This window comes from Tamandua tetradactyla, chromosome 7, assembly GCF_023851605.1.
Source record: "Tamandua tetradactyla isolate mTamTet1 chromosome 7, mTamTet1.pri, whole genome shotgun sequence".
NCBI lineage: Eukaryota > Metazoa > Chordata > Mammalia > Pilosa > Myrmecophagidae > Tamandua > Tamandua tetradactyla.
In genome coordinates this window covers 92,706,848-93,283,563 of record NC_135333.1, presented here as the reverse complement: position 1 = coordinate 93,283,563, position 576,716 = coordinate 92,706,848, and the positions used below count along the sequence as shown (strand labels likewise).

At 37.3% G+C, this 576,716-nt stretch overlaps 2 protein-coding genes and 5 long non-coding RNA genes across 10 annotated transcripts; 5 read left to right on the top strand and 2 right to left on the bottom strand.

Annotated features, from left to right (window-relative positions):
• Positions 1-114,488: 114,488 nt before the first annotated feature.
• On the top strand, positions 114,489-118,088 carry LOC143689870 (uncharacterized). Its single transcript, XR_013178945.1, has 3 exons — positions 114,489-114,547; positions 117,028-117,059; positions 117,816-118,088. It is a non-coding gene; the product is annotated as an uncharacterized LOC143689870 (long non-coding RNA).
• A 9,968-nt stretch (positions 118,089-128,056) lies between these two features.
• On the top strand, positions 128,057-171,261 carry LOC143689869 (uncharacterized). Its single transcript, XR_013178944.1, has 3 exons — positions 128,057-128,139; positions 130,738-130,970; positions 171,024-171,261. It is a non-coding gene; the product is annotated as an uncharacterized LOC143689869 (long non-coding RNA).
• A 10,747-nt stretch (positions 171,262-182,008) lies between these two features.
• LOC143689868 (uncharacterized) lies at positions 182,009-182,692 on the bottom strand. The gene is made up of 3 exons (XR_013178943.1): positions 182,610-182,692; positions 182,294-182,341; positions 182,009-182,152 (listed from the first exon to the last, which is right to left on the bottom strand). It is a non-coding gene; the product is annotated as an uncharacterized LOC143689868 (long non-coding RNA).
• A 21,636-nt stretch (positions 182,693-204,328) lies between these two features.
• On the top strand, positions 204,329-489,063 carry TMTC1 (transmembrane O-mannosyltransferase targeting cadherins 1). 4 transcript variants are annotated; one of them, XM_077170429.1, is made up of 20 exons: positions 204,329-204,791; positions 220,268-220,445; positions 229,529-229,602; positions 232,208-232,384; positions 235,696-235,899; positions 306,575-306,656; positions 308,789-308,892; positions 330,974-331,163; positions 360,194-360,315; positions 371,959-372,126; positions 391,602-391,715; positions 421,066-421,209; positions 457,027-457,135; positions 470,790-470,892; positions 474,130-474,265; positions 474,850-474,994; positions 475,802-475,939; positions 476,159-476,281; positions 478,687-478,764; positions 483,229-489,062. In XM_077170429.1, the coding sequence occupies exons 1-20, from the start codon at positions 204,487-204,489 to the stop codon at positions 483,367-483,369; spliced, it is 2,835 nt and encodes a 944-aa protein (XP_077026544.1). In that variant the 5' UTR covers positions 204,329-204,486; the 3' UTR covers positions 483,370-489,062. The 4 variants fall into 4 exon arrangements, with proteins under 4 accessions (XP_077026544.1, XP_077026545.1, XP_077026547.1 ...); XM_077170432.1 differs by lacking the exon at positions 391,602-391,715 and having other exon boundaries at positions 204,630-204,791; XM_077170430.1 differs by lacking the exons at positions 306,575-306,656; positions 308,789-308,892 and having other exon boundaries at positions 483,229-489,063.
• On the bottom strand, positions 208,968-212,966 carry LOC143691637 (uncharacterized). The gene is made up of 3 exons (XR_013179625.1): positions 212,805-212,966; positions 211,874-211,982; positions 208,968-209,093 (listed from the first exon to the last, which is right to left on the bottom strand). It is a non-coding gene; the product is annotated as an uncharacterized LOC143691637 (long non-coding RNA).
• On the top strand, positions 235,910-262,211 carry LOC143691636 (uncharacterized). Its single transcript, XR_013179624.1, has 3 exons — positions 235,910-238,017; positions 238,235-253,111; positions 255,672-262,211. It is a non-coding gene; the product is annotated as an uncharacterized LOC143691636 (long non-coding RNA).
• Positions 489,064-490,457: 1,394 nt separating the features above from the next.
• Positions 490,458-563,070, top strand: OVCH1 (ovochymase 1). The gene is given in 15 exon segments (XM_077168226.1): positions 490,458-490,522; positions 491,524-491,710; positions 493,804-493,976; positions 496,778-496,869; positions 497,523-497,674; positions 499,113-499,184; positions 499,186-499,296; positions 514,017-514,201; positions 519,332-519,411; positions 520,177-520,271; positions 520,273-520,372; positions 522,815-522,966; positions 527,200-527,356; positions 562,217-562,350; positions 563,002-563,070. Coding segments are annotated over 15 exon segments (1,824 nt in total).
• The last annotated feature ends 13,646 nt before the right edge of the window (positions 563,071-576,716 follow it).

The following is a 576,716-nucleotide window of genomic DNA, read 5'->3' as shown; positions in this document are numbered from 1 at the left end:
TTACACAGTTTGGCTCGTAAAAATAGAAAATAGACTTCCAGGAAAAAAAGGCTTTAGAGGATTTTTTTTTCTTAGTAACATGTCTTTTAAAAATTATATTAAGAAATAATTTCCAATTTATCAAAAAGTTTCAAAAATAAGAATAATATAAAGAAAATCATTATACTCTTTCTCCATATTGCTGACACTTTATTGATTTCACCCTGTTTCTACTTCTCTCTATATATCTATATCTACCTATCTATCGATCTATCTATATATGAAATATTTTTTGGAACCATTTGAGAGTATGTGGCATACATCTTGGGCCTTTACCCCTAAAATATGTGATTGTATGGTTCTTAAACATAAGGATATTCTTTTATTTAAGCATAATATATTTCTCAACTTCAGGAAATTTAACACTGATAAAACAACTTAGCATACCATTTGTTCTCCAGTTTTGTCAGTTGACCCAATAATGTCCTATATAACATTTTTTCCTATCCAATACAGGATCCAATTTAGAATCAAGCAATGTGCATTTAGTTGTCATATCTCTTTAGTCTCTTTTAGTCTGAAACAGTTCCCACCTGTGATTTTTGCAAAACAGTAAAATGGTAAAATTGTACCTGTCTCAAATCATTAATGTTGTTTATAGGCACTCTCAGTAGATTGTTATGAACTTATTAACATCAAAAATGTAAAATTTTAGTTCTCTATAATAGAAAAGAGGATCTTTTAACAGTGTGGAATTAAATAAGAAAGTGAAACCATCACAAACTCATAAAAATAATAAAATGTTTGACCCCAAATTAGAAAGTTGTCCATATAAATTAGAATGTGATTGTTCTACCATCACTTAAAAGCTTCTGGAAATGATTCATGAAAGTACGTTTGTACAATTTATAAAGTAATCAACTGCTCACAAAGTTTTAAAATGGCAGGTTTTAAAGATTTGCTAAAACAAAAACTTGTTTCATTCTAACTTGAATTGTCAAATATTGCTTATTTACCCTTCCTCTTTTCCCTTTAGATGTGCATCAGAGGAGTATAAGCTAGAGAAGGTCCTTGACTTTATTTTCAGTAAAGCTGCATTCTGAGCAACTTTTCAATAAAATCATGTTTAAAATTGGAGGTGCCATTATCCTGACAAATGAGCCACTGCCTCAAAGTGTGAGGAATTAGCCCTATTCCCCGAGACGGCAGTGGTGCTTCTCAAACGTGCTTTGAAAATGCATCTTCAGTGCTCATTGTTAGTACCAAGGAAAATCAAACATTTGGCACCTGGAGTTTGTCTTTCAGTTCTTACATGTCAGTGGTTTGCACTGGCTACTTTGTGCTCCATGCAGAGGGATTTTTCTCACAATCAGGACAACGTGAATTCTAGTGGCATCTCCCTGGAAGCCAGAAAGATGCATAGTGTCTTATTCACTTGAATTCTCATTTTTCAAAAGGAGCACTTGCCCAACCCCTAAAGATGGAGACAGCATACCCTCTAGTTTTGTGGATTATCGAGTTCTGCATTAAACCAGACATAGAAAGAGTTTTCCTAAAGGAGAAATGTATTAATCTCTGTAATATTTATATTAGGATTTTAAGCAATTTGATACTTGGATTTTCAAACCTGAGTAGAGATTATTTATATGAGTCTCTATTCTTTAAACCATATTTCAAGTCAGTGGTTTTGAAAAAATCATCTTGGTGTTATTTTATAGAATTGCCTGTGGGTATAGCATCATATTAGGGGCAGGGGAGTCTGGAATCAAACTCTCCTAATCAGACTCCATCACTAATAGGCAAGTTACTGAATCTCTCTGAGTCCAGTTTCCTCATCTGTAAAATAATAGCATAGAATAATAATAGTAGTGACATCCCAGGAGTTTCAGAGCAGTAAAATTTTAAATTAGACAGTAGATGTAAAACCAGGGCTACCTCACATCCAAACTCGAGCTCCCCTCCTGGGCCCTGCACTTCAGAAGCCTCCACTCTGGCTCTCCTCTAGCAGGGTTCTTCCTTCAGCAGAGCAAGGAAAAGGGAAGTAGGGAGGGGTGGCCTACCTTACTCCTTGGTCATACTACCCTTCTAGAAAAGTTCTGGGCACCAAATATGCCAGATCCCTGCCCAAGTGTCCCCAAGCCCCCACCTCCAGGCCCTTGGTGGACTCCTTTATTCTTTCTGTCTTCCTGAGGGCTCACCCCTGACAGCATGAACATCCCCTCTGAGGGTTGGCCGTGGCAGGGGACAGTTGGCAATGTGGAAGTGGCTTGGGTTTGTGGACTGGGGTGTTCACATGTGCCCATCTGTGGCCCCTTGTGGTGCTCAGAGTGTAGGTGGGAAGAGAATGGGGTGATCTGGGAGCTGCCTTTTACTGCACTGTCACATTCCTACATGAACACTGAGCAGCCTGAGAATTATAAATTCTCAGATTTGTGGTCTTCCAGGTTGCAAAGGATGGCTATTTATCAAGATGGAAGAACACAACATACTTGATTGAAATGTTTAGCACGATTAATAATTTTCAAATAGTACAGTATTTTGCAAATATCTTATAAAAATATAAGACATCGGACCTATGTCTGGATTCTTGCCTCAGACTCCAAAATGCTGGGGAGTAAGAATGCTTCAAGACAATTCTGCCCTGAGGCAGGCTGTTGCCGGAATAAAGGTGTCCACAGTGCAACAGCAGCCGTGTCCTGGGGATTCGATCTTTGACAGACAGCAATTTATTTCAAGGACAAAGTGTTGGTATTCAAACTCTTCACAGCTGATGCGAATAATCCAAAGGCAGTTCATTGATTTTGCAACCAGAAACATTCTGTTCTTCTTGATGGAAATGTGTAGCAAATCTACAGTTGATTGCAAAAACACAGCCATTATACTTGAGTGATTACAGAAAATGTGTAACCTGATAGGCCAGTGGTGCACTGGTGAAGGAATGTTGTGTTATGTGAAAAGCAAAATTATCAATATTTTTAGAAACTTGGCCTATCTTTTTTTTTTTACTTGAATTCCAGAGACTTAAAGTAAATTCCTATTCTCTCAAGCCCTTAATTCTTATTCTACCCGTTGAGTAACATAAGGATCATTACACCAAGGCAGTGAAATACAATGAAGTGTTTTGGTTATATGGGGTCTGAATTCTTCTATTAGCTTCACTACATGATCTTGGGCAAGTAATTTAACCACTCTTGCCTCAGTTTCTTTGTCTATAAACATTGGAGGAATGGTTTTTATCTCATTGAAGTGGTATAAGGATAAAATAAATTAATACTTCAAAACTGCAGGAGTGCTTGGCCATGATAAAAACAGTGGAAGCTATTGATATTATTCTTGTGAACTAAGCACTGAGTCATAAGAAACAATCAAATGAGATATTATCCCTGCCTTAGGGGAGCTATTAGTTTGTGAAACAGACCCCTGAATACATTTTTGGTCATCAGAGAGCAGGTAATAGGATTGAGGTAGAACAGGGTTCTGTGGAAGAGAAGGTAGGACCAACCAAGGCTCTCAGAAGTTATTTGCCTGTGATCATGAATTAAGTTTTGAAGGATGATTAAATCCCAAATTAGCCATATTGGACAAAACCCAACAAATGGCTGTACTGAGATACATCTGTAATTTCGTTCAGTTATGCATTGAAGGTCGACCTGCCAGTTTTCCCATGATCTGCTTCAGAAATGTGGAAGAAATGTAATGTCAGTGGTGGGGAGAATATAATATATTGGCAGAAGTGCTTCTTCAGTTTTCTCCTCTGCTCCAGACCACAAACGCACTCACCCATTTCCAGGACATATCACTTTATTGAGGCCCCTCTAATGGTGGTTTTGTTTGGCAATCCTAGAAGAGATAGTAAGGAATACCTTAGCATAGATCTTTTATTAGGGAAACTCCAAATTTTGGTCAATTTCCAGCCTTTTCAAATGAGATTCTTTGTATTAAAGAGATCCTGTGGTTGATTTATTTTTACAAGAGACAAAACAAGGTGCCACCTTAGCTTTGTGAGTGATGAGCTTCCCTTGACAAGAAACACAAACAGTACAAAAACACAGTGCTTGGGTTTCATCAAGTTGGGTAATAATGCTGACGATAAAGACTATTCATGGGCATGCACTGTACCAATGATTTACACATCTTGTTAGTTTAACCCATATAAGCTCAAGAGCGATAAGAGACCCAAAGAGGGCAGCTAAATTGCTAGAAAAGGAGGAGCCAAGATGTGAAACCACATTTGTAATAAAAGCAAAAGGATGTTAAACTTCACCATTTCTTTCTTGCAGGGGAGCATTTTGAAAAATGTATCTTAAAACAGAGATGTTTACAATCACAGCTGCTGGGAACCTATTGGTTCAATTAATGGTAAACAGTTCTTGCTGTGATCTAGGAACAGTGATGACTGTATAGTCCTCAGCTGGGTCCAGTTACAGTTTATGTTACTTTATATTTGTTTGGAGGAAAAGAATACCACCGCATACTTTGATGATTTTTTTTTATCCAATCTTCATAACTTCCTTAATTTTTTCCTCTGTTTTATTGCCTTTTTTTTTTATCCAGGCTGACCTGTTCTCCTACCCTACCCCCAAGAAAAAAAGTAATCAACACTAGTTTCAAGCTGTTTCCTCCCAATTAGTTCTCAAAAATATCTATTTTTAAGTTTCTCCACTCCCCCAGTTCAGGCCAGGAGCAGAGACTAGAACAAAACTCCTGGGGTTGGGATTCTAGCTCTGCTGCTCAGCTGTGTAAACTCTGACAAGTAAATCAACTTCTCTGCCCTCAGTTTTAAATCCATAAATTGGGAATGAAAGCACATTTCACAGAGTTATAGAGATGAAATAAGTTAGAGCTAAAAAGTATTTAGAAAAGTGCACAGCACATATAAGAAATTATTGTTTTTAATCTACTGTAAAAAAAAAAAAACAACAACAGAGAACTAATATCCAGCTGTTTTTTTTAATTAATAGTCTGCTCCTGGTCATTTTCATTTCAAAGTCATTTTGTCAGGAAAATCATCCAGGACATGGAAATGGGTAAACAGTATTTCCTGGCTATCCTTTCCGTTTATTGCTCAGTATAGTCTAGTGGCTCCCCAAGGGATTATCTGATTGTATAGGTACATTTACCTTTGATAGCCTTTGCATTGATTAGGCTATTTTCCAATGCTGAATTATCCAATCTTCATAACTGGATTCTGGTTAGAAGTTATACAAAACTGAGAGGAATGCAAATCATCCTTTTCATAAAAATGCAAAAAAGTTTTGTCCTATCAATATACAACTGATTTGATTTTCACAATGTGGAAAATATAACCTCAAAATATTATTTTTTCCCCATTTAGGATATTAACCAATTTTGCAACTATTAGCAAATTCATTTTCATCATTACTGATTGTATATTGTGTGTATGTCTGTGTTTATTCTTTGATTTTTCCTTTTAAACTGTTGTGCCATCTTATTGGTTTTTTCATCAATTGTTGAGTTAAATAAAATATTTGAAAGTGCAAAGCTCCACAGGGGACATAACTAGGCCAACTGGGAGCTCCTGATTAGAAATTGGAAATGATGAGGAACTTCTCTTTTCTCAATGTTTTCTAAAATCCAAGCGGGGATCTCAAGATTGACCTAAAGCAGTACTGAAAACTGGTAAACAATCCCCAGTAGGGAGTTCCTCGTCAGATGCCTCAATGTGGAGGAGCATAGAAAAAATAGTCTTCTATTTTTATTCCCAACTCTTGGTGTCTTGTTGGATTAAGAAATCTACAGGAAGCAAGATAAAATGAAACACTTGCTCCTGCAGGACTTGTAAGGGCATGGTAAAAAGGGGTTCTACTTGGGGAAAGCTTGACATCTTCCTCCAGCTAGCACCAAGCTCTCCTGGCATTTGGGTAGCTGTTCCTCTTGCTCCTGATTAGAGAACATTATGTTCTCCCTTGGGGTTAAATGCATAGGCTGTGGAGTCCTCACATTGAAATTATATTCCTCATCCCTCACTTGCTGGATGGTGACCTTGAGCAAGTTACTTAAACTGTCCTAGAGAAGCCTCCCTTTCCTTACCTGCAACTCAAGGAATAATCTTAGCTGCTTTTATGCAAGTGCTTGGCACCATGCCTGGCTCATGGGAAACGAAAAAAGGTGGCAATACTCTGCCTTCCAATTAAAAGTTATCAACAGTTTATGACCAATGCAGTCTGTACTGTGCCTTGCAATGTTTTTTCTACGCACGATTGCAGAACCATTTTTACATCTGCCAGTTTGGAAATATGAGAGTGATAAGTTCAAAGCTATCTATTTCAGTATGGCTGACAGGTTCTAATGCAGGAAGGAATTCAGAGATATTGGAATATTCATGTATTTCTCCATTCAAGTGTTTTATATCCCTTTGAAAAGTAATCTTCTCCATATCTCCTCCATGTGTATGTCTTGGCCCAGTGCACTCCTGATCTCCAGTGGAGATGAGCCAATTCGCAACTCTCTCTGTCTGGCACTTTTCTCCCGCATCAGTTCAGGATGGACTGGAGGGGATAGCAATAAGTCCATTACATGCCCTGTGCTGTTTTTGCAGTAGGGATGTATGGCACCTCTGACTTTCCCCACTCATGGTTTCCACCATCACAAAATGTATTGCAGTTTGGAATTATGGAACACAGCAATACCCAGAGCCCAGACTGTGTTTCCTGGGAATGATGAATAATACATAAGCCTTTGATGCACTGTACCTATACTTACTGTGTTCAGGAAATTTATTTCAAGCAAATACTGTCAACAGCAGTTTTAGGAGCAGGGAGTATAAAAATGTAGATGTCATGTTTCTGCCCCTCCTCTAACCCCCAGAGCTCATATTTGAATAAAGTTGATCTACCCACGCATGACTAATCATGAACTATATATTGGGAGTGTGAATACTGAGCCTGAGTACAGAATGATCAATCTCTTCTAACAGGATGAGTTGCAAAGATGTCGTTGTACTATTCACAGAGGAAATAAATGTTAGGATCTGGTTTAGGATTTCATCAGCTGGAGAAGGGAGAAGGGAGAAGGTCTACCACTTATACAGAGTTGTTGAGACTGTCATCTCTGGCAGTATTCAGAGGAAGGGCCATAGCTACGTGGTGTTTCTGGGGGTGATAACCATTGGATAGGGTGTTAGGTAGAGGGAAGAATTTAAGGTGGCTGGGAGAGTCCCAAGTTAGGGGACTGAATAAATGACATGGTGTCTGCCTTCTTATATTGTACATCTTAATATTCTCCATGAAAAGCTTTTAACAACTGGGTATTATTTACTTATCTCAGCACAGCTGAAGAGAGATTCCTACACAGTACTCAGGAGTGTTTTTATAACTCCCCTTCCATACATGTATAAAGTTATAGACCTCTAGGCTCACCCATAATAGTTGTCCATTATGTCAGATGTAGATGAGGGGGCTGAACTGGCTTTGCCACCTTTCCTGTCCACATCTTTGCACCATCTTCCTTATATATCAGAGAGAAATCAGTGCAATTCCTATGCCTTTCTGAGGCTTGAAAGACATAAAATGCTGATTTAGCTGTCTGTGTCAGTGCTTCATCTCTTTCATTTTTCAATTACCACAGTAATAAATAATACATAGAGAAAAGTAAGATATTGATGAAGGGAAGAATTAATGAGTTCAGTTTTTCCTTGTTAAGTGTGCAATCTCTGTAAGATATTTAGAGGTTGAGATGATAGACACAGGGAAATTTTGCAGAGCTGGAGGTTTTGGTGTGGTGGTAATGTATGACTGAGGGCGAAAGAGAATGGAATGAAATAGTTGAGAATGCTCACATGTGATGCTTACCCATGGCAATCACAGGATAAGTAAATCTCCTGCTGAGAATGAAAGAATGAGATGGGTTAGGGTGCTGGTGGAAAGCAATGCATGTTTAGAATTATTGCATTGGAAAAGTCATAAGGTTACTGATTAGAAGCAAGTAAAGGAATATCTGAGCAGTACAGATGCACTAAAATGAAATGGAAAAATCATAGGGTTATCAGGTGTCATGCTCTTAACTGATGTACTTTTCACCAACATTTGACAACTGAGGAGAAAGCAGAAAGTTGGACTGATTCAGAGTTGGGGAGCTGTCAGGTTTGTGCTACACAGAACAGGCAGGAGTTTTCTGTGCATGCTGGAGTATATGATTTCAGGTTTTGGAGGTTTGATGGTGATGATATATACCTCCCACCCCAAATAATGTTATCTAGCTATATTTTTGTGCCTGTATGTGGCTACAGGTAACAAAAAGCTCAAACTGATATAAGTAATAAAAGAAGTCTATTGTTTTATGTAACAGGATACAAGACTGGTAATCTACCTCATAGGGTTGTTATAATGATTCAATAAAGAAATCATGTAAAGTGCATAAAACAGCTTCTAGCCCATTATAGGTGTGCAATAAAGAATTCAGTATCTCAACATTGTCTTCCAGAACATATACCTTTGCATGTCTTCCTTCTGCCTGTCCTGTTGAGAGTTTCTTCCTTGTCAGTATTCAGTGGGAGAAGATCTGCCTTCTAGTTTCTGCCCCAGAAGAATGAGAAAACATCTTTCCTAAACTTCTCCTCACTGCTTATTGGTCTGACATGGTCACATTTTCATTTACAAAACCAGTGTCGTGCTCATTAACTAGGATAATCAGTGAGGCTGGAGAAATATTTCGGTTTAACCTGATAAAGCACAGCTCAACCAGATTACATGCCTAGTGCATCATGATGAGAAGGTGAGTATTTGTTGGAAAGACAATGACAAAGTTCACTGCTGCTGAATTATTTAAGGAAAAAAAAGTACAATTTGCTAAATAACTTTGGACAGAAAAATATTCTCTTAGGCCGCAATGGAGTGATTACTTGTCACAAAGTAGGAATCTCCCGAGCCAGCAGCTGGTCTTATTGTATACTTACTGTCAGAGAAAATGTCTTTAGAGCAACTACTCTAAACTCAACATAGTAATTTTTGCAGATACAACCCAGTACCACTAGGCAACCTCATTAGTTACTTAGACAACATTTCTCACCTACCACATTTCCTCAATTCTAAGTCTTCATCGGTTATAAGATATACTATCGATTTGAGAACAATTTTTAGGAGAAAATAAGAGAATAAACACTAAATTAAATGTTCAGCTCAATCTTGATTTCAGAAACATAATGTGGGGAAACGTTCATTTTAGAATCAAAGAAATGTGGTACTTTATCTTGGAGATATCATCAGGAAGTTACATTCTTGCAATCTAGAGATTTTATGAGTAATAAATGAGAATTTTTAAAGAGCTATCAAAGGTGACTGGTAATGCTTCTCTGAAAAATGTCCAGAATAGTCATCATCATGATCATGGGCTAAAGCACAGAAACACCCATTTGTCAGTGTGTTAGAGATCCCAGAACTATTTCTGGAGGTAAATGGTGACCGTTTACTTAGATTTTTCCTTTAGACACTTCTGTTTTGATCTTTTGTAAGCCTATTCCCCTCTTGGAATAATTTATTTTTATCTGCCTCCTAGATTTTTTTCTCAAATAATGCAAGATTTTAACTGAGTAACATAAAGAAGAAAGGAACAAACTGAGTGAATGAGCGTTCAGGGTTGTTTTCTAAGGAATCATCTATTGCTAAGAATTGTTACTTTTGCTTCCTGAAGTCTCCTGAATTTTTCTACTTCTCCCTATAACAACTGTGGAAGGCAAGATAATGTACCCCTAAAAATGTCCACATCCTAATCCCCAGAACCTGTGAATAGGTGATATTACATGACAAGAGGAAGTTAAAGTTGCAGATGGAATTCAGTTTGCTATCAGATGACCATAAAATCCAGGAGATTATCCTGGTTTATCTAGGTAGGCCCAATGTAACCACAGCAGTCTTTTAATGCAGAAAATCAGAACAAGTTATGTGTACTGTGATAATGACCAGCCATTGTTGGTTTTGAAGTTGGAGAAAGTGGTCATTAGGCAAGGAATCAGCAATCTCAGAAGCTGGAAGAGGCAAGAAAATAGATTCTTCCTTGGAGGATCCAGAAAAGAATGTAGCCCTTGAGTATAGCCCAATGAGACCCAATGGCTGCCAAGATTCTGAGAAAATAAATTTGCATTGTTTTAAACCACAAATTTGTGGTAATTTGTTTTAGCAGCGATAGAAGACTAATATGGCCACTGCTGTGGTTCTTTGTGTTCTGTTTCTTTCTTCAGTTTTCACACCAAATCCTGATATGGTTTCCAGTCTTGTCTCCATTCAATCCATTTCCACTCTGCAGTCGGAGCTGTCTTTCTAAAATGGTTGGTCTCATTCATTTATTGAAAACCTTTAACTGGCTCCCCACTATTTTTAAAATAAAACCCAAATGTAACCTCCAAGGCTCCTTCAGTGTTACCACTCAATGACCTAGTCATCCTGAACTTCTTTCACCCCTTTAATAGCCCCATGTTCTCTTCTCTGGGTCCTCTGATTAGACATTATGCCCCCTTCCCAGATCTCCTTCCTTTAGAGACTAATTTCTACCTATATGTGGGGATAAGGGAAAGATTCCAGGATTCCGAAGCAGCCAAGCTGAGTCGTGTCCCCCACCTCACCCATCCCAAGCTATTTTGCACTTAACCATATTTCCTTCTCTACTCCAAGCTCCTTGAAGTCAGGAACTCTGATCAAGCTCAGTGTTTGGGACATTGTAGGCTGTGCATATATATATTGAATGGCTGTATGAATTACTTAAGATTAGAGAAATACTTGAAAATTATTTAGATCAAATGATCTCAATTCTGGAATTTTCTCCTTTGAATGGTTCTATGAAAGCTCACACAAAACTTTATCTTTCCTCTCCTTCCTACATTACTTACAACTGTACTGTTCCTATTTTTGTCTAGGCCAGGAATGTACAATTGATCTCAGCAAAATTTGACTTAAGTTTTGCTGAGATCAATTGTAGACCTATCCCTAGGTGTGAAATGTATTTTCTTTCCAAACATTGCACCCCTGAGGACTGTGCAGACAAAAGCAAAACAATGAAGGTGGGGGACAGCACTTGAACCTTTACATATACCGGTGTAATAGGCTCTAATATTGAAGGAAACTGGAATGGTGGAAATAATAAGGATAAAGAAATCAGAGAGTAAATCTACACTGCATGTCATATTTGATCTTTCAGTTTGCCGAAAAGGTTGTGATTTTAGGCTAAGTTACAAAAACCATTCATCTTTTCTTATATTTCCTTTGCTCATAGACAAAACGTTATGCTCTATCATCACATCTTCATGATTAAAAAGCCAGCCCCTGAGATAGACACGACAGAAAGAAAGTCTGCTGGAATTCCTTCTAGAAGGATGAATTTTTATAATTATCCTCTGCTGGCTCTTATTTTGCAGCAGCAGAGCCCCAGAATCATCATGTCTCCTGTTCCCTGCATCCTAATTTAGGAAAGCCAGACTGTCCTGAGTAATTATCAGTTTCCCTTGGTGTGCAATGTGTTCTCAAGTCTGTAATTGGGTCCTGCTGTGCTCCCAAAGATACCACAGGAAACATGACAAAGCCTTACTTGGGCTTAACCTAAAGAATCTTAGGTTTATATGCTGAGGATATTTTGTTCATTGAGTTAGCATGCTTGTTCATATGTGTACAAACACCTTCTTCATTGTTTTCCATATACATATATTTAGTGACTCACATAATTGAGTTCTTTTGGAAGTTTTGGTGTACATAGAGATAATATATGATTTCAAGTACAAATTCATAAAGCCATGAGTAAAAACATGAAAAAATGACAAATTCCTAATCATTTTTCTTTGTTTTTGTCTTTTTTTTTTGGTCTTTTTTCCCTTTAATATTAGCTCAGAAATTAAAGCCGTGCCCCACAATGCCAAAGATACGCTTCTTCTATGGGAACATTTTGAAAACCCAAGTTTGAAACAGGGAAATCCCTACCTATCCAGAACTCTCCTCAGATAAGCTCATGATGCGGCTGTGATGCATTTCATACCAATGCTGATTCTTCAGCAGTCTCCTCCAGGCATGTTAGTTTGCTTTTCTTCACAATGTCTGTGTCCTTGGAGGTAGTATAGTTCTTTGATTCCAAATCTTTTACTTAGTATTCTAGTCTGTATTAAATGAGGTAACTTTATCTTGTGTCTTAGCTCTTAGTGTTTACTTTACAGTTTCTGTAGTTATATCTTAAGAAATAAAGTAACCCTGAGTTGAGTATATGCAAGTAAGCAGGAAGTGGTTGTTGAAAATATTTTGGTGGGTTCTCAGGACACTTTTCAAAAAGTCAATAATGAAATATATTGGGCATACTGTAGGCCTCCCACAGGTTGAGAAGGAGTTATGTGAATAAATGCAAAAGCAATTAAAATGTTCTACCATGTTATTTGTCTTTGATTTAAGATAAAGTGAGAGAGCATTTGGGGAATATGAAAAAAATGTATACATATTTATATATTTTTTAATTAATATTTCTTATATATTCCTCACATTCTTCCACTGTGTGGCAGTGCCAAGCGTGCTATTACTTTATCTAGGAAACAGAGATGTAAATGCTGTGTTAATCCACAGCTGGATATAGTGCTCTTGCGCACTCACTCCATACCACAGCACTGACTTTTCATGGTGGTCATCTCTAAAAAGTTTCACATCAGAAACGTACTTAATCCTGAACATGTAGAGACTTAATAAATGTTGCTTTTGAATCATTACAAATGTGAGCAAGACAAAAGCAAGGTAAATCCTGTCCCATACTTCATACTGTGATCTCACAGAAGACTTTTGATCAGATTTTTGTGCCCCAAAGTGGGTTTTTGAGGCTGGTCCACATTTGGTTGAATTTTCAGGCAGAGTTCCATTTTGGGAGGTGCTTAAACTATTTATAACTATAGAAATATTGATTTCTTTTATAATATTAAGGGTATCCTTTCTAAATCTCTTACCAGGATGATCTAAAATCTTGGTTCATTTTTTCATCCATTGGCGTGATTTAAAAAATTAAGTTTACGGGAACTTTGTCTTTTCCAGTGAAGAATTTGCTATACTATACACAAATAGAAAGCTGAACAAAATATATAAGACAGCTCTTCTCAGAAATTGCACACCAGGCAGGACTATGATCCTTGAGAGAAGGGAGAGAGAGGAGACAGAATGCCCAGACACAGGAAAGGGAGGGAGACAGAGAGAGCCCAGCCATCTCACTGATTTGAAGAAACAGAGACTGGAATTTGAGAAGGCTGAGGCAGCTAGAATGTGTGGAGCATAGAACAAGAAAGGAGGGAACTATACAGAAAGAATCCAGAGAGCTGCAAAGGGAACCTCCTGAATATTCATCTGAGCAGTAATTTGCACTTGTGAGGGCTGAAACTTCTGGAAGCTGGGGGAAAAAAACAATGGAAAGTAGAAGGCTTGAAAATAACTGGTACTTAAGCAGGACTCAGGATAGTTTGGATTCTCCTGAGACTGGAGAGGCCTCAAAATATAAAGGATATTGGGTAGAGTATTTAGAGGAGTTACACGTTAGTATTGGCCCGATAGTAAAGGCTGGTCTGGACTCATCCTACAAAGGATAAAAAGCAACCCTTGAAATGATCGCACTGATCTTCAAGTAGCTTAAATACATGGCAGAACAAAGTAAAACACTGATTATTTTTAGGTTGTGTATGTGTTATCAGAATAGAACTGTACAATACAAAGCTTAAGCCCTAATGTAAACTATGGGTTGTGGTTAATAATATAATTCAAATAATAACGCTTTCTCTATCGGTAATAAAGATACCACACTAATGCAAAATGTTAATAATAGGGAAAACTGTGAGAGTGTGGATGATATGGGGGAGCTCTGTACTTTCTGCATGGTTTTTCCATAAACTTACAACTGCTCTAATTTTTAAAAAAAGAGTACAGTGAAACTCCACACTCAGTGCTATGAAATTTACAATGTCTGTCATCCAATTAAAAATTATCAGGCATGCAAAATAACAAGGAAGATATAACCCATAAGTAAGAAAAAAATCATGCTATAAAAAAATTGGCAAATAAGCCAACAGGACATTTAAAAATCCACTATAAATATCAAAATGTCCCTAAGAATGTAAAGAAAAATATGAAGGTGATAAAAAGAGAAATGGAAGTCATTAAAAAGTCCAAAATGGAAATTCTAGAGATGAAAAATACGTATCACAAATAAAAAATACACTGAAAAGGCTTAATATCAAGTTAAAAACTGCAGAAAAAAAGATTAATGAACTTGAAATAGTAGCAATAGAAAATACCCAAAAGTACATATTCAGGGAAAAAGTATTGGTGGGGAGGGGGCACCACTCCTATTTGACAATATCAAGGAGTCTAACATGCATGTAATTAGAATTCCAAAAGGACAGATAGACAGAAAATATATTTGAAGTCATAATGGTCAAATGCTTTCTGTATTTGATGAGAGCAATGAACCCACACATCCAAGAAGCCAGACACTCCCTAAGCAGACTGAGCACAAATAAAGGCAAATCATAAATAAATTGCTGAAAAACAGTGAACAAAAGAAAATATTAAAACTATTAAAAGCAGCACAAGAGAAAAAACACTATATGTAGAGCAACAGTTGTAAGAATTGAAGCAGCCTTATGGTCAGAAATGATGTAAGCCAGAAGACAATAGGATGGCATCTATAAAGTGCTGAAAGAAGGAAAAAAAACAACCAACAAATTTAGATTCAGTGAACTCTCTCTGAAAAATGAAGGCAAGACAAAGACATTTTCAAACAAAATCTTAAAAAATCTATTACCAGTAGACTAACACTACAAGAAATATTAAAGGAAGCAGTTCAGGCAAAAAATAAATGATCCCAGATGGAAATTTTGATCTACAAAAAGGTATGCAGTTGGGATAGTAAGTAGGTAAGAATAAAATACATTTTTCTTATTTTAAAATATTTTTTAAAAATATTGAATGTTAAAAGCAAAACTACTAACAGTGCAGTTTGGGAGTTAAAATATATTTAGAATTAAAATATATGACAGCAGTAGCACAAAAATGAAGGGGAGTAAAAAGGAGTATTGTCTTATACTGTATATAAGGTGGTATAATATTATACCTAGAACGACCCTTAAACGAGAGAAACAAAGGGCTAATATGCCAAAAGAGAACATGAGGTGAAAACCAAAAACATGCTCAAGTAATCTAAAGAAAGCAGGAAACAAAGAAGAAAAAATGCAATATAAAATTAAAAAAACAGAAGGGACAAATAGAAGATAACAGCAAGATGGAAGACTTAAATGCAAACATATTGTTAGTTTCATTAAAGACAAATTTAAACACTCCCATTAAAAGGAAGATATTGTCAGATTGAATTTTTTAAAAGAGTAAGACTAGTTACACGTGTCTATAAGAAACCCACTTTAAATGTAAAGATACCCGTAAGTGAACAGTAAAAGGATGGAAAGAGACTATACACACTTAGTAAAAATAAAACTGGAGTCGTCATGTCAAAATCAGATGAAGCAGACTTCAGAACCAGTAATGTATCAAATATAAAGAGACAACCTTCACAATAATAAACAGATCAATTTAGAAGACATACAGATTTGAAATGACTAAGCACCTATTAAAAGACAATTCAAAGATGAAATAGACAAATCTATAACATTAGCTGGCAATTTCAACTTCCTCTACCAGTATGTGATAGAAAAGGCAGATGAAAAATAAGTTCATGATAGAGAAGACTTGAACAACAAAATTAACAACTTTACCTAATGGATATTTTAAGAATACTGCGCCTAGCAATAGCAGAACATACATTATTTTCTAGTGTACAGAACTTCTCTTGAGTTCATAATCTGGACCATAAAATGAGTCTCAAGGAATCTAGTATGATTGAAATCATGCAGTGCATGTTCTCTGTCTACATCAGAATTAAATTAGATGCCAGTAACAGAAAGATAACTGCAAATTAGTTACATATTTGGAAATTAAATGACATATTTCTAAATATCTATGTGACTAAAAAGGGAATTGTTCTAGTTTGCTAGCTGCCAGAATGCAACACACCAGAGATAGATTGGCTTTTAATAAAAGGGGATTTATTTCATTAGATCTTCAGAGGAAAGGCAGCTAACTTTCAACTGAGGTTCTTTGTTACACAGGAAGGCACAGGTGATCTCTGCTGGCCTTCTCTCCAAGCCTCTGGGTTCCAACAACATTCTCCAGGGTTATTCCTTTCTGCATCTCCAAAGGCCTGGGATGAGCTGCGAGTGCTGAGATGAGGCAAGCTGAGCTGCTTTGGCTGTGCTACATTGAGCGCTCTCATTTAAGCACCAGCCAATTAAATCAAACATCATTCATTGCAGCAGGCACGCCTCCTAGCTGACCTGCAGATGTAAGCAGCAAACAGAAAAATAAGGCAGTCCTTAATGCAAAACTTGGATATAGAATGAGCAAAAATCCTTGGCAGTTAATTTTACAGGATTATTGAAACTGGTAAGCTACTTTCAGCTTTTCTCCAGTGAAATGATAAAAATAAATCAGATTTTATCAATGTGCTTCTGGAAAAAAAAACATTCTTTTGAGAAATAAAAAAGTAAAGCTAAAACATAGGCTTTGTAGTAATATTTAAAATATTTTATCTTTCAGACTAGGTTGAAAACACTTGCTGGTTTGAAAACATCATTTTTATGTGGAACTCCCTGTTGCAAATATTCAAATAGTTGCTGGTTGTTTGGGGAATAAATTGTTGTTGTAAAATGTGTATTAGAGAGAAAGGAGAAAATGCAAGAACTATTCATCATTTAATGATTATTTACCTAAGTGACTGGAAGATTGTCTTTAATTTGATAATGTTATTTTTTCCTGGTTGTTCCTGGGAGAGAGATTCCCCCCTTCTCAATTGCCTCATTCTCATTCTAACTTCATCGTTTCCAGTGTTGTCCATATTCACACACAGCAGGGAGGAGAATAATTAGGAAATGCAAGCCTAAGTGATAGTATCAAAAATCAGTTCTAACCATTCCTTTACTGCTGCAGTGACTGTGTTGATTCCAAAGATAATAGTTATATTTATTATTAGGGGTATATATAACTATACCAGCAATCTGTTTTGTCTGGCTTATATTTTTTAAATCAGATTGGTATTCATGGACTACATAGCTATTCTGCTTCGTCAGCCTTTTATTTTATTTTTAAAATATTGCAGGATTACTGGTCTCCTTCTCTTTTTTAGCCTAGCCTATTTTATTATTGTAATATGGGAAAATTTCCCTTGGAAAATGCTGCCAAGGTTATAGATTTGATTTAAAACTTGAATCAAAGAAAAGTGTCAGGACCTTCCCTGAAAGCTTCCACAGACACGTGTGCTAGCTTCATTTTTGTGTGTGTATGAGGCAGCTCTCTTAATTTTATCATCTCTGGTGCATTAAAGTTTTTTATTTTAAATTGTAGGAAATCAGAGAACCACTGCAGCATTTGCCATAGATTTCCAAACCTTTGTGGCCATTCAGTTTCATAACAGATGACTTATAGCTATATAACAAATCACCCCAAAACATAGTGGCTTAAAATAAGAGTAATCATTGATTCGCTCAAATTTCTGCAGTTAGCCTGGGCTCAAGGAGGTGGCTTATCTCTGCTCCATGGGGTGTCAGCTGAGCAAACATGTGTTTGCAGTCATCTGGCATCTTGACTGGGTATGGAGAATCCAAGATGGTCTTATGTGCATATGTCTGGCACCTTGTCTGTGACAGCTGGCATGGATGATGACTGGCTTGGCCTCTCTTTCTTCGAAGTGGTCTTTTATCTTCCAGGTTCTCTTGTTTATATGGCTTCTAATTGACAAGGGAGCTGGCTTGAGCCTCCTTGGATAGAACCTCAGAGCAGCAAGAAAGCAAAGGCAGAAGGCGAAATGTTTGTTAAGGTTTAGGTCCAGAAATGGTATGTTCTAGTTTGCTAGCTGCCAGAATGCAATATACCAGAAACAGAAAGACTTTTAAAAAGAGGAATTTAGTAAGTTGCTAGTTTATAGTTCTAAGGCTGAGAAAATGTCCCAATTAAAACAAGTCAATAGAAATGTCCATTCAAAGGTATCCAGGGAAAGATATCTTGCTGGTATCCAGGGAAAGATATCTTGGTTCTTTCAAGAAGGCTGATGAAGTTCAAGGTTTCTCTTTCAAGTGAGAAGGCACACGGTGTACAGTCACAGTTTCTCTTACAGCTAGAAGGGTACATGGTGAGCATGGCGCCATCTGCTAGCTTTCTCTCCTGACTTCCAGTTTCATGAAGCTCCCCAAGAGGCATTTTTCTTCTTCATCTCCAAAGGTTGCTGGCTGTGGACTCTGCTTCATGGTGCTGCAGCATTCTCTGTTCTCTCTGAATCTCCTATACTCTAAAATGTTTCCTCTTTTATAGGACTCCAGTAAGCCAATCAAGACCCACCCAAATGGGTGGAGACACATCTCCCCTAATCCAGTTTAACAACCACTCTTGTTTGGGTTACATCTCCAGGGAGATGATCTAATTACATACAGTAGTGAATAGGGATTATTCTGCCTTTATGAAATGGGATTTAGATTAAAACATTTCTAGGGGACATATATCTTTTCAAACCAGCACATGGTAGAATATCACCTCTGCCATATTCTGTCAGTCTAAGAAATTCATATGAGAGTGCACTATCCGAGGGAAGAAATCAGGAAGGCGCGGCTTATTTGGAGCCATTTTGTAACAATAAACCCCAGTTACCCTGAGGAATGTTTCACAGCTTCATGTCAGTTGTGGAAATAATAAATTCTACACATTTTTCAAGTTCTGCAACCATCCAAAATCAACTCACTCTTCCTGCACAAGAACTTCACAGTAGTCAGCCAATAAACCACAGAAGAAAGAATGACTCTGCCTGAATAAAGTATGGAAGGAACCCTCTAAATGAATGTATGCTTAGCGAAGAGTTGGCTGATGAAATTAAGAAGTCAGATAAAAGTGGGGAGACATAAAACAAATTATACATAATCTGAAACATTTCATTTTTAACCTAAAATGAGCAAATGCACATTCATTCACCAATCTTTTAATGGCAGGCCAAGGACTTTCCTTTCAGTAAGATATCATTGGTTGGCATGCCAATCATGTCTCTCACCCACACAGAATTCAATGTCAATTGTTTAAATAACTTTTTAATCATGATGTATCTTTATACATCACTTAAGTTTTCATAGAAATAACTATTTTTACACTTATCTTTTTAATTTATAGAATTTTGATAAAAGGTACAATTGAAATAAATTCAGCTGACTCTTAGAGGCAGGCTACTCAAAGCAACAGGAGCAGATGTGTTCCATTTTACTAGAGAGAGTTAGGTTGTAGGTGTCCATCAATATGTTTTACAGAGGGAATGGGGAATAGGTGAAATATATTCATCATTGGCAAATTAACACAAACTGTGGTTTTACTATTATTCAAGTTCCCTGCCTGATTCAATTGTCTCATGTACATTAATTAGCTATAGGCTGATCATCAAGAGCCCTGCATCTAAGAATGTAAAATAAAATCCTCTATTGCCTGGTGGTCAGGAAGGCCTCAGTGCTGTCACCAGAAAATTACCCATGTTCACCCTTTTTCAAACTCTACTGCCATGCAGCCCTGCTGTACCCAGCAGTATTGCTGATGTGCCCCCAAGTTTTTGGATATCAGCCATGTGCAGGATCCATCAACATAAAAGAACTGTGAACAGCAGTTAACCAGAAGACTATTTTCTTCTGCTGAAGTGTTGCTTACATAATAAAAATATATAAGCCAAATAAGGTTTATTTTTTCCCCTTATATTGTGGACAAACAAGGGATATGTAACCATGCCCTGTGGGAGACTGAAATGTATTTAGGCAGGCACAGGATTTGTGAGATGGTTTGGTCAGTTCTCATTACTGACTTTTTGAACAGAAAATCCAAGCTGAAGAAAAATGCATTCAAAGGGTTTGAGGTCCTTTATCTGCTGTTTTCTATTGGTAAACTAAAAGGAAAGAAAGAATGTGCTTTTAATGCTCCTGTACGAAAGGAGTTGCCACTCACTTTTTAATTGCTAACACATGGGAAAGGAATGGATTAAAATTGTTTTGATTAAAAGTCCTTTAATACACAAAGTGGAGACTTTTCATAGAGTTGTGTCCACTAAAGAGGACTTTGTCAACCCCATTGTAGGAAAATTCCATTAGATGCTGGTAAATGTATACTGAGCAAGCAAAGTTAATACATGAATGGATACTGAAGAAATACCGTATTGTTTGAGTTGTAAGGAAATTTTTAAAATTCTAATCTCTGTTAAAAATTAACCTACTGCTCAATGATATCCTATGATATTTACTAAGATAATTTTATTATAATTCTTAATGATAACTGTTAGTCAATAAAATTTGTGGAGTTTGGTCACTAAAAATTAGAATTCACTGGATAGTACAAAAGAATTTTACACAGTTTATTTGAATAAAAATTTAAAATAACTTTTTTGTGACTACATGAGGACATGCATACCAGCTGGCTAGTAATTCTGGAAGAATTAAAATACCAATGCCATTTGTTAACCAGAGTATAGAAGACTTCCTCTGTTGGATTCATGTTTCTATTTTGAGACCCACATACAGAACCTAAAATATCCTTTATGATAGCACAATTAGAAACTCGAAATTATTTCTGTCTCTTCTTGTCGATATAAAATTATATTCTCACTATATGCACTATGTTAATTCAGTATGGCAAAGTAACAAATGTTTGCTAAATCAAAGAAATTAAATATCATTTAATTTTTTAAATGAACTGGAATTTTAGTTCACAGTGGTCATACTTGTAAAGCCCCCGCCTCACCCACCATGAGAGGCAAAGCCTTTCTGTTCGTAGGCATGCTTCACACAGTCTGCCCTTTCCCTCTCTGTCACCTGGTCTACTGCTTTCTTCTTTGCTCCTCACCTTGGGCTCCTTGCCGCTCTTGATACGGGACTGCACAGTCCTGCCTCTGAGCCTTTGTACTTACTATTCCCTGATACTTTATCCCCAACACCTGCAGGACTCACCTCCCCACCTCCTCAGGTCCCATCGTCTTCTCCGTGAGGCCTTCCTTGACCATATTATATATACACCCCACCTCCCAGCATCCCCCCCAACCCCGCCATTTGTTTTTATCTGTGGCTCTTATCACCCTCTGATAATCTTACTTATTATTTTATTAATTGTCTTTCTCTTTCTGATAGAAGGCAATCTCATGCATGCATTTACCCATTAATATAACTATGTTTTGTGTTTTTGTTGCAGTACAACCCCAGACACTGAACCCAAATCAGAGTTCACAGACCACCTGCTTCAGACTCTATGTTAGTTAATTTGAGAATTCAAATTCCTGTGTAACAACCCAGACCCACTATTTGACACACTCTGAGAAAGGGGTCCTATATATTTTGAACAAATTTATGCGTTCCTTAAATACCTTCCTTTGAAGTTAATTAAGACCATGTTCTCTGTGAGTGCACCTCAGGAGAGATCCTGTTTTCTGTCCTGGGTTCTGGCTGTTTGCTCCTTAAAGGGACAAAAGATTTATGCGGTTAGTGTGGTGATCTGGACATATTAACTTTAGGAAGGGTGGTTTTTGCATTACAAATTCATATAGGATATTAGAGAAAACTAGTTTCATTACAAAAAATTATATGAGTTTTCCAGAAAAGTTATTTTTTGACAGAAGGGTATTTGCCCGTGAATCGAGTTTGCCCAGATGGAAGAAAAAGGAAAGGCCACATTTTCTTCTGTGTTCTAACAGGATAACATTTGGTGGTTGAAAATGTCATAATCCCAGAATATTCAAGTTGCCATAGTTTTCATAATTCTTATAGGTGTAAATGGACACAGAAAGATTTTTTTTCTGGCTCTTTCGTCATTTTCTCCCCCCATGAAAGAACTTTTCAGAACTCAAGTTTTCAGAGAGGGTTAAAATGAATACTCTAACTTGTCTACTCAGGGGCTGTGGGTGGGAGGTAGGGAAGAGTTCCTCCTCAGAGGCCAAATATGGGCCTCTTAAATGGAATTCCTGTCCTATCCGAATTCCTGAAGTGGGGGAGGTGCAGGATATGCACCCTCCACAGAACCTACTTACTTTGGGGTCCCTGGCTCTATCACACAGAGATGGAGGGTCCATGGAGGACCTCTGGGTTATGTGACTCAGCTGTGTCCGCACCCTAAAGAACCAGGCAAGGCAGAGCCCTGGTTCTGTTTCACTCTTGTGCTGTTCTCATCTTCCCAAATACCCTTTTCTTCTCTGCTCTCAGCAGCCTTCTACCCACTCCCATCCATCAAGATATCATCCATTATTTCTCTAACACTAACTCGGTGACATGCGAGGCAGCTTTCTCTTGTACTGTGTACTTCTAGATTTGAAGGATGAGTGACCCTCTCTATTCCAAGAATGTGAGAATAGTATCTGTCAAGAGCTCACTCCAAACTTTGTCAATTTTTCGTTATTCAAAACAGATGATCTTTACAGACACATGAGCTATTTTTCTTGAAGCCTCTCTGATATGCTCAGCTCAAGTGGAATTCCAGGCACACTCAAATTTAAAAATCTACATCTAAAGTTACAATAACGTCCGAAGTCCTGTGTGGTTCTGTGTGACAGATCAGCATGCTTATAGAGTCCATGTAGTCATAATACTTCATAGCATGACTAGTGCTCTGGTTTGTGATTGACACAAGGAAAGGACAGTGGTGGTGGGAGAAGTGTGTCCTCCTCAGTGACTGCCTTCTGGGGATATTGGTTCAGAATGTGGAGACAACCACATTTAATGCACCATTGTAAATGCATAGTAGTGAATGCTTTGTCACAAGCCATGTCATTGATTTGCACAGCAGCCCAATGAGCTGTTATTGGTCCTATTTTTATAGGGAAGGAAATTTAAACACAAGCATAAATCCAAAATCACAGAGCTAAAAAGTGTCATAATCAGAAAGTACCTAGGACGTTTGAATCCAAATTCACTTTTCTTTCCATTTCTTCAAAGCAGTTTCCCATCAGTCCTGTTATAAAAGCTGAGGTTCATTATCCTCACTCTTAGCCACCAAAAATGTTTAAATTATGTCATTGTCTTCCATTTAAAAGAGCAGAAAAGAGTAATAATGCACATGAAGAAGAATTTTATTCAATAAAATCTCCACCCACTGGTACTTAAAGAATTAATCCCTCAGCTATCAGGACAATTTATTTAATTACAATGACGCATTTCCCTGGTTTTACTGTTCATTGTTTTGGAGAATAAACAGAGTAGACTCTTGCTAGGTCATTCCTAGAGATCTTCTGTTCTTTACTCATCGTGTGAGGTCATATTATTTAATAGACCATTCTAAAGTCCACTTGAGAGAGTGTCACATTTCCTTAAATCACCTATAAGTTTTTCCAGGTCTATCTATTATGGGCCAGGACTATGATTAGAACAAAACGTAAGTATCTGAATTATTAATAACAATTTCAAATAATGAAGAACCAGGCCTGTAGGATTGCCTCCTCTTACCTGATAATTCAAATGTCATGAGAAGAGTTAAGTTTAAGCTAAGATTGCTGACCAAATGCTTTCCGGTGATAAAGAAAGATCAAGGCATTTAATGAATGGCAGAGATTAATGTGGGAGAGGTAGAGTTTCTTTGGGTACTTTTTTAGTCCTGTGAAAGTCAGGTTGATGAATTTCCAGTCATTTTTTCCTCTTTGATTTTTTTTCCCTAAACATCAAATAGAAACAAATATCTTGTCTTAAGCATAACTTGAAGTAAATTGCTGTGTGGGAATGGCAATCAGACAAATCACAATGTACAGATTCAGAAAGGAAATTGCAAAGGAGCACATATTTCAGTAAGAAATTTCAATAAGAAATTGCCCAAATCTCTGACTTTTAACCAGATTATACAAAATCTAAAGGAAATGACTGAAATCAAATATAAAACTAAACTTTAACCTATAAATTTCCTCAGCAAGTAACCTTTGTTTATTGTCTGAATTATAGCCCCATTTTATTGGTTTACAGATTCTAGCCTGTGGCTCTTGAGTTGAAGTTAAGAATAGTAGAGCTGAATGTGTGTTATGGTTTAACTTACATTTTGCTATAAAACTTAGTAAGCCATTTATATACTTTTTAATGCTATCAATCCTAAATTGGCTTTCCATAATGCCATAATTTTCAAGCATGTAATATTTATTTCATATTATAAGAAACAAATTCCCTGGTTAAAAAAGAAATCTTAGTAGCTCAGTTTCCTGAAACTGAGTTTAATTTGACTTCTATCTTTGAGAACTAGTCCCCCAAAGCTGGATAGATTGGCCATTGAAACACAGCAGGGTAATTTTCTCAGTCAAAGATTTAATTAGTAGCTCCATATTTTCAATTTCTTCAGTGGGCTATTCTACCTAAATTTGAATTGCATTGTATTTTTTGAAAACTCATAGATTTATAGAAGCCATTGGCCTCCTTGCATTTCCTTTTAAGAACAATTCTTAATAATACCACTGAGGTAGTAATAACATGTATTTTTTTGATGGTCTATAGCTTACTTAATTTCCTCCATCCTTGACTTCCTCAACTATAAAAGAGGGACAATAATAATTTTTCCTTAAAGAATTGTGAAGAGTAGGGTGGTGCAACGGTGGCTCAGTGGCAGAATTCTAGCCTGCCATGCCAGAGACCTGGGTTCAATTACTGTAGCCTGCCATGCTAAAAAAAAAAAAAAAAAATTGTGCAAAGTAAATTATCTAAAGTGCAGAAAACCAATTTATAAATTGTAAAATGTAATACAAATGAAAGGTATTAATACCCTTGTCATGGCTTATTTACACCTATTACTTTGTCCCTGCCTTCCATTTTTCCCTTAGTGCATCCATCCTTTCAAGTATTATTTTATAGTCACATGTTGTAGAGACACTGGCTGAATCCAAGGGCATAGCAATGTCGTTGTTTAGCAGTTTTACTGGTTGTGTTTCAAGACATGCTACTAGATACAAATTACGATCCCTTTAAATGATCAAAGAGTTGTACATATTAAGCTGTGCTGGTTTGAAGGTATTATGTACCTCCAGAAAAGCCATGCTTTAATCCTGATCCAATCTTGTGAGGGCAGCCATTTTTTTTTCATCTTGATTCAGTATGGTAGGTTGGAATCTTTTGATTAGATTGTCTCCATGGAGATGTGACACACCCAATTGTGGGTATGACCTTTGATTAGATGGAGATCCGACTCCAGCCATTCCAGGTGGGTCTTGGTTAGTTTACTGGAACCCTTTAAAAGAGGAAACATTTTGGAGAGAACCAGAAATGACAGAAACCTCAGAAATGGCAGAAGCCTCAGAACCCACAGAGAGAGAGCTGATAGAAACTTCAGAGCAGAGATGATACAGGTGCTAACACTTGGAGAAAAGAGACACAGATGTTTGGACATGCTTGGAGCCCAGCAGATGTCACTATGAGATGTTAAGCAAGCCAGAACGTGGAGAGAGTCAAGGGAAGCTAAGAGATGAACGTCAGCCCCAGAGAAGCAAAGTGAGGAACCCCCATATGAACAGAGGCTGAAAACAATGGAGCTCAGGAGCAAGGGACCAGCAGATGCCAGCACCATGACTTCCCAGCTAAGAGAGGTGTTCTAGACCCATCAGCGTTTCTTGAGTGAAAGTAACCTCTTGTTAGTGCCTTAACTTGGAAACGTACACTTCCTTAGAACTGTAAACTTGTAACTTATTAAATTCCCTTTTTAAAAGCCTTTCCATTTATGGTATATTGCATTCCAGCAGCTTAGCAAACTAGAACATGAGCTTTTAAATTTTCTAACATTTTAATTAAAAAGATTACAATTCGCAAGGGATTAGAGATTCTTTCCATGACAACTAATTTCTTCTTTTTCCCTTCAGGACATTAAGCTGTATTATGTATGTTTGTATTATGAATTATATTAATTTTTATAATTGGCTTTCAAAAGTAAGTCCCCTCAAGAGACTGGGGAAAAATGTTGAACTATTAAATTTCCCCATCTGGGGAATTCCTGATATTCTCTCAAGCTTTAGGGACTCTCAATTTGATAAGCCAAGCCCTCAATCTTGAGGCTTGCCCTGATGAAATGTATTTCTGCAAGGATGAAACTAAGCCCTCTTATAATTATGTCCAAGAGTCACTCCTCAGAGAACCTCTTTTGTTGCTCAGATGTGGCCTCTCTCTCTAAGTCAACTCTGCAAATAAACTCGTTGCCATCCCCCCTACATAGGAAATGACTCCCAGGGTTTAAATCTCCCTGGCAATGTAGGATATGACTTCCAGGGATGAGCCTGGCCCTGGTATCATGGGATTGAGAATGCTTGCTTGACCAGAAGGGGAGAGATAAATGAAACAAAATAGTTTCAGTGACTGAGAGATTTCAAATAGAGTTAAGAGTTCATTAGTGTAACTAGGGGTTACTCTTATGTGAGCTTCAACCAGATATTGCAAATTGCCATGGTCTGCCAAGTCCTATCCAGCAATATTCCTCAAAACCCTAAAGAATAGCCTGTGTCTATCTAAGACTCCATAAAAAGTTTACCTAGTAAGTTTATTTTTTCAGAAACTGAAGGCCTTCAGATTGTTCCTATGTCAGATAAGCCCTGAAACCCAGAGGTTCCAGTCTCTCCAAGGACATCAGCCAGTTTCATTCCTCTACCCCATAAGATTGACGCCCCTTCTTTACAGCAAGAAGAAGTTAAAATGGTCAGTGCCCACATATCCCTGAAGACTGAGAGAATGATCAAATGAGAGGAAGGAGGTATAACTGAGAAATTACGATTTAGCAAATGATTATGACTACTGACTCATTATATAGATATTCCTTTTTAGTTTCTAGTGAAGAACAGCCAGAAGGAAATACCTGAAATTGTTGAACTGTAATCCAGTAGCCTTGATCTTTGCTAATAATTGCATAACCGTATAGCTTTTATCATGGGACCACATGATTGTAAAAACCTTGTGCCTGCACTCCCTTTATTTAGTGTATAGGTAGATAAGTAATAAAATGAAGACATGCATAGAAAATAATAATAATAATAATAATAATAATAAAAGGTCAGAAACATGGAGAAATACTCCTACATAAACTACTGTACTACTTAAATAAACTTTCATCAATTGTAACAAATGTAGCTACTGTTAAAAAATAGTTGAATTATTAAAAAACACATTAATATAGTCATAAAAAATTGTGTTTTTTAATAATTCAACTATTTTTTAACAGTAGCTACATTTGTTACAATTGATGAAAGTTTATTTAAGTAGTACAGCTTTAAAATTCAATTCACAGTCTTGGAGTGGCTAGAATGAAAAACCTGAAATTGTGTGGAACTGTAACCCATACCAAACTTTGAAATCTGTTCTAGAACTAATTTTTAAAGTGTACTTTGAAATTGATTACTTTTTTTGTATATATATTTCATGATAAAAATGTTTAAAAAATCAAATCACAGAAGAAAATGAAAAATTAATACAAGAGAGTCCCTATAAACAAAATAACGTGGAATAAGACTACAACAAAGAAAACATAGTGACTGTTCATACTGAACTACAAAAGTGGATTGAAAAGTACCAGTCTACTCCTGTTCCGTGAAGCATTTGTTGAATTATGAGTGGGGCACTGTTTTCTTTTGTAAAGGAAATAGGGAATGATTATTAGCAGGAGTATGACCTACCCGTAGAAATCAAAATCTACATAAGCTTAAATTTATTCTGACAGACAGTTCTTGAATTATTCATCTTTCTAACAGAAAATACCCCAACCCCTGATTCTCCTGGAGACCTCAGGCCCTAATGTAATTCAAACACATGTTTAAAGAGAAAACATACAAAGTGGGTATTATCTTTGCACAAGTCTGCAATAAATTAAGGAGGTGTATGTCTTAAGAAAGAGTTACCTTATAGAAAATCAAAATCAAAGTGTTACTTTTCCTGACCGGGTTGTTGAAAAATCTCTTTAATAAAATTGAGATTTGCTTCATAACTCATTCAGAGCTTGCATGTGATTAGGTGAAGCCCAAAGGGATTTTCACTAATCAGATACCTAGGGAGAAGATATTGCTTGCAGACATTTAGCATTATCAGGAACAAAAAATGTCTTCACATTCTCCAGATGGAAGATCCTTCACCCCAAGGAACTTCCACCACCATATCAATGAATTGCTCTAAATACTAGTAATCCATTCCTCGACAGTTTGGGCTGTTTGTTGGGACAAAGACTCTACTTTGATTCTAGCCGTCATGAAGTCCTCTCCCTATAACTTCATGATTCCACAGCTGCACACTGTCTCTGAGCACACATTATATTAAAAGTGGCCTCTGCTCACAGAGTTTATACTGGTTGCTCTGTCCTTGGGAAAGGCTTTCCGAAATGGCCTTTTCTGTGACAAAATGAAAGGAGGAATCTGTCCCAGGTATGTTCTATATTACTGTTTGTCATCAAGGAAAAAAACCTGCATGGGAATCACTCTTACCATGTCCACTGGAAACCCCTAAATCTTTTAGAGGGCAATGTGTGATGTGCTCTTGCATCCACTTCCAAGAAGCAGAGAATAATCCTTAAACAGAGGTTATTTAGAGAGTTTCTAGGGCAAGGTGTGAGTGGGTAGAAGAAGGTGTTGTGCCTGTATCCGCATCTCTTATGTTCGCTAGCTGCCTCTCAGAGATGATGCCTCAGAGACGCCACCTCTTAGTTGCCATCTATAGTGTGGTTGGGACAATAAGAGGGCTCTTAAACTGTCTTTGCCGATTAAAGACATCCAGAGAGAAGCAGCAGGGCATTCTGTGTCTCGGTGTCTTTTCTTTGTCCCGCCGCTTCTCATATGTCTCTCAAAAAATAGCTTCTAGCTCTCTTTTTGTGGAAGCCTTTTAAGCGGCACAGTTCTTCCTTGTTAGTTAAGAGGAACATTTCTCAACAAGTCTTTCTGAAAATACAAATTCTGAGGGATGTCCATATTTAGGAGATTCAGGAAATGATAGGAAATGTAACTTGTCTTCCTTGGTCTTTCAATAGAAACTCCTTCTGTCTCCAAATTAAATCACTCTTCCTAGATGGTGCAAAATGGGAGGCCAAGCATGGCATTTAATTGACAAGAGGCTTGACAAGGATTTCGGCTATTCTGCATTATTTCTATTAGCTTGGGTGACATAGATGGAGAGGACCTATTAAGTGCCAGATACATCTACTCTAAATGTAGGAGAAACAAGGTAATGTGCTGACTTGGCTTCTTTATAGTTTTGAGTTAAAGAAGTCATTGATTTCCTTGATTCCTTAATAGGTGCAAACTTTGTTTACCGCTGTACAGCCAATCCTCCTTTGCATCTGATTTTGAACATTGGGAATGTTGGCCTGTTTGTTTTTTTTTTTCCTCACATAATTGTGCATCAATTAATATTTTAAAAGGTAATTTGCCCGAATTTCAATGCTGGAAGGGATGGTCTGATAGGAGAAGAAGGGGAAAATGAAAAAAAAAAGAGTTATGAGAAAGAGCCATTTTGGTAAGAAAATTTAATTTTATTGGCAGAAAGTTTGTATACCTTCCTTTCTCAGTAATGGCGATCCTTCACCCAAGGAACTTCCACCACCTTGTGTAATTAGAGAGCCCTGTATGACCAGGTGACAATAGTTCAACCAGCCCAGAAAGTGAGCACCTAGTCAATGAGTAGTTTCTAAAGCAAGAACTTGAATATAATTATAGGCCCAAGCAGTCTCAATTTTATTAAATCCTGGAAGCTTTTACCTAATAATGCATTATTGAGAGATGTGCTTACAATACTGTATATAATTAGATCATCTCCCTGGAGATGTAGCCCAATCAAGAATGGTTGTTAAGCTGGATTAGGGGAGATATGTCTCCATGCATTTGGATGGGTCTTGGTTGGTCTACTGGAGTCCTATAAAAGAGGAAATATTTTGGAGAATGAGATTCAGAGAGAGAGGAGAGTGCTGCAGCAGCACCACGAAGCAGAGTCCACCATCCAGTGACCTTGGAAATGAAGAAGGAAAATGCCTCCTGGGGAGCTTCATGAAACTGGAAGCCAGGAGAAGAAGCTAGCAGATGAAGCCATGTTTGCTATGTGCCCTTCCAGATGAGAATGGAACACTGACCATGTTCACCATGTGCCTTTCCAGATGAGTGAGAAACTCTGTGTTCACCATGTGCCATTCCACTTGAGAGAGAAACTCTGAACTTCATCAGTCTTCTTGAACCAAGGTATCTTTCCCTGGATGCCTTAGATTGGACATTTCTATAGACTTGTTTTAATTGGGACATTTTCTCGGCCTTAGAACTGTAGACTAGCAACTTATTAAATTCCCCTTTTAAAAGTCATTCTGTTTCTGGTATATTGCATTCTGGCAGCTAGCAAACTAGAACAAGAGGTTACTCATTTTAAACCTCTGTGTCGATGATTTTCTTATTGCAGTAGAATGCACCAGGGTTTGTTTTTAATAAAGGAATGTATGGACAAAAGAGTAAGTGAACCGTGCCTAATTTAGGGCTTTCTCTTCAACCATGGAAAATGTACAATGTGCTCTTGTAACCACTTCCAAGAAGCAGCAAAGTAATGCTTAGACATAAACTGTCCAACCATGGACACAAAGGCAAAGATATATTATCAGATGTATTGTCAGAGGGTTCACCAGCAAGATCCTCTATAAAAGTGGGCCATTTTCAATTTGGGAGGCAGTAGAACATCAAGGGTCGTCATTGTAATTTTAAGAATTTCTTCCCTTCTCAACTCTGTATTAGTTAACAGTGCCACAGCCTCTTCCTAGGGCAAAACAATTAGGGTTTTCCAATATGGGGAAGATATACTATTCATCTGAAATCATTCTTTCCCTTGTTAGTCAAGAACATTCTCAAGAGGTCTTTCTGAAAATACTAATTCTAAAAATGTCCATATCTGTTATTTAATTGAGGGTGGGGGTGGGGGAGTAGGGGGCAGTTCCCTGGTCAAATCAATTTAGGAATTGCAGAGTTAAACAAAGTAAATAGATTTCTTTTATCATAAGGGCGTGCTAATGTGCCCTGTGAAATATTTAAGAAAGAAATACGGTTACAGCATTGTCCAAGGACTGATTTATTGGAGAAAGCATTTCTCAAGATCAGCATTACAAGGAGTACACTCTGTGGAAAAATATACAGGACTATAACTCAGTTATAATGCCCAGTTTGTGCTGTAAATAAGAAACAAAAGGAATGAGATCAGTAGTGGTCACCTTTGCTCTTAGGAGTGGTGTTTGGTTTCCACTGGCTGCTATGCTTAATGCAATTAGGTGATTGAGGACTGAGTTAGATTTGTAGTTCTACATCTTGTGTTTTTATTAATAAAAATTGTAGACATGTGGGTGATGTTGTTAGAGATAGTAGTGGTAGTGATGGGGTTTAACTTCCAGACTAATCAGGACAAAAACAACATAAATAAAAACAGAAGTTAAAAAATGCTGAAATCAAAGAAAAGCAGTGAAATGTTATATATGTCTTTTGGGAGCTGACAAGTCACACAAATAATGAAATGGTTTCCATTTGTATAAACTGGACGGCAAGGAAGGCGTTCAATAGCTTTTGTGCATGTTATAGTGCTTACCTTTTGTCCCTTGCATTTACTAACTGAAAAGTGATTGTTTCTTTAACTGAATTAAAGCAATTCATTAGAAATTCAGTCATCACACATCAAGCTATCATAAGGGTCTGCTTTATTTACAAAGATGAAATATTAAAATTAACATTGAACTGTTCTCTAAAATGTTTTGAGTTTAAAGCTTCAGAAAAAATACAAATATCTTGAAGGGATTTCTTTTAAAATTCAAAATATGGTAAACTAATTTTAATGAAGCAATAAGAATAGTTTTTCCTTTTTGTTTGTAAATGTTTCTGTCCCATCAGAGTAAGTAATTATTCTAGAAATTCTAATTATTTTAAGCAGTATAATTTTCTTATCCCAGTCCATTCCTGCCTTCAGTTCTATCTTTGGTTAATGTTTTGTCAAAGGTTCTCTCTTGTTGTTAATAGGTTGCTTGCATTCTTCTAGCCTCTTGTTAATAAGAGTTGACTTAATTGTCTTGGTAACTTCAGGATAATGTATCTTCTTTTCCTACTTATTTGATCCCTGATTCTTAGAGTCATATTCACAGAGAGGCTTTTGCCTTATAATAATGTGTCTGGCGTGTATGTGTACATGTGTTCATGTGTTTTTTTAGTTCCATTAAGAGGAAGCATTGGTGTTGGTTAATCATGGGACAATTTTAATTTAGTATATGGTGATAGCATCCATCATGGGTCTGTAGTAAGTTTTATGTTAAAAAAAAAAAAAGGCCTTATCTGTCACCATGGAATATAAAGAGGTGACATACCACACAAAAATAAATGCCTTACTGTACAATTAAATAAGATTTAAAGAGTATAAATCAGTAAAAATACAAAATACAATTTGAAAACCAGGTACTATTTGATGAAAACTGAAAATGATCATCAAGAAAATGCATTCTGAGGCAGAAACATTATTTTAGTGCCAGGAAACTCCTTCTGAAAATAAAAGGAAATCAAAAGATGAAAGAAAAATGAGTATAGTTATTGTGGTATTTATTTAAATTGCAGGAATATATGGTACTTATAATTTTATTCTACTGCTCTTAGGCTTTATGGCTGCTTATTTCTTCTTGTGTAGTTCTAAGGACTCATTTTTCTTCTTTTCCTTTTTAAAACATTTTGTTGAGATATATTTACACACATACAGTCTATCCAAAGTATACAATCAGTGGCTCACAATATCATTACATAGTTGGGTATTCATCATCATGATCATTTTTAGGACATTTGCATCACTCCAGAAAAAGAAATAAAAAGAAAAAAGGAAAAACTCAAACATTCCATACCCCTTACCCTTACCCTTCATTGACCACTAGTATTTCAATCTACCCAATTTTATTTACCCCTTATCCCCCTCTATTATTAATTTATTTTTATCCATATTTTTTTACTCATCTGTCCATACCCTGGATAAGGGAGTATCAGACACAAGTTTTCAAAATCATATGGCTAAGGACTCACTTTTAAAAGTAATTACTATTTCTCGATATGTTCTATTTAGCACTTACACAATTGAAAGTTTGGAAAAATTTCTTAGCATGCCTTTTTAGATCGCTGGATCATACGATATAATGAAAAACTGATTTCAAGTATCATGCGGTTGTGTATTTTTTATGTTTGGCTAATCCTTTTCCAGGAAGCCAGCTTTAATAGCCTGGCTACAAAGTGACTTTTCCTTCTTATGAAAGATACCCGGCAGTTATGTTGTATGTTATAACATTGTTCTGAACAGGGGTCTGCATAAGAAAGATGGCAGAGATTTTTTTCAAATTTCATTTTGCCAAAACCTGAGTAAGAGATCAATACTGTAATCATCCTTTTCTAGTCTCATAAATTGCCAGTAACTGTTTTCTTGAATTAGTATATGAAAGTCCAGTTTAGGAAAAATTATATGGAAGTTAAAAATGACTATTTTTTTTATAATAAAAGGAGTTCAAGAAAAGCCAACATAAGAATTCTTTCCCTTAATTCCACTCCAATGAAGTCAACTCTTGATGATTAGCCCAACTAATAGCGATGCCTCTGGTTTGTAGTACTTTGTAGCGTTTGAAGAGTAGCCTTTGTCTCTATTTCACTGGACCCTCACAAGGAGTCTGTGAAGTGGATCAAAATGAAGAAATACTGAGGTCCTGAGAGATTAAGTAACTCGAATAAGGTTACTCAACAAGTCTGTGACAGAACAGGGGTTGTCACATTGGCTTACAGTTTCTTTTTTGTTTTTTGTTTCTTTCAAGCAGAAAGTTTGTATCAGTGTAGATTATTCAGTCCAGTTGAATAGGATAATTATAATAGTTAACAACTGTGTATCACTTCCTACTATAGAATTTGCTCATGGCCTTTATTTATTTAATCTTTAAGATAACTTTCGTGGTAGCCATTATCATCACCATCATTATCATCCCCATTTTACAGATGAGGAAACCGAGGTTGAGAGATATAATGTGACCTTGGTCTGGGCTCTGGCAGGATTGAGTCCTTGCCCTTTCACTCTTTGTCTTGTTTAATTTCCATAACACATGCTGTGAAATGACTCTGACTAAGAAAGTGTTTAACTTGAATGATTTGTTTGCCTGTTTGAGGAAAAGCATCTTCCTGTGTCTTCTTTAAGGAGATATTAATTTAGTTTACATGTACCTGGTCCAGCATCTCTGAATGATAGAGAGGTGACCCAAAAACAGCAGGGCGAATCTGCATTTAGATAACTCTGGTTTTTTATTTCCACTTTTCTTAAAATATTTCTTTTTCTAAATAGTAGTGAGTCAAAGACTAGGAGCAGAGAACATATTTAAATTTTATTCATATTTTATTTGCTTCACTGTGTATTTAAGCTATACACTCTCTCTGCCTCACAACAGACTGCTGCAAAGAAAGCAGTAAAGGAGGAATAGAGAAACAAAAATATATGAGATATAAGGAAAACAAAAGTAAGTGGCAGATGAAAATCCAACTGTATCAATCAGATTAAAATGAATGAATTGGAGTGGTGCACCCGTGGCTCAGTGGCAGAATTCTCACCTACTGTGCCAGAGACCAGGGTTCATTTCCCAGAGCCTGCCTGTGCCCCCACCAAAAAAAAAAAAAAAAAAAACCCGAATGAATTGAACATCCAATCAAAAGGCAGAGCCTGTCAGAGTGGAATAAAAATAAACAAGATCCAGCTATATGCTGCCTGAAGAAGTCACACCTTAGATTTAAAGATACAGGTAGATTGAAAGTAAAGAATATAAAAAGATGGTATCATGAAAGCAGCAATCATAAGAAAGTGGGAGTGGTTATATAACAAATTAAATAGGCTTTAAAACACAAAATGCTATTAGAGATAACAGGGGACATTTTATAATGATAAAAGGACCAATCCATCAAGAATTTATAACAATATAAAAATATATGCATCCAACACAGAGCTCTAAGCTCTGATGAAAACGAAGGAAGAAATAGGCAGTAATAGTTGGAGAATTCAGTGCATTACTTACAATAATGGATAGAACAATCAAGCAGATGATCAATAAGGAATAGAATTGAACAGTACTATAAACCAAAGAAACCTAACAGACATCTATAGAATACTCCATCCAACAATAGCAGAATATACATTTTCTCAAGTGCACATGAACATTATTCAGGATACATTACATGTTAGGTCAAAAAACAAACCTCAGTAAATTTAAAAGAATTGAAATATTGCAAAGTATATTCTCTGACCACAATGGAATGAAATTAAAAAGTCATAAGAGAAAGAAATTTAAGAAACACACAAATACATGGAAATTAAATAATATATTACTAAATAAAGCAATGGGACAGAGAAAACATCACAAGAGAAACTGGAAAGTACATCGAGATGACCAAAAATGAAAACACAACATACCAAAAAGTTATGGGATGCAGCTAGTGCAGTGTGTAGAAGGCAATTTATAGCTACAAATACCTACATTAAAAAAATAAGAAAACCCCCAAATTGTTAACATAACTTTTCACTGTAAGGCACTGGGAAAAGAAAAGCAAACTAACCCTAAAGCAAACAGAAAAAAGGCTAATAAAGATCACAGCAGAAGTTAATGAAATAGAGAATAGAAAAACAATAAAGAAAAATCAACAAAACCAAAAGTTGGTTCTTTGAAAAGAGCAACAATATCAACAAACTTCTAGCAACTGAGCAAGCCAAAAAAGAGAAAAGTCTAAAATTACTAATATCAAAAGTGAAAAAGGAGAATTGCTATATGTTATGGCTTAGAGCTGTATGTACCCTAGAAATACATGCCTTTAAATTTAATCCATTCTTGTGGGTGTAGACTCATTGTAAATAGGACCTATTGATGAAGCTACTTCAGTTAAGTAAGGCCCACCTTAATTAGGATGAGTCTTAATCCCATTATTGGAATCCTTTATAAGCAGAAAGAAGGAGATAAAGCCACAGGAAGCAGCTAGAAGCTAAAATTCAGTGGAACCCAGAAGAGAATGGAGAGGCCAGGAGAGGCCACCATGTGTATTGCCATGGACTGAAGATCACCAGCGTCCAGCCCCAGAACTCCAGTCCATGGGAAGAAAGCATCACCTAGATTATACCTTGATTTGGAATTTCTCTTAGCCTCAAAACTGTGAGATAATAAATTCCCATTGTTTTAGCTGACCCATTGCATGGTATTTGCTTTCAGCAGCCTTAGAAACTAAAACACTAAACCAACCTTACAGATAGAAAAAAAGATTATGAAAGAATGTTATGAATACTTGAATGTCAATAAATTAGATAATTTAAAGGAAATGGACAAATTCTGATGAAGACAGAAACTATGGAAACTGGCTCAAGAAGAAATAAAAAATCTGAATAGACTTATAACAAGAGATACAATTAGTAATCAAAAAGACATCCACAAAATAAAACCCAGGCCCAGGTGGCTTCACCACTGAATTTTTTTTATGGTCAATTGATTTTCTTTTATTAATTTTAAAATTTTTTTCAAATATAACAACAAACAAATGCAAACATTCTTAACTTTTGATCATTCTGTTCTACATATATAATTAATAATTCACAATATCATCACATAGTTGCATATTCATCATCATGATCATTTCTTAGAACATTTGCATCAACTCAGAAAAAGGAATAAAAACACAACAGAAAAAAATTCATACATACCATACCCCTTCTCCCTCCCTTTCATTGATCACTAGCATTTCAATCTAAATTTATTTTAACATTTGTTTCCCCTATTTTTTATTTTTATTTCATATGTTTTACTCATCTGTTGATAGGGTAGATAAAAAGAGCATTAGACATAAGGTTTTCACAATCACATAGTCACATTGTGAAAGCTATATCCTTATACAGTCATCTCCAAGAAACATGGCTACTGGAACACAGCTGTACATTTTCAGGCAGTTCCCTCCTGCCTCTCCATTACATCTTAACTAACAAGGTGATATCTATTTAATGCATAAGAATAACCTCCAGGATAACCTCTTGATTGGTGGTCTAGTAGCTAGGATTCGGTGCTCTCACCACTGAATTTTACCAAGCATTTGAAGAAAAATTAACAATTCTTCACTAACTCTTCCAATAAATAGGAGGAAACCCACCCTGACTTATTTTATGAGGCCAGTATTACCCTGGTACCAAGAAACAGACATCAGAAAGAAACACAAGTACAAAATAGAGATGTAAAATCTTTTATGAAAAGAGATGCAAAAATATTGAAGAAAATATATAGCAAACTGAATCCAGAACTATATAAAAATCCATATAAAAAGGATTATACACCATGATCAAATGGGGTTGACCCCCGAATGCAAGGTTTAACACTCAATAATCAATTAATATAATATACCATTTCAATAAAATAAAGGAGAAAACTGCATAATCATCTCTATATACATAGACAAAACATTTGACATAGCCAATAATTTTTCATGATGAAAACACTCAATTAGGAAAAGAAAGGAGCCCCCCAACTTAATAAAGGGCACTTAAGAAAAATTCACAAATCATACTGAATGTTAAAGATGGATGCTTTTCCCCTAAAATCAGGAAAAATATGCCCACCACTATTTTACATGGTACTGAAGAGGTTAGCCAGGAAAATTAGGCAATACCATAAAAAAAAAAAAAAAAAAGACATTCAGATTGTAAAAGAAGTAAAACTATCAATTTGAAGGTGATATGATCTTGTACGTAGAAAAATCCTAAGGAATCTACAAAAAAATCTAATAGAATAAATGGGTTCAGCATGTTGCAGGGTATAAGATAAATACACAAAACTAAGTTGCATTTCTATACCCTTGCAATGAGCAATCCTAAAATGAAATGAAGAAGGCATTTCCATTTACAAAAGCATCAAAAAGAATAAAATGCTTAGGAATAAATTTAACAAATAAATTGACAAGCTTAGATTCTGAGAACTCCAAAACACTGTTAAAAAAGAAAGACCTAAATACATAGAGATATCCCATGTTTATCAATCAGAAGATTTAATATGGTTTGGATGGCACTATTCCTCAAATCTATATACTGATTCAATGCAATCTCTATCAGAATCTCAGATGGTTCTTCAGTATAAATTGAAATGTGATCCTAAATTCATCTGGAAATCCAAGGGATTCAAATAGCCAAAGCAATTTTGAAAAAGAACAAAGTTGGAGGACTCACACTTCTCAATTTTAAAACTTACTACAAAGCAATAGTAAACAACAGTGTGGTACTGGCATGAGGGCAGACATCCTTATCAGTGAAATAGAATTAAGAGTGCAGAAAAAAAATCCTCACATATATGGTCAGTTGCTTTTCAACAAGGGTGCTAAGACAATCAGTGAGGAAGAATAATCTTTTTTAACAAGTGGTTCTGAGACAACTGGATAGCCACATGCAAAACAATGAAGTTGGATCCTACCTCACATAATATACAAAAATTAACTCAAAATGAATAAAAGACCTAAATGTAAAAGCTAAAACTATAAAATTCTTAGAGATAAATATAGGTGTAAATTCTTGGATTTAGCAGTGATTTCTTAGAGGTAGCACCAAAAGCACAGTCAACCAAAGAAAAAAAAACAGATAAATTTGTCATCACCAAAATTATTTTTGTGTTTCAAAGAACATATCAAGAAAAGACAAAAAAAGAACCCCAACTAAAATTGTGGTATTGTAACCCATACCAAACTGAAATCTGTTCTACAACTAATTGTTGCAATGTGCTTTGAAATTTATTGCTTCTTTTGTATATATGTTATTTTTCACAAAAAAGAAAAAAAAGTTGGTTGTGATGATAAATGCACAGCTATATGATAATATTGTGAGCCAGTGAATACTTTGGATGATTACATGGCATATTAATATATAATATATATCAATAAAAATAATTTTAAAAAATAATAGAAAAAAGGAGGAGGAGTTACAACAGAGAAGTCAGGATTTAACAAAAGAGTATGAATGCTGAATCATTATATTAATATTTCTTTTGGTATCCAGTGTCTTAGAGCACCAAGAAGGTAAAACCTAAAATTGTGGAACTGTAACCCATACCAAACTCTGAAATCTGTTCTTTAACTCCTTGTTACAAGTATTTTGAAATTTATTGCTTTTTTGTATATGTTATATTTCACAACAAAAAATATTAAAAAAAAAAAAAAGTGAAAAGACAACCCACGGAAAGAGAGACCATTTCTGCAAACTATATACCAGGAAGGGACTTGTAGCTAGAATATATAAAGCACTTTTTATCTAGACTTGTGACTATAATGTATAAAGAACTCATACAACTCAATAATAAAAAGACAGACCCCAATTAAAAATCGTCAAAATGTTTGAAAAAAGTGTGAGTTTTATGTAATTTGAGTATCTCAAGAAAGATGATAAAAACCGGGCAAAGGATCTGAATAGACATTTCTCCAAAAAAGAAATGCAAGTGGCCAACAAGCACATGAGAAGTTGTTCAACGTGCTTGGTCAAAGGGAGGTGAGACTCAAAAACTATAATGAGATACCATTTCACATTCACTAGTGTTTCAGTTTGTTAAAGCTGCCAGAATGCAATATACCAACAATGGGTTGGCTTTTACCTAATGGGGATTTATTAACTAACAATTTACAGTTCTTATGCCATGAAAATGTCCCAAGCAAAGCATCAAGAGGATGATACCTTCTCTGAAGAAAGGCCTCCAGCATGAGGGACTCCTCTGCTTTATGGGAAGGCACATAGCTGGTGTCTATTAGTCCTTCACTTCCGAGTTCCTTTGCTTTCAGCTTCTGGTTCCAGTGTCTTTCTCTCTGAGCTTCTGCGGGTCTTCTCTTAGCATCTCCAGGATATTTCTCTCTAAGCTCTCTCTCCTGGTATTTTTCTTTGAACTTTCTCTCCGCCTCTTCTGTCCTTTATCCTCTCATAAAGAACTCCTGTAAAAAGGATTAAGACCCATCTTGATTGGGGTGGGTCATATCTCAAAACCTAATCAAAAGGTCCCACCCACAATAGGTCTGCCCCCACAGGGTAAGATTTTAAAAAAACATGGCCTTTTCTGGGGTACATAAAAGGCTTAAACCAGCACAACTGAGATGGCTACAGTTAAAATGTCAGATAATAACAAGTGTTGATTTTAGAAATTGGAACCCTTGTATAGCACTGATAGGAATATAAGACGGTACAACCATTTTGAAAACCTGTCCAGCAGTTCCCCAAATGGTTAAACATAGTTACCATTTGTTTTGGCAGTATCACTCCTAGGTATATACAGAGGAAAAATGAAAGCATGTTTACACAAAAACTGGTACATGAATGTTTATGGAAGTATTAGTCATAGTAGTAAAAAACTAGAAAACCAAATACCCATCAACTGATATATAAAATGTGGTGTATCCATACAATTGAATGTTACATATCAATAAAAATAAATAATGTACTGATACTTGCTACAACATGGATGAATGTTGAAAGCATGCTAGATGAAGGAAGTTAATCACAAAGGACCATGTATTATAAGATTTCATTTATATGAAGTGTCCAGAGCAGGCAAATCTTTAGAGACAAAGTGGATTAGTAGTTTTCTAGGCATATGAGAGATGGAAAATTGGGAAGTAATAGCTAACAGGCATGGGGTTTCTTTCTGGGATAATGAAAATATTCTAAAGTTGATAGTGGTGATGTGGCAAAACTCTATGAATATACTAACAGCCATTGAGCTGTACACTTTAAATGGGTGAATTGTGTGGTATTTGAATATCTCAATGAAACTTTTACAGAAAAAAGAAATTTAAGAACACAAAAAGTTCAAAAGTAAGAGTATAGAAAAAATATGAGCAGAAAGAAAGGTGACATAGCTATGGAAAAATCAGGCAAAGTAGACTAGAAAGCAAGAAGTATTACTAGAGATAAAGAGGTACATTTCAGAATAACATGGTCAGTCCACCTGGAGGATGTCACAATTCTAAATCTCTGGGATGAGATATATTTTGAATATCTATTACAATGTTAGATATTATTACAACTAGTAATATGGTTTCAAAATTTATTTAAAAATTTATAAAAGTGAAAGGAGAACAGAGTTGAGAGGTTATCCTGGAGGTTATTCTTACGTTTTATATAGATATCCCCTTTTTAGTTTATGGTGTATTAGAGTGGCTAGAGGAAAGTGTCTGAAACTGTAGAGCTGTGTTCCAGTAGCCATGTTTCTTGAAGATGATCGTATAATGACATAGCTTTCACAATGTGACTGTGTAATTGTGAAAACCTTGTGTCTCATGCGCCTTTTATCTATGGTATGGACGGATGAGTAAAAAATATGCATTAAAAAATAATAATAATGGGGGGAACTGAATAATATGCTGTCTCCATTCACTTCCCTGCACTTTTTTTTTAGTGAAAAACAGCATATTCACAGAAATCTCATCTTGTGCTCCCCGAAAATTGTATGTAAGACCATTTTGCAAACAGAGTCAAATACTGGCTCCATTCACTTTCACGCACATTTTTAAGTGAAAAACAGCATTTTCACAGAACACTCAATGCTCTGCCAGTGAGATAATAAGAAAGTTTGAAAACTGATGGAAATACTGACTGCATTCACATCCATGCAGTTATCTGAGTGAAAAACTGCATTTCACAGAACACTCACCTAGAGATAGGCAAAACTCTTTTAATAATTCCATTTTTTTCAAACTGAGTGAAATCATGGGTCCATTCACTTCCACACACATTTTTGAGTGAAAAACCACATTTTCACAGAACACACACCTAATGCTATCCGAAACTGGTTATTAAGTCCATTTATAAAAAACCGTCAATTACTGGCTCCTCTCACTTCCATGCAATTTTTTGAGTGAAAAAAAAGAAAGTGAAAGGATATAATAGACAGTCTTCATCAGAATGAGAGAAAACACACTTCCTTCAATAGTTGATGGAACAAGCTCTCAAACATACACACACACACACATACACCCCCACACACCTAAACTAGATTCTATATTTTCCTTTTATTGCCTGGAGATTGTTTGGTAAACTTTAACATAGAGTAGGTTATACAGAGTATTATCCAATTTCCCTCTTTCAGTGTAGGAGAATATATTTACACAACACAGGTAGAGCCATATAAAAAATGGATACTTAAAAAAAATTCTCCATCATATTTTAGAATTTAATTCTCAAAATTTGGTATTTTTTAGAAGTGATAATGTCTAATTTTATATATAACTTAGTCTGTGAGAAAAAGAAAACAGTAATCTTCTTCAATTAAGAGAGGTTTTTTTGAGATCCAACCACCTCCCTTTCAAAAAGAAACACAAAAAAACAACCAACAATTCAACCAAGGAACAGTAATTAAGGTGGTTTCTCAACATTCCAGGCTGACTGATACCAAGTAGATCAGCAAATACTTTTATTTCTCTTACTGGCATTTCCTAAATTCTCCCCAAATGTCAATATTTTTACAAAACAAACATCTGCTTTCAGTTTAAATAAATGTGTCAAAAACTCAGACAGGAAGCTAAACAGTTTATCTAAATTGACAGACTAACAAGGCCTTAATTACCAAATGAAAATGTGGTGAAGCTTTATTTGCTTTTGCTAAATTTCTGTCATTAAGGCAGAGCCAGGAAACTGAAATGATGCAAATTGCTCTTACACTACATGGGAAAAGCATTGTCACTGCTGATAACCAAAGAGAACATTATCTGTGAAACCATGAACATTTCCTGGGAAATTTTAACATGATCTAATTTCTAGTGAATGCTCCTATTACAAAATCTATGATATACACAGTGAACCCTAAGTGAGACTATGGATTAGTACAATCAAAAATATGTGCTGTTATCAATTATAACAAATATTCCACACCAATGCAAGGGTTAATAATAGGGTGATATATGGGAACCCTGTATTTTACGCATGATTGTACTGCAAACCCACAATTTCTCTAATAAAAAAAAATCTGTCATGTAGATGATCCTGGTCTCAGGGTCCCTCATTTAGAGATATGACCTTTCGGAGGTTCTCAGGAGAAATGTAGAGAGTGGGATATTGCTTCCAGAACATTGGGAGATTTTATTCATGTCATGATATATATTTGGAACCACAGGACCTAGAGCATGTTTGTATCTCCCCTAACTCAGAGTGGACTATAAGAACAGAATTTTTATTGGAGAAATTTCCCCTTGCCCTTGCAACATTTCCCAGTGCCACCCCCACCTCATTCTCAGCCTCCTCAGGTCACCAAGGCAACTAGAGATAGCTATTATCAGGGAAAGGTAGTCAGGCTTTGAGACCTTGGCTCAAACTTTCTCAGAGAAGTCTTCTTTCTCATTTTTGTTATGTCTTGGCATCAAGTGATCAGGAAAACCCTGAATTCTAGTGTTGTGCAATGTGTAGTCTCCATGCTACGTGCATCAACATAACCTATGGTGCTTATTATGAATGCTCAGTCCTGGTCCCCTCCCCAACCCAGTGTACCCCTGTGCTGGTGTGAAAGGATGCATGTATCCTAGAAAAGCCATGTTTTAGTCCTAATCCCTTTCTGTAAAAGCAGCCATTTCTTCTAATCCCTATTCAGTACTGTATGTTTGAAACTGTAATTAGATCATATCCCTGGAGATGTGACTCAATCAAGAGTGATTGTTATACTGGATTAGGTGGAGAAACATCTCCACCCACTGGGGTGGATCTTGATTAGTTTACTGGAATCCTATAAAAGAGGAAACATTTCAGAGAAAAGGAGATTGAGAGAGAGTAGAGCAGAACGACATAGCCAGGAGAAACAGAGTCCACCAGCCAGTGACCTTTGGAGATGAAGAGGGAAAATGCCTCCTGGAGTGCTTCATGAAACAGGAAGCCAGGATTGGAAACTAGCAGATGATGTTGTGTTCACCATGTGGCCGTCCACTTGAGAGAGAAACCCTGAACTTCACTGGCCTTCTTGAACCAAGGTATCTTTCACCAGATGCCTTTGATTGGACATTTCTACAGACTTGCTTTAATTGAGACATTTCCACCTAAAAACTGTTAACTTGCAACTTATTAAATTCCCCTTTTTAAAGCTTTCCATTCCTGGTATATTGCATTCTGGCAACTAGTAAACTAGAACAATCACTGAGGAGCTCAGGCATATGTGTTTTATCAAGAACTTTAAGTAATCCTTATGCACTAAAATTTAAAAACTATTGATCTAGGTACCTGCTTACTCTACGTAACTGGAAAGGAAACCCAGGTTGCTAGAGGAACTTGAGATTGCTTAAACTTGAAGAAATTTTTACTTTCAACTGCTTAACTCATTTAATCAGGGCACCTGATAGTTTCATCAATTCCAAATGAACACCCTTAATAAATTCTGAGAATCATTAATGTGTTGCCTTGGGTATCACTTAATTTTCAAAAGGAATTCAGGATATTATTTTCTCTCACTTCAGAGAGTATGGATCTGTGGTTAATTGAATGAACTATGAATTGAGAGGTTATCTTCTGGTACAGGTACAACCATTTTTATTTTATCCATTTGTTCACCCATGGCCTGGGGGAATTCGGGCTTCATCAATATAATATAGAAAATCTGTGAACTTGGGTTAATTCAGAGACTCTTAGTTGTGTCAATTCAGTCCACATGATAAACATGACAATCTTTTATAGATGGGCCCTAAATCAATATTTGGCTCCTGTTTTCTCTATATTATTTCCCTATATAGAGGCTAAATAAATATGTTAAGAAGTTTTAATTTTGTCTGATGCCATCTCAGAAGTGATCTATATTGTCAGAGTAAATAAGTCGTTTATTCTGTTAAGAAATTGCATGATATCATTCTGAAGCTTCCTGAGAATCTTTTCATGTTCTCTCCCTTCTCTCATTTAAGTAACTCCTTAAGAAACAACTTTCCTAGGATGCTTGCCTGTCTCTCTGAAATGGAGGTGGCAAGTGGTTTCTGCTTTCTTTTTCTTTTTCTTTTAAGCTACTTTATTGAAATGTAGTTCACATACCATACAATTTACTTGTTTGAAGTATACAATTCAGTGGCTATTAATATACACTCAGAGTTGTGTCACCATCACTACAATTTAAGAACATTTTCATTATCCCCAAAACAAGAAATTGCATGCTACCATTCTGAAATTTCCTAAATGTCTTTTTATGTTCTCTCCCTTTTCTCATTTAAGTAACTCCTGAAAAACTGCTTTTCTAGGAAGCATGCCTGTCTCTCTGAAATAGAGGTTTCAAATGGTGTCTGTTTTCTTTTAAGCCACTTTATTGAAATGTAGTTCACATACCATACAATTTACTCGTTTGAAGTGCACAATTCAGCGACTTTACTATGCACACAGAGCTGTGCTACCATCACCACAATTTTAGAACATTTTCTTTATTCAAAACACTCTTCATAACCCTTAACCTCATGCTCCTATTCTCTGTCACCCCTATGCAACAACTAATCTACTTTTAGTCCCATAGATTTCCCTCTTCTGAACATTTCATAATGCAATCTTACAATATGTGGTCCTTTGTGACTGGCTTCTTTCATTTAGCATAATGTTTTCACGGTTTGTGTTGTAGCAGGTATCAGTACTTCATTTTATTTTTATGGCTGAATGATATTCTATGAAATATGATTTTAGGGTTGTTTCCACTTTTGACTATTCTGAATAATGCTTTGGTGGACATTCATATACATGCTTTTGCATGTACATACTCTTTTTTTTCTTTTGGAAATATATCTAGTAGTAGAATTGCTGAATCATATGGTAGCTCCATATTTAACCATTTGAGGAACTGCTAGACTGTTTTCCAACATGGCTACTCCATTTTACATTTCCACCAACAGTATATGAGGGCTCTAATTTCTCCACTTCCTCACCAACATTAATATTACTTTGTTATTATACTACTCCCAATATGTATGTAGTGGGATCACTTTATGGTTTTGATTTTCATTTTCCACAAGATTATTGATGCTAAGCATCTTTTCATATGCTACTTGGTCATATGTATGTCTACTTTGAAGAAATATCTATTCATATATTCATATACTTTGCTCAATTTTAATTAGGTTATTTTTCTTTTTATTATTGAGTTGTAAGATTTTTATATAATCTAAATGCAAGTCCTTATAAGGATATGCAATTTGCAGTTTTCCCCCACTGTGAGTTGTCTTTTCGTTCTTAATGGTGTTCTTTTAAACACAAATGGCTTCAGTTTTTTGTTTGTTTTTTTCTTTTGTATGTTGTATGGCGGGGGTCACATTTCATATTTCTCCATGTGAATATCCCCTTATTGTAGCACCATTTGTTGAATTTTTGTTTGGTTTGTTTTTTTGTTTGCTTGCTTACTTGATTGTTTGTTTGGGACATGCATGGGCTGGAATCGAACCCGGGTCTCCTGCATGGCAGACGAGAATTCTACCCCTAAGCTACCCTCACACCCACATACGGCTCTAAGTCTAGTTTATCAATTTTTTCTATGGTTGCTTGTGCTTTTTGGTGTCATGTCTAAGAAACTATTGCTATTTTCAAGTTCAGGAAGATTTACTCCTATGATTTCTTCTAGGAATCTTATTGTTTTAGCTTTTATATTTGTCTTTGATTTATTTGAGTTTATTTTTGTGTATGGTGTGAAGTAGGGGTCCAACTTCATTTTTTTTTTTTACTTGTGGCTATCCAGTTGCTCAGTACCATTTATTGAAAGGGTTAATCTTTTCCCATTGACTTTTCTCAGCATTCTTGTCAAAAATCCACTGACTATAAATACAAGGATTAATTTATGCACACTCAATTCTATTTTATTCAATCTACATATCTGTTTTTACACCAACATCACTCTGTTCTTGATTACTGTTGCTTTATAGTAAGTTTTAAAATTGAGAAATATGAATCCTGCAACTTTGTTGTTTTTTGAGATTGTCTATTTTGAATCCCTGGCATTTTCCTAAGAACTTTAGAATCAGCTGGTTAATTTCTGCAAAGAACTCAGAAATTTTAGCTGGAATTTTGATAGCAATTGCATTGAATCTGTAGATCAATTTAGGGAGTATTGCCACCTTAACAATATTAAGTCATCTGGTCTGTGAACATAGGATATCTTTCCTTTTACTGATTTAACATATTTTGACAAAATTTTAGAGTTTCAGAGTCTAAGCTTAGCACTTCTTTTGTTTATTCCCAAGTTTTTATTCTTTTTGATGCTTTTGTAATGGGATTGCTTTTTTAAATTTCCTGTTATGTTTGTTTACTACTACTGTACAGAAATACAATTGTTATCTGTATGTTGATCTTGTATTCTGCAAACTTGCTGAACCCACTTTAGTTCAGGTAGTTTTTTAGTGGACCCTTTAGGATTTTTAAATACAAGAGCATGCCATCTTCACATATAGTCTTACTTTTTCCTTTCTTATCTGGATGCCTTTTATTTAGTTTTCTTGTCTAATTGCCCTGAATGGAACCCCCAGTACGAGGTTAACTAGAAATGTTAAGAATAGATATTTTGTCTTCATCCTGATCTTTTAGGGAAATCACTCAATCTTTCACCATCCTGGATTTTTCTAAGCTAAATTCTAAATATTCCCCTTTAATAATGATTCCACAAAATGTAGATTTGTACTTTTGTCGTCCCTAATATCAGCTGAGTGGGTTTTGAACTATTTGTCTGCTATTTAGGCTTGCTCACGTGGGAGTTTGTCTTTGAACAAAACTTTGAGGGTAATGACTCTGTCAGTAAAGTCACTTTTCATTTAATGCAGTGCCATGACTAAGACATGTACTTAATACATGGAGATCATGTGCTGATTTTAACCAAAAGTTGGTTCAGATATCTGACTGCTCTTCCACATGGAAAAATCATTCTGATGCCTTCCCTCAGTTTTCTGTGAAGTTGTAACCATTGCATTCACTTTGATTTTAGAAATTAAGTAAGAAAGGAGCGAGTTTTTTGTTGATTATTCTTGTTTTTTAGTTTATTATTTTTTAAAAATTTAAATGAGATGTAATAACAAAAAGTATTGCCTTGTATATGCAAGGAACTTGCTAAATATTTTAAGTAGTTTAATTCTATGAATTAGGTAAGTACTGTTATTACCCCATTTAAAGATGAAGAAACAGAATCACGTGGAGCTAAAATATACAGGAAACACAGCTAGTAAGAAGTAGTGGTGGGATTTGAACCCAAGAAGTCTGGTTTTAGAGACCGCTTTTAGAAACTACTAAATGGTGATAGGGCAAATAAATTACTTACCTACCAAAGCCTGGTATGTAGTAACTGCTCAATAATTAGAGGCTTTACTTGCTATTTTCTTAAGATTCCAAGTAACAGTTGGAGTTACTCTATTTCCTTTCAGAACATGTGAATTATTTGCAGTGTTATTTCAATCCAGACGCATAAAATGAGCAAAACACCCCACAATATCAATTGAAAACAGGAAATTTTATATAGGAGATTTACAAAGAACCAGATACATACAAAATTATAACATTACATTTATTTAAAAAATATTTATTGAATTAATACTAAGTGAAGATCACTGGAATAGTCTTTGGGGTAAAGGAGGGAGAAGATATTACTAAGATATGGGCTGCATCCTCATAAAAACTCATTGCCATAAATAAGGATCATAGATAAGGGGAGGGCTGAGTGTGGTCTGCCCAAGGTACTAGGCAGTTTTAATGTTGCAAATGAGAATTCTGGTGCTGAGGGGAATTTAAGGATTAGTGCCCTGCAGCGGTTAAGGAATTGGAGGGAGACACTGGTAGTTTAGAAAACATGCTCTTAATCTTAATCCAATTCTGTGGGATATGAACCCATTGTAAATAAAATCTTTTGATGAGGTTACTTCAGTTAAGATGTGGCCCAAATAAATCAGGTTGCATTTTCATCTTCTTATTGGAAGCCTTATAGAGAAGGCCACAGAGAGAGAAGTATGGGGAGCAGCCAGCAGCTGAAAGTCAATAGAAGCTGAAGGAGAAAGGAGAATATGCTGCCATGTGCATTGCCACATGGCAGAAAAGCCACAGAACCCCAAGGATTACAGACAGAAGATACCAACCCTGGAAGGAAGGAAGCTTTCTAAGCCTCTGAAACCATGAACCAATGAATCCCTGTTGTTAAGTCAAACAATTTTATGGTATTTAGACATACCCAGATTTGAATCCTGACACTATTGCTGAGTGAGTGGGTAACTACAGGCTAATATTATCAGACTGTTAAGCATTTCTTTTTAAATTTAGAATGGGAGTAATACTGCCTCCAAAATGTTTAATGAGAATTGAAGTACATTATGCATTTAAAGTTCTAAGCCTAATGCCTAGTATAGAGAAAATGGCCCATAAATAGGGAACTTACTTAGTGATAGAAATGATTAAGGTAATGGTTGCGTGGGTAAGGACATTTATCAAAGCTCTTTGAACTGTATACTTAGTTGTGCATATTTGATTGTGTATAATATATCCAAATAAATTTGATTAGAAAAATAATCAATTGCCACTTACAAATTTTGGGGACTTGACTTTCTAGAAGAAAAAATTAAAACATCTTTCTAAGTGGCATGAACCAAATTTGTTATCCTAAGTCTATGTCTGATGATTTCCCTAATATTCCCAAGCAAAGGTGGTGTCTCTCTGCTTAATGACTTTGCATCTTGTAATACTTTTATACTAAACCAAATCATATGATAAGACCCTTTTCTTAGTGGTCAGTGAGTCCTTTGAGGGAATTTTCAGAAATGTAGCTTGCTATAAATAACAGAATTTCCAGTACATGACTTTGATGATAACTTTTTGGTATGGTAAATGAAGATACCTTTTTTTAGTATAACAAATGAATGTTAAAGGAGGACTGGAGATATTTAAATGCAACATTTAAGTGTCAGACTTCTACAGTGATTTGCACACACTCTTTAAGTACTTCTACAGTGATTTGCACACTGAATGAATTAGCAATAAAGCAGCATTTTGAGACATAACAGTCCCACTTTCTTATAAACATGTAATTTTAAAACTGGGGATTGGTTGAATTACAATAAACAAGGGATAGCATGAACAGCCGCTTCCTCTGGGAAATCTCTAAGACCGTACCTCACACTGTGCTTCACAAATAATGTTTGCTCAACTGAATTATTAAATGCAAGGTCTGTGTAGTAAACATGACATTTTTTTCAAGATCTGTGATAGAAAAAAAGGTGAAATCTCTTTGCAACAGCTGCTTCTGGCACTTAAGAACTAAAACTTAAGGAGTCAAAATTCGTTTTCCCACTACAAAATTCATCCTGTTATACTAGAAGTAGCAGGGGTTTTGAAGCAGGAGTTGCTCTCAGCTGCCTTTGATAATACATGGATCAATTCTGCTGAAATCTCAGTCTTCATACAGAACACCTTGGGGTCTTGTTAAAATGTAGATTAGGATTCAGTAGGTCTGGGTGGCCCCACGACTCTGCATTTCTAACAAGCTTCCAAGTGATGCCAACGTGGAGTTCATGGGTCATACTTTGGGTGGCAAGGTTATAGAGGTCATAAGTAACCAGGGGTAGAATAAGTCGATATGGTAGGATGAAGGCACTGGACTTAGTGAGAAGACTGGTTTTGTGAATATTGACAAATCACTAAACTTCCCTGAATCTAAATAGTCTCATAGGGAAAATAAGTACTATAATAACAATAGGATAATAAGACCTACCTCAGGAGATCATTATGAGAATTTAATGAGTAACTAAACATAAAAATGCAGATGCATTCTTCATACAAAGTAATTGCTCACCCCAATCTTGGGGTTTGTTCGTATGAAATTTAACCCCACGAAGGATAGGCTAAGCCTACTTAAAACTATATAAACAGTTATATAGGTTTGTCGTCACCTAGATGTTTCCAAAACAGACAACAGATTCTCTGTCTTTAAAGAGAATACCTTTAAAATCAAACTCAGCTCTTTTGACATATGCACCGCAGCAATCAATCAGTTCATATCTAGTACATTAAAATTAGACCTACGACTCACTCCCAAGAGAACCTCTTCTGTTGCTCAGATGTGGCCTCTCTCTCTCAGCCAACATGACAAGCAAGCTCACTGCCTTCCCCCTCTCTACATGGGACATGACTCCCAGGGGTGTGGACCTTCCTGGCAACGTGGGACAGAAAACCTAAAATGAGCTGAGACTCAGCATCAAGGGATTGAGAAAACCTTCTCAACCAAAAGGGGGAAGAGCAAAATGAGACAAAATAAATTGTCAATGTGTGAGAGATTCCAGAGTTGAGAGGTTATCCTGGAGGTTAGTCTTACACATTAAATATATACCACCTGTTTAGTTAAGGTGTAATGGAGAGGCTGGAGGAAACTGCCTGAAAATGTAGAGCTGTGCTCCAGTAGCCATGTTTCTTGAAGATGATTGTATAATGATATAGCTTTCGCAATGTGACTGTGTGATTGTGGAAACTTTGTGTCTGATGTTCCTTTTATCTACCTTATCGACAGATGAGTAAAACATATGAAATAAAAATAAATAAATAATAGGGGGAGCAAATGTTAAAATACATTTAGTAGACTGAAATGCTAGTGATCAATGAAAGGGAGGGGTAAAGGGTATGGTATGTATGAATATTTTTGTTTTCTTTTTATTTCTTTTTCTGGATTGATGTAAATGTTCTAAGAAATGATCATGGTGATGAATATACAACTATGTGATGATATTGTGAGTTATTGATTATGTAACAAGAACAGAATGATCACATGATAAGAATGTGTTTGTATGTGGTTATGTATGGTAAAAGAAAAGTAATTGCTCAGTAAATGACTTTTGACTCTCAATAGTAAACACATAAAGACACAACTCAGAATTGGTAACCAGAAAAATGCAGGACCCCTTAGGCTATGTCTCTCTGTAGTTCACAGGGACCCACTTATTATTACCCCCGTGATGTCATGGACAGAGCCCAGCATTGAGCAGGCATTGAAAGTGTTTGTTGGGGTCCTTTAGCAGCAGAGCGAAATGCTGCCAAGTAGAGAGTGTACATTTTTGCCTTTAAAGACATTGATACCTGGATTTTTGGCCTGATGGATCCCTGTGGCACCAACAAGAGAAAAAATCTTCACTGAGACAGTGGTAATAACTTCTAAGTCCTGGCTCATCTCTCTGAGTCAAAAGTGTCATCGCTGGGAGACAGCTTGCTTATAGGAAACCAAATCAGCAACTAAGTCCAATAAAAACATCATTTTAGAATAACTGATCTTCCTTTGACTGCTAGGAATCACATCCTTCATTCGTTTCATAAACTGCACATGAAATTCATTCATCTTTGATATACAGCCAGAGGAAAACCTTGGAGTGCGGCCCTTGGAGGTGGCTCAGCTGCCCCTTGGGAGCACAGCCTGCAGCTGTGGGATTAGAACCTTCTAGTCCCAAACTATCCTCCAGGTCACGGTGAAATCACCACGCCGGTATTGCCTGGAACATGCTCTGCTAAAGGTCAAAGCAAGGTCTTGTGAACAATTTGTAAAGTACTAAACAGAATTCCCAAGCAGGTATTAGAAGCCAGAGCATTACCTACAGCTCCTCTTAAATTTTAGCATCTTTTTCCACTGAGGAGTCAGAGGCAGGGAATCTCTTAGTACCCTGAGAAAGGCTAGTTTGATCAACTTTCAGTAAAAATCCAGAGCATTACACTTGATCCTTGCTAAAAGAAATGAGATAGTAAAGTCTAATTAAGGAATTTAAACAAAATATTTTTAAATGCTTTCCTTTTTCATTTTTCATGTTCTATAGATCCCAAGAAAGAAAAAACACCATCAACCTTACTGAGGAATTCCAGTAAATATGATCCAGGGTTTGCAGATGCATAGTCAACGTTTGTTTCACTATTGGTTGGGCAAGTAATTGTTTCCATTTAATTTCACACAATATTTTAAAAATTTGTTATCAATTTTATAACTTGAGATTGCACAGATTTTCATATAGTGGCTATAATTTATAAATTTATGTTTGAGATCTAATCTCTACCTCAGCTTTCTTTTGATAAAATTTAGAATCCTAGGTTTCTTACACAAATATTCATCATTCCAGTATAGGTGGGATTTAGCTCAGGATAATCCATTATATTGATATATTCTCTATTATCTTACTACATTCTCTATCACCCAGGTGAAAAATGTTTCATGAACAATATAAGATTGTTTGCAGCTTTTATTAATCTTTCTTCAGGCTTTGGTTAGGAGATGGTTTTGTCATAATTCTTGTGGTTCTGATTACTGATAATCTGATAGAATCTGCATCTTAATGCCTTTTAGCAAATCAAAGAAACCTGTGGTGATGACCTCCTAGGGGGCATATTTCTAATTCCATAAAACACAGATGTTGTTTATCTCTTCTCCTCCTTTTTTTACTTCTATCTAAATGATTCTATACTGTTTTCGTTGTCCTTGATGCATGACTCTGATATTGAGATTAAACATATAAGTGCTCTCCTCTAAAACAGTTATATAGTTTTGTTGTCACCTAGATGTTTCCAAAACAGAAAACAGATTCTCTGTCTTTAAAGAGAATACCTTTAAAATCAAACTCAGCTCTTTTGACATATGCACCACAGCAATCAATCAATCAATCAATTCATAGCTAGTAAGCTAGTACATGACTCTAGGTCGCACGTCAGTTACCTAGGGCTGTAACTTGTGTTCAGTTAATCCTGGGAGATTTACCAGGAAGTAAAATTGGAACAGCCTTAGATATTTTAAGAATTTTTTTTCATGGCTACAGTGTGTGATTTTAAAGCACAAGTTTTAATTTTTTTCAATATTTAAACAAAATAATTTTTGCTGTGCTCTATGATGTACACGAGTCCTTTTTTACTCATTTGTCTGTGTGTCCGAGTAGACACAGAATTGCTTTCTGGAGCAGTAGCTATGCCCATAGGTGTTCTCCAGACCCATCTAAACCTGCTCTTTCATTTTCAAAAGAGGCTCTTCATTCTGCCCTCCACCCAGCTGATCATCAGGAGTATGGAACCTTCTTTCTTGGAATCAAGCATCTTTCCACTACAAGTTCTCACTACGGAATGTAACTTTGGAATGTTCCTCTATCAAATTCTCATCAAAGCCTACTTTCAAGAAATAATAATACATGAAGAGGTTAACCTCCTAGTCTTTTTGCTATTATTTTAAAATATTGGGGGTTTTTACGGGGTTTTCTCCTGTTTATTCTGCTTACTTTTCTCCCAGATATCCCTATGATTTCCTTATTTCATTCATATCTACTCAAATATTATCATATCAGAAAAGTCATTCAAGAGGATTCTTTCTAGCAACTTTTGCCCTTGTCATGATCTCTATCACCTCTGCTTGGCTTAGATTTTTCCATAGCATTCACTACATAGCATTTATCTTACTTACTTGTGTGTGGGTTTGTTGGCTATATCCCCTCCACAGAACATCATTCAGAGCTATCTTCCCGAGGACTGTCACATAGTAGGTGTTCAATAAAATCTGGAGAATGTATGAACGGATGTGTATAGGGCGAAGAATATGTAGTCTATCCCTTCCTGAATGTATTATAAATTTTGTTCCTGAATCAAGATATTTGAATCATCAGTAATCTGGACCAAGTGGTCACACTGTTAGCAGGTTGTGTCCCGATATAGTGTTCTTGTCCTACAGTGAGAACATTATAAGAAACAGTCATGGGAAATTATTCATTATAACTATAGGTTTGAAGATGGAGTCAAGGCCAACATCCAGTTCCTCATTAGGTGGTTTCTTTATGAAAATGCAAGGACAAAATTCCTCTCCTGAATTATAGATTTGTTTTTAACTGATAGATATGTATTTTGCATTTTTTAGGAAAATTCTAATAAAATCTGTGGCCCAAAAGGCATGTAGCCTTGTATACTCTGCTTTTCTGTTGACTACTCTTACTCTAACTCCTGGATTTATTATTTTCCCTCAGGGATTTATTTATACAGTTTTTGTGTGTGTGTATATTTTCACGTGATGCCTCAATTACCTTATGGAAAGAAATGGTCTAAAGTAAAAGATGAATAGATAAAGCACTGCATTAATAGTTCCTTGTTTGTTTTTTTCCTGTACTTAGCTAGGACAACTAATAGGCATAATTGCCCTCCTTAAAAGAAGATTACAAATGAGAACACATTCATGTATTTTGGGGGAGTACTTTACAGATGTGAATGTGATTATATTTACTCCTAGAGTTCCATCTTCCCACAATGTTAATTTCCCTTTATTCTGGCTTCTAAATCCCATCCATCCTCCAAGATCCATTTCAAGTTCCACTTCCTTCCCCAAACATTCTAATACTGCCTCCTTCTTTCCTCAGTAATTCTATAACATTTCCAACAAGCGAACTCAGCATGTACTTTTATTTCTTATAGTAGTATAATGAGCTATGATTTCAGTCTTCTATTGATTTTAGGTCTTCAAGTTTGCCTCCTGAACTAAGACTGTTTCTTTAAGAAAAGTGCTATGACTTTCTGTACACTTGTTTCTCCCCCAGAGGCTTAGTGTAATGCACTTTACAAACCGGACACTCATTATAGTATCTTTTGACTTAATTTACTTTGGGTTTCATTTACCCCATGGTATGATTTAAAGAGCCTTATTCTGTGAACTGACAGTCCTGGATTCTAGACTTTACCCTACCGTAAGAAGCTGCCCTGACTAGGCAGCTTCCAAATCAAAAGATTAACAACGTTCATGGATGTCTTACACTATCCCTTCAATATCAATAAATTGCTAATCAATATTACAATGAATAACTTAAATCTCCATTGTTATTAGTGCTATCATTCCAATGCAAATTACATGTTAGTGTTATAAAATAGAGTTTATGTTCTTAACAATATCCTGAAGTTCTAATTGAACTTAGTTTTCTTTTAGAGAGTACAAAACTGAACTTCAGTCTTGGAATGATTATTGATTCTAAATTGGTGAACTGAAATTCATAAAAACTTATTATTTTAAAATGTTTGAGATGTTTAATGACATGAACCTGATTTTAGTCTATTTCTGTTGATCTTTGCCTCCATCTTTACTACTGAAATTTTTGGAGAAGTTGGAAGTTTAAAAAAGGATAAATATATCTTTTATCTTCACCTATGTTTAAGAAGTGACAGTTGCCATATGTTAGAACCAACAATATGGTAGATTTAATCTGAGTGAATTGCAAGGGTAAATTGATGCACAATTATTGCATTTCACATATTTGAGGTTGTGAGCAATTTTAAAGAAAAACAAAGTATTAGAAAGACCATGATCTTATCGTATAGCCAAGGGTCACATCCTTTGCCAGCGTTTCTTACATGAAATGAGACTCTAAAATGTTATGAGATCTAAGAAATAAATTGAAAATTTGTAAGTTTCCTTTTTCGGCCTTTTGGGCAATTGGTTTTAGCATCAAAGAGGCAGAGTAGCTAGTGGGTATAATTCCAGATTGGCCACCCTTCTCTGACTTTCTTGATCTTTTCATCATGTTTTGAATTCTTTAATAACAAGAAAATGTTCCTGTGCCCGTGCAAAGCACAGGAAATCTAAAGAAACTATCAACAAAAAACCCACTTGATCCAACACTCTTCAGCAGCAAACACATTGCTTTTGCAATGACACCACTTCATCATTCCAGGCACCCACACTATGTGAAGTCATTGTTTACAAACCTTCTTCAGCCCCACTGCAACTTGTGAAGCCATCTGTAAACAACCTGTCATCTTCCAGTAGCACCATCTGCCTACACACAAGACTCCCCCTCACTATGGATGTGCACTTCCCGTTGTGGGGGAAGAGGACTACAAGAGCAGCAGCTGTATCCGTGGTTTTCCCTCTTTTCTCAGTCCAACCTATGAAATGCAGAAATCCCAAACTATTTCACAGTTCAAAGGGAATGATTCAACATCTGCCTGAAAACTTCTAGAAAGGGTCATCTCCTATTATATAAGGAAACACATCTAATTTAGGGTCAATTGTTAGGTTAGAAAACTTCCCTACACTGAGCTGAAATCATACTCCTGTGTTTTGTACCTATTGGGACTTGTCCCTTTTCCATCTGAGAACCTGTTAAGTGTAGGAACTTAGCTATTATTTACTTCTCTATGTTTTTTCTAAGCCAAATACCCCATTTTTCCATCATGCCCCTCATTTCCCTGTATTTCCATTTAGTTATCTTTTCCCCTGTATTTCCATTTAGTTATCTTTCTGGTCACATCACTCTACCTAGCCTTCAGATTGTCTATTTACCCTTATTAGAGTATGGCATCCAGGATCTAAAGTGGACTTTTTGAACTGTGGTTCAGTTAAGTTCAGGGCAGAAAAAGAATATTTAGTTGCCTGACACTGGATCTCACATATCTATAATTCACCCTAAAATTATGTGTGTATGTATGTATGCATGTATGTATGTATATACTTGCATCCATTTGACTTTATGGCTTAGCTTGGAGTAGCAGTCAATTTAGACATCTGTTCTTGCTTCCGCTGAATTTTCTTAAATTAATTTGAACTTCTGTTGTGTGAATTTTCTTAAATGAATTTGAACTTCTGTTGTGTGTATGGCTCAGCCATAGTGAAATGAACCTGTGTGAAAGGAATCATATTTAGTTTGCATTTAGCTTTGCCTTGTAATCATCCTGAAATTTTAGGTTTCCTAGGACTTCTTCATTTTTTCTGCCATTCATTGTATAAATAACTTTTTCCAACTATTTTAATTGGCAATTGTGATAAAAATGCTTTCTGAGTATTTATTTAAGTCCTTGATAAAAGAATTTACATGAGACGAATAGATGTAAAGCCTTGTAGCATATCTAGAGAAACTTCTCTTCAAGTTAACCTCTATATTAACAAAAATTCTAGGGTGCAGGTTTTCAACCAGCTATGAATTTACCTATTTTATTATCTCCCTCCTCACAGTTCTCAGTCCCATATACAATTATGTCATTGTCAGGTATCAGAAAATAAAACTTTACATACAAAATGGATTCTGTGGCATGGAGCCCCCTTCAGTTTCTCTCCCTCAGCAGCTCTTCTGACAGGACCTGATGTGACAGTAAAATAGTGAGCACAAATGTGCCAACATCTGACCCTCCAGAGGCCAGACCAGATAACCATGAGTATGACGTCATGATCTGCAGCAGCCTGACATCTCCTGGTGATGCCTTCAGCCACACGTCACCCCCGCCCCTCTTGGCATAGTTTTTCCTTTAAAACCACAAGCTGTCAGAGAGAAAGTTAGACCCATTTATCCTTTCTCTTTTGCTAGCAGGTTTCACTGGCTCCCACCTGCCTGCTCTCCCTTTGCTGTCAATCTACTTCTCTCTAGCAATAAATCTCTTAAGCTTTGCCTCGCTATCTCATGTGGAATCTTTTAACGACTCTGTGCCTAACAGTCATGACATTTTTTTGGTCAAATATCTTGCTGAAAATATTCCCTGATCTAATCTAATGAACTCTGTCGAATATATGGTTAATTTGGATTGCCTTGTTCTTATTGGTTCTACTATCATTTCCTGTCTTCAGTGACTATAAAATGATGGATGTCATCATCTTTTCTAGAATTTGGCTGTGACTGATACTATGTTCAATTATCTGTTATTTCTAAGACTCACCTTTCCCATTTTTAAAAATTGGAAAAAAAAATGTTAGCCTTATTTGTTCTGGGACCTTTCCCATTAGCCATTATTCTTTAAAGATTATGCCACTCTACAACAGCAATATTACTTAATGGTTGTGTAACACTTTCCAGATACCTTCTCTCATTTATCCTTTCTAGGATCCTTAGAACTTCCATGCAAATGTATATCTAAAAGAGCTGGCGTAAGGTATCATGAAATCAGTAGGTTTGTATAAGATGGAGGAGTCAGATGAATTGGTATAGAGCATGGAAGGGAGCCAGCAGAACCTGCTTTGACCAAAATAGAAAATTTTAAATGAGGAAATTTGTAAAATAAAGAGATTATATCAAGTGGTTAGTAAGATTTACACTGGAATACACATTTGAATTAGGTAGATAACAAGAAGCAAAGGTAGGGCTTGAAGAGGGAATTTTTAAACATGTAAAAAGAAAGACTCTTATGGAAAATATTTAAGGTGTATGGGGTCTGTTAAATACATTTAAGCAAGAAAGCTGAAGGACTGGTTAGGAAGAGAGTGTTGGAATGGATAAAATCCACCATAGAAGAAGATTTGATTGCAGTTGGGTTTGAATGTGAGGAAAGGAGTAAGAGAATTAGAAAATTAAGAATTCTTAATTTCATGGCCAATGATTCCACTGAACAGGACACCAGCGAGAGGCAAAGTTTGGGAAAGGGATGAGAAAAGATCAGTTTTTGACATTTATTAAGTTCCCAATTACACTAACATAAAAAACAATGAAATACCTGAAAAAGAGAAAGCAAAAGAAAATAACCTTGTTATCATCAATATACATGCAATTTGTCGTATCGGTATATTTCTTATAGGGTATATGTATGTGAGGCATCATCGTCCTGACTTCTAAATCAGATTTGGGGTTTGAGTCCTTTCTGTCCCTGTAGAGTGATATATATTCTCAGAATACTAAAGATACCCCTGCTATGAAGGGGCTTTGTAGATGTAATTAAAGTTCAAAGTTAGTTGACCTTCATATGCAGAGATTGTCTGGGTGAGTCTGATCTAATCACAGGATGCTTTTGAAAGGCAGATGAGGCAAGGTCAGAACAGCTTGCCATGTGAGGACTGTGCACCATTGCTGGTTTGCAGATGGAAACCATCACATGAGAAGCACTGTGGGTACCAAGTATCAGCCAGGGAGGAAATGGGAAGACCTCAGTCCTACAAATACAAAGAACTGAATTCTGCAAACTAAACCTGAATGAGCTTATATGCAGATCCTTTCTTAGGTCCTCCAGATAAGAGCTCAGCCCAGGTGATACCTTGCCTTTGGCCCCCTGGAACCCGAGGCAAAGAATCCAGTTGATCATCTGACTTCTGACCTACAGAATAGTGAGATGCTACATGGGCATTGTTCTAAGCCACTGAGTTTGTGCTGGTTAGTTCCAGGGCAATAGAACTCAATTGTTTACACGTAATATCCTCTTCTAGGTGCGGGTCATTATGACTATTACATGTATCTTTTTTGTCACTACATGGACTTACTTCATCAATACCATCTTTATGGAAGCTTCAAATTCATGTTTTAGATGTTAATTAATAACTCTCCTGTTGGTCATTTAGAATCCTTTCTGAGTTTTTTGTGTGGAAATAAGCATCTAAAGATAGATTTGGGATAATCAACTTAATACTGATTCCTAGAAGTATAATTCTTGGCTCACAAGGTCAAATGGATTTTATAGTCACTCCCACCATTATATGAATGACTGAGTCAACATAAACTGAAGTTTAGCTGAAGGTATCCAGGAATTCAAAAGCTACTCTGCCTGAAGTCTAGGGAATGAGGGTGAAAACAGCATGAGACTAATTTTGAGAAGTAGGAAGCTGTAATTACATACAAATTATAGGCTTTTGTTTTTGCTTTTTTCCTTTGTGCGGTCTTGTGGCACTGCTACAGACCTATAGCTGCTGGCTCATGTAATACTTTTTTCTTCAGCTTTTATTTTCTAATGTTTGGCATTTCCCCTTTAAAGTGATATTTCTTTCTCACTTAAATTGTTGCAGTTTAGTATTCATAACACCCTGCCAGCTGCTGAGAAAAATCCCAAATTAGAAAACAGCCAACATTTTCTGGGTAGGGAAGAAGGGAGAATTCCATATTAAATGATTTATTCAGTACTAGCACACAAGTACTGAATGCAAGTTTCTCATGAAATTCCATATGAAGACAGATGAGTGAGAGAATTATTTTATAGAGAAAATTAATTCAGAGAAGAGAATGAAAGTGAATACATGTCCATTGCATCTTTTGGATTAGTCTTGGATATCATATGTCTTAAAGAAATAAGCAGGATAAGTCTAAATTCTCATTGGTCCTGGCTCATTTCCTGTGGCTGCAATAACAAATTACTACAAACTGGGTGGCTCAAAAGAAGAGAAATTTATTCTCTCATAGTTCTGAAGGCCAGACATCTGAAATCAAGGTGTTGGCAGGGCTGTGGTCCCTCTGGAGGCCCTGGGGAAGAACCCTTCATTGCTTCTTCCAGCTTCTGATAGCTGTTGGAACTGCTTGGTTTCCTTGATTTATGGCCATGTCACTCCAATCTCTGCTGCTGTCTTCACATAACCTTTTCCACTGTGTTTTGCCTTCTCCTCTTCTGTCTCTTCTAAGGACATGAATCATTGGATTTAGGGCCATTTTAAGTAATTCAGTACAATCTTACTTAAGATCATTGACTTACATCTGCAAAGACCCTGTTTCAGTTTACTAAAGCTACAGTAATGCAATTTACTAGAACTGGGTTGACTCTTTCAATGGGAATTTATTAGGTTACAAATTTACAGTTCTAAGGCTATGAAAATGTCTAAATCAAGGCATAGAGAGGAAGATACCTTCTCTGAGGAAAGACTATTGACATCCAGTGTTCCTCTATCACTGGTCTTTCTTTCTTGGATTCAGATTTCAATGGCTCCTTCAAATGCCTCTGGGTGTTCTCTCTCTCTTATCCTCATAAAGGACCCCAGTAAAGGGATTAAGACCTACTCTGAATGGGCTGGGCCACATCTTAAGTGAATCTAAAGGCCACACCCACAACAGGCCTGCCCCCACAGGGATGGCCTTTTCTGGGATGCATAACAGCTCCAAAGTAGCACAAACCACCCTCGGGACCTCCCAAAGGCATATTCTTTCCATATGCAAAATGCATTCATTCCATCCCAAAATCAAAAAAGCTTTAAATCATTTCAGTAACAACATTAAGTACAAAGTCTTAGCAAAATCAGTTACAGGCATAGTTTGTTCAAAGGCAAAATTCCTCTCTATGAACCTGTGAAACTTAGAACAAGTTATCTCAATTCAATTCCATTTGTTAGTATATTTATTTTCATACCAGTGCTATGCTTTTTTGATCACTGTAGCTCCGTAAAATGCTCTAAGTTCAAGAAGTGTGAGTCCTCCCACTTCGTTCTTCTTTTTCAAGACATTTTTGGCTATTCAGGGCCATTTATCCTTCCACAGATATTTGTAATTCGCTTCTCCATTTCTACAAAGTGGGCTGTTGCAATTTTGTTTGGGATTGCATTGAATCTGGAAATCCATTTGGGCAAAATTGACATCCTGATGATATTTAGTCTACTAATCCTAGAACATGAAATATCCTTCCATTTATTTAGGTCATCTTTGATTCTTTTCAGCTATGATTTGTAGTTTTCAGAATAAATATCCTTTTATATCCTTGGTTAAATTCATTCCAAGATATTTGATTCTTTTAGTTGCTATTATAAATGGGATTTTTTCTTTATTTACTTCTCAGCTTGCTCACTTCTAGAGTAAAGAAACAGTACTGATTTTTTGTGTGCTGATCTTATATCCCATCACTTTGCTTAACTCATTTATTGGCTCTAGTAGTTTTCTTGTACATTATTTGGGATATTCTAAATATAAGATCATGTCATCTGCAAATAGTGAAAGTTTTACATCTTCCTTTCCAATTTGGGTACCTTTAATTTCTTTTCCTTATTTTTGCCTAACAGCTCTTGCTAGGAGTTCTAATAAAATGTTGAGTAACAGTGGTGCTAATGGGAATCATTGCCTTGCTCCAGATCTTAGAGGGAAAGCTTTCGGTCTTTTCCATTGAGTAAGATGTTAGCTGTGGGATTTTTATGTATGACCTATATCATGTTGAGGAATTTTCCTTCTATGCCTAACTTTTGAAGTGTTTTTATCAAGAAAGGATGCTGGTGGACTAGATAAGTCATGAAACCTAGAGGTCCCAGCTTCTCCAGAACATCAAATAGTTCCATCTCTCTACCCTATATTAGTGACAGACCCTTCCAACATGAAAAAGTTAGAACGGCCATAGTCCAAACACCCCTACAGAGAGGGATAGAAAGATCAAAGGTGATGGTGGAGTTAAACAGTGAAGATAGGATTTAATAAATGAATATGACTGCTGAATCATTAAATTAATATCTCTTTTAGTCTCCAGTATTTTAGAGCAGCTAGAAGTAAAAGCCTAAAATTGTATAATCGTAACCCATGTCAAAATCTGAAATATATTCTACACTTAATTGTGGCTCTGTGCTTTGAAATTCATTGCTTTTTTGTATATATGTTATTTTTTACAAAAAAGAAAAAAAAGTTGATTGTGGTGATAAAAAAATATTTAAGCCTTCTAGCCTCCTATATTCTGGAGCAGCGAGAAGGAAAAATCTGAGAGGATTTTATGGTAGTCCATGACAAACTCTGGGATCTTTCCTGTAGCTTCTTGTTGAAGAGTGTTTTGAAAACTATGACTTTTAAAATTTCTTTGTTTTGTTTATATGTTGTAATATAAAATTAAAAAGTTAAAAAAAAAAAAAAAGAAAGGTTGCTGGATTCACCAAATGTCTTTTCTGAATCAATTGAGATGATCATTGCTTTTTTCCCCTCTGATGTGTTAATGTGGTGTGTTACATTAATTGATTTTTTTGTGTTGAGCCAACCTTGCATACCTAGAATAAAACCCACTTGATCATGGTGTACAATTCTTTTAATGTGCTCTTGGATTCAATTTGTTGAGGAACTGTTCATCTGTATTCATTAGAGAAATTGGTCTATAATCTTTTTTCTTGTTGTATCTTTATCTGGTTTTGATATTAGGGTCATTTTGGCTTCAAAGAATGAGTTTGAGAAGAATTGGTATTTATTCTTCTTGGAATGATTGGTAGAATCCACTGGTGAAGTCATCTGTTACTGAGTTTTTATTTGTGGTAAGGGTTTTGATGTTGATTCAATTTCTTTACCTGTGATTGGTTTGTCGAGATCTTCTATTTCTTCTCAAGATAGTGTAGGTTGTTTGTGTTATCTAGGAAATTGTCTGTTTCATCTAAGTTGTCTAATTTGTTGGCATTAAATTTTTCATAGTCTTGGCATTAAATTTTTCATAGCCTCCTTTTATGACCTTTTTATTTCTGTGTGGTTAGTAGTAATGCCCCCCTCTCATTTCTGATGTTATTTATTACATCTTCTCTGTGTTTCTTTGTCAATTTTATTGATTTCAAAGAAGAAACTTTTGGTTTTGTTGATTCTCTCTATTGTCTTTTTGTTCTCAATTTCATTTATTTCTGCTCTTATCTTTGATGTGTCTTCCCTTTGTCTGCTTTGGAGTTAGTTTGCTATTCTTTTTTCTGGTTTCTCCAAGTGTCATTTAGGTCACTGATTTTAGCTCTTTCTTCTTTTTAATGTAGGCATTTAGAGATATAAATTTCCTTCTCAGAAGTACCTTTGCTACATCCCATAACTTTTGATACAATGTGTTCTTGTTTTCATTCATCTCAAAATATTTACTGATTTCTTTTGCGATTTCTTCTTTGAGCCATTGGCTATTTAAGAGTATGTTGTTTACCTCCATATATCTGTAAATTTTCCAGTTCTCCACCTGTTATTGATTTCTAGTTTCATTCCGTTATGGTCATAGAAAATACTTTATATAATTTAAAACTTTTTAAATTTACTAAGATTTGTTTTGTGATCCAACATGTGTTCTATGCTGGAGAATGATCCAGGCATATTTGAGAAGAATATATATCCTATTGTTTTTGGGGTGCAAAATTCTGTATCTGTTTGTTAGGTCTAGTTCATTTATCATATTATTCAAGTTCTGTGTTTCCTTATTGGTCTGCTGTCTAGATGTTTTATCTATTGGTAGAAGTGGCATATTAAACTCTCCAACTATTACTCTATAAATGTCTTTCATTCCTTCAGTTTTGCCAATGTTTGCCTCATGTGTTTTGGGGCACTGTGGTTGGGTACGTAAATATTTCCGATTGTTGTTTCTTCTTAGTGGATTGCCCCTTTCAGTAATACATATTGTTCTTCTTTGTCTAACAGTTTATCATTTAAGGTCTATTTGGTCCCCTATTAGTATAGCTTCCTCAGATCTTTTGGTTACTGTTTGTGTGGACATTTTTCCAACCTTTCGCTTCCACCCTATTTGTGTCCTTGGGTCTAAGATGAATCTCTTGTAGACTGCATATACATGGGTCATACATTTTTATCCATTCTGCCAATCTGTGTCTTTTGATTGGGGAGTTTAATCCATTAACAATCAATTCTAGTACTGTAGAGGCAGTACTTACTTCAACCATTTTATCCTTTGGCTTTTATATGGCATATTTTATTTTTGTCTATCTTTCTACCCTTTTAGTTACCCTTACTGATAATCATATTCTCTCCCAGGCCTCTCTTGTTTTTGCCTTTTGCTTGCAGAACTATCTTTAGTATTTCCCAGAGGGCAGGCCTCATTTTTTTTGTTTACATGGACAGGCATCCAGAATTGAACCCGGGCCTCCAGAATGGCAAGTGAGAATTGTGCCACTGAGCCACCATTGCACCCCTCAGGTCTCTTTTTAATGAACTCTTTCAGTTTCTGTTTGTCTGTGGCTACCTGAAGCTCTCCTTCATTTTTGAAGGACATTTTTGCCAGATAAAGAATTCTTGACTGGCAGTATTTTTCTTTCAATACTGACTTCTCACCTCCATGATTTCTTATGATAAATCAGCACTTAATCTTTTTACTGTTCCCTTGTAGATAATAAATCTATTTTCTCTTGCTGCTTTCCGGTTTCTCTTTTTTATCTTTGTTTTTTGTTTTTTTTTTTTTTTTGCTTTTTTATTTTGGCTTGTGCAGGCTCCAGAAAGCAAACCCAGGTCTCCTGCATCCCATGCAAGAATTCTACCTCTGAGTTACTCTTAAACAGCCCTCTTTTTATCTTTGGCATTTGACATTCTGATTAGTAGTGGGTTTATTAGGATTTATTCTGTTTGGAGTATGCTGTGCTTCCTGTACATGTATATTTACGCCTTTCATGAGTTAGAAAATTTTTGGTCATTACTCCCTCAAATGTTCTTTCTGCCCCCTTTTCCCTTCTCTTCTCCTTCTGGGTCTCCCATGATGTATATGTTTGTGCATTTGGGGCTATCATTCATTTCTGTGAGACCCTGGTCAATTTTTCCCATTCTTTTCTCAATCTGTTCTTCTGTCTGTGAAATTTCAAATGTCCTCTCTTCAGTTCATTCTTTCTGTCTTCTGCTGGTTCAAATTGGCTGTTATATGCCTCTAGAGTATTTTCAACCTCTCTATTGTGCCCTTCATTCCCATAAGTTCTATTATACTTCTTTTCATACTTTCACATTCTTCTTTAAGCTCACCTAGTGTCTTTTTTAAATGTTTTTTTCCTTTTCTTTTATTTTCTTTTTTTCCTGCATGGTCAGCCACTGGGATTCGAACCTGGGTCTCCAGCAAGGCAGGTGAGAACTCTGCCACTGAGCCACTGCTGCACCATCCCCCGTGTCTTTTAAATACCCTTTATCTCTCCAAACATGTTTTCCTTTATCACCTTGAATTGATTTAGATTTGTTTAGACATCTTTGATTAGCTGTTCTAAATTCTGAATCTCCTTTGACTTTTTAATGTGTTCTTTTGAATAGACCATATATTCCTGTTTCTTACAGCTTGTAACTTTTTGCTAATGTCTAGGCATGTATCTCAATGAGTTTACTCTGTAGTCAGTGTCTTTCTCTTGTCTATGGTATTGTTGTTAACTGGTTTTGTGTTAACGCTCTTCTTTGTCACTTAATTCATCAGTATTTTCCAGCTAAAACAGGGCCAGGGACCCTGTGGTGCAGCTTCCCAGGGCTGCACTTTCCTGTATGCCCAGCAGATGGCACTTTTTGGCAAGCTTTTCCCTGCAGCCCTAAGAAGGTAGTATGTTTTTGAATGTCTGCCAGCTCCACCCCTGTCAGCCACAGAGTCAGAACAATGGCCTGTTGGTCCCTATCCAAGGTAGGCTAAAACAGGGGAAACTTGCAGTCTAAATTTGCAGGCTAAAACCTGATGATCTGCACTCAACCATGCCCCACCCCACCTCCATTCTTGGGGAGAAGGGCTTCCATGCCCCTCTCCATCCATAGCAGCCAGCCAGAGACTGGACCTGAGGCTGCTTGCCTGGAGATTGGGGGATAGGTACTAGCAGTTACTCACAGTTTTTCACTGCAGTGTCTCAAACTCTTGATCCTGCTCTTCCCTGGATACTGGAAGTGTCCCCATGGCCTCTAGAGTCCCAGAAGAGCTGTTTCAGACAGTTTCTGCCTTTCCAATAGCTGTCCTTGCAGGAGGGGTGAGCCCTGCAGCTCTCTCCTCTGTCATCTTTCCTGAGAGTTCCTACATTCTTTTCTCTTTTACTTTTTATATCATATAATCTCAAATGCTATGTCAAAGCATAGTTTCAATCTAAGGATACTCCTCCCCGATGACTTATATCTGCTAACCATTTAGAAATGTGCTTTTTGAAAGAAAAGTGTTTATATCTCCTTCTTAAAATTTAGTGCACTGCATGTGGATTGTAAAGGGATGATGTCATCTCCCTTGTGAGCAATGTAACACAACACTCGAGGCATGAAGAAACTCTGCATATTTACATGGAAGCTGCAACTCTTCAACCTTTTCATAAGCAACTTCATTGACATAGACCAGTAGATGGCTACAGAAAATAAAGCTGGCAGAACTTGAACAATATGCAATATAAGGATGCTTTAATAAACTCAATACTGGTGTCAGAATATCTGTAGCATATCTATTTTATAAGTATTGATGTGGCATCAATATTGTCAGATCCAATCACCAAAATTGTAGGTACTAAAATTGCTTTTTTTATCTCAATGTTCGATTCCATGCACTTCCTTCTCATTAAATATGCAGTCAATGAAACTTTTTCTCCTACAGGAATAGTCTTTGAATTATAAGACATTATTCAGCACTGTGGCTCTGGGTCATTAAAGCGCACAGATCATTTTCTGGATTTCTTTGGTAATCCCTCCTAGTCATGCACACACATACACAAAGCGGGAGAAAGAGGGGAGGGGAGGAAGAGAAGAACGAAGAGAAAGAGTGAGAGAGAAAAGAGAAAGAACTGTAAACTGTGGTACTCTGTGGGTCTCTAAAGAGTTGTTGAATATTTTTATAAGGATGGTGTTTTGATTTGTTAAGTGCTGCTGGAAATGCAATATACTAGAAATAGAATGGCTTTTATAAAGATAATTTACTAAGTCACAAATTTATAGTTCTAAGTCCATAAAAGTGCCCAAACTAAGGCATACAGAGAAAAATACCTTGACTGACAATGTTCAAGGTTTCTCTGTGAGCTGGGAAGGTACATAGTGAAACCTGCTAGCTTTCTCTCCCAGTTTCTCCTTTCAAATGGCTTTCCTGGAGCCATTTTTCTTTCTACATCTCCAAAAGTTTCTGTGGCAGCTCTGAAGTTTTTCCAAAATGGTTCCCTCTTAAAGGACTCTGGTAAGTGACCTTCCTCAGTGAGTGGAGATACATCTCCCTGGAAACCACCTTATCAAAACCCACCCATAATTATGTGGGTCACATCTTCATGGAAAAAAATTAATAAAAGCAATACCACCCAACAATATTGAATGAGGATTAAAGAACATGGTTTTTCAGCGGTGCACAACAGTTTCAAACCAGCACAGGTGATGGTTTCCTTGATACCTCTATCCAAAGATGCTTTATTTGATAAAGTAATAAAGTATCTTGTAAGCAAAGATTGGTATGATTTTGCTCAGATATGGGCTGGGATCAGTCAGATAAAAGAAACTTAAAAGATAGCCGATCACATCACACCAGAGGAGTCTTGGATGCCTTGGATGCTATGACCTTTGGTCAGCAATCTACAGCAGGTAGGAGCACCACGGCAAGGCAGAGGAGGACACTGTTTAGAGTTGTTTGGATTCACAGATGGAAAATGATATTCACCTAAATGAATACCCATTTTGCACATTTGTAAAACTAGGCCTTAAATATCATCCATTGGCATAATATCCTCTTTTGCAAACTTTTCACAGATATCCTTTAATTCCTTCGGTTTCCTTCTTGAAATAAAATTTTCTTGGCCCATGTGTAGTATAAATATTTTATGGGTTATTGTTTCTGTTTATTTTTACTTATTCCTATTATTGCCATGTTCTTTCTAACATGTTGCCTCTTTTAACCCTGGGTCAGGTAGATGACCCAACCTGTGTAGCAGCTATTTTCATTGTCTCCACTTTAAGTCACACATGTTAAATTCATAATTCAACAAATATTTATTGAACATCTTATTCATGCCAGATATTATGGAAAGCAATAAAAATAGAGTGGCATTTAAAAAAAGAAAAAGATGGTACTACCTTTGTACTTTATAGAACTTACAGTCTAGATGGAAGACAGTTATTAATCAATAATCACCCCACAGCTTAAGTAAAATTATAGCTGTGCTCAGTTATATCATGAAGAGCAATATAACCTCAAAAGAGCAGGGGTGGGGTTAGAATATTCCAAGCAAAGTAATAGCAGACACGATAGCTCTATGGAAGAAGCAAAATGGCCTATTGGAGGAGTTGAGAATGAAAGAGCAGGAGTATGATGTGAGTTACAAAGTATGGGCCCCAAGCCAAGGATTTTGTGTGGTTTCCTAGGAGTGATGAAGAGTTTGGGGGTCTTAAGGGTGAGAGCAATATGATCAAATTTGTGCTTTGATCAAATTTGTGCTTTGAAGGAATCTCTGATTGTTGCATGGGCTTTGGATGCTGGGAACTGAGCAGGTCCCAGGAACCCCAGAGGAGGCTGTTGGGTTGGTCCAGATGCACATGTGGTCAGGGAAAGACATCTGACTCCATATCTTCTGGTCCTTCAGCGATGTCACTGACATGATATTTCCTTGTAAAATATTCAGGGACATTTCACTGTCACTAATTGATAGATGAAAACCTGTGAATTTGTAAGACTACCTTATTTCTCGATGCAAATGTGAGGAAGAATGAGAATGTTTTGATACTTGCCCACTGTGTTTATTTCACACATTAATGATGACTTATCCTTAGGGTCAAGAACTATAATTTTAATTTTATTTAAGCAGGTTTTTAAAAATCTAAGCTGCTTTTATTCTGTCTTATTTTCCAAACTTTGCAAGCACTGGTGTTGTAGACAAGACTCTCTATCTAAAACCAAAGTACCCTAAAGTCATATTAGAACTTTTTTTCACAAAAGAAAATCATCTGATAGAGCAGAACCTTCTTAACAAGGATTTTGAAATATAAACACTTAAAATCAAAACTTTAAATTAAGTTTATTAATTAAAATTAGTACTTCATCAGTCTTTATGCTTAAACAGTAAAATCTAAGATCATGTGTATGTTTGTGAAATGAATTTTCTAATTAGTTGACATTATTTAATTTTTTTATGTGAGCCTCTGTTTTTGTTTTTTTGTTTGTTTTTAATTTTTCAGCTTCACATAATGTTTACAGATTAGCTTCTGAATATGACCTTTAACTTGGCATTCCACATTCTGGCTTTAAATAGCTTCTCTCTCTCTCTGTTTTCTCTGGTTCTCTCTCTCTCTCTTGATCTCTGTGCATGCATGTGTTTGTGTCTGTTTGCTGATCCAGCTGTACTAGTGCCTGAATAGTTTTGAACATTTCTGCATCTGCATGCACACATATCCATGGAATAGCCTTCCCCACCCTGATCTGATTCCAGTTCATCCACTAAGACGCATTGTGCCTCCTTCCTTGAGAAACACTTCCTGACCATCCCTGTTCCCAGTGACCTTGCTTTGAGAACACTTACCCCATCTATGCCATTCACTTGAAAGCCATTGTATATTACATTGCACTGTTAAGGCCTCTCTATATACATGTTTTATCTACTCAGCGTTCCTTACTGCTTCTTTTAATATTTACATCTTTGAGTCTTGCATCTTGTGGCTTTGCATTCAACTTTAATACAGCATTGAAATAAACTTCATATACAATTTGCACATTAATAAGACATTTACAAATAAATATAAAGGTAATGGAAATATCATACTTTTTCATTTTTTTTCTGATAGAGTCTCTAGTTGGAGTTTTTGAAGTCACAAACACATAACACTATATTCTGAACAAAGGAAAATTCCAAATGATAAAATTGCATCTTAAAAAGTCTTTTTTTTTTTTTTGATTGAACAAGTAGGTAAGAAGTTTATTAAGTACCAATGCAGAGAAAGGAGCATGCAGGTACTCTCTCAAGTAAAGAAAGATGGAGGGCAAGAGGAAATAGGCAATGTGGGACCATTTGCTTTTATAGATGAGTTTTATATATTCCCCTTTCCCCTTCCTTCCTCAGGGCTCCTTCTTCTGCCCTCCCCTTTCCCCAGTGTGCTGCCTGGTGGTAGATAATCCATTTGAGTGGGTCTGTGGGTTTCACCCTTCTCCATAGATGACTCACTCACGTGGGGCATTTGGCTTTAGGTGAATCTCATGCCACTGGGTATTTCCCGTAAGTGGGTAGCCCCATGCCAGGGGCAGACACAGGGTCTGCTGACCTTGATTAACCATCTTTGTTCAAGGGCTCTCTCCCTTCTCTCCCTGTGTTAATCTGCCTCAAATGCCCCCTTGGAGAGTTCCTGCCCCTTAATCTTAAGGGGTGCTGAGAGATGATGGTCCATCTTCTGTAGCTGCTCCTGGCTTGTCAGAGAGTGTAGACCCTGCTGACAGGGCATCGAACTCTCTGGGTATTTCATTAAAGTTTAAAGGGGAAAACATCAAGCCTAAGATTTCAGCAGAGGCAGCTTGTTCTTTTAGGCAGCACACTTTAATTAAATACTATACTACAATGATGCACTTTGCTAATAATCTATATTACCACTCATTTCCAGTATAGCATTACCAGTGGATAAGACTTTTTACCTTCATGGAGGATCACAGTTGTTTTGAGTAATTAAAAGTTAATTTTAGAACAAAGGGGGGCCAAGATGGCGGCTTAGTAAGGTACGTGCGTCTTAGTTCCTTCTCCTGCAAAGCAACTACTAGGTGAACTGAAACAGTGCAGAACAGCTCCCGGGGCTACGGCAGGGAATGGACACACAGCGTACCCCAGTCTGGACTGGCTAGTCTGACTGCGAGACTCGGCTGCAGTGAGATCCCTGAGCGGTGCGCAATTTCCCGAGCAGCTGCAGCTGCGGCGGCCGGAGCTACTCCCTCCCTCCTTCCCGGGCCGGCTGAGAATCTCGGAGAGGCAAGTTTCCCAAGCCGAGGCGGCCGGCGCCCCTCTTTTGCAGGCAGCTTCGAGTCTCGGCTTTGAGTCCGCGGCTACGAGTCTCGGATCAGAGGGCTATCCAAGCCGCGGTGCCCCCCCCCGTGGGCGGCTTCCTGGTACGGTGGGGAATTCCCCAGGCCGCGGCAGCTGGTAACTGAAGCCCCTCCCCCGCGGGCGACTTCCTGGTCTGGTGGTGAATTCCCCGGGCCCGCTGCGGCCGGTAACCAGCCACAGGGTCCCCTCAAGCTGCAGCGGCTGACGCCCCCACCACACGCAGCCCCTGAACCAACGGAGAGAATTGGATCGGAAATCCCCAGGCCGCGGAGATTGGTGACAGAGTGGGGGGGGGATCCATTCCAAACACGTGAGACAAATGTGTGCCACGAGCGCCACCTACTGGGCAGGATAAGAAAAACAGAACCCAGAGATTTCACAGAAAAATCTTACAACCTTGTTGGGTCCGACACCCAGGCAAATCTGACTAAATGCCCAGATGCCAGCAGCAGAAGATAACGGTCCACACTCAGAAGATTGAGAATATGGCCCAATCAAAGGAACAAGCCAATAGTTCAAAGGAGATACAAGAGCTGAGACAACTAATGCTGAATATACAAACAGAAATGGAAAACCTCTTCAAAAATGAAATCGATAAATTGAGGGAGGACATGAAGAGGACATGGGCTGAACATAAAGAAGAAATAGAAAAACTGAAAAAACAAATCACAGAACTTATGGAAGTGAAGGATAAAGTAGAAAAGATGGAAAAAACAATGGGTACCTACAATGATAGATTTAAAGAGACAGAAGATAGAATTAGTGATTTGGAGGATGGAACATCTGAATTCCAAAAAGAAACAGAAACTATAGGGAAAAGAATGGAAAAATTTGAACAGGGTATCAGGGAACTCAAGGACAATATGAACCGCACAAATATACGTGTTGTGGGTGTCCCAGAAGGAGAAGAGAAGGGAAAAGGAGGAGAAAAACTAATGGAAGAAATTATCACTGAAAATTTCCCAACTCTTATGAAAGACCTAAAATTACAGATCCAAGAAGTACAGCGCACCCCAAAGAGAATAGACCCAAATAGGCGTTCTCCAAGACACTTACTAGTTAGAATGTCAGAGGTCAAAGAGAAAGAGAAGATCTTGAAAGCAGCAAGAGAAAAACAATCCATCACATACAAGGGAAACCCAATAAGAATTTGTGTAGATTTCTCAGCAGAAACCATGGAGGCTAGAAGACAGTGGGATGATATATTTAAAATACTAAAAGAGAAAAACTGCCAACCAAGACTCCTATATCCAGCAAAATTATCCTTCAAAAATGAGGGAGAAATTAAAACATTCTCAGACAAAAAGTCACAGAGAGAATTTGTGACCAAGAGACCAGCTCTGCAAGAAATACTAAAGGGAGCACTAGAGTCAGATACAAAAAGACAGAAGAGAGAGATATGGAAAAGAGTGTAGAAAGAAGGAAAATCAGATATGATATATATAATACAAAAGGCAAAATGTTAGAGGAAAATATTATCCAAACAGTAATAACACTAAATGTCAATGGACTGAATTCCCCAATCAAAAGACATAGATTGGCAGAATGGATTAAAAAACAGGATCCTTCTATATGCTGTCTACAGGAAACACATCTTAGACCCAAAGATAAACATAGGTTGAAAGTGAAAGGTTGGGAAAAGATATTTCATGCAAATAACAACCAGAAAAGAGCAGGAGTGGCTATACTAATATCCAACAAATTAGACTTCAAATGTAAAACAGTTAAAAGAGACAAAGAAGGACACTATCTACTAATAAAAGGAACAATTAAACAAGAAGACATAGCAATCATAAATATTTACGCACCGAACCAGAATGCCCCAAAATACGTGAGGAATACACTGCAAACACTGAAAAGGGAAATAGACTCATATACCATAATAGTTGGAGACTTCAATTCACCACTCTCATCAATGGACAGAACATCTAGACAGAGGATCAATAAAGAAATAGAGAATCTGAATATTACTATAAATGAGCTAGACTTAACAGACATTTATAGGACATTACATCCCACAACAGCAGCATACACCTTTTTCTCAAGTGCTCATGGATCATTCTCAAAATAGACCATATGCTGGGTCACAAAGCAAGTCTTAACAAATTTAAAAAGATTGAAATCATACACAACACTTTCTCGGATCATAAAAGAATGAAGTTGGAAATCAATAATAGGCAGAGTGCCAGAAAATTCACAAATATGTGGAGGCTCAACAACACACTCCTAAACAACAAGTGGGTCAAAGAAGAAATTGCTAGAGAAATTAGCAAATACCTCGAGGTGAATGAAAATGAAAACACAACATATCAAAACTTATGGGACGCAGCAAAAGCAGTGCTAAGAGAGAAATTTATTGCCCTAAATGCCTATATCAGAAAAGAAGAAAAGGCAAAAATGCAGGGATTAACTGTCCACTTGGAAGAACTGGAGAAAGAACAGCAAACTAATCCCAAAGCAAGCAAAAGGAAAGAAATAACAAAGATTAGAGCAGAAATAAATGAAATTGAAAACATGAAAACAATAGAGAAAATCAATAAGGCCAGAAGTTGGTTCTATGAGAAAATCAATAAGATTGATGGGCCCTTAGCAAGATTGACAAGAAGAAGAAGAGAGAGGATGCAAATAAATAAGATCAGAAATGGAAGAGGAGACATAACTACTGACCTCACAAAAATAAAGGAGGTAATAACAGGATACTATGAACAACTTTACGCTAATAAATACAACAATTTAGAGGAAATGGACGGGTTTCTGGAAAGACATGAACAACCAACTTTGACTCAAGAAGACATAGATGACCTCAACAAACCAATCACAAGTAAAGAAATTGAATCAGTCATTCAAAAGCTCCCTAAAAAGAAAAGTCCAGGACCAGACGGCTTCACATCTGAATTCTATCAAACATTCCAGAAAGAATTAGTACCAACTCTCCTCAAACTCTTCAAAAAAATTGAAGCAGAGGGAAAACTACCTAATTCATTCTATGAAGCCAACATCACCCTCATACCAAAACCAGGCAAAGATATTACAAAAAAAGAAAACTACAGGCCAATCTCTCTAATGAATATAGATGCAAAAGTCCTCAATAAAATTCTAGCAAATCGTATCCAACAACACATTAAAAGAATTATACATCATGACCAAGTAGGATTCATCCCAGGTATGCAAGGATGGTTCAACATAAGAAAATCAATTAATGTAATACACCATATCAACAAATCAAAGCAGAAAAATCACATGATCATCTCAATTGATGCAGAGAAGGCATTTGACAAGATTCAACATCCTTTCCTGTTGAAAACACTTCAAAGGATAGGAATACAAGGGAACTTCCTTAAAATGATAGAGGGAATATATGAAAAACCCACAGCTAATATCATCCTCAATGGGGAAAAATTGAAAACTTTCCCCCTAAGATCAGGAACAAGACGAGGATGTCCACTATCACCACTATTATTCAACATTGTGTTGGAGGTTCTAGCCAGAGCAATCAGACAAGAAAAAGAAATACAAGGCATCAAAATTGGAAAGGAAGAAGTAAAACTATCACTGTTTGCAGACGATATGGTACTATAGGTCAAAAACCTGGAAAAATCCACAACAAAACTACTAGAGCTAATAAATGAGTACAGCAAAGTAGCAGGTTACAAGATCAACATTCAAAAATCTGTAGCATTTCTATACACTAGCAATGAACAAGTGGAGGGGGAAATCAAGAAACGAATCCCATTTACAATTGCAACTAAAAGAATAAAATACCTAGGAATAAATTTAACTAAAGAGACAAAAGACCTATACAAAGAAAACTACAAAAAACTGCTAAAAGAAATCACAGAAGACCTAAACAGATGGAAGGGCATACCGTGTTCATGGATTGGAAGACTAAATATAGTTAAGATGTCAATCCTACCTAAATTGATTTACAGATTCAATGCAATACCAATCAAAATCCCAACAACTTATTTTTCAGAAATAGAAAAACCAATAAGCAAATTTATCTGGAAGGGCAGGGTGCCCCGAATTGCTAAAAACATCTTGAGGAAAAAAAACGAAGCTGGAGGTCTTGCGCTGCCAGACTTTAAGGCATATTATGAAGCCACAGTGGTCAAAACAGCATGGTATTGGCATAAAGATAGATATATCGACCAATGGAATCGAATAGAGTGCTCAGATATAGACCCTCTCATCTATGGTCATTTGATCTTTGATAAGGGAGTCAAGCCAACTCACCTGGGACAGAACAGTCTCTTCAATAAATGGAGCCTAGAGAACTGGATATCCATATGCAAAAGAATGAACGAAGACCCATATCTCACACCCTATACAAAAGTTAACTCAAAATGGATCAAAGATCTAAACATTAGGTCTAAGACCATAGAACAGTTAGAAGAAAATGTAGGGAGATATCTTATGAATCTTACAATTGGAGGCGGTTTTATGGACCTTACACCTAAAGCAAGAGCACTGAAGAAGGAAATAAATAAATGGGAACTCCTCAAAATTAAACACTTTTGTGCATCAAAGAACTTCATCAAGAAAGTAGAAAGACAGTCTACACAATGGGAATCAATATTTGGAAACGACATATCAGATAAAGGTCTAGTATCCAGAATTTATAATGAGATTGTTCAACTCAACAACAAAAAGACAGCCCACCCAATTACAAAATGGGAAAAAGACTTGAATAGACACCTCTCAGAGGAGGAAATACAAATGGCCAAAAGGCACATGAAGAGATGCTTAATGTCCCTGGCCATTAGAGAAATGCAAATCAAAACCACAATGAGATATCATCTCATACCCACCAGAATGGCCATTATCAACAAAACAGAAAATGACAAGTGCTGGAGAGGATGCGGTGAAAGAGGCACACTGATCCACTGTTGGTGGGAATGTCAAATGGTGCAACCACTGTGGAAGGCAGTTTGGCGGTTCCTCAAAAAGCTGAATATAGAATTGCCATACGACCCAGCAATACCATTGCTGGGAATCTACTCAAAGGAATTAAGGGCAAAAACTCAAATGGACATTTGCACACCAATGTTTATAGCAGCGTTATTTACAATTGCAAAGAGATGGAAACAGCCAAAATGTCCATCAACAGACGAGTGGCTAAACAAACTGTGGTATATACATACGATGGAATATTATGCAGCGTTAAGACAGGATAAACTTATGAAGCATGTAAGAACATGGATGGACCTAGAGAACATTATGCTGAGTGAGTCTAGCCAAAAACTTAAAGACAAATACTGTATGGTCCCAATGATGTGAATCGACACTCGAGAATAAACTTGGAATATGTCATTGGTAACAGAGTTCAGCAGGAGTTAGAAACAGGGTAAGATAATGGGTAATTGGAGCTGATGGGATACAGACTGTGCAATAGGACTAGATACAAAAACTCAAAAATGGACAGCACAATAATACCTAATTGTAAAGTAATCATGTTAAAACACTGAATGAAGCTGCATCCGAGCTATAGGTTTTTGTTTTGTTTTGTTTTGTTTTGTTTTGTTCTTACTATTATTACTTTTATTTTTTTCTCTATATTAATATTCTATATCTTTTTTGGTTATATTGCCAGTTCTTCTAAACCGATGCAAATGTACTAAGAAACGATGATCATGCATCTATGTGATGATGTTAAGAATTACTGATTGCATATGTAGAATGGTATGATTTCTAAAAAAAAAAAAAAAATGGACAGCACAATACTACCTAATTGTAATGTAATTATGTTAAAACACTGAATGAAGCTGCATCTGAGCTATAGTTGTTTTTTTTCTTATATATTTTTGTATTTTTATTTTTATTTTTATTTTTTCTCTATATTATCATTTTATTTCTTTTTCTGTTGTCTTGCTATTTCTTTTTCTAAATCGATGCATATGTACTAAGAAATGATGATCATACATCTATGTGATGATATTAAGAATTACTGATTGTATATGTAGAATGGAATGATTTCTAAATGTTGTGTTAGCTAATTTTTTTTAATTAATAAAAAAAGTTAATTTTAGTTATTGCATTACTTAGATAATTGAATCTAGAGAAATACCAATAATCATTGAAATAGAAGAGCTACTGAAATAGTCATGGGAAAGTTTGTGTGATGCTGACCTTTGCATTGAAAAGGCAAAGTACATTATGTTAAATATATTAAGCATTATAAATGCATTTACATACTGTCAAATATCCATGTGCATTTTTGTGTGTGTCTGTGACATTTTCTGGGGTAAAATTTTATCTGTTTTAGCAAAATTAGCCTTGTTTTTAGAATTCAGGACAATAATCATGGAAAAACTTTTGCTAACATATGGAATCAGGAAAAAAGAATGCATGCTACCTTATATTTATGAAGCTTTTAATAAATTTTGAAAAAAAAAACAAAGTTTAAAGGAGAGGAATCTGGAGGGGTGGTTAGAATGGCTGAAAATTCTCTTATCACTACTGGTTTGATGTGAAAGGCTTTTAATCAATCCAGATATTCCAGAGAAATGCCTCCAGGTTGGCTCACCAGATTATGTTAATAGATTTCAGTTTCCAAGGTTCTTGGCTGTGCTGTAAGAAAGAATTCAGAGGTAAAGAATAGATAGAGCAAGTAGGTAAGTAATTTATGAAGTACACATGCAGGGAAAGGAGCATGCAGGCACTCTTGCAAATAAAGAAAGATGGAGGGTGAGAGGACCCAAGTGACTTTTAAAATATTATTATAAAGCAGTGTGAGGACACTTGGAAAAATTATTTGAATTTGAACCTTCAACACAGACAACCAGGACAGACTTGAAACAAATTATCTGAATATTCCTCATCTGGAAAAATTTATCACCTGCCTTCTTAAATTTTGTTCCAGAACTAACATCATAATATTCTTTATAAATATATATGCACTCATATTTCTAAAAGTATCAAAACATTGCTCTAATCATGTGGGAATATTTTTCTGTTGCTTTAAGCCATTTAGTTCCTGATAATTTGATGTGGCAGCACAAGGAAACTAATACAGATGGGATTAATGACAGCACCTATCTACAGGATTGTTGTGAAGATTAAATGAATTATCATGCAAAAGTTTTAGAGTATATGTATATAGATATAAAAGTAGAATATTGGGTATTTATTAAAAGCTAAATTGTGTTGAGCACTTATGCGTGCTAGATATATTCTAAGACTTTTGCATGTATTAATTAGTTTAATCTTCACAACAATCTTATAAGACAGGTACTGTCTGTTAACCAGAAATCCAAAACCAAGGTGTCAGCAGGGCCATGCTCCTTCTAAGAGCTCTAGGGGAGAATCCTTCCTTGCCTTTTCCTGACTTTTGGTGACTCCTGGCAATTCCTGGCATCCCTTGGCTTGACACTGTATCATTCCAATCTCTATCTTTTCTTGGTCTCCTCTTTGTTTCTTTGTGTCCTCTTTCATCTAAGGACTGGTTTATTTGATTTAGGGCCCACCCTAATCCAGCATGATCTTATTTCCATCCTTACTGCAATTATATCTGCAAAGACCCTATTTCCAAATAAGTCTACATTTTGAGGTTCTGATGGATGTGAATTTTTTTGGAGAGTGGGGGGGGGAGTCACTATTCAACTCGCTGTACCATCATAGAAAAGAATCAATTTATCAATAAGTAACTTGTGCAAGGAGGTGTCAGAGCCAAAATTTCAATCCAGGATTCTTACTTAATACCCTATCCTCCTATTCCTGTTAAATTTTCATTAATCCCCAAAATACATACCTCACAAGTCTACTTTGACAGTTTTTTCCAGAGGGAATGTTTTCTTATTATTTGCTTGTTTTGTGTGAAAAGAAAGGGAGGAAGATGGACTTGATTTTGTTGATTTAATCTGTTCAGTCATATTTACACTAATTGAAATAATAAAGAATGTGAAAGTGTATGTATTAATTTTAAAATGTGCCAATCTATATTTGAATTGACAGCAAATTTTTAATCTTTGGCTTTATTCTGTTGAATTAGCGTGTTTATGGCAATCATTCTGTTAAAACTAAAAATAATTAGGGAGAATTTCTTTGCAGCAAAACAAAATATTTAAAGAAAATCTGCGTAAATATTGCATGCAAAAGGATACTTACTGTTTAGATCAAAAGAAAAATTGGAGAGGGAGAGACAACACACTTCAAATATTTAAAGGCCTTTCTTATGGCAGGAGAAATTCCTCCTGTGCTCTAGACTAAACAGCATAGTTTGACTTAAAATATAAAAGGATGTCCTAGTAATTAAAACTCCCCATGAGTGAAACAGCTTTCTTTAATGGAGTAATGAGTGTCTGACAGGGAGCTATCTAAACATAGGCTGGTTAACCATAGCACTGATATTGTAAAAGGCATGAGTGTATTGTTTGTTAGGCAACTACTCTAAGATTCTATGGTAATAAGAAAATTTTATTATAAACTCCATTTATAGTGGAAACAGCTGAAAACCACAGTTTTTTTTACAGGTCAAAACCAACGGGAAATTATGTACTATAATAGAAATCACCTGGATTCCCTGCAGGCATCTTCAGCCTCTTTTCATCTGCAAGTTTAGTTCTGCAGGGAAATTACGCAGTTGAGTGTCCTCTACTTTGGAATCAGCAACTTATGCTGTGTCTGTGACTTTGGAAAATCATAGAAAAAATAATAGGTCATTTCAGAGCTAGTGGTGGCTATTTCATGATGATGATTATTGCATTCATCATTTAAATTCTTGTATATAAAGAGAGTACTTTCCAAAAGCCTGTTGGGGACTATAATGTGACATGAATACATATATATATTTTTAATTTATTTATTTTGAGCTATAAAACAGTCAAAGAAATAAATCCAGATATATATAGCACAGACCTGGATAAGCATGGGTAAGCTTCAGCACATCAAGTATGAGCAGTAAATGTTATTTGGACTGAGGTTTCCAATTTTTTCTCTTTATGTTTCTCTTCTCTCTTACACAGTGGAAAACCTACAGGTTATGTTCTGTTTCAATTATTTGGAGACTGAAAAGAGAGATATTTAAATGTGAAAGTAGCGCAGTTTGTGCTTTGCTGTGTGTTAACTGAAAGGTTTAGGAGGCAAAAGGGTGAGAAAGAAGAAAGGTAGACCAGGAAATTTAAAGTGGACGAGTTTATTTCTGCGCTCCCGGGTAGAGCTCACCGAACCCAGGATGGAGGGAGGTGAGTCCGCATGCGGGCTTTGGGGCCGGCAACTTTTAAGGATGGAGGTCAGGTGGCATCTGGAAGGGGCGGTTCATTAGTTCCAGAAGTCAGGTTGGGAGGGGTGACACAGCCTCCGCAGCTCCAGTTGCAGTGCCCTTCCCCGTTCCCCCGACCTAACATTAACTTGTTTTGTTTTTAATGCGTCTGTGTAAATAGGGTAGATTTTTTAACTAATCACAAAGCGAATCATATGTACATATAATATAACATATAACTTATGTTATCATTTAACAGAAATTATTCGTTTTTTATGAACGAAAGTCCATTTAGAGCAGTGGTTCTCAACTAAGAGGGTTTTGCAACCAGAGAACATTTGCCAATATTTGGGGAAATGTTCCCCAGTCATGACTTAGTAGAGTCCATCACTACTGGAATCTAGTGGGTAGAGGCCAGGGATGCAGCTAAATATCCAGAAACTCACAGGACGGCTCCCATCACAAAGAATTAACCAGCCCAGAATGTCAGCAGCGCAGAGACTGTGAAACCATGAATTAGACCTCAGTTTGGTTCATTTTCTTCATAACATAAATGCCAAGGCTAAAGTGATACTTATATTATTATTTTCTATTTCTCATGTATAATGTGCCTTTTCCATTGTGACTTTTTATCAGTAAAAGCTAACCTTGATGAATCTTCCTGGTTAGAACTAATAAAAGCAAAGATTTACCATAATTCATTTATTCACCCATTTTTTCAACTAAAATTTATGACTGATCTCTTGTATGTCAAGTACTGTGAAGGCACTTGAGCAAAGCAGTGAACAATAAACAAAAATCCTGCCTTCATGGCACTTTGATTTATTAGGAAAAGATTCATAAGTCTGTACATATATGTATAGACAGACATAGATGTATCAATGAGTGCAACAGAACAAACACAAAACAGAAGCAGGATGGAGAGAGTGCTAGAAAGTAGGGGCTGTAGTTATAAATTAGAGTGGTCACTCAAGACCTTGATGAAAAGTGACATTTAAACAAAGACCTGAAAGCCATGAGGGAGCAAGGAATGTGGTAATCTAGGAGATCGTTCCAAGAAAAACAGACTCAAGTGCAAAGGCCCTGAAGCAAAGCAAGTGAGGAGAAATGTTAGAAACGAGATCAGAGACGTTTCTAACACAGGGACCAGATCTTGCTGAGCCCTGGAGGGGATTGTCAAGATTGACTTTTATGCAGGACCAGCTGGGGACATTTGGAGAACTTGGAGCAGGATCACTGTGGTGGATGTGAGTTATTTTCAGGCTTCTTTCCTATGAGCCTCTGTGCTCTGCAGCCCACAGTCACAGAAGGTAAACAGATAAAATGGTCTAGCTGTGAGAACAGACTCCTTGGTCAACAGGCCCTATTATTGTGCAATGACGGGACCACTCAAATCCACAACCAAACAGAACACTTAGACCAGAAACCTGCTCCATGGTGCTGGAGGTAGAAGGGCTGACGCAGCTCTTACCCTGTGACTGAAGGTCTTGACGAAATAGAGAAACAAAAAGGTGAGTATGAGCAGACCCTTCCTCAGATCTGATGACTGAGGTTTGGGTTTAACGACATGTCAACTTTCGGTAAGATGCCCTGCAGCTGATGTGGCTCTTTTGGTACCACCAATGGGTAGAAATTATTCTTTTTCTTTCTTTTTTTTTTTTTTTCACGTGGGCAGGCACCGGGAATCGAACCCGGGTCCTCTGGCATGGCAGGCAAGCATCCTTGCCTGCTGAGCCACCATGGCCCGCCCAGAAATTATTCTTATTTGGCCTGAAAGTTCATTGCTGGGTACGTTTTACAACAGATTGTCTGAGGACTCAGCCTCACTCCTTCCCTGACTCTGGGTGAGGTTTAGGATGAACAAAGGATGGTGGTGAGGGTGTGAGGTAGGGTGCTCCTATCAGAGAAGAGAAGGCCAAGATAGGAGGTGATGCCATGGATGCCTCTTCCTCAAATATTTGGTAAAAAAAAAAAGAGGAAGTATTGTTAGTTTGGGATGGGTATAAATGGACCAAAAAGTTGGCACATTCTCCATGAACAAATGGTAGCATCAACCTCATGGTGTCATAAGCCGTATTCTCTTTGCAAAAATATCTAGTGAGAGTAATAATGTTATCTGCAAATGGCAAGATTTAAATTCCCCAAGACATAAAGATTTAATATACTCAGTCAAACTGAAACTATGTTTAATGGCTTTGGTTTTAATCAAGTTGAGGTATTTTGAGGAAGAGAAGATGAAAGGGAAATTTGGGAAACTGTTACCAACTTGGCCTAGATTTTAAACAAGGCGTTAGAAGAGAAAAGCCTGGGGACCAGAGGAGATGTGAAGACCCCAAACTGGAGGCCTCAACTTAGAGGAACCTCTTGGATAGAACAAATTGATAACCAGCTACCGTAGAAACATTCTGAAATTCTCAGCTGACTGTGAAGTTGTGCTTACTTGAATAAATATCAGAAGATATTTATAAGAGAAATAGTTGGGTTGAAAAAAATGAAATGCTATCAACTTTTCACTTGTTAGGATTTTGTTAGACATCCTCATTAGGATCAGAATTAATTAAAAACAATTTTTTTAAAGACGCTTACCACTTATTTGTGTACGGGCACATGGAGAGCCTGAGGATTCCATTCAACACAGGGCACTTCTCTGTTCTTCCTATTCCACTCTCCCTTTCACCATCTTGACAGGTGGTGCTGTTAGGAACAGATGCTTTACACAGTGCCTGGGTAGCACAAATAACAATAACAACATGATAGCAGTCCATTGAGTGCTCACTATTAGGCAGGCTGCGTTCCAGCTCTCTACATGAGGCCCTCAATTCTAACCCCACAGGAGTCAGGGCATCTTAGGTGTTGGTTGGCGATAGGGCTTTCACTCCCAACAATATTGTTTTTAAGCCCTGATTAAAATCTTGAGGGGAACATTTCACATTCGCATGTGAGATTTAAGCAGAGAATATAAAGGAGAAAGTTCATAACATTTGGAATAGGGAAAAGTAAAAGACCTTAGCACTGAGGCTTTGTAGAGAATGGATCTTAAAAGAGAGATGTCCTCTCTTCACATGCTTGGATAAGAGGAAAACCCACAACCACTGCATCTCTCAGAAATGGCTGCAGGCCACAGCACAGACAGACTAAGCCTGAAGGACTGCGAAGATTATTTACTTCAGTGGCTCTCAACCCTGGCTGGACATTAAAATCACCTGGGATTTAAAAAACTTTTCCTGCATATACATGTGTCTGTGTAAATTACATATTTGTTTCAGGCTGGCTCAGGCATGGACTCCTTTGAAAAGCACCTCAGGTGATTCCAATGTGTAGCCGGGGCTGAGAATCCCCATGTCATCCATGGGGTGACCAGATAAGGGAGATAGTGGCTTTACAGCTGGAAGGGAGCTGGAGAAAGTTAGTAGTTGGGACTGAGTTCCAGTCATCTGGAACCAGCAGACCTGAAAATGACAATTAAAGGATTTTAAATAAAGCAAAGTGTGGGGGCAGAATGTTTAGCAGGTCAGGAGATGGACAGGTGGAGCGACAGTGCCGGACCTTCCCTCTTGCATTGTGTTTTCAGCAGGTGTGTATTGCCAAACATCTTGGCTATTTGCTAAATTTGACACTATTATTCTCATCTGTTCTTTTCATTTCAGAAAAGCCTATATTTCAATTAAAGCCTGAATTATATAAATGTTACTTATATGCACATCCTTTTAAGTTGAAGGTTAGAATAACTGCACTCAGTAAGTATGGCACACTTAAATTCTTTCATTATCACTCATAATGTCGGAAAACTATTTTGGGTTTCCTCCTTCCTTCTCTCCCTCCTTCCCTCCCACCCTCCTTTCCTTCTTTCCAATAATATGAATCTCCAAGACTCTAGCTGATGAGGAAAGAACAAAGCTAAGCTCATGAGAACATTATGAAATGATAGTCCAGCTGTTACTTGCAGAAAGTACAACCATTGTACTCATACTTTCATAAGCAGAATTGAAAAATCTGCTCTTCTGCTGTTAAACCTTGTGGTGTATCTCTTTTCCTTCACATTTTCCATCTGGTCAGGTACTTAAAACTAACAATGAGTTCTTCCAGAACATCAAATGACAAGGATAGCATTACACATGCAGGCAGGTTTTTCTTCGTTTCCCTATTCCTTTACGAGAACATTCCAATGGATAGAATAGAAATGTTTTCTTCCTTTTTACCCACAGAGGGACTGGGTGTCTTCCTGAGACTTTTAGAGGAAAATCTTACTACTGATTTCAGAAAGCAAATTACTGAAGGAAAATAATTTGAAACTGGAATTCCTAGGGAAAATAATGCAATAAATTCAAGGAAAAGATCAGACATGAAGCATTTGGACCCAACCTCTTGGGACAACCCTGGTGCTCCTGGGGTGGAAGATGGAAAGCTTAATTCTAACATCTGTAGAGTGAAACTAATGAAGATTCCTTCTCACAGAGTTACGGTGGTATGTTCTGGAACACATGGCATAACTCTGTTGCTCAGAGACTTATACTTCCATGTGGAATATGTAAAATAGAAGAAAAAAAAAAAGATGTGTGGGTTATCACAAACCTCTACAATTTCTGCAATAGTTACCACAATAGCTTCTGACACTCATAGTAAATACTGCAGTAACTCCATCCAATTCAGCTCTGACTCCACCTGGGTCTAGGCCAGACTCCACAAGATAAGGGCCACCCTCTGCGAGATTGTTTTCAGTCACCAGTCTGAAGTTCAAGGGCCCAGTTTACCTGCACTTCTGACTGACAACAAGTTTGGATGTTCCCACTGCCCCCTCGGGTGTGATGTTTAGCTAGAGCAACTCACAAAGTTCACTGAAAGTGTTACATTTACAATTATAGTTTTATTATAGTAAAAGAATATAAATAAGAAGAAGCCAAAAGATGCCTAGGGCAAGGTGTTGGAGGGTCTCAAACTTCAGTTCCTGTGAACTCCCACCCTACCCCCCACCTCACCCTGGAGCAGCAGCCATGTATTTTTTCAATTGTGGAAGCTTATCATGGCTTTCTGTGTCCTGAATTTTTATGGGGTCTTATTATGTAGCACATGTCGCTGGGTTTAATCTGAAGACCCCTCCCCTTCCAGAGGTTGAGGAGGAAGGACTGATAATGAGGTGGTATAAAACTGCAACCTCCTTAATCCCATCTCTCTGGTAAGGCTGACCCCTACCCTAGGACTGCAGCTGCAGTTATGGTTGGCCCTTTCAGGACATCTCTCAGCATATGAACTGTCAGGTGTGGTCCTGGATCTAACAAGAAGAAGGAAAGATACTACTATAGCAGGAAATTGCAAAGATTTAGAGGTTGCTTCTCCAGGAACTGAAGACAAAGACCAGCCAAGTCTTTCATCATACTGTAGAAGGAGATTGTAAAAAAAATAAAGCATTTTAGCCAGATTTATGCTTAATTTAGCTCCTGGTTTTCCTCCATATGTTGCTCTTCCCTTGCAAATGAGAAGTGTAATTCTATTTCTTAGTCATCCAAAGTGCAAAAGCTTAAAGAACTATGTAGGCAAAGCCTCTATTCTATATGGGGTGAGATATTTCAAAAATGGCAAATCCTCCATTTGCCATTTGGGAAACATTATCTAGAGAAAGCTCATGTATTTCTCCAGAACCAGAAGTAGAATATCTATAGTCTGTGAAACTTCAAGATGATGTGGAAAGCAGGACCAGGAGTGTATTAGGGCCAGGAATATATTAATTGAGCTAGGAATATATTATTAGAACCCTATTAAGAAGTAACCTACATTCCACTTTGATACAAACTTTACCTTTATCCCAATATATCAAAAGGAAACTCCAAAATCATATATGGATATCCTTGCCCTAGGAAATAACAAGGAGTTTGGTGCTAAAAGTTCTTTTTGGAAATGTTTTAAGTTATTTGAAGTTCATTATAAGTATTAGAATAGTGGTTCACGAAGGTTTCAAAAGTGCCTTCAAAATCCTAAATATTTCTCCCCCAATATAAGGTTATTTTTAAGGGGGGAATAATGTAATCCAACAAGAAAAATAATATATTTATAAACTGTAGATGCAGTTATGTCTCAGATTTCATTCCTGATATTTTTCCTTTGTGCTTTCTTTGTCTTTACTTAATTATTTTGGCAGAAGTCACTGGTCCTTAATTTGTCTTTATTCAAAGAACTAGCTTTTGGTTTGTTACACATTGTGTATTTTTTCCTATTAATTTCTGATATCTTCATTTCTTTGGGTTGACTCTATGGTTCTTTTAACTTCTTGAGTTGGATTCTTTGCTCATTAATTTTGTAGTCTTTCTTAATTTCTAATACAATCAGAAGATATATTGATCTCTCTTTTTGGAGCTTTAGTGTAAGGGGAGAATTATTTTTCCAAATTTTGTATATGAAAATATTCAGTGTTCATAGTAGTGAAAAGATCTAACAGTAGGGAGTTGCCTAGAATATTTGTTATATGCATCTACTACAATGTTATATAATCTAAAATGATTATAGAGTTGATGTGGCAAAGTGGGGAAACTATATTTAATTGAAAAGTGGAGAATATTACATTATTTTTACATTATTTTAAGTATGTGCATATGGGCAAGGATTCACATGAATCAGAAAAATCAAGTGAAGTGTTTTTTATGAACTTTGAACACTTTTTTAATTGTGAATTTTTTTTTTGCCTTCAAAAGGAAATGTGCTTTTTATTTAGGCAATTATTTGACATAGTCTACTTCATTGTTCCAAAGTCAGAGAAGTGAATTTCTATTATTTATTTGTTTGGGATTAGAGAATTTAGGGAGGATAGATAGACTTTGTTGATTTTGATCTCCTTCCTTTGAGTTGGCAAAGTAAACTTGAAATGCAAACAAAGCTGTGATTCCTTTGGCTAAGGTATGTGAGATAAATGTTTCAGGTCAGGTTGGTTAAACTGTATGTAATACACTCAGTGCTGAGCTAAATTATAATAATTACTACAGATTTTGATTGGAGATGCAGGAAAAGATGCAGAATATAGAAATTCATAATAGGAGGCATAAAGGCATTACTTGTAGGTAGATAAAAAATAAGTAAGGATATAAAAGATTTAAAGAATATGATAGGACAGATATTTTGATTTAAATCAAATACTACACCCCCAAAATAGGAAATACACCTTCATCAATGGTGGAGAAAGGAGTTACAAATATGGATATGGAAAATAAAAAACCATGAATAAACCCTATGAGATCTTGGGAAAAGTGACACCCCAGTATTAATGTACACAGTCTAACAGGCGCTGTTCTAAATTCTTCCAATTCTGTACGCTTAGCTAAAATTACTTCTCCATAAAGCCTTCTTGGATTACCCCTTCCCAGTAAAGTTTTCTCTTTCAAATTGATTGCTTTCATTGTCTCTACCAGTCACAGTGAGAAACCACTTGCCACTCCTCTCTTGGGAAACACCACCTGGTCATTATTTATACCTATGTAATTTGACTCTCATTCCAGCATTCTATTAGAGCTGCTTTCTTGGAAGTTTCCCTAATCAACAAATTCAATAGTCTTTTTCTCAGATCTTAACATTATTCCCTCCCAGGGCTTTTTGTAGAAGTGGCTGATTTCATGTTGGGGGAGCAAAGTATGAAATGAGCCTTCCTATTATGCCAGAAAGCAGAGAATGCACAGTGAAGTGATGGAAGATGTCACAAGTATAAGGGATCTAGCTTGAAGGATTTTTCACCGGCCTAATCTGGAATGATCTGAGCATCAAAATAGGTACAGTAATGAATTATAAACCTAATCCCTACCCTAAAACCCAGCTAAAGACCCAAGGATAGAAACTAAGTGTGGTTTGTGGTTGCATAGGAATTCTTAACTGTATTGTAATGTTTTGTTTATTAAAAGAAGAAGAGAAAGAGAAGGGAATGGAGAAGGGAGAGGAGGAGAAGGAGGGAGAAGAAAAAAGTGAGACAAATAAATATGACCGAATGTTGTTTTGACAAAACATGATAGAGCCTGCACATGTATTTGTTCTGTTAAACTTTATACCTTGTTGTGTGTTTGAAAGACATTTAAAAGAAAAGAAAATGAAGGAAAAGAAAAGAAAAATAAAATGGAAAACCTAACATACTGTTATATATAAGTGCCAAATGAGTGATGACATATATACTACAGCAGTTGAAAGCTATGATTTTTGTTGCCTATATTAGGGGAACAGGTCAGACTTAATCTGGGCTTTGAAGGACAGTCACAAATTAAAGGCAGAGAGTGAATGGAAAGATGTTCCAAAACATGGATAAATACAAGCTTAAATATGGCTATGAGTTAAAGAACATGCTCTAAGATCATGTTTTCTAAATATGAGTGTGAATCATAATCACCTAGGAAGCTTTTCAGCTTGAGATGGGGCTTGAAAATGTGTATTTTTACAATATACCTCAGACACTTCTTAATCAGTTAAGTGTGGGTTCTTACAAAAATACAGTGGAGTTGGCTTGGAAATGTAATTTGGGCACAGTCTGTAGCAGGTTTAAATTCTGGTCTAAGGTGAATTTTTTTGCCATATCCAAGAGAGTATTGTTGAATGTTTTCCTTTAAGGGGGATGATGTCAAAGACTTGAGCATGTCCTGAGTGTCACCAGGCAGTTACATGCAAGACGAGCTGAAGGGGGGATGGATTTAGGAGCCAAGCCTTTGGAGATCACTTTATTGATTTATGCATGAGCTAATGTGGTTGGATTCATATGTAATGGGGGAAAAGCATACAGATGATAGACAATTTTTAATACCTCAAGATGATTGATTATGGAAAGGACATTGTCAAAGATGGCAAAAGTTTAGAATGGTTGTCTGTAAGAACGGTAGAACTAACAATCAAAGTGCAGAGATAAAGGGGATTTTTTTTAGGTAAAATGTTAAATCCGGGTTTAGATGGGCAAGTTTGAGGTAAACGCTCCAAATGAAGACATTCAGTAGGGTTAGAGAAAAGTTTGACCAGAAGGTACCAATTTTGAGAGCGAGTCCTTAGGGTTCGAGCAATGCTGAAGCATAAGCAGATGGTATGAGATTTTCAGGGAGAAAGGGAACAAGAGAACTGGATTTTAGGAAGCGTGAAATGGCAGAAAGAAAAGGAGTCAGTGAAGAAGGCAGAAGTCAGATAACTAGGCAAGCTAGAGATGCCCTTTGCTATCCTATCGTTAGGTTTTAAGGGGGCACAGAAATATGTCCTTGCTTGAATGAGTGTCATCTCCTCGTGTTTATACTAGTTCTTAATTTTTGTATCTTACTGCCTAAGATAGTTTTACTTTCATTTGAAAACATATCAAAAGCCTTCTGATCCATTTCTTTCTCTAGCATTGTTTATTTTCCTTTAGAGATGACCGCTTTAATAATTCCTATTTGGTGCTCATGAGCTGCGACTTTGTTTAAAATCTGAAATTCTGAAAGTTTCAGTATTTTTCTCAGTTTTGTAGAAATATAGAAATCTGTAAAAAATATACAAGGATCAACTGTAGAAATATAATGGATCGTATAATTTCATTTAAAAGAGAAAAGTGGGACAAAGATCATTAAAAACAGAAAATGAACAGTAAACAAAAGATAAATTATGCATACTATAACTAGTCTGGCTTTCATTTTGATAAGATAGGAGAGTTGTCTTTAATTCTATTTATTTGAGAGCTCGAGAATGGATAGCTTGCATTGCTTAAAATTGTGTCATTCTTCTTAATTAGGATCACCTAAACTTTCTCACACTTCAAACACTGAGCTGTTAATAAGAGGGTAAGTATTCCTCTACAGGAAAACTAGAGAGAAAACATCAGCATCAGATATGAGGTGGTAACAGGATATCGCCAAGGTTTTTTCTCACCCTAAGGTTTTCCAAAGTTTAATTCTGAAGAGTAATGTGATAATTGAATTTTCTTAAAATTATGTAGGTTGCATTTTTGGAAACTATTATGCTTAAACATAGATGACATGAACTCAGTAGCTTAGGCTGAGGTTTATATATCTATTAAGCATTTGATTTTAGGAGCTATCGCTTCTTTCCCCTATATTTTATTTTATTGTTACATACACTGTATTTTTAACACAAAAAACTTTCTATAAGCACAATAAAATTTATAGGTTTTGCTTATATTGCCCTAAAGCCCTATTTGGAATCATGGGTGATTTTTTTCTTTTTACATATTCAGGTGTTGTTTCAATGTAATACTTTTTAATGTGATCGTTTTTAGTAATAAATATATTTGTTATTTACTCAGTGGGTCAACTCTACTCCCACAAATTAACTTTGGCAATGGTGAAAGTATATACATTTATAGCAAAAACAGTTCGATAGACCAATTTAATGTACCTGGAGGACTTGAGTTACTGCAAAAATATTTCATAGGACCATTCAAGAGTATTTGGAAGCTTGGACATGCCTTTCTGCCCTTGGATTCTATTTTTATTATCTCTTTTCTATATTCAACTTGAAATCTATATAAGAAATTTAACAGCTTTAAAATCGGCTAGGGGATTTAAACACAAGAGTGGTATAGCTTGTGTACTATAACACAACCGTTTGACACCTCAGATTTTTTTGTTGTGTTGTCACTGCTAATTTTGTTCTGTTGCACAGAGAATCACTAAATTAGGTTAATGGACCATGCTTTCAATTAGACTCTGTATAACCTCCTATACTGTATTAACTGAATAGATGAAAAATGCTATAGATTGCAATTCTTTATAATGTCTCTCTATTTTCCTACGACATGCCTTTATATGCATGTAAATGTGGTCTCAAGGGAAAGAGTTTAACTCCATGACACTCTTACAGCAAACTGTTTTAAAATGCATTTATACTGAGATATCTTCACACACCATACTATCCATCCAAAGTATGCATTGATTGGTTCACAAAATCATTATGTAATTGTGATTCATCACCATGATCAGTTTAGAGCATTTGAATTACTCCAGAAAAAGAAATAAAAAAAAACCCCGGATACATCCCATTCTCCTTAGTCTTCCCTGTTTTTGACCACTGGTATTGAAATCTACCTGATTTTAAGACTTACAATAGAGGTAGGTTAATGAAGATAGTGTAATATTGACACACACACACACACACACACACACACATATATATATATATATATATATAGAGAGAGAGAGAGAGAGAGAGAGAGAGAGACATGTCTATATATATACACACACATACACAAACACACACACACACACACATGCATATCAGTGAAACAAAACAAAACAACCAGAAATAGATATATATAAACATAGGCAATTGACTTTTTTTTGTATGCTTATGCAATTATTATCAAAGATCAGAGGTACTAGATTACAGTTCAACAATTTCAGGTATTTCCTTCTGGCCACTCCAAAACTCCAAAAAGAAATATCTATATAATGAGTGAGCAGTCACAGTAATTTGAGAAATCCTAATTTCTCAGTTATACCTCCTTCCTCTGATTTGATATTTCTCTCAATCTTCAGGGATATATGGGCAATGACCATTTTAACTTCTTCGTGTCTTACAGCAAGCTTTAAATGTTGGCTTTTAAAGCGTTTGCTCATTAAACAAAAAAATATTGTGCCTTAAGGAAAGATGTTGGAATGATTGTTCTTTTCCTTAACATCGTCTTTTGAAATGTATAAAAATGAACAAATATCACTAGGCGTAGAGATTCATTTATTAGGGAAGAATGCGTGAAAGTTATTAAATAGGAATATGGTGTGAAGGGGGCCCTTGCTGTCTTCTCCCCTTTGCCTGTGCCCGCTGTGGGTGAACAGGGGAGGGACCCTCTAACTCTCCCACTTTGGGTTGGGCCAACTTCAGAGTCTGTTCCCAACCCAGGTCAGGGGATGGGGGGATTTCTTGTCTCTCAAATCTTAATAAAGGTTTTTACTAGCACATATTTCTTGTTACTCTGTAAAACATAAGCTGAGCCTCTTAACTGTCATTATGTTCCTGTTGTCTATAAAGAGAAATATACTTATGAGATAACATGCCATTGTTAAAGCTATTAACAATATTTTTGGTAAGCCTTCAGAGTTCATCATTGTTATCTATTTTCCCTTCAAATTTCTAATGCGCCTTTGGACACCTCATTCTTCAACTTACCCCACTATTTGAAAATTTAGTTTGTATTAACAACAAATTAGTTGTCTGTCTCAAAGTCATTAAATACCTCTTTGGAGATGGAAAATTTTAATAAAGTAATAAATTAATCTGATACCTTCTGATTATTTGAGCTTTTTCTCCCTTGGTCTTTTCCTTGTTTTACCAAGGAAACAGGAAAAAAGCAAGGGAGAAAAGTAACTGTGGAAACAAAGATACAATATTTAGCACTGGGCAGAGCACACATGCTGAAGTATTTAATCAGTATTTGCTGATTTCTGAGTCATTGATTTCCTACTTACTTTTCTCAGTAGCTACAGAGCACAGTCAACTAAATGATCATTCCTATTTCCCTGAAGGGCATAAAAATGTAATTGACTTCATAATCCTTCCTTATGCACTTCATTCTTTGAAGATGAAAACAAAATGGAGGGTAAATGTGTAGAAGAAGTTTGTACATGATGAGCATGCTAGGAGACCTGCCACAGCGTTTCGTTTTTATTATCCATAAATTAAATATTGCAGTCTATGGAAAGTATTGAGGGCAACATCTTAGAAGAGCTATCAGTCAAGTTACTTTTATTCCTTTAGAACCTTCTTTCTCAACTCTGCTCACTGGTACAACTTAAATTAAGAAAATACTTGTGATCCCAAATTATGGGTAGACTTTGCAAATTAAGTTCAAAGCAATGATGTAATTGCCCCCAAACCCAATGATTTAAAAGTTAAAGTGTCTAAAAGTAAAAATAAAGAGCTACATAAATTTGGGGGTAATTACACTATAAAATGAAGTTTTATTTTTATTTTTGCATTTTAAGGCAAAAATTAAGTTTCCTTATGTATTGGATTAGGTCTCTGCAAATATACCATTTGTAAAAGGATTCGGTCTTGGTGTGCGGGGCCTTATATAATGTATTTGGCATGATCTTCCCAATGGTGGATTGAATTAGGTTCCCCAATTTAGCTCTGGTCTTGGTCTTGAACCACATTCCTGTGGATATGAACCTATTGTCAACAGGATCTCTTGAAGATGTTATTTTAGTTAAGATGTGACCCAACTAAATGAAGTTGTGTCTTGATCCAGATTACTAGAGTCTTTTATAAGCAGGAGAGATTCAGACACAGTTACAGAAAGCCCCAAGGAAGAGACAAAACTAGGTAGTCAATGGAACTTGGAAGAGAAAGGAAAGGACTTCACCATGTGACAGGAAAGCCAAGGAACCCAAGGTTGACAGCCAGAATGCTACTGACCAAAGAGGAGGCAAGTTTTCTAGCTTCCAAAACCATGATCCAATAAATTCCTGTTGTTTAAACCAACCCATTGTGTGGTATTTTGAGATTATGAGGATTTTCACTTAGAAAACATAAGCAAGATCAAGTTATTCCTCTGTTGAAATCCCTCCCGTGGATCTCAATCTAAGTTAGAATAAAAGTGAAAATCCTCGTAATTTCAAAATACAGCCTTATAACCTCCTACAGCGTCCTACCTGAGATAGTAGATGGTGGAAATAACTGAAAGGAGAAAAAGGCAGAATCAACAAGAATGGTTCGGAAGCTGTCACCAAAATCCAGGTAGAAATGATGGTGGCCTAGACCATGTGATAGTGATGTGGAGATCATGAGAAGTGGTTGGATTCATGTTTCATTTTGAAGGTAGACCCAATAGATTTTGCTGATAATTCGGATAAGGGTTGTGAGAAATATGAAGGATACAAGGGGACTCCAAGGTCTTTGGTCTGAGCAACTTGGGAAGATGAACTTGACATTAACTAAGATGAGGAAGGCAACCAGAGGAACAGGTTTGATGGGGATTATTTATAGTATTGGAGTTTATTTATAAGATGTTAAGCTGGAGGTGTCTATTAAACATTCAAGGGGAGGTATGTGAAGACAATCAGATATATGATACCTAAGTTCTCACCACCAGTCTTTAGCCAAAGTTTCCCCAGTGGGAGAAGTTTCCCATTTTCCCATGAAGTGGCTGGATTGTCCTCTTGTTGGTTCTTCTAAAGCAGTTCACATCAATAATATTCCCTCAGTTCCTACATGTTTAAATATATCTGATAAACCAAGTCCTGGTGAGAATCTCATCAGTAGCATCTACTTTTCTTCACAGATTGAAGTGTAAATTGTTATAACAACTATGGAAAATAATTTGGCAGCATAGTTTTTAATCTAAAATGTCTTCTATAGTACCTAATGTAAAATGCACTAATAGATACTGTAATTTTACTATTAAATACATAATGTCCATATCTAATGCAAAGAAGGTAGCAATCTTTTTGTTTTAATGTAAACCAGCAGATATTTTCTGTAATGCTCAAAAGCACATGGCACGTCACAGGACGTAATGAGAGAAGAGATAGGTGAAGAACATATGTAGAGTGCTCCTTTTCTTTTTCATCTTCCTTTTTTTAAATGCAATTTTACTGAGATATATTCACACACCATACAAACCATCCAAAGTATACATCAATGACTCACATATCATTACATAGCTGTACTGGCAGCATATTTTAAAGTTGCACATTATAAACATAATATAAGCCAGAAAGTTCACGCTTACATTTATATCTAAGTGAAACCCTTGATAAATATATCAGAGGACATGCATAAGAATGTGCATTGTTGCAGTAGCAAAGTTGAAAGCAATCTGAAATCTTATTGAAGAGTAGTCCTGCAATGGACTATTATATAGCAGCACAATGAATAATCTACAGATAAATCCAATAATATGGACCAATCAGCAGTGTACCATATCTCATCTATTCTAAGATGCACAATTTTTCTTATAACATCTCAGAAAACTTAGCATTCTTAGCAGAATTTTTTCTTACTTTGTGCTGATGCCAGTATTGAGTTATTGTTTCTAAGCTCCAAGTTTACCCTTCTGTGTTCTGCTCTGTGATGGAAACTGCAAATCACACTTCTGCTTTCCTAACAGGCTCCATGTAAAGCTCTGCCAGTAGGTGGCAGTAGAGGAGATGGCACTGCCAGAGGGTGAAGAAGTGAGTTGGTCCCCTGTTCGTTTCCATCTCATTCCTGTTCCTTTGATCATCACTGCTGCAGCTTTTCTTACCAATAGCAGTGGTACTTTATTCCAGTGGCAGCAGCTGAATTCAGCTTATAGCTGTTTGATCACTTGCAGAACAAGTTTATAATACTCTCCCATCGGAGGCACCAGCCCCCAAAGCCCCCGGCTCTTCAGAGGTCTGTGTCCCAGCCCCAGCGAGCCCCCTCCTCTTGGCTCAGCAGTATCAGTTCCAACTGAGCAGTGTCTCTTCTTCAGAGGTCGGCGTTTCATACGGGCCTTTTCTAAGATTATTCCTCAGTTTCCTGAGGGTTAGGGTTAGAAGTAGCTTCCTGCAGTTTACTACATTCTTGCTACCTTAGAGTTCTCTTTTTGCCCTTTCAGTGGATAACAACTTTATACCTGGAACCAGTGCTTCTTATTAAATTCCCTCTGGTCAAATAATGGTGGGATTTCTGTCTGACTAATGCAATGGTGCATGAAATAGTTGTTCATCTTATAATTAATTGGGTATTAGATTTGATGAAAAATGACAGTATTGCATGAAAAAAAAAACTGTCTTAGAAGATTATATACAACAAAATGCCCCTGTATAAAGTTTAAAGCTAAACCAAAACAATATATATGTATTTATTTATTATTTATTTATTTTGGGGGGGGTGCATGGTCTGGGAATCAAACCTGGGTCTCCCTCATGGAAGGTGAGCATTTTACCACGGAACCACCCATGCACCTACAACAATATATATATATATTTAAGAATATATATAGGTGTGTATGTGTATATACCTACATACACACACATAGGAATACACATACACATGCACACTCAAAAAGCTCAGAATAGTGCTTTCCTCTGGTATACGAAGGCAGAGATATGTCGTGATGGAGGAGTCCATTAGGTAGGCATAAGTTATTATCAGTGTTTTAGTTTTCATAGTAGGTTCATGAGTTTAATATGTTATTACATAAAAATACCTACCTACATAGAAATATATATACATAAGACATTCATAATACACATATATACATACATACATAGAATATGGCAACGCCTGAAACATCAATTATACTGTAACAAGAATTCTGATTAGATTCAATCTGCAAAAATGAGATCAAAACAAAATACAATTATTTCTCTTTTAACTTAAAGTAAAGCTTGGGTGAATATAAAATTCGTGACTCCCTTTTTTTTCTGAGTATACTGTAGGTGTTTTCTTCACCAACTTCTGGCACAGAGTGTTTCTGTGGAGAAGTCTGATGTCATCCTGCTTTCTTTCCCTTGTAAGTTAGTTAATTCTATTGCCCAGCTTTCTAAAAGGCAAGGATTCTTTCTGCATTTTTGAAGGACGCCAAAGGATTTTGTTGTATATGTTTAAAAACAAAAATTTTACCAAGGTGTAACTCAGTGTTGATGGTTCTGGATGAACTCTCTGTAATTGGGTGTGCCCTAGATATAAAAAAAATACATATGTCTATGTTAAGCATTCTGTTGATTTCTTCTAATTTTCTTCTTTGGAATTCCAATTAAATGTATATGGGTTATGCTTTGCTTTGCTTCTATGTAATTCCATCTCTGTTTTTCTTTGATTTTGTTTTTCCCATTTCTGTCCTCCATATCCTTCTCTTTGTGCTCTCAGTTGTGTCAAATCTTCCCTTGTGCTCTTTCTAATATACATTTTTTATTTCTGTAACTTTTTTCTTTCTTTCTTTCTTTCCTGTGTTCTGCTATCATTTTCTGTTGTCTGTTCCTCTTCCCTTAATTCATCTAGCTTTGTTTTATATTTGGTATTTTGATAGATTGAATTATGTACACCAGTTTAGACATTCTTCATTTTAACCTGCATTCCTGCGAGTGTGAAATCATTGTAAATAGGACTTCCTGAAAACATTCTTTTTAGTTAAGGGTGTGGTCCACCTGAATAAGGATGGGTCTTAGTCTAGATTATGAAAATCCCTTATAAATAGAAGAAATTCAGACATCAAGAGAAAGCTAGGGGCTTTCAGCTAGAATTCAGAAGCTGGAAGTCAAAGAACCTGGAAAAGAAAGGAGAGAACATCACCATGTAGCATACACCTAAGGAAACCCAAGGATCCCTAGCAGCCAACCAGAGTATTACAGACTTGGAAGAGAAAGCATTGGCTTTCTCATGCCTCAATTTTGGACTTGCTCTAGCCTTAAAAACATGAAGCAATAAATGCCCATTGTTTAAGTCCCCGTATTGTGTGGTATTTGTCATAGCAGTCTGGAAACTCACAACACTGTTCATTATTATTATTTTTTTTAATTAATCATAAGACTGTTTGGTTGAAATTTTTGTCTGCTCTATGACAGCGTTTCCTGGAAACTTTCCTTTGTCTGTAGAATCGTTTTGCTGTTCTTTTCCATATATTTTCTTAAAGTATTATTTGGATGGAGACTATTCACTTCCTTTGTTTTTGTATTTTTGTTGCATTGTCCTGAACCAGCTTTCTGCAAGAGGTTATGAGTTGGGTGGGCCATGGTGGCTCAGCAGGCAGAGTTCTCGCCTGCCATACTGGAGACCTGGGTTCGATTCCCGGTGACTGCTTGTGGGGAAAAAAAAAAAAAGAGGTTATGGGTTGGGGTGTGGATTAGTAGAGATGAAAGTAGCTTTCTATTTCAGCAACTCAAGGACTCTCTTCCTACTCTGTCAGTATAGTAGAGGAGTGTTTCTTTCAAATACGATGCCGTTGCATAGCCATATCTTCTATTCCTCTTACACATAACTTCAGCCCTACACCCCCTACTTCTATCACCAGGTGCTACAACCATGGGACAGAATGTGCCTTCCAGTGTGACCCCCACACTTTTAGAATATGTATTTTGTTGGTGCTTTCTGAAATACGGCAATGCTGAATTTCCTAGACACCTGCTCCACCTCTTCTCTCATTCTTTCCCAGCACTTTTGTCGTCTTTGATCTAAGGCCTACCTCATGCAGGTCCCTTTTAGTGTAGAACATTCCTTTCCTGGGGGAATAATTTTCTGGAGATTTCTGAGATGTGCCACTACGAACCCCTTGTACCTCCCATTCTTCCCCAATGCTTCCCACTGGCTTCCTATAGTATTTTGCTGGCATTATATTCTCTTCAAAATCTATTTTCTGTCTTTTAAAAGGAAGATGGGAAAAACCAAGTTAGCCTGAGATTTGAGACAGATGTTGTAACTGATTTGTGTTCATTTCACTGAACTATTTTCTTTGGAGCTTGGGAGTAGACTAACATAGCAAGAATTTAGTGGTCCTGGCCAAGTTGAATATTGAGAATGAATGGGTAAATGTTTTCACAGGGCCAACAATTATACGTGATTGTCATAATCTTTTAGAATTGTCTTCAATTAATCATGAGGAGGGAAATCAAAGAGGCAGAGAAAGAGAGAACATATTGGAACTTGGCAATTAAGCCTGTGAAAAGAGATAGAAGATGCTAAAGCTGAATGGATTGTGAGCCTAAATACAGCAAGACAAGCAATCTCCCTCTGATAAGAAAAACTTTTACATAAAAGTTGGTTCAGAAGTATTTAAGAAAAATTTCTTTGTAATTTTGGAAGATAAGAGTAAATCACGTTACTCTTGGTAAGAAATTGTAGGGTAAAGGATTATCATGCCACTTTATTTAAATCTTGCTAAATGTGGTAGCTCTTGTGTTTAGCTGGTATGACCTTCTAAAAATATCATATGATTATGGGAAAAGCAGAATCACCTGGTCACATCTCACAGTTATCCATACTGAAATCACTGTATTACCATCCTTAAATAAATTGCCGACAGCCCAGATTGCAAGTACCATGCCTTGAAGGAAGAACCAGACACTTTCTTCAGCAACAGAAATATCAGAAAGTCTGAAAAACCCTCAAGACCTACAGAACCATTGACCTAAGTGGCTGAATTTCAGGAATACTGACAATGGGCAGAAAATATTATTTTGCTCAGGAGACTCCTTCCAGAATTTCCAAAATCACAGTAATGTAGTTGTCCACTCAGTTTCTGCCCCAAAGTCTGACCCCTAGTAACCCTGACATCCCTGGGCAGACCCAGAGAGCAGATGCAAATGAAGCAACAGGGAAGTGCAGCTGAAATGGGATCTCTCCTTTCCTGGGCTCTTGTTCTGCTTTGGGAGCTCTGCAATCATTGCCTTTATTATAGGGATTAAGATCTATGATTTAAGTGACGTAATGTCAACAACCCTCCGTTAATCCAATAACGATTCAACAACTGCTCTTTAGATCCTTTGATTTAGTGAAACATATTGGGGGTAATTTTTAGATTCCTGAATTTCAACTATATTAATTGCTATACTTAGAGTGCAGCTGTCAAGCCTTTAATCCCTCTTTATAGCAATGATAGATATTGAATTGAATTATATTAAGCTACTCTGAATGTGATAGACTGTTCATTTGTACTTTATTAGGTTTTTAAAATGCATTTTTTATATTGAAAGCACTTAGACTTTGAAGTACAGGCCAGATTGCATCCAGTTTTCTCATATAAACTTAAAATATAGGAAATAAACACATTAATATGATATTTGGAGGTGGTTTCTAGAAGTTTTACTTTCAGGGACATTAGTCACTCCTTAATTGTAAGTGATGCATTTATCTGTGTGTTACTTTTCAATGCCCATAATCATTTGAAGACTATGATAGCATAAATATCTCTCTTCTTTTGTTAAATGGAATCGGTATCAACACATTGTGATTCCGACCACACAGGTAGACAGAGAAAATGGAAATAAAGACTAAAAATAAGTGTCACTCGGAAGGCAAAAATATGAGAATATGAGCTAGTGAGTTTGTATTGTTTCTAAGTAAATACTAAGAATAATACACTTATCATTTATTAAAATATGGCACTATGAAAAGGCTATTGGGTGCCCATCAGTCTCTGATTCACAGGCTCTCCTTCTCTGCTTCTCCTTGGTCCCGCACCTGGAGCAAGGTGCAGGAAGCCATCGCCAGGATAATCAAAGCCCTTTTCTGAAAGAAACAGTCCTAGGAGCTCCCTGCGCACTAAGTTACTACAGCTTTTACCAAGTATAGGGAGAGGAACAATCCCTGCTACCTGGTTACCACTGATTGAACTGGGGGTTGTTGCCAAAACCAGAGTCACCCATGGGGACATAAAGAAAACCAAAAACCTCTGTTGGGCTCTGCCCCATGGAGGTACTCCATATAGAATGGTGACAATCCAACTCGATCGAATCCTTTTTTACAAAGAAGGAATTCTCAGTGTGCACAGGGTAGAAGCCAGAAACCCACGGCCAGTGGGGATAATGCTCTTCTTCTCCGTGAGGTGTACTCTCCAGGCAGATGTGGAGGAATATAGGACCAACAGTGACTGCAAAGCCAAGGATGAAATGATCACCTGTGCAACCTAATTTGCTCCTAAATCTGTGAAGAAACATTTCTCACAATTATGATCCATAAGAAGGCACTTTGCCTTCTCTCTTTTTTTTTTTACATGGGCAGGCACTGGAAATCGAACCCGGGTCCTCTGGCATGGCAGGCGAGCATTCTTACCTGCTTAGCCACCGTGGCCCGCCTGACTTCATCTTCTTATAATCTTTACAATAAACACTTTACACATCAGAAATTGAAGCTCTGCATCAGGGTCTCTGCCTAGTGTTCTATTTTCTCTAAAGACTGGAGATAGTAAAAGGAAGCAGAAAGAGGACAGGCTCTGGTGTCCCCAGACTTGGACTCTCTTTCAAACTGTGCTACTTACTAGATGATACCCACTGTTAAGTCTTCTCTGAGCCTCAGTTTCCTAATCTCTAACATAGAGATAATATAAATGTGACCAGTCCTGCCTATCCCATAGAGTTCTAATGAGAATCCACTCCCCATTATTAAAATAATGAATATGTAAAATGTGTAACCTATAAACTACAGTACAATATTGTTTCATTCCTTAAACTATCAGTGTCTCTACTATGGTTATTTGTTTATTTTTATCTTCTGTGTCGCATAACAATGTTTGAGTCTTCCAGGTAAGTTTAATAAATGCCTTTTGTGAATGTTGCCATGTCATAACCATGATCTGTTTAGGTCATTCAGAATGGCACCACATTCAGAGGACAGTCCAGCAGGGATTTAAAGTTTACTCATGTTTCTTGAAGAAGGTAAAGCTCTAAGGCAACTCATGCTAAAATTCACTTCCTCTCATTTTTTCATAACCAACATTTTCTAGGGCAGGTCACTCATCTTCATCCTCCCTCACCTCTCCCAGAAATCTTTCTCTCTCTCTCTCTCTCTCTCTCTCTCTCTCTCTCTCCTTTTCCCACCTCAGCCCTGTCTTTCCTCACCATTACACCCCAACACTCCCCAGTGTTCGCTCCCCTACACACACAAGGTCCTCTGGGAAAGAAAGTTCCACAGTCCATTTCACTGTTGTCTCATTGAAATGGGCCATTTATCCCTCAGCCCGTTTTCCTGATTCTGGCTCACAACAACTCATAGAACCAATTAGTGAATCCTCCTTATGGTGAGGTAGAAGGGACAGATATGACCAATGACAAAATCAGAAACTTATTTTGTCAGGGACAAAGCTAGGAACATTCACCTATACACTTTTTCATTTTTATTCTATCACACATAGAGTGATTGGATGAAGAATTGGCAAACTGATAAGTATGTGTTACATTCCCACTGGAAATTGAACTCAAGTTCGGGGAGTGAAACAAACCCTGCTACCCTGGTCACCACTGATTGAATCAGGGAATTTTGCCTAAATCAGAGTCACCCATGAGGGAAACCAAAAACTTCTATTGCATTTCTACGTTCTATTTTTATGATAGAATTAAGCTACATCATTGCCCCTGTACTTGAAATCTTTGTGCCTCAGTGATTTGCACAGTGCTTTTTACATAGCTCAGAAAGTGTTGTAGCTGCTTGAGGGAGTGATGATAATGAGGTGCTTTCACAAGATCAATCTGGAAACGGTGTGCAGGGGAAAGGAATTGCTGAGATCACAATGCTTTCAGTTTGTCTTTAGGGAGTCGGATGACGCTTGCAGCTATAAAGTTTTCTTTGGAATGAAGAGAATCTGCCTGTGTTTGGCAAGCAAAAGAGAAAACTAATTTGATTGAACTACAAACCCATAAAAGTTTGGCATCTGTGCTCCTATAATTTGATGGGTGGAGAAATGTAAAATTTTTTGGACCAGAAGCTGCTGAACTATCATTTTTTTGTTCTATTTGAATGAATTTTTAGCCTCTTCACAGTGGTGCTCATATAAGAAGTACCTAGAATTAAAGTGCTGGGTGAGCTAAGGTCATGGGCTGTGATGGATCTCAGGTGCTCCTTCTGCTGGTGTGTGTCAACCATCAATTCAATGAAATTGGTAAACATGTTCCAGTCAAGTAAATTCTACTTGAATTTATGAAGGATTTGCTTTTCACTCAGCACTCTGAGAGTTGTTGAAATGGTTCTTTATTAACTGGAGAAAACAGTATCTCAGCAATGCCCCAATAAGGCAATTGAGAGGACTAGAAAGGACAACAGACGTAAAATGATAACCACAGTTCCTGATAGAGTAAGTGCTCAAATATTTGGGGATGAATGAATGAGTGAATGAACTATAGGAGTGGATTAGCCTTGTTGCTTTCTAAGCTATACAGGTTTTTGACTTTTTGAAATAATTTCTGGGACTCAGGATTTAAGAGACTTGAGTTCTGAACTGAGATCAGCTCTTGAAATTGAGCTGAAAATGTAAGCTCAGGAGTCATGTTTGCTGCCTTGAATCCAGGCTCTACCACTTACCAGCTCTATGATCTGGAGCAAGGCACTTTATTTCTTTATATCTCAGGTTCCTTATCTGTAAATGAGGATAACAACAGAATCTACCTCATATGTTTTTTTTTAAAACCATTGGGAAAGGAAATCAAGTGCAAATGATATGAGGCAGAATAAACTTGATGTATCCTAGAAATGGAAATAAGGCAGGATATTTGGTGAATAGAGGACGAGGTGGTTTGGAGTTATGTACCCCAGAAAAACATGCTCCTAATCCTAATGCATTCCAATAAATCTGAACCCCTTGTAATTAGAATCCAAGTAAGTGTGTCCGACTGAATCAGTCTTAGTTTTAATCCAACCACTGCAGGTCTTACAGAATAGGCCACATGGAAAAAGCCACAGGGTAAAAGAAGCTGGAAGTCAGTAGAACCCAAAAGAGAAAGGACAAGATGTCATAAGATGTCACCATAGGAATTGCCATGTGACAGAAAAGCCAAGAACCAAAGATCACTGGTACCCAACCAAAATGCTACAGTCTTCAAGGAGAAAGCATCATCTTTTTTTTTGGCGGGGGGGTGGGGGGGTGGGGGGGTGCATGGTCCAGGAATGGAACCTGGGTCTCCTGCATGAAAGGCAGGCATTGTAACCACTGAATTACCCATGCACCCAAGCATCACCTTTTTGATGTCTCAATTTTGGAATTTGCCTAGCCTCAAAACTGTGAGCCAATAAATTTGCGTTATTTAAGCAAACTCATTTTATAGTATTTGTTTTAGCAGCTGGGAAACTAAAACAATGCTTGAGGAGAAGGATAGTACAAGAAGATGCTGGAGAGGTGACATTATGATTCCTACTTGTGATTCAAGCCAGACAGATACTAGAGATTCATCCTTGAATAGCCTCTCTCCCTCATCCCTGTTCTTCCCATACCTGCACTGAATCCCCAAGACCTGACAATTTTACCCCTCTGTATACTATTTCTCAAATATGTCTCCTTCTCTACATCCCTTGTTCTATTTGAAGTTCTCATTATTTACCATTGAACTTTTATAGTCACCTCCTAAAATTTCAGTTGTCTTTAGTCTTACTTCTCAAATCTAATCCCAATAGTTAGCTGATCTATCTAAAATGAAAACCTTGTCCTATTTCTTCCCATTTTCTATAGGATATAAAATCCCTTCTTGTCCCATACCCCATCCTATATTATTGACAATTGCTTCCAACGTGAAAAAGTTAGAACGGGCATAGCCTGAATACCCTTAAAGAGTAGGATAAAGATCAAAGGTGATGGTGCAATTAGACAGAGAAGGTAGGGTTTAATACACAAAGATGATTGCTGAATCTTTATACTGATCTTTCTTTTAGTCTCCAGTATCTTAGAGCAGCTAGAAGCAAAAACCTAAAATTGTGGAATTGTAATCCATACCAAGCTCTGAAGTCTGTTCTACAACTAATTATTGTGACGTGCTTGAAACTTTATTGCTTTTTTTGTATATGTTATTTTTCACAGAAAGAGAGAAAAGGAGTCAATTGTGATGAAAAATTTTTAAAAAGATAAATGAAATGGCCACTCATTCAAGCAGTACTCGAATCATTGTCCAAGGAAAATTGTGGACCGTTCCGGGAAATTTCAGTTGTAATAGAGCCTGATGATGACTGTGCAAATAATGGGGTATCACTTTTGTGTTGCCAAAGAAGTCAGGTTCCACTATCTCTCTTAAATTTAATAATACATTTCTTTAAAAAATCCAATCGTCTCATAATAACATAAAGCTTAAGTTCATTCTCCAGAGCAGCAAGTAAATAGCCAAGAGTGGTACAGGACAACTGTTGGGGGAACATCAGTTATAGGATGCACAGCGTACATGAATCTGGACCGGGTGAAATGGCTGAGACCACACACAGAACTGTAAATTCCCCAACTCATGGAGGCTAGCAGCCCTCCCTTTCCCCACAGGTAAGACAGGCTGGTTCCCCAAAGGGAAAGGAAACAGAATTTACTAGTAACAAGGACTTAGCTACAATTGAGGAATTAATTAACCAATTCTGACTACTAAAAATAGGCTCCCAGCACAAAAACTTGGAATAGGCACTAAAGGAACTAGGAGTTTTTGCCCTGGCAGAGAGGGGGCAGGGCTGATGGAAAAAAAAAAGAGGCTTTTAGAGTTGGACAGCACAAAGTACTGGAAAAGGGCTGAACCCAAGAAAAGGGGGCACTTAGAGCCTGGAGATACATACAGACATGTGTGAACTCAAGCTCTTGATTGGCAAACCCAAAAGAGCAGGGTTCTGGCTCTGAAAAGGCTTTTTTGTCTTGTTTTGTTTTTTTCTTAAGCAGCTTCTTAGCTCATTAGTTAGAACTGCAAGTACTCTTAGGCTCCAGCACTGCCCCATGCAAGGACAGAAAACTAAAGCATACCTGAGAGATAAAGTAACTAGTCAGGTGAGAGGGGTTAATTCCCTAAAGGTCATATCTTCCCCAAGAAAAGGCAGGGCCAGGGTGGTGGTGGTGGGGCTCAGCTCAAGTGGAATACCTCCTTCAAAGAATTCAGGTCCCAGGAACTGAAAAACAGAAACAATCAAAGTCCACCTACTACTGCAGCCTTGGTCTCAACCATGCCCCTGGCAGGAAGAATCTTCTGAAATTAAAGGCACTGCATCACTTTACACTGATGGGAAGTCACAGGTAGACAACTGCCACATACTAGGCATGATTGGAAAAGCACAGAGTCTAGAGGCTTCATAGGAAGGTCTGACAACCTGCTGGATCTCACCCTGAGGGAAAACTGATGTTGGTTACTCTCGTCTCCTGAGAAGTGAGCCTTTCTGGTGTTGCAAAATCTGGCTGGGGTCAATGATATCTGAGGAGACCCTCCTCAAATAAAAAAGGCTTCATATAGGCAGGTCAGGAACATAAAACCAGAACTGAAAAATTCTGATCTGTTCAACAGAACCTATGCTAGAGGTCTAGAGTAAGTTGAACAGAATGTCAAAGAACAGATAGAGGACAAAACCATCCAGCAAGAAAACCCTAGGTAAAAGAGTAAAAGTGACCCCCAGAATAAAGTAATTAAGGAAATCAAATGCCTAGACTCCAACAGAAAATAATGAGTCACACTAGGAAAATCAAAGATATTGCCCAGTCTATGGAACAAACCAACACATCAAATGAAATACAGGAGTTGAAACAAATAATTCGGGATGTTCAGACAGACATACAAAATTTCATCAAAAATCAAATCAATGAGTTCAGGGAGAATATAAAGAAGACACTGGGTAAACAAAAAGAACTAAAAAATTTGAAAGCAGAAGTTACAGGGATGAAATGCACAATAGAAGAAATGAAAAAAAAAAAAACAACAATGGACACCTACAACAATAGATGTGAAGAGGCAGAAGAAAGGTGTGCCAGTTTGAAAATATTATGTACCCCAGAAAAACCACATTTTAATCCTGATTCAATCTTGTGGAGGCAGCCATTTCTTCTAATCCTGATTCACTTTGCAGAGTGAAAACTTTTGATTAGATTATCTTCACAGAGATGTGACAAGGCCAATTATGGGTGTAATATTTTGATTAAATGAAGATGTGACTCTACGCATTCCAGGTGCGTCTTGATTCATTTACTAGAGTCTTTAAAAGGGGAAATATTTTGGAGAAACTTCAGAAATGACAGTAACCTCAGAGTTGACAGAGAGCAAAGACACAGATGTTTGGAGATGCTGGGAGTCCAGCAGATGTGGTTGTATGCCTTCCCATGAGATGCTAAGCAAGCTAGAACTTGGAGAGAGCCAAGGGAAGTCAAGAGATGAAAGCCAGCCCTGGAAAAGCAAAGTGAGGAGCCTCCATATGGACAGAGACTGAAGGTAACAGAACCCAAGAACAAGGGACCAGCAGATACCAGCCATGTGACTACCTAGCTGACAAGTATTCCTGACTCACTGGCCTTCCTTGCATTAAGGTATCATTCTCTGGATCCCTTAGTTTGGACAGTGTTATAGACTTGAACTGTATACTTGTAATTTATTAAATTCCCCCTTTTAATGGCCATCTCAGTTCTGATATATTGTATTCCAGCAGCTTGCAAACTAATTTGGTGCTAGAAGTGGGGTGCTGCTGTGGTTTGCAGATACCAAACATGTTGAAACAGTTGTTTAAATGGATAAGGGGAAGATCTGCTGGAGTTGTGACAAGATTGATAGAGAAGACCTAGAATGCTTTGAAGATGCTGTTGGTAGAAATGTGGACTCTAAAGATATCTGTGTTAGTTTGCAAGCTGCCAGAATGTCATATGCCAGAACTGGAATGGCTTTTAAAAGGGGGAATTCAATAAGTTACAAATTTACAGTTGTAAGGCAGTGAAATTGTCCAAATTAAGGCACCAACAAGAGCTTACCTTCATGCAAGAAAGGCCAATGGATCAGGAACACCTCTGTCAACAGGGTAGTCACATGGCACCTCCTTTTTTCCTGGGCTCCATTGCTCTCAGCTTCTGTTCCTGTGGATATTCACCACTTTACTTCTCCAGGACTGGCTTTCATCTCCTGGCTTCCCTTAGCTCTCTCCACGTTCTGGCTTAGTTAACATCTCATGACAACATCTGCTGGGCTCCAAGAATCTCCAAATATCTATGTCTCTGTTTTCCATGCGTCCATATCTGTGTAAGCTCTGCTGTGAACTTTCTGTAGGCTCTGAAGCTTCTGTAATTTCTCGCATTTCTGGCTCTCTCCAAAAGCTTCTTCTTTTAAAAGATTTCAGTAAGCTAATCAAGACCTACCTGGAACGGCTGGAGTCACATCTCCATCTAATCAAAGGTTAATACCCACAATTTGGGATGTCACATCTCCATGGAGATAATCTAATCAAAACTTTCTTCCCTGTGATATTGAATCAGGATTAGAAGAAACAGCTGCCTCCACAAGATTGAATCAGGATTAAAACATAACTTTTCTGTGATACATAATATTTTCAAACCAGCACATTTTGGGGACCTCCACCCCCCCAAAAGATATGTTTTTTCCATACATAAAATATGTTCACTCCAGTACAACATCACAAAGCCTTAAACCATTTCAGTAACAATGCAAACATAATACAACAGTACAAAATGTCATTAAATTCAGCTACAGGCATGGTCTAGCATAAGGTAAAATTCTCCTCTGGATGTGAACCTATAAAACTCACAACAAATTATCTGGTGCCAACATACAAAGTGGGTACGGTCATAGGATACATGCTTCCATTTCCTTTGGTAGAAATTGGAAGGAACACAGGGGTCACTGGACCCAAACGTAAGACAACCTGCAAGGCAAACTCCATTAGATTTCAAAGCTTGAGAGTTATTTATCCTTGTGGCTTTAAAAAACAACAGTTCCACTTTTTCCAAAGCCTTATGCAGTAGCTTTGCTCTCTCCAAACACTGGGGTGGTTGCAATCTTGGGCACATTGGGAAGACCATCTTCTTCACTCTACCCTCTCCAAGCTTCAGGGAAGCACCTAGGTTCTCTGCTATTTCTGGGTCACATGCTCAACACCTCCAGAACGATGGGATGCCATCCAGGCTCTCCCTAATCCCCAAGAAATGTACACCAGTCTCTCCAAGTCCTGTGGCACAACTACTCCAGAACAGCAAGGTGGAAGGCCCACCCTCTGTCTTTGGGGCAAACTCATCCTCACCAAGGGCTATGGTGGTCCACTATCCTGGCCTGAGGTTTCTTAGCTTCAGATATCAGTTTCAATGGTTCTTCCACTGAAGTTACATTTCCTCTGATTTGCCTCTTTTCTGTCCCTTTTTGTCCAGACTGGCAGTGGTTCCATTTATACAGATTCCACAACACTCTTGTAGGTTTCTGTGCCATACACTGCGATCATGCCCATCAGAGGAAAGGACTTTTACAAATCCTTTTTAGATATCTTCATATCTAATTCTTGCTTGTCCTACAGTGGCTGACTACTTCCATGTTTGGATAAATCCTCATGTGAGGCCCATTCACTGAGATCTCACTTTCTGGACCCCCCAAATTTTTCAGAATACCAATTTCTAATTTTTTTATACAAGAGTTCAGTTCTTAACTTATCTCTTTCTCTCACATTTTACTATAAGCTAAGGAGCAGCTAGACTGTATTTTCCACATTTAGTTTGGAAATTTCTTCTGCTAAATATCAAAGCTCATCATTCTCAAATTCTGCCTTCCATCTACAAATAATGCCTTCCTTCCAGTTTTGTTTATCATTTCTATCTAAAGTTTCCTCAGAGATATTGTGCCAGTTTGAAGATATGTATCCCAGAAAAGCCGTGTTTTGATCAATCAAAAAAAGCAGCCATTGCTTTTAAGCCTGATTCAATAATGTAGGTTGTCTACAGAAATGTCCAGTCAAAGGCATCCAGGGGAATATACCTTGGTTCAAGAAGGCCAATGACATTCAGTGTTTCTCTCTCAGCTGGAAGAGCACATGGCAAAAATGGTGGCATCTGCTCTCCAAGCTACTTGTTTCATGAAGATTCCCAAGAAGCATTTTCCTTCTTCATCTCCAAAATTCACTGGCTGGTGTGCTCTCTGCTTTGTGGTTCTGCAGCATTCTGAAGTTTTCTTGTGGCTCTAAAAAGGAACTCTATCAAAATGCTTCCTCTTTTAAAGGAGCAATGGGTAGGGTCACAACTCCGTGGAAGCTATTTTATCAAAAGTTACCACCCACAGTTGGGTGGGTCACAGCTCTATGGGAGCAGTTAAAATGCTCCCAACCAGAAATATTGAATGAGGATTAAAGGACATGGCTTTTCTGGGGTCCACCACAGATTCAAACTGGCACAGTCATGAACAACCCTTGACTCAAGAAAAAATAGATGACCTCAGCAAACCAAACACAAGTAAAGAGATTGAATCAGTCATCATAAGCTCCCAAAAAAGAAGTCCAGTACCATGTGGCTTTACAAGTGAATTCTACCAAGCATTCAAGAAAGAGTTAGTACCAATCCTGCTCAAACTCTCCCAAAAAATTGAAGAGGGAAAGCTATCTAACTCATTCTATGAGGCCAACATCACCCTAACAGCAAAGCCAGAAAAAGATACTACAAGAAAAAAAAATTAGACCAATCTCTTTAGTGAATATAGATGTAAAAATCCTCAACAAAATACTTACAAATCAAATCTAGATGCACATTAAAAGAATTAGAAGCACATTAAAAGAATTATACACTATGACCAAGTAGGATTTATTCCAGGTATGTAAGGCTGGTTCAACATAAGAAAATCAATTAATGTAATACACCATATGAACAAATCAAAACAGAAAAACCACATGATCATCTCAGTTGATGTGGAAAGGGCATTTGACAAAATTCAACATCCTTTCTTGATGAAAACATTTCAAAGGATAGGGACAGAAGGAAACTTGTTCAATGTGATAAAGGGAGTATATGAAAAAATCAGAGTTAACATCATCTTCAATGGGGAAAAACTAAAAGCTTTCCCACTGAGATCAGGAACAAGACAAGGGATGCCCACTGTCATGATTTTTATTCAACATTGTGCTGGAAGTTCTAACCAGAGCAATTAGACAAGAAGAATAAATAAAAGGCATCCAAATTGGAAAGGAAGAAGTAAAACTCTCACTGTTTGCAGAAGATATTATACTATATATCGAACTCCCCCCCCCCAAAAAAAAAATCTAAAGAAAGTTACTAGAGCTAATAAACAAGTACAGCAAAGTGTCAGGATAAAAGATCAAATCCCTCAAATCAGTAGTGTTTCTATACACTAGTGATGAGCAATCTGAGGTGGAAATCAAGAAAAAAAAATCCATTTAAAATGGCAACCAAAAGAATAAAATATTTAGGAATAAATTTAACTAAGGATACAAAAGGCCTATGCAAAGAAAACTACAAGAAATTGCTAAAGGGAATCATGGAAGACCTAAATTAATGGAAGGACATACCATGTTTGGATTGGAAAACTAAATATCATTGAGATGTCAATTCTACCTAAACTGATTTATAGTTTTAATGCAATATCAATTAAAGTCCCTAAAACTTACTTTGCAGAAATAGAAAAATGAATAACCAAATTTATTTTGAAGGATGGTGCCCCACTGTTAAAAATATCTTGAGAAGGATAAATGAAGTGTGAGGCCTCACACTACCTGACTTTAGAGAATATTTTGAACTTACAGTGGTCAAAACGACATGGAACTGGCATAAAGACAGATATACTGACCAATGGAATCGAATTGAGTGTTCAGAAATAGATCCTCTCATCTATGACAAATTAATCTTTGATAAGGTGATCAAGCCATCCCACCTGGGACAGAGCAGCCTTTTTAATAAATGGTATTTGGAGAATTGAATATCCATATGCAAAAGAATGAAGGAGGATCCATATTTCATAACATACACAAAAATTAACTCAAAATGGATCAAAGATGTAAACGTTAGAGCTAAGACCATAAAACTTTTAGAAGACAATGTAGGGAAATAGCTTATAAATTTTGTAATAAGAGGCAGTTTCCTAGACCTTATACCCAAAGCACAGGTATTGGAAAAATAAATAGATAAATGAGATCTCCTCAAAATTAAGCACTTTCATTCATCACAGAACTTTGTCAGAAAAGTAGAAAGGCAGCCTATGTAATGGGAGACAATATTTGGAAACCACATATCAGAAAAGGGCTTAGTATCCAGAATATATAAAGAGATTCTTCAAAACCACAACAAAAAGACAAACAACACAATTAAAAATACACAAAAGACTTTAACAGACACTTCTCAGAGGAGGAAATATGTGTGGAAAGATGCTAGAGGATGTGGAGAAAGAGACACACTTATCCACTGTTGGTGGGAATGTCAAATGGTACAACTACTGTGAAAGACAGTTTGGCATTTCCTCAGGAAGCTAAGAATAGAATTGCCATGTGATCCAGCAATCCCATTACTAGGTATTCAGAGGGATTCAGAGGAACTGAAGGCAAGGGCACAAACAGACATTTGCACACTAATGTTTATAGCAGCATTCTTTACAATTACCAAGAGATGGAAACATTCCAAATGTCCATCAACGGACAAGTGGGTAAACAAGCTGTGGTATACATATGATGGAATATTATGCAGCTGTTAAAGGCAGAATGAAGTCATAAAGCATGTAACAGCATGGATGAACCTTGATGCCATTATGCTGAGTGAAATTAGCCAGAAACAAATGGACAAATACTGTATGGTCTCACTGATATGAACTAACATTAATGAATGAACTTGGAGAATTTCAGTTAAGAACACAAGTTATCAGGAGATAGAAATAGGGTAGAGATTGGGCATTTGGTATTGAAGGAATACAGATTGTGCAACAGGACTGATTGTAAAAATTCAGAAATGGATAGCACAATACTACCTAATTGTAGCACAATAATGTAAAATGAAGCTGAATGTGAGTATGATTGAGGGAAAAGGACTAGGGGGCTTGTATGAAACCTGAAGGAAAGATAGAAGATAAATACAGACGGTTATAACTTAGGAATGCCTAGAGTAGACAATGATGGTGATTAAATGTACAAATATAAAAATGTTTTTATAAGAGGGAAAACAAACGAATGTCAACATTGCAAGGTATTGAAAATAGATGGTATATGGGGAAAATGTACAGTCAATGCAAGCTAGAATCCATAGTCAACAGCAACAGTGTAGTATGCTTCCACTGAATGTAATAAACACATTATGCCAAAAGTAAATGTCAACAGGAGGGAGGCATGGGCGAGAGGGGTATGAATTCTTTGTGGAGGAAAAGGAAATGTCTTCATATAGATTATTGCAGTAAAGGCATCTCTATTTACTTAGGTTGGATTGTATGATATATGAATAAAACTGTTAAAAAATGAACAGAGAGGAACATGTGCTAGAGAAAATGCAGAAAAAGAGATATACCGATTTACTGTTGGTAGGGAAACTGAGAGGTACAGCCCCTTTGAAGGGCAGTGTGGTGGTTCTACAGGAGACTAAGGGTGGGGTTGCCATATAATCCTGCAACCCCACTGCTCAGTATATACTTAGAGAAACTGAGTGTAGGAGCAGGAATGGACATCTGCATACTGCTGTTTATGGCACAGTGTTTGTGATTCACAGTGGATAAAGGTGGCCTAAGGGTACAACAGCTGAGAGAAGGAAGGGAGAACTGTGGTGTAGACATACAATGAGGTACTGAGCAACCTCAAGAAGGAATGAAGTTGTGAGGCATGCAACTAAGTGAGTGAACTTTAAGGACAGTATATTGAATGAAATGGCAGAAACAAAGTGACAAATACCATGCCTCCCTCATATGGACTAACTATAATATACAAACTCAGTGAATTGAAGTTGGGAGCATGGGTTATCAAATTGGGATCAATTGTAAAGGGCCCTAGATTGTAAGGTCTTACAACAGTCATATATATGCAGGAGTTGTAACTGTCACTTCTAAATTCTGAGATACCGAGCTGTTTGTATGTAACCTGGTTAGTCTCAGAAACTTTGAGTATTTATGAGACACCTGAGACTGAGAGCTAGAGCTCTGAAGCTATGGCAGTCAGCATTACCCCATATAGGATCTATTTTAAAAAGTTGAAAAAGTGATCAGACTTCAACTAGAGATATGAATGAAGCTGATCTGTATAGGACTAAAGTAAAACAGAATACAGGGTGAAGAATGATATGGTCTACATATTAAAACGTCAAAAGTAGAAATGTTTATTTGGTGCAAAATTTATATTTTGGATAGTGTATCACCTAATTTAACTTGTAAGATCGGTTTAGTTGAACACTATAAGTACACGGAATCGTGAACAAGGCAAAAGATCTTGTTGGTTTGTACAGGTTTGTGTGATGCCCCAATATATCCCTGAATAATTTGGACAGTGAATAAAAATATACTTATAAATACTCCTCCTCCTGGGGAAAAAGGAAGAAATATTCCACTTCCCCATTCGGGGAATTCCTCATATTCTTCCAAACAGTGGGGATAGCCAAATCAATAGGCTGAGCCCTCAATATTGTGGTTCACCCCTATGAAACTTAATTCCTGCAAAGGATAAGCTAAGCCTATTGATAATTATGCCTAAGCATTCCTCCCAGAGAACCTCTTTTATTGCTTAGATGTGGCCACTCTAAGCCAACTTGGCAGGTGAAGTCATGTCTACATGACTCCCAGGGCTGTAAATTTCCCTGGCAACATGGAACAGAACTCCTGGGATGAGCTGGGACCTAGCATCATAGGATTGAGAAAGCCTTCTTGACCAAAAGGGGGGAGAGAGAAGTGAGACGAAATGGTTTCAGTGGCTGAGAGATTTCAAACAGTCAAGAGGTTATCCTGGAGGTTATTCTTATGCATTATATAGAAATCCCTTTTCAGTTTATGGTGTATTGAAGTGGCTGGAGGAAGTACCTGAAACTGTTGAGCTGTGTTCTAGTAGCCTTGATTCTTGAAGATGCTTGTATAACAATATAAATTTTATAGTATGACTGTGTGATTATGAAAACCTTGTGTCTGATGCTCCTTTTCTCTACTATATAGACAGACATGTAAAACATTTTGCATAATAAATAAATAATAGGAGGGATAAGACATAAGATAAATTGGGTAGATTGAAATACTAATGGTCAATGAGAGGGAAGAGTAAGGAGAATGGGATGTATGAGTTTTTTATTTCTTTTCATTCCTTTTTCTAGAGTCATGCAAATGTTCTGAAAATGATCATTGTGATGAATATGCAATTATGTGATGATGTTGTGAGCCATTGATTGTATATCATGTATGGACTGTATATGTGTGAAGATTTTTAAATAAAGATATTAAAAAAATAAAATAAATAATATAAAGCTTTCGATAATCTGGTAGTACAGTGTGCTTGCTAAAAATGTGGGATTTAAAACCAAAAGGACCTGACTTTCAGTTATGCTCATTACTTGTTGTGAGGTCTTAGACAAAGCAGTTAGCATTCCTGTGCCCCAGTTTCCTCTTTTGATAATATTGAGGAAGACAGACTCTAATATTGGCCCCAATTATTATCACTTCTGGTATACCCTTTCATAATCCTCTCCTCTTAAATGTGGGCAGTACCTGTTCTTCCATACAAGCAAATAGAATACAGCAAAGGTGCTGGTTGTCATGTTTATGATAACATTGTGTAAGGTTGCAACATGAGTTTGCTAAGAGACTTTATCCCTTGCCCACTTTGGGAAGACAAACAGCCATGTGGGGAAGGCCAGTATGGCAGGGAACCAAGGGTAATCCCCAGTCAACAGCCACAGGAAACTGAGGACTCCAGTTCGGTATGCTACAAGGAACTGAATGCTGCCCACAACCACATGGGCTTGGAAACAGAACCTTCCCCATTCAAGCCTAAGGAGAAACTGTAATGCCAGACAAAATTTAATTGCAGCCTTCTGAGACTCTGCAGCAGAGAATCCAGTTAAGCCAAGCCTAGATTCCTGACCCTCAGAAAATGGTAAATAAAATATGTGTTGCTTCAAGTCACAGTGTTCATGGTAATATTGTTACATAGCAATATATAAATAATACAAGTACAGATAATTAATTCTCATGTGGCATCCATGTGCTTCTCTCAATTTCTCAGTCTCTCACTATAAAGTTGGACATATGTGTTTCTTGCTAGTGATAGAGATTGTAAACAAATAGGAACTTGACTATCCTTTCCATATTTCTTTTCTTCTGTTGTGGTGATATGGAGGCTACATGTTCTGGATGTCATGGCTACAAAATGTAAGTAGCTTGCCTGATCTACATTGGACCTTCGAAGATGGAAAATGGACCTTTATTGTGTTAAGCCAATAAATTTCAGGGTTTGTATGTTAACCCTTCACTAATTACCCTGACTAGCAAAAATGACCCAACAAGGGTCATTACAAGGATTAACCAAGATAATCTACAACAAGCGAATAGCACAGGGCATACAAATTAACACTTAATAAATTATTTATACCTCTTTAACTTCATCCTGTCTTGTATGCACATTAACCAAGATAACCTAAGAAAGCAAATTACACAGAGTGTCCAAATTAACACTCAATAAATTATTTATATCTCTTTAACTTTATCCTGTCTTATACATACATGCCTGCTCTTCTGAACTATTTTCAGTTCTGCATACACCCTGTTCTATCTCAAGTCTTTACACTTTTCCCTCTGTCTGGAATGTCCTTCTCTGGCTCACGCATCCTTCTAAACTTGACTAAGATAACACCTTTTCTGGATTAGGTGTATTCCCCTTTTCTTTCCATAGCCAAATGTTCGTTCCTCCTCCAGACTAACCCCCTATACTTAGCTCTCTCTAGAAAGAGAATGAGCACATTTCAGGCACTTGACAGATGTCCATCTCAGGAAGGCAGTCATTTCTTTTAATCCCTATTCAGTATTGCAGGTTGGAATCTTGATTAGATTATCTCCATAGAGATATGACATACCCAATTGTGTGTTTTAACCTTTGATTAGAGGGCATTGTGACTCCATCCATTCCAGGTGAGTCTTGATGAGTTTACTGGAATGCTTTAGAAGAGGAAGCATTTTGAAGAGAGCCATGAGAGCCACAGAGCCACGCAGCCAGAGACCTTTGGAGATGAAGAAGGAATACACTTCATGAAACAAGAAACCTGGAAAGAAAGCTAGTAGACATCACCATGTTCGCCATAAGCCTTTCCAGTTGAGAGAGAAACCCTGAACTTCATCAGCCTTTATTGACTGAAGGAAACCTCTTTTTGGTGCCTTAATTTGGACATTTTTATAGACTTGCTTTAATTTGGACATTTTCACGGCCTTAGAACTGTGAGCTTGCAACTTAATAAATTCCCCTTTTTGAAAAACCATTCTGTTTCTGGTATATTACATTCTGGCAGTTTGCAAACTAGAACACAATGTTAGACTTATGCATATCTAGACTAACTTCATTTATTAAAAATTTCAATAAATTCAGGGTTTTCTCTTGAAAAACCCCAGGCACTCTTCTTAGGGCACTATTCATTCGGTTTAAGAATATTAGTTTCCAATTATTTTCTATTGCTCTCTGCTTAGGGCTCAGGCCTGGTACTGATTTTAATCTTCCTGTCAAATTTTCACTTCCTAACCCTATCATCATGTCTGAATTTTGTCTTTATCCATAAAGTTCAGGATTTACACAGAGTGCTCTAGAAAGGATCCAGTCATTACAGCAAAACCACATGAGGGGAATGGAAGGTTCTGTGGTCTCTACTGTGTGTGTTTTTCTTATTCTTGAACTTGATGGTGTTCCCTTAGTAACTACTTTTCTCTAGTGTCACAGCGTCTATCCATCATATTTTTGTACACTCTTACACCTTCTCTATGTGACTTCCCAGGTTCAAGGTCTATTTGTCAAAAAGGAAGCTAACGTTGCCTCTGCATTTTCTCTACTTGAGATATGTATTTTAAAATTCTAAACTTTAATGTGCTATTTCCATAATAATTGCTCTTCGTAATATTAAGCAGAGTGTTCTGAACCATTGCTTTAAAAATTCAAATATACTGAGCTAAGCAGTTTCTCTGTGTCTCAATTTTGTACCTTTAAATCCCAGGCATAAAAGAAACTGCTAATCTCTATGTATAGCCCAGTGTTGTCAGGAACTTGAATGAGAAAGCTTGTAAATGAACCTTATGATCTTATAAATGTGTTTGCAACAGATTCACAGGTAAAAGATAAGATAGTTATTCTGATTTTTTGATGTATTTCATTTCATTCTTGTGTGTAGAAGTATTTTCCTCCCTAAGATGCATTCATTATCTCAGACACACCATTCACAATTCACATCAGCTATACATTTGTAACAGATTACTCTGTAGACATGTCATGGTCAGTGACCTGGGAAGAGAGAAGGTAACACTTACTTAGCCGATTGTTCTCTCCATATGATAAATGATCCCCCAGGTATCAGTAATGAGCTGCAATGTGTTGAAAAACACCTATATTATGCACCAGGAGCAGGAGCTTGATAGTGGTGGTAGGATATTACCTGTAATCATATTACTGAAACTAAGTACTTACCTTTAAAAAATATGCTCCATGTTTGCACAGCCAGAGAAAGTAGCAGAGTTAGAAAGAGCACCCAGCATTAGTCATCCCAAAGCCGATTTCTTTTCACACAGTTTAGTATTTTTATTCACTATATTTTTCTATAATCATTAATGAACTTCATTTATCTGGGTCTTAAAAATAACTTTCCAAGTTATTTTTTATTGTACTGCTCCTGAGTTCCAGCCACATAGACATCAAGTAGTGATAGCTCTTTTGTGGTTTTGCTGAGGAAGCCACAGGTCAATTGTTCACTAATCTTCAGGGTGCAAAGCTGGGGACCACCCTCAGCTCCTACATACTTCCCTCTGGTCCATGTACATGGGCTTTTACATCTCAGAATCAGCTAGGACACAGTGAATCCTTCTCGTGCTTCCCGTCTCTCTGACTTTCCTTTCTACCCCATCCCATTTCTTCTGATTTCATCTTCTTCTCTCGTCCAGAGACAGCGATCTGCTTTTAACGGCAGAAGTTTCTTTTGGTGGGCTGTTCTAAATTTACGCAAGTAAGTAGGGAGTATTAGCAGATACACTTGACTAGCAGATCCAAGCCATATTCACTAAGATCTGCTTTATGTTTTTATATGCTTTTTATATTTCTAGTAATATTTTGTTTCATTTACATTTTTATCTCCATCTGCCTGATTCCTATGTCTATCATGGGGTTGGTTCTGAATGCCAGTGGGGAAAAGAGTCGTTTATTGGTTTCCCTCAAATCCCAACACAAATAAAACATGAACAAGACTGATAGATTCTTCAGGATTTTTGGTGATTTTTGTTTGTTTCTTTGCTATGCCTTTTCTATTGTTGCCATAACAAATTACCATAATCTCAGTAGCTTAAAATCATAATTTTGCCACCTAAAATTTTTTTGTCTACTCCATGGATGTGAATATTTTGTCCTATGCCTTCTTCTAGAAGTTCTTTAGTTTTAGCTTTCACATTTAGATCTGTAATCAAATTTGGGTTAAGTTTGGGTGTGGTGTAGTAAGGTATGCTATGGTATGGTAAGGGAAGGTATGGTGAGATATGGTAATGATTAAGGTTTTTTTATTTTTCCTAATAGATATCCAGTTGTTCAAACACCATTGGTTGAAAAGACTGCTCTTTTCCCAGTGAATTACCCTGGGAAATTTTTCAATTATCAATTGACAAAATTGCAAAAGAGTTATATCAAGTATGCTACTCTTCATGTAAGAAAAAAAGGGAATATAAGAAAATATACATGTATTTGCTCATTTGAGCAAAAGAAGTATAAAAAGGACAAGCCAAAAACTTATCAGATTAGTTGCCTACAGGGTTCAGGAAAGAATAGGAAGCGGTGATGGTGGAATGAGAACAGGGCAGTAGGTATAAGGGGCAGAAATACTTTTCTGATGATAACTTTCTAGACTGCTCTGACTCCTAGGGCCATGGCAACATTTCACATACTCAGAGAATAAGTAGGCCATTAAAATCCAACCAGTAATATGGGGAAACTCAAAATGAAATGAAACAGTAACAAAACAAACCTAAGTGCATTATGAATGAAAAACATGATAACACTGAAGGGCATGGAAAAGGAAAATACTAACCTGCATTACCTGAGAAAATAAACCACTGTTTCCTTTAAAAATATGTCCCGCCTGATACATGTTACAAACTGGTACAGACTGAGAAGTATTTAGTTCTTAGGAGACCCCATTTTGCAATAAGGACGATATGATGGAAAAAAGAGAAACTAACATTTATTGCTTGAGTGCTACATGTCAAGCATTATCGTAAATGCCTTAGCATATAGCATAATAATAACCAACCTTTATTGTACACTTAAGATATGTCAGATAATGTGCTAGTTATTATAAGTAGTTACAGTATTTTCACTCTTCATAAAATATTTTGGGTAAATACTCTTATTTCTCTATTTTACAGAAAGGAAAATTGAAGTATAGAAAGTTTATGTAACTTGCCTGGGGTCATATAACTTTTAAGTGGTAGAGCTGAAATTTGAGCACACACAATCTGGTCACAAATTCTCAAGTATCTGAGCTCTTTTGAAAAAATATTTGTAGTGAGATATCTTCAGGTCCATTACTGTCCATCCAAAGTATACAATCACTGGCTCACAATATCATCACGTAGTTGTGTAATCATCACCATGATCATTTTAGAACATTTGCATCACTTCAGAAAAAGAAATAAAAAAGAAACAACCCATATATCCTATACCCTTTACCCCTCTCTCTCATTGATCACTAGTGTTGCAATCTACTCCATTTTTTTTTTACCACTTATCCTTCCTCTATTATTTATTTATTTTTGTGTCCTTATTTTTTTTACTCATATGGCCATACACTGAGGAAGGGAGCATCAGCCACAAGGTTTTCACAATCACATGGTCACATTGTAAAAGCCGTGTTGTTATACAATTGTCTTCAAGAATCAAGGCTACTGGAACACAGCTCAACAGTTTCAGAATACCTATGCTCTTAATTGCACAACATACTCTCTTCCCAAGATCTCATTTAATTGTTATAAATACCTTGCGAGTTATGATGTCCTGTTTTTAAACTGATAGTAAGAGTAAAACATGTATATTGTCCTTTCTACTTGTCAGGCAGTATTTTAAACCCCTTACAGGATAGAAGTCATTTCATCTTCAAACAATCCTATGAATTAGGTACTATTATTACTTTACAGTTAAAGAAATTGAAGTACATAGCAGTTAAGTAACTTTCCCAAGGTCACACAGCAAGGAAAGATTTGAACCCTAGCAGTCTAGGTCCAAAGGCCATGTCCTTAAACACTATTCTATGCCGCATCTCATCTCAGATGCTAAGAAACTTTGCCAATATCATACACTGAGAGGAGAGGAAGACTTGAGATAGTACCTGCATTCTGCCTGCAGTCTCTCTGCCCCCCTCCATTGCACCACCCTGCTGTACCCACCTGTACTTTATCTGTGCTTGTGTTGATCTCCATATAAACATATATGTTTGGTGATATATATGTTGGTGATATAAACAGTACACCCAGCTTTGATTTCAAGGGCTCCAATGCAAAAGGAATAAATGTTGGTGTAAAGTGCTCATTTTCAACATTATTGGAATAAATTCTGTTTTTCCTTAGCTCATTAGCTATGGGTTTAAATTTTCCAAACATAATTGCCCTTAAAAATTGGTTAAATCTGGAAGGGGTTGTGAGTCTTCAGCAGACTGGCAGTTGTTTGCAGACTGTTTGATTTTTAATGTATTTATAGAAGTTGTGTCTGTCACCAGGCCTCTGGGAACACTTGCACTATTTAAAATATAAATTTAAAAAATATGCTGACGTAATTGTCTGCCCTGAGGAATTTTCCTCTAATCACAGCCTTAATGCCAAAGTAAAAATTCCCACTTAGCTATCCCTCCCTGGGCAGAAGCTGGAGTATGCTGTTGAAAGTTTCCATATGCTTAAAAGTTTACAAGAAATGCTTTGTACCAACACGAAGTCATTTCAGACTAAGGTTCCCCATAGATGGTATGGGGAACCATCTCATCTTTCCTTCTCCTTCTGCTTTGCCCCCAGCCAGAAAAAGCACTTTCACTCGCGTCCCCCCCTGGAGGCATCTGAGGCTTTGCCATGGCATCCCCTTCTTGGATGTCTTTGGTGCTCCTTCATACTCACCCCTTAGACTATAGACCTTCAAGATCTGGATCCACCCAGTTCCTAGTAACTTCTTGTTTATGCCCCTCCTCATAGAACTGTGTGCTCTCCACACTCACCTCTGCTCTGGCCCCAACCACCATTTACTTCCTGTTGCTGCCTGGGATTCACCATCCCAGTGCTGCTGCTCCCAGGTTGGCCATCCCATGAAGACATTGCTGAGCCCCCACCCACTCCCACCCCCATCAGATGTAGATCAGTTCTGCTTCATGAGACCAATTGTGCCTCGTCTGCACTCCAGAGAATCCTTTTGATAGAGACAGCACTGTATTGATGCACATGGTTTATATCCCCTGGTAACCCACAAGGTGTATGAAGGCAAAGATTCCAAGCTAGCAGAGGTCACATGCCTAGACCCCTGCCTGGAAGGCACACAAAAGGTTCTCACCTCTTCTGTGATAATTTTCACTTCTTTCTCCTTCATTAAAAAAAAAAAAATTACACTAAATGTCTGGATTTTAGTAGATGCTCAATTAATATTTTAGATAATAAAAGTAGTGTGCAGAAATTACTAGAGGGATATATTGAAGCAGTTAGGTTAAAAAAATTTCTAGAAGTACTTTTCTCAATACAGTAGCAGATCAGTCCTGTTAAATGCAAGTCAGGGCAGGCAGTGGTAGTGCAGTGGAAGAGTTCTCGCTTGCCATGCCCCTTCCATGCTTCTTTTTAACCCAAAGCGCTTATTTCCCTCTAATATACTATATAATTTATTTATATGTTTTTTTGACCCTGTCCTCTTCCAATACTATGAAATCACTTTGAAAGCAGTGACTCCCCCACCCCTACCCCCAATTTATTCTATTTTGAATCCCAGGCTTAGAGCAGTACCTGGCATGCAGCAGTTCACCCATAAATGTGTATTTATTGCATGCATGAATGAAGGCAATAAATTAAATACCAATTTCCTCTAGCTCTCTAAGAGATCCCCCATCTCATTCACAGACTTCTTTGTTTGACTACTGCTGTCTCCCAATCATACTTACTAATGCAAAGCATTTGCATTGCATTAAATAAATATTTTTCTCTTCTCTTGTCTGTAAACGTTGTTGCTCGATTCTATTGTTAAAGTAATAACTGCTGAAATAGAAGACTGGACAGACTAACATTACAGGAAAAGCCAATAAATTCAAAGTCTGTAAGTATGTAAAGCAAAATATAATGTATAGTATAAACATACTTTTATTCATTAATTCTTTCAAAAAATGTATTTACTGAGTGCCCATCAGTTCCACAAGCTTGGGCCACAGTGGTGAATGAAATAAATCTCTGTCCACTTGGAGGTACATCCACAGACAGTCAATTAACATGGGGTTCAGGTTGAGATAAATGGAAATAAAACTAGAGTGACATAAGAAGATAGAGAGGGATGGGAGACTCCTTTATAAAGGATGATCAGGAAAGGAGGAGGAATAAGAATTTGAACAGACACCTGAGTGAACTGAAGGAGAAAGTCATGTGACAGTAAGGGCAGAACTTTTTTTGTTTGTTTTTAAAGAAATAACAAACACAAAGTGCCTGGGACAGGAATGAGCTTGATGTGTGTGATGGTTTGAAGCTTTATGGATCCCATAAGATCATGTTCTGAAAGCTAACCCTTTCCTGTGATTGTAGACCTGTTATGGGTCGGGAACTTTTGATTAGGTTATTTCAGTTAAGATGTGCTGCTAGTGGGTCTTCATTCTCTTACTGGAGTCCTTCGTAAGAGGATGAAATTCAGAGAAAGGAACAGAGGGAAAGAAACAGGACACAGAGAGAAAGTCACAGAAGCTGAGGGAGAAAGCCACAGAAACAGAGAAGAAGCCAGAAGCTGGAAGCAACAAAACCTGGAAGAGAAGGGAGAAACCAGCAAATGCCCCCGTATGCCTGGCCATCTGATACAGGAGCTCAGGTTCACCAGCAGCCTGTCTTCAGGAAGAAGGTATCATCTTGATGATGTGGGCATTTTCAGGGTCTCAGAACTGTAAGCTTATAAACAAATAAATTCCCACTGTTAAAAAAGCCAGCCCATTTCTGCTATCTTGAATTTCAGCAGCTTTACCAAACTAAAACAATGTGTTTTCCAACTTTCTCATTTAGTACTATGAATAGTTTTGTGAGGAAGGCCCTAAAAATTAAGTTAATCTATCCATCTTCAGGGGTAGAAACAAGAAAGGACGATGGAAATAAAAGCAAGTTGCAGTCCCTTGTCTTTAAAATAGATATATTCAGTGCCTTTCAAGGTGTAGTTCATGATTTTACAGTAGCAGGAACACTTGGGAGCTTGTTCAAATGGACATTCTTGGGTCTCAACCCAGACTTACTGAGTCAGAAATTCTGGGGCTAGAGCATAGAAAGCTTTCTAAGCAAATCTTTCAAGTGGTTCTGATGCACATTAAGTTTGAAAAGCAAAGGACTGGATTACCTCTAATATCTAACTTTCAATAATTTTATTAAAGTAAAGCAACGAGAAAGAATTAGATGAAGGCAGCCTCCATGCTGGGATGACAAAAAGGAAACTTTGGAAAGTACAACAGATTCAATTCCCCTCCACCATTTCTCCACCCCTCCTAAGAAGCATTCTTTAAATCATTTACAGCCAGGGCGCTTCCAGTGGTATTCTTTCAGAAACCCTTTCTAAAGTGCACAAACTATGCAAAGACACACAAATGCCTATAAGCAGCTAAAGAAAAATTTAAAAATTAAAGAATGTGTATCTGCAGAATTAGGTGGCCTGTCTGATAACCAAAGCATACAACTTTACATTTCGTGTCATAGAACTTTTGTTTTTTATTAGTATTTTTAAATTTGGGTCCATGTTATTTCAGGGATATGATGAGCTCCCTGAAATTGCATGCAAAACTTTTTGTGTGTACCTTCTTTTTTCAAAGCAAAGGGTCATATTTTTCATAAAATAGTCAAAGAAATCTATGACTCAAAAAAAAAAAGAACCACCTTATATAAAGGGTGGGTACCAAAATCTGACCAAATGTTAAGTACAACTTGAAAGCTAAAAAGGTTGGATTTCTTATCCTGCAGCTTCCCCAGCCTAAATTCAAACATGGAAAAGAATTAGCTTTCAGGGTGGCACTGTTCTGTGTATATACAATATGCTCTTTTAGAACTTACAACCTCATAAATAGCATTTCACGCTTGTCAGTATTGTTTTGGCTTAAAAGAATGGTGTTGGAAAATGTTCTGGCCCCATTCCAGACCCATCATCTTGCTTTCATGGTCTCTGCTAATGACAACAGCTTTAGAATCTATCTAAAAAATGTAGATCACACACAAAAAAAGTATGTTAGTTTGGTGTAAATTCTCTTCTCTCTGTTTTCTTCATGTAGAAAAATCTTTGCTTTCTTTTATTTCACTCATCTCTCTGTCCTTATTCTGTTTTTGGTGTGACTGTGCTTTCACCCTAAAAAAAACAATGTTATAAGCAGTCGATGCTGCAGTACAGTCATTTAAAGACTCTGTTTTAGATCACACATTTAGGCAACCAGGAGAAGGAGTATATTGGGAAAGAAGCGATAACCTTTTAGGGAGATGATCTACACTGTTTGAAGGCAGAGCCAGTTGTCTTTCATTTGTTGTCTTAACTGGGCATATTTCATGCCTTACTCTTGGGTCAGCTTCTTCCTGATAGCTGGAAAGAGAGGCAAGGTCAGGCTACCTTGTTTAATGGAGTTTTATGGTGAGAAAATAAGAAAAGAGCAGGAAAAAATCTAAACTCCTGCACACATAGAGATCCAGAACCTCATTTATTGTTGTTTAAATGCAACAGCAGATCTAATAGTCAGTCCAACGACCACTCCAGGGATAAGCCAATGTCAAGTATGGATGTCCACTGTAACTCTGTTTCAGCTCTTGGGTATCTGGTCCCCTCTTCTGCTTTGTCTTTTTACTGGGCTACCCATACCTGGTTTTCCAATCTTCTCTCAAAGGCATGACTTCTATTTACTTCCTTTACTCCTTGTATCTCTATATTGTCCTTGCTCTACTAGAAAGCTTTACTTTTGATGGTCTGCAATTCAGGCATACCAGGAAAGAGGATCTGATTGGCTTGACTTGTCTCTCTTTTGGATAGGGTGTCCCTATTGGGCAGAAATCTAGAAACAAGTATTTGGATGGTCAGCCATTGGGTGAGGAGCCCCGTTCCTGGATGAATGAGTGTGGTTACCTTACCAGGAATATGTGATAAAATCACCTGTGAATATTTTTACATTTCTCAGAAAGGAGTTATGAGTGTATCAACCCTCTTCAAAATGGAACTATATGTATGGCAGGCTGTGATGAACAAAATAATGCCCCCAAAGGTGTCTACAACCTAATCTCTGGAACCATGTATATATTACGGAAAAGCAGACTTTGTGAATGTGGTTAGGTTAAGGACTTGAGATGGAGAAATTATTTTGGATTATCTGGGTGAGCCCAATGTAATCACCAAGGACCTTAAAAGACAGAAGAGGGAAACAATAGTTGAGAGAGAGAGAGATTTATTTGAAGATGTTATTCTGCTGGTTTTGCACTTGGAGGAAGGAGCAATGAGCCAAGGAATGCAGGTGGCTTCTAAAGGGCAAGGGAACAGGATTCTTCCCTAGAGTCTCCAAAAGGAATGCATCTTGTCAACACTTTGATTTCAGCCCAAAGAGAACTATGTTGGCCCTCTGACTTCCAGAATAATAAGATAATAAATTTATGTTGCTTGAAGTCACTAAATTTGTGGCAGTTTGTTACAGTAGCAATTAGAAACTAATACTCAAAACATGGTCTCTAGGAAATGCTCCTGTTTATAAGAAAAGCTTTAGAGGGAATTAATTATAGACCAATGAGTCTTCATTCCATACTGGGCATCACCTATCTGCCCTTTCCTGCCTTATTATAAAGACACAGTGGTCAAAACAGCATGGTATATATATATGTGTGTGTGTGTGTGTATTATATCTATATCAATCTACATAATATGTAGATGTACTTATGTATGTGTCTATGTACCAGCAGGGAAGCTGTTTGAAACTAGAAGCTGAAGGAGCAGCAGCTGCCAGCAGTGTGCCTTCCCAGCCAACAGAGGTGTTCCAGACCCACTGGGCTTTCTTAAGTCAAGGTATCTTTCCCTGGATGTCTTATTTTAGACATTTTTATGGCCTTAGAACTGTAAACTTATGACTTAACAAATTCACTTTTTAAAACGCTGTTCCATTTCTGGTATATTGCATTCCAGTAGCATTTAACAAACTAATACACCCTCTCTGTCTGGATTTATGCAACAGCCTATTAACTGGATGTTCTGGTTTGCTAGCTGCCGGAATGCAACACACCAGAGACGGATTGGCTTTTAATAAAAGGGGATTTATTTTGTTGGTTCTTCAGAGGAAAGGCAGCTAACTTTCCACTGAGGTTCTTTTTTACGTGGAAGGCACAGGATGGTCTCTGCTGGTCTTCTCTCCAGGCCCCTGGGTTCCAACAACTTTCCCCGGGGTGACTTCTTTCTGCATCTCCAAAGGCCTGGGCTGAGCTGCAAGTACTGAGATGAGGAATGCCGAGCTGCTTAGCTGTGCTATGTTGCGATCTCTCATTTAAGCACCAGCCAATTAAGTCAAACGTCACTCATTGCAGCAGACACGCCTCCTAGCTGACTGCAGATGTAATTAGCAACAGATGAGGTTCACGTACCATTGTCTTATGTCCGCAGCAACAAGACTAGGTATGCTCACCTGGCCAAGTTGGCAACTGAATCTAACTAACACACTGGACTTCCAGCTTTCTCCCTTGCCTCTCTTCACTCTGTTCTCTGCCCAGGAGCCAAGAAGGTACTATCATATTGTAAGTCGGATAAGATCATTCTTCCACTGGCTCCCCATTTCATGCAGGGTAAAAGCCAAACTCTTTGCAGTAGTCCACATGTCCCTATATAATCGGCTCTCCTCTGCTGCTTTCACTTCTTCACATCCTTCAGGTCTTGACTCAGATGCCTTCTCAGTGACTCATTCTATAATCATCCTTTCCTTCCCTATGCTTTAGCTTTTTTCACCACACTTGTCATGATCTAATATCCTCTATATGTGATTCTTCTATCGTAGGAATTTCTGACAGCACATTCAGTGCTTTGCTTACAAATTACAAAATAATGACTTTTCCTCCAAGGTGATAATGTAGGCCACTATGAATTCAAGGCTTAGCTGTGGAGTTCAGCTCTGCATTTCAGATCCTATTTGCCTTCTCATCCGGGTGCTATTGAGTATTACACAAACTGTACAGTGTATATGACAGCCTTGTACCATTGGTCATCTCTGTGACCCATTAGCATCTATGCTTCATGAGGCCATTGACACTTGATTTTTGTATACTTTGTTAACTGATATGGCCCCAGTAATTAGAACAGTGCCTACTAACATAGGAGCTCACTAAATGTTTTTTAAAACAATTGATATGTTTATAAATTTGCTAGTCTTCTGGCACTTAAAACCGAGAGTCCTCATAAACACAAGAAGTGCTCAAATATTTATGGTGAATAGCACTAGTAATATAAATTTCTGTCCCCATGGACAAAGCAGTTTATGTTTGGACACTTATGATTCTTTGAAAATTCTTTCTGATATTCAGCAGAAATCTATCTCCCTGAAAATTCCACTCATTATTTTACTTATGGGTTCAGCAACACAGAAGAAATTTAATTCTTCTAGCATCTGACAATATTGGAAGGCAGTGATTGTTAACCTAGCATCATCTCTTTTCCTGATTAAAACTTTCCAATTTCTTCAATTGTTTCTTGTACAATGTTACATGAAGAAATTTTTCTCTCCTTCTTAACCTCCCTTTGAATATATTCCTCCTTTTTTTTTTTTTAATGTCCCTCCAAAATCAGAACTGAATGCAATACTCTGGGTGGGATTTGACTATGCAGAGTAGAGCAGAACTATCATCTTTATCTTTAAGATAGACTACTTTTTTTTATGTAGCCTGATTGAATTAACAGGTTTTTTGAAAGTCAAATGATAATATTGATTTATGGGGAGCTTACTATTAATAAACTCTAAAAAGTCTTTGTCATGAGGGTTGTTGCTAAAACATACTATATCACTTACATGGACATTTGATGCTTTGGACCAAAATTGACTACACACAGATCCTTGTGCCTTTATAACTCTCTTTGTCCATTGTAGCTTTTTTCAGCTTCAGATTTTATAAGCATCTTTTGTTATCATCATATAAATCCCTCCCTCCTGACTGTTCTGACTACCTTCCCTTCATGTTCAGGTTCTGAGGTGGAAGAAACCTGAGCAGTTCCAACCTCACATTCTGGAATCTATGACAAGTCACTGTTATCTGGAATGGGTTCCTACCTTGTGTCCAAGATTCAATGCCCTCTATGTACCAGAAAAAAAAAAAAAAACTTTTTCCTGCATTGATTCTATTTCATCTCCCAGGAATTTGCCTCGAGCCTCAGTCTTTTCCTGCTTCTGTGTCTTTCTATGAGCTTTTGGGACATTGGAGGCTTTTTGCTGATCCCCCTTCTGATGAAAGCAGACCTAGTACCCAAAGGTAAACCATAAGACATCAGCATTTGCTTGCCAAGACTTCTTAACACTAGCCAGCCCCAGTGCCTCATAACTGTATTCTGCCTTCCTACTGGGATACTTGCTATTCCTTTTGAGAAACATATTCAAGCCATAATTATAAATTATTTTTCTCTTTTATGTAGAATATGCTAGGTGCATAAATGAGCAGAAAAGACAAAGAAGCCACAATTAGACAAGAAGGAGAAGAAGGATTGAGTAGAACCAAGAGAGAAAGTTTCAAAGAGAAAACTGTCAATTATGCCAAATGTTGCCGAAAGATCAGAGTTTGAACACCAAGAAAACAGTACCGTGTTTGGAAGAGTGTCTCTGATGTCTGCAGAGAGAAGTTTTCGATCCTTGTCTTCAACTAATTAAGGTACAATTATTGTACATCACATATATCTTCCCAGAGCTGTCACCTTTATTGGATTGAGTGGCTCTGAACTGTCCTTGGTGCACAGCTGCATTGCCATATCTCAGACCTTCACATACAGTTCTTCAATAGCAGAGAATGGGATAGAAACTAGAGGTTACCATTTGTACTGGCTACATACAGCTGATAGACTAAGTAGATTCCATTGTTTACAAGAGGGGGGGAAATTTCAAAGAGACTCTTAACCCTACTTCCATAGACCCAGGATGGCTGTGGAATTTTGAAAGTGATAAAGTGTCCTCATGACACTTCAGATCTACATACATTGGAAAAGGCAGAGCAGGAGCCTTTAATTGCATCAAAGGCTCTGGTCTCTCTGAGGTGCCTCTGGAAACAGCAGGTCTCAAGCTGAGTCATCAGGAGGGCTGAGTTGGAGAGAGATGGTAGTGGGCATTTGTCACTTTCCTGCTGTCCAACATGCATTCCCTTTTTCTGATAACAACTGACGGTCCTTTTAATAAAGCTGCTCTACCCTCATCTAGCCAAGGGTGGGCAAGTGACCCCAAAGGGAAAAAGAATTGCTGACATTCAGTCATTGCTGCTCCTAGGCCTGTCCTAGCTAATCCCCTTCCTAAAGATCCTTCTCTATATTCTCTGCTTATCCCTAGAACTACCCACTATCCTCTTAATTTCTTCCCCGTATGATAACCAGATTTTCTTCTGTTGCTTGCAAGTGTGGAACATTGAATGACATAAATGCCAACCCAAAGACAGGCCCAATTCCTCCTCCCATCCCTAATCCCAGCTTCCTTCTGACCTTCTCTCCCCTCCCCCTCCTTTCTTCCTCTGATGTAAGAACCCAAGAGGATTGTTTCTCCTCTGGCAATGGTTCTCCTCAAGCCACTACTCATCTCTTTTTTCACATTTTAGCTAAATCCAACGCAGAAAAGGGAAAGCGTAAAAATTATTTAAATGTAAAATGATCTGAATTTGTAATGAGACTAAATTAGACACACAGACAGGCTATCTACAAGGGTTGGTAATGAAATGAGACCAAGACCATATGAGACAAAAACAACATAATGTGTTCCAGAGAGAAATGTGGTGACAGATTTACTAGAAACCCCAGATATAGTGAACACTTTCTTCATTCTCACTGTTTTGGGCATCACAGACACAGCTGAACTCTGAACGTATGGTGGGATACATTACGTTACTTTCTTTATGTGTTATTGTCTGGCATTGTTTATGTTTACAATTGTATTTTTGGAAGACAGTATTAATTAGTATATTCAAGAACAATCATCTAACCCAAAATCTGATCGAGTTATAGTTTGCAATTGTGGTAGGTTCTGGGATATGCTGGCTTTAAGTCTAAACTCTACCCTAAATTTACTTGGTATCTTTGGATCACTAAGCATTCAGAGTACATACCCAAAATTTGCATGTTACATCTTCCCCAAAAATCTGTAAGCTTTGAGAAGACAAGAACCATAGTGTATTAAAAAGAGCACAGATCCAGACAGCTCTGAGTGTGAACCTTAGGCTCTACCTTTCACCACCTGTTATAACTCAAGCCAGTTACTTAACCATGGGACCCTCTGTTTCTTCATCAAGAAAATGAAGAGAACATCCCTTACATGAGTATCAAATAACTATATGTTAATGGCTATCCTTCTTCCTTCTATTTCTTTCTCACAGTGACTACTATAGGGTTCTGCATAAAGTAGACATTTACTAAATAGCAGGCATCATTTATTCAACAATATTTATTGCATATTATGTGCCAGAAACTTTGATTGGCACTGGAGACACGGTCATGGAGACACGGTCATGAAGACAGCAACTTTCTGGCAGCCTATTTTTCTATCATCAGAAAACATGATAGCTTTTGGTTCATGACTCGCATCACATACCATCCCTATCAGAAGGGACTGAATGAAACTTGTTATCTTTGGGCTTAGTTTCATAACATTCAAGGACACTGGTTGACCAAACTTGAATGAGATTTCCAACCTAGACTAATTAATGGGGGATAGGGACTTCATTGTTTTTACTGCAATAGTCCCAATTTGGTTTGTGCCCCAGAGCCACTCAGCAGTAGCTATGAGAGAGCAGATTCTGTGAGATAATGGTTCCTCCATTTGACCAATTCACTGGGTAAAGGGATGTTCTCAGAAGAAGGGCTGTGTATGAAGAGGATGCTATTCTGGGAAGAAACACAACATATGTCCAGCTTAGTATTTCTTAAAAATGGAATCTTTGCCTTGATCTTCTTCATGTTCATTCATGAAGTATCTAGTCCAGTGACACATGTACTTGTGGATTCATAAGTGCTTGTGGAATGGAAAAATATGGAAAAACTAGAGAATATTTAATTGTTAAATCATGTGGCATTGGCTATAACTGAAATACAAATTCTGAGAAAGGAAAAACAGCGTGGGATTTAGTGTGGTCATGGAGATAAGACTTGAGATGGACCTCCCAGGACAATTTAAGATTTGGCTAAGTGAGGGTGGCTTAAGCTTTGAGCATGGCTTGTGCGTTTACATGAGAAAGAAGGGGAGAAGCAATCAGGGTGCAGATAGGCCTTACTGGGACAGTGAAGGCATAGTGGATAAGGAAGATGAGGAAGCTACTAGAGCCAGAATAAGAGGAGTCTGTTCTTGACATCACAGTGAATAAGGAGCCATTAGAGCTCTTGAGCAATGGATAGGGGAGAGGAACATAAAAAGGACCTTAAGAAGATTAACAGTTGTAATGCCAAAAATGGGTTTCACTAATGGTGAAAGTGGTCACAGAAATAGAATCTGGAAATTTAACATTCAAGCCCTGAGACAAGACCCTGAAACTGTAGATAGAAATTAGTGATTTTGTTATAGATTGAATCTAGAAGATCTATTATTTTAGCAAAGGGAAATTCAAAGATTACTTCAAATTTTCTCGAATAATAGTGTTGCCACCAGAAGATATGGGATGGTGGGGAAGGGAGTCAGTTTGGTTTGGGGTGAAGAGAATAACAAGTTTTAATTTTGACATGTTGAATTGTAGGAGATGACAGAGCATTGGAATAGAGATGATCAGTAGACAGTTGGAAATACTACCCTGAGTTCTGGGTAAAAGCTGGAGGTTTAATTTTAGGAAGCCAAAATTATCAACATTTATTTAACAGAGATGTGTTGAGTCTGCTAAATGGAAAGGTCTGGACTAGGTTTCTGTCAATACAAAGAAGGATATAATCCCTGCCTTTTAGCTGCTTCCCTTCATTTGGGAGGATGTGAGAAGAAAACACATTGCTGTATAAATTGGCCTGTGATTGCTTTGTATTTCTCAATATTTTCTAACTGAAAAGTGAGATTATATGCTGAAGATAATTTAGAAAGTGTTCTTAGAAGATTGCAGGGTAGCAAAATTTGTATTCTCTGGTTGTCAAGGTAACTGAGCATGGCATTTCTTGGAGAATGCACTCAAGACTCAAGCTCAGGCTCCAATCACTTCTTAGTATTTCTATTATTTTTTACATCATGGCTCTAAGTATGCAACTTCTCTGATAAAGGCAGCTTCCATTTATTAAGCTCATAATTTTTGGTCCTAAACACTCTATGTCCATTATCTCTTTTAAATCTTGGAACAGGCCACACAAAGCAAGTCTCAAAGTGATGAGATACTAGGTTTAGATTGCACTCATTCATCATGAGTTCATTCATCCATTCATTCATCAAATATTTATTGGCATCTACTCCCTCCCAGCACACTAGGTCCTAGGCACAGACGTAGTCCCTGTTCTTACAGAGCTTCCAGTCTGAAGGGGAATGCTGAAATTAAAGTAATCAGTATGTTGCTTGTTATTATAGGACAGGGAGCTATGGAAATATATAACAGGGGGATTCTAATCTGGTAGGCGGAGAGCGCGTTGCTAAGAAGCAGATGACCTACAAGCTGAGAATTCACGGACAAGTGGTATTATCAGCTAAAAGGGGACAGAATAGTATTCCAAGAAAATAAATTGAAAAACATATGCATGCCTTGAAGTGAGAGGGGACTAAAGGAAATGAGAACAATTCTGTGGGTTTGGAAGGAACTATTAGAGAAAGCGAATGGGGCCAGATGAGCCAACAAGTTCCTGAGCCAGGTTTAACACTGGGCATGTTGGACTCCAATGCCTGCTCTTGGCATCTCTCCCTGAAGTCTCTTGAAGCTTGTGAAAAATCCAAATTAAACCGCAGCTTTCAGGGGATCTAAAAACTAGAAAGAAATTTCTAACTTTAGCATGACAGTGCAGTACCACTGCACAGGCCTATAGTTTTTGAATAGCGAGTATGGGCTTTGAATATTGCTAACCCTGGAAAATCAGGAGGTCTCAGAATCAACTATGCATTAAGGCTCAGAGAAATGAATTCCAGTGGATTGTAAGGAAATTCAGAGGGGAAAATGTCTGGTAGTTTCTCAAGTGGATCATTTGAAACAACTTGCTATCAATATTTACTGCATAATGACTATTTTGAGATTGAATTCCAGATATATTTTCTCTCTGGGAAAATTATTTTCATTCTTAGAAGTTGTCTTTTTGAGAACTGAGGCTATATAACAAAAGTAAGAGAATCATATTCAATCAGAGAGAAAGAGTTTGATAATGTTAATCTGACCCCTTTCATAAGCAATATTTTTACCTTAAAAGTATCACATAAAGGGTTTTTTGTATTATCATCAAAAAACAATTAAAATTTAGTTGATGATGGTATCTATACATTTTTAAGAGCAACATTTACATTGAAAATTATATCTTTGTTTTGCCTTTATGGTAAGTAAATAATTCTATAATTGCAGGTTTTCAAGGTACCCATGGGAAAGACAAGGAAAATTCAGTCATTAATCATATTGTGAAACTAGACATAGAGGAAAAAGAATTCAAACAAAACTCACTGGACCAAAAATAATCCACATTGGAAAGTACAGATTTACCTAGTCAGATGGGAGATTCAAATAATGTTTGTTTTTCTGCGTTGTAGCTTGACCTAAAATAGGTAGCAGTAGTGAACAGAATATTAAATGTTTCCTTTTTAGGACGAATAAATTGGAAATTAAAAGAATGTGCTACATATATTAATAGCACTTCTCCAAAAAGTCTTACATAATTTAGGGATTCAAGTTAAGGTGAGGTGAACATTCACATTGACACAGTTAAATATTTTGAGAATAAATAAAGACTTTTACCCTGAGGCTATATGTAATATACAAATAAAATGGTTGATGTGACCTAAAATCACTGATAATATAAAACATGAGATAAATGTATTCTTGAAAGATTTTCATCATCAAATAGCTCTAGAGATTTTATCTTTTTGATTACTAGAAGGGATTTCTAATTTAAAGTTTGGATTATATTAAAAACATCACAAATGTGGAAAAGCTTGAAAAAATTGAGGCTTGCTACAAATACATTTCCTTTGAAATTTCTCATACGTATTTAAGGTCCTAAAGGAATAATCCAACAAGACTTATTTCCTTTATGCTCACATCCAAAATGGGCCCATTGATTTATGAAACTATCGTTAATCTTTCTATGTCCCCGTTTCCCTTCATTTAGTCCTTCCCTAAATCCCTAGAATGTTTCCCAGGGAGAGTTTCCCAAATTCACCTCCTGTCAAGTTGCACAGCCCCAACCCTGGTCACTGTCACCAGGCCCACCCTGGAAGGCAGCCACAGTTCCTCTGTTCTCATCCTTTGCCAGTTTGTCCTATACAACGCTAGAACTAATTTTCCTCAGGTGGTTTTCCTCACACCATTTCCTGGCTCAAGAATCTACCAAGGGTCCCTTTGTTTTACTATATTATATAAATCCAAACTGCCTTCAGGGACCTCCATTATTCTTCTCTCTTTCCTCCTTCCCGTCCTCCCCACCTCTATCTCCCCCTCTTCCTCTCACTCTTCCTTCTCTTTCTTTTCACCAAGAATCAGTTCTCCAATGTAGATGGACTCTACCGTACCTTTCAATTAGCAAATATTTACTGAAGGATTGACAACACTTGTCTTTTGGAAAGGTGACTCTGACTACAGTGTGAAATTTACCCTGTCTGGATGTGGCGGAAGACCCCCGGTTGTCTGTGGGAGACTAGTGCAGGAACCCTGGCAGGGGATGGTGACAGCTTACAGAAGGGTCCTGGTAGAGGAGATGACATGAAATAAATGGTTTTACAGCTTATTTAGGGGATGTGCATCCCCATTCCTACCTGAGTATGACTTTCTGGACTTTGAGTAATTTTCCACAACTTTTACCCCCAAATTCACTATTTATTCTACCTCCCTAGCTGTGTAACTTGTAGAAAGAACTTAAGCCCTCCATGTCTCTGTTTCTTTATCTGTAAAGTGAAGATATTAATATTACCTATCTGATAGGATTGTTTTAAGGATTAAATGAGACATGCTTGAGATTCAACGCTTTGCCCAAAACTTTTGGGCAGGTTTTGGGCCCAAAACTTAAAGCCAGGTGAACTACGACTACTAGAAGTTGACAACCGAGTTGTCCTACCAATAGAACTCACAATAACTGTTAGCCACTGGACTACTGCTACTACAGATTCTACTAACTGCAGCTTTCCAGATGAACCCATAGCAATTCTGATTACTTTGTTTTTATGCCTTCAGCGATATTTACTCTATATTAGTTTTTATTAATTTATGTTCATTAAAGAGAATTAAATAACTTGGGAGCTGGACAAGATCTTAAGCGTCATCTTGTCTAATTCTTTTATGCTCAGAGATGGGAGGTAACTTGTTCAGGATCCAACAGTTAGGCAGTACTAGTTCCAGACCTAGAGCTGCGGTCCCTGCCTCTCAAGCCTTTTTCTGAGCATGCTTTTGATATCTGCTGAACTAAAATTTAAGCACCTTAAGGGCATGGCGCCTCCACTGCTGACTGGTCCCACGCTCAGCAGGAAGCCTCGCACTAAAATGCCTACTGCTGCACTGGAGACATGGAAGCAGAGGCTCATGCTTTAGGCAGCAAATTAGATTAAATTGATTTATAAACTAAACCATTTTAACTTCCTCCTTACCAAATAATGGGAGGATTAAAGCACCCTAAATGATTAGTACTTTATCTAATGACCATCTTACCAGGAGTTTGAAGCTCTTTTAAAATAATAATCTAACGCTCCCAGCACTGAACAATTCTTTGCACAGTTCTGAGGGCTGCAGTGATATTGCTAGGGTAGCTTTGAGTGTACCAAGGTGAGCACTTCCAAATATGCCCTTTTCGTTTATTGAGGCGTTAAGAAAGACTCAGGCTCATTGTCTTCTACATCTCACAGCCCTCCTATAAAATCAGTGTCATCCTAACCACCAAGGCATACTTTTCGTGGCGTGGGTCAAGAGGTGACCTTCTAACAGGCTTCACTCTCCAGGATCCTCCAACATGTCAGAATCGTTTCTTCTGGAGCTGTATTTGTTTTCTAAATCTTACATAATACGTTCTTCTTGCCTTTCGTGATCATACAAACTAAGCATTCCTCTTAAGTGGCCTAATTGGAATCTTGGAATGTTTGTTTTCTCTCTCACTGACCCTTATCAAGGAGGTGAACTTTGCTGGCTCAATTATTTAGAACTCAGCAAAACCGATCTGGTGGTTCTCTGCAAGGAAATAAATATGTTTACAGTGTCTGCTTAGAGCACTTGTAGACCACGATTTTTTTCCACTGCATAAATTTTTTATATTACTCAGATATCTTTCCTTACTCCCCTACTCCATCTACCTTTTTATTCTTACTTTCTCAGTTTTTAACTTCCTTCCTTTATTTATTTTTCTCACCTGTTTTCAACAACTTTGTTGCCAAAAAAATTTCCTCACTACCCCCCAAATTAAAATACCCACCAAAATGGATTTTTATTATATCTAACTCATAGAATACCCATTTTTCTTAGAATCACAGAATTTTAGAATCAGCAGGGACCTTAGAGAATTTGACACTTACCATATGGTTTGTAGTAACTAGACAGTTTTATGTATGGCTTGTTTTAATTTATTAAAGTTTTATTTCATTTATCAAGAAAATTTTCAAAGCCTTGGAAATAGGTAAGAAAGGTTACCAAGAGTTCATTAAATGAAAGCAGGGCATTGTTTAATAGAATCTCTGGGGATTTTCTGATTCTATGGAGTGTATACTTTTGATTGTCTTTGACGAGGCTATATTACAAATCTGTAAAGGGAGAGTTATACTTTTTTAGAAAACTGATAAAGCAAATGTTTCTTTCCATAGTCAAGCAAATGATTTCTATTCATAGCAATGCAACTACATTTTGTCCAGTAGAGAATATGTCAAATTCTCATTGACACTTTCTTGAAATTACATTAACTAAGCCTCTGTAACAAATACACACCCATACTCACCCACATATATTACCTATATCTATCTATCTATCCATCTATCTATCTTTCTTCTATTGATTCTACCTGTGTGATTGAATGTTGAGTGATAAAGAACATGATACTAGGAGTGGGGAAGCCAAGAAGAGCTCATTCAATTATTTACCCATCCACTCAACAAAAAATGAAAAAATATATACGTATATGATTACATATATTACAGAAATTTAAAAATGTATCTGGAGCATCCAGGACCATAGGTTTGAGTCCCAATACTGTAATTTACCATTTTTAATGGTCAGACAGTCCCTTGTAAGAAGGTGCCATAATTTATTTAATAAAGTACCTACTATGAGCATGAGCATTCATTATACTTCCAATTACAGTACCACAAAAAACACTTCTATACATTTATCTCTGCATACTTTTCTGATTATATTCTTAGACTAAATTCCTAGAGGATAAATTGTTTATTCAAATAAGATGCAGAATTAGATTTTTAAATATATTTTATCAGAATAGTTGTTCCAGTTTACTTATACCAGCTGTGTATGAAACGACCCAATTCCTCAGAAGTTCCATGGTATTTTAATCAGAATATCCCCCAGCGGATTTCAGTGTTTTGTTTTATGAACTGAACTGAGTTTACTGTTGCTTTTAGATGTCACCAATAGTCAAAGCCCTTCTGTTAAGCCATTTGGCTGCTTTCCCTTTCAGGTAAAATCTCCATAACCAATCTTCAAGCTCTTCCGGCCACTGACTAAAGCCAGAGCCTCTCTAGTTCCCACTTGCCTGCTTACCTCTAAGGACCTTTACTATGGCCATTCCTGCCCCTCCAAGACTCTGCTCAGAGTTAGCAAATAGCCCAATGCTAGTTGCTGAAATTTTCTGAAAGAAGCTGGCTTGTGGTTAGTGCTGATATGCTCTCATTCACCAGTGTTTGCAAAGGCCTAAAGTGTTTGGAAATCTTTAGCTAAAAAACTCTTGCTGACTGAGAGAGGATGAACTGTTGAAATCCTTTTACCTCCCACAACACTTATGCAGAACCATTGGAATGCATTTAAAATATCTTTTAGAAGATGCTAAGAGCAGTTTGAAAGTTATTCCCAGAGCCTACCCAGATGGTAATGCTCTTGTAACTGTTTATTTTTCATTCCATTTAAGAGAATCTTCTCATATGGCAGGTTTAGAGGTGATGAGGGTTCTAAGTATGACATAATCCATCTTAACCATAAAACATAAATATCCATTAAAATCTTATCCCACCCATTCTCTCCTTTTCTTTCAAACATAAAAGAAACAACTCTCCTCTTTCCCCCCAAATAACTGTGAAATGTACGCCTCTGCAAGTATAGCAGTTGAAATGGCTTGCCCCAAAATGCATGGTCTTTTCTCCTCAATCTTTCTTCCCTGGTTCTTGGTTGGTAAAGAAACTCCATCTACTCTCTACTGATATCCAGATACAAGAGAACTTCACATGGGCAATAGCATTGTGCTTCAAGTGAGTAAAGGGTTAGGGGAGTATTGGTTAATCATGAGTACAATGAAATGATAGGCCACCTGTCAAAGCTAAGTTAGATCAGTAGATTTAAGAGGTTTTATCCCTGGCCTGGAGATCAAGAAGACTGAAACTGCTGGGTTAAGAGTCTTGAAACCAATTAAAATAATGGATATATGGCAAAGGCATGGTAGCATTCAAATAATTTTATTTCAGACACGTGACACAGAAGGGGTTTTTGCCAGTGAGATTTATTTAGAAGACCTGGGAAGTGTCCCACTTCTGAGTGGCTTTTTGGATGCAAGACTGCTGTCTAATTAGTAAGATAAACTTTAGAGCATCTGCGTTGATGCGCTTGTGTGCTGGCAGCCATTTAGGTGAATGAGCCTCTTCTAATTAACAAAGAAAGTGCTTTCATCACTTAGGGTCACTTGAAAAACATTCCAACTGGTTTCCACAAAAGTTCCTGATCTCTATTACCTTAATATTCCATAGATGAAGTGCTTTGGCCCCTAACAGCTTCTCTACTAGGCAGTGCGGCTACAGGTTGCAGTCTGTTAACATTATATTTTTGAGAGAGAAAAATTTTGTCTTTAGAAGTAATAGAGGCCTCTCATCCTTTGACATGCTGTGCCGGACAAATGGAGCTCAGCTCTGGGTCAAAGAGGCTTCTCTATAGTATTGTCTCAGGGTCCTGGCTGTTCAAAAGACATATACACACATGCACATGCTTATATATATTCACATTACATGCACTTTCAGAATGTCTTTCCTGATGGATATAGAAAACCCTATATTTGAATGTTTTTGAAAGCCATTTTACTATCTTGCTAGTCCCTCATTAATGCATTAAACAAACATTGGACACATATTCATCCCATACTTGTGTCAGAGTCATATTTTTAGCTTTTTGAAAATTATAACTTGATGGAGATTGTCCCACAGACCATTAAACTTGGCCAGATTAATTAAATTAAAACTGGACAGAGCCGATTAAACTTCCAGGGTCCCCTCCTGGTGCTAATTTCTATGTTAGTCAAGGTCCAGTTAGGAGACAAAAAACATACCATTTATTTGAACAGAGAAAATTGTAATATAAAATATTGCTTACTAAGTAAACTGAAAGAGTAAAAATAGATATCTAAGGAACCATGGGGGCAATAATTGCAGAAAGTAGCTATCAACCCTGGGGCTGAAGGACACAGATAAGGAGGTGGAATTATTAGAACTTAGAAGCATAAAGGATGGCTGGTACTGGTTTCCCTTAGTTCCTCATATGGGCCAGGGCCCAGACCTCTGAAGAAAGGCTGGTTAGTGCTGGTTTTGCTAGGGTGGTGTAATGAATCTGGATCTGCAAATGCTACAGAAATTGAAAAATGGATTCAACTGATGCTACAAGAAGGAACTGTTGTTGTTAAAGTGAAGACATATTACTAGGGTGGTGGTGCTTACAGGAACTGGAAAACAGGGAGGAGGTCCACAGGAAGCAAACAGAAAGGAGCAATCCTTTTTCTGCCTTAAATTCTATTCTCCCTTTAGTGTCCCAGTCAATAGACAGAGCCTAAAATAGAACCAGTTGGCAAAGCAGAAATGTGGTTTGCAGAATCCCAGGCCCAGCATCACAAGGCTGAGTATAGAAGGGTTAGTTTGGAGCAGAGAGAGAGTAGTTTAGCAACAGACACCCCAGAAGTACACCTTTGGGTTCTTTAGAGTCAAGCATGCCTTCCGTGGGTCCCAGAGTGAGTACCAAGAGTCAATTAGAATTTTATCTTAGTGGACTCTGTGTTGCAGAGTCATTTTCCCCCCACATTTTCAGATTTGCATGGGAAAGACGGCCATGCTTCTGACTAAGGTGGTTTCACTCTGCTCTTGAATCTGTTCCTACTGAGATGCTGGGAATTCATCCCTGTAGATTTGAGCTCCCCACATGCAACCTCTTTCTAGTTCCACTTCCAGTTTGAATTCATCTATCCCATCTTTTCTTCTTTTCCCCGCCTCATTGTAGTTCTGCTGCACAAAAGTGTTTTGTTCTTAGACCTCAAAAGTGAAAACTTTCTTCTTAACATCTCCTGTGTTAAATGATATGCTTCCATCCAATTTACTATCATGTATGGATTTCACCTCGCCCTTCCTCCTACATACTCACACTTGCATTCACACACATAACCATACACATGCTATTCAAAATTGGTTAATTCAAATGTATACAGGCCTCTACAGGATTAAATGTACAGGTTTTAGCTAAAGCCCTTGCTCCAAAACAGCAAAATGGAAGAAACATGTCAAAAATAAAGATTTTGACTTCAATATGAAAATTGGATGAAAGTAATTTGTCAAAAAAGAAAAATGAATGTTTGCCCTATAAGAGTTGCTAAAGGGAATTCTGTAGATTGAAAGGAAAGAGCAATAGACGATTTACTAAAACCACATGAAGAAATAAATATCTCCAGTAAGATAATGACATAGATAAATATAAATAACAGTACTATTGCATTTCTTATTTGATTTTTATTTCATACAGCATCTAAAAGACAAATGCATAAAATACAATGATGAATCAATAGCTTTAGACTCACAATGTATAAATACGTAATTTGTGACGAGAACTACGTAAAGGTGGGGGGATGGAGGAGTATGGGAACATAGTGTATGTATGCTATTGAAGTTGAGTTTGAATCAAAACAAATGAGATTGTTATAGATTTAGCCTGTCAAATTTAAACCCTATGGTAACCATGAAGAAGATTTCAGAGAATACGTGACTGAACAGGGGGTAGTTACCAGGGGTGGAGGGCAGGGGCAAGGGGAAGTCAATGCCAAATGAGTATAGGTTTTCTGTTTGAGATAAAGGAAAAGTTCTAGTAATGGAAGGTGGTGTGGGTACTACACATTGTGAATGAGATTAATGCTCCTGAATAGTAAGCTTGGGAGGGGTTGAGATGGGAAGATTTGTGTTCTATATGTGTTTTCACAATTTTAAAAACAGGAAGAAAAGTTAAAGAGATAATGACAATTAAATGCAATATGTAACACTGGATGGGTTCTAGGAATGGAGGAGAAAAGGCTTAAAATGACATTACTGAGGATGAGGAGAAATTGGAACATTCAAACACTGCTGGTGGGGATGTAAAATGGTACAGCCATAAAATGGAAAGGCAGTTCCTAAGGAAGCTGACTATGGAATTGCCACATGATCCAGCAATCCCACTGTTCTATATATCCAGAAGAACTAAAAGCAGGGATGCGAATAGACATTTGCACAACAATGTTCACAGCAGCGTTATGCACAATTGCCAGAAGATGGAAGCAACCCAGGTGTCCAAATGCCGTTTATACATACAATGGAATGTTATTCAACTTAGAAAAGGAATGAAGTTCTGAGGCATGTGACAATATGGATGAAACTGGAGGATATTATGTTAAGTGAAATAAACCAGACACAGAAGAAAAATACTGCATGGTCTCACCATATGAACAAAATATAAAGCAAACTCATAGAGTTAGAATGTAATATATAGGTTACCAGGATTTAGAATGGGGTAGAGAATTGGGAGCTGATGCTTAATTTGTGATGAATTTCTATTTAGGTTTATCATAAAGGTTTGAAATAGAGAGTGGTGATTGTAGTGCATTATTTTGACTGTAATGAGCAGTGCTGAATTGTGTTGGTGAAGGTAGTTGAAAGGAGAAATTTTGGATACTGTGTGTTACTAGAAGGAAAGTTAGAAGATAAAACATGGGACTGTATAACACAGTGAACCCTGTTGTGGACTATGGACTGTGGTTAATAGTACAAATATAAGATTATTCTTTCATGAATTACAACAAATGTATGACATTCAAGGTGTTAATAATAGGTGGTATATGAGGAAAATAAAAGTAATGTAAAGCATGGACTAGAGTTAACAATAATATTTTAATTTCTTTCATCAATTGTAACAAAGACACCACTCTAACGCAAAATGTCAACAATAGGCGTGTATATGGGAATATCATATTTTATCTGACTTTTCTATAAACCTGTAACCCCTCTAATTTAAAAAGTAACAATAATTTTTTAAAAACTCAGGCTAAAAAAAAAGGATGTTATTGGGATTTAAGAGAAAATTAGAATATAGAATGTAAGTGTTTTATCAATGTTAAACTTCTTGAACTTGGTGACTGCACTTAAGATGATCGCATGGGTAGATTTCCTTGTTCATAGGAAATGTTTTCATGAATGTGCTATGTCCTAGGAGTATGATGTGTGCTGCCTGCTCTCAAGGGTTTGGAAGATTAATAGATGATTGATAGATAGATGGATGATGGATGGATGGGTGGGATATGTGTCAGGGTTGGCAAAATGCTGAAGTTCGTAGATCTGAGTGCCTGGGAGGGATGGGTGTATGTTAGACTTCTTCTGTATGGGATTTGTGTTATTTTTGCGATAATCCTGTAAATTTGAAATTATTTAAAAATAAGCTAAAAAAAGTAAAATTCAAAATATAGGAAATCACTGAATATAAAAATACACATTCATTCTTCTCCTTTCCCCTAGAAACTTCAGCGTGTAAAGCCTGACATTTTTTGCTTGGGCGTTGAGAAACTTTCCCACAGTCACACAAGCAGAGTGGCAGAGGTGATATTCAAACTGCAGACCAGCTGACTCCAAGGTCCTTGCCCTGCCTACTTTCCTACAACGTCACTCTTCTTTTCCTTTTCATACTAGAAACAATGACCCCACTAACATCATTTCATTTTTCAAAGTGTTTTCATGTATCTTGCCATACATGGCAATCACAACTCTTCTGGGAATGAGAGCAGGTCAGATTATTTTCTCCATACTGTAAGAGAGGAAACTTGGCTTAGAACATTTCCAAATAGCAATAGGAAAACATTTTCAATAGGAAACATACAATCAGTTCTTTTTTTTTTTTCTTTTCTTTTTTACAACCAGTTCTTGATCCTTTTTTTTTAAATTTATTTTTGCATGGGCAGGCGCCAGGAAACGAACCCGGGTCTCTGGCATGGCAGGCAAGGACTCTGTCTGCTGAGCCACCATGGCCCACCCTTGATGCACTTTTTATTAAAGCTCATTTAGTTTTTTTTTAAAAAGTGTTATAAAAAAGTCTTTATAACACCAATAGTCTGTTTTTTTTCCCAATAGTCTCTTTTACTTGCATTGTCTATGAACAGTTGAGCATTGTGTGTATTTTTATATATGGCTTTATTTTCCTCAGGTATATGTAAGGATGCAAATATCTCTGCTGAGCACTTCTAAGTTTAAACCACAAGATTCTGGTAAGGCTGTTATCAACAGTCAAATCAGAATGAAACTATGTTGAATTTTCTTTTAGAAAATATTCAGGTCTTAAAAGTTGTTTCCCACAGTATTATCCAGTGGATTTACATTTTGGATCCAATTCTCCATATTCTCTATTTTCATTAATCTTGGGGTTTATCTTTTAAAACATCTGGATTTTTGCTCTATATGTGCTTCACAATAGAAAAATACAAAATAAAATGTATGCGCTTATGTCTTATTATAGTGAGGTCCTCGCATTAACCCAGAGCTAGGCAGATGCAGCTATTTCTCAATTATGGATCAGCCTAAACATTTCTCTTCCCTTTTCCATCAGTGATATGAGGATTCATAGCTCCACATCCTCCTTGGGTCTCCTCCTTTGTTTGTAAAGTAGAGTAGCTCCTTTGCAGATTCACTTAGGACCCTACTCTTAGCAGTGAGTCAGCAGCCACCATTCCTTAGCCATATCCAGCCAATCCTTATCAAAAGCTTTTAGCGAAGAACCTCACTTAAAACCAGCAACTTCATCATCATCCCCTATGCTACTAGGATACATAAAATAATGAGAATTTTTAATCCAATGCTTAGTACTATCAGCATGTCCCTCTTTACAACTCTTACCTTCTTACCTCACTTAATCCTCATACCATTTAGTAGTTGTTCTTATCCGCATTTTGCAGATAATGAAATTGGGGTTTTGAGAGATTAAATAAAAGTCCCAAAATCATACTGTTAATATGTGGCAAGGGCAGGATTTTGAACTTTGCTTTTTCTGAAGTCAGTGCCCTAACTACTGCATAATACATTTTTGTTGTACAAGGCTATGCTATGCCATGCAATTTTATAATACAAAATCAAATCAACCTCTCCAAAACTTAGACGTGCATCCAGAGATCTAGGGATCTTACATTTCATAATAGTTTTTGAGTTGCATGGCCCAACCTGCACACTGTTTGGCACGAAGTGATGAAACAGTAATACCAGAAAGCCTGTTGCCTGGGAAATGTTTAATGGTGTTGCTCAGGAAATGCTGCAGCATTTGGCTAATGGGAGATCCATTTTCAGCCTGGACTCCTAGCAAAAACTCTTCCTCTTAGAGGCTATAAGCACCTCTCATCTTCCCAGCTTTGAAAAATACTCATCATAACTAGACTATATTTAGTGTACATTACAAAATTACATTTTGGATGGTGCAAGGATAGCTCTGTGATACAATTCTTGCCTGCCATGTGGAAGACCCAGGTTCACCTCCTGGAGCCAGCCCATGCAAAAAAAAACAAAAACTTGCATTTTACTTATATTAAACAAAATTATTTTAAAATAAAGTAAAATTTATCTTCCGTTTTGACACCCAAATGAAATTTTCATTTTTCGGTTTTCTTTCTGTATGCTTCCAAATGGTTTTTTTTTTTTTGCAAGTTATAATGTTAGTAGCGATATAGTGTTATATTCTAGTCTCACTAAATTAAAAAAAAAAAAAGAGTATTTTAATAGAAGGAAGAAAGGTATGTACAGTGGTCATATAAGAAAGAAATTCCGGAAAAAGAAGAACAAATTGGTATTGAGATTTCCTGAAACTTGGATACTTTACATAAACAGCCACAATGGGGGTAAAAATAAAAGCATATTGACCTGAGCTACCAGACCATTATCTCTGATTCAGTTCACACAATTAGAACCTGATTTACACTGAGAAGCGTGTTAAAGAAGTCCAGGAAAGCCCAAAAACCAATACCTGTTCTCTAAGCCTTTCAGAGTATCAGCTTTTCTAAGGTTAAATTTTAGCCACCTGTATAAGTTTCACAGCCGTCCAGTAACCTGCTGATTTGCATAAAGTATCTTGACAGTAACTGAGTAGATGGCCTGAAATGGAAAACTTCTGTTAAGTAGAAAAGGCAAATCAATAGATAAATGTGAATGCTGGAAAGGCATAAAAAGCTCAGAAGATTATAGCAGAAGGATTTAAGCCTTTTTTCCTGTTCTTCATAGACAAAAGGGAATGAATAAATGAACTGCAGTACCTGGTTAGTGGGGGCTGGAATTTTGTGGCTGTGTATATTGTGCTGTATCATGGGAACCATCTGTTCTAATTTTATGAACATTAGGAGTTCCTTGGGAAAGCATTAATTTTTATAGCATCCTAAGAAGTGTTTCTCACAAATAGGTTAAACTTGGTTTGGGGTAATGAAGGCTCATGTATGGGAATGATGAATGCCTCCCCGGGGAGCTGTTAGGGCAGCCAGCGTGGATCCATGGGAACTTGCATTCGGTCTGGTCAGATTTTGACATCTCCACTAATGATCTGGAAGAGGGAGTCAATGGCTCGTTAATGAAATACACAGATGAAGTGGAATGATTGATTGGATGCAGGAAAGCAGAGAAATTAGTGATGTTAATAAAATGAGATGCAACTTAAGGAAATGCTCACTCATCTGTTTAGACAGAAAATCACCATCTGAAACTCATTTAATGGGATCCATCAGTTCACAAAATATCACTGCCAGTCGAGGCTTGGAGGTGATGCTGGGAAGAAGGTTAGACAGGAGCTGGGAGGCTGAGGCAGCATGATCAGAACCTCCCTCTGCAAAGACCTTCGATGCTTGGCCAGTGTTTCTGTGCTTGCTAAGGGTTCTGACACAGAGCCCCAGACTCTAAACTCCATTCTGCTTCTGCCTGGTGGCCAGGCTCTCCTCTGACTTCTGGCTGTGGCTGGGAAAGATGGCTCCAGATGACGTTACCATTATTTCTCTCCACAAGGTGAAGCTGACAGCATCTGACACTTTACTTTGAGGCTGATAACTAGGCTGGGCCAGAGGGGTGGGTCTGTGATCAGTTGTAAGATTAGGTAGTGTTCCAGTTTGGATCAGATACTTTTGTCTTAATCTCTGACCTATACATCTGGGTGTGTGTTCCGTTCACAGCCCTGCTGCCCACAGCATAAACTGCTACTCTCAACTCAGGACTTGGCCACTGGACCTGCTGAGGCTTTTGAAGCTTCAGCACTCTGGGTTAATTTCTCAGGCATCCATGGGCCTCTACTTCAATGTCCTGTTACCTCCTGAGGCACTGTTTAGGAGTGAAATATTTAGGTGTCCACCAGTTGAAAGCCTATGATTTAAAAGACCTGGTTTCAAATTGGAACTCTTGTGCATTGCTGGTAGGAATGTAAAATGGTGCAGCTGCTGTAGAAAATAGCTTGGCAGTTCCTCAAAATGTTAAACCAAGAATTGCCATATGACTTGCCAATTACACTTCTAGGTGTCTATCCTATCCAAAGAATTGAAATCAGGGCACAAAGAGATACTTCTACACCAGTGTTTATAGCAGTATTATTCAGAATAGCCAAAAGGTAGAAACAACCTGTATTCATTAACTGATGATGGATAAGCAAATGTAGTATATACGTACAATGGAATGCTATTCAACCATAAAAAAAGAATGAGATTCTGAAACATGCTGCAACATGGAAGACCCTTGAAAACATTATGCTGAGTGAAATAAACCAGATGCAAGAGGATAAATAGTATATGGTCCCACTCGTAAGAAATATCTAAAATGGGCAAATTTATAAAGATAGGAAGTAGATTAGAAATTACCAGGGCCTAGGGAGAGAAAGGATTGGGGAGTTATTACTTAATGGGTGCAGAATTTCTGTTTGGGGTGATGAAAAGTTTTCGGTAATGGATGGTGCTGGTGGTACAACAGCATTGTGAGTGTAATTAATGCCATTGGATTTTACACTTTAAAATGGTTAAAATGGCAAATTTTATGATATATATATATATATAACACATATATTACCACTACATATATAGATACACTGTATATATAGATACATACATATCTATATATGTGTATATATACATTTATATATAACCAAAATGAAAAAGTAAATTTTAAAAAATAAAAGACCTGGTTTTAACCAATCTCAGGAGAATCCAAGCTGTGTGCCTCCCTCTCATGGTCTTCTCTCCCTTGCCATCCTGAGTGTGAGCTTAGGAGGTACAGGCAGCGCAGGCCTCCTGGACTAATAGTCCTTTTACTGTTTTCAGTGCTTGGATCTATCCCCTGTAGGGAAATAACACACAGACAATTTTGCACCATATAAGTTCAGCCTACATTAAGTTTCCAAACCCTGAAACAATAGGTTGTTTCATAATGACAGCCAAAAGGTCCATTAAATTAGACTTTTCCAACATTATTTTCTTTGGCCATCCAGAGATTTTATTTTGATATAGCTCCTTAATAGTTGGAAGAGTTATGGATTACTATATGAGCTTGGACGTGAACTATAACATAACTGTTAGTTTGCTGAAGAAGAAATGGCAATGGAAAGGCTGAATTTTCATAGTTTAGTGCAATTTAAATTAGGAAGTATCCAATGGGCTGTGGACTTGGATGGTGCATCCTGAGTTTGGGCTGCTTCAAGGTTAAGGTTAATTGATTACTGTTACATATCTTACTTGGGAAGCCAAGAACTCACTGGTGGACCCCTCACATCCCCTCAGACCAGACCTCCTTACTATGAAACTCTTTTTAAGCACTGGGTCCAGAACACACATCCCTGCTTGACCTTAATGTACAAAAAAAAAAAAAAAAAAAAAAAATTCATTTCACTGTGGGAAAACAGTGTCATGCACTATGCCCAGGATGAATTCCAGACAGTCTGGTTGAGCCCCGATGGACTTATCTGAGGAGAAACCTTTGCGTGGCATAGTTGCTGCTTGAGGCATCATGACTGGATGGTTCAGTCTAGCATTTAACAGAAAGATCTGACATTTCCTAACCCCTTGCAGCCTTTGCTTCTATTGTTCCCGACAGGAAGCCTCCTCTCTGGCCAGAAAGGAGCCCAGCTCTTCTGATTCCTAGCACAATGGTCTTTCCCTTCGAGCCATTACAGTGGCTGCCACTGATATTACATTTAATGTCACCCTCAATTAACCTGACAGGATACAGTCCTCCCTGACCCCCCTGGGGACTAAGTGAAAAGAAGAGGTTTAGGGTGGAAACTGAAAAGGGCTTTTATGTTCCTGGCTTTTCTGCAGGTAAATCTCAGAAAATTGCTGTTTTATTGTTTCCAGGCATTGAGCTCACATTACACCAGCCAAGCCTAGAAGGTCCATTTAGCCCATCCATCAGCTTTTATGGGGTGAGGACCTCTGGGAAATGTGGAAACCACTCAACAAATTGGAAATGTTAATGGCATGGCCCAAGTAAACACCAAATCTTCATGCCTGAATATTACCTTCCAAGTTTCTTCTTTCAGATAAAAATGACATGCAAGTCTGTTGCAATAGAAATAAACAGAAAATGTGTGTGTGTGCGTGCACAGGATGGTATCACAGTAAATGCATGGGGAATTTTCCAAAGGAAATTAAAATGTAGTTCCTGTCAACCCTTCTAATGAAAGCCATTCTTTCCTCTTTGGAAGTTGGGCTATATACAATCCAGAATCATTACCGCCTTTACTGAAGTAGTGGAGTGTTGAATATTTCTCCACATACAAAGAAGTTTCTTTGCTTAATTATGTCTTTTTTTATCCATACAGCATTAGAGTAACGTTAATTATCCAGAAAAGAACTCTGACAATTTAACTGAAGCATAAGAAAGGAGCCCTGCCAACTAGCTCAATCTCCTTTTAATTTTGGAATTTATTAAGCATACTTCACAAATATCTAATTGATTACTGACAATTATTTCACTGACTTGTATTAATTATTGCTAAGCCAAGTGGTAGGGTTGCCAAATTAGGCAAATTAAAAAATGGGGACTCCTAATTGTGTTTTTCAGATAAACAATTTTTTTTGGTATAACAAGCAAATATTGCATGGAACATACTTATACTCAAAAATTTATCTGAAATTCAAATTTAGCTGGATGCATCATATTTTATCTGAAAATCCTATCAAGCGAACAATTTCATTCACAATGTTTGTAGTGTATGTTGTGTATCAGCACTTATCAAATGCCCTGGTTTGTCATTTAGAAACTAACTGCTCCTTGACAATTAATCTAATCACTTGAATGTCAGCAAGGAACATGGTAAGAAGGAGGTAAAAAAGAATGAAGGCTGTTGTGTTGTCATTTTTTTCCCAGGTTGGCATAGTCAATTTGCAGCTCTTTATTCTTCATTATGTTTTTATAATAATGTGTCTTAATAGGTTTTTCCTCCACAAGACTCCCTGCCCACAGTAAACTTCTTAATCACATTGAAGTAAAACTCATACATGGCAAAACAATAAGAGAAATGAGAATTTCATGCTGATATTTGGAATTGACTACATTGTTATAATTGTGCCTGAAAATTTGCTGGTTATTTTTTTAAGTAAGATTTCTGAATTAGGCAAGTGATGTTTCATTTAAGGCAAAAGAGGGCAGCTTGAATTTAAATTTTTTTAAACTTCTTATTGAAGTAACATACAACTCAAAATTTCCACTTTTTAACACTTTCAAGTGTACAATTCAGTGGTATTAGTTACATTTACATTACCCAAACTTTTTATCATCTCAAACAGAGACTTGGTACTCATTGAACAATAACTACATGCTTATTCAGGTTCTTTGTAAGAAGTTTTCTGAAGATTGACTGCACTCTAAAGAAATGAACATTTCTAGCTTTTGATAAACAAGAAAAAGTATATTTTGACTTGTAAAACTACTATTAAGAAAACATCTTCTAGGATTTTTCAGAAGGTATTATGTTTGTTGAATGAAATCTATGGTAGGTCAGGCTATGCCGACTCTTAGAGCTGAACAAATGAACTAGATGTAAGAGATCCTAAAACTCACAGTAAACTGATATTCAGTGGATGTTTTTTTTTACCCAGTAGGTATTTTTGCCAGTTCTAATACCCATCAGTGATAGTGGCACTATAGCAATGATTCTTAAAGGAGTGTGCATGTATTTATTTTCAAAAAACATTCCGCCAATTATGACACAAATATTGCCTAGTGTTTTAAAAAATTATTTCAAAATTCAATAGTCAATTATATGTATTTTAAGTAATTAATTAATAAATTATTAGATTGACCATTGATTAAAAAAACCGACATTTCAGAATGAAAATTGGCTGAATTTCTGCAATTTGTCATATGGTTCAGCCAAATAAATTTTTTGGCTAACTTTATTGAGATTATAAGCTACACACTATAAAATGCACCCATTTTAATACAGTTCAAAGACAAAGGTAACTACCACCATGTAACTACCACCAGTATAAAATATTTCATCACCCCCAAAAGTTTATGGTGCCCCTTTCCAGTCAATGCCTAACTTCCCGCTTTCTCACCCTACGAACACTGATCTACTTTTTAATAACTTTAGGCTAGGTTTGTCATTTCTAAGATTTTGTATAAACTAAACAATTAAGTATACGTACTTTTCTTGTGTGTCTAGTTTTTTTGCCCAGAATAAGATGTTTGATACTCATCCATATTGTTGCCTTCATCAATATTTCGTTCTTTTTTATTGCCGAGTGGTATGGATATGCCACAATTTGGATATCCATTAGCCTGTTGATAGACATTTGGGCTCAGACTGATATGTTATAAATAAAGCTGCTATGAATATCCATGTACACATCTTTTTCATGAATATTTATTTTCATTTTACTTAGGTAAATACCTACCAGTAGAATTGCTGAGTCATAGTTAACTTCAAGGAAACTGTCACATTATCTTTCAAAGTGTTTTTAAAAGTTTATATTCCCAACAACAATGCATGAGTTCCATGTGCTCTAGCCCTTGATAAAACACTTATCAAGATTTAAATTTCAGCCATTGTAGTGACTAATAATATTTTATCTCATTGTGCTTTTAATTTGCATTTTTCTGATGACTCAGTTATGGTAAGTACTTTTCCATGTGGTTACTGGCTATGGTTAGACATTCCTTTGTGAAATATGTATGCAAATCTTTTTTTAGAATTTTTAATTGATTTTTGTCTTATTATAACTTTTTAATGTTTTTTTATAAAAGAGTATTTGGTCAATACATATGTTGAAAATATTTTCTTCCAGTCAATAACTTGTTTTTTTCATCTTTTAATGGGGCCTTCTTAAGAGCAGGAGTTTTAAACTTTGATGACATCTAAAATCAAAGTTTTCTTTTACAATCCATGCTTTTGTGTCCTATCTGGGAAATACTTGCATAATACAAGGTCACAACGATTATCTCCTCTGTTTTCTTCCAGACAAAAATTTCTGTTTTATATTTGGGACCATGATCCATTTGAAATTAATTTTTGTATGTGGTATAATGAAAAGATGTAGGTTCATTTTTTTTTTACTGTATATTTATATTTAGTTCTTCCAGCACCATTCTTTGAAAGAATCTTTTCCCCTATTAAATTACCTTGGCACCTTTGTCAAAGGTCAATTGACCACATATGTGTGAGCTGATTTCTGGACTTCATTTTGTTCCATTGATCTATATGTTTATCTTTAAGCCAACATCACGTTGCATCTTAATAACTGATGCTTTAAGGTAAGTCTTGAATTCAGGTTATAGATTCTTATAACTTTGTTTGGTCATTTTCAAATTGTCTGGTTTTCTAGGAACTTTATATTTCCATATATATTTTAGAATCAGTTATCAAATTCTACACAAAAATGCCTTCCAGAAGTCTGATTGGAATTATATTACATATACTGAAAGTTTGTGAAAAACTAACACTCCAGCTGTGTTAAATCTATTAATCTGTGTATATGGTATGTCTCCATTTACTTAGATCTTCTTTACTTTCTCTCAGTAATATTTTGTAGTGTTTTAAAAATAATGTTGGTATAGATCTGGAATAGATTTTGTCAACTTTATCCTTAATTATTTCATGTTTTTGAGGTCACACGCAATGATATATTTTTCTAAATTTAGTTTCTAATCACTTGTCACTAATATTTAGAAATCAGATTGGCTTAAAATTTGGCTCTGTACAATGCAATCTTTATAAATTTTCTCATTACTTCTAGCTTTTATAGATTCCTAATGATTTTTTTTACAAGCAGAACCATGTTATTTGCTAACAAAGATAGTTTCTCTTTCTCCTTTCCAATGCATATTCAGGTTAATTTCTTTTTATTGCTTTATTCCACTTGATGGGAAAATATTTAATAGAAATGGTGAAAGAGAGCTTCCATGACTTGTGCCTAATCCAAGGAAGGAAATATTTGATCATCAATCATTGAATATGACATTAATAGTAGTATTTTTTATTTTTGCATGGGCAGGCACCGGAAATCGAATCCAGGTCTCTGGCATGGCAGGTAAGAGAGAACTCTGCCTGCTGAGCCACTGTGGCCTGTCCAATAGTAGTATTTTTATAGGCACATTTTATAGGGTTGAGGAAGTTTTATTCCTTACTGAGAATTTTTTATTATGAATGGGTGTTAATTTTTCAAATGTATCTTTTTTTCCATTTTGAGATAATCATTTTTATGTTAATATGGTGAATTACATTAGTTGATTTTCTAGAGTTAAACCCATCTTGCATTTCTGGAATAAATACTACATGGTAATTTTATTTTACTTTTTGTACTAGGAAAAATTTATTTACAAATATTTTTGTAATATTTTTGCAAATATTTTTTGACTTAGAGAAAATTAAAGTAGTGTTCCTTCCTCTTCTGTTTTCTGAAAGATTTTACACAATGTCGGTACTGTTTCTTCTGTGAATATTGATAGAAATTCACTAGTGAAATCCTCTGGACCTGGAATTTTATTTGGGGGAATATTTTTAATTACAAATTTAATCTATTCAATTTATTTCCATCTATTTCATTGATCTCTACTCTTTATCATGTCTTTTGATCCATTAGCTTTGAGCTTAATTTGCTCATGATTTTATTTTAGGTGGAAACTAAATTTAGGTGGAAACTAATTTCTAAATCTTCTTGCCTTCTGTACAAATTTCTGTGGTATAAAATGTAATGCTTAAATGTTTCTTTAAGCACCATTTTAGTTGTACGAACTTTGGAAAAATTGAAATTTTAATGTTTACTTTTCCTTCAGTTGGAAACTTTTGCTACTTGCCTTTCAGCTTGTATCAAGCCCAGCATATTATTTATGAGCACCTGAAATGAATGAATGGCTATTTGTTATCAATTGAATCAAGTTTGTTGATAATATTGTTCAGATCTTCTATATCCTTATTTGCTTGTATTTTCTTTGCTTTTTTGGTTTTGTTTTGTCTATTAGTTATATCAAAGTCTGAATGAGAGCATAGTACCGAAACTGCTGACTATAATTGCTGGTTTGTCTACTTTTTCATACTGTCCTATCAGGTTTTGCTTTGTGTATCAGTTATAGAGTGCGCATATATTTAGGATTGCTGTATCATCTTTGATGACTGAAATCCTTATATTATGAAACATCCTCTGTTATTCTTTGTATTAAAGTACATTCTGCATGATATAAATATAAGATATTTATGCATAAAAAGTCACTCCATTTTTTTATGCATTAGGGTTTGCAAGGCAAATCATTTTCCATCCTTTCATTTTTAACTTACCTATCTTTCTTTAATAAATGTGTTTCCTAAAAACAATATATAGTTTAGTCTTGCTTTTTATATATTCTGACAACTCTGACTTTGAGATGGAATATTTAGACCATTCACATTTAATGTGATGATTTCAGCCTATCATATTTCTATTTGTTTCATATTTATTCTATTTCATCTGTGTTCATTTTTGCCTTCTTTCTCTGCATTTTTAGACTGAATATTTTAAAATCCATTTTCTCTTCTATATGGCTTATTAAGTATATTTCTTTGTTTTATACTTTTAGTGGTTGCTTTAAGGATTTAGGCATGTATTTTTAATTTATCAAAGTCCACCATCAAACATTACTATACCACTTCAAGTATAGCAATATAATATTATACTACTTCAGGTATAATGTAATAATGTGACCATCCTATATTTCTATTTCCTACCTCAATTTTTGGTGCTATTTTTGTAGTAATTTCTACTTCAGTATATGCCACAAACACTGAAGAGTTATTATTGGTTTTTCTTTAAACATTCAAGTATCTTTTCAATAACTGTTGAAAAGTGAGTAAATAATATTTTTATACCTCTCTACAGATATTTGCCATTTGGGGGGCACTTTTTGTGTATGGCTGCAAGCTTCTATCTGATAGCATTTTCTTTCTGCTTGTTGAACATCCTGTATCATTTCTAATAGTGTGAGTTTGCTGGAAATTAATTATTTAATCTTGTGCTTTTCTAAAAAAGCCTTTATTTCACTTGCATTTTGAAGACTATTTTTGCTACATGAATCTAGGTGGATAGATTTTTTTCTTTCAATTTATTGAAAATGATATTCTATGGTCTTCTTAATTACATAGTTTCATATGAGGAATTTGTGTAAACAGATCTTTATGTATCTCTATGCAGTGTGTCTTTTTTTGCTTTCTGCTGTTAAAATATTCTCAATGCTGGTGGTTTCTTTTGATTATTGTCAATGTTCTTTTATCTTTATTCCACTTGAGTTTATTGTGCTTTGAGTATATGAGTTTATAACTTTCATTAAGTGTAAAAAAAAAATGACCACACTTTTTCAAGCATTTTTTTTCTGAACTTCCTCCAATCTCTCTTTTTGGAACTCCAATTAATATTTGTTAGAATATTTGCAGTCACAGGATCTCTGTTCTTCTGGAGTTTTTTCCTTAATTTTTTCTTCAAATGCTTCAGTTTGGATAGTTTTCTATTGCTTTGTTTTCAATTCCACTGATTCTTTTTTAATTCCACTGATTTTTTTCTTTTGCAGCATTTAATCTATTCTTAAATCCAGTAACTTTTTAAAATAAATTATTTGTTTTAGAATAGTTTTAGATTATCAGAAAAGTTACAACAATAGTACAGAATGTTCCATTTAGCCCATATTCAGTTTCCCCTGTGGTTAAAATCTTGCATTGATATAGCATATTTGCCACAACTGATAAACCAATATCAATGTATCATTATTAAGCCAAATACTATTTTATTCAGATTTCCTCAGTTTTTACCTATTGTCTTTTTTCTGTTCCTTGATTCCATCCAGAATACACATTACATTTCATCATCAGTCTCGTTAGGCTCTTCTTAGATGTGACATTTTCTTAGACTTTCCTTGTTTTGGTAAAAACTTTGACAGTTTTCAGGAGGACTGGTGAGGTACTTTAAATAATGTCACTTACTTGATTGTTTTATGTTTTTCTTATGCTTTGATCACATCATATCAAGGGTACATACTATCGACATGACTTATCTTTGCTAATGTTAACCTTGATCATCTGACCGAGATAGTGTTTTGCAGGTTGCTATGATACAAAGTTTCTCTTTTTTTCTCTGTTCCATACTTTTCTTTGGAAGGAAGTCATTATGTGCAGTCCACATTTAAGGAGTGGGGAGTTATGCTTTATCACTTTAATGGCAGGTTATCTAAATAATTTATTTGTGTTCTTCACAGATCTGTCTAGCTATTATTTATTTTTCTCCTTTCTTATCAGAGAAGTTGTAGGTTTACAGAAAAATTATACAGAAATCAGTGTGTTATATCCCCACTCACAAACACAGATTTCCATTAGTTGTATATACCACAAACTTTAGAATGTTATTATTCATTTTTCTTTGCACGGTCAAGTATTGTTATATTTTATGAATCAATGTTTTTCATAATAACACTATTAACTATAGTCCATAGTATGCACTAGAGTTCACTGTTTGTGTTGTATAATTCTGTTTTTTTTTAAATTTATGTCTGGCACAACCTAAATATCCCTTTTAACCACAGTCAAATATACAGTTCAGTGGTGTGATTACGTTCACATATTGAATTACCATCACCACTGTCCATAATCAAAAGTTTTCTATCATTCTATCATTTCTAACATTACCAAACAGAAACTCTGTACCAATTAAGCATTAACTCCCCATTCCCTACCCCTGCCCTGATGCCTGGTAACCTGTATTCTACTTTCTGACTCTGTGAATTGGATTAATTTGTCCCTTTCTGGATTATTTCAATCTACATTATGTCTTAAAGGTTCCTCCATGTTGTGGCATGCATCAGAACTTAATTCCTTTTCACAACTGAGTAATATTCCATTTATGTATACACCCCATTTTTGTTTAGTCATTCATCTGTTGATACACCCTTGCATTGCTTCCATTTTTGGGCCGTTGTGAATAATGCCACTCTGAACAGGCGTGCACTACTATCTGTTCGAGCCTCTGCTTTCAGTACCTTTGGGTATATACCTAGAAGTGATATTTCCAGATCATATAGTAATTCTGTACTTATTATTCTCAGGAACTGCCAAGCTGTTTTCCACATCTGCTGCACATGTGTTGTATAGTTCTATGCACCTTTTACATTCCCAACAATGAACAAATGTTCCTATTGCTCTACATGCTCTCCAATACACATTATCATTTTTTTGGATAGTAGCTATCCTAGTGGAATTTTATTGCCATGATATTGAGCATCTTTTCATGTTTTTATTGGCCATTTACATATCTTCTTTGGAGAAATGTCTATTCAAGTCCTTTGCCCATTTTTTAAATTGAGTTGTCTGTCTTTTAGTTGTAGAATTATAGGATTTCTTTATATATTCTGGATAGTAAACCCTTATCAGATATGTGGTTTCAAAACATTTTCTCCCACTCTGTCTTTTTTACTTTCATGATGAAGTTCTTTGATGCTATTTAGTCTTTGTAGGTCTTATATATTTTTTGTCCCTCAGTTTTTCCATTAATGTCTACTTTCATTAAATATAATTTTTTGTAGTATACCATTTTGAATCTCTTATCATTTCCTTCTTTATATGTTCTTCAAATTTTTAGTGACTACCACAGGGCTTAAGTTTAACATCCTAAATTTATAAAAATCACATTTGATTTAATACCAATTTATTTTCAATGTTGGTTACAGATCATATCTTTATAAATTGTATGTCCAAAACCATAGATTTATCCTTATGTTTTATGCATTTGCACTTTAGAACTTGTAAGAAGTAAAAAAAAAAAAAAAGTAGAGTTACATACCAAAAAATACAAGAAAATCATACTGCCATTTATAATTACTCATATGATTACCTTTACGGGAGACCTTTATTTCTTTATGCTGCTTTGATCCACCGTGTAATATCTTTTCCTTTCAGTCTGAAGAACTTCTTTTAGCATTGCTTGTAGGGTGCATATAGTGGTGGCATACTCCCTCAGCTTTTGTTTATCTGGAGATATCTTAACATCTTCATCATTTTAGAGTACAGTCTTGCTAAATTTAAAATTCTTGGTTGGAAATTGTTTTCTTTCAGTACACTAAATATTTTGTCCTATTGACTTGCCTCCATGGTTTCTGAAGAGAAAATGGCATTTAATCTTATGGGCCTCTCTTGTGCATAACATATTGCTCTTTTCTTCTATTGCATCTTTCAGAACTCTCTTCTTAGCAATGTGTCTGAGGATGGCACTCGTCAAGTTGTTCCTGCTTGGGGTTCTTTGGGATTTTTGAGTATGTATCTTCATGTGTCTCATTAAATTTTGGAAGCTTTTTGCCATTTTTTCTTTGAGTGTTCCTTCTACAATTTTCTTTCTTCCATAATGCATATAGTGATATGCCTGATTATGTCTCACAGGTTTCTTAGGCTCTGTTCACATTTTTTCATTCTTTTTCTTTATGCTCCTTAGTCCAAATCATTTCGATTGTCTTATGTTTGAGTTCACTGACTCTTCTGCCATCTCTCTAATAAGCTATTGACACCCTCTAGGGAATATTTTTATTCAGTTATTATGTCTTTGAAACCACTATTTCTGTTTGATTCCTTTTTAAAATTTCTATCTCTTTATTGAGAATCTCATATTGTTCATTCATTGTTTTCTTGATATCCTTTTGTTTTTTCTCCATGTTTCCTTTAGCACTTTGAGCAGGTTGAAGGTCATTTTTAAAGTCTTTGTTTGGTGTGTCTAAAGTCTGTTTTTCTTCTTTGATGGTTTCTGGTATTATCTCATTCCTGTGTATGGCCCATCATTTTCTGTTTCTTTCTTTTTTTTTGGTCTTATAATCTTTTGTGCACATTATACATTATAATGTGTTAACTCCGTGATTTAGTTCCTGACCTGTCTTAAGGAATAAACTTGTTCCTTAAGTTTGTATCCAGCTAGTGATATGATAGAAATTTCCTTGAGTACCAGGAGTTAACATACACAAGCAAACCAGTGCAGAAAATATTTTCACAGTCTTTGCAAATTGGCTTTGTTTTGGCTGATGGTCTCCTTCAGCATTTAGCCCTCCTACTAAGAAGATTAGCCCAAGACAAATGAACAGGGTCCTTACCATCATTTCCAGCCTGTGTCTTATTCTGAGTTTATGCTTGTGGTCTTATGAATTCCCCCATTTAAGGAATCTGAATGTCCCCTTTACGCCTATGAAATTGATACCAACCCTCCTGGGTGCTGGTTTGTGTGTCTTGAATCCAGTCATACTTTGCCCAAGACCACATTGTTTCTTACAGTGCTTTAGCTATGAGGAAGCTTCTTTTGTATACAGGGAAAGTTCTAGAAGAATGAGACAGAGAAGTGTCCTGTTCATAGTCTTTTAGACTGCCACCTGATAGATTGGCACCAAAATACAGGCACCCCAGGATGTACATTATTGTTTCTCTGCTTCCTCTGGGACAGTCCCAGGGATCCACAATCAGAGTGAAGGCAGATCTACTCTATGCCATCATCCCTGTCACTTCTCAGTCTGATGTGGGTTTTTTGTTGTTGTTGGTTTTTTTTTTTTGGTTTTTGTTTTGTTTTCTGGCATAGGCAGCCTCCAGGAATCAAACCTGGGTCACTGGCATGACAGGCAAGAATTCTGCCACTGAACCACCATTGCAATGCCCTCAGTCTGATTTTATTCATTGATTTGTCTCCTGGTTATTTCATTGCTTCAGTTAATGTCTAGTCATTTTTTATTGGATACTAGTCATTTTAAACTCTGCCTTATTAGATGATAGATATTCACATCTTCCTTTAAACATTGTTGGACCTTTTTTCCTGGCAAGCAGTTAAATTATATCAGATCAAATTAATCCCTTCAAGTCTTATTTTATTTTTTTTACATGGGCAGGCACCGGGAATCAAACCCAGGTCCTCGGGCATGGCAGGCAAGCACTCTTACCTGCTGAGCCACCGTGGGCCTCAAGTCTTATTTTTAAGCCTTGTCAGGGTGAGATCAGAGTAGACATTAATCTATGGTTAGTTTTTGTTAGTTCTGAGTACTGTGATAGTCAACAGAATTGCTTCATTCCATTTGTTTGAAACATGAATATATCTCTGCCTGTGTGTGGTCTGGGAATTGTTTAGCATACAAATACCTAGTTATTTTTTATTTTTTAACCTTTTGGAATTTCATTATACACTGGTATTACTTGTTATTCCACAATATATTCAAGGGGATCTCTATGCAGATTTCTGGAATTCCACTTATATAACTCTCTCCATCTGCTACCCAGCTCTGTAAAAGCCTGTAACCTTTACCAACCTAAATCTGATCTCTGTTTGCTCAACTTCACTTGAATCTCCTCTTTCTTGTTTTATTTCCCTTACTTCAAGGAACACAATTGTGTTGCCTATTGTTCAATAGCTAAACAAAATTTCTTAAGATAATTGTCTAGTTTTCTATTTTTTTTAGGGCAGGAAATAAGTCCTGTTTGTTCTGTTATGACTGGGATCATAAAGACTTCTTCATTTCATTAAATTTAATATATATATATATAAATTAATGTTATTATATATATTACTATATGATATAGTATTTAAGGTGGATTTATAATAGAAAACTATAATAAACTCATTAAAACTTTATTACAAAGGGCAAACAGAAAAAGAGTTTTGTGACAATTGGAGAGTAAAGACTGTTTCAGGAGACCCAGGCTGAGTATATGAAGTTGAGCAAAAAAAACTAATTCTGAGGGCGGGCCGCGGTGGCTCAGCGGGCAAAGTGCTTGCCTGCTATGCCGGAGGACCTCGGTTCGATTCCCGGCCCCAGCCCATGTAACAAAAACGGAGAAACAGAATACAATAAAACAAGAAAATGTTTAAAGATGTTTCCCTTTCTTCCTTCCTTCCTTCCTTCTATCCTTCCTTCCTTCTCTCTGTCTTTCCTTTAAAAAAAAAAAAAAAAAAAACTATCTAAAAACTAATTCTGAGTTTCTTGGTAGACAAAGCAAAAGACAGTAAAAGTTACAAGCTCTTGCCTAATGAGAAGTAAAAAGATAATCACAAAGGTAAGTCTAATTTTTTTAGCTAATAAGATGTGTATCAACTAAACCTTCATGTTACAGAAATTTAAGTATTATGACTAATTATATAATTATGATTTATAAATTTTTATTTTATGACTTACTTAATTTAAGTTAATATTTTGATCAAAATTCTTAAAAGAGGAACTTGGAGAAAAACTCTGAGTAGTGCATCTTTGTTATTGCCTGAGGAAGCAGGGATCGCCCTCAGGCATCTCTGATTTCATATGTTCACCAAGCTAATCTCATCTCTAAAAGCAGACCTTCCTATTTTGGAGTACTTTTACAATGTGCATTAGAAAATTTCCCTCATATAAAAATTAGCCTTACATAAGATATTAAAGCCAGTTAAAATTAGTTTTCCTAGCTAAGAGAATAAACCTTGGTAGGAAAAAATTAAATGCAAATTTGGGGATTTTCTAGGACAATTTTCTTCTTTTTCTGTATCTATCATATAAATTTATATATACATTAAATTGAGCACTTTCTGATGTTAGTGGAAGTCTTTTCCTGTTAAATAACACCAATGCAATATGCCTAAATAAATAATTTTTCTTTTATAAATACTGAAGTAAACATATAAATATTCATAATTCTCTAAACCATAATCGCTTTAGTTTATGAACTCAGTAACTAATGGAGCTAAATTGATATTTAGACAGAAACTCTTCAAAGACTAGCCAGGTATTAAACAAAGTGTGACAAAGACTCATTAACTAGTAAACTCCTTTGAGGCAATCAAGGGCCATATGAATTCCAGCACAATGAAGGGTAGCAAGTGGTGAAAGTACCAAAGTCTTTCAGCTGAAACATTAGAAAAAAATTCTCACTAAACATGGTCATAAATAATTCCATAGCACATGTTCTAAGAATGACTATGAAAATCTGGGCAAATACTTGAGTCTCCCAAACTCATAGGTGCATAAATGAATGCCCAATGTATGTAGCCTTATTAAAGCACTCAAATGTTAAAAGGACTTATTTTACTGTTAACCAAGATGGTCACAACTTTGACATTTTTTTTTACTTTAGCAGAACCTACAACTTCATAAGTAAGTGTTCTCAAATAATGATAATTTTAAAAAGTTTCCACCTACTTCTCTTACCTCTATGCTATGGAGAGGGTTATTCATTTGAATGTAAACTTTGGTGTAATAATTCAAGTATTGGGATTGTCAGTTTTAAAAATTAAAAATTATCATTAAGGATTATGAGTCTTAATCCTATTTTCAACTGGTCTGTGAATTATTCAGGGTGCCAATGATCTCAAAGATTTGCAATATGTTATGTAGAAAGCCTTTAAATTAAAAAAAACACAAAAGCTTGTTATACGTATTCTGAGTTTTATTGACTTACTGAAAGAAGGGAAATAGCACACAGACAATTCTGAAAGAATGTCTCTTTAGGGTATGTTATTACATTTTGTTGCTTATGGGTTTGGGTAAGAAATTCTTAGGGCAGGGTAGCAGAAGGAGAATGAGTCTTCATTTTGGGTAATTTCTTAAGGCAAGTATCAGTGCAGATGAGAAGAAGTGCTGAGTACCTAAGGAAGTGTTGTATAAGACATACAGAGATTGTAATTGTGTAACTCGTGGAGATATTATTGCAGTTCTAAGGACTCCCCCTCCCCTCCATCCCACACACTTTTTGTCCATCCTCTCTCTGGTTCAGAGGTTGGCCACGAAATAAATCTCATTCTAGATCTATACTGCTGTCATGATCTCTAGATGATGCTGTTGCCTCAAAATAAGTTTGGATACAGAAGAAAGTCTGACCTTCTTGTTCCTTTTTTCAAATGACAGTGGCTGTATGGGCAGCATTTAAAACTCTGGGAAATCTACACGTGGCAATTGCAACACATAAGAATAATAAGAACAAGAGGATGATTAGCCTTTATAGCATGCTTCAAAGGCATAATCCCTAACATGTGAACCCAAGCCAGGAGTACATCTCCCAGGGTCTATTTGAGTTTCACCTTGGAGATTCAGCTGCCATCTCCTTCAGTTAGAGACGAATTGTTCTACCTGACCTAGTACATTATAAATCTTTAGCAATGACACTGCACTGGTTAGCTGCTGGGAAGTCGAAGGTAATTCAGTTATTGAAGCTACTTGTTTAGCTGTGAAAGTATCTTTTATAATTTTGGCCAAGTTAAATAATACATTTCTGACAACTTTTCCAATTACATTACTCTAACTTGAAAGGCAGTATGCATAAAAACTGGAGTGTAATTCATTTTTCATTTTTTAAATGCTTGGATGCTTAATTCAATGAGATATGATCTAAAGGGAGTATAGCAAACTTTAATAACGACAGTCTCCAAAAATTATCCTATAATCATAAATCATGTTTGTGTGTGGTAAGCAAGAATTGGTGTACACACAAAAAAAAATACTACTTTAGGGGGGTACGGACATTGTTAGGGATATGGGTAATTGCTTGACATGACATACATTTGCCAGTTATCTGTACCTTGAGAAAGGAGGATTTCATTGTTGAAGCTGAAAAAATTCTCTATGGAGAACAAATCCAAAACTGATAGATCCAGTAATTGTTCCTACTCTTGTGTTGTCCCTATTCTCCCATGGACATGCTGTCATTTGTGTGTGTGTGTGGAAGTATTTTGCTGTTTTTGGGTCAGGGTTCTTTATTTATATGACTGGAAGGTATGTTGGTAATATGGGAGTTAGGGGTGTCTGAGAGAAGTTAGAAATTCTGCCATATAGTCATTGATTGACTTTGAGGGAAAGAAGAGGGCATAGAAGTAGGATTTATTATTAAAAGTGTGGCATTCCTATCTGTAAAAAAAACCTGTTTGTCATTCATAGCTATAATTCCTATGGGTTTAACAAAAAGAATAAAAGTCAGTGTTACTTAATTTGCTAAATGCAGTAAATTGAGTTATGTACTCTGACCAACACACATTCTAAATCTTAATCCATATTCCTGTGGGTGTGAACTCATTGTAGATAGGATCTCTTGAAGATATTATTTTTTGTTAAGATGTGCCCCAGCTGAACAAGGTTGGATCTTAATCTAGATTTCTGGAGTCCTTCATAAGCTGAAGAAATTCAGAAATACGTGAAGTCCACAAGGAGGAGCTAAAAGCTGAAAGACAGCTAGAACCTGGAAGAGAGAGGAAAGGACTTCACCACGTGATGGAAAGTTGAGATGCAAGCCAGAGAACCCTAAGGATTGTGGCATGCTGAGGAAACAAGCCTTCTAGCCTCCAAAACCATGAGCTAATCAATTCCTATAGTTAAGGCAATCTACTGTGTGGTATTTGTCATAGCAGCATGTCAAACTAAGACACCAAGGCATTACCTTGTTTTCTTTTGTTCTAAGAACATCTCGAAATGTTTGGCCAAGTCCAGTAACTGTCGTGGGGAAGCCAAATCCCCTATTTTTATATTAAGACCATGCAGCAGAAACAACTTTCTTGGATCTCTCCAGAGTACTGTCAGAAGGCACTGAAAAGGTGATTTTCAGAATCTCTTATGGGTTCACCCTTTGTTTGCTCTCAAAATTGGATTAATATTAAGTCAATATTTGTTGGAAATGCAACAGATGTGGCCTCAATAAGGATTAACCCACATCTTATATTTTCTCTTGCCCCTGTTCTGTTCTGTGGAGTTAGTAATAGCTATTCTTGGTCTTTCACTTGACATTTCAGAGCCAGACTTTAGCATCTGAAGAACCAACTAAATGTCTTCAAGCTCATTTGGGTCAGGGAGGTAGGACTTCTAGGTTCCTGGTTGTATGCTGAATTCTTGGTAAATATCTGTCTCTCCTCTCAGGGTTTGGGGGAATCCTTTTGCTACTCCTATCTTCTTTTGGCAGCTTATTTTTAGACTTTGTGCTTTGGTGATTGAAGCAAAGGAGGAAAATGACTCAAGGAGTTTTGGGAAAAGGGAAGAGAATCAAGGAGAGAAGGAGAAATACAAGAAATTGACAGCTAAAGAACATTAAAAAGAGGAAGAATTAGGGTGGAGTGCAAGCAATGACTCACAAAAGAAGTTTTTAGAAGAACCAAAGCTCTTCATTTTTTCACATTTTTCATTAGCTTTGGACAAAGAGTCTTTTTTTTAAACTTTTTTTATTGAATAGTATAACATATGTGCAAAGCAAAGAAATAAAAAAGCAATAGTTTTCAAAGCCCTCTTCGACAAGTGGTTACAGGACAGATCCCAGAGTTTGTCGTGGGCTACCATACAATCCTCTCATATTTTTCCTTGTAGCTGCTCCAGAATATAGAATGCTAGAGGGCTTAAATACTTTTTTATCATCACAATTCACTTTTTTTTCCTTCTTTCTTTGTGAACAATAGCATATATACAAAAAAGCTATAAATTTCAAAGCACAGCACCACAATTAGTTATAGAACATATTTCAGACTTTGACAGGGGTTAAATGTCACAATTTTAGATTTTTACTTCAAGCCGATCTAAAATACCAGAGACTAAAAGAGATATCAATTTAATGATTCAGCATTCATATTCATTTGTTAAGTCCTATCATCTATGTATAATTCCACCATCACCTTTGATCTTTCCACACCTCTTTTGGGTTGTTTGGGCTATGGCAATTCTAAATTTTTTATATTGGAAGGGTCTGTCACTAATATAGGGTAGAGAGATGGAACTATCTGATGTTCTGGAGAGGCTGGTCTAGGTTTCAGGACTTATCTGGATCAGGGTCCCATCTGGGGGTTGTAGGTTTCTGGAAAGTTACTCTTGTGCCTGGAACCCTTGTGGAATCTTATATATTGCCCTAGGTATTCTTAGGATTGGCTGGAATGGTCCTGGTTGGGGGTTGTCAGGTTATGATAGGTAGCAACGTCTACCTGAAGCTTGTATAAGAGCAACCTCCAGAGATGCCTCTCAACTCTATTTGAACTTTCTCTGCCACTAATACTTTATTGATTACACTTCTTCCCCCCCCCCCCTTTTTTGGTCAGGATGTAATCATTGATCCCAGGTGCCAGGTCTGGATTCATCCTTGGGACAAATCTCCCAGTGACGTGGACATCACCAGGAAGACTTTCACCCCTTGATGTCATGTCCCATGTAGGGGAGAGGCAGTGATTTCACTTGCAGAGATGGGCTTAGAGAGACTGAGGCCACATCTGAGCAACAATAGAGGTTCTCCAGAAGTACCTCTTATGCATGCCTATAGGTAGTCTAAGCTTCTTCATTACCGACATAAGCTTCACAAGAGTAAGCCTCACAATCGAGGACATGGCCTATTGATTTGAGTATCTCTAAGGTTTGATACAGTATCAGGGGATTCCCTGATGGTAAAGTTTAATAGTTCCATAGTCTTTCTCCCCTCCTCAGGGGACTTTGCCAATACTTTTTTATTATCTACTTAATGTACTCTAGGATGTTTCCAAACATTACAATAATCTATAAAGGATTAAAGAAAGGACCTCTTTCTTATTCTGTGCTTCCTGTGTTTCGATTGTTCAAATGAGGTATACAGATAGGCTGAATTTGATTATGCACTACAGAAAATTTCAGTTCCAGATCAAATAAACCTTTCTTCTATTGGTCTCAAAGATTATGTGTGTGGTTCTAAAATATAAACACTGTCTTCCTTACCCCTATCTTCTGAATTACTTTAACCCCAACCCATTTGGCTTCATTCTTATCTCTAAATATCGGGTCATATATATAAAACAGCCTCTCAAAATCAATAAACACACTCTTGCCAAATAGGAAATCTAAACCTTTTCTTAACTCTTGTCCCTCGCCCCATTATTTACCTCTGCTGTTGCTGTGGTAGTGCTAATGGTTTCCTTTTGAACATAGCTCATAGCATGCAATAACAGTTTTCCCCATCCCCTGGACTTAAACACTCTTTATACAAGAATCATATCTTTGAAGTAATTCTTATGAGAACTCATTCACATTCCTAGTGTGAGTCAGTGGGAAACATAGGTCTATACAACCCCTTTCAATCTTGTTTATCTTCAATATGGTAATATTACTTCTAGACCCATTAGAGAATCACCTTCACTCCTATCTATTCCCTTACATTGGAGTTTAACCTCATCAGCTAACGGTTCACCCATCTCTAGCTTCTGTGTATCTCTAAGTCCCCTATCTTCTTTATTGTAAGACTCTGATTTTATCTTTATGCCAGCATAAAGATATAATATAAGTCCATATAAGTGGACTCATATAGTAACTATCCTTTTGTATCTGGCTATCTTCACTCAACATTATGTCAAGGCTTATCCATCTTGTCATGTGCTTCAGGATGTCATTTTGTCTTACTGCTGCATAATATTTCATTGTATGTATATACCACATTTTGTTGATGGACATTTGGTTTGTTTCCATCTTTTGGGGATGCAAATAATGCTGCTGTGAACATTGGTGTGCAAATACCTGTTTGTGTCATTGCTTTCAGCTCTTCTGGGTATATACAAGCAGTGCCATTGCTGGGTCATAGGGCAACTCGATATTTAGTTTCCAGAGGAACCGTCAAACAGTCTTCCGTAGTGGCTGTACCATTATACATTTCCACCAGCAGTGCATAAGTGTCCCAGTTTCTCCACATCCTCTCCAACATTTATAGTTTCCTGTCTGTTTAATAGCAGCCATTCTTATAGGTGTGAGATGGTATCTCATTGTAGTCTGATCTGCATTTCTCTTTTAGGCAGTGAAAATGAACATTCTCATTCTGCCTATTCATATTTAGCCCATTTTATAATTGGGTTGTGTGGTCTTTTGTTGTTGAGTTGTATGATTTCTTTGTATATACAGGAAATCAAACCTTTGTCTGATATGTGGTTTTCAAATATTTCCTCCCATTGAGTTGGCTGCCTGTTCACCTTTTTGGAAAGTCTTTTGAGGTGCAGAAACATTTGATTTTGAGGAGTTCCCATTTATCTATTTTTTTTCTTTTATTGCTTATGCTTTGGGTGTAAAGTTTAGGAAGCTACCTCCTATTCCTAGGTCTTGAAGATGTTTCCCTACATTTTCTTCTAGAAGCTTTATGGTGCTAGTTCTTATATTTAGGTGTTTGATCCACTTTGAGTTAATTTTGGTGTAGGTGTAAGATAGGGGTCCTCTGTCATTCTCTTGGCTATTGCTATCCATTTATTCCATGCCCAATTATTTAAAAAACTATTTGTCCCAGTTCAGAGGATTTGGGGGCCTTGTCAAAAATCAGTTGACCGTAGATTTGGTGGTTCATTTCTGCACTCTCAATTCGATTCCATCGGTCAATGCTTCTGTCTTTGTGATAGTACCTTGCTATTTTGACCACTGTGGCTTTAAAAGGACAAAGAGTCTTTTAATGAAGCTTTTCAAATTCAGAATTTTGGTTAGAAACTTCACATTACCACTAAAAAAAGACAAGCCATTGAATATTAGGAATTTTGCAGTCGTTTTGCGCCAAGCTGCTTCTCAAACAGCTACTTTTAATCATATAGAAAATACACCAGAGCAGCTACTTGTATTCCAAATTATCTTCACTGAACTGTACTATTTTGTAAGATATGCACAGAATATGAGTTATAATGAGACATATATCATATGAAGACATTTAGCCTGTGAGGCATTAACATGGAATCATAAAACTCCATTAGAGCTGGCAAAATTAAATCATATGCTGTTTCTATGCCTCTTGTCTCAGGCCTCAAGCCAGAATTCAGTCAACTCTGTCAACAAACCTGACAATCACTGGTCTCCTATAGATGGACTTTTTGAAAATTCACCTCTCAAATCAACTTTCAGGAACAGAAATTCAAGGCAGAAGTGAAAATAGAACTTCTAAGGCTTCCAGATGGTGAGCCAAGACAAGTTTATCTATTAAGTACACTAGCCTGATGAGACCTTAAAATTGTCAGTCATAAGGGTCAGCATTGAAAACTAGTGACTGGTGTTCATATCATTGATTTTAGGTTGAGATTAAAAGGAGCTTGTGAAAGTCTCCCTAGCCTCTATCTTCCTTCTGTTTATAATTGATGTGTTGATACTGCAAATAAGGAATGTGGTCAGAGTACTCAATAAGGTTAGGTTTTAGGTCAGGAATAGAGATAACAAACATTAGGCAACTATTATGCTACTAGCTTATCCCCATGGCACACATTGCTAATCAATCACAATTATTTTTGTTTTTTGTTTTTGCTCAGTTCAGTGATCCATATAGCCACTCTCAATAGATAATATTGACTAAATTTATTGAGCATTTGCTATATGCCAGACCCTGTTCATCTTTACATTAGTGCTCTTTGCAGATTATATAAACTTGCCCAAAATCACACAACTAGAAAATGATGAGCCTGGGATTTATCCCCAGCAACTTGGTTACAGAGCCAAACCTATGGTCAAAACGAGCCTCTGAGCTTTAACCAAGGCTGATATTCATCAGTGTGTACTCTAAAACAGGTTCTTAGAAGGTTGAAATACTTCTATAAATTATTGGTAAATAGTGTCCCTCTGCTTCCCTTGCCTGGCCCTTTCTTTGAATCTCTCTCCTAACTTCCCAACAATAAATGGTTAATGCCTAGCCCAGCTGAGGGTTTCTGGACCCAGCTCAAGAACCAAAGTCAGTATTCCTGCCACATGAGTCATTAAATAAGGAATTTTAAATATCACCTCTAAATGTGACCCATTTAGATCTTGGCTCTAGAAATATACAATACCAATACCATTTCCATAAAACATAATTTAGGCTGACATTAGTTAACTCAAATTTCATACTTTAAATAAACAAAACCATCCCAAAATATAGAAGAGAAAATATTTTTTAAAAGTAGTCATATGACAACAACATTACTTTTTTTTAGTGAACCTTATTTTGCTTTTCTAAACCCCTTCTCGATCACCAGCCAAAGCTAATTTTCCATGGAAGATATCATGCTGATGTTGTTTCCCTAGTCACTTCAAAAGAATGAAAAAATTAGGCATTTTTGCTCAGTTATTTTTTAAGACCAAGCATCTGATTCCAAATTCCTCTGCAAAGTGAACTCACACTCTTAATGCTCTTATTTCTGAAGTAGATTTACAGTAATTTTTGGTTCATTTCTGAGCTGTCCTATTGCTTGTCGGAAGCAGCTGGGCACCTTTAATATGCCCAGGTCCAAAGTTTCCTTGCCAAGCTGGGAACTCAGTGAAGGCTGGCCCAGCCCTGCCTGTGGAAGGTGAGGTTGGTACTGTCACAGGCACTGGTCACCCACATCCTCCCCCGACCCCCTACTTGTCGGTCTGCACAAACACCTGCCTCCCCTCCCGCTCCAAGACTCATCCAAGGACTCTGATTTTTTTGACTCTCATATTTAAATGGCTATTTGCATTTTCTCCTATGAGCGCTGTCTGCTGACTCATCTTGTGTTTCAATCCCTCCATCCCTCCCCTAGCTGCAGACCCTGACTTGTGGCAGCTTCCTTCACTGACCTGGCCAGAACTGGGCTCCATTTATGCCAAGCCCCATGGAACAGCCTTGCTATTTTCTGATGTGTAATTTAGATATTGTAAATTCTTCACTGAGTTCAGTTAAACTCCTCACATTGAAGCTGGGCAGAGAGTTTAATAATTTAAATTTTATAAAGGCCAAGTTAATTTTGCTTTTAAAGCAATGATGTTATATAAAAAGATTACCATTTAACAATATTTGGGAAAATGATTTTTTTTCATATTAGGAATCGTTTTCCATTCTCATTTGAAGAATAAAGGGAAATGATCTTAAATGGTGGCTATTGATTATTATTAGATAAGAAAAAAGCTGATGGAAGAGAAATTTTAGAGTAAGAAATTATGAACTCTCTCTATTTGAGATTTTTGAAGGTTGCAGGAATTTTAGATGAGATTGGCTGAAGTGAAAACACAGACACGGGGAGATTCCTTCCAAAAGGAAAGCAAGTGGAAATGGTACTACTTCGGAAGTAAGCCTTACCATCACTAAGTTGAAGTGATAAAGTAGAAAGTGAATCTTACATTTAGTGATAACTGTTCCATCCTCCCGGGTATGAATTTGTTCATTTTCACTCAGGACTTTATAAAATTCTATAAATCTTTTACTTTTTTTTTAAGCTTTGAAGATACCTGTAATATACATTCCTCCCCCCCCCCCCCCCCCCCCCACCATGGGCAGGCACTGGGAATTGAACCTGGGTTTCTGGCATGGCAGGCAAGAATTCTGCCACTGAGCCACCATCGCACTGCCTGTAATTTACATTTTAATAGCAAAAGAGAAAAAGTGAATTTTCCCTCCAGCCTCTGAGAAATCTTAAATATCCAGCTTCTAGAAATGTTGTCTCTATGCATTCATGAATACCTGTAAATGTTTATTCATTCTGTCAATTGATAAATACCTGAATTAATAATTATCTGATTTTTTACTTTGTGCAGGAAGTCTCCTAAATTTTAGGTGTGACAAGAAAACCTCAGGCTCTGCTCTCTGGTGTTTAAGGTCCAGAGAAAAGGATATTTCAGAAAATTCAAATGGTTTACAATAGTTAAATATTTATAAAGGAGAAAAACATTTCTAAAATCATAACCTTCCCACTTACTGTAAGTCATATGTGTTATTTAAAATTGTATATTTTTTGTTGTCTGTGTTGATTTGTATCTGTTTTGTTTACTAAATGTATTCATTTTCTTTACTCCATTTCTGACTCATATACATCATTTTAGAAAGAAGAGACAGGGGAACAGTTCTATGTTTTCATTCTCTGTCTACTTGTAAACTGCATTACTGTGCTGTTAAGGTTTCTTTAAGAATAAACTGGCTGGGAAAATGAAACATTTATTAGTATTAACCCTCTTGACTTGGTTGCTTCTCATCCTTTTTTCCAAAATGTTTTGTGTGTGTCCCTGATATATGACACACCCATTGAATGTGCATAAAACATAATTATGCACAATTATGCATAATTATACATAATTTCTAATTTGTCTTCTTCCCAGACAATTTATAGATCTCATTATCCTTTAAGTCTATGTACCCTCTCTCGAGTCATGTGCAATGGTTTTTATATGTTTCAATTCTCTCTACATTTGAGACCTCATAAGACATTATTAGCATTGTTTCAGACGGGCAATTTTTTTCTACTTTTTAAAGCTTTGCTGAGATAGAATTCATTTATCAGAAAATTCACTCTTTTAAAGTGTGCCATTCACTGGTTTTTATCATATTCACAGAGTTGTGCAACTATATCACTATCTAAATTTAGAACATTTCCACTACTCTGAAAAGAAGAAATCCTGTGCTCATTAGTAGTCATTCCCCATTGCCCCTCTCCCCAGCCCCTGGCAACCAACAATCTACTTTCTGTCTCTATAGATTTGTAAGCAGGCAATTTTCAACTAGATTTAATCACTTATTGCCATATTTACCATTTAAATTGCATTTTATTTCTCCCTCTGCATCCATACTTTCGTCTGGAATCATTTTCATTTTGTTTGAAGACCATGCTTTAGTATTTTCTTTAGTGTTGGTCTTCTGGTGATAAATTCTTTCTGGTTTCATTTGTTAGTACAATTCTCTTACCTTGGTTGAGATTTTCAAGATCCTTTGAAGCTGGGCTGAAGTCAGTGAGAGAGCTGACCAACTCCTGATTCCTCCTTCCAGTGCACAGTCTCCAGCCCCCCTCCACCCCGCATGCACAGGATGGTTTACCAAGGCCTTGGACCTTGGATTCCAATGGTTTTGTCCCCCTGATCCCTACAGACTGCCAGTGCTCTACTCCGACTCTCAATGTCTCTTGTGAAGGCACAAATAACAATAAGCATTTGGGAGGAAAGGAGGTACCAAATGCGAGGCTTGCCTCTTATCTTCTTTCGGTATGACACCTCTGTTAATGTTCTGACATTATGAAACATTGTTTAATCTGGTTTTCTCTGTATTCTCAGAGGTAGGGTTGTTTGGAATCATCTAGTCCCCCATTACAGGGAGCTAAAGCCCCTGTGAAGTCTCAGGTGTTTTTTTCTACCCATGACATGTCTACTTTCTCCAGGGTTAACAATACAGAGATATCAGTTCACTATCTCCTACCTTAGAATTAGGACAGAAGGGGCAAAGGTGCTTAAACTCCAGACCTGAATTTTAATGGAAAAAAAATCAAAGTTCTCCTTGAAAACACTAGGAAAAGGCTATCCTCAGAAAAATATGCCTTTTTTGATATACCTTGCTATTTTTTTTTGCTGCTCCTTTTTTACCACATACTTGGTTTCATAGGCGATGTAAAAAAAATTTAAACTGGTTGAGGAAAAGGATAAATGTTAGAGCTAAAAATAGTCAAATAACCTTGCTAGTAATTCTTTTGTACCCATGGGGAAACATGAAGATATTTTTGTGAAATAATCTTTCAAAACATATGTCATGTGATGTTAAATGTCAAAGTTTTAGGAGGAAAAATCAGTACAGTTTCTTTGAGAAGGGTTTGATCCTGATAGTCAATTAGAAATGACAGATAAGCTGAGTAGCTCATTGGTAATGGAGGCATTCCCTGGCACTGGAATTGAGAAGGTATATAATCTCAGTCCCACAATGCGGTGAGGTGATGATGAGCTACAAGTGTGAGAGGCTATGGCTGGCCAGAGTAATGCCAGGTCAGGGCTGAAATCACATTCTCATAAGGAATTGGGAAGAAGACAAATGATTGCATCTGGGCATAGATTTTTTCACTTTTCCATAATGGAGAATGTATTAGTTAGGGTTCTCTAGAGAAACAGAATCAATAAGAGATATCTATAAATATAAAATTTATAAAAGTGTCTCACATAACAATGGGGATGTAAGGGTCCAAGATGTGCAGGGCAGGCCACAGCTGGCAGCTCCGATGAAGGTCCTCAATGAGCTCTCAGGAGAGGCTGAGTGGCTGAAGCAGGAAGAAGAGTGACTGTCTCTTCTGAATTCTCCTTTAAAGCCTTCTGGTGATTAGATTAAGCATCACTTATTGCAGAAGACACTTCCCTTAACTGATTACAAATGCAATCAGCTGTAGATGCAGCTGACATGATCATGATTTAAGTCCATGAAATGTCCTCATAGCAACAGACAGGCCAGTGCTTGCCAAACCATATGACTGGGCACCACCACCTGGTCAAGTTGACACATGAACCTGACCATGAAAGTCTACCCTTTGTCAATTTGGCAGCTATATACATCACCTTAAACTATACTTAATCTCTAAATAGAAAACAATAACAGACACATTTTTTCCTCACCTAACAGTAACTCCCGTGTACAACTGGAAATGCATTAAATCATTCCAGAATAGGGGACAAGTCCCTGAGTAACATTCACTCTTAAACATGATATCTTATAATTTAAATACTATAACATGAAGAAAACAGCATTACAGTCCTCGTTTCTGTAACTGATCATGTGGTCATAGTTCATATTTATCACTACCTTCTTCCACTGCTCATTGCATGTTCCCTTTACCCTCAGTAAGCACTTCAGCTGGCCATGGTTCTTCGTCTGGTATGGTGACCCAAACCTTCATTCCTGAAGTTTCAGAGGCATTGGTAGTCCTGCCTGATTTTAATCAGAGGGCATGATAGTACTAAAAGATGCCCTAAGGGATCTCCTATATTCTAGGAAAACTTTTCTTTACCTCCATTGTGTAGTTGCAGTCCTTTTTCCCCTGATAGTCAGGGTCAACCACCCCAACCAGTAAAGTAATCCCTTTCTTGGCTTGTTGATCCAGCGGCATGAGTAGCCCAAAGTGACCAGGTGGCAGTCTTAAATTCCAGTTCAATGGAATCATTGTTGTTTCTCCTGGTGGAAGCACTCCCCCTTCTGGAATTAAACCTATAGACCAGCAGAGCTTAAGGCCACAGGGACAGGAAGAAAAATTTTCCTAGTTGATCACTAGGGGTAATAGTGAGTGGTGTCACTCCCAATTTTACCCCTTGCTTCCTGGATCCATGGGTACTGGCTGTGGGAGAAACATCACCATAGAGTGGATGCTGATTCAGAGCATACACAGGCTCTTGGAGAAAATCACCCCAGCCCTGCAAGGTGTTGCCACCTAGTTGGCACCATAATTGGGTTTTCAAAAGGCCATCCCACCATTCTCTCAATCCAGCTGCCTCTGGATGAAGGGGAAATGCTAAGACCAGAGAACTTCATGAGACTGTGCCCATTCCTACACTTCATTTGCTGTGAAGTGGGTTCCTTGATCAGAAGCAATGCTGTGTGAAATACCATGATGATGGATAAGGCACTTTGAAAGCTTTATGGATCATAGTTTTGGCAGAAGCATTGCATGCAGGGAAACCAAACCCATACCCAGAGTATGTGTCTATTCCAGTCAGAACAAATCACTGCCCCTTCCGTGATGGAACTGGTCCAATGTAATCAACCTGCTACCATGTAGCCAGCTAATCACCTCAGGGAATAGTGCCATATTGGGGACTCAGTGGGGTCTCTGCTGCTGGTTGATTAGGCACTCAACAGTGGCTGTAGGCAGGTCAGCCTTGGTGAGTGGAAGTCCATGTTGCTGAGATCATGCATAACTTCCATCTCTACCACCATGACCACTTTGTTCATAAGTCCATTGGGAAACGACAGTAGTTGCTAGTGAAAGACACTGACTGGTATCCACAGAATGGGTCACCTTATCCACTTGATTATTAAAACCTCCCTCTGCTGAAGTCACCCTCAGGTGCATTTTCACATGGGGCACAAATATCTTCATGTTTTTAGCCCATTCAGAAAGGCCTATCCACATAACTTTTCCCCAGACTTCTTTGTCACTGATTTTCCAATCATGCTCTTTCCAAGTCCCTGACCATCCAGCCAAACCATTAGCAACAGCCCATGAGTCAGTATATATATGCAGCTTTGGCCAGTTCTCCTTCTGAGCAAAATGAACAACTGGGTGCACTGCTCGAAGTTCTGCCCACTGGGATAATTTCCCCTCACCCCTCACCATTGTCCTTCAGGGACATCCCAGAAAGGGGTTGTAGTGCTGCATCTTTGCACTTTCAGGTGGTACTTGCATTTCCTGCAGAACCATCTGTAAACCAGGCCTAAGTTTTCTCTTCCTTAGTCAATTCATGTAAGGAACTCCCCAAAAGGCCAAAGCTCTGGTCTGGGAAAAAGAAGGTAATGTGGCAGGAGTGCAGACCATGGACATTTGGGCTGCTTCCTCACGTAACTTACTTGTGCCTTCAGGACCTGCTCTGGCCCTATCTCATATATACCATTTCTATTTTATGATGGAGTGCTACTGTGCATGCCCAACTTTATGTCTTAGTGGGTCAGACAATACCCAGCTGATAATAGGCAGTTCAGGTCTCATGGTAAATTGGTGGCCCATGGTAAAGTGTTCAGTCTCTACTAAGGCCCAGTAGCAGGCCAAAAGCTATTTCTCAAAAAAGAGAGTAGAGTAATTATCTGCGGCAAATGGTAAGGCTTTGCTCCAAAATCCTGAGTTTGCATTGCGATTCTCCTATAGGAGCCTGCAAAGGCTCCAGACATTTTGCCACTAACACTTCCAGCATCATTGGATTTGCTGGTGCAAGTGGCAGAACAGCTTGTACAGCAGCCTGGACCTGTCGCAGAGCCTCCTCTTATTCAGGTCCCTACTCAAAATTAGCTGCTTTTCTGGCCACTTGATAAATGGGCCAGAGTAGCACACCCAAATGAGGACTATGTTGTGGCCAAAACCAAAGAGACCAACTAGGTGTTGTGCCTCTTTTTGGTCAAATGAGGGGCCAGATGCAACAACTTATCCTTCACCTTAGGAGGGATATCTTGACATGCCCAACACCAATGGACACCTAGAAATTTCACTGAGGTGGAAGGCCCCTGTATTTTTGTTGGATTTATCTCCCATCCTCTGACACACAAATATCTTACCAGCAAGTCTAGAGTAGTTGCTACTTCTTGCTCACTAGGCCCAATAAACATGATATCATCAATATAATGGACCAGTGTGATGTCTTGTGGGAGAGAGAAATGATCAAGTTCCCTGTGGACAAGATTATGACATGGGGCTGGAGAGTTGATATACCCCTGAGGTAGGACAGTGAAAGTATATTACTGACCTTGTCAGCTAAAAGAAAACTGTTTCTGGTGGTCCTTACTAATAGCTATTGAGAAAAAAAAAATTGCCAGATCAATAGCTGCACTCCAGGTACCAGGGGATGTATTGATTTTCTCAAGCAATGGTACCATATCTGGAACAGCAGCTGCAATTGGAGTTACCACCTGGCTGAGTTTACAATAATCCACTGTCATCCTCCAAGACCCATCTGTTTTCTGCACAGGCCAAACAGGAGAGTTGAATGGGGATGTGGAGGGAATCACCACCCTTGCAACCTTCAAGTCCTTAAGCATGGCAGTAATCTCTGCAATCCCTGCAGGAATCTGGTAGTGCTTCTGATTTATTATTTTGCTAGACAGGGTTAGTTCTAGTAGCTTCCACTTGGCCTTTTCTACCATAATAACCCTCACTCCATGAGTCAGAGAGCCAATGCGGAGATTCTTCCAGTTGCTCAGTATGTCCATTCCAATTATGCACTCTGGAACTTGGGAAATAACTGCAGAATGGGTGTGGGGACCAACTAGATCCACTGTGAGAGAGACCTTAGCTAAAATGCCATTGATCACCTGACTTCCATAAGTCCCCACTCTGAGTGATCTTTTGGGTCCCCTGGATTAATGTCACTTCTGAACCAGTGTCTAATAATCCTCAAAATATCTGATCATTTCCTTTTTCTCAATGCACAGTTACCTTGGTAAAAGGCTGTTGGTCTCCTTGGGAAAGGCTTGGAGGAAGATTAACAGTATAAATTTGTGGCAGTGTAAGAGGGTCCTCCCCCAAAGGGACATGGCCTCCCCCTCATTCAAGGGGCTCTGGGTCTATAAACTTTCTCAAGTCTGGAGATTGATTAAGGGATCATGACTCTCTGCTTTTGTGATTCAAATTAGACTTCTGTTCACTTGACCTAGAACTCTTTTGCTTATACAGCTCAAACAAGAATTTAGTAGACTGCCCGTCTATTGTACTTCTAGGTACCCCATGATCTACTAGCCAGTGCCCCAAGTCTCTGCAAGTCATATTATTTTGACTCCTGTTTTGAGTCTTCTGTCCATTGTAATAGCCATGTCCACCTTGCCTTTGGCAATTAAGTGCTGCCACCTGGCTTCTGCCAACTCAGGATCCAGTCATCCCCATTGTGTTTAAGGATTCCAGCTCAGTGACAGCAGTTTGCACAGTAATATCTGGCCTACAGAGAAGGGCAATTACAGAGCTTTTCAGGGATGATGGAGCTAGTCTCACAACTTTATTTCTTACAGTTCTGGTAAAAGGTGCATCTTCTAGACATTTCTGGGGTGTATGAGCAGGCTTTACTTGATAGATCCACTCTAACACTCCAATCTCTCTAAGCTGTTGGATCCTCTCATCTTCATTATACCAGGGCAGGTCTGGCATTTCAACATCAGGTAATGCCAACCACCTTTTAATTCATGTTTCAGCCAACCATCCAAACTGTTAATGCCTTTTCTAATCCATCAAGCTAGAGATTGAGTGCTGAATCTCTGCTTAGTGGGCCCATATCCATAAATTCAGCCTAATCCAGCTTTATATTCCTCCCACCATTATCCCACACCCATAAAATCCATGGCCACACATATTCCCCTGATTTCTGTCTATATGAACTGGAAAACTTATGCAGTTGTTTTTGAGTATACTGTACCTCCTCATGGGTGACACTTTGTACCTCACGTTCTGGGGCCTGTTGGGACTTTAGTTATAGGTCTGGAAGAAAAGAAGGGTTGTGGGGGTGGATCATGAAAAGAATTAGAAGTATCTTCCAAGCCAAATGCTTCAGGGCATTCGTTTGCAGTTTCATCTGGTACAACAGGATTAATCACTCTAGGATTAATCCATTCATGTGGAGGTTGGATGGCCAACTCCTCAGGGCAGGCTGGAGGTGGGGTGGCTATGTCCTCAGGGCAGACTATTATGAGGTTATCTAGAAAAGACTCAGCAATATCTAGGGTTTCAACCTCTCCACTGCCATCATTATCAATCCATATGTCACCATCCCATATTTCAGGGTCCCTCTCCTTTCCAATCAATGCCCTTACTTTAATGGCAGACAGCAAGCAAGATTGAGATTTCAGTTTCTGAGTCTGATTTTCACAGATCTCAACTCTGCAGCTATAGAAAATAAGATTTTCCTTCAGGGCACTCAGAAACTTTTACATCTGTCATACGACCTGTAAGCTTCTCATTTGAAGCCTTCAGCTCATCCCTTTCCCTCCTCAATGTATACAGCATATCTAACTACAACCAGCCAACATTTCTATGTCTCCTAATTCTACAAAACTCCATAAAGGTGTCAAAAACATTATCCCCCAGAGGCTGGCTTCATATAAGTGAAGCATTAGAAGAAACCAATGGTGATATTTTGACCATCTCTTTTGCCAGTTCACCCCATAGATTGGCAGTGTTATTCTGATAATGGAAAACAGAGTCCTTAGTGCATTTGAGTCTAGTCAGAGCAGAAAACCAATCATGAAAACCCATTTTTAAGATTCTGTTTCTTAAGAACCACTCCCTGTACCAATCTGTATTAGCTAGGGTTCTCTAGAGAAACAGAATCAGCAGGAAATATCCATAAATATAAAATTTATTAAAGTGTCTCACATAACTGTAGGGGTGTAGGGGTCCAATATCTGCAGGGCTGGCCACAAGCTGGCAGGTCCGATGATGACTCTCAATGAACTCTCAGGAGAGGCTGGCTGGCTCAAGCAGGAAAAGTGATTATGTCTTTTGAATCCTCTTTAAAAGCATTCTGGTGATTAGATTAAGCATCACTCATTATAGAAGACAGTCCCCTTTGCTGATTACAAATGCAATCAACTGAGGACGTAGCCAACGTGTTCATGATTTAAGTCCATGAAATGCTCATAGCAACAGGCAGACCAGTGCTTACCCAATCAGACAAATGGGCACCACCACCTGGCCAAGTTGATGCATGAACCTGCTCATGACAGAGAGGAACAGAAGTAGCAAGAAAATTATTGAGAAAAAAGACATAGAGAAAAAAATATTAATATCATCTTTCATTATAGCTAACATTATTTTTTCTTTTTCATGCATAAAATGCAGGATCCCATATTACAATGTATATTAGCACCATGCATTGGTGAAGTACTTTTGTTTCAATCATAGCTAAGTTTTAATGAGCACACTAACTGTGTGTCAGGCACTATTCTAAGCTCTTAGCTGATTTAAATCTTCCCCATCACCTTTTGAGGTATTTCTGCAGTTTAGGAAATTGGAACCCACTGTAGTGATGATCTGGCAGTGAAAGGCCCAGTTCTCTGTGCACATCTAGACTGTAACACCTTCAAAGAAAAACAAACAATTTGGTTTCAGAACAGGTGTGAGTAGGTGGAGAGATTTTTTTTTTTTTTATGAAAACCCTTAACAACTACCAAAATTTTCCTACTGCTAAGGAACAGAGCTAAAATGGAATCCTCCTTTATCCATAAAAAAGTAATTTCCAATTTTGGGGTAGACAAAAACACTCAGGATTCGATTAAATGGTGATAAATTATGGCTAAAATTAAATTAGCCATCAGGGCACTTGAGTCTAAATTTTTATTGTCTTTCTTTAAAAATTGCTCTCGGTATTTTTCACAGGATTTTCACATTTTCTCAGGATCTTATTCATAGGAATGCACTTATATGGCAATTTAATCCTCCTCTGTTAGTTTTCACTTATCTAGCCAGATATTTGCAGAACAGTTACAATTCTTAGGTAAAACTCCGAATAAAATACCCCAAGTACAAAAGGTGTAATCCTTTCTGTCCTGCTTAACATTTATCAGAAACACATTTATTAAAATACAAGTTGTGCTGGTTTTAAAGGCTTTAGGTACCCTAGAAAAGCCATGTTTTAATCCTAACCCCATTTTGCAAGGACAGCCATTTTTACTAATCCCTATTCAGTATTGTGTGTTGGAAACTTTAATTAGATTATCTCCATGGAGATATGACTCAATCAAATGCGGGTATTAAACGTGATTAGATGGAGATGTGTCTCCACTCGTTCCAAGTGGGTCTTGATTAGTTTATTGGGATCCTATAAAAGAGGAGAATTTTTTTTGAAGAATGTCTTTTAAGAATAACAAGAAGGCCACAGCAGAGCCGACCAGAGCCACAAGACCAAGAGAACCACCGAGTCCATCAGCCAGTGACCTTTGGAGATGAGGAGAATGCCCCTGGGGGAGCTTCTTGAGGCCTGGAGAGGAAGTTAGCAGATGATGCCATGTCCGCCGAGTGCCTTTCAGATGAGAGAGAAACCCTGATGGTGTTTGCCATGTACCTTTCCTCTTGAGAGAGAAACCCTGAACTTTATTGGCCTTCTTGAATCAAGGTATCTCTCCCTGGATGCCTTAGATTGGACATTTCTAAAGACGTGCTTTAATTGGGACATTTTCATGACCATTCCATTTCTACTATATTGCATTCTGGCAGCTAGCAAACTAGAACATAAGTTTGATAACATCTAAACCTAAAAAAAAAAAGTGAAAGAAATGTATATATGGAAACACTGTGTACATGTCACACTTCTAATTATATGGAAGGCATTATTGTGTTTTAAGACTCATGCCTCCTAGCAGCCATACAACACCAACGCAGAGATGGCAGAGGGGTTTCAACTCATAACCAACCTATCAGTAGAGAATGGCAGTTTGAAGGACTGTGTTGAAAAGGATTGTAAGATTACACCTGAAAATAATATGCAAGACTATCATAGTTGCTTAATTAGGTTTTTCATGGTCACAGAGCAGAAGAGGGTTTGTGGCATGTGCCATGGGTTTGCCATTATTGCTACTCCTGATACTACCCTTTGGTAGTTGTTATCTGATTTAGGGCCAAGCATGAAGAGCAAAAATCAACGTTTGAGTGTTTCCATAAATACAAACAGGTCAGCAATGACCAGGTAATGGTAATTACAGCAGTCCCAGGAAACTGTGTCTTAGAAGATAGGTGTAATGCTCATTCTCAGAGAAATTAAAAGTTATCTGGTAGACAAAATGCTCCCCATATCTTCCAAACAACATAAGAGGGAGAGCAAATGAAATCAATGAACGAATTAGAATGTGAAAACAAGACTGTGAAGCAAGAATTTGTCTCTACCTTGTCTTTTACGAGCTCACCAAGACCACAGTATTCAGCGTGTTCCTAAGCTGAGCAAAGAAGACTTAAAATTATTTAAAAACAAAAGCATCAACAACAACCAAATCCTAGCTTTCTCACTCACAGAAACATAGCTACAAATCAACTCCAAAAGGCAGGTATTATTTTTGTGTAAGCCACCCAGGGGCCTGAAAAGATTCACTTGTAGCTCTTTTGGCTAACTCGCAGATAAAAAAAAACAAGCCAAGAAATAACACTTAACAGCAGAATGAGTAAAGCTGGGAGAGTTTTATTTCTGAAGGGAAATTGTTTAGTTCCAGTTATAATCTTTACTTCTTGGCAAAGAAAGATCCATGAGCTAAGTTCTCCAACTCCTTTAATAACGTAGGATGCAACCCATGCCATTGACTTATGGTGGCTATTTTATTTGGTAGTTGTGCCCAGAACCCACTAAATTTGCCTGTTCCAAGACCATTGACTGCCAAAGGTACTCACACTAGCTCAAAAGAACAAAGTAAGGCTGACTTCATGGGTATGCGACCTGTGTAATCGCACAGGACTTCACGCTTAGAAGGACATCATGCTTAATGTCTGCTTTTCCCAACTTAAAATTTTTATAATTTTCTGAACAAAAGGTCCCCACATTTTCATTTTGCTCTGGGTCCCACAAATTATGTAGCAGTTCTTGCTAGGGAGGAAGAGAGTAGACCTTAGGCCATCTGTGAGGGTGAATTTACATTACCACTGATAACTGTACTAAATGATTTATATAGAAAAATCAGACTTTTAGAGGTTTCCTCCTTATTTGTTCTCTTTTCAAAAATAGCCATCAGTAATGGGTCTCATCATCTACAAACTGATAATCACCTGAGTTTCTGAATTTACTTCCCCATTAGCTACCATGTAGTGGTTCTGGGTGTTTTGGTTTGTTTTTTCATTTGGTTTTGTTTTTATAGGCTTTACTAAAGATTTTAAATGGGGAAAAGAAGAGGATTTATGTTCCAGGTTTTGGGCTACCTGTTTCTTTGTTTTTTCCATTTTTCTTTGGGGTTGCTATCAATTTTTTTAAAGAAAAAATTTTGTATTATAAAAATATTTTAAGTAGTAAAATCATATAATGACAACCTTCCATACTAATCACATGAATTCTAAAATATAATACATTGCCAATTTTATTTCATCTGACTGTTCAGGAATCAACTTATATTGATTGACAATACTGTTAAATTTCCAGAAAATTTGTAAGCCTGTTGTTAAACATATCCATTATAAAAGTTTTAATTACAAAAACTTACAATTAGTGACATCATCAACATAGCGATGTAAGCAGCTACTACAAACCTCTCCCCAGAGATTCAAAGAAGAAAAGGACAATTCTAATTTGTTCAGAATTCTAGAGGAAGGTGTAGACTGGAGAAGCTTCCCACAAACACTGAATGAAGAAAGATAAATGTCTTTTCATTTGTAGGAAATGTCCACCCTGGACCAGCTGGTCCTCTCCGCTCCTCCTCACTCAGTCCCACACAGCAGGAAGCACACAGAAGCAGCAGCCAGGACCCCTCCCACCTCCAACCGGGGACACAGGCTATAAAATCTCTCACAGCAATAAGACAGATACCCCCACTATACTCAGACAGAGAGACCCAAGCCCACAGAGTCCCTATGGACTTAAGCCATGGGGGAGGACAGAATACAAAAAAGCAGTGTTTTAATTTGTTAATGCTGCTGGAATGCAATATAGCAGAAATGGAATGACTTTTAAAAAGGAAATATATTAAATTACAAGTTTACAGTGCTAAGACCATAAAGATATCCAAACTAAGACATCTAGGAAAGATATCCTGACCCAAGAAAAGCTGGTCTGGGAAGGCATATGGCTGGTGTCTGCTGGTCCTTTGGCTTCTGGTTTCAAAACAGTTTCCCAGGAGCATCTTCTTTCTGCAACTCCAAAGTTCTGTGAAAACTCTGAAGGTTTTTTGAAAATGGTTCCCTCTTGAAGGACTCCAGTAAGTGAACCATCATGAATGGGTATGGACACATCTCCATGGAAACCACCTAATCAAAAGGACCCACTCACAACTGGGTGGGTCACAGCTCCATGGAAACAACTTAATCAAAAAGATTCCACCCAGCAATATTGAATCAGGATTTAAGAACCTGGCTTTCTGGGGTACACAACAGTTTCAGACTGGCACAAGCAACAGGAGGAATTTCCAGAATGGAGGCTTAGGAAGGCAATGACAAAGTCTTTCCTAAAAGCAGCAAGCAGCCAGGCAGAAAATACCCAAATCAACTGTTTGGGGACTCAGGCAACAAGGGAGGACATTTCAAGGTCCAGGTCAGTGAGGGATGAAGAGTCTGAGAAAATGTGGAAAGAAACTGTGTTTCCAGCCCTGGATCCTGGTACTCATCGCCTACCCTTGAGGGAAACAGTGGGTGGCCTGATTCTTGCCTGTGGGATGGCTGCAGATGGGGGCAGCTGTGGGAATCCTACCCTACAACTACAGTGGGGTACACAGCCCCATATAGAGTCAGATTTTGGCTGGCAAAGTGAGTGCACAGGAACCCCCTACTTTCAGCCCTGCTTAGTCATATGTAGCCTGGGCTTCAGAAAGTAAACAGCTTCTGAGGACAATTAAATCACTGAATATCACCATCTGCTAGGGAGACTGCAAAGAACAAGGGAATATTACAGGGCTTTTCAGAGCCTCTCTAGACCTTATCCCAGACTGATTGGAACTGGCCTACACCCTCTACATGGGAATCTGATCCTATTTTGGTTTTGGCTGAGAAATACAGATGACCCAAATGACAAAGCTGTGCCCTAAATCAAACCCAGATATGGCTGGCCAGCAAAAAGCAGAGCACTCCTGGGCAAACTGCTGGCTGGAGAAGTTGAACCTCTCAGTCCCCGAGCCCGAGATCATTCCATGAGGGAGCCTGGGAATCACAAGACACATTGTGCCCACAGGCAAGGTCTTACCAAGGTGCCCCGTGCCCACCCCCTAACTATGGAGTCAGTGGCTTCCAGCACCCATGGAGAACTGCAGCCCCGATTGGATTGTTGCCTGGTTGGGTCCCACTGTTGCAGGCAGCTGCAATCAGGGAGAGGCTTGGTTGTGGGGAAGAGGTGTTGCTCTTGGAAAGTGCAGTCTGGCAAACTTCTTTCATACCCAGCCCATCACAAATTTCTGAAAATGTTTACATCTCCTGTGTGAGACCCTGGCCCTGGTTTGCCTGGGAATGACTGACAAATGAAGTGCCAAAGGAGACATTCAATGCAAACCCAAGCAACTACAAAATATTAGATGACTGAGGGAAATGAACTTTCAAAATAACCTTATCTGGATAATTGAATGCCAAGAAACCAACAAAAAATCACAAAGCACATGAAGAGGCAAGAAGATATCACCAAAGCAAATGATCAAATTAAAAATCTGAAGGAGACACAGATTTTGAAACAACTAATCAAAGTTGTCTAAACAAATCTCCTTCAATGAAGTTGGCTAAAGAGGTAAAGGATATCAAGAAGATACTAGAAGTGCTTAAAGAAGAATTTGAAAGAATAAATAGAAAAATAGCATCAGATCTTATGGAAATGAAAGGTACTGTAGACTAAACTAAAAATATTCTAGAGACACACACTAGCAGATTTGAAGAGGCAAAAGAAAGAATAAGTGAACTAGAGAACAGAGCAACTTAATTTGAACACACAAAAGAACAAATAGTGAAAAAGATGGAAAAAATTAAATTGGGTCTCAGGGAAATGATTTACAAAATGAAGCCCATCAATAGAAGAATCATTGGTTTCCCAGAAGGAGAAGTGAAGAGTACAGGGGTAGGAGGATGATTTGAGGAGATAATTGGGGAAAACTTCCCAACCCATATAAAAGATATAAATACGCATATCAAAGAAGCCCAATGAACTCCAAGTAGAATAGATCCAAATAGACACACTTAAAGACACATACTAACCAGACTGTCAAATGCTGAAGAGAAAGTGAGAGTCCTGAAGACAGCAAGAGAAAAGTGAATCACCACATACAATGGAAGCCATATAAGCCTAAGTGCTGACTACACATCAGGCATCATGGAGGTGAGAAGGCAGCGGTAAGATATATTTCAAATTCTGAAACAGAAAAATTGCCAGCCAGGAATTCTTTATCCAGCAATGCTGTCCTTCAAAAGTGAGGGAGAATTTAAAATTTTCAAAGATAAACAAATGCTGAGAGAATCTGTTAACAGGAGAGCCACCCTGCAAGAAATACTAAAGGGAGATCTGTCATATGACAGGAGAGAGAGGTCTGGAGGAGGGCACAGAAGTGAAGAGTACTAGTAAGTGTGCCAGTCTGAAGCTATCATGGACCCCAGAAAAGTCATGTCCTTTAATCCTCATTCAATATTGTTGGGTGGGATCTTTTTGGTGTTTCCATGGAGATGTGACCCACCTAATCATGGTTGGTAACTTTTGATTAGATGGTTTCCATGGAGATGTGTCTCTACCTATTCAAAGTGGGGTTGCTTACTGGAATCCTTTAAGAAGGAATTATTTTGGAAAAAACTTTAAAGCCAACAGAGCCAACAGAGCCTGCACAGGCAGAGACCATTGGAGATGAAGAAGGAAATGCCCCTGGGGAAGCTGTTGAAGAAGCCTGGAGAGAAAATTAGCATTGAGGAATTACTTGGACCTAACATACATAAATAGATTTTTGTCCCCCAAAACACCAGGATGTACATTCTTCTTAAGTGCTCTGGAACATTCTCCAGGAGAGATCACATGCTGGGGAACCAACCAAGGTCTTAATAATTTTAAAAAGATCGAAATTATTCAAAGCTTGTTTTGTGATCATAATGGAATGAAGTTGGAAATCAATAACTACCAAAGAACCAGAACTTTCACAAATATATATATGGAAGCTAAACAACACACTTTTAAACTATCAGTTTAAAAAAATGCAAAGAGAAATAAGTAAATATCTGGAGACTAATGAAAATGAGAATACAACATATCAAAACCTATGGGCTGCAAGATAGGTGGTGCTGAGAGGGAAATGTATAGCTGTAAATGCCTACATTACAAAGGCAGAAAGAATTGAAACCACAGACATAACTGAACAACTGGAGATAGGCAGCAAACTAACCCTAAAGCAAGGAGAAGAAAATAAATAACAAAGATTAAAGCAGAAATAAATGAATTGGAGAACAAAAAACATTAGAATCATTAAGACCAAAAGTTGGGTTTTTTTGAGAATATCAACAAGATTGACAAACCCTTAACTAAACTGGCAAATTAAAAAAAGAGAGAAGATACAAATAAACAAAATCAGAAATGAGAGGGGGATCATTAGCATGGGCCCCAAAGAAATTTTTAAAAAATCAAAATAGGATACTATGAACAACTGTATGCCAACAAACTAAACAACTTAGATGAAATGCACAATTTCCTGGAAATACATGAACAACCTATATATTCAAGAACAAATAGATGGCCTGAACAAATCAATCACAAGTAAAGAGATTCAATCAGTCATCAAAAACTTCCCTACAAAGAAAAGCCCAGTGACAGAGGGCTTCAAAGAGGAATTTTACCAAACATGCCATGAAAAACTAATACCATAAAATTTAAGAAACAGAAACACTACCTAACACATTCTGACTGAAGCAAACATCACTTTAATACCAAAAACTGGGTAAAGATGCTATAAGAAAGGCAAACTGCAGGCCAGTCTCCCTGATGAATACAGGTAAAAAATTCTCAACAAAATACTTAAAAATAGAATTCAATGGCACATTAAAAGAATTATACCCGACAATCAAGTGGGGTGTATTCTTAGTATGCACAGGTGGTTCAACACAAGAAAATCAATCAATGTTATACACCACATTAGCAAATTGAAGAGGAAACCACATGATCCTCTTGATTGATGTGAAAAAGTCATGTGAAAAAAATTCAGCATCCTTTCTTGATAAAAACATATCAAAAGGTAAGAATTAAAGAAACTTCCTCAACATGATAAAGGACATACATGAAAAGTCCACAGCAAGCATCACACTCAATGGTGAGAAACTGAAAACCTTTCCCCCTAACATTGGAAATGAGACAAGAATACCCACTGTGATTATTATTAAACATTGTGCTCGAAGTTCTAGCTAGAGCAATTAGGCAAGAAAAAGAATTAACAGGCATCCAAATTGGAAAGGAAGATGAACAACTCATTATTTATAGATGACATGATCCTGTATTTGGGAAATCCCGAAAAAAACTATGGCAAAGCTACTTGAGCTAATAAATAAATTCAGCAAAATGGTGGGATACAAGATTAATGTGCAAAAATCAGTAGTATTTCTATACAATAGTAATGACCAACTAACGGGGCATTTAAGGAAAAAAGCTCCATTCACAAAAGCAACTAAAAGGATCAATTTCTAGGAAAAAACTTAACCAAGGATATAAAGGACCTGTACATAGAAAACTACGAAATATTGCTAAAATAAATAAAAGAATTCTAAATAGGTGGAAAGACATTCCATATTCATGGATAGTAAGGCTAAATGTCATTAAGATGTTAATTCTACTCAAATTGATCTACACATTCAATGCAATACTAATCAAAATTTCAACAACCTACTTTGCAGACTTGGAAAAGTTCATTATTAAATTAATTTGGAAGGAAAAAGGGATTTTGAATAGCCAAAACTACCCTAAAAAAAGAATGAAGTGGGAGGAATTACACTTTCCTTCTTTAAAGCTTATTATTAAGGCACAGTGTCAAAACAGCATGGTATTGGCACAAGGATAGACATATTGATCAAAGGAATTGAATTGATAGTTTGGAAATAGACCCTCAGATCAAAGATCGATTGATTTTTGTGTTTGTGTGTATGCTATATGGCAGAGTCACATTTCATTATTTTTCCACGTGAGTATCCCATTACTGAAGCACCATTTATTAACAAAAGAATTTCTGTTTGTTTTTTGTTTGTTTGTTTTGCTTGTTTGTTTGTTTTTTGTGAAGTGCATGGACAATTGATTTTGACAAAGCCTCCGAATCCACTCAACTGGGACAGAATAGTCTCTTCAGTACATTTGTCTGGGAGAACTCAGTATTTATATCCAAAGGAATGTAAGAGGACCCCTACCTCACACCCTATACAAAAATTAACTCAAAAAGACCCAAATATAAGAGCCAGTACTATAAAACTTCTAGAAGAAAATTTAGGGAAATCTCTTCAAGACCTAATAATTCGAGGTAGCATCTAAAACTTTCCACCCAAAGCACAAGCAACAAAAGAAAAAATAGATAAATGGGAACTCCTCAAAATCAAATGCTTCTGTGCTTGAAGAACTTTGTCAAAAAGATGAAGAGGCAGCCAATTCAATGGGAGAGAATATTTAGTAACCATATATTTGATAAGACTTTGATGTTCAGTATTATATATATAAAGAAGTCCTACAACTCAACAATGAAAGAACACACAAGCCAATTATAAATATGCCAAAGATATGAATAGACATTTTTCCAAAGAGGAAATATAAATGGATAAAAAGCATATGAAAGACATTCAACTCCATCAGCTATTAAGGAAATGCAAATCAAAACCACAATGAGATATCACCTCACACCTACAGGAATGGTTGCTTTAAACAAACAGGAAGCTACAAATGTTGGAGAGGATATGGAGAAATAGGAACACTATTCACTGCCAGTGGGAAGGTAAAATGGTACAGCCACTGTGGAAGACAGTTTAGCGGTTCCTCAGAAATCTAATCATTGAGTTGACTACAACTCAGCAATTCTGCTACTCAGTATATACCCAGAAGATCTGAAAGCAGGGATGCAAACAGACATTTGCACATCGATGTTCATAACAGCATTATTCATATCTGCCATAAAATGGAAACAAAGCAAGAGTCCATCAGAAGAGTGGATAAACACAATGTGGTATATACATATGATGAAATATTATGCAGCAGTAAGAAGGAAGAGGTATTGATGCATGTGACAACATGGAAAAAAAGACAGACACCAAGGGCCAGATATTGTATGATTTTGCTAATATAAACTAACTAGGACATGTAAACTCAGAGTCTTAAAATTTAGAATACAGGGTACCTAGAGATAGAAGCTAGAGAATGGGGGGGCTTTATTGACACTCCTGATAATATGGCTTAATTGAAATGACTGATTTTCTTTATCATTCTCACATTTACATTGTAATGTTTTTTATTATTTCTGTCCTGTGGTTGTGTATGAATTAAAATATTATTTATTGTACAATAAAGTGAGGTATGCCTACACTGTTTCTGATAATCCTTCATAATTACACACACACACAAACATAAATACATTTTAAACATTATCTAAAAAACATTTACGAATCTTTCATGCTATGTTGCAGAAATAAATTTCAATTGTTGTCATTTCAACAACTTGAAAAAAAAAAAGAAACCTGTCATTGCATGCTCATGGTGTGGTGTTCCATGTTAGTCTGTTCCCTTTATTTCTTATCATGTGGAGATTAGATTTAGATTTAGGTTCATTTATTTTAGGAGGTTATGTTATATTTTTCCATTAGGAGGCACATAATGACTAATTGTCTCTTATGGTAAAGCTAGCAGCCATAGATGACTATTAATTATTTCCTTAGAGGTTGTAAACTGGTGAAATCGTACTTATATCATTCCTTTTTTATTTATTAGCTGTACTATTTCTGTAAGAAGAAAACTCCACTTTTTTTTTTTTTAATTATTCTGAGATGCACTTTGAATGTGTGAAAGGCGGGAGAAATGCTTGATTCTTTCCCTTTATTTACTAATTTTCAAAACAATGATTTTTACATTCAGTATGAACTCATAGATTTTTTGTGTATTGATTATGTTCCAAGCTACTGCAATTAATTTATCTATTGATGCTCGAATTACTCCTTCTTTGACTGGTAGAATTTTACTCAGGGTGACTCCTGAATAACACTATTTGTCTTTTAAAATTTCCCTTATTTGAGGCACATTTCCTCCCTCAGAACTGAAATCTCCATTTCCAACGAGGTCTGGTTCCTGTTAGTGAGAAACTATAACATGGGTGCTTGGAATACAGTCTAGATGGTTACTCATTGTTTACAGGCAGTGTCAGAGGATGTTTTTAAATAAAATACATCAGGAATTCATACAGGTTTAGAACTACATGGATTTTATATAACGTCACTGACTTTACACTTGTATCTATCTTCTCTTGTCTTTTAATAACCCTCACTCATTGTTATCCTTTAGTAACATATGACAGTCTCAGGATAACAAAATCATCACTACTACCAACACGATCACTTTAAAAGATATCCGATTGTTTTTATCTTGTTATAGAATATATTCTTCTAGGGAATATACAATTAACTTATTTTTAAGTCACTTGAGATATTTTCTGTCTATTGTTTGTCAACAGTATATATATTTAGGCTAATTTTTAAATTTTATTTTGTACTTTAAGTATTGCTTTAAAATTTTTAATTATATTTCATAATTATGTAAAATATTTAAATGGCTACAAAGTCATATCTATAAAACAAGGTATAGTTATACTTCTATTCCTGTCCTTGCCACCTTAAACTCTCTCCTACAACTATAGGTATTTTTTAAATTAAGATTGATCTTTTCTTAAATATATATTTTCTTTGAAACACGGTATACCCAACACATGTTTTTCTCTGCCTTGCTTTTATTCACCTAGCAATAGATCTTATGCTGGTATATAATTGCTATTCCTCATTTCTTTACACAGCTTCACAAAGCTCCACTATGTGGTTTTATTAAATCCAGGTTGAGGTTATTCATCTAATCCCCTATTGATGTACTTAGGTTCTTGTCAATTTAGGGGTATACAAATAGTGCCGTAATTAAGAGCCTATGCTTCACTTCAGAGTCATGATAGAGTAATAGGGTTCATTTACTCTCCTCCCTTAAATACAGATGAATTTTATGAAACAACAGACTTAATACAGCAGACAATAGGCATAGCAACAATGATCCATGAGAGAAGGGAAACAAGAGTCGAGGCCTGAAATTACCCAACTTATTGCCTGGGGAGAGTTACCAGGTTGCAATATGGGATGCCAAAGAAGTTAAAATATTCATGAAAGTAATGGAAAGGAAGGACTTTGCAAGAAAGATAAGAGAGAGGGAGAAGGAAAGAGAGAGAAAAAGAGAGAGAGAAAGTCTGGACAGCTGAATAGGTTTTCCCCTTAAGGTTTTATTCAAGCGTTGATCTATGTATGTATATGAGGAAAACTAAGATGGGGGAAAAAAAGAAAAAGAACATGAGAAAGGAGAAAGTAGAAAAAATTCCTTAACTTCACCCAGAGCTGGGAATAGTTTATGTTCTTAGCAGCCAGAATGGAAAAGCCAGACAATCACAGGACATTTGGTAGAGTCCTCAGAAGGATACTGCCTTAGTAGTGAGGTTCAAATTTACTGTCTATTGACTGCTACTCTGGACATACTTCAACAAAACATAAAAGTGAGTACCAAGAGGACAGAACTGATTCTAAGTAACTTAATGAAGTCAAAGAGTATTTGAAGGAATACAACACACCCAAAGACAAAGATCTCATAATAGCATCAAATAAAAAATATTCTGACAAAAACACAAAAAATGTACACTCAAGGTGGCTTGAGGACACATTGTAAATTAAGTGATTAATTCATAGCTGGAATGTAAAGAAGCAAAAAAACAAAACAAAAGAAAGACCCATAACCTGCAGAAAGATCAATATTAATAATGGTAAAAAGACGAGAAATAACAAAGGTGATTGAATTAGCAAAGAACATTAAACAGCTATTATAAATATGCTCCATATGTTCAAGAAGAATGACATAATGATGAGAGAAATGGAAGATATCAAAAGGACCCAAATGGAGCTTCTGCACATGAAATACATAATATCTTAAATGAAAGAGACAATGAGATGAAATTAAGAGCAGATTAGAAATTACAAGAAAAAATCAATGTAATTTAAGAGGAAACAGCAGACATTATCCAAATGAAGCACAGAAAGAATAAAAAAAGAAACAGAGAATAGTAATGAGTAGCACAATATTGAGCCATTTAACAAGTGTAACTGGAGTCCTAAAAAGAGAGGAGGAGGCATAAAACATATGTGAAGATATCAGGGTGGAACATTTTCCCAATTTGAAAAAGACTATAAACAAAAAGTTCAAAGAAATAAAGTAGAATAATATAATGAAAGTCATTGCAAGGCACATTGCAATCAAATTGTGGAGAACCCATGCCAAAGAGAAAAGTCTTAAAAATAGAGAAAAAATAGACCTATTTTAAAGAGAGTATCAAAGACAAGCATTCTGGCAGAACTCTCATCAGAAACTAAGCAGGACAGAAGACAATGGAAGAGACTACATATTTTGGATGGAATGCATAGTGTGTGAATAAAACTGTTTTTAATACAAGAAGACAATGAAAGAACATATTTAAATTACTCAAAGAAAAAATACTGTAAATTGAAAATTTGTAACCAGCAAAATAAACAGTCAAAATTTAACGTGAACCTAAGACCAACCTAACCTGACAGAATTTATCGCTAACAAATCTGTAAGGTAAAAATAGTATTAAAGGAAGTTCTTCAGGAAAAAGGGAAATAATACAGGGTAGAAATTTGTATCTACAAAAAAGAATAAAACACTCTAGAATTTGTAAATATGAAAAAACATTTTCTCATTTTAATTCTTTTGAAAATATGGTTTAAAGCAAAATAATACATAAACATGAGGTTTTTCACATGTAAATTATAATATAATAATCTATGATGTTAGCTAGTGATTAAGCTTCATTTTTTCCATTTCAATATCAAGTTGTCCCAAAACCATTTATAGGAAAGGCTATCTTTTTCCTTATACTGCAGAGCAACTTTGTCATAAGTCAAGCAACTATATTTGTCTGGGTCTATTTATTTTTTATTTGTGCCAATATCATGCTGTCTTAATTACTGTAGCTTCATAACCATTCTTGATATCTACTAGTTTAAATCTTCTAGTTTTGTTCTTCTTCATGATTACTTACTTTTTTTTACTTTTTATATTTCCATAAATTTGAGAATCTGCTTGTCAATTTTATGAAAACCCTCCTGAGATTTTTATTGACATTGCATTATTCTATAGATTTATTTGTAGAGAACTGCTGTCTTAAAATTTTGAAACTTTCAATCCCTTAACATATATATATTACTTCATCTATTTAGAGCTATGGTGAAGAATTTTAAGAATGAGAATGACATGATCAGATATACTATTGAAAAAGATAACGTTAAGAGTAGGGTGAGGGCGGGCCGCGGTGGCTCAGCGGGCAAAGTGCTTGCCTGCTATGCCGGAGGACCTCGGTTCGATTCCCGGCCCCAGCCCATGTAACAAAAACGGAGAAACAGAATACAATAAAACAAGAAAATGTTTAAAAATGTTTCCCTTTCTTCCTTCCTTCCTTCCTTCTATCCTTCCTTCCTTCTCTCTGTCTTTCCTTTAAAAAAAAAAAAAAAAAAAAGAGTAGGGTGAAATATAGGAATATAAATTTCAATACGAGACAGAAATAACAGTAGTTGATGGTATCCAAAGTGAAATGAAGCTGCAGATCACTGGAGTTAAAGGAGAAAATTATGAATGAATGATTCATATGGCCAGGACAGGTTGCGTAATTTGTGGGGATTAAGAAAAAATGAAATGTGATGCGCTTTGTTCAAAAGGCAGGGAGAAAAAGTGTCATTTAAGGCACTAAAATATAAAGCTAACACCTTTTAAATATTCTATTACTTATAAAATGCAATAGAGGCAACAGTGATACATGAGTAACAAGATAAACTTGCAAATTACAAAAATATGTTTAGGTGGAATAATTTCATATAGCATAATAGATAATACTACTAAGTGAGATCTTGATTGATCATATGGTTTTCTGTCTCACTTTTCTGCAAATTCATTTGTACTTTTAATAACTTCCTTTTCAGTGACTTCAGTTGCTCCTGGAAAATGCAAGAGCACAAATAATTTTGATACTCTAATATTGGGAGGTATATTTTTCTGAGGCAACTGTTACTGGAGTTGTTGAGAATATTTTATAAACAGTGACAAAATTGGATAAGTTTCTGATCAACTATTTCAAAATAGAAATCAGTACAACTAAGAGATGATGATTCTCATGGAATAATTTTTTTGTCATTTATTTTGGTTCTTTATTTGATCAAGGTGATGTAAAAATTTGAAAGTAAATAGAGACGTGAACATGATTTTAAAAAGACAATTTTTTTAAGTGAGGAGTCATTGTCTAAAACAATAAGGAAGGAGATGGTCAACGCACATATCAATAAGTATACTGGTCTGATAAGACATAGAATATTTGCCATCTAGGCAGATTACTCAGATGACTAAAAACCTCTTGTAGTTTCTCACTAAGAGCAAACAAATAATGCAGTAAACATTGTCATTTTAACAGAATAAAAACTAAATTCTTCTTCTCTTGAAGATATATGTGATAAGAAAACTATTAAAAATCTTTTGAAACTATAAAATCTTAGCCAACCATAACCACAACCAATAAAATTTACTTTCAACAAGACTTCTACAATTTCCTATATCCATGGATTTTGTCCCATATTTCCTGTTTCTCATTCTGCAACAATCAGTTATTTTACTTCAGGGGAAAAAGTACTCTCTTTTTCCTTAACAAAAACACTTCCTGCATACTTTACATATTTAAATTACAAAAAAAGATCTTGAAATCAGTCTTCAAGCCAACAGTCTACAAAACACAATTCTTTATGCTGTTGTTGCTTTTTTTCCTTTTTAGTGAAAAATAACAAATATACAAAAAAGCAATAAATTTCAAAACACATCACAACAATTAGTTGTAGAACAGATTTCAGAGTTTGGTATGGGTTACAATTCCATAATTTTGGGCTTCTATTTCTAGCTGCTCTAAGACACTGGAGATGAAAAATATATATAATGATTCAGCAATCATACTCATTTGTTTAAAACTACCTTCTCTGTTTAACTCCACCATCACCTTTGATCTTTCTCCCAATCCTTAGAGGTATTTGGGCTACAGTCATTCTAACTTTTTCTTGTTGAAAGAGGCTGTCTATAATATGGGATGGGGATGGAACAAGCTGATGTTCTGGAGCGGCTGGCCTCTCTGAATTTCAGGATTTATCTGGTCCAGGGACTTATCTGGAGGTTGTAAGTTTCTGGAAATTTATCCTAGTGGAACCTTTGTAGGATCATATATTATGCCCTAGGTGTTCTTTAGGATTGGCAAGAATGGTTTTGGCTGAGGGTTGGCAAGTTATGGTAGACTGCAATGACTAACTGAAGCTTGAATAAGAGGGACCTCCAGTGTAGCCTCTCAACTCTATTTGAACTCTCTCAGCCACTGACACATTATTTGTTGCACTTCTTTTCCCTGTTTTGTTTAGGATGGCATTGTTGATCCCACAGTGCCAGGGCCAGACTCATCCCTGGAAGTCATCTACCACATCATCAGAGAGACTTTCACCCCTGAATGTCTTGTCCCATGTAGTGGGGGAGGGCAATGGTTTCATTTGCAGAATTGGGCTTAGAGAGAGAGAGGCCACATCGGAGCAACAAAAGAGGTCCTCTGGAAGTAAGTCTTAGGCATATCTATAGTTAGGCTAAGCTTCTCTGCTACATATATAAGCTTCACAAGAACAAACCTCAAGATCAAAGGCTTGGCCTATTGATTTGGGTGTCCCTAAAATTTGACATGGTATCAGGGGTTTCCCTGGTGGTAGAGTTTAGTAGTTCCATATTTTTTCTTCCATCCCTCAAGGGACTTTGCCAAAATGTTTGATTATCTGCTTAATATATGCTGGGATGTATCCAAGTATTACATTAAGCTATACAGGATTAATGGTCCTCATTCTTATTCTGGGTTCCCTATATTTGGATTGTTTAAATGATCTATCCAGACAAAGTTTGAGTTAGGTTATGTGCTACATCATGGAATATTTTTTCTAAAAAATTTGCCTTTATACAAATCATTTTCATGTAAGTCTAAATTTAATTTTAAATATAAATTCATGCAATGCCATTTTAACAATTCCTTTGACATTTTCTGTAAATTGTAGAGGTAATATGAGAAACTGAAAGTGGTTTTTTGATTTGTAAGTAATTAAAAGGAATTCTGTCATTGTATATATATATATATATAGTCAATTATATGAAAAAATTAACTTTATCATTGTTTTCCTCATTAATAATTGTTTCATTTAAACCCTTATGTGAGAATTTTGTTCTTTTCTGTAGTATAAAACAATCTTAAATTTTAATTTCTATTTCTAAACCTGTGAATATTTATTTGCTTAGCAATACTGCAGCAATTTTCAAAACCAGGGATTCTAAACTCTTCGAAGAATTCTAATGTCTCTGATGTGGTTTATTGCACTATCCATGTATTTGCTTTTATTTTTGTCATAATTTGCTGACAAACTCATTGCAGGGGCCAGCTGTTTAGCATACATTTTGCCTATTGTGCCCATGGGCCTAAGCCTGTGTGTATGTGTATGTGAGTGTGTGTATGCACACATATGTGCATGTACATCTGCTGTCTACTGGTGTACTTTCTCTTCTCATATACATGCTGTGTTCTTCCCTTGAACTTTACTTACAAAACTCAGGCTCAGTAATAAACTTATTAAGAATTTCAAGAAGGAGACAGCAGAACATTAAACCAAGTGGCAGGGCCCCTTTTGCAGAGGTCACACGCCCATGAAGCTGACCCTGCACATGGTACTGTTGTTATCCAGGATGGTGGTTCAACTAGCAGGGCTCAATGACCATGTGGGTGTGTCTTGAGAGAAAGCAATGATGAGAATGATTAAGGCTAAGTCGAGTTGAATGACATGAAGTTAATGAGGTAAAGAGGGGTACACTATACTTTGTAAGCACCATTGGAAACCAGGGATCACAGACTGGATTCCCTGCATGGGAGTACATGAAGATGGGAGAATGCTCATACCTTCATAAGAGAGTTGCTAGAGAGTGGCCAAGATGTGATGAGACCACTCAATGAAAAGGCTCAGGATAAAGAGTACTCATGAAACAGGTACTCCAGAGGACAAAAGTTATAGAGGAAAGGAATGTGTGAGAATATGGGCCAGAGGAGAAGAAACATAGAAAAGAGTTTAGGATTAGATGTTGTTGGTATCTTGAATTTTAGGAGATCATACTTTGGGCAAAGAATAAAGATGTCAAGAGGATGAATAGTAGAATTTGTGATTTTCTGATAACCATGGCACTCTGGTGTTGGTACAGTATAGTCTTTACAGCTTGAGCCTTATGGTGGTGTCTTGAACATTGGGTTAGGCTTTGTGATAGCGCCATATGGAACAGATATAAAAACCTAAAGTGAAGACTGTAGTCTTCTCCTTGACAATAATTCCTAGAGAATTGTTAGCACCAGATAATTTTACATCAGTGTATATGGTAATAACATGCTAAGGGTAATCAAATTATTAAAAATGCCTATACCTGATACGTGATTCAACATATTTTTAAACAAAGGCAAATTCAAGGCAAACTAAATAGCCATGCAATAGAAGATTGGTTAGCTAAATTTGGCACAACAGTAAGAAGGAATTAGATACAACGTATAACTTTATATCTCATCGCATAATAGTGCATCATTTAAATGGAGTATTAATGGTGTGGAAAATAGGCATTGACATGGGGAAAACTATGTACACAATAATAGAAAAAGCATGATACCAATTTATATTAAAGAAAATGTATCTATATAAATAGATAAAAGACTGGAAATAATACATCTACATATTTACAAGGGATACCTGTGGGTGATGGGTAGGGATATTTTAGTTTTCTTCTTTCTACTTTTCTGTATTTTCTTCAAGACAGGGAATATTTAAATAATTAGATACTTCATATTTTTTATTTTTTATGTAAATGGTGTTATCTGCCCTTTAGCGGAAGTTCTGCCTTTGTAACATTGCATTTGCTCATTTACCAGTAATACGGGATGAACCTGAACTATCATTAGGCTGAAAGATCACCATGGACAGTAATTTGAAATTTGTTTTATTAAAATACCTACTTACCCTTGATTTATTTTTAGTTCTGTCCTAATTTCTTTCAGGTACATAGTCTATCCTAATTCGCATGAATAACAATCTGTATGAACCTCAGAGAGCACTTCTATACTACTTTATGTTTTGAATTGCTCTGAGTGGACAAAAGGTATCTTAGAAGGTAGTATTGCTCTAATTCTTAGTCCTTTAAAACAAGCAGAGGCTAAGTAACAATAATTAAATCTAATTTCCTTTTGGGCCCCTTTATTAAACAACTGAGTGTGTCACACCTCAAGAGAGAAGCAGAAGGGATAATGGGCTGGCACTTCAATGTAAACCTTCTCTCTCTTATTATAATCACTTTACACTGTTTTCTTGAAGCAGAGCAGCATTGACTCAAGAAATGATAGGGCTGTAAATGAACAATTTAATTAAAACAGCTGTTTATTTATTGGTCTGTCCTTGAGAGGACTTAAGGGTATCTTATTATTTTAAATTAAAGTAACCCCAAATACATCATCTGAACAGAATAGAGACGCCATTGAACCTGGTGTTCTGAGACCGGGAATTGCACTTTGAGGTTTCCTTTGCCTCTTTCCCCTAGAGTTGTCTCTTTGGAGTCCCTAGCACCTTTCTTCAGTTCTCTCCATTGTTATGGAGAACTCTAATACCATTTTCATCTGAAAAGAAAACTACTCAGATAAGAAGGGGCCAGTAGCATTGGGCTGGCCTAGAGGATGAATTGAGGAAGGGGGAAAAACATGCTCTTTTCAAACATCTATTATTAGACACAGCCTATTGATTTAGGACCTTGTCTCTAGAATGCCCCTAGTAACAAATAAGTAAATTACAAGTAGGGGTTGACACATTAACATATTACACCCATAACACTTCATCAAGGACAATTTCACTGTCCTAATTAGCTGTTAACACAAAGCTAGACTTCTATGCTGTTAATGCTGCACAAAGACAAACACACACACACATTGAGCAGCTCTGAACCCCCAGCCCAATACATAGCACATTGAACACAAACTATCCACTTAATATGTATTTTAAATAGATGGGCAGAAGAGGAAACTTGTAGCTGTAACTTGTTTTATGAAGGGAGCGGGTGGCGGGTGTGGGTTCTGGATTAAAACTACCAAGGATAAAAAGTTTTGAGGAGAGGATGGAAAATCCATGCTCTGTATTTTCAGTTTCATTTCTCAATCACTAATTTTCAAGTCCCCAAAAATGAAAGTGAAAATAGGTGAAATGTAGCCTGATTTGGAATATGGTTTTCTCAATTCATTGAGTTTTTAACTGCTCAGCTATATTGTCTTAAATTATTTGGAGGTAGTAAGGAACCACATAAATACTCAATCACAATATCTAAGAACAGTTTCTGCCTCTTATTTATATTTATTACGATAATGGAGCTTTTAAAGGATTTTGGAAGGGGTAGGAACACAATGGTAATTTTTGTATTTTATGTTTTTCTATCAGGATGTCAAATTCTAGTATTTATAATAACACAGCATGGAAACTTACAGGGGCCTGTTTTCAAACCTGGAGAAATCCTAGTACTCCTCACTCCCGGATATATTTATTTACATATTATAATTAGTATTTTTAAAAGAAAATCTATCAGAAAGATAGGAAAATTTCAGGGTCAAAGCCAGAGGTCTTACACAGTTCTCCCCTGATTGACTTAACCGGTATAGTTCAAACAGGTCCCAAACCCAGAAAATAATAATTAGACCTAAGTGATCCACTTGGATGGAAAGAAAAAGTAATTTTTTTGGCATCTCCCCGATCGTCTCAAGTTTATTAAATAAATAAGAAAATGGGGGAGAACTATTTCAGAAGCCGATTCTGCCACTAGATTCGAACTAGAAATCGAACCTGGGACTTTGTGTAAGTGCTGACAAAGGAAAGGGCGACTAAGGAAAACAGCCGGGTGGAGGCTCTGAACAAACCCGGGAAGGGCAGGGAGGAAGTCTTTGGCCAGCGAGACCCTTTTTCTTGGCTTTCGGAGGCTCCATTTCCCCGCGGTCTCCTCCCGGAGTCACCGGCCGGGCTCCTCACCGGGAGGCTGGGATTGCCCGACGCAGCGCCGGGTGGGGGAGAGAAACCGCCGGGCAGGAGATGACAGAGAGGGCGACGTGACGCGGCTGCATTTACCGGGTTCGGAGAGCGTTTCCCCGGGCAAAGCTGCTGCTGTTGTCCGGGGTGCTGAAAAGCCAGGAACTTCCCGGGAAGCAGCGGCCACTTTTCTCTCCGAGGAGTGAGGTGTGGGTGTTTCAGGTTGTGCACCTGCTAAGCCCACCTTGTCCCTGGGCTCAGAGGTTCTTCCCAGACACGTCTCTGTTCAACCTCGCGCTTCCGGAGATGAACTGGGGAGTCAGGGGCTGACCATAGCTGGGCACACCAGGAGGGATCCCAAGGTGCTCCTTCTCTGCCTACCCCGGCCAGGCTCACGGCCGCGACCCCGCCACCTGCGCTCAAACTCTTGCAGCCCGGGAATGCGTGTGCTGGCGGGCTGAGCGCCACGGAGGGCCTGAGCAGAGGGTGGAGGGTGCTAGGGTGTGTGTGTGTGGGAGAAACCGACTCTAGTCCGGGGATTGGGGAGGGTTGGGGTGGAGGCGAGAGTGAGCAGGGCATGCGCAGTTGGGCGGAGGAGGTGGAGATGGCCAGGGGAGGCGGGGGGACTGCTGTTTATTTGCAGCTGGGCCAACTCCGCGGCGCAGGCGGCGGCAGAGCGCGGGGCGCCAGAGGCGAGTCCAGCTGCCGCCGCACCATGCCCAAGCTCACCCCCGGGCAGCCGCCGCGCCCTGCCGGGGCCCGGGGAGGGGAGGATGCCAGACAGCCGGGAGAAGCCAGGACAGCGGTGGCGGCGTGATGGTGGTGACAACCTCTGCCCGCGGCGGCGGCGGCGGGGACCGCGCGCCGTCCCGGCGGCGGGGCTGCGGGCTCGCGCCGGCTGGGGCCGCGGCACTACTGGCCGGGGCGAGCTGCTTGTGCTACGGCAACTCCCTGCGTGGCGAGTTCGTGCACGACGACGTGTGGGCGATTGTGAACAACCCCGACGTGCGTCCCGACGCCCCGCTCCACTGGGGCATCTTCGCCAACGATTTCTGGGGCAAGGGCATGGCCGAGAACACCAGCCACAAGTCCTACCGGCCGCTCTGCATCCTCACCTTCAAGTGAGCCCTTCACCTCGCCCTGGCCGCCCCCTCGCCCGCCGGGCCGGGAGAAGTTGCCGAGCTGGCTGGGCCAGCCGTTTCTATTTCTCGCCGCCGGGTCTCTCCACGCCTCCCTCCCCTCCGGGCTGGCTGGTCACTTTCCTAATCTGGTCGCAGCTCCCGCATCTCTGGGCCCCTGGGGTGATTCGGGAAGCACGAGCTGGGGAGTTGGGAGCGAGTTTTTCTAGTGTCTGCGCTCTCGGCCAGCTTTTCTCTCGGGGCAGGGTTGGGATGGGACTGGCGGAGCCGCCTCCGCATCCCCTCAGCCGGACCCGAACTAAGTGAGACCACGCTGGCCGAACGGGCTCGGGAGGTGTAGAGGGGACTTTGTTGTTTCCTAGTTGGGAATTTCTGAGAGGCTGTTGGGCAGCTTTGCAGATGGGGAGTGCGTCAGCCTCAGTGGGGTCGCGTTCCCGTGAGACGAGGCGGGAACCCTGAGCTGCTAGGGCTGCTTGGGCTTTGGGGAGTTGCAGGGAAGGGAACAGAGGAGCCCTCCCCGTTTCCCACCCCATCCCCCATTCTGCGCCCTTGTTTGTTCCCCAGAGCCCATTCATTCCGGCAAAACCGCTCTAGATCGATATTTATACGAAGCAAAGAAACGCAGAAGCGTAGACTCCTCCGCGGATCCAAGAGTCCCAGCCGAAATAGTTTACCTTTTCATTTATAACCTCGGAGTCATGATTCAGCATTTCTGGTGTGAATAAAGTGAAAGGGGATCAGAGACTACGCAGGTTTGGTAGAGTGGAGTATTTTCTTGAATTTAAAAAGATCTGGCTCCAGACGATACAGGAGAAGGGCTGAACTGAGGGAAGTACTGTGTTATATCTCATGAGCTCGACTTCAGCCTCTTATAATTTGGCTCAGGATTTAGGCTTCTTTTAACGTGGCGGACAAAACTGCTGAACTAATATTGGTTCTCTATCATCCGCGTCTTAAACCTTTTCCAGCGGGTGTAATAAGAACCCGTCTTTATGTAATGACCGTTTGAGCTGCTCCAGCTAGGAGGCCGCGGTCTCTTGACAGGTGACTCTGATGAAAAGGAAACCAGATCAATTGGCAACAATTTATGGGGGCTTCTACTTAGCTCTTCCACTGAAAGTTTAACATTTTAAGGAGGGCGAGGAAATGCATATTTGACTCTGCAAAGAATACTTTAGAAACATTTGTCTTCTTTGAAATTTGTTCTGGTTTTCAGCTGGAAGGTAGCCTTGGGTAGTGAGCGAGAGTTGCTCAGTTCTTTCAGTTTTCCAAATGTTTCTTAAAATCTCCTTGGATGGCACAAATATAAATGTTTAACCTCTAGATCTAGCTGTATTTCCTTTATTACAATGAGGATTGTTTCTGAGAGCATGAGGTGTTGTGGACGCAACAGCCAAGGAGCACTTTAAAAGGTCAGGGTCAAATGCCAGTGCCTCATGGTGGGGGTTGGATAGGGCATTTAAAAAAATGCTTTTTTTTAATTGATGTAGGAGATTGCAGGGGCAGAGAGAGCTGGAGGAAGGAAGTGGGCAAGGAGACAAGGCCATTAGGAAAAGAGTAAATTAGAAGGGATTTGGCAGAGGAGGAGCAAAGGAAAAGGAGAGTTTGCCCCCAGTGGGAGGTAAGCAGTAGGGGTGGATAGGGGAGATGGGGATTAGGGAAGAAGAGGATAACCAAGACTCATCACCTGTAATAACTGATGCCAAAAAAGCAGTTAGCTTGGTGCCTAAGATGCATTGCTCATTGTGTATTGTATCTTTAATGGCTAGTTAAGTCACCATTTTTTTTTTTTTTTTTTTTTTTTGAGAAGGTTGAGTTGCAAGTCTGGAGAGCAGCACAGATCTAATTTGAAAGGGAATGGGGTACCTCTTTAAAAAGGTTTTATTTTGATCAGCCCATATGAGCAGAGAAGCTCATATAAAACTGTGCAGCTCTATACAGTCAGCTGAGGTAAGTCATGCCTTCCAGTGCAATAGCATTGAGCTGGACAAGTATGACAGAGGACATTGGTGACATTAATGTCATCATTAATGATGACATCATGATGACCACATAACCCTAAGGATTGTTGCAAGGAAGGACAGAAAGCCACATTTATTCACTCTTCAGTGTGAACCATGCATTGACTTAGGCACTTTAGGTAGATTGTTTTATGGCTTTTATTTGGGTAGATAGTGAAAATGTGGTTAAAGTGGCCTTTTAAAAATTTGTAATCTCTTTTAATTGTATTCTCAAGTTCTGTTGTTTGAGCAGAAATCGTTGAGATTTAAAACCCATTTTAAAAAACCTTTTTGTTTTTCTTCAGATAATAGTACATTCCCATGCAGTTTTAAGAAGTACAGAAAATAATACAGAGATCCGGTGTACCAAACGGTACCACCTCAGGCGATAGTTCAATACCACAAATAGGAAATTGGCACTTGAGACACTCCACAGACCTTATCAAGTTTCACCACTTTTACAAGCACTCATCTGTATGCGTGTATTTAATTCTTTGTAATTTTGTCACAGGTGGATTGGGTGTGACCACCACCACAGTCAAGTTACAACAATTTTGCTCAGGTTGCGTTTCCCTGCTATGCCAGACACCTCCCTTAGCAGCCCCCTCCCAGCAGCCACTAACCTGTTCTCCATCTCCATAATTTTATTTCAGAAATGATACACAGTGGAATCATACAGTATGTGACCTATTGAGATAGAATTTTTCCACTTAACATAGGAAAGTTGCATGCATCAGTAGTTCGTTCTAGTTTACTGCTTAGTAGTATACCATGATGTGGTTAGACATAGTTTGTCTAACCATTCACGCATTGAAGAGCATCTGAGTTATTTCTAGTTTGGGGCTATTACAAATAAAACTGCTACAAATATTCATGTACAGATTTTTATGTGAACACAAGTTTTAATATCTCTGGGATAAATGTCCTGGAATGCTATTGTGGGTCATATGGTACTTGCATGTTTAGTTTTTAAGAAAATGCCAACCTGTTTTCCAGACGTTCCCACCAACAGTATTTGGTGTTGTCATTATTTTTATTGTAGCCATTTTGATAGGTGTATTATGATAGCTCCTTGTGGTTTTACTTTGCATTTCCCTAAGGTATAATGACCATGAGGATCTTTACATGTGCTTTTTTGCCCTCTGATACACTCTTCAGCAGGATATATCTGCATGTCTTTTGTCCATTTTCTTAATGAATTGTTTGTTTTTAACTATTGAATTTTGAGGGTTCTTCCCAAACTCTAGATACAAGTCCTTTGTCATATTTCTGGCTGATACGTTTTCTCACTCTATAGCTTTTCTTTTCATCCTTTCCACAGAGTTTTTTTTGCAGTGAAAAAGTTAAACTGATTTAAAAAAAATTAAAGTAAATGTATTATCTCTGATACATTGAATCAGCATCACACATTGAGAGTGAGGAATTCCGTTAGAACAAATATAATGCTTGTTGCTTGTATAGAAACTAATTACTAGTTTTCTCAAATAAGAAAGAGGTTAGAAGTAGAAAGTAGGAAATGTATTATCAGAACATCTAATTTTACCTGTTTTGGGGACTGGGACAGTGAAGGCAGTTTGCCAAGATGCTCTGACTGTATCCTATACCAGTTCAGCTGACATGGAACTCTGGTTCTCAGAATTCCCTTGTCTTAGAATTCCCAGTGACTCTGGGTTAGTTAAAAGTGCCGTTCCTAATCAGTAAACAAGTGAAAGCCTACTCAACAAGAAATAACTAAAGACTTTTCCATGTTAAAGATGGGGGAAACTAAGTCAAGTTAAAACTTCATTCAGTCATTTCTTCCACAAATATTTATAAAGTAATCCTTAAGTTCAGGCACTGCTTCAGGCACTGGAGATAAGAATGGTGAACCGGATGGACAATGCTTCTGCTTCCAGGAGCTTCCGTTTTCTTAGGGAGAAGAGGGAGTCAGACAATAAACAAACACATAAATAGTTGAGAAAATATCAGGTAGTGATGAATGCTATGTTGAGAATTAAAACCATGATAATGTAAAGAGACTAGTGGCAGGTGGCAGGCAGGGCCTCTAATTTAAGCTGATGTCTCTTTCAAGGTCTCATGCCAATGCAAAAAACATTTGTTACAGGCATGTTCTAGTTTGCTAGCTGCCAGAATGCAACACACCAGAGACATATTGGCTTTTAATAAAAGGGATTTATTTCGTTAAAAAACTGTGGTTCTTCAGGGCCGGCTGCGGTGGCTCAGCAGGTAGAGTTCTCGCCTACCATGCCAGAGACCAGGGTCTGATTCCTGGTTCCCGCCCATGCTAAAAACAAACAAACAAACAACAAAAAATATATAGTTCTTCAGAGGAAAGGCAGCCAACTTTCAGCTGAGGTTCCTTCTTACATGGTAAGGCACAAGGTGATCTCTGCTGGCCTTCTCTCCAGGCCTCTGGATCCCAACAACTCCCCCCCCACCCCCCCACCCCCACCCCCCACCCCGGGGGGATTCCTTTCTGCATTGCCTAAGGCCTAGTATTATGAGCTGCAAGTGCTGAGATGAGGTATTCTGAGCTGCTTGGGCTGTGCTATGTTGAGCTCTCTCATTTAAGCACCAGCCAATTAAATCAAACATCATTCATTGCAGTAGGCACGCCTCCTAGCCGACTGCAGATGTAATGCGCAACAGATGAAGTTCACTACCATTGGCTCATGTCAACAGAACTAGGCATCTTCACCTGGCCAAGTTGACACCTGAACCTACCTACCACAAGGCACAACTAAAGAGTTGAGGACCTTAAACTCTTGATTTTCTCTCTAGGTTTAGGCTATTAGATCACAGTATTCTACTCGTTTGCTATAAAGTTTTATTTTACTGACGACTTCTGATGGTGATATAAATTATAAGAGTGAAAGTGGGTAGTTTAAAATGTCAGTGTTAAAAAATAGAAGATCTTAATATATGCAGCTGTAAGGATTTGCAGCATTTTAATATTTGGATCTTGAGAGGGTTTTTTTTTTTGCAGCAGCAGCAGCAGTTTGCATCTTTTAGTAACAAACCATATGCAAACCATGAAAATAAAGCACTTGCCTTCATGCCCCAAACCTAAATGAAATGGTGGCAGGTTCCTTTTGGTTCTGTTCCTTTTTTATTTAACCTCTGTAAGAATTCATTTTGAGACAGCTGGTTGCTACAAGTTTGTTTTCTAAGTCAATATAGGAGACTGTTGTCTGGGATGTGTGGCTGAATTGTCTAGGCTGTTCAGTGGCAGAAATAGCCAAAGTAAAATATGATTGGAGGCAATACAGGTTTTACAGTGAGAAATGAAAATTTTATGCCAAGCTAAGGTTATCATAGAAACCCCAAGAAGAGGAGGAGATGCTTTGTATGTAGGATCTGCTTTAGACTAATGGCTGGTGGTATAGAAGGGATGAGAAATGACAGGGCTGTATTCTTGGATTATGGGAGGTTTTGTGTGTATCATGTAGGTGAGTCCCTGAATGAAGGTTCGTAAAGCATTTTCTGCAGCAGTATTCTTTTTATCAACAAAGGTCTTTTATATCTTCCTTTGGAGCTACATTTATATTTTTCCTCGCTTTGGATGCTAAGTCATCCCACATAGAAAGAGGGTGGTAAGGAAGGCTTGATTATACTAAAGGAGTGACACTGTTCCTTTGGCAAATGATAGAAGTTACTATTTTAAGAGGTCCTGTTTGATCTGACCCCTGGCCATCTCTCTGGTTTCTCTTCTCATCACAGAGGCTTCCCTGGCTTCTCATCACAGAGGCCTCCCTGGCTTCTCATTACAGAGGCCTCCCTGGCTTCCCCATCTAAAATAGAAAATTCTCCTCTATGTTCCCCCCTCATTCTCTTAGCCTGCTCGGTCCGGTCACAAACATTGCTTTCTGGCATCATATATTTATTTATAGATTTCCATCTCCTCTTTTACTGTGTTAACTACTTGAGGTGTATCGGTAGTGCCTAAAACCGTGCCTGGCATGTAAAATAGGAGTTCAATAAACTTTTTCAGCTAAATATTTATGGAGAGCTACATGTTTATACTGTAGAAAGAAATCCTGCTTGGGTAATACCTTGGCTTATGTACCTTTATTTTTCTTTAAGAAAAAACTGGAAGCAGACTGGACACACTCAGAGGGTCCCAGTGGGTCCTACTTACTGGGATATTAAGGGACAGCTTTGATTCCAAAAGGGATCATTGTGGCTCTCTAATGTAACCTGCTGGGGCTGTGACTCTTTGGATCTTCCTTCTTTGGGGTGGCATATTGAAATGTAATAGTTGTATTACATGTCTGCATGTTGAATGTGTAGTATACCCTGCTCACTGAAGTGTAGTAGTTGGTGGATAATTGCTGCAAAGTTCAGTGTGGAAGACAGCAGCTGTAGCTTCTGAAGCATATCCCAGATGCATGGGATCTTCTTTGCACACCCTGCTGTCATGAGACTAAAGTTCATCTGTGACACATTCTTGCTTTCTATAAAGAACAGTTATTTTTTTCCCAATGAGGTAGACATCAAATATTACCTGTTGGGTTAAATGAAATATAAAGACTTAAAAATACTTTCTCAAAGAAACTATGGTGACTATGTCTTCCCCTCTCCAGTTATTCCACCAAACACATACCTTTCAAAGAAAAAACTTGCTTGAAATTGGCAACTTAGCTATAATTATAACTAAGATATTTGATGTTGGTCTATTCTAAATTTATTTGCTGATATCTCTTTTTGAGGCCTTCTGGGACTTGCTGTCTTCTACATATGGTTATTGATCTTCTTGTCCCTCCTTTCTTTAGTGCAGTTCTTACTCTGAAAACTAAGGTGACAGTGGTGACAGTAGCTGCCCCTCCTGCCATGTATGGGCTCTTCTTGACTAAACTCCCTTTTCCTTTCCCCTCAGTTTTGCTAATCTCCTCATAGCCAGGTCAGGGTGTGATGCATTTAGTTTGAATCAAAACCGTTAATTTTGGGCGGTGCAATGGTGGCTCAGTGGTAGAATTCTTGCCTGCCATGCTGAAGACCTGGGTTTGATTCCCGGAGCCTGCCCATGCCAAACAAAGAAAACAAAACCTTATATCTTGCTGTTACCTCAATGTGCCAATACCGTCTCTGCACTGTTGTGTTTGCATTGGTGCCTATGAATCACATCCTGTGGTACTTGGGATTCATTAAGCAATAATGATTTGATGATTTCTTCCTGGTACTGTGGGGAAATGCAGAAGAAGAGTAACCAAATGATTAAGGGCCAGAGGGATTTGCCTTAGGGGAAAAACGAGGAGAACCGGATGTTGTTATTTATTGGTTGAATGATCTAAGAAGACTATGGAAACCACTTATAAGCATGTGAGTGCTGTAATGATGGCAAGAGTTGGGAAAGAAGAAAGACCGATGGCAATAGAGGAAGACAGGAGAATGTGCTGTGTGCTTAGTATTGGGCTCTGGAAACCCACCAGGAAAGAGTTGGAAAATCCAGTATATAAGACATTCGAAGCAGATGTTAAAGGAGTATATTGAATTGGGTTGCTTGAGCCAGATCTCTGGGCCCCATATCAGATCTACTGACTTATAATATTATTGGGGTGACGTTAGGCAGTCAGCAGTTATCGCAAGCCTTCCATGTGATTCAGAAGCTTGGGAACCATGAGGATTCAATTGTGGCCTACATTTAATGAGGTTGGGGTGCCATAATCTCCTTAGCATAATGTAGAGGAAAGAATCCAGAGGTTTATTGAGACAGGAACGTTGGGATGTGTTTATCACATGCAGCCTGCATCCACCCTCTCTCCCCTGCACTACATTCCCAGAGAGAGATGATTTTCCCTTCATGTGGCATCAAGAAATACGTTGTTGAAGGATTGTTTGCAATTCTGGGAAGCTCTTAGTGCCTCTCTGTAGGCCAGGTATGATGATGGGAGATGCTGCCGTTGAGGTGGGCTCCCTGATTTCACTGGGGATGATGGGAAACTGTAGTACCAGAAACCAGTGGCAGAGCTGCCCAAGACTGGGTGGGTACACTTACCATAAAGGGCAGCTGAAACATAGAAGCAATCAGAATGTTTGAACTACAGGGATCCTTGGTGACAGCTAATTAAACATGTTGTCCCTAGAGATGAACTAGATGGGCAGCCTTCTGAAATGTTGCCTGTTCTCTAAAACAGGAAAAACTCCAAGTCTCATAGCCAAAAACCAGACTTAAGTCACAATAGCGAGTCACAATGTCTTGCTCAGTTTCTAGACCTGTTCATTGAGGTTGAGCTATTTGAAGTGAGATCAGGACTGCTTGAGGAAGGATCCCAGTTTTTTCCCTAGGATAAATCAGTCTTCCAGAGATGTAGCCTTTTGTTTTTGTTTGTTTGTTTTTTAATCAGAGCTGTTTTTTCAAAGAAGAAAATTAATAGGGAGGTATATACTTTATCTTAAAGCTGTAAGCCCTAAGAACCTCATTATGACCCACCCTTCCAGGTAGTTTTACAAAGAGGCAGAGCAGTTCAGTTGGAGAAGGAACTATCTGCATTCATATGAGTCAGAGATGGCTATTTAGGTTATTTCAGAAAAAAAACATTTCCTACTGCTTGAACTATTTTTAAGTGAGAAATTAAGGCTCAATCAAATAAAATTAAAGGAAAAGATCTTTTCTAATACAAATTTACTTGTACAGTTAGTAAACTTTGATTTAGGATCTTTTGTGTGCTGAGGGAGATGGATACAATGATGCAAAGAAATTAGTGTCTTACATTTAAGAAAAAATGTTATAATCTTTGAGGAAGATAATGAAAGAGATTTAAAAAGCTATTTAGGTGCTCAAAAAAAAAAAAAAAAGAATGGGGATACATTCAAAGTGACACGGACCAAAGATATTTTTCTTTTTGTATAGTATTTTGGGTTAGCTGTCATTACTCTTCTGTGTGGACATTTCCAGTTATCTGAGCTCCTGTTCTAGATTTAGATTTTAGTTCTTTCTATGAACTGAAGACTAATTCCTTGTGATTTGTATTCCAAGAGATGAAAACTCAAATGTTGAAAGGTTCAAACTGATACAGCAATTGAGTGACATGACCTGGACGTAAGGTTATATTCTTTGCCATGTATTAGATACATGGGAATATTTTCTTCTTCCAGGGGAAATACGCTTTCTTTCATTCTGCCACCAAGAAACAGTCATTTTGATCCGTCTTTTCATTTTCCATTTTTGATAGTAGCACAGACCCAAGAAATATTCTATTCCCCTCTTGACTGTAAGAAAAACAATAATGCCTGTACAATGAAAAATAAATGGCTTCAGTTTAGGAATAGGAATAGGCAGGGACTATGGCGAATTGTGAGTAGTTACTTCATTTAAACGGCTACCCAAATGGTTCATGCAGGCATATAGGCTCAGAGTTGCCAGGTCTTATGATATTTCAGGAGAAGCTAGAGATTTTTGTGTCTGGCTTATTTCACTCAGTATTATGTCCATGTTGTCATATGTTTCAGGACTTCATTTCTTCCTACTGCTGTATAATATTCCATCATATGTATATACCACATTTTGTTTATCCACTTCAACTGTTGATGGACACTTGAGTTGTTCCATTTTTTGGCAATTGTGAATAATGCCACTATGAACATTAGTGTGCGAATGTCTGCTGTGTCACTCCCTTCAGCTCTTCTGGGTATATGCCATGTAATGATATTTCTGGGTTGTAGGGCAACTCTATATTTAGTTTTATGAGGAATCACAGAAACATTTGGTTTTGAGGAGTTCCCATTTATCTATTTTTTCTTTTGTGGCTGTTGCTTTGGCTGTAAGGTCTAAGAAGCTACCTCCTGTTACTAGGTCTTGAAGTTGTTTCCCTATGTTTTCTTCTAGAAGTTTTACGGTACTGGTTCTTATATTTAGGTCTTTGATTCACTTTGAGTTAATTTTTGTATAGGGTGTGAAGGAGGGTTCCTCTTTCATTCCTTTGGCTATGGATATCCAGTTTTCACAGGCCCATTTATTGAAAAGACTATTCTGTTCCAGTTCAGTGGATTAGGGGGCCTTGTCAAAGATAAATTGACCACAGATCTGGAGTTCTATTTCCAAACTATCAGTTCAGTTTCACTGATCATTATGTCTATCCTTGTACCAATACCATGTTGTATTGACCACTGTGGCTTTAACATCAGGAAGTATAAGTCCTCCCACTTCATTCTTTTTTTTTTTTTTTTTTAGTATGTTTTTGGTTATTTGGGGCCCCTTTCCCTTCCAAATAAATTTGATAAGTAGCTTTTCCAAGTCTTCAAAATAGATTGTTGGAATTTTGACAAGTATTGCATTGAATCTGTAGATCATTTTGGGTAGAACTGACATCTTAACACTATTTAACCTTCCTATCCATGAGCATGGAATGTCTTTTCACCTGTTTAGATCTTCTTTGATTTCTTTTAGCAGTGTTTTGTAGTTTTCTATGTACAGGTCTTTTGCATCCCTGGTTAAGTTTATTCCCAGATACTTGATTATTTTATTGCCTCTGTGAATGAATTTTTTTTTCCTTAATTGTCTCCTCAGTTAGGCTGTTACTGATTTTTGCAGAAGCTAGAGATTTTTATATGAAATCACCTGATTTTTAAAATGTCAGGAAATTTTTAAAAAGAAAAAAAGGCTGAGAGAAAACAATTTGCGGTTAAGTCTGGTCCTTGGGCAGCCTGTTTGCCCAAGGCTATTGGATATTTATCTTAGTTTCCCCTCTGGATGCTGCTCAGAATAAGTACACTCCTGTATTTCCCTCCCTTCTTTCCTTCTCATCTTCCTTTCATATGTTCATCTATTCATTCAAATATTTATTGTGTGACAACCATGAACCAGCATTGTGCTAAGCACAGGGAATATATACTGAATATGGCAAAATTCTCTTTCCTCTAGGGAACTTGCTATCATTGCTCTCTGTCACCCCTCTGTGGTCTGAGTATCTCCCAGTTCCAGAAACCTACCTTCCTGAGATACAATTTTGAGACACACCTCCCTCTACCTGCATCATTCTGGCACTCTCCTGTGAAGGTGCTCTAGTGTGTGAGTAGTGCCCTCTGGTCTGCTGCCCCACAATGGATGTCTCCCCTTGCCTCTCCTACTCACAGATCTCTTTGCCATCACAGTACCTAATAGGTTCTTCCCTTGCAGGAATTCTTTCCCTAACTAGTAATCATCTATTCCAATGACTCTTGCTCTCTCCTATTATGCTGTTAATTCTTTCTGAGCAGGTGACGTGTCTTACCATGTCTTTGTGTCTCTGAGGTCTGCATCATGCCTGATATGCGGTAGGTGCTTAATACAATAACTGTCGGAATGAGTGGAAATGAAAGTAGTTGATGTGTGCAATTACATGCGTTTGTTTGTTGGAGGACTGGTTTATTTTGATGGCTAGGACACAATACCTCATGGACAGTTTTAATTTGGATCCTTCGCATTTTGTTCTCTTTGATGTCTTAATGTGAATCTTTACTCTTACAACTATTCTAATCTATTTAGGATTAACTAACAATTTCAGCCATTTAAACTCACCATGAATCTCAGTCAGTCATCTAGTACGTTCCCAGATTCAATCTTTTGCAAGCTTGATAGTTATACACTTTATATTTTCATTTAAGTCTTTGATCAAAATATTAAAGAGAGAACATCAGAACCCTGTGACATACACTGGAAGTCACTGTCCAAGGAGAAATTATCCACTGCTCTTGCTGTTTGCTATAAATCTATCTTGTTCCATGTTGTATGCTGGGAAATTCTGAGAGATTTTGATAAGTGCCTTTGTTAAAATGAGGACATGACACAATTTATCGCGTAAATATGATTATCATTCATTTCATGAGCCCATATGCTTTCCAGAATCAGACATTCATTTCTCTTCTTTCACAAATAGACTACGCTCTTGAATTTTGTTGGCATTTTGTCTCAAGGTCACTCTTCTATAGTTTGGAGAATTCACACACCATCATTTTAGACATTTAGGAAGTTCTTCTAACTCCAGGTTCTCAGTGATTTATCAATGTTTAGATCCACCGATGACAAATACTACGTGAGGGACTTTCCTGCCATTACCATATTACTGTAACAGCTCCTACTTAACAATGGGATCTATTTTGGGATCTAATTTAATAAACTCATAACACTAGGCACTGTGTCCTGATCAATTTCCAGAAATAATAGTTTACATGGATAACACCTGCACATTTTTAGATACAATGCATATGGGCCACAGTGGTCACTCATATTCACAACTTTATATCATTTTTGGATGGGGAAAGAAATATATGTTATGTACCTCAAAAAAGTATGGCTATATAGCAATAACACCATCTTTAATGATTTTTTTTTATTTTTCAAATGGTTGATTAACAAATACTTTAGGACAATAGCAAGCCTTCTGTCCTCTTTTAGAAAACACTGCAATTACTTGTAATCCAAATTTGTAATCTAAATTATAATATCTCTGGGAATCAATCAAATACATCAAGAATTTGATTTATTCGATAGCCTGCCTTCCTCTCCATTTCCGTTTTATACTCCACCTTCTGCCCCTGCCTCATACCTGGGCTTTTAATGCAGAAATGTGAGTGTGAGGTGCTATTTAAGTGCCTATAAATAAAAAATTATACTTTTTTTGAGGTACGTAACATTTATTTCTTTCCCCATAGAGGCAGGAGTGGACGCTGGCTCGCTGTGGCTCTCATATACAAATGAACAAGCAGGAATCTTCTGGTTAAGACTTTTTAAAAGTCATAGTTTCTTCTGATCATAATATAATAAAATACTTGTGGAAAATTATGAAACTATAAAAAAGCACAAAGATAAAAATAAAGCCCATCCAAAATCTATGTATATTATTATTTTATATAATTGAGAGTTATTCTATAATGATGATTTTTACCTTCCTTCTTACACTTAACGATAGCTAATCACAAATTAATTCTACAAAATAGTTTTAAACTTTTATTGCTGTATTATATGAGAACTTTGATACGTTTTAATGCTTTTTAATAAATTTATATATATATATCTTTTAAAAACAAAATGAAACTGTACTATATACCATACTTTAATATCCCTTTTCAATAATGATATATTATAAATATCATTCTATGTCAATAAAGATAGTTTCATATAATTATTAAGGGTTCATAGTCGTCTATGATATGACACTTGCAAAAGTTATTTGGTTCCCTTTTGTTGGACATTTAGGTTGTTTTTAAATATTTCAATTTTATAAATAATGTTGTAATATGCTTCCTTGTACATATGTATTTTGAGCACTTTCTTGGCTATTTCTTTTTGGAGATTTTCTTAGAAGTGGGGTTGCTGAGTCAAACAGGTTGTATTTTTGAAAACAATATCTATTGCAAACCTAGAGATCTTCCAACCTCAATACCCACCAATTGGATTTGAGATTGCCTGTTTCCTATCATCCCCATGAGTGTGAATGTATTTTAAGTGAATGGCTTAGTTAGTCTAGAAATCTCAGCTCTATGAAGTGGAAAACAGTGTAAAATCCACATCAGGGGAATAGCTTCAGAGGGGACAATTCCCTGAGGACTGGGACTCAGTATTGGCCCTTTTCATACCTCTGCCTTCCATGGCTTTCTCATTTCTTGCAGCTCCTCCACCACTAATGAGTTCTCTTGTACTAGAATGTGATGCTGTTCTCCCTGCCCTATTTGAAACTGCTAGTCTGCTGCCTGTCCCTTTTTCCTTGTAGGTGTGCGTGGGTTATTTCACACCAGGCTCCTGGCCTGAGCACATAGGGGTGTGCACACATGCACAGGGTCTGTCAGCCCACAGCTAGACCCTCTATTTAGATCCCACCCAACATTTCGTGGTTCTAACCCTGGTTATTTCAGTGGAAATGGAAATGGAATTTATCAGTAAAGATTACACTTAGATCAACGTGTCCAAATAGAGCTTGAGATGTTTAAAATGCTGCGTGAATCAAGTATTTCAAATATGTGCATGTCATTTTGAGTCCACCTTTCATTCTCAATTGTTTTGGCAAAGAGGAGGTATTTCTATAAGAAAAACAAATCAAAGGTATGAAAATAAAGTAGCCTGGGGCTACTAGCTGGTAAAATAATCTGCAGTGTAGGCAACAACCATAGACAGTACCACTTAGCGTGCTTGTGCTCCTTCAGAAAAACCATACCTTGTCCATGTATTTTTTTCTTTAACCTGCAGACTCACTTGGGGACATTTTGTTGTGTTATTAAATCTAAGGCAAACTTTGAAAGTCCCTCTGTTCTGCATCTATCTAAGGAAAGTGTATTTTAAGACATTGAACACTAGATTTCCCTCCTTTTTGTGCTTCTTATTATAGTTTCTTTGCCCTAATCTTAGAATTCATATTCTGAATTCTACATTAGAATTCATACTATGAAGTGTATCATACAAATTATGAAATGCAATGCTTTTCCTTAGCCTTTTTATTTCAGCTGCTGGTGATAAGCATGTACTACCCTGAAGATTCCCTTGCGGTATAGTAATTAATGATGCTTCCAGATGCATAATCTGGAAATTTGGTTCCTGGTGGCACCAAGGGTGAGAGAACAAGTTCATGCCTAGTTTATCCCAATCAAGGATGTGACAATCACAGTCTCAGAGTTCTGTCTCATCCCTGGTAGTTGTGACTTCCCACTCTGTAGGAACTTGCCTTCTCACAGAACTATGGACTTGCCTTCTAATGCTCAACTAATGCTCAGCTACTTAGGAAAAGAACTGCAATGAAAACAGAAGTATTGAGGGTATTTGCACTAGCCATGGAGTGAGGGTTGAAACAGGTTCAGCACTTATTTCTGTGAGGCCAGAGTTTTCTGAAATAATATTGCATTTGCAGTGATTTATCCACATTACTGGGATAGGAGAAAAAGTGATAGTTATTTAAATACAGAGAGTAACTGGAAGTGGAGAATCATTTAAAAATAATTTATTTAATAGTTCGTTTTGTTTTCTTTGTTAGAGAAGTTGATATTTATAGCACAAACATGCACAAAATGCAGTATTCCCATAGGCCCCCCATCACCACCTCACATCGGTGTGGAACATTTGTTGCAACTGATGATAGCACATTTTTATAACTACTATTAACTATATTCCATGGTTTAACTTTGAGTTCATTGTGTAGTGTACTTCCACAAAAATGGGTTTTTTAAATCATTTTTATTCTGTTACCATATATGCAATCTAACATTTCCCCTTTAAATCACATTCGGATATAAATTTCAGTGCTGTTAATTACATTCACAACGCTGTGAGTAGCTTAACTTCTTTTTTTTTTTTTTTTTGCATGGGCAGGCACGGGGAATTGAACCCGGGTCTCTGGCATGGCAGGTGAGAACTCTGCCTGCTGAGCCATTATGACCTGCCTGTGAACAGCTTAACTTTTTAAATGATAGATTCCCTCTGCTTACCTTGTATTTGTGTTCTGTTTGTAGCTAATGCCATTTTTTTTTGTTTGTTTCTGTTTTTGTTTTTTACAGGCTAAACATATTTTTGACTGGCATGGACCCATTCTATTTTCATGCAGTAAATATAATTTTACACTGCCTTGTGACTCTTGTGCTGATGTACACCTGTGACAAAGCTGTCTTCAAGAACCGTGGACTTGCTTTTGTTACGGCATTGCTTTTTGCCGTACATCCTATTCACACTGAGGCTGTAAGTATAACTGGAACTTAATGAAATAATGAAGGAAAAATAAGTAGAAGCATAAGCTAAACTGTTTTTTTCCCCTCTCAAAACCATGTGAAGTCAAAGCCCCACTAAAATGTTTATTATATTCTGTTTGACAACTTTTCTTTTTGAATGTTTAAAATTGCCTTTATTGAACCTCCAGGATTAACTGCTTTTCTCAAAAATTACTAGTATTATTATAGGTAGTAATATATGACCAGTAATAATTTTTTGCAATAAATTAAAGTCCTAGTGTATTTTAAGCAGCAAAGGGCATTTCAGATACTTGTCACATTGACCCATTGTTCCTGTTCTATATTTATTTTTTTTACTTTTTTTCACTCTGCTCAGTAGTTATAATATTTATGATGTAGAGCTGTGAGTGCTAGGAAGAGGACCATAAAAAGTTAAAATTGCATTCTTCAGTGTAGAAGGACAGACTTATGAGGCTTATAAATTGTTTTCCAAGTTATTTAGTAAGAAGTACACTTATTTTGTGGGTGGTGAGAAATTTATTTAGAAAGTATAGATAGTTTGGATCTGTGGCCTTCTTTAAAATATTTACTTAACCGTGCACTGAGATGGTATTATTAAACTCTCTTACTTCGTATTTTGGTAACTGTAGGTGGTTTATTGTATGTGTAGGTGCTGGGGTAGACCATGATTTTCTCCGGGACACATGGGCATGGCACTTTTAAAAGTATCCTTTCCAGAGCCTCAGCCTTCATCTGGAGTACTTGAGAACTCCCCTGTGCTAAAGGCATCAAATTCCTTCTCTTTTCCCTACTCCCCTTTCACCGTTTTTGTTCTCCAAGTTTTAATAAAAATAAGCAATACCTCTTAGCCATCAAAATCTTACTATCATCCAGGTTTTCAGAACTTACAAAGAAACAACTTTCATATATTGGTGTCAGCAAAGCTTCCTTCAGTTAAGACATTCATAAGCCCGGATTAGAGCTTCATTTTTTCTGTGCCTTATACATATTTATGTGAAAAATATAGCATGGCATTAGAAACAGGGCAGGGGGGCCTATGTTTATGTGCTGAATTTAGAAGTGAGGTGGTGTCATGGGGATGCAAAATCATATGCTTATTTAAACTGACACAAGAAGACTGATTTGGCCAGTTGACTTCATGAGAACTGGTTTTGTTAATGTCTATATGACAGACATTTTCCACACAAAATAATACTATTTTAAGCCCAAGGTTTTGACAACAATTTATTTAAAGAGCGTGATGAGGGAAAAATCATTTTATTAAAAAAGCTACATTCTCAAGGGTGCAAAATATTTTAATGTTCCCTACTCTCTCTGAGTATGTTTGGCAGAACATGAGGTATATGTAATAGTTGTTTGGAAACCTTGGTAAAGCCAATGGGCTGTACTTGTGAGAAACTGAAAGTAAATGACTCTAATGACAGGTAACTAATGAGAGGTTTATTTGAATGATTTGCTTTCAAGTAAATTAAAGGAGGACCTGCTTGAGTCATCAGCAGTAGATCATTAAATATAATTTAAGATGAGAGATCACTGTAATCTTTACAGATAACTTTGGAGATAAAAGAATGAAGTCTCTGCTAGGACATGGCTACTTACATTCTCACTTATGTGAACAGCCTATAGAGATGAAAATTAGCAATTGAATCGATGCTGTTCCTATCTCATCCTAATAATAGGTAATATTCAACCATAGATAACTGAAATTATTGAAAAGAAACTCGCTACACCTTTTTTATAAAGAGATATATATTTATATTTAGTAATTATTGATTTTCTTAATTATTTATGATGTCTTGAACCATTGTGTATTAATAATATTTGAAATAACAATACAAAATTTAAAATTTAACTCTTATAATCTCATGGTCACAGAAAATTTAACATATTTTAATATATATGTATCATTATTATAGAGCAGTGGGATAATAAATAAAATAGTTTAAAGCATAACTAGATAATACGTTTTAAAAAATGCTGAAGAAGTCATGACAAGGAAATATGAGCTCAAGAAGAAAGGATACAAAAGGTCTACCATTTAAAGAAGCGATCGTCCATGTTTGTGTAAATGGGAGATGATGGGCTTCAAATTGCTGTGTCATTCAGATCCCACTTGGTACATTTAAAACAGTAATGCTATGGCTTTATTTTAAAATGTCAGTATTTACAATGCACTGGAAGTTAGATCCTTTCAATTATTTGAAGTTATGAAGAGAAATTTTAGATATGAACTTAAAAAGGTGAGAGAGATATATAAATTTTTAATATTCTTTGTGGATATAACATGAGGAAAAATAGTCAAAGATTACTACTACTAGCTATGTGGAATATGCAGCGGTGGGTCACAAAGTTTTAAGCTAAGAGCATAGACAATATTATATTTCTGACGAATAATTTTTAAATACAGTTGGAAATCCATGCTTAGAGTGCCTTAGGGACAATTATTGCAACAACGAGTGAGTTCCGCAGAATTTGTTGCTGGCAGAGAGGAAATGCATAAAACACAGATAGCCTTGGGCAGTGTGATCAGGTGCTGATAAAAGTTTAGGCCAAATTCTAAGGAAGAAAATACTATTAACAAAATGACCTTTAGACAAGAGTTTCAACAGACTTTTGTACTAATTGAAAAAAGCTATGGAAACACAATTAAGGGCTAGAGTAGTCTGAGAGCTGGATGTTTATTTAGGGAAGAATGTTTGAAAAAATTCACAAGAAGATGAGAGAGGTGTGAGAAGTGGGAACAGAAATTTGACCTACATAACAACTTATGCAGCAAAGTAAAATCAAGAGACTTATTTAATTATAAAGATTTCCTAGGAGAAGGACAGAGAAATAGGAAAAGAGATGCACTTTATGGAAGACAGGGATAAACTATTTAAAAAAAAGAAAAGATCATGGTGGTAGAGACCAGGAGGTGGAGGGAAGTGCCTTGCCTTTGTCAAACAAGAAACAAGCACTGGCCCATACATTATCCCTGGAAGAATGGATGATTTAGAGTTTTTAGATGGGGTTTAGTTTGAACATGTTGTTAGGATTACCTAGACTATTGGATTTGCTTTATTAATTATGCACCTGACAAATAGTTAATGAGTGCTTGCATGGTGCAGGGCAATGCTAGATGCCAGAGGGATACATGAGTGGATTGCACACTCTACCCATAATTTGTTAAAGCCAATAGAAAAGTCAAAGAATAAGCACATAAATAGATTTAAAACAAAGACATATGTTGTGATGGAGCAAAAACCCAGGGGAGAGGAAAAATATTTCCAATTTAAGTGGGTGGATAAACTCATTTATTTACCAAATCTTTCAACAACTGTTTGAGTGGCTGTGTATACCAATAGTGCGCTCAGTGCGGGGGTGCAGTGATGAATAAAATCGACCAATACCTTTTAGAGCTTTCTGATTCTTTTTTTATTTATTAATTTTTAAAAAATTAACAACAAACAAACTAAAACATTAACATGTGATCATTCCGTTTACATATATAATCAGTAATCCACAATATCATCACATAGTTGCATATTCATCATTTCTTAGAACATTTGCATCAATTCAGAAAAAGAAATAAAAAGACAACAGAAAAAGAAATAAAACGAAAACAGAAAAAAAAAGATTACATACCATACCCCTTACCCCTCACCTTTACCAATCACCAGCATTTCAAACTAAATTTATTTTAACATTTGATCCCCCGTTATTTATTTTTATTCCATATGTTCTACTTGTCTGTTGACAAGGTAGATAAAAGGAGCATCAGACACAAGGTTTTCACAATCACACAGTCACATCGTGAAAGCTATATCATTATTCAATCATCATCAAGAAACATGGCTACTGAAACACAGCTCTACATTTTCAGGCAGTTCCCTCCAGCCTCTCCATTACATCTTTTCTTTTTTTTTTTATTTATATATTAATTAAAAAAATTAACAACAGACGAGCTAAAACATTAACATGTGATCATTCCATTCTACATATATAATCAGTAATTCACAATCTTTCTGATTCTTGGAGGGACCTTCTTTCTGGCAGTATATTTCTCAAGAAATGTGTATGTTTTCTATGAGAGAAGTTGGTTGAGAAATTGAGAAAACAGAGAAAATAATTATTGTCTTGTGAGAATTAAAACTTAATAGTCAACAGAGAGATGTTGCTGGTTCTAAGGCATCCACTTAGTTCCAGTTGAAAACAAGAGCAAGGGAATGCTGACACGCAGAGGTGAAGGTTAGGGTTGATGTTTCCAGAACTGGAAACAGGAACATGTAGATGAGCAAAGGGTCACAGTCTAATTAATCAGTCTGGTTTGTAGTTGTTACCATGTGTTAAGTGTTCATGGCCTTGTTTGAGGCTAATGGAGTTATTCTTGCAGATAAAATAAATATTAGCAAGTTTATACATGTAACATACTTTATACAAATCCTGTGAGTGGTATTTCAGGAAATAGTAAGGTCTGGGAGCAAATTAAGTCCTTACATTAGCAACTTCCGCATGTGATTCTGTGTAGTGCTGTTAACCTTGCTATGTTATCATGTTCACCCAGTTTTTCCAGTGTTTGAATATTTATTAGAGGCTACAGTTCTTAGGTTACATCTACTTCCTAGGTTATGGATGCCTGCAGTTTGAGACATTTGCATGTATTTTTTCTCACTGTCTACCTCTCTTCTGCCATACTCCCTTATCATGAATTGACCAAGTCCTTCTGTCTTTCCCAGAACTGTTCAATTCAACCTACCCTGTCCAACTGAACATTCCGTCTTTGGTTCCTTCATCCCATTCATTCTATACGCTCATCACTTTATGCATCCCCTTCTAAACACACCCATGTATTATTAGGCCTTTCTTTTTCCGTCCCTGTTGTTTCCTCTGCCTGGAATGTACTTTTTGTTCCTTTTCTGTCCTAGTATCCAGTTCCTCTGTCTTGAGCTTCCTGAAATCCTCTTTCTCTATCTTAAGTCTCAGTTTTCAGGCCAGCCCTTCTGTGAAGACTTCCCAGATCCTCTGGTCGAAATTCATCCCTTCTGTTCTTTTGCGTCAATTATTTCTTCTCTTTCTGATGCATGTAGTGCTCTGTTTCGTATTTAATATCCTTTTTTGACTCCCACTAGAATTTAAATTCTTTGTGGCAGATTGTATCCCTCCAGCTGGCACAGTACCTGACAAATAGGAGATGCTTGGAAAAAGCTTGCCGACTGGAATAAAATGCAGTAATTGACTAATTAAATCACAGTGTGTGTCTAGATGGGATAGACACAGAGTAGTTGATGGTAAGCACTTCATTTTTAGAAGTCTAACCTCCATCACCTAAGATGCTGGCTCAACAGGGATATAAAGTAGGTGTTCAGTGAATTCTTGGTGGTTTAGAACTGGCAGTAGCATCTGTCAATGTTAGCACTAACATTTCAACACGCACTCAGAGCTTCTGCTCCAAGGGATGCTGCATTTTTTATATCTGGGCACATCCAGTTGGCACATTTTGCTGCTGCTGCTGCTTCCCAGAAACACTAACTAGTTGAAATGTGAGAAGTAGGGCTACAGGGTGCCTTTAACACATTAGCTATGCTTGCCTAGCTTGTGATTGTCTCATTCCAACTTGCTACACCCAGTATCAGCTTGCAGTCTTGCTGTTGTTTGAGTTAGACACATCCACTTGTGCTGTGATGAGTGTCCCTCCAGGCCCAGATGCTTAGCTTTAATCCAGAGACTTTGTTGATAGTGAGCTAGGCTCTCCATTTAACCTTCAGAAGATATTGCAGGCAGTATTGAGCTTAATGCTCAAGGAGGCAGTTGCATAGACTGGACAGATCTATTTGGGTTTCACACGTGAACTAAACACACTTGTTACACTAGCACTGCCTAACTCCCTAAATCATGCTGTTTTCCTGATTTGGTACTTTAGTTCTCTCTAGATTAACAGATCAATGAGAATAGTGTGTGGACCAAGCAGCCACATTAGGGAGCAGCTTTCAGCTCTGTACTGCCAGTGAAATTCCTGTGGCCGTGTCCAGGTTTTCTTGTCGCAGGTTGGAATAGAATTTTTCTCTCTATATGACTTGATCTCAATCCATATGCAAGCATGTAATCAAATTTTTATTTATATTTTTAACTAATAGATGTATTAGATTATATAATACAGTTGACTTAAAATATCATCCATGTATACCATAAAGTAAAAAGATGATTTCTACAGGAAACCAATGCCAGTGATCTGAAAGGAAAAGGAGAAAAGGCAACAGATGTTTACTGAGCAAGGTACTTTAGATATATCATCTTGTTAATCACAATTATCACAAAACCAAGTCTTCAAGAGTTTAGGAAACAATTTGCACATAGACACTCAGATGACAAGTGGCGAATCTTGAACTAAAACCTTGAATGCTTTAGTTCCATGTATGTTTTATTTCCTCTCCTTTATTGACTGCAAAGCATGTTCCTTCTATGAGGATATTTATAGGTACATTTCCCAGAAAATTATTTTCTGCTCTTAGTTGTTAATTGATTCTCTAACAACGATGGGCTCCAAGTCTTCTGCTATTTTCTCTGTCTGAAATGTCAACTCTGTTCATTTCTCTTGTAAACTCCTCATCTTGAAGATTCAGTTCAAATGTGACCTTTACTTTAATGCATTCTTTGAACCACACCTCATTTTTTTCCTTTACAGTTTTATTTCTTGGATTTTAAATGCTTACAAAAGAATTGTATACACATGTTAAGTAGTGAAACAATACAAAGATTAAAAAAGATTAAAAGGGCCATCTGTCCCCCCCTCCCATTTCAGTCTCCCTCTGAAATAACATATTTTCTGAAATAATTTCAAACAAAAATTGGCTGCAAGGCTAATATAGAGGATGGCCTTACATTCTGTCCAGATTCACCAATTTTTAACAATTTGACACATTTGTTTTTGCATTCTTCTCTATTGCTCTCTCAATATATAAGAATATTATTCATTCCCTGAAACATTTGAGAGTAGGCTGCATTCATGTACCTTTACATCTTAATAATTTAGTTTTATATTTCCTAGACAAGGACATTTATCATCATTTTTCTTTTGTCCCTTTTAGTGCCCTTTAGTTGGGAGCAGTTGCCAATCTTTCATTATCTTTCTATAATATAACTGTTAGATTGAAAATAATTTAACAATTTATATTAGGGTTTATAATATATAAAATGTTGTTAATATGTTTATTGTAACATATAACATGCATTATATCATATACATGCTATATAATTTATTACATATATATAATTTATATAGAGAGTCTTATGTTGAAATTTGTAACAACAATAATGTAATATAAATATATGATGCACAAACATGCATCATATGCAATTATATATTTATAATATATAACAACTGTTATATATAATACATCATGATATATTAAATTAAAATGAATTATAATATAATCATTAAACCATGATATAATATAATTTAGAATATATTAAAATATAATAATGTGTTTAACTTTAAAATATTGATATATAATTCTATTTTATCAATATACAAATGTGTATTTTTAATGTATTTTTATAGAGTGTTCCTCATCTTGGATTTGTCTGATAGTTTCTCATGATTATATTCGGGTTATATGTCCCTGGCCAGCATACTACATAAATGATGATGCGTATCTAGGGTATCACATGAAGAGGCATGCCATTATCTGTCTGTACTTTATTGGTGATATTAATTTTGATTATCCAATCAAGGTGTAATCCAGTATAACCTAATTTCTCCATAGTATAATTATTCTCTTTATTTTGCCAGCTATTAATAATTGGTGAGGAGATACCGTGGAACCAAGCAAATACACTGTGCATCATCAAACTTTATATCCTGCATTTAGCATCCATTGCTTTTTCTTGATGTTTTTTATTCAGTCTCCGGTCTTTACCCTAGTGGATGCAAAATAGTTATTTTTCAACTCCACTACTCTCCCCACATTCATTATCTGGCTTTTAAATGTAAGGAAGAGCTAGTATGTATGCATGCAGGTACATATGTATTCATACATATATGCATTCATCTATATATTTATTATCAGTATAGGCTCTTGATTTTCTGTTTTTCTGTGGTTTACAATTCATTGCTGTCCTTATTTATTTTGATGTTTGAATAGTCTCAAATTTGGTCTTTGACATATACCCATCAATTTTTGAGCCATTTCTTGCTTTCTGACATAAGAATATGATTCAAGCTTCTTTTTTATCTCCCCAAACTCAGCCCTACATCAGCCACTTTTCTAAGAAGCACACATTCTCTTTAGTGGGGAAATGGCTTGTGGTTAGTGCTAGGGTGGTTCTGTGTTACTGGGGTAACTTACTTTTAGGCACTTTCAAACAGAGGTAAGACATGCTCCCACACCCCCCTGCACAGCAATCATGAGTTCAAATTCATTCCCATTGTTAGAATTATTTATTCCTCAGCTTATTTTTCCTAGTTCTCTAGAAAAATTTAAACATTTTCTGGTCCATTAGCCCTCTGGTGCCCCAAAGACCAGCACAGTGTCTGATACTCAATCGCTGATCAAAAAATTTTTTTAAAAAAATCAATATATGCATAAACTTTGATTCTGTGAATTGACCTTTTTAAAAGAAAGATTAAAAAAGAAGTTAAGCATGAAAATCATGCCTATTCCTTTCTCTTTTATCCTTCAGTAAAGGTGGTTATAAGAGTGAATACTTGTTCTTGGGAAATGTACAAGGAAGCATTAAGTGTTCAAAGGACATGCTGTACACAGCTTACTCTCAAATATTTAGAAAATAGACAGATGGATTGATAGATAGAATGGAAAATACAGTGAAGTGTTAAGAGTTGGGGGATCTGTATATCTGAGTGAGGGGTATGTTGGAGTTTTCTATATGGGCTGTATACTATTTTGCATGTGTTCTGTAAGTTTGAAGTTATTTCAGGAAAAAATATATATAATCATTAGAGGTGGTTAGTCATATGAGAATTTGAAAAAGAACATGTTTTCTACCTGACTGTAACTTCCATTCATCTAAAAGAAATCAGTAATGATTTTCTGAAAGTACTATTCTGAGTCTGAATTTGTTTGTTTTTACATGTAGGTGGCTGGAATTGTTGGCAGAGCTGATGTGTTAGCATGTCTGCTGTTTCTGTTGGCCTTTCTCTCCTACAATAGGTATGTCTAAATGCCAGTGTCCTTCCCTGTGATTTCACTACGTTGCACCCCTGGGAATCTCCGCCATGTGTGTAGACTATGGGCATCTGCCTGAGAGGAGGGGAGTGGTTTCTTAACATTGAAAGGCTCAGTGACCTTCCTGGGAGAAAGGACACCAAACCCTCTGTTTAACCCTATGCTGGAGTGCTATCTATGCCAGCCTCATTTTAAACCATATCATAACCTTATGAAAGGGCTGCACTCCCAGTGCTCAGAAGCCACGCTCTCACTTCTTGACTCTTCTTACTTTTAGTTTCTGCCCGAGTATGGAATTTGGAATCTTAGCTCTGAGCCAAAACAGATTGGGTACAGTCCTTTCTCCTATTTGTCCATGATTTATTTAATGTCCCCTTTTTGTTTTGATCTTCATTCAGTTTACCTCTCTATATTAAAATGACAAGATTGAATTGAAAGGAGTATTTCTCAACTGCGTTCTTCCAATTTACATATCCTTTCACCAGAATAAGGAATTCCTTTCTTTGGGAAACTGAAAAGCAATAAAACATTTTTCCATTATTTTACCTTATCCTACCCCCCTCCCCACAAAGTGATCAGATGCTCACCTGAGTTATGAACTATCTACACAGGGAAAAAGGTGGTTAAAACAAGAATGAGTCACCTGGGACAGAACAGTCTCTTCAATAAATAAATTTAAAAAAATAAAATAAATAAAATAAAAAACCAAAAACAAGAATGAGGCCTTCCATGTGGGAGACACGGATTCGAGTTCTGGACCATGCACAAAACAGACAAACAAACAAAAAACCAAGAATAAGAGTAGGAGTAGATTGTTCAGAGTATGGACCAGAAAAGGAGGTGGATGAGTCATGGTGCTTTATTTCCTGAAGGGATGCCCAGCTGAGGCTGTGTCAACCTTGATCTTTGTATCAGTTCATTGACATGCATCCTCATGCTATGAGCCTACACACTCGGTGACTATTTGAGAAACATTGTTCTAAACCAGGGTTCTCATTTGGGGGTGAAATTGCCCTTTTCCTCCCAGGAACATTTGGCAATATTTGGAGAATATTTTGGTTGTCACAACTGAGGCAGTGCTATTGGAGACCAGGGATGCTGCTAAATCCTGCAATGCACAGGGCAGCCCCCCACAACAACAAAAAATATCCAACCCAAAATACCATGGTGCCAAAATTGAGAAACCCTGTTATAGCCCAATTTAGACTTTGGATCAAGAATTTAATGAATTAAGTCTTAAGATGGGTTAGGTTTTTGAGGGAAGTTTTATTTTATTTAAGAGAGGAGCTGTTTCTTAGTATGGTGCCAGGTTCCTACCCCTGACTCTGTCTTCTGCTCTATTTTATGTATGAAAATTTCAAAAATTTAAACTTGAATACAGCAACTAATTATTTCCTATTTAGTATGATGTTAAGATAAGATTAGTACTTGACTTACATTTAAACTTGTTCTCTCAGGCTTTTCAATTGTGGTTGCTATATTTTTGGAATATGATTAACATATCCCCATGTCTATGTGATAAGGAGCCACATTATTACAGGTTTCTGTTGTGCATGCCATTCTCACTTTTAGAAATTTAAGCTATGGGTCAGTTCCTTAGAAACATGCATATCTACTGAAAATTTTGCATATAACCTCATGTTATTGTTCTAAGACAAAATAAGGGTAAGATATCACAAATGCAGAAATATTAGCCGTTACTTCAAAGAAGTAGGAACAAATGGGTGTGACATCTGCTGAAGCGAACAGCAGCCTCCTTGGTTAGGGCTGGTTCTATTTTATAAGGTGAAAAATAAACTTTATAACACTACAGAATGTTTAAAATCCCTGTTGGAATGTATACTGAGAAAAAATATATTTTACCTAATACAAGCTTATGGAAGATAAATATGAAATGTAGATTAGCCAACAGAAAAGAAAAAAGTGAAAACATCTGTATTTTCATCACAGAGAGAAATGCTGATACAAGTTTAGTGTGTGGAATATATATATATATATACACATACACACACACACGTATTGACTTCTTCACTTGTGTATAAAAGCATATAAAGACATTTTCACTAAAATAATAATGATGAACATTCAGCATGTCATATGATCGTCCCATCAACTCTTTGATCCTATTCCATACACGAGGGGACTGAGGCAAAGTAACTTGCTTCATATTATACTGTATGTTAACTGCAGAACTGTGGTTTGAACCAAGGACACCTTGTTACAAACCCATGTTCTCTTATTGTGCATATTGTTTAGTCACCTGCATTATTAACTGAAAATATATTCACTTCAACACTGTTCCATATCACTTAACGTATCTCTATGGCAGCACTTTAAATGGCTTTTAGTGTTCATTTGTTGACATATACCATAATTTAGGCGCTGAATTCTCTATTGTCGGATATCTATTTTTATTCATCTTAGCAATTTTAAATCGTTTCATGATGAACATTCTTGCAGAAATCTTTTCTTCCTACTTAATTACTCAGAGTAAAATGAAATGGATATTAGATCTTATCCTTAAGAGCTGCTATTTCTTCATGTCCTATGCTCATTCTTAGATTAAAAGAATCTTCAACTTATTTTTCAGGAGTTTGGATCGATGTTGCGTTGGGGAATGTTTCCCTCCTACAGCTTCTCCTTTCTTCCTGTTACTCAGTTTGTTTCTGGGAACCTGTGCAATGCTGGTGAAGGAGACAGGCATCACGGTGTTTGGAGTGTGCTTGGTTTATGATCTTTTTTCCCTCTCCGACAAGCAAGATAAATCGTAAGTCATTTTAAAGTTTTGATATCAAGCACAGCATGTACATAGAAGAGGTACTTAGAAATTAGAAGTATAACGCTTTCTTAAATGTAATCGTTATCTTGGATCCTAATATAATAAACAAGCTTTATTTCATTAACATAACTTTATTTTATATGTTCAAACTCTTCAACCTTTTATTAAATCAATGATGACTGTGAAGCTGCTTTGTGAACCCCAAATTTGGAATTAGAAAGAGTCTATATTAATGCCAAGTTTATGTTGTTTGCTTGTTTTGGTTGCATCTTCATTCATGAGAAGTGTTTTGAATGGTAACAGTTTTCAACAGATTGCTTGGAATCAAATAAGTGTTAATTATAGAATGTGTCTGAACTTTTAATATGCCCTAGCCATTCTTATCATCTATAACACACAGGATAAAATGAATACCCCTTAAAGCTTTTAAATAAAAATGGGCATCTGAATAAACTTGTGTGCTATTTTGAAAAGGACATGTAGGTAGTCCCTCATGGTTTAGACTGGCCCTTTGTGAAATTCCAATAGGTGCCTGCCTCCCCAAATCCTTAAGTAATGACAAAATCAAAAGGGCAGGCAAACAGATTCCCAAGTGCAGGTAAACAGATTCCCAAGTTCACGATGCTTGGTGATGATTAACACTTTTTTTAAAAAGTGGCTGATTTATCTCCTACCTTTTCAGATGAAGAATTTTAAGTTTAAAAAAAATTCCTTCTCCCCCCCCCCCATTTCCTGTCTTTGTCTTCTTGACATAAAGATAAGTGCAGCATTATTAAATGGTAACAAGCTGGAATGAGTTATGAAATTTTGATCATCTTCCTGCCTGGGCAGGTGATCCTTGGAGAAAACTTAAATAGAGTTTAGGCTCTGTGGGCTCTCTGTAAATCTCACAGGCTTGCAAAAAGGCAAGCTCATCTTCAGTATTTTACACTAAATATCCAACAGTGCCCAGAAAGCAACAAGCCTGAGGAGCCCCCTTTGGCTTATATGAGAATGCCTTTTCTCTCTCTTCTTAACTCATGGAAGTAATTGCATTGCCAGTCTTACCTTTTAGAGAGTGGCCTGTAAATCTCTCACATCCTACTTTCTTCTGGAATCCACCTTGTGTCTGTTTTCCAACTTCATTCTGCCTTGCCTCTCTCACAGCAGATGGATGTGACAACTGACTGCAAACACTCTCATTTGGTTCAATGGAGAGCTATTTTAGTTTCATTGTTGACATCATGTTTCTGTGATCTTGTGACTCTCTAGTCCACTGTTGCCTACACTCCTTCCTCTCCTTTTCATCCTCTCACTGTCAAGTCAGACTTTTTTCAAAGGGGATAATTGGTCATTTCTTCCTTGAGTAATCTTCCTTGACCTTCCTCATAATAAACTGCCAGAAGTTCTGTGGAAGGAATAATACTGCTGATATGTAGCTTAGAAGTTCCATAACTAATTTTCTGTGCTTTTTTAAACACTTTTAGCTCTCATATCCAACAGTCTGCATAAGTGGAAACATTCATTCATCCCTTGATCCCTTTTATCCATCTATTCAACATATGTTTTCTGTGTCTCTCCAAGAATAAGACAGTTAAGGTTCCTACCTCCAAAGAGTGTATGGGCTATTAGGACATACATAAGACATTGCATAAGTTATCATATGGATAACTGATTACATTTGTAAAGAGCACTATGAAGGAAAATTATGGGATGCAAAGGAGCATATGACATAGAGCTGACCAGTAGCAGTTAATTTTGCTTGAGTGCTGCCTGTGTGCCAGGTATCGTGCCGTGTCTCACCATTTAAAAGTATTAAGTCATTTAATACCCATAGCAGCCCTATGAGATAGAGTTTGCCTAATTCAGGCAGAAGGAAAGAAACAGTAACAGAAACAAATGTTGGAAGCATATTCCTATATTAAGAGCATTTATTCCTAAATTCTGTGATTGGCCATCTGACTAGAGGTAGACTTCTTTTATTTGACATCACCTTTAAGAGGAAATATTTTCAATGAAAGAGCAGCTCTTGAAAGTTATGTTTTTCCTTTTTTTTTTTAAATTAGGATGTAATTCCTAATGTGTAGAAAAGAACACTCCCTGATCCTGGTCTCCTCCCTCTCTCACTATAGGTATCCATGACCTTTAACTGAGGGCTTTTAATTTCTAAGTTTGTTTTAGAATATCAAATAGCATTCTTTGCATACTTTCAAACTTTATATAAATTGTATCACTTCCTTTTTTTCCATTTAACATTAGATTTGGGGGATACATTGATGTTGAGACATGTAGCTTTAGTTCATTCATTTTTTTTTTTTTTTTTTTTTTTAAAGAGAGAGGGAGGAAGGGAAGGAAAGACAGAGAGAAGGAAGGAAGGATGGAAGGAAGGAAGGGAGGAAGAAAGGGAAACATCTTTAAACATTTTCTTGTTTTATTGTATTTTGTTTGTTTGTTTGTTTTTTACATGGGCTGGGGCCGGGAATCGAACCGAGGTCCTCCGGCATGGCAGGCAAGCACTTTGCCCGCTGAGCCACCGCGGCCCGCCAAGTTCATTCATTTTAACTGATATACTACAATTTATCCATTCTTCTGGATTTTAAATTTGGATTGTTTCCATATTTTTTCTATTATGAACTATGCTGAAATGAAATCTTTCGTGTGTGTGTCCTTGTGCACATGGATGAGATTTCTCTAGGGCATAACATAGAAGTGGAGTTGCTAGGATGAAGGATAGACTTATTTTCTCTGTATGATAGCTGAGACATTGCTCTTGGTAACAGCTGCAGCCCTGTATGAGAATCTCCCTCGTTCTACATTCTCACCTTCACCTGGTAGTACCAGACTTTTACATTTTTGCCAATTTAACGGTTACGAATTGTATCTCAGAGGATTTAAGAAAGAAAAAATTGTAAACCAATGTACTTGGATTACAATTGCTCAGCCATGAACAATATTTTACAAGCTCATAATAATGTAAATACTGATTACCACTTCAACCCCAAATTTTAAGATAGATGTATTGGAAGGATGAGGGGAGAAGTGAGGGTGGGGAGAGGGCTGAAAAGAGGTAACCATGTAAGGAGCACTGATTCCTAGTCTGTAGTAGGAAGCCAATATGATAAGGTCTAAAATTGAAAAGAAATTAGGAAATAGCAGAATAATAATGTCACTTAAAAATATGGTGGCAAATACCAGAAACACAAAAGCTAGAAGACTTGAGAATTTCTCTTTCCTGGGAGCTGGACTGGGGGTGGGGCAGGGTATCGCTCTTTCTTATGGCTCATTTGACTTTGTTTTCGCTCAACTCCGTGCATAATTAGGAGCAACGGGGTCATCCGTCAGCGCAGCCCACAGCAGCCTGGGAGCCCTCAGCCCTCCCCACTGCCAGCCCATCCTCACCGGGAGAACGGGAAGCAGCGGATCCCTCACAAAGGAGCTTGGGCTGCCTGCCACTCCCCATTGCCACCGGAGCCCAAGAGCAATGGATTCCCGAGGTCTCCGCGAGCCGCGTGGACCATGTTGAGGTAGGGGCTAGGGCTCGCATCCTTGCGCATTTTGAATTTTCGGCATCACCTAGTGCAGTGTATAATAACCGGAGAAGTGAAGCGTCGAGTCAGTTCTTTGTGACCTCCCTCCCTCTCTCACTTTTCCACCTTTCCTCCCCTCTATTAGGTTGAGTAAGGAAGAAGTAGCAGAGAGGAAACAAGGGGAAGCCCCACTGTCTGCCATCTTTTGGAAGCAGGGGTTGAGGGGTGGGTCTGTGAAGCTTCAAATAAGGAGAGTAAACATTTTACTGCTTCACTGGTTGAAAAGCTTTGGGCATCAGAGAAAGGGTGCTGTCGTTTTTAAGGGGAGGAGAGCTGTCTCTGACTTCCCCTGCTCTTTCTCTACACTTTGTTTTATTTAAATTTACTGCAGCAAGTATGGGAGGAAACTGAGAGAACTCTGTCTCAGAAATGTTTTTGAGGATGCAGGAAATTTGTTTTAGAGCATGGGATTTTCTAAAGCCCTTTTTTTGTTTTTTAATACTTTGTCTCAGCCATGAAAATTAACGTGGCTTTATCAGCACTTGCTCACTAAATTAGATTGCCTATTGAATAGCTCAAGCCATAGGAAAGTTGCAATTTAATAAAAACAGAAATTCTATTCATGGTATCAGCACTTTTCTACTTTGAATTGCTGTGTGTGTTCTTTGTAGACCCTTAAAACTCCCTCTTTTGCCATGTGGGAGGCCCGGGTTCGATTCCCGGCCCGTGTAGCTCCCATACCCCCACAAAACAAAACTCCCTCTTCTCAAAGTTTTTCGTTCCTTTATCTGTCTTTTTGAATTTTGTTTCATTCATTCATTCAAGTATTCATTCATCACAGATGTTTATTGAGCATCTACCATGTGCCAGGCATGTTCTTGGCACTGGGGATGCCCTGGTGAGGAAGAAAGGTAAAGACCTTGCTGTTGGGTGGCCTCCCTTCTAGTAGAGGAAATGGACAATATATAATGAACAAACGAATGCACAACGAAGCACTATGAAGAAAATGAGACAGGGTGTGGCCATTGATGGAAGGGCCTAACTGGTGGGAAGGTGGGGTTTTTTGGACAGCAGGTGTGGTCTGAGCTGACCTGAATGAAGTGAGAAGTCAGCTCTCCGCAAGGACCTGTCAGAGGGTTCCAGGCTTGAGGGTAATGAACAAACGGGGAGTAGAAGGGGGTGAGGTTAGGGGTGGACAGGCCCCAGATAATGAAGAGCCAGGTTGGCCAGGGAAGGCGGTTTAGATTTTATTCTGGATGAAACAGGAAGACTTTGGACCTTTACATTTTAAGAGTGGCAGAAAAAGGATCCCGTTTCTTTTTTTTAATGCTCACCCAGGCTGCTTTGTGGTGCCTGATGGTGGGAGGTGAGAGTGAAGCAGGGAGGAGGGTTAGGAGGCTGTTGCACAGACTGAGTGAGAAAAGAAGGGGTCTTGGTTGTTGGTGATAGAGAACAAAATGAAGAGATTTGGGATATATTTTGGATATAGAGCCATCAGGACTTGGTGTTTGGGTTGAAGAGTAGAAGAAAGGGAAAACACAAGAATCTTCTAGTTTCTGGCTGGAACAGTTGAGTGGCTTGTGGCTGTTGAGTTACCGAAATGGGTAGGCTAGAGGAGGAATAGGCTTACTGAATAAAATCACAGCAATGCATGGAATTCCTGAGGGAGAGAGAAGAGGGAAAAACAACAAAATGTTGAAGAAATCCTGACTTTTTTGTGTGTGTGGAAGACCATGGAGAAAAAGAAGACAAAACATTTAAAGAAATTGGGACTTTGTTGAGCAAGATAAAGGAGGAGGGGAAAAAAATATTGAATAAGGAAGAAAATGAGGAAATAAAGCATTGGTGAACCTTCAAGGTGGGTCAGAATTTTGACTGCAAAGAGATTGTGAATTCTCTGTGAGGGCAGGGATTGTGTTGATTTTTGGTTCATAGTTGTATCCCCAAGTCCTGTTCAGTGTCTGGCAAATAGTAGTTGTGCATGTATCTGTGGAATGAATAAGTTAATGAGTGGGTGGTTAGAGAGTGTTGGAATTAAGCATGGATAGACCACTGTCAGTAAATTTGGCAAAGAGAGAAGGGGGACGAAGAGGATAGTAACTGGAGGGATGTTAGGTTTTTTTTTTTTTTTTTTTTTTTTTTTAAAGGAAAGACAGAGAGAAGGAAGGAAGGATAGAAGGAAGGAAGGAAGGAAGAAAGGGAAACATTTTCTTGTTTTTATTGTATTCTGTTTCTCCGTATTTGTTACATGGGCTGGGGCCGGGAATCGAACCGAGGTCCTCCGGCATAGCAGGCAAGCACTTTACCCGCTGAGCCACCGCGGCCCGCCCAGGTTTTTATTTTTACTTTTATTTTAGGTTTCATGGATGTATGTGTGTGTATTCAGTTCCCCTGTAGAGAGGAGAGATGAAAGATGTAGGGGCAGAAAGAACTGAAGTGAAATATGGTCAGTGGTATGCTGGAAAATATTTAACAACTGGCTCTCCAAAGAAAGGAAATCCTGATTTATAGTGTTTGAAATTCCCATGTAAATGCTCTTATCATGGCTGATTTAAGCCACCAATGTGCAGTTGCCGGGTATAGAGGTGGAAGAGAGGTCCACAGCACAAGGTTCTGCATTACTTCCCCATACAGATGCAATTGGCATAAATCATCCAAGAGCATAGACAGTAAAATGAAGCAAATTAACTCAGAAGTGATGCCTTTTGAGTAAGTATTATCTTTGCTTTAAATATGACTTATTTAATTTTAAGTTTACGTAATGAAAGTTTTTAAAATGGTTGTATTTAACAACCAGGTTGCAGAATTTTTGAAATTTAATCATCAGCTTTTATAAGCCATTGAGAGCCATTTCCAGCACACCAGTGAACAAGTCATTGAGGAAGGGAAAGAAGCTTGTATCTGTCATCTGACCACTGTGTCTCAGGAAGCGGGTTAGCACTTTCCATATATTTATCTCATGCAATCTTCACAATATCCTTTTAGATTTTATGGAAATTATAGTTCCCATTTCTGGGAGGAAATTGAGAGTTTAAATACTTGTCTAAGTTTGCATAGTAAGTGGTAGAGTCAGGATCCAAACCGTGACAGTTTGAGTTCTGAATCCTGTGCATTTTCCCTTTTGCCATGCTCTAGAGTCTCAGGTGAGGATTTAGCTTTGGAGGAGGCAGTACGCTTATACCACTGTATGTGGGGCCTGCCTCCCTGTTGAACTCTCAGGGGTAGAAGGATTCTGGCAGGCAGCCCTGGGCCCACTAAAGAGGTGCCTCTTGATTTGCTTCTCATGCATAGAGTATAGGAGTTAACACAATGAGTTAGGTGGCATGGCTTTCTGGGTGACTTCTTGTTTTCTAAGCCCAAGCACCACGGTAGCTCAGAGAGACAGGTGATTGGAGGGCAGTTCAAGCACCGTTGAAACTGGGCCAAATTTTTACTAAGGTCACGTGTTTGTGAGGAAGAACGACCATTTCCCCTTCTTTGGAAAGGAAGTTGTCATATATTCTCCCTCTTTGGAAAGAAAAGTTGGCATCTATGTTAGAGAATAAATTTGGTTAGAATTAAAATTATTTTTGAAAATTACCCCTTCACTTTTGTCAGAGGTGATTAGATAAAGCAAAGAAAATTCAAAGAGACAACAGAGACTCAGTTTTTAAGAACTCTGATGCTGAAGACAGACGGTTTAAACCATACTCTACCACTTCCTGATTCCAGCCAAGTTATTTAATTTCTATTTTCTCATCTCTAAAAGAGGGAAAGTAACTTTCCTCTCAGACTGTGTGTCAGGACATAAAAATAATAAGCAGTGGCATTTTATTATTAGTTTAGTATTATTTGTCCATATTATGCTCCCTGTGTAGATTTCTGAATACCAGGATCCATTGTGAAAATGGTAGACTTGCTGTCTACAAGCCTGAATGAGTTCCTATGCACTTCGTTTGTTTGTTTCATTGTCTTTGTAATGTGTGCACTGTTAGGAGGTTGACGAAAAATTGTGCTAAAACAGGTAAAATATTGTTTGCAGAAGTTAACCAGACTCGGGGACATGCACATTTAGGGGGACATGCAAGTCATTTATTTAGTTGCCTGTTTTTATATATGACTTAGTGATTAGTGATTGGCTTGTGGGTGGAAAGTATAATGAAAAACCAAGAATTGAAAGTATACACTCTGGAAACAGATGAAATTTCAGTTGATAGTACCTTTTAGTGAATTACTCCATGTGAAATGAGAAATGTTTTGTATGTAGATACTACTTCCCCTCACTTGCCTCAGTCTATCAAATTTGTGCACTCATGGCTACTCCCTTTCCCACTAGAAAGTCCAGTGAATTCTTCACTCCTTATATATAGTCATTCTTTATCTATATGCATGCTTAGTTTCACATTTCAATGATAGTGCACACAATAAGCATTGAAGATAGTTCTTGGCCCAACAACTTTGTGGACCAAACTCAGGAAAAATTTCCTCTATTCTCTGCCATGCTGGAGGGTCTGTCATGGACCGTTCATTCATTTAACAGTATATATTGAGCACTTACCATGTGCCAAGCAGTATTTTAGGTGCTGGGAATCTGGCAGTGAACTAAAGTCCTGCCATTTTTACTTAAAATGGCTCATTTTCTTTCTACCTTTGTGGATGAAATATTGCTCAGATTTTCACTTTAATGGATCTTAAAACTCTTTTTTTGTAAATACCTTGCACATGGGCATGTAAATCAAGAAACTAAGAAGGGTTTGAGATTGCAGAACAAGAACACTTTGGCATTACAGTAAAATTGTAAGATAATTAAAATTCACCAGACTTAGGGAGCATATAAATATTTTGACCTTCACTCATGGAATGAGTAACCAATCTTTTAAGTGTTGTTTTAATGTTTTATATCTATAGATCTGGCATTGCACTCTTTCCCCCTAAAGTAGGAAATGATGTACAATTGAACTCCTGAGGTGGGATTTTGAACTTTTTTTCCATATATATGATACTATGAGTAGGGTGCATATGTTTTAGATCATTATTAACAGCTACATATCAGTTTTGAGAGAAACTTAGTGAGCTAATGAAGAGAGATTTGTAGGTGACAGGAAAAATGTCTGTGCTGGGAAGCCTGTATTATTGATGAAAAACTGGGTTTTCTTGTGACTCCCCACTCCCCTTACCACCATTTTATATACATTTCCTACTGACTGATCTCAGTTGAGACATTTTCAGTCTCATTCAGCTGCTGCCTTCAAAAAGGAAATGACCGAATGAAAGAAGATTAGACTTAACTAATGGAGCTACACAGAAAATACATTCATTAGAAATGAAGTTTGTGTGTTCCTTTCTGTTTACAAACCCTACTTTCATATCTCTTAATCTCCTCCTTTAAGATCTCTTAATGAAAGTGTAAACCTGCATGATCAATTCACATTAAGAACACAAACCACGTCATGAAAGTAGGCATTACCTAAAATTTTATTTTTAAAGAGCCTTTAATTGCCCCGGCAGCTTTTTCTCACTCTCTTTGCTTGTTCAAAGATGTGGTAGGCCACATTTTGCAATGAAACTTTCTCTTCTCTTGGCTGATGTAAATGTTTCAGTCTTTAGGTGTAATCTTCAGATGGCTCCATCCAAACCCCATCAGCTTATTTGGGGAAAGTAGGAACATTTTGGTGGTGGACTGAAAAAAGTAATAATTTTTAGGCTGCATTTTATGACTCTGACCAAACTAACTGTTCTAGTTTGCTAGCTGCCAGAATGTGATATACCAGAAACAGAATGGCTTTTATAAGGGGGAATTTATTAAGTTGTGAGTTTACAATTTAAGGCCATGAAGATCAAATTAAAGCAAATCTATAGAAATGTCAAAATTAAGGCACCAAGAAGAGTTTACCTTCACTCAAGAAGGCTGATGACATTGAGGTTTTCTCTTTCATCTGGAAATACACATGGCCGAACATGGCAACGTCTGCTAGCTTTCTCTCCAGGCTCCTTGTTTCATGAAGCTCCCCCAAACTGCTTCTTCTTCAAAGGTCTCTGGCTGTGTGGGCTCTTGTGGTTCTCTCTCAAAATGCTTCCTCTTTCTAAGGATTCCAGTAAACTATTCAAGACCCACCTGGAATGGGTGGGGTCACATCTCCCGCTAATCAAAGGTTGTTACTCACAATCAGGCACATCACATCTCTGTGGAGATAATCTAATCAAAAGACTACAACCTAGAGCGCTGAATTGAGCTTAAAAGTGATCTAATCAAGTGTCCAGCCTATAGTGCTGAATAGGGATTAGAAAAAATGGCTGCCTCCTCAAGATGGATCACAATTAAAACATGGCTTTTCTAGGTACATAATCCTTTCAAACTGGCATATAACTAATATAATATATATATTATACTATATTATAACTAATATAATTCTTGTAAATCATTTATTATTTATAACTATTTATACACATGCTCTTATCACTTGGATAATATCAAAATGCATCTGATCTTTGTCCATATGCATCCCAAGGTTTTTCATTGTTTACTCATAGTTTCTTTCTAACCTAGTGAGTTGACCATAGCTTTTGTTAACACCCTTCAGCACTATTGGATTGCACACATGCTTACTTAACATTAAGGTACTGGAGAGGGAGGCGGGTGATTGCTGTAGGCAATTGTCCTTCTACAGAGAGGGATTATTTTATTGGGTGAGGTGACCACACTGTGTTGTCTTGCTATAGGAGAGACAGAAACAGTGGGAAACAATGGGAAATTTATTTTTTTTAAAACATTGTTTCAGTCTGGTGTTGTCAGTTTTTGTAATTACAAACTGTATTTAATGGGAGAGTGTCTTTAGAACAGGGTTTTGTCCCAAAAACAGTCGTACATTTAATGTTCGTTGTTGCATTCGTTTACCCAAGCTGGGCTCCCAGGTTTCTTTGATGTAGCTTCTCTCAAGTAAGGAACTTAGCAGAAAAGTTTCTTTTTTTTTTTTTTTTTGGTAAAAAATTTGAAGGCAGTTTTTTTTTCTTTTACAATTTCCTAACCATTAGTTGAGAATGACATTATTTTCTCTGAACTAGACCCCAGAGTATGTGGTAAAGAAGAAATTACCTTGAGTTCATCTGAAATCTTACTGAAATTACCTCAATCTCATCTGGAAGCTTACTGAAATTACCTTGAATTCATCTGAGAGCTTACTGATATCTGTTTTGGTGCTTAAACTGAGATCACAAAAATGGAGCATTTTAATAAAATGTTACTTGGCTTTATTCAAAAGTTAACACTGAAAACTTCTTCCAAATAAATCACAGGCTAAAGGATGCAAAATTCTTTTTAATTTATGGTTAGCAGTTGGTCGAGTTCCTAACAGCTGACAGTCCCTGGTTAATTCTGCCTGGTCTTGATTGGGTACCGATTGTTGGCAATCTTCAACCCCCTGTGCCTTTCAGTCACTGGATGATAAGTTCTTCCCTTTCTCAGTACAGAGCAATCAAGCTTAGGCATCTGCTTTCCAACTGGATGCACAGGGGCATATGCTGAAAGAGAAAACTATCAGAATGTAGGCATTTCTGGTTGGCATGCTATTTTGTCACGTCGCACTAGGCTCTTGGAAGAGGATCCCAGTCCTCAAGCTTTTCCATCAGCTCAACAGCCACCATATGGAATACTCAATCAATGGCCCGCCTGGTTAAGAGGGTCGCAGCTGTGACTTCAAGGTCACCAAACATTGTTCCCTTCTTTAGCAGAACGCTTATAGGGTGGTTTTAGGGAGCTTCCTGCTAATTTCTTTGTTATCGTAGTTTGTACTACTGGCATTCAGCTTTAAATGTTTCTATTGTTCTCTTTATCTTTTTCAATATAGCCTGCCAAGAGGCTATGGAGTGATTTTAATAAAGCCCAGTGTCCATGTATCATAACATCGTAAACACTCAGTGATATATGAATAAATCTTCCACAAGAACATTACTTGACATCAGGCAGTAGATCATTGTGGTTTCAGGTAATGTGGTGGGATTTCCAGTTGGTTGCTCTGAAAATTGGCCGGCACATGTTTTGAACTGGTACTCTGTTTTGTAGATTGAATGTGACAGAATCCTGAAAGTATGCATGCTGGAAAGAGACAGTTCAAAAAATTTTCAAAAAGGAGTTTGGAGGGCTGTTTTATCCAGCAGAAGGGAAGAATTCTAGAAATGCAAATGATCTGAAAATTCTCTTATGCAGAGACGAGAGCCATGATCAACATATGTGCATCATGTAGCACCTGTGAAATGGGCAATTCCCAAGGACTAGGAACCATGTTGTGGGTTTTACATGTGGCTTACAATGGTAATTCCTGTAAAAATCTTTGAGGTAGGCAATATACTTAGCAATAAAAAGCACGGGCCCAAACGAGAGTGCCAAGTTATAATTCTGCTGTACTCCCTACCAGACAGGTAGTCATGGGCAGATTACAAAACTGTGTCTGTTTCCTCATGTGTAAATTGGCAGCAGTATTAGGTTAATGTGAGGAACAAATGAGTTAATATGTGAAAAGGGCTTAAAGTACCTGATACATAGTGGGTTCTAATAAATAGTAGCGCTAAGATTTAGTGCGCCTGCTCCACCTTCATGATTTTTAATTAATGCCAAAACAAATGCAGAATTGTGCATCTTTTAAAAAACTGAACTTATCTGTTGTATGTAGAATTGCTATTGAATCAATATCACTTTAATAAACTCAAATCATTAGACTGAAAATCAAATTATAACCAAAGACTTAACTTACGAGTTTTCTTGCATATATGACATTATAGCCATGTAGGAAGATGTGTTGCATATGGTGTAGAATTTATGCATTTTAATAACTATATATTCAAACCATGATCTCTATTACTTTATGTATAAGCTAGAAAATGTGTGTGGATTTTGAAATCATTGTAAGCAGCAGTCTCTATGAGGACATCAGCACTAAAGATTTTCCCTTAATGATTTAACCTCAAACAGAATTGGTTAAGTGTTTAAAGGGATGTATTTTTAAAAGATGAGGCCAATTAAGATATCATAATTTGGCAAAAGAAAAAAAAAAAAAGAACCATCACCCTGAGTTGAATAGAAGGAAGCCATACTGTTTGTCTTATGCTAAGAGCAGGCTATAGCCTCAGTACCTAATGAACAGCCAATGTTTTGGGTACTGAATGGTAGAGAGTTTTGTTCCTGATTGTTATGTTTTTATTATAGATTTATTTTTTTTACTTTCCATTTAGCTCTCTTAAGTAAATTTTCTTCGTGACTGTGAAAGGAACATGACTTTGTGAAAGGGATTATGATCCATACTGCAAATATGATGGAAAAAATGTTTTGGTTAAAAAAGTTGTTTAATTAAATAACTGCAGTTTGTTTTCGTGCAGTCACTGAGAGAGTATGCATTTATCCCCAATGCAGTTTGTTTCTTGCCAGTGGGTTCTACTTTATAGTACATAATTTATAGCTGTAAATGACAGGGCAAACCTTCCCGATAAATTGAGATTAGGTGCCAAACACCAGACCTTCTTTAAGCAGAAAATAAGGGGTGATTACGGCCGATGACTAAGAGGACAGTGTGTCTTCAACATTGAAACTCTCATAATTGCCCCTCGTTACTGTTTATAAGAAGCCTGAACAATTTAGGGTCAGTGATTAGTTTTGTTTTGCTTTTGAAAGAGAATAGCTATTTCCCAGGTGGTGCTGAAGGTAAAGAAATGAGAGACAACACAGGATAGTGTAAGGATCGTGGCTTCTGGATAGTAGGAAAGTTGGGCTCTACTTTTATTCTAATATTCTGTGGCCTCTGGGCCAGTTATTTTACCTCCTTGGATCCTTGTTTTTCTCATCTGTGAAAAGGTGGTGGTGGGTAAGGGTGGGATGGTCCCTTGTTATTTGATACTTTATTTAAGGTTTCTTTTATCTTTAGAATCTAATGAAGCTGTACTGATATCATTTTCCTCTTCTCTTTTTAATTAGTGTACTTTCATTGGCATGTAGTTGGAGATTGTGTAGGAGTTGTAAGTTGACCCTAAGATGTGATACACACAATGTGACAGCTTCCTGCAGCTTCTCATTTTAAGTCTCCAAAAGAGATGTATTAGAATTATTGTGTTCTGACTCTAAATTCTTAGAAAAGAGACTGATCGGCCCAATATGGGTTAGGTGTCCATTTACGTCCTGGTGAGAAAGTCCTACAAGTGGAAAAGATAATTTCACTGAAAATGAAAGATACAATGGTAGATGTATGTACATGGAATTATGAGGTACACATGCTAGAATATGTTAGCCAGCCTGAGAAGTTTAGCATGAGCTGTGTCCTAGCAAATGAGACAGAGAACTGAAGAAAAGTAGGTGGTATCTCCAGGCAAAAGCACAACTTGAGCAAAGGCACAAAGATATGCAACTAGTAAGAGAAAAAGAGAAAGAGAGAGATTAACTGTATGCAGCTCAGGCCATGAGTTGTAGGAGATGTGGCAGGGGAGGTGGACAGGGGCCCTGTCATGGAGGAACTTGTGAGAGATGCCAGTGGAATTTGACTCCTGTAGGTAAAGAATAACCAGTGCAGTGACATGCTCATCTTTATTTTGGATTCATATGTTGGAAAGTGTGATGATAAAACCAAATAGAATATACTATTTAAATGTGAAAATTAAAAGACTCAAACTGTTTAATATTGTGATGCTTTTTAGGTTGGCAAAGCAGCACTTTTGAGATTTTTGCCATAATTGAGTCCTGCACATTTGTGAAAAGTCAAAACTGTCTTCTAACCAAAATGTTCCTTGTACATTTTTGTAGTTTTGGAAGGATTTTCATATTTAAGAAAAGTTAACAGGAGCCTTGAAAGAGAATTTGTTTTCTTAGCCCATGATATGAAGAAGCTATGCCATTTATTCATACCTAGTATTTGACTTAAGCCCTTTAAATTTATAATTTTCTTCCAATGAGCAGAAATTAATGGAAACTTCTTGGGGGTAATTATTTTTTCCTATTATTCATTCAGTCTGCCAAGTTTGTAATTTTGATTTTCAGTTTATGATTAAGATCAGCACTTCTTTTTATGCATATTGGGTCCAAGCTGCTTGTGTTTTTTGTACTGGAGCAGATAATTGCTTTTTTATTTGGCCAAGAAAATGAACAGGTGTAAAACAAGTATCTTTTTCTGTCTTGGTCAATTGGAAGTTCTGCAACTTAATATTGACTGTGTTTTCTTAACTTATGTGGCCAGTGCAGCTCAGCATCCAACTGCAGTCACTAACGGTCCAGAATTCTACTGGACCAAACTAAGTTCACAGAAAGTCTGTATATCAGAGCTCTGAGAATTAGAGCTTGGAGAATAAGAAACAGAGTTTAGTTTTCACATAAGGACAATTGTATGTTGACTATGAGGACGATTTTGGTACATTTTACCCCCAAAACTAGTTATGCAATTGCCTTCCTTGTTTGTCTTTAACTGTGATGGAGCAAAGTCCTACTCAGTGAGTAGGTACATGGACCCTGGAGTCATACAGCACCCCAGATCTCTGCTTTAGCTATGGTATAAACTTGGATTAATTTATTTCATCATCTACACAATGGGAATAATTAGTAATACCTGTGTCATGAGGTTATTATAAATGAGGTTAACTATGTAAAGAATTTCACATGGCATTAGGTACAACAAAAGCATCCAATTAACAATTTATTCTTATATAATAATTTGAGGATGGCCAGTGTTTCCAGAGTTGGAGATGAAGGAGATAAACTGCCCAATATACTTATGGTGTTACTTTTCAATGTCCTGAGAATTTGGGTTTAATTATTGATTATCTCTCTCTCATGGGGAAGAAAAAGGGAGCTAATAGGAAGTGCCTGCTACAAGTCAAGAGCTAACACATGACTCAGCTCATTTAACCATCACCTTGGGTGGTAGTTAGATTCAGTTGTCAACTTGGCCAGATGAAGGCACCTAGTTTTCTTGCTGCGGATATGAGCCATAGTGCGTGAACCTCATCTGTTGCTAATTATATCTGCAGTCGGCTAGGAGGAGTGCCTGCTGCAATGAATGACGTTTGACTTAATTGACTGGTGCTTAAATGAGAGCATGCAATGTAGCACAGCCTAAGCAGCTCGGCATTCCTCATCTCGGCACTCGCAGCTCAGCCCAGGCCTTTGGAGATGCAGAAAGAAGTCACCCCAGGGAAAGTTGTTGGAACCCAGGGGCCTGGAGAGAAGACCAGCAGAGACCATCCTGTGCCTTCCCACGTAAGAACCTCAGTGGAAAGATAGCTGCCTTTCCTCTGAAGAACTAACAAAATAAATCCCCTTTTATTAAAAGCCAGTCCGTCTCTGGTGTGTTGCATTCTGGCGGCTAGCAAACTAAAACACCTTGTGAAGCAGATCTTCCCACCATACACAAAGCAAAAGGCAAGGCTCAGGAGCTTGCGTAATTTGCACAGTGATTACACAGCTAGAAAGTGGAAGATCCAGGATTTGAAGTCAGATCTGTCTGATTTCACTATGTAGGCTGCCCCAGAGTATAGAGGCCAAGTCATTTATTATTTCTCCTAGAAAAATTTAGGAGAAACTTCTAGGAAGGACTATTAAGAAATATTCTGAGGCATCATCTGATCCCCTTTCCTCTGTATCTTATAGGACACAAGTTGAATGCTTGTTGCTCATCCTTACTCTTAGCCACTTTCTTATCATGTTGAAGATAAGTGGAATTTTTCTGTTCTGAGCACTCATCAGTCTTTCTCATGAGGATATTCTTCCACCTTAAAATGAAAGGCTGGGTGGGATGTATTACATTTTCATTTGTAAGCAGTCTTCATATACAATTTTAAAAAGCCCTCTAAAATGACAGTGAGTTTTGCGGTGATGGATGCAGTCTGGGCCCCTGATTATTCTGTTAAATTTTATGTTGCATAGTTGTGTTGTTCTGCAGGGAAACTTCGTTATGTGTGGCATTTCTGGGAGATAGATTTTGTGTGTGTGAGAAAGGGGATGTTGCTTCATGAACTTATACCAGAACTTTAGAAAGTGAATGCATAACTGTGAAAGCATCTGCTGGGGACATGCTAAAGCAGTGTTTCATTTTGGTGATGGTAGTGTACTAGCGAGTCGTTAATTTTGTTTTTTTTTTTTTAAGACAGGTAATTTAAGTAAGAAAAGTTGCTTTTGTTTTTCCTTTTTTTGTTCTGAGAAATTTAAAATGTTCAGTAGCATATGAAAAATATCATAAACGCTCATTCCCATTTGGACATATTTGTTTCCAGTCTTCCTTTATTTTTCCTTTCCCTAAGGAATGAAAAAATACTTGTATAGCTAAAGTCTGTCTTAACATCGCCATTCCCTTTCCCCCCCTGCTCAGGGGTAATGACTACCCTGGATTTCATATATATAGGCTGTTTTTTAAAGACTATATGTGTCCCAACTAAATTATCTGACAACTGCTTCAACCTCTGGTTATTCTGGTCATACAGTCAATGTCCATATAGAGAATGCATTGGAAAATCTACGTGGCCAGGAAGAAAATATGCCTGTAGAAATCCACAGGTATCACCCTGCTCTGGTTTCTTTATTCTAGGAGTCATTATAGATGTGAGGAGTGTCTTTGGTTATAGAGTAACCCAGAGGGATCTAATCTGGAAATTCCTAAATTATATGATGTTGGTTCAGACATTTGACTTCTTTTCTCCTTCTTTCTTGTCACCTGGGACAACATCTGTTGTCAGTTGTTACTCAGCCTGGGGTAGCTGACATGGCTCTCCTGACCCCCTGGTTCCAGGCTCTCCTGACCCCACTGGTCCTAAAGCCCTACCTTAGCCCACCATGACTCTTAGCAGTACTCACCTTACCTTTGTACCTGAGTTACAAGTATATTCAACTTTCCATGTCCATCAACTTTTATGCTAGATTGTTTTATGAAATGTCAATTCAGTGAGTTTAATTTCGTAAGTATTTATTAAACACCTACTAAATCATGTTCTGTTTTTGTAAATTGAATTCCAACAATTAATTCTACAGAGTATATTAAGCATCATTAGAATAAAAGCTAAAATTTATTGAGTATTTACTATATCTAAACAATATTGTGAGCACTTTACATATGTTAACTCATTCAATCCATATGGCACTATGATTTTCCACATCTTAGAGATGAGATGATGGAGTCATGGTGTGGATGGTGAATCGCCAGGTATAGTGCAGTTAATAAGTAGATAAGATAGAAATCACACCCCTGTAACCTGGCTCCTGAGTCATTGCTCTTAACAAATTCTCTACTTCTTCTAATGCAAAGAGAAAGCCAATTTGAAACTATCTTGTACCCCCGAAAAAACATGTGCTTTAATCTTCATTCATATTCCTGGATAGCATCTTTTTTTTATTGTTTCCGTGGAGATGTGACCCACCCAATCATGGGTGGTAACTTTTGATTAGATGGCTCCATGGTGATGTGTCTCTACCCATTCAAGGTGGGATTGCTTATTGGAGCACTTTAGGAGGGAACCATTTTGGAAAAAGCTTCAGTGCTGACAGAGCCCACACAGCCAGAGATCTCTGGAGATGCAGACAGAAAATGCTTCTGAGGAAGCCTTATAAAATGAGAAGAGAAAGCTAGCAGATGTTGCCATGTGGCTTCACAGCTGAGAGAGGTGTCTAGAAGCCAGAGACCCCAGCAGATGCCAGCCATGTGTCTTTCCAGCTGATAAAGAGTTTCTGGACAGCATTGGCTTTTTTTGAGTGAGAGTAGCCTCTTATTGGTACCTTAATTTGGACATTTTCATGGCCTTAGAGCTGTGAACTTGCTACTTAATAAATTCCCTTTTTAAAACTTTAAAATTTCAAAAATTCCCTTTTTAAAAGCCATCCTGTTACTAGTATACTGCATTTTGGCAGCTTTAACAAACTAAAATAGTGGGAAATCTCATTACTTACTCAAGGTAAGTGACCTTGGTTGTCAGTTGAAGGGTGACATTTCCTTGCAGATCGCTGAGGGCTATGCCTTTGTGAGGGTCCAGCCTTCTGCGTGGGAGATGCTTTTTCCTTCTGTCATAGGCTTTACCTCTGCTCACCTAACCCAGGATCAGCTTAGTACTTGATGAGACCATAATTAGGATATGATTGGTTGTTTAACCATTAGATATTTTAACTAGCCTGGAATGAGCTAATGTTGGTTACCAAAGCCAAATACCATTGAGAAGCAGAAGTTATATGGAAAGACCCACCAAGTTATGTTTTAATTATGTTTATACAGAATTAGAATAAACCTAGTCCCTTTTCTCACAGTGTAAGTTAAAGTGACATTAGATGTCTTGAGGCAGAAGAATCCTGTTGCTTGATATATCTTTACTATAATTGCAAAAGAAGAAGATAAAAACTCCAAGCCACCAGTTACTGGAATTAAAGTAACATTAAATGATATTAAGAAATGGGTTTATCTGAAACATTGCTAGTGACAGTCCAACATGAAGAATGTGGGAAACTTGGCACATTCTTAAAGTCTTTTGCTCAGATATTTCTATAGTGTGATTCATAACATATATTTACTTCACTTGGTTTGTAGAACTATCAAAATAACTTATGACTTGGCTTATTGGTGCACATCACCCATCTGCTTTACTGAGGCAGTCCAAAAGAAGTGTGTACCAAATGTGAGGGGAAAATGCAGGGAGAAAGACTGATCTCTTGGGAAAGGAGTCAGGGGCTCAGTCATGTGAAAAATTCTTCAATCTCCTAGTATCTGCTTGAAAAAACAGAGCATGCCAGCTATTCTTCAGGTCAGTGAAGGCATGTGGCATTATTAGAGACAGGTGAACTCAGCAGTGTGTTTAAGAAGAAATAAATCATCCCTGTGGATATCACACTTGCACTTTCCTGAAGTTTAAGAGACAGATGCAAATGTAAAAAGATTAAAAAAAAACAGTATTAAATTAGGAAAGAATGAATCATAGTTTAAATAGGTACCTTTCATCTGCTTAGTGATAAAGCAGATGTATCAACATTTATTTTAGGACACATTAGTTGGATAGAATAAAAGAGTCGTGGGATTACTGTGCTGTGCAAAGGCACAGAGACTTGAGCAGTTATATCAGAAGTAAGTTTATTTTCTCCAAGTAGTATTGGATTTATGTCTTCAAAGAAAAATAATTTAACAGTCTCAGGTTCCTTAATGTTCTGGGGAAATTGCAATGAAAAAAAAATGGCCTTGGATTGCCAAACCAAAAAATCGAGACGCTTTCCTAGATAAACAGTAGAGTTAAGCGGAGCAATGCTGAAATGAGTGAAGAAAAGAGCCTAATGTGTTTGGTACAGAAAAACTATTGATGGCACAGAAACTGAGGGAAAGATTGATAAGGAGTATATAAAAAAGTAGCTCATAATAAATTCAGGATCACGCTTGAGGCATGGAGCCAACCTGGTTGCAAATTTTGTGAGGTCCCGGTTAGAACAGGGAGAAGGCAGAATGTATTTGGAAGATGGCCATTTTTATCAGAATGTGTTAACTTTGGAATGAAAAGGGAAGGGAATGGGTGAACAGCTGGGACCATAAACAACTTTCTGGAGGACATTAAGGATTTCCCTTGATGGTGGCATTTTGTCAATCAAAGATCTTCCCAGGGGTGATTGAAAGAGATCACCAAGGTCCTGGGCCTGGGAGAGCTGATATTGTCCAATGTAATTATTCCTCTATGGTTCCGAGAAGGTGGAGAAGGAGGGAGTGATGTGGGGTCTCTGGATCAGGCTGCCTTGTTCGAATCCAGCTCTGCCCATCACAATACCTTTAACTTGACAAATTACTTCTCTTAAATTTCTGCAAAATGAGAATAATAACAGCATCTACCTTATAAAGTTGCTTTGAGGGCTAAGTAATGCAGTGCTTGGCATTGCATATTAAACAGTGTGCTAGTTGGCTTTTCTTTACTTATCTCATTTAAGCCTTAGAACGTATCTAACTTGGTTTTATTGTTTCCATGTCTTACATGTGATAAAATGAAATGCAGAGAAAATAACTTGTCAGAGTAACACATGAAGACACTATTTGAATCCAGGTCTTTTTTGATCCCATAATGATATTTACTCTATTGTGATGCTCAGCCTAGATGAGAAGGTCTTGAAGCATTATTAGGAACCCATAGTTGAGTACAGAGGTGGAGGTACAGGTTGGTTCTGGAGCCCTTAGGGTGTAATGGAATGATGTGGCTTGGTAAGAAAAAGCCAGTTCAAATTTGAGTTGTTATACTGCCTTTAACTTGTGTTAAGAAGGCCATGCAGAAAAAGAAATACAAGGCATCAAAATTGGAAAGGAAGAAGTAAAACTATCACTGTTTGCAGATGATATGATACTATACGTCGAAAACCCGGAAAAATCCACAACAAAACTACTAGAGCTAATAAATGAGTACAGCAAAGTAGCAGGCTACAAGATCAACATTCAAAAATCTGTAGCATTTCTATACACTAGCAATGAACAAGCGGAGGGGGAAATCAAGAAACGAATCCCATTTACAATTGCAACTAAAAGAATAAAACACCTAGGAATAAATTTAACTAAAGAGACAAAAAACCTATATAAAGAAAACTACAAAAAACTGCTAAAAGAAATCACAGAAGACCTAAACAGATGGAAGGGCATACCGTGTTCATGGATTGGAAGACTAAATATAGTTAAGATGTCAATCCTACCTAAATTGATTTACAGATTCAATGCAATACCAATCAAAATCCCAACAACGTATTTTTCAGAAATAGAAAAACCAATAAGCAAATTTATCTGGAAGGGCAGGGTGCCCCGAATTGCTAAAAACATCTTGAGGAAAAAAAACGAAGCTGGAGGTCTCGCGCTGCCTGACTTTAAGGCATATTATGAAGCCACAGTGGTCAAAACAGCATGGTATTGGCATAAAGATAGATATATCGACCAATGGAATCGAATAGAGTGCTCAGATATAGACCCTCTCATCTATGGACATTTGATCTTTGATAAGGCAGTCAAGCCAACTCACCTGGGACAGAACAGTCTCTTCAATAAATGGTGCCTAGAGAACTGGATATCCATATGCAAAAGAATGAAAGAAGACCCATATCTCACACCCTACACAAAAGTTAACTCAAAATGGATCAAAGATCTAAACATTAGGTCTAAGACCATAGAACAGTTAGAGGAAAATGTCGGGAGATATCTTATGAATCTTACAATTGGAGGCGGTTTTATGGACCTTACACCTAAAGCAAGAGCACTGAAGAAGGAAATAAATAAATGGGAACTCCTCAAAATTAAACACTTTTGTGCATCAAAGAACTTCATCAAGAAAGTAGAAAGACAGCCTACACAATGGGAATCAATATTTGGAAACGACATATCAGATAAAGGTCTAGTATCCAGAATTTATAAAGAGATTGTTCAACTCAACAACAAAAAGATAGCCAACCCAATTACAAAATGGGAAAAAGACTTGAATAGACACCTCTCAGAGGAGGAAATACAAATGGCCAAAAGACACATGAAGAGATGCTCAATGTCCCTGGCCATTAGAGAAATGCAAATCAAAACCACAATGAGATATCATCTCACACCCACCAGAATGGCCATTATCAACAAAACAGAAAATGACAAGTGCTGGAGAGGATGCGGTGAAAGAGGCACACTTATCCACTGTTGGTGGGAATGCCAAATGGTGCAACCACTGTGGAAAACAGTTTGGCGGTTCCTCAAAAAGCTGAATATAGAATTGCCATACGACCCAGCAATACCGTTGCTGGGAATCTACTCAAAGGAATTAAGGGCAAAAACTCAAACAGACATTTGCACACCAATGTTTATAGCAGCGTTATTTACAATTGCAAAGAGATGGAAACAGCCAAAATGTCCATCAACAGACGAGTGGCTAAACAAACTGTGGTATATACATACGATGGAATATTATGCAGCTTTAAGGCAGAATAAACTTATGAAGCATGTAATAACATGGATGGACCTAGAGAACATTATGCTGAGTGAGTCTAGCCAAAAACTAAAAGACAAATACTGTATGGTCCCAATGATGTGAATCGACACTCGAGAATAAACTTGGAATATGTCATTGGTAACAGAGTTCAGCAGGAGTTAGAAACAGGGTAAGATAATGGGTAATTGGAGCTGATGGGATACAGACTGTGCAATAGGACTAGATACAAAAACTCAAAAATGGACAGCACAATAATACCTAATTGTAAAGTAATCATGTTAAAATACTGAACGAAGCTGCATCCGAGCGATAGGTTCTTGTTTTGTTTTGTTTTGTTTGTTTTGTTCTTATTATTATTACTTTTATTTTTTTTTCTCTATATTAACATTCTATATTTTTTTCTGTTATACTGCTAGTTCTTCTAAACCGATGCAAATGTACTAAGAAACGATGATCATGCATCTATGTGATGATGTTAAGAATTACTGATTGCATATGTAGAATGGTATGATGTCTAAAAAAAAAAAAAAAAAAAAAAATGGTCAGCACAATACTGCCTAACTGTAATGTAATTATGTTGGAACGCTGAATGAAGCTGCATCTGATCTATAGTTTTTTTTTGTTTTTTTTTTCTTTCTCTTATATATTTTTGTACTTTTTATTTTTATTTGTGTTTTCTTTGTGTTATCACTTTATTTCTTTTTCTGTTGTCGTGCTATTTCTTTCTCTAAATCGATGCATATGTACTGAGAAATGATGACCATACACCTATGTGATGATATTAAGAATTACTGATTGCATATGTAGAATGGATTGATTTCTAATGTTGTGATAGTTAATTTTTTTTAATTAATAAAAAAAAAAAAAAAAAAAAGAAGGCCATGCAAATGGAATGTGGAAGAGGCAAGGCCTCTGGACATCTCAGTGGCCATTGTTTCCCAGCTGAGTTACTCATCATGTCATTCTACTCTGAGACCCATTTAATGGTGACAATGCAAGAGCCATACCTTTAGCATGGCTGATCATGAGACCCACACTATCCTCCCCAAAGTATAAATATTTTTATCTATCATCTTTCTGTTATTTATTATTGTGGTAACATATGAATAACATAGAATTTGCCATTTTAACCATTTTTACATGTATGATTCAGTGGCATTAATTACTTTTACAATGTTGGTGCAATCATCACAGCTTTCCATTACTAAAACTTTTTTCATCTCCCCAAATAGAAACTCTGTACCCATTAAGCAATAAGTTCCCCTTCCCCTTCCCCCTGACCCCTGATAACCTTTAATCTATTTTCTATCCCTATGAATTTACTTATTCCAGATATTTCATAATAAATGGATTCATGGATTATTTGTCTTCTTTTGTCTGACTTGTTCCACTTTAGCATAATGTTTTCAAGGTTCATCCATTTTATAGCACATTTCAAAATTCATTACTTTTTATGATCAAATAATATTCCATTGCATGAATCCACTGCATTCTGTTTGTCCATTTGTCTGTCAGTGGATAGCTGTATTGTTTCTACCTTTTAGCTATTGGGAATAATGCTGCTATGAACATTGGTATACAGGTATCTGACTGAATACCTACTTCTACTTTGGAGTATATACCTAAGATTGGAATTGCCAGGTCATATGGTAATTCCATAGTTAACTTCTTAAGGTGCTCCAAACTGTTTTCCATGATGGCTGCACTATTTTACATTTCTGCCAACAAGACACTAGCACTGCAATTTCTCCGTATCCTTGCCAACACTTCTTACTTTCCATTTTTCAAATAATAGCCATGCTCGAGGATGTGAAGTGCTAGCTCCATGTAGTTTTGATTTGAATTTCTGTAATGGTTGATGATCTTGAACAACCCTTCATGTGCTGATTGGCTACTTATATATCTCAGGAGAAATGTCTAGTCAAGTCCTTTGCCTGTTATTTAATTGTATTATTTCCTTTCTTATTGTTAAGTAGTGCTTTATGTATTTTGGACTTTAAATCCTTATCCGATATATGATTTTAAATTTTCTCCCATTCTTTAGGTTTTCTTTTCACTGATTGATGATGTCCTTTTCTGAACAAATATTAAGAATCCATTCTAGTTTGATATCTTGATATGTGCTAAACATTGTCGTAAGAGTGTATTATTTAATACTTAAACTCTTTGAGGTAGGTACTATTGTTATCAACATTTTACTGATTAGGAAGTTGAGGCTAGTAGTTGGTGGAACCACATTAGGCATGAGATTTGTCTTAAAGCCAGGCTCCTAACTATGCCCCGTAGTGCCTTTTTCTTGGCATGTACAGATTGGCTTGGTGCCCATCTTTCAATGCTTTCCTACTGGGTTTCATCCACTCAAAAAACTTTCCTTGCTGCCATTGGATTATGTGTTGTATTTCTGGTTGCCATGGCTTGCCTCCTTTTTTCCCTACCGCGAAACCTTCTGTGTCCACCCACTCGATGATTGCAAGTCCTTTGAATACTCCTTCCAAAGTACCCAGCCCGGTCATACTGCCCCTTATCCTGAGGCCCACTGCACTTAGTATTGCTTTACTGATTTTGCAATTATCACTTGCCACCATGTATTCGTAACCTTCATTATGTGTGCTTTTCTTTTCATAAAGATTTCAAAGCCTTGATGGTATCTTTTTTTTAAATTCCAACAGTGCATTAACATTGTATCTTGCACAAAGTTTATATTTAATAAATATCCTTAAATTGACTAACTCCTGGAAAAGAATACTCTGATCAAAAAGAAATAATCATAATACATATCTTAGCTCGTAGACATGAGAATAAAGTTGCTTGAATGTTCTGGTAGTGGAAAGGAAATGAGAAGAAATAGTAGGCATGAAAAACGGTTGGGTAATAGAAGGAATTTACTGGGACCACATGGAAGTTGATATGCTGACAGATTTGGAAGCATTAAGTCAACTATGTGCCCAAAATCTTTAAATGTACAATGAAAAGCATTAACTAATGAGACTGGAAAAATTTGACTGGAAAAATATGTGTACACTTGTATAGCTGTATAGCAGCCGACTTTCACTTAATTTTTGTGTTTTTCTAATGGTTAAAAGTATGAACATTTTCTTATGTAGTGGTATTATTTGATTTTCTAACTTTCAAGTAAATTAAAGAAAGACAATTTAGAAATAAAATTAGTACAAAGTCAGAAATTTTACTACATCTTTGTACATTACCTTAAATGGAGCAGACAGTTTATAAACAATTTTCACACTTTCTTCTTTGTTGCAAGAATATAAAATTTGCTTTCTGCTGCTTAAATAATATCTATATTTTAAACTGCTTTTCTGGACTATTAGACCATCTAGCCCATTTTTGTCTTTGTTGAATTAGATTCTCTTTTAACTAGAGTTCACGGAGAAAACTGCAGAAGATAGATTTTTGTTAATTTGACTTTATTATTCCGTAGAAACTCCTTCTTCCACATCCTAATTCCTGACCTTTCTCAAAAAAAACTGTAGAATTTACTCCTGTTTCATTTAGTGTTACTAGAGATGTTCCTTGCAAAAGAATTTGTGACCTTGAAATATCCCAAACTTTCCTTTTTCTTGACTATTTTCCTATCTTGTCATCAAGACACTGTATTTTTGAAAGAACAGAATGTAGTTATTTCATGTTATCTCTGTAGTACCTTGCATAAAATAGGGATTTAAAAACTTGTGCTTAGCTTTAAGGTATATCAGATGAAGTCAAGAGTTTGGGGTTAAGAACTCACTATACTCTCCTAGAGCACCAGGTTTCAGTATATTTTGTCCAAGTTTTTGTGGCATTTTTATTCTCCAGATATAGTCTTAAACCCCTGACTGTGAAATGGTTTTCTGAAAACTGTCCTCTTCTTTTCTGACTTAAAGAAGCAATCTCATGGCCTAAAGTGGTACTGGCCAATCTGGTAGCCACATACTGAGTATTTGAAACATGAGTAGTCCGAATTGAAATGTGCTTTATATAGCAGACTTTAGAAGACTTAGTATAAAAAAGTAAGCTATTTCATCAATAATCTTTTAATATTTTAGTACCTACCATAATGATCATACTTTGGATAGTTGGGTTAAGTAAAATATATTATTAAATTAATTTTACTATTTATTTATTGTTTAAATGTAGCCACTAGAAAATTTAAAATTCATATGTGGTGCATGAAAACAAAACAAAAAATTTCTTGGTAATGCTACCAAAGATAGGAGGTAAGGCCCCTTTTCCTATCTTGAACAAATACTGAGTAAAATTTCTCCTTCTGATTTCTGCTACTTTTGTATGCCAAGTGAATCAATACTAAGTTGACCATGAAGATTTTGGAACCTAAGAACCATTATTATCGAGTTTACTGACTCATTTACATATGTACAATTTATTCTTATTGGGGACAGTTGATGAAAGAGCAGGTGACCACCTCTGTTGGCCTCAGAAAATAATGAAATCATCTTCATGGGGATGTAGATGGCAGTGCCATCATCCACCTCTGCTGTAGATGGCAGTGCCATCATCCACCAGTGACCTTTTGCAGAGATGGTCTTTCTCAGAGGTGGCTCTAAATGTGGGATATCTACCTGCTTACAGCAAATTGACTTCTTTTTTTTTTTTTTTGACAAGGGTGAATAGAACAAAAGATACCCTGACGTCTCCTGGTCTCCAGGCATGTTCATTATTTGATGAAACTTTCGGGCACATGTGGAAAGATGATTTTGCACAGCCTCAAGCTCAGAACTTTAAGTGACACCCAGTACTAATAAGACATTTAGCTTAAACCATCTGCCTCCTAAGAAATGTAGCAAACTACATTTAAAAGATTTTTTAAACCCAGCAAGGATATTGGTATGTGGGATAGTTCTTGAGCAAATGCTGGGAGTTGTGCTGCATGTAGTACTTTGATCTGATGGAAAAGCTGCAAAACTCACTTTTCCTGTGTTTATCATTAAAATCTCACTTCCTCAGGTAAAAATAGTTTCAAAGTCTTTGATGAATGAAAATAAGTTCATTTGTATTCAGATCCATCCCGTGCTTAATTTCAGCTGTGCCCCTTCCATGAGGTCCTGAGTTCCTTGTGTGGCTTCTTCCCCATCGCGCCTGGCCTTTTTATTTTGTGCCCTGTAATTTCAGCCAAAGGTAATATTCCTTTGAGGTGAAGAAACCTCTAGCATCTTAATAAAGCTCCCTCTTTTTAAAACATACAGAAGATACTTAATGCTGTCTTTGTGGCCAGTCCCTGCTGCCCAACTCTTTCCTTCTGTAGTAACTGCAGAATGCCATTGCTTCCACAAGGACCTGTGAATGGAAAGCAGAAAACCCTCTAAATGTATAACATTCAAAATAAAGTTCAGTGTTTTAGTACCCTAAGTCCCTAAGCTTTCTACCCATGAGTTGGGATTCCTGTTTCACTATAATCCACAGCTGTATATATTATATGCAAAAGCTCAGACTGTGTGTTTCAGAACATCAGTCTGGGACCAAAATACTGAGCCTTTCCTTTTTCTTCATTTTTCTTTGATCATGTGGTACTGTAGCACACGCTCAATAACTTATGCATCAGACTTCTCCAGATGCAGAACTCCCATGACATTTTGTGTTGTGCTTTCCTTGCTGTATTTTGATATTTGGTGTGATTTAATTGCATTTGACGATGCTCTTTGCCTGACCAAGGAAGAGCAGCAGTGTTACATTCCTGCTGTGCTCAGTGGGGCCTCCTGCAACGTTGTAGTAGGTCGCTTGCTGTCCTGTTACCATGTGCATGCAATTCCTTATCTCTTAACTACATCCAGGACTAATTTTAAGTTACATAGATACTTGGAAGGTAGAATCTTTTATTTGTACATTTAATTTCTGAATATAAAGAAGTCTTGCCAACTTTAGAATCATCTCTTTATTGAGGCTATTGCCCTCCCTCGATTCCTAAATTTTTTCTGGACTGTCCTAGGAATGTTTTTATTACACACTGTTGATACCCAGCAATTATTCCAATTGGGGGCACCATGTTAGTATGTACAGCACTTAACTGGGGATGAGATTTGTAGGATTGTTAAAGGATAAGAAGTACAACAGTGTCAAATTGTTATCAAGGTTGTAATGAGTGTGGAGAGAAGCTAGGAAGGATTTGCAAAACAATTGAAGGGAAGCTAGGGTTGATGGCCCTCCTGGGGGAACCCAGTTGGTTTACCTTTGTTTATATGCTTGTCTTGACCATGTGCCTTATTTCCTCTTGCACTGACAGAATCCATAGGTGGAGGAGGGTTTAATTAAAAATCTAGATAGGACTTCTCCAGGGTTATATTAAGATCTGGGAGATGGTGGAATCTCTGTTACTAACAGAGTAAATGTTGTATTTAAATGTCCCTGTTGTCTGTAAACAGCAGCTTTCGTGTTAATTGTTTTGCTTACAGTAAAGATATCAAAAACATCTAGTGAGCTGGTTTAAGACATTGAACAGGCAGAGATGAAGGGAAAGTCTGGGCGCTTTCACCAGACGGGTTGTGTCTCTTCCCTCAGCCTCACTTTCTGGATTCTGGGCATCTCTGGCTCTCAGTGGCAGTGCAGACTGCAGCTCTCCCAAGCTTGCGGGTTGGGGTGGGGTGGGGGAGTGTCCCCTGGGACTGCATTGTTGTTTCCAAGAGCAGTGTTAGAGGAACCAGAACCGGTTCTGCACTGTTGTTTCCTAGAGCTGTGTTAGAGGAACCAGAACAATGTGTACTTTTTTTTTTTTTTAATTGTGCTCTGGCCTGAATACTTGGCATCTCAGTCAGGCTGTGGAATCCTGGGTCTAGTAGCTCTGGATATTGGGTTTACAAAAATTTAGTAGACCAGAATGAAATTTATCTCCTCTTGGCAGGTAGCCTATTTGGATTCAGTTCAGTTCCTTGAAGTATCGTTTACAGTGGGAAAAGATATAGTTTTGAATTTGAATATTGGGCTTTAACAACTGGAGTTTTCTTAATTGTTTTCTCTCTGGAAATCAGTTCCAGGGTATTTCTGATGGCATTGAAATGTTATTTATGGGAGATTGAATGCTATAGCAAATAATTGGCTGTTGTGAAATAGCAGATCAAATAAACTTCTTTCTAGAAATGACAAAAACTTCAGTACTGGAGCATCTTATCTCTGTAGGGCATATAATAAATTATGAAGTAGGGAAAAATAATACATTTTGTAGTATTTTGTCATTTATCTGGGTGCAGCATTTTATAAACAAGATTATGTACTGTTAGTCTTTGAATTATACCTTGTTTACATGATTATCTGTCACTCAGAATGAGAAATTACTACAGTAAGAATTTGGCAGAGATGCAGCCACGTTTTATAATGAATTTTAGATTGTCATTTATAATTAAAAATGTGAACTATATGACATTTTATCTCCTGTTTCTTGGCGCACTTTTCTAAAATGTTGTTATTTAATTCAGTTTTTTTGTTAAATTGTGGGTAGATAAAGAATTGTATTAAAATTTATGTAAAGTTTAAAAATTAGCTGTAACTTGAGTCCCTGTGTATTGTGTCTCTTGTCCCCAACTCATTTTATTCTCAGTGTCCTCAGAGGTGATATTATCCTGATTTTTGTGCTTATTTCTCCTTCCTTTTTTTATGGCTTTACCACATATGTATGAATACTAAAATGACATATTTTCATTTTTTTGCATGATTTAAAAATTTGTATAAATGGAATCATACATTAAGTATAATTTGTGACTTGCTTTTTTTATTCAACACCTCATTCCTGAGATTCATCTGTGTTATTAGCATTCATTTCCACAACTGTATAATATTGTATGTAATGCTATATAAGCCATAGAATAGCGCTATTAATGTTTACCCAGAATATGATTGAAAGAAACCTGGGTTTCCAGTTTGTTAATATCACAAATCATTCTTTTGTAAAAAATCTTTTACATGGCTCCTTGATGCATATGTACATGAATTTTGCCAGGTCATGTTCCTAGAAATGGCATTTTTGTGTCATTAGGATATGAATATTTTCCTCCTTATGAATGAATCTAGTTATTTTTCTAAGTTGGTTGTACTACTACATACTCCACTCAGTAGAGTATATGTAATCATATTGTTGGGTATTTTTGTCAACGCTTGATGCTTTCGGACTTTAATATTTACCAGTTTACTTTGTGCGAAACATTATTTCACTGTATTTTAATTTGTTTTTCCCTAAATATTGAGAGAGAGAGTGTATATTCATATGCTTATTATTGGACATTTGGATTTTCTTTTCTGTGAACTGCCTTTTCATGTTTTTTTTAATGTTTTTATAAGGTTATTAATTTTTATGAATTAGAGTTGATTTACCAGTCTTTTCCTTTATGGTTTGCATTATATGTTTCTTATAAAATCCTTCTGTTTTCTAAGATTATGAAGAAGTTCTTTGATATTGTATTCTAAACATTTTACTGTTTTGATTTTATATTTGTTTGTAATTTACCTTCAATTTTCCTTCCCTCCCTCCCTCCCTCCCTTCCTTCTGAAAAGTCCAGTCCTTTACCTGATCAACAGACTGCCATAAAATAAGTTTGTGTGTATATATATATATATATATGTTTCTGAGTTCTCTATTCTGTTCCTTTGTCTTCTCGATGCTAGTCCTACCTAGTCTTAATTATATAGCCTTAAAGAATTCTAATATCTGCTCAAATAGCTGCGCTCTCGTTCTTCTGTATAGTTGTCTTGGATATTTTTGAAATTGTTCCATTAAAATTTTAGAAGGTTTTGATTGCAATTATGTTGAGACAGTAGATCAATTTGGACAGATTTGACATTTTAATCATACAGTTTTATTACCATGAATTTGGTATATTTATCCAATTATTTAGGTCTTCTTCAGTGTCTTTTCAGATGTGTTGTAATATTTGTTGTAAAGCGCTCATCTTCCTAGGCTCCTTATTTTTTGATGTTCTTATAAAAGATATCGAAAAATTACATTTTCCAACCTTTTGTTGTTAGTACATAAAAATAAAATTCATTTTTGAGTCTTGATTTTGAATTCAGCAGCATTGCTAAACTCCTTAATTAATTTCAATAGTTTATATGTAGAATTCTTTTGGTTCTTCTGCATATAGAATCGTATCTCCAAATCACTTCTTCCTTTTCAGTCCTCCTGTGTTTTGCTTATATTTCCGGTCTTATGACTATGCCTCAGACCTACAATTCACTGTTGAATAGAAGTATGAAAGAAGTCACCCTTGTCACTTTCCTGGTCTAGGAGGGACTGAGGCATTGCAGCCATCGAGCGTGGTCTCCGTGGAGGTCTTTTAAAATTCATCTTTTAAAAAGGATCTCTATGCGAATCCTTTAAAATTCATATAGACTTATTTTATGACCCAATATCTAATCAATATTTATAAGACCTTAATGTATTTTCTTCATCTGTGGGGTGAGAATTGCTGCTGATGTCTATTGCAGCAGTTCATGTATTGTCCAGGGATCCTTGGGTGCTCAAGACCCTTTCACAGGCTCCAAAGGGTCAAAGCAATTCATGTAATAATACTAAGGTATTATTTGCCTGTTTTTCCCTTGTTCTCTCATGAGTGTGCAGTGGAGTTTTCCAGGGACTGCACGACCTGCGGTCTTGCAGCAGCATGAATGCACATGCAGATATGAGAATACAAAGTCTTTTGTTAAGCCAGGTGTAGATGAAATTAGGACCAATGATGGCAAAGCCACTGTTTCACTAATGTTTTCATGGTTTCAAAAAATATAATTACTTTTCTTAAAAATTATGTTATTCACCTTAATGTGTAATTGGGTTCTTGTTTTTAAATTATTAATAAATAATTAATTTTTAATTCTGCAGACGTATCAACAGAAACAACTTATATCTGAAAGGCTTTTTAGTATTCTAAATAATTTTTCAGAATGTAAATGGATCCTAAGACTCAGAATTTTGAGAATCATTGATTTCTACAAGATCTTCTTGATAACTACGTTATTCAAATATTTTATATTTTTATTGGTTTTTCTTTTGATCTTTTTTGTCTGTCAGTTACTGAGAGAAGTGTGTTGGAATCCTACCTAATAAGATGGATTATCTCTTCTCTTTGAGTTCTGTCAATTTTGCTCTGTTTTCAAGGCATGCTATTGGAAACAAGTTTAGGCATGAAATATCTTCATGGTGATTTTATCTTTTTCCTTCTTGGAGTAATGTTTTTTTGTCTTAAAGTATGTTATGTCTAAAATGATTATAGCTACACTAGACTTCCTGGGTTGTGTTTCCCTCATATATTTTTCTACCTTTCCACAATTTTGGTATGTAGGTTTCAAGTGTAACTCTCATAAACAAAGCTGAAGTTATTCAGTATGTCAAACAATAGTCATCCTTTTCATGACATATCTTATTGTTACCATATATTTTATTTGCATCTGTCTTGATTTATAAAATCTTATAATCCACATGCTTTCTGTGTATGTATATGTATTTATTTTATATAAGGACTTCATTCCTTATCATACCTCAGTCTTCCCATTCTAGAATCACTTTTCTGCCTAAAAAGATATTTAGAATTTCTTGCAGCTAGTTAATGACAGAGGCGAACCCCTCTTAGTTTTGGTATGTTTAAAATACTTTTATTTCATTTGAATTATCGAAAGACATTTTCAGGCATATATTTTCAAATTGACAGTTAGTTTTCTTAGCACGTTGAAAATAATGTTTCAGTGACTTCAAGCTTCCATTGTTGGTTTAAATATATGATCAGTTAGTCTGTCACTTCTTTGTATATTATCTGTGTTTTCTTACTGACTGCTTTTAATTTTTTTTCTTACACTTTGGTCATCTTCATTTTTACCTTGGAAGTCTAGGGTTTTTAAAATTTTTCATTTATTCTGCTTTGTATATGTTAAGTATCCTGAATTTGTGAATTGAGCTTTCTCAATAATGTAGAAAATTTATAGCTGTTGTCTCTTTACATATTGCCTTTACCCGTTATTTCTCTTCTTTCCTTCTGAATCTCCTATTAAAACATGTTAAATTTTCTCATTCTTTTTCCATTTCCATAAACTCTACTTTCATATTCTATTTTTTGTCCTTTTGTGTTACATTCTGGATAATTTAATTAGTTCTAATTCTATTTCACCAGTTCTCTAGTAATTTTATCTGTAATGTTCATAAACAATTCCATGAAATTAAAAAAAATTTTTTTGGTTCTTTATTTAATCAAGGTGACATAAAAGTTTGAAAGTAAACAGAGGAGTTAACATGGTTTTAAAAAGATGTAATTTTTTTTAAATGAGGAGGCATTGTCTAAAACAATAAGGGAGGAGATAGACATACATTTCCATGGAATTTACCATTTCAGTGATATGTGTCATTTCTGGAATCTTTGGTTTTTTTTCCAAATATGCCAAGTATTTTTTACATTTTTTCCTTTCATACTCACATTTTCAGGGTTTTTAGACATTAGTTGAGCAAGCAAATGTGAAATACTTGAGCACATGCACTGGGTCATCTGGTGCCTTCTTTACTGGGGGAAGGTCACAGAAACAGGAGCCTGTGCATATGTCCTTGTCCCTCGTTGCTCATTACATTATGGAATATGCTCGGGGATTTGGTGTGATGAGTTGTAAGACACAAAAACAATAGTGGCTCCCAAGGTTGTGAAACTTTTAACCTGACAGTTTGGGGCAATACCAACTCTTCCCCTAACATAAGAAGTGATTGAAGCTCAAACTTTTGGGTTACAGCGTTATGACAATAGCATACTCTCCATTTTGCCACCTCACCATTCATGATTGGGGACCACTCCTACCCTGGTCAAACACCAAGTTTTGTGGTTGCCTCTCAAATACATAACAGACCAGTGGCTTGATGTGTCACCTCAGCTCTCTACCAGGAGTGATTGTCGTGAGTACTCGGCGGTAGCAGGAGTCTATGGAGCTTTGCTAATGCCATAGCTGGATCATTCTTCCTAAAATAAACTATTTTTTTCCTGCATTTTGGCATCTCTGAAATTGGGTTGCAGCTAAAGTTGTGATTGGTAGTGGTTATTTTTGTGCTAAATAATGGTGCATTTGAAAATTGGTACGTTTTATGTTTGATGAAGTACTAATTTATATTTTGCTTCAGTTAATCCTTATTTATGAAGTCTTTGTGGTTCTGATTTTGATTCTTTATGCAGGCTCACTCATGGTGCTTTGTTTACTTTGGTATTTTGGAATTTTTACTCTGACTTATATTTCTTGGGACTTCTCCTTTGGGAATATTTGGAGACCTGGCTTGAGTGATCTACATTTGCTTCGGTTACCTGGGACAATACAAAACACAGGAGCACTTTAAACTAAATTAACCATGTGAACTTTTTTGAGGCATGCAGTGGCATGAATTCAAGCTGTAAAACCAATGCAAAATGTTAATCGGAAAAACTGAATGTGGGGGTAGGCATACGGGAACTCTTATTTACTGCATGATGTTTCTGTAAACCTACAACTTTTCTAATAAAAAAAAAAAGTTAAAAAAATAAAACCTAAATGAGGGAGGGCCAGTTTGTGATTATACATTCTCAGGGGAGATTTTCCTATCTAATGCCAGTGTTCAGGTCATATAAATTTCTTTTCATTGCCCTTACATTGGGGATAATCCTTAGAAATCCCAGCTTTATTCAGGGGGAGGAGATGTCTCTATTGACTCTCTGTCTTGGGTGGTTGCCAGACTGTTTTCTTATGTTCCCCAATGGCTGTAGGGCCAAGGACTCGAAAGCTCAAGCACTACCATGCTTAGCAAATGCTGTTGTAGTTCTCTTACCTTTTTGGTGTACCACTTTCACCTGTTCTTGGCCCCTGAGAATTTCTTAACCAGCTCATCAATATATTGATTTAAAAAAAAAATAGATTAAAAAAAAAATTTTATCTAGCAAGTTTAGTTGTTTTTCCACTGGGGGTTCTGTCTGCTGCATTGCCAGGAAAAGGTCACCTCCATGTATTCCTGTGTATAACTATGGATTAATGTTATCTGAGCCCTGTGCCAGCTCAGATGACAGCGTATGGCTTTTGAAGCAGTATTGCCTGCCTTGAGAAACAACCTCATCTTGGTGACTCAGCAAGCTAGAAATGAAACCGCATCGCACACTCTGGTTGTTCACAGGGAATTTCAGTGTCACATCTGTCCTGTGGTTATTCAACACGTCCCATATTTTGGTACTCACCTATCTGCAGGTTGTTAAATAAATCATGGTGTTGAGAGGACATATCTCTATTTGGATCTCTGTTTTGCACATGCCTCAAAGTCAGCTAGAGATCTGGGCAGAATTTATATGCAGAATTTGAGGTAGTCTCTCTGTGGCTCCCTTATTATGGGATTTTCCTCACTTTGTAACCACTGGGGTCACCCTGGACTCAGTCCACCATTTCTTCAAGCCAGTCAGACTAAGAGTTTCCTCTCAGAATTTTGGCTACTCTGTGCAGTGGATCTGACTATGCCCTCCCCTCAGATGAAGAGCCTTTGTTAAAACACTTAAGCTAACCTAGTGCTGTTCTCTTCTTCAAAATGTTTCCCCCCCTCCTCTGGTTTCTGCCTGCTTTTTATCACTCTGCAGTGTCTTTAGATAGTTATTTTTACATTTGGTACAGAGTTTATAGTTATTTACTGTGGGAGGATTGGTCTGATACAAGGCACTCTACTGTTATTAGAAACAGAACCTCCCTTTACTTGTTTTAATATTTTCACTTAAAGCCTGTATAGAAATTAGGAAAACAGTGTTTATTTTGAGAGGTTTAATTTATTGCAAGTGATGTGCATTGTATTGTAGAGTATTTCTTTTTGGTAAATGCCTGTAATTGCTTCATCATAAATCACTTGCAAGTTCAAGATACAAGTTGCCTAACTGAAGGGTAATTATTGGGCCATTAGTTTATAATGAGGCTCACATCTTTCTCAGAATCCCATAGTAATTACTGAATGATTATTACTTGCCACTTTCAAGTAGCAAGTGAGTGTTGCAGGACAGTATTAACTCATACCTAATAGGAAAGCTTCAAACCAAAGGCTGTAAATGCTCACTCTCTTCAAGCCCTTAGAAATTATTAAATTTATTTCGTTTTTATTCAGGAACACAAGTGTGTTAACCTTTGAACATAATAAAACTGTACCTTTTAGGACCTTGGGAGAAATGATACATTTTCAGTGGAATGCCCTTTAGTAAACAGGAGTTGATAGGACCAGTGATAAGGCTGAGCCGATCTAGGCAAATTCCACAACCCCTACCCACCCTCACTCCCCATTCAATTCATACCTCTTGGATTTCAGGTCATTCTAGGAAAGATTTTTTTTAGGCGGAGGGGATGAATCTTGAAACTTTCCCTCCTTCTAGTATAGTACTCTTTAAACATTTGGTTCACATAGTCCTAAATTAAGTCTGAAAAACCATGGACTGCCTGTCACATTTAGGTTGACATCTAAACTTGCTCTTCATAAGTTGTCTATAGTATAATTTCCCATATATTATATACGTTGACAATTTAAATTATCATACCTGTTTTAAATATACCCATGAAATATAAATACTAAAAGTGATCTGTTACCACTTTAAGAATACATGAATAAGCTTCTCCTATGTCTGAGAATTTATTCCTCCTTTTTCCATTTTGAACTCATATTTCCATTCCATTTGGATTCTGTTACAGAATCTCATTATAACATATAGTTTTATGCTTTAGTAATCATTGTATCCTATTTCTTTGCCATAAAAATTTTAAATTTTATTTAATAAAAGCATTTACAATGTTTAGTTTTAAAAGCATTACAATTTTATTTGATAGAAGCATTTGAAATACTTTCAAATTCCCCATGTCCATAAGCTCTAAGTATTAAGAATTCTTCTGTGTTAATTATGAATACAATTATTACTACTATATAATTTATCAAAATGGTATTAATATTTAAAAAAAATTATTGAGGCAGCTTAGTGTAGCAGTTAAAAGCACAAACCACAGAGCCTGAATACCTGGGATCAAATCCAAGTCCTAACACCAGTTGCTCTACAACCTTTGCTGCCTCTTTTGTAAAATAAGGATGAGAATAATATTAGTCAAATATGAATATGAGAAGGATTAAGTGAGCTAATGTATGAAAAGTGCTCAGGATAGCTGCTAGTCTACAGTGAACATTATATAATAAGAGTTTGCTTTGTTACTCTGTTCATAATTACTGAAAAGGAGAGGTAAAATTTTATTGGAAACTCATCTTTGAATGGATTCGTATGTTTAAAAATTTTTTTTTACTATTCACTTCATACAGTCAATGATAATATTATTTATTGCTGGAACGAGTCTGAGTTCAGCATTACAGTTTTCCTGGTTTTTCATTTTATTTGCTTTCACTGAGAAACATTTTCTTTAGTCATTTCTATTGATATATATTATACATTCACATACCATGTAATCATCCGAAGTATACAGCCAGTGGTTCACAATATCATCATATAGCTGTGTATTTATCATCACAATTGACTCTTTTTTCTTTTTTGTGAAAAATAACCTATATAAGAAAAGCAGTACATTGCAAAGCACATCACAACAATTAGTTGTAGAACAGATATCAGTTTGGTATGGGCTACAATTTCACAATTTTAGGTTTTTGCTTCTAGCTGCTCGAAGATACTGGTGACTAAAAGAAATATGGTATAATGACTCAGAACTCATACTCATTTTTTAAACCTGATCTTCTCTGTCTAACTCCATCATCACCTTTGAACTTTCTCCCACTCTTTAGGAGTATTTGGGCCATGCCCATTCTAACTTTTTCTTGTTGAAAAAGGCTGTCTATAATATGGGGTAGGGGGATAGAACTAGTTGATGTTCTGGAGAGGCTAGCCCCTCTGCATTTCAGGATTTATCTGGTCCAGGGACTCATCTGGAGGTTGTAGGTTTCTGGAAAATTACCTTAGTGCATGGAACCTTTGTTGCATCTTATATAATGCCCTAGGTACTCTTTAGGATTGGCAGGAATGGTTTGGTTGGAGTTTGGCAAGTTATGATAGGTAGTGATGTCTAACTGAAGCTTGTGTTAGAGTGACCTCCAGAGTTGCCTCTCGACTCTGAACTCTCTCAGCCACTGATAACCTTACTTGTACACCTCTTTTCCCCTTTTTGGAAAACATTGTTTATATAGATAAAGTAGATGCAAATGAAAGGAGTTTTGTTATAGTATAGTCTCTCAGTTCTTTGGACTTCTTTTGGATTATGTGCCAAAAAATCACTTATGAGTCTTTCATCAGATGCCAGTCTTAATGGCTCCATTCAATCCTTGTTCAATTCTGTTGAAAAGCATTCAGTTGGAAACCACCTGACTTGAAAAATGATTTTTCTCTAGTCTTCCTGGTCATTTTTTTGCAGGGGGACAGCAACACCAGTGTTTCAAATTGTACCTTTCTTGGGTGCCCTGGGAAGAAAATTTTTTTCTTTTTCTTTTTGCCATTCAATATGGTAAGAGAGATCTTTTATTTTAAAAGAGGGAGTAAGGGCTAATGTGAAAGGGAAGGTGGAAACAGAGAACCCAACGAAGCACTCTGTCAACAGTCCTTCTCTGGCAAATCAACTTTATAAAATAATACATATAGAAAATCTCTTCACCCCAGTATGTTTACCCAGGTTTACAGACTATGGCTGTAGAGGCCATGTCTTCTTCTCTCTGGGAAGTCTAAACCAGAACAAAGAATGCCCAGCATGTCCATGATCTTCTCTTCTGGGCCCTGTTGGAGTGTAGAGCTTGATGGAGCACCTGCCAGTCTCTACATTCCTAAAGTGTGGTCCATGGACCCCCAGAGTGACCCCAGATTTTGTAAGCCCTCTGTGAGGTCAAGCCTATCGTCATAATAATATGAAGACATTATTTGCCTTTTCACTATGTTGACATTTACACTATAAAACCAAAGCAATGGTGGGTAAAACTGCTGGATCCTTATCACAAATTAAGTCAATGGCCCCAAACTGTACTAATAGTCATCGTAGATACTACCACACACAGTTTTAAAAAAAATCCAAGTTCACTTAGGAATGTTCTGGATGAAGTAGTGTGTGTATATGTATGTATATGTGTGTTGTGTGTATCATTTTATTAAATTTTGACCCTTGGGTACATGTCTTTTTAATATTCTGTGTGATTAAATTACAGTATGCACAAAGTACAATACAGCAATGCTTCTCTTGAGGAAAAGTACTTGTATGATTGTTTTAGGTACAAACTGAACTAGCCACCTTTTAATTTTTTAGCAAAACCTTTTTAAATAGTAGTACTGACAGACTGTGGTTATTCAGACCTGAGTATTCGACAGATATTTTCTCCAGAATGAACAAGTTTGATACTTCCAGGGAAGCAATTGGCAATATTTTTCCAGTAAAATTTGAAATTTTGGATAAAATGTATCTGCCGTTATGAGCTCAGTAGCTCCCAATAATAAAAGACTCTTCTGATGAAGTTGGTGGTGATATTAACAAATAAATTTTAAAATATTTCACAATGAAATGTGTAAACATTTTAAAGATTTGTATAACTCAGTAACCTAATATTTTCTAAACAACAAACACATGATGTTACAAAATTATGCATGGGTAAAAGATCTTTTCAAAGTACAGGATAGACCAATGAATTCTACATTGCAATTAAGCCTAAAATGCTACCACTCATTACCACTCATCAAGTAATAACAGTATCAAATAAGAACATCTTGGAAAATATTAAAACAATGCTACTACTACTCTTTTCAATAGTATTTTTGGTTTTGGAAAATGTGTATTTTTAAATAAAACATGCTATTTATGTTGATAAGCATTGGGTTTATTGTTATTTTGTGGATTTGATAAATATTTTTAAGTTCCCTGCTTTAGAAAGAACTCCCATAAAAACTCTTTGGCCTCCTCAGTAGTGTTTGAATGTAAAGTGATTGTTGAATGTAAACTTCAACAAAAAGTTGTTTAATGATTGCTGCTGTGATAAATGGTAAATGATAAGCTGGGAAAAGAATAATTTTTATTAAGACAGCACATGTTTGGGTTAAACTTCTTCTTGAGATATTAACTTGTCTAAACATCTGAATATTGTAGTGAGTTTAATCAGTCGTAAAAAGTTATTTGCACACACATACATGCACAGTTGTGTTTGTAGTAGCTTTCACCTGCTTAAAGATGAGTGGTCTGAAATGAGCAGACTGATGAATTTTAAGGATTCTCTTCCATGTAGGGTTTGTTTGCAGGAAGCCTGCATTATGTTGGAGCTTAGCCTCTCATAAAAAGACTGTGAGATGAGCTGCTATATACAGGGCTGCTTTGTGCGGTGGCTCTAAGAACATTTTGCCAAGTGCATGTAGAGACTCAGGAGCTTTAGACTCCAAATGCCTGATTATTTCCCACTTCCACTCTTACCCCTTACTCTACTAAGTAAGTCATCACTATAGCAGTGCTAGAAATGTAGTGCCATTTGCAGTTTACAGCTTGAGTTAAACCAATGGCATCACTATCTTACTTCAGTGTGCTTAATTTTTGGTATTAGAACATGGAGGCAATGCAAGCAACATTAGTACATTTGAGGGAATAGAAAAGCACAGTGCTAATGTGACATTTTGAACTCATAGAAACCTGTTTTACTTTAATAATCCTTTATATTCTCCCCTTCCAAATCATTGTTTGAAACTAATTTCTGGGTAAATACTTCCCTTATCAACATTGTAAAATACTTAACTTTTATATTTCCTTCTCTGAAAATGGTATTCTAAAGGTTCAGGCAGGTTTTTTCAAAGATGTTTGAGGTCCAGGTTGATGACTAACATCGGTTTCTCAGTCTACTTGGTACCTGAGAGAGCCCTGAACTAGGAGCCAGGTTCCCATGGCTGCAGAGACACAGTAGCCCGCGGGCTAATTGACATGCAGCCTGGAGCACAGGCGCCAAAGCAACTTACAAGGGATCTGCTGTGTCCTTAACAGGCCTAAAGATTTTTCTGCAGATCCCAGCAAGGTGGTGCAGGCTGTGCTTGGAGTAGTAGCTCGGGCTGGAAGCCAGTAAGTGTGGCAGCTGTTTGATTAAAAATGTCGTTCAGTAGAAAGGAAGGAAAGAAATGAGAGAAATAGAAATAGACTTTAAATTCTGTCTTGTCTAAGGAAAGACAGAGATTATTACTGCACATTACATCAGTGGTTGGCCTATTCTGCGGGTGCAGCAGTATCAGAACAACGTCCCTTTGTCTTTGTTGACGTTTCTTGTAGCATTTCAAGGTGATGTGTCCTCATGTGTGGAGGATCTCTTGGTATCATTTTCTCTTTTTCTATAGTAATGATGACACTCGTATTCTGAAATGGAGCGCACTTGAGGCTTTTCACTCTGCTTTATCTGTGCTCTATCATTAGACTATCATAGCAAGCTCAAGAAACCTGTCTCACAGGTTAGTGTACAGTAAAGAACGTCTTAAATTATTAAAAGCATTTTCATGGAGAAATAAAGTGATTTAAAATATTTGAACACATTTTGGGAAGCAGATGTATAGCTGGAAAAGTGTCACCCAGGTTAGGACGGTTCTATTACCATCTGGCATCTAATTTCTACAAAGGAAAGAAGAGCAGAGAAAGGATTCAGGCCAGTGGGGATTTTCTTGGCTTTCTTTTCTCTCAGCTTCTTGTCTCTTTTTTAGAGGGGAAGCTGAAAATTTTTAGACAAATATTTTTTCCCCAAATGCACTTGTATTTTAAAAATGGAACATGAGAATATATTGTCTGTCCTTTCTTAGCTGTGTTTAATGTGAAAATATTTTCTCCTTGCTTTCTTCTTTCCTTTCTGTTCTCTTTCCAACATTTTTTCTTATTGTACCAGATATTGTGCTAGATCTCCTTACATGGGTTATCTCATTTACTCTACACACAGCCCTATCAGGTTGCTGTTGTTGTTTTTATTCCCATTTTACAGATGAGAAATGATGGCTCAGTGTGGTTAAATGCCATTTACCCAAGGTCATGCGTTGTGATGTTAGCGTTTGCTTCCTGACAACCCTACTGCATTGTCCATATGGTTAAAACCACCGTGTAAGGCTGTATCCCTAAACTCTGGACACTTTTCTCCAAATATCAAAACTTCATCGCTTTATTCACACTGGCATTTTTTCTGTGTTAGAGATGGAGCAGAAACTTTTATTCTGATATGTAGTTAAAGAAAAAACAGTATTTTTAAAAAATGTACATTTTCCTCATTTTGACTTTTGATACTTATCCAGCATCCTTTGTTGGTGCTTTCTCTCTAGTTATGGAACTAGTTTGAAAGAATATTTCTTGGCAGAAACAATACCTTCTTATATTCTTATGTTTATGAGAAAAGAGACAAACTTACACTACACTTTCAAAAGCTAACTGAGATAATATTTGGTTGGGAGTTAGCCCCTGATTTAAGATGCTGATTTGATTTGTAAAGGTCAAAACTTCAGGATCTCTCTTGTTGTAGAGGCTCTCTCTCTTATTATGCCTCTCCTGGAAAATAGAGATTAGCCTAAGGTCTCCAGAAAGACAGTGTGTGTGTGTGTGTGTGTGTGTGTGTGTGTGTGTGTGTGTGTGTGCATGCATGGGTATGTGCGTGTGTGTGTGTTTCTGAAAATATCTTTTCGGGGAATGTATTGAACAAATTCAGGGCTCCTAGAGGTTCTGCCATTCTGAGTATACTCAAGGTCTGTTTGGAAATGTGCAATGTGGTAGTGGCACCAAGTGGCATTGTGGGTAAATGTCTTTAGATTAGGAGAACATATCATGGGGTCCAGGGGCTTTAGCATCTCATTGCAACTCTATGCAAAATTGATTTGTTTTTGGATTCTCAGAAGGGTTCAGTGGCTAGAAACTGCTGTTTTCGGTGATCTCTGAAGTGACTTACAACAACTTATTTGTTTCTGTGATTTTCAGTGCCTATTATAATAGAATTTTCTTTGTGCGTTTCATATACATTTAATTGGTAAAATGAAATGCGGTAAATTTTTGTTAGTTTTCTTCATGTTAATTTCTCAATCCTTACCATGCTAGGCACTGTACCAAAACAAAGGCCATGACCCATTGGGCTAAATGAGGTTATTTCATCTTATACTCCTGCAATTCTATGCCTTTTTGTTTTAATTTTCATCATACTTTGTAATAATGTATTTGTGTGATGTCGCCCTCAGTTGACTGAAAGCTATAGAACACGGTCTGTCTCTGTTTTTTTCCTCAATGTGCCCCATAGTTCTGAGCACATTGCCTCGTACATAAAAGGAACGTGGACAATCTTTGTTGCATGAAGCAATCTTTGTGTCCCATCAGAGTGCCTAGTATCTTAACGGGCTCATTTCGTATCCATGGTGGACAAATGGTCAACAGGAATTTGAGATCTTAACTGGGTTCTGGGTGCTGTGGGGACAGAAACGGAATACTGTGTAAATCCCTAATCTCAAGGACCTTATCGTTCAGTACTGGAGGCGAGAGGACTGTATCTTAAGCCTCTCAGTTAAGTAATGTGGGAGCTGAACAGTGGAGAGAGGGAGAGTGGGCAGCAGACAAGGAGGGCTTCTCAGTGGAGATGTTACTAGGGGGAGGGTTTGGGAGGAAGGACCATTGCAGAGAGTTTCAGGCCAGCTGAAGAGCATGGTCAGCAAAAAAGATGGGGAAGGCGCACATGATACAGAGGCCAAACTAAGGTTAACATAAGGGTCTACAGAACTTTCCCAGTTGCAACGCAGTCTTCCACCGCCTGTCTCCTAAAGCCAGAGCGTGGAGTAAGGCCTAGAGCTAGGGTCAGGGTCAGTGGCTATTGGAGATTTATGCTGGGGAAGGGGATTTTGAGAAGGAGAAAGGAAAGTGCTAGGAGTAATGGTTGTCTTCTGAACCATGGCCTTGTAGCACGAGATGCCTGGGACTGGAGACAGAGGAGGCCAAGATGTGCATGTGTGGGGTGGGGAGGTGAAGATGGCACTAGGGTGAGATGCTGGAGGAAATTGCTTTCAGGGTCTCGTAGGTTGCATACAGCTAAACAAGCTCCTTTCTACAAGGAGCCACAGAATATGTCATCCAAACTGCATCTGTGATTCAGGCCCTTCATAAGAAAGAAAATGATGATTGCCAGGACAGAGACAGTTCCAAGGAAGGAGCATTAACATGCTCTCCATGGGCAGGGGTTCGGGTGGGCCACAGTTGCAGAAAATCATACAGCCTGATTCTAAAACCAAGACAGCCACCCCCCCATATCCTCCAAGCAACCTCTCAGTATCCATAAAATAAAGACCAACAATTCTGTGGAGAATTAGTCTTCTGCCTTATCATTACTTGCCACCAGGTCTGTAGGTTCCCCTCTAATGCAGGCCTTGGCACAATCACTTCTCTTCTTTAGGAGCTGAATGCTGTTGCCTTCTTCTACCACACTCATTCCCATATGTTCCACAGACAATGAAATACACTTGTCTGCTGGCTGTTTTAAATCCTCTTCACCACTGCCCCCCTTTCCATGCCAGCTCCATTTTTAGGATTCATTTACGTCACTCCTTTCTACACACATACACACACACACACACACACACACACACACACACACACATCCCTCATCATATTCAAAATGCTGTTGTAGAAAAAGAAATCACATCACAGAAACTAAAGTTTACCAAAAAGCCCACCTGAAGTGTCATTAACAGAATTAATTGTAAACTCCAGGGAGTTGCCTCTAGTTCTACAGTGTGAACAGCTTGTTTAATGGATGTCTGGTTCTAAGTAGTTAAGATTCCTGGAGTCAGTGTTCCAGGTGAATATATCTGATCCAAACCCTGTTCAGGTACTTGCAGAATCACTTCTTTGCATTCCCACATTTCAATGAAGAAGCCATAATGTAGATATAAGTAATTACTTCAGGGTGGATGCTGATGCTACCTCATTAGTATTGTGACTCATTCAGGAGCCAGAATATACTTTTAACTACTTTAGATTGGAGATAAAAGGGGCATGGAATGGTTGGTGAGAAGGAAAATGTGATTCCTTTATGTGTCAGCATAAAAGAAATGGTGAAGTGTATTGTGTTACTTTCACTCTTGTCCCTGCTTTTTAATCTTCCTGACTGCACAAATTCTTTTCCTTTGGGAATTGCACACCTTCCTCCCCACCTAAATTATTCCTTTTCTGCATGACCCAGATCAAATCTCACCCTCTCCATGAAGCTTTTCCAGTCCATGCCAATGCATCTTTCTCTGAATGCTGGAGGCATTATGTGGGCACCAAATACCAACTTAATATGTATCATGATGCAACTCAATGCCTTCCTTTATGTTACCAGTAAAACCCCCATAGAAGTGTAAAATACAGTGAACCCTAGTGTAAACTATGGGCTAAAGTTAATGTACTTATAACAATATTGTTTCATCAGTTGTAACAAAGGTCAAAGTGTTAATAATAGGGAAAACTGAGTGTGTGAGAGTGGGATATGTGGGAACTCTGTACTTTCTGCATGATTTTTATGTAAACCTAGCTGCTCTAATGAAAGAAAAATTTGATGCCTCCCTTTGAGACAGTGCCATACATGCCAACACCTTTGATTGCTTTTATTTTAGGGAACTGCAGGAAACATATCCTGAGCGCCAGGGGAACCAGGGAAGATGGGTTAAGAGCTAAATTATAATGAGAATTACAGCTTTCATTTATATAAATTTTTCAGCTTATATGCTTTTCTTAGGACCAAAACAGAAACCATTCTTGGAGATTAAAAGTAAGTAGTAGAACACAGGATTCCTTGGCTCAAACTGTACCTTCCAGTGGTGTCTCTAGAGCAGGTTAGACCTGGAAACCAGTAGCCAGAGAAGAGTTCCCTGAGCTTGACCAATCGACCAACCACACACACTTGGAATTTAAAGAGACCTCGGTGGTAACAGAATCAACACCCTCCACAGCATCTTCTCCACCTCAGCATGGCCATCTCGATTTGTGTCTATCCTGAACGCTTTGAGCAGCTGATGCTCAGTACTGCCTGACACTGTCCATTCCTCTGGAGTTAAGAAAACTTGTCTGACCCTTCTTCCACTGGTAGTCCTGCAGAAATTTTCAGGCAGCATTTTGTATTCCTAAATTATTCTTTTCCAGGATAATCACCTTCATATTTTTGGCTTTTCCTCATATGACACAGTTTTGAGTTTCCTTATTTTTCTGAGTGCTCTTCGAAGTAGAGTAGAATTCTCACTTTCCTCCTTGTGGGATGGGGTTTCTCCATGCAGCCTAGCATCCAGTCTTGTGTGACAGTTAGATCACTCTGGGATCATAGGAAATTTGCTGCCAACAAACTTCCCAAGTTCTTATATTCCTGCTAAGCTTCATTTTTTTCTTCTTCTGCCCTCTACCTATGAAGTTATAAAGTCTTTAACTCATACTAAAAAAAAAGGGTCTGATTAAATTTCAGTGTAATAGGTTTGACCTCTTATTCTTGTCTTCTTGAAATCTCTTTTGTTTTTATTCTATCATCCATCATGGTAACTACTGCCACTCCCTCCTAATCCCTATAGTTTCGCCAAGAGTTGTAGACATTGAAAGAACCAGGCTGTGAAATGACTCCATCTGCCCATGCCCCTGAGAGTCATTCCTTTCCAGTATGATTTTCCATCATTAATTCATTTATTCACTCACTTATTAGTTCAACAAATACTTTATTAAAGTCCTTTTGGGTACATAACTTGAAATTGAGCCACTTTAGTTTTTGATTCTACGAAGCTGGAATCGGCATTAATTTCTGTTATGTTTAATGAAGCGCATCATAATTTTCCCCCAACATATCATGTTATTATATTATGAAAAATCAAGAATGAATTTACAAGTATAAAATTGGTTATAACTGAGGTCGTAAAATCTATAAAATTATAAATTTTTGCTTATTTCAGTTACCTATTATAAGAAAAACTCAACTTTAGCAAAGTCAGGGGACTTGAAAATAGTAATTGTAACTTCAACTTTAATGTTTCCCAAGAGGTGTTGGTGGTAGGAAATATAAAAGGGCTTCAAAGAGTTCAAACAAATTTATGAATGACTGAGACATTAAAACTTAAAGAGAAGGTGGGCTAAAACTCACCTCTGAGGTTGATGGCAAGAAGCAAAAAATAAGAAGGGAGCTGCACTCGATTTTGAAGTCCTTCTCAGCAAAATAAGTTCCTGTAAATTTTACAGCTCTCCTTCTTTCACTGTAGTCATTGTTGCAAAAAAATGCAGAAAGGGATAGTGCATAATCTAATTCAAGTTAGTGAGAGCTTTAAAAAGTAGCAAAGAGTTCGAGTGGAACCTATTTTTAAACCTTATTTACTTTAAAAAGTAAATAAGGCTTCTATAAAATTATTTTATATCAGTAAAAAGGAAAGTTCACAGTAATTTGCAGGCTGATGTAGATTCTACCAACAATAATGTGCTAGGAATCTTTCCACCGATCATGGAAATTAGTGGTGAAATATTTTAAAACCAATCTCTTGTTAATGACAAACTCTCAAGGTTTTCTGGGCTTCATCAATTAAAAGAAACTTCTTCTCTTTAAAGAAGGGATTTTCAAGGTCGATGCCTATGTTTAAAAGTGTTGTTTTTCTGAGTGCCAGAATGATTTTTTCATGGTTTCAAAGACAGTTTCCTTATTTTGTTTTTCTCTTCTCATGTGTCCACCCCATGTATGCGAGAACTGGACCAGTTCATTTTTTCTTTTTCTTAGTTAAAAAGTCTGTGCTCCTTGATTGTTTGGTTTGATTTCTTGCTTATCTCGCTGAGCCAATCTTTAAGCATTTGAGGAAATAACTGAAATGAGCCTTACAGTAAAGAGGTAGTAGACACTTTCCATGATGGCCTCCAATGACTGTTGCTTCCTGGTATTCATGCACACATGTAAGCCCTTCCCCACTAGAGTGTGTGCTGGATTTGTGACTCACTTTTGTTGAATAGAGGTGATGGAATGTCATTTCTGAGATTAGGTTGTAAAAGACTGCAGCTTCCATCTTGCAGCTTTCTATTGCTTGCTTTAAGGGAAGTCTAATGTTTACTTATTAACAATGTTAATAAGTCATGGGACTTCTTTTATTAAAAATATGATTGAAATTCAATACCTGTGTGAGTACAGCAAACTTTAGGCTCTCTCCAGAAGTGTATAGTGACTGTCATGTTCTTTATTTGCCTAAAGGGATGGGAGGCAATTGGATTTAAGGATATCAGATAAAACTGTCAAATATTCAAGAAAATCTTATGAAACTTCCCTGGGTGTCTTTCAAAAAGAGTGATCACAGCCATCAGACGAGGAACTGAAAGTATTTTTGGCTGCATACTGCACTGGCTGAAAGCCTTTTTTCATCACACATGCCAAAGATGAGTTATAATCAGGGAAATCTTTTTGGCTTTTAAAAATGACTGATTTCAAAACACCCTTTGAATCTAATTGTCCAAGTTTCTCCTATACCATATGTTCAATAGGAAATTCCATGTTTCTAATTTGTTTCCATGAAATTTGAAATCTTTACAAACAAATTAATATTCAGAGTAGTCATAGAAGATATTTTGTGCCTCAATTCTTTCTTCTATTACAGGTTTTTTTTTTCTTTTGTAAAACTTTAAGTTGCCTTTACCTTTACTGTTTTCCCAGAGCTGGGTTACCCATATTTATGTCTGAGATTATTTAAAAATTAGATCTGAAATTCAGAGAAATTGTAAAATTGTGTCTAAATATGCGAAAGGCACAGCTGTATATGAGCAAAGATTCTAAGTGGATTGCCAGGGATAGCTCTGCACGGCTGTTGCCATCCTTACTCTGTAATTCCATGAAAAAAAAGTAATTCCTTAGTCACATTGTTCCTCCATCTCCTCCACCTTCTGCCTTGGAACACAAGAGGGCATTCCTAAATGGAGCATCTTGTGGGGTCCATAATTAAGTATTCAACTTGTGCACATAAACCCAGCTGGTTCTCTCCCAGGTTTGAAGGTAGATTTATAACCTCACCTATCAAAAAGCCACAATTCTGTTTCCCCTTCATCCTAATAAAGCAGCAGGCATTTCCTTAAGGGAATGCTGACTAGCCTAATTGTTCACAGCTGGAGAGTGTAGGGTTGGTTTCAATGCTGAGATTTTAACTCTCTCCATCCCTATTTCCCTCTTGACTTTTACTGAGAGCGGTTGGCTCCAAGGACCTCTAAAAGAGATGTACGGATTTGCAGGATAGTGGTGATCTTTTCATATTCTGACAAGTCGTGTGTGACATTGATTTTGATTTGGTGGTCTGATGGTTAGTAGCACAGTTCTGTGTTTTGTGCAAGAGTGTGGTTGCTGAAGCATGGCTGTGTTTGGGGGTCAATCAAATGAGATTCCAGAGCAGCTGCAGAACAAAGGTCTCTTCTTGATTTTCTATGAAGTTTTTCTGCAACTTAGAAACATAAGAATGAAGGGGTACTTTATAAACATCTCCAGAGACTGTATTCTAGGTCATTTACTAAGGTGATTATTTTAAAGGTTGTGGTGGTTTGAATCTGTTATATACCCCAGAAAAGGCCATGTCCTTTTAATCCATTCCTGTGGGTGCAGAAATTGTGTGGGTGGGATCTTTTAATTAGATTATTTCAGCTGAGGATTTGCCCCAAGGTGGGTCTTAAACCTTTTTACTGGAATCCTTTATAAGAAATTAATTTAAGAGAAACTCATAGAGAAAAGCCCTGGAGAAGCTAAGAGAGGACCCACAGAAGCTCAGAGAGGAAGCAGTGATGCACATGAGCAAGGGACCAACAGATGCTGGCCATGTGCCTTCCCACGTGACAGGGGTGTCCCAAATGCTGGCAGCCTTTCCTCAGAGAAGGTATTGTCCTCTTGATGCTTTGATTTGGACACTTTCACAGACTCAGAACTGTAAGTTGTGAGTTAATAAATCCCCTTTGTAAAAGAAAACCCATTTCTGGTATATTACATTCTGCCAGTTTTAGCACACTGAAACAGAGGCGCACAGCTTAAATATTAGAGAAAGCCTCTCTACCCCCATGATTGTCATCACCCTTAAACACTTTTTAAGTAGTGAGAAGATACATACCATGATGGACACTGGAAATACAGAAGTTTTATAACTGAGGAAGGCAGAACATTTTCATATAAAGATGAAAGAAAACACATCATTATAGATGATATGTCAGGTTCTGAATGACTAGGGGGAAGGAGTGGAACTCGGTCTGTATAAAAGAGTTAGAGTGGAACCTGCTTTTAAACTGAGATGTACTGGACTGTGTTCTAGATTTCTTTCCTTCTTTCCTTCCTTCAGTTAACAAGTACAAATTGAATTACCCCCCCAAACCAGCCACTGCTCTTGATTCTGGAAATAAATTGGTAAACAAAGCTAGTCAATTATACTGTTCTCATGGAGCTTATAGTTCTAGTTTCTAAGTGAAAGAGAATACTTTATATGAAAACTTAATAAAATATACTTCTGGAGTGCAAGGGTAATTCAGTGGTAGAATTCCTGCTTGCCATGCAGGTGACCCAGGTTGGATTCCTCCACCCATGCACTTCCCCAAAACAAAGAAACCATCAAACAAACAAAAATTCAACAAATGGTGCTGCAACAATGGGATACTCACGTGGAAAAAGAATGAAATGTGACCGGCCATACAGCATACAGCAAAAAAAAAGTAGACAGTCAGTGTTTTTAAAGAAAAACCCTTTTGAATTCTCTCATTTTATTTTAGAAATAAACATATTTCTTCAAAATAGATTATTGATGATTAGGTTGTTTAAATTCTTCAAGTTTATTCTAATGCAAATTAGAAACAAGCAAATGAAAAATTTAAACATTTGAAAATTAGTAATGCTAAGTAATACAAAGTACCTTCTGTTTTTATTAAAGATTTTTGTTTATTTTTTTACTCTACCCCACCCCATCAAAACTTGGTAAGTATCTAAGACTGTAACATACTAATAATCCTAGGAAAGCATCAGCCTATAGGAATTTCTTAAGCTTTAAAAGTTAAAGTTGTGGGTGGGCCACAGTGGCTCAGTGGCAAGAATGTTTGCCTGCCATGCCAGAGGACCTGGGTTCGATTCCCCGTGCCTGCCCATGTAAAAAAAAAAAGTTAAAGTTGTAGCTTAATAGAACACTAATAGATGTTCATTTAAAATCTTTTTCATGACAAAAGAAAAGCGAAAGTGCTAAGTTTTAACACTGTTGGGTTATTCATTCTTATGTTTTCATCTTTCATCTCAATGTACAATACAGTGTTTGAACCATGCAATTGAGATACTATATTTGAACCACATGTTCATCTTTGAATAAAATGAGGCAGAGTTTAATTATAATTTAACATCTGCTGCCTTTTCTTTTAATGTCTTTGGAAAAAATTGTGTAATAGTAAGAGTGAGATAATCTGCAAGCAGGAACAGTACGGTGTGACTGCAGACAAAAGGAATAATAGCATTGGTTGGTGTGGATAGGGTTGCCTCAGATCTTTATAGACCAAAGATTTCTTTTCATTTTCTTGTGATTTTCTCATTATTCATTAAAGTTAATATGAAAAAATGTAGCAAATGTACAATGATACATGATAAAGTTCATAAAAGTAAAGGAAAGGTCATTAGGGTTGACTGTTTTTTAATTCTGGTCACATCCAGAAGTAAGGTTTAGGAGCTGTTGGTCTTTTCCACCTGTTCTCATTTTGAAAACATTTAATAATACTTTGTTCTTTTTGCCCCCTTCTTCGCCATGAATGCAATGTAATTTTTAAAATCTTTTTCTGTACATCTGTTCTGTATACATATAAACTATAGTGACTCAGATCCAGGTCTGTGTGACTGGTTTATGTTTCCCCAAACATAGACTTATATATAGTATAAAAAAATGGAAATAATAGTCCTCTTTTACTGAAGACTAAGAAAATGTCAAGGTAAGGAGCGAAATTTCTTTTAATATTTTTTCACGGTTAATTAAGATACTTAGTTCCAATCTAAGGTGTTCTCAAATACTCCTGGAAAAACACATTTGGAAAATTATAGAAGTCATGGAAAATAAATAATCAGGAGGAAAAAACTGGAAAAACCTGACACATGGCAGAGTAACATACAGCTGGTTCATGCATCAGGGAATTATGTTTTTTTAAGTCATGGAAAAAGTTATTTCTTATTCTCCCAATAGGTCATAGCCAATCCCATTGCAAAATCTGCTTCCATAATTTAGGTTAAAAACGTAAATAAAAAGGAATTACCTTCATAGTTGAAAGTAAATCAGTAAGATGACAGAGCAGTTCTATTTTGATATGGATATTGTCAAGTCCTTTAAAATATTTTTTCATTGATAGTAATTATATCTTAATTATGATGCAAAACATCAAGGTTATTATTTCTGCCTGCGAGGAGCTTAGATATATATAGTAAGTCAGACATGAGAATGGATTATTGCCAAACAGTGTGAAGAAGCTGTTATAAATATGTTTTTGTATGCGTGTATATATGAAAATGAAAGAAATATCAAATTGAAAGAAAGAATATCTGAATTTTTTCTGAGAAATGTCAGTATATTTGTGTAAAATAATCTATGTAATAGTATTAATAATATAAAAAGCTATAGTTAGTAATCTAAGGCCTTGAATTTGATGAATTTTTAAGCTGGAGTATACCATATGAAGGGGATATTTCTGTCTGCTCTATAAATATACTAAGTACTCCAATATGGTTTAAATCTCTCTGAGCATTTTAACACCTTTTCGGCCTAGACTTCCAGGAGATTTTTCGGTCATGAAAATATAGCTCTAATTGCACGATAGAATCCATTGAGTAGACACAAGTGTCTATTTGTTATATTAATATTTATCACTGGCCTATGAAAATTGAAATGCTTATATTACTATATTTTTAAATGCAATTTTGAGCTATAATTTATGTTTCATAAAGTTTACCCATTTTAAGTGTACACTGCGGTGATTTTTAATAAATGTATAGAGGTTTGCAAGCATCACCTCAATCTAGTGTTAGAACATTGCTACGATCCCCAGAGGATCCCTTATGCCCAGTTGCCATCAGTTCTAACTCTGGACCGCAGCCTCAGGCAGTGACTCATCAGCTTGCTTTCTTTGTAGATTTGCCTAGTCTAGGCATTTCATATAAATGGAATAATACCGTATGTATTTTTTTTTTTGCCTTTGATGTCTTTAACTTTGCATAATGTATTTGAGAGTCATCCAAGTATCAGCATTGCTTTTCTTTTTCTTTTTGGATAATATCCAATTGTATGGATATGCCATATTTTGCTTATCCATTCACCAGTTCATAGATAGGTGGATTATTTTCATGTTGGGCTATTATAAATAATGTGGCTATGTATAGTCATGTACAAATCTTTGTATAGACATTTATTTTCATTTTTGTGGGTAAATGCCTAGGAAGAGAATTGTGGATTTATATATAAGCTCATGTTTCACTTTTTTAAGAAAGTGCCAAGCTGTTTTCCGAACGGGCTGTGCCACTAATGATATGTTAGGGTTCAGTTACCTCCACACCTGTCCGAGTACTCCTTATTGTCTGTCCTTTTGATTATGGATGTCCTTGATGAGTATCAAGTGGCATTTCATTTATTTTTTTTTGTACTATTATTCAAGGATTTCTTATTTGCTGCAAGGCTGTTGCTTCATTGTATGACAATACACCACAAATGCAGTATATAGCAAAATTAAAATATACTGTTCCACATCTGACACAGTACAACCAACAAAAACCTTATCTTCACATCCAGTTATTTCCAATGAAAATATAACCCCAATCCAGGGATGGATTTATGCAAGTTACAATATTATATAAGACTTAAGATAATAATGTACCCTTGAGTTACATGTTTTATCAGGAGTTTTTAACTCAGATAATTTCATGAATTTGAATATAATAACTAAATCCTGGTCTAAATCACAGGGTGATGTGAAAAGATGCATATTGTATTTATCTGCTATCATTAGAAAGTTATGGGGTATTTTCTTTCAATAGTATAGTTGGAGTGAGTAGTTTCTGCTTTCCTATTGGTATTGCTAAATGTTGCTATTATGAATCTTTGACCACCAGTAATTTAAAATATTGCGGGATTAAGTGGCTTCAGATTAGTTTAGGGATTCCATTTTCACTCCTCAATAGACTTTATATATTTCTTTTCATATACTTCTTCGCTCATTAGCTTATCAAGTTCTGAAGGATTACTCAGTGTCATCTTGATCAGCCAACCATTTTCATAACGAGATTTGTTGACATGTCCTAGATTTTCTGGAAGAGCTTCATTAATTTCTGTTTCTTCTCCTGACAAAGGAGAATAAAGCAGCTTTCACACTTTCCGAAGCCCGAAAATAATTTTGTTCAATTTTGCCCCACCGTTGGAAAGACTACAGTAAACATCTCCTAAAGCTTCCTGGGCAAAATTGCACATTCCCACGGTGCCAGTACCATTTTCTGTTGTTAGCCATTCATGTTTGTAATTTCTGCACTGAGAGCAGAGCTGGGAGGGTGTGCAGGGCCAGGTGGGTGTGGGGCCCCCGGCTTTAGGCAGTAGGGGAGAGCGAGCCGCCTGCCCCCGCCTGCCCGGCCTGTTTTGTTTGCACGCACGTGTACGGGGGGCGCTGCACAGACTCAGATGCCCTACCTGCAGGGACCTGGCGAGACCAGATGGGGCCTCATTTGGTCTTAACTTAAAAGTTCATCTAATGAGTAAATGTTGAACTTCTTTTCATGTGCTTTTTGGTCTTCATATGTCTTCTTTGATGAAATTTATTTCAAAAGTTTTGTCCATTTTTTTGCTGAGGTTGTTTGACATTTTTATTATTGACTTATAAGAATTTTCCATATATTTTGGATAGAAGTCCTTTATCAGAAAAATGATTTGCAAATCTTTCCTGAGTCTGTGGTTTGTCTTTTAATTTTTTTAATGGTATCTTTGAAGTACACTCATTTTAATTTTGATGAAATTCTGTTTCTCATTTTTCTTCTATGGATTGTGCTTTTTGTGTCATTTTAAAGCTGTCTTTGCTTAACCTTTGGTCATAACGATTTTCTTTTCTTTTATTCCAGAATTTTTATAATTTTCGCTCTTAAATTTAAAGTTTATATCTATTTCAAGTTATTTTGTGTGTGGTATGAGGGCATCTTTTTACATATGGATATTCATTTGCTCTAATCCCCCGGAAATTAAAATAAGCCTGGGTCTGAGGGGAGGTAGAACTGGAAGGGCGGGAAAAACTATTGTCTCTTAGTGGCTTTATTGTGTCTTTATCTCTGCTTTTCTCTGTGTACCCACTCCGTTTTTCTTTGTGTACCCACTCCCTTTTTCTTTCTATCTCAACCTGTTCACCCTACACACGTGCACAGAGGCCCAATATGACAGCCAGCCCTAACTTTACATCACGATTTCTTGGTTCTAGTATCCTGCAGACTGAGGTTTGTTTCAGATTCTTGAGCAAAGATCTGACTTATTTTGGTCCAGTCAGCTGTGCCCTGGTATGAGTGGGTGGTATTAAAGGGCTGTCTCTTCCAGGATCTCTGGACAGGGCAATGTTAGACACATATCTAGGGCAACGTATCATCAGGGTGTCCCCTCCAGAATGGCAGACTTTGATCTTCTGGTTGCTTTGTGAGTGAGAAATTCAGTTCTGATGTCCATGATCTCCTACAAACACACCTTTGGCTCTATGTGAGGTCTTTTGTTTGTTTTGTTTTTGACTACCACGTTTCCTTCTTATGCTTTCTCCATGTTAGTTTGCAAATGAGCTTTAAACTTGGTCCAGCTCTAGTTCAAATGTAGTGGAGAAGAATTTCCGAGGAAATTCCTCTGGACTGGTGGAAGCCTCTCCTCCTCTTCCCCCTTATTATCCAGAGGTTGAGGGCTGCTGGGAAAATATTGCTTTATTATGTAAAATTTGGTGTTAATTTATACTGAAGGAATGAAGTTATAAGTAATATTTAACATATATGGGGAATTAGGCCCAAGTTCCTTTTTTGTCATCACCTAGGATTATTTCAGGAGTGGCTGTAAACACACGTCTATCAGTTAGGGCAAATCCATAAAAATGACCATATTTAAACTACTTATGGGTTTGTAGGGTTGCCATCTTGATGGAGAGCCTGTCAACTAGGGCTGATGGATGAGAACTCTGTGGTCAGAGAAACCCATTACCTCATTTCAAGTGACATCATAGGCTCTGTAAAGAGCCTTCAGGAAGCAAAGCCTTATGGGCCATGTAACAAATTGGACAGCTGTTCAGAAAAGCTGCCAAAGACTGGCCACAGGTTATGGTTTTTCAGTTTTGGCTTACAATGTTGGTTTATTCGACAGTCATGTTAAAGAGTGCAAACCTTGGAAATTTTTATCTTAAAGCAGTTCCTTAAGCCAGGTCTTAAGGCATAGCCTAAAGATTTTTCAAAAAATATAGTAAAATAGAAGTTATATTCATATTTGAAAAGCTTTCTTTTAAAACCTACAGAATAGGAAGAAAAACATATAAATTATTCAATGTTAAATCGCTTATCACTAAATTAACAGGTGTGTATATACAAGCTGTGAAGATCAAGTACTTTTTCTATAGTTTGAATAAATAGACCAGAGATTACATATAAAAATGTGTTATATCTTTCAAAAGAAATAGTCTTGACTTTTAAATTATTCCATCCATTCTGCAATTCCTCAATGTTGATTAGGAACTCTTATTTTGGAATTTCCATCAATATCAGTTTATGAACCAAACAAAAAATGGATCTCATTACTTTATTGTCACACCTTATAAATAAAATGCAAAAGCAATATGCCTTAGTAATTGAGGTTATAAATAAGTTGAACTTCCTATCTCATGTGTTGCCTAGTGTTTGTTTTAGTTGTTTTGAGATTCAAAGAACATCTTCCTTCCATCTCATCTCATGAGAAAAGCAATATGTTGAAGAATGCACTGATTGCAGTGGTTCCTTCCCTCTGAGCCCATTACTCTGTTTCACTAGAATTTACTATCAAACTCTTTTACCACATACTGCACGCACACACAAAATTTTCCAAGAGGTTCTGAGCTGAATCAGTTTGCATTATGATAGTTGCTTTAGTAAATTATCTAATGGGAATGATTGTGTTCAAAAGATATTTGTGCTGGAATCCATTCATTTCATTATCTGATTAGATTACCAAACAGGGTCAGCAGTAATGTACGTAGGTGCAGATATGTCTGTTGGAGGAATGTAGTCTTGTTAAAGTGAAGGGGCTCAGCTAAAAATGTTCTGTGATCTGTCCCATCACAGCCAACAATTTTTTCATGAACATGCAGTTGTTACAGTGCAATAGACATGCAAAGGAAAGGATCATACTCAGGGGATAAGGGGGGAAATTACATAAACACAGAAGGGAGGATAGTTACTTGTTTATTCACCATAACAATATTGGAAAGTAAGTCTTATTAATTTTCTAATGTGCAAACTCACATTGTAAGTTTAAGTTCGTAACTTAAGTAAGGGAAAATTTAGAAAGTTGTATTTTGTAGAATTTAGGTTCAGCTTCTATATTTAAAAGCAAACAAACAAAATTTTAAGACAATGGATTAAGCAAGAGTATTTATTTCCCTCCATTTAAATGAAGCCTGGAGGTAGGCAGTGCAAAGTTGGTATGATGTCTCGACAGAGTTCTCTAGTTCTCTTAGTTCTCTGTTCTGCCAGTCCTACAGTGTGGCCCTCATTCTTATGGTCTCAAGTAGTTGCTGATGCCTGCTTCAAGGAAGGATTGAGGAAGGACACAAGTAGGGTCCTTCTCCATTCTTTAAGAAGAATTCCTGGTAGACCCAGCTGACATTTCTGCTTACAGCTTATCCCATGACACATAAAGCCCTAAGACAGGTGAGAAATATTAATCTTTTAGTTGGACAGCGGTGAGCCCAGCTAAAAATGTGTCTGTGACTAAAAAAAAAATAGGAAATTGCACACTGGGGTGAAGGGCAATCTCTGCTACAAGTTACAGCTATTATTTACTTGTCTGTTTTTTTGTTTACTTAGTAATTTGGTCAAATTTTATCAAAGCAATAGGAAAAGTAAATCCAGAAAATAGGTACTAGTGCAAATCTGGAGATTTGTTTCTCATTGCATAATATTTAAATAAATATTTGCTTAGTATACTAGAAAATATATATAAATAAGGCTAACCACTTGTCTTGTTTTTATAGTTTTAACAGATTTAGAGAGATGGAAACAAACAATACTTTAATAAAATAAAACCTCACAGTACTTTCTCTAAACAGTTTTAAAATGTCATTTCTGATATTGCAAGTCTTTTCAAATACAGATGACAAAGATTTTCAGTGTGTTTAAAAAGAAACATTTGAAGGAATCAAAATTGCATATCTTTACAAAAGAGTAGTTTGGCACAAAATAAATAGCTGTGAATTACAAGATTTGAAAATTCTGATGTTAGGATCTACATGGAAAACAACCGATATATAAGGTCCTGTGCCTGCTATAATGAACTTTAGATCTAGTTCTCATATAATCCCTGAATCAATTTATATGGAGTGAACAAAATAGTATATACTCCCAGTATTGTCTTAGCCTTGGGTATAGTAGGAGTTCAGAAAATACAAAAACAACTGGAGTCCTGGAAATATAGAAAGTCTTCTTAGATAAGGTAAGGCTTGAGTTGGACTTTGAAGAATTGGTAGGAATCCAGTGAATGAGATAGGCCACCTTGAGAATGACGATTATCTGTTGTATTTTGGGTTTATATTTGTTAGGTCATTTCCAAAAGTATCTTTTTTGCCTCCTTAGGTCCTTAGAAAATGAAGAGTGAGTCTTTAGCTGTTTCTTTCTCTGACACATTATAGATACATAAATACATTAACCAACTGAATAAATTTTCCTGTTATCTAAGGCTTTTTCAACATAAAGCCACAACATTTATATTTTATTTATTTTGGATGAAAAACTTCCTAAATATTTTTATGTATAGCTCTGCCTCTTAGTCCCTTCACCTCAAGCATGATTATACCCTTAACAAATTAGGGTCATCATTATGAATGTTGATTACTGAGCTATACTGTCACTGACTTACAGAGCTCACCCAACTGATTCCATTTTTGTTTGTCTACTTTTGTCTTCTGGTTCTCATGTCTGCTTTTGAGCATTCTAACTTTCCTTGCTTTTACTTTGTTTTAATAATAGTATTTATTGATGTTTCTCTGATTATGAAAGTATAACATGTCACTTGCAAAAAATTCAAAACTGTAGAAAAGAATGAAGAAGAAATTAAAGCCATGCAAATATCAATAACCACCATAACTTCTATTAATGTTTTGGTACATAGCTCACCTGTCTTTTGTTATACATATATGCACTTTAAAAACTAGATTTATATTGTATTTGCTGCTCTGTCATGCTCTTTGGTTTCATTTAATATATAATGAGTATTTTCACATTTCTTTAAATATTCTTCTAAACATAATTTTTAAATGGCTGTTTATTATTCAACTTTACGGTTGTGGCAAATGTATTTAACTGTTTCCCTATTGGATATTTAGATTGTCTCTAGTATGTTGCTAATATAAATTATGCACATAATTCTTTCCACATATTTCTGATTATTTTCTTAGAAAAATTGTGATTCCTGAAAGTTGGAGAATTGTTTAAGGTTTTGATTCATCCTGCCATATTGCTCTTTAGAAAAAATTATACGAAGTTATGCAAATTTTCTGTCCCATGAAAATATCTATCTCATAGTGTCCATGCCAACATTATGTTCTATTATATATATATTTTTTAGTTTAGTATTTGTAACTATTGAGGCACTAGCCATCCTTATATAAATACTTTAGAGAATCTCAGATTTGTTTCTAAAAGTGGATTTGTAGATTTCTTTCTTTGCTTTTAGTTGCCACTTCACACCACCATTGGCATCTCTATCAGTTAAGGTAATATCAGCCATGAGCGGAGGCTCATATGTTATGAAGTTTATTTCTTGCTCACATAGAGTCTAAAATAGGTGCTTCTCATTGGTGGGCAGCTCATCTTCAACCTGTGATTCAGGAACCCAAGTTCCTTCCATCTTGAGACTCTGCACTTCAGGAAATGGCTTCTGAGGTCACCATGTTTGTCTTCGTCAAGCAGAAAGAAGAAAGAGCTTGGGTGCTCAAATGTTATGACAAGGATTTTAAATAGTGGTTGTCACTTCAAGTCACATTTCCTTGGCTGCAACTCAGTCACGTGACCATCCTAACTGTAAGAGAAGCAGAGAAATTAGTTTAGTTGTGTGCTCAGGAAAAGTAAGAAACAGGTTCTCAGGAAGAGTTAGCCAATCTGTGCCACAGTATGTGATCCAGTAGTAGCAATCCTGCATGGTTTTATTTTGCTTTAGGAATGAGACCCCAGTAATTGTGAATTTGAAACCATTTTGGTTGCTCAGAAGCAATTTTTATTTACCTCTGATTTCTGTATATATAACCAATAGATGAAGATGTTTAATAGACAAGTTTCAAAGTATTGCATAAATATTAGTGTGTTTAATTTGTAGAATACTGTAATGATCAAAGTAACTGTCCTCTATCAGCTAGCTGTGTAAGAATGACTCACACAAATGGATTAATTTGCAAATCTTATGTGGTGGTTAATTTCATGTGTCAGCCTGACTAGGTTATAGTGCCCAGTTGTTTGGTCAAGCAAGCACTGGCCAGATTGTTACTGTGAAGGTGTTTTGTGGATTTAAATTATTAATCAACTGATTGCATTTATAACTGATAGCATCTACAATTAACAAGGAGATTTCCTTCAGCAATGAGCAGGATACCTTATACAATCAGTGGAGACCTTAAAGGAGAACTGAGAATTTCAAATCAGAAAGAAGAATGTCTATCTCTACTTCAGCCAGTCAGCGTCTCTTGGGGAATTTATTGTCATTTTCATGTGAGTTCCCAATTTTTCTCCTGGGGAATTCAGACACCATCAAGTTCCCAACTTGTAGCCTGCCCTATAGAATTTAGTCTTGTCAGTCCCCAGAATTGAACTAATTCCAACATAAATCTACAAATTTCCTAAATTTACATATTATATATAGATATGTAATCTACTGTTGGTTCTGTTTCTCTGGAAAAACCCTGACTAATACACCTTTTTGGGCTACTTGTGGTTCTATGCATGTTTTATGGCACATGCTATATATGGGGATAACTGTTTGCAGGATAAATATCTATCAGTGAATAGGCTCATTGATTCTCTTCCAATCAATGGAAAAACAAATAAAAACATTCTAGTGCACTTAACAAGTGTCCATGAAAAGGGTTACTCATGCTGAAAATTTGATTGTACTTTTATTTGTAATAACAATGATCCTGAAATCCATTAGATTAAGTAGTTAAGACAGAGAAACATGGCAAAATTAGAAGACCTTTAGTCAGGAGTTTATTCTCTTTTCTTAATAGCAGAACTGAACATCCGAAGGGCTCAGAATGGTAAATTCCTGTAGGCTTGTCTCTGTATATTTCCCCGTCAGAATCCCATTTCCATATGTGAGCCAGTCTGTGTTTGCATCTCATCTTGAGGGTCTGATGTGAATTGTCTTATTTTGGTTCTTAACCAAATCACATTATGCATGAACAAGATGTTCTCCCACTGTGGCATACCAGCTGGGTCTGTCAAGAGGTAATGATTCCCCAGCTGTCCACACTGATGTGGACCTGGCTTCAGAGCCCCTTCCAGCATGCCCATGAAATGCTTCATTTGGATGCTGCAGGGATCTACTATCAATTTATCATGAAGCACTAGTTAGGGAATTTATGATCAAGCATGACTGTCATCACCTTCCTAATGGAATTAGCACCAGTTGCTATGTTCTTATGTCTCCAGGAGGGTCTCTCTCCAGCTTTTCTTTGGTTTGAAGGTGGAGTTTAGATGGGACTCCTGGAATCATCACTGACTGGGATCAGTTTTCCTACTTCGGCAGAGAACATATTCAAACACATTCTCTGGGAGTTTGTTTTTCTCATCATGAGCATCAGTTGCTTTTGTCAGTCTAAACTATTCACTTGAGTTTTATAGAGAGGTTCTTGTACCTCAAGAGATTATCATGAAACAGTGGAAAACTGCTTTTAGCTTTATTTAGTGTGGTTTATGTGTTAATAAGACTCAGAAAATTGGAGCCTTAGTGATTAAAGAGAGTGGGAATAATTTTAGATAATACTATAATCATTAAATCTTGCATGCAAAGAAAGGATGGTAAAAGAAAGAGACATAAGATAGGAGAACTTTCATAAACTTTTAAACTAAGTATGACCAATATTTAAAAATAAAAATGAATTTATGACACATGTGGCAGAGCAAAATCAGATAAATGTATCACAGTTATAGGGATGAGTTATTGGAAGTTTAGTTTTGTTTGAATGTTTAATTTGTTTACACTAAGATTAGTCATTTAGTCACCACTGTGTCCATCATTTTTAAGTATGGTGTACTTTAAAATTAAGACTGACAAATTTGTTTTAATCAATAGTGAAAGCTTGATTTAAATTTATCTTGTATGATATCAACCACTATTATAAGTACTACAACTGTGCACTAAATAAAGTCATTGCAATCCCATTGATTGTATGTAGAGGTGACTCTTTACATTCTTATAGTTATTATTAAACCATTTTCTCTTCTTTCCTTCTTTTTCCCTTTTGTTACTTTAATGAAACCAGAGTGTAAAGTGTATGTTATAGTGGTTGATCCAAATTAGATGAAAAGGTTTGTCTGCTTGCTGGAAAGTGTGGGTGAGAAAATTTGAATTCTCCTATTTTTCATATTTTCAGAATTAACAAACAAGGCATACCAGTTAGTAATATCTCCCACTAGAGGAGCACTTGTTTTCAATAAAACCTTTATTGCTGCCAAGAAACAGCAAGTCATGGATCCCAGAGGTTATGCGTCCATGCGTGTGTATGTGTGTCCAGGCAAGAAAATGATTTTTTCTCTGAATTTTGCAGAACTGTGCCAACTTTCTCAAAGATGGCGTAGAGGGTGACCATTTCATCCCAGTTTAATCAGGACTTTCCCAGTTTTAACAGTTAAAGTTCCATGTTCCCAGAAAGGGTTCCAGGCAAACTGGGACCTCAGTACCAGGCATTTCCAGTTCATCAATCCCGCCTCCTCAGCCAGGCCCCTTGTGCAGGGCTAACCTGCACAACAGATCTGACATCAGTATCTGATCTGAATTAAAGGAGTGCAGTGAACAAGGAGAATTGGGACAACCCAACTAAAGCTTTGTCTTCTAGGAAAGACAAACCTTCTTCCAGGAAGAAGGTTGTAGCAGAACAAGCGAGGGAGTCAGTCCTTTTACTATACTTATCCTATCTGAATTTCTTCACTCATTTGTTCCTTATTTGCTTGTGGCCATGGCAGATAGGATTTTAGTATTTTCAGCTGAGTCATGCTCTCTGTTCTAAGGGGCTGATTTGGGGGACTTGATAGGCTGGACACTCTATTGAGATCTTTAAGTACATCATCATATTTAAATACTCTAAATGCCTGGTAAGGTAGAAATTATTATGAATATTTTACAGCTGAGGCACCTAAGACCAAGGAGGATTAAAGGGCTTGCCTGTCTCCCAGCTGTTAATTGACCAAGCTGAATTCAAACTCAGGTCTGTGACTCCATGGCCTGTGGTTGTTTTACCACTCTCACTGCCCCTGTAATATTGAGGGCACCGTTCATTGAGAGCTGCAATGAGGGATTCTTTGGGATCAATACATGTATTTACACGTAATTTGCACTTAGCAAATTGCAGTATTTTTAAATTATTTTCTGTATGTCTCTTTGCAAAATATAACTTAAACTGAATAGAGATGACTGGGACTGGAATTTCTAGATCCTTTGGCAGCTTTTGTTAAATGTCCTCTGTTTTTAATTGAGACTCATATCTGGAAGGAAATTAGAGCATTTTTAAAATTGTATAGCCAAAAGAAGCATGCATTTAAAAAATATTATGTAAAATTTATTATTATTAATTCTTAACTTCCACAATATTGATAGACATTTTTTGCAAACATTAAATTCCTGACAATCTGAATTATCATTGGAATTTTTATCTTTCTCCTTTGGGAGCTTTCAATTTGAATGAATTTTGGAATTTAAAAATAAAACCAAATTGATGGAGTTGAAGCCTTAAATTTTAACTGGTTCTTTTCTAACTTAGCACAGACTTTTGTCCTCAATGTAAAAAAAGAGAGTTCCAAATGAAATAAAACTTGAATCCCCCCAAAGTAAGATTCTTGTAGGAGAAATGAATTTGAAAGGTGTTTGCCAAGACTGTGCAGAGAATGACTGATTCCCTGCTTTCTAGCCCCTGCCATCTGACAGGCAAACCTCCTGTCTTAAACAGAAAGCCAAATTAGGGACAGGGCCAAAGAAATGGGCTGTTTTCTAGATGAGTGTGGGCAAAAGAAAGGTTTCTTTTTTTCCTTGCATCCACATTATTTGCTCCCTTGTAAAAGGTGTTGTGTTTTGTTAAGTCACCTACTCTGCAGCAGGGTTTTGACCACAGCTCAGCGAATGCTGCAGGGTGTCATCCATTCAGGAATTGCTACGGACTGCAGGAAGCTGAGGCTGCCAAATGACCTCCTTGGCCCATGAATGAACTCTGTACTTAAAACTGTGTGTTTTTGAGAGCTTCCGGATTTACCGTCTGTTGTTCAGAGTTGCTAGGGCAGTGGCTGTGAAAGCTACATTAGAAAAAGTAGCTTTCTAAAGGCCTGAAGGAGAGAGACAAAAAGAGATGGCTGATCTGTGCACAGAGACCCCTCTCACTAGCAGTGGAGGTTCAGTCAGGGCCCAGATCCTGACCATAGTAGGGTCAGAACTCCTAGGAAGCAGGTTGTCAGAGTTGGAAATGGGAACATGCGGAGAGGCAGTGGAAACATTTCCTCCCCTCTGTCCTGCTCCTGGTACCCAAAGAGCCCTAGTGACAGGAGTGACACCAAGTAAAGATTGGGGCAGCTGCTGGAGTGAGATTATTATTGCCTACCGATGGCTGAACAAAAGGGAGACAGGTCAAGAATAGTTATTTTTAGGAATATCACACTGCTCTTCTAACTCTCCGGATTCTGAGCTCCCACTAATACCCTTTTATTCAAATGTTTGACATTTGATTTTGAAACACATTCAGGAGTGGACTACGTACTGGAGTGGGAGCTACCTGGGTTGTGTTTGCAAGGAGCCCTCGTTGCCTTTGGGCGGGCTGCACTCACTCTAGCCCTGCGCAGCAGCCTGGGCTGTCTCTTCTCACCCCCTCTCATCCCTTCTTGCCTTCCCTTGTTCTTCCATCATTGCTGTCCCTCCAAACCCAGGTCAAGTCTTACCTCTTCTCTCTACCCTCCCGTCCTTTTTCAGCTCATGCCGATTTCTTCCTTCTCTGAACTGCTTCAGTCCTTTGTCATGTGTTCCTCTTTTCGGGGCAGTGCTTTAACAGAAATGCCATGTGGTGTGGCACAGAAAGTGTATTCTCAGGAACTACCCTGCATAGGTTCAAATCTCAGTTCTGCTACTTATTGGTCATGTGAAACTGGTAAGTTAATTCACTTCTCGGTGCCTCAGTTTCCTTTTCTATACAATGGGGATAGCAATAGCACCTGATTTATAGTGTTTGTGGTGTTTTTTGGTGCGGCAATGAATATTTAGAGTTAACATATGCATTTAGGACAGTTTCTGGCTACAACGTGCACTCAGTAGATGTTGCCTGTTATTTACATGTTAAATGTATGCCTTTATTCTTTTCACAGATTATCTTGAGGCTCTAAGTGCCCAATATTTGTCTGTCAAGTTGGATTTTCTTTTCTGAGTAGCTTCTTAGTTTTTGTAGTCAAATTGTGCAGCCTTTTCATTAATTTCTTAAATTGATCAAGTATATCTTGGTATCCTGGATTATCTTTAAAATATATATCACTGATGTATTTGAATGTCAAGGAGTGGTATTTAAAATTCAAGCGTCCTCTTGGGAAAGTACAGACAGAGGTTGTGTTGACAGTGATGTGAGAGGCAGCTGAGCAGTCACAGTTACTTGGGCAGGCTGCCGGCATGTTCTGACTCCCTGTGCTTACAGGCTGAGGGACCGTGGGGCAGCTCGCATGACCATTCAGTGCCTCAGTTTTCCTCATTTATAAAATGAAGTTCCAATCTATGGGAATGTGCTGAGAATTAAACACATTAGAACCATTACTGGCACACAATACGCATCCACTAAATGGCAGCTATTATTTTTTGTTGTTAATAGAAAGTGGTATTTCCCTCACTTACCAGGGCATCCCAATATCAAATACTCTTTTCCTATACTAGCTTAATTGTACTTGAATTTATTAGCCCATTTATCCTAAAAAGAGATTAAAAATGGTTATAGTGTCATTGGCTGGTTTTAAGTTTTCCGTAGTGCTGGAACTTGCATGTGTACCTGCATGAACATGTGTTCTAAATGGCAGTGACTTCATTTGCTTGAATGCCTTAGAGTCCCTAGTGTGCAATAAATTTGGATAGATGGAAATAAGGGAAAACACAGCAAGTTCTGTCTTTACAGTATGGTCAGGGAGGAGACCACAGGGTGCAGCTAAAATTCATTGAAGTGGGCATCAGAAGACTCAATTCTGGTCTAATATCCACTGCTCATTAGGTCTGGATCTGTAATATGAGGTTAGTGCTCTCTATTCTGCCAAGGATTAAATGGCAGAGTGGATTGAAAAGCCCTTTGATACTTATGAAATGACATACATATACGTACTATGTATCCACTTCTAAAGCATTCTTCTTCTGGCAAATTAAATATTCTAATTAGCTTTTTATATATACCAAATTAATGACCAATTAACAAAAGATTGAAGTACATTAACAAGATATTTAATATGTAAATCATACTGCTAAATAAGGGTAACACATGCTTCTCTCATTTATCCTCATTCACTATTATGGGCTCTGTACCTACGTGCACTAGAACCTCTCATCTATTTCTGACATTTCTAAAATAATTGCTACCTCCTGCTATCTACTATTTCCTCACCTTTCCTGCTCTGGCTCCCTTCACTGATGTCTCTCTCAGTTCTTGCCTCCAACCCTCCCACAGCTGGCTGTATTACTCTTTGTCAGTGACCCCAGTGGGGACAGTACCAACATCATGCAGTGCTGACACTGCTCTGTGAGAAATTGGATTATGCATCACTGCTTAAAGTCTTTCACTGGCTCCTCACTGCCATTGGCATAAAGTTGAAAGTCCGCAGTGGGTCATGCGGGCCTGTTATGATCTAGCCCCTGCCTACCTCTGCAGCCTCATCACTCATTGCTCTGCCAGTAGTTGGTCATCCAAACAAAATGAAATTCTCTCATTTTCTCCATCAGGCTCTCAACCATAGGCTTCTGCATAAATACTGTTTGGACTTACTCATTTTTGCCTCATCTACACTTCTCATCTTCCTCAGGTGTCAGCTTCATTGCCATTCTTTGGGGCATCCTTACCTGTCTCACTTTCCACTTCTACTTGCCATTCTTCCCTGTGGGGCTGGCTGGTAGGTCGTCTCATGTCATAGTGACACCCGCCTAGTAGTGCTCACTCTGGCCGTCTTTTCTCTCATAAGTTCCTGAACAGATCACTGTACATGGAGCTTGTGTTTTGCCTTGCAGCAACCACTATATTCCTTAATTATTTAAAGGATACTTTTTTTAAAAGCCCTTCAAGAATCCCTCACTGCTTTAGTTCATTCATTTGTTTGAAAAACCATTTTTGCAGACTTGTTCCAACTGGTAGAGTTATCTGAGATGAACTTTATCATTTTTAATTAAATGGAAGTCATTGTGTTATAAACCTGCAGAAAAGCCATTTAATATAAAAATCTATGTTAGAAGCATTCTGGATAAACCAGTTCTATTTTACTTTGATGCTGTTTAAAGTAATTCATGAAGAAACAGGCTTTTGCATTGGCTCTCACCTCTGCTACTTCCCGGCTGTGGGATCTTGAATAACTTCCTCAGCCTCATTTGTGAGATGAGAAAGAGTATTGATTCAGAGGACTGGTACTAGGATTAAATGAAATTAAAAAGATAAAGTGCCTAGTACAGTGATTGGCACAAAATAAATGCATTAAGTTAATTACCCCTATTAGTAATGAATTGAAACTTCCCTGGGACTGTTAATGAAAGGTATGGGTGATATCACCAAACTGATTTTTTTTTTATTGCTTGTATAGTGAATATAACTCAACCTAAGTTGTAGAATTATAATTATCTAATTGTAGAATTACCTTATAAATGGCACCTCTGACTACATTAATGAAGCTTAAACTTGTTGATCTTTGACACTGAAGAACTGAGTGATCTTTTACAAATCAGTTAAATCTCTGGGCTTAATTTTTTCCTCACCTGTAAAATACCTGAGCTGTTTTGATTTCTTCTACTTTGAACTTTGATTTTTCAGTCTGGTTAACAACAATTTCAGTTGTTAGTCACTCTGAAAATGTCTATATTTCCACCCTCCTATATATGATGATGTAAATAAATATTCTCTGTAAGTAGCCTGGTGAGTTGAATTTAAAATTTCTGAAAGAAAATTTTACCACAGCCTTAGAAGGGAATATTGAAAGTCTATCTGGGCTTTTCAGTAGATAGAACTGAGAAATCCCTTAGTGCTTTCCTGGAATAGCTAGCTCCTTCTCTTCAGAATCTGCATTTTAATATTACATGGACATCAAAGGTTATTCTTCCCTCTGTAGAAAGCCTTTAATTATAAGATTCTGATGAAGCACTTTATGGGTTCAAGGAATATATATTTAAACAGAGAACCCATACATACTTAAATATCTCCTGTTTTCTTACATTTATAATCTTTTCTAATGTGAGTTCTGTTTTACTTGGGCCAACAAGAAATCTTTTTCCTTGTGTTTCTAAAAGAAGCAGAATTTCTTTTATTCTAAAAAGCTTTGAATTAAAACTATTTTTCAAAGTATGTGACTTCATCTCCTTTATTACTTTGAAAGAGCAAGGAAAATTAAATTAATATGATCAGTATTCCAGAAAGTTTTATCTATGAAACTACTTATATTTATTGGTATGATGTTAAATAGTAACAACTCATGATATCTGAAATGTTTGTCACTGGAACCAGTATTTCAGCCAAACTTTTTTTTCTTTCATGGAATTTTTTCTTGATTTTCTGCTCAGATTGTTCATTACTACTAATAGAAAAATGCTAATTTTGTGCATTGATACCACTTTGCTGAACTTGTTTATTAATTCTAGTAGCTTTGCTGTGGATTTTTCAGGATTTTCTGTATGTAGGATCATTTCATCTGCAAATAAGGAAACTTTCCCTTCTTTCTTCCAATTTGAATGCCGTTTATTTCATTCTCTTGTTTAATTGCTCTAGCTAGAACCTCTAGTACAATGTTGAATAACTGTGATGACTGGCCATCCTTGTCTTGTTCTTACAGGGAAAGCATTCAGTCTTTCACCATTAAGTATGAGATCAGTAGTGGGTTTTCATATATGCCCTTTATCATGTTGAGGAAATGTTCTTCTTTCCCAGTTTTCTAAATGTTTTTATTAACTAGATTTTGTCAAATGCCTTTTCAGTCTCAATTGAATGATCATGTGTTTTTTTTCCTTCATACTGTAAATATAGTTTACATTAATCGATTTTTAATGTTGAATGACCCTTGCATACATGGACTGAATCCCACTTAATCATAGTGTATAATTCTGTTAGTGTGCTGTTGAATTTTGGTTTGCTAGTATTGGGTTGAGATTTTTTATATCTATATTTATAAGGGATATTGGTCTATAAACAGCCAGACTTTCAGGTGTTTATAAATTCTGTGAAGAGCTGGGAAGTCTAATATAATGTTTTCATTTAAACCATCTGGATTTAAGGTAAGGAAGAGAGTTTCATCCAAGTAATTTTCCTCTTCATACCTCGAGCATTCTTATTTTGTACCCTGGTCTCATGCTGAAAAGTAAAGAAGAATGCAAAAAAAAAAAGAAGAAGAAGAAGAAGAGAAAGGTTTGATTGGAGGGCAGGAAAAATATTTTTAAAACTCCCTTCAGTTCAGTAAGCATTCTTGATCATCTTGCTATATGTTACATGTATGTGGGTAATGGATATATTGTCGTAATTCTGTGTTAAAGAACTTCAGTGATTGAAAACAATAAAAGTATGTTTACTCTCAAGGTTATGGCTTGGTTGGTGGTTCTGGCCTCAGCTGAGACCTCAGAAGGATTTGAGTACTGAGTGACTAGGAAGGGTGAACCTCAGGAAGAAGTCCCATTTCACTCTGAAGATGTGAATTTGATAAACTGAGAGAGCTGATATCATTATTCAGATAATTTGGTTTGTAGGAAGCCAAGTTAGGGAATTTATTTTGGATAACTTGATATTTGGCTTTTATTGGTCTAAAATCAATTGAAGTTGTAAAAATCCAGTTTGACAATACCAATTTCCCAAAGTAGTGTTAAAATAATTTTTCATGTGCTACTGAAAACTGTGAAGTCTCTGTTCAAAGTTGGGGATCAACTAACATATGCTTCCCTTGGTGGGAAAACAGCCGAAGGTCAGAATATTTCCATGATGCAGAGAAAGGTGTGGACCTCAGAATTCCAGGTCTTGCCAGGGTGGAACACTGTCCTGGCAATCGCATGGTTGTTTGCAGAAGGAAACATTTGAACCTTGTATGGCAGGCCTGAGATTAATGTTGATGCGGCAGTTTGGGTGAAAAACAACTTACTAACAACCTTGAAAGATACTTTCTCTTTTGAAGCTCTCCAGTAAATAGGATGAGGAACTCAGGATCCAGGCACTTGTCCTTTGAGACATGAGTTCCCTGCTCTCATCATAAAAGGCTCTTCTGTGTGAGTGTCTTTATTTTTCAGATTTGTGGTGCCTTCCTCAGCGCCTCATGCTGAGCAGGTCTTAGCATCCCTCTAATTCCTTGGCATTACTTTTTTGAAATGCAGAAAGTTTCTGTATGTTTTCCTTCAGTTATCAGTTTATGATGCCAGCAGTAAATGAGAATATCCAAGAATTGCAATATGTTCAACCAAAAAGGGACCCTGATATGGTTTACTCTAACTCTCTTGTTGATAAAGGAAGGAAATGAAGCTCCAGTAGATTTGTTCCAAGTCATGCAGTAAATTAGGTGGAAACTCAAGAATAGAACTGTGGGCTTTTGGTCCCCATTCTAGAGGTTTCCCCAGTGGTTTGGTTTTGTTGTTGACCTACTATCTAGTTTTGCAGGGAAGACAACGGAGAACCTGACTGAAATTGAGAAGTATCAGTGATACTATTTGCATAGTGACTTAATTTGTAAATCACTTTCAGGTACTCTATCTTTTATATCTGACAGAGTCAGATATAATAATGATCATTTCTGGTTCTTTGCTATCCTGCACTTTAAGAGAGGAATCATAATATTCTTCCTCATAGGATTGTTGCAAGTGGTAATTAAGTTACTACATTTAAATCACATATTGGTGACTGGCACATATTAGGTGTTTGCTATTATTATGATTGTTACTGATGCCTGTCGTTAGGTTCTCGTTTATAGACCATACATAGTAGCCTGATGAGGAATATTCTACTATCCAGTTTTGTAGTAGGTAGGGGTGGAGAGAGGGATGCAAAGAATTTAGCCTTTGGAATGTTCCTTGAATGAGCTTTGGAATCTCAGCCTCTGCCCTTTTTATTACCAAAAAGGAAACCTGCTATTTCTGCTTATTTTCTCATTTACTTTTGGTCAACAACTAGAAATGGAAATTTTGAGAAGAGGTTGTTTATTCAGCCACTGCTCTCCCTACATCCTAGGCTTTCATTCCTATGGGAAGCTAAATTTTACGAGTAAAGTTTTGGTGTCTTGGTTTAACTTCTTGAGGAAATGAAATTTCTTAAGGAGGAGGAGTTTTGAAATGAGGGGACACTTTATAAATAATTTGCTGAGATGACCATCAAACAGTGAAACACAATATGGAGATTTTACCGAAATTTATCATAGAAAATACTCTTAAATTCTGTGGTTTGTTGTTCATTCCACAGAAAGAAAAACCACTTCTATGTTTTTCCTCTAAGTTAAAATAAACAAGAGTAGTAACGTGAGAAATGGAGCTTCCAAAATAGACCAACCCAACAAACACTTTTTCATTCAAACCTTATTACAACTCCAGCCCTCTCCAGAACCTTTTCTTCCCTTTTCTCTGTCATCCCTTTTTTTTCTCTGGCTGCCATTGATCTTACATCCTTTAAAGCAATGGTAGAAATATCCAAGGTTAGCCCGAAAATGATCGTCACAGTAGAGGCAGAACGGAGAGAAGGATGCTGGCAGTACTTTACCTTTTTGGATCACAGACCCCTTTGAAACTAAAGATCAAAGAAAAAGACAGTTTCAAAAAAATACATAGAAGCAAGCATACGCAATATTTTGGTTACAATTTGTAATAAACTTTCTTCATTGCATTTTGAAATAATAGCGATGTACCTGAGTTTTGAGAGCTAACAGTCTCCAGAGCCTTCCTCCTTGCCAGGCTCTCTGATGAGAGCTAAGGGAGAAGAAGGGGATTTAAAAATAGTATTTAGGATTGGATCCAGCCCAGAGCTTGCTAAAAGCTGACTCTGGTGTTTTTCGGGCTCGCCTCATTTTCTCCACTTGTTAAATAGTTGAAGGGTCAGAGCTTCTGAGCATGTATCACTTTCAACGCTGTTTATGAATCACGAAGAAGAGACATGCTATTAGGAGAGGGAGGGAGCAGCTAAGGAAGAGATCTTTTCCTGAGTGAGGCTCTCTTCTCCTTTTCAGAGACATTTCAAAAACATTCAACTGTCACAGAACACATTTTGTGAACTTCAGGTCTCACAAAAGGATTTCTCTCCTTATAGAACATTCCCATTCAGATGCTAATTTTTAGAGCTGCTGAGAAGAAGTCCTTTGAGGAAAAACTGGGTTAAAAAGAGGAAAAGGGAAAGAAAAGAAAAAGCATAGAGGAAATAAGCATGAGGTGGGAAATGCTTCCTGGATTTTGTGATTTGGTTCAACTTTTTTTTTTCTCTTCTCTGTTACTTTAACATGTAGATCTTTGCAGGTAAGTAAAAATGAATTGTTTTAGGTTTTTTCTTGGGATTTGTTCATTGCACCTTCCTGTGTCCTTTCCATTGTCTTAATTAAGTCAGCCTATCACATGCCTTCCATGTGGCTATCCTGGGCTCCCGCCTTGTGCAAATGAGTACGCTATGGCAGAGGCAGGGTCCACACAGGGCTCCGGTTCCTCCAGAAGAAGACGTTCTTGAAACTTAGTTTGGTTCTAAAGGATATACGCAGATGAGAAAATCATACATTGTAGGCAAGCTCTGCTGCCACCACTGTTGCTTACTAAGGTTGTTTACCTTGCAAAAGTTACTTAACCTCACATGACTTAGGTTTCCTATTTGTGAGATATTTTGTGAGTCGAAGGAACCTTTGTTGCCCCCCCCATCAAATTACACTAAGTGGGTAAATAAACTCTGATTTTGTTTAAGATCTGCCCTGCGATCAGCATAACCAGTTGCCAGAGCACCTGGGTTATGTGGGACTAGGTGATATGATAATGTTTAAGCTGGCTGTGCAAGCTTCTGTTCCATATATTGTCTCAATTATTCCTTATGACTGTCCTACTATTATTATCCCCATTTTGTAGGTGAGGTACAGAGAGGTCAAGAAACTTACCCAAGACCACCCAGGTGGTCTGACCCCAGAGACCATGCGCTCAGGCTCAGCCCTTTGCAGCCTTTATCAGGGCTACAGCACATCCATGTTGAAAGGAGAATGGTAGATGTGGCAGCCTCTTATAGTTAAGTGCTTTTTTCTTTCCTGTTTCAGGTATCTGACAACAAGCAGCAATAGAGATTTCCTTCTTACCATGAGGCCTTTTTTCAAAAGGGCTGTTTTGGTCATCAGTTATGTAAGTGCATACATGTTTTTAAAAATCCGATAAGGAATGTTTTACTTTGCCTTGGCTCAGAGACATGACTAAGATTAATAGAATCAGCAATAGATTTGAATAACTTGATCTTAGTTGTTCAAACTGATTAAAGGGATTACACGTGATAACTGTTGCACACATTGAAGAGTATAAATAGGTATTTGTGAACTTAATGATACAAACAGTATGAAATACAGTATATTAGAAGTCTATTTTAAGGTGCTGATATTGATGTGGTTTCAAGAGAGGAAGCAACACAAACCTGACTGTATCAGTCACCTATTGCTGCATAACAAAGCACCTCAAAATGTAATTGTTTTAGGGTGGGCCATGGTGGCTCAGCAGGCAGGAATGCTCGCCTGCCATGCCAGAGGACTGGGGTTCGATTCCTGATGCCTGTCCATGTATTAAAAAAAAAAAGTAATTGTTTTAAATAACAACCACCATTTATTCACCCCCATACTTACATTGTTGGATGTTCCTATTCAAAGAGGTTAGTAAACTGGTATATTATGATACTTTTTCTTATAAGTTTCCTATCAAAATGTATAGTAAGTTTCCTATCAAAATGTATAGTAAGTTTTGATAGGAAACATGAAAATGTCTTTTCAGTTGCAGTGTTATCAATGTGATAATTTTCTCAACATTATAATATGTTTATGGAAAAAGGTGAGCATACAAAACCAGAATGAAGTGAAGATCTTTGGATGTTTTCAGCAAAAGGGGCAAGAACATTTCTCTAAAGAATTCCCCAGCATTTTTACATAGAATTAGGATGAGTCTCAACTTGTTCCAGAGTGATTTATTTTCTTAGAGCTCTTTGGGAACGCAAGTAATATACATCATTTCTGTAATAAAAGTTGTGTAATATAATTTTCCTTTTGTTATTTTACTGTTAAATTTAATCTCAGTGCCCTTTTTATATTTTTTTCTACATAATTTGCTTTGCTTATTTCAATCATCAGAGTTTTTCTTTTTTCCCCCCTCTACAGAGTATTTTCAGTGAGCTCATATTTCAGGATACTTTCCCTGTTCTTTTATCTGCAATTACCATTGTAGTAGCCTTAAGAATTTAAATCCACTTTGTAAATTTGCCCACCACTTTTATTCACCTAGGACCATACATTTATTGTAGGTTTTTGGATGAGGCAATCATGAATTAAGTCTATAATTTTCATTTAAAAAAATATTCAGGGTGCATGGGTGGTTCAGTAGTAGAATGCTCGCCTTCCATGTGGGAGACCCTGGTTCAATTCCCGGACCATGCACCTGAAAAAAAAAAAAAAGAAAGAAATTCAGCTTTAACTACCCCAAACCTTAATCCTTTAGTTTTGTTCAACCACATATTTCTATCCAGTTTTAACAGGAACAGTATAAAAGCTCCTAAATGAAAATAAGAATTATACCTAGCAGGTCAGTATGGAGATTTCCCTATGATCGGAACTCACCCCTCAGGAATGCATCTGTGGTTTCTGGGGTTTTCCTGTCACCTGAGCAACAAAATCTAACCTTCAGAAAGAAAATTCCAGGGGGTGAAATAAATTACTTTCTCTGGGGTTTGTTGAAATAGCTCTTCATGTGTGCTCTGCTTTAGGGCATTCAAGGACTGGAACATTTCCAAGTGTTTTCACTCAATATTGTATATCATTTTAAATCAGTTTTCCTGGGGCTGGGTAAGTGGTGTGGTTAATAAGAGTTTGGGCTTTGGAGGTCAATTAACATGAGTTCACCTCCTGGATCTTGCATTCTCTTAGCTGTGGGACCCTGAACAAATTACTTCCAAGCCTCAATTTCCTCATCTGTAAAGTGGGGACAATGATTCTTGCTCTGGGTTTGCTAGGCTTCAGGGGAGATCCTAAGCCTTTAGCACAGTGAATAACAGCTGGTAAGTCTTCATACTTACTAACTGTTGTAAATCTTTCTGCCTCTCCTCATCATCTTCATTGCTTTCTCTTCCCATTCACTGTTAACATTCAGATTTTATGGAGATGCTCACTATAGGGAATGTTTGCAATATAAAATATTTGTAGCGTGTCTAGAGATATCCCTCAGAAAGGTGGTGCTTACCACCAGTTAATGATTATTTTCTTACCAAACCTTGTTCTTTGAAGGTCCTTGTAGTTTTGTACTTCCGTCTGTGGATAATGGGAGGATCCATGCCACTCTTTTCTGAGCAGGATAATCCAGCTTCATTTTCGCCTTACATTCTTACAAGGTCAGTCAAAATAAATTTTTAAACTTTCGCTTGATATTTGTTGAATAGTTTTAAATATTTTTAATCTAATTATGCTTTGGCTTTACATTTTGAGGAGGGAAGGGTTATTTCTATTCACAGTGGGGGTGGGGTGGAAAGAGACTATTATTGCTACATTTGTAATTTTTTTCAATAGATGGCACTGCTTTTTCAACATGCTTGAATTGTTCTCATATTAGTATATATTTGTTCAGCAAATATCTTATTAGGCACATATCATCATAGCAAATATCTGTTGAGTGGCCTATATGGCAAATGCTGTATAACAATGCACAAAGAAGATCAGGCATCGGAATAATATATAAGATTAAAGTAAACAGAAATGAATGAGTTTTGCCAAGAAATAGCTAATTATGTGTTATCATTTGCTCTTAAGAGTTCTTGAGATATTGGGTCAAAAAATGGTGTTGATCAATGAATCTGGGTCATTGAGAATGTTTTTATAGAAATTATGACACTGTTTTTGTGATTAAGGGAGTATTTAAACATTTCATTATCCCAGTGGGAAACTGCACAAGTAATCTTAAATGAAGAAACTTGGGATGCTTTAATCCTCCATTTTTCCTTACTTGAAGGTTAGAATATTTTGGGAAATACATTGATTGTTGCTACAACTCTTTCTATGACCCTAAAAATAGGTAAGGAAAACCCTCTTTATAGGCATTTAATAACTGTTTCTTTTATGTTCTTTTAAAAACTCTAAAATCAATTGTAAACAGCGTCTGGAGAGCTCAAGGCTGTTGTTTGACAGCTGATTAAAGAAGTTGACTTTCTTTAGGAAAGTGAAAAATCAACAAATGCCAACAACTCCTTATTTCCTTCACTGAAACTGTTTATGGGGAATGGTACCTATAAATAAAATGGCATAATCTGTAAAACAGTGTTCATCCTTCAAATTATTTTACCTTTAACTTAAAATTGACTTAAAACATGATAGCATGTTATTAAGGAGAATGATGTGTCTGGTGGAGAGTGATTTACAATATTGGTTTTTTCTCATTTTTTTTTCATAGGAAAAACATTTCAATTTAATGCCCTTTATCCTTCCCCTAAGTACATGGAGGGCTATTCTATTTTTCCCACAAGATAAGTTGATAAAAGCTGGGAATTGTAAGTAGAGAAGTCATGTAAAGAGTTTAGCAATATCTAGAGCAAGTGCTCAATCATGGTAGTTTTAATTTTATTCTTATTAATATAATGATTATTTTGTCTCCAGTGCCTTCACCAGGTTCCTCCTTGTAAAACACATACTCACACCCATGCACAGACACATCTCAGACATTTGCTTTATTTCTGGTTCACTCCCATAGGGCTTTCTCCCACAGAGCTAATCCTTTATATTCAACTTAAACAATAGAAATTAAAAAAAAAAAACTTAATGAGCATTAAACACTATTTAAACTACCTGAGCACACATTATCTGATGATGATATATTTCATTGAATATATAACATATATATATATATACTATATATCACAATTGTTTTCATTACTTCCAATATATGTTTGGATTAAATAAATCTTGAATGTCTTTCAGAATTATATGGAATCCAACCACTATTGTTGGTTTACCCCTTCCAGGTTGTCTGGAACCTTTAAAAATTATTGTTTATTTCTGATGTTATATATTGTTTATATGCTATGTTGTATAAATAGTCTATATTTAACATCTATATCCCTGATTTTTATTAATGTTGCACTCTATTCTTTTTAAGTATCTCGCAATGGTTTTCAAAATCTCCAGGGCGTTTTTCCAGGATATTTTTAGTTTGTGATACCTCGTTGATAAATGTTTTCGGTTCTGTAGCTCCTTAAAGAATAGCTACTTTCTGCCTTCAATAGAAAACTGTTGAAATTTAAAATCAACTTTACCAGATCCTGTTCTTCTATAATGACTCCATTCCCTTTAGCTTTGCAATAGGTTCCCCTCCAAGTTTTCTTGTCTCCTGAATCTGAGCATCAGGATTACTTACATTTTTGTCCTTAGAATTAATGTAATCTATTGAAATGTCAGGAACAAAAAGATAAATATTATCATGCCTCAATAATATGGACTAACCGTAATATAAAAATTAAGTGCCCTAAGGTCAAGAGCATTGGTTATCAGGTTGGGGCATATTGTAAAGGATCCTAGATTTTAAGTTCTTAGAACAGTCACATATATTCAGGAGATGTGACTGTTAATTCTAAATTTTAAGATACTGGGCTGTTTGTATAGAGCATGGTGTGACCCAGAAATTCTGGGTGTGTATGTGACACCTGAGACTCAGAGTTAGAGCTCTGAAGCTATGAAAGCCAGCAGTACCTCATATAGGAACTGTTTAAAAAGTTGAAAAAGTGATCAGACATTGAGTAGAGATATGAATGAAGCTGATTTGGATAGGACTAAGGTATATCAGAAGACTGGGTAAAGGATGATATCGTCCACATCTTAAAACTTCAACTTCTATATGAGACTAAAAGTAGACATGTTTATTTGGTGCAAAATTTATATTTTGGGTAGTTCATTTCCAAATTTAACTTATATGGTCAGTTCAGTTGTACCGTAAGTACATGGAATCTTGAATAGGGTGTGAGAGTTTGTTGGTATGTCCAAGTTAGTGTGATGTCCCGATAAACCCCAGAGTGATTTGGACAGTGAATAAAGGAGTAATTACAAAGTTCCCTTGGGGGAATGGAGAGAAAGGAAGAAATATTCATCTTCCCCATTTGGAGAATTTCTGATATTCTCACAAGCAGTGGGGAAAACCAAATCTGTAGGCTGAGCCCTTGATCTTGGGGTTCGCCCAATGAAACTTATTCCTACAAGGGATAGGCTAAGCCTACTTAACATTAGGCCTAAGAGGCACCCCAAGAGAACCTCTTTTGGGCTCAGATGTGGCCTCTCTCTCTAAACTGATACAGTAAGTGAACCCACTGTCCTCCCCATTGCATGGGACAGAAATCCCAGGATGAGATGGGACCCAGCATCAAGGGATTGAGAAAACCTTCTTGACCAAAAGGAGGAAAAGAGAAATGAGAAAAAGTGTTAGTGGCTGAGAGATTTCAAAGAGAGTTGATAGGTTATCCTGGAGGTTATTCTTGTGCATCATATAGATATCCCTTTTTAGTTTATGGTATATTGGAGTGACTACAGGGAACTACCTGAAACTGTAAATCTGTATTCCAGTAGCCTTGTTTCTTGAAGATGCTTGTATAATGATATACAGTGTGACTGTAATTCTGACAGTCTTGTGTCTGATGCTCCTTTTATTTAGGGTATGGACAGATGAGTAAAAAATATGGATAAAAAACAAATAGGGCAGTACAACAGTAGCTCAGTGGGCAGAATTCTTGCCTACCATGCTGGAGAACTGGGTACGATTCCTGGTGCCTGCCCATGCAAAAAAAAAAAGCCAAAATAAATAAATAAATAATAGGGACAACAAAGGTTAAAATAAATTGGGTAGATGGAAATACTAGTGGTCAAAGATAGGGAGGGGTGAGGAATATGGTATGTATGAACTTTTTCTTTTTTTATTTCTTTTTCTGAAGCTGTGCAAATGTTCTAAAAAATTATCTTAATGATGAATACACAACTACGTGATGATACTGTGAGCCATTGATTGTATACTATGTATGGAATGTTTGTGTGCTAAGAATATTTGTTTTGGTATGTTAAGTTTTAGCAGTAAAATTATTTTAAAAAATTAATGCAACCTATTTATTCAAGTTACTGTAAGTTTAACATACATAGTTAGAAGAGGCAGATGAGAACAAGAACAGACTGCTTTTCAGCCCCCCAACCAAATATTTCATTCGCATCTTGTTATCAGTAAGTAACTACATACCTCATGGTCTTAGGTATCAGGACTTTGATCTCCGACTCGCTGCCATCCTAGCTGTGCCATCTTAGCTGCCACTGGGGTTAAGTTGCATTTCTCTCTCTTGTGGCAACCACCGAAAATTCTTTGGTAGAAACCCTAACAAAATTAGAACCTTGACCCAGTCATTTGGCAGGTTCTGCCTTTCATTTCCAAGGCATATATACACTTTTCCAGAGAGATGAGACATTTCATCTAGGACTTCAGTATATGAATCTATCGAATTCATATATAAGAGATTATATTTGAGCAATTCAATAAATTGGTCTATAATTCCCTTATGATCATACCTTCATGTTTTTTCTCTCTTTTCTTTTAAAAAATTTGTATCTTTCTTCTCTTGCATTTCAAACTTGAGACCTGTAGACATCAGGGACATTTCAATAGCAGTGTTACAAATGACCTTTTCACATTCCTCTATGACATTTGTATTAGAATTGACTCTTGAGCATCCAGAAAAGTGTCTTTAATTCCTTTCCCAATCTGTTTGCATACTTATTTGACTTGTGGTACACTGGTGATTCTCCAAGTGGATACAGACCTTTGGTCTATTTCCTAGTTTTGCTGTTTTTTCTTTCCTTCTCCTCAGTTGTACAATGCAATTGTGATTTAGCTAGCTTTGTAAGCCCATCTTTACTAATCACAGGTTTGTCATTTTGCTATGTCAGTTGGTCTGTATTGATGCTTTACTTCCTTTATAAGATTTATAAACTTCACACAGCTTTCAGTAGCATCTTTGTTTCTTTCTTGAGAGCATTATTTCTTCTTTTATAGTAAGTACAATAAATTACTCTATTGTCAGGTTAGAGTTTTTAGAGGTGCTTTCTTCCCCCTTAATAGTTGCCTTGTTTTTGATTGCATATGCTGATTTCTTTTTTGCTTAAGTCCTAATTGATTTTAAGAGTAGGTTGGTCAAGTTTCCCTTTGTTTCAAATGATTTTTTCTTATGATGTTGTACCTGAGATTCTCTCTTTTTGATAATCTATTTCTATGAGTTTATCTGAGAGTAAATACTCTGTCATTTTCTGCTTAAATGAACTGAAATGTATACTCATGAAAAATCTTTAAGAAAAATTATCTACCACTTGTGAATAAGACAAATGATTTCAGCATAAACTTCAGTGTAATACTAGAGTACATTGTCTAACAAACCCAGGGGACTATACCTTTGGTTGGCTTATTATTTACTATTGAATAGGCTGCAGAAATATTACAATTCTGTAAAGTTAAAATTTAATGTATAGAAACCTGATAGAGGTGATGATTTTCTTTTCTCTCTTGTTGAAAATAAAACCCCAAATGTTACAGTTTTATTGCCTTGTGGAACACTGAACAGATTTGTATTTGATTTACCAGTCTCATTCCCTTTTATTTTCTCATATTCTATAATAATCCCAGTTTTTCAAATTCTCTTATAGATACATGTATATATAAACGACTTTACTAAGATATAGTTTGTCTGCCATATAATCTGTCCATTTAAAAAGTAATATTCAGTGGTTTTTAGGATACTCACAGAGTTGTGCAACCATCACCACATCAATTTTAGAATATTTTTGGCATTCCAAGAAGAAACCTCAGCCATTAGCAATCATTCTCCATTTCTCCCAAACCATTCCCCACCCCCACCCCCACCCCCAGCTTTAGGCAGCCACTGATCTATTTTCTGTCTCTATAGATTTGCCTTTTTTGAACAAATTACATAAATGAGATTATATAATATGTGGTCTTTTGTAACTGGCTTCTTTCACTGAGCATAATGTTTCCAAAGTTCATTATATTGTAGAATGTATCAGTGCTTGATTCCTTTTTATTCCTAATAGTATTCCATTGTACAGATATGCTGCATTTTATTTCCTATTGATCAGTTGATGGGCATTTACATGATTTCCACTTTTGGGCTATAATATGTAATGCTTCTGTGGAAATTTGTGTACAAGTTTTTGTGTAGATAGATATTTTCATTTTTCTATTGTATATGTCTAGGAGTAGAATTGCTGGGTCATATGATAACTCTGTTTAACCTTTTCAGGAATTGTCGGACTGTTTATCAAAGTAGCTACAGCATTTTACATTCCCACCAGTTGTGTGCAAAGATTTCACTTTCTCCATGTGGTTATCAACACATATTATCTGTCTTTTTTATTATAAACCTTCTAGCCAATGTGAAGTAGTATTTTGTTGTGGTTTTGATCTACATTTCCCTGATGGCTAATGATGTTGAATATCTTTGCATGTGATTAGTGGACAGTCATATATATTCTTTGGAGAAATGTCTATTCAGATCCTTTTTTTAACTGTATTGTTTGTCTTCATATTATTGAGTTACAAATATTCTTTATATATTCTAGATAACAAATCTTATTAGATATGATTTATATTTTCTCTTATTCTGTGGGTTTTCTTTTTGCTTTCTTCATGGTGTTCTTTGAAAAAAGTTTTAAATTTTGATGAAGTTCAGTTTATCTGTTTTTCTTGTGGTTGCTTATGTTTTTGCTGTTGTAGCTAAGAAAGCTTCGCCTAACTCAGATTCTCTTTTAAACTGGATTTGTCAATGTCTTTAGAATTTGCTCACTTATCTCTATCCCCACTGTCACATCTTGAATGAAATGCTTGTGGTCTCTTACCTGCAGTACTGAAATAGTGTCCTGACTGATCCCATGGTTTTGCTCTCCTGAGTTCCAACCTTTACACCACTTTAATAGTTTTAATATTTAAAAGGTCAATGTTTCCCTATATGCTTTAGGATAAATACTGAACCCTTTTCAGTGTTTATAGTTGGGATCTGGCTTTATTGCTCTCTTCAAAATCAGCTCTGTATTTTTTTAATTAAAGAAATTGTAGGTTTACATAAAAATCATGCATAAAATATGGAATTCCCATATACCACCCTATTATTAACACCTTGCATTAGTATGACACATTTGTTATAATCTATGAAAGAACATTTTTATAATGGTACTATTAACTATAGTCCATCATTTACAATAGGGTTCCCTGTGTTGTACAAGCCTATGTTTTTTGCTTTTGTCTTTAAGTTTTTAATTGTAAAACATATATACAGCCTAAAATTTCCAGTTTTAACCATACTCAAGTATGTATTTGAGTGCTGTTAGAGATGTCCACACTGTTGTGCTACTATCACCACCATCCATTACTGAAATTACTTCTCCTCGCCTTTTCCTCCCTTACCTTAGTCACTAGGCATATTAAACAGCTTGAGTTCCCTACACCATTTCCTCTTTTCCTAAAACCCTTTCACATGCTGTTTTCCAGACCTGCAATGCCTTTCTTTCATTCTTTAGCCATTGCTTATTCTAGTAGGTCTTGCCTAAGCCTTTTTTACTCCAATCTTGTTCATACATGTTTCTTCCTTAGAATCCTATATTTACTTCTTATTACATGGTACTGTTCACTCTACATTGCTACTCTTAACTAGCTATTACACTTTTTACTAATCTTCTTCACTCATTTGAGTGTGTGTTCTTCAAGGGCAGAGACTGTATCTTATCTTCCTTTATTTCCAGCAGGTTGTGCCACTCTGAGTCCAGAGGAGAGCCACAATAATTGCTTGTGGTATAATGGATGAAATAATTGCTTGTGGTATAATAGATGAATGAATGATTGTCTGTACTCTCACATATCCCCTGCTCATATGGACGTTATGCCCACCTTTCCCTTTCTGCCTTTGAAGGCCACTTCAAACCAGTGCCTTGTAATCTACCCTTGCTTCGATTTCTGTCTCAGATGTTTCTGACTGGACATGTCTTTGCATACTCTAATGTGGAGAAAATAGTGCTCCTTACCTCATCATAACCCATCTCAGACTATGACTGCTCTAGTGTGATAAAGACCCACCAGAGGAAGTGACATATTTGATGATGCATGTACTTATGGAATTGACAGATCATCCCGGGTTAACTAAACTAATTAATTATATGTCTTTGAGATTTGAAGGAAATTGGTTCAAACCTTTTTCTCCCATGCTGGGATATCCATTGCCCTCCCATTTCATTTTCTTCTTCCTGCTCGATTCTCCATCTCACGCAGGTTTCAATACTCATGGCCGTTCTCTTTTCCTTTTCTTATGCCAGCCAAGACACAGAGCAGAGGCCTTTCATCTTAATATCCTCCAATACACAGCTAGTATAAGACATTTGTGTGTAGGAGCCTTTAATACGGTCTTGGGACAAAAGAACAGAACTACATTGCAGAACCATGTCACAAATAATTTATCATTTATATTAGATATCACATTCTACAGAACCCTTCAGCTAATCTTCTTTTGAGGATTTCTCACTTGCTGAATTTTTTTCAATAAGACTTTTGCTTCTGTTATTTGCTCAGCCCTACCTTTTGCCCACTGCTCCTTTTTTTCTTCCTCCTTCCAAATTTCTGATCATTTATTATACAACCTCAGACCATACAGGCCATCCCAGATTGAATCACATCCAAATCCAAGTACATCACTGTCCCACCTTAGTGAAACTAGGGTAGGCTGAGATAACATCAAACTCTGAAATCTAAATAACATGAAAGGTTTAATTTTTGCTTCCAGTTAGGACTGCTTATTGAGCCTGCAACTCTTTGGGGTACCTGTCTTCCAAGTGGGTTCCAAGCTGCTTGCATTTTATAGCCCTGCCATCTGGAATGGCTGAGTCCATGCATCAGAGAAAGAGAAAGCTGGAGGGGCCCACAGTTCTTTTTGTTGAGAATTTCAAATACATTCAAAAGTAGTGAGAAATACTATAAGTAAAGGCCATGTTTGTTCCCATCACCCATCTTTGGCATTTACCAACTGAGCTCAATCTTGTTTCATTGATGCACCACCCACTTCAAACTCTCTCCATTTTCCTCTGCCACCACTGACCTATTTTGAAACCAGTCCAAGATATAATTTCATTTTTGTCATTATTATTTCATTATGTAATATTGCTAAAAGATAAGGATACCTTTATAAAAATGTAACCACAATATCTTATCACAAGTAAAATATTACTGATAATTCCTTAGTATTGTCACCTGTTTATCCAGTCACTCGGTTCTTTAGTATTTCAGCTGCAAGAGACCCACATCACCTCTGCCCAGACCTGTTAGCCAGAAGTGGTCATGAGCCCCATGGAAATGTGTGTCAAGGAGAAGAAAAATAAGCATGCATAATGAATACATAGCTTTGTGTCTGAAAAGGCCTGAGATGGTGTTTTCCTTTAAAAACAAACAAAAAAACTTAAAAAAAAAAAAAGTAATTTATTTTCCCTCAGAGAAATTTCAGGCTTCGCTTCTTTAATAACATGTTTTTCTCCCCCTATATATATGTACTAAGAGTCCTCAAGCAGGTTGAGTACTATCACTTTTATGAAGTATCTGTGAATAAACCTGGGGTACTCACAGATCCTTATCCATTCATTTTCCAGCCTAAATTCAACCCATTCTTGAAAGCTCAGGGCTGCACAGGACTTTGTAGTTTTACTTCAACCAGTTTGCCAAGCTGAATGTGTTTCAACGACACATGGGGATCACGTTCAAGTCCCAATTCTAGGGTCTGATGCCCAAAGATTCTGTCTTCCGTGGATTCAGGGGATTTGCATTTGAGAAGTGATGAAGGGTATTTATATACAACTTGTTCTGTTTAAGTGCCATTTAATCATTTAACTTTTCTATTTCTATAAATATTAGTTTTTAGAAATATGATGCTTAGAAGTTCAAGCTTGTAAATCTGGGATTACACATGAAAATGTAAGTGTGAATTACGTATGGATTCAGTGTAGGGCCGGAGTCTGCAGTAGAGATAACATGATGTTTCCGCTACTGAAGCCACTGCAAAGAGATCGTTTTCATCTTACCGGATTTGAAGAGGAGAGGATGAAAGGCATTCTGTGCTTGGTGGAAGAAGTATTGCCTGTGTAATAATGAAGGTGGTCATCTTTCAAATCTAGGAAATAGATAAAATAAGATTTTCAGCAAAAGAATAAAAAGTCCCCCTCTCAGCATCATGCTTTTTTCATGAGATATAATCCTGGATGGGCAGTAAAATAGATTTGCTTAAGTGAGTGGATGTGTTTCTGCTAATCATAAATATGGGCAAAGGCTTGTATTACATTGTAGGAAAAGATCAAGATAGGAAATAATAAGATTAAGATAGAACTCATACCTTCCTTACAAAGGAGCTTCTCTTTCTCCCTTTTCATTTTTGGTTGATGGTGTTAAATAGGTACAAAACCTTAGGTTTTGATTGTTACATCCTCATGGCAAGGTGTCTCCTAATATTTATATTCCTTGATGTCTCTAACATGGGGCCCATCTCATAGTAAGCTCTCAACAAGTGTTTATTGAATAAAAATAATACATTGTGTCTTTTAAGCAAACTGCACGTTCTTTCGCTTCTGTACCATGTTAGGAGGCTCTTAATAAATGCTTTTTGGAATGAAATTGAAGTATTCTGGTTTTTTTTGTTGTTTTTTTTTTTTTACATTTTATTGTGAAACATAACCTATATACAAAAAAAGCAATAAATTTCAAAATACATTTTAACAAGTAGCTATAGAAAAGATTTGGAAGTTTTGGTATGGGTTACAGTTTTACAATTTCAAGTTTTTCTTTCTAGTTGCTCCAAGACACTGGAAACTAAAAAGAAATATCAATATAATGATTCAGAGTCATACTCATTTGTTAAATCCTATTTTCTCTGTTATAACTCCTTCTCCTTTGATCTTTCTCTCAATCTTTAGAGATATTTGGGCTATGCCCCTTCTAGCTGTATTCTATTTTTTTATTTAGTCAATAATTACCAAATCAGAATATAGCAATCAAGGAAGCATGTTAAAAATAAAGATTTTTTGGTTCATTTCACAGAAACTCTGATTGTGTAGGTACTGGGTTGGATGAGAACATGTGTATTTAACTAACAGCCTTTGTGTCTGAGGGTAACCCTTTTTGAGACCCGCAGGTTTAGACTTGATCCTCTGTGACTGAAGACCTCTGGAGTGTTGTACAACATTATGTATTTGTATATTCATAGAAAAATAGTTTTGTGGAGATGAAAGAGATTATCAACATCATCAAGTTTAAAATTATACTAATTAGTAGTAACTTATATAATTAGTCTTATGCCCTAGAAATGAAAAGGAAAAATAGAAGGGGGATGAAAAAGGAAAGAATTAAAAGCAGGAGCTTGCGGAGGTGGCAAATTTTACCTCTGGGTTAGGGAGCAGCTGTTAGAAAGTACTGGTCTAGATCAAAGATTAATTTTTTATTTCTTAAAATCCTATACCCTTTAAATCTACAAATTGTGTTTCCATCAGTCTTAAATTCCTTTCATCTAGAAGCTGATGAAAGTTAAGGGAGCAGTTCTTTTCTTTTCTGGTGACATTGGAATATAAAGGCAGAAATTGCTTTTCACAATAAATAAAATGCCAAGCCCAAGCCTTTATTTTGGAATTCTACTTCTTGCTGTGTGATACTCTAGCAGACATTTTCAGCAGTGCAATCATCTCTTCGTTCTACTGGTTAGAGGGGATTATACACTGATTTTAAGTTTATGTCAACCCCGATTTAACTGCATGAAAACTCAAGTTCATCTGGGCTGCACAGTTCAATGAATAAATCAGTGCCTCAGCTAGGTGCTTCTCCATGAAACACCAGTATTTGACCCACCATATTTCCCTTCATTTCTCCACTTTAATAAAGAAATGCTAATGGGAGTCCATATGATAGAGTGGGGGTGGGATTGAATTTGGAGCCAGAAAACTCTGTCTTGAGTGGAGGCTTTGCTATGTGTACTGTGGGACATTGAACAAATCACCATCTCTTTAAGATTATTTCCCTTGGTGGAAGCATGAGGGTAATACTCACTTCACAGAGATTGTATTAGGATCCAAGAATCTTTACATGCAAATGCTTTGTAAATGAGAAAGTGTTGTATGTGTTTATGGGATTTTTAATGTGATTGGATGTGCTTCATTAATAGACCAACAGGATTCTTGTCTGGTAGGCTGGCAACTTGTCCCTGATGCATAGTAAGCAGTCAGTGCAGGATTGCTGAATGAAAGCTGAATGAGAGAAACTATAATGGTTTGAAATAAACAGTTGTTAAATGCTTTATAGAGAGAAACAGACCCAAGGTAAGAAATGAGCCACATATTTATTTTGCAGAAAGGATTATTTGCTTTTTTTGTAGATTATTTGGGTAAGAAGTTGCTGCTGGCAGCCTTAGATGTTGAACTTTGTTTCTTCTACTCCAATGAAACTGTCTTAATGACTGTATTAAAGGCACATGAGAAAGTTCAGAGAGCCTTAGTGGCATTTCAGATTCCCTTTATAGTTTTTCCATGGTAAACACGAGTTCTCAATTAAACTAATATTTATTGCACTTTAATGCAAGAGAAGAAAAATAAGGCTGGTGTAGTTTTATAATAATGATTTTGTAACCTGTGAGCGGGGGCTGAGTTTACATGTCCATTCCTCAGGGTGTGGTAGTCTTCCACAAGCCTTGTACAGCTCTGGGTGTTGGGGGGACAACAGAATAGCAGAATCATTAGTCTGTCCCCTTCAGCTACATTCTTGGATAGCTGGAAGCATGCAGGTAACATTTATCAGATTGCAGAAATGTATATGGTTGCCTCAGGCTGAAATAAAAATATAAACTTCAGATATTTCCAGGTTTTATTGTTTAAATATCAGATTGATTTATCAACGCCTACCTTTTCCATTTATTTAAAGACCTGGATCCTAGAGAAATAACTATAAACAAGATCTATTCTCTGCCCCCAAGGAACTTCTGTTTTAATGGGTGAAGACTGGCCCTTTGACAGGCAGTTTGAGTGCAGTGAGCTAAGCCCAGTTGCTGTGGGAGCCCATGGAAGGGACCCCAGCCTGCCTGGGGAGGGGCTGTGACAGGGAAGGCTGGTCAGAGGAAGTGACATCTATTTTGGGACCTGAAGGATGAGGAGGGGTTCAGAGTTCAGTGACCTGTGAGAGTTGATTCCAAAAGCAAGTCTTGCCAAATCAGGTGCTCTTCTCAGGAATCTGAAACCGGAGACTGAGGGGATTGGCCATGAAGACTGAAATGACAAGTGTGTGAAGACAAGAGAAAAGGAGAGTTTTGGAGCAGCCCTGACCACCAGGTTCCAGCCTCAGGATGAACAAGCATAAGTACATCCACAGAGAGGAGAAGTAGGCCAAGTCCATAGAGCCAGAAGAGAGGGCCAGGAAGGAAGCTTGTGGTCCAGAGAAAGTGTACTGCCTTGCTTCTTTTAGCTGCTGCCTGGTTTGAGTTCCTAAGGAACCTGGTTTTACTATATTTCTTGTCTTTGGATTCCTGTGGGAAACCTGTATTTTTGAAATAGCACTGCTTTTAATTGAGCTGGTTTGATAGGGTCATCGATCCATATAAGCCAGAAGAACTTAACAAAATGCAATGAGAAGATGGCCAGTGGGTGACTTGGATCTCTTTTCCTATGTTGCAAGTGTTTGGAAATGGTCTTGCATCTTTATTCTCAGGAGCTGAAACTGAAAGCATGCAGTGCTGCTGTTTGACCTTGGACCTGTAATGCTCCCTGGCAGGCACACCGCCCCTGCCTGGCACCTTTGACTTTGATGCCATCGAGTGCAAGGAGCTGAGGGTGATAGGTCACCACCTCTCCCACTGTCTTGTGGATCTCTGCTGCCAGCTTTATGCCCTGGGGATCATACCCTGCTTCCAGTCATCCCAGTCTTATCTAAGGAGAATTTTCCTTGAACCTGCTCACTTTGATGCTCCCAACCCCACTGCTCAAGCTCCTCCGACCAGGACCCTTAGTCTGGATGCCTCTACTACTAGCTGAGGTTTGCCATGACCCCTCTGAACCGGTTTGTAATTTTTAGCCCCCTCCCAAAATGACTCTGTGGCACATATGCTTTCCCATATGAAACATGCAGCATATCTCAGCCAATATTCCAGTAACTCCTCTAGTCTTTGCATACCTCAAATTTCAGGAAATATCTTAGGACATGTCTTCTGTTTGCTGGCTGTACGATCCACAACAAGTTACTTCATTCTCTGAGGCTCATTTTGCTCATTTGTGACATCATTTCTTGTTCCATTTATAGACTTGTGTATTAAATGAGATGACATATGACAACCCCCCCCCCCAGAATGAGTGCTCCCTGCCTTCCTAAACAATGGATTAAATCACTACACACAATGCGTGCTTGTGTCTATAGCTTCAGCTTGTTCTAACCATCCGTACCATGCTGTGTGAGATGGTGTCTTATTCCTTTTGTGAAATAAAATTTAAGAGCTCCCAGATGTGCCTATTGATTCATTTCAACCCAATACATATTCTTGCAGCACATGTATTCCTTGCAACCTGTACCTGTATGCTTTCTGAGTTTGGATAGGGAGGTCAGATAGGGAAGGATATCTGCAGTTATTGTAGGCCAACTGCTGGGGGGTGGGGAGAGTTCTCTTCAGGAAAATAAGCCCACAACCTTTGAGATAGCAGTTTGTGCCCCGTTTTTGATGATGCCCTCATTTGGAGGGTTGTTTAAAAAGGAACCATTGGGTGGCTTAAGGGCATTGCTAGATTTAAAACCCTTGTTGGTGCTTCTTGATTATTTTGTGTTAAAGATCAAAAGTACATCAGGCAGTGCACGGGTAGTTCAGCAGTAGAATTCCAGCCTGCTGTGCTAGAGACCCAGGCTCAATTTCCGGGCCCATGTACTCCGATAATAATAATGATAACAAAACAAAACATTCAACAAATGGTGCTGTGATAATGGAATATTCCATGGAAGAAGAATGAAATGTGCTCCCCCCCCCCCCCCCCCCCCACTGCACAGCAAACAAAAGGGGAAAAAAAGTCTATTAGATCTGTACTCAGATATTTTGAGCAGGGATGGTGTTCATTGCTTCCACTCCCACCAGGAGGAGGAGGCTGCAACCTGTGGTGAAATTCACAGAGTTTAAGGCTCTCTGCCCATGGGCTTCTCACCTGGAGGACCAGGGTCTTCCTGGAAAAGGTGATTCCTTCCTTCTTTCTTCCAACTTGTTCCAGCCTTCAGATTTTGGTTTAGCCTTCTGGGTATACAAGAGGACCACCTCTTCTTTAGCCCCAAACTCCTTAGCAAAAAGTTTAGTATCTAATAAGGTGTCATCAGAGTCTTGTTTAGGAAAGGAGAGGTTGTGTACTCATTACTCATTTAAGGAAAAGAAGCTAAAACTTAACATCCTAGTAGTATATCCTATCTAATCACAAAATTTTTACAAGCATTACTTTTTTCTATACTTCCTTTCTGTTTTTTCAGTTCTTAATTTATAACCTATAGTTTATTTTAACTTTCAATAACATTCCCTTCTCGCCCATGTTATTTGCTCACCAAGGAAGGAGATTGGATGATCTTTACAAAGTAACCGAGTATCTTGAGTTTTGGTATTTTTCTAGTTTAACTTCAGGATGTTCCAGAAGATAATCAGAAGTCTGACTTCCAGCTTTATGGTGGGCCACTATTTTATTTGGTTATTTTTTCTGAAAGTAGAATTAAGCACAAAAGAATTGTTGGTGGGCATTAAACTATTTATGATAATTTTAGAGAATTGGGAGAGGACCGTGGGCAGGAGTCGAGATGGCACCAGCTGGGGGTATTGTTAGTGTGACACTTCTAATGATGTTAAAATTCAGCGTAGTTGAGGCTCAATTGTCCATGGTAAAATTTAGCGCAGGGAGTTAATAAAGAATTAAGCAGAATCAGAACATATGTCTTCCTGTGGTTAGTTCTTGCTAAATGCAACAGGGCAATGATTCTAAAATTCCTGAGATACGTATGAGAACAACTGCTTCTCCAAGTATATACACATAAATACATACATGCCTTGATTTAACAACAAAAATAAAAGTAATAAACTTTCTTGGCTTGGTGAGAACTGTAGTTAATTAGGCACATGCCCAAGGTCATCAACTCTAGTCCACCCTGCTGTCTGAAGCAAATATGCTCACTATAACATCCTTCAAGTGCAGATTTTCTGCCTTATTCCAAAATTCTAGTCACCACTTCCTGATATTTGTTCTGTCAAGTACGCTATTTATTTCCAACCACTTAGCCTGGAAACCAATCTCATTGATTTTTCTCTACCTTTCCTTGTTTACTCTCAATATCAGGGCCTTTACTTTATTCAAAGCATCTTTTACTCTCTGTTTGTTACTCCCTGTTCCAGGTGTTCACTATTGTATTAATCATTTTTGTATAAATTAGTTTCATTCAGATCAATATTCCTATAAATTGGTTTAGTCAAACTTGTTTTCTGTTCAATATGTGCTTAAAAGTAAACTGCAAAGACATGTTTTACTAGGTAGCTGGGAGTTTAAGACTCTCAGCAGCCTGGCTTCAAATTATTACCTCTCCAGCCTTATTTTATCATTATTTCTCTTAGATATTACACATTTTAAAAGGACAAATATACTTTTCCTTTTTTGGATATTTTATTGAATCATGACAAACATATTTAAAAGTATACGAATTATAAATGTATAGCAATGCATTTTCACCAGATGAACATACCTGGACAGCCAGCACTCAAAGAAACTGAATTATATCAGAATCTCAGAATCCTCATTCACTAACTTCATCCCCTTCCCCTGTAAAAATGATGCTGACTTTTAATACTGTAGGTTCCTTAATGGATACATACGATGTGTATTCTTGTGGGTCTGCTTCTTTGGTTTCACATTATCATTGTGAAGTTTATCCATGTTGTTGCATTTAGCTGTAATTCATTCATTCTCATTGCTGAATAGATTTCCATTGACTAGATATACTACACATTTCTATGTTTTATGGTAAACAACTCGATTGTCTCCAGTTTTTTACTAAGAACAGTACTGAGAAATTACAGTACCTAGAGGAATGCTAGAAGCCTCAGAGCCGACAGAAACTTCAGAGCTGAGCTGACACAGAGACACGGATGTTTATTTGGAGATGCTTGAAGCCCAGCAGTCATCACCGTGAGATGTTAAGCCAAGAGATGAAAGCCAGCCCTGGAGAAGCAAAGTGAGGAATTCCCATAGAAACAGAGGCTGAAAGCAACAGAGCCCAGGAGCAAGGGACCAGCAGATGCCAGCCACATGACTACCCAGCTGACAGTGGTGTTCCTGAACCATTGGCCTTTCTTGAGTGAAGGGAGATCACAAGATGAACCTAGGGCATATGTGGAAAATCAAGGAAGCTTTCAAGTATCGATGGAGTTGTGTCAAAAGTTTATAGACGTTATCTTGAAAGAGTTGCTACTGACCAAAGCTGGGACAGTTTGAGAACTGAAAAATAATTATTGCTGTTGAATTAATCACTCTGAATCTCTGAAAATCCATAAGTACATAATGATATTCATAAGAGAAGGATAGAAAATAATTATTTTCCCCATTGGAGACATCAATGAATTAAAGGGAAAGAATTAAACCTTTATCCTGCTTTTCCAGTACTGAATATTTCAGAGAAACTAGATAGTCTCTGCTCTACTTAGAGAGCTCTACTTTATGGAAGGTGGCTGTTCTAGTTTGCTGCGGGAATACAATACACCAGAAACAGAATGGCTATTAAAAGGGGGAATTTAATAAGTTGCTAGTTTGTAGTTCTAAGGCCAAGAAAATGTCCCAATTAAAACAAATCTATAGAAATATCCAATGTAAGGTATCCAAGGAAAGATACCTTGGTTCAAGAAAGTCAATGACATTCAGCATTTCTCTCTCAGCTGGAAGGGCACATGCAAACATGGCAGCCTCTTGCTTCATGAAGCTCCGGGGGGGGGGGGGGGTTCCTTCTTTATCTCCAAAGTTCACTGGGTGGTGGACTCTGTTGGTTCTCTCTGCTTTCTGTTGTGGTTCTGCGTTCTCTCCTCATTCTCAAAAGGGACTCTCTTTGAAATGTCTCCTCTTTTATAGGATTCCAGTAAACTAATCAAGACCCACATGTAATGGATGAAGACACATCTCCATCTAATCAAGTTTAATACCCACAAGTGATTGAGTCACAACTCTGTGGAGATAACCTAATCAAGTTTCCAACCTATAGTGTGATTAGGGAATAGAAGAAACCGTTGCTCTCACAAGACTGATTAGTATTAAAACATGGCTCTTCTAGGGTACATAAATCCTTTCAAACCGGCACAGCTAGTATATTGACAGTGTTAGCCAATGCCCTTCTCTAAGAAGAGGCCAGTGTGTAAAGTGGACCCAGTGTACTGTACTTATGAGCTAATAAAGGGTTTTGTAGATTTTGAAAGAAAAAGAAGGAGCTTATGAGCAGTAGCATGTTTATACAAAGCATGTAAGTACTGCTGTGTTTCTGCTTGTAGTGAGGGATATTTTCATGTGTACCTGTCATCGGCATGTTTCTAGGATAGGGACGTATGTTAAGCTTATGTCATTTCTTAGCTGAAAAAGTTTACCTCAAAGGCAAAGGACAAAATGTGTGTGTATTTTTGCAGTTAAAGTATTCTAATTTTCTTCTTGACAAAAATGAAGATTTAGATATAACGAGCCATACACTTTCATTAAATGCCATTTTCTGGGTGCCAGTTCATTCACAGCCCTATCTTCCCTTTGCCTTTCCTGTATTTCTGTCACAAAGCTTCTTTACTTTTTCCTGGCTAATCAATGAAAATACATGACTCAATTTTTTAAACTGAATTCCTAGGAGGCGTTTTGTGTTATTCCATTTGGTTGGCAAGGTATTCTAATGGCTTTCCCCCTGTTAGCAGAATTCATGTTTGAAAATTGATAAATAATTCATTCTGCTTTTGCTATGGCTTTTTTGTTTTTTTAAAGAGAGAACCCAGCAGGGCAGAGATACTTGAAAGATTATTTCATTTCTGAAATTTTAGCAGAAATAATCAAGATGATTAGTTTTAAATGTAATCCATAGTCAGTGAGTTAAAAAGAAGTACTTTAGTTGCTGATTACAGCTAGTGTAACCACCACCCCACCCCCAAATATAATTAGCTTTTGGAATGATTCCAAATAGTTTCTGCTTAAATGTGCAAAAATTTTCTGATGCTGTGTTGTTATTTCAAATAATATTTAAGGAGTTTATTAGCAACACTGATCTGAATTCATATGTAGTAGATGCTGGGGGCTTCTGACTTTCTGGAGACAACACTTATTGTGTATTGAAAGGTAACCTCTTGGGCAGTAAATAGTCTTGACTCTTCAGAAAAGGGAAGTAGCTTTTAGTTCTGTGGTTTACTTTTTTAACTTATTGGAGATACAATCCAGGTAAAAATTCACAATAAGCCTTCTTTTTGAAGTATTTAAATAATTATTTTGTGATTGTAAATGCTTTTTAAAAAATATAAAAATATTCTTTATAATTGCTTTTTTTTTTTTTTTAACGTGGGCATGCACCAGGAAGCAAACGCAGGTCTCTTCAAGGGCAGGGGAGAACTCTGCCACTGAGACACCGTTCCTGCCCTGTAATTGCTTTTTCCTAATGTGATATTGTAACTCTAAAACATAAGAAACTGAGGACAACATGCAGGGCAAGGCCAAAATGTGAACTTAAAATGAAAATAAACTTCTGTGTGGTACTTGAATATATTCTGTGGTTCAAATTGCAGCCAGTAATAAAATAATTAAATATTCCTTTTGCAATTTAATGACCATTTTTTCTCTAACTGAAATAATAGTTTTTATTATGGAAAATGTCAAATATGCACAAAAGTAGAGTGCCAAACAACGTTAAATATGCGAGAATGACATTATTCAAGGGTAGTGCAATAGGAGAGAGAGAGAACAGAACTAAGGTTGAACTTAATTCTGTTCCTTAAAAACCTTCCTACGTCTTCTTCGGCAGAGGTGAAAAAAGGGGGGGGGGGGGCGTCAAGCAAGGGGATTTGTCATTCATGTGGGGTTAACTCCTGAGTTTACTCTTCAGGGCAGGGTGAAAGGGAGGTCAGAGGCAAGAGTCCAAGAAGAAGCTGCCTAGAATTTAGTCAATCTGAAGGGACAGTAAGGCCGTCTGTCTAAATCAAGAGAACCTAAAGAATCCCACAGGCCCATCATCCAGTTTCAGTAATCATAACTCATGGCCAATCTTGTTTCATTCAAACCCCAACCACGTCCTCCCTACAACCCCCAGTTGATTATTTTGAAGCAAATCCCAGACATCATATCATTTTATTTGTGTGTATTTTAGTGTGTATTTGTAAGACAGTATAACCGCAATACCTTTATTGTACTAAAAAAAAAAACAGAGTCTCTAATATACCTTAGCGATGTTTCAGTTTTTTTCTGATGCCTCATAAGTGATTGTTTTTAATAGTTGAATTGTTTGAATCAGCATCTAAACAAAATTAAACTTTGCATGTAAATCTCTCAAGTCTCTTGATTTATAGATACTCTTCATCTCCATTTTCTCCTTATAATTTGTTGAAGAAACTGAGTCATTTGCTCTGTAGAGTTTCATAGATTATAGATCTTTCCAATTGTATCCTTGTGCTGCCATTTAATATGTGCTGTATCTTCTATTTGCTGTAAACTTTTTTTTTTCACAAGACTACTTCGTAGGTAGAGGCCATCTGGCTGTTTGTCTCCTTTATTGTGATGTTAAAGCTAATTAGTCAGTTCTAGGCACTTGGTTTGGTCATCCATTATAAAGCTCCAGCAGCTTTTCACCTCGTAATTTTTGCAGACTTTGGTAATCACTGCCTAGATCCAGTAATTCAAGAAGGAGAAAAATTAAGTAATTTTTATGAGCTAGGTTATGACTCCGTGATAAAGCTCTATGTGATTACCCCCTAAGTTTGGCGAGTCAGCATTCATCTTTAGAACCAAGTCAAAGAGAATCTTTTCTAATTTAAGAGGCACATAGCATCAGCCTGGAAACTGGTAAACAAGCCCAAGGTGAGCTTTTACTTCATCAAGCTTTTATGGTATATAACAACCTTTGTACATTAACACTTTATTAAAAATGCCAGCAAACAGAGAGTGTGGAGGAACACTGCCGAAATATCCCTACTCCTTCAACCATTCCTCCACTGGGTTTTGAAAGTCAGGCTGTGATAATCCTCCTTACCGACCTCCACTCTTAAAGTTGTCGATGGTTTTCCACTGTTAACTTGGAGGAATATGAGGAAAGGGGAGGAGACAGGTGGGGAGATCTCGGAAGGGCATTCCCCACCAGTAGCTACTCAGAGAGAGAAAGTCAAGGTGAATTGACTTTTAAAATCAGAAGGTAATTTAAAGATTCTATGATCTAACCTCTTTGCCAGTTCAAGAATCCTTCCAAAGGAATCTGACCAATGGGAGTGGACTTCTCTTCACATTCTATATTCATGAGGAACTCATCTCATTATGCCTTTTTAATTCTGTGTATTCTGTTTTCACTATTGGATGATACACTCTTTGAGGGCAGAGCATTTTTCAAACTCTTCTGTTTCATCCCTTGTAGGGTCCAGAACACTGTCTTATAAGTGCTAACGAATGTGTGTGTCCATTGAATGAATTTAAATAAATTCAAGGTCCTTCCACCCTTGAAGAGGGTTACTTAGAATGCTTTGCACATCACCTTAGAACCCAAATGCAGGCCGGAGATAGGAATAACACCTCCACCCCTTAGCTTCCTTCTCTATGTCCCTCTGGCCTTTCTTGTCAGCCACGTGAGCAGCCCTTCCTTCCTTTTAAAGGCTAATCACTCCTCTTGTGAATAAGGGATTTACTTTCCTCCTACAGCTATTTTGATTCTTTAAAATAATTCAAAATGGATGAATCTGCTGTAAAGATGATTAACTATTTTCAATTCTACTGCAGGATTCTGGTCACTATTATCAAGGAACTGCTCAAATGTCCTTTACCTAGGGATGTCTTACCAATAGGGCAGCACTTCTGCCATATGCTTTCATTCCATTTTTCCTTCATAGTATTTCTCTCAGGTTGTAATATATTTATTTGTACGATAATTTTAAAAATATACGCCATGGAAACTACATCTCTATTTTTTACCGTTAAAATAACCAGCACCTAATACAGGGATTAGAACCTATCAGATATATTCTGAAATGATCAATGTAGTTAATGATTGCATGGATGTCTTACCTTGCCTTCTATAGCACTGATAATTATAGACATGCTATTTAATACAAACATCGTGAGTGAATGTTTGCAAAAGGTTATGGATCTTGAGTTGTGTATCAGTGATTCTTGTTGTGTTTGTAGGTTCCTTACGTATTCCTACCTCTTGGCCTTCAACGTGTGGCTTCTGCTCGCACCCATTACTCTGTGCTACGACTGGCAGGTTGGCAGCATTCCTCTGGTAGAGACCGTATGGGACACGCGGAACTTGGCCACCGTCCTTCTGGCGGTTGTGATGGCCTTATTGAGTCTACATTGTTTAGCAGCCTTCAAGGTAATTTTATTAAAATACAACTGAACTCTCTGCATTTGGAAGATTTTCTACACTCAGTAATGCTTTCCATGAGGTCCTGGGTCTAAATTGATCTACTCTCTGGTCTATAAAACTTTGTGTCTGAATTTTTGGTAGGTGAAATATATTTTTAAGACCCTGCAGGATTAACAGGCCATGACCACTTTAATTTTATAATTCCTTTGACTGTTTCTAGGAGCCCTATTAAAATTGGGTCTGAAGTTTAATATTTGTAAAGAATTTTTTCCTTCGAATAATTTCCTGGGGTTAATATAAAGATAAATGAGATAATGATAAATGTTAGTAAGTGATTAAAGACTTTACTCCTAGTAATGATTGCCTGAGAAGTTTAGATGATTTCTCTGTCCAAAAAAATAAAATTGGGCAGGCCACGGTGTCTCAGCAGGCAAGAATGCTCACCTGCCATGCCAGAGGACCCGGGTTCAATTCCCGGTGCCTGTCCATGTAAAAAAAAAAAAAAAAAAAAAAACCAACAACAACAACAAAAAATAAAGTTGATAGTGGTCAAAATTGTTAAATATAATCATTCCAAAAATGTTTCAAGGCAGCAATGAACTTGAGAAGTGTTTATTTATGAAAAAGTGGGAGTAAGATGCTTCTTCCCAGGGGGTGTTTCCATCCCTCCAGCTCTGATAGAGAAAACCCACAGCTTTGCTGGCTACAGGTAGAAGATTTGGTTTGGGAAAATGACAGAGCAGCTAGAAATTGAAACAGGAGATTTTGGCAGCAAGACCTCAGGTGATACACTCTCCACCCCTTCATGTTTAACTACTAAAAAATACTCCTGAACATAAGCTCATGGAAATCTCTAGGGAGCTGAATGAAAATTGAAAGTCTGGGGAGACTTTCTTATTTTCTGTGACTTCGAATGCATTCCTCAACCCATACACAGATTGTGTGGCAGAGAGTGAAAGTTTCCCTGGCCTGCCTTTTCTAGATATAACCTCTGTGCAAATAATTGGCTGACTGAAAAACTATGCAGGTACAAGAATTTCCCCAGAGAGGCCAAAAGCAAAAAATCAAAACAAAACAAAACAACAAAAAACAAACAACCAAGCAGAACTTTCAGCACTTTGTAAAGAAACAGATCCTGTGGTTTGAGTGCAGGCCAGTTCATCACATAGTAAACCAAAAAACTCAATAAATCTCAGAAGAACAAAATAGAATCCAGAACTACTATAATGAATAACTTAAAAGGCCTGGTTTTTATCAAAGATTGCTAGACATGTAAGAAACAGAAAAATGTGACCCAAACTAAAGGAAAAAAATAGTCAAAAGAAAATGGAACATAATTGAGAATCCATAGATAGATCCATACTTGTATGATCAATAGATTTTTGACAGAAATGCTAAGGTAATTCAATGGGGAAAGGATAGTGTTTTTAAAAATGGTACCAAATTGAAAAAAAATTACAAAATTAACTGAATATCTGTAAGGAAAAAATAACCCTAACCCTTACCTCATACTGTACACAGAAGTTAATTCTTTAATGAGTCATAGTCCTAAACAGAAGAACTAAATAAAACCATCAAATTATAAGAGAAAATTTTTCTGATTTTGGAATAAGCAAAGATTTCTTAGGCCACAAAAATCGCAAACTAGAAAAGAAAGAGATGATAAATTGGACTCATCAAAACTCAAAATTCTTGCACACTGAAAGATAAAGGAAATGAAGAGCAAGCAAAAAATTAGGAGAAAATATTTGCAAAACACATATCTACAAAGGGCTTATATCCAGCGTATTTAAAGAGCTCATAATACTCAATAATGAGACACCTCAGTTAAAAAAAAAATGACAAAAGTTTCAAACACATACTTCATACAGGAAGATCTACAAAGGTTAATAAACATGAGAAGATGTACAGCACCATTAGTCATTGGGGAAATTCAAACTGAAACTACAATGAAATTACATCCACTGGAATGACTGTAATTTAAAAGATTCACCATACCAAGTCTTGGCCAGTATGTAAAGCCTCTGCAATCCTCACCTGGTCTTGGTGGGAAGGAAAAATAGTTCACCCACTTTGGAAAATGTTGGCAGTTTTTTAAAAGTGCAACATTTATTTACCTTAAATTTTAATGAAGTGTCTTGAAAACATACAATTACTGAAGAGAATTGAAAATATATGTTCGAAGGAAAGTCTTATATGTAAATATTTGTAGTAGCTTTATTCATAATAGCCAAAAAATGGAAACAATCTGTTGACCTCAACTTGAAAATGGATAAAATTAATATAAGTTAATCAGAAATGTATTAAAGGAACAAACTCTGCTGTATTTGAAACAATATAGATAAATCTCAAGCATATCATGCTAAGTTAAAGAAGCCAATTACAGAAGACTGTAAACTTTGTGAATCCTTCGTAGGAGGTTTTAGAAAGGGGAGAATTATAATGCTAGAAAGCAAAGAAGCCAGTGGTTGCCTGGCAGTGGGAGCTGGGATTGACTGTAAAGGGACCTGAGGGAATTTGGGAGAGTTTTGGGTGCTTTCTAAACTTTTCTAAAATTTTATTATTGTGGTGTTATCAGGCTAGAGTGAATGCAGAACTGAAATTTGTATACCAAACACAATATGTATTCCTGAAAACTGGGATGAAAAAATTTTCAGAATGATTAAATAAACCTTATTTTAGAGTAACCATGTTATTAATCTTTTTTGTAAATCAATTTCATAAGGCAAGGCTGGTATGAATAACAATCATTAAGTAGTTCTGGCATGCCAATTAGTTACATGGCCTTGAGCTCAGAGTTCACCTTCTTAATGAGACCTACCATGACTACTTTGTTTAAAATGCAATCACGCCCCCTCTACTTCCCTTTCACTTCTTTTCATTCACTATCCTAACCCATTTCTAAAATCCTATGTAATTTAGTTATTTTCTTTAATGTCAGTTTCCCCCAACCAAAATGCAAGTCCCATGAGGACAGGGATATATATTTTTTTCTGTTTTGTTTACTGCTGTATCTCCAGAACCAAGAGCTTGCAACACCCAAAATTTATAATTTAAATTATATTGCTTACCATTCATTATATATTATCTCAATGAATAAAACTACAAGAAGTTAGCAATTCAATTTAATTAAATGTTGGTATAAAGAATCTTTTTTTTTTTAAGTGCACTATATAAAACCTATAAAAGCACCATACTCAGTAGTAGTATGAAATTTTGGGGGTGAATATTAGAGTCCCTTTTTAAAATATCTGGCCTTTAATCCACAGCTCAGCACACCTGCTTTATTGTAATTAATCTCTAGGAGCAGATGTAATGTAGCTTTGGAATGGTATGTCAGTATGGATTTTCCTTGACTCCCTCCCAACTAATTAAGAAGAGTGGTGAGTCCCCACAGGCTGTCATCCAGACCATGTGTGTTAAATACGGGCCTTGGTGATGGCAATAGACCCCACATCCAGGCAAGCCTTGTCCCTCCCCAGTGTTTTGATAACATGATGAATGAATGGAAACTTCCTCCTAGGAGGCCTGTTAATCCTTTTCTTTCATGGAAGTTGTTTCAGAATCTCTTTAATGCATCATGAAAATATTAGCAAAGCATACCAGCTGTGGTGACAGTAAGGTTTAGCCCTTCTAAAGAGCTTTCATCCTGAAATTTCTTTGCTAAGATCAATTAAAACCCCTGGCAATTTTTAGAGGCCCCTTAACATTCTCCGTTTTCTTCTTCCATAGGTTGGACACAGATTTGGCTTCTGTCTCATACTTTGTGGCCTGGCCTCTCTCTCTTGCTGGCATGCTTGCACTCTGGAAGGGAAATGGGAATTGGGTCTTAAAAGTCGCATTCTGCTGCTAGTTAGTAACCTCTGAAGTGGGGATAATTCTGATTTCTTGTGTGGTTAGTTACTAAGGATATGATCTTAAAGGCTCTGACTCTAGGATGAAAATAGCAAAAGTAAACTGTGGCATTCTTCTGTGTTAAAAAAAGAACAATGAATAAGATGTATGTAATAATGTCAGCAAAATAAATACTGCTCTCTTCACCTAGAATATTTTCCAAAATCATATGTGCACTGTGTCGGTAACTGGTGAGTTGAAATAATATTATGATCCCTAGCTATGTACTTAACTTTGAGATAGGCAGTACAATACATGACCACTTTTGGATGGCTGTCAATCATATAAAATCCATTTTGGCTGACATATAGAGGGAGAATCTGTCCTCTTAAGCCTCATTATTTCTTCCCTTTTCCATTTTTAGTATGATAGAGAGGCTACTAGTTCTTAGAATTAGGGTGGTGAGCAGAACAAAGGTCCTGCCCTCACAAACTTACACTTAAAATACATGTTTGTGCGCCAGGTGTTGATAAGATCTGTGAAGAAGTCAGAGCAGACCACAAAAATAAGGTGACATTTGAGCAACCATGTGAAAGAAGTGAAGGAGTGAGCCGTGGGGATTTTAGGGGAAGAGTATTCTAGGTAGAGAGAAATGATTGTCAAGGCCCTGAAGCAGGAAATTCTAGAATGTTCAGAAAACAAGGAGACTGGTGTGGCTGGAGCAGGGTAAGCCAGGGTTAGAGAGGTATGAGGTGATGTTAGAGAGAAGTGGGAGTGAGTGCATGTGTGTGTGTGTGTGTGTTTGCAGGGGCTGGGGTATGAAGGAAAAGGGCAGCCTTAGAGTCAGTGAGAGATCTATAACCTGTAGAAATCTTTCATTTGCTAATATTAACCAGGTTTTTTGGCATTGTTTGAGGCAGTCTGTGTGCTTACAATTGTTTCTCATCTCCAATTTAGCAAATGCCTTTTTCTGTCATCCTACCTTGTTGTCAGTCCAGAGGCTAGGAGTGGGGAAGTATATTTTACCTTGTTATAATTGTATTTATACTTGTTTACTTTATTAATATTTTAATAATTGAATTTTCAAAGCTACAAAATAGCACATGTAATAAATAAAACAGCAGGTACATTCTCTCCCAACTCCCATCTTTATAGGCCTCTACTGAACATGTGTTCTTGTATATATGTGTATGTGTATATATATATATATATATATACTCACATATATAAAAATATACATTTTGGGTGCATGGTCTAGGAATCAAACCTGGGTCTCCCGCATGAAAGGCGGGCATTCTAACCACTGAACTACCCGTGCACCCGTGTGTTCTTGTATATTAAAAAAAAAAAAAAAACCAACGAAGTCCTCCTTTTCAGAAGTAAGTTAGACACCATTACCAATTATAGACTTTTTGAGGCCACTGCCACATCCAGTCACAACATTCTCACAAGCACATAATTCAAAAAGTAGATGTTTGACTTTTGACAAAATCTTATCCAAAACTGAGTGGAAGAATCAAGGATAAAGGTCTAAGACTTTACTTTCTCTAGAAATAATTGCAGAATGAATTTAGAGATTATTTCTAACTTGTGCTATTTTCATGTCATAAGAAATTCAAAACCTCAAGGATTAGTTTATTATTTATCAGAGAAGAGCTCAGTTGGCATCTTTGAGAATTTTAATGTAGAATTTGTCTTAGTCTGTGCCGTGTCTTCACCTCCACCTACTACTCACACCCTGTGTTTACTAGGACTAAATTTGAGCTTACATTACACAATGTAGACCATTTAGAAAATTCATTATTGGATTCAGTTCCCTTTAGCAAGAAATTTTAAAGTGAACTAACTTGCTCTCGCCCTTTGTGGTTCAGATAATCACTACATTGGAATGTATGCACAGTAGAGATAAAGAAAATTAAAGCCATGAAGACTGATTACTCTCTTTTCTTTTATGAATAGTGAATGTTTAAACCCCAGGATGACTATAGGCAGAAAATACATTCGAGTTTTTCTTTATGACTTCTACAGACTGTGTGTCAGACCAAGCTGTTGCCTTGTAATAAGCAGGGACATAAATCAGGAAGGTAGCCATTCTAATCTGGATTGTTTAGGGGAGTTAAAACCATCAACCCTGTTCTTCATAGTTCCCCATTTCCCACATCCTCTAATGTGGTTCCCCTGCATTACGGAGAAAACACCACTATATATATTTAAGCATAGTTTATTTGGTATTGGTTCTTTGTCACATGTTCACAGGGTATTTTGTGATTTTAAGAAATTTTTATGCCTTTTATGATCTTGTGGCATACTTATAAATGAAAAGCTTGACTGAATTTCCTAATAATGGCCCTAATAATGAAATGACTTGGGAATGGACAGTAGTCAGTGCAGCGTATCCCACCCATGTACACGCACACAAGTAGAGGGCTTTGAGGGTTTTTTTTTTTTTGTATTCTGTCTGTCCATTCCTACTTTCCCAACTCACTTCCTTACAACCTGTGTAAATCATGGACTATTATATATAGACTGACACCTGGGAAATACACCTAATTCTTAGATCTTCATGGGGAGGAATCTGCCTGACCAATGGGGCTGACCACTTATGACAGCTTTTGTGGAAATGGAGGGAACATGGTGGGGCTAATGCGTGTCCTTACTCAGGCAGGTGGTTGCATTCATTTCGGGGACTCTTTCCCTATCTTTTCTCAGCCTTGCTCTTGATTTACCTCCAAGCTCATCCATTTTCACAGTCCCCATCAACCTCTTCACTGAAAGAGCAGACACAGACACCTGATGAACAAAGACAGATTGCCAGTCCTCTTTCATTGAAACTCCCAGACATCTCTACAAAGAGGAAAAAAAGGGCTGCTGTTGGAGAGCGATTATTTGCTTATTGACATCTTTACCTCATCCCAAAAAGGACTTGCAGCAGCTTGTGGACATGAACGTAGTATGATAGAATAGATCAGGGGTTGGCAAACTTTTCTGATAAAGGACTAGATAGTAAATATTTGGGGCCTTGCCAGCCATATTATCCCTGTCACAGTGCTTCAACTCTGCCATTATAAGGCAGTTAGGCTACCCCTGGGGTAGACCATGTAATAGCATAGACCCATCCAGTTGAACTCAACATACTTTCATATTTGGAGGAAATTATTTTGTACTTAACTCACCCAAATAAATTATTGCTGTGACATGTAGATCTTTGTGGAGTACCTCTTTTAAATTCAAATAAACCATTATGAAAAATGATGGAAAAAGCACCATTTGACAAAATAAAATTGAAGTTTAGAAATGAAAATTGGATTTTATAGTGAATGGCCCTAGATCAATGCTGATGCTATTGGATCTTTTTTTTTTTTTTTTAATTTGACCTCTAATTCTCTTTTCAGTTATAATTCTCTGGAAAACTACAAATTCTCTGTCATTTTTTCTAACCTCAATTTAAGAAAAGTCCATTCATGCTGTTATCCGTGAAGTCCTTCTAGCCCATTTACTATAATACCTAGTTTGTGTCCTGCTTTGGGAGCTTTACAATCACTGCTAGAAGGGGCCCTGATGATATCTTGCCTATGTTCATCTGTCCATGTCCACCATTGCCATGGACCAGCCTAGCCCAGTTCTCTAGCCTCTTCTTACTGCTATCAGCTGACTTCTTTACCTGCCATCTATTTACCATGGTGATAACATTCTACTACTTGGGTCACAGTTTTCCAGCTAGGTAACTATGGTCAGCTTTGATATTGAGTCCATGCTCTAAAATTGAGATTTCCATTATATCCTTTTTGTCATAACTGTTTGAGAGTGAACATACTGATTTATCTGATGCAGTATTGGAAAACAGAGAAGTTGAATTTACATCTCATTTTGTAATGGAACGTATTTAAAGATCCATTGCCATTGTCTCTTCCTGGATATGTTTATGTTATTGCTTTGCTACGTGTGATACAAATTGTGATTTATGTTCTGTCACTATAATTTCCTTTGATAATCTCATTTTAAATTCACGGCCACCAGTCCGAAGTAGGAGTCTGTACCCTTTTTGTTGAAGGCATCCCATGTGTGCCGTGGAAAAGAGATACCCCGAGTTCTAGATCAAGAGTCCCAAGCCTGAAAGCAGGGAAGACTGTGGAGTAGAGTGATTGGCACACACCTGAGTCTAACGCCAGCTTCTACCACTGATCCTTGTGCTGTATTGTATAGTGTGGGGTTCTTGTGAGCTTAAAACAAGACAAGCCATGTAGAATACTTAGTAAAATGGCTGGCATGTAGTAAGTATTGAATGCCTGTCAGCTGTCTTCACTGCTTGTTTTAATCACCATCATCACTGTCATCATGAAATTGTCACACCTTTAAGTCAGAAGCACAATAAGGCTCTTGTCTCCATTTTATAGAAATGAACAGGCTCAGAAAAAAGAAATCAGATTGACTGCCTTTTTTGAATGTGTATATTTCAAGATACAGTTGTGCTTTACATTATCAAAATATATTTGTAATGCTTCTGAAATTGAATCCTATTGCCCCAACCCCCACCTTCCTTTACTCCCTTTATTCCCTACCCTAGGTAATAGGGGAGCATGTTTAAACTCTTGACTTCAGAGCAATTGTAGGAACATACTTTCTTGTTTTTAATGCTTTAGCATATTTGTGAAAATAGGTATGTTGAAATATAACAGAAGGGTTGTTCCAACCCAGCTCTTGAAGGGCTTGGGTCAGGGCAGTCCAACACCAAAGGACATGTCAGGCACTAAGTTACAATGAATTTTAATTAGGATTCAGGAACAGGAGAGGATCTTCCATGGTGGTGACCAGTCGTGGAAAATAGAAGTTAATGCTCCACAAAGAGGGCTGGGGAATGCAAGGACTTATAAGGTTTTCAGGACAAGGGTGTGTTCAGCAGGGTCCCATGATATAGGGGTTTGGAGTTTTGTTATCAACAGTGATTGAGGGAGGAGAATTTTAGTTATGATATCATCTGTACTTTATTCCACCACCATCATCCCTACCCCACCCTGAGGAGATTTGTTACATTAATTTCTGTCCTGGTCGTTGTAGGTAGCAATGTGCAGTAACAGTCTCAATATGGAATTGGGATTCAGGCCCTGGGTCCTCACAATCCATGCCACACAGCAGACTATGTCGACTATAGAACAGACATTGCACCCATATTCCACAACAGTATAAGAGACAACAGAACACTAGGAGTCTCCCACCCACAGATAACAACCCCACAGAGAAATGCCACCATGGCCAAGAAAGGGAATTAAACCATTTTCTAATTACTAGGAGTGTGGGGTAAAGAGTTACATAAGGTAGCGGGAACATAGGGCTTTCCCCATGCACAACATCCTATAAATGAGAAGATTCTTTTCCAGATTTTCTGATGTGTTGAATTCTGCCAGGCCAGCATGGTATTCCATACAGTTCAATTCACAGGAGTCAGAATCCAAGGAAGGCCAGTAGCACCTGAAGATGGCAAATTCATGCAAACCCAACACTGGGCATGAGTTACCACCGAAGCCCACTCTAGGAAGTTACATGCTAGGGTGCTGTGGGCAAAAAGAAAAGTGTTTATGGGGAACAAAAATGGATAATTCCTGCTGATCTAACAATATACATGCTAGAGTTCCATTGACCAACAAGGTGCTAGGCAAAAAAACATTTTGGGAAGGTTTAAAACTTCAGACATTTTCCCCTTGCAAATTCTGAGAATCCTCTACCATGACATCAATCATTAGTTTAGGCATAAATAGAGTTCACAAAGTTACACATAAGTCTCCCATGGGAATAGAAGACCCCAGATTGGTGATAAAAATATTAACAGGCATTTTTGAGTCAGATTACAGTATGTTGAGTGACTCCTATTCCCCCTTGGGCAAAAGATTCCCAACAGTGCAACTGCATAGACCAGCGATAAGGCCAAAGGAACTCATTTTCCCCCATTTGTATGGTCTGAGGCATGGGCAACAGCAAATTGTTGTTTTTTCCCTTTTTAGGCTGTAAAGCACCATTAACTTATACTTTCAGGGCCTGCATACATCCTGCTATTAGCATTTCATGAGGAACTGGGGCCACAGGCTGCAGCATTACATTCAAGAAGATTAAGGCTTGATAGGGCTTCTTAGTCCACTGTTGCAAGAACCTCTTACCATCTTTTATCTGTTCCTTTAGCAAACCATTAATTTTTTTTTTTCAATAAGACCTACACATGTGGGATTGTAGGGCAGATGGAGCGTCACATGATGTCTTGAGCCATGACCCAGTATAATGCTATCTGCCCAGTGAAAGGGGTGCCCCATCACTGTCTATTTGTATAGGTACTACATAAGAGCACTCACTTTCTCCAAACATCTGAAGGTGACCCTCTGGTTTGCCTTCCCCACTGGGAAAGCTAACGATAGTCCTGAAGCCATGTCCATGGCAGTAAAAGCATATCTCGTCCTCTTCTGAGAGCAGAAGGAACCCATGTAGTCCACTTACAACTGGGCCACCGGGATTTGTGACTGGTTGATGTGTTTCACCTTGGGTGAGCCCACATGTTCAACTCAGGGACAGCATTCTCTAGTGATATCCAATGGCTACTGGTGTGTGACTGGAAGTTGGAACTTTAGTCATTGGCAGATGTTCCAGATAGCTTTTCACAGTTCTTATCACCAGGAGGGGCAACTTAGGATTGTTCATTGTTCCTGCTTCCAGGTTGCCATCCTGGAACACCTTTCTAAGCAGCCCGGTTGTCAGTACAGATAGTGTGTCTGCTGGTTCATGCACTATTACTAACTCAGCCCATTAATTGCTTTGCATAGCACCTGTCTCCCACTATATAGTGTCAGGACTTGGTTACACTCCCACAGCTGTCCATATTGGAAGGTGCCTGCTAGTGGAACCATCAGTGTACCAAGAAGACTCAGAAATGGTACTCATGCCTTCTATAGTGGGCATTTCAGCACCTATTTCAATTGCAATGACTTTAGCTTTTGAATCTTCTGTATAGGACACTGGTCCAAGAGGCTCGTGTATTTCTGCACTCAGAGGGCTGATATTGAAAATGCTGTGCTGTAGTAGATAGGCTTTCCATTTGATCAGTGTGCCCAGTTGGGCACTGTCAGAGTGTGGCTTAGAAGCCGTGCTGGATAGCCACCCCTGAATAGGGATGGCCATTTTTAAGGTGACTGAGCATCTTTGTATCAGTCTCTCCTCTTGTAGTAAGATGTTATATGCAGCACATAATTGCTTTTCCAGGGGGCTCTATCTCCGTTCTGTCCCTTTCCACAATTGTGATCAAAAGCCAAGGGGCATCACTTAGAATGCTGCCTCTGCCACAGGCACCACCCAAAACCAGTGTCAGTGCCAGCTATGTCCAATTCACAGAGGAAGTCTGGACCTATATTCCCCCAGTGCTGTGCCTGTGTTATTACCCTTTTTGCTTTTTCAAAAGCAGCCTGCTGGCGGTCCTCCTGTTTGCAAGTATGGTCTTTTCTAAATAGCATGTACAAAGGTTTTAATATTTGGCTAAGTGAGAAACAAAATGTTTCCAATACCCCAACAACCCCAAGAAAGCCGTTAGTTGTTTTTGCATATACAGCATAGGAAAACATTTTACCTTATTATTGCAGAATGAATTAAAAAATCATAAATTTTGTCTTACTCAACCATACAACATTTAAGAATTTGACAGGGTGGCCAAGGCATTGCACTTTGTTGAGATTAACTGCCCATCCTTGACTCTCAAGGTGAGCTAACAAGGAGCCTGAGGCTTCTTTAAGTTCTGAAAGAAAGTTACTGATTAACATGACATCATCAATATAGTGAAATAGATTTTTCCACTTAGCCAAATCCTTTGACAGGAGGCTGTGGCAGATGGTAGGGCTATGTAAACAGTCTTGTGAGAGCGTGGTGAAAGTCTTTTGTTCTTTTTCCCAGATGAAGGGAAAAGCAGATTGACTGGCCTTATGTAAGGGAATGCTAAAGAAAACAGTTAAATTTAAAGTAAAGTGATAATGACATAATTGAGTGCTAATTCCTTGTAGTAAAGAGGCTAATTTGCTTATTTCTTTTCCTGAAAGTAATACTACCTCTGCACTAATGTCCCAAAGACATAGTAACCAATTTGGCAGGATTTCTTTAGGCTTTTCTTTGTATTGATTCCCAACTTTACATAATCCATTGGCAGGTTAGCCCTGCATGGTAACTAAGATCTTTTGGTCAGGAGGGGATAGTTTCAATATCTCAGTCAGACTGGGGCTTTATCACCGTCTGAAGAGAAATCAACAGGATCCTGTATTTCAGGGTTCTGGTCAGCAGAAGTCAGGATATACCTCACTTGCCCCTAGGGCAGTCTACACTCTCTTACTCTAGGATACTGGCATGCCAATATTTTAAAACTCTTATCTACACAGCATAGCCTCTCATTCAGTGTATCCTTCAAATCTGCTTGGACTATATGCAAATCCCTTTTAACTTAGTTCTTTTAAGCAGCAAACTGCAGCTTTAGCGGCCAAGGCCTTTTCCTTAGCCAAATGCGCAGCTCTTAACAGAGGCCATGCAAAGGCCACATCAGCCTGATTGCTCTCCATTTTCTTATGAAAACCTAACTGTCCTGCAGTCCACTGCAGGAGTACTAACATGAGAAAGGTAGTCACCTGTCCTCACATAGCTGCTAGAAGGTAACCTGGGATTTCCTCCAAGGATTCTCCCTTCCCAACACTCATGCCTGCTGTTGCCAGTGGCTCTTTGGTCTCCTGGCTGGCTCGCCAGTTGTTCCAACACAGCTCTTGAAGGGCCTGGTCAGGGCAGTCCAAAGACCAAAGAACAAGCCAGGCAGAGAGTTAGACATTAATTAATTAGGACTTAAGAACAGGAGAGGATCTTCCATGGTGTCACCAAACCATGGAAAATGGAAATTAATGCTTCACAAAGGGGGCTGGGGGAGTGCAAGAGCTTATAAGAGTTTGGGACAAGGATGTGAATAGCAGGGTCTTGTGACACAGAGATTTCAAGGTTTGTTATCAACAGTGATTGAGAGAGGGGAGTTTTAATGCTTTGTTTACAATACCATCTGTACATTCTTCCCCCCCTCCACTCCCCACTTCCAAGAAGATTCATTCTGTAATTTCTGTCCCAGTCATTGTAGGTAGTTATGTGCAGCAATTTACTCTTGATATGGAGGAGGTCCTTCAGTCTTTAAAGGGCATAATCATAACATAAAACTACTCTATCAGTTAAAACTGAACATTTATCAAAAGAGAAAGATAATAGTGACAGATATCACTGACTTATTTATAAATGAACATTAGGATTATCACCAAAACCTTGAACATGCTGTAAATTCTTTAAAAGTGTTTGGAAGTTTAGTGAAAGGAGGTGGGATATGAGAAAGGCATCATTTTCTTTTACTGTTGTTTTTAAAGCCTTGGCTACCATGGCTGGATTTCTCCATTCCCCTCCATGGTGGTGGATCGAACAAAATGGACACCAGAACATGCAACTTTTTTATTTCAGTGGCTACTTGAAAATCAGAGGCCCTTGAGCAAAGCCTTCCCAAGACATTATTTTTTGTCAATTATTAAGATGTCACCTGTGAAATTGTTCTCCTTGTTCTGGATTTGAGCCTTATACAAATCCTTTCTCCTAAGGTTATGTGTAATATAGAACTCAGCACCTGGAGTGCTCTGCTTGTCTTTTGATCTAGGCTTGGCAGGAGTTTTTCCACATCATTAAATAATTTGTTTTAGTCTTTGCCTTCAGAGGGCAATTGCATTTCCTCAAGTCACACTAGTTAATAATAAAACAACTTACCTGCCCCTCTGATGATTATACCCAACTGGAAAACTCCCTAAAGTTATTAATGGAAGAATTAGCTATTTTATTGTGGAACAAACTGAGAGCCTTGCTGCTTTTTTCTTGATTTCATGCCTTATGATTCTCGGCAAGGTTTCAGTTTGTATTATTATTTGCTTTTACTAAGAATGATTACTACCTTTTGAGTGATAATTTCAATATTTAACATTTGTTTTTTCTCTTAACTTAGTGATTCCTGCTCTTATAAAAGCAACTCATGACCACTTAGCCTTACTTGTGCCTGTTATTTTTTCAACCTCTTCCAAAAGTCAGAAGACTTTTTTTTATAACCCCTGGAGGCACTCTGTCCTTCCTGTTCCCATTCAGAACATGAAATTTCTATTTAAAGTAGCAAAAACCTTTTCCCCTTTTGTTCAGAGAAAAACATAAATATGTAATTAGGGCACCTAGAAATAAAAGCAGTGAAAACAAGTCCCTCTAAACAGACTACCTGTTGGAAATTGCTTATTGTATCTGGGAAATACAAAAGAGACTGAAGTGATTGATTGCCAAGTTTCTTTGTTTCTCTCTCTGTCTCAAATTTCAATTCACCAATAAGTCCTATTAACTACACTTTCAAAATATATTTAGAATCTGAGCAGTTCTCACCTCCTTCTCTTCCCTGGATTACTGCTATAGCCTCCCTACTAGTTTCTGTTTCTACCTCCCCAGAAGCCCAGTTTATTCTCACAACAATGACTTGTTTGTTCATTTTAAAATGTGAGTTGGGTCATGTCCCTCTTTTGTTTAAAATCTAACAGTGAGACCTCATTTCTCTCAGAGAAAAAGACAAAGCTTTTGTAATTGCCTAAAAGATCCCACATGGTCTAAGCTCAAAACCACCCCCAGTTCACCTATCCCTTTTGCTCTTTCTTGACCTCATTTCCTACTGCTTCTGTATCTTGTTCATTCAGTGTCAGTCGCCCTAGCCTCCTGCTGTTCCTTGAACACCTCAGGCATAGTCCTGCCTTAGGGCCCTTCTGTTTCCTCTGCCTAGGGCTGTCTCCCCCAAAATTGCTTTATGACTGATTCCTTTATCTCCTTCAAGTCTTTGCTTGATTATCACCTTCTCTACAAGAACTGCCCTGATCACTCTGCTTAGAATTACAACCTGCCTCTTGTCCAGCCTGCCTGCCCCTTACCAGGCTCTATCCTTTTGTTCTCTTGCTCTCTGGAAATGCAGGATTTTTTTTTATTGGTGTTCTGTTTTCCTTACTGATGTCTTCCAAAAAGGCTAGAATAGTGCCTGGAAAATGCAAAAGAGAGAGAAGTGATTGTTAAATTCTTTAAATAGTTGCAAAGAGATGGTAACAATACATATATATCAAATGAATGAGTAACCAATGACCATGTTTTAACAAGGGAGAGCCATTGCTGAGGATGGTAGAGTTTCAAGAGAACTTCAACAAGGTCAATGAATTGGAGAGTGGAAGACAGGAAGAGGGAGGAATGGTCCATTGTCCCAATGATCACCTGCCCCTCCTGCTTTCTGTGTCTCTCATCAGAGGTATGGGTCCCAGCAGCAGCCACATGTATAACTAAGTGACAGAATTGGAAAGTCATCTTAAAAGAGACAAATAGAAAAAACTTGTTGAGAATTTCTTTGTTGAAAATATATTTGAGAATATTCTAAGGGCAAATGCATTTGGAAATGAAGCCTAGTGGAAAATGTTGAGACAAAATATTAGATATTTAATTTTATGTACCATTTATTAGTCAGTCACTGGTCCCAAATAATATGCTGAATATGGAGAATAAAGATAAAATAACTTGTTTTTGCCCACTTCAACTCCATCCACACACCTCTGAGAGAATTATCATTCTAACATTCTAAGTTCAGATATGATCTAAACATTCCTCTCACCTGCCAAAAAACCTTGTTCTCAGTACTTATTCCAACTAGAGCCAAAACTGCACAGATAAATGATTTATTAAAGTTCTCTAAATATATAGTACTTTTTACATAGAAAATGGTCATCAGATACTCATCATCTCTCCCAAGGACAGAACAGCAGAAAATGTTTTTAAAATTTAACATAAAGGACATAGCTGACATGCAGGAAAAGTTTTCTGTTTGCCAGACAGTGAGATGAGTTTTGGGAAACAGGTTTTAGAAACTCCCATGGAGGAAACTTTTATTTCTAACTTCATTCTATTGGAGCAGTTAATCCCAGCATTTTCCAAAATATGTTCTAACGTCATATAAGCTAGTAAGTAAGGTTGCTCTAACTAAAGATTCTATAGCTAAATGCATTTCAGAAACACTAGACTTTTAAAAGTTATGCAGATTTCTTTACTGAAGGACTTCATAAAGCCTTTACTTTTGTCTAGGCCTTCCAAAAGGGGCGTTTAATATCATTTGAATTTGGACCCCTTTTTTTTAAAAAGAAGTTTCCTGTATGATCAGTGTTCTTGTAACATGCTTTGAGAAGTATTGACTTAAACACTTGAAGGTGGGTTAATACATGTGTTTTGACACTTCCTTCTTGGATAATTTTTAAATATTGTTTTGCTTGCCTTATTCTTACCTTCAAAACAGCAACAACCACAACAGCATCAATAAAAGCAAAAATATTTGCAGATTATCTCTTTGCATTACCACCTGGAAAAGAATTCCCTAGAGACCATTTCTTTTAAAGTGATAGTTTTGAACCAGTCAACAGCAAGTGAAAGATAAGACCTTGAAACACAGTCATACATTGTCATTTTTTATTGTATTGAATTGGAAATGCTTATATGGATTTAGCTACAAAAGTGACTGCAACTGTTAAGATTTATAATGGCATAAGGTACTCTCTACAAGGCTAAGCACAAGATGTTGAAGTGTGGAGAGTTGAGTTTCACTTATTCTTCAGTATTTTAAGTGGCAGTTTCAGAAATAAGACCAAAGAGTCAACGTGTATGTGTCTTCACATGTAATTTCCCTCGTCGCTGAAGTAAGTTAAAAATTATATCTTCATCTGCTTAACTGTTGATACAAAAGAAGTCACTTCACACACTACTCTGAGGCTTACCTGAGGAGGAAGTGACTGCTTTCTGCTTCAGGATATTGCTATACTCTCCTCAGAGAGCTTTTCATGGACATCCTTGTAGTAGGACAGCTAGGACAGAGAAAGGACTTCTCTGACCTTTATGTAAAGCTAGCATGTGGCTGCTAATAAATGATTTTTTGGTAGAATTTCATCTAAGACTTGCTTTCATTTTTACATCCCATCTGGCTCTAATTGCCATAGGTCATCAGAATTTACAAAAGTCTTGGTGATTATAAGTGGACAAATTAACTTAGCTTGTAATCCCTGGCATTTGGTATTAAAAAGTGATTAATTGGAAGGAATATGTATTAATGTCAGCCTCCCTGGCATTATCTTGAAAGTTCTCTCTATTGCAGAGTATCACATTCCCTTTTGCTTTGGATGGCTTTGGCCAGTGAACTCTAATCTTTCGCCTATTGTTGATTTAGGTCTTTATAACATCAATGACTTCACTTGGGAATAATTAGTTGCCAAGGTTTAGAAACATTTCTAAATTTTATTTCACTGTCTAAAACATTTTTTTATACTGCCTTGTAAGAATTTCCAAAGAAAAATAACTCTCAATTGGTGATTATGGGATCTTCTTACTTTTATCTTTTGGTCAAGCCTATGGGAAACATATAAAGCTTTTTCTCTCTTACATTCATCTTAGAGATTTAGGTTGTTGCCATTTGGTGAAGAACAGTCCTTTTATGCATGCATCTCCCATGCTTTAGCAACATGAAAATGGGTCTGTGGATGTCTGAATTCAGAAAATTACAAGTATTTTATACCAGAGCTTCATTTCCATCCCTTGCTACATTTCATTCATCCATTAAATTCGCCCTTTTAGGCTCTATAGCTAGGCCATTTGAATGCACAAAGGTGAGGAAAGAACATTTGCCAACCATGTTGGTTAGAAAAAGAGCTAATAAACATATGTTCCTTCACTCTTTTATCAGCATATACTTCCAAAATAGAAAGTTGGATCTTGTTTAAAGTGGTGCAACTATTTTGATTTTAAAAGTTGTTTTAATTTTGGATGAATACAGGATAGATAACAGGAATCAAATCCACTATTATGACAGTAGTTCCTCCAGAAGATGTGTTATACAAGTAAATTTCCATCCATTTTTTTACTGTTAAGGTAAACACTTACAAAATTTCCTATTACTTTCATATATGGTAACCCTGAAGTAAGCCAAATATTTCCCTGCAGTTTGTTTGATAAAACATCATGAACTATTGTCTGTAGGAAATGCATCTGTAAAAGACTGGAATCTTTACTGAGTGAAACTGTGTGGAATTTTTGTGTCTCCTTGTTCTTTTTTATTTTAGATTATTAGAATGAAAAGACTGTATTCTGTGTGACAATTCCAAGTGGCGAGATGAAACATGCCTTTTAATGAGTATAGCTCACTGTGAGAAAGAGTAAAACGCCTTAGCTCCTTGTCATCAAAACAGAAATCTATGGTGTGCTGCTTTGGAAGTTCCTAGCAGCAGAACATCTCCTTAACAGAAATCTCCTTAACAGAAATTTTTGAGCAATAGTCATAGATAGAAGAGCACACCTGCCAGGCATGTGCATTTTCATAGGAAGGAAAACACTAGCATCTCACTTATCCTCCCTTGCACCCACATCATCCTAGTTAGATTCACACATGACTTCACTTGCAGGTTTAAATTCATCTTGGTTCCTAATTGAATCCTTACGGAGGGAAAATCTTGGTTAGTTGCTCCTGCTTCCCTCCTGTTCTGGGTCACCTTATTAACATATAGTTCTAGACCTGAGATTCTGTGGCCCATCAGTACTGATATCATAGTGTCTCTGACTGGGTCCCTAAGCACAGATCTTCTCTCTTTTTCTCCACCCCCACCTCCCACTCTGGACAGTTCCAGGCTAAAATTGAGCTTCCGCTCACATTTTCTCCCCTTGGTTGTCACAAGTCGCTTCTCACCTTGTTGAATGCACCAATGCACCTCCCAGAAAGGACCTTCCTCTGAAGCCAGGGGTGTCTGATGGGGTCCTGGCACCTCACTAAAGCTCTCCTTTTTCTCTCTGAGTCCACAGCTAGCACAGATCCTACTGCACGTGAACACATATCACTTTGAGCAATATCGCTACTTTTTTTTTTTTGCTTGGGCAGACACCAGGAATTGAACCCGGGTCTCCAGCATGGCAGGCAAGAACTCTGCCTGCTGAGCCACCATGGCCCGCCCTAAATTTCTATCTGGTTTTTGTTTGTTTGTTTGTTTTCTGCATGGGCAAGCATCAGGAATTGATCCTGGGTCTCCAGTATGGCAGGCAAGAACTCAGCCTGCTGAGCCACCATGGACCTCAGTATTGCTATTTTTATTTTCTTGGCACTGAATGCTTTTAGAATTGGAACTAGAAACGAGTCAACCTTTTCAGGCCAGTTCCCTCCTCACTTCTACTGTATCTCAGGCCTCACTTTCCCTCCCACAAGCAGGCTCTTGTTGCCTCAGTGGTCAGAAAGCTTTCTGTTGTAGTCGCTCAGATTGCAACCTCATATGTGTGTGTGTTCATATGCATGTGTGTTTTGGATCCAGTCTCATACAGGATTAGATTTTCTAGAGGTGTGGGAGAGAACCAGCAAAGGGTTATTTCTTTAACAAACGGCTTCATCCATTTGAACTTGTTACTCCCTCTGCCTGGAATGCTGTTTGCACAGATACTTAGTTGGTTTATGCCCTCAGCTGATGTCAGTCTCGGATCAATTGTCTACTTCTCCAAGAAGCCTTCCCTGACCACCTTTCCAAACTAATAAGCCTGACATTCACCATTGCTTTACTTTGCTCTGTTTTTTTCCATAGCATTTCTAGCTGCCTACTCTTTGATTATATATTCTTAATTACAGGTATTTTGTTAATTTATTGTCTGACATCCCCACTAGAATGAGCTTTTTGTTCATTGCTCAACTATTAATGCCTAGAACAGTGTCTGACACATAGTAGGCACTCAGTAAATATTTGTTAAGTGAATGAATGCTATATATAGTGTAGGATAATTCACAAAAGGCCGGGTAATTCATTTATAGTGTAGTTAATTATCACAAGGTTGAGGAGTTAATTTATTTACAGCATGACTAAGTAATTTGGTGTCCTGTAGAAAACATTTTATGACCTTAGTAAAAGTGCAGTTCAATCTAACAAATATATTTATAAGATTAAGTGGCTGTCACAGTATTCTATTCCTGGATGATTCATACAAAACTTCTTAAGTAAACACTTGATTAAAGAAAGAAGTGTAGAGAAATAGCAAGTTGCAGAATATGTGTAGATTTAGATTTTAGAAGGCCTTTGTTCCACTTAGCTGCCCACTTAGCTTGTTCATTTTGCCTCTGGAGCCACCGAATGTCAGTGTTCTCTCTTTCTGTTTTTTTCTTTTTAAATATTTTTATTGAGAAATCTTCACACACTTATAGTCTATACATGGTTACAATCAATGTCTCACAATATCATTGCATGGTTGTATATTCATCACCATGATCATTTTCAAAACATTTGCATCACTTCAGAAAAAGTAATAAAAGCAAAAAGAAAAACACTCATACATATCCCTTACCACTCCCTCTCAGTGTTCTCTTGCTTTCCTTACTTAAGAACAGCAATTTCATTATAGTTTTTGAGTACTTAAGTCAGAAGTAATCATTATCCTCCCTTCAAGTCTTCTCCTCAAATATAGTTTTGACTTAAATTCAATAAATAAGGTTGGTCAAATGAATTCTGTCTTACCATGTTGTGGCTAATGGACGTGTATATGTATTCTAGCAGAGACTGGGTGTCAGATTGAGCAGGTGGACATTCTCAAACCAGTCACAACTCATACAAACAGAATACTTGACAAGGAACACATATTTTGTGCCAACCCTATCACATCCCTGTAGATTGTGGAATACCTGGGTCTGCATTTATCTGGCAAAGAGAATCAATGGTGCCTTTGGTTAGAGGCTCTCAAAGTTTTGATTGTCTAGATTACCTCATCAGTGTCTTTCTTGGCAGCCTCCAGATTGCTGGGCCTTATCTGCTGTCAGCCTGTATTTCTGCCACAAAATAGGAAGGCAGTGAAGGGCTGAGACTCCTCCCCATACTTGAGATTAGCTTGGATTCCAAAGCTACCTGAACTGTAGAAGAGGACAGACTGTGGAGTGAGCCAGACTTTAATCCGAAACCTTGTTTCTCTTGATTGGATCAATTTAGAGTAGTGTTTTAAGCTCTCTGAGCCTCAATTTCCTTATCTATAAAAAGAGGGATAATTATACATACCCTGTAATGTCAACATGAGATTCCAGTGAGGCAAAGTGCCAGTTAGCTGTTGCCTGGTCTATGGTACTTGGTTGAGAAATATTGTTTGTCCCTCCATTCTCTATTACTTATAAATTGCCCCCCACACCCAGACTTGTCTCACAACCATAGCACACATTTAATTTATCACCTGAACAGGACCTTAGAAGAGACCTTGTCTAACCCTTGCCATCATCTTTCTATTCCTCCTCACTCTTTTTCACAGAGAGCTTTCTAGTTCCTTTTTCATTTTTATTCACAGCCATAGATAAATATGAAGAGAGGATCATATTCTCTAACTTCTTCCTTATCCCTATAAAATCCTGTAATAGTTTCATTCTAATCAGGAAAAGATTTCTTCAGCAACGTATTTCAAATTCACGTAATTTCCTGAATTCCTTACTAGTTTTTGCTTAACTTCGAGTGAGTGGAGCTTACATACTTAGCTAATATTTTCCAATCATATTCGTTCTAGCAAAGTGCCTTATAAAAGGTTTTTGGCTTTATTTGTCTTTGAACATTTAAAAACACACACAAGCAGAAAGTAACTGTCTTAGTTGCTAGGCCTGCCATAACAAAGTACCCCAAATTGGATGGCTTAAACAACAGAAATTTATTGTCTCATAGGCTAAAGTCTGAAATGAAGGTGTCAGCAGGGCCATGCTTCCTCCAAAACCTGTAGGGAAGAATCTGTTCCAGACCTCTCTCCTGACTTCTGGTGGTTTGCAGGCAATCCATGCTGTCCTCTGCCTCATTTGCCACATGGCATTCTCCTCTGTGTCTGTCGGTCTGTGCCCAAATTTCCTCTTCTTATAAGGGCACAGCTATATTGGATTAAGGGTCTCTTTAATAACATCTTCAGAGACCCTATTTCCAAAATAATGCTACATTCATAGGACCAGGAATTAAGACTTGAACATATATTTTGGGGAGACCCAATTCAACCCATAGCAATAACTTGCATTTCTAAATAAAGTTATGAATTTATTTAAGTTTATTCTCAATTAGGGTAATGTGATGAAAGCGTCACTATTTCACTTCATTTACCCTAAGAAGTAATTGCTTGCTCTTGTGAGATAAGAACTTTTAATCTCACGAATTAGTTGTTTGCAAAAAAGGCTAAAACTATAGGTTGAAAACAAATCAAACAAAAAAACTCTATGCAAATATTAAATCCAGAACCACAGACCAGAAATCTAAAATGTTAGTTTGTGAATACTCTGATTTTAATCTGCCTCCAGCCCTCTGTTCATTAGTACATCTGGCAGTGCCTCTTGGCAAAGAAAGTTTGGCATGGAAAAAAGCAATGTTTAGATTGGCTGGGAGAAGACACAGAATGTACAAGCCTACTTTTGTCTCTGAGGGAGTATAATTTCTTTATTCATTTCCCCTTTTAAAATTTTTCTCCCCATGCATTTATGAGTAAATTTCAGAGCTCATGAAAGTGAGGAAATGATATCACCAACTTGAGCCAAGTAGAGTATGGGTTGGCAGCTGTGCTTTTGAGCTCCTGAACCTAAGTCGCTTTCTGTCCCAGTAGGGCTTATCCTGTGGATTTAAGATTAGGGGAAAAAAATTGTAAGTGGCACATTTCCATGTCTGCATTTGAGATGTGAATTGTGCTCCTGTCTCGGGCAGATCATCCTTAAGCCTTTTGTGGTGTGACATTGTGACTATTTGTACCTAAATCCTGGTTGACTATATAACAACCAAGAGATGTGGCAGCTGTGACTGAAGCTCTTAGAATCAGTTGTTAACTTTTCTTTTCTCCCCATCCCCACAGTTCCTCTTGTCACCTGTATTGCTGTCATGGAATTCAGATTCTAGATCTTGTTTGAGTCATAAGAAATGGTCTGTTGCATTTGACTGTCACATAGCAGTTAAAATTCATAATATGTTCTTCTCTCTCTGACTACTAAGAGATTGATCTCAGTCTCATTTGCCAGATAAAAAGGTAACCCAGATTCATGTTTGTCTTTATTGTTTTTATCCAATGTTTAAATTTTCTGTAACCTCATTGGCCATAGAAAATGTGGTTCATCCAAGGGATGAAACCTAATGGAAATACAGTGATACATAAATGAGGCCAAGTCAGGGGGATGCTGGAGCCAGCCTCTACCATCTCACAGGAGCCAGAATTGTGACCCTTTTTTTGAATCTTCTGTCCCCATACGTTTTTGCTCTATGCTGATCAGTCAGGGTCCCCACAGGAAACACATGGTGCTGCCACACGATGATTAAAGGGACTCTATGAAGGAACCATTTCCAGTAAAGTAGACATGATTAGTGGAACCAACATGCAATAGTGACACTGACCAGTTCAGACAATTCTATTACCTAAAACAACCAAGGTCTTTCTATCCATCCTTTAGCTTGGCACTCCTCATTTTGGTCTTGCAAGCATCCTTTTTGGAGTCTGAGTTGATGTTTTGAGAGTGAGGTCAGTCCTCCATCTGTTGGATGCAGTCTGTATTATCATCATGCTTGTTGGCATCATAATTATAAGGGCTTTTTGTGTACTTGAAGTTTATTTAAAGCTTGATGCTTTAAATAAACCTGAACCTCTGATTTGCTCCAGTGGAGAGTCCTTCATATATTTTCTGTTGACTGCACCAGGGGTGTTAAGCTGCAGAAAATTCTTAAAATATACAAAAAACCTTAAGAAGAGCCCATGTTGCTGAGTTTAGCAGAAGAAAGACCTGAAGTTGTGTACAACCTTGAGTAAGACTTCTCAGAGGACCAATGCAATAACCCTCCCTGACAATTTCACTGATTTGTAGCTTCAGCTGTTTGTAAAGGGCCAAACGTCTGAGACTCATATGAATTTACAACGGGGAAAATAATACTTATCCCCAGAGAGTTGCTGTGAAGATTAAATTCGATTATACTTCAATTTGCACAAATTTGAATTGCATGTTTCAGGATTCCTATTTGGGAATCACATAGCCAGAGAATGAGTGGCTAGCTGCCCAACACCCCCATCTCAAATTCAGAACAATCCTTTATGAAAGAGGAGACTGCAGTCAAATGAAATGACAGTGGATTTCAGTTGATTAAAGTGGCTTGACATCCTCAATTAAAAAGAACTTCCATAATAATGAAAATAAAGTATTTGAAAAATGTTACTGACCCTGAGCAAGAAGGTCATATTGCCATGCAAGACCATGTAGTAGTAAGTACCAATGAAGAGAATTAGAAAAGTGCCAAAGTATGTATATATCATGATTTAAAATATCTTAGTAATATTGGTCAACTCTGCCTGACCTTTGTTAGATACTACTGGATACTCCAGGACAAAGAGGACTTTTCATCTCAAAGTAATGTTGCAAATCGTGTGTTTTAGAGTTACCAAAAGTAAAAGATTATCCTAATGGGAATTTCCTAAAATGTTGATACGAGTGTTTGAAGATCCCAGTGATATATATGCAGCCTTAATCACTGGTCTTAACTCTTGCAATACATGAGTGCCTAATATATATGTACCAAATATCTAGACAACAAATTTGATAGGAGGTGTACCTCCCATCAAGGAATTCATAGGCTAACAGAGGAAATAGGCACATGAACAAATGCAAAAAAGAGAGTCTAAATAAGCAGACATTCAGCCATGCCAGTTGTCAACTTGGCAAATGCCTTAATCCCAGAGCTGAAGGGGGGGAATTGTACTTTCATAAGCTTCCCTGAAGATTGATAAATTGGAGGCAGACAGCTAAAGCCTGGGAGTTGCCAAATAAATCCTTAGTGTTGAAATATAATTGGACAGTCCATCCAACTATGAGAACATGCTTATGCCCTAAATGCATTATACTATTTACCTGAAACTTGTTTAAAGGTGAGAGAAAAGATGATAATAATATGATGATGATGGATAATTACTATAATGAGGCCTATTTTCTGCCTCTGGAAAGGAAATAGTCTACAGTAGATGTTGTCTGGAGCAGGGAGGAGCCCTCTTCTCATGCACACTCACCTCCATACTGCTGGCCCCAGTGCCTGGGTGTGTCTGTAGGTGTGTCTTCTGTGTGTTTGGGTAGATGTCCCCATCTAGGAACTGTTCTTTGGAAGGTGAACCAAGAGTAAGAAGGGAAGGAAATAAATCAGAAGCTACCGAGCTGTACTCAGGGCTCTGGAGCTGGATTTCCTCTGAGGTAGTTCATGGTTCTGCTGTTCCCTCAACTGCCAGTCTAGCTGTGTGGCTGTGCTGCTGGGGGGCCGAGTGACTCTGGCTCCACACTCGGTCACCCTGGACAGCCTAACAGGGGTTTTGAGAGAAGACATTTACCTCTTTGCCGCTCAAAGGGGTGCTTTTCTGTATCTCCCAAGCTGGAAAAGGAAAGTCAACTCAAATGCCCATCATAGGCAATCTATCACATCATTATTTCAGATCCAACAGGTATCCATACCTTTTTTTTTTAAACTGTTCATCATATTAAAACTCAGAGAAAAATTAATTTTTCTACAGTTGCACAATCAGATAAATAATATACCTTATTAATTTATGGTATTACTAGCTCTTTTAATTCTCATGTCTCTTCTCTTCTTGGTGTTAGGAATAGGTAATTTTGTATTGGCCTCTTTCCCCAGAATTGAATGGACTCTGTGTACTTTGGGAAGTGCCACAAATTCCCTCTTGTTCCTCCCTCATATTTTATTTGAGTTTCATCTGAGTCTACTGGGCTGGAAAAGAAAGCTATAAATTAATTAGCCAATTTTATCACATCCGTGATCTATGGGACACAAGATTGGGCTCCCTTCCAGTCTTTCTCATTTGGGGAAATTCACCATGTCTATGACATAATTTTTCCTAATTTTATAACTTTCTGTTTGGCAGATTGACTTGCAGTCTAAAGAAATATGTTCTTTAATATTATAAGTCTCTCTTGATTGAACAGAGAGAGGAAAGGAAAGGGTATTATGAATATTTTAATATAATGATAAAGAATTATCCATGAATATTCTTTTACTCAAAATAAAATAATAAAACTTCACTGAGTTGGACACTGTGCCAGAATCTTCCAATGAATATTTAATAATGAAGGAAAACACCTCATAAGACCAGCCCCTCTGGTAGCAGTAGGGAGTGGCGGGCATTAATGAACTCACAGTGCACCACTGCATTAACATGGCCTTTCAGAGCTCAAGAATTCTTTGTAATGAGCTTTGAACCTCACTTTTCTCCTTTCTCAAATGAGGGACCTAAAGACACCGAGCCTTCCTGTTCTAGTTTGCTAGCTGCCAGAATGCAATATACCAGAAACAGAATGGCTTTTAAAAGGGGGAATTTAATAAGTTCCTAGTTTACAGTTCTAAAGCCGAGAAAATGTCCCGATTAAACAAGTCTGTGCTGATAGCAGAGCCAGGACTTAAATTCTGATAATCAGCTCAGGATCCTGGGCTTTTCTGCCTATTCATGAGGGACTCATCAGTAACTCCCCGTTGTTGTAAGTAAAGGTCATCTCCCCAGCAGGGCGGATAAGACCCTCATGTTCTGTTTCCCGCCTACATGTCTCGTTTTCTTCCCTGCCTATACAATCTGTATCCTCTGTCTGGAATGATCTTTGCTGTGATCACCCACCTCCTTCCCCCACCCCCCCACCAATTTTGTCTCCCTCTAGCATTTATTCATCATTCAAACCTACATTATCACCTCCACCAGGAAGCCCTCACTACCCCTTCCCACACAATTATTTTATTGCCTGGTATATTTATTCATTTATTGATTTACTCAATAAATATTTCTGAGTGCCACTGAGCACCAGACACTGAGAATGAATTATGTACCAGAGAGCACAGCTTGTGAGCTCCCTGTCCTCCTGGAATTTTCAGCCTATTGCGGAAGACAGACGCTAACAGAGTAAACTCACAGATAAATATGCAATTACGATGATCACCATGAAGGAAATACTCTGCTTGGAGCTTGAAAAACTTGATGAGGGAACCAAATGAGCATGGGCATTTTAATTTTTAATTTGTGCATCAGTCTCCTGGAAGAGATGGAAAGCTCCTTGGTTCTCACCCATCTCTACATCTCCAACAGAGGGGGCACCGTGGGGATCCTACCCACTGCAGGGGCTTGGAAGGAAGTGCCAGGGGATGGGGGGTGGGGTGCATAGGTGCCTCAGGGTGGAGGCATCTCCCACGACTGGCTGCTGAAGCAAGGAGGGTGGCCTTGGGTCAGGCAAGACCAGGTTATGTTGGAGGCGAGAGGGTCACACCTGTTTCAGATACTGATGAGGGCTGTTCTCTAGTAATCTCACATCTGACCGTCCAGGGACATGGAGAGTCACACAATCTGAATTTTATTTGCACCTGCACTTGCCTTTAACTCTAGAATTAATGAGTAGAGTGTATTACTCTCTCTTTGGCAATCTCTTTGGGAAGACACGTGATTGTGAAAAATATGTCAGCCTTTGAAAAGTCAAAAGAAATATTAAACTATTTCTAAAAATTAAAAGTGCACCTATAAAAAAGGGAACATCAACCCACTACTCAGTAATAGATTCAGAATTAATGAGTAATGCTCAGCAGATAATCAGTGTGGGATTTATTTTAAGTTTTCGTAAAAAATACTTGCCTTTGACATCACAAGATCCTCATGAAGGGGTTTATCATTTTTTTTAAGTACATTAAGTTTGGGAACAAAAGGGTACTTTATAAACTCAAAGTATAATCTAAATTACAAAGATATATAGCAGCTTTTACATAAAATGAACTTGCTTTTTCTTTTTTTTTCTCCAAGTTTAGTAAACCGTAGAAATATATCATCTTATCACATCAATTTTAGTTGAAGCTTTGCTATGTTAGCTATTTTTGTCTTTCTTTTTTAATCTAAAGGGCATGGTTCCTTTAGGTAAAAAATTAGATCATTGCTTACAAACTTAATTAAGGGCAACTGTATAAATTACAGTCATTTGTATTGGATTTGCTTTCAGAAATTTCATTATTTTATATGTTGTAGCCAGTAAAACAAAGATCTTAATAAAATCAGAGGACAAATACTCCAAGATGTTTGCAGTTCTTAACTTTGTATACTTAAAAGTATTTATAGTTTGCATTGAGAAGTCTGTTTTATATCTTCAAAATTCTTCTATTTATTTTTTATAATTACTAATAGGTTATTTTAAATGTTTGAGAAAATGTTAAAAATCTTAATATGAAAAGCTCTATTTAGTTTGTTATTTTTTTTAGAAAAGAAAAAGGTAATGCCATCTAATATATTAAGATCTGTTTTAAACAGGCCCTCTTCAAATGCTTCTATACTCTCTATAAACTTGGAAATAAAGGCTAATTTTACATTGTCCACTATAACATGTAATTAGTAATAAACAGAATTTTTCCTATTATACAAGAGAAAATTTTTTACAAATTATTTACAATATAAGAAAAGGTGGCTTGCCAATTTAATGAATTATTGTAATGATTTTTGATTCCAGAAAGTTTTCTGAAATAAATAGTTGTTTACTAAGTTAATTTGAAAGGGGCCAAGAAACTCTTCCACTCAAATGATCTCCCTTAACTGGTGCCTCAAATTTTGCCATTAGCACTCAACTTCTTTATACTAAGCTTTTCTTCTCCTGGTAGGCTCTTTTCTTATTTTTTTAATGCATTCTATTTGTGAGAGGACAATAAATTAAACTCTCTGTGATGCCTTAGTGTGATTGATTTTATCCAGCTGCTTTGCTTCTTGGAAACCGGCGCCTGAGGAGGTTGGCTGGGGAGAGGTGGGTGATTCTGAAAGGGGCCAGAAACAAGAAGCAGGACTACAGGGGGGCCAGCCAAGATTCAAGTATAATTGGCACTGATTATAATGTGCAAATATCCGATGTTTCTGGTGGCAAATGTGTGTCTGAGGTACATGTGAATGTTTGGGTGTGCCAGAGGTTTTAGCCTGAAGGCTTCTCCATTAAATCCAGCATGCTGATCAAAAGGTTTATGTTGGTCTAATTTATTCAGTCCGTCAATGAAAACTTAGAATGAAAGAGATGGTTGAATGCTGGCTGAGTGGAGTTAAGCAAAAATTAATTTGTCCTTCACTCTTGTGTGTTTCAGAGACTGGAGCACAAGGAAGTTTTAGTGGGCTTGTTGTTCCTGGTTTTCCCGTTCATTCCCGCCAGCAATCTCTTCTTCAGGGTGGGTTTTGTGGTGGCGGAGAGAGTCCTTTACATGCCTAGGTAATTATTGCCATGATTTCCTCTTTAACGAGTCCTGCCCTCTGTCACCAACATTTATAGTTCCAGGGAGACCATCTTTTTATGTATGTATAACAATTAGATCCTTGTGGAGCTAAGGTTTTTATTGCCTCAGCTTTGAACACAGCCACACAGAAGGCTGGATGAGATCAAGTTCCTGCACAGTGACTCTCGCTTCTAGTGGTTCATCTCTAGTTGAAAGCTCTGCAGTGCAGTGTGAAATATTGTCTTGTGTATATTCAGGATTTTAGCAGGAATTGTTTACTATAACATCTTTTTTCCAAACAACTATGCCTTATTAAAGATAATTATAATAATTTTCTAGAAATATTTGTTTACTTACATAAAGCTACTCATTATGTTAAGTAGCATGGTTGTGATTTTCTTCCTATTTTCTCCTTCCTTTTTTCCTTCCTTTCTCTGTTCTTCCCTTCCTTCCTTCCTTCCTTCTTCTGTCTGTATTTCTTTGTTCTTTAACTCAAAAGGGAGAACAACCTCAAGAAAATTTGCCCTTGAGAAAAGAAATGCATTAAAATGTATGATGAGTATTCAGATTTGTGTGATTACATAATACCATTTAGCTCTGAATATTGAAATTGTGCTGAAGCTCATCTGTCTCTTATCTTATTCAAATGCCATCATTCCAAGGCCGTGCTTTTCAGATATCTGGGGATGACCCTGAATCAGGAGACAGTCTTGGTTCTGCCACTTACCAGATGTGTGCCCTTGAGCAGACATGAAGCTTTTGTGTGCCCAGGTTTTCTCATTTTTAAAATAGGGATTTTAGTAAGCACTTCCTAAAAGTACATGATTTTATGAAGGCTGTACAAAAACGAACTTTTCTAAAAGGTGGTATTATAAACCAAAATATCAGAAGGAAACTATTATTTTTTATTTATGATATTGAGCTATAAATTTTTACACTACCATATAATTTACAAATGAATTTCACTCCTAATCTTTGATTCTCCCCAAGTCAAGTATATAACAGCTTTCTTGAGACCCTGCAATATTTTGTTTTCACTTGATTAAGGGAAAGGTAGTGCCTAATTTAATGTTTGCTTCCAGTTAAAATGGAGCCAAATCCTGGCCTAAGTGTTCATTCATATATGAACGCCATAGAAGTCATGTTCACCCTCACAAGGCCAGGGTGATGTCCCATCATTCCCAGGGGGTCTAATTTGGCCATTTTACAAGAAAAGCCCAGCGAAGAGTGCTCTTCCATCACTGCCTTTATGCCTAACAACGAACAAGGCAGTTAGGTTAAATCTTCCGGCTTCTGTTCTCCCTCCATCCTAACTTAGAAAAGTCCCAAAATACCACCTGCCTCTCACTTGTGCTTTGAAATCTGTGGATAAAAGGGACAAAAATAGGCTATTTATTAAGTACTGCATGATTTTAGGGTCAGAGTTTTATCTTCAATAGAAATTGGAATTATCTTTTCTTCTGGTGATAAATGCTAGTTTGCGGCTGTCCTTTTTGAACAGGCAGGAGAGTTTAGGCTTAAATCATTCTTTTTCAGAAATTTTGCTCTCTTTTTCTTATCCTGAGAGAAGCACATAAATTTGTGAATATTTTTGTGTGTTTTTAAAAAAACTACCTTAAGGTGCTATAGTGGACTGAAATTTCTTAGAATTGATGAGGCAAAAATAGTCAAGAGTTCTCAAAGTCATGGGATGTAATTGGATACTCATTTACGTGCCAGATTAAGGGTAATTTATCCAATCTAGTGCCAAAGAGAAAATTCTTAAACTGCTTTAAGAAAACTTGAATAAATAGAGAGGAGGAAAAAATAGATAAGGAAAAAGCGAAGGCAGAAACAATATTGTAGAATAGAACTGATTACAAATAACTGAGACTATGGAAGGGGAAATTAGATAGCATGCAGTTAAGAGAAGAGAAAAAAATTTTTAATTCTTTTATTCTTGAAAGTGTTGTGTTTGTGCTATATAATCCCTCAGTTTATGGGCATATGGGCACATGAGACATGGGAAATTTGAAAAAAAGTGTCTTCTTTCATTTTTAATTTTGAGAAAAATCTTCATGATATTTACTAATTTAAAATGGATATTTTAATCTTAATTTTTTTTTTTTTTAACATGGGCAGGCACCGGGAATCGAACCCGGGTCCTCTGGCATCACAGGCAAGCATTCCTGCCTGCTGAGCCATCGTGGCCCACCCAGATATTTTAATCTTATAAGTATTACTATTGAAACAATACTGTATTATCTATTTCTCAGGATGCAAAATGAGAATTCTTACCTCTGAAGTAACACAGCCTCTGCCATATGATATTGGGTGCCCCTTCTGAAGAGCCATCTATGTTTATGCTTTTTCTGATTTTCTGTAGAATAGTGATGATTATTTCAGAGTGAATCAAAATTTTTCCAAGTATTAGAATCAACAACATCATTTAAAATGGAAAGAAACTTACTTTAGCAAATTTTGTAGGAAGAACACTAAACGGGAAATCAGTATACTCCAGTCTGCCACTGCGTGCCTAGTAATCGCGACAGAATCTTTAAAGTGTGCCAAGCTACTGTTTTTGCTTCTAAAACAAGAGAGTTGACCTTGTTCAGTGGTTCCCAAATGCCAGCTGGAACTCCATGTTAGTGTTTTCATTGCTCTGTGGCCAACTCAAGGGAAGAAGAAAGAAGGAAGAAAGACAAGAAGTGGGTTTTTCATACAAACTGTGTAGCTTTAGAATGATGACATTAAGATTAATATCTGTATTAATTTAAAATAATTTTACATCTTTTCCAAATTGTGGTATTAAAATATCTTTTCTCTGATGACCTAGTGTTGAGTCTAGAAGGTTGGAGACAACCCTCAGTCAAGTCCTCCTTCCTCACCTGACATTGCCATTTTTGGAAATTTTGTAGGTTTGAGTAATCAAAAGCTCTGGTAACCACATTTCTGCATGATCTCTAAGGTTCCTCCACATAGCAAAGTTCAGCTGTTTTGTGATTCAGAATAGCTTTGTAGAAAGCATTAAAGTTCTGCTTCAGAATACCATGGGGTAAGCATGGGAATATTTAACTGTGCTAACATGAACAGTTCCAACCAGCCCTTTGAGACCTCGAGTGAGAAGAGGGTGTGAGATCTTGAAGCTAGAGCTCATCCAATGAGGGCTGCCCTCAAAGGCAGTGCCCATGGAGGCAGGGTCCTCGGGCGGTCCCAGACTGCTGGTCCATCACCCAGGTATCATGGGGGTCATATGATGTGAAGGTCAGGATCAGGAAGGGAAGCAGGAGGACTTTACAATTGAGTGTGTTATAAAACTAGAGCCGTAGATCATGGACAGGCATAACATAAAACAGATCAAGCGTTGGATTGAAGAGAGTTGAGAGGAGCTTGAGGTGCATGTGGACTGAAGACCAGATGGCCAGACCATGGCAAGATTGAACGGTTCTTCACTGGACTGGATTCATGGCCATAATATATGTCTGTTATATCCTAAATGGAAACGGGGATTTGAAAGTAAAATTTTAAGAGCATTGTTTGGATGTGGGTGAGGCTAAATAGTTTAATATCTGTGAAAAAGGTCAGCTGTGTGAGGTGATTTTAAGCCATTATTTCAATCTATCAGTACAAATGAAGGAATAGGTGAGTCAAGGTCAAAGGGAATCAATGCAGCTTAGGTGACGGTCTCTCCTTCATCCCCCTCCCTTTCTTTCTTCCTCTTTTGATTCTACAGATCTCTTCATTTGTTTTCTAACCACTAAAATGAACAACCCTAGTTTAAGAGATTAAAATTCTGAAGATTATGAAATGTGCTTCTATAGGGCAGAGGAGAGAAACTAAACTGTAGATAAACACACACCAGTGTCCTGCACAGTTGGCTGTGGCTTTGCCTGGGAGATCTGGGTGGACCCAAATGTTACTGAGTTTTAGCTCTTTTCCATCAAGGCCCCTTGTGATTGGTGACTTTATTTCTTTCCTTTTCATTTGGATTCTGCACAGGGCAGTACATTTTAAATCAGTGATTTCTGACTCAAATTTTAGTGTTCTTAAAAAATTCTTCTCATTCTCTTAGAAATGTTGATTGCCTTGTTCCCCTGAGGGTAGCAACCATCATTTTATATACCTTTATTTTCTCATATTGTCCAGCACAGTGGATCCTTGATAAAAGAGTGTGGTATGGGATTTAAAGAACACTGGACATGTGATAGGCCATATGCCAATGCAGTCAGATTCATATTGATGCAGGGAAATAGATGAGTGGGCAGAAGCAAATAATGACTAGTCCTTTATGCTTTTTCTTTGAGAGTGTAGATGCTGACTTCAAGGTTATGGTGGTTTGTGTGAGAAGAAATGATAGATTTCAGTTCTAGATATCAGTATGCTAGGAAGGTAGAGAAAAGATTGTTTTTCCTAACTTTTAGAAGTAGCTTTAGAGTCTTTTGAGAGCTTGACTTTGGCTAGAAGGCAACCCCAGGCTCAGATAGAAAATTTTAGTGTGAACCAGACTAAGAAGGAAGGAAGCCAAGCCTGGAGTACAAGCCCCTGGAGGAGAAACATCCCACACCCTGAATATGGACAGTTTCCTGGTGATATAATTGTAGGTCTTGTTATTTCCAGGACCGCCTTGGACTGGTTCATCTTTAATTTCATCTTTGTATCCATGTTGGTTTCTGATACCTTAAATAGCAGTGGTTCAACTACATTATGGAGCCCCTGTTATGTGCCAGGAACTTAAGGTGCAAAAGTTAATAAAATGCTACTCTAGCACTAAATAATCGCTTAACACTTAATGTTTTATTTCTCATCAGAGTTGAATACAAAGGCTTCCTCAGCATGCATTTATTCACCAAAGAGATTATACTTTGTATTATCTTTGCTTTCACAAAGATAGACAATGCAGGGCAGAGAAAATTTGAAATGGATGTAAGAGAAGATTTGTTTAAGTGCTTATTGGCTGTGGTGGTCTATAAAGACACACTACCATAAACTCATGGCTGCATCTATTTCACATATTATTGGTGTGTCTTAATTTGTGCAATATTTTCTTCCATAAAAATGATGTGTGAATCGAAGCTTTTTGTAACAAATAACGTATAAGAAAATTTGCTGTTTTAAAGGGGTTTTTGGTGAATGTTCTGGTAAGACAATTTCATGTAAATTAGACATTTGGGTTGAATCTGGATGTTGATAAATTGGATTTGCTTGAAGTATATTTACAGATCAAATCCCATATTGCTGTTTGGCTAATAATGTATTTGCTAAAGCATACATGTACACACAAATACTGCACTTGAAAACACCAATACCTTGCATAAAATAAGATCTTATCATCAGATATTTGTCCAGGTAAAGAATTACTTAGGGATATGTTTCCTCCAGGCTGTATTTCCTGGGTTTAACCAAATAAAAAACATGTTTTTAATAATTCATGTTGTACAGTTTAAAAGTTTTAAATTGTCTTAGAGCGGAAGATATAGTCAAAATAGAGGCTTAATAGATAAAATGGAGCTTAATAGGTAAAATGGCAGCATTGCTCTTAAGTTAAGGAAAAAATGTGATATTCTCTTACGTATTGGGGAGAGATCTTAAGAAAGCTTGAGTCTGAAACATTAAGAAATTAGGGGAAAGTTTTCCTTGTATATGAAAATATGAACTGCACAGTGTGTATAAATTATAAGTACTAAGTGCTCATTAGCTTAAACACACTATAAAATCAGAGAAATTGCCTGTCTGAAAATTAAGGAAATGCATTTATAGCATGTATTGTTTGGCATGTGTGATAGAAATAAGGTGGACAATTTTCAAATCACAGAAAGATGTAGTTTGGCAGTTCCTCAAAAAAGTTAACATAGAAACACCACATGGCCCAGCAATCCCACTCCTAGGTATATACCCCAGAAATTGAAAGCTATGACTGAAGTAGATACTCGTACACCGATGTTCATGGTGCCATTTTCACAATGACCAAAAGGTTGAAAGGACCCAAGATGAAAAGATAAGCAAAATGTGATATATATATATATATATATATATATATATGCAATAGAATATTATTTAACCATAAAAAGGAATGAAGTTCTAATACATGCTACAACCTGGCAGAATCTTGAAAATTTTATGCTGAGTGAAATAAGCCAGACACTGAAGGACAAGCATATGATTCCACTTAAATGAAATATCTAGAATAAGGAAATTCATAGAGATAGAAAGTAGATTAGAGGTTCCCAGGGGCTCGGGGCAGGGCAGTATTGGGGAGTTATTGCTTAATGGGTACAGTTTCTCTTTAGGTTAATGAAAAGTTTTGATAATGGATTGTGGTGATAGTAGCACAACACAGTAAATGTAATTAATGCCACTGAATTGTACAATTAGAAAAATGGCAATATTTTATTTTATGTATATATATGTTACCACAATAAATTTTTTAAGAAAGGAAGATGTATACTTCTTTGGAATACCTGACCTGCATCTTTTGTACCTTGTGTATATGGCAAACAAATCAGTTTAGAATTGTATGTAAATTCTCCTCGGTGCCTAATTTGCATATGGCAGCAAGCTTGGTTTAATTCTTGGGAAAATACGTGAGGTTCTTTGAGCCAGTAGTGGCCAGTTGGTTCAGTGACTCAAAAATGAATAATCAGTAGGGCGTCCTCAGATTTACAACCCTGATGAACTTCCATCTGTCTGTTCACTAAGGAATGTTCATTCTTCTAAGGAAGATTTAAAGATTGACAGGAAAAAAAATTGGCCTGGAACTTGGGTAGCATGTGAATAATTACTACTCATCGTCCTGTTTTGTAGCTGCGTCCTTGCCTAGTTCTTACCTGTGTCGTTCACTACACTTCCAGTTCTTTCAGCAAAGACTGTGACTGTCTGTTCACTCTGGTCTCCCTGGTACCTAACTGAGTGCTTGCCACTTATTAGGTAATGAAGGAAAGTTTGTGTTGGAGTAAGTGAATGAATAGATGCATATAAAGTGGTGTTGCAATTATAATGTAAGCGACTTTGATCTGTGGTGAATTAAACTAAAAATTTGCCAAATTAATCATACCTCTTCTAATAAGCAGTTGTATATATAGTGTGCCTGCCTAGTGAGGCAGTATGCATGTCCCTCATTTTTTCCTGCTGCTGCATCCCTGGAATCACAAGACATTTATCCTGGTTCAGGCAGCAGTTTCAGGTGCAAACCCTCTACCCAGAGGATGAGGTTTTATGTTTTGTTTTGTTTTTCCCAGCCTCTATTTCTGCTTTAAAGACTGTTGTCATTTGCACAAAGGGGAAATTTACTTCATAGAGTTGTTCTGCATGACAATTTGGTATGAATTCCCCAATCAAATTAAGTAATTTTGATTTTTGTAGGAAATTATTCTCCAGTATTTTCCTAAGTGTAATGATATAAATTTATGTAAGATTGGGAGTTTTTGAAAATGATAAAATGGTAAGCTTGTGTCTGTCTTGTATAATTGATGTTATTTATAGATACTCTCAATGGTTGGTTGAGGTGGTTAAGAAGTTAAAAGGTAGAATTCAGTTCTACTTAATATCAAAAAGATTCTCTTTGTTGCATATAATTGAACAAAAAGTAAAGCCATAGCAAATATCATAAAATACTTGGCCCAGAGGTGGAATGTTGGTGTCTTTTTAGGTTGATGTAAATGGAAACGGGGAGTGTCGTTCTTTTATCACTTAAAAGCTTCTGGGCATGGTTCACAAAAGTACATTTGTACTATTTACACTTTGATTAACTGCTCTCAAAAGGACTGCTGCAGCAAGTAGAGAGAAGAGTTTTATTAACAGTACAGCAGTTGGCAAATTAGGCAACACCCAGTAAAAGCAGGTGTTCCAAAGGGATGGGGGTGGGGCGGACACTGGGAATTTATAATTCAGAAGAGGGGAAATGGTGATTGTTTGACAACTTCAGTACTAGCAGTTTATTGAAACATCAAGGCAGAAAGAAACTTGTCCAAAACTCAGTGGCCAGATCTTAGGCCTCTTTTCCTTGTCCTATTTCCTGTAAGCCTTGTTCTCCAAGCTGCATATTCCTGAAGTCTGATTGCGTCAGTTCCAGGCACTGACCTCCTGCACCAGCTCTGCCCGGACCATTTTGTGACCCAGGACCTGAGGGTCAGTTTATACTTCTTTTAACATTGCTCACCAAGTTCTCAACCACAGGTTTAAATGTTTTTCTTTAGATTTAACATAAGAGGATAAACATTGTTGATTTGCATTTCCTGCTAAATTCCCTTTGGATGTGCATCATACAAGTGCAGGTGAGAGAGCACTATAGGCTGAGTAGTTTGTCAGTAAAATTGTGTTCACAATTGGAGATACCAACCTGAGATCACCTCCGTGTGCATCTGAGTAGCTCTAGTCTCTGAGACAGAAGTGGTGCTTCTCAAGCATGCTTTCAAAATGCATCTTAGCACTGACCTAAACCAAACTTTCAGTAGCCAGGCTTCGGCTTTTGGTTCTCTGGATTATGGTTTTGTCAAGCATCAGTGGTTTGCACTGGCTCCTTTGTACTCTGTGTAGAAGACTCCAATCAGCAGCCCAGGTTTTTCCTTACAAGTTGGACTTTTGTTTCATCTCCCTGGAGGCCAAGAAAGCATATAGTTTCTTATTTGCTTGATGTTCTACTTTCAAAATTAGGACTCGCCCAACCCCTGGCTATGGAGAGGGCACTTCTACCCCCTGTTGCTGAGCTATGCGTTAAAGCAGATGTTGAAAGATGAAGTTTCATAACAAAACAGTGTCTTAATCTTTGTGATATTTGTGTCAATTTTTAAGAATGTGATACTCTCCAAGAAATTTGCAAGCCTAAGTAGAAATTATTTTATATGGCTTAACATTTCTTTAAACCATATGTCAATAAAGTATGTTATTTGATATAGATACCTGTGCTGAATGGAAAGGAATTGTATTCTCTTTCATTTTGATTGTAGCAAAGATCAACAAACAATGGCTCATGACCCAAAGCTGACCCACTGACTGTTTTTATAAATAAATTGTATTAGAGCACAACTAAGCCTATTCGTTTACATAATGTCTATGGCAGCTTTCCTGCTTCACAGACAGAGTTGAAGAGTAACAAAGGAGGCTTTATCACCTGAAAAGCCTCAACTATTTACTGTCTGTCTTTTACAGAAAAAGTTTGTTTGACCCCTTTGTTATGGCACAGCATGAGGGCAATGGGTATCAGGATGGAACTCAATTACTAGTTATTGGGGCTGTAGGCAGGTTATTCAACTCCTCTCGATTTTATTTTCCTCGTTTATGAAATGAGGATACTGAGGATTAAATCATGAAATTAAATACTTTTCCCGAGTACTAGCCTAATACCAGGCTCTGCAAATATTATATACAGGTCCGTATAAAATACTTAGCACAGTTCCTGGCACATAGGAAGTGCTTAATAAACATGAGTGTTTAAAATAACTAATTACTATTTTTGTTGTTGTTGTCATCGTTATTTTTCTGTCACTTTGTGAACGTGGCTTGGGAGTTGTGGAAGCCAGTGCCTTCCTTCCCCACTGCTCTGCCAGATGGCCACTCTGTTTCCCCTAAGGAGGCAGTCAGTGGCTACTGAGATTTTATGAATGGAGGAGTTGGAAAGAAAGTAGATGAAGCTATGTGATCAGGTGGGAGGGACACTGGAGTCAGCCAGCTAAGACAAACCCCCATAGCAGGACTGCATATGTGTGGGCTCTGGAATCTGACATTTCTGGGTTTGTATCTTTGCTCTCTTGTGTACTTAGATGTGTGACCCAATTCAGCAAATTATTTAGCCTTTCTCTTTTTCGATGTCTTCTTGAGTAAACATTAATAATAGTGAGTCACAGGGTTGTAAGGGTAAACTGATATCTTCCCTAGGAAGTGTTTGGTGCGTAAGATGTGTTCTATAGCTCTGGGTGCTGTTGCTTTATGTAGGTGCGGCAGGAAGACAGCTGGCCCCGGTGGCATGTGTGTCTGCGTGGTACACTCCCCTTGCGTTTTTTGCTTTGGCACTAGTAACTTCATGCCTGGCATGTGCAGAACTTCTGCCAGGTACTTAGTGCAATCAGATCCGATGCCTGGGGTTGGGGGTGCCGTGTCCTGGGCTTCCTTGTCACAAACCACTGCCACCCAGAGGAGGATAATTTACTGTCTTTCTTGGTCTAAACAATGAACCCTGAAACTTCAGGGAGCTGAACCAAGTGACCTAGGGACTTGAAGCATGGGATTGAGGGCTCTAAATTACATTACTTTCAAGTCAGAAACCTCAAGTACTTTTTTTCTTATTTTTCTACCTCTGATACCAAAGCATGCATGTTTAGAATGGTGAACGGAAAGACTGTGTAGGAAGGGTTGTATAAGACCAACCTCTTTCCGTAAACTGGAATTATTTGAGGGCAGAACCGGTGTTTTATTCATAATTGTATTTTTAGTGCCTACCATATTGCCAAGCATAGAATGAAAAATGAATGAATTAATTATTGAACAAGTGTATGGGCTCTATTCATTTTTGACTTCTTGTAGCATTAGTTTCTGACTATAATTTTGGATTTCCTTCCCCAAGCATGCTTCATTCTTGTGATATTCTATAATGATTTGTAATTGTAATCTTTGGAAAGAAACAAATTTTGACTAAAATGCACATAATAATGGGTACAAACGAAATGTTTACTTTCCTCTGAAGCCAATAGGCATGCAGGAGCCGTCTCTGTGGTTATACAGATGATATAAGGGGCAACATTCTTTCCTTAAGCCAAAAGTTTTTATATCAATATGTCAAACTTTCACTCAGATAACATAAGGAATTCATTGTGTCTGGCAGGAGAACTGATCCAGATTTAGCAAGAGAATTCTATCAATACATCTTGCCTATAATGAGCTCCAAGCTGTGCGGCTCAGGAGTCTGCCCAGGGGTGGATTTCCCTTCCTAATAAGGGCTTTGGCTGGCTGGAGTGGGGAGTATGCTGCAGGTCATCTCTGGGAACCAAGAGCTATGTCCCTGGGGGACCAACATCTCTTCCAGAACCAGCTAGGGACCTCTTGGAGACTGTCTCTCACAAAGCTGGACTTTCAGAAACCCCAACATCTTGTACTGCTAAAGTCACTTGGCAGCAAATTTGGACACATCTACAAACCAGGGATGTGAGGGAGCACAGTAGGAGGACCCAGACAGGATGGAGGTCAGGCTGGGAGACTTCTCATTATGCCCCAGCGGTGGAAATCCAGGGCAGTTTGGGTTCACAAGATGAACCAGTTACACATCGCTCTAATGTCAACAAGCTAGCAAACAACTCTTTAAAAAACTAGCATGGGGGGTGGGCCACAGTGGCTCAGCAGGCAAGAATGCTTGCCTGCCATGCCAGAGGACCCAGGTTTGATTTCCGGTGCCTGCCCACAAAAAAAAAAAAAAACAAAAAAAAACTAGCATGGGGGTGCACAGGTGACTCGGTAGTAGAATGCTTGCCTTCCATGAGGGAGATCTGCATTCGAGTCCCAAACCACGCACCCACCAGAAAGAGCTAACGTGATTGTTATCTCAGGCTGAGGAGTTGGTATTTGCTTCTCTAGCACAGAGCAAACTTTATTGGAAAGTTTATTTGAGATAAAATTGTTACAGGAAGCCCCTGGCACCCCCAGAGTAACCCTGCTTCTTCCATCCTGTTTTCCAGCATGGGCTACTGCATACTTTTTGTGCATGGATTGAACAAGCTCTGCACATGGCTGAACCGATGTGGAGCCACTACCCTGATTGTGTCCACCATGTTGCTGCTTCTGCTTTTCTCATGGAAAACTGTGAAACAGAATGAAATTTGGCTGTCAAGAGAATCCCTATTCAGGTATGTTTGATGGGTAAGACTAAATCTCTTCCCATTTATTTATTTTTAATGCGTATTAGTCTCCAAACAAGGTAGCATGGATATGGTAGTATATATTAATCCAGAAAATACTTTTTTTATAATGCTTTGAATAGAAGATATGATTTTAGCTTTGGTTTTTTTTTTTTTTTTTTATTTTTTATTAACGGAAAAAAGAAAAAGAAATTAACGCAACATTTAGAAATCATACCATTCTACATATGCACTCAGTAATTCTTAACATCATCACATAGATGCATGATCATTGTTTCTTAGTACATTTGCATCGGTTTAGAGGAACTAGCAACACAACAGAAAAAGATATAAAATGTTAATATAAAGAAAAGAAATAAAAGTAGTAGTAATAGTAAAAAACAACAACAACAAACAAACCAACAAGCAAACAAAAACAAAAAAAACCCTATAGCTCAGATGCAGCTTCATTCAGTATTTTAACATGATTACTTTACAATTAGGTATTATTGTGCTGTCCATTTTTGAGTTTTTGTATCTAGTCCTGTTGCACAGTCTGTATCCCTTCAGCTTCAATTACCCATTGTCTTACCCTGTTTCTAATTCCTGCTGAACTCTGTTACCAATGACATATTTCAAGTTTATTCTCGAATGTCCGTTCACATCAGTGGGACCATACAGTATTTGTCCTTTAGTTTTTGGCTGGATTCACTCAGCATAATATTCTCTAGGTCCATCCATGTTATTACATGGTTCATAAGTTTATCTTGTCTTAAAGCTGCATAATATTCCATCGTATGTATATACCACAGTTTGTTTAGCCACTCTTCTGTTGATGGAGATTTTGGCTGTTTCCATCTCTTTGCAATTGTAAATAACGCTGCTATAAACATTGGTGTGCAAATGTCCGTTTGTGTCTTTGCCCTTAAGTCCTTTGAGTAGATACCTAGCAATGGTATTGCTGGGTCGTATGGCAATTCTATATTCAGCTTTTTGAGGAACCGCCAAACTGCCTTCCACAGTGGTTGCACCCTTTGACATTCCCACCAACAGTGGATAAGTGTGCCTCTTTCTCCGCATCCTCTCCAGCACTTGTCATTTTCTGTTTTGTTGATAATGGCCATTCTGGTGGGTGTGAGATGATATCTCATTGTGGTTTTGATTTGCATTTCTCTAATGGCCAGGGACATTGAGCATCTCTTCATGTGCCTCTTGGCCATCCATATTTCTTCTTCTGGTAGGTGTCTGTTTAAGTCTTTTTCCCATTTTGTAATTGGGTTGGCTGTCTTTTTGTTGTTGAGATGAACAATCTCTTTATAAATTCTGGATACTAGACCTTTATCTGATATGTCGTTTCCAAATATTGTCTCCCATTGTGTAGGCTGTCTTTCTACTTTCTTGATGAAGTTCTCTGATGCACAAAAGTGTTTAATTTTGAGGAGCTCCCATTTATTTATTTCCTTCTTCAGTGTTCTTGCTTTAGGTTTAAGGTCCATAAAACCACCTCCAGTTGTAAGATCCATAAGATATCTCCCAACATTTTCCTCTATCTGTTTTATGGTCTTAGACCTAATGTTTAGATCTTTGATCCATTTTGAGTTAACTTTTGTATAGGGTGTGAGAGATGGGTCTTTTTTCATTCTTTTGCATATGGATATCCAGTTCTCTAGGCACCATTTATTGAAGAGACTGCTCTGTCCCAGGTGAGTTGGCTTGACTGCCTTATCAAAGATCAAATGTCCATAGATGAGAGGGTCTATATCTGAGCACTCTATTCGATTCCATTGGTCGATATATCTATCTTTATGCCAATACCATGCTGTTTTGACCACTGTGGCTTCATAGTATGCCTTAAAGTCAGGCAGCGCGAGACCTCCAGCTTCGTTTTTTTTCCTCAAGATGTTTTTAGCAATTCGGGGCACCCTGCCCTTCCAGATAAATTTGCTTATTGGTTTTTCTATTTCTGAAAAATAAGTTGTTGGGATTTTGATTGGTATTGCATTGAATCTGTAAATCAATTTAGGTAGGATTGACATCTTAACTATATTTAGTCTTCCAATCCATGAACACGGTATGCCCTTCCATCTATTTAGGTCTTCTGTGATTTCTTTTAACAGTTTTTTGTAGTTTTCTTTATATAGGTTTTTTGTCTCTTTGGTTAAATTTATTCCTAGGTATTTTATTCTTTTAGTTGCGATTGTAAATGGGATTCATTTCTTGATTTCCGCCTCAGCTTGTTCATTACTAGTGTACAGAAAAGCTACAGATTTTTGAATGTTGATCTTGTAGCCTGCTACTTTGCTGTACTCATTTATTAGCTCTATTAATTTTGTTGTGGATTTTTCTGGGTTTTCTACATATAGTATCATATCGTCTGCAAACAGTGATAGTTTTACTTCTTCCTTTCCTATTTTGATGCCTTGTATTTCTTTTTCTTGCCTAATTGCTCTGGCTAGAACTTCCAACACAATGTTGAATAATAGTGGTGATAGTGGACATCCTTGTCTTGTTCCTGATCTTAGGGGGAAAGTTTTCAATTTTTCCCCATTGAGGATGATATTAGCTGTGGGTTTTTCATATATTCCCTCTATCATTTTAAGGAAGTTCCCTTGTATTCCTATCTTTTGAAGTGTTTTCAGCAGGAAAGGATGTTGAATCTTGTCAAATGCCTTCTCTGCATCAATTGAGATGATCATGTGATTTTTCTGCTTTGATTTGTTGATATGGTGTATTACATTAATTGATTTTCTTATGTTGAACCATCCTTGCATACCTGGGATGAATCCTACTTGGTCATGATGTATAATTCTTTTAATGTGTTGTTGGATACGATTTGCTAGAATTTTATTGAGGATTTTTGCATCTGTATTCATTAGAGAGATTGGTCTGTAGTTTTCTTTTTTTGTAATATCTTTGCCTGGTTTTGGTATGAGGGTGATGTTGGCTTCATAGAATGAATTAGGTAGTTTTCCCTCCACTTCGATTATGTTGAAGAGTTTGAGGAGAGTAGGTACTAATTCTTTCTGGAATGTTTGATAGAATTCACATGTGAAGCCGTCTGGTCCTGGACTTTTCTTTTTAGGGAGCTTTTGAATAACTAATTCAATCTCTTTACTTGTGATTGGTTTGTTGAGGTCGTCTATTTCTTCTTGAGTCAAAGTTGGTTGTTCATGTCTTTCCAGGAACCTGTCCATTTCTTCTAAATTGTTGTATTTATTAGCGTAAAGTTGTTCATAGTATCCTGTTATTACCTCCTTTATTTCTGTGAGGTCAGTAGTTATGTCTCCTCTTTCATTTCTAATCTTATTTATTTGCATCCTCTCTCTTCTTCTTTTTGTCAGTCTTGCTAAGGGCCCATCAATCTTGTTGATTTTCTCATAGAACCAACTTCTGGTCTTATTGATTTTCTCTATTGTTTTCATGTTTTCAATTTCATTTATTTCTGCTCTAACCTTTGTTATTTCTTTCCTTTTGCTTGCTTTGGGATTAGTTTGCTGTTCTTTCTCCAGTTCTTCCAAGTGGACAGTTAATTCCTGCATTTTTGCCTTTTCTTCTTTTCTGATAAAGGCATTTAGGGCAATAAATTTCCCTCTTAGCACTGCCTTTGCTGCGTCCCATAAGTTTTGATATGTTGTAGCTTCATTTTCATTTGCCTCTAGGTATTTACTAATTTCTCTTGCAATTTCTTCTTTGACCCACTTGTTGTTTAAGAGTGTGTTGTTGAGCCTCCATGTATTTATGAATTTTCTGGCCCTCCGCCTATTATTGATTTCCAACTTCATTCCTTTATGATCCGAGAAAGTGTTGTGTATGATTTCAATATTTTTAAATTTGTTAAGACTTGCTTTGTGACCCAGCATATGGTCTATCTTTGAGAATGATCCATGAGCACTTGAAAAAAAGGTGTATCCTGCTGTTGTGGGATGTAATGTCCTATAAATGTCTGTTAAGTCAAGTTCATTTATAGTAATATTCAGGTTCTCTATTTCTTTATTGATCCTCTGTGTAGATGTTCTGTCCATTGATGAGAGTGGTGAATTGAAGTCTCCAACTATTATGGTATATGTGTCTATTTCCCTCTTCAGTGTTTGCAGTGTATTCCTCACGTATTTTGGGGCATTCTGGTTCGGTGCGTAAATATTTATGATTGTTATGTCTTCTTGCTTAATTGTTCCTTTTAATAGTATATAGTGTCCTTCTTTGTCTCTTTTAACTGTTTTACATTTGAAGTCTAATTTGTTGGATATTAGTATAGCCACTCCTGCTCTTTTCTGGTTGTTGTTTGCATGAAATATCTTTTCCCAACCTTTCACTTTCAACCTATATTTATCTTTGGGTCTAAGATGTGTTTCCTGTAGACAGCATATAGAAGGATCCTGTTTTTTAATCCATTCTGCCAGTCTATGTCTTTTAATTGGGGAATTCAGTCCATTGACATTTAGAGTTATTACTGTTTGGATAATATTTTCCTCTACCATTTTGCCTTTTGTATTATATATATCATATCTGACTTTCCTTCTTTCTACACTTTACTCCATACCTCTCTCTTCTGTCTTTTTGTATCTGACTCTAGTGCTTCCTTTAGTATTTCTTGCAGAGCTGGTCTCTTGGTCACAAATTCTCTTAGTGACTTTTTGTCTGAGAATGTTTTAATTTCTCCCTCATTTTTGAAGGACAATTTTGCTGGATATAGGAGTCTTGGCTGGCAGTTTTTCTCTTTTAGTATTTTAAATATATCATCCCACTGTCTTCTAGCTTCCATGGTTTCTGCTGAGAAATCTACACATAGTCTTATTGGGTTTCCCTTGTATGTGACGGATTGTTTTTCTCTCGCTGCCTTCAAGATCCTCTCTTTCTCTTTGACCTCTGACATTCTAACTAGTAAGTGTCTTGGGGAACGCCTATTTGTGTCTAATCTCTTTGGGGTGCGCTGCACTTCTTGGATCTGTAATTTTAGGTCTTTCATAAGAGTTGGGAAATTTTCAGTGATAATTTCTTCCATTAGTTTTTCTCCTCCTTTTCCCTTCTCTTCTCCTTCTGGGATACCCACTACACGTATATTTGTACGGTTCACATTGTCCTTGAGTTCCCTGATACCTTGTTCAAATTTTTCCATTCTTTTCCGGATAGTTTCTGTTTCTTTTTGGAATTCAGATGTTTCATCCTCCAAATCACTAATTCTATCTTCTGTTTCTTTAAATCTGTCATTGTAGGTATCCATTGTTTTTTCCATCTTTTCTACTTTATCTTTCACTTCCATAAGTTCTGTGATTTGTTTTTTCAGTTTTTCTATTTCTTCTTTATGTTCAGCCCATGTCTTCTTCATGTCCTCCCTCAATTTATCGATTTCATTTTTGAAGAGGTTTTCCATTTCTGTTCGTATATTCAGCATTAGTTGTTTCAGCTCCTGTATCTCATTTGAACTATTGGTTTCTTCGTTTGACTGGGCCATATGTTCAATTTTCTGAGCGTGATCCGTTATCTTCTGCTGGCGTCTGGGCATTTAGTCAGATTTCCCCGGGTGTTCGACCCCACAGCTTGAAAGATTTTTCTGTGCAATCTCTGGGTTCTGTTCTTCCTATCCTGCCCAGTAGGTGGCGCTCATGGCACACGCCTGTCTGTGGGTTCCACCAGCGAAAGTTGCTGTGGGTCCCTCAACTCTGGAAAACTCTCGCCGTAGGGGAGGTTCGGCAACCTAAGCGTCTTGGAAGAATGCCAGCCGGCCCGGGGTTCCAAACGTGGGGAGGGTCGCCGGCCGTCGCAGCACAGGAGAGCGTCCGGCCAAATTAGCCAGTCGGCGCGGGGCACCAAGCGTGGCGGGAGGGCGCCAGCTGTCGCAGCCCGGGAGAGTACACTGTTCCCAGCTGACGGGGGAGTCACGTGTTTGGAGGGACCCCCCGGTCACTGTTCTCCGCAGTCTGGGGGTTTCCGACCCAACTATCTCAGTTGTTCCGGGGGGCCTCGTGTGGTGGGGGCACCAGCCGCCGCGGCCTAAGGGGACCGCCTGTCCAATTCTACCAGCTGGCCCAGGAAGGTGGAAGGGAGGGACTCCGGTCGCTTGTCGTCCCACCCAGGAAAGCCCGTGCCCCTTGGTGATCTCACCGGAGCTGGTTCTCCCAGATAGTCAGCCGTTCCAGGATGGGGTCCGCTGTCCCTTTGATCTCCGTCGTGGCTCCGGGAGCTGCTCTGTATTATCTCCACTCCCCCAGTAGCTGTTCTGGAGGAGGAAAGGTGAGGGCGGCAAGGCTGTCGAGGCTGGTGGCGGAGGAGCACGGTGAAGGCGGGGGAAGAGGGCACCGTGGTGGTTGGAGAGCAGCCGGAGCAGGAGGGGGAAGAGAGGGGAGAAGGAGGTCGGGCGGCTCGGCTGCTGCGGGGCGTGGGCGCCGCGCGGCGGGCCGGCGGGGGAGGAGAGGGGAGAAGGAGGTCGGGCGGCTCGGCTGCTGCGGGGCGTGGGCGCCGCGCGGCAGGCCGGCGGGGGAGGAGAGGGGAGAAGGAGGTCGGGCGGCTCAGCTGCTGCGGGGCGTGGGCCGGCGGGGGAAGAGAGGGGAGAAGGAGGTCGGGCGGCTCGGCTGCTGCGGGGCGTGGGCGCCGCGCGGCGGGCCGGCGGGGGAAGAGAGGGGAGAAGGAGGTCGGGCGGCTCGGCTGCTGCGGGGCGTGGGCGCCGCGCGGCGGGCCGGCGGGGGAAGAGAGGTTTAGCTTTGGTTTTAATCTTAATTTTTTAAAGATAGTATGCAAAATTTGACAATGAGCTGTTTCTAAAGTGAATTTATGAACCTAAGCATTTTGGGTCCATGAGTTCAAATGGAAACAATCTTAATGATAAGCTGGGCTGTAAAATCAACTACAAACGAAATGAAACTGATATACCTAATTTCGTTGTCCAGTTGAGTAAATGGTAAAAATGTTCACACAGAAGAAGGCAGAGAAATGCAGTACGTTTTCTTTAGAATATTCTAGGATAAGTTGCAGTCTCTGATCTAGTGGCTTTATTTTGAACATAAATTTTGAGCAAGAAATTTAAAGACTCCATTTCTGAGTAGAGTCTATGGGGTAGAAGCTTCCGGATATAACAATATGGACTGATAGTGTATACTTGTAGTAAAGTGGAAACGTGCTTTTGGGACTGTCACTCATCCTGCTTGGTCTGTCTTACCACCTCCATAACTCTGGTGATCTTTACCTAGGCTCTCCTGGTGAGATATATTATTTTTAAAATAATGTAATTTTACTACTTGGCAATTGAACGTTATCTTTTTAATAGAAAACAAAATATCTGTTTGGCATACATGCCTTATTTTATTAATATTATCTTATCATTGTTGTCATCATTGCTTCAATTGGTACTGTAGGGGCCTGTTGTTGTGTAAGGGTTTTCATCTTCTTTTTTTTCTTGATGATTTTTTTTTCACACAGACTTGCAGAACTACTTTTTTAGATTCAGTCTCTGTCATACCCCTCCATGTTCAACCCATTTCTCACAGACCGCATTAAACTTTCTTCCTCTTACTGCCCAGTGTTGAGGTCATTCTGTAAATAAATACAAGGGCGCGGGAGTCTTTATTGGCTTAAGTGTTTTTTTTTCTTGAGAAACTTTGAAACCGTTCTACCCTGTGTTAAGCCCTTTGCCTGAATAAAGGTTCTAACAGTGTTTGTGTCTTCTGCTGTTTACTGCTTAGTCAAAGCCACCTTGATGATGGATTTTGGCAGGCAGTGGATTATTTCAAAGATAAGTTTCCATTCAAACCCTCTATGGTTGATGCCAGCAATTAAAAATAAACAACAACAGAAAATAATAAAAAGCTCATTGACTTTGTGTCTAGAAGCTTCTGTTCTTTTAGATGAAAGTATCTATTAAGGGAACAATTGGTTACTAAAACATGACCATTCCCCACATCCCTACGTGTGCTTAGAGAGACTTTTTGTCCTGAGAGGCCCTTGATGATCAAAAGAGAATTTTGTTAATGTGTAAAGCAAAGCTATCACTATTTTTTTAGAAAACTTTGCCTATTATATTTTATGGTGTCCTGAGAAAATGTTCAAGAATCTGAGAATTTAAGAGTGTACTAATTCCTGCAAGACCAGATGTTTGTATGTATATCTGTGCTGAGTGTTGTTCAGATAAGTTTAACATTCATGAGAATCTACAAGGCAGTATAGAGGTCAGTGGTTGAGTCAGACTTTCTAATTTCCACTCCAAGTTTACACTTTGATAGATGCGTGATCTTGGGCCAGTTATTTAACCACTTTGTGCCTCATATTTTAAATGTTTAAATTTGGGATAATAACAGCGCTTACCTCCTGATGTAGGATAAGGATAAACTAAATGTAAGTTTAAGACAGTGTCTGGCATATGGTGAGTATTCTGTAAGGATGTGAAATCATTACTGTGAACTAAGCACTCCATTCTAGGATATGAGAAAGAAAGAAAAAGGGAGAGATTATCTCTGCTGTAGTAGAGCTGAGAGATTGTATAAAGTCAAACAGATGAACACACTGCAATAATAATGTAACACGTGTGGGACAGAAGTAGACACAGGACCCTGTATAAGTGCAGTTGGGTATCTAAGATCAACCTGGGCCTCCAAAGATGATTCTCATAGGCCTGAGCTGAATATTGAAGAAGGAGAAAAGCCCAAATTAGCCATAAAGGCCAAAACAAGAGTTGGCCATACTGAAATACATCAGTAATTTCACTCATCAGTTACATTTTCAAGGTCTAGCTGCCAATTTGTCCATGATCTCCTTGAAAAAAATTTAAGGAGTTCAGTGCTTCTAGAGAAGACAATGTCCTTGGCAAAGGCACTGCTTCAGTTTTCTCTTCTGTTCTAAACTATAAACCCATTTACCATTCCCAAGACGTTGGGTCTCATTGTAGCTGCTCTAAGTATGGGGGCTGGTTTTGCTAGATAATACCGTGAGCAATCTTACAGAATATCTCAGGACAGACCTTTCTGTTATAGAAAATAAAAATTTTGATTAAATTCCAGCCTTTTTCAGTTGAAGCCTCCTGTCTGATGTATTTTTAGGAGACACAAATGCAGGCCTCCTCTCAGCATTGTTATCTTTGTATTTCTATTAACAAGAAACCTGTACACAAAAAGCACAAGAACCCATCACTTGTGTCTCATCCAAAACCCAGAGAAGGTAAGGAATTTGACCATGCTGAAATAGTTATAAAGAGGAAGTGCCAGGATTGAAACCCAAATCTGATGTGAAAGCCAAAGGATACATAAACTTTGCCACATCTCATTTTTACTTTGTATTTTTCTCATCTAGGCTAGGCCAGTGTAAAGAGAGAGAAAAGTTCATAATCATAGTTTCCATGTATATTTTCTTTAGTTCTTATAATAAACTATTCTGATGTCCTGACCTGGGGATAACTGTATATAGCTCTGTCTGGGTCTAATCATGGCCTGGGAAATGTATGTCTGTAGTAAGTAATACCATGATAGCGTAATCAGATAATCTTCCCAATACCTGGAAAGACAGAATAAGCATGTTTTCTTTTCTATCAGTTCAGAATCTCTCTGGATCTGTGAACTGTTTAAGTGATCCACAGACCACAAATTAAGAAATTGTGATCGAGATTGTGCTGGTTTGGAAGGATGTATGTCCCCTAGAAAAGCCATGTTTTAATCTAAATCCCATTTCGTATAGGGACAATAATCCCTATTCGATACTGTATGTTTGAATCTGTAATTAGATAATCTCCCTGGAGATGTGATTTAATCAAGATTGGTTGTTGAGCTGGATTAGATGATGACATGTGTCCACCCATTTGGGTGGGTCTTGATAAGTTTCTGGAGTCCTATAAAAGAGGAAACATTTTGGAGAATGAAAGAGATTCAGAGAGAGCAGAGAATGACATAGCCACGAGAAACAGAGTCCACCAGCCTGAGATGGAGATGGAGATCTTCATTTGGAGATGAAGAAGAAAAATGTCTCCCAGGGAGCTTCATGAAATAGAAAGCCAGGAGAAGAAGCCAGCAGATGATGCCGTGTCTGCCATGTGCCCTTCCAGATGAGAGAGGAACCCTGATCATGTTCACCATGTGCCTTTCCAAATGAGAGAGAAACTGTGACTGTGTTCACCATGTGCCTTCTCACTTCAGAGAGAAACCCTGAACTTCATCGGCCTTTTGGAACCAAGGTATCTTTACTTGAATGCCTTTGATTGGACATTTCTATAGACTTGTAATTGGGACATTTTCTCAGCCTTGGAACTGTAAACTAGCATCTGATTAAATTCCCCTTTTTAAAAGCCATTCTGTTTCTGGTATATTGCATTCTGGCAGTTAGCAAACTAGAACACAGATTATTCACCAATTGTGCAGGAAACATGTTCCTCTCTCTTCCTCTCTGAATTACTGAGACCGAGATCAGCAGATTTTCCAGGATAGAGAACATAAACTAGAGATTGGCAAATTTTTCTGTAAAGAACAAGATAGTAAACATTTTAGGTTTTGCAGGCATATAGTCTCTATCACATCTACTCAATTCTGCCTAGTATCAGGACAGCAGCCAAAATAAATAAATAAATAGGCTCAGCTCTGACCCATAAAGCCTTAGTTTTCTGACCTCTGATATAAACACTGTGACTGTGAAATTCTGACATCATTCATACCCTGTGTTATCTTTTTGGTTTAGCATCAAATGTTTATCAACTCTAGGAGTGATTCTCACCATAAACTGGCTTTGGTACAAAGCTTAGCCAACTACTTACTAGGTCCCTTAGAAAAATGTCTTAATTTCTCTGAGCTTCAGATTCCTCATTTATAAAATGGGAGGTGCAATAATGTTACCCTATCTCATAGATTATTAGAAGGATTAAAGGTTTGGTGATTACATGGTATGTGAATATATAATATATATCAATAAAAATAAAAATTAATTGAAAAAAAGGATTAAAGGCAATAATCCATGGAAGTATGTGCTTAGCCTAGTGCTTGATTCAAAATGGGCTACTGTAAAGCTTTTAAAACCTCAGGTCCACACAGGGTTCAAAATTGAGGAGTGTCACAAATTCTTATTTTCCTTTCCTGTAAACTCTGGCTGAACATATTGGTTTTTTTTTTTTTTTTTAAAGTGTGTTTGTTTCTAACCAGGAATTTGGGAATGGTTCCCCTGACCTTTTGTTCAGTGATGACGTTAGGACAATGTGATGTTCTGAAAAGTTAAGAGATACAACTAAGAAGTGCTTTCTCTCTTATTTCTCAAGGCTTTTACAAACTTAAAATCTGAGTGAGAAATCTAAACTGGGAGAATTAAAGTCTTGGGCTGAAAGGGAGATTTTTACTTATAATCATTCAAAATTTATGAATGCTATATTTCCTTGGGGGTAAATATATGTAAAGCCGCATAAGTCCATTAAAATAATGGGAAATACTAAATCAGAGAATCAAGAAAGCAAATCGGGGTGCTTGGCCCTGGAGGGAAGGGTAACCTGGCAATTACAATTATGTGGAAAGTTTTCCTATAGCCAGTTATTTATTTCCTTTTTTCACAAATTCTACTTTATGAAATGAGAGACTGGAAAAACATAGCAGAAAAATATCCAGAGAGAGCGTAAGGGTCAAAAACAACAATGGGAAAAGTAATGTGCTTGTGGGATTTGGGTTCCTCCGCCCACTTCTGCTTGCCTGCTAGGAATATTATTGTTTCCTCTCACCGTCACAGAACAATGCTCTGCTCTTAGCAAGGACAGTGTTTCCACAGCCCTCATTGTCTATTCCTCGGGTGAAACATAACTTAGAGAAAAACTGTGCTAATTGAGCAAGTAGTAAAGGATCGATTCCAATCAAGTGCCGGTTGCATCTGTGCTGAAATGAAGCTAGTTTTGAAATCTGCCTGTTACCAACCATTATTGAGTTCTGGATGGAAATATCAGAAATTTCCCTGGATACCGATTAGACTGCTCTTTTAAAACCATCACTATCACCCTGACCCAGCTCCTGCCCCTGTGGCTAAATTCACTTTGAGTAATATCCATTTTTTTTCTAACGCTCTCATTCTGGGGTACAGATACAGATAACACAACTCACACATATAGCAGTGTACATTGAAAACTCAGGCCATCCATTTTTAAATTATATTAAAATCCTAGCCACTGGTGGTACATTTTAAATCACTGAAACAGCCATATGTAAGCTTGATGTCTGCTGCTTATGTATGATCTGCTTCCCTTGGGTTGGTCTCTTGCCTCCCAGCTGCCAAATACATCTCTGGAGAGTTCCTCAATGTCCCAGCCAGTGCATTTTCAGTGGGGCATTCTTTGCCAGGTCCTAAGGAACTGCTATTTGAATAACAATTCAGTAAGGGTCACAAGGTCTTATATATTTTCCCAACAGTTTTTTGTTGTTGTTGTTGTTAGAGACAGTATGGGTTTATAGAATTACCATGTATAAAGTACAGGATTCCCACTCCACCCACCACCACCTTGATTTTGGTATGGAACATTGGTTACACTTGTTGAAAGCACTTTTTTGTGATTATACTATTTTTTAAAAGTAGTTAATTTGTTACAATTTATGAAAGATTATTAATATGGTCTTGTTAACTATTGTCCATAGTTTACATTAGGTTTATTTTTTCCATAAGCCTCTTTATTATTAATACCTTGTAATACTGTCATACACTTGTTATATTCATAAAAGAACATTCTTGTACTTTTTATTAACTATAGTCTTTCCTCTACAATGTGCTTCACTGTGTGTTGTACGGTCCTATGTTTTATCCTGCAATTTTTATTCTAGTAACATATACATCCTTAAGTTTCCCCTTTTAATCACATTCACCTACATGGTTCCGTGCTATTGGCTACCCTCACAGTAATGTGCTACCATCACCACCATCCCTTTCCAAACCTTTACCATTAGCCTGTGGAGAAAAATCTGTACAAGTTAAACATCAGCTCTCCATTCCCTAACCCCAACCTATTTCATGGTAACCTGTATTCTAGAGTCTAACTCCATGAGTTTGCCAAATATCATTAGTTCAATAACAGTGAAATCATACAATTCTTTTGTTCTGGTTTATTTCGCTCAATGTAATATCCTCAGGATTCCTACATGTTGTCACATATATCAGGACTTTATTCCTTTTTGCAGTTAAATAATATTCTGTCATAGGCACATACCACATTTTGTGTATCTGTTCATTGGTTCATGGGCATTTAGGATGCTTCCATCTTTTGGCAATTTTGAATAATGCTGCTATGAACATTGGTGTGCAAATAATCTGTTTGTGTCCCTGCTTTCAATTCTTTTGGGTATATACTTAGTAGTGGGATTGCAGGGTCATATGGTAGTCCTATACTTAGCTTCCCAAGGAACCTCCAAACTGCTTCCACACCAGCTGCACCATTTTACATTCCCACCAGTAGTAACTAAGTGTTCCTATTCCTCCATATCTTCTCCAACACTTGTAGTTTTCTATTTTTATTTTTTTTTAAATAATGACCATTCTAGTAGGTATGAAATGGTATCTCATTGTGGTTATAATTTGCATTTCCCTACTAGCTAATGACTTTGATGCTCCTCTCCCATTGTGTAGGGTTGTGGCTAAGAATCTGCTAACTAGCTGGGGACTACATTTCCCATCCTCTTTTTCTCTAGTCAGGGCAATATGCTTGTTCTCACCAAGGGAATAAGAGGAAGTGATGTGGTCTTTTATGGGCTAGAATGTTTGAAAGCAAGTATGACATCTCTAGCTTCTCTCTTCCTCAGCTTTTGGCTGGAGTTTAATTAGGTATCAAGAGTGACTTTGGAGGAAGCATGGATCCTTGCATGACTAAGCAGTAGGACCCTCCTATTCAAACTAGTCATACCATTTGTGGACTTTTTATGAGTAAGAAATAAATTCCTATAATATTATGCCATTGAAAGTATTGGGTTTTTCTTATAGCAATTGAAGTTAACTAATGTAGTGGCATGAGGACCAGAAAGGAGAGAGAGAGAAATAGAGAGAGAGCATTTAGAAATTGTAATAGATTTAGAAAACATCATGCCATTCAAGATTTACTAGGTGTTTTGGTTTACTAATGCTGCCAGAATGCATTATACGAGAAATGGAATGGCTTTTATAGAGAGGATTTATTAAGTTACAAATTCACACAGATCTAAGGTCACAAAAATGTTCAAACTAAGGTATCCAGAGAAAGATGCCTTGACTCAAAAGAAAGGCCGATATCTGTCACATGGGAAGACACATGACTGTCTGCAGCTTCTCCTGGCTTCTGGTTTCAGATGACTTTCTCAGCCCCTGTGGATCCTTCAGACTTCTGGCTTGCTTAGCATCTCATAGGAAAGCACATGGTGATGCCTGCTGGGCTCTGCATCTCCAAATATCTGTGCCTAGGCATCTGCTCTCTCTTTAGGCCCTCCAAGCATCTCCATATGTCTGCTTCTTTATCTCTTCTGAACCCTTTCCCTCTCTTTGAGTTCTCTAAAAGACTATAGTAAACTAATTAGGGCCCACCTTGAATGCGGAGTCACATATCCATCTAATCAAAAGATCATGCCCACAATTGGATATGTTACATCTTCATGGAAGCAATTTAATCATAGTTTTCACCCTAAACAATAGATTTTCCCACACAAGATTGGATTAGGAAGAACAACATGGCTTTTCTGGGGTACATAACCGTTTTAAACTAGCATACTAGGTTATGTGGAAGTAACCAATAATGCCAAACTTTCAGATGCTTACAACTAAACTTTATTTCTTACTCCCAACCATTGCAGTTCTGCTGCAGCTCTTCATCTTTATTCCAGATAATGGGCTGTCAGAGAAAAGCCTGTCTCTGATGCATCACCAAATAATAGTTGCAAAGGAAACAGATAACATGGTGAACTACAAGTTGGCTATTTAAAATTTCTGCCCAGAGAAGACACTTGTCACTTCAACTCTTATTTATTTTTTTTTCTGCCAAATGAAATCACATGGTTATAGCCTGAATTCACAGGGTGGTAATGGCACCCTGTACTCCAGGGCAGGGACAGGATGTTAGAAAAGGGCATGGCATCAGATCTGGGTAGAAAGTACTGCACAAAGATCTGGAGTTAATACAGATTACAGGATGATTCAGAGAAGGAATCATATTTGAGTGAAGTTTCTGAGAAAGAGTTTTAAAGGTTGATAATCAGTGGACATGAGGGCTAGGGAAATGTAAGAGTATAAGGAGATTTCCAAGTTAGGGGACTGATTAAATGGCATGATGCCTTCATTCTAATCTTGTCATAGTCCGGATGCTCTGAGCTATCAAGTACTTTCATTCCAAAACATTTAGCAATCAATAAAAAGCCTTAAATCAGCGCAGCTAATGGAACTTTGTATATAGTGCTCAGGACTGTTACCATAACTCCCTTCCATACATGTATAAGTTTATAATCCACTAAATTCACCCATAATAGATTCCTATTATGTGAAATTTAGATGAGAGAGCTCAGTCAGCCTCCTTGTCCACATCTCAGCCCCATCTTCCAAATGCAAAGAGACATAAATGCAATTCTTCAACCTTCTAATGCTCATCTGGAAAAATATTCTGAACTAATTCTACAGCTGCTTGTCTCTTTCTACCATCCCACCCTCACATTTAACTTAACTTCCTAATTACTGCAATCATTACTCCAAAACTATAAAATACAGGGATAAAAGTAAGATTTTGATGGGGTGGCAGGGGAAGTTATGTAAATGAATGAAGTCTTGACCCTGGGAAGTGCACAGTCTCTGCAGAACATCTAGAGTTGGGCATGGGAACAACTTGAACTGGGTGCAGATAAACCCAAGTGGATATACAACAAAGAGTACGGAGGATGGGATGGAGTTGTTGGGGGTGGGGGTGGGGGGTCATGGCAATGCCCCCATCTCAGTGAAATAATGAAGTGGTAAGTAGGATCTTCTGCTGAACTAGGAGAATGAGGTGGGTAGGGTGCTAGTGAACTGCCTTAGGGAGTTCAAAAGATGGCTGATTAGTAACAAGTAAAGTAATTTCTAAACAGCATTGAAGCAAAAATGGGTTTGTTGTGCTGTTCAGTTATGTCATCTTTACCAGTGTATTTGACAAGCCAGAAGGCAAAAATTTAGTGATGGGTCAAGCTCTTATTGCAGAAGAATCAGCATTTTCTGTTCACGCTTCAGCAGTGACTTCAGGGGTGGTATATAACCCTCCACCCACCAAGAAAGGAAAACGTTATCTAGCTGTATCTGTTTGGAATTTGTGAAATTTCCAATTCCAGTGACAGAAAACTCCAGTCAAACTAACTTAAATAATAAAGGTAGTTTATTGGTTTAAAATAATAGGATACAGGATAGCTAGCCTAACCTCACAGGGTTTGGTGGATTAAGTACATTAATACATGTGAAGCACTTAGAACAGTATCTGGCACATAGTGAGTGCTGGGAAAGAAATTTTGTGTCTCATTATTGACATCTGGAAGCCATTTGCTTCCATTGCTCTACTCTGCCTGATATGGTGTCTGCTACTTCTGTATACAATGGGAGAAGAAAGCTGAATTCTGGTGTCAGAAGCGTTTGGAACCATCTTTCTCAAACCTCTCCTCACAACTTATTAGACTGAATAGGATTACCTGTCCATTCCAGAATCAGTTTTTCTGCCCAGAGTGTGGCCAACTGGTGATAAGCCTAGGCCTGGGCTACCTACGCTGATCCCTGTGGTTGTTGGGGAGTGGGAGGTGGGATTAGCCTGAATATAGGGGTCCACGCCTAGCGATGGGTGTGGGATTAATTGCCGTGATCCCCTTGTGTGCCTGCGGTGTGGGAGTTGTGGAATAGACGTTAGAGAGGCAGCCACAGCACCCTACATAATAGCCAGTCATTCAAAAAGAATAGAGAAACAAATATTCTATTATTGAACAGATTGATTCAATTGTCATGAACTGGAAATAGCCTAAGCAGCCAGGACTTGCTCTATTGGTACTGTCAGAAAAAAACTGTCTTAAGATCAACAACAACTTAAGCCAATGTAATCATTTTTGGCAGGAACCCTTCAATATAGCATTTCTTTCCATATTCAGTAAGCCTATATAACAAGCCAACTCATTAGTTATATAGGAATATATTTCACAACTAACACATTTCCCCATTTGTAACTCTTTATCAGTTATGAGATGCAGTACTGATCTGGAGAATATCAGTACTTTTTTGATACTGATATCTTTTGAGAAATATAAAAGAAAAGAAGAAGAAATGCTATATTAAATATACACAAAAATCCCAATTTCACCAGCTTTTAAGAACATATATTTTAGCTCTGGGTAATTAGAGGATTATTGTGGAATTGTCAAAGGTGATTGGTAATAATGCCCAGAAATTTCCCAGAAAAAAATCATCATGGCCTTGAGATAGCCCAGAAAACTGCTGTGTGCAAATCCAGAACTGTTATCACGTAGTCCCTTGATCCACCTCTACTTTGATTACTTTTTCTATAATTCCCTTCTGTATTTATTTATTTTTGTAAACCATCTCTCTTTTTGTTAATGTGAAAGGCTATAAGGGAAAGGAACGAGGGTTAAAAAGAAGAGAGGGAGGGACAGAGGGAGAGAGGAGGGAAATCAGGAATGAAGGAAGGAACTAAATTGATGTGCACATGCAGGATTGTTTTCCTGAGTGTTTTCTATCCCAAGTCCTAGCAATTTTGGCTCTTGAGTATCTCCTGAATTTTTCTGCTTCTCCTGTTGACTCTGTTAAAGTTCTATTCCTCATCTGTCTCTCTCTCACCCTTCAGTTCCTGACACAGCCTACCATGGATCCCTTTGCCTCCAGTCTTCCTTTCTTCCACTCCGTTTCCCCAGGGTAGTCAGCCAGAACAACCACTCAAAAAATACTCAACAGTTGGTCTCATTTTCCTGTTTAAAATCCTCTACTGGCTTGCCATTGCTCTTCAGATAAAGCAAAGGTTCTGATGTGAGCCACAAGGCCCCTTCAGAGTCTCTCCACTCCCAAATCTAGTCTTTCTAGGATCCATCCACTCTGAACTTCTTTCAGCCCCTCAAAAGCCCCACACTCTTTTTTCTCTGATTAGTACATCCTCCTCCTCCCTAGACCTTTGTCCCCCTCCAGAGATTAGTTTCCCCTTAAAGTGACAGCAAAGCTGATGCTACCTCCTGGAAGTCCCCCAATGCAGACACTGTTGGGATAAGCATGCCATGCCCCAAGATACTTTTCATCTCCAGTGACAAATTGTTTGTAAGCACCCATGTTTCCTACTTGCCCATATTTTCTATACTCCTGGAATCTCCTTGAGGGCAGGAACTCTGCCCATTCCAGGATCTGGCTCAGTGTCTGACGCTGAAGGGACTCCACATAGATACTGAGTGACTGTACCATTTACTTCCCATCCGAGAAATGCTTGCAACCTAATTGGACCAAACCATCTCACCTCTAGAATATATCCCTTCTTAATGATTCTTCTTGAGGTTATATTAACATTTACTATTTCTTTCCCTTTCATTCATCCCAAATTATACTAGGGAGAGGCAAAAGAATTATCTCAGCCAAGCTTGACTTAATCACCCACAGTTATGGAGTGATTAAGGAGCTTTCTGAATCTTCCTGCATACCCCTTGGTCTAGAATTTGTTTTGTCTCCAACAAGGCTCCCCTGAGAACTGTGCATCCATGTGAGAAAGCAGTGACTTTGTAGGCAGGAAGGGAGGTAGGAGAGAGTCTTTCATATAAACTAATTTGATAGGTTCCAATCCTGAAGGAACCAAGAATGGTGGAAGGAATAAAGGGAAAGAAGGCAGAGAGTAAAGGGGCACCACAGATTACATCTCATCTCAGATTTTGTAAAGGAGATTGTGGTTATGAGCTATTCTCAGTTTATGAAAACCGTTTAATCTTCTTTCTTTAGGGTTTTTGTGCTCACTGAGATCAAACTAAGCTAATTCATCAAGTCTTCAGGACTAGGAATCATCCCCTGAGATAGACATGGAAGGAAGAAAGGGCTTGCCCAATATTGGAACTCCCACTAAAAGGATGAACTCAGGCTCTCACTTTGCTTCAGTAGAGCCCCAGTATCATTGTCTCCTGCCGCCTTCACCTTAACTTCGGAAAGCCAGACTGCCCTGATAATTGGAGTGCTATGTGTTTCCTTTGGTGTGCGATGTGCTCTCAGGTCTGTAACTGGTCCCTGCTGTGCTCCCAGAAGACACCTCAAGAAAGAGAGCAGTGCTCTGGAGGGGCTCCATGAGTCTTTCAGCTGTATACAAAAGGCCCTTAGGTTTACAGGCCTAGGACATTTTGTTTGTGTACAGTTAGCCTATTTGTTCAGTCATGGACGCCTGCCTGCTTCATCATTTCCATAGAAGCATGCTTCGTATTTCATATCATTCACAGATTTGGGAACCCTAGTTTAGAAAAAAATGGACTGATGTGAATAAAATATGAGTACAACATTAAGGCACTAACAACACTCCTAAATGGTACACTTTTTTTCCTTGTTTTTTTTAAATTTGTTAATCTTAGGTCTGGAGTTCAAACTCTGCCCCACAATGCCAAGGCCCACTACAACTACGCCAATTTCCTGAAGGACAGAGGTCGAGACAGGGAAGCCATCTCCCACTACAGAGCGGCCCTCAAGTGAGTGCGCTGTGCCGGCTGCCAGGCTCCCAGACCGCTGCTGGTCTGACTGGTCTCCTCTGACTGTGTGGCATGTTTCCTTGTTCCTCTTGACAGTGAACTTGTCCTTGGTAGTTCGTGGACTCTGAGTCTTTTGGCTCAGTGTTTATGTCTGTTACAAACGAGGTAACTCTACCTTTGCTCTAACTCTTGGCGACTCCTTATAAAAGTTTCCATTTGCACACATTAAGCAATGAAGCAGCACACAGATGACAACATACATGCATGTCAACAGGAGGTGGTGACTGAAAATACACCGGTAAGTTCTCAGGACATTTATCCCAATAAATTGTTAATGACGTGTATGTGAAAAATTCTAGACCTCCCACTGTCTGAAAGAATTTTATATGAAGACCTTTGCATTATTGTAATGAATTACCCTGATAGTTGTATAAAATAGAAAGGAAATGAAAAGAGTCTTGATTATCTGGTTGGGAATATGAGACATATTTAAAGCATGTATACATGTTGATATTTAATATGTTTATATTTTAAATAAACAGCTCTGGGGGTACAAGGATAGTTCTGTGGTAGAATTCTCACCTGCCATGTGGGAGACTCTGGTTCGATTTCCCACCCATGCACTTCCCCAAAACAAGCAAAGAAAGAAAGACAAAACTAACAAACAAAAATTTCAACAAATGGTGCTGCAATAACAGGATACTCACATGGAAAAGAGTGAAATGTGACCCCCGTCATACAGCATACAAATAAGTAATAAGCAAGCAGCTCTGACACTCTTTTTATATTCTATCACTTGAAGAAAGTACATCAAAAATGCCTTTTGATATGACTTTAAGGGGAAACCAAATATTTACATTCTGTATTATGAACAGCAGTCCATACTGCTCTTATACACTCTTTTATCACAATTCTGACTTTCAAGATGGTCTTCTCTAAAAGGTCCCAGATAATAAGTATATTTTACCTTGACCGTGTAGATATCTGATAAACAAACATAGCCTCCCAGTCTCTGAAGTAAGCAAGATGTAGCAAGGTGAATCCTCTTCTGTACTCAATACTGTGGGGCTCACAGAAGCCTTAAGAGTTTTTCATCCCTCACAGATTGGTCTGCATATGGTTGAATTTTCTGATCCTGTTCCACCTTTCGTATTGCTTAGACACATATACCAATCAAATCATACATTTCGCTAAAGCTCCTACCAGTATTCTCTCAATGCTCAGTTTGAAATCTTCATTCTTGGATTAGCGGTCATGTTTTTTTTTTAATTATCCTTTTGAACAATGCTTTGTACAAACGGATTGTTCATTAATTACAGTCTTTTAAACTTTAGGATCCTGTTACTTAACATTCAACATGGTCAACATGGTTAAATTCAAAACTATATACATCAGGTTAGCTATCAAACACTTTTCCAAAGATTATGAGAAATTTAAGTCCCAAAGGAAAGATTATAACAAAGCTTTTTATTAAGGAATAGTTTTCATTGAAGACTAAAATATTGTTTTTAAGATTTATTAAAGAATCATTTTCTTTCCTTAGAAGGCAGTTTACCAAAATGTTCACAAAACTTACCTCTGGTTGGTGAGATTGCAGTTTATTTTAACTATTTTCTTGCATGTTCCAGATGCTTCACAATAAATATATATACCTTTTGAGTAAGGAAATGTCATTTTGAATAAGGCATACTCTTTCAAGAGCACATATAAGGTGTATTTTGGATTTAATAATTAATTTGTATTTGTGATTTTAGATGGTATTCTTGAAGGGAAAGGATAGCAGGAAGTTTATCTAAAAATTATTGATTGGAAGGAAGTGCCATCATTATATTTTAAAAATTGGTTTCATTCTAACAGGCTGTTTTCTGTAAGGTACAAACAGAAAAATAAGGCAGGCCTTAAGGAACAACTTGAGGCAAAGTTATAAATTAAGTAAAACTCACTGGCAGTTGATTTTACAGAATTACAGTAGCTAGTTGAGTATTTCCACTTCTTTCCAGAAAAACAATAACTATAAATGTTTACTTCAGCAACTGTATTTGTGGAAGAAATATGTCCCTTGAGGAATGGGGTGAAAATTAAAGCTACAAATAAGCTTCATAGTAATTAGTAAAATATTTTATCCTCTCAGACCAGGCTCAGATCCCTTGCTGGTTATAAGTATCTTCGTTTTTGTGTGGATGAGACTGTGGTGAATTTTCAACAGATGTGATTGTTTTTTGTAATAACAGGTCACTCTATCTGTGAACCAGGACTGTTCATCATTTTGATGATTATTTACCCTAGGTGACTGGAAGATTGCCCCGATTTTGATATTGTGGTTTTTTTGTGGAAGTTGCTGGGACAGGAATTCCAACCCCTCCTCACTGCTCCACACCTCCTTTAACTTCAGAAGACCTAATGTTTTCCATCTCTGTGCACAGTGAGAATGAGAATGATTAGGGAAATACAGGGTTAAAGGTGCTATTATCTGAAATCAGTTCCAACAATTACCCATTACTGTTATAATGACTGTATAGATCCCAAAGGTAATAGTGAAATTAAGTCATTAGTGATGTATCCATAACAATCTCTTTTTGGCTGCCCTACAATTCTAAAAATAGCCCTGTTAAATTGGTAATTATATATGACATGAATATTGTTTCTGTTAAACTTTATTTTGTTTTTTAAATGTTGCAGAAGTGCTATTGACCTCTCCCCGACTTCTGGCACAGCTCATCTATTATATTCCTATAGTGCAGGGAAAATCTCCCCTGGAAAATGTCATAGCAAAGGTTGTGGGTTCAATTTAAGACCCAGATCATCAAATAAAACTGTGAGAACCCTTTCCTTAAATCATCAACATACATGAGTTTCAGCTTTGCTTTACTGAGGCATAGCTATCACGTTTGTTCCTATTGGGGGTGCTATAAAACGTGGGATTATGTAGGAAAATCAGAAGAACCCTTGTAGATCTTCCACATGCCACCAAAGATTTCTGAACATTCCTGTACCCTTACCCTGGGTAAGGTTTCCACTATTCCACCACATATGACGGGGTTAGAATGTCCAGAGACCGTCTTGCAACTCAGCGCTTCCTACACAAGAATTCTCAAGAAATGCCCCTTCCGGTTAGCTTCTGCACTAATATAGTGCAGAGGATGTGCTCTCTGAATGCACACTTGATCAGCAGTTGGTTGATTAGTTTTAAATGGGGAATCATAAAACAAATTTTTCAGAATTTGACCATTTTGTTTTATCCTAAAATTCCAATTGTACAGCCATTCACCGATCTCATGCCAATCCATGCCCTTTTGTTTGAGTACAAGTGTATTGATTAGAATTTGCAAAAACCCACATGCATAATGCATTGCTATGGTTATTAATTTTTTTAAATTTTAAGGTGGAATAAAGCTTAAATATAGTTGCAAAGGAATTTGACTATACTCTCTGAGATTTTTCTGTTTGTACTCCAGTGTTTTACAATTATCTCACCCACATTTAATTCAACAGAAATTTTTGAGCAAATTTATTTTTTGAGTATTTCCAAAGTATTATTTTTCATAGAAATAACTCTTATGCTCATATTTTATCGATTTTCAAAATATTTAATTATATTATGCAATAGCAGTACAAACGAGAACTGGAATAAATTAGCTAATAAACACAGTTGACTCTTACCAGTCATGTCACTGAACTCATGAGAGCAGGATGGCCCAGACTTAGAGGGAAAGCTTATTATATTGTAAATATCTGCCAGTTTGTTTTACAGAGAATAGAAAACATCTGGACATCCAGAGACATAATTGAGAAGAGACTGCTTAAGAATGTTCACTATAGACAATGAAGTCACAGAATCTGTGTTTCATCTTCTAATATTAAACTCCCTGTATGGCTGAATGGGCTGGTCATTGATAATCCCAAAGCTGGAAATGAGAATAAATTTCACCTTTGTCCAAGTCTCTCTACTGTCAGCAGCAAATTGTCCCATGTTCCACTGAACATTTGCTTACCTAGATGCTCCATTCCTCCCATACATTCCAATATATCCCTGCCATACACACTACTCTAAGATTTGCTGATATATCCCATCTGTTTGGAGATTGGCCATTTTGCAGGATCCATCCTGATAAAAGGACAGTGATAGTCACCCAGACATTTCCTTTTCATAGATATAGTTTCAGCACAAAATATACAGTAAATCATCTAAGATTTATACCCTCCATACCCACTGGTAATTAGATTAAACAGAAAATGCATTTCCCTGCTCTGAGAGAGACCCAAGTGTGCTTGGGTAGACATTGGACTCATAGAGTACCCTTGTCTTCTCCTAATATATCTACTATTGATATATTAAATAGAATATATTTTCTCCTAATATATCTACTATTGATATATTAAATAGAAAATCTGAAAGGAAAGAAAACTGTGCTCAAAGGAATTCGAAGTCCCTGACCATGCTTTTTTCTGCTGACATGGTCAAAAGGGAAAGCATATGTTTTTAATGCTCCTGTACAAAGGAAATCTCCATTCACTTTTTAATTGGCTATCACATGGGAAAGGATGGGACTGAATTCCTTTGGATGCCATTTGTTTAATGCATAAAACAGAGACCTATCATGACAATAATGCCCTGTGATATAATTCTTTATATTCCCCTCATGTGGAAAACTAGAACTCTATGAGGGATTCCATTAGACTGCTATAAATGTATATGGATAAAAGGAAGTAATAAAAGAATGAGTATCGAAGAAAAGCCATGTATTAGAGTCTAATGGAATCTAGCCATGTCTAATTAACGTCCTCTTCATTGATAACCTGAGTACATTAAAAGGATTGTTTTATTATGATTCCTTTGAAAAATGCTGTCTGTAAAACTGGTAGAGTTTGAACATTAAAAAAAGATCAGGAGTCACTTCTTTACTCTTCCTATTTTGTATGAACATTTAAAATAACTCTTAGGACCACAAGTGGCCTTGGATACCAGTTGCCATGTATTTTTGGAAAGAATTAAAATTCTAGTGCCATTTGTTGCAAAATTTAACACATGGAGATGGCTTCTTCTGCCAGTGTGGTATTTCCACTTATCAAATCTAAATATTCTTTCCAGTATCGCAAGTAAACACTTGAAATTATTTTTGCCTCCTTTGTTGTTGAAATTACATTCTCACTATATACATAACAGTCAGAATGTAACATATATATGTGTTGGGTTAATTAACTCTGGCAGTTTTATTCATTAAATTCAAGAAATTAAACATGATTGAGGAAAAACACCTAGAATTTTAGTCAGATGTGTCCATACTTGTAAGCTGAATTTCAAAATGAAAGCCCTATGATTTTTATTCTAAAAGATTTCTCTCTGTCTTTTTTCCTGCCTTATACCACCTTGCATTTCAAAAGTGCTTAGAGATGGTGCCCCAGGAAACAGAATCCCAGGCAGAGATTGCATGCAGGAAGTTTATTAGTGCCCTCAGGAAAGCCAGTGAAGGAAGCCAGGGAAGCACACAGTGAGAGAAGTTGAGCTACATCGCAGTTCCAGCCAAGAACTCTACTGGTCCCATAGGAAGCATGGCAGCTGGGATGACCCTTCACAGTTGTCAGGAATGAGGGGAGAGCTTGGGTCTTGATACTCCCTTATCAATCAGACATTGCCCCCATGGAGGGAACGCAACCGTGGGTGAGAAAAAGCCCCGGGTAGGCACTCAGCTGTGAGCAATCAGTGGCCTACACTCCTGGCAGCTGTAAGCAATAGCCCACACACACGCCTCAAACTTGAAGGGGAGTGGACTCGGGAGCATGGTAGCATGTACTACACCAGCTTCATGTATGATTTCCCACATAAGCGTGCACTACACCAGCTTCATGTATGATTTCCCACATTAGCAAATATGAAGTTTTAACCAAATATCATTTAGATTTCCTGTTAAAATGAGAATAATGATGATGAAATCCTCATAGGATTGTGAGGATTTCAAGATAATTCATAGAAAAGGTTGTGATCAATGTCTCATTGCCTGGCAATGAGAAACTCTCCATAAATGGTATAAGATATCCAGAATTTGATCACTTCTCTCCATTTCCACTACCGTTCACCTCTAACCCAGATTACTGCAGTAGCCTCCTGATTGGTCTCTCCAACTTCAGCTGTGCCCCCTCCCACATAGGTCTGTTCTTAACACAACAGTCACAGGAAAGTTTCTTTCATAGCAATCCAGTGCTCAGAACCCTCCATTGGCTCTCATCTCACTCACGGTGAAAGTTAAAGCCTGTGACGGGCTGTATGCCCTGCATGATCTGGCTCCCTGTTCCCGCTCGGACCTCCCTGGAACTGTTGTTCTTGCTCCCTCAAGTCCAACCACATTGGGATCCACGCACACGCCAGTCACATCATATTCCAGTTTCAGGAACTTTGTCCAGTTTCAGGGTTGCCCTTCTACCCCCATCCCCATTATCTAAGTGGCTGACTCCCTCCTTCCTGCAGGACTCCACAAACACATCACTTCGCAATGAGACTTTCCTGACCACCCTACTTAAAAGTGCAGCAGCTTCCAGCATACCCTGTCCCTCTTCTTTGCTTCATTTTGCTCCACTGCATTCATCAACCTCTAACAAACTTCCTTATTGTTTTAATTGTCTGTCTCCCTCTACTAGAAAGTAAGCTCCTGGAGAGCAGACATTTTTGTCCTTATCCCCATGCATGACAGTGCCAAATGCATCGCACTTTGTAAATATTTGTTGAATGATGAATACTAGATATAATTCCCTCTTATTATTTTTTAAAGTATGTGAATTATATGAAATTTCTTGAAAATGCTGAGGTACAGTATAAAAACTAAAAGCAATCTTAGCAAAGCTCCTCAATTATATCAAATATATAAATTTATCTGCCTCCAAACCTGTCTTTTCTTCCTCTCTCTTGTCAAGATTTTCTTCCTTAAGGCTAATCCCCTCTCTTGGGCTGAGAATGACGTTGTTTCCAACTTCTCCCCAATCTCATTTATAACTCTTTCTTTAAAACCTTTACTCTCTTTTACTGGCACTTTCTCTTTAGTATTTAATATTCATAAGTATCTTCTATCATTAAATAGACATATAAACAAGCCTCTCTGTATATCTTGTTCTTCTTTCATTTCTCTTTTTCACCTTGCAGATGTCAAAATTTTCCAAAGAGCTGCAGTGTCTTCTTTCTTATTTCCCTCTCACTTCTCACCTATCTGCAGTCTGGTTTCACCTCCTCCTGCACCACTCTCTTGGAGGTCACCGGCAACCTCCATGTGGAGAAATCCAATGGACTCTAAAAGGACATTAAATGACTTGACTCTCAGCAGCATTTGATTTTGTTGACCACTAATTCCACTTAAAGCTAATTCTTTTCTTAGTTTCCATGACACTACACTGTTTTGGTTTTACTTCAGTTCTAGACTTACCTCCCTCTACCAAACCCTTAATAGAGTACTCAGGTTTCTCTCCTAGGCATTCTTCTCTTCTCAATCTTGCTTTATTCATAAGGTATCTCTTTAGTGCCAAAGGCTTCAGTTAACATCTTTGTGCAATTAATTCTCAACTCTATATTTTCACCCCATATCTTTCCCCTGCATAGCAGAGCCATCTGCCCAGCTGATTAATAGACATATTGCCCTCTGTACCTCAAATTTAAGATATCTAAAACTAAACTGAGCATCTTCTCTCTAAAACCTACTCCTTGTCCTTTATTTTCCTCATATCAGTTCTATACGTCAGCCCAGAGTAAAATGTTTTCAGTTGTCTGGGTTTTATTTTCCTTTTCTTTCTCTCTTTGGAATGCTCTCCTCCTCTTATTATGACTTCTATTCAGTCTTTCCCCAACCATTACCAACCCTCCTAGATAAGCATTATCTCTTCTGGAGAGACCTCAGGGAGTGCCTTAACCCCCATTCCCCAGTGTTCTTCCCACATGCTCCTGTCATCCCATGCTCCCCTCTCTTCCAACCCTGTCACAATGGAGTGAAATAAATTGGTTTTCTTCTCTCTCTCTTCCACCACATGAGCTTCTTGAGAATGGGGACAGTGCTCTTTTCCCTCTGTGTGCCTTGCATGTAGGTGAGGGCCTGACACTTTGTAAATTCTTAATAATTATCTATTGGAAGAAAGACTGAAGGAATATGAAGCCCTAAAATTTCCACCACAGCACCCTTAGAGGCAGAGGACATTTTGGTAGGAATAAGGAATATTTCTCAGTGGGAGAGCTGTTGGCTCTTCATTGTATGCCAGAGGTGCCTACAATCACTATAACATCAGAAATGTTTAGAACAACCCCCACATTTCTAAATCCCCCTAGAGAGGCAGTTTTACCATGGTCTCAGAGTCACTGGGCTAAGTCTTGGCCCCCTGTAGTGCACGGGCCTTTACAGTGATGAGACTAAGAGAAGCCAAGAGATCTAAGCTTCTCATTGAAAGTATTCCATTGTACATATCCCAGAACTGTTCTACTGAAGGTCAGGGGACAAAAGCTTGGCAAAAAAATATATACATCTTTACTTGAAATAGTTGAGGGTATTGAATTATTGATGTCATTGAATTATTGTTCCACATGTCCTAAATAATACCCAATCTCAGATAAAAACAGCTGTTGATATGTTTTATGGATTTTGAGTCCTGAGAACTTGAGGCACAGTTCCATACATGGGCCCTAGATGAGAGCAGTCTGAGTCCTAGACTGTGGCCAGAAGACTGCCTATCTCAGAATTCATGGTGGTGCTTAAAAATTCAAATACCTGGGTGCTACCCCATACCCACTGCTTGACAGTCTCTAAGAGTGAGGTTCTAGGATATTTCAACCAGCTTTCCAGATTTATTCTATTTTACTTTATTTTTTGCGCCACCTTTCAGAATCCCCGGCCCAGCCATATTCTCTGTATGAACTGGGGACACCCTGAGCCTGGCCCTTTGCTTACTGAAAGGAAAAATGTCAGAGGTAGTTAATTTAGCGGTTAACTTTTAGAAAGGTACCTGTGACGTTTCAGACCTACATGGGACATTGAAGAAATCTAGTGGAGCTACAGAATAGTCAATGAGGTTTTCTATACAATCTAACTTGTGATAAAACTGTTCCACTTGGCTAGGGTGTTTGCCAGTGTCTGTGTGCCGGTGAATAAGTACAGACAGGATGCATCTTCTATGTACTAGTGCTAGGCATTTCACAGAGAATTATAATTTGGTGATTGAAATGTCACAAAGCCAGATCTTTTTCAAAGATGTCTTAATTTCCTGTTGCTCATATACAAAGATAGATGCATAAATAATTTTTTTTTGCTTGATTCTCTTATCATTCTGTATTTTCCATGCATGAATATTTCAGAATTCAAGGTTTCAGTAAGCATTATAAATGGCTATTCTGTCTAGGCAGGCTTCCTGCAAATTACCCCTGTGCTGTCCAAATTCCTAAGGTGAGTACTCGGGCTATCTTACCACCACCACCACTCTACTCTCCACCCAGGATCACCTTATGTGGCAGTTATTAACCAGAAATTTGAACACACTTTCCCTGCCCATGACTGTCTTAATCCGATAACAAGAATACTAAGCATGCTGAATTTCACAAAGCATGCTGATCTGTCACACAGAAGCCACCCAGGAATTTGAATCTCCTTATAACCCTAGATGTAGCTTTTTAAATTGAGCATATATGGAATTTTGTTTAGTGTTGAGCATACTGGAAGAGCTGGAAGAAGTCTGCTCTGTTACCTATGAGGATCATTTGCTTTGGATCACAAAGGATTGGCAGGTTTCAGAGTGAGTGTTTGACAAAGAACATTTCTACATTCTTAAAATGGAGAGGGTCACTTGCCCTTCACATCTGAGAACCCACAATGTAGGAGAAACAGATGGATACAAGGTGATTTACGTGTTCATGGGTTAGCAATGAGGAAATAATGGATGCCATTTTGACTGATGGGAGCAAGTCAAAGGCCATCGATGGCAGCGAGGAAAAAGATTTTTCAGAGAATGAGAAATCTATATGAGAGAAGGCAAGCTGGCTGCTTCAGCCTTGCATGAGTTCATTACGTCAAGGGAGAGAGCCCAAAACATTAAATGTATGAAGTGTAACATGTGGGATGGTGGGTATTTTTATACCTGCCATCTCCTTAGTTCAAATAAAAGCTCAATGAGCTATGTTATTGTCCCAGTTTTTACAGAGAAAGCAACTAAAGCACACATTTAATTAAAAATCACACAGAAAGTCACAGTCAGAAAAATCACACATGGCTGACTCCAAGGCCAGTTCTTTTTCTACTTCACCAAAGAATTCTCCAATTCTGCCAGAAAAAAAGAAAGTTCACTGTGATCACCCCCAAGCCTCTGAGAAAAGGTTAAACTATGGTCACAATTTTCTTTTCAAAAGAGCAGAGAAGGATTTCATTTAATAAAATCCCAACCTCTAGCACTTAAAGGGTAAATCATCAGGGTTCAGGAAAATTCCACTATTTAAAATGACTCATTTCCTGAGGGCATCAGAAAACCGTGGTTTTACTCTAAGTTGACTTGGGAATTCAACTGGGTGGAGTCCTTCCTGATCATTCCTGGAGGTCACCCTTTGTGAGAGGTCAAACAATTTATTTAGACCTTCATTGGAAAATGTGTCACATTTCCCAAAATTACACAAGAGTTTTTTGTCCAAGGTTATCTGTTATGAATTGAAAGGCGTACAATGCAAATACAAAGTGACAATATATTTACTTGGTATTGATAACAATTTGAAAGAAAGCAAATCAGCAAAACTTTCTTTGTTATACCTGGTGCAATTAGATGGCATGGTATCTCAAATGTTATAACATGAAGGAGCCCAGCACTTAAGAAATGGCAAAGGCTAAGATGGTTGGGAATGTGCTGCTGACTCCTGGAATGAAGTTCACTTTGGATATTTTTTAGTTCAAAGAAAATCAGGTTCTATGGTTGAATTTTTCCTCAGTCATGTTTTTCTCTTGGATTATTTTTTCTCCATGGGAAATAGAAAATAAACATCTGACCTTAGCATATTTAGACTCAAATAAATTAATGTGTGGAATGAAAATCAGACAAATAAATCAGGGTGTGTATATTCCGAAAGGAAATTTCAAACTGGAACACAAAATGCAATGTTACATTAACAATGAAATGCCTCAGAAAGAATTTAAGCAATGAAAATCTGACAGCGTCCTTAGCTTTTGAACAGATTGTACAAAACATACAATAAATGACTGAAATAAAATATAAAACTAAAACTTATTCATCTATATTTGATTAATAGTCTTTGAACCTTTAGTTGAGGTTAAAATTTAAGAACAGTAGATCAGAACACATTTTAGTTTCCAAGGCTACTTAAATCAAATACCATAAAATGGGTTGGGTTTAAACAATGGGATTTTTTTTCTTGAGATACGTTAATACCTTTAAATCAGCATTCCTTAGTCTTAATGAATGTATGTTTAGTATTACGTGCAAACACAATTCCTCTTAACATACAGAGCTTTAAATGATGTGTAACTTCTCTTCCTAAAGAACATTTACCTGAGGTAGTAATTTCTGAGCATCCTTAATTTCCAATGCCCCTGTTATTTTGACCATGGCTGCCACATCTCAGAAGTGATCTCACCTCCATAGCACTCCAGAAATGAAGCCTGAGGAGCTTGCATTCAAGAGAGGAGCTGGCCGCTGAAGTCAGACTAACAGAGGGGATGCCCAGCACAGATACTGAAGGATGATTTGGCCAAACTCAGATTGTGTGTCCATGACAGGGGAAGAGGGAGAGGTTCCCAGCTAGAATGTACAGTTACATATTTGAATGAAGGACCAATATAGGCTGTTTGAGAATTGGATCACCTTCCACATGCGTAATGTACGTCCTGGTTTGATGGCTCTGAAGGCCACTGCTACAATGAAGGTCTTTGCTAAAACAGAAATAGCCACAGAAAATACGACTCCAAAGAATATTTGTCTCAGGATACAGGTGACTGCATTAGGCTGACCAATAAAAGTTATAGAGGAGAAATATCCCTTAAGAGCAAGAGAAGGATCAAAGGAGGAGAAGTTGTATCAGAGAAGACAGAATTTAACAAATGAGTATGACTACTAAATCATTGTATTGATATTTCTTTTTAGTCTCCAGTGTTTTAGAGCAGCTGGAAGGAAACACCTGAAATGGTGGAGCTGTAACCCGTATCATACATCAGTATTTGTTCTAAGACTACTTGTTAAAATATACTTTGAATTTATTGCTTTTTTGTATATATATTTCACAATAAAATATGTTAAAAAGTATTCTATCCAGACTATTAGGAAAGGGGAAAAAAAAAGTTAAGGAGGAGAGAAAGCCAAACATTAAGGACACGAGATGGACATAACTGAGATTTTGGTTATTTGCTTTGACAGTGGATGTGCCTTGATATCAAATAAATACCCTAAAGTCAGAGTAGTGAGAAAAGAGAAAATAATGGCCAGAAAGACCAGAACAATTCCTAGAGAATCGTCATGAGACAAAACGTCACAACTTTTGAGAGGTATCGATCTCTCTTCTTTTTCAGATAATGGTCGTCAGGACATTTGATACATTGATCCACGTCTGTTTTATTTGCAAACTCCCCATCTGGGCAGGGAGCACAAGCAAAACAACCAAATGTTTTCCCTTCTTGAGTTGCTTTTCTGAATCTAAGTGGACACCTTTGACAGCAAACAACAGAAGGAGTCTTCTTGCGGTCTTTACCCCACTTTATCTGTTCGTCATTTAAGGAATTTATTAGCTTATAGCTTCAAGGCCGAGACAGTGTCCAAATCAAGGCATCGTCAAGGCAGTGCTTTCATCTTGGAAACAGGCTGCAAACAATCCTTGGCTCCTCTGCCACACGGCAAGGCATATGGTGGCATCTGCCGGTCTCTTCTTTTCGGGGTTTTATTCCTTTCAGCTTCCTGCTTCAGTGGCTCTCTTTCTCTCTCTCTCTCTCTCTCTCTCTCTCTCTCTCTCCCTCTCTCCCTCCCTCCCTCCCTCCCTCTCTGTATTCATTCTATTTATAAAGGATTCCATTAAGAGAATCAAGATCTATCCTGAATGAGGTGGGTCACACCTTAACTAAAGAAACCTCATCAAAAGGTCCTACTTACAATGAGTTTAAACCCACAGGAATGGATTAGATTTAAGGACATGCTTTTCTGGGGTGCAATACAGCTTCAAAACACCACAATATGTATATACATCTCATACATAGTGTTGTTGATTCTAAATAGCATTCATAATCTGTGCCTTTCAGAGATATCATTTTGTGGGGGAGAAGACAAGTTTTTCCAGTTGACTAAATATCTTAGTAGCCAAGTATTGAGTATTGAATTTATTTTATTTCTATCATTGACTAGCTCCTAAAACATTGTGGTTGAATGGATTGGCCAAAGAAACAAAAAAGAAACAGAATTTTTCTCATGAAGCTTTAATTTGTAGGTATAATTAATTATTTGCTGAAAATTGAATGACTCATGTATTATTTGGGAAAATAAATTTACAGGAACCATCTGCTTTCTTAGCACTTAAAAATACAAGTGCTTCTAAGACATTTATTTTTTCCTAATTTATTTTTTACTTAATTTATCCTGACCTCCCTTTCCTCAACTATAAAACAGTAAAATAATAATTTTACTTAAAGAGCTATGAAGAATAAATGAAATAATGTATGAGAAAGTTCTCTATGAAATATAAAGTCTCATTAACACAATCATTGGTCCTTTTGGACCCATTTTCTTTTGTTTTTGGCTTCTATTTTTTACTTAGGCTGCTCTTCCCTCCCTTAATTCTACTTAAGGAGATTGCCACAGGGTAAAAATTGAGAACCCCTAAATGCTCAAATGTATGTTGTGTTTATCAAGAAACAAAATTTTCTGAAACTTGGGGAAAGAAATCTTTTCTTCAGCCCATATAAGTACATCTCTATACCTATATTACTTTTATAAAGAGAGAAAAAAGTTTTCTTATACCTGAGAATTATTTGACATATAACACATGTCCTGTAATAAGTTTTAAAATTTTAACTTAAAGAAATGTAAATAATAATAAATAGCAAGTGAGTCCTCATAAACAATATAAATGTTAAATGAAACTATGAGAAAGAAAATACAGTGACTATTTACAGTTGTCTTTAAAATTGATCCTGAAAATGACCACGCTGCTCCAGTTCAAGTGAAGCTTTTGCTGAGCTTTTTTTTTTTCAGAAGGGGAAGGGAGTAATTACTAATAGGACTTTTGTAAAACATACCTGTAGAAGACAGACTCAAAATGTGCTTAATTTATTCTGACAACCAATGTGGCAGTACACACATCTCTTAAATTATTCATCTTTCCAACAGAAAATTCCCCTTCTGGGGACTTCAGGATTGATTTAGGCTCAATCCAGTTCAAATAGTAGTTTTTTTAAAAAAGTAAACACTAAAAATAAATTTTGTACTTGCATTAAGTCTACAATAACTGGGAAAAGTATGCTTTATAAAGTATCTTCCTCTATATAAAAATAAGACTAAAAAGGGATTTTTTTTCCTGACCTGATTGTTGAATAATCCTTTGAATGAAATTCATCTTTATTTCATAAATAATGCAATACTTGCATGTGATTAGGTGAAGCTCAAAGTAATTTTTTACCTAATCGGATTCCCAGAATTTTCCAGTGCTGGAGAATAGAATCAGTAAATTACTGTAAGTATCAGCAGTCCCCTTTCTTGATGGCTTGAGGTCTCCAGCACAGAGCCTTTTCTGTGACCACTGCTGGCCTTGAAGTTCTCTCCTCCTCAGCTTCATGGTTCTGCAGCTGCAGACACATTCCCAGAGCACAATGGATATCAAATGCCTTTTCTCTCAGAGTCTTCTATTTGTTTCTCTTTATTTTCCTTCTCACTGTTTGCTTCTATTTTTGAGAGTCCAAGGTAGACTTATATTCTGCTTCTGATTAGAAAAAGAAGAAGAAGAGAAAAACATTTCTCTGATGAGTGAACTTGACATGTACGTGACTACTTATTTAAATGGCAATGGGATTGTGAGTGAATCTAAAATCAAAGAAGGTGGGCTGAGAACCAGTTGTATAGAACCAGCTGTATTATATTGCAGACAGGCATTTTAATAGTTGAGCTCATTGCAGAAGCTGTTCCCTAGTTAGTGCTTTCACTCAGATGTTTATTTCAAAGGCTCTAAGTCTAAGGAAGTAAAAAAAGAATGATTAAGAAATGACCTGCTCTGAGATGAAAGAATGCAAATGTCCCAGTTCTGCATCCTTTCCATCAAGGATATGATGGGCATAAAGTTCAGTGTGGACACCCCTTAAATCTTTTGGAGGTCAAATAGCTTTGCTCAAAATCACAAACAAGAATAAAATTAAAAAAAAAACATAAAAAACTTCTTTAAAAGAATTTGAGACCTGTGCTCTCTGTCAGCACTTTTAAAGTAGTTCTTAGACACATGCTGCCCAAGGGACTTTCTAAGTATGGACTGAATGGTCTAGTACAGGGGCGTATTTTGCTTCTCATCATAACTCTAACATTCTCTAAGGGTATCTCCAAGAGAGGACCAAGGACTTAGCATCCCTCGGTTCCTGCCCACAGTGAGGTTGGCTCTTAAAGGGGCTAATACCAGAGTCACTGTCTTTGCTGACTATAAGTGATCAGAGGTAAGCAAAAAGCACATATGCCAGCTTAGAGTATTCTCTTTATTCCATCATCCTCTTATAATATATCTCTCCAAACAGCCTCCAAAGCAGATTGTGAATAATTAGAGCATTGGGAGGATGTAATATTTATCTGAAATTTTTCTATCCCTTGTCAGTCGAGGAACATTACCCAGGATGTCTCCCTGGAAATACTAGTTCTGAGGAGTATACAGAGCTGGCCTGTAAGGGAATAGAGAAGGGAAGCTTTTTATGGTCAAATGAATTTTAGGAAATGCTGGACTAAGCAAAGTTTTAAAAACTGCTGTAACTTGATTTCATTGGCCTTTTAATAGGAATTCCTTCTGTCCCCAAATTAAATTGATCTTCTTAGGAGGTATAGAAAAGGGTGGCAAGCATGGCATTTCATTGTCAAGAGACTAGATTAGCACAGGTTCTGTTTTTATTATTTAGGCATTATCTTGTGTAAATAGCTCCAAAGGCTCATACAAAATACTTTGGGTGACAAAAAGGAAGAATATTTAGTAGATTGCTAAATTTGTCCACTCTAAATGCAAATTATGTAGCTGCATTGATTTGGCTTCTTGCTTGTTTTTTTCCCCACACAAACACAGGCAACTGATTTTTTTTTTTTCAGTAGTTATACATTCATTCTCAAAGATCAGGGCTATTGAATTACAGTTCTACAACTTCAGGTAGTTCCTTCTGATAATTCTAAAGCACTGGGCACTAAAAGAAACAACTATATAATTATTTTTTAGTCACAGTCATTTGTTACATCCTAATTTCTCAGTTATACCTCCTTCCTCTCTGATTTTTCTCTCAATCTCCAGGGTTATCTGGGCAATGAACATTTTAAATTCTTCATCCTGGAAAGGGGTATTGGCATTATGGAGTAGAGGAAAGAATCTGGTTGTTGTTTTTGGAGAGACTAGTACCTCTGGGTTTCAGGATTTAAAACTTTCATTGAGACTTAGATGGAGACCAGGGCACTCCCTAGGGTTTTCAGGAATACTGTTGGTTGGGGCATGGCATACTGTGTTAGTTTGAAATATCTGACTACTGCTTGCATAAGAGTAACCTTCAGAATGACCTCTCGACTCCATTTGAAATCTCTTAGCCACTTGTTTTAGTTTGCTGAAGCTGCCAGAAGGCCACACACCAGAGATGGATCAGCTTTTAATAGGGGGATTTATTTAGTTAAAAATGTATGGTTCTTTAGAGGAAAGGCAGCTGGCTTTCATCTGAGTTTTTCTGTCACATGGGAAGGCACATAGCAACATCTGCTGGCCCTCTCTCCTGGCTTCTGGGTTCCAACAGCTTTCCCCAGGGCAATTCCTTTCTGCATCTCCAAATATCTGAGCTGAGCTGCCACTGCTGAGATGAGGTTTACTGAGCTACTTGGGCTGTTCTGTCTTGAGCTCCCACCTGACCTCTCTCTGGTGAGGCTCCAGCTAATTGAATTAAAGGTCACTCATTGTGGAAGACACTCCCCTTAGCCTGCCGCAGATGGAATCATCCATAGATGAATTTCATATACTAGTGATTCAAGTTCACAGCAACAGAACTGGGCACCAACACCTGTTCAAGTTGACACCTGAACCTAACTACCACACCACTGAAACTTTATTTTGTTCCATTTTTTCCCACTTTTGGATCTGTTCAATCCCACAATGCCAGGGCTAGGCTTATCCCTGGGAGTCATATCCTATGTTGCCAGGGAGAATTGCACCCAGTAGTCACATCCCACGTGGCAGAGATGGGGGCGGAGGGGGGTAGTCCTGAGTTTATTTGTGGAGTTGTCTTAAAGAGAGAGACAACAAAAGAGACTCTCTGGGGGTGACTCAGGCATAATTACACACAGGCCTAGCTTCACCATTACAGAAATAAGTTTCATAAGGGTAAGCCTCAAGATCAACAGCTTGGCTTACTAAATTGGGAGTCCCTAATACCTGAGACTATCAGGAATTCCCCAGGTGGGGAAGTGTAATAGTTTCACTTTTTTCCCCCAGTGCCTCAAGGTGACTACTAAATAATTACACAGTTGTTTCTTTTTAGTGTCTAGTGTTTAGAATAGCCAAAAATACTCTGGAATGTATCCAGTATTACATTGACCTGTACAGAATAATAAGATCTCATTCCCTATTCTTGGATCCATGTAATTAAATTGTTTAAATAAACTGACTAGACAGGTTAAATTAAATAGCATGCTACAGAAAGTTTAAATTTTGGACCAAATAAACATTTCTTCCTTTGGCATCCCACAGAATTTAAAGTTTTAAAATACATACAGTATCATCCTTTATACTGTATTCTGATTTACTTTAGTCTTAATCATGTCCATTTCATTTATATCTCTAATTGAAGTCTGATCTCTTCTTCTGCTTCTTTAATAGTTGCTGTATAGAGGAATGCTGACTTTCAGAGCTGCAGAATTCTAATTCTGAATCTCAGGTATCCCACAGATACCCAATGTTCCAAGGAACTACCAGGTTATACACAAAAAGCACAGCATCTCAGAATTTAGAAAGAACAATTAAAATTGAGGAATAGATGTGATTGCTGTAAGCTAATAATCTAGGAACCTTTACAGTGAGCCTTATTTGAACATTTTGTACTTATAATCATTGTTTACCCAATCTCTGCCCACTTTTGATCCCCTGATAACCTATGCATTCTATTTTAATTCTGTTTGTTCATTATAGTTTCTATTTGTGAGATCATACACTATTTGTCCATTTTTTTCTGGCTTATTTCACTCAACATAATGTCCTCAAGGTTCATTCTCCTAGTTGCATGCTACATGACTTCATTTCTTCCTGCCACCGCTCATTATTCCATCATATTTACTATACACCATATTTTGCCCTTCCATTCATCCATCAGTGTACCCTTAGACCACTTCCATCCATTTGCAAATCGAATAATGCTGCCATATACACTTGTGGGCAAGTTTCTATCCATGTCTTTGCATTCAATTCTCCCAAGTCTTTGTCTAATAATGGAGGTGCAGGATCCTGTGGCAGCCCTGTATTTAGCCTCCGGTGGAACCACCACACTGCCTTACAGAGGGGTTGCACCATTCTACTTTGCTACAGCATAACCGCATTTTTATCCCTACAGTATGATCACATAGTTATGCATTCACCATCGCAATCTATATGAGAACATTTCCTTCCTCTACAAAGGGAGAAGAAGAGAAAAGAAGAAAAAAGAAGTAACAGCAAGAATCCCATAACCCTCCATTTTATCCCCCTCGTTATTGACATTTGGCTTTGGTATATTGCCTTTGTTACAGTTAATGAAAGAACACTACAATGTTACTGTTAACCATAGACCTTAGCTTGCATTAATTGTATCTTTTCCATATACCATTCAATTTTTCAATTGTTCTCCCTCAGGTAAAAAAATTTCTTATGTTCGCACATTTAATCACTATCCTTGTCCACTCTGGGTTTTGCTATGTTAAACAATCCCAGTTTTTAGTCTCTTTCTTTCCTTCTGGTGTTATACATGCCCCTAGCCTTCCTCTTTCAATCATATTCACCTTCAGTTTTTTTTCATTATGCTTACAGTATTGTGTAACCATCACAGATTATTGTGCTATCCATTTCTGGATCTTTACAGTCAATCCTGTTGAATGTTCAATACTCCTTCAGAATCAAGTGCCCAAATCGAGTGCTCTTTTTATCTTCTGATGACCTATGTTCTCAAGTTTAAGTCTCAGAATTTGTTCATTATGATTGGTTCATATTAATGAGGCCATACAGTATTTGTCCTTTTGTTTCTGGCTTATTTCACTCAAAATAATGTCCTCAAGGTTCATCCACATTGTTGCATGCTTCAAGACTTTATTCTGTCTTACAGCTGCATAATATTCCATTGTATGTATATACCACAGTTTGTTTAGCCATTCGTCCATTGGTGGACATTGGGTCTGTTTCAATCTTTTGGCAATCAAGAATAATACCACTATAAATATAAGTGTTCAAAAGTCCATTTGTGTCCCTGCTTTCAGTTCCTCTGAATATATACCTAGTAATGGAATTGCTGGATCATATGGCAATTCTATATTTTGCTCCCTGAGGAACCACCAACTGCCTTCCAGAGTGATTGCATCATTATAAATCCACACTGACAGTGAATGAGTGTACTTATTTCTCCACAACCTCCCCAGCACTTGTAGTTTTCTGTTTTGTTTTTTTCTTATAATGGCCACTCTAATAGGCATGAGATGATATTGTTGTGGTTTTGATTTACATTTCCCTAATTGCTAGTGAAATTGAACATCTTTTCATATGTTTTTGAGCCATGTGTATTTCCTCTTTGGAAAAGTGTATGCCCATGTCTTTTGCCCATTTTAAAATTAGATTGTGTCTTTTGGTTGTTGAGTTGTAGGATCTCTTTCTATATTCTGGATATTAAGCCCTTATCTGATATGTAGTTTCCAAATGTTTTCTCCCATTGCATAGGCTGCCTTTTTCCTTTCCTGAGAAAGTCCTTTGATGCACAAGTGTTCAATTTTGAGAAGATCCACTTTATCTATTTCTTCTTTCATCACTCGTGCTTTGGGTGTAATGTGTAGGAAACCACTTCCTATACCTTTAAAGTATTTCCCTACATTTACTTGTAAAGTTTTATGGTCTTAGCTCTAATGTTTAGGTATTTGGTCCATTTTGAATTACTTTTGTATAGGATGTGAGATAGAGGTCCTCTTTCATTCTTTTGGTTATGGATATCCAGTTCTCCAAGCACCATTTGTTGAAGAGGCTGCTTTGTCCCAGTTAAGTTGACTTCGCCACCTTATCAAAGATCAATTGGCCATAAATGAGAGAGTCCCAGCTCTGCACACTGAATTCAATTCCGTTGGTCAGTACATCTATCTTTATGATGGTCACATACTGTTTTGGCCTCTGTAGCTTCATAATATGTTTTAAAGTCAGATAGTGTAAGACTTCCCATTTCATTTTTCTTTCTCAATCTGTTTTTGGCTATTCAGGCCACCCTGCTCTTCCCAACAAATTTGATTATTAGTTTTTCTATTTCTACAAAATAATCTGTTGGGATTTTAATTGGTTTTGCATTTGTTCTAGTTTGCTAGCTGTCGGAATGCAATATACCAGAAACAGAATGGCTTTTAAAAAGGGGAATTTAACGAGTTGCTAGTTTACAGTTCTAAGGCCAAGAAAATGTCCCAATTAAAACAAGTCTAAAGAAATGTCCAATCAAAGACATCTAGGGAAAGATACCTTGGTTCAAGGAGGCCGATGAAGTTCAGGGTTTCTCTCTCAAGTGAGAAGGCACATGGCGAAGACAGTCAGGGCTTCTCTCTCAGCTGGAAGGGCACATGGCGAACACGGTGTCATCTGCTAGCTTTTTCTCCTGGCTTCCTATTTCATGAAGCTCCCTGGGAGGTGTTTTCCTTCTTCATCTCCAAAGGTCGCCGGCTGGTGAACTCTCTGCTTTGTAGTGTTGCTCTCTCTGAATCTCTCTGAATCTCTCATTCTCCAAAATGTTTCCTCTTTTATAGGACTTCAGAAACTAATCAAGGCCCACTCAAATGGGTGGAGACATGTCATCCCCTAATCCAGTTTAACAACCATTCTTAACTAAATCACATCAACCAGGGAGATGATCTCATTACAGTTTCAAATCTACAGTATTGAATAGGGATTATTCTACCTTATGAAATGGGACTTCTATTAAACATGGCTTTTCTTAGGGGGCACACTTCCTTTCAAACCAGCACAGCATTGAACCTAGAAATCAGTTTGGGTAGAACTGACATCTTAACTATATTTAGTCTTCCAATCCATGAATAGGGTATGTCCTTCCACTTGTTTAGGTCTTCCTTTATTTCTTTTAGCAACATTTTACAGATATCTGTGTATAGGTCTTTTATGTCCTTGGTTAAATTTATTTCTAAATATTTTATTTCTTTGATTGCTACTGTAAATGGAATTGTTTTCTTGATTTCCTCCTAATATTTCTCATTGTTGGTGTATAAAAACACTACTGATTTTTTTGTGCGTTGATCTTGTATCTTGGCACATTGCTGTGCTAGTTTATTAGCTCTAGTTTTACTATAGATTTTTCAGGATTTTCTACATATAGGATGATGTCATCTGCAAACACTGAAAGTTTTATTTCTTCCTTTCAATCTGGGTGCCTTTTATTTCTTTTTCTTGACTAAATGCTCTAGCTAGAACTTCCAGCATAATGTTAAATAAATAACAGTGGTGACAGTGGAGATCCTTGTTTTGTTCCTAATCTTAAAGGGAAAGCTTTTGGTCTTTCCTTATTGAGAATGATGCTAGCTGTGTTTTTTTTTTTTTTTTTTTTACATGGGCAGGCACCGGGAATCGAACCCGGGTCCTCGGGCTTGGCAGGCAAGCATTCTTACCTGCTGAGCCACCATGGCCCGCCTTCTAGCTGTGTTTTTTGTTTTTTGTTTTTTGTTTTTGTTTTTTTTTATAAATTCCCATTATCACGTTGAGGAAATTTCCTTCTATTCCTACCCTTTGAAATGTTTTCATTAAGAAAGAATGCTGAATTTTATCAAATGCCTTTTCTACATCAATCGAGGTGATCATGTGGTTTTCCTCTTTTATTTATTGATGTGGTACATACACTAATTGATTTTCTTGTATAGAACCAGCTTTGTATACCTGGACTAAAAGCCCTTTGGTCATGGTGTATAATTCTTTTAATGTACTGCTGTATTCAATTTTCAAGTAGTTTGTTGAGGATTTTTGCATCTATAGTCATTAAAGAGATTGATCTGTAATTTTCTTTACTTGTAGTATCTTTGCCTGGCTTTGGCATTAGGATGATGTTGACTTCATAGAATGAATTAGGTTGCTTTCTCTCTCTTCAATTTTTTTTTTTTTTTTTTTGATGAGTTTGGTACTAGTTTGGTACTAGTTCTTTCCTGATTGCTTGGTAGAGTTCACATGTGATGCCATCTGGTCCTGGTCTTGTTTTTTTGGAAGTTTTTTGATGACAAATTCAATCTCTTTACTTTTGATTGGTTTGTTGAGGTCTTCTATTTCTTCTTGAGTCAATGTTGGTTGTTCATGCTTTTCTAGGAAGTTTTATATTTCCCCTAAGTTGTCTAGTTTGTTGGCATATAGTTGTTCTAAGTTGTCTAGTTTATTAGCATTATATGCTTTCATTATCTCCTTTATTTCAGTGGAGTCATAAGTTATGTTCCTCATCCCATTTTTTATTTCATTTATTTGTATCCTCTCTCTTTTTTTACTTTGTCAACCTAGCTAAGGGTCCATCAATTTTATTGATTTTCTCAAGGAACAACTTATGGTTTTGTTGAATTTCTCTATTTTTATGTTGCCAATTTCATTTATTTATCCTCTAATCTTTGTTATTTCCTGGGGTTAGTTTGCTATTTTTTCTCTAGTTCCTCCAGATGAGCAGTTAATTCCTCATTTTTACTCCTTCTTCTTTTTTAATATAGGTCCCTCTCAGCACTCTCTTGACTGCAGTGCATAAGTTTTGATATGTTGTATTCTCATTTCATTTGCCTCTAGATATTTACAAGATTTCTCTTGCAATTTCTTCCTTGACCCACTGATTGTTTCAGCATATATTTAGTCCCCATATATCTGTGAATTTTCAAGCATTCTGCCTGTTATTGATATCCAACTTCATTCCTTTAAGATCTGAGAAAATGCTTTGTATAATTTCAGCCTTTTAAAATTTATTGAGATCTGCTTTGTGACCCAATTTGTGGTCTATCTTGGTGAATTATCCATGAGCACTTGAGAAAAAATTATATCTTGCTGTTGTTGGGTACAATGTTCTGTAAATATGTGTTACATCTAGCTCATTTATCATATTATTCAAAATCTCTGTTTCCTTATTAACCCCTTTTCTAGATGCTATTTCTACTGATGAGATTAGTATATTGACATCTCCAAATCTTATTGTAGAGGTGTCTCCTCCTTTCAGTGTTGTCAGTGTTTTCCTCATGCATTTTGGGGCACTCCAGTTTGGCACATAGATATGTATGATTGTTATGTCTTCTTAGTGGATTGTTCATTTTATTATTACATAGTGTCCTTCTTTGTCTCTTTTAATTGTTTTACATTTGAAGTCTAATTTTTCTGATGTTAGTATAGCTATCCCTGCTCTTTTCTGGTTGTTGTTTGCATGAAATATATTTTTCCAGCCTTTCGGTTTTAACCTGTTCTTGTCCTTGGGTCTTAAGTAGACAGCGTATGGATGGATCCTGTTTTGTTGTTGTTGTTTTTATTCATTCTGCTAGTTGATATCTTTTGATTGGAGAGTTTAATCCATTAACATTTAATGTTATTACTGTAAGGGCAGTACTTCCTTCAACCATTTTAAAAAATTTTATCTGTCATATCTTATTTTTTTCTCTCTCTCTTTCCCTGTTAATTACCCTTACTATTTATCTTCATTTCAACACTCTTCTCCAAACCCCTCTCTCCTCTCCTGTCTTATTTGCTTGTAGCATTCCCTTTAGTATATCTTGTAAAGCAGGACTCTTGTTCACAAACTCTCTCAGTGCTTATTTATCTGTAAATATTTTAAACTCTCCCTCATTTTTTTTTTTTTTTTTTTACATGGGCAGGCACCGGAAATCAAACCCAGGTCCTCTGGCATGGCAGACAAGCATCTTTGCCTGCTGAGCCACCATGGCCTGCCCGCCCTCATTTTTGAAGGACAGTTTTGCTGGATATAGAATTTCTTGGTTGGCAGTTTTAGTCCTTCAGTATCTTAAATATATCCTACCACTGCCTTCTCACTCCATGCTTTCTGCGGAAAGACCCACACTTAGTCTTATTGAAATTCCTTTGTATGTGATGAATTACTTTCCTCTTGCTGCTTTCAGAATTCTCTCTTTGACATTTGACGCTCTGTTTAGTAAGTGTATTGGTATTGGTCTGTTTGGATCTATTCTATTTCACATATGCTGTGCTTCTTGGACCTGTAATTTTATGTCTTTCATATGAGTTGGGAAATTATTCAGTGATTATCTCTCCTATTATTCTTTCTGCCCCTTTTCCTTCTCTTCTCATTCTGGGGCACCCATAGCACATATAGTCATGTGCTTCATGTTGTCATTTAGTTCCCTGCTCAAATTTTTCCATTATTTTCCTTATCCATTTTATTTGTCTGAAGAATTTCAGATGTCTGGTTTGCTAGTCACTAATCCTTTCTTCTGCCTCTTCACATCTACTCTTGAATGTCTTCACTGTGTTTTTCATCTCTTCTATTGTAGATTTTATTCTATAAATTTTGCCACTTGTATTTTAAGTTTTGAATTCTTCTGTTTGGTCACTCAGTGTCTTCTTTATATCCTTCATCTCTTTTGCCATATTTTACTTCACTTCATTGATCTGATTTTTTATTTGATTTAGAATATTTGTTTGAATATCTTTAATTAGTTGTTTCAACTCCTGTATCTCAGTTAAGGGGTTAGTTTATTCCTTTTGTTGGGCCATATCTTCGTGCTTCCTGGTATGAGTCGTGAATTTTTTGCTGTTGTCAAGGTAAATGATTTTCCTGCTTAGTTATTCTGGGGGTCACTTTATCTCTTCTGCCAAGGGATTTCTTGTTGGTTGGCTTTGTTTCTATCTCTTTGTCTCTCTAGCCAGTCAGTTTTCTTATTGGCTCAGGCCCTAGGTCTCTCCAAGAAATGCCCATAGTTTTACCTCAGGGATGGGGATAGGCACTGGGCACCACAGCAAGTTCTGTTTCTGGGTAAAAGAAAGTGTGCTGTCTCCCAGGGGTGCTCTGTTTTTCACTGGCCTGCAAGACCTGGGTTTGTTTTAGGGCCTTGCTTTAACAGTTGGGTTACGTATGTTTCTCAGCCAAAACAAAGGTGGGAATTTCCTTGCAAGAGGTCTAGACCAGCTCCTATGGACCTGGGATATGTTCTGGAAAGTCTCTTGCAAAGCCTTTCAATTCTCTTGCACTTTCTGGCCCACCCCAGCAGATGGTGATGTTTGGTAACTTAATTGTCCTCAGAAACTGCTTTTGGAGCCCAGGTTGTGTCTGACTGGACCAGGCTGGAACTGTTGGGTTGCTGTGTTCTCACTTTGCCAGCCAAAGTCTGGTTCAGTGTGAAGCTGTATCCCCCACTTTACCTATGGCAGAGGACTCCCCCAGCCATCCTAGTGTTCAGCCAAACCCCAGACAGGGATCAGGTCACCTGCTGCTTTTCCCTCAGTGGTGGGGAAAAGACTTTTGGTGAGGGAAGGACTTTTACCTAGGGCTGGTCCACATTTTCTCAGACTCCTTGTCCCTCTCTGACCGGGGCCTTGAAATGTCCTCCCCATATCCCAAATCTCCTATCAGTGGGGGTGTCTCACTGCTGTGAGAGAATTTATATTCTGTTTCTCCAGTGGGAGGAGTCCCAGCTGCTGTTTCTGTGTCGCTCACACAGTGTGTGAGACCTAGTACTGGGGAGGGGAGAGGATGACTGGTCTGAGACAGAAGTTTCCTACCTGATATTTTTCTCTTTCTTCAATTTGGCATCAGTGGGGTCCTTCTCTAATCTGTACCTTCCTCCAGAGTCCTGAACAATTCAAAATTGACCCCTTTTTATGTTTAATTTCTAAGAAAAGATTTTCAGTACTATTTATATTACCATGTTGGTAACATCACCTCCTTCTTTAAGTTTTGAATCAAGGAAGCGAATCAGTTCCCTTCTTCCTTAATCAAGACAAATTTGATTTACTGATATATACTCAGCCCTCCTTTTCCTTTCCATTTGAACATTATGAATCTTTTTTTTTTTACTTCACTGTGTATTATTTATTATTTATTTTTAAGGTTCTGTTAGAATTTCCGTTCTGCAAATTATGTCAGGTCATGTGGAGCTGAATGGCAGTAGGAGAGGGAAATGAAATAATATGGAAAAAGCAAGTCAAGATGGGGAGCCGTTTTGGAGATTGTATCAGTCAGGGCTCTCCAGAAAAACAGAACCAACAAGAACAACGAATGTGTATATATGTAGATGTGCATATATAATGTATATTTCAATATAAATATATGTATGTTTTAAGGAATTGGCTCTTGCCAAGGAATCGGAGCCACTGGGACTTCAATCTAGTTCTAGGTCTGGAAGCAAAGGAGGGTGGTGTGGGTGGGTCCAAAGAAGAGTCAGCAGTATCTTGCAATCACCTTCCACAGGGGAGACTAATACAGGTCGGTCTGGCAAAGCAGGGTTAACCTCCTCAGAGGGGGGTGCAAGGGTGGCTTCCTTGGGAGAGACCATAACAGATTCATCCAGTAAAGCAGGTATAGCCTCCTCTGATAGCAGTAGAAGGGCTGCTTTTACTGGCAAGGAAGACACTGCAGAGTTTAGGGGTTCACTGTCCCCAGCTTCACCAGGATCTACCCAAATGCCACCTTTACAATTCTCTTGTTCCTTCTGAATTAAGGCCCTCAGACACCATGTAAGATTAGGAAGTCACTATTTGTTGTATTTCAGCCACTCACAGGTTAAGACTCTGGGTTTCATTTTCAGAAATCTCAACTGTGCAGCTACAGGAGAAAAGGTTTCTTTCAAAGCCTTTTCACTTCATTTATGTGGCACTTGAACTGGGTATTTGAAACTCTTAGCACCTCCTTTTCTTTCACCACTTTCTACATATATTAGGAGCAACTAGTTAATCTCATTATCCTCATTAATATTCTGATTAAAATGTGTGATTAAAATGTTCCAAGATGTCAAATACGTGGTCACCCAAAACCTTTCCTTTTATAGGTATTTCAGTAGGAACATCCAATAGTGGTATTTTGCTTGTCCCCATTGCCTCATATATATCATAGACTGTCAGTAAGCTCTTTATTATTGGAAATGTAATCAAATAGTGTCTTTAAATCTAATCATATTAAAGAACCAATTCCAAAATATCAGAACCACATCAAAAAAACCTCTTCCTTAAAGTTCTCTTTTTCTAGAACTCTCAGCACCAAAATCTGTATCAGGGCTCTCCAGAGAAATGGAATCAATAGGATATGTGTATGTTGTATGTAACATATTTACTTTAAGGAAATGGCTCACACAGCTGTGGGGCTGGCAAGCCCAAGATCCATAGGGCAGGTCAGTAAACTGGAAATTCCAGTAAGAGTGGTGTTGAAGTCTTGAGTCTGAAATCCATAGGAGAAGCTGTGAGTTGGAAATTCAGAAGGAAGTTGATTTTGTAGCCTTGAGGCAAAATTTCTTCTTTTTGAACTCACAGTTCTTTGCTCTTAAGGCCTCCAAATGATTGGATTAGGTCTGTTCACATTATCAAGGGTCATTTTAATTTAAGGTCAATGGATTATAGATAACTAATCGCATCTACGCAATCCCTCCATGGCAACATCTGGGCCATTATTTGAACAAATGGCTAGACACTGTAACCTAGCCAAGATGACATATAAAATTAACCACCACAGAGATACAGTTTAGTTTTGGGGGAAGACATCCTATGTCATCTGTGCTGGTTTGGAAGGATGAATGTCCCCTAGAAAAGCCATGTTTTAATCTAAATCCCATTTCATAAAAGGCAGAATAATCCCTATTCAATACTGTGTGTTTGAAACTGTGATCAGATCATCTCCCTGGATGATGTGATTTAGTCAAGAGTGGTTGTTAAACTGGATTAGGGGATGACATGTCTCTACACATTTGGGTGGGTCTTGAGAAGTTTCTGGAGTCCTATAAAAGAGGAAACATTTTGGAGAATGAAGGAGATTCAGAGAGAGCAGAAGAGAATGACATAGCCATGAGAAGCAGAGTCCACCAGCTAGCGACCTTTGGAGATGAAGAAGGAAAATGAAGTGGACCAGGGTGCTTCATGAAACAGGAAGCCAGGAAAAGAAGCCAGCAGATGATGCCGTGTCCACCACGTGCCCTTCCAGATGAGGGAGGAACCCTGACCATGTTCCAGATGAGAGAGAAACTGTGACTGTGTTTGCCATGTGCCTTCTCACTTGAGAGAGAAACTCTGAACTTCATCGGCCTTGTTGAACCAACGTATCTTTCCCTGGATGCCTTTGATTGGATATTTCTATAGACTTGTTGTAATTGGGACATTTTCTCGACCTTAGAACTGTAAACTAGCAACTTATTTAAATTCCCCTTTTTAAAAGTCATTCTATTTCTGGTATATTGCATTCTGACAGCTAGCAAACTAGAACAGTCATCCTTTCTCAGTAATGGTGATGTTACAATACTCTAACCTAAAGGTGTTCATATGGATCCCTCATGAAGGAGAGGTTTTACCCAGAATCTTGTGTAAATTGTGGCTACTGTACAGGTCATCAGCAGTCCCACCAGGCCAGAAACTCAGTACTTAAGGCAATGCAGATTTTCTACCAAAGGAAATTGAAAGTATTTATAAGCCGCTAAGTATTAAAGTTATTTAACTCAAGTTGATTTCATACTATTTCAATTCTTGCATGATATGGGGGTTATTTATTTTTATCACTGCATGTCAAATATGTGCTTCCCTACAAAATTTCTATATCCTAGTTGCAAAATTTACAAAGCAGTTTTAAACTGCTATCTTCATTAAGTAAAAAAGAAATTGACAATTAAAGTTTGATACACATATACAGTTAAAATGAAAGAATTCAGGGTTTCATTTTGGTTTTCAAAATTATGGGGCAAAGGACAAGCAAACTTGTGCTCAATGTAGATGTTTTTGAACAGTCATGACTTAATATTTCTAATTTTTCAGGTTGTATCCACGCCATGCCAGTGCCCTGAACAACCTTGGAACACTGACAAGAGACACAGCAGAAGCAAAGATGTACTATCAGAGGGCTCTGCAGCTAAATCCACAGCATAACCGGGCTCTTTTCAATCTCGGAAATCTCCTTAAGTAGGTGGAATGTCTGCCATTGATCAGAGGGCCTTGTAATTTCAAAAAATCCTTTCCTTCTCAACACTCATTTAGTTGAAGCACCATTGCCTCTTTCTGGTGCTTTCAAGCTTTGGGAGGATGTAATATTCATCTGAACTAGTTCTATCCCTGAGCAAAGGGAGTATTCCCAGTACATCTTTCTGGAAATGCAAGTTCTGAGGAATGTTCATAGATGATCCTAAAGGGGTGTGATGGGGAAATAAACCTAGGAAATAGTTAAGCAAAGACAAGTAGATCCTTTATTGTAAGAAGCTAATATTTCTTGTGAATCTTCAAGAAGGAAATATGGTATATGGCATTTCCCAAAGTGAATCTTTTTTTTTTTTTGATAGGGGGTTTTCCAAGATAAGTATTCCATGGATATAGTTTGAGAAAAGCACTGATCTAGGAAAAGCATTGTGCTCGAAAGGTGTAACTAAAAGGCATGACCACATGACCACAACTCATGCCTAGTTTGTACTAACAGTAAGAAGAAAAGTATGATTTGTCTGGAGTTAGTAATGGTAACTCTTGCTCTTGTGAGTAACTCTCAGGAATAATCAGTGATGTCATAGTGTGGTCGTTGTGGAATTTAGCTTCAAAACTTAAAAAAAAAACTATTTGAAAAAATCAAAACGGAAATTAAAAGGTGAAAATGGTTGGAATTAGAGAACCATAATATATTGATCTATGCTTGTGAAGATGCTGATTTACCCACACACTTACTGAGCTCTAGGCTTCTGGAGAGCACATCTGGCTGCCTCACCAATACTTTTGCGGTGATGTTTTTCTTTATTCTTTTCTTCTCTATGACAGGACTGACTTAACTGGGCCATTTATTTAGGATGATGCATCTTCATCACCCTCTATTTATTCCTTCAATTTTGCATATTCACATATATATGGTTCCTTCTTGCTAATATGTTGTTTATGCCTGTTTTTATGTGTCCCCATTTGAACAGAAGATTGATGTGAGTTAATCACAGAACAGTCTAACATGATGTAAAGCGAAAGGTGCCATCCAGGGGCTGAAGCAAGTTTTATGTTGAACGGCTTCCTCCATTCATGTTGGATCACAAAATTGAGGGGACATTATACAAAAATAAATAAATGCCAGAAAATTGCAATTAAATAAAGTAAAAGAAATCAAAGTAAAAATCATTAAAAACTAAGTAACTTAATTTGTAAAATTATATAATTTGTGTCACCATTTGATTAAAGCTGAAAATGAGGACTGTCAGAGATGTGCACACTGACATGGAAACTATTTTAGCACCAGGAGTCTCCCTTTAAAAAATAGAAGCAAATCGAAAGATGTGGGGAAAATGAGTTCTGGCTATTGTAAATATTTACTTACAGGTTGATGTGGTGCTTTCATTTTACTCTGCTATGTTTAAAAGCACTTACTTCTTCATGTGAGATTCTAAGGACTCATTTTTGTAGTTATTGTTCCATCTGTTTATGTCCTACTTAGAGCTCAAATAACTAAATGGCTGGGAAAAAAATCTTGTCGATGTCTTTTTGGGTACCTGGATTACATAGTACTGATTTCAAAAATCCACAGATGAGTACTTTTTTCAAAGAAGCCAGCTTTAATGTTCTGCCTACAAAATGATGTTTCTTGTTAGGAATGTCATCCTGTAGTTAAGGTTATAATGTTATGCTGAATGCGGCCCTACTTGAAAATGATGGCAGAGATTCTTTTAAATTTCATCTAACCAAACCTCAGCAAAAGATGGATAATCTAACCTTCCTTTATCAATCCACACCTTATTGCTGCTATTATCTTGAATTACTAAACATGGGTTAAAAATACAAGAAAAGATCTTAGAGCCTGGCAGTGGCTACTTTTTACAGTAAAAGGGGTTCCTGGATAGCCAGTATAGAATTTTTTCATCTCTTTCTCAGTAAGATCAACTCTGGGTGATCATCCTAACCAGTAACAGTGCATTCTGTTTATATAGGATTTGACAGTTTTCTGAGAGCCTTTTTGTGTGTCTTTTATGAAACAATGAGTATGAGAAGTAGATAGGGAAGGAGAGGAAACTGAGGCTCTGGGAGGTTAAGTGCCTGCACAAAGCCATCCTTGTTTACCGTCTGCTCTTTTGCATTCTGTCACAGAGCAGAGTGCACTACCTCTGTGCAGGTTGTTCTTAGAATACAGTAGATTAAAATAATGGTAATAGTTCGAATTTCTTTAATACTTTCCAGCTTGAAAAGTATTTTTTATACGCATTGTAGTAGTTAGGTTCAGGAGTCAACCTGTCCAGGTGATGGGGCCCTGTTTGTGGACTTAAGTCATCAGCATGTGAAATTCATCTACGGCTGATTCTATCTGTAATCAGATGTAAGGGCAGTGCCTTCCTCAGTGAGGAAGACTTAAAAGGAAGAGTCAGAAGAGAGAGAAGCAGCTCAGGCCCAGAGCTTGGAGATGCAGAAAGGACATGCCCTGGGGAAAGCCGTGGGAACCAGAGGCTCAGGAGAGAGTGCCAGCAGATGTTGCCATGTGCATTCTCATGTGACAGAGGACCTCAGATGAAAGCTAGCTGCCTTTCCTCTGAGAAACGGTAAATTTGTAACTAAATAAATCCCCTTGTTAGAAGCCGATCCATATCTGGTGTCTTATATTCCAGCAGCTTTAGCAAACTAAAACATCCATTATTTAATTTGATCTTTAAAAGCAACTTGTTGTGATAGGTATTATCACCCTCATGTCCATTTTACAAATGGGAAAACCAAGGTTCAGAGATACCATGTGACCCTGGCCCGGACTCTGGTTGGCCCAGGATTGTGTCCATGTCCTTTGACTTCTTGTCCTGTTCACTTTCCATTACGAATGCTGTTCAAATAATACCCTGTTTTAGTTTTTTAAATGCTGCCAAAATGCAATATACCAGAAATGGGTTGGCTTTTAAAAAGGAAATTTATTATGTTACAAATTTACAGTTCTAAGACCATAAAAATGTCCAAACCAAGGCAAGGCATCCAGAGAAATATTCTTTGACTCCAGAAAGAGCCAATGAGATGACATTCAGGGTTTCTCTGTCAATTGGGAAGGCATATGGCAATGTCTGCTGGCTTTCTCTCCAGGCTTCTCCTTTTAAAAGGCTGCTCTGGGGGTGTTTTCCTTCTGCATCTCCAAAGGTCTCTGACTGTGGACTCTGAAGCTTTTTCCAAAATGGTCCCTTCTTAAAGGACTCCAGTAAGCAACCCACCTTGAATGGGTAGAGATACATCTCATGGAAATCACCTAATCAAAAGGTCCCACCCAAAGTTAAGTGGGCCATATCTCCATGGAAACAACTTAATCAAAAACATCCTACCCAACAATATTGAATCAGAATTAAAGAACATGGCTTTTCTGGGGTAGACAACAGTTTCAAACTAGCACACCCTCTAATCCAAATTTATTTAATACTTAACATTTTGATGGCATTCAATTGCCTTTGGGGGGAATGCACCTTGCTAACTCTATCTTTCTAAAGGAAACAGTAAAATTGGTTTACATTTCCCTTTGTTTGCATCCTTGCATGACAGAAAGAGGTGACCCAGAAACTGCAAGACTAATCCATAATCCATATTTAGATAACTCCAATCTTTACTGCTACTTTCCTTAATATATTTCTACAACTGAGTAACAATGGGTCAAAGGTAAAAAGAGCAAAAGAATATTTTAGCTTTGTTTGGACTTGATCCACTATACCATTTAATATTTATACTCTACTTATGTTAGGCAGCTAACTTTTAAAAACTATGCATTTTTGAATATTGCCCTTTTTGTAATCTAGAATTTCTAGATTCTAGAAATTCATTCTAAGAACCTAAGTTTTATCTTTAGATATGAACAGGTTAGATTTGATTATCCCTGAGAAGAAGGCACTATTATTATTCCTATTTTATAAGTGAGGAAACTAAGATTTGGAAATGAGTAATGTGCTAAGGGACCTCAGTGAGGAAATAGAAGACATGAGAATTGAACCTGGATCTGTCTGACCCTGGTACATCCCTAATCACCATCCTTGACTGCCTCCATATGGCCCACCTCAAACCCCGAGATACTCCCTAGCCATAGAGGTATAATGAGAGCCACATATATACTTTTAAATTTTCTAGTAGCCATAGTTTATAAAGTCAAAAGAAACAGATGAAATGAATTTTAATCTATTTTAACCACAATACATTAAAAATTATTATCATTTTAACATGTAATTAACATGAAAAATATTAGTGAAACAGTTCACATTCTTTATTTTCATAGAGTCCTTGAAATCCCTCTATAGCACATCTCATTCATGAACTGGCTACATTTCAAGTGTTCAAAGCCACATGCAGCTACTAGCTGCCGTGATGGTCAGCACAGACTTTTATTGGTGGCCTTCATTTTGACAGAAATATAAGTCTGTCCAGGCCAGAAACTCTAAATAAGATGTGATTCTATCAGAACACCCCAGAAATCATACACCATTGGAGACATATTTCATTTGAATCCTTGGAATCATATGGTAATGTATTAGTCAGGATTCCCCAAAGAAATATATGAATTTCAACAGGATATATATGCATATAAATATCATGAGGTTTTTCATAGGAATTGGCTCACGTGACTGTGGGGATTGGCAAGTCTGAATTTCATGGGGGAGGCCACAACTTAGGAACTTCACTGAAGGTTGTGATGAACTCCCCAGGAGTAGCTGGCTGGCTAAAATAGAGATAGAAATTCTTTTTTCTGACTATTGAAATAATCACCTCTCCCTTGAAGGCCTTCAGCTGACTGGGTGAGACCTCCCTCATTGCCGAAGGCAGTCTCTTTCATTGATAGCATTTGTAATCAGCCATAGACACAATCAACTGTCTATGATTTAAACCTAAACTCTACACTCACAGTAACTATCAGCCTAGGGCTAGTTTGTCCATAATCTAGCCAGGTTGGCAGGAAAGTTAACCATCGCAGGCATTTAGATGACTTTAGGCCTTATCACAGCAGGAGACCTCACTGAGTATTATCCAAACATATTTGATTTCTTTCATGACCTTTTCACTGGACTTTAAAGCTAATCTATTATGATCTGCACAATTATAGTTGAGGGAGTGATAAGGAACAGCGTTCTAAGCCAGTGTTCTCAATTTATGCCAATTACTAGTGGCTTTGCTTAGAAACTAAAATGTGAAAGAAAATAGGCAACATTTGCATAAACTTTTTTTTTCATGCATGTCTTTATTACTCATCTACTCCTACCCTGGATTAAGGGGGTGTCAGTCACAAGGTTTTTACAACCACAAAGTCACAAGATGAAAGCTACATAATTATACAGTCATTATCAAAGTCAAGACTACTGGATTACAGTTTGATAATTTTAAGTATTTCTTTCTAGCTATTCCAATATACTAAAAACTAAAAGCATCCATATAATTATTCAGCAGTCATAATCATTTATTAATCCTAATTTCCCAGTTACACCTCATCCCTTTTACCTGATCTTTCTCTCCATCTTCAGGGATATCTGGGCAATGACCCTTTTAACTTCTTCATGCTGGAAAGGGGTGCTGACCTTATGGGATAGAGGAATATCTATCCTGGTTGATGTTCTTGGAGAGACTGGCACCTCTGGGTTTATCTGGCATAGGAACAATCTGGAGGCCTTAACAATAACATACTAAGTACAACTTTTATAAAGTCGTAAATAGAGCCCAGGGTATTCTTTATTCTTTAGGGTTATCAGGAATAGTGTTGGTTGAGGCCTGGCATACTATGAAAATTTGCAATATCTGGCTGAAGCTTGCATAGGAGTAACCTCCAGAATGACATCTCAGCTCTATTTGAAATCTCTTAGCTGATGAAACTTTATTTTGATTCATTTCTTTTACCCCTTTTGATCAAGGGGCATTCTGAGTCAAACAGTGCCAGGACCATGCTCGTATGTAGGAATCATGTCCCACATTGCCTGGGAGAGTTAATATCCCTGGGAGTCATGTCCCACATAGAGGGAAGGGTAGTGAAGTTCATTTGCAGAGTTTGGCTTAGAGAAAGAGGCTGCATCTCTGTCATAACTCCTCCCTCACATTTGATCCATCTGTCAATATGCAGAGGAATTTGTGCAGTGATCGTTCTGTCTTCTTCATGCTGAAAAGGCATGTTGACATTATGAGATATAGGAATGCAACTGGTTAATGTACTTGGAAAGGCTGATAACTGTGGATTTTAGGGCTTATCTAACAGTAGGAACAATCTCCCCTTAACAGTTCTCCCTCCTCCCAATTATTTACCCCTAGTATTGCTATGGCACTGGTGATGTCTTCCTGTTAAATATAGGCTATAGCATGCAATAGTAGTTTCCCCCCACTCCCCTCTATTATTGACTCTTTGTACGAGATCTATGCCTTTGAAATGGTATAAGCAAAAACTTACTTATATTTGTAGTGTTAATTGGTGAGATACATGGCTCTATATAGCCTCTTTCAGTCATATTCACCTTCAATATGGCAAATTACTTATAAACTACTAATGAACTACCATCAGTTCTGTCCATTCCCACACATTTAAGTTCAGCCTTATTAGGTAACTGTTTACCTATCTGTAGCTTCTGTGTATCTCTAGGTCCCCTAGATTCTACATTAAAAATTTACCTTTATCAGGGTCATATTAGTGAAATCATACAGTGTCTATCCTTTTGTGTCAGGCTTATTTCACTTAGCATTATATCCTCAAGGTTTATCCACATTATCATGTGCTTCAGGATCTCATTTCATCTTATTGATGCATAATATTCCATCGTATTTGTATACCACATTTTGTTTATTCACTCACCTGTTGATGGGGCACTTGAATTGTTTCCATCTTTTGGCAATTGTGAATAATGCCACTATCAATATCTGTATGCAAACATCTGTTTGTGTTACTGCTTTCAGATCTTCTGGATATATACTGAGTAGTGTTATTTCTGGGTCATAGGGAAACTCAATATTTAGTTTTCTGAGGAAATGTCAAACTGTCTTCCACAGCAGCTGTACCATTATACATTCCCACCAGCAGTGAATAAGTGTCCTAATTTCTCCACATCCTGTCCAACATTTGTAGTTTCTTGTTTATTTAATAGCAGCCATTCTTATATGTGTGAGATGATATCATTGTAATTTTTATTTGTCTTTCCCTTATAGCTAATGAAGAGGAACATCTCTTCATGTGCTTTTTAGCCATTGTATCAGCTCTTCGGGAAAATGTATATTCATATCTTTTGTCTATTTTATAATTAAACAACCCATAATTGGGTTGTTTGTTCTTTTGTTGTTGAGTTATATGTTTGCTTTTTATATAATGGATATCAAATCATTATCTGATATGTGGTTTCCAAAGATTTTCCCCCACTGAGTTGGCTGCCTCTTCATCTTTTGAGACAAAGTCCTTTTGAGGCACGGAAGCATTGATTTTTTTTTTTTGCATGGACAGGCACCGGGAATCAAACCCAGGTCTCCGGCATGGCAGGCGAGAACTCTGCCTGCTGAGCCACTGTGGCCCACTCAGAAGCATTGATTTTGAGGAGTTCCCACTTCCTATTTTTTTCTTTCATTGCTTGAGCTTTGTGGATGAAGTTCAAGTAGCTACCTCCTATTACTCAATCTTGAAGATGTTTCCATATATTTTCTTCCAGTTTTATGGTTCTGGCTTATATAGTTAGGTCTTTGATCTACTTTGAATTAATTTTTATATAGGGTGTAAGGTAGGGTTCCTCTTTCATTATTTTGGTTATTGATATTCAGTTTTCCTATGCCCATTTATTGAAAAGACTTTTTCAATAAAAATGGGACCTTTTTGAAGATCAATTGACCATAGATATGGTGGTCTATTTCTGTATTCTTTATTAGATTCATTGGTCAATACTTTTATCTTTGTGCCACTACCAAGCTGTTTTGACCGCTGTGGCTTATAATAAGCTTTAAAGTCAGGAAGTGTTAATCTTCCTGCATCATTCTTCTTTTTTAGAATGTTTTTGGCTATTTGAGTTCTCTTCCCCTTCCTTCCAAATAAATATAACTAGATTTTCCAAGTCTTCAAAATAGGTTGTTGGAACTTTGATTAGTGTTGCATTGAACCTGTAGATCAATTTGGGTAGAATCGACATCTTAATGACATGTCGCCTTCCTATCCATGAGCAGGGAATATTTTTTCACCTATTTACATCTTTGATTTCACTTAGCAGTGTTATGTATTTTGCTGTGTACAGGTCCTTTACATCTCTGGTTAATCTTATTCCTAAATACTTGATTTGTTTAGTTGCTATGTTGAATGGAATTTTTTCCTTAATTGTCTCCCAGGATAGGTGAGTATTTGTGTATAGAAACATCACTGATTTTTGCACATTAATCGTGTTTCCTGCCACTTTGCTAAATTCGTTTATTAACTCAAGTGGCTTTGTCATAGATTGCTCATGGTTTCCAAGTGTAAGATCATGTAGTCTGCAAATAATGAAAGTTTTACTACTTCCTTTCAGATTTGGATGCCTTTTATTTCTTTCCTGGTATGTGCTAAAAGCCACCAACTCTGGGGCTGGAGGTGGGCAGTGTGTACCTCAGTGGAGAACATGCTTGTGGGCCTGATGGGTCTGGTGGTCACCAGGCTCCTGCTTGGGATGATCTTGGGCTGTGGGATCAAGTATTTCAATTGCTCCTGCCCTTAGCCAACCCAGAAAAGCTGGGGGGCCTGTGTGGTTCAGCTCACTTCCTCCAGCAGGTCCCTCTGCCATGCACACCTGAGAGCTCTGGGCCTCCATGGGGCAAGGGAAGTGATAGCAGACCCAACGAGTATCTTTTGCCATCCAATTGCCAGACTGGCTCCACTTGGGTCTCCCCCTTCTCCCAAAAGGAGGGCTCCCCAGTCTCTGCCAAAAACTAGGCATCTACAGCGCCTGAGTCTCAGGTTGGGGAGCAGATACTCTGCTCTGCAAGGTCTCTGTGTATAGGCAGACCGAGTCTGCTGGCTTCCAGGTTCCCAATGGGATCTTCTGACTGCAATGCTGAGGGAAGAGTTCTGCTTCTTCAGAACCCACTCCTTCCTGCTCATCGCCGCTTCCCCAGGTGGAGTCACAACCAAGCACACTCTTTTCATTCTCTCCATCCCAATTTCTCTGCTTTTTCACCCAGGAACTCCCTATATAGTGTAGAAGACTCTCTCTGGTCACATGCACCCTGGAACTGCTGTCTGGGTTGTTTTTTTGTCACTTCACTCATTCCACAAAACATGGGTGAAGTCATCCTATCCTATTTTGCCATTTTCTCAGAAGTTACAACTTCAGTATTTAGTTTTCTGAGGAACTGCCACACTGTCTTCCACAGCAGCTGTACCAATATACATTTCCACCAGCAATGAGTAAGTCTTCCTATTTCTCCACATCCTATCCAACATTTTTAGTGCCCTGTCTATTTAATAGCAGCCATTCTCATATGTGTGAGATGATATCTCATTGTGGTTTTGATTTGCATTTCCTTAATAGCTAATGAAGATGAACATCTTTTCAAGTGATTTTTAGTGATTTGTATTTCTTCTTTGGAAAAATGTCTGTTCCTTTGCCTACTTTATAATTGTTTGTCCTTCTGTTATTGAGTTGTTTAAATTTACTGGTATCAAAGCCTTAAAGAGATATGGTTTCCAAATATTCTCTCCCATTGAGTTAGCTGCCTCTTCACCTTTTTGACAAAGTCCTTGAAGCACAGAAGTTTTCAGTCTTGAGGAGCTCCCATTTATCTATTTTTTTTCTTTTATGCTCATGCTTTGGGTGTATGGTCTAAGAAGCTACCTCCTAGCACTATGTCTTGAAGATGTTTCCGTATATTTTCTTGTAGGAATTTTATGTTACCGGCTCTTATATTTAGGTCTTGATCCACTTTGAGTTAATTTTTGTATAGGGTATGAGGTAGGGTTCCTCCTTCATTCTTTGGATATGAATATCCAGTTCTTCTAGCACCATTTATTGAAAAGACTCTTCTGTCCCAGTTCAATGGACTTGGAGGGCTTGTCAAAAATCAGTTGAGGGTGGCACAATAGTGGCTTAGTGCCACAATTCTTGCCTGCCTTGCTGGAGACCCAGGTTCGATTCCTAAAGCCTGTCCATGCCAAAAAGAAAAAAAAAAAATCAATTGACTATAGATCTGAAGGTCTGTCTCCAAACTCTCAGTTTGATTCCATAGACCAATATGTCTATCTTTCTGCCAGTACCATGCTGTTATGACCACTGTGGCTTTATAAAAGCTTTCGAATCAGAAAGTGCAAGTCCTCCCACTTCATTCTTCTTTTCTTGGATGTTTTTGGCTTTTCGAGGCCTCTTTCTTTTCCAAATAAATTTGATAGCTAGTTTTTTCAAGTCTTCAAAGTAAATTGTTGGAATTTTTATTGGTTTTGCATAAGTCAGTTTGGGTAGAATTGGCATCTTAATGGCTTTCAGCCTTCCTATCCATGAAAACAGAATGTCTTCCCATCTATTTAGGTCTTTGATTTCTTTTAACATACTTTCGCAGTTTTCTGTGTACAGATCCTTTACATCCTAGGTTAAGTTTATTCCTAGAATTGTTTTAGTTGCTATTGGGAATGGAATTTTTTTCTTAATTGCTTCCTCACTTAGTTCATTATTAGTGTATAGAAACAGTACTGATTCTTGCACATTAGTCTTGTATCCTGCCACTTTGCGGAATTTATTAGCTCAGTTAGTTTTGTCGTAGATTTCTCAAGATTTTCCAAATATAGCATCATGTCATGTACAGATAATAAAAGTCTTATTTCTTCCTTTCCTATCTGGATGCCTTTTATTTCCTTTTTCGCCTACTTGCTCCAGCTAGAAGTTCTAGCACAATGTTGAATAATAGCGGTGACAGTGGGCATCCTTTTCTCATTCCCAGTCTTGGGTGCAATAAAATGCACAAATTTTCAGGCTCAGTGTAGTAAGTTTTCACAATTTCATGTACCCTTTATTTTATTTTCTTGTTGTGAGAAATAACATATATACAAAAAAGCAAAAGATTTTAAAGCACACCACAATAATTAGTCATAGAACAGATTTCAGAGTTTGGTATGGCTTACAGTTCTACAATTTTAGTTTTTTTCTTCTATCTACTCTAAGACACTGGAGACTAAAAGAAATATCAATATAGTGATTCAGCAGTCACACTCCTTTGTTAAATCCTGTCTTCTTTGTTATAACTCCACCATCTCCTTTGATCTTTCTCCCAATATTTAGGGGTGTTTGGGCTATGCCCAATCTAACTTTTTCATGGTGCAAATGGCTGCCAATAATATGGGATAGGGTGATAGAACTAGTTGATGTTCTAGAGAGGCCGGCCCCTCTAGGTTTCAGGACTTACCATCTAGACATTGTAGATTTCTGGAAAGTAATCATAGTGCATGGAAACTTTGTAGAATTTCAGATAAAGCCCTTGTGTTCTTTAGGGTTGACAGGAATGGTTTTGGTTGGGGTTTGGCCAACCATGATAAATAGTAAAATCTAGCTGAAGCTTATTTAAGAGTAGCCTCAGAATAGCCTCTCATCTCTATTGGAATTCTTTCAGCCACTGATACCTCATTTGTTACAATTCTTTCCCCCCTCTTTCCCAGGAAGGTATTATCGATTCCAGGGTACCAGGGCCAGGCTCATCCCTGGGAGACCTATCCCACGTGCCAGGGAGACTTTCACCCCTGGACATCATGTCCCACATAGTGGGGAGGGTGATAATTTCACTTTCAGAGCTGGACTTAGAGAGAGGCTACATCCAAGCAATGAAACTGGTCCTCTAGAAGTAACTCTTAGGCATAAGGATAGGTATTCATAACCTCTCTGCTACAGAGATAAGCTTTATAAAAACAAGCCCCAAGATCCAAGTCTTGGCATTTTGGCTTGGGAGTCCCGAATGTTTAAGACCATATCAGGGTTTCCCTCAGTGGTAAATTTTAATAGTTTCATATTTTTTTCTCCCATCCTTCAAGGGACTTTATCAATACTTTTTAATTATCTGCTCAACATATTCTGGAATATATCCAGGCATTACATTAAGCTAAACAGAAGTTGCAAGCTCTCATTCCCATTCTGAGCATCCTGTGGTTGGTTTGATCTATCCAGACAGGTTGAGTCAGATTAGGTGCTACAAAAAATGTAGGTTTTGGACAAAATACACCTCTCTCCCTTAGGTCTCATAGAGTAGGTGAAGTTCTAAAATACAACTAAAAGTTCTAAAATACCTTATCTCTTTGTTCTTAATTACCTTAGTCCTGACCCGATCAGCCTTGTTCTTATCTCTAATTGAAGCCTGATCTCTTTTTCAATTTCTTTAACAGTTGTTGTATATGGCAGTACTGACCTTCAGAACTGCAGAATTCCTACTCTGAGTCTTAGGTGTTACACAGGTGCCCAAAGTTCCAGGGGAATACCAGGTATATATATGCAGCACAGCCTCTCAAAATCTAGAAATAACAATTACAGCTCCAGACTAAATGTGAATGCCATAAGAACTTACAATCTAGGCCCAATTTTCTTATAAATATTTTCTAAAAGAGACCATACAATATTTGCTCTTTTGTTTCTGGCCTATTTTGCATCACATAATGTCCCATAGGTTTATTCACAGCATCACATGCCTCGTGAATTTGTTCCTTTATGTAGCAGCAAAGTATTCAATCATTTGTATACACCATAGTTCACCATTCTACTTCTCAGTCAGTGTATCTTTCAGCCACCTCCATCCACTGGGTATCATGTATAATATCCAAAGTAATCACTCTATATCTCACATTATCCTCACTTAGTGGCATAATCATCAACACTCTCAATTTTAGACCATTTTCATTGCCCCCAAGAGAAAAATAACTGACAAACACACCTCCACCAAATAGAAAATCCAAATCTCCCCTAAGTCTTGTCCCTCCCCAAAAGTATATACCCCTGGTATTGCTCTGGTACTTTTAATGTCTTCTTGTTAAACATAGCTCATAGCATCCAATAGTAGTCCTCCCCCCCATGCCTCATGTATTAGTTAGGGTTCTCTAGAGAAACAGAATCAATGGGGAGCACTCGCAAATATAAAATTTATAAAAGTGTCTCACGTGACCACGGGAACTCAGTCCAAAATCTGCAGGGCAGGCTGTGAAGCCGACGATTCTGATGGAAGGTCTGGATGAACTCCACAGAAGAGGCTCGCCAGTCAGAGCAGTTATTAGATTGAGCATCATTCATTGCAGAAGACACTCTGATTACAAATGGAATCAGCCGTGGATGCAGCTGATGTGATCATGATTTAATTTTATGAAATGTCCTCATTGCAATAGACAGGCCAGCACTTTCCCAACCAGACAAACAGGTACCACCACTTGGCCAAGTTGATACATGAACCTGACCATGACAGTCCACCTCTTGTCAACTTGGCAGCTATATTTATCAACTTAAACTATACCTAATTTCTAGATAAAAAACATTAAAACACACATTTTTTTCCGTTCACCTAATAATACTCAACTGTCCTGCATATAAACGGAAACACATGAACTCTCTCCAGAATAGTGTGCAAGTTCTTGGGTAATATTCTTTCTTAAACTTGATATCTTACAACTTAAATAGTATAACAGGAACAAAACAGCATCACAGTCCTCATTTCTGTAACTGATCATATGGTCATAGTTCATATTTATTACTACCTTCTTCTACTACCCATTCCACATTCCTTTACCCTCAGCCAGCACTTCAGTTGGCTGTGGTTCTTTGCCTGGTGGGATGACCTCAAACCTTCATTCCTGAAGTTTCAGATCCATTGGTAGTCCTGCCTGGGCTGTTGCAGTTTTCCATTGATTTTAATCACAGCATGGTAGTACTAAAAGACGCCCTAGGGGATCTCCTATATTCTAAGAAAACTCTTCTTTACCTCCATTGTATAGTTGCAGTCCTATTTTCCCCTGATAGTCAGAGTCGATCACTCCAGACAATGACGCAATCCCCTTCTTGACTTGTTGATCCAGGGGCATAAGCAGCCCAAAGTGACCAGGTGGCAGTCTTAACTTCCAGTTCAATGGAATCTTTGTTGTTTCTCCTGGTGAAAGCACTCCCCCTTTTGGAACTAAAACCTGTAAACCAGCAGAGCTCAGGGTTACAGGGACAGGAAGCAAAAATTTTCCTAGTGGATCACTGAGGGTAATAGTGAGTGGTGCCACTCCCATTTCCAAGCCTTGGTTCCTGGACCCATGGATCCTGGCTATGGGAGAAACAGCACCATAAAGCAGATGCTGATTCAGAGCATATACAGCTGCCTGGAGAACATTACCCCAGCCTTTCAAGGTATTGCCACCTAGTTGGCACCGTAATTGAGTTTTCAAAAGGCCATTCCACCATTCCATCAATCCAGCTGCTTCTGGATGATGGGGAACATGGTAAGACCAGAGAATTCCATGAGTATGTGCCCATTCCCGCACTTCATTTGCTTGGAAGTTGTTCCTTGATCAGAAGCAATGCTATGTGGAATACCATGACGATGGATAAGGCATTCTGTAAGCTCATGGATGATAGTTTTGGCAGAAGCAATGCATGCAGTGAAAGCAAACCCATATCCAGAGTATGTGTCTATTCCAGTTAGAACGAATTGTTGCCCCTTCCTTGAAGGGAGTGGTCCAATGAAATCAACCTGCCACCATACAGCTGGCTGGTCACCTCGGGGAATGGTGCCATATTGGGGGCTGAGTGTGGGTCTCTGCTGCTGGCAGATTGGGCACTCAGCAGTGACTGTAGCTAAGTCAGCCTTGGTGAGTGGAAGTCCATGTTGCTGAGCCCATACATAACCTCCATCCCTACCATCATGACCATTTTGTTCATGAGCCCATTGGGCAATCACAGGAGATGCTTGGGAAAGAGGCTGACTGGTATCCACAGAACGGGTCATCTTATCCACTTGATTATTAAAACCTTCCTCTGCTGAAATCACCCTCTGTTGCGCATTCACATGGGACACAAATGTGTTCATGTCTTTAGCCCACTCAGAAAGGTCTATCCACATACTTCTTCCCCAGACCTCTTTGTCACCAACTTTCCAATTATGGTCTTTCGAAGTCCCTGACCATGCAGCCAAACCATCAGCAACAGCCCATGAGTCAGTATACAGATGCACCTCTGGCCAGTTTTCCTTCCAAGCAAAATGAACAACTAGGTTCCCTGCTCGAAGTTCTGCCCACTGGGAGGATTTCCCCTCATCACTGTCCTTCAAGGACCCCAGAAAGGGGTTGTAGTACTGCATCTGTCCACTTTCAGGTGGTACCTGCATATCATGCTGAACCATCTGTAAACCAGGCCCGAGTTTTCTCTTCCTCAGTCAGTTCACTATAAGGAACTCCTCAAGAGGCCATAGCTGTGGTCTGGGAAAGAGAAGGTAATGTGGCAGGAGTGGAGACCATGGGCATTTGGGCCACTTCTTCATGTAACTTACTTGTGCCTTCAGGACCTGCTCTGGCCCTATCTCGTATATACCATTTCCATTTTACAATAGAGTGCTGCTGCTCACGCCCAACTTTATGGCTTGGTGGGTCAGACAACACCCAGCTCATGATAGGCAACTCACGTCTCATGGTAACTTGTGGCCCATGGTTAAGCATTCAGTCTCTACTAAGGCCCAGTAGCAGGCCAAAGCTGTTTCTCAAAAGGAGAGTAGTTATCTGCAGCAGATGGTAAGGCTTTGCTCCAAAATCCTAAGGGTCTGCATTGTAATTCTCCTATAGGGGCCTGCCAAAGGCTCCAGACAGCATCTCTATCTGCCACTGACACTTCCAGCACCATTGGATCTGCTGGATCATACGGCCCAAGTGGCAGAGCAGCTTGTACAGTAGCCTGGACCTTTCACAGAGTCTCCTCTTGTACAGGTCCCCACTCAAAATTAGCAGCTTTTCTGGTCACTCGATAAATGGGCTGGAATGCACACCCATATGAGGAATATGTTGTCGCCAAAATCCAAAGAGACCAACTAGGCATTGTGCCTCTCTTTTTGGTCATGGGAGGGATCATATGCAACAACTTATCCTTTGCCTTAGAAGGGATATCTCGACATGCTCCACAAAATGGACACCTAGACCTTTCACTGAGGTGAAAGTTGCCTGGGAAAGAGGCTGACTAGTATCTACAGAACGGGTCATCTTATCCACTTGATTGTTCAAACCTTCCTCTGCTGAAATCACCCCCTGGTAATTATTTTGGTTGGATTTGTCTCCCATCCTCTGACACACAAATGCCTTACCAGTAAGTCTAGAGAAGTTTCTACTTCTTGCTCACTAGGCCCAATCAACATGATATCATCAATATAATGGGCTAGCGTGATGTCTTGTGGGAGGGAAAAATGATCAAGTTCCCTGTGGACAAGATTATGACATGAGACTGGAGAGTTGATATACCCTGAGGTAGGACAGTGAGAGTATATTACTGACCTTGCCAGCTGAAAGCAAACTGTTTCTGGTGGTCCTTACTAATAGCTATTGAGAAAAAAGCATTTGCCAGATCAATAGCTGCATTCCAGGTACCAGGGGATGTATTAATTTGCTCAAGCAATGATACCATATCTGGAACAGCAGCTGCAATTGGAGTTACCACCTGGTTGAGTTTACAATAATCCACTGTCATCCTCCAAGACCCATCTGTTTTCTGCACAGGCCAAATAGGGGAGTTGAATGGGGATGTGGTAGGAATCACCACCCCTGCATCCTTCAAGTCCTTAAGAGTGACAGTGGTCTCTGCAATCCCTCCAGGAATCCGGTATTGCTTCTGATTTACTAGTTTGCTTGGTAGGGGCAGTTCTAGTGGCTTCCACTTGGCCTTTCCCACCATAATAACCCTCACTGCATGAGTTAGAGAGCCAATGTGGGGATTCTGCCAGTTGCTCAGAATGTCTATTCCAATTATACATTCTGGAACTGGGAAAATAACTAGAAAATGGGTCCAGGGGGCCCACTGGACCCACTGTGAGACAGACCTGAGCTAAAACTCCATTGATCACCTGGCCTCCAAAAGCCCCCACTCTGACTGTTGGAGCATAGTGACATTTTGGGCCCCCTGTAATTAATGTCACCTCTGAACCAGTGTCTAATGATCCCCAAAATAGCTGATCATTTCCTTTTCCCCAGTGCACAGTTACCCTGGTAAAAGGCCATCGGTCTCCTTGGGGAAGACTTGGAGGAAGATTAACAGTATAAATTTGTGGCAGTGTAGCAGGGTTCTCCCCCAGAGGGACCTGGCTGCCCCTTCATTCAAGGGACTTTGTTCTGTAAACTGTCTCAAGTCTGGAAATTGATTAAGGGGCTGTGACTCTGTGTTTTTGTAATTCAGGTTAGACTTCTGTTCACTTAACCTAGAACTCTTTTGTTTATACAGCTCGAACAAGAATTTAGTAGACTGCCCTTCTATTGTATTTCTAGGTACCCCATGATATACTAGTCAATGCCACAAATTTCTGCGAGTCATATAATTTTGACTTCTGCTTTAGTTTGCTGTCTATTATAATAACCATGTCTACCCTGTCTTTGGCAATTAAGTGCTGCCACCTGGCTTCTGCCAACTCAGAATCTGCTCATCCCCATTGTATTTAAGGATTCCAGCTCAGTGGCAGCAGTTCCTACAGTAATATCTGACCTTCAGAGAAGTGCAACTACAGAGCTCTTCAGGGATGATGGCACCAGTCTCATACATTTATTTCTCACTGTTCTGGTAAAAGGTGCATCCTCCGGACATTCCTGGGGTGTGAGAGCAGGTTTTGCATGATAAATCCACTCTAACATTCCAATCTCTCTAAGCCTCTGGATCCCCTCATCTACATTATACCAGGGCAGTTCTAGCATTTCAGCCTCAGTTAATGTCGGCCACCTTTTGATCCATGTTTCAACCAACCATCCAAACAAACTGTTAATACCTTTCCTAACCCCTCGAACTATAACATTGAAGGCAGAATCTCTACTTCGTGGGCCCATATCAATAAATTCAGCCTGATTCAGCCTTATATTCCTCCCACCATTATCCCATACCATTAAAATCCATTGCCACACCTATTCCCCTGATTTCTGTCTATATAAATTGGAAAACCCACACGGTTCTTTTGGAGTATAGCATACCTCCTCATGTGTGATACTTTGTACCTCACCTTTAGGGGCCTGTTGGGACTTTAGTCTAGTTATAGGTCTGGAAGAAATGAGGGGTTGGGGGGGTCATGAAAAGAATTAGAAATATCTTCCAAGCCATTTGCTTCAGGACATTCATTTGCAGTTTCATCTGGTGAACCAGGATTAATCGCTCTAGGGCTAATCCCTTAAGCAGGAGGTTGGGTGTCCAATTCCTCAAGGCAGGCTGGAGGTGAGGTGGCTATGTCCTTAGGGCAGACTATTACAGGATTATCTAGAGAAGACTCAGCACAACCTAGAGTTTCAACCTCACCCTTGACATCATTATCAATCCATATGTCACCATCCCATTTTTCAGGGTCCCACTCCTTTCCAATCAATGCCCTCACTTTAACAGCGGACACCATGCAAGATTGAGATTTCAGTTTACGTTGTAAAGTTGCTACTCTAACAATAAGATTCTGAGTCTGATCTTCAGAGATCTCAAGTTTACGACTACAGAAAATAAGATTTTCCTTCAGGATACTCATAGAAACGTCTACATCTGTCAGACGGCGCTTAAGCTTCTCATTTGAAGCCTTAAGCCCATCCCTTTCACTCCTTAATGTAGCCACTGTATCTAACAACAACCAGCCAACATCTCTATACCTCTTATTTCCACAAAACTCTGTAAAGATGTCAAAAACATTATCCCCCAGAGCCTGGCTTCGTACAAGCAAAGCATTAGGAGAATCAAATGGTAATATTTTGACTATCTCTTTTGCCAACTCACTCCATGGATTGGGAGTGTCATTCTGATTATGGGAATCAGAGTCCTTAGTACCTTTGAGTCCAGTCAGAGTAGAAAACCATTCATAAAAACCCATTTTTAAGATTCTGTTTCTTAAGAACCACACCTGGTACCAAGATGTATTAGTTAGGGTTCTCTAGAGAAACAGAATCAATGGGAACACTCGCAAATACAAAATTTATAAAAGTGTCACAAATGACCATGGAATGCCAAGTCCAAAATCTGCAGGGCATGCTGTGAAGCCGATGATTCTGATGGAGGTTCTGGATGAACTCCACAGGAGAGGGTCACCAGCTGAAGCAGAAAGAGAGTCTGTCCCTCCTGAATCCTCCTTAAAAGACTTCCAGTGATTAGATTGAACATCACTCATTGCAGAAGACCTGCCCCTTGCCTGATTACAAATGGAATCAGCTGTGGATGCAGCTGACATGATCATGATTTAATTCTATGAAATGTCCTCATTGCAACAGACAGGCCAGCACTTGCCCAACCAGACAAACAGATACTACTACTTGGCAAATTTGACGCATGAACCTGACCGTGACACCCCGTTATTATAAACTCTTTGTACAGGATTTATACCTTTGAGGTAATTCATGAAGAACTTATTTATAGTGTTAATCAGTGGGATGCATGGCTCTATACAACCCCTTTCAAGCATGTTCACCTTCAATATGGCAATATTACTTATAGATCCACTAATGAACTGCCTTCACTTCTATCCATTCCCTTTATATTTAAGTTCAACCCCATTAGCTAACTGTTCACCCATCTCTAGCTTCTGTGTATCTCTAGGTCCCCTAGATTCTGTATATAAGCCTCTGAGTTTACCTTTAGCAAGGCTATAAAAACAAAGTCATACAGTATCTATCCTTTTGTGTCTGGCTTATTTCACTCAGCATGATGTCCTCAAGGTTCATCCATATTGTCATATTCTTCTGGTTGTCATTTGTCTTACTGCTGCATAATATTCCATCATATATATATATACCATGTTTTGTTTACCCACTTATCTGTTGATGGGCACTTGGATTATTTCCGTCTTTTGGCAGTTGTGAATAATGCTGCTATGAACATCATGTGCAAATCTCTGTTTATGTTACTGCTTTCAGGTCTTCTGGGTATATACCAGGTAGTGGTATTGCTGGGTCATAAGGCATCTCAATATTTAGTTTTCTAAGTAACCACAAACTGTCTCCCATAGCACCTGTACCATTATACATTCCCACCAGCAGTGCATAAGTGTCCTCAATTTCTCCACATCCTCTCCGTCATTTGTATTTTCCTGTTTGTTTAATAGCAGCCATTCAGTATAAGTGTGAGGTGGTATTTCATTGTAGTCTTGATCTGCATTTCCCTTATAGCTAATAAAAATGAGCATCTCTTTATGTGCTTTTTAGCCATTTGTATTTGATTTTCAGAAAATGTCTATTCATACCTTTAGCCTATTTTATAATTGGGTTGTTTGTTCTTTTCTTGTTGAGTTGTATGATTTCCTTATATATACAGGATATAAAAATTTTATCTGATAAATGATTTCCAAATATTTTCTTCCATTGAGTTGCCTGCTTCTTCACCTTTTTGAGAAAGTCTTTTGAGGTAAAGAAGCATTTAATTTTGAGGAGTTCCCATTTATCTACTTTTCCTTTCATTGCTTGTGCTTTGGGTGTAAAGTTTAGGAAGCTACCTTTTATTACTCAGTCTTGAAGATGTTTCTGTATATTTTCTTCTAGGAGTTTTATGGTACTGGCTCTTATAATTAGGTCTTTGATTCACTTTAAGTTAATTTTTTATAGGGTATAAGGTAAGAGTCCTCTTTCATTATTTTGGTTATTGAATCCAGTTCTCCCATGCCCATTTTTTTTTTTTACATGAGCAGGCACTGGGAATCAAACCCGGGTCCTCTGGCATGGCAGGCAAGCATTCTTGCCTGCTGAGCCACCATGGCCCGCCCCCATGCCCATTTATTGAAAAGAGTATTCTGTCCCAGTTCAGTGGATTTGGGGGTCTTGTCGAAAATCAATTGAACATAGATTTGGTAGTCTGTTTCCACAGTCTGGATTAGATTCCATTGGTCAATACTTCTATCTTTGTGCCATACCATGCTGTTTTGACCACTGTGGCTTCCTAATAGGCTTTAAAATCAGGAAATGTTAATCTTCCCACTTAGTTCCTCTTTTTTAGAATATTTTTAGCTATTGTAGGTCTCTTTACCTTCCAAATGAATTTGATAACTAGCTTTTTCAAGTATTCAAAGTAGGTTGTTGGAATCTTGATAAGTATTGCATTGAATTTTTAGATCAATTTGGTGTTAATGACATATAACCATTGTATCCATGATCAGGGAATGTCTTTCCACCTATTTAAATCTTCTTTGATTTCTTTTAGCATGTTATGTAGTTTTCTATGTACAGGTCCTTTACATCCTTGGTTTAGTTTATTCCTAAATACTTGATTCTTTTAGTTGCAAATTTGAATGGAAGTTTTTCCTTAATTGTCTCTCCAGTTAGGTCATTGCTTGTGTATAGAAATATTACTGATTTTTGCACATTAATATTGTATCTTCCCACTTTTCTGATTTTGGTTTTTAACTCAAGAAGTTTTGTCATCAATGTCTCGTTTTCCAAGCATAGTATCATGCCATGTGCAAATAATGAAAATATTACTTCTTCCTTTTTTATTTAGATGCCTTTTATTTCTTTACCCTGTCTGATTGTTCTAGCTAGAACTTCTAGTGCAATATTCAACAGTAATTGTGACAAAGGGCATCCTTGTCTCATTCCCAATCTTAGGGGGAAGACTTTCAGTCTCTCACCATTGAGTATGAAGAGTTTTTCATATATGTGCTTTCTCATATTGAGGAAGTACCTTTGATTCCTACCTTTTGAAGTGTTTTTATCAGACAGGATGTTGAATTTTGTAAATTGCTTTTTCAGCATCAGTCGAGATGATCTTGTGATTTTTCCCTTTTGATTTGTCGATATGCTATATTACATTGGTTGATTTTCCTATATTGAACCATCTTTGAATTCCTGGTATAAATGCCATTTGGTTGTGGTACATAATTCTTTTATGGATTTTTGCATCTGTATTCATTAGGGAGATTGGCCTGTAGTTTTCCTTTCTTAGAGCATCTTTACCTGGGTTTGGTTTTACAGTGATGTTAGCTTCACAAAATGAATTAGGTAGTGTTCCTGTTTTCCTCAGTTTTTGGAAGAGTTTGATCAGGATTGGTGTTAATTCTTTTTGGAATGTTTGATAAAAATCCCCCTGTGAAGTCTCTGGCCCTGAGCTTTTCTTTATAGGAAGATTTTTGATGACTGATGGAATCTTTTTGCTTGTGATTGGTTTGTTGAGATCTTCTATTTGTTCTTGAGTCAGTGTAGCATATTCGTGTGTTTCTAAGAATTTGTCTATTTCATCTAAGTTGTCCAATTTGTTGATTGTAGTTGTTCCTAGTAATTTTATATACTCTGATAATTTTTCCCAAAACTAGATGCAAACATTTCTATCACCTCAGGCAAAACATTCATGCCCCTTTCCAATAAATTTTCCCATTCCAAGAGGCAACCACTTGTCTGATTTTTTCACCCTAAATTAGTTTAACCTGTTTTAGAACTTCATATAAATGGAAACACTCAATGTATATTATTTTGTGTTCGGATATTTTTGATCAGCATATTTTTTTTGAGTCTTACCCAAGTTGCTTCATATACCAGCCCTTTTTTTTATTGCTGAGTAATATATTGTTATATAAATATGCTATAAGGTGATTATCTATTTTCCTGTTGTTGGCATTGTTTTTTTGACAGTTTGGGACTGTTATATACAGCTGTTATGAATAATCATGTCTCAGTCTTTTTATATTCATTTTCCTTAGGTAAATACATAGGTATTTAATTGTGAGTAAATGAATCATTAACAGTTCTCCAAAGTAATTATACCATTTTTCACTCCTATTAGCAATACATAAGAAATCCATTTGCTCCACATCCTTGCTAACATCTGGTATTGTCTTATATTTAGCTCTTAATAGCCTTTAGTGCAAGATCCACATATGTTCTTGATCCTATCTCTCCACTCCCCCATTCCCTGCCCAGTCCATTATCATGGGCTCTTGGGTCTGAAGAGTCTCCTGATTCCACAAAGTACAGCTGGTCCCACACCCTCCTAGAGGAAATTTCTCAGTTCAGTTCCTCCCAGCAGTGGTTTTCCTAACTCTTTCATTGTTTGACCAAATTGTCCAGAAGAGTGGTTAGCACTTGGTGCTTCTTCTTTTGCACCCCTCTCCTCCTCATTCATTCAGCATTGGAGATGCTGTGGACTACTCTTTCTCTCAATCTGTCTTATTGCCCTGAAGTGAAGAATATGACTCTGCCCTGCATTTGATGCTCTTTCTTTCATTACATATTTTAATTGTAGTCCTTTATTTTGCTTTTCTATATCCAAGAACTACTTTTCTTCCACCCTCTCTGTAAATTTCAGGACATCTGAGAAATCTATTTGCATGAATGAGTTGCCTTAAACCCATAGTGTGGTTTCAAGGAAAGTACCCTTTTCTTAGTTCTTTATTTTTCCATGAGGGCTGCAATAAACACTGCTGAGGCCAGAAGATAGCTCTATACAGGAAGCATTGTGAGTCAGAGCAGGCTTTGAGCAACTGCCTGCATTTGTTTACATTCTCTTGGAGAAATTGGAATGTCCTCTTTTTTCTTTCCTTGCATAAATATTTCTAACAGAAGATAATTAAACAGGCAGGACTGCTTTGCCAAATACAAGAGTTTTCAGTGGCTCCCTCTGTCCTGGAAACCATTTTCCCACCCCCTTAAGCATCATGATCATTCAAATCTTCATTTGAAAGCTTGTCCCTTTCAGCTCCTCCACTGAGTAATGACTGAGAACAACTCTTATTGTGAGATGGAAATTGAAGAAGGAATGAGTCAATTAAAAGAATAAGGGTAATGGGGATAATCACTGAAAAGGTCTTCTTGCACACATTTCCTTACTTCAAAGTACTAGGCATGAAACCCCTTGCAACCTCAACTTCATGTATTAAACCCTGTAGGAGATCAACCTTGCTCTGCCACAGATGCTAAATTCTGTATATAAATTGTTAGAGATGATCTGAAGGCTTTCAAATCTTAAAGTGCTCTATATAGATCAGATAGTTCTCTGAAGGTCAGAAGGTAATAAATGTGTTCTTGTGTCCTCCCAGCTCACACTTCCTGTGGCCTACAGGCTTCACCCCAGAAGCCATCATGGAAAAGTGGAACTTACTTTTGAAGCTCCTTCCCTTCTTGGTGACGTCTTGCTGATTCTGCCAGTCTCTTCCCTTTTGGCTCCCTCAAACAGGGCCCTGTCCTCCCAACTCAGTACCTTCACACTCTACCTGCTTTCTGCTGGGAGGCATTGATGACTCTCTTCCCTCATCCTGCCTGTCACCCACCCCCCCTCCAAGTGAAAGGAACAGTAGTAACTGATCCTTGAATGACTGTTTACACTGTGCTTCCAAAGTGGTGGGTTGGACAGGCACCATCCCCTATATTACAGATCAAGGGACAAGCTAGGAGAGCATGGCAGGTGCCTGTAAACTGTGGGAGCTTAAACCCAGTGCTTATTTTATGACATCACACCTCAGAACTGGGAGCTGGTAGAGCCTAGTGAGTTTGAATCTCAGTTCTGCCATTTAATAGTGGATGACCCTGAGAAAATTACTTTCTCTTGCAGTGCCTCCAATTGCTTATTTATAAATGGAAATAATGTAGTAATTACCTTCCTCATGAGTTTTAAATAAGATAATGCATGTATGTACTTAGCATAGAACCTAGCACCCAATAAAGATGAAATAACTTAGTTATTATTAATTATTATTAGCCCAGGGACATAATCTCTCTTGCATCCAATTTGAAACACAGCTTCTTCGTATAAAATTGAGTCGGGAGTGGCTAATGCATGTTCTGCTCCTTTGGTCAAATGGCTTTAAGCAATTTCCAACCTCCTTGAGTTGAAGTTTCCTGCTGTTAAAATAAGGGGTGGGACCAGGTGAGCCTGTAGAGCTCCGTAGCTGCACGAATCTGTTGTAACAGTGACCCCAAGTTTCTAATTAATTGAAATGTAAATAGAATAATGCAAATTCAAAGCTCTCTTTTTCCTTTAAAGGAGGTAATAGCCTCCTTCCCCTTGTTAGGAACTCAATCTGTGAGGCTTCTAATGAAAATATCAGGTGGGAATCTGGCTGAAGAGTGAGGAAGTTGCAAGAGGAGAGAATATTTATTGCTCTTTCCTGTGTGCCAGACACTCTGCTAATCACATTGCCCACATTACTTTATTAAACCGTTACAGTAACCCAGAGAGATAAAGAATGGAGACATTTCACAGACTCTGCAATTGGGGCTCACAGAGGTGAAGCACTTAACGCAAATCAGAGAGTAAGTGAGGACAGAGTCAGGATTTTAACAGTCAGCCTGAGCTTAAAACCAGTGTTGCATACTAAACTGCATCCTCAAAATGACTCTTTATCGTGGGGTAAACCTGGTGAAATCAGGATATTCTTAGCTGCCTGCTTTCCAGGTCCCAACCTAGGGATCATTGTTTTCAAGCTTTTTCATCTGGGCGGTTGGGTATTTAAGGCAACCAAAGCTTGACCACTCACACCACACAGGGTGGGCACCCCACTACCTCCCACCCTTGCCCAGCAACCTGAATCTATTACAAAAACCTCCAGGGATAGGGTGGGAGAGCACTGATATCTCTTAACATTAACTAGAGCAAGTGTTGATTTTTCTTCACCACCACATAATATGAATCTGTGTTCTCTACACAGTTCTGTATGGGTTCAGTAAAAAGTCAAGGAGAAAAATAAAAGTGAGTAGACATGACCAAACTGGGCTACATTTCCATTGTGTTGCTCAGAGATATGCCCAGTAAACTTGAATATAAGAAGTCTGCACAGAGGATGAGCCAGTTGTGTTTTTTTTTCTCTCTCTCTCTTTCTGTACTGGAAACTTAAGAGTCATTGAGAAATATGTGCTCTGAAAAGCTAATCTGTCAGACCATTTGTAATTTGACTTTCAAATTCAATTAAAAATTTTTTTTATTAGAGAAGTTGTAGGTTTACAGAACAATCATATATACAATATAGGATTCCCTATTTACCCCTCTATTACCAATACCTGGCATTCATGTGATAGATTTACTATAACTGATGAAAGCACAATTTTTATAATTGTACTGTTAACTATAGTCCATGGTTTAACTTAGGGTTTTCTATTGGTATACTGCAGTTTCATGAATTTAAAAAAATTTTTATTCTACTACCATATATATAAGCTAACATATCCCCTACATTCCAGTATATATGGGTGCTATTAATTACATCCACAATTTCATGCTACCATCACCACCATCCATTATCAAAACATTTCCAGTGTTCCAAATAGGAACTCTGTACATTTTAAGCCTTAACTCCCTATTCCCTATCCCCTGGTAACCTATATTCTAGATTCTGACTTACGAGTTTGCTTTTCCTAATTATTTCATGTCAGTGAGATCATGCAATTCAATTTTTTAGAAGAGCTGTCCAAGTCTATGAGACAAAAAAAAAACATCTTTTTCATTTGTAAGAGATATGATTTTGGCTACAACAACAACAAACACCTCAACAAAGCAATAGACTTGCAAAGGGCCACCCAGTACTCCTGGTTCCCACTGTGATTAAAGGGAAATTTTACTAGAGCCAAATCCATTTATTTCTGTTACTAGCATTTCCTAAGTTTTTCCCAAATGTCAATACTTTTTCAAAGCAAGCATCTGCTTTCAGTTTAAATGAATGCGTCATGAGATTTTAGACAGAAAGCCAGAAAGTTTTCTAAAATGACAAACTTAACAGGTCCTTAATTAGTGAAAGAAAATATGAAGCTTTATTTGCTTTTCCTGAATATCTTTCATTGAGATAGAGCCAGGAAAGTGAAATGATGCAAATGCTTTTACTTCACACAAGGGAAAATAAGTCCCACTGCCGTGTAACCAAAGACAAAATCCCCTGTGAAACTAAAAATATTGAATGGCAAAATTTGCACATTATGAACAAGATCAAATTTCTACGTAAGGTTTTCCTTATGAAATCCATGTTAAAGGTTTTACTGCTCCCAGCAACACCTTTTCAAGTATTTTAGCCTTTTGGATGTTCTTAGGGACACTTAAACAGTGGAGTTTTGCTTGCTCAATATTAGGAGAGTTTATTGATGTTGTGATGTGTATATGGAGAACACAGGAGTTGAGACATGGAGGCCTTTCACATAAACCAAAAGAAGGCGGTCACAACAGGGCTGTTATGAAAGAGAAAAGTTCCTCTTCCCATTGCAGTATTTCCCAGTGGCACACCTCCGCTCCTACCTCCTCATGTCACCTGGCATGCAGAGTGTGGTAGTTAAATTCAGTTGTCAACTTGGCCAGGTGAAGGCACCTAGTTATGTTGCTGTGGACATGAGCCAATGGTATGTGAGCCTCATCTGTTGCTGATTACATCTACAGTCGGCTAGGAGGCGTGCTTACTGTAATGAATGACATTTGACTGAAGTGGCCGGTGCTTAAATGAGAGAGCGCAACGTAGCACAGCCCAAGCAGCTCAGCACACCTCATCTCAGCACTTGCAGCTCAGCCCAGGCCTTTGGAGATGCAGAAAGAAATTACCCTGGGGAAAGTTGTTGGAACCCAGAGGCCTGGAGAGAAGGCCAGCAGAGATCACCCTGTGCCCTGTAAGAAAGAACCTCAGTTGAAAGTTAGCTGCCTTTCCTCTGAAGAGCTAATGAAATAAATCCCCTTTTTTTAAAAGCCAATCCATCTCTGGTGTTTTGCATTCTAGCAGCTAGCAAACTAGAATACAGAGTTATCTGTTATCAGGGAAAATTAACCAGCCACTTCCTCATTGACACAGATTGTCCCAGGAAAGTCTGTCTTCTCCTTTTTTTTAGCTTTCAGCAACATCTTACCTTTAACCTGATATTAAGGATCAGGCAAATCCCACTTACTAACCAGAACAGAGTTTCTCATAGCACAACCTAACGGCCACCACTGTCCTCACAATCACCTGAGGGACTTAATAAGAATGATTCCTGTGCCCCACTCCAGACCTACTGAATCAGTGAGGCCTGGAATTCTGCATTTTACCAAATACATGGTGGTTCTTAAACACTAAAATTTGAAAACTGTTGATCTAGCAAGGGGAAAGGGGATTGAGTCCTGTCCCCACAAAAGACATGTTCAACTCTTAATCCACGTTCCTCAGAGTGTGAACCCATTTCTAAGTAGGACCTTTGAAGCTGTTATTGTTTGTTATGGTGTGGACTCATTTGTGGACAGGATATTCAAAGAGCCTATTTAGATGAGACTAAATCAGGTGGGTTTTAATTCATGTGACAGATTGAGTTATGCCCACAAGAAAAAAGACAAACAAACATGTTCTTAATCTTAACCCACATTCCTATGGGTGTGAATCCATGTAAATAGGACCTTTTGAAGATGTTATTTTTAGTTAAGGTGTGGCCAATGAATCCTGATGACCTGAATCCTGTTAAGGGGCCTTATGAGTAGAAAGTCATGGGGAGGAGCCTGAAGCTGGAAGTCGGCAGGAACCTGGAAGAGGAAGGAAAGGACATTGCCATGTGACAGGAATGCCAAGGAACCCAAGGATTGTCACCAGCCTGAAAGTTCCCAGCCCAGGAGGAAGCAAGCCTTTTAGCCATTGAAAGTTTGAGCCAATAAATGCCTATCTTTTTGTTTGTTTGGTTGGTTTTCGTTTTTTTTGTTTTTTTGGTGCATGGTCCAGAAATCGAACTCAGGTCTCCCGCATGGAAGACAAGCATTCTTCCACTGAACCACCCGTGTACCCTAAGTGCCCGTTTTTAACCCAACCCATTGTATGGTATTTGTCATAGCATCCATCAAACTAAGACAGTCCATATGACTGAAGTCCTTATAAGGAGAGGAAATCTAGATTAGAGACACAGAGGACTGAGCAGAAGGAGATGTCATGGAGAAGGAGGGATGCAAGCCAAGGAACCCCAGTGACTGCAGCAAGCCAGCAAGAGAATGCTACAAATGCTAGGACAAAGCATGGCCTATTGAGACCTTAATTTTGAACTTCTAACCTCTAAAACCATAAGACAAATTTTCATTAAACCAAACCATTGCATGTGGTTATTTGTTGCAAACTAAAACAGAGAAAGGCAAAACATTTTCAGTTATGGAGGACTATTAGTCACCAGCTGCTGACTCTACTTAGCAAATAAGGACATTCAGAATGATGAAGTGCAATCATACTGCCTAATCCTGGAGCATTTTTACCTGCTTCTTTCTCCTATCAAGGAATCTCAAATACTTCCATCCATATGAGTTGACCCCCACCCCCCAAACAGGAAATTCTGAGAGTTCTTAGAATGCTTACTATCACATGATTTTCTAAAGAGATTCAAGATGTTCCTTTCTGTAACTCCAGACTGAGTTTATTAATTAGATGGGATATGTAATAAGGTTTTATTTTATCTAGTTGTTCACCAATTATAGGCAAGTTAATTCAGGATTTTTCTAAATAATCCATGGAAAAAAACCTGTGGACTTTGTAACCTAAAGTTCATGCTTGGCCAATTCAGAGGAAAATGTTTTTAAATATTTTTCCCCTTCTAAATTGACCTGTCAATTTAGTCTGTTTGGCTAATGGAGTAGTCCTATATAGATAGGGCTTGGATTAATAGTGGGTTTCTGGTTTCCCTAACTTGCTTACCGTAGAGCCAAAATGAATGCATTAAGAAGTTGTTAACATGGTTAAATACTGCCCCAGCAGTGCTCTGTGTAACGTACATAGCTCATTCCCATTGTAAAGAAATTTCATGATGTGTATTTGAAGTTTTCTGCCTCTCTTCTTTTGCCCACCCCCTGAAGAAATAAGTTCTTAAACTTTTCTAAGGCACTTTCCTGGTTTGGCTGGAGGTTTTGAAGGTTCAAAATTGCACCTGGTTCTGTTTTGCCTAAATATTCACCTTTAGTAATCACTCCACAAAATGCACCTCCATTCCTTTTCTTGGCCTTCATGTCAACTGAGTGTGTTCTGAACTACTCTGTTGACATTAGGGCTCTACTGTTTAGGCCTCCTCTTCTGGATGTTTGTCTTAGAATGAGGTTTCCAAGGGTATTAGCTATTTGTTGCTGGTGTCATTTTACACTTAGTGTAGTGCTGTTATTCTGTGTGTTTAATGGTGGTTGTTGTATTAAAAACCAATGGTGTTGGGCATGAGGAAAAATCATTCTAACCTAACCTAAGTGTTGTGTGAATAGTTTGAAAAGTGGAAGGGTATTACTTTGGAAGGAATTTCAAAAACACATTCTCCCTGATTTTAAAAATTAATTAAGGAAGGGGGAGATAGCTGTTAATAGGTGATTTTAAAAACTTGAATGACCTGATAAAAACTAAAACATGTGTAGTACTTACTATGTGCCTAGACATGGAGAGGTCAAATAATTTGCCTAGGGAAATGCAGCTAGTAAGAAATAGAGATGGATCTTGAACCTGGTTCTTGTCATTTTTGAATATCTGCTTTTAATGACTATGTAGAGTTAAAGTAGACAATCATATTTTATTATAAAATTGGTAAACTTTTTAAAGAAGATTTGAAAAGCTCGAGAAACTCATAAAATAGTAAAGCCATAGCTTTTTAAAACTTGATTTAGCAATTATTGAATTTCTACTATGTGAAGATCACTGTTTTTGTCTATGATATCAAGGAAGTGGGTAATATGGATAAGAAATGGGCCCTCCTACAAAGGAGATGAAGACATGGTAATGGTCAGAGGCAGAATTCATCACATTGAAGAGAGTAAATGTAGTAAGGAGGTGCTGAGTGGGGTCTGTGCATGGAAGGGACTAGATTTGAAGTTCTAAATTAGAATCCTGGTGTTCTAGTAGCTGTGTGATGGAGGGCAAATCACCATAGCTCTCTAAGCCTCCGTTTTTGTTTTTTTGTTGGGGTGGTAGTTATTGTTTTCTAGATTTTTAAAATGGGAGTAATTATGCCTAATTCATAATGCTTGATAACAATTAAAACAAATAATGCATAGAATCACTTGAGGTCATGCATAGTCAAGTGTAACCATTCAGCAAATAACTACTGTGAAATAAGCAGCCTTAAAAATTTGTCCATCTGCCATGTTTACTAATTGACCGATTTCAACTTTCAGCAGAAAGCAGTGATGGGTGCCATCCATGGGCTGTGCCAGGGGCTCAAAGGAAAAATTAGATTTTAGCTGCATTATTCCTCAGAATGTCAAGTTGTAGAGCCGAGGGCAGCTGCCTTGTTGAAAGACACGGCCTGGCAACTACCCTACATCTCTTTTCCAAGTACATATAAAAAGAAAACCCTGAGCGTATAAGAAAAGTAGTATATACATGGTTTCCACTTCCATTGTGTGTTTAGGAGCTCTGATAAGGGGACTTTGCTTTCTCTGGTTGAGAAAGGGACAGCTTCCTTGAGGAAGTAGAAGTTGAGTGGGGTGGAAGAGAAAGCCATCTGGAATTGGTGTGGCAAGAATACCAGGCTGAAAGGCATAGGACCTGAGGAGAGGCCCTCCTTTCCTACCTGAGACCAAGGCAAATCACTGGGTCTCTCTGAGTCTTAGTTTCCACTGCCATAAATTGAGGAGTATGGATAATGTCCATAATTTTCAAATCTGTATGGTTGTTATTTTTATAGAGAGAACTTTCAAATAATAGCCCCAACCTGAGAACACTGGGGCTTTTTGCAGGGTTCCCCAGGTGATTTTAAGGTACGAAGAGGATAGAGGAGCAGTAAGGTAGGTGATCTCTTAGATTCTTCAGCTTAGAGGCCACAGGCCACGCAGTGTGGCTAGAGCAATGAATACCTGGATATGTTTGGAACTTCGGTCAGAACCATATTGTAGAAGGTTTTAGACTAAGAGGCTATCTGTGGTCAGTGGGGCAGTAATGAAAATTTTTATATAAGAGAATAATGTGTTGAGAGCAGTCTTCCAAAAAAGTTGATCGTTCAGGTATCTGTATGTGACAGAACAAGAAGAAAGCAGAAACTAGAAACAGGTTTGTGAACTAAGGATGTGAACTACAGTGTTAGCAAGCAAAACTGAGCAAGGTGCATTCTAGATTGCACCAATCCAGTGAATCACAGGAATCCAGTGAATCCACTGTTTTTTTTTAATATAGGGTAATTAGGAGAGTAACATGTGCTATAATATGGATGTGAGAAGGGATGCTAGTAAAATCAGACAGTTTGAAGTAAAGTTAAGTTCTCACATGGCGATCATATTACTATATAACCAAACAAAGTTCAATTTAAATGAAAATCCACGTCTATTTCATAAGCTTCCACCAGAGGGTGAACAAAAAAAGAGACTACAGAACGAATGGCTCTTCTCTACTATCCCTCTCCCTTTCTGAAGCAAAACTGCCACCACCAACAAAATTAAAACTTATCAACTGCTTCAACTTTCTTTAAAAACATTTAAAATGTCTGCCAAGGTGGCTTTAATGTTTGTTAGCCTGATCCTTTCATCCCTAATGATTCTCAAAGACTCCCAAACAAAAGCAGAATCATCTGAGAATTTAGAGCCAAAAGAAAATGTCCTCTGCCTGCATCTTTGAACCTTGTAATACTCATACACTAAACTACATGACATGATGTGTTTCTTAAAGTATGTCAATCTCTCAAGGAACTTTTAGAGATATAGTTCATCATAAAGGATCCAGTTTCCTACATATAACTTTGATGATTGTCCATTTTGTCATATGAATGTTCATTGGGGACCTCAAATATTTAAAGTCATGATCTGTGTTAAGTAAAAATTAATCGCACTTTGAGTTCACATATAAAAGGTCTAAGTTGCCATTCTAACTGATGTGAGCCATTGCAAATGAAAACCATTAAAACTTGACTATGAAAATGTGTTTTTCCTTTGCTGAGTTTGAAGAACATCCAAATTAAATTAAGTTCTATGTTAGTCAGTGTTACCTAGGGAAACAGAACTGTCAGGAGATACTGTAAATATTATGTGATTTTATAAGAATTGTCTCAAGTGACTGTGGGGATGCATAAGTCCAAATTCCATAGGGCGGGCCACAAGCTGGAAACTCTGATAATGAGTTTCTATAAATTCCTGAGGAGAAGCTGGTGGGCTGAAGTAGAGATGGAAATTCTCTCTTCTGACTGCTGAAATCATCACTCCTCTTTTTAGGACCTTTAACTGATTATATGAGACTTCTCTCATTGTTGAAGACAATCTCACCAGTTGATTGTCAATGTCATCAGCCCCTGATACAATCAACTTACTGATGATTTAAGTCCATGAAATGTCTTCACAGTAACAGTCAGGCAAGTGCTTGCTTGACCAAGCAGTTAGAAACCAAAATTTGACCAAGTTTACACATGAACTTAACCATCACAAGTCCTGAGGGACTTCAGTTTTGCTTTAATTTCCTAAGTTTGTATCTTCCTTTCAAGTTCAGAAGTTAGTATTAATAATCCCTCAGGTCCTTGTAGGAAGAGTCCTAACCATAAAATCAATATATGAATATTGATAATATTTATATTATTAAATATATATTTATATTGATATATTTATCAATAAATAATAAAATTACCAGGGTTAGGGTGCATGGGTAGTTCAGTGTTAGAATGCTTACCTTCCATGCACAAGACCCAGGTTCAATTCCATGACATTGTACCCCCCCAAAAAAAAAATTACCAGGATTAAAAATAAATCTTTAGGGGGTGCAATGGTGGCTCAGTGGCAGAACTCTCATCTGCCATGCCAGAGACACAGGTTCGATTCCGGGTGCCTGCCCATGCAAAAATAAATAAATAGGTAAATAAATGAATAAATCTTTAGTAAATGTGCTGGTGGGTGAATTGCTTCAAGGTGTATTTTAGAGTACAAACTTGAGTGCATGTAAATATAACAAACTTCTATAAATTCTTGCACCCAGTCTTTAAATGTTTATTGACTAAAAGAAGGAATCAATAAGAAAGTAGCATTAAGAGAGCTACAAATGCAATTTTTTATATACATAACCAAGTGACCTTAAAACCACATCCCAGAGTCAATCCTTGAGTCCCTCAAGGATACAAGTGTACATTGAGGGGAGCCAGCTAAGAGTTCGCCAGATCCAAATAAGGAGAGGATAGCAGGGTCAGCCACCTCCCCAGTGAGATCACTACGTGCCTGGACATAACAGACAATAATAAATGTTTCCTCAACTGAATTGCTAAATGCAAGGTCTAGGTTGGGAACATCACTGTTGTTTTATTTTTCAGGATCTGTGACAGACAGCTGTCTTCTAGGTAAAACTGTCTGCAACAAGCTGCTTCTAGCACTGAGGAATGAAAACTTATGTAGTCAATATGAGTTTTTCCTCTATATAGCTTCATCCTACAGAGGCTGGAGCTGTAGGACATAGTAGCAGAAACTACTGTCAGCTGCCTTTGAAAATTTATGGACCTATTCTGCCAAAATCCCCATATGCCTACAGATTGCCTGGGGAACATTTTATAATGCGGGGTCTGATACAGTAGATCTGAAAGGGGCCTGAGATTCTGCATTTCTGATAAACTTGTAGATGATGTTAATGATAATGTCCATGGGTCATATTTTGAGCAGCAAGGCCATGGCTGAAGAGGTGGATTTCTAAGGAGCTCTGTAGAATAAGTTGATAAGACCACTTGAATCAGAATATTGTTCATATGAATGTAGACAAGTCACATAACTTTTTTGAATCCAAATTTTCTCATCAGAAAAAGGAGTATAATAATAGAAAAATAATACCTACCACATTGGATTATTGTGAGAATTAAATTCATAAGGTTATGTGAAAATTTATTTAATCATTGTTAAATAAATGATTATATATATTGAAATCATAAGTCCACAACTCAGAACTGGTAACTGGTAAAGATAAGGAGACTCTTAGGTTGTGTGTTCTCTAAAGTTCAAAGGGTATGACTCTTCATTCCACCTCTTTGGCCAATAAGCATATGATCAGTGTTTGTGGAATTGTGGTTGTAGCAAAGTTGATCTCTGCCAAGTAACTAGTATACACTTTGGGCTCCAGAGATGTTGATCCCAGGGTAATAACCCAAGATCTCCCTCGTGACACTAAGAGAAAAGAGACCTTCACCCAAGAAGGTGGGAATAACATTCAAGCAGTAAGTAGTGATATTACTTCTTTGAGCCAGAAATGAACTCATGGGAGAGGACTCAAATGAAAAAGATAGAACCATCTTTGATTTTCGATTAAAATGTGGTGATAAAATAATTGATGGTACTTTGCCAGCCAGTGGTCACACTTTTTTAAAATTTCATAAATTACATATGGAATTTATCCCTCTTAGATCTAATATGCAAAATTAACTTTCGTAATTTGGCCAGGCTTGTCCGTGCTCGATGGCTCAACCTCTTTTGGGACAAGGCTGCACTCATGTGACTAGTCCTACCAGGACTGAAGTCCTCTTCCACAGATGGTAAACTGGCTCCGTGCCATCTAAGCAGTGCCCCCACAGCTTCTGCTCTCAGGGTCAAAGGGTTCTTGTGAACAAACTTGTCAAATGTTAAAATTCTCAAAAAGTGAGTGGCATGAAATGAAAGGTATAAAAATCAATAAACAACCTGTAGCTTCACTTCCATCTTTAACATCTCTTTCCACTGTAAATTCAGACAGAGAAAATATTAGCACATTGAAACAGTCTTGTTTAATTCACTTGCAATAAAATCCATAGCAAATCATTATTGTTCCCTAAGATAAATGAGATTTTAAATTCTAACAAGAGGATTTAGACAAAGTATTGTTAAGAGATGTTTCCTTTCTCTCTCTCCTAATCTATAGATCCCAGGAGAAAAAAGAAGAAGCCATCATTCTACTGAAGGATTCCATTAAATATGGTCCAGAGTTTGCAGATGCTTATTCAAGCTTAGCTTCATTATTGGCTGAACAGGTAATTGTTTCCATTTAATTCCACACATTTCTTTTTCAATTTTTACTGTCATATTTATAAATTAATACTGCACAGATATTTGTGCAAATGGTTGGTCTAATTTGAAGGAACAACATTGGACACCTAATCTTTGTTTTCTTTTAGACAGAAATTGCAAGCCTAGTTTTCTCCAATGTACTACCTGCCAGTAGTGTAAGGTGAATTTAAGATGAAGATGGTCTACAATTGGCCATGGATACAATCTCTATCACTTTGGGTCAAAATCCATCAAGAACAATAAAGGTTATTTGCAGGTTTTGTTATACTCTATGTAACACACCTTTCTGGGGACTTGCAAATGGAGAAGGATCTCTGATCTCAATATGGAACTAATTACAGTTGATCTTACAGAATTTATATCTTACTCTTTCTTAGAAGAGCACAGAGGGTTGTAAGGATGGGTTCCTGAGAGAGCATTCAGTTGGTTTAAATTTAATGAATGATTCAATATTTCATGTAACTTGCATAGGAGTGCAATCTATACTCCAATAATTTTGGGAATCTTACCAGGAAACAAACTTGGAACATTTGATGGATATTTAAGTGACAGATATTCTAGTATTCTCCATATTGTGTAGGTAAGCCTTAGACAAAAGCCTTTGCATGTGATGGGTGATTTTAATGCATGTTTTAGTAAAATCCTTAAGCTAAAATTATCTTGGCCCTGTTCAATGGTATACACTGGCAGTCTTCAGCTGGCTTTTACTTGTGTTGAAGCAGACCGCTAGGGTTTTATGAAGAAAAGATTGGCTCTGTGCTCTGTCCATAAGAATTCTCTTTACTCATCTCACCCAGAATCCTTCATTTTCATAAGATGGTGTTCACTCTGCCTCTTTCTAGGTGATTGTCAAGCATATAGAACTTGCCCTTACTCCAACTATATGTTATTAGATGAGAATATAATTTTAGAGCTCCCCACTATTCCTTCTTCATCAAAAGTCTGGGACTGAGAAATGATACTTACAGAGAGACTAACCACACTGATTACTTAGATATACCAAGCATGCTTCTCTCTCAGCCCTCACCACCAACTATTCCCTTTGCCTGCAACACTGTTCTCCCAGATATTTTGTGCTTCCTTGTGTCATGCCAGGTTTTGCCCAAATATTACCACATTGGAGGAGTCTTCTGTGATTACCCTTTCTAAATGGCAATCTTCTACCATCCTTTATGTTCTCTATCAATTTTCCCCATCTTATTTTCCTCCATAACGTTTGTGACTATCTAACATGTTTATTTGTCTATGGTCTTTCTCTCACCACTAGAAAATTGAACTCCATCAGAATGATTGTCTGCTTTTCTCATAACTGTATTTCCTTGCCAGTCACATTGCACATGCTTGATAACTTTTTGCCAAGTGAATAAATAAATCAAAATAGACTGCAGAGCACGCAGCCCCTACAATCTAGTACATATTCTAAATTTTACTCTTAGAACAAGTAAGGTCATCAGAGAGCGAGGTATATTGGGCTAAATGGTTCTGGCCCTTTGTAGATTGGTTGTTTTGTTGAATTGTGCCTTGGCATGATGTTCTTGTCTTATACTGAGGAATGATAAGAAAAAGCAATGTGGTATTTATTATAAACACAGAGTTGGGGCAAAGCCATCACCCACTGAATCAATCAGTAACATCTTTATGAGGACTCAAAGGAGAAATCACTCTCATGTTCCTAAGAAAGACAGAGCGTCTCCTGAATTACAAGTTTGTTTATCTTTTAATCAATGGACACAGAATATTTCAAGTGCTATAAAAAGTTATGCCAACCCTATGCTGCCCCTGACTAACAACCATCCAGACTTAATAGTCTGCTTTTTCTGTATGTGTTGCTTTTACTCCTGGGTTTGTCAATTTTTAAATAATTTCTTTTGTTAAACTGATATTTTATATTTTTGAAAGCTGCCTCAATTTACTTGTGGAATTCCGGGGTATAAGTGAATAAGTAAGAGTGTAAATAAACAAGCAAACAAACAAATAAAGCATTGCATTAATAGCCCCCAGTTCATAGTTTATTTTCACCAGGTTAGGAAATAAACATATCATTGCTCTCCTTAGTGAAAATCACCTTTAGAGTAAGTGACAGTATATCTTATCTAACACTAGTGATAGCACAGGATTTACTTTCAGGGAGCTCTTTGCGGATATGAATGAAATTTAGATCTGTCCACACCGTTCCATCTTCCTGTAGTGCCGTCTTCTCTTTCTTACCTTCTAAATCTTACCCTTTTTTCAAGATCCAATTCAGCTTCCACTTCTTCCCCTGATTTTTTTCCACCTCCCCATCTCATGGCAAGTTATCTTTTCTCAGAGCTCCTGTAACATTTATTAACACACACGCAACAGACAAATTACTCGTGTCTTTATTTCTTGCTTAGTATCTCAAACTATGATTTCAGCCCTGTATTTCTACTTGAGTGTTTGTGAGCCTTATTTTAGGAAGAGAGTGTGGGAAGGGACAGGTTCTGTTGTGGAAGAAGATTACTTCGCACCTAGGGATTGTTTGCCTCTGAGGGGTGAAAGGAAAAGAAAAGTCGAAAATTAAGAACTCCTGGGCTGACCACCTAGAGGACTGAGCAGGACTGATAGCCATCAGGAAGCCAGGGAAATGCAATCTTTTAAAAAAAAGAAGGAAATTGATCAGCTTCAATATTTTTTTCTTTATACCAATATTACAAAATATAATGGAAAATTTGAAAAGTCAAGGAAACAAAATACATCCTCAATCCATAATCTAATATCTGAAACCCCCCACAAATTTTATCATTTTTGTGTATACGCTACAAGTCTTTTTAATATATTAATGTTGTTTTTATTATTGCATTTTAATGGTTGCTTAGTAGTTTATCAAATTTCCATAATAATGTGCATTGTAATTTTCATAAAAATACCTCTACTGTTGGTCATTTGAATTTATTTTTCTCTTTTTGTGTGTGTGTGCTCTATGTGTGTGTGTGTGTGTTGGGGGAGTATACAGCAGTAGGATTTCCTTGCTTGTGGCTTTTTTTTGTCAGAGGAGTTGTGGGTTTATAGAATAATCATGCATAAAATATAGTGTTCTTATATACCACCCTATTATTAACACCTTGCATTGGTGTGGTATATTTGTTACAATTGATAAATCACATTTTCATAACTGTGCTTAAGGTTCATTGTTTTGTACAGTTCCATAGATTTTTTTTAATGTTTTATTCTAGTACGATATATACACCTAAAATTTCCCCTTTTAACCACATTCCAATATATGATTCACTGCCATTAATTGCGTTCACAGTGCTCTGCTACCATCCCCACCATCCATTACCAAAATTTATCCATCCATATTTTGGATCATTTCCTTTATCATAGACTCCTGGAAGGAGAATTCCAATATCAAAGATTAGTATGAATGTATTTCATGAGTCTTTGAAACATGATACTAAATTGCCTTCCAAGAGACTGATTTGAACCACCACAGAGTACAAACTTTAAGTCGTAAATGTTGGTGGAACATTTAAATGGAAATGGCATATGGACAGATGACAGTGAGAAACAGAAGAACCGGAAAGATAGATTTAGGACTTCATCATACAAATGAAACCATATTGTGTGCAGGTAATTTCTCTGAGGGACAAATGAAGAATATTGTAGGAGAATGACCCTTAAAGTAGATTTTTTTGCCTTCTTATTTTATAGATAAAAATGTGAGGTGTAGAGTTATGTGACTATCCAAGGTCAAACAGATAACTAGTGGCAGAACCTAGTACCTGGTCTTCTGCCTCCTCACCCTTAATTTGTCACTGCTTGATGCTGGGGTCCCAGGAGTGGACCATGTTTGTGTGGTGGCCATAGTTAATGAGATTGGGTGTGGGAGAAGGCAGGAAGGAAGAAGAGAAGCCATCGGGGAGACGCAGGAGGATGCACTGTAATACAAGTTAGATACATAAAGTATCCAACAGAAAGATGATGTCCATCTTTGTCAACTGAATCAAAGAAGCCAAGAAAACTGAGAAATACACAGTCTGGAGTAGGAGTGGCCTGGAACTTGCTATTCTCTTCTGGTTCTCCATTAGCATTGAGAACGGACTGTACTCCAATGTCTCGAATAGGATTACAGACGTTTACAAGCCCACAATCATTTTTGACTAGCCTGGTCTCGCCATAGATTATATAGCTTGCATTACATTAGCAGTAGTTTATGACTGTAATCCGCTGTAAATTATCACTAGCCTCAGGTTCATAACCTATTGAAAAACTCATTAATTAATTTGATAGCATTTAAAATATTTTTCTTTCATGCATTTAGGATATGACATCACCCAATACATGAATGAAAAGAAAATTGAAACAATGAATAAAAGAAGCACAGAACATGATTAAAAGATCTGGGGTCAATTTCTCTCCTCCTAACAAATGCCATTTTTGGATAGATTCAGCCACTCATACTCTATCATATGTGGCCAAGTCAGATTTTACTGGAGCCAAACTTAAGAATCTATTGATTTGAATCAATACATTCATTTATTTAATGAGTCAATATATTAATTATTGAACACCTAGGAATCACCAGGCAGTGGAGGTTGTAGAAATATCAAGGTATAACCATTACCCTCATGGAATTTGGAGTCTTGAAGGAAATATTATCCCTAATCAAAAATATACCTCCTTCCTCCTCCAATACCTAAAACAATTGTCACAAATGCTGCAAAAGGAAAGTACCGGTGAAAATAATAAGAAAGAATGACTTAATGTGGCAAGAGCTTGTGGGGAGTGGGGGGTGTTGGCCAATGAGTAACAATTAATCTGAGACCTGAAGAACTTATAGATATCAACTGGGTAAAAATGAATAGGAAAAGCTCTGGCCTTAGAGAACAGACCATATGATGGCTCTGTTGTGGGGAATTTATGGTGCCTTCCTCTTAATAGACAGTCATGTGCCTAGAAGTATGGAGAATGGAGCCAAAAGTGGCAGAAGAGTCTAGAAAAGTAGGACGCTGAAATTGTATGCAAATTCAGAGGAATTTTACCGTTTCTCTCCCAGTTCTTCTGATATTGTTATACCCCTGTGGTTGTTTGACCATGTCAACAATGTACTTTCTCTTTTAACTTTCCTTTTACGATTCTTGGAATCTCCTCTTTGAAGTGATTATTTCTCTCTTGCTTATATTGTCACAGGATGATAATCACTGTATGGTAAGAAAATCCAGGATTAGAAAATACCCAACATTTCCTTAAGGGGAGGAATGCCAGATTCATTCTGTTTTAATGTAAAAGAGATTAGACATCAAAGATCAATAGCCTGTTTCCCATAAAAGTTCATGTTAATGGGTTCAATTCCTGGTCCCTGCCCATGTTAAAAAAAAAAAAAAGTTCATTTAATATCTGATAGATGGAATTAACTGTGAAGAAATATAAATATAAATATAAAAAATAAAAGAAAAGAGAAAGAAAAGAGGCATCTGTGCTTTATCTTTTGAGCTGGTGTCTTGAATAGTTTCTTAGAGAAGTCATTGGCATGAGTTTAAGTTTTTCATAACCTTCCTAGATTTGAATAAAGTCATTTGACAGATGGAGAGATACCTACGATTTTATGTTCTTACACCCCTGACTGGAGTAAAAGTACTTCTAGAAAGAAGTTCAGATACCTCACTGCGATGTCAGTGCAGTAGGACAGGCACCCAAATCCATCTTCTCTGTAGGTCCTTCAACAATTTGGAATATCACACCCTACCCCTTCTATACAGTAAGTACAATTTGATACAGACCATCCATTAGCCAACAGGTCACAAAGTATGCACTGGGGACCCCTGGAGTCCAAGAAGTTCTATGCGTTTTTCAAAATAATAAGAAGTAATTTGCCTTTTATACTCTCATTCACTTATGAGTAAACGACCATCATGCATCCATAAATATAAAAAGGCTATTGAAATTACTCTCCTTTTGCAACTAAATGTCTGTGTGAGGCTAGATTTTTCTTCACAGCCTCAAACAATAGATTGCATTAAGGTTTAAAATGTACAGCGTTTCTATTTGGGATGATGAAAAAGTTTTGATAATGATGGTGGTGATGGTAGCACCACACTGTGAATGTAGTTAATGTCACTGAATTATATATTTGAGTTGGTCAGAAGGGGAAATATTATTTTGTATATATTGCACTATAATAAAAATATTTTTTAAAAATCCATGGAACTTCAAACACAAATATGAACTTTAAATCAAACCATGGAACATAATTAATAGTACAATTTTTTAAATTTGATTTCCTCACTGAAACAAATATACTACACTAAAGCAAAGTGTTAATAATAATGTGTTAGACGGGTCTTATACCTGATTATTCTGTAGAACCACAGCTTCTCTTTACAAAAAAAACAGATTAAGCACAAAAACAGAAATGAAAATCTAGCTATCTTGTCTTAAACCAGACCTTAAAGAGATTAACAAAAATGTAGCATAATACCACTGATCTCACTAATTTTTTTTTTTTGGCTTTGAGGAATAGAGTTATCTTTCATATAAGTGTGTTATTTGTGTTTATGAGGTTATTATTATTTTAAATAATAAATATTTTAAATACTTCTCAGCTTCATTTCTAATGTAGTAAATGTTGATACTTAGGCCTGCATAAGTAAAAGCTCTTTGGTGTCCTTAGTAATTTTTGAGAGTGCAGAAGGGTTCTCAACCAGGAAGTTTGTAAACTGCTACATTGAGCAGATCTCCCCTGTCTTCCTGATTACTGCAACCTTCAATGTCAGAAATATTTTCCAAACATAATCAGTTGGCCCAGGAGAGTAAATTGCAGTTAGGGGCCTTCATCTTTTCCAGAAAAATATACATTTACTTTCTTTTCCTTTTGAGGTTAAAAAAAAAAAGTGTATTAGGTTAGATGACAATAGCACATGAAAAGTGGGGATGTTGACTATGTTTTCTCTCTCCTGCAAGGCTCATTTTATCTCCAACTCACTGCCAATGCTTCTGCGCTGCAGAGAGGACCTCATGGCTGAATGCTGCCCATTGTTAACTGGCTGCTCTCCATGGTCCATTTCCTGCTCAGGCAGCATTTGGTTGAGGACTCTGGTGTACAGCAGACAGTATTATTTGTCAGATCCATTCTCTGAGTCAGAAGCTTTTTAAATTAAAGTTGCCTTATAAATAGTTTATATTCATTTCCTTTGGAACTCACAAGCCTGTGCAGACTAAGAGTGATCAGGCTTAGTTCAGGACTTCTGGCCAGATGACATAAATGAAAGTGAGTGCTTGAAATTGAGCTTCAAGGATTAGATAATACTACTTTTTAAGATAAATGCATTGCCCTTCCAGAAGAGGTAGAATTTATTTTAAATAAACACCTTTCAAATATTTTTCTCCTGTAGTGGTTCCCCTTCCTTTTTTAATAAGCAGAATTACTCATTCCTTGAAACTGAGAGTCAAGTGACAGGAAAGGCAAGGCAGATATTGAAGACATTTTTCACAGAGCCAGTCTCCAGACTGCCCTTGGGGCTGCCAAGGTTATAGGAGTGTGATTACTTGCTCTTGACATGCATGGTCTTTTAAATCCTATTACATCTTTGGAGTTTGAAAATTGCATTTCTAGTGGAAACTCAGCTCATAAACCTGCAAATAGCAAAGAGAAATTTTCAATGAAAAATGTGATCTCTTTGCCTGTTTTGGAGCAGCAAGAAAGTAGGAAAAAGGCAAAATTAAATCAGGTAAAACAGTAATTGCACTTGAAAACTGATGTTCACTGTTCTGTTTGACTTCAGCTAGTTAGAATGTGAGGAAATCAATTTTATTCCTTTCAGGAAAAAGCATCTTTCAACTCTGCCCCAGTTTAGTTATAAGCATGTGTTTTTAAGATCACAAGTATGCAAAGACATTTTTCTAGCACATCTTATTTTATACAGCTGCTGGAGTTGACAATAACCAGAGTCCCGAAGCATTCAGATCATGACAGCTGTGGCGTATCTGTCTAATCCCAAGTGTGGGTGCCACTCCTGGTTGCCTTCCAAGCCCCTTGAGCTTTGCCCCCATGACACTGTCACGCTGCTTTGCAGTATCTCCTTCTTGTCTTAAGTCTTCTCTACTGTCTTGAGAAAAGGGATTGGGTCTGTCTTGTTCACTATTCTATCTCCGCTTGGTAGTTGGCACATGGATGGTGCTCAGGAAATATTTTTTGAGGCAACGGATGGGTGGGTGGAGGGGTGAGAGAGTGGATGGATGGGTTGGCAATATCCAAAAGTGTATTTGCTTGTTTGGATGCCAGAGACATCCTTTGCTTATTTCCAGAAACACTGTTCTTATTCAGAGTTCTCCAATTTTCTGTCCACTGAGAACCTAGGCTCTATTCTCTGTTTCTCAATCACTTTGACCTGAGTTTTTTCATTTGTTGTAATCAGTGGTAAACTAATATCTTATGAATGTTGTTTTCAGCTCTAATATTTCTCCTGCTAAAAATCTGATATCATCCATCATATTTTTATGTTTTTTATTTTTATTTTACCATTTGTATTGGTCAGGGTTCTCTAGGGAAACAGAACCAAGAGCGATATCTGTAAATATTATGAGATTTTATTAAAGTGTCACATACAGCTCCAGATGCACGAGTCCAAATTCCTCATGGCTGGCTGCAAGCTGGCAATTCTTAAGGAAGGTTTGTGATGAATTTCCTGGGAGAAGCTGGCTGACTGAAATGGAGATGAAAGTTCTCTCTTCTGACTGTTGAAGTCATTATTTCTCCTTTTAAGACCTAAAAATGATTGGATTAAATGTCTCACATTGCTGAAGGCATTCTCCTTAGTTGATTGTGCAGTCAACTTACTGATGATTTTAGTCTCCACAAAATGTCCTCGCAGTAACAGACCAGTGCTTGTTTGACCAGACAACTGGGCACCATTATCTGGCCAAGTTGGTTATGAGCATAACCAACACACTATGACTATATGTTAGTATATTTTAAAAGTGCCATGTAAAATAGAAATTTTGAGCCTTTGAAAACAAAGATGACAGTGTTTAAAACACTAATATATGTAACAGAGGAAACTGTTGCTTTTCAGGAACTGATTTCCCATTTTGATTTAACCAGGTCATTCTTTCTCTGGTTACTTCTAAGACGCTAAATATTTATTGACTTTTTTTTCAGAAAGTAATTAAGAAAAGTAAAAAGAAAAGACACTAGAGTCAGTTAATTATTAGTCAAATAGAATTACTGAAAGGCTTTATGGGAAAGAAACTAGTTGTTGGCTAAAATGCCGCTTGGGCATGGCCATGATGTCTGACATGGCTGCAGTAACAACTGTAGGTCACCTGAGCTCAAGTGCATCCTGTACTTTGCTCTTTAATAACACTAGTTGCATTGAATTGTAATTTTTAATTCACTAGCCTTTGAGCTCCTTGGGTAGACATATTATGTTTTATTCATCTCCATGTCTTTGGCATATATCTCCCAGTGGTATAAATAGCAGTACTACAACTTGTAATTCACTGAGCAATAATAATAAGGATAATAGCTATCATTTATCAAATTCTGCATGCTAAGCATCATTCTAAGTGCTTTTACATGTTTTAATCCATTTAATCCTCACAAGCCTATAAGATAGGTGCTATTGTCCCTGTTTTAGAGTGGGGCAAGGAGAGAGTAAGGGAGGTCACACAGGTAGTGAATAGTGGGGTGGATGCATGTAGTCATGGGTTCTCTGTGCCGCACTCCTGTAGCCATTGCGGTAAACGTGTGCTGAGTGACTGGCTAACTCAATAAATGCCCAGTAGTACCAACTTTTGACATCAGTATCAATTGGAGTTTTATATCATTTATGTTCTTCCTGACTCCATATAACACACACACACATGCTTCAATAGATGATACTCTATAAACTCTTTCTTCTCTTCATTAAGTTGAAAGGAAATATTCTGAGATTTCCATTCATCTTTAACTTTTTTGAGTTGCACAGTTTGTGGAGTTTGAGCATTCGAAAGCACATATTTTCAGAAACACACATTTCCATTTTTGCTGGACTATGAATTTGTAATTCACATAGGTGAAATTTGCCAAATTCAAATCATGTCATATTCCCTAGCTATTACTTAAATGTGTGGATTCAAGAAAGGTCACTGGTCATTGGTAACATCTGTTACCTTTCTGGGTCAAATCTTGGCTCGTTGCTCAGCACTCAATGTAAACATCTAACATATTTTTATTCACAAGCTTGAGGTTTCATGTCTGAGAAATTGTAATTTAATTGTTGCTCTACATTCCCTTCCACGCATCTGGCTGAATGCTCAGTGGTCATTTCTTGGGTTAAAGTTATGGAAAATGCCCATAACCAATTAGAGAAAAAGTTACTATGTGCTTGATACTGAATCACTTCCCTTTTATCTGACCCTCACAAAGGTACTAAGAAATCATGAAATTATTTGCTCATGAATAATTGTTTGAACCTGGGTAGCTGGTAGCCTTGACCAATATTATGTTACCTTCTAATATTGTAAAAGAAACTATGATATGATGATCTCAGATGGTTGTGAAAAATGTATGATTTGACGTCTAAAAAATAATTCAGAATTATTAAAATATTTAATTAATAGATTAGGGTTCAATGTAGGAAGCCACACCTCACCCTCCAGAGAGCATGTTTTTCTATTAAGGAAAAATAAAGGTAGATCTCTAGGACACCTGTTTTCCCCTGACTGTCGTTGTGGGCGTCAGTGAGGGAGTTAAGGGGGTTGTCTGTTGAACCCAGGGCATAACCTAGAACAATCGCAGGCTGGCTCAGCTCTGTCTTTTGCACTTGCCACTGTTGTATCTATAAGACAACAGGATTGCTGCTCTGCTTCTCTGGACAAATTGGCTGGACGGATGGATTAAAGCAGGGCTATTAAAAACATCTCTGGGATGGGGGACAGGTGGGGAGTTATTGCTTAACGGGCACAGGGTTTCTGTTTGGGGTGATGAGAAGATTTCCATAATGGGAAGCAGTGATGGCGGCAACGCTGTGAATGTAATTAATACTACTGAATTGTATACTTGAGAGTGGTTAAGATGGGAAATTTTAAGGTATATATGTGTTATCCAAATTAAAAGTATAAAAAGAAATTTCAACAACCCCTCCCTCCCAAGAAAGGTATTAATGAACAGAAGTAGGGGAGTGGTGAGGATATTGATGATGTGGTAAAAACAACTATGAAAGTACATTGGCTGTTGATCCTGGCTAGAGTATGATGAGAAATGAATTAGAAGCAGGTACATATTCTTAGTTTTTGTGTATCTTGACACAAATAAATCAAATTAGGAGAGAAAGGACATATTTATTCAGGCTATGCAAAAGACTTTAAGGACATTATGGGTACTGGACACAAACATGGCAACTTGGCAAAAGAGGAAACAAAGTAGTTTTCAGTAGGAATTAATTTGAACACCAACTCTGTTCAATGCATTTATTGACCAACACTGGCTAATAAAAATAGAATGTGTGCCACATATATAATTTTTAATTTTCAAGTAACTTTTACTTTAAAAGGTAAAATGAAAACTGTGACATTTGTTTCAAAGTTATATATTTACTTATCCCAGTATATCCAAAATATTATCATTTCAACATGTAATCACTGTAAAAATTATTGAGATATTTCAACTGATTTACAAGAACTTCTAAATTTGTTATGTGTATTGGTTTACTAAAGCTGCTGTAATGCAATATACCAAAAATGAAATGACACTTATAAAAAGAATTTATTATGTTACAAGATTACAGTTCTAAGGCCAGAAAAATGTCCAAATGAAGATACCCAGGAAAAAGATATCTTGACTCAAGAAGGATGATGTCTGTCACATGGGAAGGCATGTGGTTGGCATCTGCTGGGTCATATTCCTGGTTCTGTTGCTTTCAGCTTCTGATGCCAGTGGTTTCCTCTCTAAGAGTATTGGGGCCTTCATTTACCTCCTCTGGGACACAAAACTGGGTTCTGGCTTGCTTAACCTCTCATGGGAAGGCACATAGTGATGTCTTCTGGGCTCCAAACATCTCTGTCTAGGCATCTGCTGTCTCTGTAGGCACTTCAGACATCTCCAAGTGTCTCTGTTGGCTCTGAAGCTTTTTCCAAAAGATTCCTTCTTAAAGGATTCCAGTAAGCAACCCCACCTTGAATGGGTAGGGATATATCTCCATGGAAATCACCTAATCAAAAGATACCACCCACAATTCGGTGGGTTACATCTCCATGGAAACAACTTAATCAAAAAGATACCACTGAACAATATTGAATCAAGATTAACACCTCTTTGGGCTGTATCCAGTCTGTGTGCAGCCATTGTATATTTGGGGTATAGGCATTGTGAGCTAAGCAGAAGCAATCCTCACCTAAGCAATCAACACCTAATACAAGGGAGAGTTCAGTACGTAGGGTTAGGGAACTGTAGTAACAGTCTTGAATCTCTAGCATGGTAGAAGACAAGACAGGACAATTAGAAAATTGTCCATAGAAGATGTGGCAATTGATGTGGGCCTTGTCACACAGGTAAGAGAGTTGGCACTGTGCCTTTGAGGGAACATAGTCCTGTTGGAGGGAACAGCTCAGAGATGGGAAAACACGGGTTGCCTAAGGGAAGCAGCAAACAATTTAGTGGGATACAGAAGTATTTCAGGTAAGGAAAGTATCTTAGTTTTTTAGGGCTGCATAGCAAAGTCCCACCAAATAGGTGGCTAAAACAACAGAAATTTATTGTCTCAGTTCTGGAGGCTAGAAGACCAAAATCAAGGAGTCAGCAGGGCAATGCTCCCTCTTAAACCTGTAGAGAAGAATCTTTCCTCGCCTCTTCTGGTTTCTGGTGTTTGCCTACAATTCTTGGTATTCCCTGGCTTGCAGTGTAGCACTTCAGTCTCTTCCTCTGCTGTCACATGGCCTTCTCCCTTCTCATATCTGTCTCTATGTCCCTGTTTCCCTCTTCTCATAAGGATACCCGACCCTAAACCTCATCTTAACTAATTCCATCTGTAATGACCTCTTTCCAAATAAGATCACAGTCTAGGGTACTGGGTGTTAGGACTTTGACATATCTTCTTTTTGGTCAGTGGGGGGGGGGGGGGGGTGGAATTCAACTCATAACAGAAAGGATAGGGAAAGCTCTCTCCAGAATCTGCATCAGCCTCCTCTTTCCACTTTTCTCAAAAACTACCTCAAATAAACCATAGAGTGTAGATAATCAATCTGGCTATTCAAAAGCAGCTAAAGATAAATCCCTCAGGCTTCCCACCATCCAGCCATACTGTCACTTCTAAAAATATTCTTTGATGTATCACTCATTTTCGTCTGGAGATTTGCTGGGGTAAAGGGCATCCCATTCAGACACCTATTTTTGAGGTCTTTTCCAATAGTAGGGCATGCTGAACAGGTCTAAGTCTTTCTATATATCCCTCTTTAGTAAACATTAGCTTGTTTGTCCTAGAGGAACCAAATGCCAATATGAATTGTAGGTATTTGTGCATAATTAATAGTGACTTTAATTAAGGTGAAATGCATACTGTTTTATCTTGGTGCCTGTTGCACAATAGGTGTTCAGTAAATGCTTTCCTGCTTTTGTCTCTCCTATTATTCAGTGTATTGCTTATTTTTAAAAATTTCTAATTTATTTTTCTTTTTTTAAAGGAGAGATTTAAGGAAGCTGAGGAAATATATCAGGCTGGAATAAAAAACTGTCCAGAAAGTTCAGATTTACACAACAACTACGGGGTTTTCTTAGTTGATACCGGTGAGTGAAATTAAAGAGAACCTGTTCTGCTGAGATTAGATGATAGTATCAATCAAGCAAAATGGGAGTAACTCAAATAATACGTTAGAAATAAAATCCACAGAGCTTGGCAGGAAGCTCACACTGTTGACAGTCACATTGAACCTTGGAGCTGTGGTTTCTTTAAATCTTCAAGTTCAGTTCAGTAAATTCTTCCCAGGTCTTATAATCATATCTCTAAGAAAAAAATCTCCAGATGGTCAGAAGTAGCCTGGATGATTTACAGTCCTCTCTGAGTATCATTTATACAAGCTTGTAAAGCTATGATGATTAAATGTTCCTCTACATTGATGCAGAACCTGCATTAAGTCTGGCCGCCAGCTCCTGGTAAATACCTTTTCACAACTGATAAAAAGCCTCCAGAATTCTTGTGTTCCATACTTAATGTCCATATTATTATAATTGATAGAGTGCTCTCCGATGACAGGTGCTATATAAAATACACTTACTCCATCTTATTTAATGAAAAACTTTACTGGGCAGGGATTCTCTTCTCGTTTATGATTTGTGCAGAGCCCTATGTATTGCTGGCATGTAATGAATACTTATAAATAATGAAAAGAAAGAGGTTTAACTTTAAATGCAATAGCACCACTTTGTTCTTGTTGACTACTACAATGGTTGACCACAGTAAAATTCACTTTTAATTATTTTTCAATATTAAATGGTCAAAGAGGACTTTTTTCTATTTTATTGAGGCATATTCCCACACCACACAAACTATCAAGTATACACTCACTGACTCACAGTATCATCACATAGTTGTGCATGCAACCCCATGATCAATTGTAGAACATTTTCGTTACTCCAGAACAGAAATAATAGTAATAAACCTCAAATCCTACCATATCCCTTCTCCCCAACCCCCATTGTTGAACCATAGTATTGGTACAGTACATTTGTTACTGTTGATGAAAGAATATTAAAATATTCCTGTTAACTACAGTCCATAGCTTGCAGTAGCTATGTTTTATCCCATATATTCCTCTGTTATTTATTTTACATTTGTAATAGTTCACACATGCAATAACTTATTTACGTACGTGACTTTAAACAACCACTTTCAATCAAATTCACCTACAATGTTACTGTTTCTTATATCCCAAGAATGAGTTACCATCACCTCTATCCATCCCCAAACATTTAAGTTCAACATTATTAATAATTCTGTACATATTAGGTAACTGCACTCCCAGCTTTTTTCTGTCTTTTAGTATGCTGTATTCTGCATTTTTTCCCAGACATAGCTTTATTTTATTACTCATCTAACCATAGATTAGATAAAGGGGGTATCAGTCACAAGGTTTTTGCAGTCATACAGTCATAGATAAAAGTTATTGAGTTTTACAGCCATTATCAAAGATTAAGGCTACATGGTTGCAGTTCAACAATTTCAGGTTTTTCCTTCCTGTGGTTCCAACAGACTAAAACCAAGAAGAAACATCAGTACTATGATTCAGTAGTGATAATCCCTTGTCAAATCCTAACCTCTCTGTCACAACTCCTCCGTCTCATTTGATCCATCTCTCAGTCTTCAGAGGTATTTGGGCAATGACTTTTCTATCTTCTTCATGCCGAAAAGGAGTGTGAACATTATGAGGTAGAGGAAGGAAACTGACATGTACTTGGAAAGACTGGTACTTCTGGATTTCAGGGCTTAACTAGCATGGGGACAATCTGAAATTTAAGTTTCTGAAAAAATAGACTTACCAAGTAAAACTTTTATGGAGCCTTAGATAAAGTCCAGGGTACTCTTTGGGGTTTTCAGTGATATTGTTGCTTGGGTCTTGGCATACAGCGGCTATTTGCCATATCTGGCTAAAGCTTGTGTAAGAGTAACCTCCAGAATGATATCTCAACTCTATTTGAAATCTCTAAAAGAGGTTTTTCTTTTCTAAGATATTTAAATTTCTTCTGTTTTAGAGGATATGAATTTGTATTCTGATATGCCTAGAAAAATTAATTTTATTTTTGCATGTAAAACTGTTGTATGGTGCCACCTGCTGGTTCACCAGCAACATTGTAATAAATTAGGTATCATACTTACAAAGGAATAAAATCCAGAAGAAATACTAATTCCCATGAGCCCTCTCCTTTCTACTTCAACAATAACCTGCCCCACCTCCAAATTAAAAAAAAAACGAAACTCACTGATGCACCATTTATCTCTCCACCACTGTTTTCTCTTTGTAATCATGTTTGCATACTTGTAAAATTCTCCCCATCCCCAGTGATCTCTATGTAGGTTTGTAGAGTCTATCGTGGTACCTCCTAGTCACACCTGCATTCAAGGTGCACTGGAGGAGGTTGCTGCCCAGATAATAAACACTTCCTTCCATTCAGAACTTCAGTCTGTTTAAAGGTTCAGTCACTTAGATGTAATTTCCCTAGGAAGCTTTTTTCTGAAGGACTGGACTTCATCAAACTAGAGAGACTTGATTCTAGTTCTAGTCTTTACACTTACTTGCTCTAGAATCTTTGTCAAGTCCCTTTGTCTTTGTGCTTTATTTCCTGTACCTGGAAAGTGATCATTTTGTTTATTTTTTTTTTTAGTATCTCTTAAATCCCAAGGGGCAGCTTAGTTGTATCAAAATGCAGCTAAATGGTATCAAAAATACCTACAGAGATCTTATGAGGTCACATAAACAATGGTGTTTTAAAATATATAAGGTTTTGGACAAACACAAGGTAGAAATATTATCATTTTTTTAATTCCCATTGGATAAATACCATTTAAGCAGAAATGTATGATTTGAAAAGAGACTTTCAAAATATAACTAATACCTATTTATGGCAATGCCTCATTTGCTATTATTATTCTCCTTTTTGTGTAATGAGAGGCAGCAATATCCTAGATATATAATAGTCTCTGATAATCTCAAAATACCACATTAGCTAGAGTGAAGGCCAGGCCAGAAAGCACACTGGCTAAAACTTGCTACAAATAATAAAAGAAATGGCTTTGGTGTGTGTTACTTCTTAAAATGTGCTTTTATGGCTCTTTTTGGAAGTAGAAATGAATAATGAAGTGGTTCCAAGTCAGAGGTAAAGAGTAGAAGCCAAAATGCAAGCTATTTAAGCGGAATAATTGACGGCATGCCTCTGTCTGTGTTACTGAGGAAGGTTGATATGTCAGAAGGAGATGGAGTGCTTGCATTTTTTATAAAGGAGCATTCTGCCCTTACCAACCCATGACAGGCTCTCCAGAGAAGGCAATGACCCATTACCAACAGGCCATCGGACTTAGCCCAAGTCATCACGTGGCCATGGTGAACCTGGGGAGACTCCACAGGTCTCTGGGAGAGAACAGCGTGGCCGAAGAATGGTACAAACGGTAAAGTTCCTTTTCTTCATTTTGCCAGTTACTCAGAGGCCTCAGACTTGCCTTTCAACGTTATAGCTAATTGAAGTAGACATGCTCATAGAATAGTGGCAATTTTTGCAAATTCAAGTGGTATAGATAGTTGCCTCCAAAGAGAACACTACAACCATGCAACAGGATAAATGACTTTAGTCACTTCATGACTTTTGCCTACTGGTAAGGACACGGTACTACTCCAAGGCTGGAATTTAATGCCCACTTTAATTTGTCCAATATTTTCTGAAGCTTTGGACTGCAACACAAACCACAAATAGCAATTTCAAAAATGGGATTTGATGAAAAATTTTGCATACTTCAGAATGAATACATCACCACTAATGGAAAAGACCCTAAGGGCTGACTTTCCCTATTAGTAGCTCACTAGAGATGTTCTTATTCGCAGGATGTCAATGTGATCATTTTTTAAACTTCTTCTTGACATAAAAACAAAGACCATGTTGGAGCAGTCTTAAGCCATGGATAGTCCTCTCTAATCTAACCTTTTGGAAATGCACCTATTAAAACGAAAGTATCAATTTCCCTGTTTCAAAACTCAGTGCGCTGCAGGTGGCCCGCAACGCTGAGATATTATCACCCTTGGGAGCACTCTATTACAACACTGGCCGTTATGAAGAGGCTTTGCAGATTTATCGGGAAGCTGCAGCACTTCAGCCTTCTCAAAGGGAACTCCGCCTGGCACTGGTGAGATGTCCCGGGTATTATTTTTCTCAATATACTACAAGATTAGGACTAAAGAAAATGAAGCTGGGATCATAAATGCAACATGCAATATAGGGAGCTACACTCATTAAGCCTCAAACTAGAACAAGAATGAGATAATATATCCATTTTATGAAAGTTTATATGGCCAATGCATGCACCAAAGACAAGACAGTACATATATGTGCATATGTACATTCTTAAGTATATATGTGTCTGTGTGTATGTATCCATATTACTAATATATTTTACTTTTTTCCTGAACCATGTAAGAGTTAAAGATATAATACCCCTTTATCTCTAAATACTTCAGCACTAGTTCCTACAAATGAGGACATTCTTTAAATGTCCATAGTACAATTATCAAATTCAGGAAAGTTAACGATACCAATACTTTTTTAATTTCAGTTTTCTGAGCTTTACTCTTCCTTTTTATTCAGTGTGCAATAAATCAAATTTATCTTGCCACAAGTTGTGTTCCATTGCATTCTAGGAAATTAGTTGTCTTCTGACATATTTAGTCAACTCTTTTTAAAAGTCACAAATCATACATTGGAGGTCTTTGGTGTTCCTGCCATTTACACCCAAATCCACATGCATGCCTAAATAAACAAACAACAGTCAAAACCCATAAACTGTGAAAATTCAGCCCTCTCTGTGTGTCACTAAATAGTTGCTGAACCTTTTTATCAGGAGTGTTTTCTGAATGCTTCTATTCAGTGATGCATGATTTGATAAGGTAATAAATAACAAAGAGTCTTCTAAACCAAGGTCCGTGTGGTTTTACAGGCTCAAGTTTTGGCGGTGATGGGTCAGACAAAAGAAGCCGAAAAGATGACCAATCACATTGTGTTGGAGGAGACTGGATGCCTTGAATGCTATCGCCTTTTGTCAGCAATCTACAGCAAGCAGGAGCAACATGACAAGGTAGAGACTCCACGTTTACAGTTGTTTGGATTCACAGGTGGACTATGACATGTGCCTGAGTGAGAAAGTCAGGGAAAATCCCCCATTCTCACCCCACTGCACTATTTGACACAACATGCCAACTAATACAGAGAAACAAAAAAATGCAAGTTTTATCTTTTGAGTTATTTTTTCCTTGTCAGTCTGCTTTTATTCTGTCTTAATTTCCAATCTCTACAGGCACTTGATGCTATAGACAAGGCCCTCCAGCTGAAACCAAAGGACCCTAGAGTCATATCGGAACTTTTTTTCACAAAAGGAAACCAACTAAGAGAGCAGAACCTTCTTGACAAAGCTTTTGAGGTATTAACTCAATTAAATTATGTTATTAAGTTCATAGACTAAAATTAGTACTCTGAAAATCTTTAATAAAGCATATGCAGTAAAATCAATTGATATACTTGTGGGGTATATTTTCTGATAAATTGACAAAATGTTTTAAGTTTATTTTTTTTTTAATTGAACCTCTGGTTTTTTAATTATTCAAAGTCCTGCAATACCTCTCTATTATTTTCTGAATTATCACCTTTAATTTGACATTTGAAGCATTCCACATTTTGGCCTCAAATAAGCTTTTCTCCCCACCCCCATCCTCCACCACTCTTTCCTTTTGCTTCCTCCATTCTTCTCTCTCTGTTTGCCTGCAAGAATCCTCTATTCCTGCTGGTCCAGTGCCTAAATAGCTTTGGGCATTTCCACGTGTCATTAAAATAATATCCCCATCCTGAGTGGATTCTCACTTATCCACCAAGACACAGCCTGTGTTTCTTCTCCCTTGGGAAGCCTTTCCTGACTTTCCCAGTGACCTTGTTTCTTCTGAACTCTTAAAGCACTGTCTCTGCCCATCATTTGGAAATGCCATATATTACATGGTACTGTTACATCTGTTTTTCTCTCTCTTGTCCTTCTTTTTATTTATGCATGTGTGTGTGTATGTGTCTATATCTTATCTCTCCAATTAAATTGGACTTCCCTTGAAGAGAGGTACTGCTTCCTTCTGTGTTCCACATCTAGAGTCTTGCATCTTAAGAGATTTTTCATATGCTGAGCCTTAGAATAAAATTTAGAGAGTCTGAAATGAAGAAGACATTTACAAATATAAATAGAAATGATACAGAAATATCAGACTCTATCCTTGTATCTGATGAAGGCTTGACTTGAGATTAATGAAGTCATAAGATTATACAAATTATATTAGGAACAAAAAAGAAATCCAAATGATATGATTGCATGTGAAAATAGACTAGTGAGCGGCTTTTAAAATACAAGTAAAGATATTTGGAAAAATTAATTTGTGTGTGAATCCTTAAAACCACAGTGGAGACATATCTGAGGCAGAAATTATGGATTTTTCTTTACCTGGTAAACATTTTCAATACCGGCTTTCTTAAGTTATTATTTATAATTAACATCATAATTTCATTATGAATATTTATAGTATATCTATATCTGCACCTTATATACTGTATTGAAAAGTATTTTCCAGTGCTTGACCCATGGATCAAATAATCATTATATAGGGGCTAGATTTATGATGAGTAGGAATAGGCTCCTGGGCTAATCATAGCTAAAACATGTTAGCACTACTATGTATGATTCACAACAATCATAAGGGAAGTGTGGTCGTTGTCACCATATTAGTTGAGTAAACTGAGACACAGAGGTCATGTGACTTTCTCAAAGTCACACAGGGGGTAAGAGATGAAGACAAGATTTAAATCCTTGCTCTTCACTATTACACTACACTCTATATCTGCAGATATAAATTAATCTCAAGAGATACAGCTGACAAATACATTTTAGCAGCTTCTCAAGAGTATAGCTTTCATTTCTCCAAAAACTGAAGTAGAAGATGGATAGATAGACCTGATTCACTTTACTTAATGGCTCTGTTCAATTGGATTCTTGCTAACATAGCAGGAAACTTCAAAATATATGCAGAGCTACTCAGCTTTGTCATTGAAGGCAATGCTCTTAGTCTTTGGCTTTATTTATGATGAACCCTCTTAAAATCAAGACTCCATGGTGAGCACACTTTTGATGTAAAACAATATACAAAATATTAAAAATACACCTCACAGATATTACATTTAATGGGATACATGTGATTTAGACAAAAGAAAATACTTAAGGAAATTACAAAGAAATAAAATACAAAAGGAATACTAAATGACTCTCTTCAGACATTTGAAAACCCTTATTATGGCAGAAGGAAAAGGACGATTTTTAATTATTTAAACTGTCTCCCAGTGAAATAGATGTCATTAAAGAAATAATGAACATCCTGTCACTGCAAGTATTTAAACATAGTCTGATATTGTACAACGTGGATAGTAACTAGGGTTAAGCTGCTTAGGAAGCTTTTCTAAAATTCTATGATTATAAAAGATATTTCTTATAAACTCCACTATAATGAAAAGGCCAAAAAAACAAGGGTTTTGCAGGTTAAAGCCTGAAGGTGTCTTCAGTCTCTTTAAGCCCAAAAGTTAGCTCTGGAGGAAAATTACACATTTCAGTTCCCACTGCTTTTGAATCATAAAGTTTGAAAGATGTTAGCAATAAATAGGGTCACATGTAAACTAGTAGTGCTAATTTCATTGTATTAACCATTTAAATGTTTGCATATGAAGAAAATGGCTTTGCCCAATCCTGTAGGGTTAAAGATGTGTTCTCGTTTCCTAACCTGAAGATATTTCTTGTTTATTTAGAGCTATAAAGCAGCTGTGGAACTAAATCCAGATCAAGCGCAGGCCTGGATGAACATGGGTGGAATTCAGCACATCAAAGTAGGAGAAATGATTTACTTCCATATGGACTAGGTTTCACCGTTGGGTTTTCTCTTTCTGTCTTTCTTTTCTCTTTAAGGTTTGAGAAGCTATTATTAATTTCCTCTGGATTATTTGAATACCAAAAGCACAGATGTTTAAAAATCAAGTTAGCATGCTTTATATTTTGTATTACCTAGATATTGAATATCAGAATTACTTTGTTTTAAAAATAAATCTCTATAAATTAAATAAATAATTATAAATTATTATTAATAATTTTGTAATTTAACAATTTACAGAGATTTAAATAAACCTCTATACATTAAATTCCATGATTTCCCTAATAAAAAAAAACTATCTGTTATTAAGAGAAGTACCATCAGACAGTAGATAACAACTGTTTTTGTGTGCTAAAGTCCTATTAGAGAATATTGCAGCTTGCTTTCCTGGCATCTTGACTCATTGTCAAGGCTAAAGTATTTCCTTAACTATGATTTTTCTTTTTCTTACATCTATTGTATCTTTTATTCCCTAACCTTTTACTGAAAAACAGACTCATGTTTTTTTTGTTTTTGTTTGTTTGTTTTATCTCCCAAAACAAAGCTACCTTTGTGTGAATCTTCCTGCCAAGAAGAATTAAAAATGATCCCTGGGCAGACTATTGTCTATAATTATTGAAATCAAAGATTTACTATCATTCATTCATTCATCCATTTATTGGAAAAGTGTTTATGAAGAGCATCCTATGTGCCAGTTACTGTTCTTGACAGTAGGAACAGAGCAGTAAATAGACAAAAATTCATGCCCACATGGAACTAATATTCTAGTAGGGGGTGGCAAACAATAAATAAATTAATGTACATACATACATAAATAAAACATAAAATATGCACTATATCAGATAGAATTAAGTGCTGTGGAGAAAAGAAGAGAAATAAGATAGGGAATGCCAGGGGCTAAGGGTCTGATTTTTCATTAGGTAAGGCTTTAGTTAAAAATGATATTTGATTACAGACCTGAAGGGAGCAAGCCTGTGTCAAAATAGGGAGGAAAACATGTGCAAAAGTCCTGAGGTGGTAACATGCTTGGTGTGCTGGAAGAATAGTGAGGAAGCTGTGAGGCTAAGACAGAGCAAGGAAGAGGAAATGGTTGACGATGAGGTCAGAGAAGTCATAGGAGCCAGATCATAGGGCCCTAAAGGGGATTATGGGGACTTTGGCTTTTGTGCCAAATGAACTGGGATCCTTACAGGGCTTTGAATAGAGAAATATCATGGTCTGACAGATTTTTAAAGGGCCACTCTGGTTTAGCTAACCTATTTTCAGGCTTCCTCTCTCTCTCTCTCCCCCATTCTCTGTACTGATAAAATAGGTATGTTGTGATAAGAATGTAATAAAGCCTAATAGGGTTTGTTATTATGTAGAAACTGGTCATTCTCACAACAAAACCAAAAGGTAACCCATAGCTATGTAGATAAGAGAGGATGAGACTGTGACTGAGAGTCTTGATTTGATAGAGGCTTATGGATGGCAAATCAAAGCATACCATTTATCAGAGCCCAAAAATCCAAACTCTCATTTTCATGCTATTCTAGGCTTCTAGCAATATTTAGTTGGGAAACATAGATCGAATTTAATTTACAGTAGTAAAGTAATAATTTAAAATATTATAAAGAGTATGTCAAAAATTACATTTTCAAATAATATGCTCAATATATTTTCAAATGTAGTGCATCTGCATTTCAAGCAGTGGGTTCAATTGTTAAATATAAAAATTAACAATATTGGGGGGACACTACAATATGGACCAAAATTATTGAACTTTTTCAGATTAACAGGTGAAGCCATTGCTTTAAATTTAGACTTATTTCCCCTGAAATGTACCTAGAGATTGAAGAAAGATGTATTGAGTAGATTATGTATAATTAACATACTGATTAAAAATATGTTTACCCTGTGTTTTTCATCTTTGCAGACATCCATCACATATTAGGTTGAACTGTACAAAGTGGCCATATTTATATTTTGAAAATGGTCTAATATTAGTGAATTCATAAGATTTGCTCTAATATAAATATATAGATCAGGCATGTGGGTTTGATGTGGTCATTCTGTTTGAATATTAGGATGCAGAATTAGAATTATAAAGCTTTAAAGAACAACCATTACCTTTATGTGTCTTTTTCGTTGCCAGGTAGTTGTGTAGCAGTCACTGAGATCCGTTCCTGGGCCTCACCCCTCCCCCAAACCTGGGTGACGCTTAGGAAGGACTGAGGGCTGTGGTAAGGCTGAGGGTTGTGAGGAAGTGACCAGAGATGGGGAAGGAGGAGCAAGCATCAGGTTTGGTTGTCTCTTGCTCATATGATTTGGTGATAAAAGCCAGTACTTTTTTAAAGCTTGATATATGATAAATGGGTAGATCACAAAATCTACAATACTAGCGTTATAAAGAAAGAGTAGCATCAGCCAGACCAAATCTTTATGCTGTCTTTGCAATGCCGCCTTATAATAGAATAGCACTGTCCAAGAGAACTGTTTGTGATGATGGAAATGTTCTGCGTCTATGCTGTCCAATACAGTAGACACTAGCCATATGTGGCTACTAAGCCCTTGAAATGTGGCTAGTGCAACTAAGGAACTGAGTTCTTAATTAAGGTTTTTTTTTCTTAAGTTTTATTAACTTAGATTTATATAACTAATATGCAGTTCTAGAAATTGGATAATTCAAATTTCCCACCTATCATATAGTAAATTGTGGATATTGAATTAAAGTATGTAACTTTAAAAAAGAAGGCTTTCAATTTAATCAAGAAAAGATCAATTTGTGGGGGGCAGGGGAGAAAATGAACTTCATGACCAGGTTGAAGGAAAGGACAGAGAAGCCTGGTAAGAAGACAAAGAGGATGCCAGGGCATCAGGAAAATCCATACATTAAATTTAGGGAAGCCTCTTGGAAGACCAATTTGAAATTCAGCTGCAGGAAAAAACACATTGTGAGGGCACTCTAACAACCACAGATGTGTAGCTGTCTGCATGTGTGTGCTGAGTTGAATAAAATATCAGAAGACACTTGGAAGACAAATGCTTGTCTTGAAAAAAAAGTTCTAATTGAATGTGGGAAATCCTAGTTCTCACTTGCTCAGAATTCTGTTTAGCCCCTTACCAGAGTCAGTGCTCAGAATCTTAAACATTGAGAGAAAAAGGAAACTTTAACATATTCATTTGGACACATGCCAGAGTCTGAAGATTCCCAATGAATACATCTTTGCTTTGTCATCTCCACTCTCCTTTTCATCTATAGATCAAGGGAATGCTCTAAGCAATAGACAATTTTTGCACAGAGCCTGAATAGTCATTTACTACTAATGGCATCACATTGAGTGCTCACTATGTACCAGCCACTGTCTAAGCTCTTTGTCCATATTAACTCATTTGAAATATAGTTAAGCATTCAATAAATATTAGTTGCTAGTTGCTACACAGTACTTTCAGTCCAAGACATACTACTTTACATTGAGATTGAAATTTAGGGAATAACCATTCTTCAACCACATGGAGCTGTAACTGAGAAAGAAGTACAGCAAATTAATATTTTTGGAATGAAGAGAACTTTACTCTTCATTCTGAAATTTGGCAAGACACAGATTGGAAATAGGGTAAGCCAAATAAAGGTAGCCAGAAGGGGCTGGAAAAAGTTAATCGATGTGACTGATTAGTCAGGAACCATCTGGGACAAGGTCCACACACATGGTTGCCAGTTAGGGAAGCTTTAAACAAAACAGATGGGAGCCAACAGAGGGTGGGGGTTGGTGTGTTTAGCAGGTCAGGACTACCTTCCCTCCTGTGTTGAGTGTCCAGCAAGTGTTAAGAGCATCCACACTCCTTGGGTATTGAGTAAATTTGACACTATCACTCTCAATTCTTTCCATTTTAAAAAATCTTGCATTTTCATTAAATCCTCTATTAGGTAAAAATTGCTCTTAAGTGTGTTTTTTCTTAAGTTGAAGATTAGAATAACTCCTATTACTAAATAGGTATAATTGATACCTAAACTGATTCATCATTAATCTTGCAGTTTCAAAAAAAAAAAAAAAAACCTCTGTTTCTTTCTCCCTCAATAATTTGGCTCTCTAGCCACAATCCCATCTGATGTGAAGCAACAGTGAGAACACTATAAAACACTGAGGACACCATGAAATGAAAGCCTCATACCTTGCATTAGTAGAATTGAAAATCTGTTTTTGTGACATTTAACTTTATTGTATACCTTGTATCTTTCGCATTTTCCAGCTGGTCTGGTACTTAAAACAAATGGAATCTCTAAAAGCACCAGTGGAAAAGGATAAAATTACACATGCAGGCAGGGTTTCCTTATGAGACATTCATTTTATGCTGAGTAGGGTGTCTGTTTCTTAGACTCCCCATCTCTGACAGAGCATTCTGACAGATGAGAATATAATTGTTCTCTTCTTTCCCCCCACAGGGAAACTATGTGTCTGCAAGAGCTTATTATGAGAGAGCCTTACAGCTGGTTCCAGACAGCAAATTGCTGAAGGAAAACTTTGCCAAATTGGATCGCCTAGAAAAACGATTACAAGAAGTTAGAGAGAAGGATCATACATAGCTGCATTTTGACCCAGTCTTGCAGGACAATGTTGGTGCCTCAAGAAGAGGAAAAAGTGTCGGAAGCTTTTGCTTTCACATCAGCCGGGATGCGACCAGTGAAGCTGTCCTCTCATTTAAATTCAAGGTGGCACGTGTTAGGACACCTGCTGATAACCTTGGGCTGAGAGACTTGCATTTCCACCAAAGAAGACAAAAAGAGCAAGCAAGGGCAAGGAAGTCTGAGAGGGAAGGAAAACAACAACTATGTATTTTATACATTTGTATTTTGTTTAGCTCCGTATTTCCCTTCATATATTTCTGTTTGTGCGACCTGGAGATCTAATTCCATCTTTTAGCTTTGTCTTTTATGTCCCAGAAATATAGAATCTGGAAATGGTATGAAGGTAGAGCATCTACTCTTTATAGGATGAGGTATTTCAAAGAGCGTACATTTTTTGGGGAATTTGGGGGAATTCTACCAAAAGGTGGCTCATTCAATTCTCTAACCCCAGAAATGAATGCTTTTATAGAATCTTCTGGGATATATAGGGGAAATGGCTATTTTTAAGTAAGCTTTATCTAATATCACCTGAAGGATATTACTTGAGCCCCATTGAGAAATAAATTTCTCTCTGATGCAGGTTTTTCCCAGTGCCTAATATCTCAGAAGGGAAGAGCTTCTGGAATTGTGTATGGATATTCTTGCTCCTAGGGAAAAAAATCAAGGAAATTGGTACCCCTAATTCTTTGTGGAAATGTTTAAAATTTTTAAAATTTCATTACAAGTATTACTTAGAGTACTGATTCTGCTCTAAGATTTCAAAAGTGCTTTCAAAATCATAAATGTTCCCACTCCAAATATATTGCTATTTTGGTGGGGGAAAAATAGTATATTCTACATGAAAAAACATTAAAGATATTAACAGAGAGAAATATTCTACTTTATTATCTTAATGTTCAGACATCATGAGATTTATTATTTTTTTGAAAAATATATTTAGCCATGGAAGGATCTTTACAATATATCACAGATATCTTCATAGACTCTAATTAGATGGAAAGAAATAGAGGTCTATTTATTTGTCTCCCTAGGCTTAATGAGATTTCTGTCCTTGGAACATGAGTGATTGAAACCCAGAGTTCTTGGTTCTGTATTTTTAATTTTGGGGATTTCATGGAAAAGGCTCAAAAAAACCTGGAGAAATAAAATCTAAATTCATATTAAATATATATATTTATATTAAAAGATGGGGAAGGCAAAGTTAAATTTACAATTTGGACATTTATTTTTTAGTGTTATTTATTTCTTAACTTATAGAATATTTAATGTATATATATCTATATACACATACAGACATTTTTTGTACATAGTTTTTAATACCAGCCTTCAAAACTAATCAAATAAAAAATCTAAAACTAAATCACAAAGTTGCTAAGTTTTAACAGCCCCTCAAAAAACTAGGATTGATTTTTCACCAGGAAGGTTAAAGACCAACCTTCTGTGTTTTGGTGATAATATATTTTGGAAGTAAAGAAACTGGAACCCTGATGTTAATTTGGTCATCATCATAAGAAAATTAATCACTCCGGACAGTCTGTTCATGGGCTGGGGCAGGCATCATGCAGATGGGACATCCTGAAGGCCTGCACCTTTCACAAGCTCAGGACAGGGTAAAAAGTACTCTGCTGCTTTTCAATCCAGTGGCAGGAAACACTGCCCCCAAATGTTCTTTTAGTTTTGTCAAGGTAAGTCTAAGCAAAAGGAAGAAAAACTTCTTTGAGAGGGGATGGTGGAGGGAATATTTTAAATTACAAGGGATAACAGAATTTGAATTAGCATGCATGTTTGTGTGCAGCAATAATTCAATAACATACATGTTACCACTGTGACCTGTTTCTAATAGTCTTTTAATGGGATATGTCATAAATTTATGTAAAATTTTTTTTTAAATATTTTCTTCTCCCCAAAATTACTCTATTGTAGTCCTAAGGTTTTACTGGAGAATATTCACCCTGCCTCCAAATTGAAAACCATGAAGCCATAATTAAAAGCTGTATCTAGGACTTTATCACAGTACAGTAATCTGTAACTGAAACTCTAATTTAAAAAGCTAATGAGAAAGACTGAGCCCCAAATTTTGAAAAGCAATTATGCCTTACTTGATTTTCTATTAAAGGTGTGAGAGTATACATGCTGGAATAATTGAAATAGCAATTATAGTCTAAATGTTTCTAAGGGAAAAGGGTCACAAGGCCTTTAGGAGACCTTCTCTGCCTTCTTTGGGTGTCTCCTCACCTCCCTCCTCCCCTCTCTCTTTCCCTTTCTCCTTCTCTCCCTCTCTCTCCCATTTTGTCTGCAGACAAATGGCATCTCTTGGAACATTAAAAGTGAGCATTGTTTGTTGGATCAGACTTTTTGCCCTTGGGTTAATACGTTCACTCAGATGTGGCCAATGAAATAGTTTTTACCATTGAAACAGTGCCTATTGGAAAATAATTCACATTATTTTTAAAAAGTGTTAAATACATTTTGTAACTATTTTTATTTGACCCTTATGACATGAAATACCACATGACCCTCATCTTTATCAAAATAAAGAGTATCCAGGCTAATTACATAGATACATCCAGTTTGCCCCTCATGAAAGCATGATCAGCATGAGGGTGGAACCAGCCTTTGTGAGATGGAGGGCAGAGCCAGCGGCCGGGGCATGCAATCCATGCCGTCCCACTGGGCCCTGTACTCAGAAGCACTCACCCTTGGCACATCATGAAATTCTTAATAATTTTTCAACAAAAGGTCCTGCAATTACACTTTGCAGCAAATCCAAAGTTACACAGCTACTCCTGGGGAGGAGGGAAGGTGACTGAGGACAGACGAGTTGCTTTGGTCTGGCTGCGTATTGAGACAGTGATCAGTTTCATTTGTGACTGAGTTGCTCTGAGCAGCTTTTGCTATTTTTCCCAGCTACATTTGGAGTTCTTCATGTACATATCCACCCCCATCCCTGACCGTGCTCCTTCTGCTGGTCTGTCTAGCCTGTCCTTCCAACCTACTTAGAACCACTTCTTCAAAATCCTTTATAAGTGGCAGTCCTTTGACACGTCCCTTGACAAATAAGCCATGAGAATGGCTTTAGAAGCTTATTTTAACCTTAAAAACTACTCATTTAGTATATTTAATAGATGAAATTATGAATGTTGCATAGCTTTTCTTATCGGTGCCCCCAAACTAAGACCCCCCCCCCCCCGCAAGACGTAAATAAAGAAAGTACTCAGCAGCTGTTTTGGAATTTTAAAAATTATCCAGATCTTTTCAACCTTGTAATGATATTCAGAAAACGTGGTTCAGTGATGTAAAAAGGCAGATGAAACCAAAGATTCAACTACTTTGGAGGAAAGGAAATTTTATTTTATGGAATCCTGAGATATATTCCCTCAAGTTTGTTGATTGTGAAGCCTAACTCAAAACAAAGAGGATGGTCAGCTCTATAATTCCAAATCCCTACAGTACTTCCCAGCCCTTAATTTGCAATTTGCTTAAATTCATAGCATGTGGTATATAGTAGGTAGGGTTTTTTCAGTGGTTGTGCAAATGTATCTCTGAGAAAATCCAAACCTTTATATACAAAACCATCTTATAAATACTATAATTTGAGGTAGCATAAAAAGAATATGTGTGATTTTTTTTTTTTGCAATCTCTATTAAATATTCCAGATACCCCTGATTGAGGAGCTACATTCTGCTGAGACTTGGGATCTGTTCCCTCGCCCACAGTAGCTCTCAACCCTGACTGCACTGCAGAGTCACTTGAGGGGTCTTTAAGAAACCCCTGATGCCCTGGTTCCCACGTGATTCTAATACAGCCTAGAGCTCCACCGTGCGACTGACAATTTTAAAGGGAGTGTATGACTTTTACAAAAGAGAGGCTTATAATCTTTCATAATTCTTAGTTTTAAATCTAGACTAAAATGAGCCAAAGAATTCTAAAGGATCACTTATGGCACAAGTGGTTATTTGAGGCTATCATTCTAAGATTGACAAGTAGTTTTGTACTTGTGACAATTGAACTACAATTTGGCTTTAAAGTTTCAGAATTTTTGGTTCTCAGTGAAGCAGAATTGTCTTGCCATTTGCATGAACCAGTTAAGGGGCCGGTATACAAAATTCATATTTTTATGACTCATTGAAGATGCTCTTGGCACAGAGTTTATTCCTAGATCTGTATGTCTCTCTATATGTATACACACATACCAGCTTTTGATATTTAATTGTACTGGTTAGAATCTGTTTAAAACCAATAAAAATCTTTTGCTTTGATTTGTGGTGGATGTGCCACAGGATAATAAATCTTCAGGATATTAATAACAATCAAAGCAAACGTAATCATAGGTATTTTATGTTTTAATTTTTTCCGGATTTCCGAATTACATTTACTTTGAGTTGACTGCCTGTTGGTATCTCCCAAATATAGTAAAATTTAACTATGTCAGTGTCATCTTTGACATTTTATTAAAAGTGTATATTCCTGTCAAATCTTTCAATTAAGCTCTAGTTGAGTAGTAGAAAAGTTTACAATTCCAAAAGATAAATATTATAACTTGTTATGACTATTCTTGAAGGTTTTACTGCAAAAGAAAAATATGTTGACTAACTCTCCCAAAAACAACCACTTCCCTCATTATTTTCATTTTTAGTAGTCATGTCACTGAGAAAAGATAAAATAACAGCAATCAAAAACATAGTTTAAGTAAAATAAAATGACACAACAGAATTGATAATATATTCATAGCTATCAATTGCTTTATACTAAAATGTTCCATTTTAATATCAAACTGGAAAGAGGGGTCTATGTCCAGAAATCCAGGAGTTTCTATTCTCAATATGTACATAGTATATATTATATCACATTTGGTAGTTTCCAATGTGAATAATATCCTTTGGGGGTTGTCTTGCTGGTCCATAGAGGGGAGCACTAGTCCAAGAATCAGGAAATTTGGGATCTAGTACTGTTTTTGCCACCCAGAAGCCACCTCACCATGGGCGGGTACCAAATGGCTCAGTCATGTTTATCACCCAATGTCAGCCTTATGATCCCATCAAGCACTTGCATTTGCAAAGTTTACTCTTGAACCTGGATTGAAAGTATTCAGTATCTGAGGAGATAACTGATAAATGTTGCCTTCAGTTTAACGATTCTTAAGGTAATTACCAAACCAAAACACATATGCCAACATCCTAAAAGTGATTGAGTTGCCCAAGTGCTTCAACATGTCTAAGGTAATTACTCATAGTTTGCAATCTGTGCACTTAAAACTTCTTACATTTTTTTTTTCTTTTCTGGGGAAAAAAGATAAAGACCTTCCTCCTAAGAAATTAAAATATCTGGTGAAACTATGCTTTGCTTTTGTAACGTGGAAATCATTTGACTTGCTGTTACTCACACACATTCACCCTCAATGGGAACTGACTTGCATCAGGTTCTTTGTTCATAGTGCTTTTATTTCCTATTTTGATCTGTTATATATAAATGTACATTTTGTTACTTTCGTTGTGCCAGTTAGAAATACATCTCCCATAAAGAATTTCTCCCATTAAGTCTGATAATGTACACTTTGCCTAGGTCTTTCCAAAATAAAGTTTATGTAAATGTCTATTTTATATAAAATATGATCAAAATAATTATGTCTCGTTTCAATCTCTTAGGTACTCTTTGTTTAGGATCCATTGATATCTGTCACCAGTTTATGTCTGCTTTAAAAATGCAGAAAATCATCTTCCTTCCTTCTCTCATTCATTGACTCATTTCATTACATGGCATTGCATTGTTCTTCTGTGTGCTTCCTGCCTACACTTTTCCCATCCTTCACAATTTCAGAACATACCCACTCCAGATCTCCTCCCCTCATCTTGTTTACTAGGTGCCATCACCTCTTCATGGAGTAAATAAAAGGCAGAAAAAAAAGGGACTGCCTCAATCTCCCATACTCTGTCTACAAACTTGCCTACACCCAGTTCTGTCCTTTCCTCTCTCCTATTGCCAAATGGAAGAAGAGGGCTCTATGCTCTGAATTCTTGCCTCTTATAGATCACTCCATCTCAAATACACTTTTTCTTCTTTAAACTCCTTTTGTTGGCTCGTGTCAATTTGCTTCCATCTTAAAACATGTACAGAAGTAACCAACATCAAAATCATTTGAAAAAAAAATCCTTCATTTATTCTTTTTTCCTCTTTAGCTGCTACTACATCTCTTTCTGTCCTACAGAGCCAACCCTTTTGAATGAATTGCCTTCTCTTTCTCTCTACCCCCATCCCTCATATTCTCTCTGTATCACAGTGATATCTGGCCCTGTAACAAACATGCAATTGAAACGGCGGTTTCTGAGGTCACCAATAATCCTCTTAGTGCTAAATCCTAGTCATTGCAAGACTTTGGTGAGGGTTCTAGAGTTTAGAGCAGTGGTTTAGCTAGGGGTGGGAAAACTTTATTTTTTTTACACAAAACATCATTTGCCCATTATTTGCTCATCTCTCATGGATCAGACTTATAACACCCAATTTTATACCATTCCATAGAGTTGGGGCTTCCTTCAAGACTCTTGGAAGACCTCCAACAGCAGATTGCGATTGTCTTGCATTAATGAAGATTTGTCCAAATTAGAGGCAGATTCCCCATATATCAAAGTCCAATCTGGGGTAGTCAGGCACTGCCCCTCTCTGACATCATTTCCTTTTGTAAAGTTATTTAAAAAAAAAAAAAGCATACTTCCATTTGAATGCCCCAACCTTAGCACACACTCAACATATACATATACCATCATCTAAACCATCTAAGCCTAATGACCTACCTACACTGTATGTAAGCAATTCTTAATGAGTGGATGTTTTATTTTTATTTAATGGGGAAGCATTATTTCATTAGGCATGTAAGGGGCCAATCCTCTATATAGAAGGACAAGGGCTCAGTTGAAGCTTCATAGTCAGAACTCTAGAAACAAAGGAAGCTGAGCTGTAACAGGAAATAAGACAGTGCAATCTGTCCTATTTCCTGGTCTTAGTGCCCAAGACCACCTAGACTCCTAGATCTGAGACAAAGAACCCACACATGTTGCTGCAGGTGCTTCATGTGCAGAAGACTGCAAGGGGACAGGCTGTGAGCTCCTCAGCAAGGTTAGCCTCTGTGTGACCAGGAACTTCAACATTGTGGATCCATCTGTTCTTGCACGGCACATGTTCATTACTTTTCCTTCTCCCTTTTCATTTAGTAAAGACTTTTCGGTGATTTGAACCTAACCTCTTGGTAAGAAGAAAGGGGAATTTGGCCCATTGGGCATCAGAGCTTTCTTTGGAGTATAGTGTACCCCTGGGGCCAGCTTGATGATTGAAACAATAATCCTTGCAAAATTCAGGGAGCAGAGTGGTGAGGGTCACTGGTGAGGCAGCCAACCATAACTGGGGTCTTTCTGGACGGGACTCAGCCAGGAGAGTCATTGGTTTAGTTTCACAGAAGCATTGTTTCCGTTACCAAGTGCCCTCCAGTGTACCCTACACACCCACGCTCGAAAACCAGGAGTCATTTATATATAGTCAATTTCACCTTGACCCATTTTTTAAGCAAATGCTAGACTATTCAAATGCTGCCTTTTTCCCCTCTCCACCTCCCCAATCTTCAGACTACTTTACCACAGAGTAATGTTTAAAGAAAAATTCTGGCAATCTGAGAAGATTCTGATAGAAATTTCTAAGATAACCAATAAATTAATGTTAATAATCTTATATGATAGATGGAATGTAGATGTCTAGAATCCTATAGCTTTGGCACACCCACTGAAGCTGATGACATTACTGCCATCCAGAAAAGTAAGGGCAGGGTAAACCTGATCTTTCATATCTTCACTATTGAAAATCCTTGAATGTCAAGGGCCTCAACAAGCTTCTTAGAAGAAAATTACTTCATAAAAAGGTTACTTTATAAAATTTCTTAGAAGGTTATTTCTCAGAAGTTTACAGCTAAAAAAAGGCAAACTTGCTATGTTAAGCTTTATTCTTGAATCTTCCTTCTTTCAAAAATTTGCCTGCCTGTATCTCATATGGATGATCAGTTTCACTGACGCTTAGCTAGGCCAGGACTCCCAGCCACTCATCACTTTGCTCCCCTGATTTGTCCGTAGGGTCCTCCGCACAGGTGTGTGCGACCCTCCAACCATCGGGGACACCTCGTGCCTGGCCCGGGTACTACACAACTCCTGGCGTCCAGAGAGCCGCAGCGGCTCGGGAGCCATCCTGAAGAGGGAAACCTGTGGGCCCAGGCGCTGCGGCAGGTGCGCCCCATCAGCGCCAAAGGGACGAAAGAGCGCGGTGGGTGGGTGGCTCGCGGCGGACTGGAGGAAATGCTTGCCTGGTGGAGCTCTCTCTCCAGCTTGTATAGTTAGCGCAGACCCGAATCAAGAAAACAAAGCCGAAGTCCCGTGGTGGAGGCCATGAGGTCCCTGGCGGGCCCTGGTTTAACTGGTCGCCATCGGCCTGCTCCAGGGCCTAGGTGAGCCCAGGGCCTAGGTGAGCCCAGACCCCTGGCGGCCGAGGCTGCAGAGGGAGAGCCCTCGGGAGGGATGGGCTCGCTATCCCTTAGGCCGGGATGTCCCCCTGTCGTAGAACCTTGTCCAAGCTCGCTTGGAAGAAAGGGCGAGGGACAGTACAACAAGCCCAGATACTCACGAAGAGCTTGGGCCACATTTTGTGTATGTGTGTGAATTTCTGTGGATTCTGGAGTTCTACTTTTCAGGTATAGTTCCTAGCCCTGCGAGTGCTGTGGGGGCTTCCTCCAAGGAAAACAACCACATCGAACTACCTAAAAGCCAAATGTCTCTTTTCCAGTAGTCTCGCATGTTCCTCAGTATTTTTAATGCAACCTAATTTATAGCATGTGCATCCTTACAGAGTAAGCCCATTTCGGTTACCTCAGGGTTCCTTTCTGGCCCCGTGTCTTCTCCTTATGGCAGCTCCAACTGGAAAGAGACAAGAAAGTCTGTGAGCAAGTTCTGTTCAAGGCAGGGCTGACTGTGGGATGTGGCTCTCCTGGGATATGATGCAGCTGAGTGTTGCCTCCAGTAATATCAGAACATCTGTGCCGGAGGCCAGGCAAATCTGAGTGTGAAATCTCTAAAGTGAGCTATAAATAGGGCTAGATGTACACAAGTGTTCTTGTACACAGAACTGAAGTATGGAGTCCGTGCTGTTGATTTTAAAAGCGAGGAGACTGTCTTGGCATCGGGATTTTTCTCTAGAATTCTTAGTTTGAGAAATTAGACAGTTGGTGGACATCCGTGGCAGGTCAGTGTAACAAAGGCTTTGGTTTCTTCATGATAAAATATTGAAATATTTTTTTTCAGATATCAAGACTGCAGGTTAACATGTCATTTAGCTCTTGACCTCTATCTCCCCACTAGAAAGTTTACTTTGTGGTAAATAGCTTAGTAAACCGTTTATAGCAGCATTTTAAGAATGTTGTATAGTATTAGCAGAGTTGACTTCTAATGTTTCTGGAGGAAAAACTATCTATGGAGTGATAAGTTCATCTCTTTCTTCTTGGGCAGGTCTCCCAAAAATTCGCTGGGCACCATTTCTGTGGAGGAAGCTTGATTCAAGATGATTTGGTGGTTACAATAGCACATTGCCTCCACAAGTGAGATGTGGACTGCTATTCCTTATCAAATCTTGACTTGTGGCTATGGGACTGGGAGATTGGAAGCTGTATATATCTTTCAAGCATTGACTCTCACGCCCTTCCTTTAATTTTGCCACCTGGCCCTCCCACCCACTGACCTCCCTCACCTCAGCAAGAGACTTGTCTGCCCTAGATTTCTCCCACTTTCAGCTCTGCTTTACAGAGATCCCAAAGTTTCAGACATTATCTATCTGTGATTTCAGATATCTGTGAGGTAGAGGTGGGGGCTAATATTCTAATAGAGTGTTTATATCAAATGTTAAATGGATGCACTTAAATTTTAATAATCTGAGCTTGTCATTAGGAGAGGGAAAATATTGTGAAAGGAGCAGATACTTGGCTAGATTAAAAGAGGGTACTAATAAGAGAAAAAGAGAGCCAGTTCTAGGAAACAACCTTTTTGTTAAAAAAAAAAAATGGTATAGCATGTATAGACTATGCACAAAAGAAGAAAAGGCGGCTGCAATTAAATATAATATGTGGAAAGAAAGTGATTATAGTTGAATGAGGAATTCACAGAATGTAAACGCTTCTCAGACAGAAACGATAGCATTTTGTAAACCCAAAAAACATTGGCAATTGATGGGAATCAATGAGAAGGAATCAACTTCTTTTCAGATTTGGAATAGCCTAAATGTATGCTTTTCACTTAATTATGTGAAACCGAGACAGTCTTTCTGGAGGAAACAACTACTTATTGAAACATTTTCCTTTTAATTTTAGGTAGCAAATTAAGAATTTGATTGTGACTGCTGGGGAATACAACCTCTTTCAGAAAGATGAGCAAAAACAGAATATTCCTGTCTCAAAAATCATTATCCATCCTGAATACAACAGCCTGGGATACATGAATTCTGATATTGCCTTATTCTATCTAAAACACAAAGTCAAGTTTGGAAAGTAGGGAGCATTGCAGGATCAAATATGCAATGGAGAAAAACTGTTTTACTAATTCTGAACCAGGCAAATTTAATTTCTGTGTATATATCCAGTAATATTAGAATAGCTAAGCTTTGTCAATTTTTAAAATATTTTTGTTCAGTATATAACCTCTAAAATAATGGCCATTGACCTATGAGTCCCCTCCACAAATTAATAATCCTTACTTTATCAGTCAGAATTTTAGGACTGGTTTCTTGACTGGACTGTATTTGAGACCATCTACTGGTATTGAACTCTAACCAAGAAGTTTGGGACATTTGGAAATGTTCTAAGAGACTTCTCTGTCACTATTAAAGACTAAGTATTTATTGCTCTCAGCATATAATTTAAGCCTCCTAGATAAAATATTAAAAATATGCTTTATGAAATGCAAGCAAGGAAGTGTTCAGAGGCCAAAAGTAGCACAAGAGCAAAATCCAGAGGAGGTCACTGCCCTTGGCGTATCTAATTGCTCTTTAAAAATCTGGAGCTTAGTCTAACCATGCAAGGGGCCTGAATGGGGATGGGAATGGAGTGCAGGAGAGTCTAATTGGAGACCCCATGTAGCCAGGGACTTCCTCACGGGTGATGCTTCAAGAGATAGAATGAAACAGGGGAGTGGGAAATTTCCACATAAAGTGAGGGAATAAGGGGGAAGGTACCTGTTTGAACCTTGGCTCTGGATGGACGGTTCTCAGAAAAATCTGTAATCATGAGCCAACTCTCATCCAAATTTGAGACTGGAATTCAAGTTACTTGTGTGGTCCAGAAACTCCAAGCCAAGACTTTAGAGTGGTTCCAGGTGAGTAATCAGGTTTCTGGCAAAGGCAAAAGTAAATTCTCTTTGAAGAAATGAACCCTTAATCACAGCTTCACTGTATTCCCCTGGAGTTTTAATGATGGTGAGCATACAAATCAGAGACATGCAGATGAATTTGTTACCAAAGCAAGTCAGAAACAATAACCGGAATCTGACCTTGAAGACTACATGTGTTAAAATAATGAGCTATAAAATAAGAATCTTGTTAAGTTTAAAGAAAAAGAACCATAAACGACTAAGGAACAAGAAAATATTAAATGAAGAGGAAGTCTTGAAAAGGAGCCAATAAAGTAGGAAGTTATGAAAATACAATTGGCAGTTTTATTAAAATTAATAAAAGAATTAGGTAGACTATTAGATCAAATGTAGAGAATTAGATGATCTGAAATGACGCAGAATGCAGGAAGAGACGAAGAGAGTAAGAGACATAAAGATAATGAACTGAAAGTAAAACATGCAGTTGGAGCTGTAGAAAAAATATAGAATATGGGGGGGGGGGTCATTATTGAAAAGAAAGTAGCTGAGAGTTGTTCATAATTAATGAAGCGCAAACATTCAGATTTTAGAAGCCCCGTAACTCAAAACTATGATATTAAAAATAATCTTATACCTTGACTTGTGCTGAAACCATGGAATGCTAACAGCAAAGAGTGCATCTTAAAAGCATCCAGAGGAAAAAGATAGACTACTTACGCATGGCACCTTAACAGAAATGACAGTTAGCCTGGATACTGACTTCTCTAGAGCAACAATTATACTCAGAAGACAGTAAAATAATACCCTTAAAATACTTTAGAGACTTTATACAAAGTAGAATTGTCTATCAAAAGAAATACTGCCCCATTTTCCAATTCCCCCTTATAGAAAAATTCTTTGATGGACCAAAAATGCTAGTAGGTCCATTTCTTAAGTCTCACAATGAGATATAGTAGGTCTGAGAAAGCCCAATTCAGACTTTCACCTCCAGCACTCCACCAAATCTTCCCTTGCTACAATCGCCAATGACCTTCATGTTGACAAATTCAAAGACAAATTCTCAATCCACACCTTATATGATAGAGGTTTTAATACAGTTGCTCATTCTCTTTTCCTGGAAATATTTTTTTTCACTTGAATTCTAGGACCACCTCGCTTTTCTTCCTCCCCTTCTCCATCTTTCCTTAGTCTTCTTCGATCCTTCCTCGTCTCATCGCCCTTTTTCTGTTGGACTCAGCCCTGGTCTGAGCCCTGGATGCAGCCCTGGACCTCTTCTTTGCCGTCTGTGCTCATTTCCCTAATGATCTCATCCAAGCTTAAGTCTTTAAAACCACATAAATGAAGACTACGCCAAACGTTATGTATCTAGCCCAAGTTTCTTTAATACTTACTCTTCTGGGGTTAATGGGAGCCACATAGCAATCTGCTCATTGAGACTTTCCGTGACCACCATATTTAAAATTAAGTCTCCAACACCATCCTCTCAATCCCCTCCCCATGGTTCTCGTCCATCTCAACCCCCTCTGATTTTTTCAAAGCGCTCAACAGACTAAGTAATTTATAATATTTATTATTTGTACTCCTGCACCCACGTGTGAGATCAACCAGGATGTATTCTTCTTGTTAATTTTCTGAGGCCTGGAAAAGAGGGCTTGTTATATTTTAGTGTCCAATACCATTGAATGAAAGACTGTCCTTTAAGAACAAGGACATAACTAAAATGCTAGTGGTTAGTGGGATCATAGTGGTGGGTAGAACAATGGATTGTTTTTTACCTTGTTCTACTTTTTCTGGATTTTTCTTCATTTCTATAACTATGGAATAGTTTTATATAAGAAGGGGAAATGTTTTAAATATGTCAATATTACATTTAGGAAGAAAGTATAGAAGCCATGAAATCAGCAGGATGCCACTGCTCCAAAGATTTTCCACATCGCTTGTTTATCTATGGATCTCAAGACTTTTTGTTGCTTTCTTCAGGAGCTATGATTCAACCAATCTGTCTTCCCCATGAAGAGGATAAATTTCAAGCAAGGGTTCTCTGCATGGCCAGTGGATAGGGCAAGATATCAGAGAGTAAGAGGCACCAGAAGAATATAATACTATTTCTTCCAGTTCCAGTTGATTTTCACTAGAAGCAGGGAAATTTTTGTTGACCAAAAGAAATCCATTTAACCTGTTCCCCCTCCTGCCCCACCTCAAATGCTGACCTAGTGAAAATGCCTGGCCGTCTTCACCACAGTAAAGTCTTAACTTTCCTCAAAGCTATTCACAGCACCCTTGCTGCTGTCATTTTTGTTAGGTGTGTGAGATAAAGGAAACTGGAGGCAACTACACTAGATTAGGATTAATACAGTAAAAGGATAATCAGGAAATATTAATGGGAGTAGCAACAGTTTAGCCTATATTGTTTTAATATTGTGATATTTAAAACAAATAATTTACCACTTATTGGTTTATTGACTAAACATTTCCTCTTGGGGAGACTTTCAAATATTTATATATATATATGCAAAGAAGCCACAGTTGCACAATTGCCTTTTATCTTAATCTGCAAAACCTATTTTTATTAAAGTTCTTTATCACATATCTGATTTTAAGAAAGAGTATAATTCACTCATAAAAAAATGACCTTATACATTTTGTTTAAAAATGTGCTTGAAATACTTTTAAGCTTGTAGACTTATTAACTTGTTTCAGTGGGCACAATTGTTGACTACTCCCTGTAGCATCAGAATAGTCAATTGTCCTACAAAAAGCAGAACTTCCCATCCTGGATGACAGAACATGTAACATGCTTCTCGAGAGCACGAAACTTCCTCCCATGCAAAGGACCATCCAGTGTGCTGGTTTTCCTGATGGGGGAAAGGATGCTTGGCAGGTACCAGAGCATAAACTGGCACAGTTACTCAGTAACAGGAGGGTAATCCTGCTTCTGCCTTTTCCAGTGAGCTTATTGTGGGGAGCTACTGCTTAAAAATTAGTTTCCTCCCTTATCTTTCCTCTGCCTTCTACTAAAAAATATTTGACCTGTGCTGAGAAAATTCTTCCCCATCCCTATGTTTATTACTCAAACTCCTGCACCTCATTTTTTGAAGATGGTGGGGGGTGGGGGTTTTGACTTGGCCAGTTGAAATGTACTCAGGCTATATGACTACTTTAGCAAGATAATTAGGTACAGCTATGAATTATTTTCATTGCAAATTTTATTAACCGTGTGTGTGTGACTTGTAGTACAGAATACAAGGTTTGCACTAAGATTGACCAAAGATTGCATAATTTTAGTAACTATTGGGTGAGAAATGTTATGAATGACCATACCTCCCAAAGCGAATACAACTTTACTAAGGAAACCAGTCTTTACAGATACATGGAGAAAGAGAGAGAAAGGAAAGGAGGTCAGTTTGTGAAAGATAAATTTAAAACCTTAGAGAATGTAATTTACTTGAAAAGCCTATTTTTCTTTTTTAATAAGGTGGAGCAGGAGGGAGCTGTGTTCTTTGCAAGCAAGCAGGTTGAAACTGCTGAGGCAAGTTCCCAGAAATTATCCTTTAGGAAAATTGAATTTTTTTCTAGTTGTTGACAAGACAAATAGGAAGAGTTTGGGAAGGAGAAGAAATTTAGAACTGTGTCACTTTCTAAATTGGACCACATATAGGCTAAGGGTACTTTATCCCATCTATATTCGTTAAGGAAATCATTTTTTGAGGAAGGTTTGACTTCACACAAAATTGTCTGAAATGTGTTCTCAAAGCAAATTATTCTGAAAGGTTATTAGAGAGAGGATCCTCATAAAATCATGGGTTCGTTACCTACCAGCATGAAAAGCAATGTGATGCTTTGCATATACTCCTTGGGATAAAGTTAGGCTGTTTAGGCTTTCTGTTTCAAAACCTTGAGCTCCTCTGCAACCTCGGGGGCCCTGTTCACTGAGGCCCATTGTCAGTAATGCAAGAGACAAGCTAACATGACGCCATACATCCATACCCCTCTTCTGCTTCCATTGATTTTTGGAGTGTTCACAGTCAGTCCAGATATAAGATAGAGGAGCAAAAAGTAAGAAGATAGGAATTTATGTGTTACCCTGCAAGACTGCAAGAAGTAGCTGGAAGGTGATTATAGCTGGGTGCAAACACAATGTGCTGAAACTGATGATGAGGGCACAACAAAATGGATAAACAAAATGTTGATGGGCAATGACAAATGGATTATATACCTCTACCTTTTCTCTTTTTGAGATGAGTACTGGTATTTGTGGAACTGATAAAATATGTTAATCTGTGAGACTTTTCAAATTTTCTATCCTTGTACCATGAAAGGGGGACTCTGGAGGACTACTTGTTTGTAGAAGAGACAGTGGAATGTGGACCTGTGCTGGGATAACTGACTGGGGAGATTATTTATGTTGGAGGTTGGGCTCTTTTAAGAAATAACCATCAAAGAGCATCACCTGGCATTTTTTCCCAGGTGTTTGAGTCAATGGATTTTATCATACAGAACATGGTCACAGATGGATATAATTTCTGAATTCTTTTCTCATTTCATTCCAAATAGAACACTGATCATGATTATTTCAAAGGTAGTTATTCTGATAAGTTGCAAATATACTCAGAGCTAAACTTTAAAACAAAGCAGGAATATACTGGTTTTAAATTCTTAATCCAATGTTTGTAGACTTTTGTCTCTGAATTCATGAACAGTAATGTCTGTCCATTTAACTTGGACTTTAACTGAAACCCCATATAGAAAGATTTTCAAGAAATTTATTTTTTGAATTTCTGATATTTTAGGGCATTCTTTGAAAAGATGTTCCTCAGAGGATTCTTTCTCCCTTTCTTCATTTAACTTTCTGTTTCTCTACACTACTTAAGAGCACTAAAAACTGCTTCTCTCCCACTTCCCCATTCAGCCTTGTTAATTTCCCTTGACCACAGTGGAAAAAGGAATACTGCTTTGAAGAGTTGGCATGGTTAACCCTCTAAGAACTGTTTGAAGAGTTAACCTTTGTTCTGCAGCACTAACATCTAGTGATGAACAGCTAATGAATAACACTAACATCTAGGATAGGAAAATGTGGATCTGGAAATGCCAAACCTGTCCTTGAGAAACTTTTCATCTACTAGAGAAGACAAAGATGTAAACAGAAACTTGCATTAAAAAGTGAAGTGCAGATAAGCCCAGAGAGCTGTGAGTGAACTGAGGAGGAGGGGTCAGGAGAGCTCATTCCTGTTGGTTCAGAAGCTTGCTATGTACAGGAGTATCATATACAAGAGAAATGGCACAGGATGCAGCCTCTGCAGAAGAGAGAGGGATGAGAGAACCCAGCCTCCAAGAACAAGTAGTTTAGCAGAGGAACCAAATTTTTTGAAGGTCAGGCTCAAGAGCTAAAGTATATGGACTTCTCTCCGTTCTTCTGACCTTCATTGTAGTCCAAAGTCAGTCACCTAAGTGATGAGTTTCAGAAGCACGAATGCCACTGGTCCAGCCCTACCTAAGACTAGAGCAGGCTCTCAGCTCACTTTGATTTGGTCTTCATAGTAAAAGTGCTCTGATAATTTCTCCCTGTAGTGAGGGCAGTACTCTCCTGGTGGCAATTCTACTCCATTTTAATCACCTGGAAGAGAAGATTGAAAAGGTTAACAGGCTCTGAACAAAGGTTAACGAAAGCAGTATTCCAAAAGGGCAATGAAATCAGGCAATAACAGTTCATTCCACAGTCAAATGTATATCAGAATATAGTAGGTAATTTAAACAAAACTTTCTTCATATGTTCCTAAGCTGCCCATCCCCTGTCTATTTATTTTCAGCCCTTTTTTTTCCCTTATAACTTGTTATGCTTTGGGAATATGATTAAATTAATTTTGACTGAGCTGTTAATTTCAAAATGAGATGAATTTAATCTTTCATATATTATTTTGAAAATCATGTTTTAGAAGTAAGCATGATATTTCATATTCTCATTACATTTTCAAACTACTTAAATATTAAATAATTAATAATTCAACTGACTATTTGAATGTTGTTATTAGGAGAGGTATTGAAACTCTTTACTCCTGAGGATTTGGAATAGGATGAATCCCTCCAAGAAATGAGTCCAGGGTATACAAGAAAAGGCCTGAGCTCTATCCATTGTGTGGAAGGAAGCCAAAGAGGAGAGGATATGTGCAGTTTTAATCGTCTAGATAGTAGGCTACATCAGGAGAAATCATCAGGAAAAAAAAACAATTATTAGATAGGTAATCTGAATTTTATTTCTGCTTTTGAATCAAAACTCTAAGCAGCCCTCCTGTATTCATACATGACACTGGCATCTGAAAATTAAGGAAATGATGGAGGCTCTAGCCACGCTATTGCTAAAAGCTACATGCCTTTACTTTAGTGCCTTAATACAAAGATGCTTTACAATAATTTAGGACCCCATAAGATGAGGTAGGGAAATCCTATATTAGTCCCATAACTAAATTTGAGAGCCTCAATGAGACTTTCATCATTTGAGAACATCTGCAGAATTCTAGGTTAAAAACCTTATTATTTAGGAAAGGCTGCTTGCAAATACAATGTCTTGGTCATAGCACCTAAAAGCATACACATTCTCTACATTCTCATAAATATAAATTACATAACCATAAATTGTACAATTCAAGCTGACTTCTGTACCAGCTGTTCTGAAATGTTTGTAGGTGGGACAAATGAGTATCTTTCCCACACTTTGGGAGATTGTAGACCTCAGGGGACAGAGTTGTTTGGAGAAAGTAGGAAGATTTGCTATCCCCATTCCAAAAAACGGCAATTACTCTCACAATTGGTATGTATACTAGGTAGGAATTATTTCTGTCCCCCTTGCCAAATCAAGGCACTTAAGGGGGTATGTTTTGGCATTTTTGTCTAGTTTCTCACATTCTTTATATAACCAGTAAAAACATCTTTCTATGTCACCTGCTATTTTCTGGTTGGAAAATATTTACTAATAGGTATTTCTGATAGGCACAAATACAAATAACCAACACAAATGGTGTTGAAACTGGCATTTACCTGAACTGATATATTCAAAGATTGAAAATTAACAGTATCTAATGATGATATTGCTATACTAATTCAGTAATGGATCCTGTTTATGCTTACTTCTGCTAAGGATCACATAGAACACAGAAAACAGTTAATGCTCTATAAACTTTAGTATCTTTTTAAAATATAGTCCTTTGTCTGACTAAGGGTATATTTAAGTTAATATTAAGTTAAATATTAACTTAAAATATTTAAGTTAATATTTAACTTAAAACTTTTTTTAAGTTTTGCAAGCATTTATTTTTTTTTCAGTGATATGAACTCATTTTAAAAAATTGTATTGAGCATGGAAGGGTATTGAAAGGTTGGTGAGCTCCAAGTTTATAATCTGACAGGATAAGAGACCTGGGTAAAAATAACTGTAGTAAAAAAAATAGAAGGAAAAATGCTTTATAATCCACATTACCCATGTGCTATGGTACTATGGCAAATGGAGAGACTAATTCCCATTTGGGGTCATCTGTGTGGTGTGTGTATTTGCATGTGTGCATAGAGTGGGGTGTTAGGAATGCTTTTGAAAAAGAGGCTGATGTTGAAACTAGGCATGGAAGGATCATTGAAACTTTTTTATAGCTCAGGAGGAAGTCTTCAGTGGCTCAAATATTAAATATTTCAACAAATGGAGAAAAAGTTGAGGATCATTCCAAGCAAAGGGTATTATGTATGAGCAATTTCAAGGTGTTGGGGGAAGATCAGGGTTGTTCCAGGCAATGAGTGGTCCACTGCAGCTGAAAAGCAAATGTGAATGGTAATTGGGAACGAGGGTAGCAGTAGAAGATGGGCATAAAAAGGATGGTTGGGTCTTAATTATGGAGTACCTCGAATTCTATGTGAAGAAGCTTACACTTTATGCCACAGACAGTAGGAAGCAAAAATGATAAATTAGAGTTCATAAAAATCAATGTAAGATAAATGTAAATATTTGTTACAAGTATAGGATGGGAAAGATGCAGCTTAATTGCAGCTCATTGTGAAGAATTTCAGTTGACCTTCTGCGAAGTTCACAACCTTGTGATTTGATTTCAACAATACTTTACCAGCTTTGCTTAAACTATTAGAAGAATAGTATCCAGAAGAACAATACTCCAGAACAAGAGTGAGAATCCTGTTTATTAGGCCTGGGCACAAAGGGTCTCTAGTCACAATCTTAGCAGTGGGACACTGATAAGTTGGAATTTATCTGAAGAACACTGACTAAGATGAAAAGAAATTCAGAAAATGTCTTGTGAAGAAGGCTTTGGAAGAAATAGAGATATTTTTGATCCAAATCGGCTTTAAGAAAAGAATGAAACTGTGTAGATTTATCTGAAGGTTTGCTAGAGAAGCAGAATTGGATTTGTTCTGAGCGATTGCAGTGCTGAGAACTAGGAGTTATGGGTAGAAATTAGGAGGAAGCAGATTTCAACCCAATAGCAAGTAGTTGTTAATTTGAGAGATTTCTTAAACTGGCTTGTCTCAGGAGGCAATTAATTTCCTGGGTAAATGGGTGTTTAGAAAAAAGTGAAGGGTTATGAGTGAGGATCTAGAAATGATATGTTAGATCTAGAGGCAGACAGATGACAGCCAGTTCATTGTTAAGCACACAGAATCTGTGTCTCAAGATAGACAAGGAAATATTGCAAAAATCTGTGCAGGAGATTTCAAGACAAAGGCGGTAGCCGTAGTTTTGGATATTACAGAAGTTAAAATGGGTTCAGTTAAAATGCCACTGAATATGACAATTAAGTTTGAGAGCTCATTTAGTTAAAATTGTAGGAGTAGAAGTCATATTTTTAATGCATTAAGTGGTTGTTGAATATCTGGTATCTTTCTTTCACCAAATAGTCAACACGTTTTTACTGAGGTGTTTGAATGTGCCAGGAACTATTTTAGGAACTAGAAATAGCGCAGTGAATGGAAAAGACTGAAATGCTTGCATTTGTGGAACATCTTGGAAAAAGGGGAATAGAGACAATACAGAAAATAAGTTACATGTAATAGGAGGTGGTAAGTACTATGCAGAAAAATAAAGCAAGGAAGACGCAAAGAGTGCTGCAGAGTATAATACTGGAGAAGGTAGTTACAGAAGATGTCACTATAAAGGTGGCACTTGCAAAAGACTTGAGTAAAATGAGGAAAGAAATCATATAGTCAGCTTGGGAAGGAACATTCCAGGCAGAAGGAATGGCAAGTGTGAGGTAGGAATATTGTAGGTGTATTTCGGGGAACAAAAAGGAGGCCTGAGAGCTAGAGCTCAGTGGGAGATGGGGGAAGTAGGTATGATTAGGTGGTTAGCAGGTGACCAGATTGTTTAAGCCTTAAAGAAATAAGGACTTTGGATATTACTCTGAATGAGATGGGGCATATTATAGCACAGGAAGAACATAATCGGACTTAGTATTTTAAAAGCATCATTTTGGCAGTTTTCAAATAGACTGTAGAAGGATAAGACCAAAAGCTGGGAGACCACCTACTGAATAATCCACATAGTAGATGGTCATGATTTTGACCAGGTTTGCAGCAATAGAGATGGTGAGAAGGGATAACACCAAGGGATTTGCTGGTGAGATAAATTTGGGTTTTGAGAGAGTACCTCATAAGTGACAGCAAGGTTTTTACCTCAGGCGTTGGGGTAAGGAAGTGATCATTGTCTGAGAAGAGGAAGACAGTTCAGCAGTGAAAGGAAAGACAAAGATGGCACCATGCCTTTGAGCACTAGGGTCACGAGAAGCATCTTCTTTGTTTGGATAGGGTAGGCTCAAATATGCTAATGGACCGATGAGAGAGAGTGAGTGAAAAGCCAATAGAAATACATGGGAATGTGAAGCGAGTTTCATGAGAACACAACAACAGATTTGATTTTGAAAAGAAGGAAGATAATCTCATTCCTGGGGAAGCGACCAAAAATAAAGATAATCAAGAGGAAAGTTGAGGAACTTTATACTAGATATCTTTGTGGTAACCAAGAGAATTCAGTTGTTCAAGTTGAGGGGATGAAGTTAGGAGATTACATAATAAAGTAGGTATTAAATGGCTTACACAGGCTATAAAATGAGTAGTCACCTAAAGATGAATAAAAAGACTGAATGCCATTCACAACCCAGTCAGCATCACCATGAATTTATACTGTATTTCAACACATAAGAAAATTTGGTTCCAAACTATCTAACATTAGTTAGAAAATAAATTTAAAAACAACAAAATACCCAAGATTGGGAGACACCTTTATCAAGGTGAGAAACAAAAGGCTACACCTTTAATGTATGGCTAAATAAGACTTAATCCCACCCACGTAGAAAGTTATGTGCCTCAACCTTGGCAGTGAATATAGAGAGGGATGAAAAAACCTTCCCTGAGAATTTGAGTCACAAGCTAATACTTATGCAGTTCTATGATCTAAATTCACACCAATAGCATAGTCCAAAACAGCTCAAGCAGAAAATCAATTTAAAGTAGTATGAAGCTGCCAGTGCATCCCCATCCCTATCACCGGTGACTAGCAGAAGCAAATTCCTCCCACCCCTGAAGAATTTCACACCTACAGCAATTTGAAGACTCTGTTAATTGTAAAATGCATTCTAATTTTAGAAGTTTTAAAATGTGAAAGAAAAGTGTTTTAAAAATGTAATAAGATAATGGAGCCAGTTCTCCTAGGTAGGGACTTCTCCAGCATGCTAAGCAGCCTTGGATGGCAGAAAGGTCTTGTAAATTTCAAACAGAGTATATCAGGTAATGATAAGGGAGAAAGAGATATATGTGGAGAAGAAACAGGGAGTTACAGAGATCTGCCAAGCCTGTCTTTATTTTGATAGGTAGTACGTAGACTCTCAAAAATGGCATGTGGCACACAGGTGGGCTTCTTCCTTCATACCAATGGGAAACATTGCAATGACTAGCCTCTGGAACAGCTTCTAACACACACACACACACACACACACACACACACACACAGTGAATAAATAAATCAATGATTAATTTTGGCACTCCTCTGTTACTTAGCTTGACTAAATGTCAAAATCTTCCTAAATGCTATAATCACAACAACAAATCAGTCTTGATATATGATTAAAACCTGCTTTCCATCTCTGAGTTACACATTTTGAGGCAGAAAATAATTTGAAAACAGGAGAAAATACTAGCCTTTGAAATCATAAAGATTGAATTACAGTTCCTGTTCTATAAGAGATGTAAGGCTTCTAATATCAAGCCTGCTTTCTCATTTGAAAAAGGAGTCATTTCTCTCCTGTCTACCTCTGAGGGATAATGAGTATCAATGGATGATGGATGTAGAGTACTTTTTAAATTGAAGTGCTTAGAAAAATGAGATTTTTAACATTTTTGGCAAGTTATTGCTTTTTAAAATGAAACATTTAAAGTTGAATTAATAATAATTTAGGTAGTTTATTTTTACATCCATATTCAAGACAATGAACTTGAATTGAAAAAGACTAAAGTAAGAACTTAAGGAGAGGATGTTTGGTAAAAATTATTGGCATTTAGCTTTGGAAATTGGGCATTAAAAAATCAGAGTTGGAAGACTCTTGCAGTCCTGAAGTTTTTTTAGTTAGAGGGTGGTGGTGCTGTTAGCAATTCTAAGGATATTAATAAAAATTGCATTTTGGAAAGAAGTTCATTCTGACATGTTAGATTCCAGATAAGATTGCTTTACATTCAAGTGAATATGAAGAAGAAGAAGGATTTATAGCCCTCTGGGGTCTTTCTTGAATAATAATGCGAATTCATTTAGGAAAATAAAGGTAAAGGACTATATGTTAAATGATGTAACATTTCTTTCAAAATGTTGAAACATGGTTCTAACCTTACTAGGAATTAGTGAGATGATATTGCAACTCACTGATTATGACATAATCTGACCTTGGAGGATGTGGCAAGAGTTAATGTATGGTCAATCCATAATTCATCAGAATTCTTAATCCACAATTCAACTTCTGGGTAAATGTAATGAATTTTCAATTAGATTAATGTCTCAGAACAGAGAACTGATTGTTAGATTATTTTTAATTTATGAACAAAATTCTAGCATTTTTATAATTAAATGAAATTGAAAGGATAGTTTCTGGTTATTATTACTAATTAATACTCATTTATTTGTTGGATAGATGTCAGCAATTTGAGCATAAATAAGATAGTCTCATAAAGAAGTCTCACTGCCTTTTCTTTTCTAATACCCTATAAAATTTTATTATTGGTGAGCTAATGAGCCTAAAACACCACAGTTATTAGAGCTTATTTTTCAAAATTGATTCTGCCATTTATTATATTTTCTCCACCCTCCCCAAACCCAGCTTGTGTATGTGGAAAAAATCGTACCAGAAGATAAAATCATCCTGATGAAATTTACAAGCCTAGATGTAGAAAATTGAGTCACATGTGATCATGATTATATTTCTTTACAATCAAGCAAAGGAGTGCTTATTAAACTATGTCACATTTATTTCCATTTATCATTTTAGAGTATCTAAGAGACCAAAGAGATGCTAAAGGATCTAAAACTACATTTCTGTACACAATGCAATTATTTTATCGTGCATACTGTGCCCTCCTTAAAGGGGGTGGGGGAAATGGAAATAGTGATGAGCATGTTGACTGATCTTTCTCTTCAGTGTTTTTCTAAGTTCAGTGTCAAATATCACATTCCTTCCTCAAGTTTAATAAGAGAATATCGACTGACGTTGGTGCCGCAAATGTAAGAAAATTTCCTTGTTGATTTTTATTTTTATCACAAAAGGGGCCCATGTTTTTCAGATTCGGTAAATGGAGATAAGCAAAAGGAAGAAAATTTAAACCACTTATAACCCTACCACCCAGGGATGACTACCGTTAGCATTTAGATGTACATCCATTTATGCGTATTAGCAACACACTTTTTGTACTGGGTTGAACATTGTTATATAATGGACTTTTATCATGACAATAAGTTTCTATGTTATAAATGTCTTTTATTAAATACCTCATATAAACTATATAATCATAATTGATATATTACTACAACTGAAGCAATAAATAAATAAATAGCATAATAGAGGGTCTCCACAGCTGGTAGATCTTTAGTTCTCCAGAAGGCCAGTGGTTAGGACAAATGTCTCTTCATAAATGTTGGGCAATATGCTACATACAAGGTGTTGTGCTAGGTATTGTAATACTTATTGGATAAATGACATTATGCTAAAAAATTAAAAAAATAATAAATGATTTCATGCTTAAGGCCTGCTATTTAGCCGTAAGTGTTTCTTCAATGAATAATTTGTTAAACGTTAACTATGTATCAAACATCATATCATGTATGAGATATAAGGTTTCCACCTTTAATGAGCTTGAAGTTTGGTGAGGTAACTAGAAGAGCAGTCACAAAGTAGGAAATGATATAAGAATAGGAAATGTGCCATGGTGATTCAAAAAACGTATCTCCACCCTTAAACGATCAAACATAGAGTTGCTGTATGACCAAACAATTCCACTTCTAGGTATATACCCAAGAGAAACGAAAACATGGTTCACAAAGAAACGTGTACATGAATGTTTTATAACAGCATTCTTTACATAAAAGTGGAAACGTGAAAGCCCATCAATGGATGCGGAGATAAATAAAATGTGATATACCCACGACAACAAAATATTATTCGCCCATGAAAAAGAATGTTACAACATGTAAGAACCTCAAGCATTATATGAAGTAAAGGAAGCCAGTCACAAAAGCCTAAATATTAGGTAATTTCATTCATATGAAAGTCCAAAATAGGGAGATGTGTAGAGAAAGAAAGTAGAGTAGTGAATGCCTAGGGCTGCAGGTTGGCGATGTGAAGTTAGGCATGTGACAGCTAAAGGGATATGGGGTTTCTTTTTGAAGTGATGAAAATGTCTTAAAATTGACTATAGTGATAGTTATACATATCTGTGAATATACTAAAAACCATTAATTTCTATACTTTAAATGGGTGAATTGTATGGTATAACATCTCAAAACTGTTCTTTAAAAAAAAAAGTAGATCATGTTTCTGGTAGGTATCTAGAAAAAATTATGAAAGAGTTGAACTTTACATTAAGAGCTGAGTAGAATTTGGACATTTAAGACTTTGAGGTGAGAAAGTGAATGGAAGAGTAAAAATATTAAAAGATTAAAGCAGAGAATGTGAAATTAGGGGACCACTAAATAGTTTGTTTAGAGTAGAACGTTCATGGAAGATATTAGGAAAACAAATATGTATAAGCTTGTTTCCATCACTTTTTAGTACTTGTATTTCAATCCTTTTTCTCTTAAGGTAAGGTCTGTGGAGATATATTACACTCACCATTGCTGACAGAGATAAATGAAGCCACTGTTACTTTTGTTTCTGATATAGAAAATAGTGGCAGAGGCTTTAAGCTTACTTTTACTGAAGTCCACAAAAACTCAGAAACAAGTGTTTCAGATATCTAACTTCCTGCCTTTTTTTTTTTTTTTTTTTTGACTTGGGAATGAGGAATAGGAAATGCCTTTGGCCATTGGGGAATCTTAAGGTTTCCTAAATACTTCCATAGATTGAGGTTGTGGTAGTGTGGCTGTCTTGGTGGAAGAAGGGATGATTCACTAGGCCAATTATCCTGACTTGAATCCCAGGAATGTGAGGTGTCATTGGTTCATTCATGCCTCAGAGAAACACATTATACAGGTAAGCAACTAAAGAAGTTTTTACTTGTGAAACTTAGCTACTATGATTAGAAGTTACTGTTTGCCATTTTTTACTTTAAAAAGGGATCCATGCATATAGTTTTAAAAGTTTCAGCAGTTTCAAAGGATATACAATGAAAAGTAAACCTCCTTCTTATCAGGTCACATCTTAACATCCTGGAAGTAAACACTGATAAATTTCTAGAGTATCCTTGGAGAGTATTCTGAGCATTTATCAAGATGTGAGTGTTTGGCAGTGCTTTATCCACTTTCTATCTTTATCTCAGAGGTCTTTCCAGATAAGCCTACAGAGCTTTTCTTAATAACTACATAAAATTGTGTGATGTTCTATAATTTACTAAACCAGTTACCTGTTTTTTTTTGTTTTTTGTTTTTTTTTTTACATGGGCAGGCAGCAGGAATTGAACCTGGGTCCTTGGGCATGGCACGCAAGCATTCTTACCTGCTGAGCCACCATGGCCTGCCCAAAACCAGTTACCTCTTAAGGCAGTTTCCACTTTTTGCCCTTAACTGTAATGTTGCCATGAACCTCTCTGTGTCACTGTTTTTGGATGTATATGGATGTAAATAATCCCCAGAAGTAGAATTACAGGGTCAGTTTTGTGCATTTAAATGCAGTAGTCATTGCCCTCAAAAGACAATTGTTTATTTCCATCAACTATATATGAGGGTGTGACAGACAGTGATCTAATTCACAGAAGAAAACTTTTTAACATTATTTCTTCTCTTTCTTAACCACATCTCTGGTTATGTTTATAATTTGTACAGTTGGCATTGAGGACTTTATTGTTGAATTTAGAAAAAACTGTATTTATGATGCCATTATGATTTATGGTGATCCAGAAAAGGAGCATGAATTAGGTGGGTAAAATTCCAGCCTGTAAGCTTCCTTTGGAAAATGTTATACCAAAATAATGAGACAGTGGCAGCATTGGCTCTTTTCCTTGGGTGCTATTTGTATAGCAAAAAAATATGAAATTCTTGTGCTGGAAACTAACAGTGCCATAAAACTCGTTTTAAAACCCGTGAAATCCAGCAGCTGATTTGCCAGCCAAGTTTTTAATAGAAACACGTAAAATTTAAAGAATGTTCTGAATACTTGGAAGGTAAAAAGGAAGTCCCTGGGGAAAAAGCATAAACAGTAACATTGAGTAAAGTTTTGGAGGTTATTCAAGGTAAAAATTTTTAACTTCCTTCTTTCCACTGCTGATATTTTCATGTGTGTCCATGAAAAGTAAACAAAAGCCGTCTTTTCTACTTGGGTCTTCAAGTTAATTTTTGGAATGAAAACTTCAAATTTACTTTGTTATAATACAGAAACTCACTGAATATGAAGAATCAACTTCCAGCCATGCAGTCACTTTGTTAGCAGCTATTATTTGTCCCACTGCTTAGTGTAGATTAGCATGGGTAGGAGAACAGGGGTAGAGATAGGAGTATTTATTTGGACATTAAATGCAGGTAAATGGAAGCACAATCCCATGATCCAGCAGGTTCCAAGTGTGTTGTAGGGTTTAGGTGAGGCAGAAGATGTTAGGATCATCTGCTCACATGAAGTGCAGCCATCTTCTGTTTAAAAAGTAGCCTATACAAGCTTGATTTTCTTTCATTCACCTCTTCTACAAATTAACAATCAATAGAGGTTTCTGTGTATATTAAGAAACAAATGTATTTCTCCAATTTATGGAGCGTTTTCTGTGAGATAAGTTACAGTACATTATCTTAAAACCAGTGCTTAAGTCCTACATGAGATATAAAGATGTACCTACAAACTCAAGTTGAAGAAAACCAAAGTTGCTGAAAAAAATTAATTGGATGGTATTTACCTCTGCTTCCAATTTTTTTTTTAACGGCAACTCAAACTTTCCTAAACCTTTTTACAGCTAAAATTTGTGGAACCTTGAACCCAACTCCAATATTCAGTCCTAGTAACATGATCGTGATGCATTTTAAAAGCAATGGTGAAAATAACTTGTGAGGCTTCAAGGCTAGAGTCACCTTTTTGTCCTCAGGTAAGTGTGAACACTTATGTAATAGTGATTTTTGCTAATGAATTATGTTATAGGAAAGATAATTTAGCTGCAGTGACCTACATTTAGGGTATTTGAGTCACCAGGGTGTCATAATAAAAATACAATTCTTAGGCGCATTTTCAGAGACTTAGATTGTAGTGGTTTCTGGTGAGGCCCAGGAATCTGTATTTTAAAGCACCTGCTATGAAGCCAAGAAACTGCATCTGTTTCCACATGAATGAAGACTTGAAGCACCATATGAAAAGTAGAGATGTAATTCAGAGATTGTCTGTTTCTGTTCTGTGATGTTAGAGCATTTTGAAGGATTAATAGGTTTCTAAGCTCTCTAGGGGGATAAAGTATTCTTTACCCAGACGAAGGGACTCTCACATGCAAACACTCTAATGAAAGAATAGATGATGCACAAATAAATTAAAAGTAATTCAATATTGTTGAATTAATGGAAGAAATGTCAGAAAAAGCAAGAGTTAGATCATGCTGGAATGCAAGGAATTATATAGTACCAGAGTAATAGGAGAGCTAGTTAATATTCATCAATTGTAGACTAAACATTTCACATATTATCTTATTTATTCCTCCTTTATGAAGCTAAAGCATGTACACTGTGTCCCCTTCTCACAAATGAGGGAACTGAAGCTTAGTGAAGTTGATGACTTTCCCACACATGCAAGGCTTGCAAGAGGTGATATCAGAATTCAAACGTTCTTCCTCTAACTCCAGAAGATGAACAGGGAGATAAGAGGTGAATCCACGTGCAAGGGAAATAGTGAGCAAGTCACTGTAAGAATGCATTCTAGATGTCTTGTTTGGTTAGCTGTGTGGAAAGGAGGGAGATTGTGAAGGAGGAATGCCCCGGCGTGATTTTCAGAATTCTAGCTTGAGTGGCTTGATGGAAGGTGGAGCTGCCAAATGATAGAGGGAAACATGAGAACAAAACTACATAGACTGTCACTCAAGATCAGCTGGTTCCATGTGAGACATTTGGCTTTTAATGATTTGTGGGAAAATCCTGGTAGCAATATCTAGCAGTCTTAGAATTCAGGAAAGAGATTCAGATTGGATAGAGACATTTGGAAGTTATCTACTAATAGATAAAAATAACATAAACTTAAAGCAATACCTTGTGAGTATCATTTTAGTCCCAGGAATTAAGTACCTGAGAAAGAAGACCAAGATTGAGATCTATCAAGAAAAACCAGGAGAGTAATAGCATCGTGGACCTAAGAGAGGAAGAAGTTCTTGAAAGGTCAGAGGCAACAGGGAGACTGAGAGACACAAAAAATTATATTTATGGGTATGTGAAGGTAGTATTAGTGAAATCAACATTATAGTTGTTTTATGACGGAAGCAAGTAAGCAAGTAGAATCAGCTAGTATAAGTTATGCAAAATATTTTAAATTAAAAAAAAAACCTTTTCCTTTTATAGACTCTTGAAACAAAATTGGACCAACATCATCTCCACAAACCAATGCTCTATCTCCTGCAAAATCTATTCCCTGTGTTGAGTTGATGACCATGTTTTTACCATCTGTAAAACATCTTTCTTTATTGATGAAATTTCTCTTCTCAAAAGCCTCCTCTTGCAATGAATCTTGTTTAAAGTTTGCAAATAGACTCTTACAAACAGAGGGAAGAAGAAATATGCCTTATGACAGGAAGAAAACAGTACTGAGGAATTCTTTGTTGTCACCTATTTTGTACAAAGTTTAACATTTAAAATCGTCTTAGGGTCTGTATTCAGTATGATATGCATTGTTAGGCCAATGGGCAAAGCAGTTTTATCTCACACTAGTGTTTTTAACTTCCCTATAATCTAATGCATATGGGTAAATATTATGATGGTCTTTCATTGTTCCCCACATGCAATTGAGTGTGTTCTAGATGGTCTAGATGGAATAGAAGGTTATAAAGGGCGCTATAAGAAGAGGAGATATCTGCCTGTAACTGGGGAGTCAGAGAAGTCTTCCTGGAGGAGATGACATTTGAGCCAAATCCCAGTAGTATTACAGGAAAGGGAAAGGCATTTGCAAATTCTTTAATGCCTAAGGGAATTTGGTATGTTTGAGGATTTAAGGACGCATAATGAAGAACCCTGTGTGCTCTGCATTAGAGACTTGAAATTTTTCCTCTTAGAATGTGAGTTCTATGAGGACCAGGATTTTTGTCTGTTAGTTTTTTCATTGATACACCACTAATGTCTAGAATAGGGGTTGGCAGATAAGCTGTATATTAATATTTGTCGAATAAATAAATGAATGAATATTCTGTAGACCAGTACCTATGAACATAATTGCCCAGCACAGTTACCTGGGCAATGTTTTTAAAATTCAGATTTCTCAGATGGTCTTCTGTGTTTGGACCATTACTTCTCTAGGCTATGGCAAGCCATTTGTGGATGGGTGTATTCTTAGTTATCTTACCTGGATGAGTAATTAGTTTTGTCTTCTTTGCTGTAGACCTCTGTGGTATCCCTCCATCCATTCAGTCCCCAGTGGCTTTCCAGACGAATTGCAGCAGGGAAGGAAGCCTGCCCCCACTGTAGGCCATGGCAGGTGGGATTGAAGTTTCTAGGAGATCACCAGTGTGGGAGTGTCATCATCAACCCAGAGTGGATTCTAACTGCAGCCCACTGTGTGCAATCGTGAGTGAAATGAAAGATATTTTACTAATCAATTTAGCACATGTCCCAGTCATTGTTTACAAACACAAGTACAATTGTCCAGCTACTAAAATCTTCCAGTACAAGTAAAGCAGAAGTTTTTAAGTGTTTCTTCTGCATAGCCATCTAGCCTCTTTAACGTCAGTGAGGAAAAAGTTCATGAAATTTTTGAAATTGTTCATTCCGTTTATGAGGATGGCTCTGATTATTTATTGGGTAAAGCCAAACTCTGCTCCCCATAGTAGAAACCTATTGGTCTAAATTTATTATAGATCCTAAAAGTAAAAAAAAGTAAGTCTTTCATTTAACAGTCTTTCAAATATGTGAAGACCTCTCTTACATTTAGTTTAATTTAATCTTTGAGCTAATGTCTATAATTGTTTGTTGTTAGTAATTCCAGATACCTTGCCATGGTGTGCACCTTTCTCTCTACTGGTTTAGCATCTGAAAATATCGTTCCTATCAGTGGAGAGCACAACAGAATAATTCATAACTGGACTCTTAGTGAGCTAAAATTTTGATGAAATGTTTTAAAATTCTGACTTATTTTTGATATGAAAGAATATGAAGTTAATTTTTTGTTTTTTTAATTATTGTAAAATATACGTTTGCATCCCCAACACCCAGCGCAGGAAGTAACTTTTACAGTTAATTTTCAAGATCCCTTTATGTCACTCCTAAGCAGTAAACACTATGCTAAATTTTGTATTAATAATTGATCCCTCTTTCTCTCCCTCTCCCTTTTCCTTTCCCTTTCTTAGTTGTAGTATGGATGTATTCCTAAAAAAATAAAAATAAAAAGGGATTGTTTGGTTTTGCTTGGTTTTGACCTTTAAGTAGAATTGTAGTTTATTTTTTCTTCTATGACTTGTTTTTTTTCTCATAAACTTGTGCAGATTAAACCATATAAATAACTGTAATTAATTCATTTTCAGTCCAAACTAATTAAGTCAATAACTTGTGAGTAGATTCTGACCACTGATATTTAAAAAGAACTCCACAGGTGCTTCCGAGGTGCAGCAAGGGTTGAGAACCACCCTTACCATTTTTACCCCATCTTGGCCACTTCCCCACTTGGTCACGTCCGGCCAAAACCACAGCCTTTCTGTTCCTTAAACACTCTGATCTTGTTACTGTCTTCTCTGTTCTCAGTTGCTATTCACTCTGCCACCCAGAATACCACATTATATTTAGCTATTCTATTTAGGATCCTCTTGACTGTGACAGTTGTTCTGATTCCTCTCCCCCCGCCCCTTTTCGATAACCTTGACACTTTTTAGGAGTACTTGTCAATGATTTTGTAGAATGTCCCTCAACTAGGGTTTGTCTGATATATTTTTTTCTTGCTTATACTGGGGTAATGGATTTTAGAGATAAAGACCACAGAGCTGAAATTCCATTCCTAAAACTTATATCAAGGGTATATGCTAGTAAAATGATTTATCATTGATAAAGTTTGTTAACCTTGACTACCTAACCCAGTTACTGTTTGCCAGGTCTCTCCCCTGTAAAGTTACTTTCCCTCCTTTCCATACCTTATTCTTTGGAAGCAAATCTAAATGCAGCCTACACTCAAGGGGTGAGGAATTAAACTCCACCCCCTTAAGCGGGTAGTATCTAAATAACTTACTTGTAGTTCTTCTGTATGGGAGATCGATATCTCTTCCTCCACCTATTATTAAGTCATTTATATCAGTATTATTTATTTTATACTTCGGGTTATAATCTAACATTGTTATTTATTTTGTGGCTGAAATTGCTCCAGTTATGATTCTTAGAAGCTCTTTCAAGTTGGCTCCTTTGTTCCTTTGATAAGCATCATTCTTCTGTGACATTTCAAGATGCTCCAAGTTCACCTTGTATATTTCCCAGTGTAGTCCTAGAATCAGCCATGTTTTCAAGGAGCTCAAGTTCCTTTTATTATCAGGTGGTCTTAGAGACCAAGAAGTGGGTGATGGATATTTTTCTTGCTCCCCGAGGTAGTATTGCTTCTAGGCTCTTTCAGCTGACAGGGCTAGAAAATATAGATAAACACTAACCCATATCTAAAAACACCTCTCTTGATTTCTGTATCTATCCATCTCTATCTATATTAAGCTACAAATGAGTTCATACTCATGTTTCCAACTCTAGCTCATTACCACATTGTTCATTCTAGTTGTCTTCCTCGGAGAAGTCCATTTAATAGGAATACTATCAAAATGCATTATTACATAACACAAAAAGAAGCGCCAGTCAGTAGTTGATGAATTAGTGAAAACTAAGGTATTAGAAAAGGCTGAAATTAATACTGAGGCTAGAGGCCCAGAGGATTGGCAGATTCCCTTGTCAAATATTGTGGTCTATTCTTAAACTCATGTGATGGACCATGACACCTTACAGCAAGATTTAGAATATAGAAAGACCCTTCTTCTAAAGACAGATATTCAATTTCAGTCAACTGTGATTAATAAGTATAGTCAACTGAAAATATATATTAATCATTGAAGTTAACCACAAAAAGCATCTGTATTCAATTTCATCAGTGGTGTTGATTTTTAAAAAAATGTGTTAAAAGAGTAATACTTGTGGAAAAGAGGAATTATAGAAGTCGTCAAGTAAAATCCAAGCCACCCTCTCCATTTTGGTAATCCCATCCTTTCTGAAACCAATTGATGTGACATTTTAGAAAAATTCTGTTTTTCCATAAATTTAAGCACATATGTTTATATTTTATACTGTTTATATATACCACATATTTTATAAGTCTTAATATTTGGTGTCATATTTATACCATTCTGGAAAAGTTCTTGTGCCTTTATTTTTTTATAATCCTCATAGATATCTAACTTATTTGACCAGAGAAATGTCTTTTTGAAGTGAGTCTTCAAAATGGGTTTTTACACTTTGTTTTGATAGACTGGTATAACAAATGTGTGTTCCACTCATGCCCTACCTTTGTGGGAAGTCCTTAGCTGATTCCATTATGTACTTGTTTCTCCTTGCCACATCTTCATCCACCTTATAGATATTGAGGACTCCACTCTCCATTGAAGAGGGCTTCCAAGTATCCAAATCTATTGAAAAGGAGAATTTGTCATATGTGATAAACAAGTGGGGGAGATATGTGAAGTCCAGGAGTTGAAACGGACATCATTTCTGCTGGACGGTTACTAGGTGTCAGGATGACTGGTATTAATGGGTAGTATTCCAAAGATGACAAGACTAGGGACCATTAGCAAAGCAACATTGTCCCACCTTCCCTACAGCTTCCCTGGTATTGCTTATCTTTATCTTTAGTTCTCAAACTTCAGAACATACTAGAATCACCTGGAAGTTTTCTGTTTCAGTAAGTCTGGAGTGGAGTCAAAGTTTGTATAGCTAACAACTTCACAGGTAATGTTAATGCTCTTGGTCCTGGGTCCACACTTAGGGAAACATGATCTTCTCTGTTTGATAGCTGCACACCTGACTTTGTGTTCAAGTGGGGTATTTAACTTACTTTAGGAACTAAACTCATTTTTTCAATTACGTACTGGAATATTTATGTTATATCTAAATGAGAAGTTATTTTTTTCAACTTTAGCCACTTTATTTTTCTGTAATGCAGTAGTGCCCTTCCCTGCCCCACCCCCCCCATACCAGTAAATTATGTATGCCCCATTGTCTGGATTGGGGATGAGACCCTAAAGATATAAAAGATGAAATTCCGTTATGGGCAAACAGAAGCAGTGAAGAAATACATCAAATGATACCTTGAATTATTATCCCACTAAACTATGAAATATTTCAAGTCTAGTTACATTGTAGAATATATGTAGCTCTGTTATGTGCTTTTCGCACAGTATTCCCCACCACATTAAAGGATGTTTGATGACTATGCACATAAAAGTCCACTAGAAGTTGTGATCTACTTTATCAACTCTACCAGTGATATTTAATTTGTTGTCCTCTCTTTAAAGAAGTGAGGTGACTTTAAGAAATAATGGTTTCTTCATTACCAAAATAATTTAGTGGGTGACTTAGAAAGTAGAATTTTATCCTTCCTTTAGAGTGCCTGACAGATGATGACAATAATGGCTGACATTGTGGAGTTCTTAGCATTTGCAAGTATTCACCAAGCAGTTCACCTGAGTTAGCTCTTAAAAATGGCATTTTGAAACACATAAGAAAGCTGAGTTCATCAAACACAATTATGGCTAGAGAGAGGATACCCAACTGTATTAATAAACTTCTCCTTTGAATAAAATGTACTAAGAATAATTTCAGTGCCTTTACTTTTCTTAAAGAAACAGTCTTGAAAAATGAAAGAATCTTTAAACTGAAGTGACAGTATATTTGTGACAGTTGAGAGATTCCTTTCTTGAATAATTTTTCTGATGGATCTTGATTTGGGAAATTAGTGGATGTTGATTTGAGTTGTTTTATACAAATTGATATACCCCTACTGAAGTATATCAATCTTAAAAATGTGTTCAAATCTCAAGTGTACAGCTGAAAGAATTTTCACAAAGTTTATACCCCTGTAACCCGCATCCAGATCAAGAAAAAAACATAACCAACACCCCCATAGCTCCCTTCATGCTTCTTCCAGTTATTAGCTGCCCCAGAGTAATTATTGCCCTGGCTTCTAACACCATACGTGTTTTGCCTGTTTTCAAATAAGTTCTTTTAAATCTCAGTTTCATCAATTCTAATGATTAAATAAAAAGTGATAATTTGGGATGTATACCTGGGGGATGATATTTGGATACTTTTGTTTGTTTGTTTTTGGCAGTGAAACATAGACCAAAAGCTACTTATGTGGTTTTTCTCCTGTATTCTTAATATCATTGTGCATTTAAAACTATAACTTTTTTGTTTAGCTTAAAAATAGCCCTTAGTGATTTCTGGAAAGGGCTCCAATGACATCTTATGGTGAAAAGAAGGGAGCAGCATATACAATTAAAACTCTGGTAGATGAGGAGGCACAGTGTGGCATCCCTGGTAGGCATAAGATCAAACAAAGGCACCCAGAATTGGAGCAGGTGGCACCCGGTAAGCTGAACGGTGTATGTTTGTAGTGCCAAATGGGGTTAGATCAAAAGATGAAAAATGTGTTTTCACATCTAACTTGTGGTTTTCTTTTTCCAGGAAAATTAATCCACTCTACTGGACTATCATTGCTGGGGACCATGATATAACCCTGAAGGAATCAACTGAGCAGGTGAAAAGTATACATTTTTTCCAAACTCACATGCACTGTCCCTTCCCCCTTCCTTGATCTCCTGAAAACCTCTAACTCACTTTCTATCCCTGCCAATTTGCTACTTTAAGTCTTCTCTTATAAGTGATATCATATAATATTTGTCCCTATGTGTCTTGATTATTTCACCAAATATAATGTTTTCAAAGTTCTTCCATGTTGCAGCAGGTCTCTTTGAAACCCTCTTCTAATTTCTTTGGGTATATACCTAGAAGTGGGATTGAGGGGTCATATGGTAATTCTCTATTTAACTTTTTGAGGAACTGCTATTACTTTCCAAAGTAGCTGCATGATGAAAAGTATTTTTTAAAGGTCATTCTGCCTATGCTCTAAATGTCACATGTCAGGGACACCCTTAGCTAAAACATGTAATTAGTTGTTAATCTCTTGGTTCCCTTTCATATTTACCATTTATCTCCACATTTAAAGATAAAATTAGAAAACACATCTTAATTTGAGGAATAGATGAGACAGATCAGGAAGCACAAATTGAGGCCCATGTGTACAGGTCCTCATAGCTTTGTTACTCTAGGACCTCAGATATTAAGGTGGTTCATGTCTTCCTATCAAGTATAAATAGGTATAGTCCTCTTAAATTTAGTACAAAGTCATGTTCATTGTTGGTATGTGGAAATACAGAGATGGAGGGCTTCTTTTGACCTACTATTCAGGGAGGTAGTTTGACTCTGTGACTCTTTTATCTTGTGATTCTTTCATTTGACATCAGTACAAGTGACAAGGGTAAAACACATCATGGTACATGAAGATTTTGATATATTGAGCTTTGACTCAGACATTGCCTTAATACAACCGAGCTCTCCCCTGGATTTACAACTTGGCAGTGAGGCCAGTATGTCTCCCACAGAACACAGAGCCTCTGTTTTCCTCTGAGATCTGTGCTGTGACTGGATGGAGAAGCACTGGCGAAAGTAGACATTTACTTTGTTGTTTTTGAGAATGTCATGGAATATCAAGCACTATCTGATTTAGCTCTTTCTTGTTCTGAAAGATAGGAGCTGTGCTTTACTCCTACTTTACTCCTAGTAGCTCATCAAGTGACTAGAGAACGAGCTGTTCTATATTTTTCCTACTGAGTGACTTAGTTTGTAGGTTGGTTAGAACAAGGGTCTGCAAACTTTTTCTGTAAAGGATCAAATAACAAATATTTAAAGCCCTGCAGGCCTTACAGTCTGTCACAGCTATTCAACTTTGCCCTTGTGGCAAAAGGCAACCATAGACAACATGTCAAAGAATGAGTGTTATTTATGTAACTTAAATGTCATGTCACAGTTATATGTTATGAACTATTCTCTTGTTTTTCTGCCCATAAACATTTAAAAATATACAAACCATTATTAGCTTGTGGATTATACCAAAAAATGGGTGGGGGTAAGGGGAGGCTAGGGGAGGAGGCAAAGAATTGGCCTGCTGGCTGTAGTTTGCTGAGCTATGGGCTAGATTATAGTTCTTAAAACCACATCAAAATACTAGCTTTGAATGGGGTGATGTTTGTTTTTTTATTGTTTTCACTATACAAGACAATTTTCTTTGTATATTTTCCTTCTTCTTGTATGTCTCATACTTGGAATCTGTGAGCTTGAAGGAGCCAGGCATTTATCTTTGCTTACAGTGTTCACATGTGCAACCTGCAGTCAAATTGCAATTTCACAAAATCTTCACAACCACCTGTGAAGCTGATTTTATCATCCTCGTTTTGCAAGTCAGGAGGTTACAGCCCAAAGACTTATATAACTTGCTAAAATCCCATGGCTAATAAAATCAAAATTAGGATTTAGGATTTAAGATCAGTTTGGTTAAGCTTATAATGCTTGACTAACTTTTCATTACATTTAGTATAAAATTGAGCCCCTTACTCTGGCTTGTAAAGCTCTGTTATTTGGCCTCTGTTGCCCTTTCCAACCTTATTTCCTCCTTTTGCCAACCTTTTTTCTTGACCTTCAGGCACCATGGCCTTCTTTCTCTCAGACACCAACTACCTGCTTTTAGAAGTTGTGCACTTCATTTCCTTTCTCTTGGAACACTTATTCCAATCTTTCTACAGCTGCCTCTTTCTCTTCATTCCATATTCAACCATGTCACTTGCCTTCTCAGACCATGTGGCTGTAGGAGGACCACCTCTCCATTGCTTTCTATACTACCTAGTTGTATGACTTTGTAGCACCTCAGTGTACTTGACATTGTCTTATGTAATTATTTTCTACATCTCACTCACTAGAATGTGAGGCTCTTGGAGGCAAATCTCTGTCTCATTTCCCATTCTATCCCCAGGGCTGGAAGAGTACCTGGCAGACAATAAGTACTCAAATATTTGTTGACTGGCTGGCTTCAAAGCCTCTGAATAAATGTGCCTGCTGTTCAACGCCCTCATCCTTCACCCATTTTATGACCACTGACCAGCAGAGAGAGGTGGTTACAGTCTTGTAAAAGATGAATTCATTCTTTTCCACTGGGAGAGAAAGTGAATTTTTGTTTGAGGCATTATCAGCAACACTGAAGGGGGATCATTTCAGAAAAGAGGAATTTTGTTGCAGTAAGGAGAAACACAAGATTTGAGTCTGATCTAGCTTTGAGTTCCAGTTTTGTGTTCCTTAAAAGGTATGAGATCAAATTTCTAGAGCTCTTGCTTTTTCATCTATGAAATCAGCATGATACTCTACCTCAGTTTTGTTAGGAGTATTAGATTGGAGTAAAGGGCCTTATAAATATTAAGGTACATATACATGTGAAGTAATTTTTGCTTAACTTTGCCAAAAAAGGGTATGGAGCTATAAAATATTTAACTTATTCTTTTTTAATTGGCCAAAAGTCAAAAATGTTAGTAAAAGTTACTTAGAAAACATGCCAACATAGGGCTGTCTGAAGGTCAAAGATGAGAAGATATTCTTTAGAGTTCATTGTTAGTGTGCTCTTAAGTTGGAAGTGAGATCAGTCCTCATTCGTAGTAAAGGAAGGGAAATGTGATTTTGGTTTATATTAGGAAAACCTTAACAAAAAATCATATCTGGGTGAACTTCCCTTGTGTATTCTTACATAGCAGTATTACAGTTGTCTTCATACTTGAAACATTAAAATTTAAATTAGAAATAAGCTGAAAACTATATTCCTGCTATTGTTCGCCTGCCAATGGGTTTTGCTTCACAAGAATACCACATCTGGAAATGTAGGCTTGCTACATGAGACACATTTCACTTTTTTTAGTTCAATATTTTACATCAGCTGAGGTAAAACTGAGTGTCTGCAGTTATTATGGTACAAAAGCAAGCGTGAACTTAAATATGTTTCTTCGGTGTTAACATTTGTTGCTTACTTCATGATCAAACTCTGTTTTTCCAAACCTGTCTCTTAATTAGGTGGCATCCTAGCAAGCCGCTTACAGCAGATTCAGGTGCCTGTGTTAGAAAGAGAGGTCTGTGAAAGTAGGTATTATTCTGCTCACCCAGAAGGGATCACAGAGAGAATGATCTGTGCTGGCTTGAAATCATCTGGAGCAAGGGATTGTCAGGTGAGAAGGTTCTGATTTTGCGAGGTAAGATGGAAAGTTGCCATCTACTGGGTATTCTCCCTTGGGTAGGAGGAAACTGCTGTCAAACCGACTTGGCCTGCCCTTTCAAAGCCCCACACCACATCCCTGCACAAAGTCCAAAAAGCCAAAGGAAAAGTTACTGGATCCAGACTAGCTAAGATTTCTGGCCAACAGCAGTGAAAGTAGCTGTACAGCCAAAAGGGCTAGTTGGTACATAGAAGAACCCATGAGAAGGTAAGAGGTGGCAGTTCTACAAAGCCTGCGGGAGGGGAGGAGGGGAGATGTGTTCAGAGGTATAAGGCTTTGGGGAAAGGAGGAGGAGAGGATAAGAATTCCATATTAGCACACCCTACTTATGAATGAAACAATTTTACTGTTATAAATTATCAGTCTCCTGTGTACCTGCAGATAATATTCCATCCCAGATGAAAATAAAATAATCACAAAGAAGAAAATGGAAACCTTCAAACAAGAGTTCTCAGTTTCAGTGAAAAACAAATCATGAAGCAACAGTGTTTTATCAGCGAGATTAAATAAGCACAAAGCTGTAAAGATGCCTTCACATGTCAGTGGAACAAACATGCTTTAGGCAAGTTGGAAAGGGAGGAGTTGGTAGAGGAGAAGAGAAGATAGCTAATCAAAAGCGTGTTATTAAGCCACTTACCACAGTGAGAGGCTGAAGCTTAATCCTAAGAGAAATTGTGAGCAATGATGCAAAATATACACAGAATATTAATCCCATAAAAGAGGTGAGAGAGGTAGAACATCTGTACACCAAGTCCCCACAGTGGTAGTCGCACGGCCACCAGGACAGGAGCTCTGAATTCCTCGGCACTTTTCTATGTCTGGCTTGCCTCAAGAGTGCCAGGATGGGGGTTGGAGAAGAGCCCTCAAGCAGAGCTGGGGACATTTACTGAAAGGCTGAGAGACATGGGAAGGGCACACCCTTTGCCAGTGTACATGACTATTATCTTATAAAAAAATCTAACAGAGGGGGCGGGCCGCGGTGGCTCAGCGGGCAAAGTGCTTGCCTGCTATGCCGGAGGACCTCGGTTCGATTCCCGGCCCCAGCCCATGTAACAAAAACGGAGAAACAGAATACAATAAAACAAGAAAATGTTTAAAAATGTTTCCCTTTCTTCCTTCCTTCCTTCCTTCTCTCTGTCTTTCCTTTAAAAAAAAAAAAAAAAAAAAAAATCTAACAGAAAAGTGCACTAATGTGTTCATTCTTAGTCTATCTTAGAATAGGAGGGATGGTTTTTCTTTCAGCTTTGAACCAAGGAAGTCAAAGGGCTTCTATTATGTCTATCAATTTGACAGCACTAACATTAAGGGAAAGATGTTCATTTGAATCAAAAGAGCAAAGGAGAATTTAGGAGGGAATTAGGGCCGTACTGGAGATGACTCAGCTAGCATGATCACTGTCACACCTATTCTTATTTCAGCTGATTGGCCACAGCATGATCAAATTTGCTGCCAATACAGGGGAAGAAAAACAGGGGTTGAGGTTCTGGCTAATAGATAGGGCTAGCTTTCTTTTACAAAGAGGACTGAATTACTAAAAGGGTGACTTTAGAAACTTGCTTAGATAAAATAGACTCTGCTGTTTCTGCCATGTAATTGATTTTTATACTCATGTGTGTGCTCAGAGGTAATGGACCTTGCTAATATAATTTCTCATCCAGGAAGGTGAAAAGACTGCTGGAAAGCAGACACATAGGAGTTTGAATTGTAGAACCCTGATGTTCTTTGCTTACTGGAGTTTAGTTTTTTTTTATTCAAAATTCTTTGACCTGCAAAGCACTAGATCTTTATCTTCACAGAGTGACATAACCTGATCGTGCTGACCTCTCTGATCTCTTTCTCATTTCTCTCCCCCTTACTTACTGTTTCAGCACACTGATTGTCTTCTGACCTCCCAACCCCCATATGCTTGTGTAACTCAGGGCCTTAGCCCAGATAACTCTTCTACATAAAACGCTGTTCCTCCAGCTTTTTGAAAATACGCCTTTTTCTCATCCTTTTTGTACTGGCTCAAATGTTAATGAAACTGCAAACATACATGCACGCATATACACGCTCACATTTTTTCCTCCATCTCCCTCTGAATATGTCCTTTAGATCTAGCATATTTTTTATCCTCTGTCTTGCTCAGTTTGTCTGGTTTATAGTTGGCACTGACTAGATTCTTAAATAAATTAGTAGGTATTTATTTGTTTATTGAATATTTACTATCTACTAGGTGCCGGGATAGTCACTGACAATAACAGTTAAGTTAGGCTTCGTGTAATGTGGCTTGAAATTGCCTGGAAAGTTATATATTGGATATGCGTTGGGAATGAGTGAATGAATGATAAAAATGAACAACACATCACACCATTTCCAAACCAGAACTCGTCTTTACAATGTAGTCTTATTTTATATGGACAAAAACTGGACTGAGAGGAAAATGTTGATTGCTCTGCATTACACACTGGAGACTGCCTATGTCCTATTCAGGGTTCCTTCTATGTAATTCTGCATGTGAAATAAATATATCAAATCTTTACCTTTTGCACAAGTTAGTTTATAAGATAAAGGGTCTAATTTGGGTGTAAATACATTTGGGCACAATTAAAAAGACCTGATTAAATATTGGGAAGACTACCTTAACTAGATTGGAGTTATTCTTTAAAAAAAAAAAATTATGTTCTTATAAAAGAAAGACTGGATTGATATTCTACCTTTAATAAAACAACCCTGAGTAGTTTGTGGGGGAGGTGAGGGAGAAATTCTCTGTTTGAAGGCTATTTTTGGACATAAATTTAGAACATTTAATGATAAATTAGGCCTTTTTTGAGCATCTGTCATGTGCCAGCAATTGTGCTAGGCTTCCTAGGATGCAAGGATGAGAAAAGTATAACAACTGCTCTCAAAGAGCACGTGATATAAGCAGAAATACACCAAAACAAGTGTGTACGTTGGGTGCTGCCACTGATTGTCCTGGCTGAACCTGTAGAAGTATGTGTAAGGTAAGTTGTTCACACTTATTGAGACTCTAATGTGGTGTGCACATTTTGGTATGCTTATAAAAATAGTGCCATATCTCTTCTTCACAATCTCCCTTTGTCCTTATCATTTGTTAATTTAAAAAAATGCAGGTATTTGTGGGAGGAGAGATGGGAGACTCTTATGAGCCTTCTCAGATGCTGTTTGGGCCGTATTTTTGCCTTTTAAAATATGTGTCCACCCTAATCGTGAACGAAGCACAGATATCTAATACATAAAAAGAATGACTGTAAGTTACATTTTCATGTGCCTTGCCTTGAATTTTATTGTCGTGTAAAGCAGATACCAGAGCTCTCTGAGGTAGTTCCGTTAATGACCATGTATCCGCTTGGAGGAAAGAGCACTGGACTTTAGCAGGGGACATCGCCTCAAATTCCACTCTGCCTCTCCCTCTGTTTACTCTCCCTCTGTTTACTCTCCCTCTGTTTACGAAGTTGGACAGGTCGCTTATTTCTCTACATGGAAGTTTCCACACCTAAGACTCTAGTAAGCTAAATTAGCTCAGCCCTTAAAATCCCTTAACTTGTATACATTTGAAGTATATGTGTCAGCCCAAATAAAATTAAATTCTTGAATTAGACTAATACATTTTAATAGATATTAGACAGCTTTTAAAAATCCCCCCTCCCACTAACACCCTCTTTTACTCCCCCCTCATATGTCATAAAGTTACTTTTGGACTAATCAGAATAGATGGTGTCAAGACAATCGAGTAATATGGAAAGGGCTGCTCACAGAGGTGTGGCCCCATTATCTTCAAGGAACACCTGGGCCTGTTTCAGGGGTTGGATCAGTCTGAGCCACTGTGCGCATTCTTAATTAAGTTTCGGTTTTTAAAAGGTATGACTTGCAGTCTTAAGTTTTGAGTTCTCACTTATTGGTGCTAATGTAGCTCAAAGTAGGTGCTCCTCTGGGGCTCAGAAGGCCATGTAATTGTTTTTTTACTTGAACTTTTTGTTATGGAACTTACTGTTTGATCCTGGACTGTAATTACTAAGTGATTATCCACAAATTTTATTACATTTTTTCAGAAAAGCACATATACAATCAATTATTCTAAGGCAGACAAAAGTGAGCTAATCATTGAAAATTAAAGGATCACACTATGAATGAAACGTTAGTCATTTCTTTTCCAAAACTGAACACATTTCCTTAATGTTGCAGGGAGACTCTGGTGGCCCCTTGGTATGTAGACATGAGAAAGTTCCCTTTTTCCTCTATGGCATGGTCAGCTAGGGTGCTGGCTGTGCTCAGGCCGGGGAGTCAGGTGTATTTGCCCAGGTGAGCGTCTTCTTGGACAGGATCCAATCCAGAATCAAAGGTAAATATTTTCAGATGTTATGAGTATAATGGCTCTTTCTTCAGAATGTGTTTGGGAGAGTGGAGTGTGGTAGAATTCAGCATTATGAAGAGAAAACTATAGCGTTCCATTTATTTTAGTTTCTAAACATATTAAAGCATAGAGAACCCTAAGAGTAAGTTCTCTCTGGGGCAGAGTTAGGGTAGAACTAACTTTTTCTGGAGCTGAAAACCCTGGATTTGCTGTCTTTTTTGACAGTGGTTGCTTTGGTATAGACTATGTTTTGTCCTCAGGCTTTCATGTTTATGTATTTCTATTTTATTAGAACAGTTGTAAGTTTACAGAAAAATCACGCATAAAACAGAGTTCCCATAGATCACCCTATTAACATCTTGCATTAGTATAGTACATTTGGTTGCAATTGATAAAAAGAACATTTTTATAATTATACTACTAACCATAATCTGTGGTATACTTTAGGATTCACTGTGCTAAAATGTGTCCTCCCTAATCATGAACAAAGCACCAATATCTAATACATAAAAAGAATGATTATAAGTAAATTTGCATGGGCCTTGCCTTGAATTTTATATAGTTCTATGGTTTCTTTTTAAAATTTTCCTAGTAATACATATATAACCTAAAATTTCTCCAATAACCATTTTAAAATATGTATTTCAGTGCTGTTTCGAGGATTAACAATGTTGTACTGCCATCACCACCATCTTTTACCAAAAATTTTCCATCAACCCAAACAGAAGCTCTGTACAATTTAAGCTTTAGCTCCCCATTCCCTATCCCCACCACAGCCCATGGTGACCTATATTCCGGTTTCTGACTCGATTTGCTTATTCTGATTATTCATATCAGTGAGATCAAACAATATTTGTCCTTTTGTGTCTGGCTTACTTCACTGGACATGATGTCTTCAAGGTTCGTCCATGTTGTCACATGTATGGGGACTTCCTTTTCACTGCTGAATAACATTCGATTGTTTGACTATATCACATTTTGTTTATCCATTCATCTGTTGATGGTCATGTGAGTTGTTTCCATTTTTGGCAACTGTGAATAATGCCACTCTGAACATTGGTGTGCAAACATCTGTTTGAGTCTCTGCTTTCAGTTCTTTTGGGTATATATCTAGAAGTGGGATTGCTGGGTCATATAATAATTCTGTATGTAACTTTTTGAGGAACTGCCAAGCTTTCTTCTACAGTGGCCGCATTTTACATTCTTATCAACAATGAGCAAGTGTTCCTAATTGTCCACATCCTCTCTAACAGTTGTAATTTTCAATTTTCTTAATAGTAGTCATTCTATAATGAGTGTGAAATGCTATCTCATTATGGTTATGATTTTCATTTCCCTAATGGCTAATGATGTTGAGTATCATTTATGTGCTTTTTGGCCATATGTATATCTTCTTTAGAGAAATACCTATTCAAGATTTTTGCCCACATTTTAATTGGGTTGTTTGTGTTTTTGTTGTTGGCTTGTAGGATTTCTTTATATAGTTTGGATATTAAACTCTTATCTGATATATGGTTTCCAAATATTTTGTCACTGTGCAAGTTGTCATTTTACTTGCATGATAGTCTTTGCACAAAGGTTTTTAATTTTGTTGAAGTCCCATTTACCTATTTTATTTTTTGTTGCTTGGACTTTTGTAAAATGTAAGAGACTACCTAACACCAGGTCCTGAAGATGTTTTCTTATATTTTATTCTACTAGTATATAGTTCTGCTTCTTATATTTTGTTCTTTAATCCATTTTGAGTTGATATTTGTATATTGTGTGAGGTATAAGGGTCCACCTTTATTCTTACAAATAGAGAATTGGTTTTCCCAGCACCATTTGTTGAAGAATGTAGAAGAAACTAGTCTCCCAATTGAGTAGACTTGCCATCCCTGTCAAAAATCAGTTGGCTATAAATATAAGGGTTGATTTCCAAACTCTCAATTCTATTCTGTTAATCTAAACTTGTCTGTTTTTTTGTGCAGTACCATTCTGTTTTTATTAATATGGATTTGTTATACATTTTAAGGATGGGAAGTGTGAGTCCTCCAACTTTGTTCTTCTTTTTCAAGATGGCTTTTGGCTATTTGGATTCCCTTAGTCTTCCACAAAAATTTTTTTGGGGGGATGCATGGTCTAGGAATCGAACCCAGGTCTCCTGCATGGAAAACAAGCATTCTACCACTGAACCACCCATGCACTCAGGCTTCCATATAAATTTGATGATTGACTTTACCATTTCTGCAAAGAAGTCTGTTGAAATTTTGATTGGGTTTGCATTAAATCTGGAAACAGTTTTGGGTAAGAGTGACATCTTAACAATATTTAGTCTTCCAATCCATGAACATGGGCTATCCTTCCACTTATTTAGGTCTTCTTTTATTTCTTTTAGCAATGTTTTATCATTTTCTATGCACAGGTCCTTTACATCCTTGCTTAAATTTATTCCTAGATATTTGATTTCCTCCTCAGATTGCTCATTACTAGTATGGAGTAATACAACAATGTTTTGCTTGTTGATCTTATATACCTCCATTGTGCTGAACTCATTTATTAGGTCTAATAGCTTAGTTGTACATTTTTCAGGACTTTCTCTATATAGAATCATGTCATATGCAAATAGTGAAAGTTTTATTTCTTTTTTTCCAATTTGGATGCCTTTTATTTTTGTTTCTTGCCTAATTGCTCTGGCTGGAACATCTGGAACAATGTTGAGTAGCAGTGGTGACAGTGGGCACCCTCGTCTTAGAGAAAAGCTTTCAATCTTTCACCATTGAGTATAATGTTCACCATGTATTTTTCATATATGTTCTTTATTATATGGAGGAAGTTTTCTTCTGTCCCTATCTTTTGTAGTGTTTTTTTATCAAGCAAGGATGCTGGATTTTGTCAAGTGGCTTTTAAAGTATCAGTTGAGATGTTTATGTGCTTTTCCCCTTCAATTTGTTAAGTGGTATATTTCATTTATTGTTATTCTTATGTTCAGCTACCCTTGCATGACTGGGATAAATCCCATTTCATCGTGGTGTATTTGATTATTTGATAGTTGTTGGATTTGATTTACAAATATTTTGTTGAGGATTTTTGCATCTATATTCATTAATGAAGTTGGTCTGTTATTTTCTCTTCTGGTAGTATCTATCTGGCTTTGGTATTAGGGTGCTGTTGGCCTAATAGAGTGAGTTATGTAACGTTCCCTTCTCTTCAATTTTTTGGAAGAATTTGAGCAGGATTGTATTGATTCCTCCTGGAATGATTCATAGAATTTACCTGTGAAGACATCTGGTCCTGTGCCTTTTTTTTGTAGGTTTTTGATGACTGATTCAATCTCCTTCCTTCTTTTTGGCTGTTGAGGTCTTCTATTTCTTTGAGAGTCAGTGTATGCCTTTTGTATGTTTCCAGGAATTTGTCCACTTCATCTTTGTTGTCAAATTTGGTGGCATGTAGTTCTTCATAAGTTATCTGCTTATGACTTTTATTTCTGTGGAGTCAGTTATGAGATCCCCTTTCTCATTTCTGATTTTATTTATTTATATCCTCGGTTTTTTTGTTTTGTCATTCTAGCTAAGGGTTTGTTAATTTTATTGTTCTCAAAGAACCAACTTTTGCTTTTGTTGCTATTGCTACTTTTTTATTCTCAATTTCATTTATTTCTGCTCTAATCTTTGCTATTTCTTTTCTTCTGCTTGCTTTGCGATTAGTTTCCTATCCTTTTTCTAGTTCCTCCATGTGCACTGTTAGGTTTTTCATTTTAGTTCTTTCCTTCCTTTTTAATGTAGGCATTTCATGGTATAAATTTCCTTCTCAGCATTTCCTTTGCTGCATCCTATAAGTTTTGGTATGTTGTTTCTCATTTTAATTCATCTCAATAGATTTACTGATTTCACTTGCAAGTTCTTGTTTAACCCACTGATTGTTTAAGATTATGTTAGTTAACCTCCATATATTTGTGGAATTTTCTAATACTCTACCTGTTATTGATTTCCAGCTTCATTCTATTATGGTCAGAGAAAATGCTCTGTATAATTTCAGTCTTTTTAAATTTATTGAGACATGTTTTGTGAGAATGATTCATGAGCACTTGGGAAGAATGTATACCTATTTTGGGGTACAGTATTCTGTATATGTCTGTTAGGTCTAGTTCATTTATCACTTTACTGAAGTTCTCTGTTTCCTTATTGATCACCTATTTAGATGTTCCATCTATTGATTATGGTGGTGTTTTGAAGTCTCCAACTATTATTGTAGAAATGTCTATTTCTCCATTCGGTTCTCCCAGAATTTGTCTCCCGTATTTTGGGGCATACTGGTTTGATGCATATATATTATGACTGTTAATTCTTCTTGATGGATTGCTCCTTTTCTATTATGTATGGTGCCTCCTGTGTCTCTTATAATGGTTTTGCATTTGAAGTCTATTTTTTCTCTTAGTAGTACAGCTACTCCAGCTCTTTCTTGGTTACTGTTTGCATGGAATACCTTTTTCTAATCTTTTAGTCTAAGCTGCATCTCTTATAAACTGCATATAGACGGATCACATTTTTAAATCCAATCTGCCTATTTGTATCTTTTTATATGGATTTTAATCCATTAACATTCAGTGTATTACTCTAAAAGAAATATTTACTTCAAAAGTTTTATCCTTTGGCTTTTTGTATGTTCTATTTTTTCTATCTTTTTACCCTTTTAATTACCCTTACTGATAATCTTCATTTCTACACTATTCTGCAAGTTTCTGTTTCCTGCCTTTTCCTTTCAGCCTACAGCGTTTATTCTAGTATTTCTTGTAGGGGAGATCTCTTGTTGATGAACGCTCTCTGTTTCTTTTTACCTGTGAGTATTTTAAACACCCCCTCATTTTTGAAGGAATTTGTTCCTTTAGCCATATCTTCCTGTTTCTTATCATAGTTCATAATTTTTTTGACTAGTGTCTAGGCATTTAATTATCTTCATGAATTTACTCTGATGGTCATTTTCTCTCTCTTTCCTAGGGTTTTAGTATTGATCGACTTTCAGTTAAGGCCTTTCTTTGACTCTTGTTTCAATTTATTGCAGATCTTTAGAATTGCCCATGTTTAACTGATTGAAACAGGGCCAGGAGTCCATGTAGGGGGCACAGACCAGGGCCCTGGAGAGAGGATCGAGAAAGATGGTAAAAAGCCTTTTTTTTTGCTTTTTGCTTTTTTGCTCCCCAAAGCTACACTTTCTTGGCAGATTCCCCACACCCCAAAGGAGTGAACTTCCACAGGCTCTATCCCTGGTTGGGATAGTGATGAAACAATACCCGTGGAAACCCTTTCCAGGGCAGGGTAGATGCGCATTTCAGAGCCAGGACCCAGCATTCCCGACTTGCCAGTCAGAAACCACACTTCGCTGTGCCCTTCCCTCATCCTCGGAAGGAAAGCCCCTGTATCCTTCTCCGTCCATAGCCGGCATGTACTGTACCAAGACTGTTTGCCTTGAGGATGGGGGATGGGCACCAGCCACTGCCACAGGCAACTTACTGCCAGTTTTTTTGACCGCAGCTTTTCAGTCTCCCCATCCCCATTCATGGTTGCTGTACAGTGCTCCCTGACCTCCAGGACCCTAGAACTGTTGTTTCAGAAACACCAGTTTCTGCCCACTAGCTGCTTTTGGAGGAATGTGTCCTGCAGCAACCTTCTCCACCATTTTCCCTGCAAGCCTGAAGCTGTTTTTCCTTGATTTGCCACTTTCCCAGTAAATGCAGCCCTCTAACCATTTTCTGTAGTTTTGAGGAAGGGCTACTGTCTTTAAGACTCCTCTGCCCCCTTTTCCAGAGGCAGGTTGGAATAATGGAAGCCTCAGAGCCAGGCCCCCAGCAATGTGAAGTAGCTGATAAAAAGCAGTGTTCAGGGATTGGACTGTACACCCCTGATCTTGGGGAAGTAGGCTTTAGATCCCACACTGGCATCAGCAAGCTGCACAGGAGACAGGGTTAAGAAACTCACTGCTGCCTACCATGAGGCTGGGGAATGGGCGATGGTAGCTACTGCCCTGAAGTGCAATTCACTGGTGTTTACTGCAATTTATCAAGACTCTTTCCTCTGGTTTTCCCTGGATGCTTTGCAGTATTTACTAGACTCTGGAGTTTCAAAATAGTTGATTTAGACAATTCTGTGTATTTAATGGTTCTTCTGGTGGAGGGACTGATTCCTGGACCTTCCTACTCTGTTGTTTCCCCACAGTCTCCTTCCCTTGATTTATTTTTAACACATTCTCCCCAAATGCAGCTTCTGCTCCACTTCAGATAAATTATGAAAGCAAAATTTTAATAGAATGATTGCTACCACCATGCCTCAAATAAACAGTGTGTCTGGGTCAGGTAATTAATATTTACATTTTCCCATTAATATATGCAGTAAGCATCTAGCAAAAAGTATTGTTTATCTATGTACACTGACTTTCTGTACAATTACCTCTGGATTTTCATTCTGGTTGATAGTTTTATGCTGAAATAGGAGAGTTATTATAGTTGTCTGGGATCTTCCCTCCCCCACCCACCCCAAAATTCATCTGTTGCATGTTCTAAAAAAGGACACCTTGAAAATCTAGTGGTTGAGTACAAACAAGTGTTTGCATTTTGGAGAAGTGCATAAAGTTATTTTAACCTCTAAGCTATTTATTCCTACTTGAGCAAAGGTCCTTAGAATTCCAGTTATCTCACTTAGCAGGACCAGACAACTAGGGAAAGACTTAAAGGTGACTAAGACCAGCTTCAGGGTTAGTGTCTCTCTTAATTCTCCAACAATTGCCAATAGGATTTTGCTAGCCAAAAGCAAGCAGCAGCTGAAAATTGGGAGTCTATAATAGACTTGTTGAGAGACAAAAGTTCTATATCATGACTCTTTCTTTCCAAATCATCTTGGACTTTGCCTTTTCATCCGTCTCTGCTCCATCCACCCTCAAGTACTGTCATGGTCAGGTTCATGTGTCAACTTGGCCAAGTTGTGGTAAGTGTTTGGCTGGTTGGGCAAGTGCTGACCTGTTTGTTGCAATGAGGATATTTCATAGAATTAGATCATGATCATGTCAGCTGCATCCACAGCTGATTCCATTTGTAATCAGCCAAAGGGGAGTGTCTTCTGCAACGAATCATGCTTAATCTAATCACTGGAAGCCTTTTAAGGAGGATTCAGAAGAGACAGGCTCTATTCCTGCTTTGCCTGGTGAGCCTCTCCTGTGGATTTTGAACTCTGTGTTCCCATGGTCATGTGAGACACTTTTATAAATTTTATATTTGCGAGTGTTCCCTGTTGATTCTGTTTCTCTAAAGAACCCTAACTAATACAGGTACATTCAAAACTAATGGATAACTAGGAAGTGTTGTGGAACAAGCAAAAATGACTAAAAAGAGGGCCCAGGTTTCTTGAATACCAGTTAACTATCATTGTTTTAGCTAATTCAGGCTTGTGGGAAAATTTATTTGTTCTCCACAAGAAAAGAAGTCAATTTTTTCTTATTTTGGCGAGAGCACATTTCAACAAAAACTAAACAAAAATCTTTATTCCATATCTACCAGTTCAAATAATCATGTTTGGAAGTATCATAAATCAAATAGCTATATGCTTTCTGGGTCTGGGACAGGAAGGATCTGCACGAATCACCTTTAATAGAGGAAAAAGACAAACATAATGAACAATAGTATCATAGAAAGTGATGTTTGTTGGAGAAAAATAAAGCAAGGAAAAAACTTTTAAAAGAACAAAGTAAGGAAGGAGACTGACAGTTCCTGGTTGGGTGAAACAACCAAAGGAGTTTGTGTACATAGAGAAGTTGTTGAATGATTGCATAGGGAAGTATTCAATATTAAGTCATCTGTGAACTTGCCAAGCACTGTTTTGATGCAGGAGTGCTAATAAAAGAGAGAATGAGATGTAAAGATTGAATTTTTCTAAGAAGGGCAGAAAAGAAATGGGGTAGCTGAAAGCATAACATAGGGTCACAGGATTTTTTTAGATGGAAGAAATGCAAAATTGCTGTTTTATTCATGGGAATGATGCAATTAAAAGAAGAAAATTGAAGATGTGAGAGAGAGGGGGAGAATTGCTAGAGTGATGCCTTTGAAAAGAATAAAGATGCGATCTAGTGCAACACTTGAGAGGTTGGTCTTAGAGAGGAGTAAAGCATGGTTCATGCATAGCTGCTGAAGAGAAGACAGAACGTTAGGCACTGATGCAGGTATATGGAAACGTTGTGATGGCAGTTTATGGAAATTCTCTTTTGATTGTTTGTGTTTTTTCAGGGAAATAGGAAGTAAGATGACCAGATAAGAGAAGGCTTTAAGGTGGGGGCAAGGGATATGCGTAAAAATAATCTCCGGAGTGGCCTCTAGACTCTATTTGAAATTGACTCTATTTGAAATTCCAATCGGAAGATCAGCTAAATTGCTCTTAAATCAAAATGCACTTGGTAAATATCTGAGTAGATCAAAGCTGTGTACATGAAAAGGAGAATTTACAAAGAATTAACAGAGGACTAGGTAGTGGTTTAGAATCCTGAATTTTTGTAGCATTTCATTTATCTTATTCTTCTCTTCATCTCTACTGTTTATAAAAGCGTATTGATGGATTGTGACTGCTCTGTTAGATGATTAATTCCTCTAGGGCAGAGCCCATGTCTTGCTTTGAATACATTACAGAGTCTTTCATTTTGTAATTGCTCAGAAAGATTTTGTCTGGGGACTAAACATAGAAGATAGAAGAGTCAAGGATGAAGCATGAAAGAGGAAATAAGTAGGAGAAGCAGTTTTCAGGGTCAGCAGACAGAGAGCCACTGGTACCTGAACCTCTGCAGGTGTCCCTGGAGTTCCAAAGTGCTTTTGTACTTACGAGCACGTGGAAGAAATGAGAAGAATCCAAATACTTTCAACAAAATTCTCCATTTCTTGCCCTTGTCGCAAGCTCTGTGGGTGTAATCATTTGTCCCTGCAAGATAAATACTTAGCTAATTTAGGAACAGGTCTGTGGTTGCACCTCAAAGAAGGAAAGAAACGAAAGCATAATGGGAATAGAGAATGCAGTCCACTGTGTATTTTCTAACATATTTGAAAAACTTATAGTTAACATTTAGTAACTGTGATTTTAATTCTACCTCCATAATTTCATTTCAAGAAAATAGGGGCACAGTAAATGGGAGGATCTTTTTAACTCATGAACCTGTACCTGGCAATAATAAAGCTTTAATTATCTTCTTGCAAACTTAATTTTTTTTCAGGTTCATTATTATGATATAACCTTCCTATTCTTTGCCTTGCTTATGCTGGTCTTTTGTGTCTGTATGTTCTGAATTGCAGTCTGTAATTATGAAGTGGAGCTACAAGAGCCTAGAGGCTTTTTCTCAACTCTAAAATGCCCACTCGATTATAAAGGAAAACTGGAGTGTTCTTGGGTGGTTAGAGTTTCACCAAACAGTATAGCAAAATTTACGGTTGAGTATTTGTCACTCCCTGGGTCCCACAAGTGTCAAGACTTAGTTCTGACTATTTATGAAGAAAGCCAAAGTGAATGAAGAATGTCAGGCAATCCTTACAGACATTTTAAACTTTGTGCTAGGAGCCATTTCTGTGTTGGTAGCTTATGATCAAGAGAATTTTGTCTTGGAAATAATAACCACCAAAATGTTGATGCATGTAATAGGCATTACCTTTTTGCTAAACACAGTATTTTCAAACTTTGAATTTACAAAGCAGATATACCAAAGGTTTTGTGTGAGTGTTTGTTGAGAGAAAAAAAAAAAAAGATGAAAGGGCTAACTTCTTCAACCACACTAGAATCATGTCAGAATGCCAAAAGAGTATAGATGGTGGAAGAGGAGTTAAGAAAATGGCTAAAAATAGAGGGAGATTTTAAAATTTAAAATAAAGCAAATACTATAAAGTCTTTCAAAATGGTATAATTAAAAAGATTTGCTAATGATATATTGACAATCATTTTATTTCATGTACTGGAGAACCCGTTTTGTTAAGCAAACTTGCCACCTCCTGTTCAGGTAGGCATTATAAATGCTTTTTTTGGCTCTAAGTAAGAGGGGGGTGAGAAAGTGATGGAAATAATTTGGTTCCTGGAAACTTGGAAAGAAAATAAGTTTGTGTCTGTTTTTATGAGTGTGTGTGGTCGCATACATGCATGTGCTTGATTCTGAAGTGTGAAGAGGCCAGGAAAATTGCTGAGGGTGAGATTGTTTCCCTAGGATAAATTCTGAGAGATTAAATCATTGAATAAGAAAATAGAAACATCTGTTTCATGGAAATAAATGAAGACCACCGAAATAAAAGCAAGCAAAGATTATATATTTAGAGCTTGGTGTATGTAGCAAGCGAGTCAGCCACCGTCAGGGCACTTGGCAGGGACTCAAATACAGGCAAAGGAGTAGGAGAGCTTTAAAGAAGTTTTTGACATGGGGAAGCGCTAATTAAAAACAGGTAATTCTGTGTAATTGGTTAGGGGAACATATCTGGCTTTCTCTGGTTAGTCCTAATGTCGGGGGTGGGGGGAGGGTAGTCTAAAATTAGGGAAGCTGACAGTTATTGATCAAGTTCTGAATGTTTGTGGACTAATTGCTACATAGGTACTGGGTTTGGCTTCCCAGCCTGATTGCTTCAGATGTTGTGGGTCAGAGTTCTGTTTTTATATATGGCCTGGCTATTGTCCATTTGTGTTTTCAAACTCTTTCAGTTTAAAGACTTTCTATTTAAGCACTATCTCATTTTGACTAAAGAAAAAAATTAACTGGACTACCCATTTGGCATAGTTTCCCCATACAATCAGGTTATATTCCTCCCAGGTCCTCTGTGATTAAACCTGCTCAAGGGCTTCTCATTGCAGCTAGAATAAAATGCCAACTCCCAAAACTCCTGAGCATGGCCACACAACTGACTTTATTCCTACCTCGGGGCCATTGTGCATCTAATTACTCCAGTGCCTCAAAGAGCCCCTCCCTTTACTGGGTTTTTTTTTTTTTTTGTATGCTGTGTGGCAGGGTCACATTTCATTATTTTTCAATATGAGTATACCATTATTGCAGCGCCATTTGTTGAATTGTTTTCATTTTGTTTGTTTTGCATGTCAGTTTTACTGGTGAAGTGCATGGACTGGGAATTGAACCGGGGTCTCCTACATGGCAGGTGATAATTCTACCACAGAACTGCTTTTCCTCCCTCTACTCTTGACTCAAATGTTTCCTTTGTAATGAGGCCTGCCTTGATTGATGTTGTTAATGTCAACCCCTACATCTGTCCCCTTTGACTTGTTTTCCTTAGCATGTACTATCTTCTCATGTATTATATGAATTTTTTAAAATCGTGTTTGTTTTTTGTCCATATCTGCACTATCAAATGAGCTACATGAGGCCTGGAATTTTAGTCTGTTCACTTTTAGAATCCCCACTGCCTAGAACAGTGCTTGGCATATAGAAGACATTTAAAAAATATGAAGAAATGGCAATCTCCCTCTCAAAGAGGGCTTCTCAGCTTAAAGTAGCATCATCCTTTCTCCCCACAGTCATTTCTATCATACCCTGCTCATTCTTTCATTTGTATATTTGTCATGGCCTAAATCATCTTCTTAAATAAAATGAAAGCTTCGTGAGAGCAGGTTCCTTACATTTTCTTCCCTTCTGTCTCTCCCTAAATTAGGACAATGCCTTTTTTTCTTTGCATGAAAATATATCACTGAATTACTAATACCCATAACCTAATCTATCAATTTGATAGGCATTTTTACTTTTTATATTATTAATGCAATAACTTTTTTTTTGCATGGGCATGGACTGAGAAACAAACCTTGGTCTCCGGCATGCAATAACTTTTTAATATGTTATTCACTCCTTTATTTTTTTATTGTCATTATCTTTTGTCCATTTTTTTATATGAGTGTTCTTTTTATTAGCTTCTAAGAGCTTCCTATGTGAGGAAAATTTCCTTTGTCACAAGTTACAAATGCTTATTTGTGGGTTATTTGCCTTTAATTTTTTTTTACTGTATGTTGATGTAAAATTTTTATTATTCATTTGTCTACCCATTGATTCTTTTTTTTCAAAATCAACTTTTTTCTTTCTTTTTTTGTAAAAAAATAACACATGCAAAAAAGCTATAAATTTCAAAGCACAGCACCACAATTGGTTGTAGAACATATTTCAGAACCTGACATGGGTTACAATTTCACTATTTTAGGCCTTCACCTCTAGCCGTTCCAAAATGCTGGAGACCAAAAGGGACATCAATTTAATGATTCAGCATTCATATCATTTGTTAAATCCTATCTTCTAAGCCCGACTCCACTATCTCCTTGATCTTTCCATGCCTCTCTTTAGGGATTTTTGGGCTATGGCAATTTGATATTGGAAGGATCTGTCACGAATATGGGGTAGGGAGATGGAACTATCTGATGTTTTGGAGAGGCTGGGTTAGGTTTCAGGACTGATCTGGATCAGGGACCCATCTGCAGGTTGTAGGTATCTAGAAGGTTACTCTAGTGCATAGAACCCTGTGGAATCTTTTATATTGCCCTAGGTGTTCTTTAGGATTGGCTGGAATGGTCCTGGTTGGGATTTGGTAGGTTATGATAGGTAGCAAGGTCTAACTGAAGATTGCATGAGAGCAACCCCCAGAGTAGCCACTGAACTCTATTTGAACTCTCTCTGCCACTGATACTTTATTAATTATACTTCTTTTCCCCCTTTTGGTCAGGATGGAACTGTTGATCCTACCATGCCAGGTCTGTATTCATCCCTGGGAGTCATCTCCCACTTCGCTAGGGAGACTTTCACCCCTGGATGTCTTGTCCCATGTAGTGGGGAGGGCAATGATTTCACTTGCAGAATTGGGCTTAGAGAAACTGAGGCCACATCTGAGCAGCAACAGAGGTTCTCCAGAAGTAACTCTTAGGCATGCCCATAGGTATTCTAAGCTTCTCTGCTACCTACATAAGCTTCATAAGAGTAAGCCTCATGATCGAGGGCATGGCCTATTGAGTTGAGTGTCCCTAAACTTTGGCACAGTGGTAAGGTTTAATACCTCCATATTCTTTCTCCCCTCCCTCAGGGGACTTTGCCAATACTTTTTAATTATCTGCTTAACACAGTTTAGGATGTTTCCAGGCATTACAATAATCTATACAGGATTAAAGGGCCTCTTTCTTATTCTGTGCTCTCTGTGTTTCAAGTGTTCAAACCTATACAGATAGGTTGAATTAGATTATGTACTACAGAAAATTTCAGTTCCAGATCAATTGAACCTTTCTTACATTGCTCTCAAAGAGTATGTGTGGTTCTAAAATATAGACACTGTCTTCCTTACCCCTATGTTCTGAATTACTTTAACCCCAATCTGTTCGGTTCACTCTTCTCTCTAAATATCAGGTTATATATATATATAACAGCCTCTCAAAATCCAGAAATAATCACCACCACTCCAGACTTAATGTGTCTGCTCTAAAAGCTTACAATCTAGTCCCCTGTTTTCTTATAAGCATTTTCTAAAGGTGATCATACCATTGTTGTTCTTTTGTTTCTGGCTTATTTTGTCTCACCAAATGTCCCACATTCACATCGTTGCATGCCTCACGACTTTGTTCCTTTTTGTAGCAGCACAACCTTCGTTCATAAGTATACGCCATCATTTGCCTATCTACTTCTCCATCAGTGCATCCTTTAGCCACCTTTATGCTGGTCGTAAAAGTGGAATCATACAGTATCTATCCTTTTGTGTTTGGCTAATTTTGCTCTGCATTAAGTCCTCAAGGCTCATCCATTTGTCATGTGCTTCAGGATGTCATTTTGTCTTACTGCTGCATAATATTCCATCATATGTATATACCACATTTTGTTGATTCATTCGTCTGCTGATGGGCATTTGGCTTGCTTCCATCTTCTGGTGATTGTGAACAATGCTGCTATGAACATCGGTATGCAAATGTCTGTTTGTATCATTGCTTTCAGTTCTCTTGGGTATATACCAAGTAGTGCTATTGCTGGGTCATAGGGCAACTTGATATTCAGCTTCCTAAGGAACCACCAAACAGTCTTCCATTGTCGCTGCCCCATTTCACATTCCCACCAACAGTGCATAAGTGTTCCAGTTTCTACACATCCTTTCCAAAATTTATAGTTTCCTGTTTGTTTGATAGCAGTCATTCTTATAGGTGGGAGGTGGTATCTCATTGTGGTCTTGATCTGCATTTGCCTTTTAGCCAATGAAAATGAGCATCTCTTGATGTGCTTTTGAGCCATCTGTATTTGCTCTTCAGAAAAATGCCTATTCATATCTTTAGCCCATTTTATAATTGGGTTGTTTGGCCTTTTGTTGTTGAGTTGTATGATTTCTTTGCATATACAGGAAATCAAACCTTTGTTCAATATGTGATTTCCAAGTATTTTCTCCATTGAGTTGGCTGCCTCTTCACCTTTTTGACAGTTTTTTGAGGTGCAGAAGTATTTGATTTTGAGGAGCTCCCATTTGCCTATTTTTTCTTTTGTTGTTTTGCGCTTTGGGTGAAAACTTTAGGAAGCAACCTCCTATTCGTAGGTCTTGAAGATGTTCCCCAACATTTTCTTCTAGAAGCTTTATGGTGCTCGTTCTTATGTTTAGGTGTTTAATCAAATTTAATCCACTTTGAGTTGTTACTTGTGTGTAGAAATGTTACTGATTTTTGCACATTATATTTTATATCCCACCACCTTGCTGAATTTGTTTATTAGCTCAAGTAACTTTGCTGTAGATTTCTCAGGATCTTCCAAGTATAGCATCATATCATCTATACGTGAGATTTTACTTCTTCCTTTCCAATTTGGATGCCTTTTATTTCTTTGTCCTGCCTGTTTGCTCTAGCTAGAACTTCTAGCCCAATGTTGAATAATAGTGGTGACAGTGGGCATCCTTGTCTTGTACCTGATCTTAGGGGGAGGGCTTTCAGTCTCTCTCTGTTGAGTATGATGCTGTCTATCAGTTTTTCATATATTCCCTCTATCATATTGAGGTAGTTACTTTTTTTTTTTTTTTAACATGGGCAGGCACTGGGAATCGAACCCAGGTCCTTGGGCATGGCAGGCAAGCATTCTTACCTGCTGAGCCACCGTGGCCCGCCCAGAGGTAGTTACTTTTGATTCTTATCTTTTGGAGTGTTTTTATCAGAAAAGGATGCTGAATTTTGTCGAATGCTTTTTCAGCATCAATCAAGATGATCGTGTGTTTTTTCCCTTTTGATTTGTTAATGTGTTGTATTACATTAATTGATTTTCTTGTGCTGAACCATTGTTGCATTCCTTGTATAAACCCCACTTGGTCATGGTGCATAATTCTTTTAATGTGCTGTTGGATTCGATTTGCTAATATTTTATTGAGAATTTTTGCATCTATGTTCATTAGGGAGATTGGCCTGTAGTTTTCCTTTCTTATATAATCTTTACCCAGTTTTGGTATTAAAATGATATTAGCTTCATAAAATGAGTTAGGTAGAGTTCCTTTTTCCTCAATTTTTTTTGGAAAAATTTGAGCAGAATTGCTGTTAGTTCTTTATGGAATGTTTGATAAAATTCCCCTGTGAAGCCATGTGGCCCTGGGCTTCTCTTTGTAGAAAGATATTTAATGACTGATTGAATCTCTTTACTTGTGATTGATTTGCTGAGATCTTCTATTTCTTCCTGAATCAGTGTAGCTTATTTGTTCATCTCCAGGAATTTGTCTATTTTATATAAGTTGTCTAGTTTGTTGGCATATAGTTGTTCATAGTATCCTCTTATGACTTCTTTTTTTTTCAGGGTCTATGGTAATGCACACCTTCTCATTTCTGATTTCATTTATTTGCATCCTCTCTCTTTTTTTCTTTGTCAATCTTGCTAGTGGCCCATCAATTTTATTGGTTTTTCTCAATGAAACAACTTTTGGTTTTATTAATTCTTTCTATTGCTCTTTTGTTCTCCTATTCATTTATCTCTGCTTTAATCTTTGTTATTTCTCTTCTCCTATTTGTTTTGGGGTTAGTTTGCTGTTCTTTCTCAAGTTCCTCCAGGTTTCTGTTAAGTCCTCCATTTTTGGTCACACTTGTTTTTTAATATAGACATTTAGGGCAATAAATTTCCCTCTCAGTGAAGCCTTTGCCACATCCCATAAGTTCTGGTAAGTTGTATTCTCATTTTCATTCATCTCCAGATAGTTATTGATTTCTCTAGCAACTTTCTCTTTGACCCACTAATTGTTTAAGAATGTGTTATTTAATCTCCATGTATATGTGAATGTTCTCATTCTTTGATGGTTATTGAGATCCAGCTTCATCCCATTGTGATCAGAGGAAGTGCTTTGAATAATTTCCATGTTTTTAAATTTATGAAGACCTGTTATGTGCCCCAGCATATAATCAATCCTGAAGAATGTTCCCTGAGCACCAGAGAAGAATGTATGACCCTGTGCTTTGGGGTGCAATGACCTATATATATATCTGTGAGATCTAATTCATTTCTCAGGTTATTTAACTTCTCTATTTCCCTGTTGATCTTCTGTCTGGTTGTTCTATCTATAGAGGAGAGTGGTGTATTGAAGTCTCCTACTATTATTATTTAAACATCTATCACTCCCTACAGTTTTGCCAATGTCTGTCTCATGTACTTTGGAGCTCCTTGATTGGGAGCATAAACATTTATGATTGTTATATCTTCTTGGTGAATTGACCATTTAATTAGTTTACAGTGTCTGTCTTTGTCTCTTATGATGTCTTTACATTTAAAGTCTATTTAGTCCAATATTAGTATAGCTACTCCTGCTTTCTCTTGGTTACAACTTGCATAGAAAATCTTTTTCGATTCTTTGACTTTCAACCTATTTGCATCCTTGTGTCTAAGATGAGTCTCCTGTAAGCAGCATATAGCTGAATTATGTTTTTAAATCCATTCTACCAATCTGTATCTTTTAATTGATAAGTTTAGTCCATTAACATTCAAAGTTATTACTGAAAATGCATTTCCTGATTCTACCATCTTATCTTTTTAATTTTATTTGTAAGATCTATGTATTCTTTTCCTCTTTCTCTTTGTATTCTTTGAATTACCCTTAGTGGTACTTTTCAATTTTGTGCCCTCCTCCAGACCTCTCTCTCCTGTCTTTTTTTCAGCTGGCAGAACTCCTTTAAGTATTTCTTGTAGGGCCTGTCTCTTGATGACAAATTCTTTCAGAACTTCTTTGTCTGTGACAACTTTAATCTCTTCCTCAATTTTGAAGGCCAATTTGGCTGAGTACAGAGTTCTTAGCTGGAAGTCTTTCTCTTTCAGGATTTTGAATATATCATACCACTGTCTTCACACCTCCTGGGTACTAGTTGAGTAGTCTGAACTCAGTCTTATTTGATTTCCCTTGTATATAGTAGATTGTTTTTCTCTTGCCACTTTCAGGATCTTCTGCTTCTCTTCAACATTTGACAGTCTGATTAGCATGTGCCTTGGAGAAGGCCTATTTGAATCTATTCTGTTTTGAGTTTGTTGGTCTTCTTTGACTTGTATATTTATGTCATTTAAGAGGGTTGGAAAGTTTTCCCCCATTATAGCCTCAACTATTCTTCCTAGACCTTTACTCCTCACTTTTCCTTCTGGGACACCAATTATTCCTTTATTTGTGTGCTTTGTCTTGTCTATCATTTCTCTGAGTTCTCATTCAGTTTTTTCCATCTTTTTTGCCATTTGCTGTTTTGAGTCTTCAAAGTCAATTATCCTGTCCTCTATATCACCTATTCTTTCTTCTGTCTCTTCAAGTCTGATGTTGTGTGCCTCGAGTTTGTTTTTTATTTGGTCAACAGAGTCTTTCATCTCTATGATATCGCTATTTTTCTGTTTATTCTTTCAAATTCCTCTTTATGCTCTTCTACTGTCTTCTTGATCCCCTATATGTCATTTTCTATCCCACTTATTTTAAGTAGAGTTGTATGAACATCTTTGATTAGTTGTTCCAACATCTGTGTCTCCTCTGCAGTTTTAATTCGGTCATTAGGTAGAGCTATATCTGTCTGTATTGTGATATGCTTAGATATCTTCTGCTGTCTTCATGGCATGTAAATATCTTGATTGATTTTCTTTGAGAGCTGATTTCCTTCAATAGTCTAAGACCTTGTGTTTGCAGGATGGCTGTCCATCAGGGAGCAGGGTATGGGGTGGGACACTCAGTGCAGTGATTTATTTCAGGGCAGGTATAGGCGTAGATTGGAGATGTTATATTGATGCTTATGAATGTGGGTACCCAGTGGCCAGGGAGGATGTAGCTGTGTGGAACACCGGTCTATGGGGCATATCCCTGGTGTGTTCTGGTCTAAGGCACAGGGCCCTTTGTGCACATGCATAGAGCTGTGACAGCAGGTCAGCATTATGCCTTTGTGGACTGGGGGCAGATCTGACCTGGCTGCACAGGTCAGCACTTTCCCAGAGCTAAGAAGTGTTTCCACTGATTCTTTTTTTTTTTTTTTTTTTTTAATTTTTAAATTTTTTCATTAATCAAAAAAAAGAAAAGAAATTAACACAACATTTAGAAATCATTCCATTCTACAAATGCACTCAGCAATTCTTAGTATCATCACATAGATGTATGATCATCATTTCTTAGTACATTTGCATCGATTTAGGAAAAGAACTAGCAAAACAGCAGAAAAAGATATAGAATATTAATATAGAGAAGAGAATTAAAATAATTTAATACTAATAATATATATATATATATAAAAAGGGAAAAGAAAAAAACAAAAACAAAAGATACAAACACACAAACAAACAAACAAAAAACCATATTTCAGGTGCAGCTTCATTCAGTGTTCCAACATAGTTACATTACACTTAGGTATTATTGTGCTGTCCATTTTTGAGTTTTTGTATCTAGTCCTGTTGCACAGTCTGTATCCCTTCAGCTCCAATTACCCATTATCTTACCCTGTTTCTAACTCCTGCTGGTCTCTGTTACCAATGATATATTCCAAGCTGATTCTCGAATGTCGGTTCACATCAGTGGGACCTTACAGTATTTGTCCTTTAGTTTTGGGCTAGACTCACTCAGCATAATGTTCTCTAGGTCCATCCATGTTATTACATGCTTCATAAGTTTAGTCTGTCTTAAAGCTGCATAATATTCCATCGTAGGTATATGCCACAGTTTGTTTAGCCACTCGTCTGTTGATGAACATTTTGGCTGTTTCCATCTCTTTGCAATTGTAGATAATGCTGCTATAAACACTGGTGTGCAAATGTCCGTCTGTGTCTTTGCCCTTAAGTCCTTTGAGTAGATACCTAGCAGTGGTATTGCTGGGTCGTAATCCATTCTGCCATTCTATGTCTTTTGATTGGGAAATTCAGTCCATTAACTTTTAGTATTATTACTGTTTGGATAATATTTTCCTCTACCATTTTGGCTTTTATATTATATATATCATATCTGATTTTCCTTCTTTCTACACTTTACTCCGTACCTCTCTCTTCTGTCTTTTCGTATCTGACTCTAGTGCTCCCTTTAGTATTTCTTGCAGAGCTGGTTTCTTTGTCACAAATTCTCTCAGTGACTTTTTGTCTATAAATGTTTTAATTTCTCCTTCATTTTTGAAGGACAATTTTGCTGGATATAGGAGTCTTGGTTGGCAGTTTTTCTCTTTTAGTAATTTAAATATATCATCCCACTGTCTTCTAGCTTCCGTGGTTTCTGCTGAGAAATCTACACATAGTCTTATTGGGTTTCCCTTGTATGTGACAGATTGTTTTTCTCTTGCTGCTTTCAAGATCCTCTCTTTCTCTTTGAGCTCTGACATTCTAACTAGTAAGTGTCTTGGAGAACGCCTATTTGGGTCTATTCTCTTTGGGGTGCGCTGCACTTCTTGGATCTGCAAATTTAGGTCTTTCATAAGAATTGGGAAATTTTCAGTGATAATTTCTTCCATTAGTTTTTCTCCTCCTTTTCCCTTCTCTTCTCCTTCTGGGACACCCACAACACGTATATTTGTGCGCTTCATATTGTCATTCAGTTCCCTGATCCCCTGCTCAAGTTTTTCCATTCTTTTCCCTATAGTTTCTGCTTCTTTTTGGAATTCAGATGTTCCATCCTCCAGTTCACTAATTGTAGCTTCTGTCTCTTTAGATCTACCATTGTAGGTATCCATTGTTTTTTCCATTTTTTCTTCTTTGTCCTTCACTCCCATAAGTTTGTTTGTTTTTTTCAGTTTTTCTATTTCTTCTTTTTGTTCAGCCCATGTCTTCTTCATGTCCTCCCTCAATTTATTGATTTGGTTTTTGAAGAGGTTTTCCATTTCTGTTCGTATATTCAGCATTAGTTGTCTCAGCTCCTGTATCTCATTTGAACTATTGGTTTGTTCCTTTGACTGGGCCATATCTTCAATTTTCCGAGCGTCATCCATTATTTTCTGCTGGTGTCTGGGCATTTGATCAGATTTCCCTGGGTGTGGGACCCAGCTGGTTGAAAGCTTTTTCTGTGAAATCTCTGGGCTCTGTTTTTCTTTTCCTGCCCAGTAGGTGGCGCTCATGGCGCTCATCTGTCTGCACGGCAGTCGGCCTGGGAAACCACTCGTGGAGGCGGGGGTCGCTGGCCGCCGCGGCTTGGGAGAGTGCCGGTCCTAATTGCCCAGCTGGCCCGAAACGCCAAGCGTGACGGGAGGGCCCCGCTATCCAACGTTCCCAGTCAGACCAGGGAGCCACGTGCGTGGAGGGGACCCCAGTCACCAGCCGCCCCGGCCGGGAAAACGCGCACCCCTCGGGTATCTCACCGCAGCAGATTCTCCCTGCCCGTTCAGCTGTTCCAGAATGGGGTACGCTGTCTTCTTGGTCTCTGTCGTGACTCCGGGAGCTGTTTCGTATTGTTTCTATTTCTTTAGTTGCTTTTCTGGAGGAGGAACTAAGACCCGCGTGTCTTACTAAGCCGCCATCTTCTCCGGAAGTCTCCATTGATTCTTTAATCTTTGAATGACACTATTATGCTGCTTAAAAGTTTATTCCCTATTCTGAGTTCAGAAATAAAATGTTTTTTTCAATATTTAAAAAATCTTGCTAAAAAGTATTTTTTTAATATGGTAAAGAGATTCTATCCCTGTTTCCTTAAAAACAAAAAGTTTTCTCCCTTATTTCTAGTACTGTCTTTAGCGTGTCTACATTCTTAGACACTTTTATGGGAAAATGCTTTATCACTATTACCAGTTAAAAACCATGCCTAGTTTTGTTATGGATTACCTGCAGGAGCTCTTAATCCACTGACTTTACAAGCCCTATTTTCCTCATTTTGTAGAACACATTAAATTTCTACCTCATTGTTAAATTAATTGCTATGTCTAAAATCTAGAAATGGTTCAGAAATTCATTCTTGTTTTCTTACTAGATTTGACTTTTTATTATAAAAAAAAGGTGAATTTTATGGAATAAGGTCTTACCTGATGATTTTTGTGAGCTCTGAGCCACTGGTGAGAGTGGTATCATTCCCTTTGACAAGGTGCCTTTGGAATGAACTATATTGTCTTCAGTGATCAGAGTATGTTTGGTCAATTTATAAACTTATGAAGTTGAAAAATCAGTATTATTTTTTCTGGGAATATTTCAAAATGTATGCAGTATTTTGTAAGAAGTGGCATTTCTGTGGGGAATGAGTTTATTTTTGCAATGAAAAATCTAAGTGGTCTGAGATCACTTAACTGCTAACTGCATTAATGCAGTTGACTTGAAAATCATGGCTAAGATATGTTGGTTGCAAGACAGTTTTTTTTACTGTGATTTGATTTTGCTGTTCACCACAGAGAGCTTTTTCTGCAGCTGTAATTCTCATGGGTTAGAAGACTTAGGTTCTAAATGAGAGGAGAGACAGCTTTTTAAAACCAAAAAAATTCAAATCCTGTGTCAATATACATAAGGAAATGTAGCAATAAAGAAACCAGAAACAAAAATGAATAAAGATACACTACAGTTTAGGTTTAAATGGCCTAATAATTCAGCTCCTTGATTATAGTGCTTTATTTTTTCTTTTTGCCTCAAGGATGTCTTGTATTGGATTTGATTCCAGTTGGTTCTTTTGAGGTCACATCACCCAATTATCCCAACATTTATCCCAACATGATGAACTACACTTGGGCTTTTTATTCACTGTCAGGAAATAAAGTGAAAGCACTGATTAAGGACTTCATAATGGAAGAATCCTGGAACTGCGAATGGGATTATGGTCAGTATTTATGATGGACCAGATGAGCAGTCTGGAGTACTTGGTAAATTGATCTTTCTTAAAGGGCTGACTTTAAGTGGCATTGAGGATTTATATAACTCATATACATGGAAACATGACCTATGAACTATAATTTGAATATAAGTTCAAATGTAATCTTATGAACTATAATTTGTTGTCAGTGACTTCTAATCTAATCTTTTAATAGAATACTAGAGCATTATTGAACACAGTGGAATGAGCATGCAACCACATTCACTAGATCTTGATTTTTAATTCAAAGTCTTGTTGATTTTATTTCAGTGATTCCTCTCTTTTTACCATTAGTGGCCACTGTAACTTAATTTTCTCTAGAAACCATAGTTTTAAAATATTTTATGTTCTAAACTACATTTTTGATAACTTTTTGGAAAATATATTATATTTTCCAGTATCAGGTATCATCCCCCCCAGTAGAGCTGATTTTTTTTTTTTAAAGATTGGAGGTAAATTTAAAAGAAGACAATAGTTTGAATTATCTTTAGAGTTGGCCACATCATTTTTACCCCACTTGGGTAGGCAATATCTTGTTCTTAGACTGGCTCATAAAGAAAACTTTCAACAAAGATTTTGTTATCCTGTGTTACATTGTCATCTCCAGGCTTCTCCAAGTTATGCTATAATATTGCAATGTACTGCTCACAAACAAGTTTTTGATGCTGTCTTTTTCCAGGGACCTTGACCCCTCCTATGATATTCCAAGCTTTGTAACACCAATAAATTCAGCATTTTGCTTTGAAGATCCAGAGTTCCATAACATATATGTGCCTAATAGGAATTTGATTCCTATTAGGGATTCTAAAGCAATCAGGGAATGGGAAAATATCAAATTTAAAGCTATTAGTTTTCTTCAGATTAACATGAGGTCTTTGTAGTATCAGACTGTGTGACATAGGTACCCTTGAGGCACAGACCTAGGAATACTCAGTAGAAGAACAAGTTGCGTTTATTATTCACTGCAGAGAAGAACACATCCATGGGCTTCTCAGAAAGGGTGGTAGAAAGAACCTGTTATAGAATTTTGGCTTTGGTTAAGTAATTTTGGAGAGGATCTCAGGCAAGGGGCTTTGCTCTAGAACATAGTCTGTCACAAAGGGGAGCAATTTTGTGATTGAGATTCTCAATCATAGAGAGGACCAACCAGAGTAAAGACAAACTGTAGTTGGTAAAGAAGTAGCAGTCACTTGCTTTATCCTAGAGCTGTTTAGTATTTTGTTGGTTACACTTGACCTTTTTTTCATCTTATTGTATCACAGACTTGGAGTGCCTAATGATATTCTGAAAGATTATTTATGTCCAACAGGAGAACAATATGGTCTATATGTGAGCATCAGACCAGTGTTTGCATATTGGGCTGTGCTTTTTTTACTTTTTAATGTTGTCCAACCTAGTGACATTACTCCCCTTTAAAAGTTCCAATTGATCAAAATTTCATAGATGTCAAATGATTGCAAATGAGATAACTTGTATTTCTACAATGAGCTTATATGATTGTCTGTAAAAATGAAAAAGCAGGCATTTATTTCTGATCTCATATAATTTTATTTCAGTGAAGCATGTGGTTTCTGTAAGGATTTTTGAACTGTGGACTGTCAGGCACCATTGCTACTCTTCCAGGTATCAGTAGGATTATCCCACATGGGGAACCAAATTGTTCATATTGTTTTAGTTGTCTTTCCTTGGTAGTTTTTTGTTCACTTAGGTAAAGCCAGTTTTTAGCTAGTTTTTAACTATGTGAATGGAAATGGATGATATGCAGACTTCAAATAGTTTCCATTTCAATTCTTTAAAAATATTTTAATGAAAACAAACAAACATAATTAAGGTTTGTGACTGTGTATTTGGTTTTCCTTCTTCTATCTACCCAATAAAGGTAAAACCTCAGTAACTAGTAAAAACCATATTAAAGGCCTGAGTTAAATTCATTCATTAGCAAGCACTTTCTAATGTGCCAGGCACCATGAAGACTGAATAGTGAACAAGTCAGAAACAACCACTGCCATTTTCTGTTAGCAAGACAATAAGCTTTTTAAAAATCATGCTATTAATAAATCAAATAATTTTCAAAACTAATCTGAAGGAAATAAGTTGCAGGGATAATAGTGGGTAGGCAGCTGCTTTAGTTAAGATGATCTTAGAAGGCCTCCTTGGAGGAGGGAGCATTTGAGACCCGAAGAATAAAAAGCAAACAGCCCAGAAAGGTAAAGAGAGGATAACCAGTGCAAAGGTGGCTGTTACCTGTCTAGTCTTATCTCCTGCAGTTCTCCCTATCACTCACAGCACACAGGACACACTGGCTTCCTTACTGTTACTAGCTGACTAAGTACATGCTGTCTCCACCCAGGACACTCTTCCCCAGGTGGCCTCAAAGTTCACTTCCACACTTGATTCAGGTGTCTGTTCAAAAGCTACCTTATCAGAGGCCTTATCATAAGGCCTCAGTAGCCTCTGCCCCCTTTACATGGCATTCATCATGACCTGGCAGAGCATCTATGCCTTTAGTTGTTTATCATAGGCCTCCCTCCACAAGAATGCAGGTTCTCTGAGAACAGGACACTTTTGTTCCTTGATCTATGTTCAGTGTCTAGAATACTGACTGCCAGCCAGTAAATATTTTTTCATGTTTTCATGAAAAAAAAAATGTTCCTGAATTGGAAAAAGCTTGATAACTTTTGAAACTGTCAGAGGGGTTAAACAATGAGCAAGGGCAAACTAAAATGAGGTAACGTTGTGTGAGAGACTGCCTAATTCTCAGGCTATGGCAATGGATTTGAATTTTATTCCAATCAGTGGCAGGTCATTAATGGTTTTTGACAGGAGAGTAACATGATGGCTGTATTTTGAGGGCCGCTGTCGCTGCTATATAGAAAGTGGATTTTGGAGAACACAGAAATTGTCTAAAAGTCATGAGGCTATTTTGATAGTCTAGAACTACACTGTCAACACATGCTGCCATTTAAATTTAAATTACTTAAAATGAAATGTGGCGTTAACTATATTTCATGTACTAGGTAGCTTTGTGTGGCAAGTGACATATTGGAGAACACAGCTGTGGAAGTTTCCATCGTGGTAGAAGGTTCCATTAGTACATTTTAGACAATATATGATGTTGCCATAGAGGAGGATGACAGCAATGGAGTGCAAATAAACTAGATGGATATGGAGGTAGTAACTAACTAGATTTCTTAATGGATTTAATATATAATTAAAATAAATCTTAATGACATGAGAAGCTGGAGGTGGCATTTTCAGTAATGAAAAATATTAGAAGATGAAGCTGATTTGTGGCAGAAGATCTGTTCAGGCCCCATTAAAATTTTAGTGCTATGAGACATGCTGCTGTAGTGGCCAATAGATAGTTAGACATAAAACTCTTGAGCTAGAGAAGTTTGATCTAGAGATATGAATCTGGTAGTTATAGGTGCCTCAAGAACTTTCTTTAGTCATTCTTTCTCCCACATCCTCAGTCTCCCCTACATCCCATACACATATATCCCATTCTCATTAGTTTCACACCTATTATAGTATTACCCGTCTTTTAAAAGAAAACAAAATTTAGCTCCTGTACTGTTTCTCTGCTTCCCTTGTTAGCAAAATTTCTCCATTTCTTAAGGAGCTGATAGATTTGAGAAAGCTAATGGAGTCAGTGGCTAAAAGGTCATTGTGAAATCACTTATTTCATTGTGAAAATACTAGTAAGTTGGAGACATAGGAGGTAGTGATATAGAAAATGGGATGTTTGAAATTAAAATCTCAGAGGTGTCAAATGACTACAGGATTCTAGAGCAGTGTTAGTAAAGAACTAAAAGACAAAACGAATCTTAGTTCCGTTGTCTGGTCAAACCCAGCATAGGTATTGAGTTAGTAGGCACCAGCTCAGTCTCTCAGATTTTGCACGGTCAGTTTCCAGTCTGATTGGTTATTGCCCCTGACATGCAGCTTGTTAAATACTTTGAATATCACTCTTTATCAAGCAGTAATTCCAAGGAACAATACAGAATCGGGATGCAATTAGAACATAGTGGCCAGGACGCAGAAAAGTGTGCATATCCTGGGCATGCTTATCTTGGAAAAGACAGAGGACAAAGGCTCATAAATCTTAGGTTCACATATTTATAGGACTTTCATATAGAGGCTCTCAGGCTATACATTAAGCCATTTAGGCTTTTTCTGTCCAATAATATCTAATAGTTATTGAGTATTTACCCTTATTCAGGCACAATCCTAAAAATTTAAGAACTCTCAATCTTTTTAATCCTAAATTGGTATGTTACATTTTTCTCATTTTTAATATGTGGAAGCCAAGGCACAAAAGATTAAACTTGCTTCCAGTGACATAGATATTAAGTAGAAAAGGGAGGATTCAAGTACAAGCACTCTGGTTCAAACATCCATGCTCTTGGATGCTTAACTAATCACTTGGCAGTCAGCGTATGGATGCTTTTTGGAGCAATTTAACAATTACAACTTTTCAAAAAGAGAAAACGATAATTAATTCCATGTCAAATCTTCAAAGCTAGGAATTGTATGTCCGGGGTTATTCTAGAGGATACGCTGTTGAAGAATGGTTAAACTAAGATTTCATTTCTAAAGTAATCACTTATTCTCAACCAGTAGTCTTCCACACCATCTCAGCCACCCAGATGGCACATATTATAAATGTGTCATCTGTATTTCTTTCTAAGTTATTATCAGAAATACTGCATTTGGTAGCACAGAAGATAAAACCATTCCTAAATCATTAAGACCTTCCTTCCAGGTTAATATTTCTAGTATTATTTAGTCAGCTGTGAAAATTTCCTACCCATATAATTATTTTCTTTACATTTTATATCTGTACATATAGACATCATAAGATACTTTATTAAGTGTTCTACTGAAATTAAGATCCATATCTTATATATGGATATACAGCTGTATATATTTTTAGTTGGTGGTGGTCTAGAGAAGATTCCAAACAAATGTTTTAACTTTGTCTTCTTTTTTGTTCTGAGACTCTTTATGTCCTATGAGGAGTTTAACCCATCATCTGTTCAATTTTCCTTATCTTCATGGCTAAGTAAAATCTCATTCTTTTGTAATCATTACTTAAACAAAAGCTAATGTGAAAATTTTTTGAGGACTCGCCATTCCTGGCTGCATCACATAGTAGACCTATTGTCTTGGGTAGGTTATTTAACTTCTCTGAGCCTCAGTTCTATCATTTGTAGAAAGGAAACAACAGTAACTATCTACTTAACACAGTTAAACATTCAGTGAGAAAGTACATTGGTAGGAAATCTAATTAAAGCTGTAGGTAGTTCCTACTCATTCTCCAAGGCTTTTCCAAGATATAATCTCTGGGATAGTTTCCTATTTTATTTCTATTCTCTGCTGTGTTTGTGTATTATTCAGTATTTCTTCTGCCAATAACCTCAACTCCTTTTTCTGTCCTCCCACTACATCCATCCAGTAAACCTCCCAGCCCTGATTCAATCCATCATTTGTCCTGTTATCTTACAAGAGAATGAATGACATTATCTAAAACAGTGTTTCTCTACCTTGGCTGCATGCTATCATCACCTGCACTGCTTTTATAAAAACTCAAGGCCAAGTTGCATCTTGGACCAATTAAATCATAATATTGGAACTGGAGCCCTGGCATCAGTAATTTTTTTCTCAATTTCCTGCTTTGTTTTTAACTAAAATTTGATGTTGAGATAATTATATATTCACATGCAGTTAAAATAAATAATAGAGATCCCATGTACCCTTTTCCCTGTTTCCCCAAGATTAGCATTTTACAGAATATTAACATTGGTACAGTTAAGATGCAAAACAGTTCCTTCATCAAAAGGCTCCATCATATTGTCCTTTTAAAACTATATTCTCTGCTGTCTCCTCTTAACTATGGCACTGCTAATCTAGTCACCATTTCTATAATTTTGTCATTTCAGAGGTGTTACATAAATGGACTCATACAGTATGTAATCTTTTGGTATTGAATTAAGAGACTGAATTTTTTCACTCACCATAATTTCGTGAAGATTGGTCCAAGTTTTCTGAATCAATAGCTTGTTACTTTTTATTGTTGAGTAGTATCCCATGGTATGGATGCTCCACAGTTTAACTGTTCACCCGTTGAAAGATATCTGGGTCCTTTGTTTCCAGATTTTGGCAAATAAAGCCAAATATGAATATTTGTGGATGGATTTTTGTTATGAACCCAAGTTTTCATTTCTCTGGAATAAATGCCCAAAAGTATAATCGCTGGGTCACAGGGTAGTTGCATGTTTAGATTTTTAAGAAACTGCTTAATTGTTTTTCAGTCATTGTTACCAGCAGCATATGAGTGATCCAGTTTCTCCATATCATTTAGTGCTGTTACTATTTTTTTATTTTAGCCACTCTTATGTGTGTGTAATGATATCTCATTTTGATTTTAATTTACATTTTCCTAATGATGTTGAACATCTTTTCATGTATTTATATGCTTTCTTTATGTACTCTGCTGTGAAATGCCTTTTTATCTTTTGCCCATTTTCTAATGGTATTGTATTCTTACTGAAGAATTTTGAGTTCTTTGTATTTTGTAGATATTAGTCTTTTGTTTATATACTTTATCTCAGCTTGAAGCTTATCTTCTCATCCTTCATATCAATGATGAAATTGGACTTCATTGTTTTGTTTGTTTTGAGTACCTTGTCCAGCCCTAGATCCTAAGGAATTTTTCTGATGATACGCTTTGCTTTTCCTATAGTTTTGTGTTTTAGTTATAATCCATTTTGAGTAAATATTTGTATAAAGTGTGAGATCTAGATCAGGATTTTTTTTCTTTTTTTTTTTTTTTTTGCATATGGATATCTAATTGTTCCAGTAGCATTTGTTGAAAAGTCTGCCTTTCCCCTATTGAATTGCTTTTGCACCTTTGTTAAAAATAAGTTGAGCATGTTTGTATGTGTCTGTTTTTGGGATCTCTATTCTGTTGATCTAAGTATCCCTTCACCAACACCATACTGTCTTCATTACCATAGCTATGGAAGTAGGCTTGAGTACAGAGAAGTGATTCCTTCCAATTTATTCTTTTTTTTCAAGATTTTTTTGGCTACTCTATGACTTGTGCCTTTCATATAAATTTAAAAATAAGCAAGACTATGTTGACGAATTGGGCTGTGATTTTTTTTTAACAGGAATTACATTTATCTATAGAATGTATGATGATAAATGTATAATTGGCATCTTTACTACATTGAGTCTTCCCATCTACAAATATAATATATCTCAATAGTTAGGTCTTTTTTTATTTATTTCAGCAGCATTTTGTATTCTTCAAAATACAGATCCTATAACCATTTTGTTGATCTTATTTAGTAAGTATCTCATTTTCTTTGGAGTGATTATACATGGTATTACTTTTAATTTTGGATTCTACATAAAATGTGATTGATTTATATTTGTTAATCTTTGCTAAACCTGGACTTTACTGAACCTGGACTTTACTAAACCTGCCATTTGCATTTTATAAAATTCCCCTGTGAATGTCAATGTGAATTAAAGGTTAAGAACCACTGCTTGACAACTATGTGATGTTATTGAGAATTGCTGATTGTACATGTAGATTGGAATGATTTCTAATTGTTTTGTTAATTCTTTTTTTAATTAATAAAAAAAAAAAAAAAAAAAAAAAAAAAAAAAAAAAAAAAAAAAAAAAAAAAAAAAAAAAAAGAACCACTGCTTGAGAGAAACACCCAGTGGGAGGTTTGGTACCTTTTTTTGTGGTTTCTAACTGTAGTATCATCCAGCAATCTGTTTGTAAATGTCTGGATGGTTCCTTCTTTGGATTTCCACAATAGTCATTACAAATCATCACAGCCATAGACAACCTTGCTTTCCACTTGAATATCACTTGATGTCAACAATGTGAAACTTTAGGCTTCTCTTCCTACTTTCTGTATGTAGTCACATATATTTGTACTCCATTTCTCTTTCAGGATGGTTTAGTGAGAGATGTCATATTTTCCTGTTAAAGATGATAGAGTTTTCAATCATGATTTCTATCTCCTCCCCTTCTGTAGCTGTCCTACCATGTCTATCTTGTGAATATTTTGACATGTTTCTTTCTTGTATTTTCTATACTATTTTGTCTTTTTGTATTAAAATAGTTACAGTATCATAATTATTATAAGTTCTGTTTTCCCGGCTTTTTCACTTAATTATCATCATTGTTTTATATCATTAAAGACTCTGGACATATAATTTTAATGGCAATACGATAGCCTTTCCACTATTCTTAGTATATAGATGTTTGACTTTTTATTTAAATAATGTTGGATCAGCTGACTTTGTGTGTATGTTTCTTCATGCATAGGATTACCTTAAGATAAATTTCCTAGAAGTAGAATTGCTGGATTTAGGACATGAACATTTTTAAGATTCTTGACATACTTCTAAATTATGAATACTGCTGGCTAGAATGTAAATTGGTACACCCTTTTTTTGAAAGGCAATTTGATGGTATCTGTCCATTTTATGTGTTTGTGTCCCATGACCAAGCAAGTCTACTTTCCAGGAATATTGGCACAAACACACAGATCTGTGATCTGAGACGCTTGATGTAACTTACTGGGTCAGAAAATGGAAAAAGGATTTATTTCACTAATAGGATTAAATAATTGTAGTGCATTCAGTATCGAAATATGGTGTGCTATTAAAAAGAATAATGGAGATCTATTTACAATGATGTGAAAGATTACCACAATTTATTAAATGAAAAAAAATCAGAATAGGAGAAGTGACTGATTAAAAACTATAATATGTATTCATTACCATGATTGTTTTTTAGAACATTTGCATCACTCCAGAAAAAGAGATAAAAAGTAAAAAGAAAAAAACAAAAACTATAATATGTTGGTAGAAGGGAAATTGTTTTAGTTCAAGTAGATGTGGCATAGCCATGATTATCTGTGAAGGCAACATAGCATAAGATTTTGGAGCCAGTTAGGAGCATGTGTAGAGAGAAGAGATGAAGAAGAATAGGTAAGTTACAAAGAGTTCTATGGGATGTTATTGAGATAACAGCAAAAATGATCTTTTGATGATTCATTTTTATCTTGGATAACATATGCTTAAGCATTTGTGTGTAAAAGTCTGGAAGAAATGAAGTGAAATAGAATGGGAAAGAAGCACAAGAACACTGCATATATACACACATATACACCCATTATTCATAAATGTGCAATATTTATACATATACAAGTTGGGTGATAAGTAAAATGTGAATATTTATATATATAATTTATCAGCATACTTTATAATATACCTATGAAGGTAGAATTAGATGTAAAAATCTTGCACAAAATGTCTAAAGTACTACAAATGTGACTTTTTCCCCCTCCATTCCTCATAAAATTCAGGTCAAGGAGGAAGATAATTTTGCTTTTCTCCAGTTTGTCACCTCACATTCAACAAGGTGATGTCATGGAAGCACATGGACAAAAAAGGCAGATACATTGGAAAAGATGTTTGTGTCTGAGAGACTATACTTCAGTGCAGGTCATGTTCTCTATTAGTCCTAGGAGGATATAGTAATACACAGAGCAAACTGATGCCATGTCAATTCAGATGATCCTCTGAGTAATTCCTAGGTAGGAAGACTTACTTATTAAATTCGAGGGTGAGAAAGGTTAATGTCAGATCAGAGTACATTTTTAAAAACCCATTACTGAAGAGCAAGTAACATAACAATAGTAATATCAATCCTGTACCTTTTTCTTTCTCATCCTTTTATTTAGAAAAATTTGTATGTCCAATATATTCATCAGGGAAGGAAGATAAAGCAGGTTTCTTTTCCACATGTTATAACTGCTGAATGGGAAGCAACTTTATATGTGCTAAACATAGCCACACCATGAGTATGTTCACCTCCTCTTTCAAGATTAGTATCCAAACGATATTTGTGAAGTCAAAATGTACTGGTCACTCATTTGCTGTTTTCTTCTATTTTTAATACTAGTGATATGGGGGGAAATTTTTCATAGTTGATTTAAAAGTGAGTGTTCAGTTTGAGGTCATTCTGTATATTAATACAAGTTCGTTGATACTAGCAAAAAGTTGCATTGAGGAATATCTAATGAGTTTTATTATCTAATAAATATCTGTATGTCATATATATATATGTATATATATATATATACACATATATATATATAAAACCATGCCCCACTGCACTGTAAATAAACATACACACTCACACACAATTGTTTTCATAATAACGTAGATGTGAAAACTACTGTAAACTCATATATTTGAAGGTACAAGAGTATTGCCAAAGATAGGAGGTATTTTTCTGAACTGATGGATTGGTATAAATGGCGAATGGATGGAAAGATTATGTGAAAACTAGCCCATATAAAAATCAAATCCATGAATCTGGTCCCACTTCTACCATATTCCGCCCCTTAGTTAACAAGTTACAAACATCCAGTAAGTTAGAAATGCCATTTCAATTGTCAGCCTCCAGACAGTTGGGGTTCTGAAATGTGATATCTGTTCATCAAAAATCAGATCAAAAGAATGAAGGCATGATCCTGAGGCTTACTCTTATGAAGCTTATGTAGGTAGCAGAGAAGCTTAGACTACCTGTAGGTATGCCTAAATGTTACTTCTGGAGGACCTCTTTGTTGCTCAGATGTGGCCTCACTCTTTCTAAGCCCAATTCTGCAAGTGAAATCATTGCCCACCCCCCTATGTGGGACATGACATCCAGGGGTGAAAGTCTCCCTGGCAGTGTGGGAGATGACTCCCAGGGATGAATCTGGCCCTGGCACCATGGGATCGACAATGCCATCCTGACCAAAAGGGGGAAAAGAAATGTAACGAATAAAGAATCAGTGGCAGAGAGAGTTCAGATAGAGTCGACAGGCTACTCTGCGGTTGCTCTTACACAAGCTTCAGTTAGACCTTACTAGTTATCATAACCTGCCAACCCCCAACCAGGACCATTCCAGCCAATCCTAAAGAACACCTAGGGCAAAATATAAGACTTCACAGGGGTTCCATGCACTAGTGTAACTTTCCAGAAACCTTATCTCCAGATGGGTCCCTGGTCCAGATCAGTCCTGAAATCTAGAGGGCCCAGGCTCTCCAGAACATCAGATAGTTCTATCTCTGTACCCCATATTAGTGACAAAACCTTCCAATATGAAAAAGTTAGAATGGCCATAGCCCAAACAGCCATAAAGAGAGGGATGGAAAGATCAAAGGTGATGGTCGAGTTATACAGTAAAGATAGGATTTAACAAATGAATATGAATGCTGAATCATTAAATTGATATCTCTTTTAGTCTCCAGTATCTTAGAGCAGCTGGAATTAAAAACCTAAAATTGTGGAATTGTAACCCATGTCAAACTCTGAAATCTGTTCTGCAACTAATTGTGCTGTGCTTTGAAATTTATAGCTTTTTTTGTATATATGTTATTTTTCACAAAAATAGAAGGAAAAAAGTCCGTTGTGATGGGATAAAAAATATTTAAGCCTTCTAGTCTCCTATATTATGGAGCAGCTAGAAAGAAAAATCTGAGAGGATCGTATGGTAGCCCATGACAAACTCTGGGATCTGTCCTATAACTACTTGTTGAAGAGTTCTTTGAAAACTATTGCTTTTTTATTTCTTTACTTTGTATATATGTTATACTATGCAGTAAAAAAGTTAAAAAAAATTCAATGTAACCCCCGTGGAAAATATTTTGGCTGTTCCTCAAAAAGTTAAAAATAGAATTATTATGACACAGCACTTCTAAGTATATTCCCAAGGGGATAGAAAACTTGTATTGAACAAAACCTTGCACACCAATGTTCAGGTCATGATTATTCATAAGAGTTCAAACTGTAAATAATGCATATGTGTATCAATTGATGAATACATTAAAATTGTGGTATATTCGCATGATGGAATATTATTCAATCGTAATAATATTGAAGGGCTATACATGCTATAATATGGATGAACCTTTGAAATATTGTGTCAGATGTAGGAGACCAGGCCCAATAGGCCTCATAATGCATGATGTTGCTTATGGGAAATGCTTAGAATCAACATATCTACAGACTCAGAAATTGGATCAGTGGTTGCTAGGGGCTGTGGAGACGGAAGGATGTAATGTGACTACTTAATGGGTAAGGGGTTTCTTTCTGAGGTAATGAAAAATGTTCCTGAATTAGATTGTTGTGATTATTGTACAATATTGTAAACATATTAAAGCCACTAACATACACACTAAAACAAACAAATAAAAAAAGAATAAGGGCACAGTGAAATCAATGGGATAAAGTATAGACTGAACATTTAAAAAAATAAATATTTTTGCTTCATCAGCAACTAATTGGAGTGTAAACCTTTTGGTCTTTTTCTCTATCTTCTATCCACTTGTGGCAGTGGTAGAGATAAAATAACTCATTGAAAATATTTTTAGTTTTCTTCTGTGTAATCCAGGGTGTGCTTATAATGCTACTTTTTGAAAAATAAACTTTGTCATTACAATATTAAATGGGGAGAATGGGTGGAATTTAACCATTGGAGTGTATGTATGGGAGCTATTTTTGTCTTACCCTTTGAAAGCATATTCCTAGGTTACATGAGTTTTTATTCCTTTTCTACTAGAGTATCTGTTTGCTAAAACTGTACAGCAGGCAGAGGTACAACTGATCAATAGTTCATCTTGTCGTAGCTACTGGGGACCAGATATTAAAAACACCAATATATGTGGAAGGGTTGCAGGAGCATCCTCTTGCATGGTGAGTCAAGGATTGAATTGATCAACCTGGGAGTTTCATCTCAGTGTGTCTTATGAATGGATGTTTGCTAATTATAAAGAGGCATAATGCGTGGCATTTTTTAAAATGGAAGGTGAGAAGAATAAGTGTATTGGTAAATTAATGCTTTAAAAATGAATGAACTGTGATTGTTAATTTGGCACTCCAAGTGGATTCAATTCTCAAAAGGAATAATGAGCTCATCCACTTGGTTGAAACGTGTGAAATTGCTGATATTCAACTGTGTGTGACCTACAAAAATAATAATTTCTTATGGTTCAACTTTATAGTTATAAAGAAATAGGCTCAAAATATCTACTTCTAGTAGCACTGAAACATAAAGAAGTTTCCATGTAACACAAAACCTTCATTTAGCCAATTCATATTTTTTTATAGATGTTAGAAGTTTTTGCAAGGCATACTCTATTTGGAGCATTAAATGAATTTCCATTACGTACCTTTTTCAGCACTACACATGCAGGCAACTATTTGCTAGTTCCTTACACTTTTGTGAGCAGAAATCAGAAATATGACAGGGTGACTTGGGCTCCACCTGACCATCCTTTGCAGTAGGGGTTAGCTTGAACCATGAGTCATGAAGCTGAAAGAAGTTTTCTTTTTGGTTGATTGCAGAGAAATTCCAGAGGACTGCTGCAGTGTGCTCAAAATGGGCAGTACGAGCTTGTCGGCATCATGAGCTAGGGCAGCAATGACTGCCATTCCGCTGCACTGTCTATCTTCAGAATTTCTGCCTAAGGGTCTGGATCACATCTGTCACTGGAGGAGAAGCATAGTCACCAGAAGCAGCACAGGGAAATTGTTTGTAAATGGGAAAGGAAATATATAAAGTACATACCTAAAAAAAGAAGTCTCTTGTCATTTCTAAAACATTCAATGCCACTTTCCCCCACCCTTGTCATTGAGGAAGTTGGATTTGGGGCTTATGTATGTTTATATTAAATATCAGTCATAGAACTTAACATTGGTTCATGCCTCCTGGGAACTTACATGAATAAATTCATATCTTAAATCCCGTGTATATATCATGCATTTGATATGTATACTTTCCCCATTGTTTTCTAATTTGACGAATATTGGGAGATATGTAATGAAATGTTATTCAGTCTATAAAAGACTTGATTTTACACATACAGAAACAGGCCAGAAGCTATGCTCTTAGTTAGGATATGTCCCTGTGAGTTTCATAATTTCAATAAGCAATGGATATTTAAGAGATTATCAGGCACATCAACTGATTTTTGAAAATGTTTAGATGTAATTAAAATATTTCCATGTTTATAAAACATTTGATGTATCTGAAACTCAACTGGTAAATGCTCGCTCTCTCTAAGCTGTAACTTGGGGAATGAGCAACTATGGAAGGCTGTGAGCTGTAAGTATAGATGCCAAAGTTCATCTCAGAAGTAGAATTCAGGCGAAGAAGTTGAGGGCAATTCTTTTTTATTATTTGATGGAAACCAGCAAAACTTATCATTTGGTTTCCAAGTTTGCAACATTCAAAAAGGGAGTATGATCAGCCTTAGGTAAACCCACCTATAACCCAATAGAATAACTCATGGTGAGGAAGGCAGAACACGTAGGTGGATGTGTATGTAGCTACGTAAACACACACACAGACACACACATATATATATATACATATATATATACATATACATATATATACATATACATATACATATATGTATGTATATGTATATATATATATAGTAAATTCAGGGCTTTTTTTGTCCTGGAAAATTCAATACTGCAATTAAATTTTTAAAAGCTGAATTATGAAATTTCCATTTCTATAGATGAAAAATAGTTGAAAACTGAACAAGCTATATGAGTTTGCCTAATAATCATGATGTAAGTGCTTTTCATAAAAATTTTGCCCAAAAGTATTAAAGCCAAAACTGCTTATATACCTAAATTAGGAACCCTTAGCTCTTTGAAGAACCATATGTTACCAAATTTCTGTTGCAAATGTCTCACTTTACTTAAATGCCTATCAAAAATGTACCATTTAAATCAATGAAATCAGTGAACCTTTAGACCAATATTCACATAAAAGGTTTTCAGTAAATATTAGGGTATTTCTAACACTTCTGTGTGGCATTTGCAAAAAAAGAGGAAAGGTTCTCTCCCTAGTTAAGTACAGAAATAAGTGAGACTTCACTGAAATTAGCTGTATCTTTGTCTAATAACTCTTTATTTGAGAACTGGGAGGGAATTATGAGCAGAAGATATTGTTATCATGGTATTAAAAATTAACTTTTCTCTCAATCTCTCTCATATGAGCTCAACTTCTTTCTCTCTCCTGGAACCTCTCTCTCTCCTTTCTTTCAAACTTTCTCTTTCAACTTCTTTCTCTCTTTTCAACTTTTTAAAAATTGCCCCCCAAGTCAACCTCTTCCCCTCCCTCTCTTCCACCTACTTAACCTATTCTTAATCTCCCCTTCTCAAAATACACTCCTCTTTTTCTACACCCCTTTCTCAATTCCTCTCTTTCAATTCCCTTCTCTCTCCACACCTTCCCCTCCCTCTCTCACTTCCGTGCCCCAACCCTTCTCTTTCTGTTTCAACCTAGAGGAAGAATTGCAGATTCTTTTTTAAAAAAAGTGTTCAATCTCATCAGTAATCAGAGAAATACAAACTAAGAGCACAGTGAGATGTCATTTTACATTCTCTAAGTTAGCAAAAATTTCAGTATGATAATAGTAACAGCTGATGAGGATATGGAGTGAGGGAAACTCCTTCAGACTGATGCAAGGGTATAATTAGGCATACCAACTCAGAAAAATTTCAGGCAAGTTTATGTAAAGTTAAAGATGCCAGTGTTCTCAGAATCTGCAATTCTTCCTCTAGGTATCTGCCCTAGGGTATTGTCTTCATCCGTGGTAGCAATTAAACATAAATATCTGGGTCAAAGGGAATGATTTTTTAAAGCTCCTTATGTGATTCTAATGTGTGTAGTGAAGCTTCAGGACCACAGTCCTAGAAGAAAATAATGCATGAACCACTGGATATGTACAAGAATTTTTATAGAAATGTTAATGTCAGCAAAAAGCTGGAAATCCAAACACCCACTGTAGAAGCATGGATAAAGAAAGTGCATTATACTCTCACAGCAGTATAAATACATGAAACTGCCACAGACTTGAGAGGTGAATCTTAGAAACAATGCTGAGTTCCAATTTAAAAATAACAAGTTACAGAATTTTAGATACTATACAAATTCAAACACGAGCAAAATTAAAGAGTATTTTGTTAACACTTAATTGCATACATGGCTTTTAAAAAAGCAAGGAAATGGTAAGATCCAGATGGGAGCACTAGGGCGGCAGTGGGGCAGGATGAAGGAGTCGTACACATGTAATTTCAAAGGTATTAATTTTTTAGTTAAGTTGGGTAGTTTACAGATAGGTTTCTTGTTCCATAACTTACATATACTTCCATGCATGTCAAATACTACATAATAGAAATATACTTAAAGGCTTGTTTAATAACATTAGCTCCTCTGAGGAGAATTTTATCTCTGTGTGATTGGCATTTTCTTTTTCTGGTCATTAGGAGCACCACACATTGTTTTAAACCCTTGCTTTCTTCCGTGGTTCACAATGCCTAGAAAACCCAAAATGTCATTGTCATTTGTGCTTGGTGATGTTGCTTGTGATAATAAGTTTGCTGGATAACTTTGCTTACTTAACTTGGTAGTTAGACTCCCAACCATTCACTATCCTCTAGGAAAAAAGGATTTTAAATGTTAACCTTCTTGGTATCAGATAGTATTTATTTACCTCACTTAATCATTAAGCTAATTTTTGTGAAAAAGTTTTGAATGTAATACTAATAATTCGATTAACCTTCTCACCCTATGGGCATAAGGATTAAGAGTGTTGATTATGGAAACAGACTTCTTGAGTTCGAATCCCAGTTCCAACATTAACTAGCGTTAAGATTTTGGGCAGATCGTGAGGGAATGCAAGGAGAGCAGCAGCCTTGAGTTTGCAAGGTAGCCATGATGGGGGCAAAAATGGCACTGCTGACCATAGCTCTGCTTTGCTCACGTACTGTCTGATTTTGAGAGAAAATTCAGAGAAAGACAGTTGTCAGCTGAGCTACTGATAATGCAACCACAGGAGTTAATAACCTTCAGAGATGTAGCCGTAGACTTCACCCAGGAAGACTAGACATTGCTAGACATATCCCCGAAAAAGCTGCTCAGAGAAGTGATACTAGAGAATATCAATCACCTGATCTCAGTGGAATGTCAGGACAGCAAATCAGCTGTGCTTTGCCAGTTGGCTGAAGGAGAGGAAGTGTGGAAAGGGGATTTTTAAAAAATCCAGAGTCCAGGCAGAAGTGCCTTTAAAAAGCAAAAAGTGATATTCATGCAACTTGCCTAAAGGAAAGGAACTCTAACATCATGTCACTGCTTGGGGCAAGGGAGCACACTTTCCTTGGAGGAATTGGCCCAGAATCTGAGTAATGTCATGAAGAGTATGTGAAGATTCTTAATTATGGAAGTGGTTTCCAGAATTATAAATAGATCTCGTTCCTGGTGGAAGAGCATGGAATATAGTATTGGTTCGGGGAGGAGGAAGCACGGGAATACTATGAGAGGGTGCAAGAGTAGAAGGATGACCCCTGGAGGATGTGTTCCTTCAGGAGGTCAATATAATAGTTCCTTGGCTGTGGAGTGGTGAGTAATCAATGCTACCCATGGAGTTAAGACCCATTATGGGGAACTACCAGCTGAGTTTATGGTCTCATGGATATAGAGTTCATGCCCTCTACTGGGAAGTCAGTGATAGCAAAAGGTCCAAATATCCCTGGGAGGAAGGGAGAAGCAGTGATGTAACCAGAAAGCAAGAAACTCCAAGAAAGAGCTGTTCTTGGAGTGAGGAATCATGTTTTAATAAGAGATGTCCTGGCAAGCAAAACTCTGGAAAGACAGATGTCTTCAAGGTGAGCCAGAAAGGTACTGATTGTTCAGTATGTAATGCATTCTTCACTTTACTTTTCTTTTCTTTCAGATTGACAAATGAGACATGCATTGTGCATGTTTAGTCATGATGTCCCTGAGCCAGCCCCATGTTCCTCCAGCTCAGTGCCATTTGCTTCAGCACTGCAGGGTGTGACTATTTTGTCAATGGTTTATAGTCTTCCAATGGAGTTGAGATCATCAATCAGATTTCCCGTAAGTCACCTGGATAGGAAGAACTGTCTGAGTTGAGCTTCAGGTTTTAAGTCTTCCTGGTTCCACAGGAATAAATCCACTGCCTTCTGCTGAATAGCAGCCATGATTAGGATGCATAATACCCAAAAAGTGCTTAGGAAGCTATCTCTCTATAAATGAGTACCTTCACTGTTATTCATATTGTAGCATTAGGATGCATAAATGTCTGGAAAATACCACCATAGCAATAGTAAAGTAGATGTGTGAACCAAACTACCTTTCTGGAGAAAAATGTGTAAATACTTAACAAAAGATTTCAAATATTTTATAGGGTTTGGACCACTAATAATACTACCATAAATTATGGCAATATGACTGGGTATGCGAAGCCAAGGAACACACGATGCACTTCATTAACCTCTTCCCCACTCCTGCTGTCATTTGACCATTCTCTGAAATATTGACCAGGGAGGGTAATTGTTTTATTTTATAAATACTTTGATTTCTCCTTGAAATATTATGAATATATTCATTTCCAAAATATCTCCTCCAATTTTAGGATTTTAAGTACTTGACCACACCCCATAAAAGAGACTGTGGGAAAGAACGAAGATGCTTTGTGCCATCAGCTGTGATAACACTCAAACAAAGGCCATTTCATTGTGCAGTCATATAGCCACTAGGTCTGTGAAAGAATGTGGTGTTTGTACCTTGAAGATACTGTAGACAACTTAAAACAGTGGCTGGCACCTAGTAAATTTCCAATTTACATAAGCTATTATTATCATGTGCATTTTCCCAAAATAAGAGTTTTTAGGAGATGGTTCCCCCTCTAGATCCTTTAATTATTTTTTGAACTAAAAAGAAGAGTTAAAAGAATGGTTATAAACATGGATAAACCTCAAAATCATTATGCTAGTTGAAGAAGCCAGATGCGAAGATTACATGCTATGATTCCACTTATAAGAAATGCCTAGAAGAGACAATTTTAGAGACTGAAAGCAGAATAGTGATTACCTATGATTTGGAGTGACAGTAAAAATAAAATGGGAGCACAGAAATATTCTAAATTCAGATTGTGTTGATGGCTGTACAACTCTATAACTTTACTAAAACCATGAAATTGAATTGTACATTTATAATGGATGAATTTTATGGTATAAAATTTATGCATCAAAAAGCACTTTTTTAGGATAGTTATAGGTGGTTATTTATTCTCACTCTAAAAGAGGTTTATCTGAATGGTAAAATCTGGTTAAATTCTAACATCTGACAATAGTAGAAATTTAGTAATAAATGTTTATGTGGTAGACAGAGGCTGCAACATGTTACTTGAGTGAAATACTTTTACATATTAAACCTTTCTATTCAAGGGTATGATATATCTCTCCAATTACTCAGTTCTATTTATATATCAAAGTTTTAAAATAATTCTCTTTATACTTTCCATTAAGGATTTAATTGTAGAGTGATAATCCCATTTGGGTACTTTAAGAGCTTTCTATGTGTCAACTATATTAAATATATTAAATTTCATTCTAAGCACAGTTGTATGAGAAAGGCAAAAATGTTCCCATTTTACCAATAAAGAAACTGAAGCTAAGAGAGTTCAAGTGACTTGATTTATACCACACAGCTGGTTTCAAAGCAGAATTGGCACTTAAGTTTGTCTGGCTGTAGACCTTAATCATCACACTGTACTGCTGCTATGTGTTTTCAAAGAATGACAGATACAGAAGAGTGAAGTTTGGTTTGGGGATATGAATCTGGAAACATGGAGAGATTGGGATTAGGCTAATTTCATTCACATACTCAAAAACATGAAAGAGAGTCAAATATGCATATGTAATATGTGAAAGGGAGGTTCTGTTCGCAGAGAGTTTAAGAATACTACACTTTCCTTGAATCCATTAGCAATTGTGTTCTGATTCTGATTCAAACAAACTTGAATACAATGACTTGAAGAATTTAGAGTCCATTCTCTTACCTAAATGAAGTCTTGAGGCAGACAATCTAGTGTTGGTATGCAGCTCTACAGAGTCATTAGGGCTCAAGGCTTTTTATTTTCCTCTTCCATCCTCAGTGTATGGCAAAAATGAAGGGAAAAACAGATGTCTCTGCAATAATAGTTGGAGGCTTCAATATACCACTCTCATCAATAGGTAGAATGTCTAGACAGATGATCAATAAGGAAACAGAATACTTGAATAAAATGATAAATAAATTAGATCTTACAGACACATACAAAACAGAACAAGCCAAAATAGCAGGATACAAATTCTTCTTGAGTACACATGGATCATTCTCCAGGATAGATCATATGTTGGGTAACAAAACAAGACTGAAATTATAGAGAGTACTTTCTCTGATCATAATGGAGAACAGGAAAATTCAGAAATACATGGAGGTTAAACAACACAGTCTTATACAATAAATGGGTCAAAGAAGAAACTGAAAGATAAATCAGTAAATATCTCGAACCAAATGAAAGAGAGAATATTACATTTCAAAACTTAAGAAATGCAGTGCAAGCAGTGCTGAGAGGGAAATTTATAGCCCTAAACCCTTACATGAAAAAAGAAGAGATAAAATCAAAGACCTACAAACTAGAAACTAGAAAAAGAACAGCAAATTAATCCCAAAGCAAGCAGAAGAAAAGAAATAAAGATTAGAGCAGAAATATATGAAATTGAGGTTAAAGAAGCAATAGAGAGAATTAAGAAAATCAAAAGTTGGTTCTTTGAAAACATCAGTAAAGTTGGGAAATCCTTAGCTAGAATGACAAAGCAAAAAAGAAGATGCAAATAAAATCAGAAATGAGATGGGACATTACTATTGACCCCACAGAAATAAAAAAGGACTATAAAAGGATACTATAGGGCCATGCAACGGTGGCTTGGCAGGCAGAATTCTTGCCTGCCATACTGGAGACCCAGGTTCGATTCCTGGTGCCTGCCCATGCAAAAAAAAAAAAAATATATATATATATATATATATATATATATATATATTAAGTTCTCTTTGCAAGTTATATATATATATATACTATAAACAATTGCATGCCAACAAATTAGACAACGTTGATGAAATGGACAAATTCCTAGAAACACACAACCTACAGTGATTCAAGATGAAATAAAAGACCTCAACAGAATAATTACAAGTAAGAGGTTGAATTAGTTAGCAAATCCTCCCAATAAAGAAAAGCCCAGGAACAGATGGCTTCACAGGTGAATTCTACCAATCATTCAAAGAATACCCATCCTGCTCGAATTCTTCTAAAAAATTGAAGAGTAGGGAATACTATCTAATTTATCTATGAAACCAGCATCACCCTAATACCAAAGCCACTAAAGATACTACAAGAAATGAAAATTACAGACCAACTTTTCTAATGAATATAGATGCAAAAATCCACAACCAACTACTTGCAGATTGAATCCAACAGCACATTGAAAGAATTACACACCATGATCAAGTGAGTTTATTCCAGGTATGCAAAGGTGGTGCAATATAAGAAAATTAATTAATGTAATATACCACATTAACAAATCCAAAGAAAAAAACCCACATGATTATCCTCATTGATGCAGAAAAGGCATTTGACAAAATCCAGCATTCTGTCTTGATAAAAACACTTCAAAAATAGGGATCAAAGAAAACTTCCTTAACATGATAAAGGGCATACATGAAAAAAACACAGCTAATATAATACTCAACGGTGAAAGACTGAGAGTTTTCCCTCTAAGATCTAGAACAAAATGAGGATGCCCACTGTCACCACTGTGATTCAACATTGTACTGGGACTTTTAGCCATAGTTAGGCAAGAAAAATAAATACATGGCACCCAAATGGGAAACAACGAAGTAAAACTTTCACTATTTACAGGTAACAGGCTGCTAAATACAGTAAGTCCCAAAAAAGCTGCTAGAGCTAACCAAAAGAATTCTATGAAGTTGCAGGGTACAAAATTAGCATGTAAAAATCAGTGATGTTTCTACACACCAATAATGAACAGTCTGAGAATGAAAGCAAGAAGAAATTTTCCATTTGCAATAGCAACTAAAAGAATCAAAGATCTAGGAATAAATTTAACCAAGAATATATAGAAAACTATAAAATATTGCTAAAAGAAATTTTAAAGGGCCTAAATAAATTTAAGGACAGTCCATGTTTATGGGTTGGAAGACTAAAATATTAAGATGCCGGTTCTACCCAAAATGGTTTACAGATACAATTCAATCCCAAACAAATTTCAAGAACTTACTTTGCAGAAATGGAAAAGCCAATTATCAAATTTATTTGGAAGGGTAAGGGGCCCCAAATAAACAAAACCATCTTGAAAAAGAGGAATGAAGTCGGAAGACTCCCATTTCCTGACTTTAAAGGACATTATAAAATTACAATGGTCAAAACAGCATGGTATTGGCACAAGGATAGATAAATTGACCAATGAAATCAAATTGAGAGTTCAGAAATAGATCTTAACATCTATGGTCAATTGATTTTTCTTATAGTTTGTTTTGTTTTTGCATGGGCAGACAGGGAATCAAACTTGGGTCTCCAGTATGGCAGGTGAGAATTCTGCCACTGAGCCACCACACTGCCCTGGCCAACTGATTTTTGACAAGGCTGTTAAGTCCACTCAATTGGGAAAAAACAGCCTCTATAACAAATGGTGCTGGAAGATGTGGATATCCATAATCAAAAGAATAAAAGAGGATTCCTATTTACAAACTCAAAATGGATCAAAGACCTAAATATAAGAATCAGAACTACAAAACTCCTAGAAGAAAATGTAGGGAAGCATCTTCTGGATCTTGTGGTAGGCAATAGTTTCTAAGACTTAAACCAAAAGCACAAGCAATGAAAGAAAAAATAGATGAATGGGACCTCCTCAAAATGAAAAACTTTTAAGCATCAAAAAAACTTTGTCATGGAAGTGGAAAGAAAACCTACTTAATGGGAGAAAATACTTCTTAACCACATATCCAATAAAGATTTCCTATCCAGAATATATAAAGAAATCCTTACAACTCAACAATAAAAAGACAAACAACCCAATTTAAAAATGGGCAAAAGACTTCAACAGACATTTCTCCAAAGAGGCTATACAAATGGCTAAAAAGTACATAAAAAGATGTTCAACATCACTACTAGGGAAATGCAAATCAAAACCAGAATGAGATATCATTTCACACCCAATAGTATGGCCACTATTAAAAAAACAGAAAACTATTTAAGTGTTGGAAAGGTCGTGGAGAAATAGGAACCCTCATTTACTGCTGGTGCAAATATAAAATGGTGCAGCTGCTGTGGAAGACAGCTTGTCAATTCGTCAGGAAGTTAAGTGTAGACGTACCATATGACTCAGCAATGCTGCTACTAGGAATATACCTAGAAGAAGTGAAAGCAGGACCTTGAATGGATATTTTCACAGTGATGTTCACAGTGACATTATTCACAATTGCCAAAAAGATGGAAGTAACCCAAGTGCCCATCAGCCAGTAAATGGATAAACAAAATGTGGTATATACTAGAATGGAATAACAATCAGCCATTAAAAGGAATGAAGTCCTGATGCATGTGATGTCATGGATGAACCCTGGGGATATTACAGTGAGTGAAATAAGCCAGACATAAAATGACACATATTGTATGATCTCACTGATATGATATAATTGTAATAAGCAAACTCATAGAGTTAGAATCTAGAATATAAATTACCAGGGACTAGAATAGGGGTAGAGAAAGGGGAGTTATTACTTAATTTATACAAAATTTCTATTTAGGTTGATTGTAAAGGTTTGGAAATGGATGGTGGTGATGGTAGCACATTATTGCGAGTGTAATTAACAGCACTGTATTATATAGATGAATGTGGTTAAAAAGGAAAACTTTAGGTCATACATGTCACTAGAATAAAACTTAAAAAATAAAACATAGGACCATATAACACAGTGAACTCTATTGTAGATGATGGACTTTAGTAAAAGTATAAGAATATTCTTTCATGAAATATAACAAATATATGACACTAATACAAAGTGTTAATAATGGGTAGTATTTGGGGAAAATTTCACCTAATGCAAACTATGGGCAATAGTTATTAGTACTATTTTTATAATCTTTCATCAATTTTAACAATGGTAGCTACTGTTAAAAAGATAGCACCATTACAATAAAGTGGTATCAACTGTAACAAATATTTTATATTCGAGCAAGGGGTTGGTGGGGAGATGTATGTGAATCCTGTATGTTATACATGGTTGTTCTGTAAACCCACAACTTCTTTAATAAAAAAAATTTAATAAAGCCTTTGAGTGAGACATGTATGTTATCTGCCTGGCCCCTGAAGACAAATGAATTTGATAGGCATATGACTTCTATACATTTCTGAGCATTTATTTACATCAAATGATTGAAGTTAAAATTTGACTATCTACAGAACTTTTAGGCATTTCTGAGCATTTTTATGTCAAATTATTGAAATTAAAATTTGACTATCTAGAGTATATAAATATATGTTGTCTCTTTTTACTTAGTACAGTGCCTTAATGTATTTATAAAATTATGTTTTAGGTACTTATTTATAGAAGTTCATCCATTGTTAGCATCAAATTAGTTATGCTAACTAATTAATTAAAGTTTTAAGAAATAAAAATAGCTGAACTCTATTTAATAATCTTGAAAGAACATAGCAAATGTTATTCAAATATGGGAAACAAAAACACCTGTATTACAAAGATGGATAGAAAATATTGAGGAAATATTTGGAAATGAAAAGAAAAGCAGAAGACTGGATTCAAATACTGTAATCAATTTAGAAAATGAAAATAAGTGAAATATGTATTTTAGCTGAGTACTAAGGCATTGTAAGATAGTGTGAACTATAGTAAAACATATTAGAACTATATAATAAATACATAATAATCGTTAAGAGAAATGGCACATTCATATATTTATTTGGGGGTTTACTTATTTAATGTCTGTCTACCCCAGTGTAGTTCAAATTTCAGGAGGGCAGGGCTCTCTGCTTTGTAATTGCAACATACTCTGTATTTAGCACAGCACTTGTCATACAGAACGTGACTGTTATAAGAATGGCCAGGCCACTGGTTCAGTGAACTGCCCTGTAGTCTCTTTGATCCTTCATTAACAATAATGAAATATTGCACAATGTAAAGGTGGTAAGTATTAAAATGGAGGTACTAGATGGTAGGCACTGCCATTGCATAGACTTAAAGTATTTATCCATGAGCTGATGTACAAAATCTAAATTTGGCACATGAAAAAGTCATTTATATGACCTTTTATTATGACTGTTAATTTAATCTTGGGACTTGCAAAAATTATTGAGGAACGTAAAATACAGTGTTGGAAATCTAGGTAGAAGATTTGAATACTACATTGATGATCACCGAGTGGGAAGCAAGTGGTAATGAAGGCCTCGTGTGTAGCTTGAAACTGGGAATAGAAAGGAGTAGGGAGAGATGCGTAAGAAGCTGACTGGACATTGGGATAGGAGGAGACAAGGAAGATAGAGGATTCTAACATGATTGGATTTGACGCTAAAGGTGCTATTGACTTTCCTAAGGACCTGGGAACAACTAGGTTTGGGGGCAAATTATACAATTTGAGTTTGAGGTGCGGATTGGACAGCCATACTATGAAGATTATTAATTTATCTTAATTTTGCTGCTCATTTACTAAAACCTTTATCCAAACTATAGAAAAGAAAAAATCTGCATAAAAACACTTTTTGAGCATCTTTTCTAAATGTCATTGTTTAGGACTAGTTTTTAATCCCAGTTTAGGAATTATCTTCATATTCTATTCTGCAGGTAATGCATAATGGAAGAGATTTAAAGAAAAATTTTCCACGTCAAACATCCCCAATAATATGGGATTAAGTACCCACCTCTATTTAAAGTTAATCAAGATTTCAATCTCCAGGAGAAATCAATTACTTTTAGTCTTCATTTGGTTGTTTAAATGACGGTGACTTGTTTTTTAAATAGGCAGGATCAAATTAGTCAGTTTTGCTCTATTGGGAAATCCAGCCCTCATGGGATAGTTGTTATCCTGAAAGCAGATTACGCTGAAACCAGAGAGCAGGTGTAACTAACTAAGCAAACAATAGCTAAGTTCTATTCAAACCAGAGTCCAATCTTAGACCCACAGAGGAGGAGCTACTGATATCTTTGTGGCTAAAATAAAGAAGCACTTTAGAAATATATTAACTCAGTCCTTATAAAACCCCCATGAGGCATTTTTATCACGCCTATTTTACAGATTGGGAAACTGAAACAAAAAGAAATTGATATATCTAAGGTCATATGTTGTTCTAACCCGGGAAATCTTGGCTTCTGGGTCCATGCTTTTGCCTATTACACTATATTTATTAAGTAGGGGAAGAAGGTTGGAGCTTTATATCAATGCAACTGGGCTAACCCAGGTCTGAAAGCCTGAAATGAAATTGCATACTGGAAACTTTTTATCTGCTCTTATTTTCTGAGATAGTTTCAACTTAATGTGATTTCATGTTTCAATAAAAGGGTAATTTGCTGAATAAAACCATGTGACTTGCTCCACTTAAGTGCAGTTTAGTGTTATGGTCAAGAGCACAGAGTTCTTTGCCCCTCCCAGCTGTTCCAACTTGGGTAAATCACGTAACTCCCCCATAGCTCAATTTTCTTATTTATTAGAGGAAAATGATGGTACTACCCCGCAAGAGTGTTGTGAGGATTAAATGAGGTAAGACAGTCAAGGCATTTAAAACAGTGCTTACTATACAAGCATTAGTCTTTATTATGCCTTTATAAGACTTTTTTGGTTAATACTCAAACAATACAAATCTTATTTTAAAAAATTACATAATGGAAAATCTGGTAACAGATAGGTGAGAGGGAACTAGCATGGGCTTACTCTCGAGCAGTTCCTTTAAAATCTTTTTTCCCCCGAATTCCTTTGTATCCTATGAAGTGGTAGGGAAAGATGAATGAAGTTTTAATTTTTCCGCCACAAATAATTGAGTGAAGAGTAAGTGCTGGCGATCTAAGAGTGAGGAAGGTAGGTGTGCTTTCTTACGGAGCTTATTATCTAGAACATATAATTAAAAGCGTTACTTATGTCTCAAAAAGGAAGCTCAAACGTTCTTGA

What these genes read in the sequence shown, in the direction of transcription:
- TMTC1 (XM_077170429.1), top strand. Translation starts at nt 204,487, where the DNA reads ATGGTGGTGACAACCTCTGCCCGCGGCGGCGGCGGCGGGGACCGCGCG. An exon ending in CTGTTTTGGTCATCAGTTAT is followed by an intron (nt 306,657 to 308,788) that starts GTAAGTGCATAC and finishes TGTTCTTTGAAG; the next exon opens with GTCCTTGTAGTTTTGTACTT. An exon ending in TCAAGAGAATCCCTATTCAG is followed by an intron (nt 372,127 to 391,601) that starts GTATGTTTGATG and finishes TGTTAATCTTAG; the next exon opens with GTCTGGAGTTCAAACTCTGC.